At 37.2% G+C, this 576,716-nt stretch overlaps 4 protein-coding genes, 2 long non-coding RNA genes and 1 other non-coding gene across 19 annotated transcripts; 1 reads left to right on the top strand and 6 right to left on the bottom strand.

The window, feature by feature from the left end:
* Positions 1 to 19,468: 19,468 nt before the first annotated feature.
* Positions 19,469 to 39,851, bottom strand: LOC137848321 (long-chain fatty acid transport protein 6-like). Of its 7 annotated transcripts, none has more exons than XM_068667344.1 (12): positions 39,517 to 39,851; positions 39,335 to 39,428; positions 37,181 to 37,659; positions 35,656 to 35,868; positions 34,684 to 34,842; positions 32,999 to 33,141; positions 28,689 to 28,883; positions 27,151 to 27,241; positions 25,500 to 25,698; positions 25,027 to 25,124; positions 23,079 to 23,209; positions 19,469 to 20,060 (listed from the first exon to the last, which is right to left on the bottom strand). In XM_068667344.1, the coding sequence occupies exons 2-12, from the start codon at positions 39,391 to 39,393 to the stop codon at positions 19,884 to 19,886; spliced, it is 1,944 nt and encodes a 647-aa protein (XP_068523445.1). In that variant the 5' UTR covers positions 39,394 to 39,428; positions 39,517 to 39,851; the 3' UTR covers positions 19,469 to 19,883. The 7 variants fall into 7 exon arrangements, with proteins under 7 accessions (XP_068523445.1, XP_068523448.1, XP_068523447.1 ...); XM_068667345.1 differs by having other exon boundaries at positions 19,613 to 20,060; positions 33,017 to 33,141; positions 39,517 to 39,850; XM_068667347.1 differs by lacking the exon at positions 39,335 to 39,428 and having other exon boundaries at positions 39,520 to 39,851.
* A 97,005-nt stretch (positions 39,852 to 136,856) lies between these two features.
* FBN2 (fibrillin 2) lies at positions 136,857 to 323,957 on the top strand. 2 transcript variants are annotated; one of them, XM_068666397.1, is made up of 65 exons: positions 136,857 to 137,566; positions 138,275 to 138,357; positions 142,319 to 142,417; positions 142,981 to 143,076; positions 145,023 to 145,118; positions 178,792 to 178,989; positions 187,521 to 187,646; positions 204,859 to 204,984; positions 210,533 to 210,685; positions 211,430 to 211,663; positions 213,147 to 213,284; positions 222,052 to 222,171; positions 222,731 to 222,856; positions 223,842 to 223,964; positions 225,016 to 225,138; positions 233,059 to 233,211; positions 234,023 to 234,076; positions 236,755 to 236,880; positions 239,652 to 239,777; positions 249,873 to 249,992; positions 256,496 to 256,633; positions 257,934 to 257,984; positions 258,357 to 258,482; positions 261,375 to 261,602; positions 264,886 to 265,011; positions 266,798 to 266,926; positions 270,675 to 270,800; positions 271,543 to 271,668; positions 272,453 to 272,575; positions 272,716 to 272,841; positions 274,433 to 274,558; positions 275,688 to 275,810; positions 277,207 to 277,329; positions 279,330 to 279,455; positions 281,335 to 281,457; positions 281,842 to 281,964; positions 285,707 to 285,868; positions 286,599 to 286,667; positions 287,299 to 287,424; positions 287,887 to 288,012; positions 288,608 to 288,760; positions 292,896 to 292,964; positions 293,982 to 294,107; positions 294,998 to 295,123; positions 295,591 to 295,716; positions 297,303 to 297,419; positions 299,353 to 299,481; positions 299,794 to 299,913; positions 303,241 to 303,366; positions 303,599 to 303,751; positions 304,368 to 304,433; positions 304,710 to 304,835; positions 304,981 to 305,100; positions 306,368 to 306,490; positions 306,893 to 307,024; positions 308,337 to 308,462; positions 311,157 to 311,363; positions 312,622 to 312,747; positions 313,313 to 313,435; positions 313,590 to 313,706; positions 314,373 to 314,501; positions 316,035 to 316,154; positions 318,482 to 318,713; positions 319,433 to 319,592; positions 322,021 to 323,957. In XM_068666397.1, exons 1-65 carry the CDS (start codon positions 137,349 to 137,351, stop codon positions 322,393 to 322,395), a joined length of 8,691 nt encoding a protein of 2,896 aa, XP_068522498.1. In that variant the 5' UTR covers positions 136,857 to 137,348; the 3' UTR covers positions 322,396 to 323,957. The 2 variants fall into 2 exon arrangements, with proteins under 2 accessions (XP_068522498.1, XP_068522499.1); XM_068666398.1 differs by lacking the exon at positions 204,859 to 204,984.
* Positions 206,594 to 206,765, bottom strand: LOC137848715 (U1 spliceosomal RNA). Its single transcript, XR_011091491.1, has one exon. It is a non-coding gene; the product is annotated as a U1 spliceosomal RNA (small nuclear RNA).
* Positions 323,958 to 340,834: 16,877 nt separating the features above from the next.
* On the bottom strand, positions 340,835 to 403,599 carry SLC12A2 (solute carrier family 12 member 2). 4 transcript variants are annotated; one of them, XM_068665983.1, is made up of 27 exons: positions 402,759 to 403,599; positions 384,289 to 384,408; positions 382,577 to 382,652; positions 381,912 to 382,007; positions 380,143 to 380,282; positions 379,266 to 379,376; positions 374,933 to 375,041; positions 374,298 to 374,425; positions 374,122 to 374,206; positions 369,597 to 369,751; positions 364,842 to 364,949; positions 363,842 to 363,965; positions 362,352 to 362,453; positions 360,957 to 361,112; positions 359,773 to 359,872; positions 357,815 to 357,926; positions 355,837 to 355,977; positions 355,484 to 355,590; positions 352,711 to 352,790; positions 351,214 to 351,351; positions 350,485 to 350,532; positions 348,919 to 349,041; positions 348,635 to 348,746; positions 348,099 to 348,185; positions 346,099 to 346,234; positions 344,612 to 344,679; positions 340,835 to 343,773 (listed from the first exon to the last, which is right to left on the bottom strand). In XM_068665983.1, the coding sequence occupies exons 1-27, from the start codon at positions 403,371 to 403,373 to the stop codon at positions 343,638 to 343,640; spliced, it is 3,513 nt and encodes a 1,170-aa protein (XP_068522084.1). In that variant the 5' UTR covers positions 403,374 to 403,599; the 3' UTR covers positions 340,835 to 343,637. The 4 variants fall into 4 exon arrangements, with proteins under 4 accessions (XP_068522084.1, XP_068522083.1, XP_068522086.1 ...); XM_068665982.1 differs by having other exon boundaries at positions 351,214 to 351,354; positions 402,759 to 403,598; XM_068665985.1 differs by lacking the exon at positions 402,759 to 403,599 and adding an exon at positions 400,489 to 400,554 and having other exon boundaries at positions 351,214 to 351,354.
* A 1,040-nt stretch (positions 403,600 to 404,639) lies between these two features.
* On the bottom strand, positions 404,640 to 442,787 carry LOC137847671 (uncharacterized). Its single transcript, XR_011091025.1, has 4 exons — positions 441,853 to 442,787; positions 441,596 to 441,742; positions 423,695 to 424,977; positions 404,640 to 405,217 (listed from the first exon to the last, which is right to left on the bottom strand). It is a non-coding gene; the product is annotated as an uncharacterized lncRNA (long non-coding RNA).
* A 50,856-nt stretch (positions 442,788 to 493,643) lies between these two features.
* On the bottom strand, positions 493,644 to 512,439 carry LOC137848316 (uncharacterized). 3 transcript variants are annotated; one of them, XR_011091278.1, is made up of 4 exons: positions 512,082 to 512,439; positions 500,773 to 511,572; positions 498,565 to 498,647; positions 493,644 to 497,766 (listed from the first exon to the last, which is right to left on the bottom strand). It is a non-coding gene; the product is annotated as an uncharacterized lncRNA (long non-coding RNA). The 3 variants fall into 3 exon arrangements; XR_011091277.1 differs by having other exon boundaries at positions 493,654 to 497,766; positions 500,773 to 500,973; positions 503,002 to 512,439; XR_011091276.1 differs by having other exon boundaries at positions 493,655 to 497,766; positions 500,773 to 512,439.
* Positions 512,440 to 570,298: 57,859 nt separating this feature from the next.
* On the bottom strand, positions 570,299 to 571,165 carry CTXN3 (cortexin 3). Its single transcript, XM_068667580.1, has one exon. The coding sequence runs from the start codon at positions 571,075 to 571,077 to the stop codon at positions 570,712 to 570,714; it is 366 nt and encodes a 121-aa protein (XP_068523681.1). The 5' UTR covers positions 571,078 to 571,165; the 3' UTR covers positions 570,299 to 570,711.
* Positions 571,166 to 576,716: the final 5,551 nt, after the last annotated feature.

Raw genomic sequence — 576,716 nt, forward strand, 5'->3', positions numbered from 1 at the left:
TTTGGTTTGGAAGGGACCTTAAAGATCACCTAATCCCAACTCGCCAGCCATAGGCATAGACACCTTCCACTAGACCAGGTTGTTCAAAACCCCATCCATCTTGGCCTTAAACACTTTGAGGGGCAGGGCATTCACAACTTCTCTGGAAAACCTGTTCCAGTGCCTCACCACCCTCAAAGTGAAGAATGTCTTCCTTAAAATTAATATAAATCTCTCAATTTTTAGCTTAAATCCATTAATCCATGTCCTATCAGAATACTCCCTGACAAATGGTCCTTCCCCACCCTACCCAGCTTTCTCTCCTCTAGGCAGAACAGCCCCAACTCCCTTAGCCCGTCTTCACGGGAGAGGTGCTCAAGCCCTCTGATCATCTTCATGGTCTTTATCTGGACTCATTCTAATCCTTCATTGTCATTGTGCTGGGTGCCTCAGAACTGTAAGCAGTGTCCCAGGTGGGGTTTCACAAGAGAAGAGAAGAGGAGAGAATCACCTCATTTGCCCTTCTGGCCACACTGCTTTTGATGCAGACCAGGATATGGGTCACTTTCTGGGCTTCAGGTGTACATTGCTGGCTCATGTTGAGCTTTTCATCAATCAACACCCCCAGGTCTTTCTCCTCAGGGCTGCTCTCAATCCATTCTCTGACCATGCTGCATTTGTGCTTGGGATTGCTCCGGCCCAGGTGCAGGATTTTGCACTTGGCCTTGTTGAATCTCAATGAGATTCTCAAAGGCCCACTTCTCAAGCCTGTTCAGGTCCATCTGGATGATATCCCTTCCCTTCAGAGTGTTGGTGTCACCAGCAAACTTGCTGAGGGTGCACTCAATCCCACCGCCCATGTCACCAACAGAGACGTTAAACAGCACTGGCCCCAGTACTGACACCTGAAGAACACCACTTGTTACTGATCACCACCTGGACATTGAGCCATTGACTGCAACTCTTTTAGTATGACCATCCAGGCAATTACTTACCCACTGACCATCCATCTGTCAAATCCATGTGTCTCCAATTTAGAGACAAGGATATCCTGGGGGTAATGTCAAATGCTTTGCACAGTTCCAGGTAGATGATGTCAGTTGCTCTTCACCTATCCACCAATGCTGTAACCCCATTCTAGGTAGCCACCAAATTTGTCAGGCACAATTTGCCCTCAATGAAGCCATGCTGGCTGTCACCAATCACCTCTTTATTTTCCATGTCTTAGCATAGTTTCCAGGAGGATCTGCTCCATGGTCTTGCCAGGTGAGAGGTGAGATGGACTAGCCTGTAATTCTCCAGGTCTCTTCCTTTTTTTCCTTTTTAAAAATAGGGGTTATGTTTCCCCTCTTCCAGTCATCAAGAACCTCATCAGACTGTCACAACTTCTTAAATATGATGGGCAATGGCTTAGCAAGTTCATCCACTGGGTCCCTCAGGTCTTGAGGATGTATATCATCAGGTGCCATAAGGTACTGGAAGAGGTTGCCCAGAGAAGTTGTCAATGCCCCATCCCTGGAGGCGTTCAAGGCCAGGTTGGATGGGGCCTTGGCCAACCTGACTTAGTGGGTGGTATCCCTGCCTATGGCAGAGAGATTGGAACTAGATGATCTTTAAGGTCCCTTCTAAACCAAGTCATTTTATGAATCTATGACTTGTGCACCCTCAGGTTCCTTAGCTGGTCTCAAACCTGATCTTCTACACTGGGCAGTTCATCCTTCTCCTAGTCCTTGCCTTTGCCTTCTGGGGCCTGGGCAATGTGGCTAGAGTTCTCGCTGGTGAAGACTTAGGCAAAAATGTCATTTAATACCTCAGCCTTCTCTGTATCCTGGTCTCCCATTTCCTTCTGGAGAGGGTACACAATTTCCCTAGTCTTTCTTTTATCATCAGTTCACCTATAGAAGCATTTCTTGTGTCCCTTTATGTACCAGGCCAAATTTAATTCTAAAAGAGCTTTGGCTTTTCTAACCTGATCCCTGGCTACTCAGACAATGTCTCTGCACTGTATAATGCTCTTAGAAAAAAAAAAAAAAAGTATATTAATATGAAATCAAAATTGATAACTGCTAACTTAGCACATACTTGGAAGTGGTTTATTAATATTTTGAAGAATCCTTAATTAAGACTATTCAAAAGATTATGTTTTAAAAAAAGAGAACTCTTATATGATCCTATATTTTACATGTAATGATACATGTTTTTGATGAATACCCAATATCCAGCAAGAAAATTACCTGTTATTCAGGTTTTTTTTATATTTCATGAGCTGCAGTCTTCTTTGCTATTGATGTTATATAGAACTCAGACTACAGACAAACCATTGGGCCCTAAACAACTTAGCACACTATAATTATTGTACTCAGTTTCCGTTCAACAGAAAACATACCTAACCAAGAGTTAGGTATGACCCAATAATGAAAGATTTTAATTTACTTCTGCTGCAACACAGGAAAAAAAACGTTTTTGAAAAATGTGATTAGATAAAACTAAAACATTCCTGGTAACATCTCTAGGCAGTACGAAAATATACACAAATTGCCACATGTAAAAAACATAATGTTTCAATGTCATCATTTTGACACGTTATAACGTCCAGGTAATACAATATAGTGCTGCTTCTAGATTCACATTAACTCTGAACCTGGCTAATATTACTAAGGGCTATGTCTTAGTATAAGTATACTTAGTAGAAGTATAAATGTCAAGAAAATTAAATACTTCACTTAAAAAAATTGATTAATTAATTTATTAAATTGTTTTAAATAAGTTCTTTTATGCATATGATTCTCCCCCCCAGTAGTATAACAACAGCATACATTTGAATAGTCAGCTATGTATTTAAATTTTTATTCAAGTAATTTTAAAATTCTGACAGTTCTTGTGGAATAAAAGTTTCAAATTTTACAGCAGAGAAAGCAGTAGAAGTTTCTAGAAGAAAAGAGTGTCTATGACTTAAAAACAGCTAGCTTTTCAACGTTTTAGAGAATGCTGAAAATTCAGAAAATATTGAGATAGAAGGAAACAGCTTTACAGTCTGAAGATTGTCTTTTACATTGTCCGCCACTTAGTAACCATTGAAGCTCTTCCTGTTTTAAATTACAGAAACGTAATATAGAAAATATTATTTCCACAACCTGTCTGTGAACATTATTTCTAGCAAAGTCTAAAATCTAAAACAAAACCAGCAATAAGCAAATCTGGAATGGATGGCTGAGTCAGCAAGTCATAGGACTGAAGCAGCCACACAGAACTAACTCTTGACAAATAATGTGATGTGAGCAACTTGGGAACGAGTGGTATAATCACTCTAGAGGTAGTGCAGGAGGTCAAGACAAGGGCTGTTGTGATGACAGGGACAGGACATTATGGAAGGTTTTAATCATTGCAAAGCATTTAGGACTCAAATCAAGTCCATTAGGACTCAAATCCAGGAAGTGATAAGTCATTTTTATAATATTTTAGAAGCTTCCTTATATTGTATTTCTGTGAGAACATTAAAGTACTTACATTGCATGAAGTTTTTTGTCTCGAGTCATGCATTATAGGATCTCAACACTACAGACCTGCGTCAGCCTTTCAAGAATAACAGTGAAATATCATCTCTGATAGGTGTAGTATATTAACAGAGAGCCTTACTGTCAATATACTATAGCATAAAAAATAGTGCACTTTATTGCTTTCTGCACATTTGTGCAAATCTATAGCTTTTCCAGAATTTATTAAATTGTGTTTGTACTAGGACCCATTTTCCTGTATATTATGCCAATTTTTTAGTGTTCCAGTAAAATTTAGCTATAGTCTTCTATAGAAACAAATGGAAATATTCAGATTTTCTCACTCCTGAAATAATTTTATTGTGTGCTGGTTGAATAAGCTCACAAAAGTGATTTTTTTTTTAATTTATTTATTTATTTATTTATTTTTGTATCTACAAAGATAGAGCTGTGATTCAGTCTCACTGTCATCCAGAAGTGATCTGCATTAAGAATGGGTAGCAATCTGCAAGACACACTTTTTTAAAAAAATTATTTTTAAATTTATTTAGTTGCCCGTGTATGCATTTGAGATGAAATATATTACTGATATGGAAGAGTTTCATATTTTACTGTGATAGCCTCAGGCAAATACATTTTTGATTTTACTCCTTACAAAACTACTGCTTTGCTAGTCAAGTACAGGAAATGACAGCTGACCTGTCAAAGAGTCACTTACTTAACCTGAGGATATAATATGTAGAAAAAAGATCAAAAGCATATCTTAAATGAAAAGCAGATGAAGATTTGAATATGAATGTAAATCCTTTAGGAAGAATATGGTGGTGAATATGGACAGTCAGGTGCAAGATATACAAGAAAACTAAAAAAAAAAAAAAAAAAAAAAAAAAGGAGAAAGCTAGAAAAGAACTGAGAAGTGAAAGAGCTCATCTCAGTATAAAGTGTCATCTGTTTTAAATCCTTTATTGACTGTTAGTTTAACTTGGTTGAAGTTATGAATGATTTGAAAGTACCTTACTAACCTATGGGCATTCCATTCCTTCATTTGTGGCTACCCTCTAATTGCTGTTCTAGACTACTAATGCAGAATGTAGCATCCCAATACATTTTTTTAAACAGTTGGTGAATAATAAAAACATACTTCTATGTACTCTTATCTGTGTTGGAATAGTATAAGAGAGAAGTCCAGCAGAAAGTCTTCTAGTGATCACCAGGGAAATTTTCCAGCATATTGACCTGTCTCAAAACACCAAGGAGCACATCTGAGATATGAAGGCCTTGAGCAAAACTGCAGCAATGTGGATTGACAAACTATCTCTAAGAAGTTCTCTCTGAACCAGATGCCTAGTATTTGCATTCTGTTTGCTTCTGTTTTGTGAGTATTTTCTAGGAAGATCAAAGTTTATTTTATATATATATAAATATAAATATATATATATATATACTTCTAATCAGGGTGCTTTGAATAACTACCAGTTGGAAGTATTAAGTCTTTTCCTTATCCTGTGAAATTTCTAGGTGAAAGTGTTGTCAGAATCATCCTTCAAAGGATTAGAACAGGGTGTTTGCTTTCTGTGCCTTTGGGCATGTCTAAGATAGTTTTCAACTTGCCTCTGTTTTCTGAGCTTTAATGTTTCCATCAAAATATTAAATAGTATGCCAGAGAACATCTGTCACTTATTTGTGCTTTCATTATTTTTCACTTTACTGATTGCACTAGAAATGTTCCTTGGTGTTTGTCAGTACTGCTTCTTGCTAATAGTGTTTTCCTGTAATTGTACTGCCATTTCTGAATGTGTCCATACATTTTTAAAAAAGTGTCTTCTATACGTGACACCATTTTCAGAAGTACTTTGTCATCTGGTATAACTGGAGTATGTGATAAAATATTGACTTCTGTAAATTCAATAGAAATAAATACACTTAATACTTTTTTTTTTTTTCTCTCCCAGTTTTCTTTTCACAGCCTCTTTTCCTGTCATATGGAAATAAAGAGGGGAAACATCTCCCTTGAAAGCTGAAGAACCGACTTACAGTGGGCGAGGGGAGAAAAGAATTTTAGGTACTTAAAGTTACAGATACTTGCACTTCTCCACACATGTTTGGGCCATTTCTTCTGAATACTTAAACCACAATCATTTTGTGGTGTGGAAGACTCACTCCTCAAGCATCTTCTACCTAGATCCTGGTAAACATAATTGTGAAGCAAATTGTTCTTGTATTAAGTCGTCTGTATTGAGCTTGTGTTTTTTCTTTACAGCTAATAAGAGTTTCTGGCACAGAAAATTTCAATCAAATCAAATCAAATCAAAAATTTCAAACACAATTTCAAGCTTGCTTGAAGCAATGTTTGACATGCTCTTTGTGCTCCCCATTTTTCCCTAGTATTCACCTTTCCCCCTTCACAAGGCAGCCTACTTTGAGAGATGACTGAAGATCTGACTGAGATGAATATTACTGTAATTGCCTTTCACACATTCAAGCAGTAACAGCAAGGCTATTCAACAGGAGGTGACAAGACAGGTCCAGAGGACATCCACAATACAGTCAGTGGTACCCTTCCTTACCAGAGGGCAGTCTTGCAGCACCTGAACACACCATGGTCTAAAGTACTTCAACATAGGGCCTGTTAGAAGTCCCATATAAGGAATGGGGATGAATGAGTTCCAGGATCCATACAGTGTGTCCAGACAGGAAAAAGATCAGAAGCAGAACTAGAAACAAAGATAAAGCAAGATTCATCCACAGGACCAGACAGCATAGCTCAGATGGGAGTGGCTGCCCAGGCTAGAGCTTAAATGGAGCTCTTGTGCTCTTTGAGTGGGTAGGGGAGATCCCAGGTGACATTGGCCAGGGTTGTTAAAGCTAGTTTGTGACACGATTGCCCATCATGACATTCTGATTCCATTCTGATTCCATCCTGGAGCTACATGTGTTTAACAGTTTTCTGAAAAGTGTTTATAGAAAAACAAATCCTTTATGTTAATTCAGGTAGGATTCCTGACCATGCCTGGTTGGGTGGAACTAGATGATTAAGGTCCCTTCCAACCCAAACTATTCTATGATCTTTTGATTCTATGATTCCAGGTAATTTCTCATAAGTATAGATTAGATCTGTCATATAAAACCACCTTGATTGATACACCTTGTGAAGTTAATGAGAAACAAAAAAAAGTGACTTAATCAGATATATTAATGTCTTTGTATTTATTTGATATAATCACTACTACATAGACATAAAATATTTTTGTATGTGCATGTGTTTCTTTGTGGTGTTTCTAAGTTGTAAGATGTGAACATTTCAGACCAATTGGTGATTTTCTCAGTTTTTAACTGATTGGGGTGTGTCTGTGTTATTAAATGGTTATCTCAGGAATAGGGAGGTAAATATGTAGGTATGTCCAAATGCTAACTTGGCAGTAAAAGCAAAAAAGAAAGTGGTAACAATGAGGCAAGTATAGACACTTACCAAAAAAAAAAAAAAAAAAAAGCATTATGTAAGCAAATAACTATGCTTTTGTTTCTGGAAGTGTTTTGCTTGCCAAAAAAAAAAAAAAAAAAAAAAAAAAAAAAAAAAAAACCTTCAGCTGGATGTAATTTAAGTTTTTATATCTATATTAATGATATTGTTGCAAAATGTAACTTTCATGCCAGGGTGTTGAAAAAGAAATTTTCAAGGATATGTCTGTGCAGTGGACAATTTTTTTAAAAGACCTACTGTAATGAATATTAGTAACCTGTGTTGTACACTACTACCATCACCACTTAATAAATGGCCTGATTTTGCAACATTACTAATCACAATTTCATACTCCTGTCTCAGTAGTGTTAAGAATCCCCTTACAGCATGTTAACAGCCAAACAATTTCTCTAATACAAGCTGAGATAATCCCTCTTAGCGTTTTCTCAGCTAGCATACTCTCCACTAAGGTGCCACTGTGTTGACAACAGTGAAAATGTCTTATGAGTTATTCCACACCACTGAAAGAAAAAGGAATTCAGGAAGATCTCTGCAGCTCAGCTGACTCTGCAAAGATTGACAAAGATGGGCATCAAACAGATGGTCTGACTGGAGTCTTCGTGGTTAGTATGTCTTCCTGCATTTCAGTCTGTATGTAAACCATGATACCAGACTGGGGAAATGAGCTTTAGAGTTGCTTTTGCAATTGCTACAGAATGCCAAGGCAGGAAATTTCATGCCTTATTAGCTTGTGGAATAAACTAATCCTAGCTGGAGGAATAAAATCACAGCTTGTAGAAGAGTTTCATGCTTGTAGTAGTAGTGTCATAGAGACTATAGCAGCCTGCCTAGACAGAACTCTGTATCAGGCATGGCAAATGACAATAAGTCTATAAGTCTCTCTTTTTTTTTTTTTTTTTTTTTGCCTGCAGGCAAGGAGGGCAGCAGTCATCTGCCTCAACAACTCAACAACAGGAAGGATACACAGGATAACTACATGCCATGTCATTATTTTTTGTTGTTATTTTATTGTCTGCGTCCTATCCTTTGCTCCTCAGCACTACATTGCATCCCAAAGGCTGGGCATGTGCTCTTTGCATCTTTGCATTGTCAGAGTGTAGTGATGGTAAGCAGACAAGGAACATGACATAATCAGGTTCTATGAAGCCTGATAGCTATTCAAACTTTCGGTACTGATTATTTATTTTTGTGACTTCCCTACAAAGTTTGAAAACATGTTGGTATGTTTTATTGTTATAGTTCAGAAATACAGCCTTTATAAGTATCAGGTTTTCTGATGGATCCTAGAGCCACAAAAGACATTTTTCTGAAGGAGCCTTGTTATTAATTTAGGGCAGTACCTTGGAAAGTGATAATAAAACATCCAGATTTTTAACATATGGAAGCTGCTAAAAATCCTTTTATGAATTAGTGTAGAGTGTATTCAGGATATGGTTACTCCATATTTATTTGTGTTTTTAAGTAACAAAATTACTTAATTTGCATGGTGTGCAAATGCTGTATTCAGAAATTTGTACTGATTAGTGAAGTAATTTGAGAAAAGATGTATGAAGGGTTACTCAGCCTAGGTTTGTAGGATCCTGTAATATACAAGGACATGGAGGCTTTAGTTTTCTGAAAATTTCTATCCATTACAGATTGCCACCCACCACCACTCCCAAATATACTATGGTTAATAAGGCAAACCTATAGATAGATAGATAATAACCTATTACAGATATTAGCAGGAAGCAAATAAATGCACTAGATTTTTAAAGTATGGTACTAATTAGTAGCAACAGCAATTAAAGGTAGTAGAAAGAAAACTAAAGGCAGTAAGAATCAGTCACATACTAATCAGTAGCAAATATAGATCAATATTGTAGTTTCAACATCAGTAATACTCTGGAAGTAAGTATAGTTGTTATAGATTACAGATAACGATGCTATAATTGCAAATACTCTTATGACAGGTTATACTTATCAAGACTGTATTTATGACAGATTTATGTAGTCTTATATTCATAAAATCATTGGAATTAAATGCATCAAACTGATGCCAGATCATGGTAGTACTGGCTTCAGAGAGTGTAATTAATAAAACTGATCTCAGACTCCCAAGAAGTGGGCCCAGAGAGGAAACAAAAATAGTGAACAGAGTTTAAATTCTAAGCTGATCTGTATCACAAGGTTTGGAGTGTTGCAGCATTTTGGAGTTGCCAACCTGATGTGCCAGCAAAGCTTCAGCTGTTTGAAAATAGTAGAAAGAGAAGCATATACAGCACAGAAAGTTCCTCAGAGGGAAAGGCTCCATTTCATCTGGCCTTGTTTGTTTTATAGAGATAAAAGAGACCATAGAACACCATCACTTCAAGTTACCAATAGATACTATTGATTTCTGTCTTCTTCATGAGACAGCCAATAGGTGGTAATCACCACCTATTTTCTTATTTCTCAGAAAAAAAAATAATTTTACATGTATATATATTCAAAATATATTCTATTCTTTTCACTTGAACTGCCAGTTGCAGTCATCAATTCATACTTTCCCAGTGTCTGTTCCCCCTTTCTTAAGACAGTAAGTTGTTTGTCAGTTTCTTGTTTTGCCCTGATCAGTGGCATATTCAGGATGTCTGCAGTTCTCAAGTGTCCAGAGATACTCGGGGATGCCACAGGTTCCCATGCTGACTTCCCAGGACAAGTTCTCAGGTTGGCAGACATTTTCACCTGCCCACATTTAGCAGCCATTTTATGGCAGTATTTTCTCATTACCATAAGGTTACCTCTGTAACTGCTCCCATTAGTCTGCCATAGTTCTAATGTTGATTTTTAGTACTAATTAATTTCAAGTATCATCTCCTTGATGTTTTAAGAACAGTTCAGAAAAATTATATGAGAGGCCTTGCTCAATAGAATATAGGTAAAGGAATAACCATTTAATAGATTTCTCTATTAAGATAGTCTATAGACTATCTTCATTAAGGATTCTACAATCAAGAGTTCTGTTACTTTTAAAGGTACTGTCACATTATTATTTATTGTTATTGTTATTGTTATATTGAGAAGTGTGTTATCTAAGCCTGGATTCCAATAAACCTTGAACAGTTTAAAACTCACATTTAGTCTTTTTTCTCAGTGTCTTCCCTTCTTGACACCAAATTGAGGTCTCTCAGAACTTTTCTTTCGCTATAGGACCTCTGAAAATAGTATAAATATGATTCTTGAATAAAACTATACCAAATAATTTATTTTGAAATATTTATCTTTGTGCCCATTTGGGATTAGCCTATCTGTCTTGTAGGTAAGGATCCCTCATCTTAGAACTTTTATTTCACTCTTTTGTCCAATTTCAGTATGTTTAGGTTCCAAACTCTGGTCTTCATGTTGGTTTATTGTATGAGGTCTCATCAACAGCTCAGGATTTCTCGGACTGAAATTTGCTCACCCCTGTTCCTCTCTGCTCTGTGTGAGGTTTTGAAGGATTTTTGCATATTTACAGCAGTCCTAACTTCCTTTCTGCACCGAATTTCAAAGTTAAAGCATAATGTTCAAATGTGCTTTGTGTATTTCAAAACCACAGTTATAAATTGTAATGAACAAAGCTCTGAAAAAAAAAAACAACTTAGTTTTCCCTTTTCAGTATAAATACTTTTAATGTTATCTTCCTTCCTTCCTTCCTTCCTTCCTTCCTTCCTTCCTTCCTTCCTTCCTTCCTTCCTTCCTTCCTTCCTTCCTTCCTTCCTTCCTTCCTTCCTCCCTCCCTCCCTCCCTCCCTCCCTCTCTCCCTCCCTCCTTTCCTCCTTTTTTTTTTTTTTTCCTTTTTTTTTTTTTTTTTTTTCCAGCTAATGAGATTTATGTTTTAATTTGAGATTGTAAAATGGTCAGCATTTGTGTTGTTGTTCACTTAAGTTAGGGCCTTCTGTTCTTTTTCCCAACAGTTATGGAATTCTCTTGTTTGCTCATTTGCTTATTTCTATAAGTGTTCTTTTAATTACAACTTTTAATTAAAAATGTTGGAATATGTCAAACTTTTTTGTCATGTAAAAAAATTATACTTAATCTAGCTCTGTGAACAAAGGCTTTTAAGCCTAACAGAATATTAGCAATGCCACATAAAATTAGCAATGCCACATAAAAAACATTGAGATATTTTAAAATAAGCATGTGAAACATCAGTTTGAAAGCCGTACAACACTTAGATGCCCTTAGTGTTTAATGAGGTTAAACACTGCTTTCTGGCAGCATGTTTACCAGCCCACATGTGGCTTGGAGCTCCTGCAATGCCTAGTATCTGCACACAGTGAAAGCTTCCCAGGATCTACTGTGTTTCCAGGTTCCTGTGCAGGAGACAGGCTGTGGTCTCTTACATGACTGTTGGCAGCATGGCTCCATAGAAATCCAAAGAGACTGTAAGGATTTGTGGCTAAAGAACTGTCTAGTTTTATCTCTTCCAAAAGAGGGAAAGGGTGTGGTGGGGGGAGATGTGTAGTGGTTTTTTTGTTTGTGTGTTTGTTTTTTGTTGTTGTTGTTGTTTTGTTTTGTTTTGTTTTGTTTTGTTTTTGTTTTGTTTTTAATGCTTTTCCTTCTTTAATAAACATTGTCTCCTCAAGTCAGTCCTCCAGAGAATGTTTTGTGTCTTTGACCTCCTTTTCAGTTTGCAGTTTATTTGGAGGTGTTTTTGTTTGTTTGTTTGTTTGTCTGTTTGTCTTATTTTTATTATTTTTTTTAATACAGGTTTATTAATAGGTAAGGATTATTCTTGCACAAATTAAATCATGTGTAGGAACAGCAGAATGCTGAGTTTGTACTTTGCACAGTAGTCTAGATGCAAGAATTCTCTGGAGGCTGCAGAACTGTTACATGTGTGACACCAGCATGGGCAGAAGCCTTGACAATACAAGTGTATTCATTTTTTCTGTGAAACAGACTTCAAGATATGGTTATCACAGAAGATTTATACTGGAAAAAAAAAATAAAATCCATGACAATAGCAAGCCCTAAATCTCAGAAGTCTAAAGGTCATAAGTTCCTAGATAAAAATAACAAGGGGCAAGTCTTTGCTAAATATTTCACTTACATACAAATGATAGATACATCTTTCTATCATTTTTATTGATACAGAAGCTTAACACAAGGTTCTTTCAAGTGTATACAGGCTTACTTTCTTCAGATCTTAAAATAAAAGCAGCTTTATTAGCAAATAGAAGTTCTGATATCCTTGCAGCTAAAAGGATTACATGATTTGAGTAAAGACAGTAGTACGCTTTATTTTTTTTGGTCAGCATATGAAATGTTCAGTACTTCAAATTCTTTAAGTGTCTAATTCTGTAGGTTATTGTTTCACACAAAGCTGTGATATTGATTAATTAGCTATGTATTTAGAAGCTTTTCTATATGAAAAATTCTCACCATATTATTTTAAATTAGTCTCTATAATGGTGGTTTGTCTATTTAAGCACTGAGTTTCAACTGTTTGTCATTAAGCAATTTGTTTAATGTTGTATAGATCTTGGAATTCTTTTATGAAAATAAGTTTTTAAAGTAATAAAATTTGTAAAATTGAATGCATATCTTCATCTAAAGCAAAAACAATGTCATCCATATAGGAGTTTGAAATAACAAATCTAGATGTTATTGATATTGTTTTGAACTTTTGAACTGTTTTTTTTGCAGGTGTGAGAAAGAATTAAAAACAAAACAAAAAAAGAAACAGAGATGTTAAAATCATGGAAAGTGGATGATCATGGAAAGTACCTAAAGAAAAAACAAAACAAAGTTAAAAAAAAAAAATCATGAAAGAAAGCTTAACAGTGGAGTTTAACAGAGGTGACTAAAGGCTTTGAACTGTGAAGCAGATGAAAGTGTATGGAAAAGCACGTGACTTTGCCATCTGTTTCTGTTCTTACCAGAATAACCTCACAGAACCTGAATTTTGGCAGGTCACCTAGACCTTAGTGATGCATACAAAGCCAAATTACTTCTAGTCTTGTGGCAAAACTCCTACCATTTTTGAATAAAAATTTCAAAGCATAAGACAGGAAGGGGCCCTCAGAAATAATCTAGCACATCTTCACGGAAAGTCATCTCTAGATAGAGTATTCCTGATATATATCTCACCAACAGATATTACTTACCAGAGCAATACATGTGACGCATCCTTGTTTCATGAAGACATACAGTCTTCTGAGAATGTCCATAATGACTAGGTAGCTCACAATTGAAGTCATATTATAATGTTTTCAAGTAAGTCCATCATGAATGACTGGAAATGTCCTGGCCAGAAGTTTAAGCCTAATGTGATTTTATTTATTTATTTATTTTATTTATTTATTTATTTTTAAGCTTCCAATAACAAGCATTTCAGTCTACTAATTTCTATTGTGTGAAAGTGCTAGCGGTCTCATTCTATTCTCTCACCTTGAAGGCAGTATTTGGTTTACTGTTCAGACATTGAGCTCTTCACACAGATCTCCTCTATGCTTCTGCTCTGTTGCCTCTAAAAGTCTGTTCTTATAATTTGATAGGACAAAAGGAGAACAAAGAGAAACCCATGTGAAAAGTCCTTTCAAAGAGGCCTTTTTCTTCACTGGTCTGTGGACATCTAATTTATGTACAACTAAAGCACCCAGATTTGAAAGTTTTATGATTAGTAGGAAGAGATAGTCATTTTCAGACAGCTTGTATGATTAACTGAGTGATATGTCTACAGTCAGGGGTTGTAAAAATTGCCATTTTGTATTCTCAGTGAGGAATGAATGGATGTGGACGTAAAAGTAACTCAGATCCTCTCTCTGTGCTCTGAGCTATTCTGGAAGCAATGTAATCATGTTACTCTTGTGGGAAGAATAAGCTTTCATGCAGGTCAAATTAGCTTTACCATTGTGCTCTGTATGCAAAGTGACCTCAATGGTTTTGTAGTTGCAGCCTCCTTTTCATGGTCTGCTTGGAGAATCAACTTCAGTCAGCATATAACTACTCTGGAAGAAATGGTCTTAGATTTGATCACTCTAAACAATACACACTACTCTACAGAGAATATCTGTTAAACGATTTTCTTTTTTTCATAGTTACAATTTATTCCTCCTTGCATTTAGCTCTTTACACATTTTTCATCTTACTGCTTCTCTAGTTTATAAAGACTATTTTATATTTCATGTGCATATACAAAGTAGTGGTAGCTCCACCACCGATGTGGACTGATTAGTGAGTAATATTGAGCTGTACTTGAAACAAAAGAGATGTAATTTCTTTTCTGGGGCTTTTAGAAAACACTCAGGATACACACTTTTAGATGGAGTGTGCTGCCTGTAAATAAGGGCATCATATGTTGTTGTGGTTTAACCCGGCCGGCAGTTAAACACCACGCAGCCATTCGCTCACCCTCCCCCCTCCCTCTCTGGGACGGGGGAGAGAAATGGAAAGTGAAGCCCATGAGTTGAGATAAAGACAGTTTAATAAGACAGGAAAATAATAATAATAAAAATAATAATAACAATAATAATAATAATAATGATACAATGGTGATAATAGGAAAGTAATAATAATATGTACAAACAAGTGATGCACAATGCAATTGCTCACCACTCGCTGACCGATGCCCAGCCTAACCCCGAGCAGTCCGGCCCCCTCCCCCCGGCTAGCCACCCCTATATACTGTTTAGCATGATGTCAGATGGTATGGAATACACCTTTGGCTAGTTTGGGTCACCTGTCCTGGGTCTGTCCCCTCCCAGCTCTTCCTGCACCCCCAGCCTGCCTGTTTGCAGGACAGAGCAAAAGGCTGAGATGTCCTTGGCTTAGTATAAGCACTGCTCTGCAACAATTAAAGCATCGGGGTGTTATCAGCACTCTTCTCATCCTAAGCCAAAACACAGCATTCCACCAGCTACTAGGAAGAAAATTAATTCTGTGCTAACTGAAACCAGGACATATGTGAAAGTGAGTAAGCTACTGACTTTGGCTGTGTAGCAAGGATACAATTGTTGCCTTGTCTAGTCCACAAGTACTTTTAACACATTCTGCAGAATGAATGTGGGGAAGAAGTTGAATGTAGAGGATACAAGGCTGAGGAACAAAGGCATTATTTCTCATAATGGGCAGATAATGTTCTGTAATGCATCTTTATAATGAAAATAAAGTTGGATATGCAACCGGAGTTTTGTGTGAATTTTTGGGAGCTCTCTAATAACATTAGCTCATTATTAGAAGACACTTATGTTTAGGTAATATTAAAAAGAAGAGTGTTTGGAGCTACACTAGGAAGAGTGCTGCCAGCAGGTTGAGGGAAGTGATCCTTCCCCTCTCATTAGCTCTGGTGGCCTATGTTGTCAAGTTTTGGTCTCCCAAATAGAAGAGACATAGACATGCTGGAGAAAGTCCAACAAAAGGGCACTAAGGTGGTGGAACATCTCTTCTGCAAAGAAAGGCTAACAGAGCTGGGTACTGATTAGCCTAGACTGGAGGACTTTATCAAGCTGTACAAGTAGCTGAGAGACGTGCAAACAGGACAAAGCCAGGCTCTTTTCAGTGGTACTCTGTAATAAGAGAGCAAGCAATGGGCACAAACTGAAATACAAGTGGTTCCCCCTTAACATCAGAAAACATGTTTGTATTGGGAGGTTGACAGCCCTGGCACAGGTTGCCCAGAGCATTGTGGAGACTCCCTCCTTGGAGATATTCAAAAGCCATCTGGATATGTTCCTGGGCAAATTGGTCTAGCTGGCCCTGATTGAGGGGGGCAGTTGGAGAAGATGGCCACTGAAGATACCTTTTGACCTCAACCATTCTGTGATTCTGTCATTAAAAATCAGACTACTCTTCATAAAATTCTGTGTTGAAACTTACTGGAGAGGAATGCAAGTATCAGTAACATTCAGAAATGCTACCATCTTGTGGTGTTTTAAATGACCAAATACAGTGATAGCGTTTTTAAAAATAAATCCTTACACACATAATCATATGTAGTGTCTACATGCCTGCTAAGACAACCTTTCAAAACAGTATTGTGATTCCTTGGTACTATTCTAATAATTCCTTTCAGCAGATTAGGTTGCTTTGGTTTTGAAATGAAATATTTTTCAATTGCTTTCCAACAAATTATTATAAAAGATTATAAATGATCTATGCCTTACTGGCATATCAAATAGATATGTATGTTTCTAAAACAAAATGCCATGCTGACAGGTTCTGTGACTTTCAGGAAGATCCTCAAAGCGGAAGAAAAATATTCTTTGCTTACAACTGATGTGCTTTTAAAAATATGACCTGATTATATTAATATAGATTCTTTGTCATAACATCTGTCTTTTATAATGCTTGGTAAAGACTTTGTTCCCATCAATTTTATAATTACATTAAAATGCCCTGAAGTCACATAATGTCTATTCTTCCTTATTTTCACTGCCTCAGGCATTAAGCATTATGCCTCTATCTGTTTATATTACCGTTTTCAGTTACTGGAAAGATTTTCTTTATTTCTTTGGAGAAGATAGGTTAAAAAAAATACGTTATACAAAAATGTACATGTATATACTTTGAAGTTCTTGGTTATAATGTATAGAAATTAAGTCAATATCTAAACATTACAGCTAAATATATTTTATAGTTGATACAAAATTATTGCTTTGGTAATTTGTTTCACATTACTTAGTAAGAAGCATAGTTTATTGAAAGCAGGATGCTATATTAGAATCATACAATCATTTTGATTGGATAACACCTCTAGGAACAAGTCTAACTGTTAACCTACCACTGCCAACTCTACCACTAAACCAGGTCCCTAAGCACCACATCTACATTGTGAATACCTCCAGGGATGGCGAATCAACTGCTTCCTCAGGCACCTTGTTGCAATGCTTCACAACTCTTTCAGTGAAGAAATTTTTCCTAATATACAACCTAACCTCTCCTGGTGCAACTTGAACCCATTTCTTCTTGTCCTATTTCTTGTTGCTTGGGAGAAGAGACCAATCCCCACCTCTCTATAGCCTCCTTTAAGGTAACTGTAGAGCACAATAAAGTTTTCCCTGAGCTTCCTTTTCTTTAGGCTAAATAAACCCAGTTCCCACATGTGCTCCTCATTCAACTCATTTTCTAGACCCTTCACCAACTTTGTTGCCCTTCTTTGGACATGCTCCAGCACCTCAATGTCCTTCTTGTAGTGAGGGACCCAAACTGAATGCAGTATTCAAGATGTGGCCTCACCAGAACCACGGGTGGCAATCCCTTCCCTAGTCCTGCTGGCCACACTATTTCTGATACAAACCAGGATGTTGTTGGCATCTTGGTTACCTAAGCACACTGCTGGGTCATGTTCAGCCAGCTGTTGGTAACACCCCCAGGTCCCTTTCCGCTGGGCAGCTTTCAATCCACTCTTCCTCCAGACTGCAGTGTTGCATGGGGTTGTTGTGCCCTGAGTGCAGGACCTGGCACCTGGCCTTGTTGAACCTCAAGATGCAGTATTTATTGTTTTGATGCAGTATTTACCATTTGTTGTACCTACAAAACTGTATCATATTAGAAGCTTTTTCTTCTAGTTTCCTAAACACAAAATAATGCCTACTTTCTAATAATGACTGTCACTTGTAAATCCTGAAGTATTTTTCTTGAGATGAGTAAATCACAATAGCAAGATAATATGAATACTATAACAAATTTTATTGTTCTTTTAACATCAGACTCCAATTAAGCTATAGGTCTTCAAGCGTCTTTCTCTGAAGCAATTTTTTATTACATTGTACTAGTACTTCCAGTTTTATGTTTACAGTTTGTTCTATTGTTTAAAAGTTTTGTGGTCAGCATAGGTGCAAGTGTATAAGCTACTGAATTTTAACTGTGCAGCCAGGGATAGAATTGATGTCTGTGTTTTTCATTATCTTAATTATTTCATTGTCTTAAAAGAGTGGTTTGTAATACATCTCTGTTAGAAAAATCAAGCTAAATGTCTGACCAAATTTTGTCTGGATTTTCTGAAGTTCTTTAAATACTGCTAACCTAAAATTGAATCCATTGCTATGAACAGTTAATAATGTAGTGATGATAGTGCCCATAAAGCTTGAAAGTATATATGTTGAAGGGGTGCAAATATGTGTGTTGAAAAAAAAAAAATAGATCATAAGAAAGATCATAAGAAAATTAGAAATGTTTTGATGTTTTGTTTTCACTAACCTATTCAGTGCCATGTGAATACCATGGCATAATCTGAAGACTTTTTACATTTTGGGAAAAAAGTGTCAAGTTTTGAGCTCTAGATGAGCCCTATTTTGTGTGTTAGAAGACCAATGGGGGAAGTAGGTGGAGGAATCAGTGTATTCGAGAGGCTTTAGTAACTGACCACTTCTTTTCTGACACTAGGATGTCCATAAATGGAGAACCATATGAAGGTTGTTTCCTCCCATCTCAGACATTACCTCAGTCCCACATTGTCCTCTGTATTCTTCCTAGTCCACAAACAGCCAGTTCTTAAGAATAAGAACTTGGAAAACTTTTTTTTCATGGAACTTGGCTTACCTCACTCCAAGCCCAGAAACTTTGCCTCAAGGGAAATGTAAGTGTGCCATTGGTATATGTTGTATGCTGGTTAGAGTATGTTCCCATTCTATATACTTGTTTTATTTACCAGTTTTTAGATGTTGAATATCCCATTTCCACTGGATGTATTAGGTCTTGTCGCACATGGACTTTTTCTCATAATTTGGAATTGCTGAAGCACATTAGGTCTTAAAAGATACACCACCTCATACTTTGTCCACCAAAGAAAACAGGGAGGATCACAGGCATTTATGATCACATTAAAAGTTTTTTGTTTGTTAGTCAAACTGCTTCTTAAATTAGATAATGAACATTTGTGGGATACAACTGGCTTCTGTTTGTTCAATAGACAAGTAGTGTTTTGGTTAGTTACCACATTTCAATTCATTATGGCAGTAGTAGTGGTAGCAATAGCACATACTGAAAACCAAGAAAAAACATCTTATTTTGTGTCTGAGAAATCTGTGCAAGTCAGTGAAATGGGCTACAAATGTGAGAAGAAGTAGCTTAATATTATAGCTGTTTCATTTATCTGTTCAGGTGAATTTAGGAAAATTTACAGGGAGGTTTTCCCTCACCTAAGTATGAACTTGCTTGATTTTTAAAAACAGTAAACAATATATAGTCCAGGAAAGTACTTCCATAGATACACTAATGTATTCTCTTATCTGTTTCTTCCTGGGAACCTATATAGCACCTTTTAACTTATGCTAGATGTTCATTTCCAGCAAAAGCTGGAATACAAAATGTAAGAGTCATTTCTGTCCTGCTTGCATGAGAACTCTATTTCAGGAGTAATAACAAAAAGCATGGCTGAATTTTTACAAATAGTTTAATCTATATCAGTGCTGGTCTAAACTGGGAAAATGATAAGATAATTAAATACTAGAGCTGTATTTTAATATAGAATATTTATTTTCTAAGAAAATCTGAAAGTGAATACCACATAAAATATTTCAATTACACGCATATCAGATAATTAACAAATATTGAACTGACGCCTATATGTAGTACCTGTGAAGTATTTTGTTGGTGCACATTCTGTATTTTATTAATTCCTTTGACATCTAATACTTTCTGCTTTCTAAAAGCAGAATCAATATCATGATCTAAAGCAGTAAAACATTCAAATAAATTAAGATACTGATGGCTTAGACAAAAATAATTTTAATCAACAAGATGTGTAAAATAAAAATTTCTATGTGCAGCCATTGGAAGCAACATGAACAGATTCAATGCAGCTTAAATGACGCAAATAACTTGTGGGTCGGTATTATGAAGGAGCAAACTATCACAGAAAGACTAACTTGATCATTTTATGGTTTTAGAACAAACATTGTGTATAGATTTTTCTTGAAATTATTGCAGTAGTATGTTTAAAATTTGCTTTCTATATTGTAGAACATTTTTATTTGTATACTTTACAAACATATTTCACCAGAAGCCACATTTTTGTATATCTCTCTTGTCAAAGGAACATAGGAACATGAAGGTTCATGCAAGAAATACAAAGGTTCAGATATAATTTCTGGATTAAATCCTTCATCCACCAAATGCATTTTCTGATGCTTGAAAGTTGGTGTAATTTGCATAGCATCCTAAAAAAAAAAAGAAAGAATTCAAGTAAAGTGCAATATTTCATTTCAGCCTGTATCAATGAAAAAAGTGATGCAATTACCGATTAAAATGGATCAAAGAATTTTTCTATAGAATGTCTTCATTTAGAAAGAGTGATGTGGTTAACAGATGCAGTATAATCTGAATCTAAATACTCCTTTTATTTTGTATTCAACTTTCTATGAAAGCAACATTCAAGCTCTGCTTCAAAATAAGCATTTTTTAACTTTCATTAGGGCAGCTGATCACAAAATCTGTAGTTTATGAAACACGTGTTGGTGGTCTGCAGAGAGCTAACTGATTTTATGGTACTGGTTCTCCTCTGATGTCCAGACACTAAACTTCATTTAAGAAATTAAATACAAATATGTTAAATGCCTTCCTGTGTTATTGTTATGTGTAAACAGTTGCTGTAAAAAAGTTACACAATTGCCAATTCATGAACAAGTTGGTTGCACACAATAGTTAGCGTATGAGAGCAGAAGTGGTGTATAAAATAATCTCTCTTCAAAAGTATGAGACACCTGATCTCAAGCATTGTTATTGTACATTATTTTCAATGTAGCCTAAATTTTCTTTTACTCCTCATGTTGAAATAATAGGCAACTTTTCAGTTTATATTTATTTTTATTCTCTTGATTTAGAATATAACTGATTTCCATGTCCCCCTGCTATTCCATATCCATAATTCTCAGATCATTTTGTCATTGGCTTCTGAGCTAAGACTGCTAATATGTTTGCAAGTTCATTCACTTTTTTTGGCAGCACTTATGACAGGAACCACACTTAGACCACCAAGTCATTTCACACAAGAACTGAATAGCTGCCACATGGCAGTAATATTCAATCATTATCAATTGAGCTTGCTTCAAATTGAATAGACAACAGGATTTTTTTTCCAGTAATTATTAAAAAGTTTCAATGATTAATATTAAAAGTTTGATAAAGACAGGTTAAATATTAACTTAAATATTTTAAATATACATTATGAACACAGATTGTTGAGATTTTCTTTTGAAGTTATCCTCTGATGTTATTTTAATAAAGTCAGATTTTTTTTCACACAGGAAGACAGTTTGGGGAAAAACAACAACAAAACCTGACCAAAAATGTAGTACTGAAATTAATCCCTGGATGCTGTCAGAAACCTCTTCCTAATTTTTTTTTTTTTTTTTTTTAATACAAAATTAAAATAAACAACAGTTGGCTGAAAAAAGGACTACCTCAGAGCCTTAGAACATCCTGCTTCATTGTCCCTGTACTGCATTTCTTTTATAGTCCTCTCCTTTTCTTTTACGGTCAAGTCAAAGAAGTTGAGAAGAACAACTTCCATTTTCACAAAATCAAATTTTGTGAAAAATTCATGAAAATTTTGTGAAAAACTCTTTTTCACAAAATCAATTGACCGTGTTTGCAAGCTGCATTATATAGAGCCTACTAATGAACAGGTGAAAAGATTTCAAGATTATATGAAGTCCATTTTTGAGTAAGAATTTCATGTTTGTGTTTGCAATTCTCGATTAGGATGAACTCTTAAAAAAAAAAATTTTTTTTCCAGAAGACTTCATTTTCTGACCATCTGCAATCAGAAAATGTTCACTTTTTTAGCTTTTATCATATCCCCCACTAGAATGTTTTTTTTTTTTCTTTTTTACAGTAACATGTTTTTGATTATTTAGATTTTATTATGAAATTGGCTTTATTTCCTTTAATAAAGTTTTGCAGATATTGAAATATTCATAGTACCAGTAGTGTATATCTTTTCACTAGTGGTGTCAGAGATGATTTTGGTAGTAAGATCCCTTCAGTTAGCTAAACAAAGCTTTAGTCAAAGAATGCATAAAATGCAAACAGGTTTAAATGGTTCCACACATGTAGACACTAGAGTTCCTCATAAGTATTCTGTGTTTAACAGAACTATAAAGACATGTCTGTTCCAAAAATTTTTCCCAGAGGAGAGCATTGGTGCTCTGAGGCACCACAGATACTACACTTACTGCCTTACAGTCTACACTTACTGCCTTTGAAGTTGTGTTTACTATTACAGTAACTTCCATTGGTGAAAAAATAGCTTTCCTCAAACTTTTAAACTCTTTTCATTATAATTCTTTCTAAATGTATACATTCTTCACCTCCTCTTCCTATCCAGACTCACTCCATTACAATTCCATCCTGTTCTCAATCCAATATATGCCTTTCAGAAAATCTATCTATATTGATGGAGAGACAAAACTGTTAATGTGCTTCTCAACATACCATAACAGCAGAAAACTTTCTGTTATAAACTGTGATGTGATGCAGGACCCCTACCTGCTTTTTGTAGTTCATGCTCTCTCCTGTTGCAGAAGTATGTATTGTGGGGAGAACATAAGGGCTGCACTTTTAAATTGCACTTGTAAGTGAATTTTATTCCAGCTCTGCTTTTATACCACAGAACATATGGGTGCGTTCTAGTTCTCTGATTTTGAGATCTTCACTGTAAAGTATTTATCTTGCTGTCAGTTGTGAAGTCGTAGATGTTTCTTTGCTGCTGCTGTGTCAGTAACAGTGGGTAATAATCACTTCAAGAACAAATACTAGGAAAAAAGTTTTGAATGGATCATGCCATCCGAAAATGTATTATGAAAATATGTAGACACATATTTTCTGTATATGAAAATATGTAGACACATATCGTCTACAGACAACAGCCATGTGTGTCTTCCTTGTCTTCCATTAGCTAGAAGAACACACTAGCTGAAGAGTTTTGAAGCAAAATCCAACTTTGCCAAGCTATGAACTACATCTAAGATTTGTAAGTACAAATGGATCTTTAAAGCAACATATACTTTTAATTCATCAAATATTTGCTTCATTTGGCTTAATGTTTTCTGAATGTCAGACCTTTTGTGTTTCATTTCTTGAAACTGTTTGTAAATCACTTTCTACTTTCCATGACTGTAGAGAACAATTTTTATGTAAGACCAAAGATAAATACAAGTAGGAAATGGCTGTCTTACCATGATTCTCACAAAGCGTGGGCGGGCATAACTTGGAAGAAAGTCCACAAGATGCTTATAAAGTCTTTCTCCATCAAAGGCTTGGTTGGGTTTAAGCACAACAGCTGCCATCCCTATTCTTCCTTCACAGTCTAAAGTAAAAATAAATAAATATTATGACAAATATGACTATGTGTGAGTCTTGTATGACTTTTGTGGGGATTTAGTACTGATCTGAAAAAGATCTTGATACTTTGAAATATCTGCCCTAATCTCTCAGACATCATTCTGTATAAGTTACAAGATATTTTATTGTGTAAGACTAACTGTTACTTTCAAAGTTTCACTCAAATAAAAAATGTCACCGATCTATTATTTATTGGTAAGTCTGTATGGCTGGGAGCTGGGTGCTAGGTTTTCTTCCTATCTCGCTCATTTTTAATTTTGGTAACATAGATGCCTGACAAATTGAGTACCACTAGTTCAATAAAAAGATGAAAGAAGTTCCAAAAAGACTAGTGAAAAAAGTAGAAATGTATGAGACTATGTTTGTTTTTTATATCAAATATAGTGGTTACAGAACTATATGGTGATGACTATATGGACAGATTAGAGACAAATAACAGAAATAGCTCTTAATGAACTGCAAAGAGCAAATCATGTCCCATGTGAAAACAGAAACACAAGCCTGTTAACAAGTACGTGACAAATATAGTTACTGCTTTCTCTTAATTCAAACAAAATAATAATTCAAAATGGAGAAAACATTTAAATTAGAAGAAATGAGCTGTCAAGGTCAAATCTGACCAGAATGAAATACTGTCTTTGTGATTTGGCCAAGGCATTGGATGTATAAGTATGGATGTTCCCTCTTCTTGAAAATTAATTGGCAGTTGCTCAATTAACAAGTTTTTTAAAGTCTCTTTTGGTCATTTGTGAAACTCATGTTGATTCAGAAATATGAAAGACTTTGTTAATACCGAAACTCAGAATAAATGCTTAAGCTCTTGAGGTTTTGATTTGACAGTGTATGCTAGTCACTGTCCTGAAACAGCAGTAGTCTTTCAGGAATCCTTGTCACCTTGTGTCATCTATAGTTTGTCCACTGTAGATTAAAAAGAAATATACTTTCTAAGTTACATTACAATTTTATTTGTGTCCAGCTGAATAATGCCATCTCTCATAAATCAGAATGCTGGCATTTGGTAGCAACCTGCTGAACAACCATTCAGATTATGGCCTGTTTTCTGTTTACTTTTCATACATCCTCTTTTTATTTGAATCCATTGAGTTTCCTGTCTCTTAATGTTAAATAGTAGCTGGTATCCTGATTGCTTCTTCTTTACGTGCATAGTGCAGTTTCTTTTACCATTATACTTTGTTTGTCTTCTTCCAAAGGAAGCACAGAACAGCTATTCAACACCACAAGAAAGTTTGCCTTCTTTAAACTGTTCATTCTTATGATGCATATTCTAAGCTTTTCTATGTCATCTTGTCACTTAGTTACCCACAGATTTTCCACATGGTATTGCACATCTTATGAAGAACCATAAGCCATTGGGAATATTCCATTTATGAAAAAAATACAAACCTTCTACTTACAGGCTAGTGACAAGTGTTTTCAGATATTATCTTTTAATATGCTCCCTGTTTTAGCATTTTTCAGATGAAAGGATGTAGTCTAAGAGAAGTCGTAGTTTGTGGTTTATAATTTTGTAATTGTTGCATCTATATTAAATAATCTCAAAGTTTCTGCTATTCACTACAAACTTTCAGCCTGTCATTTTACTAAATACAGCATTTTACTTTTACTCAAAAATTCAAAGCACTATAGGGATGCTTGAATTGTTGAGTTGATATGACTGATTTCCTTACATATAAGTTTGCATTCTGTTGTATGCAAAGAAAGGACTGAGTATAAAATTATTATTTTCATTTTGTTATTCTCAAATTAGAAGTAGTGTCTTACTTTTAACGTTTACACCGTAAACATTAGCTTCTTGAATGAAGTCCATCATAGTGATAATTTCAGCAACTTCTACAGTGGCAACATTTTCTCCTTTCCACCTGTTGAAAATATTTTTAAAATAAGATAGATTTTAGCTAACAAGATTTTTCTATACATGGCTATATGTGATGGAGCCCTACTTTTGTTGTTGACTTTTGTTATTCTTGGCTGAAGAATGCAGACAGATAAAACCTTTTCTGATTTAGAGCCTTCTCTTCTGAAACCTCAACCTTAGAAGAAAAGGAAGTGCCATTTGGCTCAAATTTTAAAAATTCTACAGATTGGGTGTGATCTTTGGTGAATTTTGGATGAGATACTTAAGGTTTTCGTTAAAACAAAATTCATTAGGTTAAAGTGTGATCTGTGTCATCTGGTTCTGCATATATGAGATTTCTTTCAAGCTCACTGGATTTACTGTTAACTCTATACCACACCTGAATGTGTCTCCCACTCGGTCAGTGAAATAGAGGAAGCCATTGTCATCCATCACTAGGAGATCTCCTGTATTAAAATATACATCTCCTTTCACAAACACGTTACGTAGGAGTTTCTTCTCAGAGGCCTCATTGTTTCCAACATATCCAGAAAATGGGGCTTCCTGAGTAACTTGAGTAACCAGAAGACCAGGTTCACCTGCAGGCCATGAAAGGGTGACAGAAAAAAACATATTAACTGTGGGCTATTTAGAGCATAAAGTGTTGTATTAAAAATCTTTTTGAAAGCCACACCTGCTCTACTCATTTTTACATTTCCATAACTATTTCCCGAACAGCAGAAATAGGTGAGTGGAAAAGGGTACATAATATGGGTTCCTTCTGTGCAAATCTAGCTCTTAGGAAGAGCTTTGTGGTGTACAGTGCCCAAGGAAAGGAAAACTATTCTGTCACTTGAAAATAATGCTGGTAGTCAAACAGTTCTGATGTGGGCAAAAGACAGTGCTTGACTTTCTTGTGCTTTATATTTTTCCAGTGGATATGGTTGCTAGAGCTCTCTGCAGTGTGCTGTTGTGGAAAGCACACATCATAAACCATGGTGGGACATTTGATGGTGTGCCTAGGCATGACAGAATTCTTAAAGTCTCCAACATTTCCCTACTGGGCAACAATCCTTGCTGCTGTGTAAGTCCCATTTATACCAAGGGCAAAGATCACATTGCTTTACTGGGATTAGCTTGGAATATCCTTTTTAATGCATTTTTATTGTTCTATATCTATGATGGGTACTGGCTTACTTCCCAGTCTGCTTCTCTGTTTAAAACACATTTCCAGCTTCTATAGATTTTTATTGTTTTTCCTTCAACAGATTTATGGAGATGCTTTCAAACAAATAGTTTTCCTCAGAGCTGTATAGCTGCTTCATAGCCTCATATTTAGTTCTCAATATTGGCTTGAATGCTAGATGTCAAAAGTGAAATGAAAGCAAAAGCTCATGACAATTCAAAAGAAGAACTTAAATCATTGCAAATAGAGTGCATAATGTGTAACAACAGAAAAAGAAAACACACACACACAAAAACTAAAAATGTTGAATTGGAAAAAAAGTTGCCCCAGGCACTTTTGCAAGATTATTCCATACTCCAGTTTGGGAATTTACTGACGTTACTGTCTCACTTGACATCAAGTAGGCTTCAGAGTTACCTATAACATTCATGGAACAGTTTTTCTAGTTGTGTAGTGAAACTGGTACAATTTATTAATTCCTCTAGGAAACCAAGACTTTTTGGCCAGTTTTTAATGTAACTATCCTAAGGGCATAAGCAGTTTTAAAGGGGAAAAAATTAAAAAAAAAAAAAAAAAAAAAAAAAAAAAAAAGAAGAGAAGAGAAGAGAAGAGAAGATTAAAGAAAGATCTGAAAAGAAGTGAAAAAAAAAGTAAAAAAAATAAAATAAAATAAAATAAAAAACAAACATTATCTATGGGTCCCTATTTGGATCTGCTTATAATACATTTTTCCCTGTTTTGTTTTCAAGTTCAAAGTATAGATCAAGAATCTTTTGCACAAAGAGCAGAGAATTAATCCCTGGCCCCAAAAACCACCATCTAAATTGAGTTATCTGATAATTAATATATAATTAATTCTCTTTACCTATTTGTGCTTTCTTACACCTTCCATGCTTGTCCTTCATAAGTTCTTCTTTTGAGATATCATATTTCAACAACTCAAAAGAGTGTAGGAACTAAATATAACAATAACAATAACAATCAATAACAATAATAAATTTTAAACATGTACATGCTTAAAAGCCTCACTGTCTTACTTTATTATTGGTCAGATAAAAATGTAATTAAACAGATAAAAATTAACGGATAGTACTCAATTACATTTGAGAGATTCGGAGCAGCCTGAAATACACTGAAATATACTGACAGTATTCTGACAAGCTGTTATCAGAAAGTGTTAATATCATGGCAAGAAATATTAAGAATACAGATGAGATGTTTGTCTACTTTGATGATAAAAATCCATTATTTTAGAGTATAGTCTGATTCAAAAAATTTGTATAAATTAAAATAACATAGTGCTTTTGATCAGATTGTTGATTTTGCTTCAAACCTAAGATCAACTGTAAGCAAGAACTTAACATTACTGAAATGAAAATAAAGAAGATTCTTTGACAAAAAATCCAAATTAAATTTACAGGCATCTCAAAAATTATTTCAGCCAGATCAAAGTGGAAACTTACAGGTCTACGGTTTGATTTAGACTTTCCTGCTTTTGTCCCCTGTCCACACAGTTAAGATTGCTAAAAGATCAAAAGCATTGCAGAGTTAGTATTATGGTCATGGGAAGACATTGTCAGCATCTCAGATTAAAAGCAGAAATCATTTGGAAATCATTAATTTCTTTTTGATGTTAAGTGATCTGAATCTTTAGTATCATTTGAACAGTATTTTATTGTAGTATAATATTCATGATTCACAAAAAGTCTGAACAAGTAAGAAAAGCATTTGAGACTGCCATGGTATTTTTATGAGGGAAAGATGTGTATCTCCAGTCAGAGTTTCAACAGTAGTCATGTATATAAATTTATATTTCAGGTAGTTTGATATTTTTATTTTCTAGTTGCTAAGCTTTTATTTGTTTGTTTATTTTTTGTTTGTTTGTTTGCTTACTTGCTTAACTTCAGAGAAGAAAGTGTGATGCTGCTTTTAATGACTGAAAAAGCAGTCATTAAATTTGTGTGGGTTTGCTCTAGAACATACATCTCCTGATTTATACCAAATCAAAACTAATTTCTGACTCATTACTAAATATGTGTGGTCTTTGGGGATGACAAACTCCAGTGAACGTTGGTTTTAATCATTCCTATGGACATGTACTTCTATATAGTCTGTTTTGTTTTGCTTTCTTTAATTCTGGGGGAAAAAATGGCAGCTTTGATGGACTTTTTTTTTTGTGTGTGTATTTATTACAGGGTTACAATACATGCACAGAGAACAGAATCAAGTAAGGGAGTAAAAATAAGATTTCCATTTTCATAAATCAAACTTTGATCTGTAGTAAGCAGTTTCTTCCTTCTTCCTTGTACATTCTTCTGCCTTTGACCTGCTCTTTTTTTTTTTTTTTTTTTTTTCTTGGCTTACTAATTGGTTGATTGGTTGACTTGTGTACATTTACCTTACCTTTGAGAAGATGCCAGCACGTCCCACAGCTCCTATCTTATTTGTGTAGTTAAAGAAACCAACATTTCCTTCTGTGGATCCATAGAATTCAAATATTTTAATTGGGCCAAACCTCATCAGGAATTCTTTCCAGACAGCAGGTCTTATACCATTTCCTAGAGCAATACGTACTTTGTGAACTCTGTCCCCTTCTTTCTGTGAACAGCAAAAAAGAACATTCTGCAGCTGAGAAAAGGGACTTTAAATATCTCTAGAGATCTAAAATTTTCTATAGAAGATGAAAAATACCACTTTGACTAAAAGACTTCGAAGAAAGATATTAGTTTTGTAAAAATAGAACAGAAAAACATCAGAATTAGTTTGCCTAAGGTTGAAGGACTCTCATAAGGCAAGAACTTTAATTTCATAGTTTGCCTTTGTTTTTTTCACTTAGAAATACAGTGCTTGTGTGACTGAGCACTGGAACATGGTGCCCAAACAGCTTGTGGAGATTCCCTCCCTGGAAATCTGAAAAAGTCATCTGGACATCATACTGGACAACCTTACAAGGTTTCCCTACTTGAACAGGGGGTTTTGACCAGGTGACCTCCAGAAGTCCCTTCCAACCTCATCTATTCTGTGCTTCTGTGAAAGTCAGTAACTGAAGTGCATACTACAAAGTTTAAAAGATTCATTTTATCTTGAAAAAAAGTATTATTATTTTTTAAATATGCTCAATATCACATTGGATCACATGGAAATTCTTTTTTGAAACAACTGCATAGGTAACATACTGTCTTAGAAAAAAACTATTACACTTTATGGTTGATTCTACACATGAAAGGCTCAACATAAGACAGTAGTGTGCACTTGCAGCCCAGAAGACTAATTCTATCCTGGGCTGCATCAAAAGTGGCGTGACCAACAGGTCAAGGTAGGTGACTACCCCACTGTTCTCTGTTAGTGAGGCCCCACTTGGAGTACTGCATCTAGGTTTGGGGCACCCAGCATAAGAAAGATGTAGACCTGTTAGAGTGAGTCCAGAGGAGGGCCACAAAGATGATCAGAGGACTAAATCATCTTTCCTGTGAAGACAGACTGAGAGAGCCGGGAATGTTCAGCCTGGAGAAGAGAAGGCTCCAAGGAAACTTCATTGTGGCCTTTCAGTACTTAAAGGGGGCTAATAAAAATGATGGAGAAGGACTCTTTACTTGGCTACATAATGATAGGACGAGGGGGAATGGTCTTAAACTAAAAGAGGATAGATTTAGATTAGACATCAAGAGGAAACTCTTTGTGAAGGTAGTGAGGAACTGGAACAGGTCGCCCACAGCAGTTGTGGATGTCCAATCCCTGGAGGTATTCAAGGCCAGGCTGAGTGAGGTCTTGGCCAGCCTGATCTAATGGGTGCTATCACTACCTATGGCAGGGGGGTTGGAGTTAGATGTCCTTTAAGGTCCCTTCCAACCCAAGCCATTCTATGAATCTATTGTATTACTTGGTATTAAATTTAACAAGTCTGTCATGTTACCTAAGGAACATGGAAAAGTAGCGTCATGACTTAAATCTCCTTAACTGACCTCATATAATGTGCAGTTTTAATCTTAAGATCAAATTCAGAAAAGCTGGTAATCAAACTTGGAGTCAAAAGTAATTCTTAACGTGTCATGGTTACATGTCAGTTATGTCATTATTGTGCAATATTCAGATGTTTCCTGCATTGGGCCAGACTGCTCAGCTATCTATGTATGAACCTGTAGTCAAGTATCTGCCTATGAAAAAGTCCTCACTTTTTGTGGATGTATAGGTAGGATTGAATGATTAATCTACTGCCATGACTGGACAGCAACAAAAAGTAAAAAGACCAAATTATTTCAGGTTGAAAACAATGGTTTCCTCAAGCCAAATAATTATTTATTTTATTTTATTTTTCAATTTTTGGTGTGATTTGAAACTTATAAAATTGTAATAATAAAATTGATTTCTAAATAACAGAGTTGATTTCAAAATTGAAAGTTTTGAAAAAGTTTAGTCTAACTAACTAGAATTATGCTGAAATATTTTAAATGACTCTAAGTGTTTTAATGTTTTCACCTAATATTGAGATAAAATTGTTTTGTGAACTCTGGGTTAACTGATGATTTAATTTGATCCAGCACTGCACGTCTGATAGACAAATAATATGTATTTTGTCATGATATGATCAGCAGTAGTGCAGACTAGACTCCACTTGTTAAGACAGGAGTGGAAACTTCCCTACTTCTGTTTAAGTAGCTCTGCTTTCTTTTGTCATTGTGAAGGTAAACCTGAAAGGACAGCATGGTACGTGATGTGATCAAACTCTGTTATGAACAAGTTGGTGGGCTGGTTGGTAGAATTACTTTATATCTAACATTGTATCTTCTTTAATGCTTCATCTTCAGAGGAAAATAATGCTGTTTTGTTATTATTGTTTGGTTATCAGTTTTTTTGTTTGTTTGTATGTATGTGCTTTTTTTTTTTTTTTTTTGGTTTGGTTTGGTTTGGCTTTCACACATCTGGTTTGTCTGATTCTAAGACTTGAAGTAAATTTTAGCATGTTCAGAGATTATAAGGCTAAGAGGAACTATTATGGTGGTTTCATCTTCACTTTATTTCAAATTTTAAAATATATTTGAAATTTTATAGTTCTTTTTAAAAACAGTCCTTGGCACATAGTCCATTTTGTTTGTTGACTGGTATGGGGTACCATGTTTAAAATGTGTTTTTTATCATAGGTACATGGATGCTGGATCAGCTGGTTGCTGATATTCCAGTCAGAGCTGGGTTCTAGTTGCAGGGTCCATTAGGTAGCCCTAATCCTGGGCAACACCAAGACTGCTTTGGTCTGGCATGCCACAGCACAGAGTTTAGGTGAAACATATCTGCTTTACTTATTGGCTTAAGCAGATTTCTTTCACTGTGGAAGAATCTGTGTGATACACAATAGTTTATAGGTAGTACACATTGGTAAGATAACCAATCTTAACAGGTCTCTGTATCTACTCTGATGCATTTCTGTTGATATCCTGAACTTCCTTAACAGCTGGACCACCGTTCAGTTTTTCCCTCTTTTTACCAGTTGTGAGTTAAACATAAATATCCTCTCTGTTACATTCTTGTTATTGAGCCAAGTGAAGGAAGTTCTTCCTGCCTTTTCATGCAGGAGAGACCTTTACACAACTAGTTTTGTCTAGTTAATTATTCCTTTGTTGTTTGATCCATGGACTACTGACATAATGTTTGTACAGGCTTGAGGTCTGGCCAGCAGCTTTTCTAGCTTGTTCCCTCCGATGCTTTTTTGTCTTTGACCTCTCTCCTACATCCAGACCACACAATAATAATTTTCTGTTCAAATCAGCACATGAATTCTCTCAGATGTTGCTTCATTGCTAGCTCTTGTGCCAATCTCTGGGCAATGAAGTTGGAGAGCATTTTTTAACTTTGTGCTTGTACGTGATGTTTTCTGTAGTAGGTAGGAATCTTAGTCACCACCCTTCAGTAACTTCGTAACTCCCAAGTATAAAATTAAGAAAATCTTAGTCACTTTTCACCATCACCTACAAACAAGCATTGCAACGTAATAAATATTTTCAGGCTTACATGCTTGCTTTTCTGCTGCTGCTCTGCTCAGTGACATGGTACTTTTGTCCTAAGTCTAATCATGATTTAGCTCCATGCCATTCAGACTATTGTTGCAGGGGCAAGCAAGATTTTGCACCACACTAATAACCATATGCCTTTTACAAGGATGATTCTATAATCATATTCAGAGCTATGGAGCAAAAGGTGCATTTGGAGCAACTCACCAGGAAAAAAATAAATAAATAAATAAATAAAGTCATCACATCCAAAGCCATGCAAAAAAAGAGTTATCAGCTGAATTATTATACTGGGTAGAGTAGCCTTCTCTTAATAAGTAATTAGTTTGGAACAAAGCAGTGCAACTGGTTAATGATTTGATCTGGTTCACACTCTTTTGATCACCAAGTCTGATAAAGCATCTCCTGCTTATACCTCTACTTACTGACCTGCCACTTGCCTATCACTCAGATGAAAAATCAACAAACTTGGGTTTACAGAAGAATTAATGCTAGTTTGTAGGAATAACTGTCCCATCCTGCCAGACATAACTCCATAACTCCACATGCATAACCTGCATAACTCCAGTAAATGTGCTTATACATACTTCAGTGCTATTGTAGAGCTACAAGCAACACAAGATCCAAAATTTGAATCCAATTTCAAACATTAAGAATATTATACCATTGAGAAATGAACAAATCTATAACACTTAGAAAATACAGATTTACTTGTAAAGGAGAATTTACCCTGGGCTGGTTACAAAGGTAGCGACAGAGCTCCCCAATGTACAAAAACATTGTCACATTGTATTTTCTACAGTCATTCCAAAACTGGCTTGCAGAAAATTTCTTCTTCAAAACACAAGTTGCACCTAGATGATGAAAAAAGATAATAAATTTCAAAATAACTATTAAAATCATTATCATTACTATGGTTACAGATAAGTTTCATTTTCTTAATGACAAATTAATCTATTTAAATAAATTGTAAGCTATTTCCAGTAAGTTCTTTCTTTAAATGTGACTAGTACTATGGAGCCTTGCTTCTTGTATTTCTCAGTAATATCTAAAAACCTACAGTATAAGAAGCAGTAGAAGAGAACGTTTCAGTCATCTCCAGTTATTAGGAATAGGCCCAAGCCTAACCATTTTGTTTATATCAAGATGGTTACTGGTGTAAGCCTGAAAAGAGAGAGCTTGCGATGGGAGAGAAGGTAGCTTGCAGTTTTCTGTATTTGTGTGGGCAGGGAAATTATCTTAGAGACTTCATTATTTTTGTCTTGCTCCCCTTTTGTGTTTCATGTCAACTCATCACCGTCAATTTATTTCTGCAGCTCTAAAGTTGCTTAATGCTTTCCATTTCAAAAAATATCCCTTCCTAGAGTTCTCATGTCTCCCAGCCTGTTCCTTTTCCATAGTTTTTTTTTCTAAGTGTTGTCAGCTAGGAATTTCCAATTTCCCTGTCTGCGTCCTTTCCAAAATGTGTTTCTGCCTGAGTCCTATTTGTCCAACATAAAGTTTCCCAGTGCCTTTCAAGTAACAAATCCCTTCTAGTCCACTTGTTCTTAGCTCCCCAATTCCTCCTTGACTGAGGTACCCCATCTCTTGCAAGACATGAAGCTCTCAGAGCTCTTCAGCCTCACTCATCTCAAAGCCTGCCTTGTTATTCAAAACACAGACCTATCAGAGTCCCAGTCTGAATGGCCCATCTAAGAAAGCTGTTATTCTACTTTTTCTCCCCAAGACAAATCAAAGCCTCAAACCTTTTCATACACTACTTCTCCCACCCCCTTCATGTTTCTGTTAGGCAGCAGATGTCTGTTATCTGTTGCTGCAACCCAGCACACTTGCCCATGCTGTTCCTGAAGAAGTAAAGCACTGAAATGGCTTTAAAACAGCTCAGATGTATAATTACCATAGCAATAAATAAATAAATAAATTCATAAATAAAATAAAAAATAATAAATAAATAAAATTAAAAAAAATGGGCAAGACTCTGAGGACAAGAAAGGAGGCCACATCCGAAAAAAAATTGGTTGTTAGCCCTGTACATAAAACTCCAAGAAGTCCATTATCATAACCAAAAATGGAGATTCAGACTTTTAGGGCTTTTGGTGTTAGGATACAATGTAATTTCAGGTTAAACTTAAAAAACACATGGAGTCATTTCAGCAACATACACAATTCAAGTCATGCTATGTTGTATCTATGTAACAGATGGTGTCTGCTTCAGGCTTCAAAACTACAAATAGATATTTTTTTCCCACTGAGGAAGGTGATAAAAATGAGAAGGTAACAAAAGTCTATTGGCACACATAATGTTGGAGTTACTCACCAAATGGAGTTATTCACCAAATGATAAGATGTTACAGCATTCTTAAGTTAATGAAACTTCACTTGAAAGTCAATATTACCTAATTCAATGCATCCGCCAATGCCAAGAAGAGAAGCACTGATGTGGTACAAAGGAAGAGTGAGATACATAATATCCTGAGAAGTTGCTCCACACTGAATAAATGCTAAGCAGGCAGATAGGGCTCTTAGATGAGTGATGATAGCAGCTTTTGGGAAACCTGCCAAAGTAAGAAGAGCAAATAATTATATAGTGCTTGCATTAATAATTTTGCTGCAAACATAAGATTATGTTTGTAATATACTGGGAGAGTTGTTTTTTCTTCTTAGTCTTTGTCTGTCCTGTCTTTCAGTTTTCACCTCATATCTCCTTAGCCTCTCAGCTTCTCTAAGACTATTTGATCCTGTTCTCTTCTTGACCTGGGGAGGAAAGTCCATACCTGTCACAGACCAGTGGAGACTGTGTACACAGTGTTCCCTCAACACCAAGAAAGAAATAAAAAGGTTCTGAAGAGGCCTTGTGCCTTGTGTCCTCAGCTTCTATTTGCAGTAAGAGTAACTTTTATTATGAACTTCTTTGTCTTGACTAGAGGAAGCATTCTTCTTTCCTTTCTAGTGATGGAAAGTGAAACTTCACTACTCAGATTAGTCACAGAGGAAAAGTTTTCTCCCAAAGCCTAAGCACTTGTGCTGGCTGTTCTTTCTAGTCTGGACTTGTGAATTTCTGTTACTATGAACTGACAGCGGCTGTTAGAGACTGAATTTACTGCCCTTACTTTTAAGAAATAAAGTTCAGGCATGGAACATCTATGTGAAAATTCACTAACTGGAATTATGGCATTGTTATGGCAAAGTAAAAATGGACTAAACAAATTTATTTTTAACTAAACAGATTCACTTTTAACTAAACAGATTCCTCCATAGCTTGACTGCAAAAATTCAAGTTCTGTCTTTTTGTGTGCCTGTCTTTCTGCTAAGTTTATACCAAATGAAGTTTTGAAGCTGCAATTTTACATTGTTGTACACATTCTCACCTGTACTTCCCGATGTGAAGATATACATGGCTGTGCATTTTCCATTATTGGCAGCTCTAAGGTGAGACGAAACAGGGTGATCAGGGACTTTGTCTAGCTTGTCCAGTATAGTGCCAACACGAGGGAAAGGAGAACTGGTGCTCATTAGCCAGACAGTAATATTGTTTTCCAAGAGATGAAAAATAAACTCAGTCTCTATTGATCCCAAACAATCTGTCAAGTTAAAAACAAACAAACAAACAAACAAAAACCACTGTTATTAAAATAATTGCAAGTACATCCCTGGTTGTCTTCACTGTAATTATCTACTCAGCCACCACATCAGTCACAGGACAACTCAACCTATCAGGCAGGGGAAAAAATGATCATGGTGTTTAATTAAAACTAATAATATAAAAACAATGAAGATACTTATACTTAATTTCTCTATACTTCTGATGTGGCTTTAGTTGTAATGGAAAAAAAATAACTGATCTTTATAGCATTAAAATAACAGGATTTGATTTAGTCAGTATGCCACAACATTTGCACATCTTAAAGCTTTTAAAGCATAATATATGCTTTATATATAACATATAAGGCCCTCACAGGTTCACATATGTGAATTACAGAAGTATTGCCAACTTGTATTCAAGCTGGGAAAAGAGGAGCGGAAATGTTAAATAAACTGCCCAGGATTACATAATATACCAGTTAGAGGGCCAAAATTAAATTTATGCTAAATTGTTTGCTTTAAGCAATGGAACCTCTGGACCACTACTGGGCCACTTCTTTGAAGCAGTTCTAAAATGACAATACATTTGTATATATGGATTTTGATTATAAAGAAAAGGTGAGCCTTCCTGTAGTCAGTATAGTTGTATCTATGTAAGCTAATAAAGAGAAATAGAAAGGAAATGCTGCTGAAGTATATCTCCCGGCTGTTCACTTGTTCATGAGTAACTGTTCATGCTGTTACATTGTCCAGTACTTGGAGTTTCAGTTTTAAGCCTTTTATTATACTAATTAATTCCAAATATGTTGGTGTTTATACATTTGAAATTCAAACAGGCCTTTCTCTTTCCCCTCCTTTTTAGCCAAAACATATGTATATATATACACGAGTTCTTATGGAGGTGAGCAGAGGGGCAGGCGCTGAACTCTGCTCTCTGAGGACAGGAACAGGACCCGAGGGAACAGCATGGAGCTGGGGCAGGGGAGGGTCAGGCTGGGTATTAGGGAAAGGTTCTTCACCAAGAAGGTGGTTGGACACTGGGACAGGCTCCCCAGGGAAGTGGCCACACCAAGTCTGATGGAGTTCAGGAAGCATTTGGACAGTGCTCTCAGACCTATTGCATGTCTTTGGATGGTCCTCTCTATAGCCAGGAGAAGGGACTGCAGTTCCTTCCAAATTATTGTATTCTATGATTCTGCTTCTATATCGTTCTGTATATGAAGTGCTTTCAGCTTTGAACTGTTCTGATTATCTATTTCTGATAGCCAAACACAGTAGAAAGTAGTAAACCAAATACAATGCAAGACTTACCTTCTCCTATCACCACTGCTTTTGCTGCACATGTATTACAACAGTGCAGGAGAGATCTGGAGCGGACATTGAAGTTGAGGAAAGCCACCACACAGCCCAGTTTTGCCAGTCCAAACCACACATGAATGAAGTCAGGTCCATTACACATCAGCAGGGCCACAGTATCGCCTTTTTTCAAAGCCCCATATTGTAGGAAGACCTGGGCTACCCTGTTACTCCTCCTGTCCACATCCTCATAGGTATGCACATTCCCTTCATAGATGAGGAATGGCTTGTGGGGTATCTTTCCCACTCTGTGTGTGAAAAGATCAATTATGGTGAGAATTCCATTTTTGGCCCGTTTCTTTATCATTGATTTTAACCTCTTCCGCTTCAAGAAGAAGACCAGATCCTCCCAGAAATATGGAAAAAAAATCTTCAGAGAAACAAACAGTGCCAGTATTCCTCCAGTAACTGTTGAAAGCCACATGCATGCCATGCTGGGGTGAAAATAATAGGTTAGGTATGCTAGAGATATAAAATACAATGCATTAATATAACTGATAAGGAGTTTTAGGAAGACAGACACTGCAAGATAATAAACTAATTACAGTCCAATCAAATAATTTGACAAGTCTTTAAAATACTGAATTGGAGTTTGATAAAAAAAAGGGGGGGGGGGAGGGAGAAGAAAAGGAAAGGAAATTCATTGGAAATACATTCATTGACTACAAGTGTATAAAAGAAGTTAAAGTATGAAATGTATTTGGTATTTTTGTTTGTTTGTTCTTTGTTTTATTATTTGTCAAGGTCCTTTGTCAAACTAAGAGATATATGCTTGACTTTTTCATCTCTGCTTTGCATTCTTTTTTTCCAAGTTTCAAACAACAGAATTTTGCATGCTCTCAGATGTTTTCTGTGAAATCTTGGAAAAAGCACCTAAACATTAGCTTGAAATACCCAAATAAGTCCTTCAGCCTTGTACTAATTAATGGGCGATTTGTTATTTCTAGTCCTCATTTATATGACTAAACTCATTTTATATAAAAAAAAAATACTGTAACAAAAACTGCTTTTTGGCTGTTCTTAGTTTCCAATCAGTCTTCAATCCTCTCTTATAAAAAGGGATAACAAAACAACAGACCTGCCACTACAAGACACAACCACAACTAGACACAGCTACTACATGTGCACAGAGCAATGACCACATACACAGTAGCTCTTACAGGCAGCGGACACACTGCAGAGGGGAAAACAAACAAACAAACAAAGCACCAGCACAGGGAACAGTCAAAGAGCTGGAAAAAAAAAAATAAACAAACAATCCAGAAATGTTCTAATGGCAGCTTTGTTCCAAACCCAGGGGAACAAGAACAGTTTTGTGTGTAAACTTTGTGTCCTTGTTCTCTAAGATATCTTAGGTATCTGAGATATCTGGTAGAAATACTGTTTTGAACAGTTACTACAAAGTCTCTATTATTATTATTATTATTATTATTATTATTATTATTATTATTATTATTATTATTATTATTATTATTATTATTATTATTATTAGACTATTTAAATCAATGCTTTGCAGCAAATTAAATTGGAACTAAATTCAAGAAAATTGGTCACCAAACTCATATTACTTCTTTTTGTGTGTGTGTGTGTTTTAGACTAATAAATTGTAGCAATACAGAGTTTTGTTTACTTACTCTCTCTGCTTTATTCCTGTTTGTTTATTTTAAACTTTTCCACTGCAGTCACAAGGGTTTAAAACACAAGGGTGTTTTTTTTTTTTTAACACACCTTTTTTAATGAAAATTGAGATCTTAATTATGTCATAACATATTGAGCTTGAAGGAAAACAGAAAATACTGAGAAAGTAGTCAATGATGTTGAAGAATACAATTAACTGTTTTTCAATATCTAGACAACCACACTGACAATGACAAACAACAAATGGAAAGGTTTCCAAATACAGGGAATCCAATCAATCACTTAGAATACAAATACTCTCTTTTTTCCAAGTAATTGGTCTGCTTTCTCAGTAAAACAACATGTTACCTTGCTAAAAGCAATGCAATCATTAGGCAACAAAAGTTCAGTTTAGAAGCTCATTGGACTGTTTGATTAGTAAGAATAAATTAAGATGTTTATCTGAACGAGGCAAAGGGACAAAAAGACAACCTCAGAAAAGTGTAATGCAAGCAAATAAAGGAATGAGTCTGATCTGACTTCAGATGCATGCTGTGAGCATTGTTTCATGTAAATAGTAAATAACCTATAAAAGAAATGCAAACACCAGAATTTAGCTAAATTTACAACCACCCAGCATGTGAAGGATCAGTAATGAACAAATATTTTCTTACCACCTCTTTGATTTTATAGTTCTCCTCCCGGACACCTCAGGTCTCTCGTTCTTTATTTCTTTAGCCTCTCAGCTCGCTGTCCTGTAGGGAAGTGACCGGCAGGCAAGCAGGGCAGGCAGGGTGGGCAGTACAGCTATGTGTACTGTGGGCAGCCCTCGCTAGCAGTGACCAAGGCTGGCCAGGTGCCCAGTGCCACTGGACTGGGCTCTGCTTCCTGCCCAGCCCCAACCATTGGAAGGCTGCCATCCTGGCCCCCTGGGGGCTTCCAGGGGGGACACTGAGGCAGCCCCATGGTGGCCCAGACAGGCTGCAGGACCTGACTGCTGCAAGTGTCTGAGATGGAGATTGACAGAGAGCAGGGCTGCGGCAGGTGTGCCTGCAGGGGGAAGTACTGCTCTGCCCTGTGGCCAAGTTTCAGGAGGAGCATCCCAGAGTCTGAGAAGATGATAGATCAAAGGACCTGTGCTCTGCACTCTCTGGTGCACAGGTGCCAGCCTACCACAGCCAACACCAAGACTGATCTCACACCTGTTCAGCACTGGGATGGAAATGGAGAGGGATGGACAGGGAGAAATGGAAGTCAGTCGGCTTGGAGCCACAAGAAGATCCTTTCCTTGCACCCTCAGCTATCTTTATGTAATAGGTAAGAGGATCTGAAGAAGGTAGACAAGGGACATAATGAAATGGAAAGAGAGGAATCAGTGCATGAGATGCTAAAACTACCTCCCTTGCCAAGGTTAGATCAACAATCTCCTCACATCAAGAATAGCATTAAGACCAGCACTGGGAAGAAAAAAGATATGGTTACAGGGTACTCCCTATTGAGGGGAATGGAGGCTCCCATCTGTAGACCAGAGTCTATTTTCAGAGAAGTGTGCTGCCTCCCCAGGGATCAGGTCATGGATTTCACCAAAGAGCTCAGCACAGCCTTCAGAGCCTTACCCATTTCTTCTGTTTCACATAGGTTAGGTACCAGTGATGTCGCATCAAGAAGTTTTAAGAGATATTAGGGTACTGGGAAAATTGCTGAAGAATTCAGCACCTTAACTATTCTGTGTTTCAGCTGCTCTGGTAGTGTTTTCCTCTATCCTCCCAGAAACAGGGAAGAAACAGGCAATGCCAGGACATCCATGTCTGGCTCCAACGTTGATACCTCTTCCAGAATTCTGGTTGATGTAGCTACATTAGATTCTTTGAGACACAAGATCTGCTGGGGCCTGACAGGAACTACCTGTTTAGATGGGGAAGATGTTTCTTCACCTGTAAAATAGCAGGACTGACTGAGAGGACTTTAAACTAAGATTGCTGGGGAAGGGAATACCACTAGCAGTGCTATAGGTGAGTCAGTGGATGGCACAGTTAATGGGAGTATTTACACAGGTTCAGGGAGCACCAAAGGTTTGGTAGCCCATGTGAAATGACTATACACCAATGCATGTAGTATGAAAAGAAAACAGGAGGACCTGGAAACTTTGATCCACTCCCAGAGCTAGGACATCATTGGTATTAGTGAGTCTTGGTGGAATGAGTCCCATGGTTGTTGTACTGGGATAGAGGACTACAGGCTGTTTAGGAGGAACAGTTTGAGCAGGCAAGGTAGAGGTGCTGCACTGCGTGTAGGGAAGAGACTTGATTGTACAGCCCTTTCAGTTACGGACAATGTGGTTGAGAGCCTCAGGGTAATCATTAGGGGGATGCATAGACAATAAAGTAGACGTAGTTGTGGCTTTCTGCTATCATTCACCCAGCCATGATGAGTTATTCTGTAGGCAATTAGAAGAAATCTCTGGATCATCTGTCCTCATTTTGTGTGACATTTTGACTTCCCATACATTTATTGGGAATATCATACTTCAGTGACAAACAAGTCTGAGCAACTCCTAAAGTGTGTTAAAGATAACCAGACAGGAAAATGCCCTCCTAGATTTGTTGAATGTAAATAGAGAAGACCTCATGAGAGATGTAACAGTAGGTGGCTCAGGTCACTGTAATCATGAAATGGTTGAGATTAAAATTTTTGGTGAAAAGAGAAAAATAATCAGCAGAGTTGTTACCCTTGATTTTAAAAGTGCAAAATTCAAAATTTAAAGGAGTTAGTTAGCAGGGTCTTCTGGAAATCTGCTCTTGAGAGCTGGTCCATGAAAGCTGATTAGTTTTCAAAAACCATCTTTTAAAAACACAGGAGTAAGCAATGCCATTGTGTCATAAGTCATGTAATTGGGGCAGAAGACTGTCTTGGCTGAACAGTTCCATTTCCTTCCGGAACCCAAGCAGAAAAAAAAAAAACAAGTGTGATCTCACAGAAAGATTACAGAGCTGCAGTTTGCAGCTGAAGGAAGAAAGCACAAAAAAGCCAAAGCTGATCTAGAGTTAAAATTGGCCACTGATGCTTCAGATAACAAAAAAGGCTTTTTAAGTATGTTAGTAGAAACAAAAGGTCTCAGGAAAACATTAGACCATTACTGGATGACGCCGGTCACTTGGAAGTAGGGATGATGAAAAGACAGAGGCATTTAATGCTTTTTTTGCTTCTGTCTTTAACATTAATGGTACACCTTGGGTTGCCTGGTTCTGCAGGTTGGAGGGCCATAAGTGAGGCAACATGAGCAGCAATACTCCATTTGTTGACACCAAAATTGTAAAGAATCAGATGTACCAGCTGAATATTTACAAGCCTGTGGAGCTTGACGGAATTCATCACAGAGTGCTGAGAGTGTTAGTGGAGGTTGTAGAAGGACACATCTCAATTATCTTTTGGAGGTCTTGGGAATCTGGAGAGGTCCCCACTCACTGGAAACTAGCCAATGTTATCCCAATTTGCAAGAAGGTCCCAGGGGAAGACCCTGGAAGTTACTTATCTGTTAGTTTAACTTCAATACCTTGAAGAATTATAGAGATGATTACTCCAAGCACCACTGAAAGGCTCTTAAACCATGGTGAAATCATCAGGCCCAGCCAACATGGGTTCATGAAAGGAAAGTCTCTCACCAATTTCATAAGATCACCTGCACAGTGGACAAAGGTGGTGGAATTCGTTTCCCTGGATTTTAACAAGGCTTTTGATACAGTCCCTCACAATGTTCTTCTGGAAAAAATATCCAATTTTGAAATGAACAGGTACACAGCATACTGGATGAAGAACAGGCTGAAAGGCTGGGCTTAAGGGGTTGTGAAAAGGGGCTGCATCTGGTAGTGGCCAGTCACAAGTGGTGTTCCCTCAAGGCTCAATCTTGGGGGAAATTCTGTTTGATATTTTTATTAATGATGTGGATGCAGGAGTTGAATGCATTCTTAGTAAACTTGCTGATACTAAACTGGGAGGTACTGTTGACTCTGTGGAGGGACAAATGGCTTTACAGGGGGATCTAGATTGATCAGCACACTGGGCCATCAGCAACAGCATAAAGGTTGAAGAAGGAAAACACTGGATTCTGCACCTCAAGTGGGGTAATGCCAGACACAGGTACAGATTGGGAGATGAGTGACTGGAGAGACTTTCAAGGCCAGGTTAGGTGAGGCCCTGAGCAACCTGATAGGCCCTGAGCAACCAGGGGTGGCACCCCTGCCTATGGCAAGGGGATTGGAACTGGATGATCTTTGAGGTCCCTTCCAACCTGAGCCATTCTATGATTCTATGACAAAGAGAGAGCTGCTCAGCAGAAAGAGACCTGGGGGTACTGGTGACAGCAGGCTCAGCATGAGCCAGCAGCATGCCCTGCCAGCAAAGAGGGCAAACTACATTGAGGGGAACATTAAGCACAGCAGAGCCAGAAAACCAAAAAGGTGATTCTCCCCCTGTATTTAACATTAGTGTGATCTCACTTGGAGTATTGTGTGCGGTTCTGGACTCCAGAGTTTTAAAAAGGATGTTGAGATACTTGAATCCATACAGAGGAGGGCAACAAAGCTGGTAAAATAGACATGTCCTGTAAGGAGAGTTTGAGCATTCCGGGTTTCTTAAACTTGGAGAAAATAAGGTTGAGATGCAGCCCTCAACTGCTTCCTGAGGATGTGAAGTGGAGAGGGAGGTGCTCATCTTTTCTCTTTCTTATCTGGTGACAGATCTTGTGAGAATGGCTCAAAACTGTGCCAGGGAAGGTTCAGACTGGACACTGGGAAAAATGTCTTTGCTGGGAGTTTAGATAACATTGCAACAGGCTTCCTGGGAAGGTTGTTGATGTTTTAATTTTGGATCAGCCCTGAAGTAGTCTGACAGTTGGATTCTATCATCTTTGTAAGTCCTTTCCAACTGAACTACTCTGTTCTATTCTAATCTTGGAACACCATGCATTTGCTGACTGTATTGAGAGGTAAGTGTTAAAAGAGAAAGCTGATTGTGTTCTGCTAGATTATATATCTCTAAGGATCATGAAAAACAAAGCAGAATTATGACAAAGCAAAAACTAATCTATAGAAATCACTGCTTCAGTGGAATAGAACAAGATTAGTCATGTTTCTATACTCTCCTAAATATAATAATTCAGCATATGGCAAACATTTCTACAGCATTTATGTCACATTATCAAATATTTGCTGCAATGGGTGTAAAAACCTTATTAGGTTTCATAATATTTTCTGATTAATGCCTTTTTAAGCTTAGTCATACACATAACAGAGGACTTTTTTGTTATGTACATACTGAAATGTACATACTGAAAAAGGGCGCTATAATGTATGTCACTGGCTGCCTAACTGCTTGAAGAATTGTATAAGATTACGTAAATATAGAAAGGCATATGCAGTGTTAGCCACTGATTTAAATCATTAGGATCAAACCTCTAAGTTCTAAAATTCAAAATTACAAGGTGAGTAACTTTTGAATAATGTTGCTAATATACACAGATTGGATGCATTCTTGCCTTGTACACATTTTCATTTTTGACAAGTATTGTATCAGTGTTTTCTTGTGTCAGTGTTTTCTGAGGCATAATTGTGGTATTCAGTTTTAGAAAAAAGGCCATTATCTTTATTGCAATTTATTTTACTGAATAATTGACAGATTTTGGTTTACATACTTCGTTCCATTCACAAACTTTTTTTTTTTTTTTTTTTTTTTTTTTTTTTTTAATATATATTCCCTCTATCTGGAAGACATAATTGTTCTGGTCTGGTCATATGGTACATGGGCACTTTATGGAAGGGTTGGACTATTATCCAGACTGGAGGAAGATGATATTGTAAAAGTAGATTGTGGGAAAACATTGATGATCCATTAAAGAGCAAGAACAAGAAGCAAGCAGGTACAAGTGAGGTTCAGAGGCAGAGGAATCTTTCAGCATCAGGTGTCAGGATTAATCAGTGCAAGAGAGTATAAGCAAAAACTGCTTAGTAGAGTTAGGAGGAAGTTTTGCATTGTTTACAATTTACTGAATAAATCAGTATCCTGAAGGAGACAAAGTCACTGAGGAAATGGTTATAGGGGTCAAAGTCTGCTTGCCTTTGAAAAAAAAAAAAGGGGTGGGCGGTGGAGAATTTTGTGCAAAATCATCAAGTTGCTGTCTGGCCTCATTAGAGTCAGCTCACAACTGACCTGGTCCCCATCTGTGCCAGCAACTTACCTGAGCCCCATGAAAATCTAGTGATGAGGAATTTTGACTTCTCAATTTCTCAGAATATCCAGTAGTGCTCAGAACTTCATAAAGGCTACATATTCTTAAAGTCAAAGATGAGGAATCTGGAAACTGACATGCCCTTAAGGAATATGACATTGAGTTAAATTGCATGACATATATTTCAGGAACGGCCATGGGAAACACTCCCACTCTTTCCCATCTCCCTAGCAGCTAGTGTTGGAATATTTTGTGGAATATTTTAGACAGCCACCTGGATTCTGCATATATGTTCCATAATTTCATGTCTTGATATTCCGGTGTAGGATAGCACACTAGCTCATGCCAAGATACAAACGCAGAAGTGAACTGATTTTTTTTTTATTATTATTTTTATTTTTTTACCCTGAAAACATTTGGCCACAAAACATCTCTTTCATGGTTTTGCAACGAAGCATTCTAACATGGCATACAAAGCTTTCTTAAGTGCCACTTCATGAAGAAATGTAGCCAAGTGCAAGGTAATATTTCTTCCTTGTAAGTCATATTAATAAATGAGAGAAGCAGTTACTGTAAGTGATCCAAACCATTCCACTTAAGTTGGCTCCTTTGCAACTAAGCTTTTATACCAAGTCTACTCCAAAAATTCTGTGATGTGGATTCTGCTCTCACTCACAACAGGGTACCTAAGGACAGAATGTAGCTTACAGTTTTACTTGCCAGAACTCTTCCTTTTTTTTTTTTTTTTTTTTTTTTTTTTAATGCAAAGACTTTTGCATACACTAATATTTATAACATCCCTTAAAAATATTTATATTAATAGTCTTATTAAGTCTCTATTAATTAGTCTATATTAATAATCTTGTTGTATGCATTCTGTATTAAAATGCACTGAATTAGGCAAGTATAAAAATGAGATGCAGTTTTTCTTATTTTAAATTGTATTTTATAAATATTCTTACAATTCAATATTGATTAATGAAATACAAATAAAATATTTCACTACAAAGAAATTTATGGTATTGATTGTTTGGTTGTATTTAATAATGTTCTTTAGCAGAAGTATTTTATGATGCCTTTCAAGAAATTATAATGTTTTAAATCACTCTTCCTTTACTAAAATTGTTCCAAATTGGAAGTGGTATCTGTGTCAGTCCACAGTGGTGGAGAGGAAGCAGCAGTTTCCCTTTATGGTGATTTCTGTTTTGTTTGACACATGTAAAAGCTGAGTAGAGTTGTGGGTCTTACCAGGATGGGAGTGTAAGTATTACTTCCTCAGTTCTCTCCAGGGGATTTCTAATGAGTCAAAAAAAGGAAAGAATGAACAGGAGCACCTTTCATCTGTGCAGCAGCAGTTGTAGGACATGTGAGAAGGATTAGGCCTCATGTTGTGAAAGTTTAAAGCTATTTTCTAGACTGATAGCTCTGCAGACACTTAATGAAGTCTGAGACCTTCATGTTCCAATCTTTCTTATGACAGATCTAAAAGCAATTGAATTTTCTGAGCATGTGGTGATTCACAGCTGGAACAATGTTGCATGTCAGTCTGGTGTAAGATACAGGGAGATGATGTTTCTGTAAAGAACTTATAAAATAGACAAAATCAAACCAATGGTTCAGTGTGTATGACTGCGTCATATTTTTGAGGTTTATTCTACTTGTAGAGCTTATAGGTCTGCAAAATGCCTTACTCTTTTATTTTTTTTATTTTTTTATTTTTTTTATTTTTTTTTCAATTATAGAAGCAGCAGCACTTCACTAAGGTAAGCATGGAAGGATGGAAGGATGAGTGATAGTTGCCAGTAGAGAATACCTAGAGACTCACATAACGCAAGTAAATGGTAATTCTTCTACAAAACCGTCACCAACAATTTGCATCTCAGAGTTTTCCTTAATATGTCTTTACATTTAAAGCTCCCTATTGTGTATTTTGTTTTGTTTCGTTATTCCCGCCCTTTCTCCCCCCTCCCCCCCCCCCCCCCCACGTCTCCCCTCCCCCCCCTCCAGGGGCTCAGATTCCTTGTTTTTGTACATTTGAGAGCTTACTATCCACAAAAACTGGCAGCAAGATATTCCATTACGTCACTTAATTATATGAGAACTGTGTGTCATTCTGCTTTAAATTATCCATCTTCCATCTGCTAGTTGCATTTCATGTCACTTATGCCACTTTTTTTTTTTTTTTTTTTTTTTTTACTATTCTCCCAAAATACACACATTGAATATTGCCTTTTTTTTAAGGCTCATAGTCCCTCTTGCTTTGATGTGGGTCACTGTATCTGCCACTCAGAAATTATGGATGTTCTCCACCAAACAACCACTGCAGAAGGTTCACTCAGTTGCGAAGCCACATTTTCATCTTTTCTCTGATTACTTTTTTCAGATCTCTTTTTTTCTTTCATTGTAAGAACACCTACCTCTAGATCAAATCTACTCAGAAGAGGGCAGTATTTCACTGTTTTTGACAAATAGTTTCAGGACGTTTAGTATTTTGAGTGCTTCAGCTTGTGGGACCCCCACAACATTCTCTGATTCTGATTTGCTCTTCCAATCTGCATACTGTTTAGCTTCCAGGGTTTGATATAGGCAGATTTAAAAATACTGAACGTATTTTTCCTTAAGCCAACTAAAAATAATAGCTTAACTACAACACCCCAAAACAAATATATATATATATATATAATAACTATACTATATAAAATATATTATATATATTGTATGTATATTGTATGTATATTATATATATATATTAATTATATATATATATATTATATATCCAAGAGGATTTTTACTAAATCCTGGGGGAGTTTTACAAGAGCACTTGTTACACGTAGTCAACAGTTAAAATTGGCTAAAGTGTCATGATTTTATGTATCTGGGTATACATATTTATGTAGCTATACATCCCATTTATAAACCTTCAATTTATAGGGCTCTAAAATGTCTCACATAACAGTTGAAATACTGTTTTTGCAAGTAAAGGAGCTTTACTTCAGCAAAGGTATGTCTGGTAGAGAAAAATACTTTAGCAAAATACTTTAATACACTGGAACTGTCTCTTCCAATATTCTTGAAGCTATAATTACCGTTAGTGGAAAAATGTTGTGACTCTGGACCTCAAAATAAAGCATGTGTATGTTGTATACACACATCTCTGAAAATATATATATGCATGTAATATATACAGCATTCTGTCCATTTGGAGCTACGTTGTTTCAAAGGGTCCATTAGTCATATATGTATGCCTTCTTTCAGGGAAAAAGACATTATTTCTAAAACCGTCATGTTGGGTATTAGGGCAAAATAATGTGCTTTTTGTTTGTTTGTTTTGTTTTGTTTGTTTTATTTTATTTTGTTGTTATGTTATTATTCTTGTAATTGTTATTTTTTTATCAAGCTACATTGCTTGGGTTGGGATGGGATTTACCCATCACTACAACGAGTATAGCTGCTTAGATGTATATTTTTGCAAACCTTTGAAGTTTTGTTAATGTAGTCTTCAGCTATAAATTGGTAACATACATACCCACGATGGATCTATATCCATTGGATCACAACATTTTTGAACATCTATGTAGTGATGTAAGATGACTGCAGAAAGAAGCTGAACACGATTTTGATCAAAGTACAGAAAAAGCAGGTTATCTATGTCTGAGAGACAACCTGTAATTTAAGTGTCTCAGTACGAATAGAGAAGGAGCTAGAGTTACATGATATGGATATAGGTATGATTGCACAATTTATTTTGAATCCCGGCCTTTGCCTCTCTAACTGTGAACCTATGAACATACTGTATTTTTGGATGTGAAGAAGTATATAGCTGGGTGAAAAAATGGATGACAAACAAAAGAACCCATTAGGTGTCTTCCTCAGTGAAGAAGGAATGTTATCCATTTATGTCTATCCACTTAGTTATCATTTACCTGTCTCTCTGTTAAAAAAATGTAATTTCACATTGCCTTGATGTTTTTAAAGTCCCAGCTCTGTACTTTGTAGAAGTGTATTTCTTGTCTTTATAGCTCAATAAAACATTCTGAAAACACTAAATGAAATGTAGTCTGAAAGCGTACAAGTCAGAGACAGAGTAAACTTCAATTACATTTAATATACAGTTATTGTGAAGGAGAGACTTTTTTTTTTTTTTCTGGCAATATTTTTTTTTGTCAGTAATGTATACTGGAAAATTAAACACCAGTTTTACCAAAAGCATTTTTCCCAGCTCATACAACCTGGCTACGATATATTACTCTTAGTAAGACAAGCAAGTAATTTAGTGTGGAGTATCTCAAAATTTTAATTGCCCATAAATTGAAGCTTTCAGAATAACAGAAATAGAGCTGAGTGATTTGTTGTTCTTGTTGCTGTTCCTCTCTAAATGATTTATTCTGAAGGGATTTTTTATCCTTGAAGACAAGCAGGACGCTGGGAAATACTCACAAAATCACTTCAAGAAGACTGAAAAGTTTCAGCCATAATAAAAATCATAAGACATGTCAATGTTTTTGGCTCAGCAGAAGAGATTATTTATCCCATAGCATAATAGTTATAGGTCTTTCCTAAAAGTCCTAGGCTTCAGTCTATTTAGTGGCAGCAACTGCACCTGTGTTATATATCCTAGTAAGTGCCCTGAATATAGTTAACAGGTGTAAGGAGAGTAGATCCATGCTACTTCACTTTCTTTATTTACCTCTTACACCCAAAATGTACTTGTTGGAATGGACTCTTTACACAGCATTATTTAACCCAAAACTTAGATTGCTTTCCTTTTTATAAAATTGAGTGTCTGTGTCATTAACAAACTTGAAAAAACACCTTTGTGCACACACAAGTTTAAAATACAGTGTTTCAAATTTTCCAGAGAGCTTCAACACTTGCTATGAATTGTGAACACTCCTGAGAAAAAGCCACTAAAGTATGATATTGCTGCTGTATCATTAGGCAAAACTGTAGAGAGTACCACTTTGATCAATATAGGCTCAACTCTGATTTAAAATGGGAGTTGTATTATATGACTTAGACATTTTTATAAATAGTCCATTTTTTCACATTCCAATATCTTTTTGTTGTTGTTAGTTGTTGTTTGTTTGTTTGCTTGTTTTAACCTGGTTTCTTTAGGATGACACATATTCATAGTCCATTATTCATTTTAGACTAAAACAATGTTTTCATCATAGATGTTTCTTATTATTATTTCAGAAATAAAATCTGTTAATGGTGTAAGAAGTTACAGAAATTAGAAAAAAAATATATCTGTAGATACATCTTAGCTACATAATTCCTACAGACTTAGGATACATGCATTTTTGCTTTCTTATCCCATGTCTTGCCCAGTACTGTGGTCTACATGTAAAATTGGCTGTCAGCTTTTATTCCCCATGCTACAGCAGAGCTCAAAAGGATTTCTCTTCACTCTTTCTGGACCTCAGGGAACTTTATCCAGCCCATCACTTAATATTCTCCCTCCTGGCATTCAGTAGCACTTCTGTTATTTCCTCAAAGAAAGATTGACCTTTATATGAACCAACTGGATTCCTCCATAAAAAAAAAAAAAAAAAAAAAAAAAGAAAAAAAAAAGTGTTGGTTTGTTGGTTTGCCATTTCAATGTCAGAGTGGTTGATTATAGGAAAGTGGACAGCAGGGTAAATTCCAAAACTACGTTTATCAAGAATACCGAACATCCTTCAAAAGTGAAAAGTGAAGTGCCTGGTGATGAAAATATGTAGTTCATAAGACAGTAACATACTTCAGTCAGAAACGTGCAAAGGAAAAGTTTTTTTTTTTTTTTTTTTTTTTTTTTTCCATATAGTCATAAATAGCAGTATGTATTTAGAATAAAGAGCAAAGTGAGTAGCAGGTATGACCATTCATGCACAAAGACAATGTATATGAGACATGATCAGCTATCTCTCCATGACAGTGTTTATTTTTCAAATACATTTTAATTTTATAAGTGATTTCAAAAGTTTAAAACATTTAAATTAAAAATGGAGGGAGGAGTATTGTCACTTTATTGTAGTTTGTACCAAAATATAGTACTGTATTAACTACTTATAGCGTATTAAACAAACCCAATAAACTGAAGAACTACCATGTGCACACACAAACATATATATAAGTAAAGACCATGGCTCTGAGATTCATCTTAAATGAATCTAGTATTTATTTATAATTCTAGTATCTACTTTAAATCTATTATGTTCCAATAAATTGATGTGATCGATTGATCTGTAAAAGGCACTTATTTAGAGATGTTGCAATTCAACTCTCCCAACTGTTTTATGAATCTGTCTTGTTCTTACCAGTGTTTAGTCATTTTTGCTAGTCTGGGTAGTGTTGTCTGATTTGGATCTCTCTCTAGGGAGTTTGTGCAAAATCTTAATCCAACTTCATGTAATCTCAGATTTCCTTTACCCTAAAGCTATGTCTGCTCAGCCTTCTGCAGACAGAACTAAACTTGCTCTGTCTGCCAGTTGTGATCCAGCCCTGAGCTTGAAGTCAGTCTCTCAGCAAGGCTTACTAACTTGGGCATAGGACTGTACAACAGCAGTTTCCAGTTCAGAGCTGGCCGGCATCCAGTTGAGTTGAAGCATAGGCAGAAGAACATGGTTTGTCTGCAGAAGACTGTGTGGACATGCTCTAAATGCACTGAAGCACTTTCTTCTTTCACATATTTTTGGCATACAGATCGCCTGTTCCCTTATTACAAAAGTGGGACCAGCCTTCACTGGGTAAGATCACTGCTTACCCCTATGCTCTTTCTTAGTGTAAACACAGACCTTTTCAGAATGGCAGCTTTGCAGTGAATATTTTGGTCATTCAGAAGCACATCTGAAGCAGATTTCATAACAACCGTAAAGCAGGATACTCACTGTTACCATAATGTGAGATGTACATAATAGAAAATAAATTCTATGTGCATGCCTGTGTCTCTGTTCCCTCATTTTTCTGCAGCATTTTTTGTGCTTAACTTTTTTTTTTTTTTTTAAATAGTGAATAGTTCATTAGTTCTCTCTCTCTGAAGTAAGAAGAATAGTTCTCTCTCTCTGAAGTAAGTCAGTAAGACATTAATGTGCATTTCTTCAGAAAACTGGTTCTTCCTACTGGCCTTTTTTGTGGTTCTATTGTCTCTTTAGTTCACAAAGACCCTAACATAAACAGTTCCTAATTTTGCCATTTTTTTTTGTTTTGTTTTGTTTTGTTTTTCAGTATATTTTGTATCCCTGCTCTACTGAGGTGGATATTTGGGCAAATCTGAGCAAATTATTCTACTCTGAACACCAAGATGAGAGTCAGTCAGCCAGTGAGGTACAGCTACAAAAAGCACAGCAAGGCTGTTAATTCACTTCAGCCCATTCTGTGGTCTCCAGGAAAGACATTCACCTGGCCCCATCACTGAAGCTAACCATCTTTCAGTAACTGAGTCCAAAAAAGCTGGGATGATTGGCAACTGTTAAAATGTCTTCAGCTGTAGTGTCAGGCACAGTATTTTAAGGTGCCACAAGCAGAAGAGCAGTACATATAATTTTTTGTATTTCTGGCTCTATATCCTTACATTAAAAATGTCAGTTGTGGTTTTTGGTCATTTTCAAACCTTTGCAGCTCCTGTGATATGAAAGAAGACTAGTATGCGTTCAAACAAGGCTGTATTTGAAGTTTTTGCTTACTAGGTTGTCCGGTTATGTAATAGTAACTACTAACAGAAACAAACCAATGTGTAAAAAAGCAAACAAACAAACAAACAAAAAAAATCCTCAAGCAATAAAAGGATATTAGTGAGATGATAACCTGTGGCATTCTGTGGAGCCCAAAGTGAGAAAGTGAGTACTAACAAAGATAATACAAAACCCATACATCACAAAAATGTAACCCTTACCTGCAAGAGATGCTCCTTTATAAGCAACTAACTCAGGTAGGTGCCCAGACCACTTATCTGTTATGGCAGAAAAATACATTTATGCCTGAAAAGATAATTGTCTTCAGATTCTGCTCCCTGGAAACTTTATACCTGAGTAAGAGTCAAGCCAGCAGTCACTTGTGAGTGGCAGTGAAATTTTCTTCCTTTGGCACTCCACTGCAAAGCAGAGTCCAATTGGTTCTCATTTTTCCCTTTGTTTGAGGCAGAGGGTTATCTGATTTATTTCAAATTATTTTTATTTGCCTCAAATCAAGATCTGGAAATGGGAAAAGACTTCCACTTGTGTTGTCGACTATCCCATAGGAAAACAAAAACAAACAAACAAAAAAAACCTCCTACCCTCTTTCCTTTACAATTCCAGGGCCTATTCTACTGCTACACAATTAATAAATGCTGCAAATCTCAGAATCTTTTAATCAAGACAACCAAAGTCTGTAGTGTATTTTGTGAAATCTGAAGTGCGACACGAGAGTCCTGCTAATAAACTGAAATATGGATTTATGCTAAGCTGGAATTATTTCAAGCTAAAACATTTTAAAAAGCTGGAAAATAGACGATAGTGTCCCTGGAGGAAAGTCTGCAAAATATATTCCGTAGCTACAGAGCCATTACTATAGCTTCCCACTAACTTGAAGACACACAGGAACTGGTATGCTCATAAACAGAACCATTTTTACAGTCACTTTTCTGACTCTAACAATAATATAAGATCTACTGTATAAAAATGTACAGGGAAGTTAATTTTTCATTGACATGAAGTTTAATAACTAAAATATTTCTCATATAAATATACACATGTAAAATAAACAGACTAAACTAACAGAACCCAGCAGCATATTACTAATTTTTATACAAAAATGTATACACATGTACATTAAGTGCATTAAAATGCCATAAGAAGTATCTTGGGAATGGAAAAGAAAAAGACATTGTAGTTAGATGACTATTTGTAGTCAGTAAACGAAAAAGGCAATAGTGTTACTAAAAGAAAGGCCTTTCACATAGTATATTTTTCTTTTGAGTAAATTTTATTTCAAAGAGGAATTGCAGATTCATGGTTTTGTAGTTGTTTTGTTTGTTTAAATATTGAAATGCTTGTTATGGGCACCCAGGTTTTGACAAAAAATCAATACCAACTTTCTTCTCCCATCAAAAGAAGGCTGTTTGTCCTTATTTGCCAAGAAAGCCTAGCCATAATGGAGAAATACTTGGTTTGGTTAAACTACATTGAATGTAAAGAGACTAAGGAAGAGTAATCTGAAATAAATTGATAGCTTTACTCAAAGCTAATTTTGAAGCCATATATATGTTAGAGTGAGGTTGAAAATCACCAAGAAAATTTTGTCTTTTCTAAATTATTTTGGACTAATTCTTTTTGTTGTTGTTACTTTTAATGCTATAATTCTTGGAAGATCCTTTCCAGTAGTAATTTTCTATCATGCTACATGCTATGCAATTACATGTGTATGTGATTTTGACCCAAAACCCTTACAGTCACTGAAATAAAATTTCTGGTATACAGATTTAATTATGACAATTAAAAAAGCAATCCTTGCTGTTTTGTGTTCTTGAAAATATATTTTAGAAGATTAAAGGAAAAACAAACAAACAAACAAACAAACAAAAAAACACAGATGCTAGGATTTGTCATTTGTAATTAAAAAGAAAAAAATAATTAATGCTTTTTAACATTAAAATTAATCAATTTCTCATGAAGTAAGTCTCATATAATAAAATGCTATGAATTCTGTAATACCTTGATGGTCTGAAGTTAAAGCATCAGAACAGCTGACAGTCATAGCCTTGTTTTATCTAAGGAGTTTTCTGTATGTTTATTTTCAATCCAAAGGGCACATCTGGAACAAACAGAAGGACAGTGAACAGCAACATCCTGAGACAAAGCTTAGTTTTGCCAGAAGAGGGAGAGATTTATTTCACTCCATAATGAAAAAATAAACTGGCATAGGAAACTGTGATTATGGCTAAATTGTGTTTTCTTAAATGAAGGTATATAAATATATGTAAAACCATAGATTATAGTTTACAAATGATTCGCTGGATAGTGCAAATGTGTCTACTCTTCTGCATTTGTCTGTATTTGCTAATAAAAGTTGTTTGCTAAAAATTAGTTTTGCTTCTCTGCAACCAGGTTTCTTTTTTAGAGTTCCTATTTTGGGTGATCTATGTTTTTGTATAATATACTTTCAGAATAAGTTCTTTTATGCACTGCTTACTGGATGACAAGAAGCATTAAATGGTAATACAAATAAAGTTTGTTTAAGAGAGCTATTGTATCTTAAAACCTTGAATATTTTAGTGAAATGTAATTCAACATGAATTTGCAGTTCTGAAATGTGACTATTTGCTTAATTACTTTATTTACAGTAGCTCAGAGTGGTGGCTTTGTATTTTGTTTCATGTGACAGTTTATTGAATGAGCATGTATATATCAGTGTACTGCAAAATGTGGTTTAGGCTTATTCTTTCTATCATGTGTCACATTAAACCATTCTGGATCAACATACATGTAGTGGCTGCAAAACAAAAACACAGCAAGTTTGGAATGCCGTTGTGCATGATACTGTGATCTCATATTGAACTTTTTTTTTTTTTTTTTTTAACTTAACTGATTTAATGGTGAGGTTGCTTTTGATCTGTTGGTGGTAGGTAGCCTGCTATTTTGCACTGTCCTGATTATGTTATAAAGTGGTTGCTTCACGCAGACTCTCATTGCTCTTTCACTGCATAAATAATTGGGTGGAAAAAGAAGAGCTGCTGTTTGTAAACTTGCAAGGTCCTGTGAGATCTGGAGACAAGGTGTCATTAGTGTGTTATGTGATACATTTTTCTGCATTTTCCCCACCAGCCAGTCTAGTTTAGAGAACTAATATTGATGACAGAAATAAAGGAAAGATGCCTACACTTATTTACTGAGTCCAGCAACTGGAGATGAAAGGTTCTTTGTCCATGCAAAGAAATGCAAATGTTTCTTGTACATGCCATATTATATCATATTTCACCTGCTTTTATATGAGCATCCTGCAAATTCAGCTAGGCTTTTTCTAGCATTTTTTTCACTTTATATTTAGGATTATTCCCATAGCCAAACAATATTTTCATACTTAGAAAAATATTGTGTGTTTGAGAGGATCCATTAAAAAATAGAAAATAAAAGCAGGTTGCTTTGAAGGATAAGCTAGTGGTGCAGACCAGTATAAACACAAATCCAGATGTTTTTGCAAGTTAATGTGAAGAAAAACTCTCAAGTCTTTATTTACACTTTATAACAAATATTTTACTAGGAGGGAGTAAAGAATGTTGACATTTCACCACTTAGACCCCAAGTCAGAACAATGTCCTGAATGCCAATATGTCAACATTTGTTGCAAAGTTTCCTTCACATCAGCATACACGCATCTGGCATCTTTCTTTCTCTTTTATTTCTTTTCTTTCTCTTTCTCCCTTTTTCTTTTTTTCTTTTTCTTTTTTTCTTTTTCTTTTTCTTTTTCTTTTTCTTTTTCTTTTTCTTTTTCTTTTTCTTTTTCTTTTTCTTTTTCTTTTTCTTTTTCTTTTTCTTTTTCTTTTTCTTTTTCTTTTTCTTTTTCTTTTTTTTTTCTTTTTCTTTTTCTTTTCCTTTTTCTTTTCCTTTTTCTTTCCCTTTTCCTTTTCCTGTTTCTTTTTCTTGAGAAACACTTTGATTTTGGCACAGTGTTGCATCAAACTCACACTAAACAGCCCTTCAGCCTTTCCAGGTAGCACATTCAGGTTGTTTCGTCTACCCAGATCTTTATTGATTTGAAGAGTATGTTTCCTGCTTTACTCTATTTCTACAATGACAAACTCAAAAGATTCCAGTACTGATTCTGGAACAGATTTTGCTTCCTCGTTTGATGGAGAAGAGAGACTACTTGACTTTGTGTGAACTGTAGAAATGGAGACATGAGACTTGATCTCTGTGTCCATCTTTCTGTTATGAATTTGTTACTTTCTTCTGTATTTTCCCTGATAAGGTGGCTGCTTGAAGAAACTTGTTAATCTGTGTTTCCAAAAAGTCATTATTCCATTTGAAAACAAAAGTTGAAACAGCCCCCAAGAGTCCATTATTGTGCTGGTATAAATTCTTCTGAATTGTTCTGGAGGACTCATTCCTTTATTAACTGTGAGAAAACTCCAAGCAGAATAAGAGGTCCAACCACAATAGTTTAAGCCTATTTCTAGCATACTAGAAATAGAAAATGTTATAAGACGTATCCACCTATTCTTCCCTCATATTTTAGTTAACATTTGTTTTGCTTAGTGGGCCTGTAATGTGGAAAAAAAAAAAAAAAAGTACTCTCAAATATAGAATTTTCTGTGTCAACTAGGGAAAAAAATCACACACACACAAAAAATAAAACCTCATAACTTCCTACTGAAGATAGTATTTTGATTTAAGATTTCTGACGTGGCCTAGAACATATCCCATGAGTGCTGAGTACTAAAATCAGACATCAGTCTTTCCCACTCTATTGGACTCCATAGTGCAGTGCAGTACAGCAATTCTATGCAGTCCATTTCATCAAATTTTTGACCAAAACTCAGTCTATTTGGAGTCAAGAATCATAGCCCTAGTCTATGTCTCTGAATAGTTCAAACAGGACTATCTTTGATTGCATTGTTGGGAAACATTAGCAACTTTATTTCAGGCTCCTGGTTGGTGACACCATATTTGGTGTTTCTGACCATGTGAAGGTCTACACATATTCATTTTCTTTACTATTTGCTCAGGGCAGATCAACCCTCTTTTCTGCTGAGTAAAATAGACAGTGTAAAAGCTCAAGCTCATGACCTTCTTTCCATCTCAATCCACTCATCCTGGCTGCCCTCAGAGATGGTTTTCAACCTTTGGTAGTTAGCAGTAGAAAAGAAGAATGGAGGCTAAATACTGTCTGTAAAGTGTTGTCATTTGTCACGCTGGTAATGTAGGGTGCAACTCCAGGGTGACTGGCACACAGAGAATAAAGACTGCCCCCTTTTTCTTTAGATTTCCTTTCTTTCTGAGCTTAGGGAAAATAGACTTTGCCTGCACTTTTGGAGTGAATAATTGTTACTTGCTAGTATCCCCACTGCTTTCTTAAGGACTCTTGGTATTCTTAGCCATGTTTGCAATGTTCTGGTGTGTCACAGTTATTACTCATTGTTAATTTGCCAATGGCCTCATCCCTTAAGACTCCCTGTTGATTTAAGGTAAGATTTGAAACAGGTCAATTGCACATTTATTTTTTCATAAAAATAAACAGGATATAGCTCATTCCCTTCTTTGCCACAGAAGCCTTCCTTACTTTGAAGTTCTGACATCGCCATTGGTCATTTTTAAAATTTATCCCATCAGCATCACACTGAAATAAATTAAGCAACCTGAGGAAATAATGTAAACTGGCTCAGTGGCTAGTTCCTTCCTCCTCCTTATCAAAGAGAACTGTTGTAACATCACAGCAGTAAAACAAGTGGCTGTCTGCAAGTCATCCAAAGATTCTTGTCAGTATGGTTGCCAATGCATCTGAAGTACATTAATTCATCTTAATACCAGCAAGAACTGTCATACTCAGCAATTTTACTGGGAAATTCTACAGAATTTGAAAATGTCACAGGATCATTTTAATAGGTTGAATTATGTGTTATCATAGAAGAAGTCTTGAGAGCTACTGAATTTAACCACAAGTCGTAGAGTTCCATGAAGCCCAGAGTGCATGAAGCTCAGCAACAAATGAGTACGTTGCAACATGACTGTCAAGTGATTATTTTCAAAACCTCATTGGAGTCATTAAGATTGCACAAGCAAACTGAAGTGGATTCTCCTGCTTGCTACAGTAATATAAAAAGAAAAAGAAAAAAAAAAAAAGAAGAAGAAGAAGAAAATCAAATAAATAACCTTAAACTGTCAGGTTTTTCACCAGTATCAGGAAGCCTTAAATTGTGCATGACAAAGCCATGTATCAGTTGGATACTCACTAGACAGTGAGTTCTAGTGAAAGACATTGTGTATTTCCAAGCTAATTCAAAATAGAGAGCTAAGAATATGCTACAAGAGAATGATGTCTTGTAAGCTTCTACGTTGAAAGTCTCAGACTTATTCCTTCCATCTTGCATACTTCTTAGTGTATATTGAAGTTCCTTTACCTTAAATTTCTTTATTTTTTATATATATATATATAAAAAAAAAAAAGAGGAAGATGCTAAAGCTGTGCCTACCTGAATTCTTTCCTCATACAGAAGCTACCTAAATATGATCAGGATGTCAGTGAGACTGACCTCCCTCTGTTTGATTCTATTTCTTGGTATCTTTTTTTTTTTTTCCTTCCTCCCTTCCCATCCCATATTGTCTTTTCTTGTCATAACTGCATGAGGGTCACAAATTTTCAGAGCTTTTAGCATGTCTGAGATATTTTCCTATCTCGTTACCAATGCTTACAAAGTATATGATATTTGCAGGGTTCTAGTATTGTCTTAGCAAATTTGACATCTCAGCTTAAGGACCTGTTTCTAACCTCTGGCTTTGCTTAGTTTATAGTTTAGAAGAAGAAAAAGTCAGATTTCATGCACTTCAGTATGAGAACACTTTTTCTATAATTAAAACAAAATTGTTTATCAAGCACAGATCTTACTGTAAAAAGGCTTTAATCTCCATCAGTGTATCTTTTGGACACATAAAGCAAAACAAAATCACAACAAAAGTTCTAGACATGTAGAATAAAACCTCACTCCCTTCTGTAACTGTATATAGATGCATTTAATTTTTTTGTAATTCATGTGACTGAATACTTGTTTATTAATTTCTGGCTAAATACAGTACTATCTGTCACATACCATAAAAGAACAGGACTAATTTTGTAGTTATGTTTTTCTTCTGAATTAAAGAATCCATTATCTGTAGATAAAATGCTTTTAATCTCCAGAATTACTTGTTAAATCCAGGGGTACAAGGGTACCCTTAAAAAAATCTACTAAATTTCTGTCTCTGTACTTGATTGTGGAGCCTACATCAGATCACAGAAAAAAAAAAAAAAATATATATATATATATATATATAAATATATATATTTTTTTTTTCTATATATAAAATATATAGATATATATATATAATATATAATATATATAAAATATATAGAAAAATATATATTTATATATTTTATATATAAAAATATATATAAATATATAATATATATATATAAATATATATATATTTATAATATATATATTTATATATATAATATATGTATATATATAATATATGTAATATATATTTATATATATAAATATATATATATATTTGATCACTGTGGAAAGATTTTTGACAGTTTTGTGAAGAATTCACAGCTTGCATCTGGATGGCATTTTATTGACATTTCCCCTAAATAAGTTTCTTCAATACTTACTGAGATTACTAAAAAGATAGATCAAACAGATCCAGTTAGAAGAATGGTTGCAATGATCCTTTACTTGCCATTGCCTGAATTACAAACTTTCCAGACCAAAAATAGGTACTGCAGTACTTAAGCCAGGCAGACACACCATCAATGGCCATCATACCCAGTATGTGTAAGTCTTGTGTGAACAGACTTGGAGAAAGAACACATGCAAACCTTCACCTTAAAATACAAAGCAAAACCAAAATTGTTAAAATGTTAAAACGTTTGTTAATCTTTCCTTCTTGTTGTTTTTCTTGTTTTTCTTTTTTTTTTTTTTTTTCTCCTTTTTCTTCTTCATTTTTGTCTCTGTGCTTCCTGTTTTTGGCCAGATGACGAAACAGAAATGAACTGCAAGAAAATCTATCTCCTCCAAACCAGACTGGTTTGGATAAGCAACTTTTGGAATCATCCAATAGAATTTCCCAGACTTTTGATGTTTACCCAAAAGTACACACCCACTTTTCATGCCCCCAGCCACAGACATGACAATGAATGCCCCATAAAACATAATATCACCTCTGTCCTTACAATTCTTTAAAGTTTCTTACATTCTTTTAGTCCATTATTGTATTCCTCTCCTATCCCAAAGAAACACATACTTTTTTTTTTTTTTTTAATTCAATTTCTTATTTTAAATCCCTTGGATCAATAAAAGGTTCAGCTATTTTCCATATCCCCTCCAGACAAATGAAAAAAAAAAAAAAAAAAAGAAGAAGAAAAAGATTTTTTTTGAAATGTTTATCCCACTTGATCCTTTCTTTCTCCTAGGAACAATCTTTTATCTTAGTAATTAAAGGATGAAGACATAAATCTTAAATGAACTGTAGGGTTTTTATTTTTCTTTTTGTATTTTTCACTCTCCTTTCCTTGTCATTGTCTCTGGATAACAAACAAAGAAAAACAAACAAACAAAGAAACAAACAAACAAATAAAACAACTAGCTGTTCATCTATTCACTCTGACACTTGTCAAGTACTACATCATTCCATAGGTATCGAGGTATCTTAAGGTCTATCTTTGGGTCTTCAGGCCCAAATTATGGGCCCTAGTTTTGAAAAGTTATTTCTGTGTGATTTGCATATAACCTCACAACATTTAAACCTTGTTGTCTCTAAATATGTATGTCTCTGATCCAGTTTCTTCTACTTTCTTTTCTCTCTTTCCTCCATCTTTTCCCCTGTTCTTTGTTTTTGAATGTCTGGGCTTCTTAATCTTTTTCTCCTACTTTTTCCAAGCATTTTAGTGATGGAAACATTTCCCAACTTTTATTCTTCTAAAAAAGATTGAGGAACAGTCTGTGCAAATTGCAGTCTGTTTCACACTGGGAGTGGAGCAACACCACCCCAGGGCAGTGCTCCAGGAAGGACTGAAGCCACCAAATGCGTGAGAACTTTTCAGAGCACAAAAAGAGAGCCAAGGGTATTCACCTCTGCAGGCCATGCTCAGCAATGGATGTTCTTATGGAAAGTAGTATAAAAGATACTTCTACACTGGAAATTAGAGATACTGGAGAAAGTACTTGATGGATTCTCCTGTGGCTTGTAAGCGCAGACCTGAATCCTGTCAGTGCAGAACTGCATCGAACCTGAAAGAGCATTATAATGCCTTGTGCCTCACTAAGCTACAGTGCCTTTCAGACCTCCCAAATGTAGTGGACAAATGTTGTGGAGAAGAGCTGTCTTCCAACACTTTCTTAGGGTGTACATAATATACACATCTTTGTTATACAACCTATATACAAAGAAATAGGTGTCACTTTCTTATCTTGTCAATACCTTCAGCTTGCTTTTGGGTTGTGATATTTACCTGGCAGCTCAGGTAGATCTTGATATTCTGGCTCTATCACCATTTTCTGATGCATATAAAACATTCAGGGAAATGTTTGTATGAGGATTCTTTTTCAAGATGCAGTTGTCCCTCTCAGTATTCTTTTCTACTCTTCTTAGTATTCTTGGCTTAGCCATGAGCTGAACAATGTAACTTTCAATTTTTCTTACACTCTGTTTTTAGAAACATAAATAAGTTATTTTGCCTTTTGCCGACTTAAAAATATTCAATATGCCCACTCCTGAAAAAAAATAATGCATAAATGCAGCAATATAGTGGTTCTCCTATTTAGCTATTCAGCAAGTAAGTGCAAGAACCTGAAAAATCTGTGACCTATACAAAAAGTATGGGTAGAATTTGTACAGGGTTTCGTTTGCTCTGTGTGTTGTAAGAGTTCAGATAGATATGGAACTTCCTCTTTCTCCAACACAAAAGTTCTTTGAAAAAAGATCTCTGAAAAAAAAAAATGCTTCTAGAAACTTGTTCTTAAATGTTTTTTACATATATATATATATATATATTTTATTTATTTTTTTTTTTTTTTTTTTTTTTTTTTTTTTTTTTCTTAGTGAAAGGGAAATTGAAAGATCATGGCATCCTGAAGGTTAGGACAGCTAAACCAGACTAATCCCCACACCAGTCCTGCTGGCAACTCCTTCAGTAGTATCAGCAGCCAAATGTGGAGCCAGCCAGCAGCACAAAGAAATCCAGCCAGGAAGACAGCTACAGTCCCACATATCGATGCTGGAAAAAACGCATTCCGGAGCTTGGCGTCGGTGCTCCAGTGCTTGCCAAGCACACCCTAGGAGTGGCCACACATGTGCTGGCTTTCAAAGCAGAGGAGCAGAATGAAAACAGGGGAGCTGTGTGAGCTACAGTGTGAGCAGTACAGAACACTGTGCCATGGTCCATTTCTTTTGTCTAGAAAAGAGATTTTCCTGAGAATTCAAAGTGAGGGTAAACATATTTTCCCTAATGCTTAGGAACCATGTTATTTTCCTTTTAAATCCAGGACTCTAGATTTATTTATTTTTATTTTATTTATTTATTTTTTTTCAGTTCTGGTGAAACTGTCCTATTATTATAGGACATTATGTACATGTATATATATATATATATATATATATAAATTATATAAATATAATGACATTTATTATATTATTATTATATTTTTATATATATACAAAGGCCTTTAGTAATATCTTTGATACTGTTCATCACAGAAAGATTCTATAAAAATTGTACAGCATCTGACTGGTGGACAGTCATCAGAAGAGTTACCCAGGGCTCAATTCTAGGGCCAGTTCTGTTCAACATTGTTATCAGTGATCTGTATTTAGGGTTTGAAGGCTGCTGATTATACAAAACTGGGAGGTACTGTTGAGTCTCTAGAGGCAATGAGAGGCCTTGCAGAGGGATTTAGATTAATCAGAGCACTGTGCCATCAGTAACAACATGAAGTTCAGCAAAGAAAAATGCCAGATTCTGCACCTGGGATGGAGTAATGTAAGACACAGACACAGACTGGGAGATGAGTGGCTAGAAAGCAGCTCAGCAGAAAGGGACCTGGGGGTGCTGGTGACAGCAGGCTCAACATGAACCATCAGTGTGCCCTGGCCACCAAGGGCACAAACTGCAAATTTTGGGATGCATTAAACACAAAAGAGCCAGACAGCCAAAAGATATGCTTCTCCTACTGTTTAATATTGGTACAGTATCACCTTGAATATTGTGAATATTCTAGGCTCCACAATATAAAAAGGATGTTAAGTTACATGAAAGAATGCAGAGGAGGGCAACAAAGCTGGTAAAACGGCTGGAAGAAGCAGTTGAGGATACTTGGGTTGTCCAGTCTGGAGAAGAGGATGCCAAGAAGAGACCTCATGGCTCTCTGCAACTCCCTGAGGAGGGGAAGGGCTTAGGGAGGTGCTGGCCTCTGCTCCCTGGGAAATGAAGAGAGGATGTGTGGGAACAGCACAAAGCTATGTCAGGGGAGGTTCAGACTGGACACTGGGAAATTTTTCTTCATTGTGAGCATGATCAAACACTGGAACAAGCTTCCATGTGAGGTGGTTGATGCCCCATGCCATTCAAGAGGCATTTGGGTAGTGTCCTCAGTAATATAGTTTAGCTTTTGTTTAGTTCTGAAATGTTCAAACAGTTGTTCTCAACGATCTGTGTAGGTCCCTTCCAACTGAACTATTCTATTCTGTTCTGTTCCGTTCTGTTCTATTTTATTCTACTCTATTCTTCTCAGATATCCCAAGTTACTTGCTTGGGAATTAGTCGGGGTGGCAGTGCCGCATTCAGAGAGCTGTGCAAATCCTTGTTTGGTTCTATTAAAATAAAACACGTCTATCACAAAAAAAAAGGATTTGACTTGCATTACAGCTTTCACCTACAAATGTGTTCTACTAAATGATGATCTCTTGGAAAGGTAAGAACGACTGCACCGTTTCAGGCTAGGAAGAATCTGGTATTCAGTCTCAGCCTGTTACCCTGCCTCCAACACTGACCATAAGATGGCGGCGTCCATCTGGTATTGCCTGAGGAAAATTCTGTCTCAGTGTCCCAGATCTACTTTTCCTAGGATTGATCAACAGATCTATGGCCCTCCCTCTTTGTATACATACAGTTGGCTCGTAAACTTCATGCTGCCACTGCATGAAGTGGGGATGGGGGGTGGGGTGGGGGGAGGGAACTGCCTGAGCAGGTAAAAAAAAAAAAAAAAAAAAAGAAATGAAACATTTAAAATAAAAATACAACAAGCAAATTAAGGACATTGTGGTGTATTTCATATGTTGTAGCCTGGCTGTGATGTAGAAGCTCTGGATAAATTAAAGACCTTTAAAGACCTCACTTACATGTGCTGTGTACAACCGAATAACCCCACAGCTCATACTAGAGGGGAAGAAAAAAGTAGACCTATTTGTTAACACTCTTCCTCTATTAAGTTACAGGTAAAACAAATAAGGATTTGGTATTCACAAAGAAAGAAATGTTGAGATAATGGAGCTGCCTTTGTGAGAGAGGCTGAATTAATCCAAAGGATTTGTGGTGATAAAATCTAAGCCTATCCTTCCCCTTCCCTCCCCTTCCCTCCCCTCCACTCCCTTTTTTTCCTTTCTTTTTTTTGCCTTTCTTTTTTTTTTTTTTTCTTTTCTGTAGGTTTTTCTGAAACAATGTCCAAAATCTTATCTCTAAAGAAAAGCTTTGAAAGTGGAAAAAATGTTCTGCAGGCCTTGGCATTCTCAGAACGCTTGGACTCTTTAAAGATGGTTGTAATTGCTGGAGAGAAGGAGAATGTCTAATCAAGTCAAGAACAGCAATGCTGACTTTGCTCAGTAACACATAGCTGCCAACGTAGAAGCAGTTGTCCAAGATGTCCACATGTGCAAGCTCCTGAGCAATGGCTGTTTTGTGTGATGTTTGGTTATTTAATTTTCAGCCAGTGAAGGTTTGCTCCTAGAACTTGATAGTTTTCTCCCTGAAATAGAGAACTGAAGATTAAAAATATTTGATTAAAAAGTTTTTTAATGTCTTTTCACATTTGGAATAAAACTGAAGAGTCCAGTTAGGAGGGGCATTGAAAGATCATGTAGTGCAACTGCATTTTTATATTCAAGAATAATTGGGCATCTGTTAAGCATCTGATATTCTTCTGCGTTAATTTATTAAACGATCTTCAGAAGCCAAATCTTCTATAAGCCAAAAACCATCACATGAAAGAGCAAACAAATACAATTTGTGAGCTTTATATAAAACGAAACAAAACCGTTGCCATAAATGCTCTACAAAAGAGTAGCAAGACAACAGGTGTGTATGTTAACTGTCCTCCTGCATGTGATAACCATTCTCAGCCAGGGAGATTTTCTGAAATTGGTGAGTTTCTGTGATAGCCTTCTCCCTCAAATGCTGGAAGACAGGCATATTTATTGTAGCTACTCCATATTTTGACAAGTAGTCCCACAGACCTACTGACCTATTACATCTCTATTGACTTCCTTCATAAGTATGTTTTCAGCTCTCCTGATAACAAATTTGAGTAATCCTGATTCCTGACTTTGAAGTGAGTATGTAAACAGTTCATTATGTGCACATAATCTGCAAACAAGACACAACATACTATTGACACATTGCCATAATTCTCATTTACCACAATTAATTTTCTCTGAACATAACATGGCTTCTTATGGTATTGATTACTCTTACCCTGCTTTTTTCCCATTCTTGTCTTTTCTCTCCTGCTGTGTTGTGTAGCTTTTTTTTGGTTAGCTTATTATCAGGCTCTTTTCTTTCCTTTCTATTCTTGTGCTGCTGAGTGGCTCCCAAGTGTCAGTAAGTGGTCCCTGTTGATATCTTCCTCATCAGGTTTGCTGTGAAATTCTGCTTAAATTGTCAGTCAAGCAGAATACAGACTGATGTATTCTTAACAGATATTCTTATACTAATTCTGATTTCTTCTAGAAATTCTCCATTAGAAGCACACTAGGAAACATAACAACTTTTCTAGATTCTATCTTCTAGAACAACACACAAGAAATTAAATTAGTGCCAGTCATTAAAAATATAAGAATATAGGAAAAGATATAGGAAGTCAGACAATAGAAAAAAAATCTATTGCAGGTGGATGGTTGCATGAAGAAAAGTCAAACACAAGGAAAACAAACTTCAGATGCTGAGGTCTTCTTCAATTTCTTTTCACCTCCTGACAATGTATTTATACTTTCTCTTTACTTAGCCTGCTCAGCACTTATGAACTGACATATGACCTTCAGGTATGCAGCCTTACCAAGCTAGAAGTCCAAAATTCCAAAATTAATTAATTAATTAACCAATTATCAGGAGGCAAGAATGAATCCAAAAGATCAAGTAACACAGTAACTGACTATATTCAACAGAAGCTGCTAAGGTTCCCCTACAGAAAGAAATATCCCTACCAGACAGTTGAATGGGAAAAACATCCTGAACTAGCCCAAATTAGTCTTTTTGTTAGATTGGCCAGGATTAGAAGAAGCACAGTTACATAACAGTGTAGAATATAGATTTCTATATATAGAAATATATGTAGAAATTTCAATTAACTCTAATATCCATAGGGCAATGTAAGGAAGTTATTGTAATGTTGATGTAATCACATATTACTAAGCTGTGTTGAAAAACAGTTCAGCTACTGGAACATCTGTGCATCGCAGATATAATTATTGCTTAGAAGCACAATTTTCATCTTTAATGAGCTGCAACTCCTGTGTTGCACCTATAAGAAACATCTCCACTTTATTTTATCAAGAACATTAACTTGATGAACACTTGTAAGCAAGAAGCAATAAGGACAGCTATACTTTAATGAAAAAATAATAATAATAATAATAATAAAAAAAGTGAATTTTTAGTTCTTTGGAAATAAAGTATTAGAAACTTTCAGCATTGTATGAAGATTGCATTACACCACATTCACCTCATGACTGACTTTCTTTTGTGTATAAGGGCTGTACAGGACTAATCATTGTAGTTAGTGATTGGTAGAAGTTCTGATGTCAGTTTAAATTTATATATAGATATAAATAAATTAACAGGGTAAATTCAATCTCAGAGAATTAGTTATGCCAGTCACTCAGAAAGCCAGCCCATGGAATGTGACCATTACGTGGGATGAATCCGGTGTTTGCATGAAGCATATTTGGTAGCTTCAATAAACTTGAGTTTTTGTGAGCAAAAACTTCTCTTTACTTCTGAAACATTACAGAGTGATTAAGTCATAACTACAGACATATCTTGGTGTGAACTTTAGGTACTATCCTGCAGCTCCACCAAAATAAGTTGAAAACTATATTTGTGCCAACACTTCTATAGCACGAAGTAAATATTTTTTATTATCAGAAACAAAACTCTGTGTTCGTCAGAAAGTTCCAAGGATTTGAGCCATTTCAATATGTTCTTCATAAATATTATTTCTAGTAACCAAAAAGATACAAGCAAGCAATATTTCCCTTGAATACTGATTTATGCATTGTTACATAAAATTTTTGAGCATCCTAAGAGACAGGAACAGACAATGAGGAATATTTCAGTTGCTTTTTAAAATTATAACATCTGACTGGGAGGTGATGCTGAAATGAGAACTAACATAACACGACAGTGTGAATGTATACCACGTTCTTGAACACATCATTACATGAAATGTGAATCTGATTTGTCAAGAAACTATTTAGAAAATGACAAACTTATTTATCCATACAGTTAGTGACTTTCATTGACATCAGAATGTATAACTAAGATGGCACCCACTGTTTTACAGTTCCCATAAAGCTACAAGCCATTACTGATTTGTCATACTCGTAAATGATCTGCATGTAAGTAATCAATCAAATCTCCATTCATATGGAGTGTCATACAGTGTCAGTTTTATAACATATATCAGAACACTGTAGTGTTTACTTCTCAAATTACTTCCTGTAGAAGTTCAGGAGATTGCTGTACAAGTCTCAGTGAGAGTATTTCAGTAGAATTTACTACCATAGCAAAAAGTCTAAATTAATTTTTATTTCTCAGGATCCTTCTACAAGACTAATCAAATTATTCCAAATACTTTTCAGTCATTAAGAAAGTCTGATAGAATTAGTCCATGATAACATATGTTTATTCACATTCATGGAATCTGGAGAATTTCTGAATGGAAAAAATATTAAGTACAGACATACTTCTATTTGCTTTCCTCAGGCCATCAGGGAAACAAAACACTTTAATCAAGTTGTGAAAGATGGTTTCAAATTGGTGACCTACAAGAAAAATCCAGAAGCTAGTTACTTGCTGTAGGTTAGTGTCAGGGATATGAAAAAAATCCAACCAGGTTTCCTTAAGAAACTATTGCATGAGACCTAGAAAGGTAAATAATATTCTGAAGTGCAGTACTTACAAAAAATATAGGACAACTGGACAACAGTGATATGAAATACTTTTCTTGTATGATAATGATTATAACAATAAGCTGCTATTTACATACTTAAAAAAAAAAAAGAATATTTAAATGATGGGAACAGAATGTCAGATGGCTGTTTTAAAATGACTTGCATATTGCAAAGCAACTTTCACATTGCTTAGCGCTCTATATTTGTTGAATATTGGGACCAAAGAACACAGCAATAAAGAAATAAAGCTACTTTAAGATAGAGAGCAGAAGCATGATGTTTTCACCATTCTTGTAGGCATAGGAACATAGGAAAGCAAGTAATAGCTAAAAGTCAACTTCAGTGACCCTACAAAGCTGAAGCAATTGTGAGGATGCTTGTCTGCTGGCAGAAAGCAGGGGTGTTAGATGTGCTTATTCATCAGCTTCTGAGACACCTTTCCAGGAATAAAAAAAAATGTCTGTTTTTAAGTGACAGTAATAGCCTGTCTTAAGTGTTTTATTTTTTTGTGTTCTTCCAGATACTCCTGGCAAACATTCATTCTCTACACATATCCCCAGAAATTGCCTAGCAATGAAAATATGTTCTTGCTTTGTGGTTTCATTGTAAAACTATTTAAATCTCCCTGTCCTGGATACACTAATCATTAAACATGTAGTCCAGAACTTAAAACTGCTGGAATACAGCAAATATGTTTGAATTGACTTTTTACAATGATAGAATTGATGTATCTTTATTCTAGTTTGCTAGGCAAAATGTGTTTTCATTTATTAGAAAGCTTGAAGCTTTGTGTTATACTATAAAAAGCACAGAAATATTTTGCTCTTAGCAACCAGTCATTTTCAAAATCCACCTGCTACTTTAGATTTGTAATGAGTAATGCATACAAATTTTATTTAAGATGAAGAGCAAGAGGCAATTATTTATAGGGTAAAGGAACTGATCAGAAGCCACTGCAGCAACAAGAGGTTTACAAGCAAGAACTGGCTCAAATTTTAATGCTTTTGGTTTCTGCTTTGGCAGATGACCAGACTGTTTGGATCCAAGCATGGTATTACTATGAATGAGAGACATTTCTTCTGTACTGTTTATTCTTAACAGGATCTATATGTGATTTTTAATGCCAATTACCCTATAAAAATAGTGTAGTATACATAGTCTAGACATACTTCTAGAGTCTCAATACTTTTGAAGGTTGCTGAACATGTTTAGGTGCTATAAAAATGAGGTCTATCATGGCATTTTTCATGAAAGAGCTGTGTCAAGCTATTATGAATGAAGGTGCTATTTAAATATTTATAATATTAAATATTTAACATTTGATACATATTAATATATATATTATTTTATATTATATTATTAATATATTATATATTTATTATATATTTATATGTATTTAATATTTATATTAAATATTTAAAATATTTAAATAGTTGCCTTTAATTTTAAAATTCTCTTTAAGAAATAAATGATCTTCCCATGTGTTTTAATGACAACTAAGGCAATTAAATAAAATATCTGCATGCTGCAATTTCTGCAAGTAACAGACTGCTTGTTCTCTGTCTTCAGGAGCATGTCAGTATATCTGGAGCTGACAGGGAATAAGACCATGTAAATCTGAAGCTAAGTCAATGTAAATGATATCAGGATGTTAACACCTCTGTGCAGCTGAAGTCATGAGCAGTTAATATTTTAAACTTTCCTGTATAGTTACAGGGTGATGTTATGGAACTTCATTGTTAGCAGAGTATGATTCAGAGACTAAAAGAAGATAATGTAGGAATTAATTTAAAGGTCTATAGTTTTCTCTTCTTTGTCAGTCTCAAAAATCCATTTGGAGTGTGTTCTGTAGTAGTGGAGGTATAAAATAATTGGTCTTCATAGTGCAATACTATTGATCTGCTTTACAGATTTAAAAATAATTGTTCTCATAGTTCAAACTGTTTTCTTAAGGTGAACTTAAGCTTACAGCTTAAAATGATGTGTGCAGTCCACATTATGTGTCTCAGTGTATGTTTGGCTGGCTACTGCATCATAGAACTACGAAAAAATTTTGGTTTTGATTTGACGACTGCTGGTGACTAAAGAAATTAAGCTATTGGGGTTCCAAATACCAAGACATAGCTGTGGTGGCTTGCATAGCCCGTATCTGCATAGCAGGCATGAGTCAATGTTATCTATACTTCATGGTAAAAACAAAACAAAACAAAAAACTACAAACCTTTTTTTTTTTTTTCCCCATACTATTCTGTTCTCTGTGTATTTTAAAAGTTAGTTATGTCCGCTGAGATGGATTATTTTCATTTTTTTCTTAGCATGAAATAATTGTTGAAATATAAAATTAAATACCAGTGGCAAACATGGCCTCAATTCTCAAATGAGCCCTCCTTAAAACATTTCTTGCAGCTCTGTCTAATAAATAATGGGAGACTGCACAAGCTGTGAATGATCACAGTAGTCTTTTCTTTGTCTGTAACCAGAAAAACTGATGTACATTGACTATTCTAATACACTGACACTAATTTAAATTGTGCTGAATACTATGAGGCAAAAAAACTCCTGTAAGATTATTTTGTTTTTCTAATATATTGTGAGAAGTTACTAAAGAGTGAAGCAACCTACCATTTAAAATAATTCTGATAAGAACAAAATAGTTTTATGCAAAATATGTCTGATGCATTAAATCTTATGCCACAATGATGCTAGCAGAAGTAGCAGTTAAGCATGAAATCTGACATAAGAAACCCTAAGAAATTCACCAGCAGCTAGTAACTTTCATTTCTATTTGCATATTTACCAATTAACTATTGCTCCTAGTAACATTACTAGTTAAAAAGAAAAAAAGAAAAAAAGAAAAAAAAAAAAGCAAACAAACAAACAGAAAAGAGTTATGGACTGAAAAATTTTGGAAACAAGTCTTCTCTTAACCTCTTATGGCCCATCCTTCAGATTTACATTCAGCATTTGCTTTCAGCCTGTCTCAGATTCCAGATTCCAGCTGCATTTTTTCCAGGTGAATGTAAGTCTACTAACCATAATTGTGTCTTTACCTTTGGTAGAATTCACAGACTGCTGTTAGTGGTGTGCCAGCTACCAGTAGAAAACAACTCCATGTACATATCGAATGAAGAAATGGATATCTTTGTGAGAAAAACACATAGTGTATGCTTTCTACATACTTTGGTGGAGGTTATCTAAATGTGGTGTTCAATGCAATGGAATAGTGTAACTTTAGGTAGATCTGAGTAATACCAGGAAAGTCTTTATTTTATTTTATTTTTATTTATTTTTATTTTTTTATTTTTGGCACTAGACTGATGGTGTTAAAAATATTTTAATTAGGTGACTTTCATGGCACACACAGATCTGCCTACCTCAGAAGTTCTTTTCCAGAGTCTTAGCTTTACAGTACTATAAAATTTATAAAAATATTATATTCTCTTGCTCCTACTTCCTGATAATAAACCTCTGAGGAGAGACACAGTGTCTGTATGTTTGATAATGTAATGTTTAAATGACATGAATATGTCAGTGAACAGAGCTTTTACACTTAGTTTGAATGTCTTGTTCTGAGCATAGAACAGATGATCTCTGCTTCTATCCCACTGCCCGTATGAAACATTGAAAGACTTCCAGAAATGTAAATCACAAATATGAAGCACATACATCCATAAAAAGAGCAATAACGTATAGTAGTTGTCTAGATGGAATGATGTCTTTAAATTAAAAGGTTACTTATATCACAGATAATACAAAACTACAAACAGTAAGTTGTGAAGTATGTCATTTTCTTTCTAGAGCAAAACTCTTTTTTACACATGTAGTTGAGTCACAACCACCTTATCCAGCTTAAAACGGAACAGGCAAGTACCTTAGGAAAATCTTCCTGTTTAAATCCTACAAGTTAGTAAGCAGAAGTACATACTTAATTTTTCTGTCCATCTCTCTAGTGGGAGCCCCCGTAAAGGGGCTGGTGGGTCTGTTCCTGAAGATCACTCTACATCTTCCCCTTTTAGTTTCATACTGTTCATTGTAGTTAAGCTCATACCTGTGACACTAGTGATTTCATGATATACTTGATAATCTTGATAATCTGTAAGCTACTTACAGACTTTTCCCATACTTTGTTCATAGTCATCAGTCAATGTTTCATATCTTTCCCCACAAGTGAAGACTGTGGTTCTCTTTACCTTCTTCTCTCACTTTGATTTCATAGTTTCTTTCCTATCTAAGTAAAAGAATTGATTTCATGTTTTCAAGAGCAGTTACAGTAACTATGTTGAGTACATAACCCTACTTTTTTGTGTGTTACCTTCATATATGAAGACAAACATTTCACAGTTGTTTTTTTTTTATTCTTTCTGTTTAAATACCCATCCAACATGCTGACGAGATTCAGGCTTGGGGATGCTGCGAGAGAATGAAGACCTTAAGAAAAGCTTAGGGCATGGAGAGTAGACCTGATGGAAAAATAAGCTGTTGATGTAACAGAGTGTCTAGTATTTACTCTTTGCTAGCTATCCAAAATAAAGGTCTGTCCTGAAAACAAGAATATCAGTACAGTAGAAACTAAAAACACATACTAGTAAGTAGTGCATTCAATAATGCTTTTCAGCCTTTGGCATGACAAACTATAGTGCATCCAGAATTCAGCAGAAACACATGCTTGGGATTAAGATGACAAACAATTGCATGTTTTCCCACTACATAGCAACAATACAGCTGGTTTTGTATATTGTTCTACATTTGCAAAACTTGCTGGCTGGGACTTTTAAAATCATCCAGCACTAGCTTAGCTCTGTTATTCTTGAAGTTACGGTAATTTTTATTGGGTACTTCTGAAAATCCATCCACTATCTTCATTTAAGTTTGACTATTAGTATAATAGTAATACAGAGGTCTTTTTGTAATTCAATGTACAAGGTCTTTAAGACCTCACCAGTAAGGAAAGGTGCTCTAACAAAACAAAACAAAAAGTTTCTAGTTAAAATAATCACAAAGTCATGGGAGTTAGATCATCTTTTCCACTACCCTGTCAGTCATTCCTCCAGTTTAGTTCTAAATGGCTCAAGCAGAAGAATTTCCCTTAATAAACTATTCCACGAGTAGATTTCTCAGGAAATATTATTTGAATTTTAGTTCTTTTTTTTTTTTTTTTTTAGTGAATTTTGTTACTAATTTCTCACAGTTTCTTTCCTTCATTGTTTGCACCCTTCAAGATCTTTCATAGGACTGTCATATTATTACTGTGCCCTTATAGTTTATGGTTTTCTAAGTTTACCTATACTTTCTATTCTAATCCTCATGTATATGACTCACTTAACAATTGACTACTTTATGCATCACCTATCCAGCTAGTTGCTCTGTTATTAAGGAAGTTATACGTATAAATAATTTTAAAGAATAATGTGTTTTACACCATAATGTAGTGAACTATTGTTTCTGCCTGTTAAGTTATTAAAACAATTCTGAGTGTGCAACACTTTTCAAAATAAATTAAGCCTGTATTTATTATAGTGTTTATTCACATATGTAAAATTAACTTAGTAGGTTTTTCAGCAAATTTTCTTAATAGTACTGGAAATGCAGACTGCACAGGTTGGCTGCCTGCTCTTTGCATGTTGTAGATATTACTTGCACACCTTTGTGGTGGCAGGGTTTAGAAAAGAGGTTCTGGTAGATGAAGCTACAGAACGATGATATGTATCTAAGAAAAAAAAATGAAACTATTTTTTAACATGTTTACTTTGTTCAAATTCAGTACTCCAACTGTTTCAATGTTGATATACCAACATCTTGCAGACAACTTCTTATATACCTAATAGAAACAATCAAATGATGAATTGAATACCTTCTCAGTGAAATGACTTTTGAAGATAGTATCTGTCTGGTACACACTAGGTAAGCAAGGATGAAAATTATCACTCTCTTATACCTGTTCATTTATAGTGGAATACATCAAAATTTTAGCACCTTATACATGAATAAATCTAGATCTTTTAGTCCACAGCACAACATTAAACTTACATTGAATTGAAATTTCAGAACTACATTTCTAAATTTTGAGTTTATCAGTGTTTATCTACCCATGAGGGCAACAATTTTGCTAGTCCAGAGAATCCACTCTACATTTAACGCCTTCACAGTGTATCCTTTGCACAGTTTCCATGTAGAAAAATTGACTGCCAGCTAAAAAGCTAACTTGTTGGAATGTCTCCCATTCTTAAAACCTCTGCACACTTGTACAAAAAAAAAAAGAAATAAAAAAAAAAAAAATAAATTTCTTTTCCCTCTGTAAAATTTAATTGTAACATATGTACTGAAGGGTTGTATGAGTAAAATGTCTGGTAACCCAAGCAAGGAAAATAAGGGTGGTTTCTAAGCAGCAATTACACCTACAGACTATTTTGAATATGTCATGAAAATAGAGAAAGCTTCATCATATATGATCACGCGGCACTTGCAGGGCAAGCAGGTGATCAGGCCCAGTCAGCAGGGTTTATGAAAGGCAGGTCCTGCTTGATGAACCTGATCTCCTTCTATGACAAAGTGATGCACTTGGTGGATGAGTGAAAGGCTGTGGATGTGGTCTACCTTGACTTCAGTAAGGCTTTTGACACCGTTTCCCACAGCATTCTCCTCAAGAAATTGGCTGCTCTTGGCTTGGACTGGCACACGCTTCGTTGGGTTAGAAACTGGCTGGATAGCCGGGCCCAAAGAGTTGTGGTAAATGGAGTCAAGTCCAGTTGGAGGCCAGTCACTAGTGGCGTTCCCCAGGGCTCGCTACTGGGGCTGGTCCTCTTTAATATCTTCATTGATGATCTGGACGAGGGAATTGAGTTTATTTTCAATTTCTCATTTTAGAGCTACATTAGGGAGAATTGAATGCAAAGTAGATGGGATTACATTTCTAAATAAACCAAACATGTCTTTTAGGAACCAAAGATGACTCTTCTCAAGGAATTTTTACTACTTATGACTCCTGACAATTGATCTTTTCCAAAGATATGCTTCTGTGTTTTCATGAACTAATTAATACAATATATATGCCTACTATTTTGTCCACTTCCAATAACCTTGTAACAATGTACAACTGCAACATTAATGTGAATGAGGGAACAGACTCTTTTTCAGCTAGGTCATAAATAGACATTTTATTAGAATATAAAGAACAGATGAGAAACATTTTACTACTAATGTTTTTGTTAAAGATTTTCTGCTTATCTGTTGAGGTCCAGTGACATTGAGAAGCCTGAAAACTATCAAATGGGACTTTAGGGGACTGGGACAATTAGTGGATGGAGCGGGAGTACAGGTGATGATTTCGTCTATCCCTACGGTAGAAGGGAGGGGTACAGAGAGGACACGGAAAGCCCACCTGATAAACATATGGCTCAGAGGCTGGTGACAACACAGAAATTTTGATTTTTTTTGACCATGGGGTTCTTTACTTGGCACCCGGCCTGATGGCCACAGATGGGCCCCTATCTCTAAGGGGAAAATGGATCCTAGCCCAGGAGCTGGCAGGGCTCATTGAGAGGGCTTTAAACTAGGTAAGAAGGGGGATGGGGCTGAAATAAGGCTTGTTAGATCTGTGCCAGGGGGAACAATGGCAAGACTGGGAGAGAAGACAATAGCCCAACTGAAGTGTATCTACACTAGTGCACACAGCATGAGTAACAAACAGGAAGAGCTGGAAACCATCATGCTGCAGGCAGGCTACGACTTGGTTGCCATCATGGAAACATGGTGGGACCACTCTCGTGACTGCAATGTCTGGCTATAGGCTCTTCAGAAGGGACAGGTAGCATGGAAGGGGTGGTGGTGTGGCTCCCTATATCAGAGAGAGTTTTGATGTCGTGGAACTTGAGGCTGGGAATGATAATGTTGAGTCCCTTTGGGTTAGGATCAGAGGGAATGCCAACAAGGCTAGCATCCTGGTGGGGGTCTGTTATAGACTGCCGAACCAGGATGAGGAGACGGATGAGGAGTTCTACAGGCAGCTGACAGAAGTTGCGAAATCTTCAGCGCTTGTTCTCGTGGGGGACTTCAACTTCCCTGACATATCCTGGAAGCACAACACAGCCCAGAGAAAGCAGCCTAAGAGGTTTCTGGCGAGCCTGGAAGATAGTTTCCTGAAGCAGCTTCTAAAGTGAGCCTACTAGGGGAGGTGCCCCGTTAGACCTTCTCTTCACAAACAGCGAAGGACTGGTGGGAGATGTGGTGGTCGGAAGCTGTCTTGGGCAGAGTGACCACGAAATGGTCGAGTTCTCTATTCTTGGTGAGGCCAGGAAGGGGACCAGTAAAACCACTGTTATGGACTTCCGGAGGGCTGACTTCGTGCTGCTGAGGACACTGGTTGGTAAAGTCCCTTGGGAAATGGTTCTGAAGGGCAGAGGAGTCCAGGATGGCTGGGCACTCTTCAAGAAGGAAATCTTAATGGCGCAGGAGCGGTCTGTCCCCACGTGCCCAAAGACAAGCCGGTGGGGAAGAAGACCAGCCTGGCTGAACAGAGAATTGTGGCTAGAGCTTAGCAGGAAAAAGAGGGTTTACAATCTTTGGAAAAGAGGGCGGGCCACTTGGGAGGACTATAAGGAAATTGAGAGGCTGTTCAGGGACAAAATTAGAAAGGCCAAAGCTCATCTGGACTTCAATCTGGCTACTGCCATCAAAGACAACAAAAAATATTTTTACAAATACATCAACACAAAATGGAGAACTAAGGAGAATCTCCATCCTTTACTGGGTGTGGGGGGGAACATAGTGATGAAAGATGAGGAAAAGGCTGAGGTGCTTAATGCCTTCTTTGCCTCAGTGTTTAGAGGCAAAACCAGTTGCTCCCTGGATACCCAGTACTCTGAACTGGTGGAATGGGATGAGGAGCAGAATGTGGCCCTCACTATCTATGAGGAAATGGTTGGTGACCTGCTACAGCACTTGGATGTATGCAAGTCAATGGGGCCAGATGGGAGCCACCCGAGGATACTGAGAGAACTGGCAGAGGAGCTGGCCAAGTCACTTTCCATCATTTATCGGCAGTCCTGGCTATCAGGGGAGGTCCCAGTTGAATGGTGATTTGCAAATGTGATGCCCATCTACAAGAAGGGTTGGAGAGCAGACCCAAGAAACTATAGGCCTGTCAGTTTGACCTCAGTGCCAGGGAAACTCATGGAGGAGATTATCTTGAGTGTCATCACATGGCACTTACAGGGCAAGCAGGCGATCAGGCCCAGTCAGCATGGGTTTATGAAAGGCAGGTCCTGCTTGACAAACCTGATCTTCTATGAAAAACTGACGCGCTTGGTGTACTGGAGCCACTCCTCTTTAATATCGATGATCTGGATGAGGGGATTGAGTGCACCCTCAGTAAGTTCACAGATGACACCAAGTTAGGTGCGTGTGACAATCTGCTCAAGGGTAGGAAGGCTCTGCAGGAGGATCTGGATAGGCTGGACCAATGGGCTGAGGTCAACCGTATGAGGTTCAACAAGGACAAGTGTTGGGTCCTGCATCTGGGGCACAACAACCCCAAGCAGCACTACAGGCTGGGAGATGAGTGGTTAGAAAGCTGCCAGGCAGAGAAGGACCTGGGAGTATTGGTGGATAGCCAGCTGAATATGAGCCAGCGGTGTGCTCAGGTGGCCAAGAAGGCTAGCAGCATCCTGGCTTGCATAAGAAACAGTGTGGCCAGCAGGGCTAGGGAAGTGATCGTCCTCCTGTACTTGGCTCTGGTGAGGCCACACCTCGAGTACTATGTTCAGTTTTGGACCCCTCACTACAAGAAGGACATAGAGGGGCTTGAGCAATTCCAGAGAAGGGCGATGAAGCTGGTGAGGGGCCTGGAGAACAAGTCCTGTGAGGAGCGGCTGAGGGAGTTGGGCTTGTTCAGCCTGGAGAAAAGGAGTCTCAGGGGCAACCTTATCGCCCTTTATAAGTACCTTAAAGGAGGCTGTAGCGAGGTGGGGGTTGGTCTATTCTCCCATGTGCCTGGTGACAGAGTGAGGGGGAAAGGGCTAAAGTTGTGCCAGGGTTGTTTTAGGTTGGATATTAGGAAGAACTTCTTTACTGAAAAGGTTGTGAGGCATTGGAATGGGCTGCCCAGCGAAGTGATGGAGTCACCATCCCTGGAGGTCTTTAAAAGATATTTAGATGTTGAACTTAGAGATATGGTTTAGTGGAGGACTTGTTAGTGTTAGGAGTAGATGGACTCGATGATCTTCAAGTCTCTTCCAAACTAGACAATTCTGCGATTTTGTGAAACCTTGGTTAAACTGCAGTTAAACTGCAGGAACATTAAGAATAGTTACCAATCTGAAAAGAATGAATACTTTGTCTCTTCAGAGGAGATGTAAACATTACCTGATTTAGTAAATGATGTCATGAAGTCAAAGAAAGTCAAAGAACTTTATCTAGTCCTTCAATTTAAATAAGAAAAAGCAGTTATCTCTGTTTCTTCTAATTGCTTGTAATAAATAAGTATAGAAAGTACTTTTATTGATTTCTTAAAGAAATCCAAAGACTTTAGACTAACTATACAAAACTTTTAATTCTGCAAACCTTCCTGAGCTACAGCACAAGATTATTTTATTATTTTATTTTATTTTATTGGATGTTTCTAACCAGCAGTGTTAGCATTTAAATTGTACCAAAGAAACTCATAATACAATTTTTTCTCTCTCTAATGTAAAAAATATAGAATTAATCATAATTTTAATTTTTGTTTGTAGATAGACCAAAGTAATTATATTAAATTGCTCAAAATCAAACGCTACTGGCATAAAAACAGCTCCCGAGAGGATGAATTAAGAGATGACCCATATGTACTCCAGCCAATTTACACAGCCTTCATTAGCAGTGTTAGAGCTGTCAGTAGTTCACAACAGTTAGTGAAACAGTTTGCCAAAGAACCAGATGCTGCTGTTGGAAGGATATCAACAGTACCTCATTTGTATGGCCCTGGGCAATGAAAACAGGGACAAGAAAAAAAAAAAAAAAGTTCCTAATAGCTTTGGTCCTGTTGAGAACTGTAATTCAAATGACAACAACAGTTAGATAAAAAAAGGGTCATTGTTTTCTCATTCTATGTACTTAAAGGATATTCCACATGGATAAAGAGATAAAGATCGTATTCCCAGAAGTTTTTGGATTTTGGAAAGGTAGGGGGAAATGAGAAATTAAACAGCTGCAACTTAATTTCTCTGAATATGGTAACATATTCCCAGCTCTTGCAAAATAAACCCTTTCAAAGATCTGACTCAATGCATAGTTCAGCAATGGTATTAAGCCAGAGACACCACATTCAGCACCAAGAAATTGTACCCTGGAGTTCTTTTTATGCAAAAAGGTTAAATCAAATACAGTTTCCTGTGAGGCTGGTTTCATTTGCCTCTCTGAGTTGTCCTGATAGATCTCCTTAAATATATCCAAAAGATGTGGATGATATGTTCAGAAATTATTTCACAAAAGAGTTCAGGGGAAAAACAAAACAAAACAAACACTGTTAAGAAAACAGCAACAACTAACTGAATGTTTCATTATATGTTATAGTCTGTGTTATAAAGCAGAAACTTGTGACAATACTATAATTTCAAAAACTGTTCTACTCATTTAGAAATGGTGTCTGCTCAAAAGAGCTTTTGGAAGTAGAATTACTGTATGTGGGTAAATACTGGTGCATATATATCAAAGGTCATATATCAAAGGTTTGTGCCAGATTTTCATGGAAAAAATAGCGTATTGCTGAGTGTAATGTTCTGAACCCCAGCAGACTGAGTTTTGGTAAGGCAGATAGCATAGAGCTCTGTCTCCACTAGTACACTGCACAGTGCCTGCTTGTCTGAGCTGTCAGTGTCCTCTCCTTCTAATCCATAAAGGCAAGAATTCAGACAGAAAAGAAAAGCAATGACAATTTTATGTGGAAATATTTGAAAGAGTCTCATTGCTACAGCAAAATGTATGGCCAGGGCATCCCTGTTTGCTTCATAGGCCAGCAACAGCTCAAATAAATGGTCATTAGTGCATGTTGTCCTTATCTTCTTACTTTTTAACTCTGTGTGTACCCTCTATGCCTTGCTAAGCACTCATCCTTCAAAACTGGCAAGGGAATCTCTGTCACTTTTATCATCTTTTTTTATCATCTTCATTTATCAGCTGCTGTTCTGAGGTACTCTGCGAAGCTCAATCAGAAATCCTGGTATACCAGAAAGTTGGCATATTGCAGATTGTTTATTTTTCTCATGTATCATTTGAAAAATAAATATTGGAAAACTTAGTAGTGAGTATAACCCAGTTTGGTAGTGAATATAACCCTATTTGGTAGTGAATATAACCCAGTGTATTGGCAGTTGCTTTCTGACTCCTTTGAAAGAGTACGTGTGAGTCTCAGGAGGCCTTGTCACTCTTTACCCACATCAAAATGCGTTTTGCTGGGTGCCTCATATTTCCTGCCTTGACACAGACTTTAGCCAGGAATGGTACCATAACTAACTTACATGACTTTCACAAGTAGGAAGGCAGTGTAAAACCACCTCAATGTGTGCAATGTTGCGGGACAATGTGTGAAACACAGAAGGTGCATAGCAATGTGTTCCTACATTTACAGTGCCATGGTCACTGTGCATACCCTGCCATATCATTGGTTGCAGCAAGAATACTCCCTTTATCAGTTATTTCAGATGGGGACAATAAAGGTGAGAGGAGGAAGGCAGAGGGCTAGAGAAGCTGAAGACAACTCATGTTTTGGATATCATGTTTGTGTCGCATTAAGGGGTGTAGCTGATTAACCGTTATGGGCCCAGTTGGATTCAGGGTACTGAGCCAGTCGGACATTCACCATCAACGCATTAACCATCTGGGGGTCTGTTCAGACATTCACCAAAAACGCATTAACCGTCTCGGGGTCTGGTTGGATTCAGAACACTGAACTATCACAGATAACCACCCTCACCCTAGTTGCACTTAATGAAGTATGGTTTATTACAGCAACAGATAATCAGGTTCTTTTGGATTGCCAGCAATAGTGACTGTCTGCAAAAGCAAGCTAGCATGCATGAAATACACAGGTGTTACAGGTGTTATAGGAGTTACAGGTGTTACAGGTGCACGGCCTAGAAATAAACGTGTTAATAAGATCAAAGACTCTAGAGAGATTTATAAGCAAGTATTCAGATCTCACCCAAAGGCATCCCAAAGAGGGGGGGAAGAGAGGCTCAGCCCGTCGACTGATCCCAGGAGTCAGGAGGTCCTGAGGATGTTGTATTTCTTTAGGATGGTATCTCCCCTGACGGTGGTATCTTCCCTGACATCCCCTCTCTCTTGGGCCAATTTATATTATTTTCTGTCTTTTAGGTGGAGCTTGAGTGACTCTAGTCAAGCATATCTTAGTTATGATTGGTGTAAAGTTTTCCTGTCTCTGTTTAAAGTAATAGGCTCTGAGAAATTCAGGGTGCATGCTCAGTGAGGGGTGGTCGCACCTTGGAGGCGGGTAGCTTTTGGGATGGAGGTGTGTTTTGGTATTATAATGATATTATAATGAGCAAAAAGTACACTAGGGTACAGCATTTGTCAAAACATGACAGGCCTTTGGCTCAGGGTGGCAAAAAGTGCAGCTCTGTGCACAAGAACAATCGAGTCCCCATCTGATTACAAAGCCTAGCCGTGGTGTCTCCACTCCACTCTATGCTCCGTGCTGTTCCTTAGGGCTAGCACACCAAGTTTCCCCAGCGTGATAGCATCTAAGGTTGGGAGCCTAGGGAATGCTCAGGTAATGCAGTTATGCCCTACCCTGAAAGCCTCTTCAATGCTGTACCTTTTCATTAAAAATGTGAATGTTAGTTTTATTTTCCTAGTTACTTCAGGCAATTACACCACAGTTTGGCACGCATGATGAGAGAAGAGGGGACTAATCTTTTGGAGAAGTGTAGCATGTTGTAGATTTAACGATTTAAACAAGCCTTGAGTTGGCCTGCAGGAAAATGAAAATTGTCAAAACTGCTTTTTCTAGTATAATTTAGGATCCTCTGTCTGGATTATATTTGGAAGCCAATATTCTTATTTCTGGGTTTGGTATCTAAACCAGCCCTGCTAATTTAGAATTATATAGAAAAAGAAACAAGGCAATAATCTCACTTCTTTGTGGTAATTTTGTGTCTTTCCTGAATCTTCTTTAATGCATGATCTTTATCAGAGTTTCAAAATGCATTTCCTGTTCTGCCAGAGAAATGTCTGACTTCGCAGTAAGTAATGAACCGCTCCAATTTCATTAAAATGAGAAATCACGATGTTTGTTAATTTATAAGATTATTTAAGATTAAAAATATTGTTGATTCTCTCTGATTTCAGAATCTGTTCAGCTGCCCCTATCTGGGCTCCAAATCTAAGGTGATACTGGTCTTCCTGCTGCATCATGCAGTAATTAACATGCTATACAAGAGCTTTCAGGAAAGTTCATACACACCCCAAACAGTGCCTGTATTATATTTTCTTGTTGCAGGGGTTCTTCCTATAGTAGGAAGATATTATAGGCTTCTGCAGTGAATGTGTGGTATATCATTTTCTCAGGAAAGTAATTAAAGGATGGCTTTCTATTTTAAAACGTGGTAGGAAAAGCACTATATCGTTAAATCTCAGAACTTCTTGAAATATTAAATCCTCATTCTCCTTTTCTAATTAGGAAGAATCTAAACTTGAAAAACAAGGTGAGTTTGTTTCCAAACACTTGATCTCATATCTCTTTTTTCCTCAAATGGAGGTATCTCTATGGATGAAGCTGACATTTATTTTCTTCTGACAGTTTTTTATGCAAAACCATTTTATTAAACCAATTCTTTAACTGAAGAATAAATCAGGTCAAGCTTGGGTATGTATAACAACAGATTTATATAAGATTATTGAAATTAATATACAGGTACTTCTACAGGACATCGGTAGAGACTCTTTTGCAGTGTCATTTTTGTCCTATTTGAATTACAAAATTTCAACTGGAAAGCATCTAGAAAGCCTTTTAGGTTCTCTTCAGATGCTTCAATGCCCAATAGTGGTAGAATGAAACATTATATGTTCTCTGAAACTCATTTGGCCACTGAGAGAATATCCTAAGAAATGTTGTGTAACACTTTTGCATCAAACAGTGATTTTTCCCATGGAATATTTTATGGCATTATCTAATAGGTAATTTCAGATATTAGCTGGAAGCTAATTTTTTCTTTCCTCTATCATTTTTTTTTATTTATTTATTTTTTTTGACAGCCTGCTGTATCTGAAAGCTAGCATTTGCAACTGATCGTGATAAATTCTCTAGAGTTGGTGGTTGTGTTTGCTTTTCAGTAATGGTTTTACACACACTCACATGCAAGTATACATTATTATAATATAGTACATGGACAGAGTTTACAGAAACAAGTCAAATGGATAAAGAGATACTCCTTCAGCTATGTAGAGCTTCTTTCTTGTGCATCAAAAGAATGAAACAAGAGGTGATCACTTTAATTGTGAACTGTATAAGCAAGCATTCATATATTTCTATAATGAACTCCTAACTAAGAAGTTACCACATATCCATTACTGGTGAAGCATCTGTAGAATGTTCAGGGCTTTCATTGCTTCCATATTTCTTCAGGCAAATAATTCTCCCTAGGCTTCTAGTGAAATATATGAAGTGAACATATTAAAGGACATTAGGTTTACATGAAAACAGAAAAGAAAAAGGTATTATATGTGCAAGTAATATGAACTAATATTGCTAGCATTTCCAAACTGTCTGTCTTTAAGGTGCAGTTCTAAACCTTGCACATACCTCTGCATATCTATGCTTTACACTATTGTAAAACAAAAAATGGATCATCACAACTAGATGGAAGAATGCCTTAAAGAGAGAAAGAAATGCTACACCCAAATGCTCATGAAGAGAGAAAGAAATGTTACACCCAAACAGTATAACATTTATATAAAATAATCCTTCATATCATTTTATTTATAAATAAATAAATAAAGTAGGCAGTGCTACAAAGAAACACAACAAATTGGGTTTAAAATAGAAAGTTGAAGGTGTGTCATTGACTTAAGTGAGAGAAGTATTCAAAGAAATTGATTCTTCTGTTGTTAATGTCAGTATAAATCACACTTCTCCTGTTGAAGTCAATATCAATATAATTTCCAAAATAAATCAGAATTCAGTCTGTTCCCTACATCCAGAAGGAAGAGAGATTTTTTGTTGTTGTTTTATATTTTGTTTTCCCTTTTTGGCAATAGGTTCCCAAACAAAGATAGTTGTTCTTCTGTCCCCTTTTAACAAAGTAAGAACTACAGCTAAGTGGTGAACTGAATTGTCTGTTTCTTTTTGTTTGTTTGTTTGATTTGTGTTTTTTTTTTTTTTCTTTAAGAACATGATTAAAAGAGAAAAAAAGTTTGTTTAGTCACATATACTGAATCTTTGTTTCTGTAAGTTTGACATAATTGTATAAATAAAATCTACAACTGTTGTGTTGCCAAGGAAAATATTTTTATTCATGAGCAAGGCCATATATGGCAACAGCAGTATAATAGGATGCCGTATTCTTAAAAAGCAAGCTTTTATCAGTGAAGAGATATATTGTCTTCCTTATCTTCGTAACATACGTGCAGTATTGGATACTGTATGATACTGGATATCACATTGTGTTTTTAAGAACAGAATGCTTCTTGCCTGCTTCTTGTAACAAGTCTTAGCATTGGTAGAGCTTCTCTTATTTAGAAGGCTGTAGCTGGCATCATGTGTGAATTAAATTAGCTGACCCAACTGTTGAGGGGAAGAACAGTCAAAGCACACAATGCTAACTGCAAATAAGGCCTCGGTTTATCTACTTTACTTAGTCTATTCATTCAAACTATTTTTGCAACATTACACTATTGTAGCATAAAAAAGGTAAGTTATCCTTAGGATGAGCAAACTAGAGGATCTGCTGACTTTCAGGATTTATCTATATACGGTTCAATTACGGAATTAAGAAGTAAAATCAAAGAATTAATGAAAAGGGGGTTGTAAGAAATCAGAATATCTCATCTAGAAAATATTCAGATGCTGAATAGAGTGGTGCTGTGCTTATCATAATTGGCGAAGTGTTTGAGTAAACAGTATCTAATGTAGTCTTCTTAATTGCAGCACGGTATTTGCATGAGTTCAGCACTATTTGAAACTAACTTAGTCATATTTCAAACTACTACAAATGTCAGGAATTAAATTGTACTTTTTCACAGCTGTGTATATTTAAAGTATCTTCAGTGAAGCATTTTAAAATTACTCCATTTTAAATTTGAAGCAGAGCTTGGCTCTACCTTATAAGAAATACTGAAAAGGCAGTACAAAATCTGACTGTATGCACCAACACTCTGTTACCTTTGGAATGTCAAGTGCCCTACAGCAGAATAGGTAGTGAGATTTTACCTAATTGTAAGGATTATCTATGGAGCAACAACAGTTTTTCTTTGTTTAAAAAATGATATGCATCTGTTGATATTGGCAAGCTCTTTAATTAGTGCTGCGAAATAGTGAAGGCTGTTTTGTGAATCTCATACCTATGCAACTTCATAGAAAGTCAATAAAGAGAGAAAGGTCACTTTTGCTAAAACTTATACAATTATTTTATTTGTGGGGAATGAAATGAGTGTTAGCTACTATTATTTTTACAGGATGGCTATAATTTAGTAGAGGGTATCTAACAAAAATACAAGGAAATGATAATGTGTTTTTTCCTTTATCTGTATCTAAGCTGTCTCTACAGTTCATGTAAAACACAACTAATATAAAGTACAGAATTGCTGTAATATACTCCTTGAATCTCTGTGAACAAATGAAAGAGGAGCATTCTGGGAATGCATTTCCAAAATACAAATTCCAAAAGTAGGATTCTTCAAAACAATTATTGGTTATTAATTAAGAATTATAAAAAAGAATATTAAACAAAAGTTGGTGAAGAAGTTTACTCCTTTCAGCCTTTAAATTCTATTAGTTTTTTCTTATCCTCACCACAGTAATAAACTTTATGGTACTAGCATTCTTTACATATATTTGTATGACAGAGTTTGGTCTAAAGTAATTCCTTCTCATTGAATGTCCTAATCACTCCACACTAATGTAAGTTCAGTTGCCTCAAGCATAACAAAGCAGGTCTTCTGTGCCATTCTGTATTTCAGAGTACAGTACTTCTACAGGAAGTAATTTGGCAACAGCAGCCAAGTGAAATTGAACATCAGAAGATTGCCGCATAGAGTGTTTGTATAGTGCAGTGACATTCATCTCTTTTGTGAACTCTGCCTTCATGAATTTGTTTTGCTACAATATGTAAAACTTGATGGAAATGCTAATACTGAATCTGGTATGCTGTGCCATCACTGATTTTCCTACATATACATAGTTTCATATCAAATATAAAGCACACGTTAATTATGTCAATGTAGAAGAAAATGAAAGAAAATACCTATTTGATATAAATGCTACTGTCAATGAAGTCATTTTTCACACTGAACTTAGTAATAAAACTGATTTACTATGTCTTACCTGTTCTGTGTAGTCTTCCTAAAATTCTTTCTATAAGCAGAAAAGAACAGAAATATGTCTGTGAGAACATACATGATTAAGCAATTTTAGAGTCAGAATGCACACCCTAAGGGTATAATGTTCACAGTTTGGATGCTCTGAAAACTATTGTTGAAATTCCAAGCTATTTCGAAGTATTCAAGCCAGAAAACGATGATTAGTACACAAGCCTTAGAACTAGAATAGAATCCTAAGTTTCCCACATTATTTTGCTTTTATGATAGTCTCTAGAGAACCACTGGAACAATGCAGTGGTTGCAAACCTAACTGCTGATTGTAGACTCAACTCCTTGCTTTTGTAGTGACTATATGACTACAGTATACCACTGCTACATCTTTACACTTTCTTGGTCAGTTATTCCACTGTGAGCTACCTACCAAATTCTCAAGACTGCTTATATACTATTTTAACTGGTGATAAACCAAGTTACTTTGTTGAATTTATGAAATTTGAAATCATATTCTGTGTGTTTTTTTGAGCACCTCAGACCATATTACCTGAGGACCCCAGCCACTGAAAGAGTGGTATGAAAATATTACCACAAAACTACCATACTGTTACAAGTTCTACAGGTTACACTAAACACTTATGCCACAATAGTGATCTAATCTTGAAAAGGAACTTTCAGAAATGGAAAAAATTGCCAGAAGTTATATCATCACATGCAAGCTTCCCAAAAGGTCTGCAAGATGTTCTTTGATTTCCAGAGGCTTTTAGTCTTTACTTTTTTCTGACTCTGACACTTTAAGTGGTTCTGAATTTCATTACTCCAAATGTTGTAATAATATATTTTTTTTAAATGTCCTTCCTTAGTCTGAATTTATACTCTTTTAACATTGAATTTGTCTCGAGATATAAAGTGGGGCTTATGCTTAAAAAAATAATGTATTTTTCATTACACAGAAGTAGACTAATATTTTGAAACCTTTGCTCTAGTCTGCAAAAGAATGAACAGTTTCATTTTTAGAATTTATTATTGAAGAGTGTTAAGTAGAAGGTCTTAGCAGCTGTTACATTAATGATAGTTCATGTTTTCTTCTGGGAAATAAGTATGAGTAATGTTGGCATATTTAATTAAAACCAATGCTGATAAAAATCCCATCAGGGCATCCAGAAAAAAAATAATAGGATGGCATTTATAATTTATTTTTTTATCTAAACCAGAGTAGCCTTATTAGAGACAGAACTTTGAGAAATATAGTTTTAATTTTGCATTTAGAATTTGCAATGCTCTTTTCCTCTCACAGGCTAGTATATAGTCCTACTCTCAAGGCAAATTAATTTTAAATAAATGTTAAAAACTGGTGACTCCATCCAGTATTAAATATTCATCTCTTTCTCAAGCTGCTCAAGCTGCTCATTTTTCAGGTGGTCTAGCTTCTAGAGGTAGTGGAAGGTAAATTAGGTGTTGTATCTAAAAAAAAAAAAAAAAAAGGAGAAACTATTATATTTAGTTTAAGTGGGAATACTACTTTGTCTGAGACCAACAAAAAGTAGATAAATAGAAAATTGTGAGTGCAATGGCCACTAGTTTTCAGCTCCTCCCAAATACAGTCACAGTGACAGTTAAGTAAATGAGTGGTATAGCTTCAGTGGATGAAGGAAGACCACTTCAGTTAGAGGATGAGTTACTGGTGTGTCTCCCACTTCACCAAATATAATCTCAAGACTGACTAGTTAGAATTGTTAACATTAATCTATTGACTGTATTTATGCTAAGCAGAAAGCAAGTTTTTGCATATTTAACACTGAAATAGAAATGATTGTATATGTAGATTGATGCTAAAATACTCATTTGGAATACTGATGAGAGTTGTGTGCTTCTGTCACTGACAAGTATTTGTTGTGGAGGACATTTCCCACTTCCCCTCCCCAGATCTCCACCCCACTATTTTACCTTAGGGAAAGGTAACAATCAGTTTAAATCTTTATAAGCCGTGAGACTGTGGCATTCAGATATGCTTTTATCTTCTGGTGTATTCAAGATTAAATGCAAATAGATTGGGTTTATCTACTTCCCTTGTAAGTAATTTACTTCCTGCATGCTCTGTGTAGGTAAGATTGTGCACCACTAATACAGACAACTTATTTATATGATTGAGTAAGATGAGGATGAATGTTCCAGGAACACTCTAGCAAAATAGCACTCTCATTTCACTTAACCCCTTCCCTTCCCCATATTTTCATCTCTGGCAATTTTATTTTTTATTTTAATTGAAAAACTTTTAATATTTTTACTGCTGTAACCATAGTAGTGTGAAATTTTGCACATTCTCTTAAGAAATCACCAGTTTGTGATATGCTGGAAATAGTGCTGTCAAATGAACTGTGAATTAATTATTCTGGCAGACTTGTGGCACCCCTTGCCTGCTTTTCCAAAAGAAGCATAGGTAAGGTTTCAGAGGATTTTATCATGATCTTAATGGTATCTTCAAAGTTCCTTGCAATGAGATTTCTCACACTTTAACACACTTCTGAGATGCTTAGTCACTGCAGTTGGTTTATATTGCTAACAGGCCCAGTGTTTGTATGTCATTATGAAGAACATAATGTGATTCTCATATATTCTCACAATACCTGGCAGAAATATTGATGTGAAACCCTTCCCATGTTAAATCTTTCTGTTCTTAAAAGTAGTTGGAATCTTCAATAGGTGTGGTCTAGGTCAGTGAGATAAACTAGTTTTATGAGATAAACTTAAATAGGGAAATCATGGATAAATCTTTGCACATATTTGAAGTTATAAATTATGTTTATATGTGTCTATAAGAGCACAACACCTGCCTGCACACAGCAAGCCGAAAATGTCAGCATATCTAACATTAGAAAGCTGTAAATTAAGAGTGAATATCAACTGAAGTAACAAATACTAATTCTGATAGCTTTCACAAAGGTTGGTTATACTTAGAGAATGATTTGGCAGGTAGTTTAAAATATCATCATGTAAAGTAGGTGAAGGTTGTAAACAAACCAGTGAAGGTGATGCACATATTACCATAACTTGTCTTTCTTACATTGCAGACACTAACAATATACATGAAAGTCCTTCACTATTATATTGATGTGTTAGATCATGTACAGACACTTAAATATATTTTGATATGTGTAGTATGAGTTCTTGGTTTCACTCAGTGTTGTAGGTAGGATATGGACAGTAAGCACAGGTCCATATCCTACTCCTTTCCCTCCTCCCTCCTCATATTTATACTCTATAATTGCATTTCAGGAAAGAATAAATAAGACACATTCTAAGCCTGAACAAAGTAAAGTGATATAAAAAGCCTTAATCCAGCTTTACAAAATTTTGTGAAGTTTAGTTCAGTGTGATTCATGCTTCTCTACTTAAATTTGTTATAGTGTGAAAATCCTCAGTGAACATACCTTATATATTCAACAATAAATTATGTGAAAAAGTCATAAGCAGAGATATATCCAAACTCATTCACTGTTAGTGACTGCTACTGACTGTTAGTGTTATTGCAGCCCATTTTTTCTTGCCCATTCATTCATTGTTTTTTCTTTATGATAATAATAAAAAAGATGATCAAATACTGTATATTGTCAGTTTTGAGTTTATATGTTTATAATACATTTTAATTACAGGTTCATTTAGAAATCCTGAAATATTTTATCCAAAAGAATATTGATTTCCAGAACTATTAGTGGTAACATTTGTTGCTTGTGAAATATTACAGTAATTCAGTTATTAAAGTAACAGTAATTCAGCAGTGTGCTGCAATCTGATATACTTGCAATAGTATGTTTCAACTACATAATTTAATTTTACGTTACATTTCTCTGAGGTGTTTTGTATCACAACACTAAATTTTTTCAATTACATGGCATGCTATTGAGCTTTTACAGTTTTACATTGACTTCAGGGGTACATGGGAAAGAAAAGCAACATATGTAGAAGTTTATGCAGGAATGGCTCTTGAGGTAAGGTTGAGTTGAGCTTTTTTATCTTTTTGACCATGTCTGTTTAAAATATATACACACACACATCTCATTCATAAATTTTGATATAATCATTAGATACATGTTTGATGAAAAATTGCAATTATTTCTGTAACTAGACTGAGTTCAATCAAACGATTGTCTTAATAAAATTAGTAAAATCTTGGAGACCCTTTTTGTTCCTCAAAATAGCATAATGGAGATTTTAAATGTTCTTGTTAAGTTAAAACACAGTAATGTCTTGAGCACATGCTGTTCTTTAATCCTAAACAAAGGAAATCTTTAAGGCTGCTTTATTCCCTTCTTCTTCTTTTAAAATAATTCTTTTCCCTGGTGGAAACTAAAAAATAACCTTTAAGAGACATAACAAAGATATGATATCTGTCAAAACAGCTGTTTGCTTTTGTAATTAAACTCTGCCTTTCATAATTCCTGTCACTGTGTTACCTAAAGACACATGTGTATATACACACATTTTTGCAAAGTATGTGCAAATGAAAGTTACCTTTGAAAAAGAGTACAAAGTTTTAACAATGACGTCCCTGACTTGTGTGGTATGCTACAGTGCTGTTTTATATTAATCCAATCTGTGGTAAAACAAATTAAAACAACCAGGTTTTGGATGACGCTATTGGCATTTATTGGTATCTTCTGAGTACAAAATGTACACAGAAGTTTTATTATGTAAGCTCAAAATATGAATGCTGCTGGCCTGTTTCAAATGGATTAGAATCTAGAATCCACATTTCTGTCAAATGTTTCTGCTGAGTAGCATTTGAAAAATGAGTCTCATTTTCTGGATTCTTTTTGTGCAAGACTGATTGCTGTATCTCTGTCTTTGTGACAGAGAAAGGACTGGACCGCCTGGGGTTCTCATTGTTTTGACTATCCATAACTGGCTGCTGTTCCACCAGTGAATTAACTGAAGTCTTAACCACTGTCATTATTTGCAGTGTTATCGGAATGGATTGGTAAGAGACACATCCTTCCTGTTCCAGAGCTGGTTACAACACTTCAGGAGTGCTTTTCAATGCATTATTAACATTATTCTTAGTGGATTTTGCTCGCAGGATATAAATTAGTTTAAGTAAAAATATATTTGAATTGGCAAGGGTCTATTTTTGTTTGAAGATACACTACCATATTTTGTAGACATTTTAATTAAAAAAAAAATATATCTTTTTTACCTGTTAAGAAATAGAATACATACTGGTGTTCACATTTCTAACATTTTACAGCAATATGACCAGTTGGAAAAGTTCTATAGGCTGACAATTCTGACTTGTGAGTGGGAAGCAAGCACCATTTTTTTTTTTTTTTGGTAAACATTGATTAAAAATATTCACAAATTTCCTTGTAAAACTTTTTTTTTTTTGTTAATAATCATAGAATTTTTGGCTCTTCTGTTAGTACACAGCACACATGTCTTACCAATTTTGCTACAAATTTTGATATTTTTAACTTAGAATAATGTTTGCTATGCTTACATTTTCTTGTATTTTTTATGATATAAAGGGTTCATTACTAAATTATATGTGTAACGGAAAAAAAAACAAACATATAAATAGGAAATTATTTCAGGCTAGATCAGTTTCTTTTTTATTTTTACTGTTGCAAAATAAGAACAAATACAACAAACTATCTAAAGAGAACCATATATGTTAAACTGTCAAAAGATAATCTGGGCATATATGTACTTCAGACTGTTCAGTGTTTTATGTTTGTGCAGCTTCAATGTAATTACAACATTGTTTTTGTTTCCATTTTCAATAGACTGAAAAAGTTTTGGAAAGCACTTTAGCACAAGCTAGGTAATTAATTACTAATCCTTTAGTTGCCTTTTGTTAAATTAGCCATTTGGATGAAATCTCTATGAAGTCAAAAAAAAAAAAAAAAAAGTAGCGTCCTCAGTGGCAAGTGACTTGTGTGCTTACTCTGCTGAAAAACTGTAATTGTGACAGCAATCCTGTTACATGCTGTGAGGTAAAACGGGACATAGGTGTAGATGCCAGGTATACAACAGGAAGATGCTTTTGAGGGGTGTGGATGAGATCCCTTGAAAAAATAAATAGCAGTTCTAATAATCTCAAATGCAAATTGGTAGCTCTACCAACCCTTATTACTGAGCTGTTTGAGTAATTTGAATACCAGAATCAAGTTGTTCATAAAGATAATCTAAAGGCAGTGAGGTAGTTATTTAGTTACTTCTGCTAAATTTCTGTTTGTTTTCAGCAAAAAGAAGACATTCTTCTGACATTTCAATACAACCTTTGGAGATTTGTTTTCTGTTGGTGTACCATATACATGTATGTGCAGTTTTTGTATAAGGCCAAGTCTTGAATTCTTTGGCTGATTTTGCTCTCTCTGGACCTTCATATGACTTCAATACAGCAAAGACCTTCACTGACCTTGACCAGCTGTGCAGGTTTTGCAGCTGTATGCTACTGCAAATTGTATTCCTCATTCTAAATACCTCTGTACTGGAAGACGGTGGATTCTACTGGAAGACACTGTAGCTGGTAACCTCTCAAGCTTGAGAGACTACAGAATCCTCTTACTGGCAATTACATTGCTTTTTCCAATGCACAGATGACCCTTCTCAGAATCTTTTTTCCTCCTCTTCTGGAATAACAGGTTAAAACTGATTTTGTGACCACCTGATAATCCCTACCCTTAAATGGCTTAATCCAAACTCATCCTGTGTTCTCCTGTTAGAGTGTGTCTGTTTAAATTCACCCTATCCAGACTCTCCGCAGTATTAGGACATCCTGTTCATCAGAGAACAATGATCCTCTGCTGTCCAAGCCAGGCTTTGGAATGGAAACTACAGCACAGAGTGAGGAAAGAGTAGTTCTGCTTTAGTAGTTAAGATTCAAAAATAATTACACTACACAGCTGAATGAAAAATGACTAGACAATGGTAGTCTGTTGGCTTAATAGCAGAAAGATAGCTTGAATTATTTTTTTGAAGAGATACAAAAAAAGTGACATAACAGTAAAAAAGTTAGCAGCAGTGACCTCATGATTTTTATCACAGTTTTAAAAATAGTTGATGGAATCAGAGACAGTGTTAGTGTGGCAGACTTGGCTGGAGGAAAAGATAGAAAAGGGAAAATTGTTTAAAAATGGGAAGTGAGTACCACCAAAGTTAGAAGTCCAAATTGCTAATGTCTGTAAAGAACACTTCTAAAATTTAAGGAGGGAAGAAGGGTTTAAGCTGCTTTTTGGCCTGTCATTTGTTTTTTTCTTTTAAGCCATAATAGTTTTTTAGTCAGTTGAGCCCTGAACTGGAGCTAAATAAGTCTGTTCAAGAGTGGCATTCAGTTTAATTGCATCACTACATATTTTCATGACATGGGTTTGTGTTTGCATGTCTAGTGCATTATGGATTTTTACTATGCCTCTTGTGAATGAACGAACAGTTGTTTTAGGTTTTATAAGATTAAATTAAGTTTTATTACTAATTTCTTGTGAGATCATGTTACATATTTTACTGCAATAAAAAAATATTTAATGATATAATATTATCACTGTTTTATTGCAGCAAAATGTGTATCTGGACATCCTGGGGAACACAAAATCTTAATGAAGTTTTAGCATGGTTTATAAAGACCCCTGGAGAAAGCATCAGACTCAGTGTTTTGTTACTCAGATGTAGACCCAAGGCAAACTGGGTGATGTAGTTTCCAGAGAGGATAATGAACCTGGAAGCCAGAAGTGCAACCTGTTGGAAGGGGAAAATACTAAAAAGGAAACAACTTCATAGTTAGAGTTGAGGAAATTTATTGTTTTGACAAATGTTGCTCATGAAACAACATTTATTTTATTGAAGTTCGTTTTTCTTCCATCTTTTCTTTTTCACAGTTTTTCACAGGTGATAAGAAATTGTGTAATAATTTTTAGTTAGTGTTTTAATATTGTGAGCAAAAACAGTTTTCTTCTACATGCAACCTACCTTTAACATTCACAACAACCACTTCCAGCATTTACAATGGCAAGAGTCTGCTAAGGTTTAGGATGCATTCTTGGAAAATAGTCTCTGTTGTTGCTTAGTCAGATGTGACTTTATGTTATACCAAAGCATTTTCATCCAATGAACTTAAGTTGTATGAGGTGAAAATGTGTTTTTTTCTATATTAAACATACATTTTAGGAGGTTGATAGGCAGGAAAAAAAATGGTTCTATGACCATATTTGCAGTTGACCATGCTCAAATTTCACCAGCTGAAACTTGGAAATATAAGTGTTTCCTGTACTGCTGTCCTAACTCATTTCCATTTTAAAATGTGCTCATTGAAAGATGAGCTGCAAGGGTGAGAAGAAGAGGAGAGGATACCACATTATGGTATCAGACAGGGATTTCCCATCCTGCGAAACCTGTCAGGCAGACTCTGGCTATGCAGCAGGTGCAGAGGTGGGCAGAGCTGTCAAGGCTTTGGAGTTTCCTTCTCTGCTTTACTCACAGAAAGTCTGCAAGGGAGGTGCATAGGGTCTTTATCTCAGGCTTTGCCACCTTGTGAGGGACTTTGGATAAGACAGCTGAACAAAGTCTGTTTCCTTGTCTTTATTCTCTGTTGTGCCAGCAGGTACTATGAAAATATTTCTTTTAAGTAATAAATGTAATAGTAATCATTTTATTGTATAGGAAAAATATATATATATTTTGAAGTATTATAATAATTACAGTTTACTATAAAAAAATGTAAGGCTACTGTAAATCATGCTATCATCAACATCAGCCTGAAGTCTTTGACAGCTCTAATGTAGTACCAAAAGTTTAATAATCTGGCATGTTGCTTGGCAGTGAAAGCACTTCCCAGGATGGAAGGTCTTGTTGGCAACCATTTCTGAATGAGTACCTTTACTGGGCTCTTAGTGCAGTTGGCTGGCACAAGAAAGAGCAATCTTTGCACTGTCCATAACTGAAGCTTTTAATGCTTTAATCCGGGAAGCAGTATCATTTTTTTCTTCATGGAGATCACACGATATAAATCAAGAAATATGTCTTGTGTATTCTCTCCCATGTCTGTGAAAATTAATACAATTCATTTGTATGTGTGTTTTTTAAGGGAAACTGCATTAATAAGATCTTCATGTATAATAGAAAATTACAGTCTGGAAGCATATTACTGAAGCAGTAACATCTAGCTTACTCAGGAAGATTTACCCCAAAATATTAATTTCTCTGTTATTGAAGGTGAGAAATGCATCTCCTTCAGCTGAAATAATTAAAAAATAGTCTTCAACAATAAACTTCTCATACACTCTGTCACTATTGTATGAGTAAAAGCAAGGTTTCTGAACCAATTTACTGGAACTATCCTGCTAGAAGCAATAGCAAATATCTTTCGAGGTGTGGGGTTGTGGATTAAATCATTGGTATTGCTATGCTTATGTATTCTTCTGGAAATACTTTCTCTTATGTTATGGCTGAAATTGTTGTATGAAGGAGTTTGTGCAGAATATTTTTTCATTAAAAGGAAAATCATATTTGAGACCAGTTCTGCTGCTTTTCTTGATGCTATGTGTTTTCTTGGGACTGGCTTTTGGACAAGCAAAGTGACATCAGTGTGAAAATGAGGCGAAGTGTATATACCAAGGCCACTACACCACCCATATCTCTGCTGTGTTGACTGAGTTTCTGAGATCTGTAGTTCTGATTTACATCTATGTGGATAACATTGATGAAGGGTGCGGCATCTCAGAAGTACCCTGTAGTTCAGACCAGTGTCAGCATCTAACACACTTGCAGCACAATATAATAAATCAGACTCTGTATAGTGACCTTGGAAATTTGATAAGGTGACATTCATGATATTAAGGAATTTGGCTTTCTGCAAGAGAAATATGAAAAATAACCATACTTGTTTTGCAACTCTTTAGAACAAATTTCCGTGAAATGTGGCCTCAAGAGATTAATGTAGCCTAAAAGTTTTAGGGGTGCTCATTTGATGTGACCACATTAGGTTAGGCAACTATCATAGCTGGTGTATTGAAAAGCTTCTATATTCCCATCATTTGCGTCTCTGAGGGAAATGGAGAAACACATGACACGTTTACTGGATTGTGGTTAAAGTGGTTGCCTAATTTACAAGTGAAGAAGTTATACTTTGTTTTGAAGGGCTTTCTGGATGAGTTTGACCTTACCCTCCTGTATATTTTATATGAAATAAACTAGTTGAGGAATATTCTGTATGGTTCATTAAATATATTGGTACTTTTCCTTCCTTTGTTCCACCTATTAAAGGAAGGTGTACAATTTACCTTAAATTAAAATTTTAGAAAAGTATATTCTTTTAAGAAATGACATATGATTTGTTTGTTTGATGAAGGAGATGTTTAGTATCTATCAGTAGTCATCTATGTTTAGAAGTAGCTGCATATGTGTCTGAAAGCAATCTGGCAATCTTCTTGTTTGAACAATGCAAAGTTTCCTCTTCTGGCTCTGCAAAGCTGTGAGTTGAGAAACGTTTCTGTCATGTTGCGTGTTTAAAATGACAACTGTTAAAGCTATTTATAAATTTAGAAGCTTGTTATCTGTCACCCTGGAGATGGTTAAGTGGGCACAAAATAGGGAAAACAGCTGCAAAATTATCAAATGATTTTGTACAAGGTTGCAGGTGACAGCTGTGTAGTAATTTATGTGTACCTCATAGCATGCCTACAAATATATCCAAGGAATATATCTTTTAATTTATTTTAGGAGATGGAAAAAAAGGCAGTACACTTTCAAACTCTGGCCATACTAGGTTCTAAACTTGTGCTGATGATGGCTTTAAAATTATAGCTCTCCAAGAGCACAGTTCAAATGTTTGGGCTTGGGCTACAGAGTTGAAATGCTGTCTTTACTACAAAAAGGATTAAGTTACATCACTTCTAAGTGATTCTAAGTACCAGAAGTTGCTACTATGGCACTATGGGTATTGATTGCCTGTTTCTTTTGACTTGTGGTGAACCGCAAAAAAACAGTAATGAGAAGTTGTTTTCTGCCTTTGAATTCAAACATTTTCAGGTGCAGCATAGATATGTTGTATGCCTGGATATTAGTTTATCCCACCCTACACCAGACTGAACTTTTTGTGTAAGTAACATGTAGCACAGTATTACTTTGCAAATGGATGTTCAAAGTTCACATGTGAACACGTCTTCAAAGTCCCAGCTGTCATTTTCTCAGATTTGTAAGAGATGGAAACATGTCTGCTAAAAGTTACCTATATTACCATGCATCAGCCATGTCGCTTTATATATGTAAAATTATTTGGATGGGTTTGCAAAACGACTTCCCTGGAAAAGATGAATGATTATTTTATATAAATACACATTCTCTTTGCTGAGTAATAAATAAATAAATAAATAAATAAAGCAGCTTTAGCTTAACATCAATATCAAGAAAATTTGATAGTACACTTATAATAATGATGGGAGTAGCCACAAAATATGTAAGGTATTTCAAAAACATTCAAGTTTTGCAAACATTTCTTGTGGGTAAACAGCTATAGTGTCTCAGAAAGTAGTAATAAATACAAGTTCTCCATGCCCAATAACATTGTTGGAACTTGTTTTAGCTTCCCAAGAGTTTCAAAAGCTAGTAAGATTTTTCTTAGAAACCGTAATTCATACACAATATAAATTATTTCTTAACATTATATTTGCAAAAGGAAGCAGTCTCTTAGGGCTTCAAATACTACTAGGAATGAAAGTAATTTCTCAGAAGTAGTGTTTGGTGTGACCAAACCTGGGGAGTTTCCTAAATTTCTGAACTACAGTATTCAAGAATTCCACAAGTATACTTTCAGTTCTTGAGCTATTTCACTTATTGAGACTGAAGGCATTAGATAGCTAGTTTTTGCAGCAAAGTTATCTACCAGTGAATTTAATTTGTCCGATTGTTCACCAGCTTTTGAAAGAGCAATTTAACATTATAAGTATTTTCTTAAGGTTAGAAACCTACCTTGTTACCAAGGTGAGGTTAGTGTGAACTTTTCAATTTCTTAAAAGCCTGCTGTGCGTCTTTCCTTGCGCTGATTATATCAAATCTCAATGATGATGGTTTCTTCATGTGGGTGAAATGTAATAAGCTGCATATAAACACTACTACAGTGGGAGAAAGGATACCATAGGAAGCTTTCATTTAGTTTATTGTACTCCCCAAATCCATGACTTCTGTCATTTACATGCTTCCTCTCTTTTCTTGTCTCCCCAAGTGTGGTTTTTTTTTTGTTTGTTTGTTTTCTCATTTGGTCCTGATTATCCCACCTTTGTGTGAGGAGGTGTGGTGCACACTTCACAGCTTCAGGCCCTCTTCTTGAAACTCTGAAAGTCTGAATCAGAATCTACAGCCTATTTTGACTCTACTGGGTTTCTGAGAATAGTGCTGAGTGCTTCCATATTATCTTGGGCACAGTCTACGCTGATGATAGCATCTGCTTGAAAGGAATTAAATATAAATATAAATATAAATATAAATATAAATATAAATATAAATATAAATATAAATATAAATATAAATATAAATATAAATATAAATATAAATATAAATATAAATATAAATATAAATATAAATACTCCTCACAGACAATGACATAGGCAAGGCAGAGACATTTAATGCCTTCTTTGCCTCTGTCTTCAATGCTGATGATGGGTTTCGGGACCCAGGGTGCCCTGAGCTGGAGAACCATGATGGTGGGAATGACAAACTCCCAACCAGCCCTGAATGTGTGTGGATTTGCTGCTTTGCCTGGATCCATACAAGTCCATGGGTCTGGATGGAATTCATCCCAGGGTGCTTAAAGAGCTGGCTGACATCATTGCGGGACCTCTCTCAAATTATTTTTTGATAATCTTGGGAATCTGGGGAACAGTAGACTGGAAGCTGACAAATGTTGTGCCAATTTTCAAGAAGGGCAAGAAAGAAGACCCTAGCAATTACAGGCCTGTCAGTCTCACTTCAGTGCCTGATAAAATTATGGAGAAGATGATTCTTGAAGTTATTGAAGTGCACCTGGGGGACACTGCTGTCATTGGTCCCAGCCAACACGGGTTCATGAGGGGTAGGTCCTGCCTAACAAATTTGATTTCCTTTTATGACAAAATCACCCGTCTAGTTGATCAAGGGAAACCAGCTGATGTGATCTTTTTGGACTTCAGCAAGGCTTTATCATGGCTTACCATAGGGTCCTACTGGACAAAATGTTCAGCGTACAACTTAACAACAACATCATATGATGGGTGAGCAATTGGCTGATGGGCAGGGCTCAAAGGGTTGTGGTAAATGGGGCCACATCTGGCTGGTGGATGGTCACTACTGGGGTCCCTCAAGGCTCCGTTTTAAGGCCACTCTTCTTAATGCTTTATAAATGATCTGGATGTGGGACTAGAAGGTGTTTTGAGCAAATGCCAACAACACCAAACTTGGAGGAGTTGTGGACTCAGATGCGGGTGGAAAGGTCTTGCAGAGAGGCCTGGGCAGATTGATGAGCTGGAGAGCTCACCAACTGCATGAAGTTTAACAAGAGCAAGTTCCGGATCCTGCACCTGGGATGGGACAACCCTGCCTATACGTACAGACTGGATGACAAGACGCTGGAGAGCAGCCCCACAGAGAGGGATCTGGGGGCTGTGGTTGACGTCAAGTTGAATGTGAGCTAGCAGTGTGCCCAGGCAGCCAGGAGGGCCAACCGTATCCTAGGGTGTATCAAGCACAGCATTGCTAGTCGCTTGAGGGAGGCAATTGTCCATCTCTACTTTGCACTGGTGTGCCCTCACCTCGAGTACTGTGTGCAGTTCTGGGCACCACAGTACAAGAAGGTCATTAAACTGTTGGGGAGTGTCCAGAGAAGGGTGACGAAAATGGTGAAGGGCCTAGAGGGGAAGATGTGTGAGGAACGGCTGAGGTCACTGGGCCTGTTCAGCCTAGAGAAGAGGAGGCTGAGGGGGGACCTCATCGTGGTCTACAGCATCCTTGCAAGGGGGAATGGAGGGGCAGGTGACCTCTGTAAACACCAGTGATAGGACCCATGGGAATGGAGTGAAGCTGAGGCAGGGGAAGTTTAGGCTGGACATCAGGAAGAGGTTCTTCACCGGGAGGGTGGTTGCACACTAGAACAGGCTCCCCAGTGAAGTAGTAACTTTACCAAACCTGTCTGAATTTAAAAAGTGATTGGACTGTGCACTTAGTCACATGGTCTAAACTTTTGGGTAGACCTGTGTGGTGCCAGGAGTTGGACTTGATGATCCTTATGGGTCCCTTCCAACTCAGGATATTCTATGATTCTATGATTCATTATCTTCAAGTGAGATTGTAAGGATCTATTTCCTATGTCTTGGGACTATTAAAACAAAATTGAAATAAAAAATGAGGAAAAGGTGAGCCAGTACTATCTAGTAGTGTTCAGCACGATGATCCCAGGCCTGTTTAAGAGTCACAGAATGGCTGAGGTGGGAAGGAACGTCTGGAGGCCCTCTGGTCCAACCACCTTGCTCAAGCAGGAACACCCACAGCAGGCTGCCCAGGACCATGTCTGGAAAACTAGAGCTTTTATCCTCCAGGAAAATAGCAGCATGGGGCAAAACAGTCTTTCCATCACACACCCTAACCCTGCATTAGATCAGTTACAGGCTAGTGCCGAGTTGATCTGCAAAAAACTCAGATTATGGTAATAGGAGATACCTGCCCTCTGAAGCCTGTGGTATAACTGACAGGTGGCTTCTTTTCTCTCTGTTATGGTGACAAATAAGGACCAGTACAGAGACATGTCAGTATCTCTGTCTTCATATGGAGCACATTGTGCAGCTTTAGCAAGGTCTGCCTGAGGGTCATCAGCAAACCCTTTAAGCCTGTCCCCAGGGTGTGGAATCCCAGACCCCACTCACACTGTGTGGGTTGTGGCCCTCTTCTGTGTTCTGCTGTGCAGGATTGTGCCTAGCAAAACACCAGGGTTACAAACTACATTTGGAAGAGTCAGGAAGAACATTTAAGATGCTGTGCTTCATTCCACAATTAATTCCTGTGAGCAGTTTATTAGGAGCACTTTTTCATCTGTTTCAGTCCTTTGTGAATGTACAGAAGCTTTTTTTCTGGACCATTTTGCAGGCTGTAACTGTTGATACTATAAACAAAGTTTCCTTAAGACAGATGTCTGTGGGACTCCACAGAAAAAGGAAAAAAAATACTAGATTCCTCAAGTACGTCTTAGCAGCTGCAGTAGTTGGCACAGACTATGAGAGCTGTGCAACATTAAATTTTATGGTTTTCTAAGCATTTCAGGTACCATTTTATACCATTCCATTGTATCAAGCTTTCCATTATTTTTGGCAGTACAACCTAAGGAATGTCTGCCTCATTCAAAAGTAGAGCTTGTGCCAGTCTCAAACTGGGGTGAAAAAAGGAAGATGGGGGTGGGGGAAGCTGTGCATGAAAGGGATATCACGTTCACAAGTCACCTAATGCTTAAGGAGATGTTCACCACATTCACAAATCACCTCATTTTTAAGGAGATCCTGACTCTTACGGCATTCTGAAATCACTTGGGAAATTCAGTGACTTTATTTGCCAGAATTAAAGGCTTTTCAGAAAACTTCATTCACATAATTGCTTTGCTTTTCTTTGCTGGCTGAAATACTTGTAGGAATCTAAGCATCACTTCTAGATGGAAAGCTGGCTTCACTCAATTTACAGAAAGAAAAAAAAATAATCTTTGAATATCTCTATTACTGAAGCACCTGTTTTAGGCAAAGTTGCATAATGTTAGATTTTGGCTTAAAATGTTTTGTAGCCATCTAAACTGTGTTGGTTTGGATGATGTTTAAAGAACTTCTTTAAAGATGTTTCTTAGTTTTATGTCTAGACTTCAGCTCTGAGGTCACTAAGCAGCTGTGTTTAGTAGCTGTTGGCACACTGGTACGTCGGCAGGAGTCTGTATAAGGAAAACGGAAAGTAATGTGCTGCTCTCAGACACTGCTCCATTGGTTAATAAGGGGTTAATTGTGAAAGGTTTGTAGCTTGTGGCTGTAATCCTGCAACAAGCTATGCAAACCTTCTTTGGCTTAGTAACACAATTGCCTGGGTAGGAGATGGGGAAACTGAAGCCAAGCTCCTGGTTTCTGGTCCAGCAGTTCTCCTGGGAGGAACCAGGAGCTGTGAATGCTTGCCCATACTCCAGGCTTAAGGACGACATCAGAAGGTACATTTGGGTGGGGAACAGGCAAGAGGGGGACACATAGCTCAGGCCACAGCATGGTGGCTGTTGGTACCCAGAAGGGTTCCTATCTTGCCACTCTTCCTCGTGCTAGTTGTTTGTGTACTCCAGGAACAGTCCTGTTGAAATCGTTATGACTGTTCAAATGATTAAGGGTCAGCTTGTGTCAGTATGCCAGCACCTGGCTAAAAGGAAAGAGAAAAACATCAATGAGACATTTTTCATTCCAGTTATGAGTAAGGAAAAGGGTGTGCCTTGCAGTTAGACTACAGTAAGGGCCAGTAAAGTAAATAAGGATAATGCTGATTATTGCCTAGTGAGGGCTGGCTCCTCATCACCTGCAATGGGCTGGGAAGACCCTAAATAAAAGACAGGTGGAACAAACTCTGTTGTTTCTTATAAAAGCTCCCCGTACTTTACAGGTGTTATGATGATAGGGGGGTGGAAACGCATTATAAACTGTTGTCTTTTAAAGATCTTGAGCATCCACTTGATATGCACAAAGAAAAATTAGCAGCAATTTGAAAGAAACAACAGGGATTTCTCACAAAAGATTTACCTGTATTTTTTCTATGCATAATGGTTATTCACTTCATTAATTGGATTTTAGGATCTGAAATAAAGACCTTCATCAGCTCTTCTGTTTTAATTTAATCTTTGAAATACTGATTTAATTTTAAAATTTTAAATATTCAGAATAATTTATTTTTCATTCTGAATAGTAAGGAACTGTGGATTTTGATGCATTCACATGTTTTGAGTGATCAGTCCTTTCAGAGTATACATTATCCCAGAAGAAGTAAAGTATTTTCATACAAAACTTTTGCCCTCAAAACATAATATTTATGAAAAATATTTCTTATTGTTTATTCTATAATTGATTACAAAAATATTTGAAGATATTTCATTATTATTGCAAAATTTGAGAGTATCTTTTAAAATGGCAATAATCTGAATGCAAATACATTGATTTAGAAATTCTCCTCTACTATCCTATAAATGAAGAATGTATTTCCCTTATTTAATGTCTCTATTTTCCTTTTTATTTATATATAGATGTGACATTATATCTCCCACTTGTGATGGCCAATGACTTTGGTGATTTCAGCTTTCCTGTTTATGAGTATAGAGGAATGAAAATAGTGTAGAGATATCATTCCATCATATCTAGTTAAATTGGTACTTTAACCTCTATCAAATAATTTGAAGATATATTAAATAAAAATAGGGGTATAATTTGTAAATATTAGCAACACTTTCTGAAGGACAAAAAATGAGAATATGCTTTTTAACAACTTTGCCACTGTTAGCTCAGAACTGGAATTTCTAGAAGTCTTACTACTGTACTGACACATTTCTTGTGCTTCAATATAGTACTATTGGTAAAATACATCACACTAATATTGAGTGTATAGAAGAGAATTTTCTTGATGCAAGAGTTTGTATCTTGTCACCATTCAATAGCCACCTGTTTGAATGATGGTTAAAGACATAAAACTACTTTTGCTATAATGAGTGATGTCCACATGCATGATTGTATCTGCTTTATGAAGAGTAGTTACATCAAAACTTTTGGCAAAAGTACCAGCAGATAGCATGACACAAACCTGAGGCTACACAATTTATAATGTTACATAATTTGTTATGGTACATACCAATAGTAGATGTTGAAGGGAAGTGCCTCCCTACAAGTTCAGACTAGCTGGCTGAAGAGCTGTGCATATACAGGTTTCTGTGTTGGAAACCGGTAAGTGAATTACTGTGGTTTTTTTTCTACCTATGTGTAAAAGCAAAGTTTTAAGGAATAAACTCCTTGAAAAATGGTATTTTGAATCCAATTATTTTATATCTGTGAGTTAAAATTTTGTTCATTAATAACTTGTCCCTAATTTACTTTAGTTTGCGATTTATTATTATTATTATTATTATTATTATTATTATTATTATTATTATTATTATTATGTCAATAGGTATAGAATCAAATATTGGTACTATTAACTAAGCACAGTCACTTTTCAGATTTATTAGCCAAAGGTACTTGAGCTTCACTTGTGGCTCTCTATATTAGAGAATCTTTCAATGTTGTGGAACTCGAGGCTGGGAATGACAAGGTTGAGTCCCTTAAGGTTAGGATCAGAGGGAAGACCAACAAGGCTAGCATCCTGGTGGGGGTCTGTTATAGACCACCGAACCAGGATGAGGAGACGGATGAGGAGTTCTACAGGCAGCTGACAGAAGTTGCGAAATCATCAGCGCTTGTTCTCGTGGGGGACTTCAACTTCCCTGACATATCCTGGAAGCACAACACAGCCCAGAGAAAGCAGTCTAAGAGGTTTCTGGCGAGCCTGGAAGATAGTATCCTGAAGCAGCTTCTAAAGTGAGCCTACTAGGGGAGGTGCCCCGTTAGACCTTCTCTTCACAAACAGCGAAGGACTGGTGGGAGATGTGGTGGTCGGAAGCTGTCTTGGGCAGAGTGACCACAAAATGGTGGAGTTCTCTATTCTTGGTGAGGCCAGGAAGGGGACCAGTAAAACCGCTGTTATGGACTTCCGGAGGGCTGACTTCATGCTGCTGAGGACACTGGTTGGTAAAGTCCCTTGGGAAGTGGTTCTGAAGGGCAGAGGAGTCCAGGAAGGCTGGGCACTCTTCAAGAAGGAAATCTTAATGGCGCAGGAGCGGTCTGTCCCCACGTGCCCAAAGACGAGCTGGCGTGGAAGAAGACCAGCCTGGCTGAACAGAGAATTGCGGCTTGAGTTTAGGAGAAAAAAGAGAGATTATAATCTTTGGAAAAGAGGGCAGGCCACTTGGGAGGACTATAAGGATGTTGCGAGGCTGTGCAGGGACAAAATTAGAAAGGCCAAAGCTCATCTGGACTTCAATCTGGCTACTGACGTTAAAGATAAAAAAAAAAATATTTTTACAAATACATCAACACAAAAAGGAGGACTAAGGAGAATCTCCATCCTTTACTGGATGCAGGGGGAAACTTAGTTACAAGAGATGAGGAAAAGGTGGAGGTGCTCAATGCCTTCTCCACCTCAGTCTTTAGCAGTAATACCGGTTGTTCTCTGAATACCCAGTACCCTGAGCTGGTGGAAGGGGATGGGGAGCAGGATGTGGCCCTCACTATCCATGAGGAAATGGTTGGTGACCTGGTACGGCACTTGGATGTGCACAAGTCATTGGGGCTGGATGGGATCCAGCCAAGGGTACTGAAAGAACTGGCAGAGGAGCTGGCCAAGCCACTATCCATCATTTATCAGCAGTCCTGGCTATCAGGGGAGGTCCCAATTGACTGGCGGCTAGCAAACGTGATGGCCATCTACAAGAAGAGCCAGAGGGCAGACCCGGGGAACTGCAGGCCTGTCAGTTTGACCTCAGTGCCAGGGAAGCTCATGGAGCAGATTCTCTTGAGAGTCATCACGCAGCACTTGCAGGGCAAGCAGGCAATCAGGCCCAGTCAGCATGGGTTTATGAAAGGCAGGTCCTGCTTGATGAACCTGATCTCCTTCTATGACAAAGTGACGCGCTTGGTGGATGAGTGAAAGGCTGTGGATGTGGTCTACCTTGACTTCAGTAAGGCTTTTGACACCGTTTCCCACAGCATTCTCCTCAAGAAACTGGCTGCTCTTGGCTTGGACTGGCACACGCTTCGTTAGGTTAGAAACTGGCTGGATAGCCGGGCCCAAAGAGTCGTTGTGAATGGAGTCAAATCCAGTTGGAGGCCAGTCACTAGTGGCATTCCCCAGGGCTCGCTGCTGGGGCTGGTCCTCTTTAATATCTTCATTGATGATCTGGATGAGGGGATTGAGTGCACTCTCAGTAAGTTCACAGATGACACCAAGTTAGGTGCGTGTGTCGATCTGCTCGAGGGTAGGAAGGCTCTGCAGAAGGATCTGGATAGGCTGCACTGATGGGCTGAGGTCAACTGCATGAAGTTCAACAAAGCCAAGTGGCGGGTCCTCCACCTGGGGTGCAATAACCCCAAGCAGAGCTACAGGCTGGGAGATGAGTGGTTGGAAAGCTGCCTGGCGGAGAAGGACCTGGGAGTGATGGTTGATAGTCAGCTGAATATGAGCCAGCAGTGTGCTCGGGTGGCCAAGAAGGCCAACAGTATCCTGGCTTGCATAAGAAACAGTGTGACCAGCAGGGCTAGGGAAGTGATCGTCACCCTGTACTCGGCTCTGATGAGGCTGCACCTCGAGTACTGTGTTCAGTTTTGGGCCCCTCGCTACAAGAAGGACATGGAGGGGTGCTTGAGCGAGTCCAGAGAAGGGTGACAAAGCTGGTGAGGGGACTGGAGAACAAGTCCTATGAGGAGTGGCTGAGGGAGCTGGGCTTGTTCAGCCTGGAGAAAAGGAGGCTCAGGGGTGACCTTATCACTCTCTACAGGTACCTTAAAGGAGGCTGTAGTGAGGTGGAGTTTGGTCTATTCTCCCATGTGCCTGGTGACAGGACAAGGGGCAATGGGCTAAAGTTGCACCAGGGGAGTTTTAGGTTGGATCTTAGGAAGAACTTCTTTACCAAAAGGGTTGTTAGACATTGGAACAGGCTGCCCAGGGAAGTAGTGGAGTCATCATCCCTGGAAGTCTTTAAAAGACATTTAGATGTAGAGCTTAGGGATATGGTTTAATGGGGACTCTTAGTGTTGGGTCAGAGGTTGGACTCGATGATCTTGAGGTCTCTTCCAGCATAGAAATTCTGTGATTCCGTGATTCTGTGATTCTTAAGGTGGACAGTTAACAGTTTCTGGGCCATTGGCTCCCACATATTTTGCACTGAAATCAGTCTTTAATTTCAGTATTTTTCATGCAGTAATGTCCAACTTTACACTTCAGCTAAAAGTCAATTTATTTAAAATGTAAATACTTCAATTTTTAAAATAGTTCTGTAGGGCAGCCACAAACTAGGTACCATAGGATTACAGATCATGTATGGGAATCTCAGTTCTAGACCAATCTACAGATTAGTTGATTTATTTATTTATTTATTTATGTTGTATTAGGCTTGTCATATGAGACCTGGAACAGACCTTTTAACAGTATTCTGTCATTACTGCAGAAATAATTGCTGATAAAACCTACATTTTTATTCTACTTACTTGCTTAGGTAATGCTATATATGCAGGACTCATATTGGAAGCAATGTTAAGGCACATTTTAGATACAGAGCATGAATTATATTTTTCTTAGTGCCCCAGTAATCAATTTCTGTACAACACTATCATATATAAATTTTTGCTTAAAATGAAGTGTATAATTCTGCCTGCCCCACAGAAAGCTAGGAATAACAGCTTGTGTTCTCCTCTCTCACAATCTGTAGCTATGGAAGGGATGGAATATACTCCACAAGATGGAAATGTGGACAAACATGCAGTACTTACAACAACAACAACAACAACAAAAATGCTTTGTCTGAATTATTTCCTTTTAGATTAAAGAAAACAAAAACTCAAAAGTTTCCATGACAATGAAATGTATCTCTCCCCAGTAAAATATTAAGCCAGCTCAGCAAATTCACTTCAACAATTAAATGAGATAGAAATTTGTGGAAAAATGGCAACCTGTAGCAATATAATTGGTGGTTTTCACATGCACACAAGTTCTTTTCATCGGTAGGTTCAAACCCATCAGCATGTAACCAGGGGTAAAGAAGTAGTAGGGACTAAACATGAGCTGGAACGGGGAATGCATTCTTAAGGAGCTTTGTTTAGTGGCATTAAATGAAGCATGATTTCCAAATGCTTCTTTCAGTCCATGTTCCTGGTGAGCCAGACTCTGATTTGTCTAGCAGAAGAGAGTCATTCTGCCTGCCTGGTTTTCATAATTCTGTTGGTTCAGGAACTGATATGACTTGTTCTCTGGAATTCATCCTTTCCTGCTCCAGACTTATCATATAATGCTCAGGAGAAGTGCTAATAATTCTTGTCAAAAACCGTTTCAAGATAGTACTGTGTCTGTCTTTGTCAGAATGATATCTCCTGTTGGTCAGCCTGCTGTGCTCAGGAAGTTTTCTGCCAAACAGCTGCAGAAACAGTGCAATTTGTTTACATGGCTGCAAAGGTAAGACAAAGTGCAAACAAGATGAAATTCAGGGGAGAGCTTTATTTTTGTTTTTGAATTAAAATTTAATTACAATGCAGAAGTGGTCAGACATGCCACCCTAAAGTCAGAGAACATTCTTAGCCATATTCCTTTTCATTCCACAGAGACAACTATTTTGATACATAACAGAAATACTCGTATTATGGAACGGAGGCTTAGCTGACACTTGTATATACCAGGCTTGAAAGAAGGCATGAGAAAAGGATGGAAGGTGGCAAGGTCAAATGATTGGTAGATTCTGGTTGCCTTCTGCTGGTGATTTGTTTCATTCTGTTCTACTGTTTATGCCAATCTAATGTGACTTCAAAGTTGCCAGCTAGGCAATGTATGAAAGGCCTGTAATCAGTTACACAACAGAGCTGAATATCTGCTCCTCTGTGTGCATTTCACCCATTCCAGAGGTTCCAGTTGTCTTTGTTCAGTGTATTGCTCAATGTCCAGCAGTGCACTCACATGCATTTAGCATATGTGAGCATGTTGAAAAGCACTGAATGTTGCTGACTGTAGAATATTTAACATGCTGATTTCAATGCCGTCAGCAAGAGCAACAGTTACATTACACAATACTTCCATTAATTTCTTTTAATCATGTCAGATTTTCTGAATTTTTACCCGTGGGGTAAAAATGTGGGTTTGTATGTCCCTCTATTGTTTGCTTGGTTTTCTTCTTTGTTGAAACTGAAGAAAAAAATAGAGGACATTTTTATATTGATTTACAATAAAATTACAGAGAACCTGGAATAAATATTGCACATTTTATTTTCTACCACTGGAGAACTAAATTAATTTATTTGGAGGTGGGAAGAAAAAATTGCTTCTTAAAGGCTTAGAAAACACTTTTGCCATCTGTATTTTTGTTTCCTAACAGAAGGCAGAAACTGAGTTTTCAGTTTGCAACAAAAGAACAAATTAGTCCTCCCCAGAATCTGTCACAGTCTTTTAAGCTCTCCTTCTTCAAATTAAACAGGAATCTCATACCAAATTCCTGGCCACATGTTGAAGTCAGTAGCTGACACTTAAATAAATTTGAAAATTTTAAATATGTGATATATCTTAATTCACCCATTGACAATGTGATCTACATCACTAATTGCATGTGTTTCTGTGGCTCCTGTGTATGACAATCTTCTAAATGAGTAAGTATCACAGAATCACAGAATTGTCTAGGTTGGAAGAGACCTCAAGATCATCGAGTCCAACCTCTGACCTATCACTAAAAAGTCCTCCAATAAACCATATCGCTAAGTTCAACATCTAAATGTCTTTTAAAGATCTCCAGGAATGGTGACTCAACCACTTCGCTGGGCAGCCCATTCCAATGACTCACAACTCTTTCAGTAAAGAAGTTCTTCCTAAGATCCAACCTAAAACTCCCCTGGCGCAACTTTAGCCCATTGCCCCTTGTCCTGTCACCAGGCACATGGGAGAATAGACCAACCTCCACCTCACTACAGCCTCCTTTAATGTACTTATAAAGAGCAATAAGGTCGCCCCTGAGCCTCCTTTTCTCCAGGCTGAACAAGCCCAGCTCCCTCAGCTGCTCCTTGTAAGACTTGTTCTCCAGACCCTTCACAAGCTTCATTGCCCTTCTCTGGAATTGCTCAAGCACTTCCATGTCCTTCTTGTAGCGAGGGGCCCAAAACTGAACACAGTACTCCAGGTGCAGCCTCACCAGAGCCAAGTACAGGAGGACAATCACTTCCCTAGCCCTGCTGGCCAAGTTGTGTATGACAGTCTTCTAAACCAGTAAGTAGATGTTTGTGTGCTTTTTAGTAAAGACAGACAAGGAAGGCAAGGTGGTGGAGCAACTGTGAGAGAGCAACTGGAATGTATTAAGCTCTACTAAGGGTGGAAGAAGAGTGAGTCAAGAGCTTGTGCATAAGGATTAAAGGGCAGGCTACCCTGGGTGACACTGTTGTGGGTGTTTACTACAGGCCACCTGATTAGGGGGGAAGTCAAGGAGGCCTTCCACAGACAGCTCACAAACACAGGCCCTGATTCTTATGAGGGACTTCAACCACCCTGTTATCTGCTGGAAAGACAGCACAGCTGGGCACAAAGAGTCCAAGAGGTTCCTACAGAGCACTGACGATAATTTTTTGATGCAGGTAGCAGAGCTAGTGAGGAGAGGTGTGCTGCTGGACCTTATATTAAAAAACAAAGGACTGGCTGGGGAGTTGAAGGCTGGCGGCAGCCTTGGCTGCGCAGACCATACAATGGTGGGTTTAGGTTACTGCATGTGTAGTGGGCTTTTATGGCAAGGTTTTGGTAGCGGAGTGGGCTGCAGGGGTGTTAGTGCCCCATAAGTGCCAGTTTCAGCCAGCTCCAAAGGGACCCAACACTGGCCAGAGCCAAGTCAGTAAGCCAATATTGTTTGCGCCTCTCTGAGGGCAGGTTTAAGGAAGTGGATATATCTACATCTCTATATATAAAATAATAATAATAATAATAATAATAATAATAATAATAATAATAATAATAATAATAATAATAATAATAATAATAATAATAAATGCTGCACAACAGCAGCTGAGAGAGAGAGGAGTGAGAAGCAGCCTTTCAGCCCCCAAGGTCAGTGCAGCAGGAGGGCAGGAGGTGCTGCAGGCAGGCAGCAGCAGTTCCCCTGCAGGCTGTGCAGGGAGAGGCCCCTGGTGGAGCAGGCTGTCCCCCTGCAGCCCATGGGTCCCCCATGGAGCAGATCTCCATGCTGCAGCCCGTGGAGGAGCCCCCGGTGGAGCAGGTAGATGTGGCCTGGAGGAGCAGGCGCCAGGCCAGAGCTGCAGCCCAGGGAGAGGAGCCCATGCAGGAGCAGGGGGGCTGTGGGGAGCTGCCACCCGTGAGGGACCTGTGCTGTAGCCATTTGCTCCTGACGGATGGCCCCTGTGGTACAGAGCTATGTGGGAGCGGTTAATTTGTCCCCTACTTCTTCCTGGATCTTAAATTTATGAATAGAGAGGATAAGATGATGGGAGAGGATGAACAACGTAATTTCTCAAAAGCAGGTACAGTATGTCTTTCAGAAAAAAGCTGGCTAATCTTCTGCTATCCCCATACAGCATTTCCAGTTCTTTTCACACTGTCTTATGTGCTGCAGAGAAATATTTTAACTTAATATTTTAGCTAGACCACAAAACTTACCCATCTCTCCCATGTTCTTCCATGTCCAGTTAACCAACTTTCCTCTACCTCTCAAAGAGAAGACATAGAATTAGCAAACTTCCAACAGATAAATTAATACATAATTAAAGTGCATGTAGAATAGGAAAGAGTGAAGAAATGGTACAGGAAGTGGAGAAATATATCATAAATACAAATAAGGTTAAAAATATTTATATACAGGACAGTAGTTTTTCCATCACTACTGCTTGAAAAAAAAAAAAAAAGACTATACATTTCTTGCCTATACATTTTTTCTTCAATTCAAATATATTTACTATGTTGAGTTTTCATTGTAATTTTTCTGCATCTTTTCCTTTATTACTCTGCATTATTAATCATGTCTTTGATTTATTTTTTTTTTGTTAGTTTTCTTTCATTCTTTATTTCTTAATTTCCTTTCTCTGGGTTCTTTCATTCTTTATTTCTTAATTTCTTAATTTCCTTTCTCTGGGTTCTAGATAATCTGGATTATCTGTGCTTCTAGTCTTCCTTTGCATCCATCTGGTGACTAGTAAATAGCCTAGCTGAAGCAAAAGGGAACAAGTTACCCCAGTCGTGATATGGTACTGTCAGGAAGGATACCAGAGACAAAGTCAAGGTATTTAACTTTATAATTCTATGTCTTTAGTATTGTACTCTTAAAAGGTTGAACGCAAAATAGCGATAACCTTTCACTAGCATTTCAAAAGGCACAATGGTAAACGCATTACTGTAAGTAGTTCATTACAGTGAAAGAAGTGTCAGTTTGCCCAGCTATGAGGTTAAGATGCTGTTCATGTTTGAGGATACATCATAAGAACATGACAGATAGATGAATGATGTAAATTAATCTGATAGATTTTATGGTTATATTAGGAAGGTGCTGTTTTCTAATATTTTTTTTCCATAAATGGTTTTGAAATTGCCTTTTCCCCAGATTTTTGTGTTTGTTTTCCTCTGGAAAGACTGTAATTTTTTGTAAATATTTATATCTTCAATGGCTTTTTTTCTGCTCAACAGCAACAAAACAAAACAACCAACCAAACAAAAAACAACAAACACTTCTCTCTAGTTCATTGAAGCAGAACGGTACCTTACTTTATATGTTTGTATTAGACTGTAACCCTCTAAACATCAATATTGTGATCTCTCACCTTACTTCATTAAGAAAAATGAAAAGAAATCAGAGTAGTACTATTAGCGTATGTTTTTCAGTCACAGTTTTTTGTTGTTGTTGTTTTTTTTTTTTTTTTAAATAAATAAATAAAGGTAATTGTTTCACTTTCTATCCCTGCCTGTCTTGTAAGTAGGGATTAATTGTGCTGGACAGAATTCTCTTCTCAGTGGCTGGCACAAGCAAAGAGTGTTTGGGGGAAGGTTGGGTGTTTCCAGATACTGATGCTTCTTACTGGATGAGCAAGCTTTCAATAACTCTTAAGAATACAGTAGTAATGCTCTTTTAAATAAAGATTGAAATTGTCTGCTTGCAATAATTTTGTGCCAGCTGAATGCTGAATGGTCTACGACATGCTATGCTGAAGTTGGTATAAGAGGTCCTTTCTTAGCAGGATTTAAATGTGACTATGGAGTGGGTAGTATGAGCTTTGATTATGGCTAGCAGAACTTGCAAGAAAAATAAATAAATTGCACGTACACAACGTGTAGCTGTTGCATTCCTTCATTCATTCTGTATAATGCCTAATATACCGTGCCCCACTGGGGCTGTTAGACCATGCTTCTTCTCCAGTGTCATCTGTTCTACTCCACTAGTCATAGCACACAGAAACTACCACCAGATTTGGCATGAATGCACACAGATGTCTGCAAGTCTCAGTGGAAATACCAAGAACTCAAGTAATGAAAAATAAACATCACATAGTAGTAGAAAATACTTAATAAGGAGCAATTGTACAATTACATAAAAATGGAATAGATGACCGAGTCACTTATTATTATTTATTTTTATTTTATTTATATTAGTATTTATTTTTAAACTATTCATTACAATTGCTGCTCCACTACTTTTTGAATGGCACTGAGTCACTCTCTTATGACCAGAAGTGGGCCCTCTGGAGCAAGGCTGGGTCGTGTGAGCCAACTGGTGTGCAGGAGCTTGGACTGAGTTTTAGCATTTCTAGAGTTTAACAAAAGACCAAGGTCTCCAGAGCTGTCATCTTGACCCTTTACAAACACAGTGAAAATTGTTGTGATACCACAAGTTAACAGCATCTATTGCTCTATGTAGTACCAACCATGTGGTTCGACATAGAATGAATACTTCTGTAGCCTCCACTGAGTTTAAAGTCCCCTCCTATAGAAACAACGTTTATGTTTTGAAACTGATGAAAGTGCAGAGCTGTAGCCCAGCTATAGGGCTATATGTGATTGCCCCTACCTGTGGTCCCAACTCAACAGTGAAGCGCAGCTCTGGTACAGGATTTGAAGGTGTTTGTGGTGATGCAGCAGTGTTCCTGTTGCCCTCACTCTCTCAGCTGCTTGCAAAAGTGCAGTCCCTTGTATTTTGATTCTTTGTATTCCTTGAAAATTGTAGTTGATTGTGCCTAAAGAAAAACATATTTTAGGATTATGGAACTCAGAAATGCCAAGGCAATATGAAGCTCTCTCTCTCTCTCTAAAACAGATGGTGAGTCAAGCTATCAGCATTTTTTACACCCACATAGACATAAGAGATAAAAAAACTTATGTGTGTTTAGTTCAATGTTACAAGTAACTTACTGCTACTGGAAATTACTGCCCAGAAAGACCCCACACCCACACACTTAGCTGTCTTCAATAAAACTGAGGATTTGGGATTCTCCTCTGTGTATGCATTTTTCTCTGCTTAAGTTTATGTATTCAAGACAGTTATTCATAGTTCCTGAATTCAGTTACTGGAGACAGAATGCACTAATGAAATCTCATCTGAACTGGCTGTGCACTCACTATCTTGGATGATTTCAAGGTCAGTAAGACAGAAGTGATAAATGAGTTACAATGACTCAAAACCAATAAATCCTGAAGTCCAGATGGGTTTTATCCAAGGTTGTTAAAAGATACTATGAACGAAGAATGTAGACTGGTGGCAGTAATCCTGGAAAATTAAATTATTGTGAGGAGGTTTTGAAAGCTGCAAGAGAAAGAAGTCTGACATACAAAAAACATACAAAGCAAAATAATACAAATTTACATAAAAATGCATGGAAAATAAATGCAAGCAATTTTTACCTGGTATGAACACACCTGTGAAACACACAACTGGATAATAAATAAACCCTTCCAGGAGATTAGGCTTAGGTAAGGGCAGTCAATGGCAGGCAATCCACTCTGAAAAGTAGAGTCTCTCTTCAACTCTTACCCCCTCCCACCTCCATCCTCAGCCAACATCATTAACAACAGCTTCAAGAATAGTCAATTCACTCCTGTCACTGAGTCTGAAAGCAGGCTGACTAGGGCCTTTCAGGATATCTCCAAGAAAATACATTAAGTGCAGGAGGAGGACCATTGCACTGCTGTTTGAAATTGTCTCTTAAATGATACTGGATTTCTAGGAAAGAACGTTTTAAGGGTTTTGTATGTATTCTAATAATAAATAAGGCTTAAGAAAATTACAGGCATATATACATATATATATATATATTTAGTGTCACCTACCATATTTTGTTCTGTAGATTTTAGTTGATCTAACAGCAATATGATTCTGCATTTTTGAATGTTTCTGATAGTGTCTCATAACTGTTTTCTATAATCTTAGGAAAAAAGAAAAAAAGAGACCTAGCAAATTACAGAGCAATTCCCTGATTAGTCAGTCACCTACAGTATGGAATGGCACTCCGTGAAAAAATAATGTGAAGGAAACTAATGAGAAACCTCTAATCACCTGGCAGGAAACTAAGTAGGTCCTGGAAATAATGTGACTGCTGTCTCTGGGCTGAGAGATGCTGAGGAAACACCTTTCTTTGGAGTCAATAGAATGCCCAGCTAGTAGATAGAAATGTGAGCGGTCAGGTTTTTTTGTTTGTTTATTTGTTTTGCTTTTTTCGTTAGTCAGTTGTGTTTTGTCTTGTTTTGATGGTGGTGGTGGTGGGTTTTGTTTTGACTGACTGATTGATTGTTTTGCTTTGCTTTTGCTGCTTGCTAAGTTTTATTCTGGCTTTATTTAAAATTCTGTCATTACCCAGTTATATCTCTCTTATCTCCTGAATGAAGTATCCTTCAAAAGACCACTATTGCTTGGCAAAGCATTTCATTCAGCATCTGGCTGCTGGTTTTGTTTCTTAGTGTGATAAGAGACAGATTACACTGATAAAAAGAAACACAGTGAAAATGGGCAGTATGGAATAAAAATTAGATATTTAGGTAATTGGCAATATATGAGAGAAGTTACTTGTATTAATGAAAATATTTATGGCAAAAGCTAAAGGTAATAGGAGGAAACGTAGACTTCATTAGTAAACAGAAAAATCCTGGTAATATTATAGAAAGAGTGTCCTTTAAGGAGGGAAAATAGAATATGCAGGTATTATTCATTCCAACTGAGGAAATATGAATTATCATCTACTAAAATTGTTTTTCAAATCAGATGTTTCAGAAAAGAAGTGCCTAAAAGTTGCCAAATGGTTAAATTTGATAAGTTCTGGTGCACTGATGTAATGGTGAAAGTCCAACTGGGGGAAGTGAGAGGTGGAGAAAAACATGTCAGTACTGCTAAAAGGTCATCAAGCATATGATCCAGAGGACTATAGGATTAACCTAACTGAAAGTATGCAATTTAATAAATACAGATTTAAGATAATGAATCAGATAGTTAGAGATAGATGCAATGTATAATTAATGTACTTAGGTGGAAAACTTTCCACTAGCACTACAATTTTCAGAACTAATGGATAAAAGTAACTGTGTGTGTAAAGTTTCAGTGTCTGTAAGGCATCTGTTGCAATACTGTATAATACAGATTAAAAGTTTTAACATCACTCAAAATATATCATCCATAAAACATACTATGTGGATTAAAGTTGGCCAGCTGAAGGATCTCAAAATTCAGTGTTACTGGGAGTTTTTTTTTACCTAATAATACTCTGATGTTTATATTTTTCTAATGAACCCCCACAAGGATGGGTACCTACTAAAGACAGGTATGGATATTTTCATGATCAGAAAACAATACAAATTCCATGTGATCAGTTGCTGCCTATCATCTTGGTACAAAGAATCTGGACCATAGAGCAGGATGAGAATTTCATTTAGGAGAGCAGAAATCAGAAGGACCATGTGAGGCAATTACATTAACACAAAGTTTCTGTGTGAGCCTACAAGCAAAACTGTGGTGAAATTATAGCACTGCTTGAATGGCCCAGCTCAAGTTCCAAAGATATTTTACAATTTAAGCAGCTTAGCAAATGGCAAGCTGAGACAGAGAGGAAGGAGTCTTGTTAGTGTAGCACTGCCTAATTTCACTTTTAAAAAGATAAGAGCATAATGTGTTCAATAGTACTAGAAGTTTGATTATACATGTAACTGATACAACTCAAAGAATGTTACAGCTTTGGGGAGGAAAATATCCCATGATAGAGGACAGCTTTCCTTTTGTGAGGTAATAATACAGGTTATATTGTGATTGTTCAAACTGTCCATGAGTTTATGTTTCCGTCCCATGGGCTAGTTACTTTATCTTTTGGATATTGGGTAGTCAATGTATTTACTTCACCATAGTTGTTTTTCTTTGGTATTGCTGCAATATTTTAATGTGTTTAATTCTGAAAGAACAAGATTTAAAAATAAAAATAAAAATATAAAATCACCCCCAAAATAGCAGAGATTTAGCAGTATTTGTAATGTCTGAAATTCCATCCAGAACACATTTTGAATATATATTAAATCTTATTGTGTTGAAAGAACATAACTACCAAAATAGTTCAGTACAGATAAAGTGTATGAAGAATAGGTGGAGAGTGAAGGATAAAGCATATTAAAAAACAAAAACAAAATAAAACAACAACAAAAAAAAAAACATAGAACATGAATAGATTTGTAATTTCTCAAAAGAAGTCTGGTGAAGTTATTTTTCTGTCATGGTTAGAACAAGACTAACTTTTATTTATTTATTTATTTTTAGTTTAAGAATATGACATCCAACATTTGAACAGCAGCACCCATCTGTTTCTTAGGAAAGTCTTGCCAAGCTAAAGGAACCTTGTCTTCCCCACTAAATGAAGTTTCCTTCCTGTGAAGGACCTGATATTCCAGGTCATTGTTACTAAGTGATTGACAGGCACATAGGAAAAGTGATTGGCCTGTCTTACTCTACTACAGAAGTAATAAAGGTAAAATCATGACATTAACCCTACATTCGTGAATAACAAATGCAGAGCTATGTTAGCCCATGAAATACTACCAAGAGGATGAATAGGTTACTCTGGATACACTTATATAGGGATGGTCTATTGTCCCTGAACTATATAGAATCATTATAATGTAAAGCTATGCTGTCAAAAAAGTCCTATTAAAATCATTGACTTAATACGTAAAGACAAAGGAACAAAATAAAAGTAAAAACAAACTAATATTTTAAGGTTTTTACTAAAGCAACAATAACATTAATAGCAATAAAAACAATAAAACTTTAATAAGAACTAGCTGTCATATCTTTATGTAATACTCACAGAGCATTATAAAGTTTATAGAGCTCAGATTGGACAGGAGCTCAGGAGGACTCTGGTCCAAAGTCCCAGTCACAGCAGGGTCAGCTCTTAGGACAGTCCATCTTGCTCAAGGCCACCTCCATTCAGGTTTGGATCTCAGAGGGATGTAGCCTGCACAACCCTCTGGACAGCATGCTCCATCATTTGGCTGTCTTCACTGCGAAATGTTTTTCCTTGTATCCAAATTGGGGATCAAAGCCCCATTGTGCTAATAAACTGAAGACAGATAAACTCTGATCTGGAAAGCTTTTACAGCCTGCTATGTTAATTCTTACAGTGATTTTAGTATGTCTTGTCTCAGAATGCAAAAGCAGGTTATGCTGTTTTGGACAGAAAATGAGCATGGTAGCAGACACGGTGAGTCTGAACCTGCAGTTCACAGATGTGGTGGAAGCGCAGTCATGTAGGCATGAGCTAAAATCCATGTCAGGGATCAGAGCCCCGGCGTGCTAATAAACTGACCAAAGATGATCTCTGGTCTCAGGTGTTCTTGTGGTCTGCTACTACAAAAGAAAAGATGAGGAAAAGATGGTAAATTTGAATATAGGCCTTTACGGGAAGCTAATAGTGGGGTGGGAGTCTACCTTTTGAAATGATATGGCAGGGAGAGGGAATCATTTCCTTCACTCGTTTTGTAGAGCTCTCAGGTCTTTAAGGAAGCAGACAGCTGTGGGCATCCTTAGTTCTGTATAATGATTTTTGTTGCTACATTCTGAATGAACACAAAGATATTCTCTACCTAGATATAACTGTTCAGCTTCTTACTCATAGGCCTAGAAGAGTCTGAGTTAGCTTGGCTCAGTCTGCCTTAGAGATATATCAGTTTATGTGATGGTAATTTGTTGAGAATTTTATCAAAAGATTTCCTCTTCCATATTATTTTGATTAGGATGACAGTTGCCAAAAGAGCTGTCCAAGCTTTTGCAAATAGTGATTCATAATTCCATCAGGATTTCTCTTACTGCCCTTCAGCTCTTTTTCTGTGCATGAAGTGTTCAAGACATCACACTGGTTTTCAGGAACCAGTGTTTTCTTACAAGTAATTTTAGGAGGCTGAATTCAAGCTCAATATAAAGGATGAAATTGTGAATTCAAGACACTAAATATATAGTTCTAATCAGAAATACTAACTGAATATTAACAGAAAAAAAAATGATGTTACACTAGGGGAAAATCTGAGGAAATGATTGGATACATGTGTATTCTTATATTCCTAAATAAGTAAGATTGAATTGTTTTATAATAGGTAGTTATTAAATTTGCAATGGTTAGGAAAGGATTTTAAATTTTTACCTTGTTTATATTGCCATGCTGCCAAAATCATAAGGAATGATAACATTAGGGTAAAGGGGTGAGGAATTTGGATTTGAGTTGCATTACATCAGCAAATGAAAAAGGTTTTCAACTACTTTTCCTTAACTTACCACAGATTTAATATTTCCATTAACTTTTATAAGAGGTAGGCCTGTGCAATCACACTTGCCAGTTTCTCCAAAGTTTAATCAGGAGTAATTCTAGTATTGAAGTTTTTGTTTTCTCAGATGAACAGTTTATCCATAGCTCAATACTTTTCCAGTGAATATGAATTAAGTGTCTACTGACTTCTCTCAACATGTTTAACACTTTTGCTCCCCATGCTCCACCACACCACGCCCTTCTCTGTATTTTTCTCATATGGATTCCACTGGCAAATGTAAAAGAAAGCAATGAGAGTAAGTTGAGTTATCTGGATTTGTGCTAGTTTAATTAAATGAAGTTCTGGGAGAGCTAAGATTTGTAGACATTTTAATTTTGATGAGAATATGTAGAAAGAAAGTTGATGTTCTTTCTGTGAACTGATTTAACTTTTTGATTTAACTTTTGATGGGAAATACATCAACTTTATAATACTAAGAAGACCAAATTCTGACGGTTTTACTCTTCTTTATATAAAACAAGTCATTGAAAGTAAGAGATGGTATTCTGTATGAAAAACTGAAAACTCTCTGTATCATTCTGTAGTGCCTTGTATGGTAGATCATTGTAACATTTGTTTCTGGAGATTGGTGTAAGTTTGGCTCAACCTAATGTTCATTAATGTGGACTGTTAGGTTTTGAGTTGTTTTTGTTATTTGTTTATTTCTATTGTTGTGTTTTTGGTCTTTGTTTTTTATATTAGTATTTAGTTACTTCTTGGTGAAGTAAACCAAAAGCTGCATGAAGTTTTAAATTACAGACTTTAAATAGAACACATTTAAAAGAATTCATTAGGTGCTGGTATCATATTTTTAAAATGCCAGGAAAATATGGAAATAAAATTAATGATGTTTTCCAGAGAAACATGCTACATTGCTATTACAAAATGAAATAAATTAAATTTTCCCCTTGTACTAATTTAATTAAATGTTTGAAGAGTAAACATTGAATTAGTTTTGTTTGTTTGTTTGTTTCTTTCTTTCTTTCTTTCTTTCTTTCTTTCTTTCTTTCTTTCTTTCTTTCTTTCTTTCTTTCCTAAATGAAGTGTGTGGAGTGACGTTTTACATCTTTCTTTATAATTGCATAAATCTGTTTATGCCAGAGTTGTTGTATGTATTTATTGATGCAGTGCTAAAGGTATAAAACTTATTTTCATCACTACTATCTTGAAAGCAAATTAACAGAAAGAAAAAATAAAAAAGAGCTGTATTCTTTCTTTATTTCTACTGAGATACTTTGCTAGGTGACTGATAATTGTTCATGAAATAAGGAGAGGATTCATCTGCTCTTGCTCAAGCCACAGGAAAGTTTATGTATGTTGTAAGTTAGCCTGTATGCTGAGAGGCAAAGAGTGCAGGGGACAGGGAGCAGGGGGCATAGTTTTCTATGAGAAGTCTCTAAGATCAGAGACCTGAATTGGTCTTTTATTACCAAAAAGAGCATAAAGTTTAAACTGGGCATCTGACTTTGAAGCTACATAGCTAAATTTATAATATAAATTTGTATTGCATTCTATACGTAAAGTATCTTATATTCTTGAAACTCATGCATAGACTAAATTAACTTCCTAATAACCACTGCAAGCTCTTCCCTAATGCAGCTATTAAAATGTGACAAGAGAATTTGGACTTCATAAAATCATAGAATGGTTTGGGTTGGAAGAGACCTTAATGACCATCTAATTTCTACCCCACTGCCAGCAGGGACACCTCCCACTAAACCAGGTCACTCAAAGCCCCATCCAGGTTGGCCTTGAATACTTCTGGGGATGAGGCATCCATAGCTTCTCTGGGCAACCTGTTCCAGTGCCACACCACCCTCAGAGCGTAGAAAATCTCCTTAATCTAAATCTACCTTCTTTTAGTTTAAAACCATTACTCCTTGCTGCTATCACTACACTCCTTGATAAAGAGTCCTTCTCCAGCCTTCCTATAAGATCACTTTAAGTATAGGAGAGTACTTCAGGTCACTCAGGACCCACAGATATTATCTCATCAGGTTCCATTTAGTTGTGCATATTCAGGTTCCTTAGCTGGTCTCGAACCCGATCTTCTCCTACACTGGGCACTTTTTTATTCTACCAGTCCCTCCCTTTGTCTTCTGGGGCCTAGGCTATGTGGCTGGAGCTCTTGTTGGTGAAGACTGAGGCAAAAAATTGAGTAACTTCAGCCTTCTCCATATCCTGGGTAACCAGGTCTCCCATTTCCTTCCAGAGAAGGCCCACCGTTTCCCTAGTCTTCTTTTTATTACCAATGTACTTATAGAAGCCTTTCTTGTTGCCCATGATGTCCCTGGCCAAATTTAATTCTAACAGGGCTTTGGCTTTCCTAACCTGACCCCTGGATGCTTGGACAATTTCTCTCTATTTCTCCCAGGCTACATGTCCTTGCTTCCAGTCTCTGTAGGATTCATTTTTGTGTTTAAGTTTGGCCTTGTTTATTCATGCAGGCCTCCTGTTGTTTTTGCCTGATTTCCTCTTTGTTGGGATATATCGCTCCTGAGTTTGGAGGAGGTGATCCTTGAATATTAACCAGCCTTCATGTGCCCTTCTTCCCTCCAGAGCTTTGTCTCTCGGTTCTCAGATCAATGCAGATCTCTGAAGAGGCCAAAGTCTGCTCTCCCAAAGTCTGGGTTAGTGAGCTTGCTGTGCTCTCTCCTCACTGCCCTCAGGATCCTAAACTGCACCATTTCATGATCACTGCAGCCCTTGAGCTTCACATTCCCCACCAGCCCCTCCTTGTTGGTAAGAGTGAGGTCCAGCATAGCACCTCTCTTCAATGGTTCCTCTATCACTTGGAGAAGGAAGTTGTCATCAGTGCATCCCAGGAACCTTGTGGATTGCCTATGCCTTGCTGTGCTGTCCCTCCAACAGATGTCAGGGTGGTTGAAGTTCCTCATGAGGACCAGGGCTTGCAAATGTGAGGCTGCTTCTATCTGTCTATAGAAGACCTTATCTGCTTGGTCTTCCTGATCAGGTGGCCTGTAGCAGACCCCCACTATAATGCCCCCTGTCCCTAGCCTCCCTGTAATCCTGACCCATTGGCTCTCAGTCAGCTCTTCACACATCCCCAGGCAGAGCTCCATGCACTGCAGCTACTCACTGACATAGAGAGAAACACTCCCTCCTCATCTCCCCTCCCCATCATTCCTAAAGAGCCTCCATTGCAACACTCCAGACGTGGGAGCCTTACCACCACACCTCTGTAATTCCAATGAGGTCAGTAGCCCCGCAGACTTGTGTACATCTCTACCTCCTCTTGTTCACTCCCCATGCTGTGTACATTAGCACATGGACATTTGAGTTGGGCCCCTGATGAGTCTGGCTTGCTTAGTAGCTGCAGTGGCTGGAATTCTTTTGTGAGGCTCTTCAGGTGCTCTCTGCTGACCTGTGACCCTTCTCCAGGCTCTAGACATCTATCACTGACACTGGCATCAAGCTGTGAGGAGTGGGATGGATTGAAGTTCCCCTCCCTTGGTAACTCTAGTTTCAAGCCCTCTTCACCAGCTGGGAAAGCCTATGACCAAAGAGGTTCTTCCCCTTCTCTGACAGGTAGGCCCCATCAGCCCCCAGCATACCAGGTTTCACAAAGCGAGTCCCATGGTCTAAGCAACCAAACCCCTGCCTGTGGCACCAGTCCTGCAACAATCTGCTGAATTGCCACAATCAAATGGCAATCAATACCCTTGCCTTTGACCAGGAGGATGGATGAAGAAATTATCTGCACTCCTGAGTCCCTAACTGCTGCTCCCAGGGTTCTGTAATCCTTCTTCACACTCCTCAAACTGCTCTTGGCTGCATCATTGGTGCCCAATGTGAAACAGCAGTAGCAGTCCTTAGGCTGTGCAAAGCTTGGCAGTATCTTGGTAATATCCCTGACATAAGCGCCTGGTAAGCAGCAGACTGCTTCAAGAGCTGATCAGGTCAGCAGATGGGTGCCTCTGTACCTCTCAGAAGAGAGTGTCCTGCTACGATCACCCATCACCTTCTCTTAGTGTCTTAGTAGGACTGGTTGTTACACAGGGAGCAGACCAGGCTGCCTTACTCAGCTCCATACCCCAGGAATGCATCTTTCTTTTTCAGTCTGCAGAAGAGTGAAGTGGTTCTGCAAGGGTACCTCAGGCTTTGGTATCCCTGCTGGTTATTGTTGCCAGCTTCCTCCAGTGTTACTGGCCTCCCTCCCTTCTGTGAGTACTGGGGAGGGAGTTTGGGGCAGTTTGGCCAAATATGGATCCAGTTGAGAATAGGTTGAAATAGCAAATACAGCAAGTGACAAATGTTCCAGTCTTGGGAATAATTTGCTGCCTGTCAAGAGACCTGGCTATAGAAAATGGTCAGAGGTCATCTTCTCAATCTTAAGACAGTTCAAAAACTTTAGTTTGTTCAAAGACAAAAAGACAGAGCAAGATCAATAAACATGAACCTTCAGAATTCCGAGATTAAGATACTGAGATGACATGAAATAAAATGCACTCTCTAGCACTCCAACATTATTCTAAAAACTCAAGCTCCATTTCAGTGTTTCTTATTTTTCCACACTCTGTCTTTTGTCTATAGATTGTCTCTTTCCAAAGAACTGAATCTTTATTCTCCTTTTTGATTCTACTCCCCTCATTTCATGTAATTCTCGGCTTCTAAATTAAATCTGTGTCTGTTTTTCTGATTTGCGGTCTTGGAATACTTGCTGTTAGTGCAAGGACAAAAGAAACCTTAGCTGTGTGTTTCTCCCACCTCTTTTCTGTAGCTACTTTGCTGCCTGTCATTCAGGCATGTACTCTCATCATCATTGGCAATTTGCATCATTTGCACTGCATATGATGTTGCATCTGTAGGACTAAAACTCCTGTGCTAGTTGTCATCTCACATTTCAGTGATGACAACATTGTTTGCCTAGTGCTTTGAAATGCAATGTACATCCATATTGCTAACACAAAGATAAATTTCTTGCATTGCTTCACTGATTTGGCTTTCTCTATTATATCAAATACAGTTTATGTAACCTTTTAAAGACTCTTGCTGTCACTCACTTTTATTATCTCTCATTTGGGATCAAGAGGCTGACATGCATGCTGGAAAAGTTGATATATTGCTGCTTCTCTCCTAATCTTCTCTTTTGAAAAAAAAAAAAATCCTGAGGTTATCTGCAAACCTTTTTTCCTCATTCATATCTCTCAATAATATTTAATCAATAGCTATGCCATGTGCATAATGAATCCACCTATCAAATTTACCAATATTTCTTCTGTGCAGTCTCTCCTAGACAACCCCTGATGCTTTTGTATGGATTACAGTATTTTAGGATTAGGAAACTCTTCAATTCATTACAAGCATGTTTATGCCGTGGTTGTAGAACACAGTCCTTATCCATTAATAAAGAACCCAGATGTCACTGTAAAAATATCAAAAGGACTAGCAGTTGTAAATAGTGGCAGATTTGTTTTACAATTAGAGTGATCCTGAGTGACAGTACAGTAATTTAATAAAGAGATATCAACCAAGGTCAGGGACTAAAAAAAAGGTATTTTTTAAGTTGTCATTCTGTGAGAATATTACATAGAGGTTGTGTTCCTTCTGCCTTTGGCATTATCTGGATAAACATCTTGCTCTCTGAGACCAAAAATAAATAAATAAATAAATAAATAAATAAGATTCTAGAAAACACTTCCAGAACTTCGCTGTTTGAGTAAAGAAAAATGAACTGCAAGATAGTCCAAAGGTACTTTATAACAGTGAAATGTAGACTATAAGGGCAAAGAGAATCCACTGTGAATAAGTGGCTGTTCTGTCCACAACCAGTCTCTAAGTGATGTATGATAAGTATCCTCATGGTTTCTAGTTCAAATTTTATTTGACCTTTAGTTAAAGACCACTTCTGTTTGGCAACAGACTTTTGTGAGTCCCCTGAGGAGTGACTTAAGAGAGGTTTGACTACGCTGTGTTTATGAAAAGGAATCTTATTCCCCGTTGTTGAAGCATAGGCATCACTAGCCAGATCCAGGACTCAGCATGGAGGATGAATGTTTTGAACAAAGAAACTGTGTTGAAATCTGCCTTCTTTCAAAACTGGAATGTGATGTGCAAAGATGACTTTTCAGTTTGAAAAGTTTATACCATGTTCACCCAACCCAGCATATTCTGACGTTTTTCTATTATTTTAGTCATTCTCCTGTCTGGCCAGGTCTATCAATTTTCTCAGGCTGGGAAGATGAATATTAGATGTTTTCTACTGCCACATTCACATATATTTTCCACCACTGAAAATCTCTTTAAGGTCTGTGCCAATGGAAATCAGTGGAGAATGTGGCTTGGTTTTAGCAACTGGTCTGAAAAGCTCTTACGTGGTAGTCTTACAAGTCTTTGCTCTTACTCTGTGCAAAGCACTTTCTAGACTAAGGTAAGTATTATTAATGTTTTCTTTTCTCAGTCTTCTTAGTTCTATCTGTGAACTTGATACCAAGTCCTTCTGAAATGTATGTGAATATATGCATATGCATATGCATATGCATGTGTATGTGTATGTGTATGTGTATATGTATATGTATATGTATATGTATATGTATATGTATATGTATATGTATATGTATACGTATACGTATACGTATATGTATATAAACTTTCTTTCCAAGCAAAGGAGAACATCTAAGGGAATAAAGCTGTTCATATTTTGTGTGTATATTGAAAAAAATAAAATAAAATAAAAATGAAAATAAAAATAAAAACTGAGGCCCAAGGGCTAGGTTTCCTAGATTGTTTAAAAATATATATATCATAGATATGATATGTGAACTGGCAAACACAAGCTTTGTTTTTTAAAATGTCAGTGACAAGTTAAAAACAGGAGAATCTGGTCAAAGAGATCTATGACTATTTTTCTTTGAATGCAAAACACATATGCAATCTGTGAAATGTTCTACCGTAGGCTGTAGGGGAAAGGGGTGTAACTAGCATTTCCTTTTCAGTCTGAAAATTTACAGGAATGCAACAGCACATCTGTATGGAATTAGCATGACTTCTCTCCCTGATACATTGAGATTCATTTGACTGCAAAGCTAGAGTCTATAATCTTGAGTCCAGATTTGTTTTACCTAATAAAAACATCAGGACTGATTGTACCTTAGGGCCCAATAATTAAAAAGGATATATATATATAAAATATATCAAATATATGTATATATATAAGTAAAAAATAAAAATAGGGAGGTTCATAGTATTTTTCAGCCCTTACATCTTTAGACATCTTTTAACAAGGCTGTGTTTAGCTAGCTATATACCAAACCATGTACCCGTATTTACAGGCACTAAGATGAATTTGAGACCATCTCAAAAAAATCATATTTTTTGTAAGCCATGAACAAACATTTCTGGTGACTGTCAGGTTTCTAATGGCATTTGCATTGGGATATGACCTATCCTTTCTTCCATTGTTCTACATGAAAGGTTCACTTCTGAAATAAGCTAATGCAAAATTTGAATTCATCCGATTCATCCTAGTATGTGTAGTACTATCACAAATTACTGAAGTGTTCTGTAATGACTGAAAAAGTATGATACTTACTTCCTCTATGCATTTCAAGCACAGTTTTTTTCTAAATCTCATGAACAATGTTCAGAGTTTTATCAAGATCGTACTGATTTGAATCCTACATAATCTGACATTTGTCTGCTTAAATTTGCATGTAAGTGAAAATTTCAGACTTTGTTTTTCATAGTGCCTGTTTTTCATGTGCCTATATAAAGGAACTGCCTTGATAGCAATTTAATTTTTTTGTTGTTGTTGTATTAAAGCATGAAAAGAATCAGAGTTTATCCATATATTTCATAAAGCTATTTAATTCTGGTAAAAATAAAGTAAAACTTGGTTCTTGTATGCAAAAGCAATTATCTCATGTCAATCCGAAAGGAGAAAGGCACAAAAGAAATACAGCAGAAAACTGACTTTATTAAATTCTTGTTAAGAATGGTTTTTCCTTAGATAACGCTACTGCTTAGTTTGGGGCTTACTGGAGACTTGTGACTGTTGCCAAGAATGCTTTAATTTTGTGATTCCACAGATACAATATTATTTATTAAAAAGCGAGAACATAAGCTTTAAGCAATGATACAGTGTCAGTACAAACTGCACCATTGACAAGAATGGTGGAATTCAGGTGAACTGATAGTTGGCTGCTACTCTTTGATACTCTCACAGTTCATCCTTCTTGCTTTTAGTTAAAACTTTATCTCCTATGAGCATGCAGAAGCATCAAACCATAGAATGGATCATGATAGACACAATCCCATTTTTTTTTTCAGATTCTTGATTTGTGGTGCAATGCTCATGTACTTATATCTACCATTCCTAGAACTTCAGCACTGGTTTGAACAAAGAAAAATGCCTCAGAACACAAAGTAACTGTGGAGATGTTGTTAGCACACTGTGTAATATATAGAATATATGATTTTAGGTAGATAAATGGGTAGGAGAATGGAGATTTAAACATGTGGTGCAATCTCAACAAGATTTAGTATACTGGAATCTTTTTTAAATATGTTGTTAATGAGAATCTGAGTCAGAAAATAATGCTTAAAGGGACCTATAAAAGAACAATCATTTAAAATCAAACAGCCATAAAAATATTAATGCATTTAAGTAATTAAAACCACATACTCCAAAGTTTAATGCCAGATGAAATTTCTCTTGAATAACTGAGCCCTTTTATGTGCTCCACCTACAGACTCCCTGGGGTAGATTTTCTAGAATGAAGACAAATCAAAATAATTATAACTATAGACTTCCTGGAAACTGGGAAGTACCGCATCAGCTACATGCTTTCTTCATAGACAAAACACAATATCCAAGAATCTCAGTTGTGTTTTATATTTTATATAAAACTTGACTCATTTTATAACAGACACTGAGGTGTCTGAGCTCTAGGAAGGGATGACTTCGATCTTCTGTTTCATTTAAGACATATGTAAAAATCTTACTTCATTCACTCCTGATTCTTGTATGTAAAATCTGGCTAACCTTTTCTGCACCTAGGAAAAAAAAAAAAAAAAAAAAAAAAAGCCTAATTTTTTCCTCTTTTCTTCCATGCTTTTTCCATTTGATGATAGATTTGGGAGTTTCAAGTAAAGAAAAATCAGGGCAGAGTGATCCACCCTTCTATTCCCCCTCCTACACAAACAAACAAGCAATACAACAAGGGATTTTATAGGTAAAATAGGTGATTTTATAGGTAAAATAATTAAATAATCATATGAGTCCTGGAAGGATATGCTATGATAGTCTGCCTTGTTTACAGTTTCATTTCTACCAAAAAGGTAAAATAGCTGCCATCTTAAAGTTATGACTAATTTTCTCAAGAATTAGTCATTCAGAAATAGGTTACCTTTTTATAGCCGAAGTTGTAGCATTGAGATTTTTATTTTTTTGTTTGTTTGTTTAAATGCATGGAACACTTCTCTTATGTTTCATTCCTCAGTACTCTGATGGCTTTTTTTTTTTTTTTTTTTTTTTCAAATTGCTGCTTTCTCTGCCTAAATATCTTTCTGTTTTTATTTTAGCCTCATTTAATGGTTTGACTTCATCTTTTCAATATGCCTCATTTAATGCATACTACCTTTTTTTTTTTTTTTTCATCTGCAGTGAAAACATTGCTTTGAAACCACTGCTAAAACAATTTTGAATTTTCTAGATGGCAAACCTGCAGAACTGCAGGATGCTTGATGTGTATGTTTTATAAGTGAGGGGCTTTTTGTTGAGGGACAGTATTTTAGGTCCTAATAGTAGAGCAACTACAAGTGCATTAATAAAAAACATAAATCAGGAATAGATCTTAAATTGTCATAATACCCTCTAAAGGCAGAAAAAAAAATAATTAAAAAAAAAAAATACAGCCATAGAAGAGATTGTACCTATTTAGTGATTTCTTTTGATTGAGAATAAATTTAGGGTTAGAATAAATCAATTTTCTCTCATTTTGCTAACTAGAGTTTATTCATTGTCACCAAATTATGGGCAAATTTAGAGAAGAAAGGAAGCTAGGCTAACTAATCCAATTCCCTGGCTTCCTACTTCCTGAAAAAAATAGTGAAAAAAATTATTCAGGTAAGAACAAGTATCTATGTGAAAACAATAACACCAGGAAAATAAAAATTAAAAAACAAACAAACAAACAACTTGTTGAAACCAAGCAAGATTCAAACAGATTTTATGTAATATATAACAGCAAAAATGGATGAAAGAAAGCAAAAAAAGATATCCTCTTCCTGATTTTAGTAATGCTTCTGAAACAGTCTCAACTAACATTCTTCTAAGCAAGACATCACAGTCTTAACTACCAGAGAGTTAATATGTAATACATTAAAGAGTAATTAGAGTGGTTATTGGTTATTGCCAAGGACCAAGTTATTGCAAGTACTATGTGTTTGTTTCACACAGATGCCTCGGACCAATTACTTTTCAATATGTTGGTTTTTTAAAGAGCAGATGATTTATTCCATTTGCAGACTAATGCCAACCTGAAGGGAGTATAGGAGAACAGTGTTAGAATCCCGAAGTGACACAGTAAGGTAGATAAGTGGCCAAAAAAAAAAAAAAATGCAGCTCAATTAACTAAAATTTAAGTGTTTGCTTTTAATGCACATTTAGAAAAAGATACTAATATTACAGTACACCATAAGTTAAAATGAGTCAATAACATCATTCCTGGTGTTATACACACTAAAAACTATGGACTGTAAGACTGTAAGATAAATTAGTCTCTGCTCCACCATTTTCATATTTCACATTCTCCAAAAACAAAAATAAAAAAAATGTAAGATTATGGAAATAAAAAATTAATTGGGAGAGAGGTCTTTAAAATGCAGGATATAGGATCCATATTGGACATTATGAAATGCCACTTTTTAGCAGTTGGTCCATAAAAAGCAGCAATTATAAATCACCTGTAGTGCTGAGGAGTTCCCATACCTGAAGCATAAGTCAGATAGCCAATGTTTATGACATGGGTAGCTTTTTTTTTTTCTTTTTTTTTCTTTTTTTCTTGGCTTACAGCAGAGAGGATTAACCAGATGACTTTTCAAGGTCTCATCCAGCGATACTTTAAAAAAATGTAATTGTATCTATGGTGAAGATATCAGAGAAAGATACTAGCTGAAAATTTGGCACTGTCTGAAAACGATGGAGAAAGGGAATATGTATTAGGTACAGTGGGGAAGAGGGTACAGATTAAAACAGACAGAGAGAAAGCTTTTGTAATTAGAGATATTTTTGTCGGTAGTACCTGTAGTATTTCAAACAGGTTTACATAATGTAAGGTCAGAAAGAAGCAACAATTAAGGAAAGAAATTCCACACAATATTTTTTCTTTTTTTTTTTTTTTTGTCTGGATAGACATCACAGCTTGAACATGTGATTTAGACAAGACAGAACACACTTAGTAAAAGATGAGAAGAAAGTTGCAGTACCAAGCAATAGAAATTTTCAAGATTGTTGGGTTTGTGTGTTGTTTTGTTTCATTGGGATGAGGGCGGTTGCTCTTCCTCTAAGTTCTTCTCCCTAGAGAAAGAGGAAGGGGAAGACTGTCTGAGTGAAAAAGTTCAGAACCTTATTTTTTATGTACATATTTTAACATGACTGCAAAACATTCACAAGAAGACGTCAGAAAGACAGGATGACATGCTCTATCAGCATGCAGATAAGAATCCAAAGGCCTTGCTCTGTATATTTGGATACCCTAGCTCTTACAGCACCTGAGTTCCACTCTGGACAATTTTCCATATGACTTAGAGCCTAGAGGTTATTGGGAATCAACAAATTCACTTAATAAAAGAGAAAACAGCACAAGTGGAGAGAACAGTCTGCATTTCACAGGCATTCTATCCAATACATTTATAACTTCACAATTTACCATTTTCCAGTATTTTCCTATTTCCCAGTGTGCTTCTGCCACATTTAGAAAATGTTTATGTTTTGAAAGCTTCAAAAGATTTACAGTTAGAAGAAAGGTGAGAATATCTGCAGTCCTGTCACAGTAAGGTATACTGAAACAATGTTGAAAAGATGCTTTATATTAACAAGTAAGGAACTTGCATTCTACATAACAAGTCAGTCATGTACATGGAATTTGAGAATTAGAAAAGGAGAAAGAAAAAGCAAAATCCCTGAATGACTAAAGTTTCCTACTTGGTGCTGGTTCCAACTGATTTTTGTCATTTGAGCCACTTTTATCTAGAATAAAATGTCTCTCTTGAAAGGGTAATTTCAAGCACTTTCTCCATGGAAGAAGTGAGAGGTATTGTTAATGATGTCCAGAAACTGAAAGCCTCTTGTAATCTTCAATACAAGAGGCATTCAGATCCATCCCTTGCTACCAGCATATATGGTGTAAGGACCAGCTGAATTGCATTCCTTACCTGTATATCACAGAATCATAGGTTCAGAGAATGGTTTGAGTTGGAAGGGACCTTAAAGACCACCTAGTTCCAACCCCCCTGCCATGGGCAGAGTCCCACTAGACCAAGTCACTGAAAGCCCCATCCAATCTGGCCTTGAACACTTCCAGTGATGGGTCATCCATAGCTTCTCTGGGCAACCTGCTCCAGTACCTTGACAACCTCAGAATTAAGAATATCCTCTTTGTGTCTAATCTAAATCTGCCATCCTTTAATTTAAAGCCATACACTTAGGTCTATAAGATGGTGACTCTTGTACTTTCAATACTTGTAATGATCTAGGTGTTCACTGTTGGCTGCTTTTGATGATTTCAGGGTAATGAATAGGTAAGAATGTTTTTAATTGTCAATGTGGCCATTGACAGACATCCATTTTTATGACTAGAAGAAATCATTTACAGATGAGAAGTCTAGTTTACTTAGATTCTGCTTTAGCAAAGCAATACTGCAACAACCCACATTTTATCTTTGCTCACAGATGTCAAAATAACAGGAGCGCCTTTACCTAAAAATAACTCCCAACCTTGTTTGGAAAGAAAAACGTCAACTACATGGGAAAAATGTGGACTCCAAAATAATCAGCATTAAAATAAGATCTTTTCTCTGGGAATATTTTCTGTATATAAATGTACTGTTTTATGTTTCCTGAATATACACTATATATAACACTAGGGCCTATTTTTATTAGAATTGGTCAGACTTGAAGTAGAACATCAGCTATCTAGCAATTTAGACATCATTCATCCTTCTGCATCACTCACTTGATGTCAATACATCCTGGTATTATCCATGAAATAAAATTCTATTTTACAATAGCTAAGAAATAGGATGGGAGGGAATCTCATCAAATTCACATGCTTATTAACAGTTGGCAGACTATGACATCTTTCCTAATGTAATTTAGTTTTATCCTAAAAAGTACTTAAAGTTTTAGGTTCTGCATTTTCTAATGCAGAGCTGTATTGATGTCTTGTGTAAGAAAGTATTCTTATTGTAGCACTAATTTGAGTTATGGTCAGTTTATACTATTTTTTTCTTCGACTATTTTCTTCCACTCCTCCCCCCCTCCCCCCCTTCCTTCTTTCCTTCTCTTTCTTTCTTTCTAAGAGAACTGCTGCTAGCTAAAGAACCCAATCTCTTTTAGCAGTGGGTCTCTTCCCTTGACCATGCTAATGACTTCTTTATGCAATTCTTCTATTTTCAGCACATATTTTTCTAATGTTACTGATGAGAATGTAATTGCTATTTTAGATGATGTCTGATGATTGTCTCACACAATTAAAAAATACTAATGCTTCCCCTTCTAATAAAAACAGCTTTGTTGGTGAGTACATCGTTTGTATCCATTATTGACATGGATCTCTTATATCACAGTCTTTTCAGAGTCAGCACTCCTTGCTGCCTAATGTTGGTAGTTTTGTGTTCTAGAACTAGTGTTCCTTGCAAATTTCTAGGAAGATATTACCCAGTCCTCTTCTGGTTTGAGTACATCAGGGTCTCTGAGCCTTATGTGCACATCAGTTGTGGCAGCTGACCAGTTGTTTTTCTTCTTGTGCTCAGTATCTACAGTTTCTTATTAAAAACTAATACAAAGTATATACCTCTTGGTTTTGAATTGTAGCTATTTCTTTCCTTAATCACTACTGTGTAACTGGTTCATTTTGTTGTTGTTGTCTTTCATTGTTATTACTAATATTAAGATTTTGTTGTGTCATTCTTTTCAAGAGGTAGCTCAGTTTAACTTTGGGTAATTACTTCTTTATCTCTATGCTTCCTGACACCCAAGACCCTGAGCTTATCTCAGATCAGTCCTTTCCTTTTTATTCTTTGTAGGCTATCTGCCTATTCTTTGCATTTTTCTTGAGATAGTTATTCACCCGAGCAGGCATGGAATCCTTCTCTCTCCCTGCCTTTGTTAGGAGCACCTCATTCACGACAAGTTTAACAGCTTCTGATCTGAGGAAATTCCAAACGTCACCTATATCCTTGAGGTTCCTGAACTCTTCTTTCCAGTTGTCTTCATTCATTTGTTCCTTCATTAAATTGTCCCCTAATTAAAGCTTTACCTTTAAAGACTTAGACCCTTGCAAGCAATCTTACTTTTGATAGCCTTCCAAATCTGAACAAAAACAACAACAAAAAGTATTCTGGTCAATGAGAATACAGATCTGTACATGCACCCACTATGAGAGCAGCCGGACTATCAAAGCAGGACAGTGACTTGAATAAGCGGATGGCTTTGTGACCTCTTAGCTGGCGGGTTTAATTTCAGAGATAACAAATCATGGCTCCTGCTCCTCGTTCCAGAATTAGAAGTGCCAGATAACACGCATCCAAAAGCAGCTGCTATTTTGTTTTGTTTGTCTTGCTTTAAAATGTTTTGTTGGTGCTGCAGTAGCCATGGCACGGTGAGGTGCTCAAGCCCAAGATGTAATTCAAAGCGATAAATCAGCTCAGATAACAAAACCAGTAGCGTCCTGTGGTTATCAGAACGGCCCACAGGGAGCACTCGGGGACTTCGAGCAGGGAGGCGCCTGCACTGCTTGTGCTGGTGCCTAACCACCCAAAGCATCTAGGTGCGTGCACGGTTTTGGCCTAAAAAGAAGTCACGAGGAAATTAGCCATTTTTCTTTTCATTCATTTTAAGATGCTCGTGTAGGTGAAGGGAAAACAAGTAAAACTTTAAGGGAGTGCGCCGGAGAAAACTACCAAGTATGGTGCGAACTCGGTTCAAACCCTGGCAGCTCCTGGCGTTCACCAGGGAGCCGTGAAGTTCCCACCGGGCTCCAGCTCCACGGGGGCCCCGCGGAGCGCCAGCATCCACCCGCGGCCTCCACCGGGCCGGGCCGGGCCGGGCCCCTCCGCCTTGGCCCCGGGCCTCCCCTCTGCGAGGCTCCCCTCGGGGGGCGTTGCGGCGGGGCCGGCCCTACCTGCACCGCTCCCCCTGACCGGGCTCCGCGGGCCTCCCTGCGGCCTCCCCCCTCCCCCTCCCCCGCCGCCCCCTCCTCCCGGCCCCCGCCGCAGCCCCACGTGTGGGGCGGCCCCGTTCCCCTCCGCCCGGCCCGGCCCGGCCCCCCCGCACCCCGGCGGCCCGGAGGCGTCGTCCCGCCCCTGTCCCCGTCCCCGTCCCCGCCGCGGGGACCCCCGGCCCGCCGCCCCGCTCCTCTCCCCGGGCTGCGCTCGACGTTAATTAGTAGTGGTGACGGTATCGGTGTGTGGGGGGGTTCAGCCCGGTCCCGTTGGATTTCCCCTCTTGGAGGGGGGCGGTGGAAGGAAATCCTAGCCGGCTCGGCTTTTTCTTTCTTTTTCTTTTCCTTTTTTTTTAAAAAAAAAAACTTTTTCTTTTCCCGCCCCCCCCTCTTCATTCCCGCCTCCCCCCCTCCCTCCCCCGGAGAGAGGAGGGGGGATGCAACGTGGACCCCGCTGCCGGTATCACTGCGTCCCGCTGAAGGCGGCAGGGCAGCCTGGGGAGGAGGAGGAGGAGGAGGAGGAGGAGGAGGAGGAGGAGGAGGAGAGAAGGAGCCGCAGCGGCTGAAGCCTCCCCGCGACGAGAAGCGGTGCCCGCTGCGGGACCGGCGCGCCTCTCCCCCGTTTCTCGCCGCTCTTCCTCCGGGGCAGCATCCGCAGCATGGGCCGGCGGCGGTGGCTGTGCGTGCAGCCCTGCTTCCTATGGCTCGGCTGCCTGGCCCTCTGCGCGCACGGAGCCGCCGGGCAACAAAAGCCGCCGCCGCGGGTCCGCCCTGCGGGAGGAGCGGGCGGCAGCTTCCCCGCCGCCGCGCACCGGGAGGAAGGGGCCGGCAGCGCCGGACGGGTCCGCCGGCGAGGACAGCAGGACGTGCTCCGCGGGTAGGCACGGCTCGGCTCGGCACGGCTCGGCTCGGCTCGGGAGGGAGGGAGCCGCTGCCCCGCGCAGCCCCGCGCCCGTCCCCGGCAGCGGGAGCCCCGCGCTCCGGTCGTGCTGCGGGTTGCAGCACCGAGGCGGCTCGCCCGTGGCTTTGTTTCGTGCTGAGCGGGTTTCTGCTCCTGTACAAGAAGACTTTTTTTTTTTTTTTTTTCTCTTTTCCTTTCTTCGCTTGGTGTTTTGGGGGAGTTCTTGCTAGCTTGGTTTAGTTCATAAATCTTTATGAGGAGTCATCCCCCTTGTCCTGTGTCAAACGCAGCACAAAGCCAACTTTTATAGCCGGACTTGTGACACCGCGCGTGAGCGCGGAGCCAAGCTCATCCCCGGCGTCTCCTCTGTGATTCCCCCAGGGATGGATGTGGCCTGTTCTTGCCTATCCCGCCTCTCCTGTTCACACTAACCCGTCACACTGACCATTTCACTAATGTCAAATAAAATGGCTTGGAACTCCTTGTTGCAGAGAAAAATTGTATGTCCTTTCGGGGAGGACTTTTTTTCGTAGACATCTTTGCTACACTTTTCTTTTTGTTTTGTTTCGCGGTTATATTTGTGCTGGTAGATGTACATTTCTTCCCCTCTGAGAACGTAAAACTTCAGGTTCTGCTTGCATAGATTTATATTTTTATATATGCCTGTATTTGTATGTGTTGCAGGCCAAATGTGTGTGGCTCTAGATTCCATTCGTACTGTTGCCCTGGATGGAAAACGCTCCCTGGAGGAAATCAGTGTATTGTTCGTAAGTGTCTGACTTTAAGCTTCTACTGCCCTAAGGGTAATAAGAAGAATAAGTGTTCTTCTGTGAGTTACTGATCCATTCATTTAGTATGAGAAAAGAGAATTCTTACTGTAATGAATTTGGCCAGTTCTGTCTTTTGCCTTATGTGCAATTTTTTCCTTAAAAAAAATAAAATAAAATAAAAGAGAGAAAGAAAGAAAGAAGAAGAAAAAAAAAAGAAGAAGAAGAAAAAAGTTATGGATTTATAGGTCCATATTTACTGTAAATGAAAGACTGGCAAATTGTTGTGTTTTCAGTGTTGTAAGAGGCACTTTTCTACCTATTTATTTTATTTGTAAAAGAACAAGACAGTGAAGGAAAAACAATAACAAAAAAAAAGCCTTCCAGATATCAAATAATCCACTGTAATAACAAAAAAAAAAAAAAAAAAAAAAAGCCGAAGAGGTCTTGATATAAAGCAAATGAGATCTGAAGTTTTCTGGAACTTTTTTGGTAGGTTTGGAATTACAGTCCAATGGAAAACTTTTTTACCTCTGGAGTGCTTATTCTCTTGCCTGTCATTTTTAGTTGTATTTTTGTAGCTATAAAGCATGTAGACGGTGATTATTGCTGGGTCATAATAGACGTTGTGCTGACAGATGTGGCTGTTGACATGGCTTGGCAAAAAAAAAAAAAAAAAAAAAAAGGAAATCTGCAGAATATTCTGTGTAGGAAATGTCTACCTGGAAAGGAAATACAGAATTACGTTTCTGTCTGTTAGATAAAACTGATATTAGACTTTTTTTTTTTTTTTTTTTTTAATGAGGGCTGTTCCCATTGAGTCTAGGCTGTTGTTATGTTGTCATCCCTTTTCCCAATAAGTGTGCTCAGCTTCAGAACTCAGGTTAAAGAACGTGCTGCCCTTTGCATAAGCAATGCAAGTCTTTGTAATACTCAGTCTAATGAACTCCAGACATCCAGGACTAAACCGGAGAAGGAGAGGGAGGAGAGGATGGTAAACCAACACCTGTGAAACTTAAAGGTGGCTTTTGGGCCGCTGCCTGATGATGCAGGACTTGTTCACATTTGTTCATTTTGCATGAGTAAGTTGGCCTTGGTAATGTTTCTTGTAACTCTGCCACAGATCGCTAATCTTCATCACAGGTTGACCATAGCATTTCCAAGCAAAGTTTAGATGCATCATTCAGAGCAAGGAAGATGATGGTGGCAATGCCACTGTGGAGTAAAAGGAGCTCCTTGGAACATTCAGTCCATATTTATCGTCTCTTATCAAGTCTCAGTATTTACTTAGTTAAATGTGAAACTGAGTTTTTAAAGTTTTTAGGCTGCCCAATACACTATTGAGCTGTAATAGTTTTTTCAAAGTCAGCTGGATATCCAGCTCAGTTGCAGTCAGGGAGAGACAGTGATTTAGGTGCTTTCAGGAATCTTAATAACTTACTCTTAAATTGCAGTTCTCAGTGACTCTTAAAGACCTCAGTCTCAGTTTTTTTTCACATAATAACCATTGACTTGCAACAATTTCTATGCACAAAAGACACCTTTTGGCTCATGTTTAACTTACTGGAGTTTAACTGCAGCTCTCTAACATGTTTGAAGGGTGAATGATTTTGCCAGACCAGCTGTCAGACTGGTAGTTACGCTTTCCAAGTTGTATTTTTGGTGAATGTTTAAGAGCACTGATTTCTACACTTACACGTTTTGCTGAGACAATGGATCTTCTAACTAGATATATTTAGCTAGAGAAAACCTTCTGCACTGGATGATGGAGAGGACAGTAAACTTCGTACTGGAGTTGACCTGATTAAAATCATCAGCTACAACATACACTAATTACAAAGTATTGGTTCACAGAATGAGATCTGTGGACTAGTGGTGGGTCAACAGGAAGCTATTCTGACTTTATTGTGTTTTCAGTTGATAATGTGATAGCAATTATTTGTGGTTGGTGAAATATTATGGTTAAATGTGATCTTTTATCTAAAGAAAAAAATAAAAGGTCTGGTTGGTTTAGCTTTCTCTTTAAATAAACTGTATGGATGAAAGCATGTTTGGAATATGCTTTCAGCTAGAGGGCTTTCAGCTGATAAAAATTTTTCCTCTAACAGATAATAAAGCAAGAAAGTGGTTTAATGTAGACATGAGGAGATTGGGCTATCTTGCATAAAGATGGACTGAACAACACTATTCTCTGTGTCCATCAAGTGCTTTAATTCATATTTCTCTTTCTCACTTTCAAGTCTCCTAATAGAAAAAGTATTTCAAAGTATTTCATATCAGTCAGTGGTATGCCTCTAATTCCAACTATCTATCAAAGCCTCAGAAACTCTCACATCTGCTGCCTTCATAGTGGTAGAGAAGGTGTTGATGACCCACATAATGATCCACATTGCATCTTTTTGATGCCCAGAAGAACAATGTCAAATGACAACTAATGTGACTTTGTCACTCTGGGAAAGAAAATGTGGCCTTTAACCAATTATGTCAAGGACTCAGGTGTACAAAGTCTTGTCTGGTTTGAATATGTTCAGCATCAGTACTAAGCTTTGTATTCGGTGGAGAAAGGGTAAAAGCACGTACATTTTGCAGGGAGCCTATCTGAACATCTTTAATGGGGCAAGAAAAGAGACTGCTTCATTAAAAGACATGTTTTTCATCTATGTATGTTTTCCTAAATTGGAAGTGGAGCACAAGTGTTCTGGGAAAAGTCTTATTTCTCCTTTTATATCCTTTTATATGTATCTATATCTATATATATGTGCAGGTATAGGTTTTTTTGTTTGTTTGTTTTGTTTTGTTTTATGTGTATGAATGGGTTTTATCACATTATCTGCCAGATATCCTTGCCAGATTATCTGCATGAGGAATGTGTTGCTTTTGTAGTCCTTCAGTGGAGATGTACTTCCTCATTATCTGATTCTCTCAAAAAGCCTAGAAATAGTTACAAAGGATCTGTGATGTGTTTTTATTTTTTTTTATATATTATATACATATATATATATATATATATATATATGTTTGTTTATAAGTTGTGTCCTGCAAGATGCATGCTTCTGAGGTCCTTTTGTGCTCTACTAGCTCTTAATGTCTTAGGTTCTCTTATGGTGTGTTTGCTAATCCAGCACATTATTTAGATGAATTCATTTGGATCTCATTTATAGTCTGGATTTAGACTTTAACTATTCTCTGGTTCTGTGGTTTCTTTGCACAATAGAGTTCCCTTGGCTGGTGAAAGAGGAGTATGGCACAACATGGGGCATTGTGAGGACAGTACAATGGCACGCACAATGTCCACATATAATGCGGTGTGAAGGGGCTTCCCTGAGATTTGTTTAAAGTTAGTTTCACAGTGAGAATGTGGGAATATTTGAGTACAGAAAAAGTATTTAGGGTAACTCCACACAATCTGGAAAGCTCAGTGTTCAAACATTGGCTTTCCATAAAACAGGTTTGATGAAAGGATGGATAATCTTCCAGAAGACAGCTCCTAAAATGGTTCTAGAATAGTAACAGTAAGAGAGAAGCCATACCAACAGTTAGAATTCATGAGTCATATTGTTTATAATCATTCAAATATTGGATTCTTGCTAATTTTTTTTACAGGCCTCATGGTGTAAAATATATAATTCCAATAATTTTTCATTGCTTGTATAATGGGGTGATGTTTCTAATTAGGGAAAGAGTTTATTATCTGTATTAAGTGGTCTGACCAGTGTTTGAATGTGCCATCTTCAACTCTGTCTTCAAGTTTGTCAGGGATATCAATTATTCCCAAATTGTTTGGTTTATTTAACTTACATTTACTTTTGCGTATATATTAGCTGTCCTAATGAATTGAGGATTCTGTGGTGTTTTCTTTTTTTGTTTTGTTTGATATTTTGATATTTGATATTATTTTTCCTGTGACTTAAGACTAAGGTTACTGTTAATCACACTGTCTTTTAAATGTGCTCTTCCTCAGCAATCTGTAGAAATAGCTGTGGTGATGGATTTTGTTCCCGTCCTAACATGTGTACTTGTGCAAGTGGACAAATATCACCTACTTGTGGACCAAAATCCAGTAAGGACTTGCTCTATTTATTTTCCTTAGAGATTTCATGTTAAGTAATTCTTCTTAATGTGTCAACTTAAAAATACCATGTAAAATCTTTAAGAATAACTTTTTATTACTGCATACATATACATGTCTTCCACTTGAGTATATCTCTAGTTTTATTGATAAAAATTGATACATGTGTGCATATTTACTCTGTGTGACAAACTGAAAAAAATGACATGTTTAAACAGATAAGCGTGTTTAAAAATAAATATGTGTGGCATTAACGTTTTCCTTGAGTCTGTTTTTGTAAGAAATGAAGATTATGTGGCCATCAAGATAATTAGAAGTGCTACATTGCTATCATGGAGAACCTCTTTCACTGATGCTTTTAAAATAATGGTTTACCAATAGCTGCAAGTAACAGTTTTGGTTACAGAATACCTGAGCATACCTGTAAATACACAGTACATGCTGTTCACGTCTGCTGTCATGCAAAGTTCTTGTCTGCTTTCAGATGTCTTTGTTTTTATCCATCCACATATTTTCCCATAATGCTTGTGTCTATGTGTCTGGGCTCTCTGCAGCGCAGCAGTGCAGCATCAGGTGCATGAATGGCGGTACATGCGCTGACGACCGGTGCCAGTGCCAGAAGGGCTACGTCGGGACCTACTGCGGGCAGCGTAAGTAGTCATCCCTGTGCGTCCGGTTTAAGCCCACATTAGTCCCACAACTCAGCCCTCCCACTTTAGGCAGTCTAGGAAGATAGGAGAAAGCCCATATGAAGAAATACAGTCTAAGAGAAAAGTGTTGCTATTCTGCCGGACTATGTGTAGCTGGAAGTCAGTTTATGCATGAAGTGCATTTGTAGTCTCTGAAATTCAGATTAGGGATTGAATTCACTGAATCGTTTTGGCTGGAAGAACCGTTTGGGAATGATGACAGTATACATCCCACTCACCTTTTTTTTTTTTTTTTTTTAAACCAGATGATCACTAATATTTCATTCTCTTTGAAGAAGTTTCTTGGAAGAGGAGCTTAGCTGCTATGTTATAGCATGTTTTTCTGTTTGACTAAAGAAAAAGATTAAATATGGTTCAAGCTCTTGGATGCTTTTTCAATTTGGCAGACAAACTAGAAAGTCAATTATTTGCATAACTCTACCTATCACAGAAGAGCGCTGACAAGCTATACAGATGCAGTAAACAATAAAAATGACTAAAGGCTGTAGAGGTGAAGAAGGACTGAAAGACCTAGTGTATTCTGGGGGAATCTGGCTAGCTGAGAAATTAATTGCTGAAGGTAGTCTGAAGAAACTAGAAACATACAAAAATCACTGTGCAAAGAATGCTTAGACTGAGTAATGTGGAGGAACATCCTTTTGTTTTAGTCTTCTCTGCAAATGCAGAAGCAGACTTGTTTTAGTTTTAATTTTGCCTGGGTAAAACACTCTAAAATTCTAGGTAATAATCATTGTTATTGTAAAAGAAAAGATGATTGCCTATTTAAGCAGTGTCTTTAAAGCAACCCACAAAATCTGAATGAACTTTGGAAACTGCTCTCAGTGAATATTTTTATGTTCACCATGGAGATATAGTGCATTTTTTCCAATATGAAAAATTTACTGACTCTAGATTCCTGAGGTTCTTTTGCACTGGATACTCAAATATGTAACAACCCCCATTATTAATGTGGGGAAACCTCTGTAGGAAGGCAGTGTAGAAATAGAAACTAGACTGGAATCCCTTTGCTGTTCATGTGACTTGAAGATATTGGGACTTTCAGACTAAATGAGTAGATTTGGACTGTATGCTAACTCTGAACATGGTTTATATGTTCTGAAAACAATGAGCTTGATCATAGATTAAAACACTTTAATGGTATTTTTCAAACAAGCTGACAAACAGTCTTCTTTTCAAACTGAGAAGATTTCAGTGCTTTGCGAGGCTTTGTTTCTTTATTCACACCATTGATAAATAGCATGAGTGGGTGCATAGAAGTTCCACAAGTGTAAGAGTACTTTCTCCGTCTATGTATTCTGTGGATTCATACCAAGAAAAAAAATTTTATTCCTTTGATGGTTCTTTCAAGAAGCATAGTTTCTGAAGGTACTTAAAGATAACTTAAACTACTAATTCTTTTGCCTTGCTCCAAGTGACATGCTAGCCCTGCTAGCAGTATGAATTCTGAACACTGAGTTATCTGTCTCTTTGACTCTCCAAGAAACCCCCCTTCCTGAGAGGTTTGTTGCTGTTGGGAGTGGATAGTACAACTTAATCTGTGCCCAAATTAGTTGAGTTTGTATCTGATAACTTTGGTGATGGATGTGAGTTCTTATGATTAGTGACTAGTGCTACACAACTGTTTAAAAATACACTGAAGTTAAGTGTCTGCTAAAAAGCTGTGCTGAATATGATTAATTAAACAGCTGTTTGCAATTAAGGTGAAGCAGTTGTAAGTACTAATGGAATTTGACCTGAACAGTCATTATTGCTGATGTTTGATCTTCAGGTCCAAAAAAACTTAGAGTAGTTGAAGGGAAAAATAATTTTTGAATAGCACATATGGGAATCTGAAATGTCATTAGCATAGCTTTAAAAACTTTTTTTTTTGTTGTTGTTAATTAAAGCTGTCTGTGAAAAAGGCTGCCAGAATGGAGGACGGTGTATTGGACCTAATCGCTGTGCATGTGTCTACGGATTTACTGGCCCTCAGTGTGAAAGAGGTAAAAGAAATAAATAAGGAAGAAAATTATAGGTGGTTATATGCAGCAATGTGCATATATGTGTTTTATACAGTGTATTTACCAGCTGAACCAGTAAGCTTCCAGCAAGAGATTTATTATTTATACTTTTATAAAGTTTTCCTTTACGGTCCAGTAGCTACACTTCGGGTTGGAAAAGCTGTCTCAGTTGTTAGAAATTAGAATAATTTAGGGTGCTTATTTTGTTTGTATGATAGTTACAAGATGAGTTATGTTTGCTTTCTCATACATGAAATAACATTAGAGCAAATTGCTGCTTGTGTACATCTCATACATGTAACTAAATAAAGGATTGCTTTTCTGTATAGCAAATCTTTTATGGGGGGAATTTGAGAAGTTACTTGTTCTGGTTAATTCTGTCATACAGGAAAAAGTTAGAGAAGGAGGAAAAAAAGAACCATAATAGGTGAATTCAGTTCCATGAAGCTATTCTTATTCATCAAAACAACTTAAACACGTCTTACAGTGCTTTCATGAATTGGGGGTCAAATCAGGATTTTCTTTTAAAGTCTTTTAAAGAAATTCCTTAGCCGTTTCTAGAAGATTATAGAGTCAGTTTTAATGATTCCAAACAAAACATTTTTAGTGCTACACTACGTGATTAGCACAAAAATAATTTAGGCACTATATCCATATGTAGTCATTTAGAATAAACTTATCACTCTCAGAAATCTATACTTTTTGCTTTTTAGTAAATGGGACCATTGTTTGTATTTTGAAACCAAGACGACTCTGAAGAAATATTAATGTAGAACTGCTCAACGTTAGATGTAACTGTAGAAGGTGTTCTGTGTATCAAACTGATAATTACTGTCCAGCTAGGATGGGTTTTTAAAGAATGGATATAGTGAGAATTGCTTTTCAGAATGGTAATAATAATTGTACATCCTTTAAAATGAGGTTGTCAACAATAATCAAAACTGATGCTTAGCAGAAATATAACTCTTTGTCTTTCTTAAAGTTAGTGTTATTGCAAATAGTTCTCATCAAAAAAGATACTGAAGAAACTGAGCAACAGAATGTGAAATCCTGAATGCATTGTTATCTCACCCCTTTAAAATATTCAGTGGGTTATTAACATTAAAAAGAAGGATGAAGTCATATACATGGACAGAAAATATAAAGTTTAGAATTACTCTTGTAATATCACATTCTTAATTCACATCAGCAGAGGGTAAGACACCCCCTAAGAGCAGAAATAGACTTCTTTGAGTCACAGAAAAATATAGATGAGAAGGGACCTCTACAAGGCCATTTAGTCCAACCTTCCAACCAGAAGGTCTGATCAGGTCAGCTTGTTCAGGTGTGTGTCCTGTCTGTAGAGTTTTAAACACCTCCAGTGACTGAGATTTCACAACATCTCTGGACATCCTGTTCCATTATTTCTTCACCCTCATGGTGAAAACTTCTACATTAACATCTAATGAGAGTTTTGCATGTTCCAACCTGTGTTTGTTGTCAGCCTCTTGTCTGAGAGCTGAGAGCATCCAGGAAAAGTCTGGCTCCAGTTTCTCTGCACCCTTTGGTAGATAGTGATAAACCCTCAAAACCTTTTCTTCTTAATGCTGGATAAACATTGTTCCATCAATCTTTCTACACAAGGCAAGAGCTCCAGCTCCTTGACCAGTGCTGTGTCCTTCCCTTGTACTTCTTTCTCTATGTCCATTTCTCTCTTTTGTTGGAGAGTCAAAAACATAAACAGTACTTCAATGCAGTTTTACAAGTGCCAAATGCAGGCAAAATGACACTGCTGAATTGGATGCTATGGTCATACTGATACAGCCCATGGAGATGGCCTTCTTTGTTTCAGGGCTGGACCACTGATGCATGTTAAGGTTTTTGTCTACTAGGACTCCCATAATCATTTTCTCAGAGCAGCTGGCAGCTGGACTCCACCTTTATTGTTCCATCACTTTTGTCAGTCCTAGATGTGAGACTTCTGCCTTTGTTGGACTTCTTGAGATAACTTCTAGCCTATTTTTTTCAAGCTGTCCTTGTCACTCTGGATAGCCACTCTGCTCTCCAGCATATTGACTGGTGTCCCCAGTCTGGCATCATCTGCAAACTTGCTGGAAGTGCACTCTTGTACCATCATCCAGGTTGTTAATGAGCACATTAAACTGTTACTTGTCCCAGCACTGATCCTTGAGGGTCTGCACCTCTTTCCTAGACTCCAGCTGGACTTTGCACCATTTCTTACAATTCTTTAAACCAACAGTCCAGACAGTTTTCCACTCCCTTTAATTCATGTATTCAGCCTGTATCTCACTAATGGCAATTTCTCTATGGGCAGCTCACTCAAAACCCTTGCTATGTCAAGCAACATCCACAGCTCTCCTTCATATCTTTGTACCATTGACCTCAGGGTTGAAAGCAGTGACATCATTTGCCCATGGTAAAACCATGCTGTCTGATCACAAACAACTTCTTGCCTTTGTGTGCTCAGAAATAGCTTCTGCCATGGAATTCTGTGTGGCAAATTCAGCTCTGAGGTGCTCAAAGCTGCATGTAAATCATGAAAATATCTGGTACCTTTTTTGACATTTGGTGATGGTGGAAATGGAAATGATTTCCTTATGGAAGAAGGAAATAATTGAACCAAACCCTGACAAAACCAAAACCAAAACCAACCAACCAACCAACCAAAAAAAAAAAAAAACACACACAAAAAAACAGGAATTTCTATTTGCTATTCCAAGTTTGCTTTGTATACCCACTAGATGTCACAAGCAACAGAGAAATGTAAAGGATGAATTTGTTTCTTTGTCTCTAATTGCTTATTACTTTCATTCTTAAAACCAGATTTACCAACTTCTGTACATAGCTGTTGGTTTAGTTTTAGCTGTTACATGTTATATTCAGCCCATTCTTTCTTAGATGATTCTTGTGAACTAAGCTCAAGGACTTGATTCTATTATATTTTGGTTAGCATGGAAAGCAAGAAACATAAGTCTGTTAAGAACTTCATTAATATTTAGAGCTGTTTTCAGGAATCTATCTTGGTAGAATGCACACCTGTCTTTTAGCAAAAAGGAAATGTTACTGTCCATTTAGGATGGATTTTCAAAGCAGCCTGAAGGGGTTGGACAATGTGAGGTCGCTTAATATTTTAAGCTTTAGTTCAGATGCAGCATACATTTGTATACATTCAACAGATAGATACTAGCTCTGGCTGGACTGCCGTGTGATAGAATTGTAGTATTGCAAATTAATTTTGATTCTTTTTAGTATTGACTGAATTCATATATATTTGATTTTTTTGCCAGACAACTTGGTAAACTTTCCTTTTGTGTCAGATAGAAGCAATTGCCTATGATTAAGATTTGCTTTTAGTTTAGAATCTGGCTAGTTTCAGGGCTGTGGAATCCTGTCAATAGACATGGCACAATCTAACTGTGGTGGTGGATCATTTTTTATTAAGGATGGCTATACTCTGAATAGAAATATTCTGTTACTTCTTTAGAAGATTCTAGTACTTACAAGTATTGCAACTATTTTTTTGCTGTGATGAAAGCATTGCAGTCTTCTTTCTTAAAATTAATTGTGAAACTTTAAACTGCATAATCTAAGCCACATAAAGGAAAAAAAATATATAATTTGGTGTTCCTATTTCTCATCTGTCTTTTAAAGTCTTAGATTCAATCTAGAGAAATGTGATGTGTATAGTGTCTTAAGTCATTTAAGCTATAAAATATGTTTTGTATGTTTGTTTGTTTTTTGGCGGGGTGGTTGTTTTCTGAAAGTAAGTAGTAGGCTAAAATTGCTTCTGCTATTGTCACAAAAATATAGCATATGTATAAAATAAATATAATTTCATTTATAATATAAATTTATAATATACATTTTGCAGTGGTGGACAGGATTAAATAAATTTTCTCCTAGTCCTTAGTGTTGCAAGCTCTCAGCTTAGTCCTGATACTGGGGTAATAGTTAGTATCAAATGAATAAAGAAGTGTGTATGAGTTCAATCAATTTCTGGCTTTGTGATGCTTATGTAGCATCAGTTGCATAGTCCTAATTTGTGCTTGCTCTGCAGTAAAACATTGTGATATGAATTAGTAACCTACAGTGCAAGATATGGTAGCAAACTTTTCATGTATGGTTTAAACATAATAGATATACATACATACCAAAAAACATACCAAAATATTGAGCAAACTAGTTGTAGGCAAGGCAACGTATGTATGTACTATTGTGCTTGCCAGGTTCAGCAGAGTATGGTATGCCTGTAGGGAGGGATTAATTTCTCTAAAGTAAATAAGCAGATTCTCCATTTTTCACAGCTACCTAAGATTTTGTTAATGTTGTGGAAGTGTCTCAGTTCACTGAATCTAACCTGTCAAATTACATGTAAAGAACCTACTGGCCATAATGAAAATATTATTCACCCTTGTCTTACATTCTTTGCACTGTAGTCAGTTTTGTTATTGGCTCCTTTATGGAGGCCACCTCCAGCTTGAATGTTTGTAAACACATTGGCTGCTATTGAACTTTTAGCAGACAGAAATGTATAGTCTTTCCTTCTCATCTGTTCCATTATCTACCAGATTTTAGATCTAAATGGTGTAGAACATCTATGAAGACACTATATTTTAGACTTTATGGACACAATGAGTGCATGCTGACTTTTGGAATTTTTTCACATACACTCCGTATATTTCCAAATATAAATGGCAAGACACGAATATTCAAAACCAGCTACTAATTTATTGTACTATTGTTCATTGAAAGATGAAAAGTCTCTTACATAGTAACTGTAAAAAGTTATATAGGCTATAGTTATAAATAACTATAACTATAAATAACTGTTAATTTTTTGTTTCACATGAGCTGAAGTACATGACAAAAAAGTAAAAGATATCTTAAAATTTTATTCTGTTCAACAGTAATTTGTAATTTACACTTTAAACCTAATAAGTTCATGCTTTCAAACAGAATGCAGAAGGCAATGATTTCTTCATCTGTTTGTAGCAATAGGTGCCCCATAGTACTTTACAGTAAAAAAAGGCCTCAGTAGTTTAATTTTAAACTGAGTTTAGCAACAGTTCATAACTCTTTAACTAAAATTTTATAGTTTAAGGTTATGTGTACTTCCCTTGCAAATCACATCAGAGTTATAAGGGATTTTGTTTTGTTGATGTTGTTGTTTGTTTTTTTTTTTTTTTACATTGCTGTGTTTTAAATGCATACTTTTTATTGTTCCGTAAATTAAGTTCTTTTAAAATAGGTATTTTCTCCCTAATGTAGAACATATGTAGCTTTCCTTCAGATTGGCCTCCCAGACTCAGTTATATGATAAAACGTGACTGCTTGTTCAGCTATCTGGGCTCCTAGCAGACTAATTTCCGGGCTGGAGACAGGAGGCTGAACAGTAACTAATGACTGGCATGATTACAGTATTTAACTTGAGACTTGCTGCTGGGTTAACAAGAAAGCAGAACCTGTCTGGGAGCTCGTGCTTCACTTTTTCAGATATATACAATGACCTTTTATGTTTTCTATCAAAGTCTGCTCTTATGGTCAGCTTCTTCCCTTTTTATTTGTAAACATATAAGATTCAAGCATTTGATTTTGTCAGTTTTTTTACAAAAGAAATAATAATAGTAAAAAAAAAAAAAAAGATATTAAAATTTAGCTATCCTCCCTCTTGAAAAATAATAAAGGAACAAATGATGCAGATTAAAAGGCCTCATCCTCAACTGTGTGCCTAAGAACAGATTTTGTTCTAGCATGACCAGGTCTCCAGATCTTTTGATTTCTCAAGATTGTATTTATGTATGAGCAAATAATCCTTTAATCCTTTTTTTTTTTTTTTCTTTTTCTTTTACAAAGCCTGTATGTTTTTAAACTGTTGATCTGTAGAGGTATATAGAAGGATGGAAAAGCAACAATATTTTCTTCCTTCTTTATCATGAGTTAAAGTGAGGAGAGAAGCATCCTGTGACTATTGTATATTTGCCTTCATCCCCTGTAGAAAGAGAAGAAAACAACACTTGTGATTCTGTGCCAAAGTGGTGGGGTAGGTGCCTTTGCAAGGGGGTTGGATTGAGTAAGAATGCCTGCATGGTTTGGGAAGAACATAAATTTGAAGATGGGAGAGGACTTCATGTAAAGCTAACAGGTCTGAGCAGGTGAGAAAAGAAAAACAAAAATGTAAGTCGAATACAGTATAAGAGCTTCAGAAAGGGGGGATTTTCTGAGTTGTTCTCAGGAAAATTGCTGGTATTGTACCTTATCCCAGTGTATTCACTGCACTTAGTGTTCCCAGAGGTATGTGTAGTAACCTCTGTGCAGGCAGCAGTGTTGGTATCAGCTCTGCAGTGCCTGCAGGCACTCAGCCTGAGCCATGGGAAAGCCAGAGGAGGGATAGCAACGGAGCAAGAGAAGGGGCCGAAGAGTGGGACATTGCAGGAGATGGTGAACCAGGCTCAAGGCAGGGGATGTCACTGCAACAAAAGTTTGTTTTCTGGGTTAGGAAAACATACATCTCATACGGTATTTGAGAGCAGTTGTCTTCATCTGACCTCCCCTGATAGGAGAATAGTTAGTGTTGGTTGTGTATCTAAGGAGAAAGAAGAAAAATGTGAAAAAGAAAAGGGCTTATTCAAGCCAGCACGAGGATGGAGAAGTCAATTAATAGTGCAGAGAGAGCTAGGGTGAAGGAAGAAACATGTTCAGAGAAAGCATTAACAACATGTAGTAACTGGGACAAAATAGGGGAGGACAAAGGATAAAAAGATCTTGAGTGGAGCTATTTTAAATAAATTCATTAGCACATAACTGTTACAAAGATTTTTTGGTGTAATACAACTGAAAAACATTGAGCATATATAATAAACTGGCACAATTTTATAACAGACTCGATGCTTCTAGAATATTATTTTATTATACAGAAAGCATACAGTTCACATTTAGGCTGTAATACTGTGGAAGATCCTTGTGTGTGCGTGGGCTGGGATGAAGAGTTACTTAGTGACTGCAATTTAGATGAAAGCAAGGAGGGAAAGGAAATGAAATTTGTAACAAACTGCACTCTCCTGTGACAGGTATGCAAAAGTTCTTGTAACTTTACGCAACTCCTTGATATGTATTATTGGTAACAGGGCCACAAGAAGTGGAAGCATTGCAAGTTCAGTGAGGTACAGCAAGAACTTTTGGGGGCATACTGAGATAGTGTTTATTTGGTTGTGTGCCTCTAAGCTTATAAACCCTTTTGTCACACAGGCTATGGCAAGTTGTGCCCATGTTTTCCTGCCTGCCTGTCACAGAGCATAATAGTGCAAGTGGTTCTGAACAGGCCTGTGCTTTTTCTCAAGTTGCTTGGTGTATTTCAGCTGTCCCCCAGTGATCATAAACTTTGTTCTGGTGCATAACACCAAAAATGATTTTGTGATCAGTGAGCTCTTCCTTTTTAGTAGGAGCTATGAGAACATGTTTTTTTAATTTTGCTGGTTTTTGTTTTATAGTGGTTACTGTTAGCCTAAACTGAAATAGATATTCATTATGTGGGGTAGGATGTGTGCAGGTAGTGGGTGCCTGCTCTGAAGAGGTAACCAGACAAAGCGAGTGTTATTATCCTGCCCCTGAGAAGGGCTGTGGCACCATGAGATTACTGCTTGTTGAAGGTTGAGCAAGGCAGCTTCAGTAGGCTAGCAGTGAACCAAATATCCTGATTATTATTATTTTTTATTTTTTATTTTTTAAACTAGGGATTTATCCTTCTCATTTTGTCGAGGTTAGCATAAGACTGCTGAATTTTTTATACTCAAGGAGTGAGTGCAACTGAAAATGTCGGACATTTTTGGAGAAGGCACGAAGAAAGGAAGGCAATAAAATTAAAAAAAAATATGTATATATTTTACTAAATGCTGTCCTCAAATATCAACAATCACTCTTCTTTTCTTCTTGCCACAGGGCCACATGTCCTATTACTTACTTTTTTTTTTCAGTGCACAGTAAGTGCAATACTTACCTGCCGACCACTAATATTTCATTCATTTCCAGTCCATTTTAGCTGTTGGGAAGTGGAACATGTGGTGTTATTTTCTGCATGTTTGTAAAGGACTTGTGAACTTGCTACTTATTTTCGTTATTTGTTTGAGACTAGGTATCTCAAACTCAATAAATCTATTATATACCTAAAATCTGAGGTTTATAGTGCTTAGTTAAGTGCTGTCCTTGTTCTCTCAGGAAATCCTGTTCCTACAGTGAGTACTGTCCTGAAAATATTTGCATACGTGAACAGTTTGATAAACTAGAGTAATTCTGAACGGGAAATTTAGAAAGCTGCTTTCATGTTCCATCTTAATACAAACAGCTACTAGAATTACAGGAATGTCTAATCTCAGTTTCTAGCACTAGATTACCTGGTTTTAACATCCATTGCGACCTCCAGTAACAAGGTTTTCAGTTTTTTCTTCTCTCCTCTTTCACAAGCTGACAAATAACCAAATCACTAAGAACCCCGCACATTGTGTACAGAGAATGTGTGTGTATGTTGTTAGCAGGTATCTTAAAATTTCTCTCTTCTGGCTGTGCAAATGATTAAACAAATTTTAAAAAGATACAGATAATTCTGAACATATTGTTGGCAATAATGATTAAGAAAGTAGTGTAATTCCAGACAGTATCTTTCTCTTGCTTCCCTCTTTTACTTCGTCTGGGGACTTCAGCATATAATGGTTAGTATTCCTTTTCTCTTGCTCACTTTTCCTCTGGCAGTACTGCAACATTCAATCAGTTAGATAAGTATGGGTGCAGCAAACAATGTCACTTTAAACTGAAAAGCTACTGATGTGTAGCATACATATGTAAATTACTTTAATAATTTTTACAGTGAGCATAGTACATGTTGTCTCTGAATGCAAAAGATCAAAGCAGGTTATGCTGTGTTGGACAGAAAATGATCATGGTAGCAGACACGGTGAGTCTGAACCTGCAGTTCACAGATGTGGTGGGAAGCGCAGTCATCTAGGTATGAGCTAGAATCCATGTCAGGGATCAGAGCCCCGGCGTGCTAATAAACTGACCAAAGATGATCTCTGGTCTCAGGTGTTCTTGTGGTCTGCTACTACAAAAGAAAAAAAAAGATGAGGAAAAGATGGTAAATTTGAATATAGGCCTTTACGGGAAGCTAATAGTGGGGTGGGAGTCTACCTTTTGAAATGATACGGCATGAGAGGGAATCATTTCCTTCACTCATTTTGTAGAGCTCTCAGGTCTTTAAGGAAGCAGACAGCTGTGGGCATCCTTAGTTCTGTATAATGATTTTTGTTGCTACATTCTGAATGAACACAAAGATATTCTCTACCTAGATATAACTGTTCAGCTTCTTACTCATAGGCCTAGAAGAGTCTGAGTTAGCTTGGCTCAATCTGCCTTAGAGATATATCAGTTTATGTGATGGAAATTTGTTGAGAATTTTATCAAAAGATTTCCTCTTCCATATTATTTTGATTAGTCCTTAGTTCTGGATGACTTCTGACCACAGCAGTTTGTCAGAAGCAGCTCCTGACCACCGTTTTAATTCATTAATCCATTTTAATTCATTAATCATTTGATTTCATTAACCTGATTATTTAAAGTACCTCCAGAAGAGTATGGGTATATTTCCAGATAATCTCCAGAAAAATCTGGGGGAGATTAGAGGCTGCAGTTTACAGCTTTAAAGTTTAGGTGAGAATGGGTTGAGAGAGATGGAAAATACATGTAATACATGTGGATGTGAAAGGCATGACTTGCAAGCAGTGTGGGAAAGGCAATCTGAAATGTTAGGGAGCTGCTGTTATGAGGAATATGAAGGGCTCCCAACAGATGAGATGTGAGCTCTTAAGCAGCTTTGTAAGGAAATCATTTCAAAAAAAAAAAAAAAAAAAAAAAAATTGCTTCACTGAAATAGTGTACTGAAGAGAAGGAAAATAAAATGAAAACCTAGAACATAGTAAAGCTGATACTCATGCCAACAGGAACTGTCTCTCAAAGAAAGTGCAAAGTCCCCCGAAATACTCAAGTGAATAGGAAAACTTCTGTGAAATTCAGGAAGTACCAATGTCTATTATTGCTTATATAGGCATTGTAGGCAGATTTTAAAATTGCAAGAAAGTGCAAATAATTTAACTTAAAGAAGCCAGCTTGGAAGTACTGTGAAAATGAATAAAAGTTTTTTTGTTTTGTTTTTTGCTTGTTTTCCTTTTTTTTTTTTTTTTTTTTTTTTTGAGATTGGACAAATAGATTTACTGATAAATCTATCAGAGAAGGGAGGGGGGAGGACACACTTGGAAAACTCTACCTGTGAAAAGATCCTGCTGAGAGATATGGTCTGAAATGCTTTTTATGTTTTGTAGAGGTTTATATTACTCAGGAACGTAAGGTGAATGGAGAGAAGCGCTTGAAAGTGCCTGTTCAGGAAGCCGCAGCACACAGGAGAGCTGCCACACAGGATCAGGGCAGGGGGTGGCCTAGCTGGCATCCCCTCCCTGTCTGTAGCCATTTGAACAGGAAAAGTGTGTGGTGACTTTTCCCAGGGTCAGGCAGTGCTGTGGTTTAGAATTTTTCTGAGCAAGTGGCATTGTAATCATTTTTAACACCTTGCCCTGAATTTTTATGCTGTGCTTGTGTCCAGCATTGTTTGTCCCCTCCCTCACTCTCTAAAATCACTCACGGACTACCCATTTCCTGCTTCTTGCTACTCGCCTCTTGTTTCACTCTACAGTCTCTTGAAGAGCCTTTGGTTGGGGTCCTCTGGGAGTCCTGGTGGGTGGTATCTGCTCCCATCTGATAGGCATGCTGACTCTTTAAATAACTGCACTAGGTATACAGGCCTCAAGTTTTCTTGTACAAAAGCCGCATTGATTCTTCCACAATGCTGCATTTATCAGTATTCCTGCATCAGTTAAGGTCTAGGTGTTGAAAAAAGGAGGCATATGGCATGCTTCTTTACTCTTGTTTTTTAAATTCAGATTGGTGTGGGCATGGAAGCTACAGAAATCCTGCAATTTCTTCCTTTTTTATGTGAAGATACATGAATTTCTGTAAACTTGGTAATAAAGTCATGCTTTTGGCTCTGTGGGGCCTATGTCTTCTTTTGATTGTCTGACTTAATCTGCTTCATTGGTTTATGTTAGTCCTCTGGTTTGTAAATTGCAGACATGAAGTCTTTGCATAGAAATAAATAACCTTCTTGGAAATGTTCCACCTCCTCTTCCGTATGATATATAATTTTTATTACTAATATCAAGTTTTGTAAAGAAGTCTTTAAATGGAAAGCTTTAACTGTCCTTTGAGTACAGTATGGAAACTGTTTTTTTTAGTGTTTGTCAGTGTTTTCATGTGAAGACTCTCAGTTCTTTGTCGGGTGAATTAAAAAGCAGATTTGCTTCCTATCCTTAGTCATTGATCTTGCCAAGAGCATCCACAAAAAGCAGTGCAAATACTGGATCAGGACAGAGCCCACCACTCCAAAGATCCAGTGCCATGGGTGGTGCCCTTAGGATTGAGAAATGACTGAAGCAAGCCTGATGGCACCTGTGCTGTGTGGACCAGCTGGGAGCTCAGTCCCCTCCCATTCTCCTGCTTGCCCCCATCGTGGAAGAGGGGAGAGAACAGGAAGGGCAAAAACAGAAAATTCCGTGGCTGAAATAAGGACAGCTCTAGGGCTGAAACAATGAAGCACGTGCAAGCAAAGCAATACGAAGAATTGGTTCACTGCTTCCCATTGGCAGGCAGGTGTTCTCCATCTCCTGGAAAGCAGAGTTCGTCATGTGTAACAGTTACATGGGAACACCAATGCCATGAGTCCAAATGTACTCTCCTTCTTTCCCCAAACTTCATTTTGAGCATATCATACAGTGCAGGACATCCCTCTGGTCCTTGGGGTCAGCTGTCCTGTCTGTGTCCACTCCCAGCTTCTCATGCACCATAAGCCAGATGATGGAAAAAAAAAAGAATGAAAGTTGCAATGCTGTGCAAGTACTGCTTGACCATAGCTTAAAACACTAGTATGTTACCAACACTGTTTTAGAAAAAAATCCAAAATGCAGCACTGTATTGGCTGCAGTGAGGAGAATGAACTCCATGCAGCTACCAAAAAGTTCCTCAGACAACACAGGTTTATAGTGGACATTTTAAGAAAAGAAAGGAATAGACAGGTATTTCTCCAAATTAATATTTAATTGAAATTCACATTTATTTTGGAAATTAAAATTTAATTAAATAAGAATAATTGCTGCAGCAAATTGAAAATAAATTGTAATGCCATCAGTATAGGATGGGTCTCACTGAAGATTTACATGACAGTTCCATAAAACAGGTGATGTTTTCGTCTGTCCCTGTGGTGGCAGGGAGGGGTACTGACAGGACATGAAAAGCCCACCTGATAAACACATGGCTCAGAGGCTGGTGCCAGCACCGAAATCTTGTTTTTTTTTTTTGACCATGGGGTGCTTTACTCGGCACCCGGCCTGATGGCCACAGATGGGTCACTATCTCTTAGGGGAAAATGGATCCTGGGCCAGGAGCTGGCAGGGCTCATTGAGAGGGCTTTAAACTAGGTAAGATGGGGGATGGGGCTGAAACAAGGCTTGTTGGAGCTGTGCCAGGGGGAACAATGGCAAGGCCAGGGGATAAGGCAATGGCCCAGCTGAAGTGCATCTACACCAATGCACACAGCATGGGTAACAAACAGGAGGAGCTGGAAGCCATCGTGCGGCAGGCAGGCTACGACTTGGTTGCCATCACAGAGACGTGGTGGGACCACTCTCATGACTGGAGTGCTGCAATGTCTGGCTACAGGCTCTTCAGAAGGGACAGGCAGCATAGAAAGGGTGGTGGTGTGATATTAGAGAATCTTTCGATGTTGTGGAACTCGAGGCTGGGAATGACAAGGTTGAGTCCCTTAAGGTTAGGATCAGCGGGAAGGCCAACAAGGCTAGCGTCCTGGTCGGGGTCTGTTATAGACCGCCGAACCAGGATGAGGAGATGGATGAGGAGTTCTACAGGCAGCTGACAGAAGTTGTGAAATCATCAGCGCTTGTTCTTGTGGGGGACTTCAACTTCCCTGACATATCCTGGAAGCATGACACAGCCCAGAGAAAGAAGTCTAGGAGGCTTCTGGAGAGCCTGGAAGATAGTTTCCTGACCCAGCTGGTTAGTGAACCTACCAGGGGTGGTGCCCCGTTAGACCTTCTCTTCACAAACAGAGAAGGACTGGTGGGAGATGTGGTGGTCGGAAGCTGTCTTGGGCAGAATGACCACGAAATGGTGGAGTTCTCTATTCTTGGTGAGGCCAGGAAGGGGACCAGTAAAACCGCTGTATTGGACTTCCGGAGGACTGACTTTGTGCTGCTGAGGACACTGGTTGGTAAAGTCCCTTGGGAGGTAGTTCTGAAGGGCAGAGGAGTCCAGGAAGGCTGGGCACTCTTCAAGAAGGAAATCTTAATGGCTCAGGAGCGGTCTGTCCCATGTGCCCAAAGACGAGCTGGCGTGGAAGAAGACCGGCCTGGCTCAACAGAGAACTGTGGCTTGAGCTTAGGAGAAAAAAGAGGGTTTGTAATCTTTGGAAAAAAGGGCAGGCCACTAAGGAGGACTATAAGGATGTTGCGAGGCTGTGCAGGGACAAAATCAGAAAGGCCAAAGCTCATCTGGACTTCAATCTGGCTACTGATGTTAAAGATAACAAAAAATGTTTTTATAAATACATCAACGCAAAATGGAGGACTAAGGAGAATCTCCATCCTTTACTGGATGTGGGGGGAAAAGTTGTTACAAAAGATGAGGAAAAGGCTGAGGTGCTTAATGCCTTCTTTGCCTCAGTCTTTAGCAGCAATACCGGTTGTTCTCTGAATACCCAGTACCCTGAGCTGGCGGAAGTGGATGGGGCACAGGATGTGGCCCTCACTATCCATGAAGAACTGGTTGGTGACCTGGTACGGCACTTGGATGTGCGCACGTTGATGGGGCCGGATGGGATCCACCCAAGGGTACTGAGAGAACTGGCAGAGGAGGTGGCCAAGCCACTATCCATCATTTATCAGCAGTCCTGGCTATCGGGGGAGGTCCCAGTTGACTGGTGGCTAGCAAAAGTGATGCCCATCTACAAGAAGGGCCGGAGGGCAGACCTGGGGAACTATAAGCCTGTCAGTTTGACCTCAGTGCCAGGGAAGCTCATGGAGCAGATTCTCTTGAGAGTCATCACGCAGCACTTGCAGGGCAAGCAGGCGATCAGGCCCAGTCAGCATGGGTTTATGAAAGGCAGGTCCTGCTTGACAAAGCTGATCTCCTTCTATGACAAAGTGACGCGCTTGGTGGATGAGGGAAAGGCTGTGGATGTGGTCTACCTTGACTTCAGCAAGGCTTTCGACACCATTTCCCACAGCATTCTCCTCAAGGAACTGTCTGCTCTTGGTTGGTCTGGCGCATTCTTCGTTGGGTTAGAAACTGGCTGGATAGCCGGGCCCAAAGAGTCGTGGTGAATGGAGTCAAATCCAGTTGGAGGCCGGTCACTAGTGGTGTTCTCCAGGGCTCGGTGCTGGGGCCGGTTCTCTTTAATATCTTTATCGATGATCTGGATGAGGGGATCGAGGGCACCCTCAGTAAGTTCACAGATGACACCAAGCTAGGTGCGTGAGTCAATCTTCTCGAGGGTAGGAAGGCTCTGCAGAAGGATCTGAATAGGCTGGACCAATGGGCTGAGGTCAACTGCATGAAGCTCAACAAGGCCAAGTGCAGGGTCCTGCACCTGGGGCGCAATAACCCCAAGCAGAGCTACAGGCTGAGAGAGGAATGGTTGGAAAGCTGCCTTGCGGAGAAGGACCTGGGAGTGATGGTTGATAGTCAGCTTAATATGAGCCAGCAGTGTGCTCAGGTGGCCAAGAAGGCCAACAGCATCCTGTCTTGCATAAGAAACAGTGTGACCAGCAGGGCTAGGGACGTGATCGTCCCCCTGTACTCGGCTCTGATGAGGCTGCACCTCGAGTACTGTGTTCAGTTTTGGGCCCCTCGCTACAAGAAGAACATCGAGGTGCTTGAGCGGGTCCAGAGAAGGGTGACGAAGCTGGTGAGGGGCCTGGAGAACAAGTCCTACGAGGAGCAGCTGAGGGAGCTGGGCTTGTTCAGCTTGGAGAAAAGGAGGCTCAGGGGCGACCTTATCACTCTCTACAGATACCTTAAAGGAGGCTGTAGTGAGGTGAGGGTTGGTCTATTCTCCCATGTGCCTGGTGACAGGACAAGGGGGAATGGGCTTAAGTTGCGCCAGGGGTGTTTTAGGTTGGGTATTAGGCAAAACAACTTCACCGAAAGGGTTGTTAGACATTGGAACGGGCTGCCCAGGGAAGTGGTGGAGTCACCCTCCCTGGAGGTCTTTAAAAGACATTTAGATATAGAGCTTAGGGATATGGTTTAGTGGAGGACTGTTAGTGTTGGGTCAGAGGTTGGACTCGATGATCTTGAGGTCTCTTCCAACCTAGAAATTCTGTGATTCTGTGATTCTATATCATTCCAACCATGTTAAGCATTGGTATTTTGAGTTGTTTGTCATGCATTTAATTTCAGATTGTGTTATAACTACTAATGCAATGGTGTTGTGTGCATGATTTGACATACATTTGTATGTAAAATCAGTCTTTGAAGAGGCGGGAGGTAAGCTTTGTTATTTCAGTTATAATCACATGATAGCTCCTAGGTAATCAGTTATCTGAGTTCTTCTATAAAAACAGGTTTCAACTGTGAGAAAACTTATTGTTCTTACTCTAGTGAAATAAAGGCATTTTTCTCAGCCTTACAAATTTTAAATGCTATATGATGTGGAGATGTGCCTGTTTTCTTTAAATAACTTGCAGAGTCCCCAGAACCCCAGCTGGGTTTTGCTGTAACCAGGACATTCTCACACTCTAAATGACCTGGTGAACATTTATTTTGGCATTGCTCAATTTATGTAATTAAATAGTTGACTGCTCTGTGACTGCTCTGCTACACTATAAAAGTGTTTTTTCTATGGCTGAAATATCATAGGCTGCCTTCTCATTCTTTCACCACACCAATATGAGGTGATTCTCTTTGCCCTAAGTGAATATTTGTCATCATTTTTATGTGTGGCCATAAAGCAAGTGTGGCCTTGTGCCAATATAGAAAATACATGGATAGTTCAATAGATTTGTTTTAGTAGAAACATGTTATTGTCTTTAGAGTAAAACCCAATTTTTTGATGTGTTTTTTGTATACATTTGTTTGTAAACAGGGTTTGTAAATAAGCCTGTAAATGTTTGTAAATAAGCCTTTGACAAGGCTTATGTATGCTTGCATGTGATTCCTGATTTCAGGAATGTAATTTTTTTAAGCTGGTAAGTTTTTTGTTTTTTGTTTTTGTTTTTTTTTGTTTGTTTGTTTGTTTGTTTTTGGTGTTCAAAAATATTTGGGTCATCTAACCTTTGAAACAGGAATAATAGCATATAACCAATTAATAACATAGAAATAACAAATCAGTTTGTATATATATACTGATGTCAAAGTTCCTTAAAAGGATTTTATCAGTAAATCATATAGTCATAGAAATCATCATTATTTGAAAATGTTAAAGAAAAATATTGTGTGTCATGTTCACTATTTGAGAAAGAGAAAGAATATGTCCCAAACAAACAAGCAAAGGTTTTACAAAGCATGTTGACAACCATTTTATCAAAATGATGAAAATGAATGTTTGACAAGAAAGAAAGTTGACATGAGTCCTTTGGGAGGATGTTCTTTTTTTTGTTTCTTAGGTAGCTTAATGTTCAGGCTGGTTTACTCTGCAGTTCCTCAAGAAAGACCAGTGCAGGTAGAGTGGTCTGGATTTTCTGGGTGTTTTGAATGCAAGGAGTGTAGTGTATTATTTGCTCTAGCTTCTTTTTTAAGGACTTAAAATTTTGGAAATGATAGATAGCTGTATATTTCATATCTATCCTTAGATACAGTGGAAAGCAAAGTGCTTGCAGAGACCTAAGGTAGCTTAATTTATTACTATTAGTGAATTTGTTACATTTGATTTAATTGCATTTGATATTTAGGTTATCAAATGCAATATTAATTTATCAATATTAATTATCAATATTAATTATCAATAGTAAATATGTTTCTAATGAAGTTACAACTTGAATTCATGGTCTAGTGAAGCTAGAAGAAATTTGTGATATTTTCATCTTCTTAAGAAGGTTAGTTTGTAGAAACTTGTTGCTAGGATTTTCTTAGATGACACTTCATTATTAAATATTAATATTTTTCACTATTTAATTGCTACCTTAGATTAACCAAGTAGTAGCCAGTGATGTGCAAAGTATTCAAAAGCTTAAAAGCCTGAAGGAACAACACAGGAAAAGTCAATGGAAATAATTAAATTGGGAGTTGAAATATTTGTTATGAAGCAATGAGCTGTTGAAAACAGTAGAAGGAAAACACAGGCAGGAATTGAGCTGAATAAAAACAGAATAGGTAAAAGGTAAAATCTGCATCAGACAGGCATTGAAAAAAGCATCTTGAAAATGAAGACTAGTGCTTAAGGCTAGTTCATAGCCAAGTTTCAACACATTGTCCTTTCACAGCAGTGGAGTGCTGTGCACTCTAAAGGCTATCAGCACATTTGAAAAAGTTGTAGTAAGGTATTGGCTGGAATCTTAACATGCTGCTCAACTCAATGAAGTGTTAAAAGCTGTGCAACAAGGATTTTGGATGAACTTCAGAAGAAGCAGAAGGGAGGACAGTAAGGTTAGATGTTACTGATCTTAAATATAAAGTAAATAAAAGTAGGGTAATAATAGTCCTTATAAAGGAAATATAACTTGAAAAGTAGTATCAGAATGGGTGTATCATTCCTTATTTCCTGAATCTGTGTTACCGTGCATCTGCAGTCATCTTGTTTGTACTGACAGTAGGTGATCTTCATATTAGCTAAATTTTTTAATTTAATCTTTATGGCTTCAGAACCTTGAGCTATGTCTTTTTGTCTTTGTCTTTTATTTTTATTTTTTTTTTTTTTTAATGTCTAAAATTTAAAACCTACTTTATATGTTAGATGTGAGTAGTATTTTAACATTTTTTTCAGCCTTTGTGCCTTGCAGTAAAAAATAATGGAATAATACAAAAGGAGAATCCGTTTTTTTTTTTTTTTTTTTTTTTTTTACCTCATTTCAACTGTTTTAAGTGATAGATCATACTGTAATGTGACTTTGTAGACATTGAACTACCTGAGACATCATGTAGCTGCTACCTCAAACCAAGCAGCCTGATGCCCAAAAAGTTTCATCGCTTCTGAATATTTGTATAATGCAAACTTAATCTGCACTATCTGCAATAATTGGAAGTTTAAGAAAGGCCTCTCAGCTAAAGCAAAACCATCAGAAAATAATAAAATGTAACAATAGAGGAGACATTTTCCAGTATAGAAATAATATCATTTGAAACTGAATGATGTTCTCTTTCCAGATAAACAATTCTTCTTGAAACCCTGACTGAATGAAAGTTGGAGATCAGTGTCACAAAACTGAATCTCAGATAGTATAATTTAGGATCTTATCTTCCTTTCATTTGATAAAGAATTTCTGTAGATATTTGACAGCTGAATGCAAATGTGACAATTCAGGCACATATAAGAAAAGATGTTTCCTCTCCATTTTAGTGTTAAGATGTTTATCGCTAAGTTCATTTCTGATAAAAAGCTTAGCTTCAGGTGATTACACACAATTTTTACTTTTCTTACAGTTTTGTAGAACACAAATTAAAGTTTCTGTTCTCGTTCCCTTTCTCCAGACCCTTCCATTTATCTGTTGTAGTGCAGATTGTGCTGTGACATGCTGTGTTGCTGTAGAGCCCTAAAACTCCCTAAGCCCATCAGAACCCTGACAAAGGAAGAACTTTCAGCAAGCATCAATCAAGCATTAAGGTTTATTATTGTAAAGAGACTTAAGTTGCTTTGATATAACCTTACATTTTGCCTACAGAAAATATTTTGATCAAGGTGGAAGATGATGTTTTAGTGATACCTGTGATTTCTGACAGTTGCCGGAGCAACTGTCATCAGTCATAGACCAGTATTGGGAATTTGAACCATGCTGTTTTAACTTTGTGAGAGATCAGCTTATTCACAGATGGGTCAGCATCATAAAAAAAGTAAAGCTGTTGTTTCATTTCCTCTTGATGAAGTATCCAAAACACAGTTTGAGTGTGGCCCTATGAATAATAAGTTCTTTGGTCTTTTCTGCCTAGAGGATGGTTTCACTTCATTTCTTTTACCATATCTCAGACAACAAAAACTGTAATTTGATGAATATCTTACACTGTATAACAGTATAAAAGCTATTCAAGTTACAGATCTTCACATTAGTAATACAAAAACTTTACTAACTTCAGAACTTTTGCTGTATTTCCTAAGCAGCAGTTTTTAAAGAAAAAAAGGTAGTTTTCTTCTGGTGTCATTGTATTTCAATAAAATTCCTTTCTGTTAGTACCAGAATATTTTGCCTCACAGGTGTAATTCTATTGGTTTATAGCATATGTTTTTAGAATTCCCTCCTGTCTCTGTTGCCAGTCCTATGCCTGAAGTTACTCTGCTTACTTATTCGTATAAGGAAACATCTAAGGTTCTGAATTAGAAAGGCATAATTTCTGAAGTGATGCATACCTCTTTCTGAAATACAGCAGCAGAAGAAACGGTATTATATAAAAAAAAAAAAAAAAAAGCTTTCATGTATTAGAATCACAGGACCATCTGGGTTAGAAAAAAGACCTTCAGGATCATCAAGTCCAACCAGTAAACTGACCTACCGAGTCCTATCACTCAGTCATGTCTCTTAGTGCATGCAATATATTATAATATATATTGTCATATAGTTGTAAGATTTCATGTATGCTTTAAAAACATAGCTGTGTGTTGATTTTCACACACCCTTCCCTCACACTGCACTATAAGAAGGTGCGTTAAGGTTTAAGAATCAGAGTAGAATCATAGACAGATTTGTGTTGGAAGGGACCCTAAAGCCCATGCAGTTCCAACCCCCCATGCCATGGGCAGGAACACTCCCACCAGACCAGGTTGTTCAAAGCCTCATTCAACCTGTCCTTGAACACCTCCAGGGATTGGGCATCCACATCTTCTCTGGGCAAACTGCTGTAGTGCTTCACCACCCTCAGAGTAAAGAATTTATTCATAAAATCTACTTTAAACCTACCCTCTTTTAGTTTAAAACTGCTGCCCCTTGCCCTATCACCACGCTCGCTGACAAAGAATCCCTCTCCAGCTTTCCCATGGGCTCCCTTTAGGTACTGGAAGGCCACTATAAGGTCTGCTCAGAACCTTCTCTTCCCCATGCCCCAACTCTCTCAGCCCAGCCTGTCTTCATAATAGAGATGCTTCAGCCCTTTGATCATCTTCATGGTCCTTCTCCAGGCTCATTTTAACATTTCCATGTCCTTCTTGTGCTGGGGGCCTCAGAGCTGAACACAGTGCTCCAGGTGGAGTCACAAGAGCAGAGCAGCGGGAAAGAATCACCACCCTCACCCTGCTGGCCCTGCTGCTTTTGGTCCAGCCCAAGTGCAGCACTTGGTCTGGACCAAAAGTGTGGCTTTCTGGGATGGCTTTCTGGGCTGCAAACATGCATTGCTGGCTCACGTTGAGCTTGTCAACCGACACCCCCGGGTCCTTTCCCTCAGGGCTGCTCTCAATCCATTTTCCACCCAGCCTCTATTTGTGCTGGGGATTGCCCTGATGCAGATGCAGGACCTTGCATCTGGCCTTATTGAACCTCATGAGGTTTGCACAGGCCCACCTCTCAAGCCTGTCCAGGTCCCTCTGGATGACATCCCTTCCCTCCAGCATGTCATCCCTTCCCACACATCTCAGTGTCATCAGAAAACTTGCAAAGGGTTCACTTGATCCCACTGCCCACCAATAAAGCTGTTAAACAGCACCAGTCCCAATACTGAGCCCTAAAGAACACCACTCATCTCTGATCTCCACCTGGACATTGAGATTTTGACTGTAGTTCTTTGAGTGTGACCATCCAGCCAATTCCTTAACAACTCAGCAGTCCATCCATCAAATCGATGTCTCTCCAATTTAGAGATAAGGACATCATGGGGGACAGTGTCAAATGCTTGTACAAGTCCAGGTAGATGACATCAGTTACTTTTCCCCTATCCACCAATGATGTAACCCTGTCATAGAAGGCCACTAGATTTGTCAGGCACAACAAATTATATACTTAGCAATAACAGTGATTATGTACTATTACTCCCAAATTCTTAGACAGGAGAGTGTAAGAAAGCATAGTAAAGATTTAGTGACCTGCTGTACAGTTAGCAATGTTAAGTATTTGTAACCATATAAGTGAAAAGTGTATTTTATATGTATTTTAATATAAATACATATTTGTTTATATTTCTACATGCTTTTCTATAAGTGGTTACATACTTTATATTACTGCTGTCACATGGCATGCTCCTGTAAACCCATGAAGAAGGTCATAATACAACACAATTGATGAACTGTGTTTTTTAACTTTGGGTATGCATATGCATGTTCAGTGTACACACAAGTTCTGTAAGTTCAGAAGGAGTGAGAAGAGGACTTTATTATTCTTTTCTGTCTTTTGAAATATTGTACCTGGGGCTCCACGGCTGAACAACAGTAAAAGATGTGAAGTATTAATGCATTGTTCAGTAATACCTGAATAGTATGTGCATGAAAACTTCACAGAATCACAGAATGGTTCAGGTTCAGGGACCTTTGCAGGCCATCTACTCCAACCCCAGTGTTTCAGCAGGAACATTCAGAATAGGTTGCCCTGGACCAAATTCAGGTGGCTTTTGAAGATCTCCAAGGAGCTCCCTCACTCAACAATCTCTCCGATCAACCTGTGACAGTGCTCCATCCTCTACGTGGCATAGAAATGCTTCCTGATGTTTCAAGAGGAGCCTCCTGTGTTCAGGTTTGTGCCCATTGCCTCTTGCCCTGGCATTTGGCACCTCTGAAAAGAAACTGTCTCCGTCGTCTTTGCAGCCTCCCTCCGGGTACTTACAAACTTTGATGAGATCCTCCCTGAGGCTTCTCTTGAGTTTGAAAAGTAAGAAATGAGGAGCTTGCTTCTTTTGTTTTGTTTACTTTTGCCTTAAAAGGCATAGTCATTCAGTATAAACGTCATATTTGTTTTCATTAATAAAAAGGGAGTTTAGTAAAAAAGTATAAATGTTGAGCCAGGAGGATCAGTATGGAGGACATAAAACTCTGTGCCTGTAATGGATTTCTGTGGCTGGGGTTAGACAGATGCCAGATATTCAGAAACAATTTTCTTGTTTTATTTTCTCCTTCTGTTTTTGTTTTTTTGTTTGTTTGTTTGTTTGTTTTTTACTACACCTGTTCTGCTAACAACTGCTTGACAACATTTGTGTTAGAGACGTAGGAGCTGTTAGAATCTGGCAGATCTAATGTAAGGATGAATCAACTTTGCACAATCTTTCCACTTCTGGTGCAGATAAAACACATAGAGTGCATGTCCTCCCATCTGTGCTATGACATCACTGTCCTTGCATGCAGACTTCCCCTGCCACCTTCAACCTGTTCCCTTGGTGAGGCTGGTTTGCATGTCCCAGCCACCACTTCTGCTGTCTTCTGTCTCCGTACATTCCCAGGAAGTTACTGATGCCAATGAAAATGCACTTTTTGGGTTCGGTCCTGCACTGTGTCTGGCAGAAATCCCAGAGAAGCTACTGGGAGTTTTGATTAAGAACAGAGTTCATATCCAGGGCCACTGTTTGGATATGAGCGTAGATGTTTCCGGTTTTGCTACCTAAATGCTGTAGCACTGCACTGGTCCGTAAGAACTGAAACGTGAAACTGGAAAGGTTAGAAAAAATTGGAAAGTGGAGGTTAGAAGGTGTTTCTGTTACTCAGCTTGAAACAGTCAAAAAGTAAGCCTCATGTAACTGGTGAAAAGCATATTGGATTGTAGAATTAAAGGTCTAATGATTTTGACGGTGCAGTGCAACACAGCAATTATGTATTAGAAAATGTTTAATTTCAAGCTATTATTCAATATAAAATTAATTAAATATGAAAGTTTAATGTTCTTTAAATTTGATGCACTTTAAGTTTTCAACCATGTGTGTGTTCATTAGCATTGGTTATGCAATGTCTAAAAAGCTATAAATGCTGTAAAAAAAAAAAAATATATATATATTATATATATATATATATATATATATATATATGGAGAAGAGTATACCAGCTGTTATTAGGCACAGCATTTGCTGTAACGGATCAACAGCAGGTTGGGTCCAGGTTTTCAAAATACTAGAGTGCCGAAAGAAATCTGGTTTATCCTGCTTCAGAGTTGAAAGTCAGTGTATGAGAAACAGCAGCAAGTTGTTTCTTTATAAAGAGATGGTTCTGAATTAAATTCTGTCCTGTTTTTGATTGTTAAAAAATACCCTAATTTATAGTGTTTCCCTGAAAATATTGTATAAGCTGAAGAAATGTGTGGTAGTAGTTTGTTGTTTGTTTTTTTGTTTGTTTGTTTGTTTGTTTGTTTGCTGAACCAACCCCAGAAATCCAAAGGAAAAGAAACCACACTTATGCCATTTCACAGAGAAACCTCCAGTAAATAGTAACTGGCTGGGTTTTTAGTTTATTGTCAACTCAAGCAAAGTATCAGGATAGTGTAGACATTCATCTGGGGACGTGTTTCTTGCATGCTAAATGTGAGGTTTTTTTAAAGAGCCATGTATGAAAGAGTTATTTTTCCTTTTTTTTTTTTTTTTTCATTACATCAACAAAAAAATTCAGCCACATGTCTGTGGTTTCTATAGTATTTTTGATCTGCTAACCCTTTTTTCATGTTTTTCTTAATTTACCCAGAAGTTGCTTATTAAATATATTTCTCATTTTGTTTTGGATATGAACACTTTCTTAAAATGGCTACTGAAAAGAATTACAGTTAATGGGAAAGAAAACAGGGCTGCAGGTCATCCACTTTTTCCTGATTTCAGCAGCCTCAACTGTGCATAATGGTGCCCAGCTTCCTTCTGCTTCTGGTTTGTGGCCAGCTGGGGTCTAACATGTAAACACCATCTCCTTTTATGTCTTCCTTCTTATTTTTGACCTGCTAGAGTAGTACGCAGATTGCCAGAGGATTGGGGAAAAACAAAAATAAAATAAAAAATCACATCTCCAGCTACCACAAAAGGTTAAGTTGTGTTTAGCTGCTTTTCAGTTTTGCAGCTACTGAAAAATACACATTTGCACCTTTAAATTGTCCTGACTGCTCTTTTACACTTGACTAACTGAAAAATGTCCCAATATACCAGGATGAGATCAGAGTTTCTGAGAATAATTAAGCATTTGCTGTGAGACCTTTTCTCCAATTCTTCCCCGTGTGGGTAGTCTTAACCAGTATAAACTGGCTCAATTTCATTAGTGGGAATGATTACTGGCATGAATAATGATGCTGAACTCCAGAGAGGGTTGGGATGGTGGGGTGGGAGAGTTTACTCTGTGCTTTTTGCACTATTCTTTACTGCTATTAAAAGTTTATCACACCTGTAGACCTGAATCTTAAAATTTCGTCTTTGCTGACAAGGATTTCTGTTTCTCAGAGTTTTAACTGTACTGAACAGCACTAATTATGGGGGGAAAGCAGAGTATGACAAAAAAAAAAAAAAAAAAAAACAAAAAACTGTGGAAGATGTAATTGAAGTTCTAACATTATGGTCCAGAAACATAGCTTATTTTCTTTGAAGCCACATGGCAAGGCATTGCCTTCTTATTTGTTGGGTTACTTCTTTATTTGTTGGGTTATGAAGGAATTCAGGGATATAATGTGCATTTGTCCAGATTTCCAGAGCCCAGGTTTAATGATTAATATATATTTCCATCATATGAGCAAAGCTTGGCTTGTCCATGAAATCTGAATGATCTGAATGAACTCTGAATAGTCTGAATAAAATCTGTTTTGTACAGGGTACAGAGCTTCAAAGGGAGTAAACAGATTCCTTGGTGTCATTGAAAATCAGACATCCAGCTGTCAGGCTATAAGAGAAAATCTTTCTGCACTCCCATGTTATCCCTACAAGACCTTGTCAGTAGTACTGCATGCTCTCCCAGTGAGGGTTTTTTCTTACTGAACTACCAAAACTGACACAGGATTTTGCCTGTATATGGTGAAAGACATTTTATTTTCCTTGTAGAAAAGAAATGATCTTAAAGGTGGAAATCAGTTTGGCCTAGGGTTGTATTGTCTTTGCTGTGGAGATTTCTTTAGAAAGGCTGTAATGTCGAGACAAACAGAGGAGATGCAGGCTTTGTTGCAGTTCTTTTGCAGAGGCGCGACACTCTGGTCTTTGAGTATTTGTTGGTCATACCTAGGTTGTATGGTAGAGAGGAAAGCCTCTGTTTTCCCTTCTATTAAAAATTAGAAGGAAGGGGGTTGTGGCTTTGGGGCAAGTGTATAATTTGCCATGTGGTAGTTCTGGAGGAGCCTGGGTTGTGGACCAAAATGTTATTTGCTGGCATTTCTGTAAAAATGAAAGAGGAGAGAGTGGTAGGTGTCAAGATACACAAAGTTGCTTCACTTTGAATTTCACGGGCATCTCAGCATAGTTAAGAAATAACAAGATAATAATACTGGGGTAGTAAGTACAAACTGCAGAAACTTGTAAAAAAAAATCTATTATTGTGATGTCTCAATTAAATGCACACTTTGCACAGAGGTAATTCGGCCTTTAAGTTCATGTTGTAACTGATGATACTTCCTTGTGTGTCAGCATGTGTATTTGCTTGTGGAGCTATTTCACAAGACTCCGATATCCAAACTAGAATGCAAACTTTGTGTAGTAGCAGGGCTTGTGGAACTATAATGAAATGCATATATCTGCAAGAAGCTCCAAACAAACTAAAATTGGAGTTTGTGCTGGAACCAAGATCTAGGGATACTTATTTCCCAGCTTTTATTCTACACTTCAAATTTTGTAGCAGTCAGTGCACAATAATGCAGTTGAAAGTGGCAAGAGTTTCGTCCAATAAGTTTTCCCAGTATTATTTTACTATTTATGGAGTTTTGTTGCTTACAGAAGCAAAATATTTTTGTGATTCTTTCTTTCTTTCTTTCTTTGTGTTTCTGTTCTTCTCTGCTTCTTGTCTGTGTGTACTTAAAATATATATATATATTTAATATCTTAAAATGTTAGAATAATTTTCCTCGATGTTCATATTAATTACAGAAAATTGTCCTTTATTTCAGAAGTATTGTTGACTATCTAGTACTTTAATGTCCTTTCCAATGTGTTTAGGTGTGTAAAATGAATTATTTTTAACTTAAAAAAAAAAAGTTTTAAGATCTGCAGATAATACTACAAAACTTCTACTATCTTTTGTCTACTTAAAGCTGACATAATATCAATTATATTAAAATGGGTGTGCAAACCCTGGAATGTTGTTTTTGGAAAAGAGTTGCTTTCTCTGTTCCAGCATGAGGAAAATGAGAATGTGCTTAGAATGGACATGACAGCAGCACTGGTGGAAACTGGAATTTTGCTAAAAACTACAAAGCCAACATAGACTGCTGCTTTAAACATGCTTCTTTCTTTCTTTCTTTTCTTTCTTTCTTTCTTTCTTTCTTTCTTTCTTTCTTTCTTTCTTTCTTTCTTTCTTTCTTTCTTTCTTTCTTTCTTTCTTTCTTTCTTTCTTTCTTTCTATCAGCCCTTCACTCCCTTTTTAATTGCCATGTGTATATTAAGTTGCCTAATCAGTCACAGGAGTTTAGGTGATGGAAAGGACTGCATCATAGGACTTGGTCAGAAATGGTCATGAGGAGGGACCATTAGAATAGTAGCAAGAATTCAACCTGAAAATGAAAGCTGTCAACTCTAGGAAAATGTTAAATCCTTTATAATACACTTAATGTAAATATTAAAAGACTTTTTGAACTAAACAATTTTTCTTAATTTCTATATATCAAAATAAATGTTATAGAAATCCCAGTCTCATACACTAATGAGCCATCTGTGGATTTGTCTCAACTTCTTTGAGCTATCCATAATTTAAATTTTTAAAAGACTTTGGTGTTCATTATTTATGCGAATCATAAACTTAATTATGGATTTGACATACAGATTTTCTTTAAAAAAATGGGAAGGAGGTGGCTCAGATTTTACTATTCAGGCTTAAGTTTATGTGAACCTCTTAGCCTCAATAGCTGTACTGCCCATAGACTATTTTTTCCAAGAGAAATTAATAGCTTTGCCAAGCCTCTTTCATTTTCCAAGAGACTAGCTCTCATTTTCAGCCAACATTTTTTTTTTCTGCAACTTGTTGGATGTCACCTTTGAAAAAAATGCTTTTTATTTATATCAAGTCTGAATCAGAACAATTCATCTAACTTCTTGTTACCTTTGAAATCTCCCTTATGGTGAACCCTTGGTGTTGGCAGCTAAGCATTACTGAAGAAAAGATCAATTTTCTGTATTAGGATGATTAAAATATTGAAGGAAAAACAGTTTTAGATAATCTTTAATAAAACAAACATATGTACCTTTGTAATGTTTAAATGTCTTTTTTCATACTGTGAGTTATGAACTGCAGATGGTGGAGCTGAACAAGAAGGATATTTGCATATGCATACATTTCAGATTTGTGGTCTGAACACAAGTACAACTGTGAGTATTATCAACCATTTCATACTCAGATGAAAATTTAATCAAGAAAAAAGTCCTGATCTCCCATTTTTAAGAAGCACAAAGATCTGGACAACACTGTCATTTATGCAGGTTGAGTGAGACAATGGGATATACATTGCTTTGCCAGTCTTTCTGACATCACAGTAGGGTTGCACATTGTCTTATTTGATACTGGAAGAAGATAAACCTCAAGTATACTTTTAATTATCAAAACCTTTATCATCACTTCACAAAAAAGATTTATTTGAAAAATCACATGGAATTTATGGGGAAATCGGCCACAGCATCCTAACACAGGTGCAATAGAGACAGTTGCAGCTGCAGGATGTTTTGTGTTGGAGCATCCTCTGGCAGGGTGAAAACTGACTTCAGATCTTTGCCAGCATAGACTTAATCTGTCCTCCTCAAAATTCTTTGGACTTATATCCACTGTGCTTTTTTTTCCTGTTTGAACAGAATAAAGTTCCAGGTAGTGGAACTACTAGTGGCAGATACTACTTTCCAGCATTTGGGTTCTAGATTTCTGTGCGTTAGGTTGTTTGTCTAACAATGCTGGTGTATGAGATGGAGTTTTGAGGCATCAGTAATAATAATAAGCTGCTTACTATATTTGAGCCTTCAAGTGAGGTGGTGGAAGCTGAGATGATTTATTTTCAGATTTCTTCATTAATATTTGCTAAATCATACCTGTGAAAGAGTGTAAAGTCCTTATGATGGGCAAAATTGCTTTAAGAGGAAGTGAAACAGGTTTTCCAGATACTAGGATTTGTTCTTTAATTAATGGGGGTGGGACATATCATAACAAATCTTTTACTTGCTTCTTTTGTGATTCAGACTGATCAACAGCTTAATGTTTCCAGTATTGTACTTTTAGTCATAGAAGTATCAATATTCCGAGTAGATTATAGTTAAAAATTCTTCCGTATCTAGTTATGATTATATGAAGTTCTGATTAAATAAAAATAAAGAGACTTCACAATTCCTTTCTGCTAATTTTTCTAGCACTCAGACATGAAGTACAGGATTTATCATAATATATTGCTCCAATACTGCAGACTATGTCCTTTCAGCCTTCTGGAGGGCTTTATGTAGGTGCAAGAAACTGACTGCACCTGCAGTAGTACTGTTGGGCTTTACACGTAAACAATCTTTTGGTCTTTGGAGCTTCAAGTTAACATCTCAGTCTGTGAAAAGAAACTTAATGTTTTCATATTCTTCCAGATAACTTGCAATACACATTCCAGCATGTCTGGATACCTTTTTCCTTTCCTTTTTCCCTCTGTCACTTTTTTTACTTTTAGTTATCTGAGAAGACATAAGGAATTCACGGGCAGCAGTTTTTAGTAAACACAATGTGAAACTGTGGAGGCTAAAAGCATGACAAAATTCATATAGAAATATAATTCCTATATGTTTGTCAAAATATTCTAACTTTTTGTTGTAAATGACAACAAATAGTAGGTGTTAAATGCTGTATTTCAAGTCTTCAGTTAGTGGGTGTTAGGCACCAGGAGGAAACTTAATGTGGTAGGCAGATCATCCCATGTCAATTTACGGTAGGTTTTTTACACCTTCACCTGAATCATCTGGGTCTGGCCAGAGGTACAGGAAGAAAAACAAAGTAGATTACTGTTGGAACATATCCAACACTTGGATTCCTATGTTTCTAATTCCTGTAGCAGTTTCTCTGTCAAATAGGTTTTTAAAAATTACAACTAGAGTTAGAATTACATTTTTTTATTTTTTTCCCAGAAGGAGTTAATGAAAAAGATCTCAAGAACCCTGATAGTTGAACTGCTCCATGTAGTCTGTGTGAATACAGAATACACATTTCTACGAGAGACTAGATGTGCTGTAGTACAGTGAAATTTACAAGTCCAGTATGTAGTTTCCAGTTGCTTTGATTTTTTTTTCTTTTTTTTTTTTTTTTTTTTTTTTAATATATTGATGCCAAGAAAAAGTGCTTCTTATTGAATTTAATGATATTAACAGTTTTGGTTGTTGATAAGGGTTGTCATTCTTCAAGTCATGGTGCATAACAAATACAGTTTTCTGAGGTTAAAAAAATGCATAACACATATGTGCTGAAAATCGCTTTCTTTCACCAAGGCAGTTACCCTTTCTAAGCAACAAATGATTTGTAACATATGTTCTAACATATGTTCTTTCTGGCAAAATTATTCCAGCAGCAATGCTGGGGAAGGAGCAAATGAAGAAATGCCAAACAATAAGACAAGAAAAACAATATGGAAAAGATGATTGATTCATAAACTTAGGGATTTTAAGGTCAGATGAACCATTAAAAAAATCTAGTCTGATTGTTTAAAAATGACCACAGAATATCACACAGTAAATAGTGAATCAAATCCATGTCTTCATTTGAAACTAAAAATTATCATCGGACTCGCACCTAATCTTAATATATTTATTTCACTTAAATAAAAATATACTGTGTGACATTATTCTGACTCTTTGCATAGTATTTCTAGTTTTCCAGCACCCCTTTTGAAATGCAGCTGCCATATCTGTACAAAGAACTACTATTGCCCAATGATTACTTATTGTGTTCCTTCCCAGTTTCTGTCTCGTAATGGTGTGCTTCTGGATTACTGCTTTTGTACCTGATGTCACATAAGCCATATATTCACTTAGGAGCTCAGGATCTGTTGTCTGTATGTCATTATCTTGAAATATCATTTGGGATCTCACTATTTTGGGTTGAATTTATTTTCACGTGTAAAACTATTTGGAAGTTCAATGACAGTTTCATTTGTTCTTCTAAAGTTAGTAGTCAGATTTTTAGATGCTGTCCTGCAGATTTACACTGATAGAACTTGCTTGGTTATACAACTTGAACATCAGGATTTATGCATTCTCTGTTTATTAAGGCACAGTTTGGCACATATATGTAGGTTTACAGAGTATATGTTTCCTACACACTTGGGCAGTCCCTTGCACTACTGGGCACCTTACTTTTGATAATTATGTTTTATTATAAACCCTTAATTTTATGCTAGTGGCTTGTAAATGGTTTTTCCAGGTTTACACACATCTCTTTAGTCTTTTTCAGCTTCACATTTTTGAAAATCCGACTCTTGAGGAGTCTTAAAATCAAACTGAATTTTCAGGAAAGATTCAGTCTTTCTGATTGATCTGACTGTAGTCATCTATTGGGCAAAAATTCTGCAATGTGCAAGTTACAGACCAACAGTCAGCTCTCAATACTTAGAGTAGACCATGAACTTTCCCAGAATCTGCCTGTTACTTGTATTTCAGTCATTAATGAGAAAATGAAATGAGTGAAATATGTTAATCATTTGTATTACTACCATATTAGTAGCGTATATAACTTATTTGACATTAGAACGGGAGTCTGCTCATTGAACACTTAGTGGTAAAAGCTTTTTCTGTGCATATAAAGCTCATTACTTTCTCTGTGTGACACAGGGAATGCTTTTACATTTTTTTAATGCTATTAGGCAATAAATTATCATACAGCCAATTGCTAAAGAGCACAGTAATGTTTGTTTTCCAAGAATGAAATAGTGTTGTCATTGAATTCAATAGCCAAATTCCCATTTGCTTTCACCAGGGCTAGGATTTAATTCAATTTATTTCAGTTCTTAAATTCTGAACAGTTCTGTTTTTCTTCTGATTGCAGGCTGACCTTGCTGATGATTTGCAGGTTAAATGTAGTCTATCACATATTTCCCTCAATTTTTGTGATACCTGAGTAAACTTTATATGAAACAGCTATACAGTCATAATCTGTGATGGAGTCTTTTTCTTACACTTACTCCTAAATTGAATTCCAGCCAAGATTACAATGAGTTTGTAGAATTAAATCTTTGATAGATGGAATTTGTATTTCAAATATTTGCCATTCACATATATTGCTTGATGAAATTCAAGCTGAAGATGGCAGATGTCTGTCTTCTGCTATCAGACATCAGTGTCTGTATTTAATGTCAGAAGTTCAGATATCTCTGATTTAGCAGTATGCTGTAGTTAATTAAACTGAGGCTATTGAGAAGCTGCTTGTCTTCCAGTATGTTGGATGAAAGATCACTGAAAACCTTTTTAATGGATAGGATTTTCTTTCTGTAATATTTTATGATATTTACTTATACAGTATTTTATTTAAATTACTATTTTGGTGGCTTGATGGACACAGGGGTAGCTCAAATGCATAACTCTGAAGACAATATTTCAATGAAAGTCAAGAAACATTAAAATTCACGTTCTTTACAGAGTATTTAAGATCTTTTAATCTCCTTGTTTTGTTAGGCATTTTTCTTATTTATACTTACATGCATGCATAACTTTGTTTATGTGAAGAGTCCTGTTGAAATTAGCTTCAAATGCATTCAAAAAGCTGTATGCAGAAATATTTCCCAAATGCATATCTGAATGAGCTTTTTCAAAGACAGGGAAAAGATCATTTATTTTTCTTTGAGCTAGAATCACAGAATCATAGAATCTCCTGAGTTACAAGCGACCCACAGCGATCACTGAGTTCAACACCTGGGTTTGCACAGGACCACCCAAAAAATCAGACCATATGTCTAAGAGTGTTGTCCAAACGCTTCTTGAACTCCAGCAGGCTCAGTGCTGTGACCACTGGGGAGCCTGTCCCAGTGCCCGACCACCCTCTGGGTGCAGAACCTTTCTCTAACCTCCATCCTGACCCTCCCCTGTCCCAGCTACACGCTGTTCCCTCCTGTCCTGTCGCTGTCCCCAGAGAATGGGACATTTGGGAAGACCATTTCATTTGGGAATTAAGCCATTTGGGAAGACCATTTTTTCCTGTTGTAAAGATGTCAAAGCCTTGATTTTTATTCTTCAGGGTAAAAGTATCAAATTCTAGAAGGCGTCAATTGTCCTATTCGTAGCTTGCTTGTAAGCCCAGTTACAAACTAGTGAAAGGCAGAAGGTCTAAGTGATTTACACATTAACACACTGCAATCTATTTTCAGTAGGAAAAAAATAGGCGAATAGGACAGGATAACAATAAGAACAGCCGCAACCCCACTGTTATGCCTTTATTCACGTGACTGAGTCTGAGTGGAAGCTTTGCACTTTCTTCTTTCCCCCTGCCCCACCTCTTAAAGTTTCCATAAGGATATGAAATCTGGCGCAGAGCAACCATCTGTTTCTCATTTGTTCCTAGGGAATTTGAACTAATTGTTGTTCCCCGTTTGCCTTGCCTCATAAGGTCAAAAAATCTTTCTTTTTACAGGTTGAACCCTAATAAGTTAACCATTTATGGGAATTCAACTAGGAATATATTTTCATATAGTTTGTATGCTGTATTAAGTGCACCGAATATAGCACATACACAGCACATGTAACATGAGCATATGGCTCATGTTACTCCTCTGAAAATAAATAATGGTGTACCAATTAGTCCTCCATAGGTAGCACTACTTTGCACTAAGTATTCCAGCAGGAATGTGGATTCTGTGGAAAGTATCAGGCATGGCCCTGATCAAAGTGGAGTGAACAAATGTGTGGCTTTTGTGTTCTGGATCTCCTTCCCATGAATCATCATGAATTTTCTTAGGAACAAGATATACAGTTCCCAGTCATTAATTGCTTTATCTGCTCTCTTTTTCATTAGTTCATTTGTGTGTTTGTTTTTAAGACTCTTTCTTATTGATTTTACTGGATACATTGTCAATGCACTGGTCATTTTTGGGGTCTAGCTACCTTTCATTACTTGCATCTGTGAGAAGGAAAGGAATTGAAAGATAAGATAATCTTGCAAAAATAATTACATTCAGTGGAAAGTGTTGTGCTACTTTTGTAAGCATTAAAATAACTTAAATTGCTGAGTCCTCCTACCATTTTCTTAGTACAGGTGTCTAATGGATTAAAAACAGATTCCTGTTTTATTGAGTAGTACACTGTTTAATATAATAATACAGTGATCTTTCCTCTCTTCCAGATTACAGAACAGGCCCATGTTTCACACAAGTTAACAACCAGATGTGTCAGGGCCAGCTAACTGGAATCGTTTGCACGAAAACCCTCTGTTGTGCAACCATTGGGCGTGCATGGGGTCACCCCTGTGAAATGTGCCCTGCCCAACCTCAGCCGTGTCGTCGTGGTTTCATCCCTAATATTCGCACTGGAGCATGTCAAGGTAAGTCTTCTGGTTTAAATTGTGCATGACTGTATGACTATATTCATATGGAATGCATTGCATCCATTTAAAACAATATCACAGTTTTCCCTGTGTGTTCTGTACCTCAATTTAGATAAAATTCTGATAGCTTCACAGTTTCCAGAGTTTAGCTAGTGTACTTATAGAACAAATCTCAAATGCCTGGAAAAAATGAGTGCCAATCAAGAATCTGTAAATATAGAGCATGAAAAGGTCAGAATGTCTGTTGAGCACAACCATCAGCTACCGCAGTAGTGCACCAATTAGGTAACAGGAATGTGTTGTTCTGGCCCTTAACTAATATGTATGTCATTCATTCTTCTGAAAAATTGACTTTCTTGCTATTGAGTAGTTTCCTTTTTGAAAGGGATTGGCAGTTATTATATAGACATTTTTTAATCTCAGTATTTATATAAAACACATGGTGAACCTCCTATTGGATAACTCTGTGTGGAATTATATGTGGTGCCTAAAGGAAAGATAGGGAGGGTCTCTAGTACTAGTAAGGAAAGGCTGCAGTACTCTATTTCTAGGTTCATAAAATGTAGTCTAAGAAATGGGCAAACTTGAAATATAGGTACCTGAAAGAGGTACCTGTTTTGCTGTTTAGTTACGTTTTCAAACAAACTGTGTAAAGAATGCAGTAACAAAGGATAGTAGATCTTCTGAAGTGAATATTTTTCTGTTATATTTTGGTGCACATGGTCTGTTGATAGATTTAATTGTCTTAGAACCTTTCCAAGGAACAATGGAAGCAAGGCAGAAACCAGAATCAATTTCCATTTTGTATAATTTGGACCTAAGACACCAGCAATAAGTTTCTTGATTCAGTTGTCAGGCCTCAGGATACTTTTATGAATGTTTTGTCTATTAACAGCTCAGAGTAAGTTTAGCATTAAGGCTGAAATATCATGTTGTAAATCAACATGGTTTCTCTGAGTTCTGATTATAACTCATATAATGAAATAAAGTAATGAAGAGAACAAAATCCTGTTTAATCAATCAGCCCCTACTCAGTCTGGGAATAAATCAGCAGTGATTCAAATAATTTTGGATGACACTTTTTTTTTTTTGTTTTCTCATTTCAATAAGTGTCTGTGTACTGGTCTGCCTCTGTATATCCATATGTTATGTCTTAAAAAACCTGTGTGAGAAAGCACATCTGTGATACTGCAGGCATTACATGCATATGTAGATTTCTGTGGTATAGCTGAGATAATTTTTAGCAAAGCGATGAAGTTGAATAGAATGATCTGCTCTAAATATTTATGTAGATGAGTCCTTGTAATGCTAGAATACATTCTACTTTAATTTGCTATTTAAAAAACAGCAAAAAGAACATAATACCAGGATTTGTTTGTGTGTACGTGTTAGCAAGAATTTCTGTTAGAAAATTCAGAAAAACATCCTGATTCAGGCACATTCTAATGCTCAAGGTAGTATAAAAGATTTCAGGAAAATTGGAATTTTGCTGCTACAAGAAAGGGTAGATAATGTCCTTTTATCACTCTTATTTCATTATTTCTTATCTTTCAGTGTCTGTCTCCCCTTCCCCTCAGCTCTCTCCCCACCGTACCCCCCTCCTGCCATTGTGTATTGAAACATTAATTTTAGTGTTCCTTTCCCCTGTTTTGCCTCATGGTTCATTGGCTAAAAGCTACACAAATTTAATAAGATCAGCTGTTTGGCTGGATTTCTACTTCAGGGCTCCTGCATAAGAGTTCTTGGTAAGGGTTCTCTACTAACTTAGATTGAAAAAAATTAGAGAAAATGAAGATACTTTTTTTTTTTTTTTCTTTTAACATAAAATATATATATAACATAATTTGGGGATTTTTCTGCTTTAGTTTTCATTCTCACAGAGTTATGGTTGACCTGAAACTACACTGGAGGCTACTAGCTCAAACTCAGTTATGTGGAAATTCTCCAGCATTGTCTTAGCCAAGGCATCTATTTTATCTAAAATACTTAGATTAGTTTCAAGCAACAATAGATTTTTTCATTTTTCTTCACTGCAATTGTTTGCTTTTCTGTTTTCTGTGCATACACTGCTTAAAGCATCCAAACTGATGAAAGAGGACAAACATTTGATTGCATTTCTCTTATATGTCATAAATAGGCCTCTGTCTGCATTTAACAGCTTATGCTATACTCTTCATCTTGAAATGATTAGTATGTTTTAGACATTCTTTTCATAACAATGTCATAAACAGAAACAGTGTACTGAAGGCGTGCATGTTGGTTGCAATCTCAAAGTCAAACTCCATTGTGTGATGAAAATATTGGCCAGATATAATGAACTCTTAAAACTTCTTGGCCAAACGGAGCCTGGCATAGCTTCTGGGGCTTCATTTAAATTATGTGAGAGACGTCTTTAGCACCCCTGCCCTCAATACTGTGTTTTATTTTTCTGCCAGTTTATTGTGTGTGGCAAATATTTTTAAGTTACGCAGTTAACATCATTGCTGAATTCCACTGGGAAGCATAAAAGCAATGTAGTAGTCTACTTTATGTGATAGATGAACGAAGTTTTAAAAGCCATAATTTTTGCTACATTTTTGTCATATTACTTCTATATATGAAGATCTGATTGTATTTATGTCAGCAGGAGTCAGTGCATGATGTTACAAGATGGCGGTAAGGCACAGATGATTAAAAGTTAAAATTTCTGGGTGGGAGAGGAGAGACAAAAAAAAAAAATCTTTGTTCTACAAAATCATTATGTTGTCTTCCAAGCTTTTCTTTCAAACTCTGACTCCTGGTAATCCCTGCTGACCTAAGTTCTATGTTTGCAGGCTGGTAGTATGTTGTATACTCCATCCTGAATTATCATTCCACACTGCTGCAGGAAGGGACTGGACATAAAACTTGCTATTGTAGAGACTGTTTTCTTTCCAAACTCCTTATTAGGGTGTGTAGTCTGTAGAAATAAGCTACAGGGATTTGCTACAGTTATTTAAGAAAATTTAAAAGGGAGCCTGGACAGGAAGACAAAGAATTTAATCAAAGTAGGAGAAAGAGTGGTAGATCTGTGAGTTATGCATAAATGTAAGTCTCAATAATGATAACACGCATGGTTATGCAGAGGTAAACTGCAACAAAGAAAATAAAAGGATCAAAATGGAGCAAATGTGAAATATTAGCAATTCAGGAAACAATTGTTCTCTGCTATCTGATGAGGCATCATTTAGTTAAATATAGCCTAATATGAGCTAAATGTGAGCCAGCAATGCGTATTTGCAGCCCAGAAAGCTAACTGTGTCTTGGGCTGCATCAAAAGCGTGGCCAGCAAGGCGAGGGAGCTGATTCTCTCCCTCTACTCTGCTCTTTTGAGACCCCACCTGGAGCACTGCATTCTGCTCTGGGGCTCCCAGCACAAGAAGGACAAGGGCCTATTAGAGCAGGACCAGAGGAGGGCCACAAACATGATCAGAGTGCTGGAACACCTCTCCTACAAAGACAGGCTCAGGGAGTTGGTCTTGTTCAGCCTGGAGAAGAGAAGGCTGTGAGCAGACCTTATAGCAGCTTTCCAATACCTAAACAGGGCCTATGGGAAAGCTGGGGAGGGACTCTTTGTCAGGGGATGTGGACAAGGGACAAGGAGCTTTAAACTAAAAGACAGTAGAAACAAGGAGGAAATTCTTTACATTGAGAGTGGTTAGGCACTGCAACATGTTGCTCAGAGAAGTTGTTGATACCCCATTCCTGAAAATGTTTAAGGCCAGGTTGGATGGGACTTTGAGCTACCTGATCTACTGGGTGGGAGGTGTCCCTGCCCATGGCATGGGGAGTTAGAACTGGATGGAACCAGAGGTCCCTTCCAACTCAAACCATTCTGTGATTCTATTCAATGATTCTCTGATTCTAAATAGAAAGATTAAATGAGAGTGGTAATAAATGTTTTCTTCATAGGTTTTAGAAACAAATATACTGATCTGAATAATGTTATGTCACTTTTTTAATGTTCTGGTAACATCAGATTTGCAGAGCCTTGCATTAAAGGAACACAAACCCCCTCATTATTTAGTAAAACTGTATCTTCAACATACACCAATTGGACCAGATCAACTCAGTCAATAGTTCAAATGTTTGGCTTTTTTTTGAAGTGGATGTTCACATCAGCAGGTAGCTCAGCCTGAGAGCTAATGAGTGATTTGAAATCAGTATTACTTGCAAGCCTTAGTATTGGAAAATATATCATAATTGTGGTATGCATTAATTATCATTCTGACAAGATTTGACTAGTAAATATGAAGTTGTTCCTATTCTTCACAGGATGTGCATGTTGCTATCTTACTGTATCTTAAGCTCTTTAGCTGGAAAAAACAGGTGAAAAGTTGGGTGATAAAGCAGCCTTCCTTTGCAGTCAGTTCATTTCATCTCTGTCTTACCCATACATAAGTTAGTATGTGAGTCTTCCTGACTGAATAAGGCTTTTCCAGATTGATTATGTTTGCTTAGTAATGTGCTTGTATAGAACATTATGGTAATATTATTACCATAAACAACTAATGAGAAATTAAAGAAGCAAAACAAGACAAAACAATTTTTTTTTCAGCTGTTTCCGCTTGGCCATTGCTTAAAAATTGGGAATTCAGGCAAGAGGAACTCTACCTCATTGCCACTTCTACATGGCCTTAGGAACAGCATAATGGCAGAATACCTGTCTTAGACATTTTCACTGTTCCTCCCTGCATTCCTCAACTGTCCATTTCTGAGCTACACCCTTTGCCTTCTGACAGTTAATTTATTATTATTATTATTATTATTATTATTATTATTATTATTATTATTATTATTATTATTTATAATTATTATTATTATTAGCATTGGAGAGAGAAAAACAGTCCATGGCTGAATAGCTTTTGAAAATACAAAGGTTCTTCTTTCTGTTAGCGTTGCTGGTGTTGTTAAGAATAATTATTCAAGATAATAAAAAAAAAAATCTGTTCTGTAGCAGTAATATAGTGTACTGAATGTTACAGGCACTGACATAGTACAAAAGTGAGAAGGTAGTTAAATTTCAAATTCGCAGTCAAGAATGATAGATGGTAATTTTTAGATAACATAGTGTTTGGAATTAATGTCAGATTTATTAATGGTATTAACAGTGTCAACCTAGATCCCATCCTCCTGTCATGAAAATTAGTATTAGAAAAAAATAAATAAGCTTGGTATTACTTCTGTTGTGTTTTCAAATTTGTAGTATTTCTGGTAATTAGAATGTTGTAGAAGAAGAACTAACAGTTTTCCAATGTATTAACAATTATTTTGCTTTTTGGTTCCCACATGCAAAATTAATTGCACAAAAACTCCCCATACATATTTATAGGTAAAAATCAAGAGAAAATTCATAGTTGGGTAATTACTAGTTACTAGTAATTAGTACTAGTAATTACTAGTTACTAGTAATTAGTACTAGTAATTACTAATTACTAGTTATTAGTAGTTACTGCTATCTTAAATAAGATGCACTCTCTCCTGAAGTATGGTATAAAAACTGAGAACATTTATATTTCCTGAGCATTATATTTCCTGAGCATTCCATATATTTTCTGAGTAGCAGTCCACTCATAAGGAAGGGAAGCTGAATTTGTCTGGGTATATGTTTACAAGTATTAGTTCAAATCCTGCAGGCAGTTACTATTTACTGAGGAAAGTTTCTGCAAAAGTAAAGAACCTTTTTTCACTTGCCAGGCGTTGTCAAGTCTATGAACACATGGAAATTTTCTGCCTAATCTTGAACTTCTGTCTACAGAACTGCATCTAAAGAGTTATTCATCTAATTTTGTGTTTATGGCAAAAAGCTTATTGTTTCAATGTGGCTGGGGTTTAAAAGTGAGATTGAATATGTAGTTTATAATGATAAAACTTGTGTGGCTTAGTCTTAATTGTCAGAGATATACGAAGTAAATAAAAACATGCTTAATCTTGAATTTGTTGTATTTTGAGAAAAAAGTATTCTTATATCTTCAGATGACATTTAGGAAGCAGTTCATAAAAAGTGCCCTTTAAGGAAGTTGTTTCTCCTTTCTGCCTTTTCTCAGTTTTAAAACAGTAATGGACTAACATGAGATGGTGGTAGACCAAAAAAAAAAAAAGGCTTCAGACTTGTGTATATATATATATATTTTTGTATATGTATATATATATATTAGACTAACAGTGAAGTTGAGTGTACTCATTCTCTTTGCACTTAAATAAAACTTAAAATAGTTAACAACTAAGCCGTTCACAATTAAGCTTGATATTAGCACAGAAAGGTGAGATAGCTGATGTGATTCAAGATTTGCAGGATCTCACCAAACACAATGAGACCATTTGTATTTTCATCACTGAACAAGCATTACACTGTGTTGCATAATTGGGACTGGCTTTTCAGACTTCAGCAGATCTTGATATTTATTTGTTCTTTTAACACCATACGAGTAATACTGAAAGAAATAAATGGGATCACTAAATCTTAAAATGTTGTTCTCTTTAAGGTTTCAGTGATACCTTTTCTGGAAATTATTCATTTCCTGCTGTTACTGCCATTAATTTATTATTACTTGATGTCTTCGACTTACAAAACTGTGAAAGATAAACAGTGGTTATTTTTAACCACTGATCTGCTGACACGGTTGGATTAATTTAAATAAACATTAATAAATGACAGAAGGCACAGGCATACCCAATGTTTTGAATATATTCTGAGGCTCAAAGGTCGAAAGGCAAACACCATATTAGTTTTACTCAGAACAGAGCTACTGGGTGGGCTGGGTGTGATTAAATAATGAAACTGATATTCTGTCTAGATGTTGCTAAATCACGTCCAGATTCATTACTGTAATTCAGAGTAGAAAAGTTTGCTTTCTGGGTAAACGAGATTGCACCAAGCACTAGTTACTTGAAAGAAAAATGTTTCAAAAAAGTTCATGCCTCCAGTGTAGTTCTTAATCCATTTACAGTCTGTTGCGTTGGGGCTCTGTACTGTGCTAACTATATCAACACCAACTGAGGAACAAAATACAAACTTTTACAGCAAATGTACCTAAAAACAAGTCCAGTTGTTAAAATAAATAAATAAATAAAATGTTGCCTTCTTTCTTTCTTCTTTCTGATTATATCTGCTTGAATGAAAAAGCAAGGGAATGGACTGGGAATGGACTTCACTATAGTGAAGGCTATATCTACAGCACAAACTCCAGGAGTAATAAAAACTGGGGAATCACTATACTCCACTAATCTACTACTAATACTACTCTAAGGTGTAATTTCAGCATCTCCTGAGGGCTTTCAGATAATGAACATCCTCTGAAACAGAATACTGCATTCTGCTATCAATACATGTCTGTGGAGAAAAAAGAAATATCAGTTGATTTTTACCTCTTCTGTAAATGGCAAATAGTTTAACAAGGAAGATTACCTAAAATCTTTTTCACAGAAGAGGTTCTGCAAGTTTTGGAACAAAATTTGCAAGCCTTCTCTCCTCTATGAACATTCGGATGCATGTGAAATTTTGCTGTGAGGGAATTAGTTCAAATGATTAATTCTAAAGTCTCATAGCATAGCTTAATGAAATTTTGAAATAGCTAGAGCTAGTTAGAAGCTAAATTTTCACGTATCTGTCAAGCTTTAGTCTGGAGCCAGTTCTGCCTTTCTTTAAGTACAAAGAGCTTCGCTGTCTTTTAGCGCTGGTTACTTCATAGAGGCCTCAGGCTGCTGTGATCTTCCATATTATTTTCACAGCCCATTAGCACTTATACATAGATTCTTAGGATAGTTTTGTATAAAACAACCTTGCAGAAATGTAGAATGTTTTATATATAAACAAATGAAGAGTGGAGAAAAAAATACAATTTGAATGGGAAACAGCACATACTGAAATACAACAGGAAAATACTGAAAGTAAGCTGTAAAGCCAAAATGGCAAATACATTTTCTAAGAGCATTTATTTACAGTTGAAAGTTCAGCCTAAAGAAATCTATGAAATTCTAGCCTAAGTTTTTACTTCAGTAAATGAAGTCTGTGCAGATCATTTGCAGTACAACTTGTCCTGGTTGAACAGCACCTATTTTGTATTGACATTAATAGTTTGATTTCTGTCCATAAAATGGATGTCCTCCAAGAATAGTCATATCTAGTAAAAGTGGGGAGTGGGGTAGTCCAGGTGTAAAGGCAGGGGTCCTTTAAAACTAAGAATCTCTTTTTTGTGATGACCAATGCAAGGAACAATCTGAGAGCATGAGATACCAACAGTATGTTGTATATATTTAAAAGATGTGTGAGTTAAAAATCAATACATGGACAATTTTGAGTTTATATGGAATCAAAAAGAACATGCATGAAGGTCAGGGTCATGTTATTGCTGTTACTGCCTCATTCTATGGTGGTGCTGAAGTGGAGAAATATGCTGGGGTTTGTTGTGGTTATTTTTACAAATAATTTCAGAGATGACTGCCTATATGCAACAGCCATGATGTGTTTTTGTATCTTATTTCAAATAATCTTTTTTTTCTGTTTGTAGATGTTGATGAATGTCAGGCTATCCCTGGAGTTTGCCAAGGAGGAAATTGCATTAATACAGTAGGTTCCTATGAGTGCAAGTGTCCTGCTGGTCACAGGCAGAATGAGGCAACTCAAAAATGTGATGGTAAGTGATGTTGTCAGACAACAAACCTAACAAGCGATTAAATAAAGCATTATAGCTGTTTGGTAATGAAAGAAAAGGTAATTGATAGTTGCAGTATCTGATCTGAACAGACATAACAGTAATGCCTTACGTTTTTCTCTTGTGTCACAATATTTTCTATTTTCCTGTGCATATTTTGCATTAGACTTTTTTTCTGTCTGATTTGTGGGTAAAGATGCCATTCATTCTGTTTCAAAGTTAAAGTACTGATAAAGAATGAATCTATGAGCTTTGTATTACAGTAACTGGGTTATTAGGATTCTGTTTGTTTTCTCAAGAATGTCCATATATTCTAGTACAGGTAGGTATTGTCAGCCTACTGACTATGGCATGAAAAGCAAATGTGGTAATGGCTGTAAGAAATTTCTTCTGTGTATACTTTGTGTTGAAGAGCCTAGTTAAGAAAAAAAATACATAGGAAATGTCTTTCTTTGGAGACAAAAAAAAATCAAATTGACCGTGTTTACTCAATAAATATACTGGTATAATTAAGAGCTGAAATTCTGTGTAGTTTAAAATAGTGTAATAGAAAATTTCTGAATATTTGTGGGTTTGATGAAGACTTCTCTGAAAAACTACAACACTGTCCCAAACAATGGGTAAAGATACTGTCATATTTAAGTTACACAGATAAGACAACTGCTTGTTCAATGCTGTGGTTTGTGGTTAGGCAGCAATTCAGATATGTTACTAAATTACATTATACATCTATCCAGTTACAAACACACACATGGCTTTTGCCCTATTCTTGAAGTCACATGAGTTTTCTGTAGTTTTGCCTGCACTACAGAATTTAAAGAAATACTAAGTAATACCATAGGTTTGAAAACTGCATTTTCTATGTGAAATGAACCAGATTGCATCCAGTGTTGTTGCAATTAATACCGAAGAGTAGATAAGACAAACATCCAGTTATTTTCTTTGATTCTGTCCTTATTTCACCTTTCAGTCATTTTCTGTCCTTTGATATTGGCCAGTTTCAACTGCTGCTCTGTGCACAATAATATTGCTGTCATGAGTTGTTTTCAGGAAGCCTGGGTATATCTTCTGAAACCCTGCAAGAAACAGTTGGCAGTAGAGCTTCAACCAGTAAAACAGAACTCTGAAGGCTTTTCTTGCCATAAATGAGAAGAAATAGAAGTCACCTTTGTACATGCCATGCATGTACACATCTATATATACCTAGCTGTATGCAAGAGTGTGCCAGTAGTGCACAGAGGCTTAGGGCTCTACAGGAAGCATAAAGATACACAGTAAAAGCAGGTAAATTTGAACTGTGTTGGAAGCAAAGGAGTTTTGCTAGAACATTGGGAAAAAGACTGTCTCCATGCCTTTGCTACTGCTAACGCCCCAGTTGCTGTTGCATTTGCCTGAAGCTGGATCTCTGATTCTTATAACTTCTTTTTTATTTCCTTATTGGGTAGTAGTGGCAGCAGTAGAGTCTACCATTTCTATGTCTTCTTGTCACTTGCCTTTCTACCCATAACATTTCTAACTCCAGAAGAAATTCTGGTAAATTATAAAAGAAAACAGAAAACTGTGATTAGCACTGATATATGTTAATTGGGAACCGGGTTAGGAAAAAGAAAGAACCACTCCCTTTGAGGAACTGTTGCCTGTTGTTCAGCTGGAGAGGCTCCTCTCTAGTGCGATTAATTGAGAGGTGCTTTGCGTTGTCTTGCTCCAGCTTCACTAATCAGGACAAGGCTGCTTTAAAACCTGTTGCATATCTATATGTGAAAGAAGTCTGTCACAGATGGAGCTGAAGTAGATCAATTTCTCTTAGCAAATTCTTTGTTGTAGGGTAGGTTGTCAAAGGCTATAAGTTTTTCTTTTAAGTCAATGCATCCATTACTCAGAATGTTGTCAAATGATGGTATTTAAAAGTAAGTATTATTATTAGATGAATCAGAACACAAAGTATGATGATGAAGATGTATTTATCCAACATTTGTTTCTATTGTTTTGTGGTTTGTTTGTCTGTTTGTTTGTTTTTTCTGATCATGTATATTAATAAGTTGGAAAGACAAATTGGCAGCTATCATTAGCAGTTACATGCAACTTAGTTTTTGACTTGAAAAAATAAGCCCGGCATTTTATATCAAGTCAGACATGGTACTGTACTGATGTCGATACATGACTTGCACACCAGAGCTAATTGTTTGCTGAATGAAACAGAAGAGGTGGTTACACAGGACAGTAGAAGGCTTTATTTGCCTCAGTTATTAACAGCAAGACTGGCCTTCAAGTTTGAGAAACCAGGGGGAACATCTAAAGCAAGGAACATGTACACTTGCTAGAAAAGGGTCAGGAAGGGGAAAACTGGACCATTCGAAAGGCCATGGGCTCTGGTGGGATGCATCTACAAGAGCTGAGGGAGTTGGCAGATGTCATTGTGAGGACCCTCACTATATTCTTTGGTCAATCATGGCATCTGGGGCGGGGTGGTGGTGGCTGCACGGGTGCGGAGCAAAGGCCGGCGGCAGCCCGTGGGGCAGGCATGCAGGCACTGGGCCATGCCAGGCCGAGCGGGGCCAAGCCGGGACAGCGTTGAGGCACGGGGAGTGCCGGGGGAGGCCGGCCAGCTGGCTGGCTGGTTGGCTCTTCGGCCATGTGGGCCGCGTGGATGCTGCTGCCGGTGCTGGCCGCCCTGTCAACCTACTACATCTACCTGCTGCTGCCCAGCACTGTGTCAGATGCATGGAAGCTGATGCTACTAGATGCCACCTTCCGCGCTGTGCAGCAGATGTGTCACCTGATTCACTATTTGAGACTCAGCCATCACCTGATGGTTCTGAACTATTTGATTTGTATGTTCGACAAGCTGAAGTCTGTCTCTTCTGAACACATTAACATAATGGATACAGTTTTCGATGGTGTGGAAGTCAGTGTTTGAACCTCCTGGAAAACAAGATGAAATGCTCAAGTGCAGTGTTGTTTACATCCACAGGGGTGGGTGGGCCTTGGCAAGTGCAAGAACAAGCCTCTATAACAACCTCTGCAGAATCTTTGCTGAATCTCTCAATACTGTGGTTATTTCTGTTGAATACAGGCTGGTACTAGAGGTGTGCTTCCCTTTAATTTTTATATAATTTGCTCGACTTCGTAGGTGATGCCCTCCCCCACCAGCCCCACCTTCCCAGATGCTCTTAGGCAACAGGTTTGAGGCCATGGATCTTGACAGACTAGTAGCTGAGGAAGAGGTAGTAAGTATACCCAGGAGGATGCCTAGGGCGAGGAAGTTGACTCCACACCTCAGGACTGCCTCCACAAGGGCAGAAAGAAGGGTGATTGCTGTGGGTGACTGCCTTCTCAGGGGAACAGATGGACCTATTTGTTGGCCTGACCCCACCTGTAGGGAAATCTGCTGCCTCCCTGGGGCCAGGGTCAGGGACATTGCCAGAAAGCTTCCCAACCTGGTTCTCCTCTCTGACTATTATCCTCTTTTAATAGTCCAGGCTGGCAGTGATGACATTGAAGAGAGAAGCCTGAAGACCATCAAATGGGACCTTAGGGGACGGGGACGATTAGTGGATGGAGCGGGAGTACAGGTGGTGTTTTCATCCATTCCTACAGTGGCAAGGAGGGGTACAGAGAGGACACGGAAAGCCCACCTGATAAACACGTGGCTCAGAGGCTGGTGACAACACAGAAATTTTGTTTTTTTGCCAAGGGGCGCTTTACTCGACGCTCGGCCTGATGGCTGTGGACGGGTCCCTATCTCTAAGAGGAAAACGAATCCTAGCCCAGGAGCTGGCGGGGCTCATTGAGAGGGCTTTAAACTAGGTAAGAAGGGGGAAAGGGCTGAAACAAGGCTTGTTAGAGCTGTGCCAGGGGGAACAATGGCAAGGCTGGGAGAGAAGACAATGACCCAACTGAAGTGCATCTACACTAGTGCACACAGCATGGGTAACAAACAGGAGGAGCTGGAAGCCATCGTGTGGCAGGCAGGCTACGACTTGGTTGCCATCAACGGAAACGTGGTAGGACCACTCTTGTGACTGGAGTGCTGCAATGTCTGGCTATAGGCTCTTCAGAAGGGACAGGTAGCATGGAAGGGATGGTGGTGTGGCTCTGTATATCAGAGAGAGTTTTGATGTCATGGAACTTGAGGCTGGGGATGATAAGGTTGAGTCCCTTTGGGTTAGGATCAGCGGGAATGCCAACAAGGCAAGCATCCTGGTGGGGGTCTGTTATAGACTGCTGAACCAGGATGAGGAGACTGACGAAGAGTTTTACAGCGAGCTGACAAAAGTTGTGAAATCATCAAGTTGCGAAATCATCAGCGCTTGTTGTCGTGGGGGACTTCAACTTCCCAGATATATCCTGGAAGCACAACGCAACCCAAAGAAAACAGTCTAGGAGGTTTCTGGAGAGCCTGGAAGATAGCTTACTGACACAGCTGGTTAGTGAGCATACCAGGGGAGGTGCCCTTCTAGATCTTCTCTTCACAAACAGAGAAGGACTGGTGGGAGATGTGGTGGTCAGAAGCTGTCTTGGGCAGAGAGACCACGAAATAGTAGAGTTCTCTATTCTTGGAGAAGCCAGGAAGGGGACCAGTACGACCGCTGTACTGGACTTCCGGAGGACTGACTTTGAACTGTTCAGGACACTGGTTGGTAGAGTCCCCTGGGAGGTGGTTCTGAAGGGCAGAGGAGTCCAGGAAGGCTGGGCACTCTTCAAGAAGGAAATCTTAATGGCTCAGGAGCGGTCTGTCCCCACGTGCCCAAAGATGAGCTGGTATGGAAGAAGATCAGCCTGGCTCAACAGAGAATTGTGGCTCGAGCTTAGCAGAAAAAAGAGGGTTTACAATCTTTGGAAAAAAGGGTGGGCCACTAAGGAGGACTATAAGGAAGTTGAGAGGCTGTGCAGGGACAAAATTAGAAAGGCCAAAGCTCATCTGGACTTCAATCTGGCTACTGCCATCAAAGACAACAAAAAATGTTTTTACAAATACATCAACGCAAAACGGAGGACTAAGGAGAATCTCCATCCTTTACTGGATGTGGGGGGAAAGGTTGTTACAAAAGATGAGGAAAAGGCGGTGGTGCTTAATGCTTTCTTTGCCTCAGTCTTTAGAGGCAAAAACAGTTGCTCTCTGGATACCCAGTACCCTGAGCTGGTGGAAGGGGATGGGGAGCATAATGTGGCCCTCACTATCCACGAAGAAATGGTTGGCGACCTGCTACAGCACTTGGATGTATGCAAGTCAATGGGGCCAGATGGGATCCACCCGAGGATACTGAGAGAACTGGTGGAGGAGCTGGCCAAGCTGCTTACCATCATTTATTGGCAGTCCTGGCTATTGGGGGAGGTCCCAGTCAACTGGCAACTAGCAGACATGATGCCCATCTACAAGAAGGGCTGGAGAGCAGACCCAGGAAATTATAGGCCTGTCAGTTTGACCTCAGTGCCAGGGAAGCTCATGGAGCAGATTCTCTTGAGAGTCATCACGCGGCACTTGCAGGGCAAGCAGGCAATCAGGCCCAGTCAGCATGGGTTTATGAAAGGCAGGTCCTGCTTGATGAACCTGATCTCCTTCTATGACAAAGTGACGTGCTTGGTGGATGAGGGAAAGGCCATGGATGTGGTCTACCTTGACTTCAGTAAGGCTTTTGACACCGCTTCCCACAGCATTCTCCTCAAGGAACTGTCTGCTCTTGGCTTGGACTGGCGCATTCTTCGTTGGGTTAGAAACTGGCTGGATAGCCAGGCCCAAAGAGTCGTGGTGAATGGAGTCAAATCCAGTTGGAGGCCGGTCACTAGTGGTGTTCTCCAGGGCTCGGTGCTGGGGCCGGTTCTCTTTAATATCTTCATTGATGATCTGGATGAGGGGATCGAGGGCACCCTCAGTAAGTTCACAGATGACACCAAGTTAGGTGCGTGTGTCAATCTTCTCGAGGGTAGGAAGGCTCTGCAGAAGGATCTGAATAGGCTGGACCAATGGGCTGAGTTCAACTGCATGAAGTTCAACAAGGCCAAGTGCAGGGTCCTGCACCTGGTGCACAATAACTCCAAGTAGAACTACAGGCTGGGAGAGGAATGGTTGGAAAGCTGCCTGGCGGAGAAGGACCTGGGAGCATTGGTTGATAGTCGGCTTAATATGAGCCAGCAGTGTGCTCAGGTGGCCAAGAAGGCCAACGGCATCCTGGCTTGTATAAGAAACAGTGTGGCCAGCAGGGCTAGGGAAGTGATTGTCCTCCTGTAGGAGGCTCAGGGGCAACCTTATTTCTCTCTACAGGTACTTTAAAGAAGGCCATAGCGAGGTGGGTGTTGGTCTGTTCTCCCATGTGCGTGGTGACAGGATGAGGGGGAATGGGCTAAAGTTGCGCCAGGGGAGTTTTAGGTTGGATATTAGGAAGAACTTCTTTACTGAAAGGGTTGTGAGGCACTGGAATGGGCTGCCCAGGGAAGTGGTTGAGTCACCATCTCTGGAGGTCTTTAAAAGACATTTAGATGTTGAACTTAGGGATATGGTTTATTGGAGGACTGTTAGTGTTAGGTCAGAGATTGGACTCGAAGATTTTGAGGTCTCTTCCAACCTTGACAATTCTGTGATTCTATGATTCTGTGAACTGGGGGAAAGGCCTGAAGACTGAAGGAAAGCAAATGTCACTCCTACGTTCAAGAAGGCCAAGAAGAAGGACCTGGGGAACTACAGGCCAGTCAGCCCCACCTTGATACCATTAAAGGTGACAAAGCAGCTACTCCTGGAAGACATTCCAAGGCATATGAAGAAGAAGAAAATCATCTTGACTCACAGATTCACCAAGGGGAAGTCGTGTTTGACCAACCTGATAAGCTTCTCTAAAGAAAAGATGAGCCTGATGGATGAAGAGGGAGCAGTGGATATTGTCTGGAACTTCAGTAAGGCCTTTGGGCCTAAGATGATGTGGTAGAGTGCAACCTCAGTAAATTCACAGAGGACATGAATCTGGGGGGAGTACCTGACTAAGCAGAGGGTCATGCTGCTGACCAGAGGGACCTTGACAGGCTGGAGAAGTGGGCTGACAAGAATCTCATGAAGTTCAAGAACTTTATGAAAGTTCACAACTCTGTGCCTGGCTGGGGGAACAACTCCAGACACCAGTGCATGCTGGGGACCACCCAGCTGGGCAGCAGCTCTGCAGAAAAGGCCCCCGGGTTCCTGGTAGACACCAAATTAAACATGACCTAGCAATGCACCTTTGCCACTAACAAGGCTAGTGGTATTCTTGGCTACTATACACAAAGTATTGCCAGCAGGTTGAGAGGGATGATACTTCCTTTCTGCTTAGCATTAGTAAGGCCACACCTGGAGTACTGCATCCAGTTCTGGGTTTCCCGGTACAGGGAAGACACTGACATACCAGAAAGAGTCCAATGGAGGGCCACCAACATGATCAAGAGACTGGAGCACCTATTCTATGGGAGCAGGCTGGGAAAGCCTGGACTGTACAGCCTAGAGAAGAAAGGACTGCAGGGATCTTATTAATGTGTATAAAACCTACCTAGAGAATGGTGCAAAGAGGATAGAGACAGGCTCTTTTCAGTGGTGTCCAGTGCCAGCACAAGAGGTAGTGGACACTAGTTATAACACAGGAGGTTCTGTCTAAACATCAAGAAGCCTTCTTTACTGATGGAGCACTGAGAGTTGCCCAGAGAGACTGTGGAGTCTGCTTCCTTGGAGATCTTCAAAAGCTGCCTGGACATGGACCTGGGCAACCTTCATTAGGTGTCCTTGCTTGAGCAGTGGTGTTGGACCAGATGGCCTCCAGAGGTCCATTCCAAACTCAATCATTCTGTGTATTTTGTCTGACCAGCCCAGAGGACAGGCACAGTAAATGGCTATTTAGACCCACCTTAAATCTAATTGACATGGTGTATTTTGTTAGTATCTTAATGATATCATTAGCTCCTAAACAACATGCTTTTGCAAAAATGGTTACACAGCAGTTAGCAAGTAAATGAACATCTACTCTTTGCAATTTTCTTTGCATAATGGGCTGTTTTTACCATCACTTTTATGTTATATGGGGCATTAAATAAGTCTAGGTAATCATGATTTATCATGATTAGCAGTACAATTTTCTTTCAGTAGAATTCAAGCTTAAATTTACTGAGTTTCAAAACATAAACTACCTAAAATTCAGAAACATTTGCTTGTAATCATACCACTAAATATATACAAATATCAGAAAAAGAAATGCAAGTGTTGAATGTTTTCCAAAGTGCAACTGTGATGTCTCACTCAGAAGAGTGGATATGAAAATTTTAGAATTATAATCAACTTATCATTTCAACGTTGAAGGAAAGACAGCTGTAATCACTAAACAAATGTATAGTATGTTTGATTGTGTAGGCAATTTATAGTTTAGAAATGTATGTTTTGTTGTTGTTACTGGTCTTAGATGCATGCTTTCAGTTGCAAAGCTTTTCACTGGAAAGCTTTTATTCAAAATGGTATTCTCTGACTTACAGCTGTTTATTTTGGCAGCATTCTTTCAGTTTGAGAATGTTTAGAACTTTTTGTAGTATTGAATGTAATGATTACATTGATGTTAGAGAGTACCTTTGGCTTCTTTTTTGAGGAATACTTATTCTTGTTAGAAGTGCACTTTTTTTTTTTTTTTTTTTTTTTTGTTCTCTCAGTCACAGTATATTTTATTGGTATTCCATGAGACTTCTAGATCAGGAGTAGGAAAATTGAGATTATTACCGTGCCAGCTGCTGCAGTGTTAGTACAGACTTTTCTAATATAATAAATATATCATTAGAGCAAAGACAGCAAAGACATCGTTTGGACACTGTGATATAATCCCTAGAAGAGCTACATGTGAAGGACGAGCCATTACCTCCTCTGAGATGAAGTCAATACATCAAATAAATACATTCGCAGAGATACATAAAAGGCAAGTCATTCATGCCACTTATCAGATCCAGGAAATATTCTAAAATGGTAACTGTAGTGTGATGTGTCAGATGAGTCCTAGATTTATTGTGCTAAAAATTGACATCGTCAAAATAGATTAGTATTAAATCATATATGCGAGTATGAAAGTATTGAGTATTTTCTGAAGTGTATAATTTTCTCTTAAGACCTGTTGATCTGAAAAATTCACAATCCTTTGTCTGCTTTCAAAGAGAGTCTCAGAATTCAAAAATAGACTGGGAAAAAACTTCCACTACATTGGGTTCCACTAACCAAACTCCCATTTTCTTCATCTGAACCCCAAAGCCAGAAAACATATCCATCTACCTTCTTTTGCAACTACAAAATTATGGTGAAGCTATGACACCATTGGAATAACTGTGATGCCATGCTGACCAGTGTGTGTGGCTGGAGTTCTGCAATGAAGTGATGTAGTCTCTTTAGGGAAGAGATGAAGAGTAGAGGAGGACTACCTTTCATAAAAGAAGGCTTTTCCTTCACATGGAGCCCTTCCAGGGATTGTATCACATGTCCAAATGATGTCTAAATGCTGTCTTTGCTCTGATTATATATTTATCACATTAGAAAAGTCTGTAGTAACACTGTGGCAGCTGGCATGGTAATAATCTCAATTGCCCTACTCCTGATAAGTAAAAGTTATTTTACAGGCCACTATGTAAGGATGAGAAATCAGACAAAGTCTTCTTTAAGCAGTTCAGGGAAGCATGTAGATAACAGTTACTGATTCTTCTGGGACAATTCCTGAAATCTGGGGGAATGGCAACACAGTGGGACACAAGCTGTCCAGGAGGTTTCTGGATGGTATCAGGGACAATTTCTACATAATTTCTACATGCAGATACCTGTTAGGCCTAGCAAGTGGGAAGGTGTGACAGTGTCTTAGATCTACTACTCTCAAACATAAAGGAATGTGTTGGGAACATGAAAGTCTTATGTCAGCCTTGGAAATGAAGTAGTAGAGTTCAAGATCCTGGAGGGAGTGAGGAAGGGGGAAGCATCAGACTACAGACCCTAGTCTTAAGGAGAACAGATTGTGACTTATTCATTGGACTGGTAGTTGTGATCCTATGTGATCCTGTAGGGAAGCAGCTCTGAAAGGCAAAGGAGCTCAAGAGTTCTGGCTGTTTGAGAATAACCTCTGCCCAGGACAAGCATGGTCTGTCCTAGTACCCAGGAAAACAAGTAGACTTGTCAAGAAAGCAGGCTGGCTAAACAAGGTACTCATTACTATTTTTTAAGAAAATATATAAATCTAGGGGTTTTGATTATTTTTTCCAGCTGTTTTGGAGAAGCAGGCTTTTTAGCCTTGTTTGGTCTGTATCACCAGATGCTGGTATGTACCAGTATTCTGGATGACAGTGTACACAAATAATTGCATGTATTTTTGTTGGCTGATTGTAGATCTGAATTCTGTGTATGTTGTTTCTGTCTGGCATCTGGTGCTTTGCTGACAAAAGTAGAACTTGCTCATTGATATGTGTCCTTCCTTATGGAAGCAGTAATTAATGCATTCTTTGCATTCTACTTCTTTAACCCATCTAAAGCTCTGTGTAATAGTTAAAAAATACTTTTTAGCAGTTCTCCCTGACAGTATGCACAGGAAAAGATAAATGCATTTTTAACATATATCTGCATAAAGGTTTGTGGTGCCTATGGAACTATGCAAGGTAGAAGTGAAACATCATCTGCAGTCATAAACATTTGCTGTTATTTCATAGTTCAGTAATCAATTGGTTTTCATTTCCTGCCTGGTTGGCAGCCTGCTGCAGCACAGGTCATAGCCTCCGGCTTTGTTTCTTCTAAGACCCTGCCACTTCCTTCTGTGGCAGAAGTTAGGTACTAATTAGTCCTCTGTCACAGCTTCCCCACAGGGAATTATCCATAAGACAAATCACCGTGTCCAGGTTGTACCATTTCTTTCTGTGGTTACAAAACTAGTGAAACTGTTGCTTGTTCATTACACTTGCTTCACAGCCAAGATGGTACTGCCAAAATAATACCAGGGTAATACCATAAAAACCAAGCCATAATTTCATTCAGCCTTTTTATTTTTTAAAGACCTTGAGAGTTTATGATCTCTCAGTGTGAGATTTATAGAACAAAACTATAGCTAGTGCTTCAAATGATTATGCTTTAAGGTAGGGGAACTGTTTGCATGAGTGAAGTTGCATTGTTTGTAGATACAGATCGGGAAGGGTTTAAGGAATCAGTCCCCAGTGAATTAGAACCTGTTTGCAGAGATATTATTTATTAGAAACTTTATTTATTAGAAAATGTTTGTTTAAAGTATATAGAATTGATATACCACAGAGTATTCTGCTCACTCCTTTCACTTTCTTTAAGAATGGAAAAACAGATCAAATATTGTTTCCTGTTACAATGGACAAGATTCAAGTTGTTATTCACCAGACAAGGCTCCAGTGTTCAGAGGGAGATGCTGGAATCATAGAATCATAGAATCATAGAATATCCTGAGTTGGAAGGGACCCTTAAGGATCATCAAGTCCAACTCTTGACACCGCACAGGTCTACCCAAAAGTTCAGACCATGTGACTAAGTGCACAGTCCAATCTCTTCTTAAATTCAGACAGGCTCGGTGCAGTGACCACTTCCCTGGGGAGCCTGTTCCAGTGTGCAACCACCCTCTCTGTGAAGAACCCCCTCCTTATGTCAAGCCTAAATTTCCCCTGCCTCAGCTTAACCCCGTTCCCGCGGGTCCTGTCACTGGTGTTAATGGAGAAAAGGTCTCCTGCCTCTCGACACCCCCTTACGAGGAAGTTGTAGAATGTTCTATTGCATGTTCAAACCTTTTTTTATCTAATCGTGAGTCTTCCACTTGAAAGTTTGTGTGTCACTGTGTGTACAGCTATCATTGGACTAAGTAGGAATGATCATGACATACTCTTTGTACTGGAATTCACATTGATACAACTATGCTAAACAATAATTATAACATTGTTTTCCTAAGTAGCCTAATTGTTTGTATTATACTCATTTTTTGTGTGTGCGTATGTGTGTGGTTTTTTTTACTTTTTTTAAGAGAAAAGATCAGTAAAGGGGCATATTTTCAGTTTATCACATTATTTTGAGCCTCAGATTAATATTTACTGACACTGACATTTCAGAAATTAATGGTAATTTTACATAAGTAAATAGACCTTTAAAGATTTCTAACAGCAACTTCTATGAGTAACTGTATGTGTATTCCCTTGTAGAAATATAACTAGATAGCTTAGGCTATTTGGTAAAATACGACCTTTAAAAGTAATCCACCTCAGGGTGCAATGTTACTGCTTTTATTTATAAACTTCTTTATATTACTAAGTTATAGGCTTTCCACAGTAGTCAGGACAAATCTTTGCACTTCAGGGCAGGTCATATAAGAAGCAGGTACACAGCTGAGAAATTTGAGGAGAGACTATTATAGGGGTTGTAGCAGATTCAAGATTTCCATAGTACTACTGTGATGTAGTACTATGATAAAAGAGAGGATGCACCCTCTCTTTTATGGCCTAAAAGTTTGGATCTACAATATACCAAGCGTTTATTGTCACAGTGAGAATTAAAATTGTTATTTTTTAGTATCTTATCTCTGAGTATTAATGGAATTTACATTTGTAGGCTGTTCAGAGATGGATCTTGTATAGATAAATTGGGGGGAGAAATAAGTTTTCAATTGTGCTAGCTGGTTTACATAAGAGGTGGAATATGACTTGTTTGTATTTCAAGAATCTAATAAATGTGTCCTACTTATGCTTTTCAAATTGGCTTCATACTCTTTGACTTAATGTAGTTGGTTATGATACCATTTACAGTCAGAGTACTCCAGGAAGTAGGATGCCTCTGATGCTCTTCCATTCTTGCTGTACAGTTGACATCAGAGGGGTAGAACTATATAACACAGGCTAAGTCCTTTTACTTTAAAACATGACAACAAAAATACAAATAACCTTTTAAAAGATATGATCTTTTTCTTCTTTAACATGCAATTTCATTATACTGCAAAAGTTATTTTCAGATTAGTTACAAGAAGATATAGGGTAAAATGATTTTCAAGGGACCGTTTTCAAAACTCAGAAGTTGAGAGCCCCTTTTCTAGCACTTCTGATCCAGCTAGTTCATAAAATCCTGCTTACTGTAGCAGTAAAAGTCTTGAATTCTGGCTGACAAATAGGCAGACTGTTTTTTTTTGTTTGTTTGTTTGTTTGTTTTTTGTTTTTGTTTTTTTGTTTGTTTGTTTGTTTTGGTTTGGTTTTGGTTTTGTTTTTTTTTGTGTGTGTGTTTTTTGTTTTGTTTTGTTTTGTTTTCTTTGGTTAGAAGCTCTTTTCTTAATACTCATACCTGCACAGTTTTTGCCACATTATAAATTTGTTCTCATATGGAATGTGACTAGCTTTCTCATCTATTGTGCAACATTGGAACTGCAGCCATAGACACCACCAGTCTTTTTCCCTCCTTAAGATAGCATCTCCTTTTACTATCTTTGGAGTGTTTTCTCCAAGACCACAAGACTTATGTGTTTGGAGGGGGGGGGGGGGGGGGGGGGGAAGGAAAGGGGGCTGCAATTGTACAACTTCTTAAGTTCAGCCATCCTGAAATAGCTCTTCCTGAGGTGAAGTCTAAGAATTTCCAGTAAGATCTTGCTTAAAAAAAAAAAAAAAAAGTACATGCCAAAACCAGTGGAAGACGAAACTGAGATTTAGTTCAAAAGCTGTTGAAACAATCCTCTGACTGAATCCAATTGCTCCCATGTTCCCATAAGGAAGATAATTATTCTTCCACAAGGGTTTGCTATGTTAATTGGTTAAAAACATGTTTTTTCTCACCATGTGGAGAAGACTGTGGAATCTTCCTTCTGCTCCAGTAACTGTCCAGGTTTCAGGAAGGTGCTTGCTGCCTTCCCATCTCCCTGTCCTTCTTGGACAATGTTTGCAGGTAAAAAGCCCTGGATAGTGTTAAATCCCTGTGCATGTAAGTAGGTAAGCAGTGTGGCTTACCTTCTGCAGCTTTGCAGAAATGGCTAACTACTTCCTTCCAGTCTCTCTCTCAGTTGCCAAGACTACAAACTGCAGCTACTCTCAGTACCTGAGTGGGCTTTGTACTGTGTGACCAACTAGTTTGGAATTTCATTTCCTGTGGTAGAAGACCAGATGTCAGGTGCCTGTAATGATGTTTACTGCCTTTAAAGTAACAGGTACCTGTGCCATGGTGAAAGTGAATTGGAGGATGACATTTTTGAAGTGCCTGGTGGTTTTAGTATTCAAATCTTTATTGATTTTTTTTTCTTTTCACTTTAGTTGTATAGGAGCTGCTGTTGCATCTCAATTATAAAATGTGAAATAAATGCTGTGAAAACTACAAAATTAAGACCCACATTCTGTGAGAGTGACTGAACAAAACTGATATTTTTAAAGAATACGTAGCTAGCTCCTAGATCAGGAATTCTTAAATGTAATTTTTTCATGTATCACTGGTGGCAGTTCCTACCTACTTTGCACCATTCCATTCATGTGTGTAACATCTGCATCTTCAGACAGTATCTCCATTGTTTTATACCACTGGTGATATCGTTATCAAAGCTTGGGTGCCTCTAAACTTCAGGATAGGTTTTGGAATTTATTATTGGAGCTATTTCAGTAGTGAAGGAAAAGGGTAGAGCTGTATTTGCTTGAGCTGGAAGTTGTACTTTAGGTGATGGTAGGATAAGGGAGTCTTCTCCCATGAATACCCAGTGACTCTGCTGTTGGCAAAGTGTCACTTTCTAGATGGAGGCTGTTCCTGTAGAGTCCTTTTGTCCTATTTGTTGCCTTTCTGATGTAATGTTTCAGTTTGTGCTTGTGTTTATACAGAAGGTAGTGTTATTCTTTAAAGGGCTTACAGGTTGTGCTGCATTTGCTGCATGAAAGATCCCAACAAGGCATCCAACTAGTTTTGGTTCTGTTTTGATTTACACACATGATTTCATTTGATTTTTATTAAATCATATGGTAAGCAGCTCACCACATTATATATATCGTCTTCAACAATATTAAATTAATGCAAGATTTCAGAGATTTTCTGGGAAATTGTTTGGTTTTGACTTACACCAACATTTCAAATTCTGGAATCTCTATGTTGACTATGAAGTCCTGAGTGAAAACGTTATTTCTTAAAATTCTTTTTATTTAGGAGAAATTACACTGTCTTTTGTACATACTTGAACAGATGTCTCAGATATGGGGAATAGTTGTTATCATTTCATAACTATTTCAAAGTAAAATTTAAACTTTTTGTGTCCTCTGAAATGCTTAAATAGCATTGTTAAAAAGACAAAATTTATGCTTCTTTTGATTATGCTTCACAGTGTGAAACAAACAATAAGGGGTCACAAGATGCTTCTATGTGTGGATTAAAGTAGTTTGAAGCAATATTACCTGTGAGATAAATTGTCTTTTCTACAGTGACACTCAAAAAGACATGTCACTAGGGACAGGCAGGGTGCTTTGTTCACCTTTACAAAGAACAGTTCTCACATTCTTAGTATTCATTTGCAAAACTTAATTTTCCTTTGCAGTACTTGAATGTCTACTGTAGATTCATATCTAAATAAAGTTCTTTATGTGTGGAACTTCCCACAGTGGGGAGTTACCTTTTTAATATAGAACCTGTGCATACCAGATCTTTTTGGCACACTTTGTTTTCTTTGAGTTTTCAGTGTGGAGAATGTAGTGGGGGAGGAGGCACAGTGTTCATTACATAAAAGCATCCTAAGAAATAACAGTGCATAAAGTTTCTTCCTCAAGTTGTCATTAATCTCAAGGCAATTTCCAGAGTGGCAGTGTCAGGGAAAATGATGATCTTTATAAAAGTGCCAAGACTTCTTGCTGAGAATGTGAAGAATCAGTGCCATCAAACTGCCATTTGCTCTTTCTGATGATTCTCTAGAATTATTTGACATGAGACAGTCTGGGTTCAGGTGTCTGATCTTTTTATATATTGATTTAACTCTGTTTCACAGTATGAAAGTCTTAAATCAATACTGCACCAGAAGTTTACAAACAAGTTAAGCCTTGTATCAATTATTACTCTTGGTATTAAGCCAATCAAAATCTGTGGTACCTTATCATTCAACTGGAAACCATAACTCATCTGAAGCTAGTTAGAAAGTTGGCCATTCTTTCCTGCATTTTCACAGAAGCCTCCTGTGTTAAACCTGGGCCACACTTCACATTTTCTGAAAGCCGATTGGAATACTAATGGACGGATGTCACTTAAAGCCAAAATCAGGTTGCTAAACAGGCCCTAAAAATATTCCAATACCTAAAGATTGTCACAGTTGCGGAATGAATTGGTTACTTACAACAGCTCATGACCATTTGTCAATGGTCATGACAGTCCTTACCATCATGCTGTTTTCCTCACTTGTATTTCTTCCATCCCAGTTTGCTTTGCTGTGCTTCACTTTCTCTAAGAGTACAGAGAGTACAGTCAGATTGCTTCCTCTGTTGTTTCTCATTGCCTTAGCACCTTCTTTTGCTTTGCGCTGGGACACCCCTCTATCCTCTTAGTCCTGGTGCTGAGTGCCCTAGAGCCCTTAGTTATTTGCAGTAGCTCATTCATCAGCTTGATGACATCTCAATTTCCATGTATTTACATGTGCAATTTGTCAGTGTTTAGATGAGACTGCTGTTTTTAGTTAACAGAAATGTTTGGATAGATTAAAAATATCTGAAAAAAAATGAAAATGCAACGTTTGGTCTATACTTCTGAAGAACTAGCCAAAATTCTTCTTTATAGCTGAAGTACTAGAAGAAGGCCAGAAAACTGTTAGATCTGATGAGCAACTGTTAGATCTGATGAGCAATATCTTCGTGGTCACAGAAGCCCAGAGCTGTCATGCTTGGCTGCTGTATCATCTTCGTTCATTCAGCTCAGAAGCTGGGTGTGTGTTTTTGTGTTGCCTTGTAGCTGCTGGATTTTTCCTAGAGATGGCACTCAGTCTGTGTTGTTTAGTGGAAGTCCCAGTCTACCTCTCTGGGACTTGAAGTGGTGCATACTTTGAATCTGTAAGGAAAGCCTGCATTAGATGGCAAACAAAACAATTTGCAAAGGCACCCTTCACAGCAGCTTGCAACTAGTAGCATATTATTAAATCTGAGCTAAATAACAATTTCACTTCAGAGAAGTTATTTTTCCTTCTCTTTTACAACAATATGTGCAAATGTTTTGCTCATCATCTTCTGTATTTTCCTTTTTGAATAGATATTGATGAATGCAACATCATCCCAGGAATCTGTGAAGGTGGCGAATGTTCTAACACAGTGGGAAGTTATTTCTGCATCTGTCCCCGGGGATATGTCACATCTATGGATGGCTCCCGCTGTATAGGTAGGTGTTCCATCCTATAGGCTTGAAGAGCTCTTAAGGTTATGAAGGCAATTTATACACAGCAGCAGGACTCCTAGGGGAGAATGCTAGATGGCTGGGACAGGACCTTACTCACTAGATAACTCACTAGTATCACTCTGATCCAACAACTTAAAATTCCTAACATCTTCTTCCTCTCATGGTTGCCACTACAGCAATCTTTATGTAGATTGTAGATCTCTCAATGTCAGCTGTGCAGTAGGCTGAGAACTCCTGCCAGAGATCTGGATTTTTTTTAGGGGAAAAAAAAGGAATTAATATCTCTCTGTTGGAAAACATAAGAAATGTTAATCGTATTTCTTCGTAAATCTGTATCTAATGAAACCAAAGGCTAAGCTTACTTCAATTCTAAAGGAGCAAACATTTATTTTAATACCAAACAAACTTGGTATTTCAAGTTCCATCTCACATAGGTTAATTTAACCTTTAGAAATCACTATGAGGCATTAAACTATGCTGAGTTGCCACTAATTTGGCCATAACAGGTAATATAACAAACCAAATATTAAGTTTCAGTAGGTTAAATGTTTTAAATGGTAATTTATTTAAAAACTGTTGCTATATTATTATTATTATTATTATTATTATTATTATTATTATTATTATTATTATTATTATTATTATTATTATTATTATTATAAAAGTTATATATCACAGAATCACAGAATTTCTAGTTTGGAAGAGACCTCAAGATTGAGTCCAACCTCTGACCTAACACTAACAATCCTCCAATAAACCATATCGCTAAGTTCAACATGGGCAGCCCATTCCAGTGCCTCACAACCCGTTCAGTGAAGAAGTTCTTCCTAATATCCAACCTAAACCTCCCCTGGCGCAACTTTAGCCCATTCCCCCTCATCCTGTCACCAGGCACGTGGGAGAACAGACGAACCTCCACCTCGCTATGGCCTCCTTTAAAGTACCTGTAGAGAGAAATAAGGTTGCCCCTGAGCCTCCTCTTCTCCAGGCTGAACAAGCCCAGCTCCCTCAGCCTCTCCTCATAGGACTTGTTCTCCAGATCCCTCACCAACTTCATCGCCCTTCTCTGGACTCTTTTGTGCACCTTAATGTCTTTCGTGTAGTGAGGGGCCCAAAACTGAACACAGTACTCGAGGTGCAGCCTCACCAGAGCCAAGTACAGGAGGACGATCACTTCCCTAGCCCTGCTGGCCACACTGCTTCTTATGCAAGCCAAGATGCTGTTGGCCTTCTTGGCCACCTGAGCACACTGCTGGCTCATATTCAGTCAACTATCCACCAATACTCCCAGGTTCTTCTCTGCCAGGCAGCTTTCCAACCACTCATCTCCCAGCCTGTAGCTCTGCTTGGGGTTTTTGCGCCCCAGGTGCAGGACCCGGCACTTGGCCTTGTTGAACTTCATACAGTTGGCTTTAACCCATCAGTCCAGCCTATCCAGATCCTCCTGCAGAGCCTTCCTACCCTCGAGAAGATTGACAACAAGCACCTAACTTGGTGTCATCTGCAAACTTACTGAGGGTGCACTTGATTCCCTCATCCAGACCATAAAGATATTAAAGAGAACTGGCCCTAGCACTGAGCCCTGAAAAAATAAGAGAAATTGCGAACAGAGTCCCCCACTACCACAAATTATGCAGTCGAGTTTCCCGCATTTGGGGAAATAGCAGGGGTCAGGACACCCGGAGTGCAGGGGACGAGCCTCGCCCTGGGAAAACCTAATCATGGATCTTCTCACTAGCTTTCTTTTGTACAGCTGCAGATATGCCAAATATATGGTATAAACTGTACGGATGAATTAACTGAAAATGCTGATTATGACAATAGTGTCGTTTCTAGCTCTCAAGTGGTTTTTCTTATTTCAGAAATCTCATAGCACTTTGATCTCATGTTGGGAAAGGGATGGAAATTCTGAAGGGAGTTCCAGAGTACAGATACATGGCGTATGCCAGCAGAAACACAAGGCCTGCAGGAGATTTTACATTAATAATTTTTTGCACAGTGTAGTCTGTTGTTATTACCAGGTTCATCTGGGGAGTTCCAAGCTTTAAATAAATTGTGTCTGGTCCCAGGAATCGTGACAGCCTATGATTTCCAGGATGATCAAAATTCTGATGGATTTTAGCATGTTTTTACAATTCATTTTTGAAAGTCAGCTCCCAAAACCAATTGCACATAAAACTGTTTGCCCTAATGTGCTAAAACAGGCCTTTCTGTTACAGTCTTTCCCTTAAATTAACTTTTGTCTGGATGTTCTTGTGTTCTCAAGGATTTTAGTATTAGAAAAAATAGTGCTTAGGAGAAAAGTAAAGAATGTAATCATTACAAATACATACTTTTTTGTTTTTCTCAGTTTAAGATAAATATTTACTTATCACCAAAATATCAGGATGTACACAGTTATTTTAATTCATACCATGTCTTTCCAAATTAATAGAGCTTTTATCCCAGTTAGTGTTCAGAGGTGTGACAATGAAAGACCTAGGATGTATAATTGAAAGAACTAGGATATATAATAAGTACATATCTATTTAAATATATTTTTGTTTAATTTTCTCATGGTAATACGTAAAATACAGTAATACATTCAGTCTACCTTTAGCACAGACATGGTTCTTCCATTGAAACTAATTATAGTTGAAGAAATATTCAAAGGGAAATAAAAGTGCTCAAAATTATTTCTGGCTTAATATAATCTGAACTTTAATTCAAGAAAAGAGGTGTAGCAACAAATTCTATCTTAGCTGTCTTATCCTATATAACAATGTCTCTAACAATGTCTATCTTATCCTATATACCAAATCCTATTTTAGCTGTGAAAAGGATCGGGTAATCATGTTAATTGTTTTACTGTCTCTGTGGATAATGTTAGACACTTAAAGCACTTACTAAATCTCATACTAACACTGAAAATGCTATGCTAGAGTTAGATTTTTAGGAGACTGGATGGCCTTTTTTTTTTTTTTTTTAATCAGATATATCTACACCAAGGGAAAAAGAAATGGCAAAATCAATTTATGGAGGTTGCAGTTACATTGTCTCAGTTTTTTCACAGTGGGCTTTTCATTTTTTCCTATGTAGCTTCTATTTGTATTGCTTTGTATCCTTTGTATCAGCCATCTTTCCTGTTAGCTCAGCAGAATTTAGATCTCAAGTGCTTTGTTAATATGCTGAGGATATGATTTGAGCTAAGCCCTGGGACCAGTCTGCCACATAGTCACTTATATATGCAGAAGAAGGGTAATGTTTTTGCTCCAGCTATGTCTTTGGAGAAGGCATCTGGAGTGAAAGAAGCTTGTAGATACTGGAGAGGGACTGTGGACCTGCCTTATGTGAGGTTGGGATGGGTACTGTACTGACAAAGCTGAGTGCTGTTCCAGCAGCCACATTGAGCACTGTGGCATCTCTATGACCTTCTAATACTGGAGCGTCATAATGTGTTATGGTTAGAAGTATGTGAATGAATAGTTATTAAACTTGCTGAAAGAAGAAGCTAGAAATGGAATTTTTGGTGTCTTCACATGCCCCAGACCTTCTGCCACACATATTTTACAATTCCAGGCTCTTTACTTCATACTCAAGAGTGTATTTCTGTGAAATATTTTGGCTTTTTATTTTTTAAAGCCGAACATCTTAAACTTAGTTTATGGAGAGGGGCCTGTGATTTCAAAAATACTAGTCCGTAAGATTTGTGTTTTTGACCTTAGTAATTGTTTGTCTATATTTTATGTAGATTTAGGTCATATGTCAGGGTCATATTTCTTCTGCCTCATGCATCCTGTGTTTTATTGCTTGTGTTAATCTTAGAAAAGACTTGGTTAAAAACGAACAGCTTACGTTTGTTCCTCTTGCATGTTTTTTATCTTCAAATGTTAATTTCACTGAAATGACTCATGGGAAAAGGTGCTGTTCAGTCTTTTTTATTTTTTTAAAGAGCATAATGACTAGCATGAGGCTACACTGATAGACATTTTGCAGAAAATAGTTTCTTGGGCTTGGTTGTTTTGTTGTCTTCTTTTTAAAACTTGTGTACAGTTAAATATACATATAATTTATATAACTGTATATATCTGGCTTTTATACCTAGTTGATTCTGTTAAGCTGTTCAAAGTCTGTAGTTTTTTGAAGTTAAGAAAGAAAAACGGACTCAATTTGTCTTTTCCAGTGTCTAATTCTGGAATCTACCATAGCCATCCTGGGTTATATTGAAGCTATATTGTGAGCAAAAGATAACAACATTGATCTATCCAGTGTTCCTTCAAATAAATTAGCAGCAATTTGTCATAGTCCAGTGACTAATATGATTTTCTTCAAGTCTTGTTTAGCACATGCAAATGAATGTACTATTTTTTTTAATCTGACCACATTGCAATGTTCATTTTTCTCCCATTTTTGATTGTTTGTTAGCATAGGATGCTGTGACATACAGTATTTAGCTGCTGATTATTTATTTTTGATATATATTTTTAAATTGTTAATAGAATCATAGAATGGTTTTGGGTTGGAAGGGACCTTAAAGATCACCTAATTCCAACCCCCCAGGTTGCTGCATCCAACCTGGTCTTGAACACTTCCCAGGATGAGGCATCCACAGCTTCCCTGGGCAACCTGTTCCAGTGCCACACCACTCTCTGATTAAAGAATTTCTTCCTTATATATGGTTGGCTTAGCCTTGTTCTTATACAAGCTGAATGTTAGTGATGCTGTTAGGAGGCACTACCCATAGTGATTAAGCACAGATGTGATTGAGACTACAGTAAGAATCACAGAATGGTTGAGGTGGGAAGGGACCTCTGGAGGCCATCTGGTCCAACCCTCCTGCTTAAGCACCTAGAGCAGTGTGTCCAGGACCATGTGCAGGCAGCTTTTGAAGATCTCCACAGCCTCTCTGGGCATCCTGTGCCAGTGTATTGTCACCTGCACAGTAAAAACATATTTTCTGATGTTCAGGAGGAACCTCCTGTGTTCCAATTTGTTGCTATAGCTTCTTGTCCTGTCCAGAAGAAGAAAAGGAGAAAGGCAAGTAAAGGAGAATGGACAGTTGGTCAAGGCCATTTTCTCCCATGTTCAGGAGATTCAATAGTTGGGCAGATTTTGAAGTGGCTCTATTCTTTCTTCTACATACTCATTGAACACAGTCTGAAAAAAATTGAGTAGTATTTATGGGATTTTTATTCTTTCCAATATTTCTGTAGTGGTTATTGACAAAGCCACTAGAGAAAATATGCCTAGTCTATTCCACATAGTAGTCTGTGAAAGAAGTTGAGAGCTTGTCAAGACTGGAAGAAAAGAGTTTGATAACTAGATGTTGGATTAATGCAAGACTCATGTCAATGAATGTATGTAACCTTGCAGTAAACCAAATGTGGAATGGATTGGTGCTAATCACCTCAGGTAATTGTTTAGTGTGTTTTGTTTTGATTTTTAAATACAGCTCTTTAAATGTTTTAGTACTTACATGAACTGAATAAGGGGAAGTAATTTTGAAAGTTAATGTTACTATTTTTGGTTTTCTTTTTAAATTAAATTTCAGATCAGAGGGCAAGTACGTGTTTCTCCAGCTTAGTGAATGGGCGCTGTGCACAAGAACTTCCTGGTAGGTTCACCAAAATGCAGTGCTGCTGTGAATCTGGCCGGTGCTGGGCTATTGGATCTGTTCCAGAGATGTGTCCTGTTAGAGGATCTGGTGAGTGGCGCTTTGTGTTTATTTTGTTTTTATTTATTTTTTTTAGAAAAAAAAAAAAAAACTACTTTAAAATGTAGGTTAAAAGGAGAAAGAAAGTCAAGATTTAAATTGTTATTCATTCTAGTGTTTTTAATACTGATGTTTCCATCTGTGAACTATTTTTTTTCTGGTCCATTATTGTTTGGGACTAGTTTCTTTAACGTCCTTTTGTTGACATTGGAAGCATTTCTCGGGAAATGGGGAAGATTTTGTGGTAAATCTTGAAGAGGAAATGACTCTGAAGGTCCATAGTTCATTTCGATTTAAAGGAACAGCTGCTCTCCCTTTCCATTAAATTTCATGTTACTTTGAACTAGAAATGATCAGCATTTCATTTATTTTTTCAACTCTGTGCTCACAGAGTGCTATTCCACATCCCATGTGAAATGTGTTTTCAGTTTATTTGTATCAAGATTTCTGAGAAATCAGGGAGTTAATGCTGTTGGAAACACAAATGGTTTTGACATATAGTTGTAAATTAAAATACTTCCTTTTATTATTCTTAGTGTCCTTCCTTAAATAACACCCATCACAATTGTGGAATGCCCTTGAGATTAGGAGTGGGAAAGGGAATGCATAACATGAAAGAAATGAAGAACCAGTGTTCTGTTTTTTGCAGCATGCAAAAAGATCTTTATCTTCCTTAGAAGCTGGCTTTGAAGGGTTGATTTACTTCATGCTTCTTTTTCTGTTCCTGTTCAATAGATGAACACCGCAGACTTTGTGTGGATGGCACTTCTGCTGGAGGTGGTTCCAGGGGTGGTGGCACAGGAGGAAACGGATTCCTTCCCGGTGGTAATGGCAATGGCTATGGCCCGGGAGGAGCAGGATTCATTCCCATTCCTGGAAGCAACGGTTTCTCCCCAAGTGTAGGTGGAGCAGGGGTAGGGACAGGTGGTCAGAGTCCCACTGGAAATGGCCCAATAATTACAGGGTTAAGTAAGTATTTGCATTGTTATGACTTGTTAATCTCTTTTGATTCCTTCTATTTTTTTTTCTGCTTTGTTTTTATTCTGAAAATGATACTGCATTCTTAACACATGTTCTAACATGCCTTTGCGTATAAATGCATATAGGAGACTTCGGCTGATACATCAGACTTTGGGAGTACCTTTTTTAGCAGGAGTTCAGATGAATGGATTTTTTTCTTCATTTCTGTTATAGAGTCCTCAAGCATGTAGCTTTAGTATCAACAATTAAGTATAATGAAAATATTTTTTTTTTAATTTAATATCTCTCCCTACTGCTGTGTGTGTTTTTGTTGCTTTCCCTTATCAGTCAAAGGCCAGTCTACCTATTCATTTTCCGACTTGGACTCTTAATAGCGTACCCTTCCTAACTTACTGTATGTCTTCATTTCATTCACATGATTAATCTTACTACCTGTTGGTTCTATAGAAAAGAATTTCTTACCAGGAGAAGTTTCCCAGTATATACTTTACACTTACTTGCAAGACTTGGACAGACTAGCACAGAAGACTAAAAATTCTATCTGTATTCTGTCACCATGTTTGTGCAATTTTTGTAAATGGGGAAGGTGTATATGTGTATATGCATCACATTTGTGTGCTTTGGTCCATTTTTATTATTTATTTTTTATTATCTCTTACTTCCTTTAATTCACTTTTCCTCTCCAACTTGCACAACTGTGGTGACTGATGTTTTTCAGAGAACTAGTCTCAGCAAATTATTTTGGAATTCTTTTAAGTGCTCACATAGTAGCTACAGCTAACTATAGAGAAAAAAGCTAATAAAGAATCATTGAATATCCTAAATTGGAACAGACCCCTTAGGATCATCAAGTCCAAATCCTGGCTCCACACAAGAACACCCTAAAATCAGACTCTGTGTCTGAGATCTTTGTCCAAGCGCTTATTGAACTTTGTCTAGCTCAGTGCTATGACCTCTTCCCTGGGGAGCCTGTTCTGGTGCCTGACCACCCTCTCAGAACGGTGAAGAAGTCAAGACTTTAAAGATTTTTATTGATCTTCCTGCCTTTGGCACTTTTAAGTTTGGTATTTATGACAGTAGCCCAATAAGAAAGAGCTTTATGTTCAGCTACGATGTATTACCTGTATGTCAGTTTATGTACTGCTAATATATATCTAACACACTGGCTTCCCACTTTAACACAGATGTTTCAATTTTTCACTTGTGCTGTGCCAGCTGATCTGTCTCAGTCAGTGCTAATAAGACTCCAAATTTCTAACTATTCTCAAAAAAAATCACCAACATTTAAAATAAACTGTTCTCTTTCCTTACTTTGTCAAATCTAAAACTTACCCACTCTGCAGAAACACTGCCTTGCTGTAAGCACAAGGTGAAGTCACATACCTAAAGTTTACTTGTATTTGAAAGTATGAATATCTGTCTTGTGTTCTCTCTCTTTTTTTTTTTTTTTTTTTTTTTTTTTTTGTACTAGCAATACTCAATCAGACAATAGACATCTGTAAACACCATCCCAACCTTTGTTTAAATGGACGTTGTATACCAACCATTTCTAGTTACCGATGTGAGTGCAACATGGGCTATAAACAGGATGCAAATGGGGATTGTATTGGTAAGTGAACATCCATTATTAATTTTTAAAATACTAACATTTTTCAGGTTTACTTTTTTTTTTTTCCAAAAATACCAAACATTTTATCTTTCTTTCACGTACGTATTTATTTTTTATTATAATAATACTGCTCTTGTGAAAGAGAATGCAAGGACTACGTTATTATTTACACTTGAAGAACTTATAGTCTTTATGAGAGTTATCTGCTTCCTAAAAAAATCTTGAATCAAAATTATGAGTACGGAGTATTAATCCACAAGATAGGTATTGTACATTTTTCTGTTCACATTGAGTAAGTTAAGTTCTGTTTGTTCTTATTTATTCTTTTGTTATGCTCATGTAGCTTTATTTTATTTTATTTTATTTTATTTTTCCTAGAAGAGTTAATGTTGAATTATAGCCAAGATAACTAAGGGCAGAATTTATGTTTTTAAAGATATTAAAACATAAGTAGAATGGATGATTAAATTTTGATTATAGTTCTATTTCATAAAATACAAAATGCTAACTTCCTATAAAAAGCACAAAATTTGGGGTTCTACTCTTCTATTCAGTACTGTAAACATTAGTCTTCCAGTGCCAAAGAATTATCAGGTGTTCTTGGGAAGTTTTGTGGACAAGAGCCCTGTAAATGTAGGATAAAAGGATAGTAAGGGCCTAAGTGTAAAGCTCCGGTTCTCTTGCTGGTTAAATTGGCTTATTGATTCTTTTTATAAAGAGATTTGAGATTTGTGAATTAAAAATATTATGTAAGAGCTTGTTACCTATAGTTTTTTTCTCTCTGAAACAGTGCTTTTAGAACTAATTTCTAATGTGCCTGTGGATTGGGGGAAAATAGAGAAAAAAGAATCACAGAAATTGAGTCCTTAAAAAGATCTTGTAACCAAGGCTGTCAAGCAAAAGCTGGGAACCACTGCAACTTCATGCTGTTGCACATTCTTCCATTTCCCCTGAATTCCAAACTGAGTACGAGGACCAACCTGGGTTGGCACCCTGCCTTCTGGAGAAGTGAAATGGGACAACTGTTGAATAGTACTTTTCCTCTGGTGTCTGTTTGTTACTTTGTCTAATGTCTCTGTTTTTCCTTCTCACATCAGCTTGGTACAGTGCCCTTGAGAGTTTGCAGGTCCCCTTAGCTGGTCAGTCCCCTTGCACCCAAGAGACCAGTTATAACTACAATGTTTCTGGGAACTGTCTGTACAACTTGTAAAAAACCATCAGGTGTGGAGGTGCCACCACTTCCCCACTTGTCATATGTCCAGAAAGATTTCAGAGCTTCTAATCTAGTTTAAACACAATTTGACAAAAAATACTAGCTCGTTATTTCTTGTGTTATCCTCAGGGTTGTAAGAAAAGCAGGTTAGTACCTTTCTCTCTGCACTTCTGTGTACTTGAGGAGTGTTAAAGTTCCTCTTCCAAGTTGTCCTCTGTAATATGTATAGAAAACCCAACTTTACTAGCTTTTTATCCTTAGGAAAAAAAAAAAAATAAAAATCTAGTCCTCTGATCTCTGGCTGGGAAATTTAAGAGATTTATTCTCTTGCCACATCCTTCTTGCCTTAGGAAGTATGAGTGCACTGTAAGTGAGGAATGGAGTCTTACTATATATCTATATTGCATTGATGTGCTATTACAATGTATGCAGAGTCCTTGCACTTTTGATAACAGCATTACATTTTGCATCACTAAAATCAGTATCTCCTAACTGTGGTGAATCTTGACTCGTAGAAAACAGTCTTAAAATGTTCTAATCATCTTCTGAAAGCTGGCATACTGAACTAATGTGTGTGAAAGAAAATCTTGGGAATGTAGCTAGTTTAGTCTCTTTCCTAACAAAGTTTCATCAAGTTATTTTTCATGAAATCTAGTTTACAACTTGTGTTCATATTCTGTGTTATCTGGGGGACAAATTGAAAATTTTAGTGAAGCAACAGATTTTTCTTATGTAGCTGGTAACACAATATATGTTTATTACATTTTTATTATTTTTGCTTTCTAACTTTAAATGAAGAAGTAAAGATAAATAATGATAAATAATGGTAAAAATCTGAGTCTGTGTTTGTTGTAAAGCTTGCAATGGAACAAAGTGAAAGGCATTTCTAAATTACTTTTCTGAGGCAACCATCTTGTGTTCAAATCATTAAAAAACAGTGACAATTAACATTATGGTAGAACACAATTATGATAAATGCTTATTCATGCTTGTAACAAACTACTCTGCATAAAGAAATACACAAAAGGAGCAAGAGAAACATAGCTCTAAAAACCGAGCCTACATACCATGGAAAGGCACAATATCATGTGTCTTTTAAAATCCTCTCCTCTCCGCAAGACAAATTTGACTGAGCTACTTTGTGCTTCATATCAGCAGAGAACGTAAAGGTGACATGTGGCATATAGTGATTAAGTAATAATTCACTCTGGCATATATTTTAATGCTGTTAAACTCAAAGCCCTTTATTACATAGAAAAGCACGGAAAATAACTTGTACTTCAGTGTTGCTCATTTAATATGTTTTGATAGCATTAAATCCGTATGACTATTAATCAAATGCATGTATTGATAATGTGGTATATGTAAGTTAACAGCCTAGGAAACAAAGAACCAAAGCAAATCTTGAGATCGTAAGATTAACACTCAAAACACCAGAGGCAATTTGTAGGAAAATGTAGCTAGGTAGGTAACCAAAGGCATAATCTGAGCTTTCATGTCCCTTTAGACCTGTATTTTTAGTGAATACCAGTTTCTGAAACCACTGGCACAAAAGAAGTGAGTGATACATTGTCTTTAGCGCCTTTTTGGCTTCCCAGCCCAAACAACTAGCTATTCATTTATGCATGCCATCTGGGAGTGGTTTTTGGTTTTAGTCCAAAATAGGATTTAAACCCTGTGCTTGGGTTTATTGTGAAATACTTTATTTGCTTTATCTTTGTGCCACTTGATAGGTGGGTTGCAGCAAGTAAAGTTATGTTTAATTTAAACATTTTTTTTCAATTCTTATAGAAAAAAAATCATACAGGAAATCATACAGGAAAAAAAGTCTGTGGTTTAAAAGACCTATCAGATATAACTGTCTAAGTGATGACAATGATTGACAGAAACATATAGTGTGTTCTTAGTAGCTGGCTGGCATTCTGTCCCTTTCTCTTCTATAGGGTCACTCTGTAGCCCACTAGCATGCCATTCACCTTCCACTGCAGCTTGCGACAAGCTGTGTCAGATTTTGAATTTAAGTTTAGAATTCTTGAAAAATGTGGGACTAGAGTGATAGGTACTGTTATAAATGAAGTCTCAACTCAATCTGAATTGAGTAATATTTATAAAAGAATATTTATAAAAGGCAAGTAAACAGCGCTGGGTGCACAGGGAGTCTATGCTCTACCAACACACACACACGAACATCAAACTTTCTAAATATACAGAACATAGCTTTTACATATTAAACCCGAGTACACCTATATATATATACAATCAGAAAAGGTAACAAACAATCCTTTAAGTTCCATGACTTAACAGTCTCCATTTTCCATTCCTTTTGAACAGTATGTCTTGCTTTAAGATGTCAAGCAACTTGGCCTTCGAACCTTATGTATCCCGTTCTTCCCGCATCGAAGAAAAGCATATCCATCTCCTTTTCAAGGACAATAGGGTTGGGTCAAAAGGCACGTCCAGGTCACCAGGGGGCGTAACAGCAAAAGCCTTCGATGGCTGTAGCAGCAGAGGGGCCCATGGCGTAGCCGTCGGATCAGTAAACGAGCCCACATCTCCCTCACTGTCTGGCAAACCACACGTTTCTGACTGTGGTCCCACAGGGCTCTTTAAGGCCTCAGAAGCTGCTCGCCAGGTGCCGAGCAATCCACTGCAACCTTGTCATTTTTAGTTGCAGAGTCCCACACCTTGACCTCAATTTGGTTTCATGTTTCAGGATCATAAATTGTCTGATTGTTAATAAGGAGAATAAGCTGTAAGGTTACCAGGACAGTCTTTGTTCCTAAGGACGTATGATTCCCCATAATGTGCAGCTGCTTACCAGCAAGGTGCAGTTGTGTGCACAACTCCGCTTCTCTCAGCTTGAGCTTCTTTCCAGCTCCAGTGCACCCATTTCCAGCGACTTTCTGTACGACCTTCTTTGAGCGGTTTGCTGAGTTTGGCCGAACCTATCTTCATGAGGCGATCAGTGTTCCTGTCCAGGTCTCCCTTCTGCTAGCCCGTTCCTTTTCATTCCTTCTTTCTACTTCTTTATTGATTTATAACATCATATCTTATACCCTTCTCCCCACAGCAGTCCTTTTCAAGAACAACTTTTCATTGGTCAAACAACTTTGAATATAACAGAAACAGCAAACACCCAGAAACTTCCATGCCTTAAGGGCTGGAGAACAAGCAACCCTGAGACTGCATGGAGTCTCCTGAATCACCCTTCTTTGTTCCCTCTAAACTCTTTTACATTCCTGATGGCCTCATCGTTAGGAGTCTGATGTTATCATCAACAATGGGGCTTGCCGACCCCCATGGCCACACACCCACATCTTCCCCTTCTTTATTAATATCAACCATCTTCTTGACACGAATTACCACTCCGTATATAACAGCTATGTGCCCAGAAAAAGAAAGGAAAGGAAAGGAAAGGAAAGGAAAGGAAAGGAAAGGAAAGGAAAGGAAAGGAAAGGAAAGGAAAGGAAAGGAGAAAGGAAAGGAAAGGAAAGGAAAGGAAAGGAAAGGAAAGGAAAGGAAAGGAAAGGAAAGGAAAGGAAAGGAAAGGAAAGGAAAGGAAAGGAAAGGAAAGGAAAGGGAAGGAAAGGGAAGGAAGGAAGGAAGGAAGGAAGGAAGGAAGGAAGGAAGGAAGGAAGGAAGGAAGGAAGGAAGGAAGGAAGGAAGGAAGGAAGGAAGGAAGGAAGGAAGGAAGGAAGGAAGGAAGGAAGGAAGGAAGGAAGGAAGGAAGGAAGGAAGGAAGGAAGAAAGGAAGGAAGAAAGAAAGAGTATTCATACAGAGAACTTAGTCTTCAGACTAAGGGAACTTAGACTTCATAACTGAAACTCAGTAAGAAACAGTAGTTTGAAACCTCCATCAATTCTGGATGCATTAGGATCAAAACAAAGATTTCAGGTGCTTTAACAGGAGCTGATACTCTGCCACGTGCAGTAATGTCCTAGATTGAAAGGGGTGGGTGGAGAAATGGCTTCCAGGAAGTTTAAGTGTCATCTTGCCTTTTTTTTTTTTTTTTTTCTATGTGAAACAAATCTGTCATCACAAATTATTTTAACTCTCCAGTGGCTTACCTTTTAAGGATCTGCTTGTATTCAGGTGACCTTGTCTGACTGTTACTTTCTGGTTGTATTACAAATAAGTAGTAAGAGTGTCTTAAGTGCCTCATTGAACTTCTGATTTGTGAATGTTAGCGGCCATAAATCAAAGAGAAAGTTGTCTTGGAACTTTAAACAGGAACTTAAATGCATATGTGTATTGTGTGTATTGACACATACTAAATTAAAGGGCTACTTCAGTCTAATTTGGATACTCTTATTACTGAAAGAACATACTTGGGGAATGTTACATTTCATTGTATGTGATTGGGTTAATAGTACATAAATGAACACTGCTTCCATACTGGTCTAAGACACTGCCTTAGATGTAAGACAATGCCTTACTAAGGCTGCCTACTCCCCAGGCAATAAATTAAGAAGCCAGAATTTATTAAATATTTCTGTATAGAGTTAAAGGAAAGTCTTCTTTAAAAATTACCCTGTCAAACCAAAACATAATGCAATTAAATACTGCCTTCTAACCTAAATGCATATCATATTTTTGTCATGATGGAACATCGCCTGACGTGGCATAAGGACTATAAATAATCCTAAGTGATCTTACACTGAAAGATGGTCGTAATATTCCAAACTGATGGACGGCTATGATATTACTACCTTTATTTCATTCTGTTTATAAAATCTCTGTGTAAAACTGTAGATACTTTAAAAGTGTCAGCAAGTCCATTTCTGTGAGATTTGTATTTGCAAAATGACTATAATTCCTTATTGTAAATTTTGCAATGGATCTTCACACTCATCACTGCAAGTATTAAGGGTGTTTTGGGAGTTCCATGCTGTCTCTTCTGACAAGTATTACGGATGAAATACTAAAAAGAGGAGTTGTGTGATGCAAGTGGTGAAAGAGAAATATTCATCATTGAAGAGAGGCATGTTGGGAGATGGAACAAAATGGGTTAAATATCTCTGTCTTAGATGTTTCCCGTTTACACTGCTTGGATATGCATGCTTGCAATGCAAACTCAAAGCCAACAACTTCTTTATATTAACATATACATGCTATTTCCCTCTTCTATGAACAGCTTATAAAAATAAGAGCATCTTAAAATGCATATTTTATAGGGAAATCATCTGATGCACATGGCTTTTTAAGGATTTTCTCAGCTCAAGTCAGCTATTTTATAGAGAAATGTTGCATTCCTGATGTAGAATTTATAAATTAATTTACAGTGAGATACATTGCTAGCATGAACATTTCTTTAACAGATAAAGCAATTTGAAGCCTGTAATAAAGTAAGTCGTAAATGTCATTCTCTGTAGGAAAACTAAGCAAAATAGAGGACTGCCGTGTCTATTATTTTTAAGTTCCCCTGTTCTCCCTTCTACGAAAGAAAGATAAATATACTGTAAAGTATTTTGGATTAAGATATTTGACAAAGCAGTAGTGTGAAAATGTGATTTAGATTTTGGCATTTTGTTGGTAGCTGGCAATTTAATTCTGATGAAATTATGTGCAGTCCTCCTGCATACTGGCTGAGCACTGACAAAAAATACCCTTTCAGGAGGAAGAGCATCTCAACATCTAGACAGTGTAGAGAAACATGAGGGCAGGAAGCTACTACAATTACATAGAAGTCTTTTGCCATGTAAAAAGCTGATGCACTTTGTTATCTTCATTGTATTTAACACTCTGAATTTCTCTGTTCTTTATCTTGCTTCATTCTTGTGGTTTTACTGGAGTGGTGCTATGAGCTGCTGATGCACATGTGAATGAGCTAAATATGCATGAGAGGAGGTATTTGATTCTTCTAGTTGCTTTGCCTTCATTCATTTAACTGTTTACCCCAAACAATCTGATTGTATTTAGGCATCAGGAGTTCTGTAAACAAACTCAGTAAATTGTTGATTTGGGTGGCCCCAAATCTCGTTGATATGTATGTTGATAGTATTTGTTTTACTGAGTATACGTTAACACATTAAGTCCTGTGAAGTTTAAGGTGTTGTTTGTGGCTTAATCAGAACAAAACTAACCTTTTGCCATTTTTAGAGTCAAGTCATTCTTAGTACAACACTTTCAAGAAGTATGTGTTGAGCATATAAATGAAAATGTCAGCTTTTAAATTTGATCTCTCATTTGATCCCATGGTTTCTAAGACGTAATGAACTGAGTTTTAAAACTAAATCTGATAAAGGGTGATACAAATGATCAGCATAGTTACCCATGTTTTCCCTGGTTTTCTGATAGGTTATACTGCAAAATTCATGGGAAAATGACCATTGCTAAGAAGTGCAGCTGTGGCTTTGCTATGTGCCAGTTTCCTAAAGCAGCTTACAGCCAGATAGAATGGTTACCCAGAACCCCCCAATCAGCATTAACTTTAAAGCCTACCTGGATGAAGAGGTGTGTAATTTCAGGCGTACAGGGGAAATGGAGGGCATAGCTGGGGGAAACAAGGCACATAGCAAAGGTTATTGATGGAGAAAGGAGGATTTAATCAAATGATCATTCAGTTAGTAACCTGTGAATTTAGTTGTAGCAGAGAAAAGCTGCTCAGATCATCCTTTGGTAGCTGTAGGAGATACTGCAAGCCAGTGGTCCTGTCTGCAAGACCAGAGAACCACACTTGTTCTGCTCCCAGGATCAGGGAGGGCAGGGAGCAAACACCTCTGAGAACTTGCAGAGGGCTTTAGGGAATGTAAAGGGGAGGGATAATCAGTGCCTTTTTAGAGTTGGGAATACCTGTCTCAGGCCAAGTCACAGCTGACTCATAGAAAGCCACTGGAGATCAAACTTGAGAAAGGTTCTTGAAGGGGATTAAAATTTTCAGAGCCTTGTGTCAAACAAGAGTTATTTCTGAGTAGTTACTTAAAGATGTTAAAGTGTATTTGCACCCAAATAACAAAAACCTTTGGAAAGGCAGTAAGGTACATTATAGAAAAGAGCTAGATTAAATGCAGCACTACTCAAATGCAGAGACTGTGGTTGAGAATGCAATGGTGCATAAGCAACTGAGGTATGGTGCACAGACTGTAGTCTCATTAAGAATCCCTCCTGCTGATGTGCAGACCCTCCTCATGTTTCTGTAATAAACCTGTGACATAATGGGGGATTTTAGATGCCAACATCCACTCTGCTTTTACAATGCCAGTTTTGATCTGTGTTGGTTTTATTCTGAAGAATTAGTGGTCATTCAGTTAAATGAAATTCTGTTCACTAAAGTGTTGTTTTAATAGGTGATCCTGTGTCTCAAAATCCTAATATGTTATTTTTCTTTTGTCTACTAAGATGCATACAGATGATGCAGTAACATTTTGTTTCTTGAAAATGTCCGCCTAGTTGTACTAAAATCAGCTCTATGATCTTAGGAAAGTCATTATTTTGTATCACATTTTAAGTTTCAGCATTTGTCAGTTACTGTCTTTTTAACTTAGAAACTTCTAGACTTGGAAAAATGTTGTATATATGGTGAATTCACCAATGTTCCCCTGTACTGCCAACAGATGTTGATGAATGCACATCAAACCCATGCTCTAATGGAGACTGTGTCAACACACCTGGTTCCTATTACTGCAAGTGCCACGCAGGTTTCCAGAGGACTCCTACCAAGCAAGCTTGTATTGGTAAGAAAATTTGCTTTGTGTCTACTGATGTTGCAGATGTCCTGACCCCTCTATCAGATCCTACTGGAGTTCAAAGAATAATTACCAGTGCAATTTCAGTAAATCCCAACAGATGTTATATTAATTGGAATCCTAATTCTGGGCCACTATCCCATTTATTGCACTGTTCTATTATTCTGGAATACCTGTTACTTGGCCATCCCATTCTAACTGGGAATTTGACAAAAGATCATGAAATAGACTATTAGTACAACAGATGTGTATTTGTGTATGGATGTAGATGAATGTGTAGGCAGTTTTATAGAGTTATTTATAATGTAATTGTTGAGCATAGCTGACATAGCATTTATTGTAAAAGTGTGAAAAATGATATTTTTTATATCTCTGATGGAACGTGAATGAATTCTTAACCATTTTTGGATTTATTTCTTAAGTAAATAAAATTTAAATAAAATGCCAGCATTTTTCAAAGCAATAATTGTAACTATATAAATTTTATTTTATTGTAACTGATTTTATGATGTTTTTTGTTTTGTTTTGTTTTGTTTTTTGGCCTTAGATATAGATGAGTGCATCCAGAATGGTGTTCTTTGTAAAAATGGCCGGTGTGTAAACACTGATGGAAGTTTCCAGTGTATTTGCAATGCTGGGTTCGAACTGACTACAGATGGAAAAAACTGTGTGGGTAAGATCTCTTCTTCATATGTGTCAGGCATTGGCTTGCCAATTCTAGAAATTGTACTTCATAGTGCTGTAGCACAGTGATGATTAAGAATTGCCTTTTGTATAATAAGGCATGACCTGAGGTGAACTTAACACCTCTGCAGTGAAATAGACATTGTATGGAACTGTATGTTTTCAAAGAAAACTGGAAGTAAGTTTTGTTTTTGAAGCTACATTTCTCCACAGGATACCCAGGTAGCCAAGTGCCAGAAATAACATTTTCCTACAAGCTTCATAGCAGGTGCTTCGTATATCATAGAGTCACAGAATGGTTTGGGCTGGAAGGGGCCTTAAAGACCATGTAATTCCGCCCCCCCCCCCCCCCCCCCCTCCCCGCCATGGGCAGGGACACCTTCCACTTGACTATGTTTCCCAAAGCCCCATCTAGCCAGGCCCCTAACGCTTCCATCCACATCTTCTCTGGGCAACTTGTTGCAGTGCTTCACCACCCTTAAACAATTTCTTCCTTATAATCTAACATAAACCTACCCTCTTTTAGTTTAAAGCCGTTACCTCTTGTCTTATCACTACACTGCCTGACAGAGTCCCTCCATAGCTTTCCCATAGGCAAGGAAAATTGTAGCACTGCTGAAAAAATAACTCTTTAATTTTGGCTATACTGTGTCAAAAAAATCTTAGATAAACAGCCAGTTGCAACAAGCTCTTAATTCAATCAGGTGATTGAAGCTTTTTAGTCGTTCACGTAAGAAAGTGTGATGCAGCTTGTTCTTCTGTACAATCTGCTGAAACACACAAAGTAACTTGTCACAATGGGGAAAAAGTTTACTACTTTGTCTGTAGAGAGAAAGCTATTCAGGTGCTTCATTAGAGTTACTGAGAGTATTTAATCTGCAAGTGAAGGAATCTTTCTTATCATCTCTCCTGTTCTTTATGTCATTTTCTGGAGATGAAAGAATATAGGCAGTTTTCTTTGCAATGTTTTGCAGACCATGATGAGTGTACCACTACAAACATGTGTTTAAATGGGATGTGCATAAATGAGGATGGGAGTTTTAAATGCATCTGCAAACCGGGATTTGTTCTGGCTCCAAATGGGCGCTACTGTACTGGTATGTAGAACTGTGGGTAACTCATCAAGACAAACTTGATTGAAAACAGTTTTTCCTGTATGTTGATTCATTAAGAATGGTAATCTTATCACATGGATTTAATATCATACCTTCCTAATTCATTATAGTAGATGTCTTAAGATGCCTAAATATAAGTTTTAAAATTACAGAAAGAAATAAATGTATTACTTAGTATTGTTCAAAATAGGACAGCAGGTGTTAAATCAGCTTTTGAAACATCTTGGAGTCATCTTAAATGCAACAAAATATGCAGAGCCTTATTGAAATGGGAAATTGAGTAGCAATATGGGAAGTTTAAAAAGGTTAAAATATTTTACTTTGATAAACGCAATGTATGCTTACCATACCACTATTCTGGCAATTCAGAATGCATAACATTTAAGACACCACATTTGAGATAGAGAATTATAAGCTTTTTAAAATGAGGTCATGGAAATATTGCATTAAACATTTTAAGAATGGAGTCTGACTTAATTTCAAGTAATGGAAGATACCTGTTACAGCCAGTAGAAATAGGTTTGGACTTCAAGTATTTTCAGGAGGTGCAAAATCATGCATATACATTAGCTGTCTGCTTTGAAGCTGAACCAATTATATTAGCTGTGTTTTTCTTAATACACATGCAGCTGGACTGTTCACTTGGAAACTGATGACCTTTAAAATGTTCTTTGAAATTAAACTTTACTATCATAGAGATATTCTGTGAATAATGTTTCCTTAACCATGCTTTAAAGCAAAGTTGCAATATCATGAGATAGACAAAGAAGAAAATTTATTCCCATTTTTGTTTAATGTAGAATCTGAAATACCTTACCACTCCTTACAGTTTTTCTGACTTTTTAAGGCACGGGTGGAATTTTGATTATTTAGTGTGATTCCAAGGTGAGACTTTACTAGAAACAAAACAAAGATATATTAATGATTCATTCATTAATAAAGCCATCAGGTAACATTCTAAAAATGTTAATTTAATGTTAACTTGCTTGAAAACAGCTAATATATTGTTGAATTGTGTTGCCTCCTGGTGTAGATATTGATGAATGTCAGACATCAGGAATATGCATGAATGGTCACTGCATAAATACTGAAGGATCCTTTCGGTGTGAATGTCCACCTGGCTTGGCTGTTGGGGTTGATGGTCGCGTGTGTGTAGGTAAGTGAGTTTTTCCTTTATTGAAAAGTATCAGGTGAAATTAAAGATATGCATTATGTAACATTCTGCTAGGTAATTTTGACATGACCTATAGAATGGAAACAAACCAGAAAGGATTTATTCTTAAATAAAACTGATGTCTTTGTCTCTTGTTCTGCTATAAGTTTGTGTTAATATGTGTGCATATACGTATTCAGATTTATATTTAGTTGTACATAATCCACTCCAAATCGCTAAAGGAGGTATATCTCTTGATTGCAACACTGTTATTTTTGCACTCCTGTTTCCATGTCTTTCTTTAATTGGAAAACATTTTTATTCTCTCCGTACTATGTTGTTAAAAAAGAAGCTATAGCAAGAGAAATGGCAAAAACTAGATAGATAGTTTGTGTGAACTCAAGTATCATTATTACTGATTCTTAGGAAATCTTGCATTAATTTATCCAATATTCCTAACATTAAAAAAAACAAGAAGCTTGAAGCTGTGAAATCATACTGGTACCACCTCTTGTTTACCTGTTATTCCTATAAATTAAAATTAAAGCTCAACTCTAGCCTTCTTGTAATCTCTTTTTTCTTGAGGAATACCCTTTTCTAGTCTGCTGACGAGTAAGATTTTGTCACATAATCTGAACTGCAGTCTCTTTATCTGCTCAAAAATTTTTAGTTGACATTAAAGAGATTCTCCACCTTGCTGCATCAGGAACTCTACCACAGCGTCAGGGCTAGAGCTCTCCAGAGGAAAAAAGAGCATTTTCAACCCAAAGAAAAAAGGGTAGAGGACCAGACATATTCAATCCATTATTTTCTAGTGATTGCTTATAAAAAGGGTGGAGAACATTACATATTTTACAGAAATCTCTGAGACTGATGAGTCTGCCTGCACTAGGGACTGTGATACTGCAAAGTTTCTTAAACCAGCTTTGGCCAATCCACAGGAGATTCTATCTTCCCCTTTGTTCGCGTATCAGAACATCACCTTCATTATATCTCCTAAACGTCTTCTCTCTAACTCATGAACATATCTATAATCAGGCATATTAATGACCCAAGGCTCAATAAGTAGATAGGTATGGTGTTAAGCTTCAGCAAGGGAATGTGCCTATAGGCATATAAGGTCTTCCTTGAGTGAAAAGTGCACCACTAGCTGATGCACAATGCATCAGCTTCTCAGTTGGTACACACCTGTCTTTGCTAGATGCTGCTGCTGCCATTGGAGCTGGTATTAGATCAGATTAAGAAATTTTGTCAATGTGTTTGACAGGTTCATGGAGCAGTAAAGGCAGAGAGCACCGTTGGCTTAGCTCTGCAATTGTTGCATATATTAATAATTAATTTCTGCTGCTGGATACTTAAACGTCTTATCAGCATGAGTCCAAATAAAATGACTTCATCACAGAATTTGGACTTTATCTCAACACAAAGGGATGTGAGATACTACAAGCTTGTGTTAAAAATATCCATTTCAAATAAAGTTTTAAATTGGGCAGAAGTTCTTGAAAGTAAAATCTGGTACAAGGATTCATATCAAGTACCTGTGCTAACTGTCCCTTTCTGGCGTCAATTCAGTTTGTTAAATATGCATGTTTAAAGCTCGGAATGGCTTAAAAAGTAGTCTAATAAAAAACACTTTTTCAGTCTCTCAGTTCAATCCCAAACATTTGTTATTTTAAACAAATGAGAATTTTGTGCATTTTAGCATACTAAAAAGGTTGAGCCAACAAACACAAGGATTCTTCTCTAGCCAGGTTGTTTGTTTTCTTCCAGTTTATTAAATGTTTGAAGAAAAGCAGTGAAAATATAAAACAATGAGAAAAGGCTTGGTGTACTGTTTTTAATACACGAATTTCACTGCTTAGTGGCACGGCAGCAAAACCAGATTTGAGTACAAGCTGTTCAGTACCTTTTTTGTGGTCCTAGTTGGCCTCATCTTCACCCTTGTCAGTGATACAGCTGCAAAGAATCAAGTCAGTGCTCAATTTGCTGTGTTCCCATTTACCTAAAGCTGCCACAGTACTAGCAGCTAAAGGCTTCGCAAGTTGGCTATCACCTGTGAACAAAACTTTTTATTTTAAAATGTTCAGTTCCACATGTGACATATCCTTAAGGTTTACCATGAATGCTTAAATTTTCAACAGGAAATATTCTTAATATGACAAAAATCCCAAGGCAAAATTGTGATTTATTTGGAAAATTCATTTTAAAAGGATGATGATGTTATTATTCCCAGCATAACGTGAAATATGAAATCTCAAACAGTGCCTAACAAAAACGTCCTTATACATGACCTTCAGAACAGAATTTCACAGCTAATCTGTAGTTCAGAATTTTGTATGTGTCTGTGTGTGTATATATATATGTATATTTACACATGCTGTGTTGGCTACAGGAATTCTCTGGTTATTCTGTCATATACTACATAATAATAATAGTTTTCAGACACTCGGATGGCTAAAAAAATATTAATGCAAAAAGTATTAATAGTCTGAAAATTAGTAAGTTACATGCAGTTTCCTTTTAACAAAAATCCCACAAATGTTCCAGCCAATTATCAAAAATTAATAAATAAATAAGGGTATACAGTTCAGTTCTCTCACTTTTAGTTTAAGCAGTATTTTACTTATGAATAGTAACATTGATTCTAGTGGAACTATTCATAGAACAAAGTGCTTTTTTATTTAATATTAATAAGTATGGCAGACTCAACTACAAAATATTATACAAGTTTGGGAAAAAAATTACAGCAGAGGAGAACAAATGTTTGGAAAAGGAACAGTTAGATAACTTCTCAGAGCCAAGGTAATATTCGCAGGCATTTCAGGTTTGGCTATTCTTCTAACTTCAACTTCATGCTCAGATACCTCAGCTGGCTCTGGGTGTATGTGTGTCATCTCAGAACTTGCAGTGACCTGTGGCTATAGCTTTGTGCAGTGTTGTTTGTTCTTTACTGAGGTACTTTTTGTTATGATTCAGTCTGCATTTCACATCTCTGCCCACAGCTGTAGCCATCTAGGGCAAAGTAGCTAAGTTTTATTTCAGTCTGTTTAGGTATTTTGCAGAACTATGCCCCAAAGTGTCAGTTATGAGCACTGCATGATTTGGCCTTCTCTGACATTTGGATGGTTGCTATGACTTTCACTAAGAATAGGTCAACCACTGGTCCACCAGACCTTGACCGCAAATGTAGTGGTGATAACACTTGCAGGTGTTGAAATGCTTCAACACAAAATTTGAGTCTAGAAATGCTATCCTCCAGAAAACTGTGTAGTGAAAACTCAGAAACAGGCATATAGTTAAACCAATGCTAGGCTCTAATCCAGGGCATGAAAAAAAAAATTGTGCCCCTCTTTCCAGTCGCTTTGCAATGTCCCCTTCCATAGAGAGGGATTCCAGCTGCTTGTCTTCCTTGCCCACTAATTTCTGGCTACCGGCCCCATTATCCCAGCATCAGAGCATCCAGGTAACACTGTGCTCTCTTGGACAATGGCTGAAATCTTTTTGCATATCTCATAGCTCACCTAAGGATAGGGATTGGGTGTTTACGGCCTCATTTATAGTATCTGACTCTTCCTCCCCCTGTTTTCATGGTGGCCCTGCTTTGGAATAGCCTGCATCATCCATTTCCCCCTTTCCCTTCTTAGTAGAAGTTTTTTTGCTTAACAAATGAGATGACTTTCATATCCATTGCTTTGTCTTGTGTATGTGGAAGACCGTTACTGGGGCATGTTGAGTACAAATGAGTACAAATACCAGATTAATATCACCACTGGTAATTTTATCATATTGTAAACCAGTGTTATGCAGTACAACAAAAGGAGATCCTTAAACAAGGCCCCAGAGATGATAAACAGCATGCCAGTGAACACATCTAGTGAGTAAGGTGTTGCACAACACAACTCTGAGAACAAACAGAACTCCAAGAGCAAAAAATTCAAAATTGTGACCAGCAGCTATTAAATTGATATCATGCTTATAACTACTTTTTTTTTTTTTTTTTTTTTTTTTTTTTTTAGCATACTGTGGCCAAATTTGTCATTATGGTAACCCTTCATGTCCCACATGGGGCATCAAAAGGATTATTGTGGCTTAGCTTAGCAGGCAGCTAAGCACTACATCTTACCATTCACTTACCATTCAGTGGGGTAAGAAATCAGAATCAGAAAAAAAAAGAAAAAAGAAGCAAAGGTAAAAGTTCATGTGCTGAGATAAAGACAGTTTAATAGAACAGAAAAGGAAAGGAAAACAATAATAATGATAAAGGAATAAACAAAATAAGCAATGCGCAATCCAATTACTCACCACCCACCGACTGATGTTCAGCCACTCCCTAAGCAGCATCTCCCACCAGTCACCAGACAATTCCCTCAGTTTTACTATTCAGCATGACACCAAATAGTATGGAATATCCCTTTGTCCAATCTAAGCCAGCTGTCCTGGTTGTGTCCCTTCCTAGCTTCTTGTGCACTCCCAGCCTTCCCACTGGCAGAACAGTGTGAGAAGCTGAAAAATCCTTGACTATGTGAACACTGTTCAGCAACAACTAAAATATCGGTGTGTTATTAGCATTATTGCTACCCTAAATCCAAAACACAGCTGCTAGGAAGAAAAGTAAGTCTGTCCCAGACAGAATCAGGACACCAGCATTCTGAAATTAGTAGCCCAAGGTTGATCAAACTATACTTGGGGAGCAGCACAGGTCCATCAATAAGGTTCATGGTCAGAACTCTTGGGACACGGGGAGCTTGAGCTTGGTGAGTTGCCTCAGGCAACTAATGAACAGACACAGCAGTGGCTGTCCTCATCCTTGCCATCAGCATGAGACAAACAGACATAGTATTGCCGTTCAGGTTCATGAGGTATAAGCCTGGTTCTTTCTCCTGCACAGATTTTGTGAATCACTGGCTGTGTAGATAAGACTGTTTACCTATAATTAGCAAGGCAATCCTACACAGGTTCCCTGACCTTCTTTAAAAACATCGTGTTATGTGAAAGAACACTTGCTCCCTGCAAGTGGGGAGTTGTTCAGGGCAGGGCAGTCATTCAGTACATCTGTAGCTTCCTCTATCTGCTTCCCACTTTCACAGTTTTAAAGACCTTCCTATTGAGTATTTCTTCCACACTTGCCAATCTTTTCTCCCCCTGCAATTTTCCACTGGTGCCATTTCCTCCCCTTGAAACTGCTTCTTCAGTCTCTACCAGACATATAACTAGGAGAAAATTCTGTGAGAGGACAAAAACTGAAACTGCTTTATTCAAGACAGAGCAAGGCAGTATGGCATCTAGACTTTTTAGGGGTGTTATTGATGAAACTAATTATTCTGCAGGGTACATAAGCAGCTTTTCTTGTGCAATACCACTTATCATTGTCAAGCATAAAAATCTTTTCCTGCTGTCAAGTGCAAGCAAATTGTACTGGCTTCACCTAGACTCTTGGCAAGCAATAAGTCCTGGAATCTGGGCCACATTTAGCTGTGCTCCAGAACTGTATGTTCCATGGGAGACCAAAAGCAAGAGAAAACATTTATGTACAGGCTATGCCTTTTTGTATGAGCCAGTTTACAGCAGTCAAAGAGCAGGCAGAACACATAAAGAATTGCCAGTTCTTATTGGAATTGGCAGAGGATATTCAACATATAGTTTCATGTAACTTTTTTCTGTTGTTCTGGGGACGCGTTTAAGTAGACATCTATCTGGATTCCTCCAGATCCTCCTTGGTCTAAGCACATCCAGACTCATGTCCAGACCATGGTGTATTGTAGTTTTACTGGGAGATCAACAGAGAATATAATGAAGTCTGGACTAGTCTGTAGAAACCTGAAAAAAAAAGGTATTTGTGTAGTTCTAGCAAAGGTTTATAGAGGTATAGGAATCAAAACTAAAGGCTATTTATTCTGTCTGTATCCTGCAGTTTTCAACTACACATTCAGATGGACTGTCCACTCATGCTCTTGCTGGAAGATAGACAATATTATCCTATAAGCAAATGTACATATATATACAAAAGACGTATAACCCTAAAATGACAAACAAAAACAAAACCAAAAACAACTTTCCAACCAACAACAGAAAAAAAATGCACAAAAAACGGTCCAAGAGATATTCTTACAGTTCTTGGTTAAGTATAGCACAGCAAAAGTTGGTTTTACCTGTAAAGTCGGGCTGAAGGACTGCCAAGGCATCTTATTGCTCTTCAAGGTTCAGTCATGATTTACATGAATAAATCATCTGGAAGACTGACAATGTGCACACGGTGAAGAGAATCATATATATATATATATATATAACTGTATGATATATTATATATATATATAACTGTATATATATATATATATGTATATATATATACACATATATATATATATGTATATATAACTGTATGATTCTCCTGTATATTTTTTCTTCTGTCTTTTACAGCATTATTTTCAAGGTTGGAGACCTTCCAGGTATTTTCTGTTTTCTTTCTATAGTGAGTGGTGGTATGTCACAGCTGTCATTTCCAGTCCTCTCCTCAGAGCTGGAACTAATTTCCATAGTGGCTTTTTAATCACAAACCTCCTGTAAATTCTCTTACTCAAGGAAATAGTGCTGCTTCCTCACATCCTTTAACCATATGTGGAAATTGCCCAATCACTTGTGCTGGCCAGGTAGTATGACCTCTGATATCCTAATGTTTATCCAGCACTGGTGCCAGGTTATGTATAATCCTATTCAGACTACCAATCTCATATATATATGATGGTTTGAACAATCTGCTGAAACAGCATTTCTGTTCACAGTTGGTATGTACAGTAAGAGGCTATGCTCTATTGGAAATATGTAGCCTCCCAGGTTACCCAGGCTGCTGGTGAGATTATTACATGAGACACCATTCCAAAAGTAAATGCAAGATCTGTGTCACCGGGGTATGGTTGCAGTCCTTCTCAATGGGAATGTTGAGGCATGACATGATGATTAAAGACTATTCTGTGTTTCTTATTGAGATAGCTGTTGATAGATACATAAAGCAACTCTCATGTGGAGGTCATCTTTGTTGGGTCCTATGGAATTCTAAGTTACCCCACAACAAACTAGTTTGTTTAGGTGGTTTTAAAGTGCTCTGGAGAATACTCGAAGAACTGTTTTGAGAATTGGTCTTGATGCCATCAGGATTGTTTTATTAGAGCAATGCAGCTGTAGGCAATGTAACCATTTCGTAGAACAAATTTTTTTAGCTCTGATTGAGATAGAATTGACTAGTTCAGTTGGATGGGACCTACAAAGATCATCAAGTTCAATTGCCTGAGCACTTCAGGGCTACCCAGAAGTTTAAGCATGTTATTAATGGCATTATTCTAATGCCTCTTGAGCACAGACAGGCATGGGGGCATCAACAATCTCACTATGAAGCCTGTTCCAGTGTTTGACCACCTTCATACTAAAGAAATCTGTCTTAATGTCCCCCTGGCACCGTTCCCCACCCATCCTGTCATCAGTTCCCAGGGAGCAGAGGCCAGCTCTTCACTTCTTCCCTTCCCCTCCTGAGGAATTTGCAGAGAGACATGAGGTCACCTGTTGACTTCCTTTTTCCCAGACTGTACAACCCAAGTGTCCTCATCCTTTCCCCCTAGGACATGCCCCCCAGACCTTTTTACAGATTTGTTGCCCCTTTTCTGGTTGCTTACAAGTACTTTAACATCCTTTTTCTATGTGAAGCCCAGAACTTCACATGATGTTGAAGGTAAGACCGCACCAACAGTAAATACAGTGGAAGAATCACCTCTTTTGACTGGCTGGCTATGCTGTGTTTAATGCATCCTCAAATGCCTGGCACATGCTGAGCCTACTGTCACCAGCACCCCCAGATGCCTTCCACAGATAATATACTTCCATTTCACTTAGAGCCTAAGGAAATAAATTATTTCTTTGCATGTCCTTTCTTAGATACGCATATGCGTAGCACATGCTATGGAGGAATCAAAAAGGGAGCATGTGTTCGTCCTTTCCCTGGTGCTGTAACGAAGTCTGAATGTTGCTGTGCCAATCCTGACTACGGTTTTGGAGAGCCATGTCATCCCTGCCCTGCTAAAAATTCAGGTAAATTTTCACTTTCAAAAAACAAAACAAAACTTGTCCATATTAGTTTGTTCATTTATTTCATGCATTTGAGAGAAATGAATAGTGTACTTAATAGAAAAGTACACTGAAAATGGTTTCTTTATAGAAAAAACAAACTGTCTGGTATTCTAGTTTTATGTACTGTAACATTTGAGGCAAACCTCCTTTCAGAAATGGCCAGACTGTGAAAAATTCAATATGGAGGAACATGAATATGCTATGAATGAATCTGGGTCCCTGAATTTACTGATGCTTTAGAGAGAATAAGCAGACATCTCTGATAAATCTGTACATCTCATAGTTAAATCTAGTTTAAAAGTGCATCTCATATTCATTTGGGAAATATGTATTTTATAGGAATGAGTTCTCTAAACACACTTGGAGACTGATTTAAATAATAAAAAAAAAAGTTCTTGAAAACAGAATTGAGATGATGGGGCTTGGATAGTGGACCCATTCAGTGTTGTTTTCTGAGACAGCAGAAATTTTAGAAGAAATGAAGAAATACTGGTATTATGGTTGAAAGCAATAGCTGAGGGAGAAAGTGTTGTTGAGACTATAATGAAGTAGCTTAAATATTTCATTCTTATTATCAAATTTCATTTTTGTAGATATGGGAAAGTTCAGGGTGGAATGTAACAAGACATGTTTAGCTAACATATATAGATAGTTATTTCATGTGAACATTGGCATTTTATTACTTACATTGTAGAAAACTTATTTTGAGGATTATAACACTGCAAATAACATTTTATTTTTATTTCTTACATCTCTTGCTTCAACTGAGTAGCTGAATTCCATGGCCTTTGTAGCAGTGGCATAGGTATTACTGTGGATGGACGAGGTATGTTGCGCATTTTATTTAATCTATATGTTTGAAAGTAAAATAAAGATATGTTCAGAAGTAGATTTTTCTGTAACATGCTAGGTATTTAGGTATGCTAGGTAGTTTGGGTATTTTTGCCTCAAGACTAATATTTTGCTTTTAATGTTTTCATTATTAAAATAGAATAATTAAATTAACCTTGTATCCTTATACCTAGTAACAGCATACATAACTTTTAAAAACAGTACTACATTAGAGGAAATACTGTTTCTGTTCAGTACAGTAAGTGCATATGCATAGTTTTGTCTTTTCTATGAGCTCATTTCTTTAACGTCTTGCCAGACTTAAAAATAATGTGAAATCCACAGACTTTGTACATTCTCTCAGTTTTCTTTTCAGTGAATTCTGCAAAGTCCATTTGGATAGTTTCTAAATCTCCTGGAGAAATAATGGCAGTGTACCATAATGCTGTTATACAAATAGCATCTTACTGTGAGAATTTGCATGTAGGGAGGTTATACATTCTTTTGGAGACATGGAAAAAATCTAATTTCTCACTGAAAATGTAAAACTAATTATGGACTCCACCAACTGCAGGATAGACTATAATTTTTGGGATTCCATGTCTAATTAAATCCCTTTTTGTTTATGTTTCTAAAGAAAACTGTAGCATTTTCTGTATGTTTTGCACAGCAACCTTACAGGCGATTTTATTGCTGCTGCTCCTACCACCATTTATGTCAATGTTTGCCAGCTCTGTTTCATAAAGGAGAGAAATACTGGTCCTGCAACCAATCGCTGATAGGATTGTGTTCTTTTCCTTGTTCTTTCTCATTATCAAGAGTGAGTGAGAATACATTTTATCAGGAAAAGTCTTGGCATATAAATTTTACCTTCAGTTGATTCATAGATTGTTAATTATACTGCAATCTATCACCACATACCTACTCCCCATATTTAGCTTGTGATTAAGAAGCCCAAAACCTTCATTTCTTTGTATGAAAGGAATATGGATGAAGATGAGGACAGAAATTTTGCTGTTGTGTTCAATATAAAAAGAAAAAGGGGGATTTGGATCATGTAAAAGAATTTACTTTAAGGACTTGGAGATGATCATCCCCATGGGTCGCTTCCAACTCAGGATATTATATGGTACTGTTATTAACTTGATAAGGAGAGACAGAGTCATGAGATTTTGTGTTGTTTTTCTTTTTTCTTTTTTTTTTTCCCCCACAAGATACAAACAAGCCCAGTAAACTGCACAAAACTTTATGCTTAAAAGAAAACATGAAGCTGAAATATGACTGTAATGCATATTTTCTTATGAAAATTTCAGATGTCTCATAGTTTTCAGTTTAATCCAGGAATAGCAATTTTTTTCAAAAAATATTTCTGAGTATATGTAAATCATGGAGAATATCCTGATCTAAACTACACTATGGTTGAAGAGCGAATGACCTTTATAAAAAGTTGAACAGTGCAAGTATAAAACAAGCTTTTTATGAAGTCACAGCTAGGCCAGCACCCCTACTGTTCTTTCCAGTGTTTGGAAAGGGAACTATTTAAAGTAATGGGCTTACCGTATGGGAAGAAATAACTTAAAATTGAAAAAACTCTTTTCCGCAGAGGCAAAAAATATTAAAAATAGTCTGTTCCTGTTCTTATAGTTCATATGAATATTCTGGAATTTTCCAACTACAGCAGAAATTCTATATGGGACTGTAAATTTAGGGAATATATCTCATTCATCATCTTATTCTGTCCATCCAAGAGAAATTTTAAATTTCCAATGAATACTGTAATTTCTGTAAAACTGAATATGCCGTGGTATTGACGTATGCACTAGTCCTGTATTAGGAAAGGTATTTGTATCACCTAATAAATTATAACTTCTTACCTAGATCCTTAAACCACAGGCACTAAGTGCGCAGGCTAGATATTTTGCATCAAGGTATTCTTACAAACACATAGTCATTCTATTGATTTAGGTTGGAAAGGAAGTTTGGAGGTCATCCAATCTAACCTTCTGCTCAGAGCAGGGCTAACTTCAAAGTTGAATCAGGTTTCTCAAGGACTTGCCCAGTTGTGTTTGGCAGATTTCCAAGGATGGAGTTCCCACAGCCTCTCTGGGCAGCTTGCTCTAATGCTTAACCACTCTCATGGCGAAGAAATTTTTCCCTAGCATTCAATTAACATTTTCCCAATTGTAAATCCTAAGAATGTTGTCTCTTGCCTTTTTATTCTGTAACTTTGAGAATAATCTTGCTCCATCTCCTCTAGAACCTCCTATTAATTGTCAGAGAACTGCTATCGTATCTCCCTGTCATCTTCCCTCTTGATGGTTAAACAAACCCATTTCCCTGAGCCTCTTTCACGCATCATGTGCTCCACCCTTCTGGTGCAAATGGTCTTTGCAACCATTTCCTGGATACTCTTCAGTCACTTGGTGTATCTTTATTGGATTGGGTGGCCTCAAACTGAACACAGTTTCCCATGTTTGGCCTCACTAGGGTCAAATAGAGAAGACTAATCCCTTTGTTCAGCCTTCTGGCTGCATCCTTGCTATATCCTTGCTTTGAATGACAGCCTCAACCTCTACCAAGTCAGATGCTCCCTCCAATTTGATGTTCATGTCTATAGCTCATTTTTTTCATATGTTTCAGTGTCTGGTTGTTTTCTGTCTTATGTTAATACAGATATTAATGAGTGTGCATTGGATCCTGATATTTGCTCCAATGGAATTTGTGAAAACTTACGTGGCAGCTATCGTTGTAATTGTAACAGTGGCTATGAGCCTGATCCTTCTGGAAGGAACTGTGTGGGTAAGTTGCTCTATTTATTTATCATTGTCAAATAATGAATGACTACATTGATGATAATTTGAATTGGTAGAGCTTAGATTAGAAGGAAGACATCTACTTTTTACAGCTATAATGAAAACAGTAAAAATCTGTATTGAGTCCATTTTTCTCAGCAACTGCATAGCCAATATTTTTATTGGTATCTTTTTATGTTACTTGCCAATGGTTTTTGTTGTTGTTGTTGTTGTTGTCGTCATTGTTTTTTTTTTAATGGTATTTGTCTGGGATGTGTAGGCAGGAAATATTGTTGTAGATTAGGAATTATTTTTCTCAAAAGTATGGGTCAGTTTCTGTTACATTTTATTGTACAAGAGAATCTAAAATATGTCATTTTAGATTCTGTCATTTAGATTCAAGGCTGGATGATAAATTGCCAATTGTTGAAGATCATAGTTTTACCTAATAAAATGTAATTTTATTGTAATAATGTAATGTAATGTAATGTATTGTAATAATGTAATAATGATTGCTGTCATTACCATAATGAATGATACCTGGTGGCATATGTGCACAATTTTTGCAGTACGGAGGAATTTTTGATGTTCCTGAGTTACACAGGTACAGTAGAATGCATTGCTGAAATGCCTTGGCTTTTAGAAGAAAGCTGTGATCCCCACTTATGATTTCCCAAGTCCTGCCTGGACAGTGGACTGAAGTGTAACAGATAGTCTTATGTTTTTCAAAATATTTCTTTTCGGTCACCACCAGAATCACAGAAGTGATTCAATTAAGAAACTTTTAGTTTTAAAGTCACTTTTAGTTTGGTTTAGATATATACCAGACTGCCATTGCAATTTCTATGTAGTTTTTCTGGAAGTGTTTGGCAATGCCCAACAGAAGATACCTAAATTATACATTTCACATTCTATCTAGTTAATTTTATTATTCATGGTAATGTATGATCAACTAAACACAACATTTTTGGTAGGGAAAACCAGGGCTATTAAGTGTGATATAATTTTCAAACTGAACATTCCTACCTTTTGTTTCAAAGCAAACATGAAGTAGTAAAAGTGTTTTTTTCATCTGCTTGAATTAAGGAATTTTGCAGCTCGTTACTTTCTAAAGCCCCTAAATAAGACCTTTTGGCAGGAAATGCAATGCTGCAAAAAAATCTGTCAGGTTTTTGTTCGTTTGGTTGGTTCGTTGATTTTCAGATACTTCACATAATATTATTTTCCAAATTGATTTCATGGCAAGTGGTATCACTTGTTTAGTTATACATGCAATTATGTAACTGTTGGCATAGATATCTGTCTGTTTAATTATACAAATTAAAATGCAGCATATTCACTGTGAGGATGCTTTTATTCTTAGTTAATGAGGTTTTGCACAATGCAATTTAATCGTGAACACTCAAATAAAGAGTGGAAAAGTTTTAATAGATACATATTAAGAGCTGCCAAGAAATAAAAATCCTCATCAGACAGAATGCAGTTAGCATTTCTGTCAGCATCAGGTGTTTTTGGTGCATGAGCTATATTGTTCTTTCACAGTGTGTGTCACAATAGGTGACAGCCCAAACCTGTAGTTTAACAGCGACACTCTAAGGAAATAACATATTTATCACACTGCTAATTTGTGTTAGAGGATTTTATGACAAAAAGCTCAAAACTGAAGTCTATTGCTCTTGAAAACATCAAATTCCAAATCCATCCTTCTTTATGTAGTTAAAATTGGATGAGTTTAGATTAAGCTGAGGAGCTTCTTTGTGGCTACAAAACTTAAAATTCATATTTATTGTCTGGGGAAATAAAGGTTTTATTGTCTGAATCTTAACAGACTTAATAAGCATCGGTTCAAAAATGTGATGTACTTGTGAAAGCAGTAACCTTTAGATTGTAAGGATACTGCTTTCTTATTATTTCTGTTTATTTATAACTTAAACACTCTAAAAAGGTAGTTGACTGATGGGAACAATTTCAGCTACAGCTTTAAGTTTGGGAAACGAAGCAGTGAAAATTCAGGAGACACCCTGGAGCAGGATAAAGCATCAGGCTTATCTTTCTATAAACTTAAGAATTTGTGGCATGTGATAGGGATTATAGGAAAGTAATTTAAATTATGATTTTTTTTTTACTTTTTCTTTTAAAAAATAATATGAAAATGAAGAAGTTTGATTGCTTTGTGTTAGCAATATTTAGAAGAAGGTAGGGAATTATGTTAATTGATGAGTTTTTCTTGTTCTGTATGCTTGATGTCTTGTTCCTTTTTTTTTCCCAAAAAGTAGTGTGCATATACATTCTTAAGATGTCTTCCATGCATCTGTACAGTTTAACATATATATTAATTTCATGGATAACAAATTCAGTTTTCATTGCCTATAAAAGAGGATTTAGAACAGTAATCTATCACATCCTTGTGTACATACATATATTAAAAAAAAAAAAAAGTTTTAAAACCAAATGGACCTCAGTAAAGTTGTACTGGTGATAGTCATACAGTTGACAAAGCTCCCAAGGTCATTCCACGAAAATATAATTATCAATGTAAGACTAACTATGAACTGTTTATAAAGCCTGATAATGAAAAACTAAAAGGAAAATAGAATTTTTAGAAACAAGAATTAGATTTTTGAAAACAGGAATTGGCATTTTTCTTTTCTTAGTCATTGTAAATAACTGCACATCTGGCAACCTAATTGCTGCTGCGGAAAGCAAGAGGGACTAGCTGGGGAGACAAGGGTGTCTCGTGACATTTGCTCTTATTGGTATTAACTCATCTTGTTACAGACATTGATGAATGTTCAGTGAATGGTCTGCTGTGTGATAACGGGCTCTGTCGAAACACCCCTGGAAGTTACAGCTGCACTTGTCCAAAGGGTTATGTGTTCAGCACCGAGACTGACACATGTGAAGGTGAGAAATCTGCAAGTGTGATAATTTTATTTCTTATTATATAACCTTGAAGCTAAATGATCAAAAAAGATTCAGTGATGACAAAAGCAAGATGAAAAGAACTAAGATAGAGCATAAATCATTGCATTCCTCTTGTAATTACTCTGCAGTGTTTTTTAAAGTGTTGGGTCTAGCTAGTTAATTTCTCTTCAAAGTAGTCAGTTCATTGTTCTATGAAAATATTTTCCTTTATTTAGACAAGATATTTTGAAGTGGAAGTAAAGTCAAATGTATGCTTGCCTTAGATCATAGAGTGGGAAAATACAGTTTATCATTTAGGGAAATACATCAATTTTGATACACAGTCTTCTTCATTTTCTCTCTTCAGTCTATGTTGATAGTTAATTCTATACCAAATTCTGGTATTTGTGATGTTTTATGTGATGTTAGAGTTCCTGGATGTGTATATTAGTGGTTGATACTAAAATCGTCTTTTTTTCTTTTTTTTTTCCAGTACATAATTTATAATCAACGTTGTTTTTCTATATTACTAATGAACACAGATGCTAAAGCAATGAAAATGTTACACTGCAGAAACTAACCACAAAATTACAGAATGGTTGGGATTGGAAGGGATCTTGTCTGTCTCCCCTGTTCAGACAGGGCCACCCAAAGCAGGTTGCCCATGACCATGTCCTGAGAGCTTTTGAAGACCTCTGAGGACAATGCCTTCACAAGTTCTCTTGGCAACCTGTGCCAGTGCTTGGTCACCTGCACAGTAAAAAAGTGTTTCCTGATGTGCAGGAGGAACCTTGTGTGTTCCATTCGGTGCCCATTGCCTCTTGTCCTGCCACAAGGCACCACCTTGAAGAGCCTGGCTCCCTTGTCTTTGCACCCTCATATTAGGTAGGTTTTATGCATGTTGATAAGATCTCCACTGAAGCCTCTCTTCTCTATGCTGTATAGTCATAGCTCTCTCAGCCTCTCCTCATAAAAAAGGTGCTTCAGTCCCTTCATCAACTTTGTGGTGTTTTGTCGTTTGTGAATTTACTGAGGGTGCAGTCTACCCCATCATCCAGATCATTAATGAAGATGTTGAACAGGATTAGACCCAGCATTCGCCCCTTGAGTACACCACAAGTTTCTGGCCTCCAACTAGACTTTATTGATCATCAACCTCTGGACTTGACCACTCAGATAGTTTTTGATCTACCTCACCATCTGCCCACCCAGCCCATACATCAACTGCTCCTCTGTGAGGATCTTATGGTGGCAGTGTCAAAGGCCTTTCTGAAGTCTAGGTAGACAATATCCACTGCTCCCTCCTCATCCATTGGGCTGGTCTTTTCCTTAGAGAGGCTTATCAGGTTGGTCAAGAACGACTTCCCCAAGGTGAATCTGTGAGTCCTGATGGTTTTCTTCTCCGTCATGTGCCTGGAAGTGGTTTCCAGGAGTAGCTGCTTCACCACCTTTCCAGGGATCAAGGTGAGGCTGACTGGCCCGTAGTTCCCCAGGTCATCCTTCTTGGCCTTCTTGAACGCAGGAGTGACATTTGCTTTCCTTCAGTCTTCAGGCTCTTCCCCCAGTTTCCATGATTGACCAAACATTATAGAGAGGGTCCTCACAATGACATCTGCCAGTTCCCTCAGCTCTTGTAGGTGCATCCCATCAGAGCCCATGGCCTTATGAATGGTCCAGTTTGCTTATTTTTACCCCCATCCTGATCCTTTTCTAGCAAGGGTACAAGTTCCTTGCTCCAGCCTTTCCCCATGGTTTCTGGGACCTGGGATTCCTGAAGGCTGTCCTTTCCGGTAACAACTAGCAAGTATTAATGAGAATTTTTGGTTATCACACAGAATCACAGAATTTCTAGGTTGGAAGAGACCTCAAGATCATCGAGTCCAACCTCTGACCTAACACTAATAAGTCCTCCACTAAACCATATCCCTCAGCTCTACATCTAAACATCTTTTAAAGACCTCCAGGGATGGTGACTCCATCACTTCACTGGGCAGCCCGTTCCAATGTCCAACAACCCTTTCGGTAAAGAAGTTCTTCCTAACATCCAACCTAAAACTCCCCTGGAGCAACTTTAGCCCATTCCCCCTCGTCCTGTCACCAGGCACGTGGGAGAACAGACCAACCTCCACCTCACTACAGCCTCCTTTAAGGAACCTGTAGAGAGCGATAAGGTCTCCCCTGAGCCTCCTCTTCTCCAGGCTGAACAAGCCCAGCTCCCTCAGCCGCTCCTCGTAAGACTTGTTCTCCAGGCCCCTCACCAACTTCATCGCCCTTCTCTGGACTCACTCGAGCACCTCGATGTCCTTCTTGTAGCGAGGGGCCCAAAACTGAACACAGTACTTGAGGTGTGGCCTCACCAGAGCTGAGTACAGGGGGACGATCACTTCCCTAGACCTGCTGGCCACACTGTTATAAAACAGTTCCAAGCAAGGCTCTGCAAAAGAGGAGTTGAAATAGAAACCTTTGTCTCTTTTTTTAATTAGCATTCAGAGCAACAGTATTTTACTAGTTTCTTGTATTGTTTTTTTATTTGGTTCCATAATCTATAAATCTCAGTATTGTTATGATTACCAAGTTTTTCGTAGTAAAATAGTCTTATGTTTGAATGATTGTCGCGGAAGCTATAATCCTTTTGGAATATCTATTGTATGAACCAATATCATCTTCCAGATTTATCTGAAGCAGTGGAAGGCATTATTGTCCTCAGCTGCCTGTTATTACTGATCAGCCACAAGTTACTGCTACACAGCTAAGCAAACATACAGAATGGAAAGTGGAAGCACTCTTTAATCTATTCTTGCTGTGTAAGATCAGTCAGGTTAACTTAAACCATTTCATTCACAGTATATGTTGGATGAGCTAACTTTACGCTGAAGCGGGTGAGGAAGGCCCATGTGCTCTTCGCCGGTTTTCAGCAGAAGAGTGGAAGCAAACAGCATGGGGGCAATAGCATTTTGAATGTCTCCAACCGTTTGGAAAGTGAACATGTGTTTACACTCAAAACATCTAATGAAATGGTTTAAATTCTGGCAGTATCAAATCATTCACCTCTTCACCTCTTCTGTTCAAAAGGAATCATGTTTCTTTATATTTCAGTACACGTGTGTTTCACAGGCCACTTTTAAAAGTTAAAATTTCTTCCCTCCTTAAATGTTACAAATTAGTAGCACTTGCTCAGGTTAGGCCTCTAATACCCCCACTGATTTATAGCACACTGTGCTAAATTGTCTTAATGCTTAGTATCTATTCACAGTGTTCAGGTGAGATTTTGTCTTCAGTCTGTCTAATTTGTTGCGTTTCTATGTGTGAAAACATCTCAGTCACTCATCACGTGTTTTTCATGTGCATGTTTCTTAAAAAATCTCCTACGCAGAAAAAAACAGAATAGTATAGCAAAAGAAGATGTTAATTAACAAGATGGAAAGACCATCAACTTCAAAGCATAACACTGACCAAAATATAGATGAATGAGATGGCAGAATGTAAATAACCTAGCACAATTATTCAAATAATAATGTATCCAGATTTTCAAATGTAAAATTAAATTTGTATTTTAACATCAATAGCAATAGCAATGGTCATAGAAAGAGTAATAGAGAGGCTTAATTGACCAAATAAAAAAAAAAAGTCAAATTGAGTCAAATTGACTAAAAAAAAGTAAAAAAGTGGATTTATGATTGCATTGAGACACAACATCTATAGGAAAAAAGGGATCCAAATGGATTTCCTATCTTCTGGATATCCTTGTGACCATTCCAATGTGCTTTCTCTTTCACAGGTTTTGGGGATCACAATGTAGTGAATGACATCTGGGAGTTCACTATGTCCCTATTATTTTGGGGGAAATAAGTGGGGAAGAGCGTGAGGGAGAGTTATTCTGGTGTGGAGATTAATTCACTGGTTCATTTGAATTAATAGTTCACTGAGTGTGGGTGATTTGATTAGATAGCATTGCTAGCTGGTACTGACTGCTAAACCATAATATCAAAAAATAGTACAGTTAAGATAAAATCAAGTTTACAGGAAAGTTCTAGTATAAATCTAAATGGCAGGCTTCTCTCATCTTAAGAGCATCTTAGCTCATTTTTATAAGAAATGTGAAAAAAATAAAATTGCTTTTGGATTTTATCTTAAGGAGCTAGGTACATTCCCTAAATTAATCGTTTATGAGTCGTATCTGAAAATAGGAACAGGGAACTAGCATGGTATAGTGCTTGTGACAATTGTCTAGCAATACACATAGTGAGACATTTCACAACATGAGCCAGCCTGAACCATAGGCAGAAAATGCAAAAGTGACTTATTTGAGCAGGTAGTTATGTAAATTAAAATCAATGCTATCGTAAAAGAATTCCTGAGTTGATCATTCAAGGTACATAAGTACAGCAGATTATGTTTCTGTCTGGTGGCTTTTTGATTTGCTGAGTTTGGAAAGAGGTTAATTAATTAATGCATTTAATCTGTTGTTTCTTTCTTTTTTTTTTTTTTAATGTGGAAATGTTCACAATACATTTTTTAGCTATTCATCTAAGGATCTGTTTCCTCCATAAAATATTAGTTCCTGTGCATCCTTGGGCTCTATTTCATAATGCTGCATGTATACTGAACTCAGAGGAATGAGTGCATAAATGGGCATGAATGTGGGAATAAAATAATAGAACTTTTTATTAATATAAAAAAAAAATCCTACTTTCTCACTTTCTCATTTAAAAAACAAAACAAAACAAATACTAAAACTCCAGTTTTGTTTGTTTTTTTGGCCATAGTTATTTTAGTGTAATCCAGCCTAAAGTAATTTTAATTTTATATTGTCTGTGCTACACATTCTGAAGGATTTTCAGTTTCCTTCAACGGTGTTATATACATGAAATCACACACATAGGTTATGAAGGATCTGTCATCTCCATCTTGAATATTTTAGCTAGATCAAAGTTTAGATTTAGCTGATCAGGCACAAAAAGATTCAGGAGTGGTTTGGCATAGAAGTGTCTATAAAACCTATTAAATGTATTACATTTTTTCTAATGTTGAGCGGGTTGGCAGTTTGAGGAATAAATTCATCTCTTTTTGTCCAAATTCTGTTTTCAAAGAAACACTAAGAAATTCAGTTTGGAGTTACAGGTTCACTAGTTGTAGAAGATTGCTATAGCCAGAAGATTTATATTATGCTCTGAAAATGCTCTGATGCTTATTACTCACTAGTATATTTTTAATTAGTATAAATGTCATCAGTAACTGTGAAAAAACAAAACAAAACAAAACAAACAAACAAACAAAAAAAACATACACTGTTTTCATTTGTAGTTCAACTGAAAATTTTCATCAATTTGTTGCGGGGAGTGGGAGAGTTGTTTAAGCTTTCAGAGTCTGTGAAAGTTGAGATTTTTACAACAAGCTCTGTGGTTTAGATTGTGTTTCCAGTGACATAACTAGTTAAATGTAAACCAGATGTGCTTTGAAGTTTATTTCCAGGAATGTACAGTGAACTGTTTCAATTTTTGTTTCTGTGACATTTACAATGTACATTCACCCCACTTAAGAAAAAAATGTTAAAAAAAATCCCTGGTAAATATTTTCATCCATTTGCTTTTTATTTTAAAATATAAAAATGTATTTTAAATCAAATAATTTTCTCACTTACTCTTTTTAAAGTTACCATTTAATATTGTTAATAGAAGGTGTATGGGAACAATTTTTGAATTTGTTTACATTCTATGTATGATACTTTTTACCCTGATTCAGCAAAGCGCTATTGGTGAAGTACATTCATCCTCTTTTTTTTTTTTTTTTCTGAATGGTGGTTTTGGGGAGTAGTCAGTGCAATATTATAAACATGCTAATACATAAAACACTGAGCTTAGAGAAGTTCTTGGTTTGTTTTTAGTTTCTTTCTGTTCCATTTGTTAGTTTGTTTGTTTTTTGACATGGTGCTGAAGCACGTCAAATGCAGAACTTAGCAAACTATATTTTCAGGTTTGGGGACCCAGAGTACGGTAACAAGATCATTTTAGAAACAACCACAGATTAATGCCTTCATATGTGCATATCCTAAAACTGCAATGAAACAGTGAAAGCTGCTTCCCCTGTTCCTAACCCATAGAAAGAAATGAGATGGGATGAGCATTGCTTCATTTATATAAGGACAACATGAAATGAGGAAGAGTGTGGTTCTGTGATACAACATTTCTCACCCCTGATCTTAGTTACATGCTTTTGTCATTTTCATCCCAGAAACTGGAAAGTGAATATTTGTCTGTGCGATCAGTAAGGAACTTGTGCTTGCACTAGAGAGAGTTGGAAACAAAAGAAAAGGTGAAATGGAAATGTCCCCTGTAGATGGCAGCAACCTGATAGACAGACTCAGGTGTATTGACAAGGAATGTGTTCAATACAGGCTTCAGCAAGGGCTTAGATTAAATGCCCTGACTTTGCCTTGGAATGCACAGGCAGTTCTCCCAGTCTAGAAGGTGATCAGCTCAGACAACAGATTCTCCTCTTCTTCCCTGTTTTGCTCACCTAGCCATTCAGTTTGGCTTCTTTCATCTCCTTTGTCTTTTGCCAAAGATTGAAGAACATAACCCATGAAATCAGGAGAGCTGCTTCATTTCTCATAAAGTGCTGAACTTTAGATGTTTTGGCCCCTCCATTTCCATTTATTCACTTATCTTTAGTTTTAGTTTTCGGGATTCTGAATTTCAGGTATGGCCCTCAACAAATTTTTTCTTAGGTTTGGGTTTCTTTTTAACTCTGAAAACCCAAAGCAGAAAAGGTGTCTTCTAGAATAAAAATGTGTTTGTAAAAATAACTTGCTAAGTATCAGGGAGAATTAAATATAAGCATAGTAACCTTCTACATTTTACAATTATAAATGAGAATTATTTTAAGTTTCATGAATTTTTGATATTCTAAATATGAGTGAAGAAGTGTTTTGGATAGTAGTACTTTCTCCTCAATATAGTGCTTTGTCTTGCACATTGATGGGGTACGTGCAGACGTGTGGTTCAGCTGCCAATTTTTAAAAGCATATGACACTTTCCATGAAAATCTCCTACTTTCAGCTGTAAATGTTTTTGGCAAACTTCAACCATTTTACCTATATGTTTCTTCACTGTGCGTCTGACTCGGACAAAATTATAATTTTACCTTTAAAAATTTCAGACAAAACACTGTTTATTTCCAAGAATGACTAGCTACCGAGAAAATATTAGTCTGTGCATTTAGATATGTGCTAAAGTTGTGACCTTTTCTTTAAAAAGCTGTTGCTTCTCAGTATTACTGCAGCTTGAAATTTCTTAAATAGGTTTTCTATTAGGATAGTGTTTCTTTCCTCTGAAAATATGCTCAAGTTGTAAGACTCCTTTTGCATATGCTGAGTAGAGACATGTTATATTTTTAGTGTGTGAAAGCTCCAAAGAATCTGTGTCACTTTTCATGCCTGGTCCAGCATGGGAACTTTTCTGAGTTGCACCTGAGCAGGGAAGAGCGCTGGACTGGTTAGAGAACCATACCTGTATAAAAACAGAGACATAAATGTGAAGAATGATCAAAGATTCCCCTCTCCCAATGCTGATTATAGAAGAGCAAGTACACAACATTACTTTCCAGAAATAGTCTCCAATTTCCCAGCAATTGTGGTTCAGGAATAGGACCTTTACATTTAATAAACCATGGTGGATTTCTTTTTCATAACTTTTCCAGATTGCCATTGATTCATGAATGCTTTGAGCAGCCTAGGGCAAGCATCTCCAACTCCTCTACTTGATGTGTAAAGGACTGTTTCTTCATTTCGCTACAAGCTAGCTTTGTGGGATGTCTTTTTATTCTTGTACAATAAGAGAAAGTGAAAGTTTGATGATACCTTTGACAGGGAGCAACTACAAGTCTTTGATGTAGTTCACTTGTCCTTTCTTTCACTTCTGTTTTCTCATTGTTTTAAAGCTAGCCAAACTGCTGAAAGCAAGATGGCATATGAAAAGGAAGGAAAAGCATACCTTTCTCCAAAATCATTTGTATACTGAGAGCTGTTCAGCATGTAGTACATATTTAAGATGATGCCTCAGTGTGATCTGTTTCTAATCGTGGGAACAGGATATGTGGTTTCTCTGTAAAAGCAGCAGACTCTACTCTCTGCTATCAGGTATTGCTGGTTAGGGAAAGACAAGAAGACTGGGGAGGCAGGGAGCATACTTTTGATAATAAAACCTCAGGTAGTAAAGTGTGAAATGTATTTATGGGGAGGAGGAGGGATACAGAGCAGATAAATGTTGGCAACCTTTCCATACTGCCAGCTGGGATACAGAGGTGCTCAGCAAGTGCTCTGTCTAAACTAACTGGCTGCTGTAGATCTATGTGATTACCTCCATGCTGCACTTCCCAGCACATCGGGTTGGTATGTGACCTGTCCTTGCGTTGTGTGCTCACCCATGGTGCTGCACTCTGCCTGGTGAGCTGGCTTGGGCCTTGGTGGGTTAGGAATTAGCCTGAGATAACATGACCAATTGTATCTAAATGGGCTGTTTGTGGAGAAACTTGAAAGATGTGCCTGGTGCCGTATGGGACTACCACCTTCAGAGGAGTAATTCAGGGCCATTACTGTTAGGGGTTTACCAGCTCATGTGTTGCTGCTGCAGTTAACCCAGTACAGGCAGCCCTTGAAACTGCAACACACTGCCTTGATATTGTGAGGCCTCCTAGATCTCATGTCTGCATCTGTGTATGATGTACGAGTAAACTGTGTAATCCACAAGATTAGGAGTAGATTTCACTAACACAAGGACTTTCGTTGTTCAAAAAAACCTTCTGGTTCAACCCCCTCCCTTCTCCCTCCCTCCCCCCTTTTCTCTCTCCCCTCACCCCCTTCCCCCCCCCGCCCTTGATATATATATAAATATATATATACATATATACACACATATACATGTATATATATCATACATATGTCCTTTGGTGAGTTTTCTAAGCACATATCCATGAAGATACCTTCATGGAATCTTCCTTCAAGTCTAGTCATAAATCATAGCATATCAAGCATAGCATATCAAATGATACATTTTTCATGATTTCTAAACAATGTGCAGGACATTCCAGTTTGCTTTGAAAATGATCTATGGTGCAATTAATGTTACTGGTCCATAACTACATCCTGCATTAATTTATTCTTAATTTACATCATGCTATTTTTTTGTATCAATATGCCATTATTCCTCAAGCAATACTAGCAAACATTAAGTATGGACTAAGAGCTTTATTTCTGGCCTGCCAAAGGAACTGTCTGGTTGGATTAGAACGTATGGCTTGATTCAGGACCCAGATCAAAAAAAATGAATTGGTTGAGCTCAGGAGGAAATAGTGGATATGCATCTGCAATTGTTTTTTGAAAGAATTTGCTAGTATTGTTTTAATCTTAAAACTGGTTTCACTTCAAATAAAAAATCAGTAAATAATACTGTCTGCAGGACTCCTATTCTTACATATGAACAGGCTCAAAAAACTCACAGGGGCAATAAATAAAAGTAGCTAGGGGCTAGAGGGAAGTACCATTTACACTATTCCCGTTTCAATTCCTATTTCTTGAATGCTTTCCAGAACTAGAGAATCGCAGCCAGCAATGGAATATTTTGATTCTGACAGGGTTTTCTTAATTCTTCCAAAACCTCATGGAGCCATAAATGACAGAAACAATAAAGCTGTTGTTTGTGCACAGCATGTTGTGGCTGGAAATGCATTGCTTACCATGATAAAGTAGTTGTGATTTCTCGCAGGATAGTTATAATTGATGCTGGAAAACTTTATGGTCCAAGTTCTTCTAAGTTACTGTTTTTGTAGAGAAGGGCCATTTAATTAACACTTTCAAAATATACACTCCTATACACATGTACATACATGCTAACTGCCTGACCATATATCATTTGCATGTCATGTTTTAAAAAGACAGACAGACAGGAAGGCAGACAGACAAAGAAAGAAAGAAAAGAGAAGAAAAGCCAAATATACCAGGCAGTTTTGGCAAATCATGGTCCACAGCAGTATTTGTACTCTAGTATTTTCCAAAAGCACATCACAGTCTTAACAGTGTCTTTCCTTTCTGGATTATAGATATAAATGAATGTGAAAGCAGCCCATGTGTCAATGCTGCCTGCAGGAACAATCTTGGTTCTTTCAATTGTGAATGTTCACCTGGCAGCAAACTCGACTCTACAGGACTGATATGCATTGGTGAGTCTTTCCTTCTTTTTTCCTTTTTCTCCTCTTTTTCTTACTAATTTGAAAAATACTGTTTTAATTGTTTAATTAAGCAAAAAAAAAAAAAAAAAAAAAAAAGTATTCTTCTCATTTTCCCTTTATAGCAGACTACATGTCTTGTTGTGTAGGTAATACTAAACAAACCAATACTAATTTGATTGTTTCCATGGAAGCAGAAGCAAGTTAAAAAGAGACATAGGTATAATGCATAGGTATGTCCAAACTAGCGTGAAAGTGGTGAAAAGCTGATGTTCATTGGTGGGAGACAGTGGGGATGTCTTATTGTTAATAGGAATTACTGTCATTCTCCTAAAGGACATGATAAGAGTGAAAACAATAGGTAATAAGCCTGATAGCTGGCCACTTTTAAATTTGAGCCAAGAAACTAAGTAAAACTAGAGGAACATGTACTCAAATAGTGATGTGAAAGCACATGGCCTTTAGGATTCACACCATTTTTCTTAAAATGCAAAGATTGGCTTTCTGATCTGTAAGGAAACAATAATGGCTTTTGCTTTATAGCACAACCTTAAACCTTCGGTCTTTTGTAGTAAGCTGATAAAGGAGAGTAAATTATATCTGAATTTATCAATATGCCTACTGCCCCTGGAGCAGAAACATGATAACGTCTCTCTCTATATATATCTGTGATTCTGTTATATTATATACATCTAATTTACCATATTGTGACATACAATAATGTAACATAAATAATGTTAACATCCTTCTAGGATTCTGTTGCATTGAAAAAAAAAACAGAGCATTGCACAGATTTTATTAGAGCTAGCAGCAACAGTTGTCTGCAAGATGTCATTGGCATTATCTCTGGAAGTCATTCATTAATGTTATGGTTTTTTTTTTGTTTTTGTTTTTGTTTTTGTTTTTGTTTTCCTTGCCTTTCCAAGAATACTCAAAGGTTTGGACACATCTGCACTTCTCAGGTGCTCAAAAGTCGCCATTTTTTCCTCTTATTAATGTAACATAATTGGAGCCATTGTAGAATATATGGTATAAATTAGATCGGAGTGCAGATAAAGAGATGATGCTGATTTTAAATATTCTTTTTATTGTAAGATGCATTTGTTTGGTGTTCTTGTTTCAGCTTTCTTGCCTTGCCAAGATTTTCATAAGATAGGAAATATTATGCAAAGACAAGTTCCTATTTAATGTTGCCATCTGTCTATGCTTTAACACATTTTTTAAGTGAGTTACTTTTGCACCTAAGCCTTCTTTTAGATGCCTTCCTTCTAGCCTTTCTCATATATTTTTAGGTATACTGTCACCACCATTGGCCTGTACAGTTTAGTATTCTTTTTATTCTTTTTCTCATTTATTCTTTTTCACATTTTCATTAGCCACGCTAATTTGTGTTTTTTTTGTACTGCTTGTTTTAATTTTCATGTTCTGACATCCAAAGGTATTATAAGTTCATTAAGGACTTAATTATAACAGTTTTCTGGATTTAGTTTGCAAATGGTTTCCACTTAATTGGTTGCAGTGTGAGGTCCTATTTGGCTTGAGTAGCAGTGGCAAATAATGTAAAACAAACAAAATACATAGTTGAACAGTCAGATTAGAAGTGAAGGATAGGAGCCACCTATACACTATAAGCCTAATTGTTGCTTGTTCATGTTGATCAACATTCCCTCAGGAAGAGTTTCCAGCGCCACAAGTGAGAATATGTTAGGACAGAAGCGTTGGGATAGCTCATGTGAGAAATACAGATTTATACGTGTAGAGTCCATTTACGTTTTTCTATGTTGACAAAATTTCCATTAGAATCAGTAGTGACCGAGAGAAGGGCAGACTAGGTTATTGTGAGGTTACCATTCACTAGGGAGTGAGGTTATGGGCAGTTTCTCATGTAAAAAACTTGCAATCAGTCATTGAATGTAAGTTGTTTTAAATCTCCACAGTAAAGAAAATTGTGTTTTTCCACTTGTATATTGACTATAATTGCCATAATTTTAGCTGATTGTTCCTTTAAAGCATTATTGTAGCATCAGATATGAAAAGCTTATGCCAGTACAGAAGCGTATGTCTAGAATGCTGTTTTGGTTTGGATATGTATTGTATTCAAAAGAATGATCAAACTAAGGAAGTGTCAGTTTGATTCTGACCTCTCTACAGTTTTGGTTTAGTTCCAAATTTGGTCTCATGTCAGAACCAAAATCACCTCCATTTATAAGGATTTTTTTTCTTTCTTTCATGATGGCAATGAGAGCTTGAACTTAAAATTCCCGTAAAGTTGCACATGACAACATAATTAGAAGAAAAAACTATTAACATTACAATACTCTTAATTTTATTTTACAACATGTTGTTCTCATGTGTTTGTTCCAATTGGACTTATTGCTGATTTTCACCATTCTCTTGTGGACTCAGATCATACTCAAGTTATGTGGTTGACGCATGTTCTTTACGCAGTTTGTGGACAGATAACTTCAGTCTGTCATTTCCTCTGGTTCCTTTGCATGGTCTGCTCAGCCTTAATGCTGAAGAACCAGGTGGCGTAAGCCATTTGCATCCATATTGCCTGTAGAAATCCAGCATAGATGTGAGTCATTTGTCTCTCTCTGTGAAGTTCGCTGCATAAAAGAAAAATGACTTGCTCAAGTAATAGCAAGATTTCAAGTCACATTTGGCCTCATAGTAGAGCTCCAACTTCCAGCAAATGAAAGTTGTTAGTTCAGCATTTACAGTAAAAGCATTCAACAAAAAAACATGATGTATTATGCATTTCTTTTGCTTTCACACTGAGAGTGTCTGCAGTATTAAGGCTGCCCTCCTGTAAGGAAGGGCAGAGTTGGAACTGTTTTTGAAATACATCTGTTAGTGGTACCAGTGCTGCATTTCTATTTTGGAAACTGCTCATGTATTAGAGGTACCGCTATTTGTGATCTTTGAAATGTGCACTTAATATATGCTTTTAATGCACATTTTAGTCAATATTTTTGGAATTCACACAGTGCACAACCCGTAGGCTGCCATCTGCCTGTAGTATGCATATATTTTTCTTCAAGTCAGAATCAAAGAGCTGCAAGCAGCAGAAAGAATGCTTTGATGCTGGATAATAAATAATTTTTTCACCAAAGTAAAAGTCACAGTGACTGCCCTTTGTAAGTTTTGTCTGGACAAGAGAGGTTGTGTAAAATAAAGGAAATTAACTCATAGCCTGAAAAAGATAAGACAAGCAGACTTTGGCAGGGTAGTATAGATGCAGCTGGTGTGAAGAAAGTCACCTGCTAATTTGTATAGTTTAAATCATTTTTGAGATTCTGTTTTGACTTTTTCATCCTGTAACGTTGGCTACTAAAAATGAATAATATCGTGTTCAGAAATTTCTAGTGAATGAAGCAATGGAAGCATGTACATTTTGATAACATAAAACAGAAACATCAATGTATGGCCAATAAGCTAGATGTAGCATGAAATAGCAGCTAAAAGGGCCTATTTTGTTCTCCCTGTGTTAGTCCCCTGTATTTGGGACATATGGTGTGAAGACATTATGACCAACCCATGACTGGCCAAGGGCAGATCCAGGTAGTCACTTTGTAGCTTATGTCTTCCTTTGGTCTTTTGATGTTAACCCTATTCCTGACTGTTAGACAAAGGTGGAACAAGGCTTAGAAAAGATGCCTCATCCACGATCCTCAGCCCGTCATTGGTTCATACATTTTTTTAAGGAAAAGTTGTGTTCTCAGTAGTCTACATAATTTTTTAATGACAGTTTTGTAGAAAAGTTCAAGTTGACTGAAAAAAAATAAGCTGGAGTGTGTTGATCCTAAATATGAGGTATCAGTAATAATAATCCACAGCACCTAATAGGCAGTCTGGCTTTTTATATGTATATTAGGTATAAATCTTAAAAGCAAATTCCTATTCATCTTGCATAAGTCATCTTGTTAAATTCATTTGTGCCACTTTCTTAGCTTTGAACTTTGAGTATGCACTTGCATTTAAACTCTGTCAAGGCTGATCTCCAAATCTAGATATTTAGGGTTAGATATTTAAAGACTGCTTTTGCTATCCGGTGACAAAGGTTGTGGTCTGCTTCATGGAATCATAGAATGGTTTGGGTTGGAAGGAACCTTAAAGATCTTGTAATTCCAACCCCCTTGCCATGGGCAGGGTCACCTCCCACCCACTAGACCAGGTTGCTCAAAACCCCATCTAACCTGGCCTTGAACACTTCCAGTGATGGGGCATCCACAGCTTCTCTGGGCAACCTGGTGCAGTGTCTCACCACTCTCAGAGTAAAGAATTTCTTCCTTGTATCTAATCTAATCCTACCGTCTTTTAGTTTAAAGCCATTACTCCTTGTCCTGTCACCACGCTCACTAACAGAAAGTTCCTCCCCAGCTTTCCCATAGGCCCCCTTTAGGTAATGAAAGGCTGCTATAAGGTCTACCTGGAGCCTTCTCTTCTCCACACTGAACAACCCCAACTCCCTCAGGCTGTCTTCATAGGAGACGTGCTCCATTACTCTGATCATCCTCATGGGCCTTCTCTGGACTCATTCTAATATGTCCATGTCCTTCTTGTGCTGGGCATTTCAGAGCTGAACACAGTGTTTCAGGCGCTTCAGGTGGGGTCTCACAAGTGCAGAGCAGAATGGGAAAATCAGCCCTGCTGGCCGTGCTGCTTTTGGTGCAGCCAGGATATGGTTGGCTTTCTGGGCTGTAATCACACAGTGTTGGCTCATGTTCAGTTTCTTATCAATAAGCGTCCCTGGGTCATTTTCCTCAGAGCTGCTCTCAATCAGTTTTCCACCCAGCCTCTATTTGTGCTGGGGATTGCCCTGGTCCAGATGCAGGACCTTGCACTTGGCCTTGTTGAACCTCATGAGGTTTGCACAGGCCCACCTCTCAAGCCTGTCCAGGTCCCATTGGATGGGCTCCCTTCCCTCCAGCATGTTGACTGCACCACACATCTCAGTGTCATCAGCAAACTTGCTGAGGGTGAACTCGATCTCACTGCCCATGTCACCAACAAAGACGTTAAACTGCGCCAGTCCCAGTACTGACCCCTGAGGAACACCACTCATCACTGATCTCCACCTGGACATTGAGATATTGACTGCAATTCTCTGAGTGTGACTATCCAGCCAATTCCTTACCCACTGAGTGGTCCATCCATCAAATCCATGTCTCTCCAATTTAGAGACAAGGGTAGTTTCAGTGTCAAATGCAGTGCAGTGCCAAATGGTTTTGGCAGTGGCAGTGTCAAATGCTTTGCGCAAGTCCAGGTAGAAGACGTCAGTTGTTTTTCCCCTATCTATCAGTGCTGTAACCCCATCATAGAAAGCCACCAGATTTTTTAGGCACAATGTGCCCTTAGTGAATCCATGTTGGCTGCCCCTAGTCACGTCCTCATTTTCCATGTGCCTTAATACGACCCTCTTTCCAAGAGGATCTACTCCATGATCTTGTCAGGCACAGAGGTGAGACTGACTGACCTGTAGCTCCTCAGGTCCTCCTTTTTCCCTTTTAAAATGGGGGTTATATTTTCCCTCTTCCAGTCAGTGGGAACTTCACCACACTGTCACAACTCTTCAAATATGGTAAATTCAAGAAATTAGATCTCATTTGAATACAATGGCATAAAAGTACTGAGTCAAGGTGCTGTACTTTCAGATGCAGATACCTGATTTAGGATCTAACTGACATTTTGAAAAGTAGCTTGGGCATTGAAAGCATAGTTTTTTATATTTGAATATTTGTGTACCTAAAAGAGCATTTCAGAGAATTTCAGGCAGCATAGTTGACACTGGTGACTGAAAATCTCTCTTCTTTATGGCTGGTTAGCTTAAGAGCAGTCAGGAGGTGCTGCTTGTGCTGGGCACTTACTGGAATGGGTTTGCCCTGAGCAGGTCTGGATTCACAGCCTGACAATCTAATTTGTGATTCAGAAGCTGGCTGTACTGTGACTGCATCCTCAGGAGCTGAGAGTGGAGTGTAAGCTAACAGATATAATCAAAGCCCTCCTAATGCACCAGGAGGACTGGACCTCTAAAAGAATATACCATACTCCTGCCCCCCGCATTCTGTTTTTCTTTTCTTTCCGACAATCTTAAAGTGTCACCGAGTGGGACAGAGGTAAGAGCACCCAGTGATCATAGCCCAGTGGCTCAATCAATCAGCTGGAAGGGGGAATCCCAGGTTACAATATCTATTTGCTGCTTGTGTATTTTAGAAATGAACGGTCTCTAGATTAAACAAATAAATACAATTACTGTAGTTGCTGGAGGACCTCAACTAGCTATAGGACCTGGACTATAAAATGCCTCAAGCAATGCACTCTACCACTCATTTTTAGTGGTAATGGTATTCATTTCCTCTACTTCTAAAATAAAATGCATACAAAATGACTCTGATGCAAAGACAGACTGTGCTCTCTTTGTACTCCATCTGCCAGTGGCATGAGAAGATGCCAGCTCTTTTTACTGTAACAGTTCCATTTTGTTTCTATTGTAGATAGCCTGAAGGGGACTTGCTGGCTTAACATCCAGGATAGTCGCTGTGAAGTCAACATCAATGGTGCTACATTGAAATCTGAATGCTGTGCTACCTTAGGAGCAGCCTGGGGCAGCCCATGTGAGCGCTGTGAATTAGGTATGCTGCTGTGCTTGCATATACTATGACTTTTGTAAGAAGAGCAAATGTAACACTAATAAATTCTCATCATCTTCTGTTAAAAAATGTTAACAAGAAAACACTATGAAATGAGATTGTTTTCTTTAGCATCACTTCTAATCTCCAATCAGGTATTATTCTAGTAATTTAGAAGCTACAAGGAAATAACATTTGAATTGATCTTTGAATAGCTATATATGTTTCTTCTCAACAAGAACTGTGCACTGGGGTAGGTTAAATTAAAGACTATAATAGTAAAGTGAAATATCTGCTAAAAGTCTTGAGGACTTTTTATTTTGTGGGCTGTTAACACTTGTTCCAGCTGTTTTCAACCACAAAACTTATGTACAATTATTGATTGCAGAATAGTACTAGTATTAGATCACAGGGGTAGGGCTAGAGGTTGGAAGCAGGAATGCTAAATGCATGCTCACTTTCATGGAATAAATACTGTGCCACACTCTCACCATAAGATTTGAATATTGCCACTTGCAGCTGAACCAGCCTTTATTTTTAAATTGAAACAATAACGGTGGTCACATGTATCTCATCTAGTAAGCATGCTGCAAACAAGCAAGCTTTTGAGATGCAGTAAAGCATCAAGACAAGATAGTACTTTGAACTCCAGGAAGTACCATGGTAAGGTTAGGCAGGTAGAACTGATCAAAAAGTGATTCTAGATCTGGAGTGATTAGTCACTCTAGAGAGCTCAGTAGTTCAGACTAAGTAAATTTGGCCATTTAATTTCCTAATCTCTAACTCACTTGATTTCAGGAAGCTTCCATATCTCTATAACATGCTACATTTTACATACATATCCTAAAATAATATCTTTGCTGAGATTCTTTATTAAGCTGTAGTAATAATAATAAAAAACAACAACAACAAAAACACTTAAGTGATAACTAGCATCAATAAAGCTTGAAATCTTTAGGGAACTTTACAAGAAATTTACCTTTCAGCTACATCTGAGTGCAGAGATTAATCTGATTCCTCAAGTTTCCATTGAGGAAAACATATATAAGATTTATATATTAAGATATTTTTATAAGATTTATGTAAGATAAGAAAAAAACATATAAGATATAATTTCCCCAGCTATTATTTGTTGGAAGTGACATGTATGAGTCTGTAGTTTTCTTCATTGAGGCTAGATCACTCATCATGTTATACAGTCAGAAAATATAAAAAAATTGCAAAAATACTTTTATTTTTAATAACTTGTTCTTATATTTCTGTCATTCTAAAGCAGTGATATATCTTTTTGGCTTGATTCCAGATACAGCTTGCTCAAGAGGATTTGCCAGAGTTAAGGGTGTTACCTGTGAAGGTAATGCTTTTTCTTCTTACTCAATATGTCATTTTTTTCCCCTGGAAAATGGTATAAGAGAGGATTGATTATGCTGTTCATTTTGCCAGGCATAATCATACTGATCTTAGGCGAATGCCATCACAGTTACTGACTGTTGGGGACATAAATGTTAACACTATTGGGGAATGTCAAAATGGTACAAAAAGGATGGAACTGCTCCTTCAATTTATTTATTACAAAATATTACTTATCCTAATATATTATGAATGAAAGTGTCATGCTTTCTTTCCTATAGCTGAAGTTCTCAAAAAAAGTTGTAGCTTTCTACTTGCTGGAGTCTGAAGTAATCATACAGTCTGAAATTTCTTTCACCCCTTCATTTACCAACAGATGTAAATGAGTGTGATGTTTTCCCGGGGGTTTGTCCCAATGGGCGATGTGTTAACAGCAAAGGTTCATTTCACTGCGAGTGCCCTGAAGGACTGACACTGGATGGAACAGGGCGAGTGTGTTTAGGTAAGAGCACAGTCAACTCTGCTAACTTTTAGGCTCTGTATAACAAATGTCTGAAATAGTTCTCAAAAGAGTATGAAAGGATGTTTGATTTGTTTATATATTGCTGAATTTGTTAAATGTGTGTCTTAGTTTTTGCCTGCTAAGACTTCAGATACGTGTGCCAGTTCAGGGAAGAGTTGTTAATCCCTAGAGGGAATGTGAATGTTTGTGTTATGACTTGCCTTCAGTGCAGTCAATAGTTTTTGCTAGAGTTGCTGCCCTTACTATGACTTCTGCTCCAAAACAGAAACATGTAACTCACTGGGAGCTAGACAATAAGCAGTTTGCTGACCAACCAGAAGCTTAAAATGCAGTGTGACTTGCTCTTTTCTCTCTTGCTATCTAGTCGTTGTGAAAATGAGGTACTATCTTGTATCACAAACACTGGTGCAAATGGTTCTGTTTGTAGGAAAGCAAAATGGATGTAGATAAAGATAAAAGCTCATCTTCATTGTACAGAACATGAATGTCTTCTACTGACAAAATATGAAATCTGTGAAGACAATGTTCTCTACAGGAAAGTTTTGAGGTATAAAAAGTACTGAAGCCCTTATGCAAATTAAAGAAAACAAAAATACCCTGTAGCAAGTGCAGTTAGTTTTACTAGTCTGCTAAACTTTTTTGTTGTTGGCAGAGAAAAAAGGAAAGAGCTAGAACTCAATTCATGAGGTTACAAGATAAGGAAAAAGAGCAGGAGAGACTTACCACAGTTCCTACACTACCACCAGGAAAGTGTGTTCCCCTGAAAAACCCTTAACTTTTTTGTAACTTTTTTTCTAGAGCTGGGGAAGTGCATGAATATGCATGAATATAATAGTGCTTTTTACAATCACAGGTATTATAAAAAGTCACATTGCTACAAATTTCTGGAGCATCTGAATTATCATAATAAAACAGCAATATCTGTCAGTGAATGTACTTTTTCTTGCCTTTTTAATTGGAAATTATATCCCATTGCTTGCTCTCTTAGGGAGCTTGTATTTTTTACATATGAGAAGCTGTAAAATCCATATTCATATACCATAAAATGTTTATATGGTTTTAAATACGCCATACTTAGTAATTTAGAGTTATTTATCTATAAGATTGTGGGGAGGAAAAAAAAAAAAAGACAATTTATTATGAGTTGTAATGTATTCTATAAAAGTGCACGTCTGTTTTAAATGACATTAATTTGTACCACACACACATTCTCCATCCAGGAATACAGTGTTTTGCAGTACATCTGTTCAGATTGCTTTTTTGAAATCCTTAAAAATCAGTAGTCAGAAATGAAAAAAATACAGTCAGGGAACAGAACACTTAAAAGATTCTGGAATTCATGTTAACTTTTTTTTTTTTTTTTAACAGTTCTAAGGACTATAAAAATATTATTACTGACAGCATTTGCTTTCTTTTAAGGAAACAGAACAATAGAATAAGTACAAATTTTCAGCCCTTGCTTTATGTCAGTCCAGAATTTGCCTGCTCTAATGCATGTTTTTTATTTGACCAGTGTTCTTTTTCTTCAAAGGAGATTCAAGTTTAAGCAAACAATTTTCCTTTAATTGCACTATGCTTTACCAATAGCTGATACAAACTGCTATCAGGTTGTGTTTGTTTGTGTTTTTTGTTTTTTTTTTTTTTGTTGTTGTTGTTTGTTTGTTTTATGTGAATGTAATGCTAGAGGTATTTTTAAAAATAGAATTTTGAAAGGGAACAGATGTGTATAATCAGCATAAATGTCTCATAGAAGAAAAGAATTAATTCAAAACCAAGTTTGCTAAGTTGCATGTGTGTATTTTTTAGTGCATAGCATATGTAGTTTTGCATGTTAGGTTTTCCTTTCTTTCTATTTTTTTCCACAATACTTAGCAATTCTGTTGCCAGTCACTGTCATCTGTGACCATCAACCCTGTACTACGTCTCAGTGAGAAATTTCATAATGACACATGTGGATTTAGATGTAGGTGACCGAGATAATGAAAGGTTGGAACAAGGGAGTCATTTTCATGCAACACACAGGATTCATTTACCTTCTAAAGCCACGTTCCCTCTTCCTAATTTATTGAGAAGATGTCCCTTTATATTACAAGATTTGTGCCTTCTCCTCTGCTACATAAGCACTGTGCTATATATTTCTCAAATATGTTCATTTCCTGCAGCGATTTTAATGAAAATAAGTATTTATTAGAAATATGTTTGCTGAATCTTTTGAAATGAAAATAAATATGATCCTGAAATAGAGTAGTTTACAGGAAAACATAAGAATTCTTTAAACAATTTCTATTTCTTATACTTGATTCTAAATTGTTTACCTTAAGATATGCATAGGATAAATTTATACTGTAAAACTGTATAACTCTGAAGGACTTGTATGGAAAATAATTCAGAAGCTCATCCATGTTATTTTTTATATAATGCATTTTTGCCAAAGCATTTTGTGCTAAGCATTTAAAATATCTGTTAAGTTTCCTGAAGTCTAACTTCCAGTCCAGTGTGTCATATAAAAAATTAATGCTTACATTTATTCTGACAACACAGTTTGAATTCCATTCCATACTAGGAAGATGTAGAATCACAGACATCTTCTCTAGCCCAGCTGTAATTGATACATTTCCCATTATTTGTATGTTGTAGAAACCAGCATTTAGATAAATACTTCTACTTTTATGTATTGCAACAGAGATTCAGAAATTTACCAATAGCAATTTCAAATAGTTCAACACAGTGCAGAAGTGTAGCATCTTCAGCAGAAATCTGTCTCCCAGAAACTTACTGTTACACATATATGTACTCAAACAGCTGCTTCTGAAGAACTGAAATCCTAGCAAAGGGTAAAATTTCCTTTTTTTTTTTTTTTTTAATGTGCAGATATCCGCATGGAGCAATGCTACTTGAAATGGGATGAAGATGAGTGCATTCAGTCTGTGCCTGGCAAGTTTCGTATGGATGCCTGCTGCTGTGCTGTGGGTGCTGCCTGGGGCTCTGACTGTGAGGAGTGTCCAAAGCCTGGCACAAAGGAATATGAGTCTCTGTGTCCCAGAGGTCCTGGCTTTTCCAACAGGGGAGATATTCTAACTGGCAGGCCATTTTATAAAGGTAAGGGTTCATTATTGTCTAATTGATCTAGAAGTGAATTGTATGTACATCTTGGTGAATATTCTAAGGAAACGCCAGGATTTATATTTCTTATGTACTTGAGAGGAGAAATATTATAAAGATGTGTACCTTACAAAGATGATAGTAAAGGTAAGGAACCTTCTGTTTGCATGGTGTTCAAGAGTGTTATAGGAGCCTGCCAAGAAAAGATGCAAAGTCTGAATTTGATAAGGACAAAAAGGAAATGACTATAATAGGACTATGATAGGGAAGGGAGATCTAAATGATGAGAATAACAGAAAATACACACCTTTTTAACATAGTGCTTTGCAAAGAGTGAACTGGGGATGAGGTGGAATTCCGTGAAGTCAAGGAGTTAAAATGTGAACGTAAAATATTACTGCAATTTGCTGAGGGTTCTCTGAACCACAGAATCACAGAATGGTTGAGTTTGGAATGGACCTCTGAAGATCATCTTGTTCAACCCCCTTGCAGAGCAGGATCACCTCAAGGACATTGCACAGGATGGCATCTAGGGAGTTTTGAATATCTCCAGAGAAGGAGACTCCAAAACCTCTCTGGGCAACCTCTTCCAGTGCTCTGTCACCCTCACAGTGAAGAAGTGACCCCTCGTATTCAACTGGAACTTCCTGTGCTTCAGTTTGTGCCCATTGCCTCTTGTCCTGTTGCTAGGCACAACTGAAAAGGGTGTAGTTCCATCCTCTTGACACCCTTCCTTCAGGTATTTATATATATTGATGAGATCTCCCCTGTCATCTCTTTTCCAAGCTAAACAGGCCCAGCTCTCTCAGCCTGTACTCATACGACAGGTGCTTCAGTCACCTTATCATCTTAGTAGCCTTTCTCTGGACTCACTCTGGTAGTTCCATGTCCCTCTTGCACTGTGGAGCCCGGAACTGGACACAAGACTCCAGGTGTAGCCTCACGAGTGCTGTATAGAGGGGGAGGATCACCTCACTTGGCCTCCTGGCATCACTCTTCCAAGTGCACTCCAGAATACCATTGGCCTTCTTGGCCACAAGGGCCCATTGCTCACTCATGGTCAGCCTGCTGTCCACCAGGACTCCAAGGTCTCTCTCTGCAGAGCTACTCTCCAACAGGTCAGCCCCCAGCCTGTACTGGTGCCTGGGGTTATTCCTCCCTAGTTGCAGGGAGGACCCAATCCTGACCCCTGGGGGACACCGCTGGCTACAGGCCTGCAGCTACACTGCACCACTGCACAACCCTCTGAGCTCTGCTATCCAGCCAATTGCCAAACCAACTCACTGTCCAAACATCTAGGCTACTGAGCTTGTCAATGAAGTTGCTACGGGCATCAGTGTCAAATGCCTTGCTGAAGTCAAGGTAGACCACATCCACCGCTTTTCCCTCATCTACCTAGATAGTCATCTCATTGTAAAAGGCTATCAGATTGGTTAAGCCTGATTTCCCCTTGGTGAATCCATGCTGACTACTGCTGATCACCTTCTTATCCTCCACATGCTTACAGATGGCCTTCAGGGTCCATCACCTTTCCGGGGATGGAGGTGAGGCTGACTGACCTGTAGAAATACAGACTGAAAAAGGATGGGTTCCATCTGTGCTTTGCAGAGTCTTTTCACCAATTGATTTTAATCACCAATTAAGTGATTAAAAGGGAAGGGTATCTGATATTACACTCAAATTATGAGGGCAAATGGAGCTGCAGTGATAAAGAAGTAAAGTAAAAACATCTTGTCCATTTTTTCCCATCTTTCCCTTCCACAGAGCACAGACAAAGCTTAAGACACTGAACAACCTTAAGAAACAAGATATGAGATTATTTTAGATGACTGAAGACTGAGAAGAAGAATAGTAAATTTCTGTGTGTTCAGAAGCTGAGGTTATCCTGAATTGATTTAATACTTGAACACAGTATTCTAAAACATTTGTCTTGAAAATATGTTGAGCTGTTTGAGAAAACTTCAACAAATTGGCCCTCTGTTTCACCATAAATAACCTCCAGTTTTCAAGTGTTACTATTCTAATGCAAAGCTCTCAGCATTCAGTGGTGATTTGCTAAACAACTACAGAATTCTACGCGCTCAAGATTTTTGTAAGATTTTGCTGCATGTTTCTGCTTTTGCACCATACTTTTTTTAGTCCTCAAGTAAGGACATTCATCCAGCAAATTATAGATTATAAGAAAAGCTCGTTCAAATCTGTAAATCCCCTTGTGCATGTGCTTATGAGAGAGTTTGCAAGAACTTTGAACAGCCTATGTTATCCCAGCTGTCCAGAAAATACATTTAGAAGAGGTGAAACATTTTGCTTGATATTCAACAAAAAAAAAGTTACCCTTTCCTAAACTGATTTTGAAATTTTGAAATATCACTCAATTAATAATAATAATAATAATAATAATAATAATAATAATAATAATAATTACATCTCTTACAAGAAGGTTCAGCAAAACCATGAATATTCATTGTGTTAGCCAAGTAAAGAACATGATACGTATTTGTGTCACAAGCAAAACAGTGGCAACATGGGAAATTTCATTGAATTTAGTGGATTGCTGATAAACATAAACTTTTAATTACTGTTTGTGTATTGCAAAGCAAAGAAGACATAAACAATTGAATGGGCAGGCAAACACCTTTTCTGCCTTTTTTCCAGGCTCAATTTCAGCCCAGCAGCTCTCCTCCACTCTTCTTGGTGTTTGTCCCTCTGTTTTTATTGCAGGTTGCACTCAGTTCCAGACCCATGGGTGAGGCTTTGGGCAGCAGATGTTTGGAGATGGTTTCTCTCTTCCACCCCTTGTTATTTGTTTAATGTTTTCTCTCACTCTTCTTTCCTTCTTAAGCATTTTCTGTACCCCAGCCCTCAGGGCTGTCACTACTCCAGAGTAGTACACCAGAGCCAAAACTGCCCATTGTCACTTGCCCTGGTATGGATCACCTACAGGAACAGTTCCTTAGAGGTGTGACTGCTCTGACATAGGTCTTCCATGGGCAGCAGTCCTTCAAGGGTGCCTCCTAGGGCTTGGAGTACTGCCTTCCAGGAGTGCATCACAGCTGTGTGTCCAGCTATGTCCCCTATTAGTTGTCTCCTTGATTTCATTTTTCCAAACTCCAAACCTGTGAGGGATGAGGCCATCCCTGCAGTACCCTGCTGCCCTGCATGCCTTTTATGCTCAGTACAATTGATAAGAAGGAAAAGGAATTCCCATTCAATATATATTTATATATTAAGTGTTTAAGAATGTTATTTTCTTTTTCTTTTTCCTTTTTTTTTTCCATAGATATCAATGAATGCAAGGTATTCCCTGGAATGTGTATGAATGGTAAATGCAGGAATACAATTGGAAGTTTCAAATGTAGATGTAACAGTGGGTTTGCTTTAGATATGGAGGAAAGAAACTGTACAGGTAAGTCTTTAATTTTCCCCAATTCTTAAAGGAACTTGTGATGGCTGCATAGCTTGGTGATCTGGAAGCTCAAAGTAATTCATTTTCTTCAATTTCTAAGAGCATAATCTATGTACAGAGTAGTCAACAGTGTTGTTTCCCTTTCAGGAAGTGAATTCTCTATTAAATTGAACATTCTTCTGGTAAATGGACGTTAGGAATCTGTTAAATTGGTGTTAAAGGTGTTCAAGCCGTGCTCTGTCAGTACAATCTGAAAAATCTGAAAGAATTACCAGTGAAGTTAATTTCTACTTCTTAGCATACAGATTAACTCAATTTATGGTCTTTACTCTGTAATAAAACATCCACTGTGTGGATGAACTGAGGGACTCCACTACAAATTAATTTTCATTTAGATTTGATAGCCAAGTGCTCACGGAGGCACCCTTGCAATTCTGACATCAGTGCTTTAACACAAGAAGAGGCGTGCATTTAATTTAAAAGTTTATTTACTGCCTGAAAAGACTAAAATAGAAGATAAGTGTGATAGTTTCCTCATTATGAGAACCTGGATGCCTGCATTGTGGGTGGCTCTGAGCTGAAAATGAAGGAGGTTTTGTTTTACCACACAGGAGTCCATGAGTGAGTCTGACTAATACAAAGTGTGGGTGGTAAGGCATGTTAACTGAGGTTGGTCTGGATGTTAATGTTGCCCTAACTGGTGATTTCCTTGTTTTTATAGTGATTGCATTGATGAGAAATGCATTTAACGAACTTTATTTCTAAACTAACAAGAATAGGTCAGAAAACTTCTCCCTATGAAAGCGTGTTTTTCATTGAAACTTTGTCCTGGTGAAAATGTTCCACAGAAAAGCCACAGAGACCCAGGTTTTATTAAATAGAAGACATTTTCTTATTTTAAATTAGCAACAAAATGTTTTATAAAGCCCGTAGAAAGCCAAGCACTCAGTGACATCCCAGGTCCACCATATGAATTACCATCCCACACCTGAACACATATGTGCATGAGAACAGAACTATCCTCTCCCATTAGAAACCTGGCCATTGGGAGCAACAAGAGGCAGAAGAGATTCTTTCATGTAGTAAAAAAAAAAGAACTGTTTAAAATCTTATTATTTTTTTTTGTTCGTTCTTGCAGTTTCTTCAGTTAAGCTTGTACTAGCTTTGTTTTCCTGAGCCACTTTAAGAAATAGTTCACTGTCCAGCTCACCACCTTACTGCAGACATGTCGATGCCTTTCTCTGTTCTTTTATTCCTTGCTCCCCAGACTTCTCAGATGACTGCCCGAATTCTACGCCTTATCCTCTTGGTCTATTGTCTTATTGTCTTTATTGTTTCAAATAATCTGTTATTTTTTATTTCCTGTGAATCCTTCATGTTTTATTAACGTGTTAAAAAAAAAAAAAAGAAAAAAAAAAAAAGAATTATGAATTACTAGAGAATTGTCTTCAAAAAAAGCAATTTAATATCAATGGCACTGTATTCATGGAGTCAAATGGTACCTCTATAATAATAACTCAATTTATTACAGTAGTGTCCTTAGAAATACACTTTAACATAGTTTAATCTATGGCTGAGAGCTCTAAAGGTATTTTATTATGAATCTTCCACAAACTTTTTCACACAATCTTTTAAATATTAAAATCAATTGCATTTCTGTATCAATGTATGTACTATGTATAATTTCTGTAGAATTCATTTATAATGTCCAAGTCACCTTCTGTGAAAGCAAGAATCACCTTAAACTCTTTTTGACTTTTCTACATTTCCATTTACTGTAAAACAGACATTGATGAGTGCCGGATCTCCCCAGACTTATGTGGAAGTGGTACTTGTGTCAACACTCCTGGAAGCTTTGAGTGCGAGTGCTTTGATGGTTATGAAAGTGGGTTTATGATGATGAAGAACTGTATGGGTAAGTGTTGCCAGGATGAGCTGGAGACATTCTGTTTGCTGTACTCTGTACTATACTAGCACTACTCCACTGAACACTTCATACACATAATATGACTTCTTGAAAAAATGACCAATGTCCAATATATAGGACAGATAACTGACTTGTGTATGTAGCTTTGCTTGTTCTTTTTGCTGATTACATTCACACATTTCTGTATAGCTAATTCAGATTGTCAGCAACTATTTGTATAGTTAACAGCGGCTCATGAGGTATTGAAACATTTAATGCATCTAAGAACAGGAGGCTGAAGTTTCAAGGGCAATGTGATTCATGTTTCTTTGATTCTTTTAGGACTTAAGAAATTCTGAGACAATTTAGTCTAAAAAAGTCTCACATATTTCTAAATCGTTTAACTCATAAGAATAGATACTGACACCAAAAGTTACTAGCCACCTAAAAAATATCTGGAGTTGACATTATAGAGTACTTCTGCATACACCATGGAAATGGAAAGTCTGAAATTTGTATCTTGGTAGGATACACTTAACCCTATTTCAGATGTTCTATTTTATTATTATTTTTTTTTTACTAAATCCTAACTTTTTTAGTTCTGTTATGCAAATATGTCTTTGAAAGGGACAAATTGTTCAAGCTCTATTCAAAGGCTGATGAAACAGAATCACAGTCCCTCTCATTGAGGTTGGAGGACCTGTGGAGGTCATCCAGTCCAACCTGTGCTCAGTGCAGGATAAACTAGAGCAAGGACCATGAACAGTTCAATACTGGAAATCTCCAAGGACAGGTATTGCACAGCCTCTCTCAGACTTGTTCAAGTGCCAGAGCATCCTCCCACTAAAAATGTTCCTTTCCATGTTTAAATACAATTTCCTGTGCTTCAGTTTTGTACCCATTTGTCTCTCATTTTGTCACTGGACACCACTCAGAAGGTGACTTTCTTCTTTACCTTCTCCAGAAGACATTTATACACATTGATAAAACCCCCTGAGCCTTCTTTTACCTATGCTGAACATTCACATGTTCACTCTCTAAGCTTTTCTTTGCATGTCAGAACCCCAAACATCTAAGTCTTCTCTATGATTTTAATGAGAATTTAACAAGTACATCCATGTACTGCAGAGCCCGGAACTGAATGTACCACTCCAGATGTAGCCTTATCGGTGTTGAGGGTGATGTTCACCCCCCTCCAGCCTGCTTGTGGTGCACTTTCTAATGTAGCCCAGGATGACGTTGACCTTCACTGCATGGGGCACATTTCTGCACCATGTTAAGTTTGTTCCCTGGGATCCCTGGGTCCTTTTCTGCAAACCTACTATCCAGTTGGTCGGTCCCCAGCCTGTGCTGTTGCATCTGTTTATTCCACCCCGGGGGCATCACTATTTGTTGATGAGAGGTTCCAGTTTGCTTATTTCTTCAGCCTTGCAAGGTAGAATTGAATTGCAGCACAACCATCTGGTACATTAACCACTCTTTCTTCTGTCATCTGCCAACTTGCCAAGGGTGCATTCTGACCCATCATCTAGATCATTAAAGATGATTAACAGTATTTGTCCCATTATTGGCTCCTGAGGTATACCACTAGCAACCAGTGTCTAGCTGGGCTTTGTGACGCTGATCACAACCCTTTGAACCTGGCAGTTCAGCCAGTTTTAAGGCCACTCCACTGTGTCCTCATCTAGATCATATATTATCAGTTTGTCTGCTAGTGTCTTAGGGAAGACAGTGTCAAATGCCTTTCTAAAGTCAAAACGAAAAGCATTCACTGCTCGCTCATTCATTGATCTAGACATTTCATTGATGAACACAGTCAGGTTGGTCAGCTCTGATTTTCCCTTTGAATCTCTGCTAACCATACCCTTTCACTTCCATGTAATTCCTGTGTTTGAAAATGGCTTCCAGGATTCTTTGCTCTATCACCTTCACAGAGACTGAAGTGAGGCTGAATGGTCTGGATCTTCCTTTTTGCCCTTTTTGAAGATAGGATTAATATTCACTTTCCTCCCATCCAGAAGATCGTCACCTAATTGCCATGCCCTTTCAAAGATGATCTGTAGTGGCCTCACAGTGACACCAGTCAGCTCCCTTTGCACTCATGCATACAACTCATGAGGTTCCGCGGATCAGCGCATGGCCCCATTGTTTAAATGTTCCTTGACTTCTCTGACTGAGGAGTGAGTCTTCCTGGTTCCAGACTTTTCCACCGATTTTAGGCCTCAAATTCCTGAAAGCAAATGTTACCAGTAAAGATATATGCAACGACAGTATTGAATATCTTGTCTTCTTCCAGGCATCCTAGGTTACCAGTTCCATTCAGCACTGGGCTCATATTTTCCCTCGTCTTCTGTCTTTCACATGCTTTGCATGTGAAAGATTTTCTTGTTGCCCTTTACATCCCTTGCCAAGGTCAAATCCTGGTGGCATCCCTGCATACTCAAACAGTGCTTCAGTATGCCTCCTGGGTCGCCTATCCCTGCTTTTGTGTATTTTATGCTTCATTTTTATGTTTGAGTTCTGTCAGGAGCATTCTGTACTCTTTGATTGAACTCAAGTGCATGGTTCTGTGGCCTCCATGCAGGCTTCCTGTCACCTTTCCTTGGTTTCCAGTATATTATGATGCTTGAAAACACAGAGTCATCAAAATATCATTGCCCAAATCACAGAAAAAGATAGTAAGGAAGCTAAACTGTGGAAACCTTCAGGAGAGACAGACAATCTCTACAAATGCAGAGAAAGAATACTGTTTGGTTTCTGTAAGTCAGAGGCAAGGAAGCAAGATGTCAGGTAAATACACAGAGAGTGAGAAAATAAGAAGAGAAAGAAATGACTTCTTGAAGGCCTTTTGCAGAAACTAAGAAAAGGAAGGCATGCTGAATTAAAACATTTTAGAGCTTTGAGAATTAGCCAAACAGGAGTCTATCAAAAGATAAATTGGATTCTATCATCAGCCAGTTTCTCTTGTTTTGTGAATAACCTGCAAAACCCTATGATGTCTTGGCTAATTTCTTAGGCAAAGGAAGTCTACCTATTTGAATAAAATACTAGTCTACCTATTTAAATAAAAGTCTTTATTTCAAGGGTAGCTAGTCATGCTTCCTGGGAGTACAAAAGTGTGAGTGCTTCCTGCACCTTGAAGGTCCATTGTTCATATTTCTTTCCATATCTATAGTGTTAGCTGTTTTTTTCAGGTTCATGAGTCAAATATTCAGTTTTCCATTGTAAGTTGTAACATGTCTATTTCTCAGCCGCATATCCACATACACAGTAGTTATCAAGCTATCTATCTTTTTACTATCCTTTTAGTTAAAAGTTTACACGCGTGTCCCCATTAACTGCAATCCATGGACAACAATTTCAATGCATGCCTGAAATGGGTGTCTGGTTAAATTTAGAAGGTAACTTTTTTTGAAAATTGCAACTGAATGTAAATACATTGCTCAAAATGATGACCATCCAAACAGATGCTATCTTTTCTTGTTTCATGTGTCTCTAAGAGCACTTAATTTTGAATGACACATTTATCTTATTTTCTTGGAAAAGAAAAGCCCAACTTATTTTAAAATTCAGTAACATAAAGGACTTTTGTTTTGCAGTGTTACATAGAATGAGGAAAGGAGGAACACTGCTTCAATTAAACCTTCTTTTTGTTTGTGACCTCCAGATTTTGTCACTTCCAGGCACTGAGAATTGCTTTTCCCTTTGTTGCTCCTTAGTAATGATTTTATACTTTCTTTCCCTGTTTTCTTTTCAGATATTGATGAATGTGAACGCAACCCTCTACTGTGTAGAGGTGGCACTTGTGTGAACACAGAAGGGAGTTTTCAGTGTGACTGTCCTGTGGGACATGAACTGTCACCATCACATGAGGAATGCATTGGTGAGTTTCAACTAAGGATAGCAGTCTTCACCTCTCTATGAAGAGCAGTCATTTGTGCTATGAAAACTTTTTGTCACTGGCAAGAATGTTGCCTTAGGAATATCTCAAACAAATTCATGTTCCTCCTTTGAATACCTTCAAATAAAATGAATACCTGCAAATTAAATCCTTATAGAAGATCCTGTAAAATTTCCAGTGCCCTCAGCACTTTTGGCTTCAAAGAGGAGTTTTTTAGCAGGCCTCTAAGGGTTATTAAGCAGCTCGAAGGACTGTACCACTCATGTTGGCCATTTTCAATTGAAAGGCATAAAAGCATAAAGTGAACCTTTTTCCTACAATCACAAAAAAATCACAAAAAAAAGTGTTTCTGTCCTACAGTGAAATGCAGTTCTCCTTTTTGCACATAATTCACTACTGAAGGGGTAAAAAAAAAAAAAAAAAAAAAGCCATAAATCATATTACATCTTTGTCTTCTGTGTTTGATGAATAGTCATTGCAAGAGTTGGCTTAAACCAGCAGATTGGAGTACCATGGACTTCCTGAGGGGTTCTGCTACAGTTAATGTTCACAGAACAAAATGAAGAAGGTCACTGTTTCAGACGTACTATTTAGGGTCCATACCTTGAACAAGAACGTGCTACGAGCCAGAAATTGAAAGTGTGTGAAATCCACTGGTTTAAAATGTATTCCTTACCCCCTTTCTCTGACTAAGAAGTAATTGATACAAATGATTCTTTTCCAGATATAAATGAATGCTCACTAAGTGACAATCTCTGCAGAAATGGCAAATGTGTGAACATGATTGGAACATACCAGTGTTCCTGTAACTCTGGATACCAGGCTACTTCTGACCGACAAGGCTGCATAGGCAAGTGCTGTATGCCTTAACCTATGTATTTGTACCTAAGTGTGTATTGTTTCATATGACTTTGCCTCTATTTCATGCAGAGCCATCTTCTCATTTTCTGCTATCAAGTATATCATGAACTATTGTGGACATTTTACCTTAAGAGTATTAAGAAAGTGTAACACCGTTGCTGTAAGCATGCTCTGAAGCATGCTTTGAGAAAATAAGACTCTTATGGTGCTATGCCATTAAAATCATAAGCTTGAGTGTGAAACAATGAGAAAATATTGCTCCATTTCTTAGTTGAGAAAGAACAGCCCAAGCACATATAGGTTTTATTCTACTTACTGTATATGTTTCTAAAAATCCTACACTTCAGTAAAACTGAACTATGTATTTGTCAGCACATAGGCAATGAGAGCAGAGGGTCTGAGATTTTTTTTTGTTGCTGCTTTTGCTTATTTTTTGCAATAACACAAATTTGTGCTGCATATCAAGTGTACATGAAACTTTAGTTTCTTAGGGCTTTTCTTTCTTTTTCTTTCCACCTGTTGTCTTTTCCCTCTTTGTTAAACCTATATCTTTAATAATATATGTGAATATAAATAACTTAAAAGTAGTCACTTGCTCCCATAGATGAAAATGCAGTTGAAAGAGGGAAGGAAGGCTGAACAAAATCTAAATAAAGGGAGTGTAGTGTGAGAATGAAAACTCAAGATCATCACCGGCAAACTGCTTCATCTCTTAAGTAAAATGACTTATCCTTATAAAAGTAGACTTACTGTAACTTATGTTGCTTCCCCAGATATTGATGAATGCATGATAATGAATGGAGGCTGCGACACCCACTGCACTAACTCAGAAGGCAGCTATGAATGTAGCTGCAGTGATGGTTATGCTCTAATGCCAGATGTCAGGACATGTGCAGGTAGTTTTTAATATCATTATGGGTTTTCATTAAAAATAGATTGAAAGTTCCAGCATGGCGCCTTTCAGCCAATCTAAATATGGTATTCTGTTAGCCAGTCTGTACCAGTGTGACAGAGTTATTTTCTGCTTTTATTTCAGATATTGATGAATGTGAAAACAATCCAGATATCTGTGATGGTGGGCAATGTACTAATATTCCAGGGGAGTATCGCTGTCTCTGTTATGATGGATTTATGGCGTCTATGGACATGAAAACTTGCATTGGTAAGTAGCTGTACAAACCAAAGGTAATGAAAGTCCAAAAATTGTACAACTCATGCTTTGGAGTCTTTGAAGGGATAATGAAGGCAGGTTATAGAACTATGTATGTAAATGTTAAAAAAATAAAATAAAAAATTACCGATCTTTCTTGCTACAGTGTAAATGTCAAGAAGTGTAACAGAAAACGTGAAAAGTCCATATGCATAAATAAACTCCTGTAATTCCAAAAATAGGATTGATATAATTGTAATTGTAGGATTTACCTAAAACTTCACTATAGAGAAGAGAATGTTTGAGTGCCCCAGCATTTTCTTCTGTCTTTTGTAAATGTTTTAGTTTATCCTCTCAACTACATTAATTTACTATGAGTGATTATGAAGGAAATCAAAATAAAAATACTTCTTCAGGTTAAATAAACCTGTTTAGACAGTTCTACTGTTTATACGAAACCCTAACATTTTACATTTAATGTTTTCTATATACTATACTTTAAGGTGGTTTGGGCTATATTAATAAAATTATACTTTGTGAACATCTGTCAAATACACCTTTCATTACTCATTTTACACATGTGCACACTGAGTAGAAACTAACCGTATGTAGTGCTGAATAAACTGTCATAGAATCATAGAATATCTCTAGATGGAATGAACAAAGAACATCAAGTCTAACTCATGACTCTGCACAGGACCACCCAAAAATCAAACCATATGTCTGAGAGCATTGTCCAAATGCTTCCTGAAATCTGGCAGGCTCAGTGCTGTGACCACTTCCTTGGGAAGCCTATTCCAGTGCCCAACCACCCTCTGGGTGCAGAACCTTTCCCTAACTCCCAGCCTGACCCTCCCCTGTCCCAGCTCCATGTTATTCCCTCGGGTCCTGTCTCTGTCTCCAGAAAGCAGAGCTCAGCGCCTGCCCTTCCACACCCCTTGTAAAGAAGCTGCAGGCTGCCATGAAGTCTCCACTCAGCATCGACCTCTCTAAGCTGAATAAGGGACCTCATATACTCCTCAGATGTCTTTCCCTCTAGACTCTTCACTATCTTTGTCTGTCTCCTTTGAATGCTCCCTAAAAGTTTTATATTTTTCTTATATTGTGGTGCACACAACTGGACACAGAGCTCAAGGTGAGGGCGCACCAGTGTGGGTGGAGCAATGCAGGACAATCTCTTCAGTCAACTGGCTAGCTATGCTGTGCTTGATGCATCTCAGAATACAGTTGGCCCATTTGGCTGTCATGGCCCACTGTTAACTCATATTCTACTTGCCATTGACCAGAACCCCCAGATACTCCTGGGCTGCTCTCCAGCTTCTCATCTCTCTGTATGTATAGCCAGGGCTGCCCCTTCCTGAGTGCAGAATCCAGCACTTGTTCTTGTTAAACTTCATGTGGGTAGGTGATGGACCAGCTCTCTTAATTTGTCAAGATCTCTCTGTAAGGCCTCTTCACCCCTGAGGAAGTCAAATGGCTCCTCCTTATGTGCTTCTGGTATTTTCACCTCAACAACAATATTCCAAAAAGACAAAGTATGCTGTTAGGTGACACTTAGGTGTTCGTAATTTTTAAGTAACAATGAATTTATGTGCACTTGCAGATGTAAATGAATGTGATTTGAATTCCAACATCTGTATGTTTGGGGAGTGTGAAAACACTAAAGGTTCATTCATTTGTCACTGCCAGCTAGGATATTCGGTCAAGAAAGGAACCACTGGATGCACAGGTAAAACAAATTTCTGTCATATGTGTTACAGTGTGTAGATATCTTGATTGGCTTTCAGGTAAAATAAATGCACAAGTGTTCACACACAAGTGAGAGTGTAATTTCTACCATTAGGTAGTAAATGTAGGAGTCTAACTATATTACATGTATCAGCATGTATCCAGGAGTTTGAAAAGGTTTGCTCTTTGACCAACATCAATGTGATATAAGAGACCTCATATGTAACTGCAGTTTTAAAGGCAAAACTTTTTTTGCTATAGACTGGAAGAATATCTAGTACCAAATAGAACATGGCTAGGTATGGCAGCATCTGTGGTAGAAGTATTTAATCTGTACCCGTTTGTCATGCATACTCAAAGTATAAACTCATATATCAACTACAGCTGTGAGAAATGACCCAGGAGTCTAAGGTCAAAAGGGAAAAAAATGGAATAAAAGAATGAAAATTAAAAAAAAAAAATAACGGTGTAAGAAGGAAAGTATATGCCTTCCTTCAACCCATGCTAAGAAGTTTTAAAGAATCATAGTAATGCAGTTTCAAACTGTACAACTTCCTGTGCTAAATGGCATCTTTCTGCAGGCTGGGTCTACTCTGTTAGGGGGAAGCTAAGGTCATACAAAATGACTCTTCTCAGAAGGTTGATGGAATTCCTCCTGTAATTCCATGTTTAAGAATTTGTTTTATAGTTTCAAAAATCATTTCTATAACTGAAATGTGCCCACACAATCAAGGATGTCAACCCATTTTAGGCATATGAGCATACTTGTCTGTAAGACAGCTTTAATTTCACACCAAAAAGCAACTGTAGGAAATCAAACTAATTTTACCATGTTTACTAACAAAGAACAAATGAAAAATATATGAAATGAATATATAATGAATAACAAATGAAAATATAATGAAAGTACAATTGAAAGTGCAAGTATCACTATTATTAATCTATAAAATAATGTCACTTGCTTGAATATGGTTTTGCTTGCTTGAATATAGCATATGGTTTTGAACTTTTTGTTTTTTTAAAGGATTGCAAAACTATGCAATGGAAATGAGTAAAATCCAAGGGAAACATCATTTGTAATATTCTGGTTCTCCTGATGTAAATACTAACAGTTTATTTTGTGCTTCTAGATGTGGATGAGTGTGAAATTGGTGCTCACAACTGTGACATGCATGCCTCATGTGTCAATGTACCAGGAAGTTTTAAATGTAGTTGCAGAGAGGGATGGGTCGGGAATGGCATTAAATGTATTGGTAAGTATATAGAAAAATGAAGTTTTTTCTCTCTCTCTTTTTTTTTTTCTTTTTCCTTTTTTCCTTTTTTCATTTTTTTTTCTTTTTTAACAAAACATGCAATATGACTGTGATTACTTCAAAATAATACAAAAGTATTAATAAAGTATTAATACAAAAGTATTATTCGTCTATTTTCATGTATTTGCTGCACTCTGTGGATAGATGAGTATACAAGATTCTTATGTTTGGGGAGTTTGCTTTTTTTTAAAAAAAAAAATAAAAGTTCTGTTTCAAGAGCCTCTCTGTAACATCCTGCTGTGTTAAATATGTATTTTGCAAAGTTTATATACAACAGCTAGAATGGGCAAAATACAAAATTCAGTCAAAAATAAGGTGGAGTTTGTTTTGAGATTTCCTGCCATTAAGATATTATTTCTGTTACTTAATACCATTTTTCTGGGAAAAAAAATCCTGTAGGATTTCTAGTTAATAGGCCTAATATAAAGCAGGTTGGACCTGAAGTATGGGAAACTTGATTCTACATTTGCTGGGCTGCCACAGTCACATTATGTCTCCTTGCCTTTGTTTTTAACTTTGGTGTGTAAAAGAGATTGTAATATTTACGTTTTTTGCATAACATTTTGGGACCTGTGGAAGACAAGATTCACTTAAAAATTAGGCTTTATTGGCATAATATATGAAAGAAAAAGTACCTGTATTATGAGATTTTACTACAACCCAGATTTTGTAAGATTTTAAAGCTATTTTAAAGCTATGCTAAATAAGACATCCTATTTGATGGTAAGATATGTTGTTACATGTTGTTAAGATAGCTCCTGGGTACAGAATGTTCTTCCAGGAGTCCCTTATACAGATGTCTGCTGACAGGCAAGGCAGAGTGTGGGAAGGACCATCAGGTACCACATATCACCTGTCACAGTGCGGCACCTGATACTGACTTACATCATGCACTCAAATGGCCATTTCCATCAAGTCAAGTTGCAATTGCCATTTAGTGGCAGGAGAGTCTTCTGTTTTTGTTGTTGGTTTGGTTTTGTTTGGTTTGTGTTATTTTTAAATCCAAATTGGCATCCAAGTTAGTAGTAAATCTTGCATTGATTTTCATAGCATTAGTTTGGTTTTGTGTTCTGTTCATTGAGAAGGCTCATCAGATGTGTGTTAGATTTTCACCTCACCATATCTCTTTGTTCTGTTATTTTCAGCACACTTTAATTCCAAGCTCTTTATCAGGATATTAACATTTGAGTAATGATGTCAACATTTACTCCAATGAATCAGCTGAATTCCATCCACTGTGTGGATGTTGTATGCTTGTTTAGTTTGACAGTTAATTGCAAGCAAAGTACACTAACTGCTGTATTACTGCTTATGCTCTTTTGTCCCTGATGTGTAGATCTTGATGAATGCTCCAATGGGACACACCAGTGCAGCGTGAATGCTCAGTGTGTAAACACCCCAGGGTCATACCGCTGCGCATGTGCAGAGGGATTCACAGGGGATGGATTTACTTGTTCTGGTAAGGAGTTTCTGTGAAAGCTGATTTGCCACTACTGGTTTCTGCTTCATGGGAACGTTGCAAAATTAGACCCAAGCCCAAAGTGCAAGAGAATAAATATAAAAGTGTCTGTTAAGACCCATCTCCTGAACAAATGTTAACAAAGGCAGTTGACCCTTCGATTTGCATGCCAAACTGGATGCAGTGAGACCAGTTGTTGTGTGAAGCTCCTGTGTGCTCTTTTCTCCTTTTCCTTTTGCTCGAACTTTTTTGAATGTGAATGTGCAGTTTCAAGAGAACAAGGATTCAGCTGTTGTCGACCCTGCTCTGTTGCCTGGGTCTGTCTCTGACAGGGAAGAGGTATTTCATTTTGCCCTCACTAGGGGAAAGAGGACCGAATGGGATGTAATCATTAATGATTAAATCATTATTTTTAATGATTTTCTTTTAAATAAAAACAAGTTGCAATTGAAAAATGTTGCCCATTATCTCTGCATTTATGTTTTTTTGAACATCATTTACCACACAGAAAGTGTTTCAAAATCACTCAAAGTATAAGAGATTGTATAAAGTGTAAGGATTTTATATAAGACAAATTTATGAGCATTGAGTTGCTGTGTTTTCTATCACTTACGGAGTGGAAATCCAACAGTGTCTCTGCTCTAAAGTTCTTATTTGTTCTGTATGTGGTCAGCAGTTTTTAAGGTTTGAAGGAAGAGTAAGAGTAGTAAAATAAAGAAAGTAATGTGAATGCATTCACTATTAGCTAACTAACCAAAATCAATTTACACCTTAAATATTATTAAAACTTAATATAACAATCAGTCAGAAGACTTACTAACATTAGTTTTTGATCTCAGAAGTAGGATCTTCATATTTTGTTGATTGATGTGTGTTTCAAGTTTGTGGCTAATGAACATGAATTTTAATCCCTATTGTTAATGCAGTATGCTTCACATTTGTAAATATAAAATTTAATTTAATTCTCAATTTTGCTCTTTTTTAGAGCTATCAAAAATTTTAGGAAAATGAAAATGAGCCATGTTTTTTGAAAGGACCAATGCTCAAAGTAACACTTGCAAAGAATGTTTCATGTCAGACTAACAGAGCAATATCATAGAATCACAGAATCATCTAGGTTGGAAGAAACTGCCAAGATCATCTAGTCCAACCTCTGACCTAACACTAACAAGTCCTCCACTAAACCACTAAACCATATCACTAAGCTCTACATCTAAAGGTCTTTTAAAGACATCGAGGGATGGTAACTCAACCACTTCCCTGGGCAGCCCATTCCAATGCCTCACAACCCTCTCGGTAAAGAAGTTCTTCCTAATATCCAACCTAAACCTCCCCTGGTGCAACTTTAGCCCATTCCCCCTCATCCTGTCACCAGGCACATGGGAGAATAGACCAATTCCCACCTCGCTACAGCCTCCTTTGAGGTACCTGTAGAGAGCGATAAGGTCGCCCCAGAGCCTCCTCTTCTTCAGGCTGAACAATCCCAGCTCCCTCAGCCCTTCCTCTTAAGACTTGTTCTCCAGATCCCTCACCAGCTTTGTTGCCCTTCTCTGGACTCACTTGAGCACCTCGATGTCCTTCTTGTAGTGAGGCTGAAAAAAAAAGCTGAACACAGTACTCGAGGTGTGGCCTCACCAGAGCCGAGTACAATATATAACATAAATATATAATATATATTATTAATTATTAATATATATATTATATATATAACAGAAAATAAAGCTTTGACTTTCTGAGCAAAGCATTAAAACAAATAATAATAATAATAATAATAATAATAATAATAATAATAATAATAATAATAATAATAGGTAAGAATCTTAGCAGGGTAGAAGGACTCATTTTGGAAATGACATTAGATTTGCCTTTCTCCATTCTTTCAATTTGGTTCATCTTCAGGTGTAAACAATTTGTTTTATATCAATAAAACTCTGCAAGTGGTAGGATAAAATTATTTGTATTTGGACATGCGGTTTCAAAGAAATTTCTGTCTCCCACAGATATCGATGAGTGTGCAGAAAATGTTAATCTGTGTGAAAACGGACAGTGTTTGAATGTCCCTGGTGCATACCGTTGTGAGTGTGAGATGGGATTCACTCCCTCCTTGGACAGCAAGTCATGCCAAGGTAAACTACTGGTACTTCAAGTTCATTTTCTGAGTTTGGATTGGCTGCCATAAAGCAAACAACGAGAACTTCTGGAAGTACCTCAACCTGGAAGCAGAATACGTAACACATGCTTCACATATAAAACTAATTTATTCAACCAAGGATTATTTTGCAGTCTTAATTATGTTGAAGGTAGCTTTCATCTCTTTATGAAGTTTTCCTGGCTGTGGCCCAGAAATCTCAGCAGTTTGGCTTGGCAATTTTGTGTTGGTGGTTTTTTTTGTTACTATTTCTCTTAGTCTTGTCACTAGTGAGTAGTGTGTGGAAAAAACGTGCATTCATCTCTATTTTATTTAATGTGCTTACATAGGAAATATAAACTGCATTGAGTGACCTCATTTTTAATAAACCATATTTGACAACTTTGTAATACTCCTTGATGTGTGTCCTGAAGATTTTTTTTATCATCATCCTTTCACTCTGTGTATTGTAGATCATCTGAAGTAGATTCTCTCTCTAATTCAATGGAGCTTCTGTTCCTTGTTGTATTCTTACACCCTTTTTCAGTTTAACATGAAAACCGTGTATTACATAAATTCTTTTTAATTAATGTTCCAAAGCATTTTACTTTATCGGCATGTTCACATATTCATGTGTATGAGTCAGACTTCAGGCTTGTGAAAAATTATTCAAGAGGTGTTCTGGTCAGAGCTATTGTAATTACTGAATATTATCAGTTGTTTAACTTAGCAAATTTCTCAGTGCAGCTCAGTTAGCCATTCTATAATCATGCCAATGTTCCAATGTTCCAAAATAAATAAATAAATAGATAAAAAATCAGCCAATTGGTATATTGATAAACAAAATATTATATAAAATTCTCTAATTCTAGAGACAGTAAGTCATGCAATTTTGGCTTTTCAGTTGGTCCACAATAATGTGCTGAAAAACAAATTGAAGAATTTTGGACAAAAAACTTGGTATATTATTGTAATTCCAAAAGAAATCTGAAAGTATTGCATAGATTAAATTACACTGTTCAAGAACTAGAATGTATGGATGCTGAATGCTGTAAAGGAATTCTTTTTTTTTTTTTTTTTTTTTTTTTAAGTTGATGTATTAATTTGTCCTGTGGTAGGGTGACTCTTTGGCTGATTTCTGCCGCCAAGGGATAAAATCTAAAGCCTGTATTTAGTGCGGTAATTGTAATATTTCACCTGATTTCTAAAGAAACCCCTTGACATATTAGTATATTAGCTTCTCAATGATACACTCTTTTCCACAACTTTATAAAGCTTATCTTAACACAGATTATCTTTCTGACCCAATTCAGAGGTCATTTCATGGCTATAGTCCAATTTAGAAATTTGAATTTAGAAAACTTGCTTTAATTGCCAGTTTAAATTAATTGAGAACCATTGGATACTAGGCATTTATCTTAAATTTTTCATCTAAAAATTTAACCCAATCCCCATCATTTCAAAGTTACCCTTTCTCATACATTACTATAAAGAGCCATTATATCACTTCTCAAGCTTCGACTAAAGCAAGCAAGCCAAGTTCACCACAGATCTTTCATTCACTCCTGAACTGTGTATCCAGAATTCCAAGTGAAAATTTAGCTGTGCTTAGTAAAACGGTATCAATGCTGTCTGCTTTCCTGTCTCTGCTAAAAATAGCTCACTAGAGCTGCATTCACCTTTTGCACAGATGCTTTATTTTATAAATTTAGGACTCTTGCTATTGGACAGTACCTGCCAATTTTTTTCATCTTTTATTAATTTTCTTCCACTCAGAAGTTGTATGTGTCTTCATTCACACTTTGCAATGCAACACACTATTATAACACTAATATGATAACAGTATCTAATTTTCTTTTCTTAATATATTCCTTCAGATATTGATGAATGCTCCTTCCAAAATATATGTGTGTTTGGTACCTGCAATAATCTACCAGGAATGTTTCATTGCATCTGTGATGATGGCTATGAACTAGACAGAACCGGAGGAAACTGTACAGGTATATTTCTTCTGTTCAGAAATATGTCAAGGCTAAATAAATACCCTTTTAATTGCAGCGGGTTGTTTGAAACAGGAGTTCACAACATGTATTTTATTCTCTAGCAGCTATACAAGCACATTCTTTTTCCACCAAATAAGGAGTTTTTAGCATTGTATGCTTTTGATTTAGTTTAAGAATTAGATTTAAAAAATGCTTCTTATATATGCACCTGCATGATGGTTATTCTTAAGTGTTTGATGAATTATTAGCAGCTCTTTGCTTCAGTTTCAGGTAGAAATAACTGGTATTTGAAAATTTCTTGCTTATTTTGCTTTAAAATGTAAAATGATTCCTCTTTTCCATCAAGTGAATGGATTTATAAATATAGCCTTCCTATTTCAGATATTGATGAATGTGCTGATCCCATTAACTGTGTTAATGGTCTCTGTGTAAATACTCCTGGGAGGTATGAATGTAATTGCCCTCCAGATTTCCAGCTGAATCCTACCGGGGTGGGTTGTGTGGGTAAGTAAAAGCTACTTAAAGTATCACTGTAGAAATCAAATGAATAATCATGTTAGATGGATACTAGATATATCAAACATGGGTAGTTTTGGTCTCTCTTCGAAGGCAGGGTGCCTGTTTTGATGCACTTGAGGGAAGCAAGATACAAAAATTATCATTCACTTGCTGATCCTGCTGTATAGTTTTCTAGAGCTTATTAGTTCGTGTAAATGACTGATGGTGTTTATAAAGTCTTGAAAATACACTTTTTTAAAATTTGTTCAAACATATATTATTTGCATTTCCATTTTCCTCAAAGTCGCCTGTTCTTTGTTTAAGTCTAAACTGGAATTAAAACTGCTTATGGTGCCCATTTAACTAAAAACAAACTCAAAAGCACATTTCACTGTAGTTTAATTCTCTCTGGCATGATCATCTCTGGCTTATACTGAAATATATTGAATTTTCATTGTATCTTCTACTTTCATTACATTTTTCCACTTGTTATAAACCTGTCATGTGATTAGAATATATAAGAGCAATTAGTCTAGGGAAGATTTCGGGAAAGTAGTGTTGAAAGAAGTTCAGCCGTAAAGATTTGTGTGGGATCCTGGGAAAGCCTTTTAGTTTTTTGTTTGGAGACCAGCCTTTTTATTTTAATACTTGGGGAAGACTCAGACTTGCACAAATTGAGAAGTAGAAATCTGCCCATTTTCTAAATACTGGCAACACTACTATAGTGTGGTAATAAATAAATATATTCTAAACAAATCATTTCTATAGAAATGCATATTTCCTTCAGAACAAATTTTATTGCTCATTTTTTCCATGTGTCTCTCTTTTCTGTGTACATTCTCTCTAGCAACTGTAGAGTCCCAAGTGAGAGACCAAGTCCTCCCTCTCAGAAGAAAAAAAAAATTAATAAGAAAGCGAAAGAAAAACTGTTTGACCCTACTTTATTTCTGTCTTGAGGAAGTACTACTAGGCCTCTCTGATACTTAAACACTTTTCCTTTCCCCTGTGTAAGAAATATTTTTAGTTCCTCAGTGACTGCCTGCACAGAAAAGAGAAGTTCCTGAGGTGTAGACTGCTGGACAAATGTGTTTTTTGTTTGGTTTGTTTTGTTTTAACCTCAGTTTCAGAGATTGGCAGAACTGTAATCCTGTTGTCTATATGGCAGGAACTGTAACTCTCAGATGCACAATTTACATCTCTCTATAGCCTGATTTCATGATGAAGTGCAAAAAACATTCACTGAACATTCAGCTTTTGTTTTTAATAGGAGTGTGCAAAGCCTCTGCTTCTCATGAAATATCATCAGATTAAGATAACAACTAAGTCCTGTTCCATGAACAAAATGGCACTTCAATGCCCTTTTTTTAGAAGCCCTTTAAGAGATGGGGGCATCAAGTTCAAATAAAGACATCTTAGTTATATGTTATACGATTTTAAACGTTGTTAGGTTTTGATCTGTTTCCTTTCAACAGCAGCAATTTATAATATTTCTAGAGGATTACATGAGTTAACATCGGCAAAGGAAACACCAAGACAATTGCCTTCCAATGCAGCTATACTAATTCTGTTTTAAGAGGTGTTATACTTTGGATATGTCTACCATACTGACTTATGCAGGCCAAAGAGGGAAGAATTAAAGTTCATTTTGCTTGTGATCTGTTATAGTCTCAGGACTGCAAGTCCAAACTGCAGCTTCAGTGACAATGAAGTTCGGGTCATTTGCAAATGTAAAGCCTTACCCAATTTTCACTCTAAGATTGTAGTCACTTGGGGAAAAACAAAACAGAACAACAACAAGACACAGGCTAGTAGACCTTACCAAGATAATGAAAGTTTCTTACTTCTGGAATTAAATTGTTGTGCCAAAAAATGTTCCAGAAACTTCTTGTCAAAGGACAGCACTTCTGGTTCTCTTCAATAGCAACTATCTCTTGCACGCTTGAGCAAAAAGTGGAATTTTAATTCCAATTCCTCTCAGAAGGAACAGAAATATTATCCTTTGCAAAGAAGAACATGGTGCCTTGTCAAGACAGTTCATGTGAGCAGTAAACCGAAACCTAAAACCCTTTACGGACTCAGTATTGATACTCTGCTAGAGAATTCCACACTCTGCCTTCTTTCCAAGGACTATTATCTCCTATTGCTTGTAATGGACCTGAGGTCTTTAGCCGAAGTCATCTTCCAAAAAGCTCTTTTTTTTCCACTTTTCTCAAGAACCATGAAGCCAAATCTCAGCTTCACTTAAAAAGGCAGATGTCTCCCACTGTCACAATTGGAGAGGGGCATGCAGTTCCTCTGAGAACACGAGGAAATAGGTATTCTGAGAATATCTGTGTTGGGGTTGTTTCAGCTCAAGTCCATAAAGAGAACAACAGGATATGCCCTTTTTTCTTTTTTGGGAAGGCTGTTTATATTACTTTGATCTAACTTAATATTATTTTGCAGCCATAACAAATTGTAAAGCTTGTATTTATTACTAGAATCTCTTAGTAAATAAAAAATATGTAATAAATTTAAAATAAATAATTTTTTTTAAAAAAGGACTTCCACTCAACATGGGCTGATCACTGACATGTACCACAACTCAGGATAATTTAAAAAGCTGTGTCATATCAAGACATTTGTTAAACCCTGGAGATTTTTAAAGGATGAACTACACATATTTATCATACTTGGTTCATCTCAGTCCATGTAAAATGCTAAGAATGTAGTGTGTGGCACTTGCTGCAAGTAGTAAATTAAAAATGTGGTATTTCTGGTCAAAATATTCATTTAGAAAACCATTCAAAAATTCATATACAAGTTTCTTAGTTATACTAACAGAAATAGTAGAAATGTAAAACACTGTGGCCTTTATACAATGAATCTTTCTTCCAAGTTGTTTCTATGCTTCTTTAGTGGCATACTTTGATAGTAAGTTAATTCATAGCTGTGATCTTTAAAATTATAACACTAAACTTGAGGAATTTAATTTATTCTTATTTGACTGTAATAGAAAATACTGTCATAATTGACTATCTTCTCATTCCTTGTATTTATGATTCACTGCTCTACTTGCCATTTATACAGAACAAGGAGGTAGTATTGGCAGTAGAAAGAAAACTCAAAGCTTTGCTTCTCTTAGCAGATTCATTGCTCATTCTACCAATGCCAACTGTTGTCTACATCATGAAGTATCAGTTTGAGTGAACTAACATTTTTTCCTCAAAGTTTCTGGAAGTTTAGATTATTTTCTGCAATGCTAATGATTTTTGGAGATTTTTTTTTTCAAGTACAGCTCTTCCAGTGCAATGACAGATGGCACTTTTTTTCTGCAGTTCCATAGAGAAATAGGTGACTTCTAATTTCCACAAGAGAGTGGAATTCAGCCTAGTCAAACTCAGAAAATAGAGAAGAAATATTATCAGCAAACTGCAGCAAGGCTTCTAGATGTTTTCTGGACTGAAAAGTGGGAATAGTGTATGTTCTACATATACTACATACAACTGAGTGTTGTATGTATCTGGAAGATACTCAAACATTTAAAACTGTTCTCTGGGCTCTTAGGAGGCTGAAGCTACCCTTTCTCCATACTGTCTCTCTCAACACCAGTAACAGTGTACATGAATGTTTTCAGCTTGCCAGTGACCTTAAAAGAACGATGTTATCTGAATTCCGGCTTCTAGATATGGAACATTAAAATGAAGGCCTACTGTTGCTTTGCCCAGATTGTTGTGTGCAGCTGTAGTCATATGTGCTTTATATGTAGATAATCGTGTTGGCAATTGCTACCTGAAGTATGGACCACGAGGGGATGGAAGCCTATCCTGCAATACTGAAATTGGAGTTGGAGTCAGTCGTTCCTCATGCTGCTGCTCTCTGGGAAAAGCTTGGGGAAACCCCTGTGAGACGTGTCCCCCTGTAAACAGCAGTAAGAAAATGTTCTCATATTTTCCCCTCCCCCCTTATTATAAAAGATACTACTAAGAAATAGAAAAAGTATTTGCAATCTTTTACTGCATTAAGTTATCATTTTAAAAAATGATTTACTTTGAGAATCTGAACATATTGCATACATCTGTTTGCAATTTTTAATCAGCAGCTCCACGTTGGTTAGGGTAATAAATGTGACTAAAGGTTAGAATTTAAAGTATGTCTTTAATTCAAAGAACTGTGGTGGTTCTCAAAGAGAATCTTGGTAACTGTTATATAACAATTTCTGTCACACTTAGGTACTTTCAAAATTGTTACCCAGTGATACTTACCAACTTTGTAGATATATGAAATAATGCAAAAGAAATACAAAGCAGCTAATTCTAAACAGTCTCATAATAGTGTGAATTACAATTTTAACATCTCTTTATCTATCGTATACTGGCATTTTGTATTGAAGAACTAGAAAAAGCTAAAAGTGGAGGATGCATGTATACCTTATGCAGTCACAAAATGATGGAAACAGTTTTGTCCCTGCCTATAAGAATATCCAAGGTTACGGTAATGGTCAAAGCAGACTTGCTTTGTTTCCAGTAAATAGTCCAAGGAAGGTAGAAGAATAATGACAGTAGGGAAAAAGAAGCATTAGAAACACATATGAAATGCTTTGTTTCTATTCTTAGCACTCATATAACTGACATGCTCTCTCTTGTTATACTTTACTTTAGCGGAATACAATACTCTCTGTCCAGGAGGAGAAGGATTCAGACCAAATCCCATCACTATTATTTTAGAAGGTGAGTTAATTGTAAATGACAAATAAAAAAAAAACTGCCATCTTTGGTGAGATAAATGCATGAACTGTATTATGAAGAAGCCATTACATTTATTGCAAACCAAAAGTTAATATGAGTTGAAAAACAGTGTGATGAAAAGGAGCATTGTAAAAGAACATTGAAGAAGTCCAACAACATTTCAGTAGGAAAATAAACCGATGTCATACCTTTTGTGTGCCTCCTTACTTGAGTTGAACTTTGAAATTGGCCCTGAAGAATAAATCTTCTATGAAAATTATAGTTTATCAGTGGAAGGTATAAGTTTCAGGAAACATTAATTGGACAAAGAAACCAGTGAGCATGCAGGAATGGGGGAATTGGATGCCAAATTCCTATAAACAGTAACAGAAGCTGAACTCCAGGTGCTCATCAAGCTGAAACGTGCTCCAGAAAAACTAGTTATATAGGAGAGAATGAGCATCACATCCATGCTTTCATAAAGTACATCCATGATTTCATAAAGTTTCTAAATAAGCAACAAAAATCCATGTGACAGTTAAAAGCTACTAGTTGGTAAAATTTCAGGGGAGTACTTACAGTCTCATGTTTCTTTTCATTCTGGATTGAAAGTAAGTTTTTGTCTCTTTTTTAGACATTGATGAATGTCAGGAGCTGCCAGGTCTCTGCCAAGGTGGAAATTGCATCAATACTTTTGGCAGCTTCCAGTGTGAATGTCCGAAAGGCTACTACCTCAGTGAAGAGACGAGAATCTGTGAAGGTTGAATCCCTTGAAATTGTCTTATCACAGTGCAGTTATGATGAAAAACAATGTTTTAGCCTTAAATCCAAAAGTGGCTATGGTATCCACACTCTTACCAAAAATCTTTTCTAAAATCATTGTCTTGGGTATTATTGATATGATTAATATTAAACTTGAAATGTAACATTTGCATATACTAACATTCATATACTAGATCTCAGCTATGTGTATTTTCTACATAGTATATAGATAAGGTGATTCAACTCATCATTTGTAGATTCCAGCTTCAGTGCCTTGTGTTGCCTACTAGTTTTGCTACATTCTCTGTATTGATCCAAATCTGATCTGTACTTCCCAAACTAGACTTTGTATGCAATGTTTTTCTTGTTTTAGCATATTTTGGCTGTGTTTCTCAGAAATATTTGCTGGGGCTGGTCTTCCTTCTCATTGTTAATTATATTTTTTTCACTTGGTCTCTAGATATTGATGAATGTGTTGCACATCCGGGTGTTTGTGGTCCTGGAACCTGCTACAATACCCTGGGAAACTACACCTGCATTTGCCCTCCTGAATATATGCAGGTCAATGGAGGACATAACTGCATGGGTATGCAAAATGTCATCTTTACTATAACTGTCTAGATATCAACCTGTTTTGGAACCAGACTCCCTGCTCTAAAATTTCCTTTCTCATGTGGTCGATTCTGAAGTCTTTAAAGTCTCATACCAGAAAACTGGACTTGCAGTTGTTATGTTTTTTCATAAACTTAAGTACTATTATAGCTTTTTCCTACCTTTAACTCCCAGGAGGTTGTGTCATGTAGCCAGGAAAGAGAGCCAAATGCAGTGTTTTCATGGTCTTGTTCTTTAACAGAACTCAGAAATATTTTTTATTTTTACCAGCCGTTTCCAATAGTAGGGTTTGATATACAGATGGATCTGATGGGCATCTACAGTGTGTTTCTGATTTCTTGTGAATGTTGCTTTTACCCCTTTGTCTTGAAAGTACGTCATTTCAGGTAAGTCTAATACAAAAAGTAGATGACTGCAATCTTTAAATGATTTCTGAGTGTATCTGTGCACATTTTGGGGTTGCATTCGGAAGCCAGAGTTAATGAATTACTGTCTTGGTTCATGGGGGTAAATATTTACATAAATCAATTCATTGGTTACTTCATAAGTGATTCTTTTCTCACATCTAGACATGAGGAAAAGCTTTTGCTACAGAAGTTATAATGGAACCTCCTGTGAGAATGAATTGCCCTTCAATGTGACCAAAAGGATGTGTTGCTGCACATACAATGTTGGGAAAGCCTGGAATAAACCTTGTGAACCATGTCCAACTCCAGGAACTGGTAAAGCCAACCATAATCATTCAATTTTCTTACATTCTTTGTGCATTTGCTCCTTCAACATATTAGCTGAAGTTGAAATTTCAGCCCCCAAAAAACCTTTGCTAAAATCATATATCATATAAACATTAAGGTTGAAAACACCTCCATGATCATGTAGTCCAACTATCCACCTATCAGCAATATTATCCACTAAACCATGTCCCTAAGCACCACTTCCAACCTTTCCTTAAACACCCCCAGGGACGGTGACTCCACCACCTCCCTGGGCAACCCGTCCCAATGCCTAACTGCTTTTTCTGAGAATTTCTTCTAATTTCTCCTAATTTCCATCCTGAACCTTCCCTGGCACAACTTGAAGCCATTCCCTCTTGTCGTGTCACTAGTTATCCGCAAGAGAAGGACAGCCCCCAGCTCCCCACACCTTTCTCTCAGATAGCTGCAGAGAGCAATGAGGGCTCCCCTGAGCCTCCTCTTCTCCAGATTAAACAGCCCAGGTCCCTCAGTCACTCCATCCAGGACTTGTGTTCCAGGCTCTTCACCAGCTTCGTAGCCCTTCTCTGGACACGCTCCAGGTCCTTGATGTCCTCCTTGTAGTAAAGGGCCCAAAACTAAAGGTGCAGCCTCACCAGAGCAGAGTACAGGGGGACAATCACCTCCCCATCCTGCTGGCTACACTATTCGTGATAGAAGCCAAGATGCCGTTGGCCTTCTTGGACATCTGAACACACTGCTGGCTCATGTTGAGCCAAGTGTCAACCAGCACCTCCAGATCCTTTTCCTCTGCACAGCTTTCCAACCACTCTGCCCCAAGCCTGTAGCATTGTATGGGGTTGTTATGCTAAAACAGTGTGACGAATACCCCGCTGTTTTCTCACTGGTTGGAATAAGTCTTGCTGTGCTAAACCGGGATAGATATTTCTTCAATTTCTGCAGAGGGAAGATACAGCCTCAATAGTAAAGGAAACCAATCATTCACACAGGTTGAATAAAATATACAGGAAGAATATAGAGGTTTTCCCTCTCTGCTGCCAGTGAGATCAAGGACAAGGGAAGAAAATACCATCAGGTCCCCCTGAGTGGAGGTGAACATAAAGGCCTGGAAAGAAAGAGATGTCTGCTGCCTGATCAGCTTCACAGGATCATTGATAGCATAATTTAGTAACTGCATAGCAAGGGATACATTTATACTTGTAGTCCTAATCTCTGTTTGAACACAAAGATTGTGTTTCATAGTTTCATAGAGTGTATTGCCTTTCTAGATTTTTCACTTGTGTCTCACATCTGAGCACGATCCTCTTGGTTGCTTTTACATTACCTCTACTGAAGGTGATTAACTTGCAAAAGCTCTGTAAGTAGGGCATAGTAATGGGAAATAAAAATTTCCTTCCACAAAATGAAGCGAAAATAGAAAGGTACTCAGTTCTTTTTCAGTTAGTCTTTATGTAGTTTCTTGCCTGGAACAAATCACCCTTGAAAGCTCAACTCAGAAAAATTGTTGGTGAGAGAATCACCAACTTGGAAACCTGACAGTAGCACCTGGGCCTCATTAAAATACTCTTACATTTGTAAAAAGAGCAAAGGTGCCTAGATAAAATAACTGTTTAATATATATACATTTTACTGTTTAATTAACTTTGCAACAATCTAGTACCACTAAAGCCATACCTTTGGGGGCGCATCCTCTGTGGTGTTAGTGTAAATAATGTATTCCTTTCATTCCACATGGTTTATTCTGGTGATGTAAGGGAAATAGCAGATAATTAGGGAGGATTTTCTCCCACAAGCAGTAAAGAGGAGGAAAATGGGACTGAAAAGAAAAACACCCTCTTCCGTTTCTTTCTTAAGTAGGAGGAGGGAAAATGAAGGAATGTTTCTAGCAGTCAGGAATGGGAGCTGAAAATAAGCTTGAGAGAGGAAATACATGTTTGCTATCAGAGAGAGCTCATAAAATTCTTTCCCATAGTCATTTGTCTCTGCACCATAAAATTGTCATCAGGATGACATATGAAAAAAATATACCAAAGTATTAGCAGGGATTCATGCAATTAATATTCTTGCATGAAGGAGAGAGTTCTCCTTTTAGATTGTTAAGACAAGTTTTCAAGTACTGCTGCAGTTTTTAAAGCTTTGTTAAAACAACTTCACTGAGACAGTCTGCAAGGAGTTATGGGGTTAAAATATTTCCTGAAATACTTCAGTATTGTCTTGTTAGCTCTTTTAAATGCCTTTACTATATTTGGAAACATGGCTGACACTCTTTCACCATGAAAAGAGATTGTTTGAGGGATTAAATACTTATGTAAATGCTTGAATAGTCGAAGTTACAGGATATAATCAGTTGTACTGAAATCTGGGTGGGGGCTACACATCACAGACAGGGGTTATGATATTCTGACCTTAACCAATTTGCTAGACTGAGCCCAGTACCTCATTAAAAGTATTATTCTGCTCTGATGAGAATTATATTGTTCCTCTAAATTAACTTCACGTGCCAATTCATTTGCAATTTTTTTCTTTGTGAACTGAGTTCTCTCTTCCTTTTCATATACTTATGCTTAACTATTAATTTCTGTTTGATGACTTCAGGTAGGAAAGATTATCTTGCTCGGTTTTACACATAGTACAGATCATAACCATTACCATACAAGCCTTAAACAGAATAATCTTTTTTGTTTCTTTCTTTCTTTTTTTTTTTTTTTTTTTCTTCCCCACCCAAATAAGTGTAAAAAGCTGTTTCGCTGCTAAAAAGTAACCAAGTATTTGCAGAACTCTCTATATGGTTGGATCATCTGGGGAGTGCTTGACTTCAAAGAGTTTTTTCCCTGTTATGTGATAGATCTTTTTTCCTGTGAAAAATAATATAGTGATAAGTATGTGGTTTTTGTAAATACTTTTTAAAGTCATTGTTGCAAATAGTAAAAAGTCAAACTTTCAGAAAGTAAATCTCTGGAATGTTTGTGCATTGCTAATTTGGCAGTCTTTATAAAAGCATTATACTACACTCCTTATTTAATTACATGCAATTTTTTCTACACATTACAAGCTAAAAAAAAAAATGAAAGAACTCTATTAAATAGAACATAGAAAATACCTAGGTAGCATAGCACAGAAGGGAAGAAAGCTTGAGACTCTCTGAGGTTCTTCTTCATTCTCCCAGAACTGATGTTAGGCGTTATTACGGAAATAGATTGTCATCATCCATGGGGACAAGGTAGTGAACACAGGAGCCTCAGTGTTTCACTGGTTTAACAACAATGTAAATGGCATAAATCTCCATGCAGAAAATAATTGTTATAAAGAAAACCTTAAATCTTATACATGTTAATAGAACAGAAAATTTCTGGATGGTAAAACATTGTGGCAGTGAGCTCTGAGATTATTCTGTACTGCAAGAATAACCTCAGTAGACATTAAACAGTCACTAAAGAGCAGGACAGAAGAAAATGCCAAGGTTTATATACTGGGTCCTAGTCAGCTTGTACAAGAAATAAGAATATTTGAATGTGAAAAAAATATTTTGCCAAATCACATTCTGCACAATTATCAACTATATTTGCTGAAATTCTAATAAAGAAAAACATTTGGTGTAAAGGAAACAAGAATTACTTAAGTTATAATGCTAGTGATTAAACTTAACCAAATTTTAGACTAATGAAAAGCTGACGTTGAAATATAGAGGATCAAGAAACTAAGACAATAACAAGAAGAGAAATAAATTATTATTATTAAATAAATTTATTATATAATAAATTATCACCACTTTGGGTACCAGTGAGTTAAATTTACTGATTTCTGAAAGTGTTGCTGATTGTCTCTACAGATTTCTAGAAAGCAATAATGAACCTTAAAAGGTAAGTTACCGAGTTCTATTTAAAACAAAAACTAAAGCTCTGCTTGCTCAAACCAGACGTTTGTTCCTGTGCCAAAGTCTGCAAAGATTTACAAAAAAAACAAGTATGAATTAGTGTTCCAGTTTGCATTCATTTATTGGCAACCTGAATTTTCAGTATAATTTGTACAGGAGGCAATGGCTCTCTCTTTTGAGTAGATTTGGCTTGTATCTGCTCTGAGAAAACTACAATTGAGAAATTTATAAATATTCAATAAAAATGCATTTTTCTCTGTTTTGCTCTAGCTGAATTCAAGAACATATGCGGGAATATTCCTGGCTTTACTTTTGATATTCATACTGGAAAAGCTGTTGGTAAGTTTCAATAAACTTATTTTAACCAAAAGATGCTATGCATAAGATTGGTGCAGCTCCATAATAGTGGACTAAAATGAATATTTCATAAAATAAAATTCAATAAAATTTTATCTCATTGTGAAGTTTTGATGGTGAGACGCAGTGTGAGGGCAAAGTTATAGTGACTTGTTATTTATATTTTTTGATTCCTCCATTTTCACAGAATCATAGAAACTATAGAACAGCTTGGGCTGGAAGCAGTTCCAATTAAAGCAGTTCCAACCCCCTGCCATGAGCAAAGATGTCACCCACTAGATCAGGTTGCCCAGGGCCTCGTCCAGCCAGGCCTTGAGCATCACCATGGATAGAGCATCCACAGCTTCTCTGGGCAGCCTGTTCCAGTGCCTCACCACAATTTGAATGAAGAATTTCCTCCTAAAATCTAATCTAAGTCTCCCCTCTTTTAATTTAAAACCATTCCCCCTTGTCCTAACAATACCCGCACAAGCAAAAAGGTGCTCTCCATTTATTTTATAAGCCCCCTTTAAGTATTGAAAAGCTGCAGTGAGGTTTCCCTGGAGCCTTCTCTTCTTCAGGGTGAACATCGCCAGCTGTTTGCCTTTCTTCAGAAGAGAGAGATAATTTTTGATCATTTTGATAATGAGAGAGATAATTTTTGATCATTATGATAATGATCTTTTCATCCCCCTTCCTGAAGGTTTGTTTTTCTGAAGGTTTTGCCTTTTTTTTTTGAAAGTTTTACCTTCAAAAAATTTTTTTGGACTCATGAGCACATTAGTAACACTTCTGCATCTTGATAATATTTAGTATTTCTCTGTTTTGATCAGTTGCTAAACTTCACATAGTTTATTTTTTCTTGTAATCTTGTTTTGATTTATACCCTGTATGTAATTAGTAGTTTAAGTAAATTAAAAGGAACTTCTCATCTCAGTATAAAAAGCAGTGAAATTGAGAAACCGTATTGTGTATAAAGTCAAGAAGTACTGTATTTTGACAAGCTCATCTGACTTTCAGACATCGATGAATGTAAGGAGATCCCAGGAATCTGTGCAAATGGTGTTTGCATCAATCAGATTGGCAGCTTCCGCTGTGAGTGCCCCACTGGATTCAGCTACAATGACCTGCTCTTGGTCTGTGAAGGTGATTTGAAGTGACATTATTTTCTACTTAGTTCACATAAGCATAATTATCTTAAAGGAAAGGGGAACATTTAAATTACATATTTTTCAAACTAGAGGACAAGTTGTGAGCTTTCTTTCTTGTAGGGGTCAAATCCATAAACGATTTTGTGATGTGTTTGTCTTTAATACATATGCATATGCACTGAATACAGTTTGTCATTTTTTTGTGTCAAGTAACCCACTGGCTCCTAAATGCTTTCATTTTATTATGGTTTTAATTGTATTACTTATTAATTTGTGTTAAAACTTGCTCATAGAAAAAGTTCCCTTGATTTTTCCCCCTTCTATCTGTTATTCTGTGGTTTTATAGGTAAAGTGTCATATATTCATAGAAGATAGTAGTGAAATTTTGTGTGCCCTGAACTCAATGGTAGTTTTGTCGTTGGTATTTGAGTGTCTTGTGCCGATGACACTTGAGCCCTAAATTGCAAACAAATTGTGCCACTTACTTTTTCACTTCAAAACCTTATTTTGTTTAAAATATATAGATGTACAACGGAACTTAATACAATAAATAAATATAATACAATAATATAATATACAATAATACAATACAATAAATTTCTTCGGGTACATGTTTAAATCTTCATGACTGCTTCAGTATATAGGGAATTGGATTCAGTATATAGGGAGTTGGTATCCTTCATCCAAAAAGTGTGCCATTGATAAAATTCAATTGATGTTGCTTTTCATTTGCACTTACGGCACAGGAGGCTGAAGGTCAGTATCTTCATACTTTGCTCAGGAAAGCCTATGAAGACCAGTCTTGCACAAGACTGACTATACAGTCTAAATACTAGGCAGAAATATGCATCTTGTGGTTTCTTACTATGACTCTTGGTATTTCAGATATTGATGAGTGCAGCAATGGAGACAATCTCTGTCAAAGAAATGCAGACTGTATCAACAGTCCTGGTAGTTACCGCTGTGAATGTGCTGCTGGTTTTAAACTCTCACCCAATGGTGCTTGTGTTGGTAAGAAATCAGTTGATTTTTCTAGTCTGAATCTGTTTGTATGTAATCAAGCATCTGTATTTGATTCTCTTGAAGGGTGAAATTTTCTGTTTACTTTGCATATTGTTTTGGTGTTTTTTGTTTTTTTTTCTGTTTATTTTCTGTTACCTTGCATATTCTGCTGTGTGTTTTATGTAGCAGTTTTTATTTTATAGCCCTGTTTCCCTGTGCAAGGGAAGAAAAGACAGGGTGAAACTTTTAAAGAACATTCTTGAGGTATCAACCAAATACTAACAGTAGTTTTGACCTTGAGGTGTACAGGCAAGAAGTTCTTATAAAACGAAATTTTGTTATGATTCAGGTTTAGTTATGGATAATTTTGAGTCTGGTTTTAATAATAATAACAGATTGTAAAAACATGTTTGTGTAAAATGAATGAATAATAAAAGTCAATAATGTGTACCATCTGTTTTATATTTTTGTTATAGATCGCAATGAATGTCTGGAAATTCCTAATGTTTGCAGTCATGGTTTATGTGTGGACATGCAAGGAAGTTACCAGTGCATATGTCACAATGGTTTTAAAGCATCTCAAGACCAGACTATGTGCATGGGTATGCAAAGAAAACACTTCTGTGGTTTTAAAAGAGGGGATAATAGAGGGGACTGAGTTTAGATTATTATTATTTTTTTAATTGTATAAGAAGAATATAATGGCATTGAAAGACTGATTCATGTGTTTTTGACTTTTTGTGATTAAAGTATGTGAAGTCCTTGGAGAAAGGAGAAAAAAAAATCACAATATTTTCAGAGGTAGCTCCATATTACTGAAGAAAATGTTAACCCCATTTTCACAAAAATACATGATAAAGACTCATTTGAAAGAAAAATTTACAGGTGATATTACATAGCAACAGATTTTGGAGACAGAAATACAGATTTTTTTCAATTATTTCAAACGCCATTGAGTTCCTACTTCATTAAGAAAATAGAATTACACACTTAATGTAATCTATACTAATTTTATATTCTGATAATAACATGAAAGAGATGATATTAAGAAATAAGCAGATTACAAAATAAGAATGTTTTTCTTTCTTTTTCTTTTAATGTTAAATATTACATTCTAAAGGATATTTAAAGAAAGAGGTGATGCATGTATGAATTTTGTTCTCTGAAAAAAATAACTAAATGTCAGCTTTAAGCACTAGCGACATTTAGTGACCTCTATAACACAGGTCTGTTCATGCTTCTATTTAATGGAGGCATTAAAAACCTGTTCCCATAATATTATATATTCATATATGCTTTGAGTCTTCTCATTTTTGATCTAAATAATATTTGTCAAATCAGCTGAAAAAGATATTTTGGAAAGTGACTTCTGTTAACATTGCAAAATTTCCAGAACATGGTTACTTGAAATGATAATAATTCTAAAACTGAAATTTGTCTTTCACAGTCTGAAATACAAATTTTGACTGAAATGCAGTCTGAAATACTGATCTTGACAATGACAGGTTATGGAAACAATTCTGTAACAAGTTGTTTAGCATCTGTAAATAAATGTTATAAATATATGAATAAACAAATATTTCAGAAAGTCCACAAGAACCAGGAGACAAAGATCAAAGTAACCTTCATATTCCCATGAAAATCCAAACAACACTCAAATACACAGTAGAAAAGATTGAATTCTAGTGTTTTAAAAAATAGATGTATCCAAGAGTTTGAAGGCAGTCTTTATATTTCTGAATGTACGTTGAGTACAATAACACATAACTCCTTTAGAGAGTGTTTTGAACAGGTTTTCATGTGCGTTAGAGTAAGAGGTGTATACGAATTTTGAGACAGTTCTGAGACTGTGATTCTCAATCCTTTGTACTGATTTCAGATTACTAGTGTACATTAAGAAATGAAGGTATTATTAAGGAAAATAAAAAGAATGTTTCATGGTACTGCATATGTACTTATTTTGATCTTTACAGTACTTTTTAAAATACAAATGAAAAATAAGTGTCATATGTAATGTTTTCTTACAAGTGCCCAGAAGGTTTCACACAATGCTGAAAAAATCACTAGTATAAATAAAAAATGTGACAGATGTGACAGGTTTAGAGTATTGTCACTGTGTGCAAAGACATCACTTTAACAAATACCTGTAAAAATAAATTCTAGCATATAATTTTGTTTCACTTTGCAGATGTCGATGAATGTGAACGCCATCCGTGTGGAAACGGAACATGTAAAAACACAGTTGGATCATATAACTGTCTGTGTTATCCAGGATTTGAATTAACTCATAATAATGATTGTATGGGTAGGTGATGTAATCCAAACCATGCTTTCATTGTGGCTGGCTCAGCATGCCAAGGAGGATGTATATAGTTAAAACTCAAACAGATGTTTCAGGGTGCTAGGGAAATTAATTGAGTGCAGTAATTGATACAGCTACCAACCCTAGAGGTTAACCATTATTATCATTTTTGAAAATAAATTCAGAATATGTTTTACCATCCATCTTGAGATAATGTAATCCCTAAAGGTCTTGACCACTGGCACAGCCTTACAGCCCTCATTCCCATTAGATTTCTTGGGCAATTACAGCAAATGTCCTTGACTGCTGGCAAAGTCCATAGGAGCCACTCACAATAAGTATGGCATAACACCAGAGTTACCGCAGGAATTTTAAATCATTTCTTTATTTCACCATATTGTTTGAAACTTGTGTATGGTGTGAAAAAGAAATGAGACCAGCAATAAGAAAGCAAGCACAGCTAATCACCTAAATTTCCTGCTCTCCTAAGATGAGCTCTGCTTACACAGAGGCATTGCTATTTCCTTTTCCTTAAAAGTGGAGAACACCAGAATATCTGATGGTTTTGGACAATTTAAATATTTGTGATAAAGAAAATAAAATCTTCCTAGGCTGAAGAACAGACTCATAAGTCCCTGGAGATCCTCTGCCTTGTGCAAAGCCTAAGCCAAAACGGAAGCCTTCACATTCCTTTCTGCTACAGAAGAAAGACAAAGTGAAGTCTACCATTTCCTTTGTGGTTCAGGAGAGAACTAAAACATTTTAAATAAGTATTTTAAATCCTGTCCTTCTCCAGGAAAGAGAAAATTCAAAACTTGTTCAAGAAAGAAGAGACTGCAGCCAAAGAATGGCAGTCTTTGCCAAGGAGTTTCTTTCCCATAGCAGTACAGCTGCCAGGCTACTGCCAAGAGCATCCAGTGCCTCTCCTCCAGGCTGTGCCTTCAAGGAGGCTAAAGAGCTCAAGCTGACTCAGAGACTTGGCTTTTGTGAGCTTGCCTCTTGACAGCCTGGAGAGCCCCACGGCTTTCTTCCAAGCCATCCCGGTCATTCAATTTAAGCCCATCCCAATATAATAGTCTGAAGGTATTTGTACTTGTGGAACTGTCACACAGAAGAAATACACTGTGGAATAAACTAGTAACCAGGCATGTCTGTACTGGCCAAAGCAGAAGGTACATCTTGTACAGGAGCTGGTTCTTAACACTTCTGAAGAAGACCTAAAGCCTTTTCAGTAAAATTGATGTTAGTCTTCATCATTCAAATTAAAGTGTTTCACAACAGTGAAGTGTAAGTTGTTCTTACACCGTGGTACTTATCAATCTCCTTGATTTTCATTTCTTAAACTTTCTCATCTGTAATACATTACTGCATTATGCAGTGTTTCTTTCATTTTGCCTCATTAAAGTAACTCTTAACTAATAAGCATTTTCAAACCTCATTTTCAGAACTGTTATGAAAGAAAAAATCTTCCCATGGAAAGCAAATGGCATATTCCAAATTTTGAAAAATGACAAAGCATGTTTTAGGGGGGAACTTGAGCACATATAAAATCCAGATAAAGTCCAGAACACCGCATGTTACATTTTCTTTTCTGTGTCTGGAGTTAGTATCATACAGTCACTTGGCAGTAATTGACTGTCTCCAGATGCAGTAGCTGAGGTAATGCTGCAAGTTTTAAAATTATAATACCCCATAAAAAAGAGTGTTGTTTAAATAAAACATATACCCTAAAGCTCTTGAGTGAGAGTTACTTTCCACTAACTGTCAACTGTTCCCTTGTTGCTGCAAGATTTGCCTTTTCCATGGAAATACATGCATTGCAACTTGAGTGTGTTTATAACATTCTGTATATACTGTGCATGCTTACACATTCTAATGATTAAATTCTTGGAAGGACTCAACTCTCACTTGTGTGGTTTGTTTTTTTTCTATATAGATATCGATGAGTGCAGTTCCTTCTTTGGTCAGGTGTGCAGAAATGGACGGTGTTTCAATGAAATTGGTTCCTTCAAATGTTTATGTAATGAAGGATATGAACTTACTCTAGATGGCAAGAATTGCATTGGTATGTATGATACCACATGGAGATGTTACAGTACTGCTGAGCTGAAATAATACAGCTATTAGCTACTATGTAGAAGGAAGGATCACAGTCTGAGTATCTAAAAATAAAAAATAAAAATGACAATGATTTTACATAACACAACAGAAGTAACTGGGGCTTGGAATAGTTGATCTTTATGCATTTAAATGTCTTAGAAAATTGGAAGGTACTCTACCATATATGTAATGAATAACACTGATTTGTAATGTAAGAACAACGATGTTAAGAATTACATGATTCTAAAGCTTTCCTGATTCTATTTACTCTCCTAAGATACTAATGAGTGTGTGGCACTACCTGGTTCATGCTCCCCTGGTACCTGTCAAAATTTGGAAGGATCATTCAGATGCATCTGTCCACCAGGATATGAAGTAAAGAGTGAAAGTTGTATTGGTAAGGCAAGTTGTAATTGTTGCTTCTATACAATTTAAAAATTTAAAATATCTGGCTTCAAAGTAGTTGTACACATCGATGATTGTGAATTCTGAATTCTGTTCTACTTCAGATCACGGGGAAAGCCCATAAGTAGTTAAAGTATTCAGGAAGAGGTTTTAAAAGTGGAAGACAAGACATCATCTTGAACTGTGTTGTGCACTTTCATTTCTTCATTGATGCAAATTGAAAAATACTTGGATTTACTTTTCAAAAAAAATGGTGTCCTGTATTTCATGACACACACACACACACACACACACACACCTTTCTTTTTCCCAAATATTATTGATAAAACAAACCAAACTGTGTAGTGGATTTCTGTAACGTTTGCAAAAATGGTAATTATTGTAATGTAAAATAATGGCAATCAATGCATGAAGAAACCTTTGGTTTCACAGGGCTATGACATTTTAAAATCTGGATTTGGAAAAGGTTTTGGAATTTATGGGAAAAAATGCTTAAATTGGTTTATTCTAACAATTGTTTTCTGATTTGGTGTTTTGTATAATGTCTCTCAAGTGCTGAGATCCACAGGGATGAGAGTACAATAGACCTTCCATCAGTTTGCATATTCTTGTTTATTCATAGAACTGTCTCATTTGAACATAGTTCAGGAGCAATGTCGCATAGTGAATTAAGAATGGGTGTAGCAGAGAATGAGAAATAGATTCAAGTTACAAGGAGAGCAAAGCACGGGACTGCTGTGAATGTTATTAACATCTAAATATATCATGTGGGGACACCTGGCAAGAAAGGTGCACACAATTAGTTTTTGGCAGCTAACCTAGGAGTCCTTAGATCCCTGTAAGGTCAGAGAATGGAGTAAGCACCTGCCTGGCCACTGTGAAACGTGGTTCTCAGCTTAAATTACTGCGGGTAGCTGGCACCCCTCAGACACACTCATCAAAATAACTCCCTGTCGTAAATGAGTAGCTTGTCCTTGTATGGAATGAAGAAAAGACTGGTGAGCAATTAATGACTTGCCCTACATTATCCTAACTTTCTGAATGCAGGAACAAAGACCATAGGCCATAGGAACCTTCTTGATTTTCTGTCTTCAAAAGTAGGATACATTTTCTGAGCCCCAGACCTTTCTAATTCTGTTGTATCATACCATAATATAAAATTTGCCTGCCAACTTTATGGTTTCTTCTGGCAGCTGCTGTTCCCATACATTAGCAATTGTGTTTGAGATCCATTCAAATCACCTATGGTTGTAAAATCATGAATATAAAATGAAAGCTTTTGGTTTTCCTGGAATATCCCTGTTCATGACAGTGTAGTATCCTGAGAGATGTCTTGATGGTTTTGTCAATATCAGTGATGGCCATATAGATCTTTACCCTTCGTAGAAGGTACTTAATTGCATTCTTCTTTATTCTGTCACGTGTCCAGAAGATTTTGAGATAAAATTACTAGACAATGCCTAGATAGTCATATGATTGTAGTAACAATTTGATTAATAATCTGTCAGCTCTTTAAACCTATGATGGTCCCCATTACTTTCTGTTGATCTGAAAAGCAGTCGTCTTTATAAAAATTCATTACTTCTCTCAGGAAGGTTGGGTACAGCTAGATTATTTCTTAAGCTCACAGTGATTATGTGCAAGAGAAATCAAAACAGGTGGGAGCCATATAAAAAGTCTTAGTTTTCACCTACACATTTAATATATTTTCTTTTATTTTATGGGGAATAAAGTGAAGAGGACTTGCTTCCATTGTTTGGTTAGCCTGTCCGTCATGGTCACAAAAAGTGTTTCTTTTATTAGTCCCAAGCCACACCTAACATTAACATCCAGAACTTCAAAAGAGAAGCATTTCAATCCCATTAATGCAGCTTAGGTGCTGAGCGTTGTAAGTTAGCAACTGTCACACTAACTAGGAAATTGATTTCTTTTCTTTCATGGAAATAAAGTGGCTCAAAACACATAGTAGGAACCTTTCCATGGGAAGTTTCTGTGGAGCTTGGTCACATACCAGTTTGTGCTACAGTAGTTTGGTCATGTGCTGTACCTATAATAGTTTCTGAAAAGTGGGCTCAAGGTTTTTTCAGACTTAATATCAAAAGGACCTGTTCCTACCTGACTCCGTCCCTCTTACTACTTAACTTTTTCCTGTACAAAAGACTGTTTATCCCTGGTTGCCTTATCTGCTAAATACGGGTCAGTTTTCAGTATATTCAGTATAGTACAGATTCAGTATAGTACAGAGTCCAACAAGTATCAGGAAAAATGATGCTACAAATCTGTGACTCGGCATCCATGAAGCTTAATTCCAAAAGAACATCCATTCCTGCATGCACTTTGATTTAAAATCAGTGTTGATATAACTGAGAATTAAGAGTAGTGTTAATATAACTGCAGAATGTTTATGCAGCCACATTATAGATCCCTATAATGTTTCTTCTAAAATCCATTACTAAAAGACTGTCCTGCAGTTGTAGCTTTGGAAAATTTTAAAATACACTTCAGAATTTATTAAATTATAATTACCTTTAGAAATTACTTTACCAGAGAGGGTTATTTCTTCTGATAGCATTTGCAGAACAGAATAAAGTAAAATATTGTTAATAATAATAATAATGGTCTATTAATACATTACTTTTCTTACTCTTTGTCTATATAGGTGCAGGGATATGCAGCTTGATACTATTTCAGCTGCACAATTTTACAGACCTTTATAAAGGTCTGTAAATTAGGTCTGTAAAAAAAAAGGTCTGTATATTAAGCACTCCTTTGCTTTTAGTTTTTAATAATTATAAAAAGATCTTTAGTTAAAAAAACTGAGCATGCATAGCTATAGTTTCTAATTAAATAGAAGAGGTTTTTAAATAATGTACCAAGGGTGGCCATGGTAAACTAGTGTCTCATAAATGTGTCTCATAGTCCTCCCTCTGTCTATAGTGTCAGTTCAAGGGTCAGTCAAGCAATGTGAAAAAAAACAATAAAAACTTTTATTCCAAAGAATCCCCAGCATACATATTGTTTTAAAATTCATCTTTGGATGTTTTATGTTGATGGGAAAATATTTTTCTTGTAAAAATATTTCGTTCTCTGTTTCAGTCTGAAAGCATTTATTTAAAGTTTATGCTATAAATATGACAAAGAACAGATAACATGATTTGAAACACTCTAATTTGAAAGAGTTAGTGGAGCTTGTTTTATCTTTTTGTTGTTTTATTGGAGGTGTACCTCTGGTTGAATTTAAATAAATAAATTATGTTTTTTAACCAGTGAATTGATAATTGATGGGATTCTGATGAAATTTTTCTTATGAATTTTATAGATATTAATGAGTGCAATGAGGATCCCAACATCTGTCTCTTTGGCTCTTGTACAAACACTCCAGGAGGTTTTCAGTGCATTTGTCCTACAGGTTTTGTGCTGTCTGATAATGGACGAAGATGTTTTGGTAAGTTTAACAATTACAGAAGGTAATAGCTAATTTTAACAGATAACAGATACCCTGTGAAAAGGGTAAAAAGGGACTTTGGGAGGTCCATTCCAAAATTTATGAGAGTTGGAAAGTGCATTCAAAATAGCTAGAAAAATACAGGCCTAACATCATTCCTTTCAGGACTGGACACACGTTGTTTAACCTGGTAGGAGCTGTGAGCTCCACATAACTGAGTTTTCTTTTTCAGATACTCGCCAGAGCTTCTGTTTCACTAATTTTGAGAATGGGAAGTGCTCAGTGCCAAAGGCTTTCAACACCACAAAGGCAAAGTGTTGCTGCAGTAAAATGCCAGGAGAAGGATGGGGTGATCCTTGTGAGCTCTGCCCAAAGGAAGAAGAAGGTACACATGAAGATTAAAATAAAGACTTTTAGCTGGGAGAAAAGGAGAAACACATTCATGTAGTACCTTTTCAATCAGTAGAAGAAGGGATCTCTCTTGGTGTTAGCTCTAACAGCCTTTTCTAGAATCATTCTGAGGTGAACAAATGGAACAAAATTACATAGAAGAAACTAAAGAAAAACAGCCTGAGTTACTGTTTTGGCTCTGTAGAGCTAGTATACTCCTATATGAATCATGGATCAGATATATATATCCTGATGGATCTCACCTGTTTTAGGAAAAGCAAAAGAGTAAAATGGGACGGTGCTGAGGATCCGTGAAGTAATCAGCCGTTTTCAGTTCTTGGTTTTCTCCAAGTTCCAATCGCAGAAAGAGAAAGGCACCAAGCATGTGCACACAGAAGTTGGGTACATTCTAGTACTGCTACCCTGCCCTAGAGACAGCTTTGCTTTGCTTTTACATCTGGCAAGACAATGTAATGGCCATGATTTAAATGGCTGAGTTTTGAAAAGTGTGGTATAGAAGATACATATGTTATTTTTTTTATAGCTTTAACCATTTATCCTGATTCTCTTTCTCTCACTTGCTCTTTTTTTTTTTTTTTTTTTTTCCACAGTTGCTTTTCAGGACCTGTGTCCTTATGGTCATGGGACTATTCCTGGAATTGATGATACACGTGAGGGTAGGTATGCTTTTTCCTCATAATTCAAAAAGGTTTTATTTGTGTTTAAAACTAGACTTGGATATTGTAGTGTATGGTGGATATTCCCCACAGCCCACAGGTGACAAGAGGCTGACTTTTAATATATGTGAGCCATAATGAGATAGATAAAAGATTACCTTTAAAAATGCATGGGTAGAGAACAACAGAATGGAGCACTTTGGTTTTTAAAAATGCTGTATTGAGACAAAAACACATCAACTGATAAATGGTTGCTAATATCTTCCTACCTTTTAGATGTTAACGAATGCCTCGAAAGCCCAGGGATTTGTTCAAATGGACACTGCATCAACACCGACGGATCCTTCCGCTGCGAGTGTCCAATGGGTTACAACTTAGATTTCACTGGAGTACATTGTATCGGTGCGTCACTGTTTCGTAAATGCTAAAAATTAAAGCACTCGAATTTGAAACGTAATTTGAAATGTGTCCCAGTTCTCTTCAGCTTACATTTACTCATTTTTTTCATTTACTCATTTACTCATTTTTTTTTTACATTTACTCACAGATACTGATGAATGTTCAATTGGCAACCCATGTGGAAACGGTACATGCACTAATGTGATCGGCAGTTTTGAATGCAACTGTCATGATGGATTTGAGCCAGGCCCAATGATGAATTGTGAAGGTACGTTGTCTTCTACTTTCTTTTCCTTTAGTTTCTGTGTAAGTTTCACAATGGTTAGTTTCAAATTATTTTATTCACTAGACGTTTGGTGCTAGAATAACCAGGAGTAGAAAAGTTTCTTTGATTGAAATATCTCATAGCGAAAGCAAGTCATGAATTGATTTAAGCATTTTTTTTTAATTTATCACAGGGCTTCTGAAATTGCATGTTGTGGTAGTCAATGCAGTGGTTAGCTGTATTTATTGTGAGGTTATTTTGGGGACCTAGCAGTTATCATCATTTCTTTTTCCTCTCCAGCAAACAGCTGAATCAGTTACCACTGCAAAAAAAAGCCTGAATTTGCAGAGTGTTTTTCATAAGTGAGGCAGCTCAGTTATGAACTGACCCATTCATCATAGTTATAGTAACAAATGAGTTACATTGGACACAATAAGCTGAAGTCAGACCTCTGATCCATCTAGTCCTTTATTTCATCCTTCACAGTTGAAATGCTAATTCAGGACAGCATATAAGCATGACTAACAACTTTCAGCAGGTCACTCCTCTCAAGAATATATGGGAAAATATGATGCAGATTGGAGGATGTGTTCCTGCAAAGTGGGTTTAGGATCCATTTATGGATCTGTTGTCCAAGAGTCTGTCTAGTACATTCTTCAAACTACTGATACCATCTGCATCTAAAGCTTCTTGTGGCAGCAAGATGCAGAAGTTCACTACCCTCTCAACTTAGAGAAGTATTTTATTTCATTTATTTTAAACTAATCCTCTATTAGTTTCACTAAATAAGTTTCATTCTATAAGTTTTAGTAAGTTTCATAGTGTGGGGTGTATGTACAATCATTATGTTCTCATCAGATCCTTATCAGGATCCTCCTTTAAAAATTTGTCTTTTACAAATCATAAGTTTCCTTTCCAAAGCAAGAACTAATTTTCTTATAGTTGAAAAAAATGCTGACATCTGTCATCACACAGAAATACATTTTCAAAATTTCATTTAATAAAAATCTAAAATAGAGCAGTCCCAGATTGCCATTTTAAGTTCTAGTTTCATATTATATTTGTAACTATTTTTACACTGAGCTTTGTTCATTTTTGTCTGACTACTCATAACCAAGCATCCATAAGTTTCTGGTTTGCATTGTATTACATTTATGATATTTTTTGCTGATTATATACATATACATATGTAGAAGTGCAGGTATAAAAACTTCTGGGTGATTGTTTTAAAACTTACTGGAGAATGATGTTTTTGTTCCTTTCTGTTCAGATATAAATGAGTGTGCTCAGAATCCCTTGCTGTGTGCTTTTCGTTGCATCAATACTTATGGTTTCTATGAATGCACCTGTCCAGTTGGCTATGAACTGAGAGAAGACCAAAAGATGTGCAAAGGTAATGACTTAAATGTGAATTCCCCACCTTCTATCACCCTGTGCTGGCCAATACTCCAGATATTTCTGTGCATCTTGTGTTCATCCTCTAAGTGAAATGTAGCAAACAGCATAGCAGAAAATTTACTCCTTCAAAATTCACATAATGCCAGTGTTTAGTGTTTTGTGTGTTCTTGCTGGGGAATGTAATACAAGAATGTCAAGATGGTGAAATTGTCTTTCAGCTCACAAAGATTACTTTGACAACTACAGTTATGCACAGCACTCGGTGGTTTTTGGTTTGTTTTTTTTTTAGTTCTTGTTTCATAGGACAGTCTGGATGCATTTTTTTCATGAAAAAGTGCTGGTTGCCTTCAGTAAATGAAGCTACTGAAAGGATGCTCAAATACATGTATTTTTACAGATCTAGATGAATGTGCCGAAGGTCTCCATGACTGCGAATCAAGAGGCATGATGTGCAAAAATTTGATTGGTACTTTCATGTGCATTTGTCCTTCTGGAATGACCCGAAGACCTGATGGAGAAGGCTGCACAGGTAAAGCTTAGAAAAGGAAGAAGATATCTACTGCAATTACAATGAGAAAGAATGCTCTTTATGTGTATATAGTGAGCTGGAAAATTACAGTTCATAAAGTACACTTAAGATAGCTGATAGTACCTAATGTCTTAAATTTACTTTTTGTTTCAATGTTCACTTACCTGAAAATAGGTATAAAGGTCTAGGAAGTACTGCAGAAGAAAAACTCTGGTTTTATTTACTTCATTTTACAACAAAATCAGGAAGTTTTTCAGACACTTGATAGATTTAAAGCCATAAGTATCCTTTTTTGAGGACAAAAGAGACCTCATCCGATGAATACAAAGCAAAATTATTGTAAATAAAAAGTTAAACTGCCTTCAGCTTAAATACTGTTTATAAATAATGTGGCAGTTCCTTAAAGAATTACAGCTGTGAGATTCTGAAACAATATATAAGCCACAAAGAGGAGGAGGTGTGAAGACTGCCATACTTTACAATAATTCTCTATATCTTCTCCATTATTTTTGGAATTGGTTAAGAGGGAAATGTTGGCAAATTACACTTTTCTAATGGGTAAAAAACTCAAGACCATTCTGAAGTTCTCTTTGGAAAGAAGTATCTGAAGCTATCATTAGCTCAGAGGAAAAAAACAAAACATACATCTCAGAGAATGCTTTAAATGAAAATATTTCAAAACAGCATTCCTTCAGCAGCAGAATGACCTCTCTTCTTTACATAACTTGATGAATTTACTCAGAGGAAAGAACATACTAACAATAATTTTGTCTTTTTCCCTATTTAATACTGCCTTTAAATGACCTGAGGTTATTTTTCAGTTAAACTTTAAACATCTATAGAGGTATTTAATTGCTTACAGTGTCTATGCCATTAGCTGTGGAAGAAAATAAACTGGGATTGTAAAGTGTTTCAGGGAAATTATGTGCCGACTGAATTGTGACTGCAGAAAGAAGTTAAATGTACTCAGACTCCTTCTTAATGATTACGAAGTGAAAATTTGTTACACAAATCATGCACGCGTTCCAATTTTATTTAAATACTATTTGCCAGGTAAAAGTTGTGGATAGGACTCTGCTGCAAGTGTTTTCTGCTTCTTGTTACATGCAAAGCGTAAAAAGGTCTAAAGCCTTCATCCTAAATGCAGCATATAAGGCATGGAAAAGGATATCATTACTAGAAAAGTCTTTCTCACACTTAATCAGTTGTTGTTGTTCCACTTCTTACAAATATTACACGAAGTGTTGAATACATTCTGCAAGTCTGATACATCTTCTTGTAACAATAACCTGCATTTGGTATTTTGGTAAAGACGAAAATGAATGCCGTACCAAGCCAGGTATCTGTGAAAATGGTCGCTGCATGAATGTCATTGGGAGCTACCGATGTGAATGTAATGAAGGATTCCTGTCAAGCCCATCAGGCATCGAGTGTCTTGGTAAGTCCCTCTCTCCTTCATATGCATTCCGTCTTATATTAAAGAGTGTTTTGGTGCTGGGATTTAGAGTGTAAACTGGGGTTCTAATTATCTGCAACAGCTCTCTTAGGTGAAACAATTAAATAATGTTCCTGATTAATTAAAATAATGAAATGACATTAAATGATATAATATTAAATAATGACAGGAATGAGGAACCTCTTGAGAATGTCAGCTTAATCAGGCTACCAAAGGGCCTCACATGGAAATATCTACATTCCACAGAGCATAAACGCTATCCAGACAAATTATAGGTATTTATAAAGAAGCAGAATTTAGTTATCTTAGATAGATGAAAAACTGGGATGCATAGCAAACTGAAGTGTTGACACATTCAGAACATGATTTTAAGTGCCACAGTATTGCAACTAGGTATATGATTTTTCTGTACTTTTAATGTAGATGGTGAATATTAATAAAAATACCAGGCTTTCGCAAAAAAAAAAAAAAAAAAGGGCAAAATTATGTTGAAAAGTTATTGAGGTGTGTCTGCACTTTAAACACTGATGAAGGGTTTAATATTCATCGACCTGTATTTCCTTTTCAATATGTTCAGACTTGTCATTTGCACTATAAAATTGTTACTCTCTTAAAAATCAAACAAAACTGCAGAACCTTCACTTTTTCATGACCACTGCTCAAGTGTAAATACTTAAAAGTGTTTTTACAATACTAACGTGAAATTGCAGGACTGTTTAGAACTATATAAAGAACACTTGCTTTAAAACTACTTAGATATTATCTTACGTATGTAGTAAATAACCAGCTCCATGTAAGTTGCCATCGGTAGTGTGCTGACTTCATGGCAAAGCAGTAATGTATTTCCTAAGTATTTCCTAAGGATTAGGACCAGATGGGAGTGGGATGTTGTAGTCTTTTAACCCCAGCCAGTCATTAATGCCAAGGAAATACCCTGTTTTCATTATTACTTTCTTATATCATACATATATATATATATATATAAATAATGCATATCTATTATATATATGCACACACGCATATATTTATATACATCATTTTTTAAAAACTATACTTTGGATTACTTTGCTCATTGCTGCTTTTCCTTTAGGGCTGTCCAGGTCAGACAAGACTGAAAAATTAGACTGGCAGAAACAAACTGCATCTTCAGAATTAAAGAACAAACATTAAGTCTTAGATTACACTATTTTAAATATATTGTGCAAACCTTTATATTCTGTTCACATTAAAGTATATTCCACATCTCAAATTGGAGATCAAGCATTGCATGGTCTTCAAGTTATAAGGGGCATAAAGACCTGCCCAGGATACCTACTTACAAGAACATAACTCTGCTGAGTTTTGCAAGTTATCACAGTGAACATGCTGTCTCTCACAAGTGCCACTGTCTCTGAGGACAGCTTTCTCTACTGTAGCCAGTTAAGTTACCAGCCACCCAAAGCAATTTTCACCTAAAGTCAAAGATTACATTTTACCAGTTCATGTGAGAAATCCACAGATTATACTTATATACCACATGGTCAGCTTGGTGTTCAAAAATGTACACATTCATAGGAATCGGAAAGATTTTAACTTTAAGCTTTAAGACAAAAGATCTTTCACTTAAAAACATAAGCATCTGTCAGACTAGTTGACAATATCTTCATTTTTATTAACAAATATGATAACTGACCTATAGCCTAATTAGAAGTACCATCTCTGCAAAATATAGTTTCCATGGTCACTGGTATCTCTCTTCTCTTCATCTGCCTGTTTGAAGGAAACACGCAGGAAATTAATGATTGTGTAGTTTCACTCCTCTTTCATGATTGACATGTATAAATAAAAAGGTTCAAAAATAAGGAAAATTGATTAAGAAAGAGACAGGTTAACAGTATGGCTATATAAAACCATTTTTCCAACCTGCAAAGTAGGAGTGTTGCTTAAAAAGACTAGTGAATAGCAGACTAGCAGCACTTAGAGACTACTAAGTGCTAAGAATTTTGTCATTTAAATCACATCAGGGTATAGATGATCAGACACGATATTTTTACCAGGAAAAACAAAAAAATGGAAAAAAAAAAAAAAACAACACACCTACACACAAAAAACAAACCAAACAGTAAGAAAGAAAGAGAGAGAGAGAGAGAAAGAGAGAGAGAGAGAGAAAGAGAGAGAGAGAAAAAGACAGAAAGAAAGACAGAAAGACAGAAAGACAGAAAGACAGAAAGAAAGAAAGAAAGAAAGAAAGAAAGAAAGAAAGAAAGAAAGAAAGAAAGAAAGAAAGAAAGAAAGAAAGAAAGAAAACCAGTGCTGTAACCCTACTCCAAGTAAATCTGTTAAATGCAAGCCAAACATAGGTAGCTTAAGAGGGAGCTCTGTTTGGCTTGCAGCCTGTTCTACTATCAACTAAGCTTGCCAGGGATGCCTAAGGGCACATCCTTCCTAGAAGTAAGATTCACATCAACTCCTACAGTACTGAACTTCGGAGATGTCTGGAATAAACCTGGAATGGCAACAAATGTTCAGAAGATATGGGAAATTTTTGAAAGGCTAAAGCAAAACAGACTTTGCAGACTGGTTGCGAATAATCTAGTGCTTGAAAGTTGACAGAGAGCCAGAATAACATATCAGATGCTCAGTGATTCAGATATTTATCTCCTGCTCTTTCTTAGTCTCTCCAATTCTTCCTTACAGATAATCGTCAAGGCTTTTGCTTTGCTGAAGTACTGCAGACTATGTGTCAGATGGCTTCAAGCAGCCGCAATCTTGTCACTAAATCTGAGTGCTGCTGTGATGGAGGCCGGGGCTGGGGTAATCAGTGTGAGCTCTGCCCACTTCCAGGAACCACCCAGTATAAGAAGCTCTGTCCACACGGTCCAGGATATACTACAGATGGAAGAGGTATTTGCAGAGATGAAAGGACGTAGAAAACAGTGAAGGAATACACTTACATGCTTAAGAAAATGCAGTATTCTCTTTGAAGCTCCTTTGAAGAATTTCCTGTGAAACAACAGAGTTTGATTTTTCAAATACTACTGTGTGATCAGAAATTAAAAACACCTTTAAACAGTAGCTGCACCAGGAATACTCACAGCTGTGCACGATTTTCAGGGTTGGGATCTAAAACAGGATCAACCAGTAGTAAAAGCTAGAAATTATCCCAAAGCTTTTGTATGCTGAGATGTTACACACAAGGCAAAAGGTAACAGCAGTAGTTCTAACTGGCACATATTTTTAAATTTTGGTGGAAAATTTTTCATGATCTTAGTAGTTATAACAAACTTCACTTCTATGATTTTTTGTTTTTAATTTTTTGCCCTTAGTAATCAAAACTAGAGCTGGATTACCCAATGAAATAGCATGAAACTTTCAATGCAGAAAACAATACTAAAAATTGGAAAAATATTTGCTCGTGTGTTCAGGCCCATTTTAAAGAGAAAGAAAGGTTAAAGTTACTATCCAAAGCATGATGATCAGGAACTGTGGAAAAAATTGAAGATTTTTTTTTTCCATCCCCAGTAACATTCCCATGGCATTATACACAATTACAGAATGGCTGAGGTGGGAAGGGACCTCTGGAGGTCATCTAGTCCAACCCCCCTGATCAAGTAGGGACACCCAGAGCAGGTTGCCCAGGACCATGTCCAGGCAGCTTTTGAAGATCTCCAAGGAGGGAGAATCCAAAACCTCTCTGGGCACCACATTCCAGTGCTCAGTCACGCACACAGTAAAGTGCTTCCTGATGTTTAGATGGAACCTCCAGTGTTACGGTTTGTGCCCCAGTGCCTCTTGTCCCGGTACTGGGCACAAAGGAAGCAGCTTGGCCTCTTCCCTTAAACTAGACATTGATGAGATTCCCCTGAGCCTTCTTTTCTCCAGGCTGAACAATCCCAGCTCTCTCAGCCCTTCCTCATGAGAGCTGCACAATTCTCCTGATCATTGTGGTGGCCCTCTGTTGGACACTTTCCAGTATGTCCAGCTTTCTGTTGTACTGGAGGGCCCAAAACTGAACACAGTACTCCAGGTGCAGTCTCAGCAGTAGAAGGTGGTCTTTTTTCTTTGAATTTCTTATTCAGAAGGAAAACTTAACAAATGTCAAATTCAAAACTAGTTTTTGGTTTTTTTTTGAAAGATCATATATTTAATATTTTCCCTACAGATATTGATGAATGTAAGGTCATGCCAAACCTATGTAGAAATGGACAATGTATCAACACTATGGGCTCCTTTCGCTGCTTTTGCAAAGTTGGCTATACGACTGACATAAGCAGCATATCCTGTGTTGGTAAGATTCAGTCTCTTAATCGTCAATATGTTTTTATTGGTACATAATTACACAGTGCAACTATCAATCTCCCTCTGTAAACCTTTGAGTATCTCTTTATCTCTTAACTCTTTTCTTTCTTTGTCTTCCTAGTATGCCCTTCTGATTTTGTATTTCATTTTGCAGAGTAGGGAAACAAGCCGTACTGACAATATTCCTGCACTGAAATATGTTTTCATCTATATAAGCATGTTGACTGACAAAGCAGCTAGCTCACTGCTTTGTTTTTGCCACTTTCCTGTTGTTTAACTCATCTAAGTATATCATAGTTACCTGAAAAGAAATGTTTTATCCATAGGTGAAAATATTAAAGTCACTGTTACTCTAGTGTGTCACTCTTTCAAGAGATTCAGTTTGCCACAGTAGAGGTTACTCCAAAGTGACAGACGCATAGGGAAAGAAATGGAAATGCTGCAAAAATGTAAAACATACTTCTACAAATGTTTTTCTCTTAAATATAGTACTGTTCAGGAAACATCTTTCAAAGAAATCAGTACAGCAAATCTTTAACAGTTTCTCTTTTTAGATCTTGATGAGTGCTCCCAGTCTCCCAAACCATGCAATTTTATCTGCAAGAACTCAGAAGGGAGCTATCAGTGCTCATGTCCTCGGGGCTACATCCTTCAAGAAGATGGAAAGACATGTAAAGGTAAAGGAAGCTATACATAGTAACTTTAATTTTGTTGCACTTTGACTTAAAAGGAAATATTTTTGAAGTGTGATTTTTTTTTTCAAGTTAGACTATATTTGTTGACTTCATATTTGTTGACTTTTGTTAAGACAACATCATCTCTTACTTTCAGATCTTGATGAATGTCAGACCAAACAACACAATTGTCAGTTTCTCTGTGTCAACACCCTTGGAGGCTTCACATGCAAATGTCCACCTGGTTTTACTCAACATCACACAGCTTGTATTGGTAAGAAAAACATGAGTTTTCTTGCATTCATTTTTTCTAAAAGAGGAACATTCTCAATTCTTACCCTTTTGCATCATATAAACAATAGTAATACAGAGCAATAATGTCAGCAGTTCAGAAAACAGATTTTGAAAAGCAGCAATTACAGCTGAAGAAATATCAAAGTATATCCACCATTTGTATTTTCTTGCTTAGTAAAAAGTTATATATATTTAATACATGTTATTATATGCTAAGTATAACCACATGGACACAAAGGAGTAGAGTATTAAAATCTGATTTAAAATGTAGTTAAAATAAAAACAGACTGCCTTTTCTTCTTTAATAGATACAGATGTCTTTAGATCTTAAGCACATGTATGAATCTAGCCAACTGAAACTATTTTAGTTAAGCTAATATGTAGGTGCAGCCTTTTTCCACTGTCAACAATTACGTACCTGGGTCTTTCACTCTCATAACTGAATTACAACCTGTGCTTCCAATTTACTAAGTACTTTTAGCCCTGCATGAGTCATCAGGTCATCTGAAATTTGAATATGGAAAATAAAATTTTCAAAATAAATTTTTGCATCTCTTTGGTTTTCAACCTCTAAGGAAGTGTTATATGAACATGCCTAACATCTTACCCCCAAGATGCTAACCTTCTTCTCTCTGCCCTGTTAAAGATAACAATGAATGTGGTTCTCAGCCATTGCTTTGTGGATCAAAAGGAATTTGCCAAAACACTCCTGGAAGTTTTACCTGTGAATGTCAAAGGGGATTTTCTCTGGATTCTACTGGATTAAACTGTGAAGGTAACTAGTAAAAGTCAAATTCTTTTGTGGTGCATATTCTTACCTCTGAGTCTAGGGAATCCTATGATGTCAAAGACAAATCATGATCATAAAACAGAGAAGCAGACATAGTGAAAGCACATACCAAAAATAAATAGGAGTGTATCTGAGGAATTTAAAACATAAATGTATGTAAGAGCATACTGTCTAACTCTTTTTTTACACAAGTTAGAATAAAAACTTACTCTTTATCTGAACTCTCAAACAACTCCAGAGTGCTTTCACCTTCACATAGGTTTATGAATCAAAAAGTCTGGTTACTTTTTATTTCCATGTACTCTAAAAAGAATCTTGCTACATTTTTTTTTTTCTCCAGCTAATTGTCATCATCTGCCTGAAGGTATCTAAGATCAGATTCTAAGTTACATACTTTTATCTCTTCTTCCATAGCTTCATCTCTCTGTTGGCCCAAAGGAAGCCCCGGTTGGGAAATCTGTATTTGAGAGTTGTAGTGTCTTTAGTTGGTCTCAGATACTGTGAAACAAAAAATTAAAAGGCAGAGGTATATGTGCACAAATTTATGACATCTCAAAATATCAGTTACCCTGACAAAAGGATTTAAAACATTAATTGATATTTGGAATGCATTTCTAAAGTAACAATGCAGAATTTGCCCATCCATAAGTTTCAGAAAGCATTATAATCTGTCAGATTACTTTATCCTCTTCAAGTACATACATTCATCATGTGTGCTTTATCCAGCACTAAAATTACACGTACCAAAGCATACACAAGATAGGTACATAACTAGAACATCAGAACTGCTCTTTATGTTTTTACTGATGAAAGCACAAGTTTCATTTCCTGGCAGTAGTTTTCTAGACCTCAATGCTTTGGGACAGCCCAGTTCCCCAAAGTCTGTGGACAACTGTGTACAGCTAGAATGTAACTTACAATCTGTGGTGTCGTGTACAATTTCTTATTTTCTACTAGCATTGCATACTGTACCTTACACATTGGGGTGCTTACAGTGGCTTACTTCTTATAGCAGACACTGTTTCTAATGACCAGATTTTTACATTTTGGTTTTAATTTGTGGGTTTATTCTTTATTTACACCTTCATCAGAGTTTTTTAATTGCAAAGGTGAACAAGTACAATACAGACAAAAATTTGATATGTGTTCCACACATTCAAACACTTCAGTATGTGCCAGGAAACTGAAGTCCTACATAGTTGGTTTGGCAACTGAAATCCAAAAACATTCATGTTCTGAATATTACATCAAAGCAACATTGTGTATGATTAGGAGTAGTGTTTCTTCTCCAAATCTGAGTTAAAGTTTTGAAAGCTTTAGTTGGATTATTGATAGATACAAAGAACACTGCATAAATTTGAGCTCCAAACCTTCCCAGGGAAAAACCCTGAATAGGGCTGCCATCTTAGAACAGTATTCCTCTGTCATAAATATGGGTGTTGAGGTGATTTAAGTAACATATTTGCAACATGTATATTGACGTGTTCCCTCTGTTCTACTTCCCTTCCCAATGCAAAGATGTGGATGAATGTGATGGAAATCATAGGTGCCAACATGGCTGTCAAAACATCCTAGGTGGATACAGATGTGGATGCCCACAAGGGTACATACAGCATTACCAGTGGAATCAATGTGTTGGTAAGGAAACAAAATGCATACAATACATTTGAACAGCAAAGTTGTCATAGAGATTACAGTGACAACTGCCAAGTAAGGGCAAGAATGCACTGGACAAAGGATATGCAGACAGATCTTCTCTCTCTCTCTCCCCTTCTCTCCATCCACTTACTACTTCTAATGTAAAACAATGACAGATGGTGATGAGAAAACTCACTCAGCCTGTTAAAATTCTGTGTGACAAGGTGTTTTTCCTAGACTTTCTATGTTCTGACTCCCTTCTCCTCAAGAAAATCCCCATCAAAAAAGTTGTAAAGGCTTTTATTGAATTCCTTCAGGCTCAGTATAGATACCTCTCTTGAAAAAAGAAAAAAAACAATCCTACATTTCATCAGTAGGAATCAGTCAACACCATTAGCATTTTGAGAATACTACAGAGCAGTATCTATAGTGAATAGGAAGAAAAAGATACCGACATAATGATTCCAAAATACAGTGTTAAGGCTACCATTAGTTCATTGGGCAGAAAACAGGGACAAATGAATCAGCTCAGCAGTTTTCTTCTATATCTGGCTGATTCAGTCCATCTTTTTTTTTTTTCTTCTGTATTTCATGAACTAAGCCAAATCCTATACCAAACAGAATGTAGGAAATTAAAATAAATAAATAAATAAATAAATAAATAAATAAAAAACAACACAGACAAACAACCCTATCCTGTACTGTTCACAAAGCACCATAACAACTTATTTACCTTTTCATGTTTGCTTTCATGGTTCTACCTCAATGGTATCACAATCAGAGGATAGCTGTGAGTCCTGCCTTAGATAGGCTGAGCTTATTGCCCTGTTATTAATTCATCAAAATTAGTTCATTACACCCATTTTACACTGAATAGCACACCACACAGTTTTTCTGAAGGTCCAGCCAGTAGCAGCACTACTTAGTACTGCTCATTAACAAAGAAAGATAATGAAGGCGGTGGGAGTGACAGGAAAATACAAGTAGCAACTCTGACAAATTTCTAAAACAGCTACGGTCTCTGAATGTAGAATAAAGATAGATAGTCCTCAGAAGAACGTCTTCTAGTAACTGCAGGCAAAAATGGTAAAGTATGCACCAATGATTCTGATTATGAAAACTGTACCATGGTACGGTAAATAAAATAAGCACCGTATTTGCTAATTGTCAAATACATAGTCTTTCAATACAACCAGCTACCTTACTCACTCATTTTTCACAAGATAACCTGTAACTAAATCCATCAGACTGATTGGAGGATCTTCCCTTTATGTGCCCATAAAATGAAGACAATTCTTGCTTCTCTCTTCCATCTGGAATGGCTGTTCAGGTTGTCTTTCCCCTCACAGAGCCTGCAGGTTTCTACTACAAGTAGGTAGTAACCTCACCCCATCTCTGGGTGTCCATGAACACTGTGTTGTGGTTTAACCCGGCCAGCAGCTAAACACCACACAGCCATCCGCTCACCCCCCTTCTCGCCCCCCCCCCCCCCCCCCGGGATGGGGGAGAGAAACAGGAAAGTGGAGCCTGTGAGTTGAGATAAAGACAGTTTATTAAGACAGGAAAATAATAATAACAATAATGATGATAATAGTACTACTAATAATAATGTGTACAAAACAAGTGATGCACAATGCAATTGCTCACCACCTGCTGACCAATGCCCAGCTCAGCATGTTGCCAGATGGGATAGAATACCCCTTTGGGAAGTTTGGGTCACCTGTCCTGGGTCTGTCCCCTCCCAGCTCCTGCTGCACCCCCAGCCTGCCCGCTGGCAGGACAGAGTGAGAAGCTGAAACGTCCTTGGCTTGTGCAAGCATTGGTCCGCAACAATTAAAACATCAGCATGCTATCAGCACTCTTCTCATCCTAAGCCAAAACATAGCACCCTACCAGCTTCTACAGGGAAAATTAACTCTGTCCTAACTGAAATCAGGACAACACTGTCATGGTTGAAGTATGACTGGAGTTCCAGTCCATTTCTCTTCTGTGGACCTTGCATGGTAGGAATGTACCCTGCCAGGAGAAAGAGTATTGACAAGTACCCCTAAGCACAACAGGAGACATGCCTTGAAGGAAAGGGAAGAGTTGAGGGAATATAAACTTGACAGTAACAGTATGCTAAAACATCGTTATGGTCCAGATATATATGTTTGGGATTTTTGCCAGTGTGCTTTTACTCTGGGGACCACATCTTTGTAGCATAGTAAGGTCAAGGACGTAGCAGAGCCCTAGGACTTGCAGATATTCTGATTTGTTAGCTACATCTTGCCTGTCTGATCTTTGTCCAGATTAAAGATACCGATGCACTTTTGTTTGCTTACTAGATGAAAATGAATGTTCCAATCCTAACACATGTGGCTCTGCTTCTTGCTACAACACACTTGGGAGTTACAAGTGTGCCTGCCCTTCTGGATTTTCTTATGACCAGTTCTCCAGTGCATGCCACGATGTGAATGAGTGTTCTTCTACCAAGAACCCCTGCAATTATGGCTGTTCCAACACTGAAGGTGGTTATCTTTGTGGCTGTCCACCAGGATATTACAGAGTTGGACAAGGGTGAGTATCTCACACAGTCATTCATCAGAGACACATTCAGAGGGTGACAAAAAGTCTAGGCAGTAATTACACTGAAGAGCAGAGGTGCAAATGAAGCAGAGGTTAATAAGTCATGTTTTTCTACATTTCCTGTGCACAGTGTACACACGCTGTGCTTAAATACCTGTCGTACTAAGAAAAAATAAATAAAAAAAATATGTCTGTACCTGCAACATGACACTCATTTGAATTCTAGTATATAAGCAGCACTACACAGTTAGTTCTGCTTTCTCCACTGGTATCAGCACAAAAACTCCAAGTCTGCTCGGTGAGGACTGTTACTACATAAGGATAGGTGTAATCTTCACTGAGTTAATTAAAGGATTTAAGCTGTACTGGTCAACCCAAAATGTTAAACACAAATTAACATCATCCTGGTACATGATAAAAAATCTTTATTTCCAAAGTCAGGGCAGGTTGGATTTGTTCCGTTTCTTCACAATACTTATGAATGAAAATTAGAAAAACCTACAGACCTTCAGCTAGCAGTTGCATTTCATTCAGTATCTGAATGTATTTCATTCACTAGTGTGAAGGAAATTAATTCACAGTCATCCTGGTGAGGAAAGAGAAGGGGACGAGATACTGGCACTATGGTACAAATTACACACACTCACTTTCCATTTAACTGGACTGTTCATAAAACTGCAAGAACTAAAATGGCTGCTTTTATTCAACAGCCACTGTGTCTCAGGGATGGGATTTAACAAAGGCCAGTACCTGCCACTGGATGGAGATGCTGATGAAGAAAATGCTTTATCCCCTGAAGCATGTTACGAGTGCAAAATCAATGGCTATTCAAAAAAAGAGAACAGGAAAAAGAGAAGTATTAATGACACGGTACGTATCAAGATAAATAAACACTATAATGTACTTTGAAGTATTTTTAGGGATTAAATATTCAGTGCTATCAGTAAGCTGAGGAAGTTTTACTACAGGCCACATTCAATAGCCAAAAATCTTCTTTTTCCTGTCCCTACAATGATTTTTACACTTGTGTCTTGTTGGTGGAAGTGGTGTGACAGGAAGACATCAGCAGCTATGAACAGGGGAAGATTTTAAAGCTCGTAGAGTTTTCTGAGGCCTGAGATGTGGTCTAGTTCCTCAAAATATCTCAAAATCGTGTTTCCTGTAATGACAGAGAGCTATGACAATGGTCATTTCTGCAATCTGTTCTGCTGAAAGGAGGAGTTTGGATAGTGTTGTATGGTCTCAGCCAACTAAATAGATCTGCTTGCAGATTGTTTAAATTGAAGCTTCTGTTCCTGGTTGCTTGTAACTCTGGGACACTAGAGTCCATGACCTAACTGATACCTACATGACAAACCAGCTTACATCCTATACCTGCAAAATTGTTGAGGGCGTTAGAGAATTACACTTATGATTTTATTTTTTCACACTGCTTTTTTAGGCTTAAATGGGATGTTCATGAAAGGCAAGCCCTAGTATTTATGCCCAGTATTTATTTTAGATACTTTTTTTTTTTGAGAGTTAAACGAGAATATACCTGTATACCTATTATCTGCATTGTCTATATGATAGGACATTGTTTTGTAGCATTAGCTCTGGTCTTGAAATCTGCAGTAATGGGAAACTGACTAGGTGGGGGGAGAGAATTTCCTTCAGTAATGCAAGAGGTGTGTAATGCAAACAGACAAAATGTAAACTCTCAAATAAAATGGTGAGGTGTGCTGAACACACAAGTTACATTGAAGAAATGAGGAAACAAGTGTCCTTTCTAAAAGGGTAAGAACTTAAGATGATTATGAGTACTCACTACTTCTCATGACTGTTGCCATCAAAGCCATCAAAGTCTGATATTGGTAGAGTTTCTAAAGAAGACAGCAATTGTGTAACTTCTCCTTTGGAGCTTAAAAACTAAATGTTTGATTTCCCCCAGACACACATTTCACATAAATACCGCTTTGTCCTTCCCACTCCACTCCTACTGGGTCTGTTCCAATCTGAATTCTCTGGTCAACCCACCACAGAAATACCTGGATGTTTTTTGAAAAACACTTCTTCCATTGCACAGTTAATTTCATATCTTGTTCAGCATTATTATATATTGTTATTACATTTTTATAGCAGTAAGCTTTCTTGCTGCCCGAGCAGCAAGAAGAGAAGATTTCACATCCATAAAACTACAGGGGGAAAAGTAATAATCTCATCACTAACAATGTGTATAGGTTGTGGTATTTAATACTCTTCTGTACTTGCCCCCATCATAATTTTTCCTTATTTTCACCATGTGTTTTTAATTACATTACGTAGTGGTACATATACATGTATATAATCACATGTGATTGGGATTCCCTCAGAGAGAAAAAAAATCCTTTCCAATATTTAAAAGTCCAAAAGGAATCTTGACAAATAGGCTAGATAACCAATTCTGGTTTCCTGAAGAAGACTAAGGCCTATGAACCATTCTGTGTATTTTAGGTCAAAGGGCTTTTAAAGCTGTTCTTTGTTAGATGGCTTTTGTAGGAATGCACTCATTCTCAACCTCCCACTCCCAAGTGTGTTCACAGCTCACACCTCTGGAACAGATTTACATGTGCAGCAGAACTATACTGAAGCTCACATAAAAAAAATATGACTGATTTATCAGAAAAATAATGCCACGACATTCTTCTGCACTCTTCTCAGTGGTGAAAGTACAATGTAATTGGACTTGACATACCAGCCCTTTTTGTGGAATACAAACAATACGGGAGTACTCTCCATGCTTCAGTTTCAATTTTAATCATCATACTTTATCACCAAATGCCAAGCCCATCTTTTTTAGAAGCCAGGATTGATTAAAACAGTTTTATCAGAAGTTTAGGGCGTTCCTATACAGTACTGTGTCAAGATTCCTGTTTTGGTTCTGTAATACTCCACACTCACGTTGATCATAAGAACAAAACTGTGCCTCACTTACAGTCTTCACTGCAATACTAAACATATGTCTCTTCTTTACATGGGCTTTTTGCAAGCGTGAAGTTAAACAGATTCTGAAAAGAGACTGAAATCTGAGCCCCCTCTATAGACTTGATGCTGTAACTTTAATTATCCTGTTAAGCCTGTGAGAGAAGCCCTTAAGATTTACAGGGTGTGTTATATGGAATCAAGCAGTTCTCCCAGCTGGAAAGGATTTACAACGGCTTTTTTTAACAGCTAGATTTTGAGAAATGCAGAAACTGTTACTAATCACTTACTCTTCTGTCAATGCAAGTGAATATCTGTTTCTCTCCTGCTCTAAACATCCTTTTCTCCTTTACTTCAGATTGAGCAGATTAGCTCGGAAAGTCTAGACATGGATAGTCCTTTGAAGATGAGAGTCAACATTTCCAGGCTTGACAACAAGGAGCACATCCTAGAACTCATGCCAGCCATTGAGCCTCTGACCAACCACGTGCGCTACATCATCTCACATGGCAACGATGATGGCATCTTTCAAATCCATCAGAGGGATGGACTCAGTTATTTGCACACAGCTAAGAAAAAGTCAGTGCCTGGAACGTACACACTGGAAATCACTAGCATTCCTCTATATAAGAAAAAGGAGTTAAAGAAACTGGAAGACAGCAATGAGGACAACTACCTCCTAGGAGAGCTCGGAGAAGCTCTCAGAATGAGGCTGTGGCTAGAACTCTACTAGCCATCTTCCAGACTGAATCCAGTTCTTCAGTCACTTCTGTTCACCTATTTACCCACCTGAACATATCTGCTTTTCAAAGGCTTTGAAACAGTCACTGACTTTTGGGGGAGGAAGGGAGAAGGGAAAACTTCTTTCTCTCCATCCTGCTGAGACTGCAGAACCACCCTTGCAGGAGGGGTAACTTGTGGGAATCATGGTTACTGTATCTTTTATATAACCTCAATTTAAAAATATATTAAAAAGCTAAAGTTGAAGAGATCATCATATGGCACTAAATGGCACAAAAAATGTGAGCTATTTTTTTTTTCCTGTTAGCAGTCTGTAACACTTTGGGTATTTTGCTATAGTTCCTAATTAAAAAAATATAGATGTTTATTTATTTTTAATGCAGTAATATATGGAGAGAATAACAAATTATGTAAACAAAAAGGGAAACATGCTTGTTTTTCTTTAGATTTATAAATTTGAACTATAACATTTTAGAGATACTTTCTTTTTTTTTTTTTCTTAAAAGAAAAAAAAAAAGATTTGAAAGATGTTTCCTTTTGTACTTGTGCCAGTCATTCAGATAGTATATAAGCAATTTTTAAATTTATGAGAGCTGAAAGAGCACTGTGATACATCTTCTGGCTACTCTGAAGTGCTCTAGTGAAACTTGAGTATTCAAAAAAAAAAAAAAGTCTTGAAGGACAAGAATTACAATACTAGTCTCAGCAAAGATCATATTTCACAGCAGGTCAATAGGATTGTATTCTGAATCAACCACATCAAATAAAGTAAGAGGCACAACCACTGTAGCAAAATACCTTGACTGCTTTTAATACCATTAGAATTGCAGAACCAAACTGTACTGTACTTCCTTTCAATAACCTCAAGGAACCACACATGCTACCACACCTCATTCTCAGAAAGGGTGCTCTACATACTTGCATTACTGTAGGCAGCTGAAGAAAATGTCACTCTGAAGGGGACACATGATGTTTCATACTGTTTGGTGCTGGCTTGAATTAATGGTGCATTTAGTAAAAATTGAGAGCTGTATCAGGACTGCCATATGTGCAAACTAATTATGCAGTGCAGACAAGGAAAATGTGTATTTGAAATCCATTTTTAGAAGTTTCATTAATACTGTAGTTATACACCGTATGCCTCATTTTATCATAGCTTATTTTGTAAGAACGATGTGTGTACAATGAGTTGACATTTAGTTTACTTTAGTAATTTTTTTTTTTAATGTTGTACCATTATGTGTTAAGTGTATGTCTCAATGGTGCTTTTTTTGACAGCTGGTGCCTGTAACTAGTCATGTAACAGAATCTCAGATGTGAAAATAGCCAAAGCACACGCTGACTCCAGGATTGTTTCAGTCGCCTATCAGCGCTGACCAAAGATTAGTATCAAGTTATACTCAGTGGTTTTTCTTTACTTTTGTTCTTATGGGGATTTTTGAAAAAAGAAACATTGTACATTTTTATTAAAATGTTTTTAAGAAAAAAAGTTTTGTTTGTAGGTCTGTATAAGTATGACGACACTTTTCTTGCAATAAAGCTTATTTTCGGGTAGCTTTTTTTTGAAATGTCTGTATTCTTTACAGTAAATAAGCATGCAGTTGTAAACTTGAAGGATTTCAGAGACAAGAAAAGGAGGTGGTATGGAGCAAGGACTTCTTCACTTACAAATAAGAATTTATTTGTATACTATATTATTGTATACTGTATTACTATACAGAATTTACTGAATAAGTTTATCAGCGCAGAACCTAAACACAGCAATTAAACTATCCTTAGGCAATTAGGACTCTGTATCAATTACCTCAAAACCAGTCATCATGCGTTATGTTCACAGAGGCCAGCCTTGAAAAAGATTACACTTACCCATGTAATGAGGGTTGTAGGACCATCAAAATTTGACAATTGAGCTCTAAAAAACTCACAGTATATTTAAGAGTGTAAAAGCCTCCCTCCTACCTGAATACTGAAGAATATGTTAAGATCATCAATGGAGGTACTTTTGCTTGTTGGCAGTCCTTTCTTTGAATGCCCTTAATTAGGTATACAGTCAAGCTAAAAAAATGCAAAAATGTTTTTTTATTCAAGTATTCAAGGTTTCCACAAAGACCTCTCTAAGAAAGCTACACTGTCTTTTTATTCCATTCTGGATTAAACTGGTGATCATGTTTAAGTAATAGCCAATACTGAATGTATGATTTTGTCATAGCAGTAATAGCCAGAGAAAGGGAAATCAGAAACATTGGATTAAACATTGAATCAGGATGTGCAATGTCCTGTTTTAGATGTTTGGGCTCCTTAGTTTCTGAAGTTACAGAAAAATAGTGTAATAATACTTAAACATTTACACCAGCAAAATCAGCCCTACATATGTCATTGCTGCTCTTCTGGAGAAGGAGCATTTCACAAGGTAATGGCATTAAAAGACAAGTTACTAGCTTAAGGTTCTAATTTTAGGATGCAGTAGCAACAAGTCTCCCTAGTATATGGGACTTTTTAACATAGAATTGCTCTTCTGAGGGTTTCAAAGATCCAGGCTAACAAACTTTTCCTGCCACCTTATTGTCCTTTTCTGACATTCCAAATAGTCATAAAGTAATATAATAAATATTTTTTTTCAGGAATCATGAATGAATTCAGGAATTCATTCACACTTGAATTTCACTCCAGAAAGAAAATTAGCAGCAATTATGGCATTTTAATTATTCTCACAATTACTGAGTTATTTGGTATTCCTTGGAGGCTGCGTATTTATTCAGATTCATTTGACATCATCTGTTGTCATGCAGGTTTTATTGATTCATAGCTGCTTTTGGGTAAAATAACTGAAGTCTACAGAAATAAAATGCCCTTCAGAAGTCCGATAAATATCCAGTACAGCACTGACCTGACTTAACAACTCTAACAGCTGGTTTCCAAGAAGGCTACTATTTGTCCAAATGGGAGCTTTCCAGGAAACACTTACTGCAAGAAAAGCCATCAGACAGAACCCAGTAGAGCATTACCCTCTGCTGCCAACTCTGAAACAAGGAGAGAAAATAGTAGCAACACGCTTACCAATGACTCCTCTGAGGCTACAAGTTTTGGAGGATTTCGCTGTTAAACAGACATTACTTGCATGTGCTATGAGCACAGCACATTTAAAGAGCCAAGCACAGACATTACATCCTTTTTTTCTAAACAAGAACTTTCCATCAGATACATCCATGTTAACTAATCAGTTAACAATGTATGAAAAAGCCTTACATGTTTACTAGAAAGGCAGTATTACCCACCACCACTTTAAAATGCACAAGACAGCCATGCACAGTAGCCAGAGAAAAGTCGTCCCTTTCCTCCCCTCAACAGAAAATCCATGTTTAAAAAAAAAAAAAAAATCTGAAGCAAAAAAAAAATCCCAAACTGAACAATTTCCTCCCCAAACAGCCTGTCATAGTAGATACTTCTATACCTATTTCTCCAAAGTACTCTACACACTAGCCCTTTAATTTCTAAATATTAAATGAGAAAGTTGATTACACATGCAAAGAAAGACTAGTGCTTGAAAAGGTACAAAAAGAAAAAAATAACACCAACCTTTTGTTAACAGCAACATAGAAATCATCTTGCTGTTTAAGAGAAGGAGCAGGATAAATCTCTTGGCAATTTGATGCTAAGATTGTAGAGACCTAGGTAACACCTAGACCAGGCCTGGGCAGCAGAGACTGAAGCGCTAGCTACTCGAGCAAGTTACTAGTGTCATGTTTCAACACAGACTTCTTCCACAGGCTCTCATTTTATTCTTTTCCCCTGTTAAAGAAGAAAACAGGCGAGCTAGTATGTTTCAAGGCTACTAGTACATTTCACCCCATGCTTACAGTAATTTGACAATTTTTCCATTTGCCACTATGAAATACACCTCTTATTATGATACTTCATCATTACAATTGGTTAAAAACATGTATGTATACATATAAATAATTTTAGCTAATACTAATTTTTGAGGCAAGTCTGCTGGTTCTTTCCAGCCTTACTGCAAGGAATCAGTTCCTCAGCTAGGACAGGCTAGGCACAGGCTTTCCTTGCCTGTCAACACTAAAGCTCAGCACTGCTAACTCTCTACACAATGCTACCAGACCCATTAAAGACCCACCATGCTGCTGCCTCTTCCATCTCCAAATGCTCCACAGCGTTTGACCTTTTTGTATGTGTCAAATTGTATAAGAATTGTACACAGCCTTTTTCAGGGCTTCTCCTCTCTCCTCAAGTGTGGCTCTAGTTCAGTGACCAGGCTGGCACTGCTGGGGGTATTGCTGAGCATCCAGTGGTTATTTCAGAGTGCTCCATGCTCCATGCTCTTTCTTCATAGCCACATCTCTTAATGTAGCCAACAGCAATGCCTCAGCAATTGAAACACCCAGTATTTCGTGCTCCTTCTCTGAAAGGACAAACCTGTAGCAAACCTGTAGTTTTTCATTGCCCAGGTTTTAAAATTAACATTTTTTATTTAAAATATATATATACATATATATTATTATTATTATTATTATTATTATTATTTTCTACAGGGTCTTGTTAGACTGACTTAGAATCAACAGTTTAACTTTGGTGCAATGAATGTGGCCTGCAGCCTGATGGCTGAAGAACCTGCCTTTGTGCTAAGCCCACAGAAGAACTTGGGACTTGCAATGTAATGCAAAACCAAACAGCAAAAAATCTCACTGCTCCAGGTGTGTTTCTTAATTATTTCTGTAAATTATATATGAAGGCTAAGCACCTAAACTAACTAATGCTGCAAACCAGACATTTTAAATCCAAGAAAAAGGTTAGATTTATGAAATCTGCTCTGAGAGGCCAAAGCTTTGTAATGCTGTATTCATACTTTTTAAAGCAGGAGAGAAGGAAAACATGAACAAGCAAAAGCAAAAGATTTCACATCTAGAATAAAATTCTAGTCCCTATCATGACGGCTTAGGTGCTTGACACCAAATTGCTACAGCAGAGAGAAAATATAGATTCTTTGTTTCCATAAACTTTGTTTCCAGAACAGTCTCTCCACTCTGATAAAGAAGGTGGTTTCTCAACCACCCCATTAAGCTTGTTCTAAGAATGCCAACCAGTTTGTCAGTGGGGGTGACTGCAGAAATGTTTAAACTGTGCACTTGGACATTGCTTCAATGTGAGCAGGCTCTCCTCGCTGCCTGGGCTTGTCAAGAATGAGGTGTTTTTACCCGTGGCCAAAACCAGATCTTGAGACACAACCAACTCCAGCAGAAACTGCTGGTGTTGTGCCATCATGTAGAAGCCTCCAAAGTAATGGTCACCCAAACAGGGATTTTGAGGTTTATAATTCTGAACTCCAAGGCCAAAGCAGAAGCTCAGCAGTACTGTCATGCATGAAAATTTTCTACGTCATATTACAGTATATCCTAAACAGAAATACCCTGAGCTAGCTCAAATCTAGCGAACCCTAGTAGCCACTCCTACAAAATGACACCACGAAGAACTTGCAAAAAAGTGATAGTGTGAACATTACACATACTGAATGAGAACCAGAGGCCTCTTCCTCAAGGGTCTGAACCCCAGCCAGTCATATGCTGAAGCATTAAAACAGGGAAAAATATATAAGTCTCTAACAATTTAAGGAACAATATCCACTTATTCAAAACTTTAACCATTCTCACTGTTTTACCAGCAGAAGTATTGAAACACAGGAGAAGAGAAAACTGTCAAAGCCTAGAAAAGAAAACAGTTACATAAGAGCAATAAGTTCCTGCTGTATCCGAACCAGAAAAATAAATAAACAAACAAATAAATAATAAAAAAATAAGAAAATAACAATAAAAATAAAAATAAATAAAAAGGAACAGCACTGTAATTGTTTATAGTGCAACATATATTTTAAAGTCCTACACCTAAACAAGATTTCTGATTTTTATTGTCCTGGTTTGGGCTGCATAGAGTTAATTTTCCTCATAGCAGCTGGTTCGGTGCTGTGTTTTGGATTTAGGATGAGCATAATATTGATAATACACTGATGTTTTACTTGCTGCTAAGCAGTGCTTGCACAGAGCCAAGGACTTTTCAGCTCTTCACACTGCCCTGCCAGCAAGGAGCTGGGAGGGGACACAGCTAGGGCAGCTGGCCCAGACTGTCCAGAGGAATATCCTGTACCATGTGGTGTCACCCTGGACAACGCTATGGGGTGGCTGGCTGGAGCTGGGGGGAACACTGCTCAGGGACAGGTTGGGCATCAGTCAGCATGGGCTGAGCAATTGCACTGTGCATCACTTGTTTCATACGTACTATTACTAGTATCATTATTACTATTTATCATCCTTTTCTGTCTTATTAAACTGTTTTTATCTCAACCCACAAACTTACTACTTTTTTTTTTTCCTGATTCTCTCCCTGATCCCACTAGAGGGTAGGAGGTGTGAGCTATGTGGTGCTGAGCTGCCTGCTGGGTTAAACCACAACACTTATTTAAATTAAATCTGAAAGACTTCTATTAAGTTTCCATTAACTGTAACACATCATCTCTCTTTATGCTGGTTGTATGGCATTACTGCAGTTTTATCTGTTATTGGTGTTTTATTTGGTAATTTTACATTTTATCCCACAGCATTTTGTGTCCACTGCAAACTCAACAAAATAGTGTGAGTTTCCAATAGCTATTCAACAGCATTGACCACGGGCAAGACTACCAAGAAGCTGCCAAAAAAAAAAAAAATCCAAAACAAAACAAAGAATATGCATATATAGATAGCCACACACGTGCTGTCAACCACATCAACTGCAGCGAAGAGAACTAATGAACTACTCTCTCTGTTAGGCAAGAATTCCAGAAAGGTTTCAAATTTTAGGCCAGATCACTTAACTGACATCTGAATACCTGACATGTGCTCTCAAGGCCAGGGCTCTGTTTTGAAACAAAGGAGTATATATGCTTTCAAGAAGAACCCCAGTATATTTCTTTAGCAAAAACAATGCACTATGTATCCAGGTGATACAAATACATGGACCTAATCCTCAGTCTCTGAATTCCCTAAAATGATAGCAATAGATCTAGCTCTTACTGTTCCTTGTTTGGACACAGCTTAGGGAAGTTCATTGATATTCTCTCTGTCCTGTGCTTTTAAAACTCTATTCATCTTTGAGAAAGTAAAAAAGGAAGAAGAAGAAAAAAATAATAATAGTAACTACCAACCTATGCTATAATTTTCAACTGTTTATTCAATTTTTTGAGAAACATTAATTTTAAGACAAAAATCACCACACTTATCAACCACATTACCAAAACTCACAAGTTTCACTGCTGTCCTGGCTGTTCAAGGAAAATCACCTAGCAGAAAGCTGAAAGTATGCAAGAAACAAGTGATTAAGAAGTTGCAAGTTCAAAAGAAACCCTACAAAGTAGTTTGCCCCAGAGCTTAAAAGATAATTGCACTTTTCCATTTCTATAACATTTCTGGAAGTCATCAATTCTTTAAAAATCTGAATAAAAGCAATTATGAGCATCTGAAATAGGAAAGAATAATGAAAATATTTGAACAGTATGTCTTACACAAGACATGCACAAATGAGCTATGGATGAAGATACCTGTAACCATTTAAGGTTAACATCAATGTGGAAAAGTTGTTTAGTACAAATACAACACATCTGGTATGCTGCAATGAGGTAGAAAGTTTACATCACCGTTTTTGCATATATTTTCACTTGGGTGCGTGCACAATTAACCTATGATTGCTTTGTGCAAGTTTCAGGGTCTAGAAACCCATAAACAATAACACATAGGAAACAATCATTCAAATACCTCTGACAGAGATGATTCCAGAGATTGCAATTAGCTGAACTGGCTTATTTATTGGAACATAAAATACAACATGAAGAAAAGCCTGCACAGACAGCTTGGTGGTCTTCACAACTTTGTTTATAAATCTGTGCTTAAAGCAAAGCAGATATATCTTTGCAAGAAGAATCATATTGTGGAAGATTCTTTGGTAGAATCTCTCTTTGGTAGAGTGGAAGAGAGATTCTTCTCTCTTCCACTGCAACCAAATCCAAGAAGATTACATGATCTGAATTTTTTCTTAACCATTACTGCTCCACTCAGCCTCCCCAGTATATTCTCTAAAAAAAATAATTTGCATAGCTGCACTGCATGAATATACAATTCCACAGCCTCAGAATTATATCCTCCATTAAGTTATACAATGGCTGCATAATGTATTAATTCCATATCACATCCCTTTCCCTTTGTTTTATCAGGACATAATATACAACCTCAAAAAAAAAAAAAAATCTGTTTTCTCCCATGTCCTGTGCCCTTCCGCAGCAAAACACATACTGTGTAGCACGGTGAATGAGGATTTATCAATTATTTATTGCCTTTTCCATGAGCAGAGGTGCAAAGAAATATGTCAGCTTTGAAGCCTCAAAAGACAGCTATTTCGCTTTCCAGGTAGTTATCTACTGAATAAAGGACAAAATTGTAGAACTACTCACAACATGACAGTATGGTTTCTGAAAAGTCCAAGGTGGCGTCCAAAGAAGATGCTTATATTAATGGAATATAAATCAGATGGAATACATGAGAACTGCAAAAAATGCATCTATCTCAGGAAGCTGCCAAGATGAGAAATTTTCAAGATTACTAAAAGCATTATGGAGAAGTTTTATTGTATGAATGCCCTCCAAAACTTTTTCAAAGATATAATATTTGCTTGATAGTGCAGTCATTGATACTCTTTTGTGGTGGTTTTACCCTGCTGGGCAGCTAAACTCCACCATATCGCTCTTGTCCTTCCCCTCCTCCAAGGAAGAAGGGGAAAAAATATGATGATATGTTCCAATATGGGTCCCCCATGGGTGACAGCTCCTCCATGGAATCTGTGGCATCTTTTAAATGCATCACAGTCAGAACATTAACACCTGAACAAAGCTGAAACCGTAACAAAAAACAAAGTGTTTATCCTCCCGAGAAACCATTACATGTGATGAGCCCTGCTTTGCTAGAAATGGCTGATGCCTGTCTGTTAATGGGAAGTAGTGAACAAATTCTTTGTTTTGCTTTGCTTGTGCAGGTGGTTTTTGTTTTGCCTAGTAAACTGTCTGTATCTCAAGTCATGAGTTCTCACACTTTTACCCTCCTGATTCCCCTGCTGTGGGAAGTGAGCTTTGCGCTGAGTGCTGCATCGTTGTGCTGAGTGGCCTGCCAGGGTTAAACCACAGCAAGTAGATAGCAACAACTCCCACCCTGCCAGCTATTTCAGATAGTTTCTAATCTTAGGCGCATTAACAGCATCAGCCTCATGTTCAACTCTTTTTTTTTTTATTATTATTATTATTTTTTTTTATGTAAAAATAATGCTTTTCGATGTCTGTTTTGAATTGGTTCCCTCTAAAATTTCCAGGCATGTCCCTATCTCTCAGTATTTTCTTTACAATTAAAGTAATAATTGGGGTTTATAACACCGATGCCTACTTAAACTTATGGATTCATCCTGACATTGGAGGGTTAATAAAGGTATTATTTTAGCATTTACCAGCTTGTATGCATCACTCCTGGCATGAGCTTTTATTGCTTTCATATTTTTATACAAGCAGTGATGAGAACAGAGCATAATTACAACGGCGCCATTCCTACCACAACAATGAAGCCCCTGTCAGCATTTCCCAAATAAAAGCCTATACTGAGTCTTGTTACTCAGCTGTATTAATGCTCCAAACTCAGTTTATAAGGCTGATGTAGGAGAGTATATGTTTCCTTCCCTTTTCACTTCCAAAGGTATATTAGTTCATCAAATGTCTATTGATTAAGAACAAAAGTATATTAGTTGACTTACTAACGATGCACTCAGATACAGATCAATTTAAAAAGAAAACAAACTGGATAACACAATGAATCCAACTCCCTTTTTAAAACAAGTTTTAGGAAAAGTATCTTTTTAAATGGCCACAAAGACTCTAATTTTGGATTAATTAACACTTTCTCCATTTATATTCCAAAGTAATCTTGAATACTGGACCTAATATAAATACACAACCATCTACACATTTAATAATGCATATTACTTAAAGATTTAAAGGAATTGAATTATTTTAGATCTAAAATGAGTTTTATTGAATATTTACAGTTTTTTACTTCCAATAGTTTTAAGTCATCAAATGAAAATGAAAGGTAAAAAAACTGAGAAGACCTGGTGTTTGCTGGCTGAAAGGCTGAAAATTCATAGTTAAGAATCAAGTTTCAGCCTGAAACGCCCATCCATCAGTAGATTTATCGATCAGTGCATACCCCACACATCTTAGAAAAGACAAATTAAAAACAAACAAACAAAAAACTGCACTATTTTTAAGGCTAAGTGTACTACTGAGACACCTCAGCTTTATGTCTCTCACTCTTGATCAGTAAGACCAACACTAGGCAGCGCAGTCAACAGCCCCATCACTGGGGAGTGTATTGTTCTACATGCCTCTGAAGTGTGTAGGAAAGTACTTTTCTGTATCATTCAGTGAATTGTTAAGACACATAACACACAATATTTTAAGCCTCTGATTTCAGTATGCCTAAAATTCAAGGAAATCCTTACACTGTATTCTATTGTTACACTGATAAAAGTACATAGAGATGGTAAAAAATAGCTGCTCTTGAATCAGAGCTGAGCTCCACTAGGATAGCTCTTAATGTGGTCCATCTACTAAATATTAATCCGAGGAAAATACCAAGTATACCACACAAGCTATTAATTACACGGATTGAAATTCCTTTTCCTGTTTACTATGGGATGCAAAGAAACATTGTTCTTAAGCATCCCGCATAATAATAATATCCATTCAATCTCAATACAGCTGTTTTTTTCGCTAAACAGTAGCTGTATGGGAGTCATTTTAAAGCTAGGATGAAAGCAGAAGAAGAGTGTTTGAAAGGAAAATTCATAGTTATAAATAATTTCTCAACTGGTGAGAACACAGATGAAAATTTTAAAAATGTGCCCACTTCAAAATACAAGAGTTTGTGGAATATGGAGCTAACCACAGATGAGTCTTGTTTCCTTCTCGATGAAAGGAATCCACCACTTTTTTGGTCTAGCCTTCTCTCCTGAGAAGAGCAGCAACACTTGCTTCATGCAACATGGAACAGAATGTGAGAACACTACTCACAGTCAGATTATTTATGTGAATCCAACATGCTGTAAGGCATTTCAGTGTCTTCCCTTCCTCTCCTCTCCTTTTCAAATGGACTAAACAGGCTCTTGCGTGTTTGTGTTTGTATCTAACACCCTATCTCCCCATATCTGTTCTCCAACTTCTTTCTGTGAAATGAAAACTAAACTACCCTTCATCAGGACACATGCTCTTAGGAAAGCAAGGTCCAGAGGAAACATCCAAGAAAAACAAACCACAGTAACCAATGCTTGAATTGAGCACAACCAAAGCAAATAATTCTAAAGCTCTTGTTCCCATAAAGTTACATTAAAAACCCACCAAAATATTGCTGCTTGCAAGACAAAAACTAGTAAAAGTGAACATGAAATGGACCTCAAATATGTATATAACTTGGTATGGTTAATACCAAAAAGACCAGCCACCCCCAAACCAGTCTTTTCTAGAAAGCAGCATTTTTAAAACAATGTTCCTGAGGTTTCAAGACTGACACTCACAGAAAATGAGGTCATACCTATTTGCCCAGAGAACATGAAAAAAGGGGCAGTCACTGTGTCAGGTTGACCTTTTCTATTGTTCAGAGAACACTTTACTAAATTAATAAAATAGAAATATCTTCTAGGCATGAGAAAGAAACATTCTTAATACTTGCAGTCTCCTCTTCAGACTAAAAACAGCATTGGTTAATATAATATATATTTTTGTGTAATATCCATCAGCTGGTAATAACCATAAACTGGTTAGTTTTGATACCTAGTTAGCCACTCGGGTTTCTTTTTTATTTTATTTATTTATTTTTAAAATAAAATTTATTTTATTTATTTTTAAAATATTTCACTTTTACCTATCAATTAAAAAAAATAAAATATTACCTCCCAATTTCCTAGTGTCAGGACATTTCCCAGATTTTTCTCCATAATAGCCACAGGTCTCATCTCCAAAAATAGTACAGCCATCACCAAATCTCATAAATACAGAGACTCCACCACCATAAGCTGCTGTGGAAACATACCAAAGAACTACACATTCATTCATAGAATGCAGTCTACCTCAAACAAGCATGCAAGGTGGAAAGCTGATTATGAAAGCAACCAAGAACAAATATTTTCAAGTGACCAAGAATCATAAAAATCAAGATGTGTTAAAAAGCAAGAGGAAGCACACTCCAGAATATGGGCCACATACGTTGTCAAACCCACAATTGCATTTTCAATGATGCAAAACAGCAAAGAAAAAAACAGCAAAATACATTAAGCACTTCCCTAGTATACTGCACCTCTTCAAAAACAATTAGCATGCACAAAGGGTATTTATTCCCTCCACACATTAGCTCTGATAGAAAACGGAAATAACAAGAAAAGTCCTTCAAAACATCAAGCTGATTACCTCTATTACAAAGTTTCTTCCCTCACATGCATCCCCATTTGGATAAGACACATCTACACATAGAGGTAGTCTGGAACACTTCTCAAATGCCTTTTTATGCCCACTTACCTTTCCACACAATGCTTCAATTTCTTCAAAAGAGTAAAAAAAGAAAAAAAAAAAAAAGACAAAATAAGGGGACAAAGTTGTGGTCCTCATCCTCTTCACAACTGCAGGAATTGATCATTTTGATCTGCACTCATTTATTTATCCCAACTGAATTTTACGTTGTATTTATTTTCCATATTTACCTCACTTTTTTTTTTCATTAACCTCTGACTTCACAATTCTCTTCTCACACACTAAACACATTCATCTTTCTGATCCCTGTTCTACCTTTCATCCTGAGGTGATTCCAATGTACCTGTTAATGGTTTCCATTTAGATTCCCATGCTCTTAAAATTCCTTGTCATCTTTACAGTTACCTAAAACTCTTCTAGCCAAAGCCTACAATGTCTACAAAGTCTACGAAGTAGAACTCAGAACCATAGGATCTCATTCATGTGCATTCATCCTCTGCCAGTCAACTTTAACATACTATTACCAACCCCAACTCCCTCAGCCTGTCAACCTGTAGGAGAGGTGCTCTGGCCCTTTGATCATCCTCATGGCCTGTCTATGGACTTGTTCTCCTTTCCTAAAAGTATTTTCCATAATGTCTCAGAACATATTTGACAATGAAATTGACAGCAGGAAGAGGCCATCTGATCACAAGCTCTGGTAGATACAGTGTATTTTAGATAGCAATACCTGCTGGAAGGGAAATACACCTAGGAAAAAGCCGTGCCATGTTTCTCGAGTGTCTTGATAATTTCTTGATGTAGTTGCTCAAAAAGCCACTTAGAAGAAATTCTCTACTGAATATATTTTCTCACAAGAAAGAATTGGCTGGGGATGTGAAGGCCAAAAGCAGTCTTGGCTGCAGTGACTATGACAGAGAGCGGAGTTTTAAATCCTGAGAGGTGTAAGCAAGACAATAAGCAGAATTACAACCCTGGGCTTCAGGAGAGCAGATGTTGGCTTTGAAGATCTGTGTAGCAGTTTCCTACAGAAGACTGCCCTGTTTCAAAGTTAGAAGTAATTACAAAAAACAATAAAAAAAAAAAATTATAAGTATTTCCCATTAAGACGAAGGGAGAATATTCCTAGTACTTGCAGCAAAACCTAGAAATTAGGATTTAATCTGAATTCTGAATCTGCCACTAAGTCACTTCCAGGTACAAAAAAACGACATATAATATGGTTAATTACTGCCAGAACAAGGAGAGGTCTACAAACTCAGAACCTATCACTCTATTTAGAAGCTGACTACCCATAGTCAAAGTTACAACAGGAAAAGATGCCTTTTATTACTAACCTGGCTTTATCCTGCAAAAGTGAAAATTCCTCGATTATGTGTGGAATGATGGCCCAGAGATTCAGAAAGACAAGCAGACAGGCTCCAAATCATAAATGAGTACTGGAGTGTTTTCTGTCTGGGACAGAATGAGCTTTCTATAATGACCTAATAGTCCCAGGGCTGGCCAGCACAAAAAAAAATAATAAATAATCCGTTTTCTTAGTAGAAAAAAAGCTCAGTTCCCAGGGTCAACAAGTAAGCACAACTTTTTTTTTTTTTTTTTAATCTGTTGGAATTATTTGCATCATGGTGATTCTGAGGCCCCAGCTGAGAATCAAGCCTCATTTTGATAGGTGCATACAAACATGGCAAGAATGCAGCCAAAATCCTGCAATCCAATTAAAATAAAGATGTCACAGATCAAAAATACTTAGCAGGGTTTGGCATGTATTTGCCAAAGCTTGAGTTTTCCCAATAAATCTTACCTTGTCTGAAATACTACCACCACTAGCAGAAGGATACACAAAGATTTTAATTAGAATAAACCCTTAAAATTAACAACACTCAACTGTGCAATCAAAAGTAAAATGAAATTCTATATGAGGTTAGCCAAAATCCCATGGGAAAGCCCACACTTTATTCTGTGGTTAGCCTTGACTTCATATGTTAATAATATGAATGGCTGTTGTTGGTTGACTCCATAAAATGTCATTTCCTTTGAGGTGCAGGCTCCTCTTGGCAGGAACAGTGTTTTGACCCACTGTGATTTCTAGGTTACTGGTGCTTAAATTACTATGTTTTGCTACAAGCAACAACACTTACTCTTGTGCTTTTATTTTTGCATTTTACATCTGTTTTGATTTTTCTTTACCCATTGCTTATCAAAGATGAGCTGCATTAAATAGACCAACACATTTATTGAACACATAGGTTAACACTGGATTATCAGGAAAATTCTTTTGTATGTACATCTCATCCCCTGCTTCACATACAGTTTTTAATACAGTTCTTAATCTATGCAATCGGTAACAGTAATAAAATGGAGTCCCTATAATTTGCAAATGATCAAACAGGGCTGGGAGTGAGCATGTTTCAAGGCTAACCTTAGCTCTTCAGCTTTTCACCAAGAGCCTGTGGAAATCCTTTATTTGTGACTCTGTTTCACCATATGTTTTGCAGAGACAAATTTAATTACTGAGAGATGTTCCAAGATTTAGTTATTAGTTGTAAAACACTTCAACAGAGTGGTAAAGTTAGTCTCAAGCTTAATAAGCTTGAAAATGCCAAATGCTACACTATTCAGTCTTCTCCAATACTTTAATTAGCTAGTACTAGAATAGTTAGGGATGACACGTGACAAAGTTTTTATCTTCTTCCTTCTACCTCTCTACTGCTAAAAGGTGGTAGACATTTGTCTTGCTTGTTACTTATGAAACAAAAATATCTTGCTGAAAGGTTACACAGATCACTCTGAAACTAGGTGGGACGTTAGTCAAACCTCTATATTTAAAAGGTCTCCTTCTCTGCCTGGAGCTTTTATCCTTCTGGCTCACTAAAGTTAAGACAACTGGAAATAACCACTAAGAAAAATGGACATCACTCAGTGTTTTACAAACTGGTGGTTACCTCCAAGAGGCTGTCTGAACTCAACAGGAAACATTTACATGGAAATTTATATGTCTTTTAGAACACAACCAGAGTAATTTGCCCTCAACAGAAGGGAAAAAGCAGCATTTGTCTATTTCTTTTCTCCAATTCACAGTCAAAATTATGAAATACATATATATATATATATATATAACGCATAAGAGTCCTATTATGCTGACATGTGTGAAGTTTATTCAAAGCACTGAGTCATTTAGCCCATGAAACCATAGGAACAGTGAAAGAAATAAGTATTTGATACTTCAGATTCTCGTTAACCAAAATACTAAAAGACAACAGTGCCACCTTGTGTTATTATTATAGTTTGAACTACTCACAAATTGCAGAGAAAATATTTTCTACCTCTTTCACTAAACCCCAGGTTTTACTAGTCAGATTTTGTAATTATTATTTTGTCATTACTAATGTGGATGGAAACTGAAGGACTAGGGAGATGAGTTTTCTAAACCCAACACTTCCTGCCAGGCTTTGATTTGGCTGCAGATTTTCAGGTTCTGTTTGCACCAGCTCTCCAGGGGTTGGGAACATGGGGCCCTTCTTCCCTTACACATGGATGCCAGTAATGTTAGACACTGGTTAGTTGCGCATTTTGCAAGATTTCACCAAGACACACAGAAAAAAATAATAAATAATATATATATATATATACATTTGCATTACACACCACCATACCTTAGCAAACACCAGAGCACGTCACGAAATGACAACCTTAAGCTGATGACCTTGATACTTTGCCTGCACGTTATTGGTGTTGGATTGGCCACTTGTTTAACATCTGCAAAGCAAATGAGCAGAGCTGTCCCCAGCCGCTGATGACTGAGGAAGTTCATCCAACCCACACAGGGTATAGCGCATTAGGGAACGTTTAGGCACCTTCTTCCTAGCAAGTGTTTGCGTAAATCTCGGTTTCCCCCTTTCTGTGGCCGATTACAGCCCGCATTCCTGCCGTGAATGACCCCTCCGACCGCCCCAGTGCCCAGGAGCTGATAAGCAGGAAATGTCGGCTAAACACGGAGGGAAACGCGCAGAACGTGCTCCTAAGGTCCCAAGCCACCAGGGGAATTCGCTTGGCGAGCCAACAGTGGCAGCTGCTCGCGGTGGCGCCGCGCACACGGCGCCCCACACGGGGAGGGCTCCCCCACGCCCCGCTGACAGGGCTGCCACCGCCACCTTCACCACACCACCACCCCCCCCGCCATCGACGGTTTAACGGCCGCCGCGAGCTTCCCGCTTCCCGCAGCAGCCAATAAGAGGAGGAGGGGAGGCGGCCACAGCCAATAGGGGCGCGGGGCTGGCGGGAGGGGCGGGGCCAGGCTGAGGGCGGCTCTGGGGGGGGAAGGGGTGTTTCGGTGTTTCCAAGTTGAATCCCCCCCCTCAGACCGCGGGGCTGGGGGGCGTTCATGAGAGATCTTTTGGTTACGCACCCTGCCAGGGCCTGAGGTGACTGAGGTCCATGCTGCACCTACGATAGAGCACAGTGCATCATGGCTGAACTGAGCTCAGGGCGTATAAGGCTCGTGTTTTAACAGAAATGTGTTTTCAGGAGGCACACGCTGCTGCTTCAGCATTACGTGATCTCCAGAAGTTAACAAAGTGATTTCTACGAGCTTATGTCTCCCAACGCAGGCATCAGCTCATATCAAGCTAACCCCGTCTTAACTCTGAAAATCTCTTCGCTGCCCCTCTGTCAAGAGCAGCAAGAGATTTGATAATGCACTGCTAAGTTTTCTGAAATCCAAACCTGCTATTTTCACCCTGCACCGAAAGAAGTAAGGCAGTGCTAGGGAAGCACCATTCAACACCTACACAGCCACACGGACTTTTAAGCCTGCAGCTGAAAGTAAAGCAGGTTTTAAGTACACAAAGGCAAGATTTACAGGATCCCAGAGAGGTTATATGAGAACTGTAACCAGACTGATACTCACTAAGGTGAAAAGAACCCTGCTTTCCTGTTCCACAACACAACAGCTAAGTGTGTAGTATGATCATTTATTTAATTTTTGTAGGTAAGTGGTGAGAACAAGCTTTGCAGCATACTCTAAAGAGTTCCCTTTCCACTGGCCTCCAAAACCTCCCTCCCAGGGCCCACCTTTACATATATGGGAAAGATACGTAGGGGTTAATCTGTCTTTAATTTACTAATAATTTCAAATCACTAATTTTTAAGTAACAGTTAACAGTCATCAAGCTGTACTAGGAAACACCAAAATTAATGAGCTTAAGAAATTATTTAGTGATTTTAAGTATTATATGAGAACACAACTTTACAATTTGTAATTTTGCTTTCAAGCTTAACATTTCACAACTAGTTCCTAGCTGAATATATATAATGCAGTTAAATCCAAGCTTGTCTTGCTTACAAGTAGCTCTGGCACTGAATGTCAAAATTATTTTCCCAACCTACTTCCTCACATCCCAATGGATTAAACTCCCAATGTGAGTTAGACAGTCTTTCATAAGTTCTAACATGTAATAGGAACAGATTTTCTGATTACTACTATTCCAGCTTAAACATATTGCATATTGCTGATTGGTCCCCATTGGCTGTTCTGCTCTCTAAAATTTCACATATCAAAGTGTTGGTTGCATATGAAGAATAATCCTTCCAGCTAGTGGCAACCATACCACCTGTGAATGAATATATATGCATATTTGTTATACCTGTATTATACCTTAAACCTATACTCCTTTTAGTAATAGTCCCATACCAATTCCACAAGAACAGGTAAAATATCAGATGTATACAATAAGCAGATCCGTGTATCAGATAACATTTCCATAACTATTACTTGGTTAAATTATGAGCACAATTCACTATCCTGCACCAATAAGTTTTTTTTTAGACAAGACAGTTGTATTGAATTCACTTCCTTTTATTGCAGTGACATCCCCATGGTACAAAGTATTAACTGCAATAGTTACGTTAAAACATTAGAAAAGCATTTGTGTGTGACAGTTACAGTACAGTATCAAATATTACATCTTCAAACCAAGTGGGTCATTACCCACTAACGCTCAAATCTTTAAATTATTTTCAGTTATTTTTAAATATGTAATGTCAGGAAAGCATATAAAAAGAATGTATGTAAAAGGAAACCTAAATACAAATAGAGTGAGCAAATAAATAATTGATTTTCACCAGCTATTGCTGACTTTCTAAACCCATACAAAGAAACCTAATCTATAGAAAGTATGAATTTTCATGTGTCAGTGATACTTCATTTTTCAAGTAATTAACGATTGGAACATAACTAAATTTGGCGTCAAAAATCAAAGCAGACGTCGGAATGACTACCACTAACTGACATTTGTTGCTAACAATTACTATTAACTGTTGAAGTTTTAGTGTAGCAAATAATCTGGGAACTTGACCTTGTGCCTAGTGTTAGTGGACTTTTGAGAGTGCATATGTGAAAAGCATCCTACATATTTCACAGACATTACCCTAACTATCCCCATATGCATATTTAGATATATTTTATATAATTTTATACACATATATGCATGTATACACACACTTCATTTGGTTTTTGTGTTACAGATCACAAGCAATGGTTTCCTGAATGGGCAAAAAAACCACATTTAAATAAGTGTACCTGTGCACTTTTTTTTTTTTTTTTAAAGATAGCAGCACTAAGTCCATGCCTTACTGTCCATCTGTTCAAAGTAATGTAACCCACAAAACAAGAAGAAACATGGCAATGATTTCATATTCACAATGTGACATCCATATTCCCCAACAACCATGGTAAAATCTGTAATAGACACAATGATTATTTTGATTTCCACCCCCTCACTTGGGAGGAAATAGCACTTTTACTGCAAACTGTCTTATGTTTATTTTAACAAGCTGGGTTCATGCTGGCATCAGTTATCTCACACTTAGCAGCAAAACATGCATGTTCTTGTTTTTTAAAGTGAAATGAATCAATAGACTCAAATCCAATTGATAGAAACAAATGGAAAAAAAATTGCAGTTCAACAAGAAATTGACAACAGCATATACTGCACTGTATAGAGTATTTTTTTTTTTAAATCTTGAATCATAACTTGAAGTTCTACCTTGCCACATAATGACTAATTGCTTTGTCCTTCAGAAAGAAACTGGTACATTTCAATTTGATCTCCTATTTAGCATAATGCAACTTTTCTGTGCATCCTTAAATGAAAGTCACTGAAGCACTGGTAAACTGATCCAGTAGTATGTCCAATCCTAATATCAAAAGCTTGTGAAATGTTTTTAGGCAATCCTTTCTATCCAAAATATATAGGAATTTAAAAACAGTTCACATTTTACCTTTGTATAAAGGCTCAAGTGTAATTTCTTGTGTAGGTGTTTATAGTAGTAGACTGAATTATGAAGTTGTCAAAATATACAATGAAAGGGCATACAAGATTGGCAGTTTCTTGATTGAACATAGAAAATGTATAAAGTAGAATGTATGGAAAAAATCTAAACTGGCAGATGATCAAACCTGAGTATCTTTTAATAAGACTAAGTGTATTTTCTTACAACTTGAATGAATTGACTAAAAACATCTCCCCTGGTAACTAGTGGTCCTTTTAACCATTTGTTGAAAAATGCGAGAACCTTAGCTTTTGCTTTTTATATCGAATAGCAAGATTCCACATAGTGTTTACTGTTTTCTGTTAGATAGTATCACATTGCTCACATTATCCCCATTTAAGCCTTAAGTTGAGTTTTGTTTCAAACTAAGTTGTAAGTGACACCAAAATAGTAATAGGCCAAGAACTAGGACAGGTTTTTTTCTTTCTTCCAATTCTTCAGGAGATAAATGGCCTTAGTCTGTTAAGATGAATTGCTTCTAACTAGAGCTATAGATTTACACAGCATCCTTCACAAAGTCAGCTAACCTTAGCTGTGTATTTCAGACTAGTGCCAAGGAAGTACACAATGTCAAATTTGAGAAGAGGATCCTCTGACAATATAGTTTTATTTTAACTGTTTAGCTTTATTTTAGTTGTTACAAAATTTGGTAGTACAGAGTCCTAACATCAGGAATTTGTCTTAGTTCAATTGACCTGCCTCAATTCTCACCTTTAAATCTAACAGATATAATAATAGTAACAAAAAAACAAAACTTTCTGACAATAGAAAACACACAGTACTAAAAACTAATAGCTCAATGGAAGACTGAAAAGCAGCATTCATTTTTATTGTAATATGGAAGAGATTAAAAACCAAAGGAAGTCTGATCTAAAGTCTTAGTTGAAGGCAGATTTTGACATTCTATATAAATTTACAAAATAGGATGTATGTGGATGAGATTTGGTTAATTTCAGAAGGCACCTCAAGGCTAAAAGGCTTTTATAAATCTATAATCCTTTCATTGATTAAAAATAAAACACTTTTATTGCTGCTATTCAAATAGCAAACAAAAAACTTGTCTTGTTCTTCAGTCTAACAAGGAATCCTCCCCCATTAAGCAAGATAAAATTACAGAAAATATAGAATAAACTGAAGATGTCACAACTTTAGAAATACATTAACTTTCCTTGTGTGCTTTCAAGTCAGTGAAATAGTGAAAGAAGAGTCACTTTTTGCCTTTGTGATGTTAATAATCTATAGACGTCAGTCACTCTCCCGGGGCACTGAAGTACCATGTCATCATAGCTGTCCCCTGTGCAGTACTCTTAGGAATAGAAGGTAAGAACACTCTGATGATTCCCACGAACAAGGAGAATTGGTGGCAGATCTTTAGAAAGAGCTTCTAACCAGGCCATGTATAATGCACTAGAAACTGCACCTTTTCGTGCAACTGGCAAACTCCTAAAATACACAAAAAAAGAACAGTTAAACCTGTAACAAATACAAGTCATATCAAATGAAAGCAAAAGTATGATTCTGCAAAGAGACAGATATTAAGTCAAGTTTCCTAAGCTTTTTAGTTTTTGCTTTTTCCTCAGAACTTAATGAGTTAAGGAGCTTGTTATCTTAAGCACTACAGGATCTCACACCTCACTTTTGGCTTCTCACCACCATCTAATTCAGGCAGCTTCAGGGGAAATTCTCCTCAATGAGACATACATGTATATTTAAAGACTCCTGAGGATTTTAAAATACTGCTTTTTCTTATGATACTAGGTTGGATGCAGTCTAATATTCTTAGTTTCTCTTCTTCTGAAGCATGTCATACTATTTTCTTTCAAAACAACAACTACTGGAAGTCTATTTTCCCTATTCAAACTTTGCTTGTGGTATCACTTCATAGAGCTCTGAAGTAGCATCCTCAAGGAAATCAGTGAAAAAAACACATTGTGTTTTGCTTGTTTATTCCAGAAGTAGTTCCATGGAAATCCATCATCAGACAGCACTGCTACCACTATCTACACAGATCATCTAGAAAAAAATTGAGATGAAGGGCTTGAGAAAGGTGAGGATAGTTGGCATGCAGGAGTAGAACCAACGTGAGAATCCCAAGCTGCACCAGGAACGTGGAGGTAATTATCTGAAGTAGCATATCATAATTATCAGCTCTGAAAACCTCCTTGAGTATTTTTCCATACTTCAATGCCAAGCCATTTTTTTTCCTGACCTGTACTTACACATATTTACAGTACACACAATTCTGCATCAATTAAGATAATAATAAAAGTAATTTACTTACATGACAATTATGTTAGCTGTACTTGAATGTTCCTTCAGCAACTCATTTAGCCTAATCTGGCGATAAGTCTGTAATTAAAATGAAACTTGTTAGGAAGATCCTCTACAGAAACTGCAAAAAAAATCATTTAATCAATGTAAGAACAGTTATAGTTAATTGGTGTTAGTCATGTCTAGAAAGCATGTGCTTGCCCCTCAGGCTGGCATCTTGCTTGCTTTCCTGAAGTATCTATGTTTCCAAAGCTGGGAGAAAAGAAAGCGATAAGCCTAACATGTGCGAATAAACCAAGTACTTTCTAAGATAAGTTTAAGATTGTTCTTCTAATGATACCATCCCTCTGCAGCTGCTGGAGGCAACCTCTCTTCAAGGTTCCCTTAGCTATCTATATCCTGTAAGCTCAGAGCAAGGTGGTGTTACTAAGTGAAGCCCTTCTCCATAATGTATTTCCTTATTTAGTACTCTGTCCTTTCTTAACATCTTAAGCAACTCCTCCCCTTCCTCCTACTGATGGTTTTTCTTAGTTTGTATTCATATAGCCATTTTTAGTTTTTATGTCAGCTATTTTTTTTTTTTTTTTTTTTTTTTTTTTTTTTTTTTACAATTCTGCTGTTCTCATGTCAGCAGAAGTCCTGCTAGCCTGCTGGATAGTGTTGGCAGAAACAAATCAGCTACCAGGAGACAAAAGAATACATCACTGCTATTATCTCATTGAAAAAGTGTTTTGAGGGTAAGGCATAAGGAACAGCAAGGCATCATGCAGTTCATTAATTATAAAGTCTTTCTTCTAGTCCCTGCATAATATGGGGTTACAAGATCCTGCCCTCAGCTGCCAATCTGAACCTACATGTTAGTTATATCCCTGTTTTTACACTTACAATGCAGTGACTCCTGCTACTTCTCTACTGCTAATCCCCACAGAGGTTGTAAAAATCCAGATAGGAATACAAGAAAAACGTGAAAGTGAAAAAAGTGAAGAACTTCAGATCACTGAAGCTTTAACCAGTCTTTTCTTTAGATACATGGGTGTATCTGTATCCTGTTACAGGATGCTGCTTGAGTGCCCTCCACAGAAACACTGATGGAAGAATGAGGAATGCCTCTGATGTCTACAGCGCACAAACATTTAAGAAAAAAATCAAACCTTTAACTGCTCCTTAACAACACAGTTAGGTGTGTGTTGGTTTTAAATAATGAAGCACCAAAGGGTAGTCTGGGCTCAACTAAACAAAATGTCAGGACGAGCTTAGTGTTCTAAGTGAACTGCTAAAACCCTGTGGGATATCAGTTTAGAACCTGCAATGACAAAGAACAGAAACAGTTTGTTGTTTTTTCACTGTGCCCCCTCCACAGCTGGTTTTAGATGCTGTTTTCATAAAAGCTGTTATGAAAGAGGTAAAGCAAGAATCAGTTCGACAATATCACACGCATAAATACAGTAGACAAAAAACTTTACAATGTTTAACATAACAAGCTAAGGAATACAGAACCTTTGTTTTATAAAGCTCAAGTTCATTATCTGTTATCCTCCACGGTTCATCCTCCTTCATTTTATCTGCAACTTCTTGTTCTTTATCATCTTCATGAAGTCTGAAGGGCTCTATCATTTCCTCAAAAGCTGCAATACTGGAATGATTACATGAACAGACATTAAAACACATATAACACTGGTCTGTAGGTCAGCAATGCCTTTCATTCTATTAGAAAGTAAATTTTAATACCACATAAAAATGAACAAACTATTTGCATACAGAATCAGCTGTGCATAAGCTGTACGAAAGATAAAGGCAAACACTACAATGCGAATTTCAATTAGTGACATCTGTAGAGTTTTTACTATTCACTGCAGAAGTTTTGCTAAATAATTTTACTGCAATTGTTCTAAAGCTGAAGATACCAGCTTAGAAAATCTATATTAACAATCACTAACAATAGTTTCTTCCTGATTAATTTTGAAATGGGAGTTTATATGTCACACAGAGTAAAAAGCACCGGACTGCGATCAGGTCTCATGCTAGGGCCATTAGGGTTTTTAGCTACATGTTTGATCTTTCCAATACAGTCTAAGAGCTACATTCAAATCCCAATAAGCAGAGCCATCTTGTCTATAGTCTTTGCTGTTACATTTCTTTTTAGAATGTGAACTGTTATTTTGATTTCACCTGGATGTTTTAGCAGGAACTTTAAAAGAAAACCTGAAGACTAAAAAGGCATTCATTTCTATAAAAAGCAGCTTTTCCTACCCATATTTTGATCCTTCTCATTTACTTTCTCTAGCCACATTACAACACTTAAGCATGAAACTAAGGCTGCTTCAAGAGAGATAACTTGTCTTTGAATAGCCCAAAGACGTGAGAAGCCAGAAAAGTAAATGAAGGATTTCGCAGAGCACAGTGAAATGTATGCTTTATGCCCAACGGAATAAGCACTTTTGACACTTCTTTTTCCTTTCATAAAGAATACAAGGTATTCACCATCTTCTGTAGTTGCTAATTATAGTTTATAAAGTTAAAAAAACTACTACTACTAAGTATATACTGTAATATCATTAAGTGTAACACCTAAGCTTCCATGCAGTTATAGTAGTCAATCCCCCACGACCATTTTCAACCTGAGGTGTTCCTGTCCTCAGGTAAACTACCATGTTATAAGAGTCTTTACTGTGTTAGTTGACACAATGACTTCACCTTCATTACAAAACGAAAGCAAACTGCTACTTTTTGATAGAAAAAAACAAAGCATTAACAATATTCTATTGTACAGCACAGAAAATATTACAGATAAATCTTTTTTCTAGTTAATTTACAGCTATTCTTAACTCCAACTGGATTTCTTAAGCAGCTTTTGGATTTATTGTGGAAAATGTTTCCACTGAGACAACTAAAAATGCTCTCAGAAGAAATAATTTTCATTCACAGAGGTTATTCATGAGTTCTCTAAAATTCTACAGCCTCAACTTCTAATGCATAATTGAGAATTAAAATTAAGCTTATGCATTTCACAGTAGCAGACTCCCAAGAACAAAGACATCCAAAAGTATCAGAGTGCCAGAAGTACTCTACCAATTTTAGTTACTTGATACGTTGTATACAACTAACATTTTTAAAAAATGGAAAATCAGTATCACATGTACAATCATAGACATGCAACTTAAACATCAATGTGAATTTAAAACAAAAGGAAGAAAAATAGACCAGGCTATTTGAAGACAAGATGTTGTTATATATAAGCATCCATGTAAGATTAAGTCCATTTTCCTACCTGCCTGCATTTTTAAGTTTAAGGTTACAATCTAAGGGCAAGAGATTTAAAAATACATAAAAAGCAAAACTGTATATTTTTGAGTGTAAGAGTTTTTGCTTAGTTTATTTCCTTGATTGTCGTGAACATTTAACACCAAATGTTATTTCAACATAACTATTCTAATTCATTAAACAGATCAAGAACTCAACTAACAAATGAGCTTTTTTGATTCTGTTTTGAGACTTACTTTTCTTTCTTTGGCTTAGTATTAATATCTCCAAGAACCATGATATCTGAGAAGTCTATCCGAAATTTGCTGAGTAGGGTAGCCATCCTGTAACAGAAAAGCAAGCCTTTATGCATGTTCAGATTTGTAATTATTTAACAGGGTAAGCAGGTAAGAAAAATAGCTTAAAAAGGCAACTGAAGTGTTAAATTTTCTGAATAATATTATGCAAACCTGGCTTACAGCTATAAATTAACAACACACTATTTATTTTTTTCCAAAATAAAGTAAGAACTCTCCCTTAAAGCTCTCCCAAACAATATTTAACAAGTAGAGAAAACATTAGTTTCAGACAATGCTGCAGAAACAGTAGTCTAACTTGAGGTATCACATCCAACACAATCTGGTGGCAATGGAACTTTCTTGAAGAGCAAGAATAGAATTGGTTATATCTCCACCAAATAACAATTGAAAGAAGGCTACTCATAAGAGCAAGCCACCTACTGTTTAACATGTTCTTCTAGCATTTTAAATGAGAATTATAAAGGTAAACTTACGCTCTTCTATCATGATCAATCCTGTTTATTTTTCCACCAATGAACACTCTGATCTTACAGTCTTTCCATTTTTTCTTGGTTGTAATAAGATATGGAATCAACAGCGTCAAACCTGCATTTTAACCAGAATTTGAGAATGTATCAGAAAACACAGCGTCATATAAAGCGTTTGACAGTATGAATTTGTAACCTATATATGAACTGACTGAAAAATAATTATGAGCAATTAATTCAAAATCACTTATTCTTCTGAACACATGCTTTAGAAGTATTAAGTATGTTACCTCCGTCATCAAATAGCCACCAGACATCAATATTGCTTTTACCCTGTTTCTTCTGAAACTGGGTACTAGCATCGAGAAGTCTTTGGTCAGCCACATTTAAAGGAGAAGAAGGACTCTTTGAATCTGAAAAGAAAGTGTGATGGCATTTCATTTTTAAAATGTTTTTCTTAATAACCCCTAAATTCAAATGCATTGTAACTTATTTGATTATAACTTCTCCAAATTATGAAGTAATTAAAAAACAACATTTAAACTATTTTCCCCATACTCCACTATTGATTAAGTGGATATCAATTGAGCTGTATTTATGGAGTCTACAAACTCCCTGAATTAATATTAGTGGTTAAAGATTTAAGCCTCCAATTCATTTAGCACACGTTTGACAAACGAAGAGATTTGTAAGATTTTTATACACATTTGCCTGGACATTAACATTTCATACATACTTCATAGCATTCAGTAATGTGCTGTTGCTACCTCTTGTAGATAAGTTTCAGGGAAATTCTTATCTTGATGCTAATGTAAAAGGAGATAGCACCTCCTAAGCACTGTTCTTTCTTCAAATCCATTTTACCTTTAAGTGCATGGATGAAAGAAGAGCTAATTCATCCTTTTACAAAAGATAGGATTCCTTAAGTTAGTTTTGCATGTCTAAGGCTCTGAAGCACAGACTATCTTGTGCAATGAAGTTATTGGATTTGCTGAGTACAATACAATATAAGCATTTTCAACGAGATTATACGTTTTATTTTATTTTTTAATAATTACATAATTTATTTGTAACTCCTTTCCCTTAGTTAAAACCTGAATTTTAACAAGAACCAGGAGTTTGTTATTCATCTCAGTTTTTATTTTATTAGGAATTTTTAAACATAGAGTACATCTGTGACTGATTTGTATTAATATTCTACTTCACTGTACACTGGGACTTCTTCCAAACTGCCATCTTGTGGTTCAAGATGTAATATCACTTTTCATTACTGAAACATAACAGCTTATGGCTTTTGAAATTATGCAGAAAACATGACAAAAGTTAGAAGCATCTCTTGGTAAAGCAAAAAAACTGTGCTTAACTCTCAAAAAAGTTTGAAATAAACCAATGAGTGAAAGCTGTTTAATTCATCTCTGAAAATGCTGTTTATTTAAATTACTACTGCACGTTATTTCAGATGTTAATCTCACTGACTGGCTATATTATTCTTTGCTTTGCAAGCTATTCAGCAATTCTGAACAGAGCAACAGCTATGGCTTTAGAATATTTCTGAACATACTGGTGGAGCTCTTCCACTACACCTAAATCAAGTAAGGACCCAAACAGATACATCCATATCTTAGACAGATGCATGATCCCTTCTCAGTAGCAACTTCTGGTAATTTCCAAAAGCTTTATTCTTCCACAACCTAATCCATACGGATGAAGCACATTCCCAATCAATTATGAAAAAAATCAAGCTTGCATGGCTGATATTTTTCTTTCTCAAATGTATGTGTTGAAAGGAGTACAAAAGGAAAACTGAAATTAACAATGCAAAAGAATGATTTAACGAAAAGGTGGAAAATGCCTGCCTTTTTTCAACAGTGGTTGTGTTGAAGTCTTTCCATCCTCTTCCTCCTCTAGAAGATTTTTAAAGATACAAAATAAAAAGGTTAATTTCCTTTGTGATGTTAGTGAAAATACTACTAGTCTATAAAACAAACAAAAAGAAAATAAAGATGTAGAATGAAGTGAATTTTCATACAAAGAAAAGCACAGATTCCTAAGAGTTATGTCCCAAGAACTGATTTGTATTTAAAAAAAATAAATCATATTTCTCACTCAAATTCTTAATTTGAGGTTTTACTTTAAAGAGAAGAAAGTTGGTTATTGTCATATGTCAAAGAATCCTGAATGATTTGCATGTCTGTTAACATGCATATAATAAAATGTTCTACTCTGAGGTAAAAAACACCTTCATTAAGTTAGCAGCTTTAAAAAAATCATGCAATCCACAGCTGTGTGGCCTGATTCTCAAGCAGTTTTTAATGGCACTCAATCTCATTAACAAAAAGTGTATTGTAGATCATAATCCACCACCTGTTTTTATTTAGGTCATGAAGATTTATTTTACATCCAGTAGTCTCTAAAGCAATATATGAGTTATTAGGTATCAACAGCTAGAAAAGCATGACATGCTTCTCTGTTCCACAAACACAACAAAAACCTTTTTAATTCCTTGGGAGGATGAAAGGGACTGAAGAAGGAACAAGGCAGAAAAAGAGTAAGAACTCAAATTTCACTGCTAACTAGGAAGTTACCTTTACGTAGCGCAGGAGTTCTCTCACTAGACGATGGAACAAAAGCTATAGAAGTGTCTGTCTCAGCCTTCTTGCTATAATCCACTTTAATTATGACATCCTTGGAACATGGAGATTTTTCTTGGGATGATAGTAACTCTTCTTTGGAAAAGCAAAGAACCACATTATAAATTACTTATTTGTCCCAAATGGAGTAAGACAGAGGCATGTGACTACTGAGGTGGTTTGCAATTGGTTAAACTGCACTGCAACTAGTATGCTGTTATAAACAAAAAACAGCAAAATAATATATACAAACTGTTTCAAAGTACAAAGAGGCATCTCTTCTGAACAGAGCTTTATTTTCCTGTTACTTCCTTCACAGATTTTGAGTTTTAATTGCATTACCACAGGCTAAACTTAAAACAGAGCTAACTAATATCAATTCCCTGGTGGGAATGACAATCATCATGCTTGCACTAATTACCATTATAATAATTGATTTTTTACATTTTTTTTTCCCCAAAGTGTAGAACTGTGAAGACACAGTACATCTAGCATAGTAAGATTTGAAAATAGGAGCTAAATAGTTTCTATTAGCTAGAATTATTTCACATGGTAGCAAACATTTCCTTCCTTTGAAGAAAACCGAAAGCCTCTTACAAAAAAAGAAGATTTTAGAAGCAAAAACACTAAGTACATGAGACAACTCATGATGCCGGAGTATTATCACCAATGACAGAAGATCAGACAGTATGAACCTAATGTTGTCAGGATGCCTTAAATTTGAAATGTGTAGTAAAGGTATTGCATTTTCTACTGTTAGATTATGTTACACTACTTATAACACCTGACATCAAGATCTTCTTTTTATTTACAACCATAAAGGAAAAAAATGGTGAATTATTTTCCACACAAAAGGAGAAGATTGTAAACTAACTCCAAGTAAAGGATGAGCTTTACACAAAGACCAGAAAGTCTCACAGCTTTTTTCCAGGATTGGCTTCAACAGAACTACTTGATAGCTGCCAGAGCTGAAGCAACCTAGGAGCTGATGGGTATCAGTGAACACAGAGACGTTCCTGACACAACTCCAAACTAATGACTGACTACTGTTGAGGTCTCCAAACTACATTGGGGTAGGAGGGAAGAAGGGAACACCTTACACCTGACCCAGAGTATCTGATCATACAACTCAAAAGTTGCCTTGATGCCAATTTGGTAGCCTCTTTGTTTCAGTAAAATAGTAAATCTTTGGGAAGCAACAGCTTACAAATACAGACAGTTGAAATGCACAGAAAAACAAGTTCTGTTGTTAAACATGTGTTATTTTTATTACATATTTCAGGCTTACTCATTTCAATGATTTTTATTCTGTGAAGAATAGTCTGTTTTTTTTGCCTTTTTGCATTTTTCCATTTATTTTTTTTTTAAATAATTTATCTTCATTAGTATCTTCATGAAATGGTATTACAAGGGAAAAAAAATACTTATAAGCTAAAGAAAACAATATCTTACCTTGTCCCTGAAGGTGGGAAATGTCCAAGCCCTCCTTCAGGCGAATGACAACAACACCATACTGAATGTCAAAGGCATCACTAAACAAAACAAAGCAAACATTTTACAACCTCTTCATTCCCAAAAGATCTACTTTACACACCCTCTGTGAACAGATTTAGTTGTTTATATGTTACCATTTAAGCTCTCATATCACACATTTATGTAATAATTTAAGTTTCAGTTCCAAACCACCAACTGCAGGTCAATACCTTATCTTGAAAAGCAGCACATTAAGTATTTCTATTTCCTTTTCCTCTCTCCCTTATATAAAACAGTGATTACATAAAAGTAAATCAAGTACTTATTTAACCACTGTGCATTAAATAAAAAAATAGAGATCAACTGAGATTTGCACAGTTGGCAAGATACATTGGGAACTATAAATATTGATGTCAGGAGAGACATCAGATTTCTTTTGATATCTCCTTCATCTGATAGTTATGAATTTCCAGGACATCTGGGTATTAAAGGAAGCCATAAAGTTTTAAGTTATAATCAAAATAGTTATAAGTTTGTTATCACGTGCTTATATTGATTATATCTAGATGGGAAAGAATTTGCTCCTTTAAAAAAGAAACTAAAGAAAAAACTTCATGATTGTAGAAACAAGCAAAAGGACTGAATTAAAGTCTGGATTAAAGTCTGAGTAAAACGAAGGACAAAGAAATCCCCAAAATATGAAAAAAATATAAACTTAATCTACCCTTTTATGATACTGTTTACATTAGATATTCAGACGAAATTCTTTACTCTGCGGGTGATGAGGCACTGGAGCAGCTTGCCCAGAGAAGCTGTGGATGCCCCATTCCTGAAGTATCCTGAAGAATCACCATTCTGTGATTCTATGATACAGTTTGCATTAGTCATATAAATAAAGTCTTATAAAGAAAAATCAGTCTTAAAAATACTTCTGAATTAGTTGCTGTAATGAAAACTCCACATTATTCACATGGACAGAAATTCCACAAGATTTCACTGATTGAATGTTTTTCATCAAGTCTTACTGATTTTAAAGAGAACTGTTCAAAGTATCAACATTTTATTGTTATGGTTGTGGCTTGGATAGATCTAGTTTTCTTTGTAGAGGCTCAGATGATCCCATGTTTTGGAATTTTAATGAAGATAGTGCTGATTACACACAAATGTTTTTAGTTGTTGCTGAAAAGTGCTTACACAGAGCGAAGGACTTCTCAGCTCCTCATGCAACCCTGACAGCAAGGAGGCAGGGGGTTCACAAGATGAAGCTGGGACACAGACAGAACAGCTGACACAAATTGGTAAAAGGGATGTCCTGTACCACATGTTGCCATGCTCAGCAATAAAAGCTGAGGTAAAGGAGGAATGGAGTGATGATGCTTGTCTTCCCAAGAAACTGTTATGCATGATGAGCCCTACTTTGGCGGAAGTAGCCGAACACCTGCCTGCTGATGGGAAGCAGTGAATGAATTCCTTGTTTTGCTTTGCTTGCAACTGCAGCTTTTGCCTTACCTAGTAAACTGTCTTCATCTCAAGCCATGAGTTCTTGCACTTTCACCTGATTGCTCCCCATCCTGACAGGACTAAACCACAAGTGGTCATATTGCTTTTAAAGAAAAGTGTTCAAAATATCAACATATTTTATAATAAATATAAAAAAACAGACTGGTGGAAGTTTTGTCCATTAGGGGACATTTTAAATTCGTTACTTAAATTTGTTAGGTCATTACATATTATATTTCTATTGTGAACTTTAGCAACATATAGTTTCCCAGGAAACTTCTGAAAATATGCTTGAAATACAGTGTTTACTTCCTAAGGTTTCTCTTTGGGATGTGGAAAACCACACTTTGTAGGTCCTGAGAGTTCTTCTAGTACAAGCCATTCCAAATGAAATTAGGAAAAAAAATAAAGAACTAACCAACACGATGCCTTATTTTTTCATTGCATTTGGTTCTCCTGCTTTTCTCTCAAGTAACTGGGAGAACATGTGTTTGTGCGTGTGTGTATTTCCTTTTCTTATCTTTGCCTGTAACCCCCTTCCCAACTTTCTTTTTTAGGCATAGTAAATTAGAAATGTAAAGCACTGATAGAACAAGTTAAACAGCATATAAAGAAAACAAAAAAAAAAGTCTCTACATAAGTGAGAAAAGCTAGTTTTGTTTTTCTTAAATTTTAGCAGCACAAGTCATTGTATTATGTTTTTCAGCCAGAACTGGACTGACTTTCAGTACTGGCAAAGTAAACTGGAGACTTCCTTTCCTGTGTACTTTTTTTGCTTCTTTATTACTTTGAGTGTCATGCATCTCTAAAAAAATACTTCACTTACATTAGGGCAAGACTTAATGAAGACAAGAGCTTCAGCATAGAAGTTCATTTTGTCTGAAAAGCGTAGAGTGAAAGTAAAGGAAAAACCTCTGCTTTCAATATAAAATACAGTTTAATGAATTCAGCAGACATGTAAGGTACTAATTCCCTTTTTAAAGGGAATTTCCCTTTCTTAAATTTCAGACCATTGCCACAACTTCTACATGCAGAAAGTGACTATATAGAAATTTAATCTGCTTAAGCTATCAAGAGTTGCTTATTAGATATACTTTTTCCTGATACAGAAATTACAATATGGAAAATCTGAATCAACCTGACAGAGAGAAGAGCTTATGCAACAAAGACCTAATTGAGGTAAAAGTTTTCACTTATTACTAAGTGTACTGAAGTGGCACACAAATGGTACACATCCACATCTTCTACTTACTGGAATAAATTGATGTAGGTTTCAACATCTCTCATATCACCTTGCCTCCAGTTTTTCTTAAACCCAACAACAAGGGTGTTAGGTCTCATTCTCCCCAGACCAGCAGCCTAAAAAGAACATAAAATGTTAGTCTTTTTTTAAAAAAAAGAAAAACTAAAACACCCAACATATTACTGAAATAAACTGTTTGTTTTTTTTTTTTTCCAATCAGAAAACAAAGTCTTACAGTAACAGTAAACAAAGTCTTACAGTAACATAATGAAATATGCCAGCATGCAAAATACCAAAACATTGCCACTTCTGACATTCAACATCACTGCTTTCATTAAGAAAAACAAAAAGGAGAGATGTACCTGCATTAAGTACTGTCCTCCATCTCTCAAGTCCTCTGCATGTACTGGTGCATAGAAGGCCTTCATCTTGTTTTTAATTAGCCATCGTTGATATTTGGCCAAATCGGTGGACAGCTCTTTCATGGCTTGCCTCCGAGGACCCTTTCAACATAAGGAAATATGGAGGAAAGTGAGTAAGAATTATGAGCATTGAGTAGTTAACACCCTGTTTATTTTTCTGCCAGCTACCTCAGCAATTATGGGTGCATCCCTCCAGGGTCTATATACTTAATGTCCAGTTTGCTCAAGTTTTCCCTACACTTTTAGATTATCACAAGGGAAGTGTAATAATCCACTAGTTTCTGCTGGGATTGTTGACAGTAACTTATTTCTCATTCTTGAAAGGCTAATTATGTCTCCATGCATTTGCTTATGATAAATTCCAGCCTTCTTAGTAAGTTATCTAAAATAGGACCACAATTCTGTCTGTGATGGTAAGAAATGTGTTGCTGTCAAAGTCACCTTCTCTTTAAATATGTTTTTTTACCTCCTGCACCAGGATGAATCATTGTGTTCCTCCAAGATATCCAAATGTTGAAATTAAAAGGTTCTCAAGACCAAGGTGACCAATATTTGCTTATTTAAAAGCATATTCTGTTGACTGCACTAACTCAGTTTCCTCTCTTCCATTCATCAGATCAGAATGAAGTCTTATTCAGCAAATATGGTAAGTCTAAGCATATAAAAATATGAAGCTTGATTAAGCTTGAAGTTACACTTGCTTAAACGATGTTAGTGATGCATCAGAAGAAGTCTGGTGTTAAAATGTCTATCAACAGCTACTTAATCCAAATATACTAAAGTATGTTTAGTAATGTTTACCAATGATGCAACAGCTACTCAGTAGTTAACTGCAGTTTTGCTACAGGTCATAGTATAACAGCCACCTTGTATTAGTTAAGACAACTCCTGACAATGCAATTTTGAAAAATGAAGCTTGCTTCCTTCCCCCCCCTCCCACCCCAAAATCCTTTCTGGTCTTCTGTAGAAGATATCATACATATTCTGTTCTTCTGCTTACAAGGGATCTTTTTTTTTTTTTTCTCCTGTTGTTTGTTTTCAAGTAGTAAGAACATCTGAATTTAACATCCTTACAGAACAACCCCTCCTCACTCCCTATCCAGAATCATCATACCCTGATGGAAATCAAGAAAAGCTAGTGAAATACTCAGGGCTGGTCAGAAACAGCAAAAAGAGAGGAAATAACTGTTCACACTGCTGTTTCATCTCAACAATGAAACCATTTAGATAACTGAAGAGATAAAAAAAACTAGCTGAAAAAGGTAAAAGCGATTTTAAACTACTGGCTAAATTGATACTGAATTTACTGCTCAATAAGATTTTTAGAACACTCTCTGTAAGGAGTATCTACACAGGAATCAATTTCCCTGTTTCACAGGAGCACCAAAAAGAAACCTAGCCATACACTGTCATTTTGACAAACCACTCTGACCAAAGCATGACAGAGTACATAAAACTGAATGAGACAAGGACAGAAAGAGACCCAGATTGTAATTCAGTATTCCCTTTGCTTCTACAGAGCTTCCTAAGTATTTAGGAGTCAACTGATTAAAGATACAATTAAAGACACTGCAAACTTTTTGCAAACTCTCCCCCTCTCCCACCACATATCCTACAGCAAAACTGTCAGCGCAAGACTTCCCTTTAACTACAAGTTGCTGATGCAAAGCATGCCACATTGAAAGTTATGGCAGATAACATAACTTTCAAAGTTTCCCTAATGTGGCAGCACAGCTAACTGTGAATGGGGATGACCCCTACATGAGTATATCCTCCTAGTAAGTCTTTCTTTTTTGTACATCTCAGGATACTAATAGCTTTCATTTAAAATGAAAGACAGATCTGTTGAAATAAAAAAAAAAAAGAAAAATGAAAGGCCACAGTAAGGTAACTTTAAAGTTAGATAGAATACACTTACCATATGTACATGACCACAGATCATCAAGCCCACATTTTTGGTGAAAGCATGGACAAGGTGAAGCAAAGCTGGACGTGCATTTGGAGCACCTGTCATAATTAAGCACTGAGGCCTACAATTGTGAATACAGTTGGGGGGAAGTTAAAATTCATTTTATCTAAAGGCTTAGTTAATTGAAAAGTTTCTTCTAAATATTGGTCCTAAGAACACAATCCTTACTGGTAATGTTGTAACTTTTGTAACTTTTGTAACTTTTCTTCATTTAAATCTTTTAAAAACAGATGTTTGACAACTGTCATCAGACCTATGATTAACTGGTTCCAGAAGTAATAATCCCACTCAATGTGAAAATGTAAATATTTAAGGTGATCAGAAATTGATTTTAGATAAGACTAAGTCAGGGGGATGAATTTCTCCCCCCATTTGTCAGCTACATCCTTAGATCTTCTAGCTTAGATTATTTTATGTCACCAAGAAAACTGGAATCATGCAATTTTTTTAATCATTCAAAAGGCAAAGCCAAACAAATGCAGGTAAAGCTATTCTAGGCATTCTTTCTAATAAGTCTTAAAGTATTAAGTATCCAAGTATTAAGTATCTTGTTCATTTCAGAAGAATTTTTTAGATCATAAGAATCACTGAAAGTTATCTGTCTCAATCTCTCCAGACATTTTTTTTTATACACTAAACTACTTAGTTTTACAATGTCTTTCTAAAATCCATAACACTTTTTGTCATAGGCTAGAAGCCAATATCAGGCCGAAAATACAACTGCTAAAGCTACTCTGCTTAAAACTGACGAGAAGATCCATACCCCCTTTGCAAAACAATTATTGAAGTTTACAACTCAAAAAGCTACATATTAGCTTCTCAAACAAAAGAGCTGAAGTACTTCTAATGCAATCTGAAATGCATACTGATCAGCAGAGCATTCAGTTAACTCCACTTACTCTGTCAACACAAAGTTGCATTTAGTAAGAATTTTCTTATGTCTGTTTCTTCATCTAAATTTGCTATCCAGAATGGACTTGCAGCTGACAGAAGTTTCAGCAGAGAGAGTTCAAAATTGACTACAATAAAATATTGTAAAATACTTGTGCCAGCCTTCAGATTTGCATTAGGATTAAGAATTGCTGCTCTTGATAGCTAGCCACACAATGAGTTTCTGAAGTCACTGTTTTTTTCCTGGTAAAAATGCAACTCAGTGTAATACAGTGTAGATAATCATAAATTGTAATTGTCATGTAGGTCTTAGGATTTCAGGTAAGCTGTTTCATAATTAGACTGAGTTCTGTAATTGGATTTTGAGGAAATAGTTTCAGCCACAGCATTTTATAAATTTATCTCTTGAAGCATATTTCATCTAGAATAGCCTACTCCAGAAAAGCAGCATGGATACTGTAGGATTGAAATATTGCTTACTTCAGTAGGACCATCCTAGGCAGCCATGCTAGGTAACAAAAAATCAGTTCTCTCCTTTCAGCTATGTGAAACACTCATGTAGTCCATTTACCATTACAATGATAATGACCAAATGTTTAATGTGAAACAGCCTGTGCTGATGACATCCACAGTATACACATTTCAGGGATATTAGCTTAAACCAGTTTTAGCCTTATGTGGACCAAATGCTGGTTAGCAGTTTGGAGGTCATCTTTCAGTCCGGTTTCATCAGAAATGAATACAATTAGCAGTTCATTCGGCCAGCCACAAAAACCATGATGCATGAATGACAATAAATAGGCATCATCCATCAACTTACTTCTGAATTGTTCTCTTAATCTGAAATAAAAAGCTAGTCTAGTTACATCCACAGGATGTCCATAATAGTGAAATTCAAAGCTGTTAAAAGCCACAAGAGGTAAACAGCCAATTTAATGAAAACTATGACAATAAACACTGAGTCTATCCTACTGACTACACAGTAGAATTTTTTGTCTTTGATATTAAGACATTACCTGAAGTTTTTCACATGATCTTCCACTCCTGATAGACGAATAGAATGCTGTAGTGCATTCAAGTAAGTTAAAGCTTGTGTTGATGATCCCCAGTTCACATCTGTGAAATGTGAAGTTTCAATATCTTAGTTGTTCAACACAGAACTACATGATCACAAAACAGTTGTTCATGCCAACTCAAAACACACAAGATTTAAACTCCATCTCAGTGCATTCTACACTATTCTAGTCAACAAACCCTACAATTAAATAGACAATTCCACTTGAAGATAAGACTTCTGTAGAAGTTATAGCAAATGAGAGTTCATTTTACAATTAGGAAGAAAAAAATTATTTTTTCCCCAGCATTATCAAGGTTGAATTCAAAGTTCAAAAGTAACACTTAAGGAGAAAATATGATTAGTTAATTTACATCACAGAAAAGGAAAAATTCACCTCAAACCAAAGTCCTAACCAAAATCAAATACTTTTAGTGAATAACTAGTGCAATAAAGACAAGGAAATGACCTAGATTAAGTAGTTCCTTATGAAAAATAAATCTAAAAGGAAACAAGAGTTTCAGTATTCTCTCTATTTGTTTCCATTTAGTGCTGATAGCTACAATGAACTTGTCTTCCAAGTACTTAATCTTCATGGCCTAAGATTTAGGATTTTCTTTATTGTCAACTACAGGAACACTTTGTGGCTCAGTTCTGCTCCATCTTTTACTTAAGATCATACAGTATTCTTAGAGGAAGGAAGAGTGTATAAGTTGTTGTTCAAAGATACAAGAATGGTTTACTGAAAAAACAAATACTACTCAAATGCTTTTTCAAAACAGAAAGATAAAGTATTCCCTTTCACTTCCTGACAAAACATGCTTTCATGGTGCCTTCATCACTAATCCATTTGTATCTCTTCCTTTCATCTTTTTTTTTTTCAAATGTTTATGTTTAACAGCAACCATATTTGATTGAGAGGCATGTTGTGGAAGGGTGGGGAAAAGAGCAACAGCAGTGAATGAATATATAGGTGTAATTATATTTCACTACAAATGAAAAGCTTGAAACAGAAGTTTGAACTAATCACCATCAAGGTTTTGTCCTGTCCATCGATCCGTTCTGCCACCCTCCCTGTCCCCAAAGGTCACACATCTTCCTTCTGCCTCTTCCTCCTACCAGAACCAAAAGCAGCCCCATACATACCTGGCTTCTTGTACGTGACATAAATGTAGAGTCCAAGGACTATGACATATGTCAGAAGTGCTGCCCACCAATTAATGACAAACATCACAATGCAGCAGAGAATAGCTCCAACGAGAGAAATCCACATATTGTAGTATTTGAAAGCAGGGCGCCAACCTAGTCAAAATGTAGTTTGGAGGACAGGGAAGGTAAGAGTGGAAAACAATTTAATCTTCAAGAAAAGAAAGGTGCTGTTCATCTTTTCCTTTCCATTCTTTCAATCACATTTCATAAGGCGTGGCAATTCCAATAACATATCAAATAGAGACTTTGACACATTTAAGCATTTAATTTTCTGACACCTTTCAGACTCGCATCTTATATGCAACAGCTCTACGTTTCATATGTTGACCTCTAAAAGCTATCTCAAAAGGAAAGTTTGAAGATGCTTGTTCCAGCATGTTTACTGAATCAGGCTAAAAGAACCTTTGACAAGAACTTGACTGACAATTGATTTTTGCTTTCAAAGATAGTATAACGAAACATCAGCAAGTGTCTCTGTCCTGTAGTATTGTTTCTAGGTGTGTATTTTTATTATTTGCACATGGCCAGAAATTTTCTCTACAAAAAAAATTCTGCTTGGATTTGTCTGTTCTAAGTATGTCAAAGCGCTGGACTGTCACCATTTACTTTACATCTTTGTCAAGCCACACACCCACTTTACAAGTGTATTTTGCATAGAGTTCTTGGGTAGACAGAGTTATGCACATGCTCTCAAAAAATAACAGTACCTACTAGGGCAGTAATTAAGAAACTTTTAGGGGCATTTCAGCAGAAACACATGGCAGACCAGGTCTGAGAAATGCAGGTTCTGAAAGTGTCATTTGGCTTAGTCCTAAATCCTAACTAGCCTCGCACACCAAGCAAAAGCTGTGAAAATATGCTGAATTTGTGAAAAAGTATTTGTGAAAAATACTACCTGCAATACCAAAAAAATGCAAAATACCATAAAAGTGCAAAGCCAAATAGAAACCCAAAGATAACAAAATGGTGGGCCCTGAAGACCAGAAAATGAATTAGCAAGAAAGCTTTCTTAAGTATTGGTAATAACAAAAGTGATATACAACAGAGACAAATCATAGGAGACCTATTTGAGAATCTCTGAATAAACACTGAGTAATCATCTCTTCCCTCAAAGACGACAAATATCTGTAGCTCTCAGGATTTTCTGGATCATTCAATCCTCCAACTTTTGGAAGACTCAAGCACACATCATGTTAAGACTATACCTCAGATGTGCCATGACAGTCAGACATTTAATTGAACCAGACTTTCAATTATACGAGTAGCTTTTAAATTTGTTTCTGCATTTAGAAATTGGAAGCTTAATTCTCAACCCCAAAATGTGTTTTGTACCTGGAGATTTTGCGAGAGAAGCATGGAACACAGAGAAGTTAATCAAGGCATATGAAGCCAAGAAGAAATTAGAGATAATAGGTGCAATGACGTTCAGTTCAGCTGTAAAACAAGAACAAAGAAGGCTGTTATAAAACGTATCATCCAATGACTTTGTACATTTTGAAGTCAATTCTGTTACAACCAATTTTATGTTATCTATGCAGAAGCAGTTTGTGCTTTCTGTTCAACAAAGAGAGCTATTAACTTGCAGTCTCTTATTTACAGAGTTATCTGTAAATAAGTTAGAGTTATCAGGAAGTGCAGCTCTCAGTTTAAAAAAAGTTAAACGTTTTTCCATGCCATCTAGTATTCCAGGACTGCCTCTAAGCATTACGTACTTTCTCAAAATAATTCATTGAGACAATTCCTTTCCCACCACGATTTGGCCAAACACTGCAGCAATATATTGGGTTCTTCAGAACCCCAGAAGTTAAGATCATTAACATAAATGCAGTATGTCTCTAGCTGAAGTCTCAGCTGTCACATAGCAAAGAATAAGGGTATAATGAAACTAAGAGACACTCAGCCCAGGTGAATGGTAAGCGCAAAGTTAGTGAGCCAATGAAATAAACATGTTCATCTGTCTGCCCTTAGAAGTTGAATTAGTGGTACTATTAATGCATTATAGTGTCTCAGTACTATTGCAACAGTGATGAATACTCTCATTAGTGAAAGAGATGGAAGAACTTGACACTTCTTTTTCCATTAGAAGGTATAGTGTAAAACATTCATATGCACTCTCACCATCAAACAACTGCAATCACAATGCAGAACTTGCCATGTTAATCTGCAAGTTTTCATTTGTTATAATCAGGTTTCCAGTCAGCACACTGTAGTTGAGACAGCATGACTGTACCTACTCTAAGCATAGACAGGGAAGGATAAAACAAAATCAGGAAGAGTTTAACAGCACTAGCACAGGTCACATGGATGGTGAACTAATTGTGCTGTGTTCACCCACATAGAACACATGTAATCCTAGCTAGACTATCTTTACCTTTGCCAACAGCAGCCTGAGCAATCTATACTGTTTGTAGCATAACAGAAGAACATACTCTAACAAGTTTTGTTCACTAAGTGTGCCATTTACTGAAGCTGTTTGTAATTATGAAAGTTCATTTCAGATTTTTAATCTTTATAGCTTATTGCATCTCTACCTCAAGCAAAATATATTTTTTCATCCGTTTACAGTATCTAAGAACAGGCACCTGAAGTGATTAGGAGAACTGTAGTATTCCTACTGTTCAGTTCAGATTTATTCTAGCTCTATACAAAGATGTATCTAGGAGACAAAGGAGAAAATCCACAAACTAAACAAATTTAGAATGCTCACATAGAAACAAGAAGTGCATTAGACCTCAAGGACATTGTCATCAAGTCATGAGATGGAATAGAATGCTTCATGAAGGACAAAAGGATATTCAGATTTATTATAATTTCAAACTAACCAATTAGTATGAATCCAAGAGCTATTAAAAATGTTAGAAGATATCCTCTCAGTGGTTCATTGTTCTTCCCATAGCCTTTAGCAAACATCTGAAATCCTGGATAGATATTGTCCTTGCACAAAGCCTAAGAAAAATAAAATGCAAGAGTCAGCATCTATATTTTCTTCAAAATGTATCCTCATTTATGTTTGCTAATGCTGTCTTTTCACTGCACATACTCTCTTCCTAAAAGAAGGAATGTTTGTAGCTAACATACTAATTCCATTTGCAATTGCCTTCACATTTTGCACTTCCAGTATTCTGTCCTTCAGTGATTACTATCTGTAAGAACAAGCTCTGCTCTTCTGTAAGTGGTTGACTACTGTACTTTACTGGAGTCTTACAATCAGAGTTGCTTTTTAGAGACAAAAATTGTTTCCTCAGAAAGTGGAAAGTTTGCCCACTGTTTACATCAGTTTTCTGCACTGACACTTGTATTTATATTCTGCAAACCCCCTTCTGTGTTGAACTCCATACTGAACTTTTGAGGAAGAATGACCATTTGCTAACAGTGAAGTTTTACTGAATTAAAAAGAACTTACAGGACAAATAATGGGATTAAAGAGTTAAAAAGGTAAAGCAAAATTCATTCAGAAATGCCAACAAAAACTAATGTAAAATGATTCACACATGAACTGGTTCACGGTCATACTGTTTTGATTAAGTATTCTGTGCAGATGAACATTCAGCAGCTATAGGTGTTAATTCATGCTGTCTCCTTCTGATTACTTTAAGAAATGAACTAATCTATTATTGTTGCATGTGCTCCATTGGTATTTCATTTAAATGCTTCCTGGTTCCAAGGCAAAGCAATTTCCTGAAAATCTAGATGCTATGTTTTTCTCACTTTTCATAGCAGAAAGCAGGACAGCAGCAGATTTGGATGCCACTTATACAGTTCTGTTTCTAAGTTTATTTTGAATAATTCTTTAAGACTTTATGGTTTTGCTTCCATACGTACCTGGAAGATCTTAGGTGCACTCACAAGAGATGCTAATGCAGATGACAAAGTGGCTGAAAAAATACCTGCAGAAATCAGCGGTGCAAATCCTGACACCATGCTCATTACCTGCAAACAGAACATTATTTTTTTTTTTTTTTTTAACAAAATGGAAAACTAATGGAATACAGATGGGTGACAATATTCACTACACAAAAGAAAAATAAAATACTTCTTACTCCACTCAAAAGCCATAAAGTATCATGCATTCATAGCAACAAATGAGCTAGGGGAAAGTCAGGACACAAACACATCCTAGTTTCAGAACAAGAGAAAGTGGCTTATCACACAACATGTAGTACAACCACATAAAATAATTGATGGTGGAAGTCTCCATGAGCTCATAAAAGGACTGGAAAGCAAGTCATGGAAGAAAAAACACATTGGAAATAGTTACATTATTTGACTAATATACCACTGAATAACATGGCCACAGAAAGCCAAGGTGACAAAGTGACAAAGCAGCTGAAGTTGAACAACTTGGGAAAATTTATCTCATCTTTCTCAACATTTCTATTGCTCTAAGTTAGGCATGTTTCCCATTCAAAACCACAATGACAGGACAAGTTTGGTTCCTATCTCCCCAAGATCACATCCTTGGACAATTCTGTAACCTCAGTGAGTGAAATACAATATGTAGTTCTTGGCAGAGTGGATGACTAACAAAGCAAGGGATGCTCAGTAAGCTAAATGAGGGAAGAATGTTAATGTTGGTATGATAAAAAAATTCCAAATTAAAACCAAGGCAGCTTCTAATTGTCATACACCCTGAATACCCTCATCTGCAATTCTAAAGCAATCTTAGTAAGTAAGATGTGCTCCCAAAAAACAATATACATGGGGCTGATGAAGTTTTATTCATATGGCTAGTACTAAATTAACGATAAAAATTTAGCATTTTTCTCTACAACAGATCAAAGACTTCTGGGTCCCTCAAACAGAATTAAATCTCTAGATTGCATCAGGTTTCATTTCTATGTTCACGGCAAGCCTTGTCTACAAAAACAAATGAAAATTACAGACATACAAAACGAGAAGGAAGCAGCTGTCATAGTTGGTAGCATGAAAAATGAGGTGTAGAATTTCCTGAAGTATACCTTAAGTTTACAACAAAATAGGTTATGGTAGGACAGGCTTTTATTCATACGTGAACAAAACTAATGATACACGTTAGTTAAGCATATCAGGAATGTGTTCGTACTCCTAATACTTCCTTAATGTTTTCCTTTAACTCAGTACTTTCACTCTCGCTTACACAAGATTAAGCTATCCCTCCCTCCTATGCCCAGAACTAGGTTAGTTTTACAATAAAAACAGAAATCACAGCTGTAAATGCCAGACTGTAATAACACTATACTGTACGTTCTTAAATTCTCTTCTAGAAATAAATTTACTGATGAATTAATTTTTTAAAAAGATCTATGCTTCAGCAACATAACAAACATAGAATAATCTTTGTAGAAACAGCATGACAGTTTTCTTTGTTGCAGTGGTTGCTTGATCAATCTTCCATCTTCCCTGGAAGGACTTCTGATAGACAGAACAAGTTTACAAGTCACCCTTACTTTTCTTCCCAGGCAATTTAAAACATTTCTCTTCCTTCGCTCTACTACACTTGCTTTGAGAGTTTACAAATTAGTCCTTACCTACTGCAATTTTATATTATTTCTAGGTGCTGTTCGTTGCCTCTGTTTAATTACACTGTTTTTGAATCTTACATCTGTTTTCTAAATTTGAAAGAAATCCAAGATGTATGCAGACTATGTTTGTTCATTTTAAAAGCCAACAAGTTACAGCTTAGGTTACTAGAGTAAGAGACATTAAGAACCTTCTAAACTGGGGAGGGAGTAAAGAGGAACCAGTTCCAGCTGAACCAGTACGCTAGTGTTAAGAAAACCCACACAATATACAGACTATAATCTAAAAGTCAGGACCGCAAAACACAAGAGCCCACATACGCAACTGCTGTAGCAGTAAAATCTTCATCCTTGAAAGAAGAACACACAGAATTGGAAGTACAGGCATCCAGTAAGAACTGCCCTATTTCAGTTGGTGCTGTGAGAAATACATTGTTACTGCTGCTAAGGGACTTGTTATGTTTGCTTGGCATTTCCTCTTTAGACAGTTTCTTACTGAAAGATTTGGCATATTGAAATATTCTATTTTGACTACAATTTCAGTTATTCGCTCCAACCATTGTAGAGCAGAAAAAATGCCAAATGAATACAAACTCCAGCAAAGCTAACTTTAAAGTTAACTCTTCAAAATGAATTTGCATAAAATGCTATTCAACCCATTTCTTTCAACTATTTAGTGTTCTACAGCCTCCCTCCTTTACAGGAAGAATGTTTTAGCAGAACTTTCACATTGTTTCTGAAATGGTGTACTTCCATTCATGCTACTTCTAATTTTCATCCAAAGTTAAATATTTTAATAAAGACAATTTCTATATATGTCAAAGTAGATATGTGACCAAATTCTGCATTTAAACTACCCATTGTAATTTATTCTAAGTGAGTTCCAGGCAGAGGCTACAGTGACAGAACAAGTTCTTGAAGTTACTTGCCTACCAGATGACAGCCCTTTTGATGCTGAGCAGAAAGCTGTTGGAAGCCTGTGAGGGCCTACATATACCTGCATGGTCTGTAACAGAAGTTTAAGGTGGTCCAAGAATCTGATTCTAAGCCTCTCACCATCAGTTTTCATTTAAGTTTGTGTCTAAGATTTCTGTTGGTTAACCATCCTGTAAGTTATCCATTTTCTGTCCAACAAACATATCCAAAACTCAAGTTAGGCAAACTTCATATTAATTCCTTTCTGAAAGAACAGAATGCTGGATAAAGTCTAAGACAAGTGATATAAAATATCACTCATTTTTCATTCACAAGAGTAAATTGACACTTTCAGCCTTATGACTTGCACACTCAGAAGTCATAAGAAATATGACTTACTTGCATTTCAAAATATGTTTGCTCACTTTAGAGATAAGTTTATTTGTGAAGCATATGTTCTCAGTTATTTATCGTGCAGGAAGAAGTTTTTTGTATGAAGAGCTTGAGAGGTATTCAAGGTTGGCCACCCAGCCCTGAACTGTCACCTACACAGAAAAACAGTCTCTATTTACACCTAATACTCAGAAATACTAAATTGAGGGAAGTTCAGTTAGAGTATGTACAAATTTCTTTTTAACTAGACACAAGTCCTAATTTCTCTGAAGGTACTCACTCATATTCAACTTATTTCACAGAGAGAAAGAGCAGAAGCATGAGAAGAAGACAGCCAGAGGAAGTCCAGCTAGCTACCAGAAGAACAAAGTTCTACCAAACACTTCAGCAGGTTGCTCAGAGCTGCTGTGCAGCCTCCAGTAAGTTTCCAAAACCCAACACAAGGGGAGGCATGAAGGGCACTGCGTTCTCTCTGTAGGCCCAGGCCTTGAAACTCTTATTCTATTCATAACCTACTGTATTTTCCAGAGACAAGTAAGACTAATGTGGAACATGAAAGTACTCTTTGGACAAAAATGATGACAAACTATAACACTAGTGACTTATTAGAAGTGCTAGCCACTTATGAGAAGTATCTTTATTGAAGTTATGACTTGAAGAAAGTTACAATCCAAGGAAGCCAGGTCTTTGAATCACACCTACTTGGAACAATCCACAAGGATTATCAAATCCTGTTCTACACTATTCTCAGCTGTACACTGATAATATAGCCGGATACTGTCTTCTTTCAAGCTTGAAAGAATGAGGAAACTCGGATTTTGCAAAATAATTATTCTCATAACAATAGTTCCACACTGTTTCCAATATATGCTTTTTCTAAACCAGAACAAATCAACACCATACCAATACATAAATACTTCACTAAAAAGATGTATTTTAACGAAATGGTCTGCATTAAACATTACTTTGGCACATGTAAATTGTAATTAGTTTTTCAACAGAGCCTTGCAGGAAGGCTGACAATCTTCATTGCATGTGAGTATATGTACTTTTGACCGAAACACACATGCCATTGAAAGAGACATACTTTCCATCAGCGAATTTCCAATTAACCTCAACCCAACCTTTTGTAGGCCTACTACAAAAAAACTAGGGCAGAGAGACTACTGTAAGGAAAGTTTAAGTGGGAATTAGTATGTTTTCCTTGGTTTCTTTCAAACCCTTAATAATAGTGAACTTGTGAACCCTTAGTAGTTCATGAGTACCTATAAGACTATGAAAAACCCTGTGATTTTTTTTAATTTAATGATAACATTAGATTTTATGAAGCCTCTCAACATTCTTACATTATATATGATATGGCAAGTATGCATCAACATTTTCCATAAACATGGTTGCTACAAAACTTAAGAAATTACTGAAAGAGACCACCTATGACTTCTATGAATCACTATTCAACACTAAGTACATCATCCAGTACATCTATCCGCATCCATGAAGAATAGCATTCAGATATCTGAACAGAGCAAGCTGCAGCCCCAAAACATAAGCAACACAGCTTATAAATACTCACTCTGTTCCCAGATAAACACCTGTATATAAACACCCCCAAATTTAAGTTACCTTGCCCTTGATACTAGATAGAGTATGCCACTTAAAGTTACGTGGAACAGTTGTGTAATAAAGAATTTTTAGTGTATGATTTTCTCCTCAATAAGCAATTAAAAGAGATCAAAAATCCAATTAGCAGATTTAAGAGAAAGTTTCATACCTGGAAATTGTTCATCAGCCCATAATGACAATCAGCCCCTGCCTGACAGGATGAGAAATCATAGTTCAACTTGCAAGCTGCAGTAGTGCAATTCGTGAGCTCAGTGATAATGGTGTTATTAACATTCCCTGTGGCATCTCGAACAACACAAGAACCTAGAGTGGACCCAACAACAAAAATAATCATCAGACTAAACCTGAATTTAGAGATGTGTCAAGCTCAACTTCCTTTTTAACTATATTCTTTCAGATGAAAATTAAATATAGCATTTACAGTTTTAATACATCTCAGATTTAAGCACATGTTCACCATGAAGAATAAAAACAAGCTAACTAGCTGTTTACTTACCTGAGAAGTTCTTAAAAAAAAGAGTCTAACAAGGAAAACTTTAGCACAGAGGAAAGCTACATCAATAGAACTGATGAAGCTTAACAGCACAATTTTAACTCAGGACATTGCTTTGAATCATGAGTTTCCCCATAACTTAGTAAATAATGCTAATTATAAATACAAACTTGTATCACTTGAGTCTGTTTTGTTTTGTTTTTTAATTTTTAATTAATTTTAATTAATTTTAATTAATTTCTTAGAGGAATGAAGTTTTGTATTTGTTTGTACAAATATATGTGGACAGGAATACACAGCATTGCAGCTTTTATCTTTCTTAGAAACTCAACTGTGACGATCTCCACAGTAGAAGTTGTTCAGATGTAATGGCCAAAAAGGTTGGTCCCTTTGCTAACAGGTGAATCACGCAACAAAGTTAATGTTCTTAGATTATTTCATAAGTAGTAGTCTTGGAATTCTCCCCTTACTCTCCACTCTCAGTGAGATACTGAGATCTACATGTATAACATAACTTATGTTATACATTATTTACATACATGCTTCCGCTTTTAGAGCATACCATTACATATTCACCATGGAAGCACACTCTTGCAGAACACTTTCACAAGTTTTAATCTCCTTGTAACACACAGATTTCTGTTTTTCCTAAGTATGCAAACAGGATGCACAGCTCAGTCAACATGTCTCAGCCATTCAAAAAAATTAAGTGCTTATCATGAAAGCCTTGCAAGCCCATTTCTGATATACCACAGTCACATAGGATGTGGGTATTTTAAAAGTTGGTGTCTTGGTGAAATATTGAACCACAGCCCCACAGCTACCACATTTTTTGTAATTAAGTCCTATCACAATCTGCAAATCTTCAATTTGTCTATGATTATATGCTATTTCACTGCTCTGTAAAATTGTAGACACAGTGTTTCAACCTTTAAGCACTAAAAATGCTCATCTGATTAACAAGACTTTGTTTTGTTCTTTTTAGAAGTGTAGAACAGACTTACCATTATTTAAATACCTCAACTGTTAAAACAGCATTAAGTTGTTTGGACATTACTTCAAGGAATTAAATACAGAATGGGGAAGAGAAGAAGGAACCCTACAGAGCAAAAAGGCTGAGAAATCCCTTAATCTTGTCTTCTAGGAATTTAAACAAGGAGGTCCTGGGAAAAGAAGCATGTGACTACTGATGATTTCAGTAACTTCCTTGCAAAATAGTAATGAAAAGCAGGGCACAGATATGCAACAAGATTAAGTTTCTCAAGTGAGTGCCTGTTATCTAAAGTAATTTATCTCTGCCTATTGAGAAACTTAACTTTTAAATATCTGTACCATATTGCTACCGAACCTTTAAAACTTCAGTAATAGTTTAGAATACCTAGTCCTGGTAGGTTGATTTTTACTCATTGCTTCCAATTGTTATTTTTCCAATGCTTAGTAAGTCCACTTGATTAAATTTCAACAGGTGTCTACTACACCAATTACTTCTCCTATGCATTTTTTTTATGGGTATGTGGAAGGGCTGGGTTTTTGTTTTGTTTTAATTGAGTTTAAATGATCTGTACGAGACAAAACAGGCTGGCAGCTCTTTCACACAGGGATTCAAGGTTCAACAGCACTATGAGCAAACGTGATATGAGCCTTACTACAAGAGAAAGCAGGACAGATGCCAGCTGGGAAAGCTGCGTTCTCAGCAGAAGATACTTAAGTATAAGTAACAGTTCAGACATTTTAATTCAGACATTAGCCCTCATTCGGAAATGTTTTATTTATGATAGATTCTGGCAGTCTTTTCACTAAGAACCTGCAACTTTTCTTTCCTGTAAGAATAGGATGACAAGCTTTCACCTTTTTATAAGCTTTTAGAGGCACGTTCCTGCAAAAGTAAAATGAAGTTGTCATTCCATAAGCCCAAGAAGGTAAACAGGCCATCTGTATCAAGTTCTCTCCTAACTTCATGTAGCTGCTTGGCACTTCAGACTGCAAATAAGTGGGCTTCTTAGCTTCTCTGGTACTATGAATGGCTACTCATTAAGTTAGTTTTATTTCCTTGTGTATGGAAACCCTACTCAGAAGGTTGAGAGTTTTCTTGTTTGTTTTTAAACTGGAGCTTCTGTTTTTAATGTAAATACATTACAGTCTAAATGTTTAATTTTTCCTCTTTCAGGAATTCCCATCAAGAAGGTGCTGGTGACAGGACAAGGGGGAATGGGCTAAAGTTGCACCAGGGGAGTTTTAGGTTGGATGTTGGGAAGAACTTCTTTACTGAAAGGGTTGTTAGACATTGGAACGGGCTGCCCAGGGAAGTGGTGGAGTCACCATCCCTGGAGGTCTTTAAAAAGACATTTAGATGTAGAGCTTAGGGATATGGTTTAGTGGAGGACTTGTTAGTGTTAGGTCAGAGGTTGGACTCCATGATCTTGAGGTCTTTTCCAACCTAGAAATTCTGTGATAAATGTCTGTGATAAATGATAAATGTGATTATGCAACCTTAATCCTGCTACCTGCACACCTGCATTATTCCGTAGTCAAAGCACGAAACCACACACTTCTCCCTTGCTACTGCTATCTTGTTTTTAAATAGGCTGCCTAACTCTCTAGTATAAGTTTTCCTTTACTAAGCCCTCTATAGTCAGTGTCTCTATTGCTTACTAAAGAACATACAAATACTACACTAGATTCAAAATATCTACTTCCTCTTCAGACATCACTACTCTGATACGTTTACTAGCCTCTTCAAAGTTTTAATGACTTTCTCATCACTACATTTGGAAGTATACAGTGGGGAATAGTCTGCAGGGGAAGGAACAAGAGTATTTCTATTTGCCTGATTCCTGATCCAAAGCCTCAAAAAGACTAGACTTCACTCATATCATAATCTTTATCTTCTGCAATCACACTGGCCTTTAATTACCATTATTATTATTACCGTAATTCTAATAATAATTATTACCATTACCATAATTCTAATCGTAAGTTATAAGAAACAACTAGGGCACAGCATTTCTGATGCAAACAATTTCATGTTAGTTCTGTAAAGTGTTTTTTGTAATATGAAAATTGAAGTTTTTCATGTCTGAAAGATGATCAAAGTATTCTATTAACAAATTAATATTAATAAGTATTTTACTCTCATGTGGTTTCAAGTTCTAAAGTATTCAGATTTGGTAGCAGGAGCCTGTGGTCAATCTAATTAGAAAATAATGTAGATCATTATGTTGCATAGGGCACAATTGCTACAGAGCAAGTATTTGGCAGAGCTACAGGACTACATTAGCCAACAGAGGCAGACTGGCAAGATTAGTATCTTTGGAAAGGAAATATCATTAGTGGTAAGATCAATGGTACTTTTATAAACGTCAAATTCATTCAAACAGCAGTATAGCTAAGATAAAGCAAGGTCTTTCATATAAGAAAACTGATTAACACTGCAAAAAACTGATTTGTCTGACAGGTATAAAAATTTTTCCAATTATAGGCAAGAAATATTAGAGACATGCTTATATTCTTAAGATTACTATAATAGATTACAGATCAGGAAAAACCTGGATGACCATTGAAGCCCTGGAGCAGAACAGACAGAAAGCATTCAACACCAAGACAAGTTCTACTGAGAATATTCGAACTACTGTGGCAAAGGGAAGAAAGCCTCAGAAGGGAAGTTATAGTGTACTCAGACAAATTTAGGATTGTTTCTCCTCCCTACTTGCTCTTCTCAGTCTTCTGGGGATTTACTGCTCATTGCACCTCTCCAAGGAGCTGTGTAATCTTCCCAGAATTTGTTCTGATAAAGTAGCTGACTACCACCATCTTCAGATCAAAAGATGTTTGTTCAGTGAGTATTTTGTGAAAATACGCCTTTCTAATCCAATTGCTGAATTCTAAACATATTAATCTAAGTACCTGGAACAAATTAGGAAGGATCAATGTGAAGTCCATCAGCTTTAGTCTGCTGTTCTCCTAAGACTAGTGACTGTTTAACTCATTTTAGAAAATAAGAACAGCTGCAAGTTCAATCTCCAACAGTAAAAATTAGACAGTACTTTCAATCTCCAACAGTAAAAATTAGACAGTACTAACTGTTCCTTTCCCATGCATTAAAGAAAAACTGTATTGCAAACTGTATCAAAACACACTCAAAAAACGTGAAAGGATAAAGTTAAAAATATTCACTACTTACCCACAGATACTGCAATTCCCATGTAAACCAATGTGGTAATTAAGATGGCCAACAGTGTTCCTTTAGGTATGGCTGACTGAGGATCCTGAAACAAAATTTCAGCAGTCATGACGGAGATAGACATACATTCATTGTTTGTTGGAAAAAAGTGTTTAGTTTGCTTATTTACTACTCACCGCAAGATCACCTGAGATATTTGCTCCAGCAAGTATGCCAGTTGCAGCAGGGAAGAAAATAGCAAATACAGAGAAAAACGTTTCTTCCTTTCGGAAATCTGGTCCAAAATTCTCCATAAATATTTCAGCTGTAGAAAAAGATTTATTTATATACGTCTGCCAGTGCTGATATAGAAACTACAGTATTAGCCAATTCTAGACATTAATAGCTCTGAAAAATCTAAAAATCACAGCATTGTAACCTATTTAACAAAAATCAACTGTAGAAGATTTTAAGGTAGAAAAGCCCTGACTTATCAAAATAAAGGTCACAGTAAACTGAAACAGCCTTTAAAACCAGAAGTACTTATATTCTCCTCCAGCTTTAAAAAAAATAGTGTAACTACAATATTTAGTAATTTTATAATATGGCATTATTATAATTATTTAGTATTATCAATATTAAGCAGGCAGAACCAATTCTGTGCCTTAAAACTTCAATGGAATAAAACAGCAGGATGTTGAAAGAATCACAAGAAATAATCTCTATAGTTAAATAGGACTAAACTATTTTAGATGTTCACTCAATTATGACAGCAAGCCTCCACATTGCAAAGGTGTTAACTGTCCGTAAGATACTAACTGTTCCAGCATACCTTTATAACCAAAAAAGCCTTTAGCCTTCTTGCTGTCCAAAGGAATAAATGTTCCTATAACGAAGTCTCCAATAGCAAGTACAAGTATCACCAATAAGACTATCTGTGCCTGAAATACAAATATTACCATTACAGTCAGAAAGAACCTGCATTTCAGTTTTTAAGTCTCCATGTTATGAATGTGTTCTAAAATGTAAATACTGACTTTATTCCAAATTCAGCTTGATATTCTAGTTTCCCCACCCTTCACCCCAAATTAAAGCATGAGAGAACATGTATCAGGATTTGCAAAAAATAAATATGAATAATTTGAAACTGGAAGTATTTTTTGTATTATTACCATACGATCAAAAAATTACTCCTCTAAAGACAAAGTACTTAAGAGACCTATTTTTTCCCCATAAGCCTTCCAGAAGGAAAGGATTTGAGTAGATTGAATAAACTGACAGGAAAAGAATGCACAAAAATGACAGGACTATTAACTATAATTACAATGCATATTATATTTATATTTTTATAATAAAAATATAAAATTTATAATAAGTTACAATTAAAGTAATTATAATAATTTAAATTTATAAAAAATAAAAATATTTTATGTTTTGTAAGAATTCTATCACATCAGGAAATCAACAGCATTTGTTTGCTATTTGACATAATGGACTAATGACAGACAATAAAACCTTTACAAAATCCTACATTCTGAACAAAAATGTATTTTATACCATCCAAGAGCTCAAATGTGTGCATAGTGACAAGCCTAGAGATCAGGACTTTGTATTTAACTAGTAAACACACTGATCCATTATTTTTGGGTTGATTCATTACAAGGTCATATACAGAATCATAGAATGGCTTGGTGTGCTTGTGTCTTGGGGGTAAAATTCTTTGTATCTTGTCTTTTTATTCCAAACCTGAGAAAATAAAGTTTGTATACAACGGCACTGTGGCATTGCTGATTGCTAAAAAAACAAAAACAAACAAAAAAAACAAACAAACAAAAAAACCCACAAGTTTTCAGTTTATGCAACCTTACAGGTAAATCCAGGTAGCACAGAAACATACAGAGCAAGACAGCCTGTAGTAGTAAAAGTAGTAAAGTAGTATTTTTAGAGTTAGAAGGCCACCTGAAGAAACCAGTTTGTGCATCATATTTGTATCTCGCCTTTGCCAAGCCTACAGAAGAACAAGTGAGGTGGAAGGATGCAGCTGGGTGCTTACAAAAGTCTTCGATAAGCCCAGAGAATTCAATATGAAGCTACCGAGAACAATTTCTGTAGATGGATTTATTCAGCAATGAACCACAGCTTCTCTACAAAGATAAGAGCATTTTCCAAATCTCTTCTTTGCACTTCGAAGTCTCAGACTTAAGAATGAATTCATTTAGCTCTTGCCCATTCTTTCTAAAGTCATTTCTGAAGCATACCTTCCTGTTTTCCCAGTCTCTTTATAAGCTTTTTGGTCTACTTAAAACTTACTATTGATTTGCTTGTCTCATTTTCCAAGGAATTCTCTAAGCCATTGAGAAGGCATGGAAGAACATCATAGACAGTATTATCAAGAGGAAAGGATCAGTGTCTTGCTATGGTAGGCTGGATATTAACCCACATGAAGTGCTTGCTTGACAGGTTCAGTTGCTTACCATAGCTCCTATATATCTTCTTCCATGTTGCAGAAACCAAGCCAACAAGCCTTGATTTTTGCTATGAGCAGCATTTTAAAAAGCTATTGAACTCCTAATAAGGCTGCCAAATACATGTATGATGGTTGAGGTGTCATACAGAGACATTAAAAAAATTAGGCCATTTCTTTGCAAGCTATTGTTATTGAATTTCTCATGCTGCAGAGAAAAAGCAAGATGTTTCTCAAGACTTTAAAATGACAGTGACCAGTCACTAACAACTAATTCCTTCAAAGCAAAAAATAAGTGGTTAGAAATGGGGTTGTTCAAAGCTGGGGGCATAGAAAATACCATTAAGAACCAAAATTCACTGTCTGAGAAGGCAAACAATCTTTACAGAAGCATGTTGTTCAAGTTAAAAGCACATGCCAAAACTGTTTTCTGTAGATTCTTTCCTTCAAATGGTAGATCTAAGTAATGCACTTACTATTTTCATTGCCTGTTTCTACAGTCCCTATTTTTATGACTGGAAGCAACAAGAACCATCATTCTGATTATGAGCATCATCAACTTGACACACAAGCATAGGAAACTTCTAACATCTACATTATGAAGATCCTTCAGTTGCCTCTCAGTGCAGAAAATAAGGATGATTCTCACTGCAAAAATATTTGGTTCACAATCACCTATAAATGGGAACAGAGATAAGTAAACCTCTTCTCAATTATTTAAAAAGCATCAAGTGAGTACACTATGGAGCATACAACAAAAGCCTACCAGTCACACACAAAGAAATGAGCAAGTTCGACTGTCTATCAGAACACTAATATGGTTTATCTTAAGGTATCTTAGAATCTGTACACGTTTGTTTCCACAATCAGAGCTGACCTAAGACCATACAGCCACAAAAAGATAAGAAAAGTAGGTTACCCCTCCTACACATTCATCACTACCAGTGTTCACAAATCCCATTGATGCTGGGCCAACTGACTGTAAAAGCACTGTCTGGCTGCTCCAAATAAATACAAACACAGACGAGAATACAAGAGAAGCAAGAACACTGGTTTTCAGTTAGCAGTAACTACGTAACTTGGTTTCCATTCTGGCCATATATTCTCCAAGCAGAGAGCTCATGTGAAGTTCCCAGTGAAAGAAAACTTCCACTTCATTGCTTTTACTTTTCCTTGTGTTGAAATTACTCAGAAAGTAATATTGTTAACCTTCTTGATAAAGTCAAGAAGGATAGATTTTGCTGTTTCTCAGTTGGAGACGCTTAAGCTTGCAGTTCAGAAAAGCAGTCTGGATAGCTGTACAAATCTATGCAAACTAGTGAGCTAGTGCTAGACAGAGAGCCATCATACCTGAAGGATAATGTGGTCATTGGTCATAGCCAACACAGGTGCACGACAGGACTGTCCTGCTAAACAAACTTACATGACAAGGTTACCCATCTAGTTGACTAAGGGAAGATGGTTGCTGTGATCTTTTGGGAATTCAGTAAAGCTTTTGACAATGTTTCTCACAAGCACATACTACAATGGGTGAACAACTGGCTGACAGGTCAAGCTCAAAGGGTTCTAGTAAATTGGGTTACATTAGGCTAGCAGGTAGTCATTCCTGGGATCTGCGAGAGCTCCATTTTAGTGCCAGTTCTCTTTAAAGTTCTCATAAATGACTTGGATGTAGACTAGGTGTTTTGAGTAAGTTTGCAGATGGCACGAAACTGGGAGCAGCTGTGGACTCCCTCAAAGGTGGAGAGTCCTTGCAGAGAGATCTTGACAAATTAGAGAGCTAGGCCATCAACAACAATATGAAGTTTCACAAGAGCAAGAGTCAGATTCTACACCTGGGACAGGGCAACCCCGTGTATACGGGGGGAAGAGAGGCTGGAGAGCAACCCCACAGAAATTTATCTAGGTGTTTTGTTCAACAGTAAATTGAGTATAAGTCAGTCTGCCCTTGCAGCCAAAAGGCCCAGTTGTATCCTGGGATGCATCAAACATAACACTGCTAGCTTGTCAAGGGAAGCAATTATCCTACTCTACTCTGCACTGGTGTGGTCTTACCTTGAGCATTGTGTGCATTTTTGGGCACCACAGCATAAGAAGGACATAAAACTATCAGAGAGCATCCAAAGGAGGTGGTGAAGGGTCTAGACGGGAAGATTTATCAGAAGCAGCTTGGTCTGTTCTGCCTAAAGAAGAGGAGACAGGGGGGGGCCTCATGGTGGCCTGCAGCTTCCGCACAAGGGGATCAGAAGTGAAGACGCTGACCCTGCTCTCTGGCAACCTGCAACAGGACCCAAGTCCTATTGGAATGGCAAAAAGCTGTGATGGGGAGGTTCTGGCTGGCTGTCAGGAAAAGGTTCTTCACTGAGAGGATGGTCAGGCACTTCAGACTCCTCAGGGAAATGGTCACAGCACTGAGCCTGTCATAGTTGAAGAAGCATTTGGACAACACTCTCAGATATATGGTCTGATTTTTGGGTAGTCTTGTGTGGAGGCAGGAGTTGGATTCAGTGATCCATGTGGGTCCGTTTCCACTCAGGATATTCTATGATTCTATTGATTAAAAACTGCTCACTGCTTGACTCCTAACATACTGTGTATGCAATATTGAATGTGCTAAATATATTAAAAATTATTCAGGCAGCTGAGTAAAGAAAGACAAATAAAAAGCAAAACAAAAAAAGAGAAAGTAATAGTTCCTTACTTTTGCTTCCCATTCCATTCCTGCTACAGAAATTCCAAGTAATATAACTACTGTGATGGCTCCTATGATTCTGATGTCATTCATTTCATCAATCATCAATGTCCCATTTTCCTAAAAATGGAAACAAAAAGTAATATACCTTTATCAAGTACCTATCTTCCCTATTACAGGATAGAAGTGTGTTGTTGAATACTATTTTAGACATAACCTCTTTTTCCTTTGTTTTATATCACTGAATAATTCTAAATGAAAATAAACAGTCATTATAACCCATCCCCAGAGCAAATGGCCTCTTCAACTGCCAGTGAAGAAACCAGCACAGTAACAGCTACCATCCTGCATCTATATATTTGTTGTTCACCATTACTCTTAATTCTTTCAATGCATTTCAAACATCTTCCCTTCTATGATAACTATAGTACAGTATTCATATCAAAAATGCAACAGATAAATTGGTTGTGTTTATTTTAAGGAATTGCTTTTAACAAACAAAACCCTTTTGAAAAAGAACTTAATATAAATTACTTTCAGTTAACAAGAAACAGCTAGCTAGGAATCTTAGCATTAATAATTTATGATTCTGAATCAGGTATCTATACTTCCACTCTTCTCAACAGCCAGCAGCTTGAACTTCAGAACAAGTTCTGCATTTTATTTTTTCAGGGAAAAATAGTGAGTAAAGTTCCAGTTTGAGATCAATGATAATTTCTTACATATCAACAAGCTACTGGAATACTGAATTAATTTATTCATAAATCAGTAGCAACCTTGTGCCTCATTCCACATCTTGTTAACTATGAAATCTTCTGCCATTAAATAACAGCACAAACCTGCATAGAGTACAGCATAATCAGTACAATCAGTGTTATCCATATACCTTAAGCAGCTCCACAACTGTCTCTGCAAAGCCAACAACATACATGGCTACTGCAACAGCATTGGCAAATGCAAAAATCAGTCCTATGGCACCACCAAATTCTGGACCTAAACTTCTGGAAATTAAGTAATATGCTCCTCCTGAAACGAAAAAAAATTGAACACACAAAAAAAACACCACAATAATCTAAGAAAAATGTACAGGCATCAGCAACATAGTGTTTACATGAACATGATAAAATTTATTCTTGTATCTTTCCTGATTTATTAGAAAAGAACCCTAAACACAGTATTTTAGGAACAGGCATGCTGAAGTAACACAAGTATATTTCAAGTTTCTAAGAAAAGGCACCAGTTTTAAGTAATCACCCAACTCATGTACCACATGATATTATTCAACTATGCAACCAGTTCCACTATTAAAAAAGACCAGTAGTACAGCTGCCCATACTTTACAACTTATTTGAAATTTAAAAGCAACTGTGCATAGTTTTACTATTACAGTTATACTGTACTAATTTACTATTACAGCTAGAGCTCAAGAAACTAGCCAAAATATACTGTTACAAACCCACTCAAGTCCCAAACCTACATGACTTCTTTCTTAAAGCATTGCTATCATGAGAATTCTCTGCTGTGCAGTGACATTGTCAGAACAATAACATGCCAACTCCATTTTTCACAATCTATTCTTAATTTCAGTTCTCATTCAAGAAGTGTATAGGTACCAAGCTGCAACATACTTTGCATATAAGAATTTCAGCCAGTAAAAAAAAATAAACTACCATAACTTTTTCAAAGGAAAAAATAAATTATTCTCTAAGAACTTCAAAATTTTGAATAAGGCATTATTTTGTAGAAGTGGTTCAAAACAAATGTCTCCCATTAGAATAGGATAATCTGATACATATAATGCAGTATACAAAAGTTTAGAAACTAAGCTTGACATAATATTAAGATTTATAGTTGATCTTTCCCATCGGGTCTGTTAACTTTGTTGCGGTGGTTTCTTTTTTCCTTTCTCTTCATTAAACAACATTAAATTAAAACAACAGAATTTCATAGGCACAGAAAAATGAACTACTTCTATTTTAATTCTACTACAACTTCTAGCAGTAGCCATCTTGTACCATCATGAAGTAGTTTGAGCGTGCCACAGGTACTGACCATTTACAAAACCATTTTATGGGAACTGATGACAACAGTGCATAAACTATGAAAGCAAATGAACATCACCACCCTCGGGAAGAGTTGGAGATGATCAGGAGAGTTTGGAGAATTTCTTTCGTGCATAAGAAAAGAAATCATGCTAGACCTAGAACATGTCCTGCTGTATGTTTACATATAGATATAGCATATCTCTTTATAGGACTTACTTCATTAGAAAGATGTATTTCGGGACTAGAACACAAAAGCAACACATCCTTGACCAGCCCATGCAGGCATAGGTGAATATCAAGACCCTGTTTGTTCCTGAAAATGTTTGTATTCCAAAAACTAAAAGAGATGTTTCTTCCACGTTACAAAAGAAAGCCACCAGTCAAATCAAGTTACTAGGCTAATTGTTGGTTTTTCATTACGTGACTGAAGTCAAATACAGAAAATTAGAAAGACTGTGCTCCTCAAAAAACTTAATTCCTCCCTATTTTTATCCGTTCTGTTCTTACTCCCCCGCTAAAAGAAAATGGAAAATAAATTAGAGACTCCATCTTTGAAGTGTATGCTTGAGAATGATAAGATACTTTAAAAGTTTTAAGAAAGTAGCTTTACCTCCTCTTACGAATCCATTTGTGGCTATAGCAGAAGTAGACAGTCCTGTAATAGTTGTCACAACAGTAGCCATTGCAATAACAACAACAGACAGACCTTTTGGAAAAAAAAAGAGTTTAAGGTTTAAGTCCAGCAGAATTCAAGCATACAGATCTTAGACTCAACTTTATCTAAAAAATTAGTCATCTAAACCTGACACAAGTTTATTGTATGTGGTCCTGTACATTCAGGGCTTCATTTCCCTTTTCTACTGAAGTGTACAAAACAAAACTGGATAAATGATATTTTCAATCAGAGTAAAAGCTGTACCCTAGAGCTTCAAAAAAACACATCCCTTTGGAAGGTGACAGATCTTTTGCAGTTCAAAGCTAACTTAAATAATTTTCTAAGGCACATATCCTATATAGGATATATGCAGATTTTAATAACTAGAGACCAGAAGTTTCTCTCTATGATTTATTGAAGACCTGAAAAGATCATTTTTAAAATTATGTATCTTCTAGGTAAATGGAAAGTAAGTAATTTCATATTGCTTAAACTTTTGATAAGGGTAAAATACTGACAATATTAAAGCAACTTTCTGTACCAGTGTAACAGCAAATTCAGGATGATAATCTCTTAGGTCACATTTCCACTGAAATAAAACTATTTAATTTTACACATACCTATCCCAGCTTGTCCTACAATCCATGATAGTCTGATGAAGAGCATCACACCCCAGATATTCAGCATACATCGTACCTAGGGTAATAGACATTTAATATGAGTCTTACATCTGCAATCATTTCCACTAATTTTTCATTTTACTTTTAATATTGTCTGACTTCTCATAGTCCTTTACCACTTTTCAAATTGTTTTACAAGAACAGATTCTTTAATTAGGGAAGTTAGATTAAAAATTAAAAGGAAACAATTAAAAAATTACTGCTTTGAACAAGTTACAGTTGTAGTAGTTCTTGATCAAGCAATACAAATAAGTAATTTAGACCCCAACCTTTAGAATCTAAAATTCATACTACAGAATACATCATTAACACTGTTATGTCTCCAATACTCTTAATTCAGATCTCCCACAACTCCTTTTTCCACTAAAACAACCTGCCAAATATTTTCTCCATTAAAAAAAAAACACCAAAAAACAAAAAACAGAAAACCCCCACAATTTGACAGCCCTTGAACTTTCGTATCTTACAATGGAGCTGTACACTAACAGGATGGGGAAGTGAGGAATGTAGGAAGAGTGGGGACAAAGTCTGTTTCTTCTTTTCCTCCATAAAATAGTTTGCAACATGCACAGTTTAGACAGAAGACAAGCAGCAGGTCTTGTGTGAATCTCTCATGTGGACAGTACAGCATCAACCCAAAAAAGTTTAGGTGGTCACTGAAGGTAGACAAGTGCCTCTCCAAACCATGGAAGTAAGAGTGTTTTCAGAGATTTTTATGCAGTCTTGCAAAATGCAAAAACACCTGAGCTAGAAACATTCACCTCAACAGCTAATGCCTATAAGAAACCACTAATTGTAATTTTTTTTAAATTAAAAATGTTGTAAATTTAAAAATAGAATTTTAAAACCTGCTTAAAACTTCTTAACAGACTTTGGAAGAAACTGGCCAGCAACATTTATCCCATGATAACATCTAATACCAGCTTCAAATCAGCATACAGAATATATACTACCAATATATCTTCCAAACTTTAATACTTAGTATTGTTGCTTACAAAAATAATGCAATACAGAATTTGGGTATAGAGAAATTCAAAGTAATTTTAAAGCAGGTAAGAAGCTGAACAACTCAGTCCGTGGTTGGGGTATATCAACAGGAGGTCCTATGATCTGTTAGACAGCTGCTGCCAGTACTCTTTCTCCCAAGAGAAAGGGTATGGCTGCTTCAGGTCTTGTAAGGAAGTTGCTAATGCACAGTGGAAGCTTCCTGAACTAAAATTAGGTATTCTGAATGCTTGAGTTCAATGTGTATTGTGTATTAACCAGTTGTTGCATTTGCAGCCTCCACTACAAGATCGTATAGCTTCGGAGAATACGTGTATTAATCCCATTTCCTCTCTGCCAAAGTATTAAAAAAATAAATATGTACTTGAAATAAAATCTGTTGTGTTACCCTTAGTTTTTCATTATTCTGAATGGGGACAGACTTGGATCTCCCCCCTCCAAAAAAAGAATAAAATTAGTGTTGAGACTTCAACAGCTTCGGAGATGACCACTTTGTAACAGGTTCAACAATATTTAAATACTTAATTCAAGCTTTACCATACACATGTAGGTCCTTTCCTCACGTTTTTTTTTTTTCTTTTTGCTTCTGTATAAGTAAATAAGAAAGATCATTTTAAAGTCACTAAGGCACAATTTATCAAACTTACCAATACACCTTTTATCCAGCCAAACTTGACTACACCTTTGCTATCAGGTGTATAAGTGGCAGCTGCTTCCCCAGCAGGAGTTCCTTCCTCTCCATTTGCATAGCCATCTTCAAAGGGTTCCTTAGGAAAAAAAAAAAATATTTCTTCGAGGTTTAACAGAGTACAGAGGCAATCTGATACTCAAGTTTTAAAAATAGTGTGCTTGTGCAAACAGAATAATTAAAAAATGACAAGGTAGAAGTTACCATTTACATTCCTTTTACGTGAGGCACATCTTAACGGTTTTCAATGAATATACACCAAACTGAAGAGGATAACTTCAGTATTCCTTTTCAGTTACCAAAGTTACCTGCAAACAGTTATCACTCTGAGTAATAAATATTTTGAATTGTGTCCTACAGTTATGGATTTTTTTTTCCCACAAAAAAATATGCAATTTCATATGCAGTAACTGCTACCACATGGAGAGTTTTATTTCTTAATATTTATTTCTTAATCTGAAAGCGTACTACCAAAAGTTACTGACCCTCATCTACACTATTTCATGTAGTCTTAGCTGTCAGTTGATCAATTTTTCAGTACACTGACTTCCCTGTAAATTATTCTGCTATTCATTGTAAGATGATGCTGCTAAAAAGGAAGGTAGAAGAATGACATTTTAGGAAGATGGAAGGAAGAGTAGTCTGCTCTCAGACATCTCAGCATTGTTTAAAACAGAAGGATAACAGACAAAGTATCAGTCCCATGCAAAAAAATGGTTTGTGGCTTTTTTTTTTTTAGTTTAACTCAGACTTACAATGCAGAAGCCTTAACTGTTTGATGTACATAACTACATACACGTAAGTGTGCTCAAGCACACACTGTAGGCTTGCTCTTCAAAAAACAGTTTGTTTTGCCAAGCCAAACCAACACCTAAGCATTTAAGCCTAAGTATTTCCTACACTTGCTGTAAGAAACCTTCAGAAAGGACTCTAGGCGAAGTATGTTAGCTATCCAGGGCAACAAGTATATGGAATGAATACACTAGAAAGAAAACTGAGTGTCATTCAGAGGGTGCTATGCAACAAAACAGCTTCAGCAGTTTTTGCTAGGCAGCCTGCATCTTAGCATGCTTAGAAAACATCTATGCAATTAGAGACTCAATCCCAGTGAGGTAAAAGGCAGAACTTACATCTGCTAAATAAGACAAAATAAGACTGGGCACAGTTTACACTTTCAAGATATATATTAAGTGCTAAAGGCACGCAGTCAGGAAGTTTACTGTGAAAAGCTCCAAGTTCCTTTCTGATGCATTAATATCAAATATGTCATCAGCACAGATGTTTCCCAAGGAAACATTTACAGAGCTGTCACTTACAACAGGTGTCACCTATATTCCTTAATAATTAGAGGCAAACACATGAACAGATTAAAAAATATAATTATGTTAACCTCACTCGAAGATTGTTAGCTCAGATTCATGTCTGCTGTTTAGTTCAAGTACATTGTGTCATAAAATTCTCAAGAAAACAGATATACCTGCAACACATCTGGATATCCTGCGTGGCATAAGGTCTCTACCATCAGGCAAAATTCTCATCAGTTTACAGATCATTATCTCTACCAGAAAGCTTTCTTAAACAGTTGGCTTTCTTGTCTCAGGGAAGGAGGTAATAAAAACACAAACCCCAAACAGAGGGCAAAAAGAATCATTAAAGGAAATTAACCAGCTTGCTGAACTGCACTTCTTCTAGACAGAGGAGATCTAATGGATGTAACTTCATGGGAGTTTTGTATAGCCTTTGAACAGATCAATCTATCTGCTGATTACTTGCATTCAAGCACTCTAGACTTGAAAAAAAATCAAGCAAGAAATGGTGGGTGATCTATTTGGAGTGGAAAAAAAAGGTGAGGATCAAACAAGAAGGTCACCAGTACATCACCATACCACAACACTGAATATTCTTCATAGACTTCATTCTAGCATCTGTTTGTCGGGAAGCAGAATATCTACTTTTTCTCTAATACCTACAGCTACAAGCCACCATCTGGTTTACTGAACCTGTGCTGACCTGCCCAGGCCAGAGCTGAAGAAACAGAAAGGCACCTCACCAGGCTTGTCACTCAGCTCAGACACACATGAAATTTATGATGGAAAAGAGTAAGTCTACATACTGATATGTTCTAGTACACTTGAAAACTCTTCCTTCGGATAACTTCCCTAGAAACACTGGAATACATAATTATTAACAAAACGCTCAAAACTCTTTCTAGGTATTAATGTCTTCCCTCATCGAAGACTGCTGTTTTCTCACAACACTTCCCAGAATTGTCTCCCCCCTTCTCCACCATCCTCTCTAAAACTGAGGAAAGGAAAAAAGAAGAAATATTAAAAGCAACAGACAGACTACAGCCATAAACAGAAGCCTAATTTCCAGGATTTTCTACAGTGATTAATTTTTTTTTTTTTTTGCGCTATTTGAGTTTTCACAGCCACAAAAAACTTTTGACAAGTCAAGGGAACAATACAGCCTCCCACGGCTGTGGGATGCTCACTAACTCAACGGCACCCTTTGGGCTCTCCCTAACACTGGGTTCAGGGTAAGGGCACTACTAGACTTTACAAACTACTATAAGGAACCTTTTCTTTCCTTAGACTCTATTTTGCATTCTTTTTTTTTTCCCTATTCTTTCTTCAAAAATAAACCTATGAGAAGCAAACATTTAACTTCAGCTCCAAAAGCCTGCCTGGTGTATTTAAAAGCTGCACACAAAATGCTTTCATACTCTTAAGTTGGGGTATGAAGAAGTATGACAAGTATATGAAAGAGTATTTTATACTCTTATCTGTCAACCAGAAAGAACCAACTGCTACAAGAACAGATTTGGATTGTGTCAAACCTTCTTATTATGTTATGCTGCTTTATCATGTGAACATTTAATACGATGCATGGAAATTTGTCAGTGTCTGCAATTTAAGCTCTTCATGGGCGTTCCATGCTGAACTGCACACTCCCATTGTTGCTAAACTGAGCGACCACAGTAACTGGAGAACACTGAGGAATCTCGAGGTCACCTTAAAACACTTTCAAACAGAGCTCAGGAAACAAGTCCTGAAGTCCCACGGGTAGTTTAATAAACATGTTCACAACCTTGAACCAAGACCTCCAACCAAGCACATAATTGTGTGACTGTACATTATTATTCTTTCACAGAAAATACACATTGCCATAAGAAATCACTACACCACATTTGCAATGAACTCAATTTTCAAGTCTAGCATTCAGGGAGCACTGTTATCAAATATACAGTTTTTAACGCTTTGGCCAAGAAAACAGCCAACACTGATAACACCTTTTGGTATTACAAAAAGGCATGTCATGTTTCCAGTAAGAAACAATAAAACTTTTTTTTTTTTTTTTGAAAAGGTTAGTCAGGGGAGGACTAAGCTAGAAGAAATCAGTATCCATCTGTACCAAAACATTGATACCTTATATTCAACTAAGGCAGTCTATACTGTAATAGTGCATCATAACATTTATTTATTTTGTCTGAAAGTGGTTTAGTTTGCTTCACATTTAGGTCTTAAGAGAAGGCTGAGTGTCCTACTGTAAGAGACAGTTACATATTTCAGCAAGCTGACCATGGCTGACCATGTACTGGTAGAACCTGCACCCATTATAGAGCTGCACATTTTACTGTAGTGCATCAGCCTGTCTTATTCTGAAGGAGATAACAGCTCGTAACTGATATTTATCAGTTAACAAGATTATTTTCAAGCTATTTACACTATGAATACAAGAGAGTTTTGTTCTGTATGCCTTGTCGCTCTACACTATGCAATATTTTTTTTTTATAGAAAACTATTTCCAAGTGTACAAAAACAAACTTAATAACTGAAAGGTTATTGCTGGTTATCAGTGCTAGTGGGTGCCCAAAAAACACCAGTGAGAATACAGATATTACAAAGCGTGGGCACAAAAGCATTCAACTACACAAGGCTCCAAGTTTAGCCCTTTAATGCCAGATTAATAGAGCACCACTGTGGTCTCAGCTGTAAATAAAACAGACAGTATTTTTCATGCTTGTGGTCATTTTTAGTCAAGTCACTGAGTGAAGAAAAAAAACTCACAAGCACTACTTTAAAAACAGCAATATGTGTATAATATCTTCACAAACAGTAAAAAAAAAAAACAATTTGGTAATGTGGATTTTGAGGCAGTAGAAGAGAAGGAAATGAGAGGAAAGAAGATTGTCATTTCAGATCACAAATGATCTTTTAAACACAATTATTTATCAAAATACTGTCTTTTATCTAAGAAATCTACAGATAGAGCCAGTGTTCACTTGCACTAAGGAAAAATAATCTACATTTACAGGCTGACAATTACCATACATTGATAGGATCTAGCCAAGAAACAGTTAAATTCTATTCCTACACACAAATCTCCATTGCTAAATTGTTCAGTGGACTGTAGTACAAGATAATCTACTATTTCATCTCCAGTACTGCTTCATAAGTATAACAATAAGTTATTTGTACCAATTATGAATAGCCCACATATTTATTAGAAGTGCATCAGAAATGAGAAACAAGTTGTTATCCAGAAGAGACTTCAGATTTTTCCACATCCAGCCTGTAACATACTGGTGTCCAGAAAACTCTCTCATCAGCAAAATTATTATTCAGATTTACAGTGAATCCTGAAACAACCAATAATTGTTTAAATTATGCCGCTTTTTTATTTGTGGTGAACTTATCTAGATTCCATTTTAGGAACAACATACTGAGGCTTTGTTGCCCTGAATGGGGTGGTACCAGAATGAATGTACATGAAGTCATTTGCTCTTCTGTCTTCTCAAGTATTGTTGTATGGAAGACTTGAAAAAAGGACAAGATGGCTATTAAGTCTGTATTTAAGACTACCTGTTTTTGGACAAGATCTTACTGAAAATTACTTTAGTCAATTATTTCTCTCAATTGCTATTGATTTTTCTTACAATGCATTTGATTTCTCTGTACTTTGAAAACACTGTTTACATGCATACTGAAGTCAGTGAATGAAAGATCAGGAATTGTCAGGTAGCAAACAGTTGCTGAGCAGTAGTTCTGTAAGCCTGAACATTACTAGATTGATTTTTCAAGTTTACAACTGGGTTGTTCTAGGGGAGGGAGGAGAAGGGGTACTATTATATTAAGAGTACACCACTTATCTTTGATAGCTAGAAAAAAAGAGTTAGTTTATTATATCATAAATGTAAAGAAATTCCAGATTCTGAACAAAGGCTTTATAGATTCTTAACTTCTTACGGAATGTGAGTTCTCTTCCTCCTGGTGTAAACACCATTTAGGTTAGGAAACAGAAAAACATTGACTCAAATTTATGCCACTACAAAATAAAACACGATACAATGTTGAGTTTAGATCTGATACCACATGTTAGTTCCAACTTGAATAATGTTCTGTCAAAAATACTAGGGTAGAAGTAGGTGGTTGCCACTCCCCACTGCTCTTTTTCTCCCCTCCACAAAATTCTTGGCAGAATAGTTAAATCTTACAGGTTTTTATCCACATAAAATCTGTACCTACAGCCTTTAAGTAGAAGCCCACAGATTAATAATCTGTACTTTCTTTGTGGTCTGCCTGATTTAGTGTGCTCCAAGTCGTGAATAACTTATTTAACTAATTCTTCCTATTCCAGTTACTCTTGTGCAAGCAGAGGCCAGAGAAGCACTTAACTTTCTTTTTTCTAAATCTGACGAATTACTGGTTTAGCACATGCCATAAAGTATGGGTTTTTCCTCACACTAGTTCCTTAGGCTCCAAAATGGCAGCTTTTCCTTGTCTTAGCAGGATATGGCAGTAACATGGACTTAATTAGCTAGTACTATCAAAGTGTCACAGAAAACCAACAGAGCCTCACTTTTTCAAACTCCATTTTCTGCAGCAATATTTTAAAGTGGCACTCAGTGATATTTAATCAAGAGAACAGTTGCTTGTACTCAAGATTGCCTTCTATTGACATATTCTGGCATTGAGCATGGTAGTTTGGTCATTTAACACACCTCCTAAAGACAGGACATTAGGGAAGCCACCTAAGATCAGTCCTTTCATCATCTGAAGTATAGGCAGGACAATTCAGTTTAACATCAGGTCTCCTGTTGTCACCAAATACAGCCAAAGCCTTGACAAGGTGACTAAGCTTTTATCTTCCAATGGTTTTGTGTTTAGAGATGTTTTCAACAATCAAAGTGGAATTCTTCAGGAGAAGGAGAGACGTTCACACATCTGCTACTGCCCTTCATTGAAGCTTCCAGAACAATTGCCAAGCTGTTCATGACCATAACAATTTATTGTTTTCTCTTACAAAAGCTCAATTCTACTTGCACTGCCACTTCTAATAAGCTCATTTTTGTGGCAGGAAGTGATTGGTAAAATGTATTGATCTAGATGTAGCATGCCAAGAGTCTCAACAGTCAAGGAATCCATCTCATGCAGTGATTATACTCCTCAACAGCCCAACTCTAGCACAAAATTTGCCACTATGGAAAAGAGAAAATTTTCTGAACTAACAGAGCTCAAAAAAAATGAGGGGAAAAAAGCTATTCAACGTTTGTCTTACTCTTCTCATTAAGACATTCTATTGCTAGAGTACAGATAAGTGAGAGATCAGGAAGAGTTATCAAATAACAGCAGAATTACTGTATGTTTTGCTCCAAAAAAACACCAAACAACACATTTCCCATGATTTTTAATGACCATAAGTCTTCTCTTGCAGGAACAGACCTTCCACTTCCCCTTCTGCAATGAACTTTTGGATTCTGCCTCCCACTTCACTTGTGATGCTTCCAATGATCTAACAATTTATAAGTGCTAGATGTACTCTACATACAGAATGACTACATAGAATAATCTTGCTGACATACATGCTTGCCTCTGATGCAACACTGACAACTTCTGTACCAGTACAAACCTTTCACAAATGTATTTTAAGTGTGATACCACACTGGCAAGGAGTAAACTTGCTATTAAATATACACTGATGTACATTACGCTATCAAGCACCTCTGTTCTTCAAACACTGCATTTACAGTATGCTGACAGTTGCTTAATGTTTTAATGGTTTTATCTTCATAGTTAGCATGGAGAAAGAAGTAGTATTGAGATTCCTTTCCAAAACTTGTGAATCTCTGAAGTCATTTTGTGTATATTGTTGTCCAGGGACACAAAACAGTCCTGCAATTAATATGCATGAGTATTTTATCTAGAACAGTATTAAATTTGACTGTCTGCCTGTGAATGGAGAGTATTTAGGTAATTAAATATACAGGAATGAAAACGGTTCTCAAGTCTTTCACATGATCTGGTAACGCTGACCCCTATATTTAACTGTTCCTTCAGCCTACTAATGTTCAAAATGGTTCAAGTACTGTTGTTAACTTTGGTCGGGAGACAAACAACAAATCACAGCAAGTTTTTCATACTCAACTTGAAAAACACATCTGCCAAGCCCGACAGTTTTAAAATGTTCTCTGTAACATAAACAAAAAGTTTTAAATGGAAAGAAGAATTGAAGACAATTAGTTAAAAAATATTTTACTATAACCTGGTTAGGGAACAATCAGTACTGGCATGGGCAGTCCATTTTGTCATCTATTAACACTAACAATACTGTTGTAGACAAACAGCTATTTTCTTCTCTCTACTGATCCGTTTCAGTAAGCCTTTCACTTATGCCAAAAGGAGTTTACCTAAACCTCCCTCCCATTAAGACCCCAGAACTGTGGACTATGTATCAATATTCAGACCTGGTGGAAGCAGTTAGTTCTAAATAATAAATTGTGTTGAAGCATCAAATGAGGCAGAAGAATCTTGTTTGAGTTTCTGTTGTATTAATTTCCAGTTTCTAGCTCAATCTCTGTGAAAGCAAGCTAACATGTTGGGAAAAAAAAACAAACAAACAAACAAGTGCTGTCTACATCCCTCATTACCTGTGAAAAACACTTTTCTGGCCTACCCTAATAATTTCAGAGAACTACCACCTTGTTACTCAGTAACAGTTGAACAGAATAAAAAAATAAAACTAAAGAAAGTGTCATGTAATGGGTAAATCAAGGAAAAAAATTGTGGTACACCTGCACTTCAAACACTGCATACAATTCTAGTTGTTCCTCACCACGCCTGTTGAGAAGAGGATGATGATAGATTTACCATAAGTTAGCATATAAATTGAGAACTAGTATGCCCTACTTCAGATTAATGTTTCCTAATAGCCCTCAATCTGAGTATGAAAGTAGGCTGTCATATTTTTACACCTTCACACATCACTAATCTACATCTTACCTACAGGTGATGATGACAGGTATATTTGGTACTTCAAACAGGGTGATAATCCAAGCAAACACCATTATCTTTTCAGTTTACTATTGCTACTCAAAGACAGTTTCCACAGGCATTTAGAAGTTTTACAAGTCCCTGATATCTCTTTAGTTAAAAATGAACTTGCCAAGTTTACAAAAACAGATTTAGATATTCTGTATGAGGACGTGCAGGAGTTGAATTGGAAGCTTGAATGGTTATTATGGGTACCAGTGTGTGAGGGAGGGAAAAACCGAGCCAGGTAGCACACGCAAAAGAACACAACTGAAGACATGCCCAAGATGTCTGTCCAACTAAATGCCTCTTGAGAATTTTCTTTAAAAAACAAACTAAAGAACATACACCTTCAAGGAATGCTGCAAGTTACTGTACACTGAATAGCAGTTGACTGCAGTTCAGAAAATTCAGCAGTCAATGCCTGGCACATTAGGTACTTTATTGCTTGGTTTTAAGCCAGGAATGAGTTAACAGATTTCCTACTAGAATTTATAGCTCCCACTTCCAGCACATGAAATCCTGCTACTATACACCATGATTTCACTATCTTTACAGTCATGACCTAGAAGAGACTACTAAACCATTAAAAGGCACCCAGAGGTTACCTACAGCAACAGGAGATAAATCACCTAGATGAAACACTTAAAATGCAGATTTTCTTCCTTGGATCAAGCATGAACACATTTGACCGCTGGATACTAGCCTCAATCAAAGGAAGTCATTTCCAAGTTTGCAGCCAAAAGACAAAAAAACTTAAGTGCTCTGGCTACATTACCTTCTCTACAATTACATATTTAAAATATAGCAGCAAATACTTTTGGCATCCGCTTCTAGAGATTTTAAAAGCGATTGCAACAAGCACAGAACATTAATGTTATCTTAAGCTGAAATTAGTCTGTAGTACTTTGATTACAGTGGAACAATTTTGAACACAGAAGAAATTTATAGTTACAATTAACATGTCAACTGAAGAATTAGCTAGCTCCACATCTCTGCCATCAGCTTGTATTTCACTGTCTTGCAACTCAATACTGCTTCTAACACAAACATTAAGCAATATGTGTGTACTTATTCACAGATGTATTTTCTGATTTTCAAATAGATTTTTACTTTAACAAATAGAGAATCATCTATTTTTCCTCCCAACTCTCACCAGTTGTTGGAATTATTAACCAGGCTAGCAAGATCAAGAAACTTACAATCAAGAAACTTACTTAGACAGATGATTTCAACTTAGGAGTTAATCACTGTACTTACAAGGTAGTGTACTTACAAAAGGATAGGTGACTTGTTTATTAAGCTTACCATTACTTAGCATTACCATTATATCATAACTTACCATTACTTAGATGCATAAATTGTTATTGAACGATCTTTGATACAGCTTAGAAACCAACCAATGGCTACAGACTTTTCTCATTAGGGAAGTGATTATGATCCTCCCCTCCAAATACAGGATGGATGCAAGCTGAACTCTGAGGTACTTTTATTTGAAGAAAAAGGTCTGCAACCAATTCAGAAATAAGTAACAGCAAACTGCCCATACTTAAAGAGTACTTGAATCAGCGAAAATAAAGAGAATGTGATCTTTGACTGATCTTACCACCTCAAAAGAAAGAAGTGCAGCAACAAAAAGGGGGCTGCAGGATATGACATAACTTGCCCAAACTACAGAATTCAACTGGAGCCTGTAACAAGCCTTACCTGTCCCTTGTCATTATTTCTGTGGATACTTTGCAAAAAACTCCTGAGAGGAGAAAAAAAATCATGACAGAGACAGAAGTAAGAAATATTCCACAGCCACTGACTTGTCAGGTCATTAACAGACATTAAAGCACTGCATAGTCTTCCAAGGTTGATTCCCAACCTTTCTTCTGGCCTCTTTTGTATTACTAGGAATTTTGAGGCTTTCCACACTTTATAAGAAAAAAAAAATCAGACATTGCATTGCTTTCCTAAATGTCTCTTCAAAATAAAGTCTCTCTCAAAGTAACATGTTTATCAGTGCATCTGTAAATGGTGACAACACCAATACTATTCGATCTAGCTGTCTTAACGTTAGCATAGGAAGTTCAGATTCAAATCTTTTCACTCCATTTAAACTTCAGTAAATTGAGGACTAGCTATATTGACAGAGGGAAAGCACTGAAATCTAGATATCCATGGAGATGTTGAGATTCGAAAGGCTGCAGTGAGCATACAATGACTGACAGAATCCTTTCAAGCAGTTCTTACACATGACATGGCACCAGTTTTGTTGACATCTGCAGGAGACTAGACTCTTTGCTACCTATCTGAGAGACAAATAGTATTTGTTTCTATAACAAAATCACTGGAGGTTAAGAGCATTTTTCAAAAGCATCAAGATAAAGAAAACTCTCCACATCTTCATTCAAACATCTCTCCATAAGGACAGGATAACACGAATACTCCAAGCCAGCTGATAATACTGAAATGTAAGAAGTGAGAAGAGACCTCCATGCAGCAGCTGTACAATGGGAAACCATGGTAAACCTACAATGTTCATGCTTTGCACTTCCAGAAATATTATATGCAAAGTCATCCCTTCCTGACAAGGAATGGTCTGCCATCATTTAAAAATATATAGATATAAATACATATTTTAAATCTTCCTTTGCCAGGAAGTGTCTAGACATTCAGTTAACAGGAAATTGCACCATTAAGTTAGAAAAAAACAGAGGTATGGCTTCCTGCACACACGCAGGGGTAACCAATCCATCAAGCTTTATGAGGAAGAAGTGCATGTAGCTTCACCTACATGCACTACATGTACAAGAGTCATGACTGTGATAGATCATCATAGAAGTTCCTGTTCTTGTATAAACCTAAGTCCTTTTCAATTTAGATCAAACCTTACCCTCTGTTTAAGTCTTGATTGGGGAGCACTAGGCTCTTTTGGTGAAGAACATCCAAGCTGGAAGCTAGAATACCTTTCCAGTGCCCTCCAAAATCATACTAGTTCCCCTGCTACACCAATGAATTTGATCCTTTCCAGAAGAACCATTACAACTAGTGAATGATTATCTAAATAATTATTCATTACTGTCCACTGTCATACTCCTCTGACACAAAAAGAAATGATTCCTTGGGAAAATCAGGTTCTGAACACACTCAATTTTCACTTGATCTCTGAAAAGACATGTCTACTACACAGAACAGTTAAGAGACCCTTCACGTTTCATACTATTTTCTTGTTCTCCAGAATGAAGCAGATGCAGCATTTAACTGCATAAAGCTGAATCAAATCCTATTAGCAAGCTACTTGCATAGCAGTTTTGCATACTTGAGTAGTTTGAGAATCTCAGTGTTCTGTCAATAAATACAAAGGAGAATTCTTGTTTCAATCTTTCTGAAGAACTTGTTTCCAATTCAGCAAATTCCCAAGGCATCTTCTGCATTCTGTACCCTTCTTCCCCCAAAAGGAAGATTTTTATAATTCTTGCTGTTCACTTTCCAATTGCCATGTATTTCTGACAAAGAGAACATGATGCACTTCCCAGTCAAGAGGTGGGGAATGAGGAGCAAGTATGTTACAGTACAGACACAACCTTATAATTACATTTAGAAAGTGACTTCTTAAAAAAAATTGTAATAATTTGTTAAACAAATATTAAAATTTTATTATTACAAATAATTGATTTGTAAAAAAAATTGTAATAATTTCTCAAAGTTACATTTAACCTATTTTCTTATGACAGCCTAGATAGCCCACTGAAGTAATTAAAATCAGTTGGACACTGACTGAATTTTTAACATCATACCACAATGTGGTAGATACAGCTAATGGCACAGTACCGCAAGCCAGCACAGAGCTGAGCTGGTACATTCACACAGCACTGCACTTGTACTGGCACAACATTGCATTCAAGTCAAGTTGCCAAACTGCTTACAGCTCCAAAGAAGATTACTTGGAATGGTTTTAGGGGTCTCTCTACCATGTAAACCCCTTGGAGTAAGTTGAAACACTAACCTGGCACTGACATATTCTTCACAGCTGCAACATATGTTGCTATTTCCTTTGAATTCAAAAGCCTGAATAATCCAAAATAGAAGCAGTTCATCTGAAGAAGAAAAATTAGCTGGCAAGAATGAAGACGTGAGATGAGCTTCCTTGTTAAAAAGGCTTCAGACAGACTGGATTTTTTTTTTTTTAAACTCACTACATCTTTAACTCAGTTAAATTTATCAGACAAAAAATGTGTTTTATGGAGAAAAAAAACAACCAACCACAATTCATTAAGTTTATCAGGTCTAATCAGCATGCTGAAGTAGAGAAATAAATCAAAGATGTTCCACGTGCTCAAGCTGTAAGAACTGGATAAATTCCAAAATACTGAAAGGCAAACAATTCTAAGTCCACTAATAAGATTTTTGTTTAAAAATAGTTAACAAATGAACACATTGTAAATGCCATTACCTATGCCAAACAGGGGCATGAGGGGTGGGGAGGAAAGGAGGGAGGGAGGCAGCACAGGGGAAGCAGACGGGTTTGTGGTTGCCCACATTGTTTGAGTATTATGTGGAACTTCAGGAAAAAATCTGAAGGATGCAGCTGAAGATGTAGTATACTGGTTTGAATTATTCTGAGATAGCGATCTTGCCAACCTCCTTCTCTGCAAGAATATTCTTCAGGAATGAAAGTCAGATGATGTCTAATCAAGTACAGTACCAAATGGGGAAAAAGTTATACTGCAGATTAATATTCACTTCATATCACCTCATTTTTTAACCAGTTATGATGTAGCTTATGCTGAAAGAAAAGCTACCTAGCCAAATAAAAAATTAGTGCTGCTCTTTCACGTTCTGGTCTTGAATGTCTTACTGATACTGATGATATGGGAGCTAAGATTGGCTTATTAAAAGTCAAGCTGCTCTGAACAAGCACTGCCTCTTTCCTTCCTTCTCTAGTTGCACTCCACTGGAAAATTACAGTGTCGTCTCTTCTTTTGACATTAGTGCTCAGGGGTTTCAGTGTATTGCAGTAATCTCCAAGGAGGGATGCACACAAACCAATGTGTGTGCAGGACGATCCACCGGAGTGTGAGAATAAAGTATTTTTTCGTAATGTTGACAAACAAAATTTAAAACTATTGTTGAAGCAGTTTTTCTCATCTCCATCTCATCCTTTAACTTCTATTTATGTGCATGTTTTATAGTACACATAATATTAGTAGAGGAGTACATGTGTGTAATCTACAAATTAACATATATTGGGGGTGCATGCTCAACACTTTTTTTTTTTTTACTGACACAGTTGTGCCATCAAAATGAAGACAACTCCTGTTTTGTACCAGGGCACAAACCCACCTCATGCAGTACAAGATTTCTGCAGTTGGAGGGTGGGGGGAAGGCGGGGGGGGGAGGGAAATAACAAGGTAGGGGTCGCTTTCCATAAACCAGACTGGTTTCCAGATCCAACTTTAAGCTGTATAAATACAAACACAACCATGAGAATAGAGCAGTTTACACCTTTCAGCAGCAGCCCACACTTGCATTTTCAAACTATATCCTGTTAACAGCTCAGTTATTTCTAGTGTCTCCGGAACAAAGCAAAAACAACAGTATGAACAGTATTAGCTGTTTGCTGAAGGCTGAAGACTGTACAAGGGTTTTGTTAATCTACAGGTGTTTTAGACTAAAGACATCACACAGATGTGATAAAGAGATTCATACAACAGATCTGAAAATACAGATGGCCCTTATAAAAAACCCTAGAGGACTAATATGAACAACTACTGCAAACAGGAGTGATTAATAATATCATTTATCACCATGACCCTTGAGGTGCAAAAATTGTGTGGTACCAGAATAAGTAAAGTGATGATTCTCTACATAGATTAAAAAACAAAACAAAACAACAACACTGAAAGACCGTTTTGAACACAGCTAGTAAAAGCCACATCTGAGTGCAGGTGCACAGAGCTCACTGTTCTTCAAAAAGTGAGAACGAGAATAATTACAAATGAAAAGTTTCTAGGATGTCTGAAAGCATAATGACCAAGCCTGAATAAGAGAGCTTCTCATGTTTCATCTTAGTAAGATGGAAATTCAGAAAGAAATGCAATTCCTTACAAATATATAGAGCAAGAAAGAAAAGAAGCTATTTGAATTAAACCACACCAGCACAAGAGTTAAGAGGCCCACTGATTGACTGGGGGCTTTGGCAATGTGCTGCAAAAAGAGTTCTACCTGCAAACGAGTTCCTGCCTTCTAAAAGGGGCAGCAGGGAGAAAGCAGATTTCAGACAGACCTCACATAACATGGTCAGCCTACTTAACAGGCTAAAATCATCTTTTAGTCTTCTATGCATCTTTAACCAGGCTGTCTTCTTTACAGACTACCAGAGAAAAGCACTAGAAAAAAGTTGGAGACACAGTAGCCATTCACTATCGCGGGAAAGGAATTCACAGGTGGCTTTGTGCTGTTTCACACGTCCCTGAATTAGAAATAACAAGGAAATAAATACTAGAAACAAAAACTTGAGCAAGGTCGAGATTAACTTGGCTGCAGTGTTAAAGATGAGTTTTGCGCAGTGGCCAATTGCTGGCTGGCTTGAGGTCAGTGTCTGAGGGTCTCTAACCATTGTATGACCAATTCAGGCACATGTACAGCACATGGGGTTACAGAGAAAGTATATGTAGTGGAGAAAAAACAGCAATAAAGGCCTTCTGTTCAAGAGCCATCAGGAGTCTGTGTCTTGCATCCCTTCACACCATTTTCAAGAGATTACACATTCTTTGTTAAGAAGTAGTGCCATATGCATCTGAATGTTTTAAGTTAAGAGCTTTCAACAAAATACAAATCAAAGACTGAAGAACAGTTACAAGGATCAGTAAACCAACTTGAGTAAAAAAGCGAGAAAGAGTGAATCTTGCATCAAGACAATCAGTAACACTATTCCTACTCTTGTCTCCAAATTCAAAGGATAGATGCATAGATTTATTTGTGGCTGAGGAAGCAAAGTTGTGCATCTAAGTGTCTTTTGGTGTGCTTTTCCCCCTTTTCCCCGTTTACTTTAGGCAGGAGAAAGATCTTCCTCTGAGATCACCATCTTATAGCCTGTGAAAGGAACCAACTAGTACTTTCAGTAAGTATTTAGTGAACAACAGAACAAAGCTACCAGTAGAGGGCTTGGTTTACATACCATCTACTTACCACAGCTGTAAGTGACAGAACAAAAGGCGTTATTAAATCAGAATCATTCACAGACTTAAGTTTCTTGTTCCAAAAAAACAAACTCCCTAATTAAGGCAATGCAACATAAAAAAAAAATACAAATTAATGCACAGTAACGAATAATTTAAACAATCAAATTCTGAAAGCTTTAAAAGCATTTGCCTTCCAGAACTGTAAGGTCTATATTAGAGCACAGTGATTTTTGTATTGAGGAAGACAAAGGCCTACAGAATGCATTCTACAGGCTGTAGGCTTACTTACAGTCGTTGGCAAAACTACTGAAACATAAGAAGAAAAGAAAAGCTAAGACACTTTAGTCTTTGTTGTGACTGAAGGAGATCCTCTCAGTGGATCCTCCTCAGGGCAGTGCACAGTGTTGCAACTGCAACAAAAACCTGCGCGGCACAGTATGCTGTCTCCCTCCCACTTCTTTGTTAATGATAACCATCCTCACAGCTCTACATCTCTGGAGACCGATGCTCCTGCAAAGCATCACCTTATCTACGACATTAGCAGCTGTAACAGTATGACAAAATTCCCTCTGCCATCTCTCTAGAGGATGGAGAGATTAATGTACACCAAGTGGGTAAGCAACGAACTGATCACCGTGCCTATTTGCAGCCACTGATAAGCAACAAGCTCCTCACCTTAAATTTAATGTGAGGGACCAAGATCAGTAGCATGCAATTCATCCACATGAGTACTGGAGCATCTCCCACCTGTGTTGCCACAACCAGTTTTGAGAACAACCCCTTTCTACTCTAAGAGTTTCAGTTGCAACACTTGAGGTGGTTAGAAACCTATTCTATAGTGACAAGGCAAACTCTTGTGTACATGTGTATCTTCCTCAAACTGCATCATCCCCGTGTTGGGCTTTTCTGTGAGAACAGAATGAGAAGAACTGTTAGACATATGAAGTTTGTAAACAAGGCTATGAAAAAAAAAAAAAAGTTATTTAATTGTTACTAGCACCAGCAATACTGTAACTCTGCCTCTCAACATGTGTTTACCTTTGAAGCCAGTGTACACTGCAAGCATCCTGCAAGGTGAAATAGCTAAATTCAAAGCAACAAACCACATGGCTGGTGAACACATTTCAATCAGTTGTGATGCAAAATAATTGCCCATCTTGATGCACTGGATCCAAGAAGCTGATCAGGACAGAAACCCAACAACAATTCCCACAGAAAAGCAAGTATTTTGTGGGTGTAAGTATAGGTCTTTACTTAGTCTAAATTTCATTCAGTTGGACCAGAATGTTTATACTAGCTGCCCCACTAAGCCTTTGACATACATGCTGTACAGGTAAGCTAGTACAAAAACCCACAGCTAAGGAAAGGGGTTAACTTTTCAAGTTTCTAAGAAGGCGGGGGGAATTACTTATTTTTTAAAAAGTCTCTTCTTCACGTGAATACCTATCCATACTGCATATCAAATTAAGGACATTTTAGAAATTAATACTTAAAGTTAAATAATGCTTACAATGTAATTGTTTTGAGAATGATTCAGTAATTAAGTTGTCCACAGCTCTTCTTAGCTACAACCCACCAAGAAAATTGCATGCCATCCTTTAAATTAAATACAAAGAAATTACAGACTTATAGACACTTATAGAAAGTGCAGTTCCAGACTAAGTCTGGTTATGCACCAAAATGTCTTAATGGTATCATAAAGAGCTTCCTTAACTGCTATTGTGTAAACACACTGAATAAGTACCTGCCAGGCTCAGAATTTCAGGTTATGTTTTGCTTACTGAACAGAGTATCTAATGAACTTCTCCCTTCTACTCCTTCTCATCCGGTTAGGAACCAGGTATGACAAATTTGAAAAAGATTCACTGTGTTTCTGCGCAGATAGCATGGCTTTTTCTTTACAGCATCTCTAGCCCCAGGCACAAGACAGTGATCGTCCATTTCCATTCCACACCAACTCAGAGAATGTCATATAACTCAGTCATGAGAAGACCTAAGAAGCAACAGTAATTCACTGTTACTGTTTGTAATTACTCCGATATCTAATCTTAATTGTGCCACAGAGATACTTTCCTGCAACTAACAATCGCCTTTATCAGAGCCACAGTTTCAAAAAACCACAGCTAAATAATCAACAAAAAATAAAAACACTAAGTCAGTACAGACGCGCTAAGCCGCCTAACAACGGTGCGAGGGGTCTCAGAAGACATTTTCTCACGGGCTTCCACCTAGAAGGAGCGAGAGGCAGGATGGAAAGAGTTCTGGGAGCAGAGCATTCCTCGCCTCATTAGGATGTGGCCCACATCGCTCCCCTGTGCCAGCAGAAAGACCCGCTGAAATGTGTGCTTATTACTAGCGCGCGGCCAAGCGCCCCGATGCTGCAAGAAAGCAGCGCTGCGATGGTTCCACGCGGCTCATCACCCCAAAAACACAGCGGGTGCAGCTTCGCCCGCAGCCTGCCCTTCAGCACTGCCAGCCTGCGCAAACGGGCTTTGCAGGGCAGCTGGAGCCGGGCACGCTGGGCTCCCAAACCTCCCCAGCACCCCCCCATATGGTGCAGGGTGCCCCCAGTCCCCTCCCCACGAGGAGGGGCATCCCCAAAAAGCAGGGGCCGCGGAAAGCCGGGCGATGCGCGCGTTGCCGCCGCCTCCTCCTCCTTTTTTAGCACCGCTTCCATCGCTCGCAGCTCCCTCCTCCCCATCCTGGCGCCCGCCGGGGGGAATACCCACTGCGGCACGGAGGGGGGGAGGGAAAAAAAGACATATATATATATATATATAAAATGCAATGAAATAAATAGAAGGAGGGGGGAGCTGGAGGAAGGGAGCCCTTCGGCCGGCACCCGCAGCCGGCTGCCCTGGGAGCAGCGCCGCCAGGAGGCCGAGGGGTGCCCGCGGAGGTGCGGTGCGAGGCGCAGGGCGCTGGGCAGCCCCCCCGGCGCTCACCTTGTCCAGCTCGTCGTGCAGCTCGGCCAGGCTGGGCCGGATGAGCTTCTCGCCCAGGTCGGCGGCCGTGTGCCGGTAGTGGTCGATGCGGGGCACGGCGTCCATGGTGTTGTGGCCGAAGGTGCGCAGGTAGTAGGTGTTGGTGTGGGTGTCGTAGTAGTAGTGGTGGTGGCCGCCCGAGTGCAGGCTGCCCTCGCTCAGCACCGTGTCGCCGCCGTTCTGGAAGCTGACGTTGGCGCCCTCCGAGCTGCCGCCGCCGGGCTCGCCGGGGCTCTCGTCGCCGGCCGACGGGTCCACGAAGTTCACCCGAAAGCGCCCCTTGGCTTCCTCGCCGCCTTTCCCCGCCGCGCCGCCTTCCCCGCTCGCCCTGCGGGGCTCCGGCTCGGCCGGGCGCCCGGCGGCCTCGGCCACCAGGTCCACCTGGAAGCGGCTCTGGCTCGGCGTGGGTCCCAGCGGTCTGCCCAGCGCATCGCCGCCGGCCGTGCCCGCATCCTTCCCCTCCTCGCAGCGCGGATCCTCACCCACCGCGCCCGGCACCTTCAGCTCGCCGGGGCCGGGGCCGGGGCCGGGTCCGGGCTGCTGCTGCTGCTGCTTTTGCTGCTGCTTCCCCTCCATGGCTGCCCGCGGGCGAGCGCTACGCTCAGCAGCAGCGGCCCCGGCTGCTCTGACCGCCCCTCGCGGCGGCGGCGGCTCCGCTGCTTTAAGCCGCCAACCAGCGCCCGGGGCTGCAGCGCGCCGCAGACAACGCCAGGCGCCGCCCCGCCGCAGCGCCAGGTGATGATGCCGCCGGGCCGGCCGCCGCCCCCCGCCCGACCCCCGCCGCCGCCCCCTTCCTCTCCCTCGCCCTCCCTCCCTCCCTCCCTCCCTGCCCGCCGCTCCCCGCCTTCCTGCCGCCGCTCGCCTCCCTCCTCCTCCTCCCTCTCCTCGCCCCGATCGCGCCCGTTACGCGGCGGCGCCGCCCTGACAGCGCCGCGCGGGCCCCGCAGGGGCGCCGGGAAGGAAGCGGCGCCCGCAGCCCCCGGCCGGGGAGGAGAAGGAGGAGGGGGAGAGGGAGGGGGAGGGGGAGGAGGGGCGGGCGGTGCGGGGCGGGCGGCGGCGGGGCTGGGGAACTGCGAGGCGAGGCGGCCGGGCCGCGCCCGCTGGCTTCCCGGCTCGGCGGGGAGGCCGCCGGCACCGCCAGCCTCCGCCCGCCCTCGCTAGGCGCGGCCCGGCGGAGCGCCGGCAGGCAGGGCGGCGGCCGCCGGCTCCTCGCGGCCGGCAGCGGCGGCGGAGGGCACCGCATCCGCCCCCCCCCCCCCCCGGCACCGGCACCGGCAGCGGGGCCGCGTCCCCCCGGCCCCTGCCCGCCGCACGGAGCCCGCCCGGCCGGGGCCGCGTCTCGCGAGAGGAGCCCCGCGGCCCCGCCGCCGCCTCAGGAGCCGCCCGCCGCAGGTGGCGGGTGCCCAACGGCCCGGCCCTGCCGCTGCCCCGGGCGCCGCTTTTTTTTTTTTCGCTTTTTTTTTCTCGCTCCTCTCGGTCTCCCGCGGCTCGGTGAAGGCGGGAGGGTGTGGGAGGGTGTGGGGCTGGCACGGGGATGGGAGATGGGCGCTGTGAAGCCGCTCACCCAGCGCGCTGCCCCCGGCGCAGCTCGGTGCCGGTAGCGTCCCGGCTGCGTCCTGTGCTGCCGGCCCTGCCCCCCGCTCTCTCCAGAGGTGTTCTTTCCCTAAAAGCGTACCCGTGCTTCAGTTTTTTTAAAAAATGCAACCTTTCTGACCTTTCCTTTAACCTCAGTCGGGTGTAGGTGTCTGGATAATCCATTAAGTTACTGCTGAGGCTGAACCTCAGTTACACAAAATCCTCCTGCTTCCCCCGTAAGACAGAAATTAACAGACCGGCCAACTCATCGTTCAGTTTTATTTTCCTTATTCTTGAAGGTAATAGCTTACAGAGTAGCGGGAGAGCTAGGCGACAGTGTCATCGTTGTCCATCCGTCCATCCCCACACACACCAAAAAGCACCTTCCTTAGTAATTAACAATCATTCAGCTAACATTCACAGCATTCACTTAAGTTAGTCCTGTCAAGCAGTGGCACCAGTTCACTTCAAGAACATTTTGGTTCGTATTTCTTGGTTCTAGTCGAATCTTTTTTTTTTCCTAATTGTGTTGTTTTGTTTTGTATGCTTTTTTTAAAAAAATGTTTTTCCTTTCTGCCTAGCAAAGTCTGATGGCCAACATCCGTTTTCTAGCTCACTGCATCTCTGATGTCTTACTTGAATTCACAACAAATTTGGTGACATAATCCATCAAAAAAGGGGATGGAGTTTGAAAACAAAGCTTGTTTTTCTTTCTTAACAATTACGTAGAGGAAGAAGTTTTTCAATTTTATAGATGAGTGCATAAAAGAGTTGAGGACACTTCAGTAGGCTGCAAAGGTGGGAACACTGATGCTTTTGTGAGTGTTTCCTGTTCAGACACTATTCTACAAAAGAACAGAAATCATACACCTCAGGTTTTTTTTTTTTGATACGTTTCTTAACAAACTCCAAAGCTCTAGAGAGTAACAGATAACAAGAAACAGTTTGGGAAATTTTCAGAGTGTAAAGCACAAACAAGAAAATCAGTGAGAGAACTGGAAAGTAAAAGGTTAAACCATGGGGCAATTTTGACTTTTGCCAATAGGCAAGAACTTCAAAAACAGTGGGTGATAAAAAGTCAGAATAAAGGACATCAGAACAGGAAGCAGACAGCACTTGAATAGCTGATGAAAAGAAAATTCTCCACCATACGTTTTGCATAAGCAGACATAAACACAGTGATCCACACCTGCAGAAAATTTGTCCTCTGGTAAGTGGTTTGGAAGCAATACAGATTTGGAAATGGTCATTAGTGATTTCCATCAATTCTCTGTTATTAATAACAACAACAACAACAAAAAAGTGAGGCAGCTTCTACAAGCTCCCATACTCCTAGGTACAATGGGGTTATATAAGGATACTTAACTATTTTAAATCAGTTTTCTGTGGGTATGGCTAGATATGTATGGGCTGCACATGCAAGGCCTACAGCCTGCTTAATGCCAACTTCTCTTCTGTCTTGTGAAGGATCGCTTGAACATTTAGCTAGTCCTGCAATTCTACATTCCCAGAATTGAGGGATGGTAGGTCTCAGTCACACTGAGGGCAGCCAAACCACTGGTCTGAGCAGAACAGGTGGCAGATAGAACCCTGCCTTTCAAGCTTCAAGAGGGGGTGCCTTCTGAGAAGCAGAACGAGGGAATTAGGTGGAAAGTAAGAAGAAAATGGGGCATAGAAAAGCCCTAGGATAGAGCACATCATCCTAATGAGAAAGGAGTAGGGGCACATGAATCCACACGAGGGAGAGCCTTATGGGAATTAAAGGAAATGACAGCTATAGTGTTCGCAGCAAATGAAGTTTGTTGTGTGCACCTAGTGCACGTTATGTGAGATGATGATGAATACTGGCTTTGTAGGAAGCAAAGACTTGGGGATACTACCACAGTCCCGACAAAAGACAAGGAAACAGAGGACTGAAGAACAGAAAGAAGATCAGTAAGGAAAACAGACCACTCAGAACTGAAAACATGGAAGGGATTAAATACCGCTATACAGGAAACACACGAATAAAAGTACCACGTCTTGATAAAGTCCTGGGACTTCACATCGCCTTGAGAAAGGTGAGCGAATCTGTAACAGTAAGTGGGAATAGAAGGCACACACTCCCTATCAGACTGCTAAGTGTCATTGATTCCAAAAAATACACTTTGAAGAAAAAAATGAAGGATATTCACATTAAGCTCTCAAGTAAACATTTCATGGCATAGCACTATTTGAAGCACTAACATAGTAGAGTCTGGGTGTCATTGGAGAACAAAACAAAACCAATACATCAAATAACAGTAAGGAATAAATTACTGTTATGCTAGCTAAGATTATTTACCACCAAATATTACTACTATTTACAAAGTGTGGAGGAACTGTGGAGGGTTTCAGTGTCCTGTCAAAGATGCAAAAGCACTAGTGAAAGTTCCAAATTAGGTTTTGGTAGTTTAGAAAGTAAAGAACATTAGATTATTATTTATGTAGACATATATAATACACATACACACACACCTACAGAAGGAATACCAGATGGAATTGGTTTACTATTAGAGATGCAACTTGTCACCAGATAAACCCTTCTGACTGGAGGGCTGGAGGACTGAAGGGCCTGTTGGCATGGCTGTCAGCATTACTAAGGAGTCTAACATCCTATGAACCTAAAACATAAGAACACCGAAACAGAAGAGCTGTAGTGGGTCAGATGAAGAGTTCATTTAGTCCAGTCACCAGCCTGAAGCAGTGGCCACCAAGGAAAGACTAAGAGCAGTGCAAGCATTGGTCTTGCGGGTACCTTCCCAGCCTCCAAGACATTGTGGCTAAGGGCATACCTGAGCCAGAGGTGCGTTCTCTTCCATGAACTTGTCTGTTTTTCCTCCTGATGTTACGAAAATGTTAAGTTTCTGCAATGTCCTTTTGCAGGGATTTCCACATCTAAGCATCCCTTTTTGCTTGCAATCTGCCATTTGCCATCTTCAGTGGATACTCCATAGAGTTCACTAGGTACCCAATATGAAATACAGGAAAGCACAAACTCTTTATGACATTATGACTATTGTGGTTGGTATCTAGACTCTCACTAGATCTCTTGCCTCTTTCCCAACCATAAGCATTGTAGTGCACTCCTTTCACCTATGGATGCTGTTCCACACATCCCTGTGCTGCTGTGGTTCTACTGGATCCCTTTTGACATGCACAGTGATCCAACTTGAGAGTCCACTGAGGATCTCTTTTCACTGTGCAAACAGAACACTTAGTTCTATTTTCTTTCCTATCTTGAAACCAGGTATTTATCAAAACACAGACCATCCATCTTACTTCAAGGCTCCTTAGTTTCCATAAGTCTTTGACAAGATACCTTATTCAATGTGTTTCAGAAAAACATGTAAATCCTTTCAACAAATCTTTACCTACAGGCTTGTGAATGCTACCAATTTTGACAAATTCATTAGGAGACTCCAAAACTCCCAGGAGTAACATTAAAAACGAGAAGATTCAGGACACCTCAAAGGTGATATTTACCAATATGGTCACTGATTCTGTTCTTTATTACAGTTTCTCAGATTGTCTGATAACAACCTCTAAGTCTGATCCACAGATCTCCCCTCAAATTATTAAAAATAGGTATCTTATTTCCAAAGTTCATGTCCTCAGGCCCAGTGTCGGTTTTAAGAGAGTTCAGCAGTTTCATCCTTGAGCTTCTCTAGAGCTTAGGGTTGAGTGCCATTTGAACTTGGTGTTTTGTTGCTGTTCATGCAGAACCCTTCTATTCACGCCTTGCAATGAGTTCCAGCAGAGGAACCTCTCATGCCTCTTCCACGGTGCAGGGAGATGATAACTCATTTTGGCTGCCTGATACAGCTTTATCTTCTTGCAGTGCTCTTTTTATCATCAAGACTTGACAGGCTTGCTGTTCCAGGTAAGTGTGAGAGATAGGATCTTACTACTTTATTTTCCTGCAGATTCTGTTTGGGTAGGCTTGTTATGCTTACTATTTTTTGTTGGTGGTAGTTTTGGTTTTGTTTTATATATTTGGACACAACTTCAGCTTTTCAGAGGACGACTTCTAGTAACTTGCCTTATTCCTGCTGTCTAGCTGTGCCAGCTTCAGTTCTGCTTTTCTTGGGTCGTTCTTGATTGGTGGTATGCATTTCCTTGCTCTCTCTAACATTGTATTTTTCAGCAATCACCATCTGCAAGAACCTGGCTATTTTAGGTCTCCTATCCCTCTTGGTCTTTGATAGGCTTCCTTGTTATGTGTTTTATTCTGTTGAACACAGATCTGGTGAATTTGGGGCATGCCTTTGTGCATTTTTTTAATTTTTGGCAAGGATATAATTTCAGGGCAAGCTATAGTCACTGTTGCAATGCAGTTCTTCAACACTAGAATTCTGAAACAGGACCCCTGTGCTGCTTGAACCATAATGAAGGTTGTTTGCCCTCTTCTATACTACCTACCTAGTTGTTCCTTGATACAGTCACTGTTAACATCTAAGAATTCTGTTTCTGCACTGTGATTCCATGTTACATTTTCCCGGTCAACACATGGCCTAATCTGTCCTTTTTCTTCCTCCATTTCTTGTATTTTCTTTCCCACCTTTTTTGCTTCCTGTTCTGTAACAAGTAGAGGCACACTTTTAATAGTGTTCTGCTACCATGCTGTTTACTGTGTCCTTTGTAATTATGGCAGGTGTTCATCCAAGTGAGTGTTTTTTTAAGTAATGCTGCCTTTCTCAGAAATCTGGATGAAATCCTGACAAATACTGTATCGTCATGTGGCAATTTACCTGTATTTGTATTATACTAATCCTAGCTTACAAGAAAAGGTAATTGCAGCAACACTTCTGAAAGGCCGCCAGACAAATCCTGTGATTAAGATGCTAAGAAATGAAGCCCTTTTACTGCCAGCCATATGTGTCGGGGGAACAATCTGTTTCAGGGGCCTTTCTTGTTCTGTCTGTGCTTTTGATGTGTTCCTGTGTGTCTTCACTATTCCGTTGCCCTAACACACACTTCATTGCACTCCCATGTTTTAACTCACCAAAACTGACCAAAAACAAGGGTACCTCCAAAAGGATTCTAGGTATTTCTAACGTATTTGACATTCCAGAGATTTTGGGTGGCTCCTTCAACAGACTTCACTATTTAATACTATATTAACAGTGCATTTACTTAGGAGCAAGGTGGTGGTCATACCTCATGTCCACCCAGAAATGGAAATTTTTGCAAGATGCTGTGCTTTTTTGTTAATTGGAGAAGGAGATTCAGCACTTGCTCCCCGCCCCGAGTTTGTGAGCTTTCATATCTAGTTTTAGGGTGCACTTTTATCTTTAAAGTTCTAGTTGTCTCTGTATCTAAGGGAATGAATTTCTTCTCATGGCCATATCAGTTCAGTCAAGACCAGCAAACCCCCACAGCCTCTAGAAACCATTGCCAAGGTCTCCATGTGACGAAATGAGATTAAATGTCAAATTCTTATAATTATGGTCTTTAATTATCATATATCATCCAGAGTACTAAACGCCTGACTCATTCCTGTTTTTGACTGGCATTTGAAAACTGTAGTGTGTATATGGTGTGTATATGCATTAGGAAGAAGAAATTGCTCAAGCTGGGAATAGCATTTGCTATATTAAACTGCTGTGGTTATAGGAAGTTCCATCAAGACCCATAGAGAACATATTATGAGCATATTGAAAGAATTCTGGAAATGTAAATATAAATACAAACAGACTGTTTTGTCCAGCCTGATTTATCTTCAAAGTGATGTTCCTCGTTAAACCTTCTTCATTTTGTTTCTAGTTTTAGTCATTTCTGTCTCTGAGTCTCTAAGCGAGTTTATTGTAGGCAAAGCTGCAGGGAACTGTTGAGTCTGCTGAAATGTAAAGTGGACAGCCTGAATGCTCAATAACTGTTCAGTCCAGACCAGAGTACTAATTTTGATTCTAAAGTTTACATGCAGATTACAACCAGGTAGCTCAGGATGGACATCACACACTCTCTCTCACCAGAGATCCTGCAATTTCATTTATTCCTGAGCTATGAACCCACTTAGATGTTTCCTTCCTGACACTTCTGCATGAACAAAGTCCGTTTTACATGACCCAGTTCTTTCTTTAGTTCATCTCTTTGCTCTCTAGAATGAAGTGCCACAAGTTATCTCAAACGTTCAACTGGAGATGGTTCTCAATATATACAGGAAATAGCCAGAATGCAGGGATGAGGAACTGTTTTACCCTTCAGGAGTGTACCTAAGTGATTTCTGTTTCTCGTCTTCCATTTTCAAAGTGGCATTTTTTTCTTGTTTATTTAATCATGTTTCTTGAAGATAAAAATAACTTTCCCATCTTTGAATCCCATTCATTAGCTTCTGAAATGGATGTCCTTTGCAGTAGGCATCCACTTCATAAGGAAGCCTAGGGGAGTGGGTTGGCCAGCTGCCCACCAGGCAAGACATCTGTATTTCCAGGAACTCAAGCCAGCTAACCACATTCTATTTTGCACAATTAATTTGCAGCCCTTTTCTTTTAACTACTCTTCTATTATCACGGTTAGTCCATTAACTTATTTTCTTTGACATTCTATAAACCCTCAGTACAAACTGAGTGATGCTACCAACTACAGAGGCTACCAATGCTATGGTCATCCTTTTTGTCTCTTTCACCTTGCCTACTTTGTTCAGTATTTGGAAAACACAGTTTTAATCATGCCTTATTATAACACATTAGTTTAGAAGTTTCCTCAGTTAATCCCATGGAAAACCACTAAGCATTTCCAAGAAATACCATGACACCGTTTATTGGTACTGTTGAGCAACCGGTTGGTAAAACGATAGAGGTAAAAAACAAAAGGAAAAGGTAAGAAATAAAAGTGTGTGAAGAAGAACACGATGCCAGCTTGGAGTGGGCAGGCACCACTGGCACCTCTCCTTGTCCCCGGGCCCAACTGACGGCCAGGCCACAGCCAGGGGACACAGGGCTGAGGCTCCCTGGGGCTGCCTTGGGAGGGCCTGGGCACGGCACTCACCCCTTGGAGCCCAACACTCAGGCTGCCACTGGCCAGCATGCCCTCGGCTCCTCCTCAGGCAGGCCACTGGCCCCCAGTCCAGCCTGGGGGCAACTGGGGCAGGGCACAGGGTGGGCTTCCCTCTGGCCACAGGCTCGGCGTGGTGCTCCGTGGCTCCACAGGCTGACATTGTCACATAGCTTAGCATAAAGGACTTCTCGTTTGGGTAGTACCCGTTGTTACTTTCAGATACTGTAAATTTTATTTCAAAGGCCCACCATCTTTAGTCACTATGATACACTTGAATTTACTTTGCCATTTACATATCTTTTTGCTTCTCTGACAAGTATTTTTATCATTTCCTTCATATGTTTGTGCTAATGCTGTTTTCCACACCATGAAGTAGATAAGTGATCTATCCATGTCACATCTTCCTACTAATTTCTGTGTTACCTTTGTTAAGAAAATTGTCAGACAAATAATGAGACAAATAAATGATTTAAATACTGATCAACTGTTTAGATGAAAAATATCTAGATGATCATAAAACTGTTTTCTCAAAAACAGGAAAAGAAGAAAATTTTAAACAATCCACAACTAATAGAAGGTATAGAAATTAATAGGATGTCATTTTGCATTCACAGCCTTTCTAGTCCTAGCGAGGCTGACAGTTTTGTGTAGACTTATTTGTACCATTTTTTGACCATGGTTGTTCAAACAATTTTACCGCCTCTCATAACAGTTCCAAACTGTCATGACTTGACTGTAGAATGTAACTACTAGTATGAGTCTTAAGATTTTTGTTGTTGCTGCCTTCTTCTGTTACTTGATTCCAGTCATATCTCAATTATATTTTCTTTGCATCGTATTTTTCTGGAATCAGTGGACTCCTTCTATATAGCACTGCAACAGCTTAAACTTGCCAAGTCTTGTATGTCAACCTTATAAAAGTTAAGTCAAATTCAGTTAGATTTGTGATTTACTGCTCTCCAGCAGAAGTCCAAACATGCATATTAATAAGAGAGGCAAGCTGACTAGGCATTGCCAAAGAGATTCACATGTCCTATATATTCTTGCTCTGCAGGAATTTTTCATTCCTCTCTTATGCCAAACTTATGCCAAGGAGATGGATACTTATTAATTCTAGGATGCTGTTGAAGATGGTAAGAAAAGCAGAATTGTGCTCCAGGTTCTCACCCGTAGATGCCATAAACATATTTCACAAAGTACAGCACGGTAACCTCTGCCACTTAAAACGAAGTAGTACAGCCTGGAGTAAGAAATGCCATTATTTGAATGGAAATCTTTATACCTTCCTCTAAAAGGACAAACTAAAAGTCTCCCATATACCAGCAGCATAAAATATTATGTATTTGCTCATTATACATTTTTTCATGTTGGTTCATGAGTTATGTTTAAAGAGTTCAAAATTTAACCTTCAGGAAGTTAAGAATATGAGAAAGGTAGATTACTTCTATTGTACCTCATCAATAACCTTTCAAAATTAACATTCAAATACTTCAGGAGGTATGGCATGTAGTTGTCTTGATTATGAAGTATGACAGACATCAAGAGATGAGATTCTAGGTGACTGGTCAAGGGAGACAGACCTTCACTGCATCACCAAGGATGGGTGCATATGGGACTTGTGTCCAAGCATGCATATGGTCTTTGGAGTGATGGCCCTTAGGAGTATAACCAATGGTACAGAACCAAGTATATTTCCTAGTAACCAGTTTTAGTAATGATTTCTCCCTCTTCATCTTCAGAAAAGGATATGAATGTAGGAAGACAAGGAAACTAAGAAGTAGGAGAAGTTTAATAGTGGTGAAAGAGCATAGTCTTCTGACTTGTTTCACAAAGGAGAAAACTGAGGCACGGAAAGATGACAGCTTCAATCAAATTTATTGTGTGTAAGTGGAGGTGGATATTTTAAACATACAATGCCCTTTCAGTTTTCATTTCTATATTTTTGTTCCACCCACAGATTCATCTGGGAAATTACTAATAGCAATGGCAGTCAAATCCATTATAATCTTATAAGCAGTGGGAGCTGAAAAAAGGTTTGTAGTAACGTACTTGTTTTTCCCTTGCTTTAAGTTTTTATCTTAGAACTTCAGATTGCATTACAGATATTAGTTGTGGGTCCTTTGTGTAGCTTTTTAAGATATGTTGGCAGGACAAGTTGCTGTATAATTTATTGTATTCCTGAACAATGCCTAAATACTGTGGTTGGGTGTTCTTTTCTTTTCTTGGGGTGTTTTCATATGTGCTCTGAAAGTCTTTAAATGCTTAGATAGTGACTCACCTGAAACCATTCAAAGAGTTTATCACTGGACTATGAAGATTATCACACCAAAGTATTACAATAATATATATATACATGTATATATATATAGCCCTGTATCTTTATGTAAGTTAGAATCACTTGTTAGAAACATTTTTCTTCCTACAAATATTTTTGAACTCTTTTTTTTTTTTTTTTTTCCTATGATAATTTTAGGGTGACCTGAATGGATGGTTCCTGGGAAACATAAGAAAATTTAATGTTTATGAAGATTCAAGCAGCCACCCACCTACATTTTAAATAACGTAGACACAGTTCTGATTAGTCTGTTTAAGAAAAACACACACACACACACACACACACAAAAACAAAACAAAACAAAACAAACAACAAAAAAAAACAGTGGTAGATAGAGGTTTCAATTTTTAGGGGAATAAAAGTACTTAGAGGTAGGGAAATAAGACACTGAAAAGCCTGTGGTTCTTTAGAGAGATCAGATAGAAAGGGACTTGGTAGATGGGTGCAAAAGTGCTAAAAGGCCATGGAAGAGAGAACACAGAGAGGTACTGTCTACTTTTCTAATAGAATAGGATAATCAATGAAATTTAAAAGTAATGACACACAGCATAATTAACTTGTTGATGCAGATGTGATATGCTTAGTAAGGTGTGAAGAAAGGACTAGACATTTTAATGTCCAGTAAAAACATCAGCAGTTTTCAGGTAAAATAAAATTTTAAAGATCTGAATATGTTTCTGTCAGAATATAAGCAATTAGAAAAAAATTCTTCCCAGATCAGTTTATGAATTGCTACTCTGAACTTCCCCATGCTCAATCCTGGCACTGGCCACTCTTAGATGCTATGTTTTCAGGCAGTGTTTGCATTTTATTTCTTCATATAATGCTTTTGGTTCTAGGAAAACATCTCTGTTCAGAGGCAGGTGGTGGCTGCTTGGTTAAGAAAATAAGGGAATTAGCAAAGGAAGCATGATGTCTGATGATCTTGCTTCAGATGGGCCACTGGGACCATAAGCCAGTCATTTTGTAATAAAACAGTTCAAAGATCTTTTATCTTAACTGCCCAATACCATTGGCAATACAAACGTGCTCATCAGGTATCTTTATAAATTCTGGAAAACTAAATTGGCAGCTCAAAATCTGACTCAAATGATGATAGGGATGTTCAAAAGAGAATCTGTACTTTTGATTTTATTCTCCCTTGATAAAAGGTGCATAAAACTTGAGCTGTACAGATATGCTCCTGTTTTGATCATTTAACCAGTTCATATCTTGAAGACATCCTGTAAACAGTTCATCTAGACCAAGAGGGAGGACTACTGTAACTACAGCTCATTTCTATCCCATATGTCACATTGTAAAACTCCTGTTTTATCCAGTTTCAAAAATAGCTACTTCAACTGTGTCAAAAAACATATGGCAAGCATCACCCCCACACATTGCAGCCTATTGTCATCGCCCATTTATGTCAAAGGGAATTAGTATCATAGACACTCCTTAATCTTTCAGAATGGGCTGGAAGGAAATGCAGTAGAAATACTTCCCTGCAGCTGTCTCTGCGTATCCTCTAATTGTGAGATCTGGTTATCTTCTCAACTAGAACATCAAGATGCAAAAATCTCTAGATTTGCCTTTTGGTATTGCTGAATGTTTCCTGTTATCTCTTTATTCTGTCAGCACACAATAGTTTTACTGTGTATGGTATGATCTTTTAAAATAATTTTGGTTTTAGTGTTTTTGTTTGTTTGATGTTTGTTTTTGTTTTAGGTGGGAGTGATAACTGATTCTGCATTGCTTTTGTCCTCCTGGTTGACCCCATAATTACAAATGTCACATTATTCTTTGTATGACCAGCTACCTCATGTAACAAAGACACATCTTGGAACAGAACATACTTCCGTTCTATCATTGTCTTGATTGATTTACAAGTGAAATTTCAAATTCCTATCTAATAACTTCTCCTAAAGCTATTGAAAGTGTATTGTTTTACATTCCTCATCTTCTTTTACTTCTGTCTTTCATTTTGGCTTTCATCCAATAACATAGTTTGTGTTTTAGCAGGTTGAACGGTATCAGATTCCAGATGATAATATTCAGTAGTGCTCTAGGCCACTGCATTTTAAAAATTTCTTTAATGACTTGTAGTGTATTAAAATAAACACATATAATATATATATTTAATTTACATAGCTAGACCACCAACTTAGCAAATTATGTAAGCATGCATTTATCTCATTTGCTGTTCAGTGAAGCACTGAAAAGAGTACTCAGCATTAAAGTTGTCCAGATCCACTATGGTCAAGCAGCTTGTTTAATCACCACGTGAAAGAGAGGTAGATTGCTACAAGAGATCCCTATTGAAAAATGATTTTACAATTCGGCAATGGAAAAATAAGGTAAAAGAAGTTAGCTAAAGAGGAGTTTCAGAGTTCTGGATTGAAATATTTCATGTTTCACCAGACATGATAAATGTTTTTACTGGAGTTGTTTATTTAGATGTTCTTTTTTGGTAAGAAAATGTATTTAATAGAAACTGAAAATAGAACAGAGGAGTGGTCCTTACATTTAAATTCCCTGGATTTTTTTTTTTTTTTTCTAGTATTTGAGCCTAATTGTGAGCTATAGTAAGAGGACTCCATATAAGATTCTTTTAAGATTCACACAACGTTTTTTGTATTTAATCCTACAGCGTCTGGTCTTCAGATAAACATATACTGACACATGCAACAGAACTGTCCATCCATGGGCACTGTTAGTTCTTTATTTTGGGAGAACTCCTGGTATATTTTAAATTATAGTTACAACTATTAAAGTAAATTATAAAGTAAATTGTACACAACATGCTTTGTGTGAAGGGGAATATAAACTTCAGAAATATAATATACAAAACTTTTTTTTTTTTCAAAAGTCTTATATATGCTAGAACATGGATTCAACCAGGACTTTGCTAATTTGCAACTATTCTATTTGGGTAGGCTGTTAATGTACCAATTTTGCTGTTCCAGTAGGAGAACAGGTGTTTTCTTGTTCTATCAAATTAAATAAGTAAATGCCAAATATGGCAGTGCTTGTCACTCTGCTCATTCCTTGGCTTGCTGTCAAGAGGTTGATGAAGTGTAGACATCTCTGGCATTTGGCAACTATATACAAATAAATGGTCTTGTCAATTTATGAAAGATTACTGTGGTGTCTTACACTAAAGTGTTAGCATTTTTAAATATATAGAAGACCCTATTAAAGTGTTTTATTAATCATATGATTACCTGAAAACTTAGCAGCACTGTGTAAAAACTATGACTTTCATGTCATAATCTGAACATTTTGCATACATTCACATATTACGTTTAACCCAGCTATTGCATTGCTCAGATTTCTGATATTTTATTTTTTTTTTCCAATGGAAAAATAAAATCTATCCATTTGTTCCCAAAGAAAAGAAATGATATTTAGTAAATACACCAGTTTAACTTTGAAATATTATATACCATAATGATTTTCCCAGTAAGGATAATGAAATTAGAAAATAACTTCATATTAAAACTGTTCTGTAAACTATGAATACTTTGTATAACTTGCATTTCTGGATAAAATTACTCTTTCAGTAAATAATGTAGTTTTTGTGGATTAATGAAGATTCATTTAAGATAACTGACTAACAAATATGTTTCACTGAGAGTTCTACAGTACAATGTTTGTTTTTTGTTTATTCACTATTCACAGGAAGGAAAGGTCAGGGCCAAAGGCAGAAAGTTTAGAAATCCAGGACAAAAAGTTATGGTTCATAATACATTTTAAATTTTTGCAGCTGTTGCTGTTCCTCTTCTGTACTATCCAGATGTACCCAAAAACCATGTTTTTAATCTGGGAAACATCACACTGAGCATTAAGCACAACCGAAGACACTCTTGATTTCTTCACCTGCATTTTGACTTGGACATAGGTCAAATTTCAAAACTATTTTTTACCAGTGGAGTCAGACTGCAGATATTAGGAAGAACACAATGCTGAGATAAAACAGATTCTGCTGGCTATTTTTTCCATTATTCTGTTGTGAGATTGTTTCAGTTCTAATTTATATTTATTTTGTGCTGCTTTTTAAAACTGATTAATAAAAAAGGACTACAACTGAGTTCCATGACTTTTTTTTCCATTAAAAAAAAAGGTCAAAAATTATTATCAGTATGTTTACGTTAATCATACCATCTCTGTGATAATATAGTGACCTCTGTGCAAGTCCTTGTCAGGTTTGCATGCTAGGTTTGTTGTAGATACTTTTTTGCTTTGTTTTGAATCTGGTTCGTGGGTCTGTAAATTGATATCAACAGCTTTATTTTCCTAAGATTTATTTTCTGAGTTTGAACTAGTTTTTCTTCTAAACAGTAACTTTGCAAAAATAGCTGTAGAGTTTCATCACAATACACTAATCAAAAGATATGCTGGTAATTCATTGATACTATGGGTAAATAGAGAAAATAAAATATCAGCCCTTTTGCATTAAAACTTTGCCTAGGAAATGGGATCTGAAACAATCTGTTTTGCATTTATTATTCAGGAAAGTGGGGGGTTATTTACTTATCACAGAATCACAGAATTGTAGGGGCTGGAAGGGACCTCAAGAGATCATCAGGTCCAACCCCCCTGCCAAAGCAGGTTCCCTGGAACACGTTGCCCAGGTAGGTGTCCAGATGGGCCTTGAATATGTCCAGAGAAGGAGACTCCACAGCCTCCCCGTGCAGCCTGTTCCAGTGCTCCGTCACCCTCACTGTGAAGAAGTTTTTCTTGCATGTTGGTCTGGAACTTCCTGTGCTCCATCTTGTGGCCATTGACCCTTGTCCTGTCCCCACAAACCACTGAAACTTTTATCTGTTACATGTTGTATCTCTCTTAATTATGACTGTTAGTCTGATTAAGGTCATACAGTAGTAGAAAATTAAAATAGAATCACAGAATGGCTCAGGTTGGAAGGGACCTTAAAGATCATCTAACTCCAACTCCCCTGCAATAGGCAGGGATGCCACCCACTAGATCAGGTTGGCCAAAGCCCCATCCAGCCTGGCCTTGAACACTTACAGGGATGGGACATCCACAGATTCTCTGGGGAACCTGTTGCAGTGCCTTACTACCCTTACAGTGAAGAATTTCCTCCTGTCTAGTCTAAATCTGTCCTCTTTTAGTTTAAGACCCTTGTCCTGTCATTATTTACCTGAGTAAAGAGTCCTTCTTCACCATTTTAGAAGACCCCTTTTAAGTATTGAAAGGCTGCAGTGAGGTCTCCACAGAGCTTTCTCTTCTCCAGGCTGAACATCCCCAGCTCTTTCAGCCTTTCTTCATAGGTGAGATGCTCCAGCCCTTAGGTGAGATGATCCAGCCCTCTGATCATCTTTGTAGCACTCTTCTGGACTCGCTCTAACAGGTCCGTATCTTTCTTGTGGTGGGGGCCCCAAATCTGGATGCAGTTACTCCAAGCGGAGCCTCGCAAGAACAGAGCAGAGGGGGACAATCACCACCCTTCAACCTGCTGGTCACTTCTCTTTTGATGCAGCCCAGGATGCAGTTGGCCTTCTGGGCTGCAAGCACGCACTGCTGGCTCATGTTGAGCCTTTCATCTACCAGAACCCTCCAGTCCTTCTCCACAGGGTTGCTCACAGTGAGCAGCCTTCTCCCTGTCTGTACTTCTGTATGAGATTGCCCCGACCCCGATGCAACACTTTGCACTTGCACTTGTTGAACCTCATGCAGTTCACATGGGCCCACTTCTCCAGCCTGTCCCAGTCCCTTTGGATGGCATCCCTTCCTTTGGTATTGACTGCACCACTGAGCTTGGTGTCATCAGCAAACTTGCTGAGGGTGCACATATATATTTGTCAAAAATGTTATAAGCAATGTAGGTAATTGTATGTCAGTCATTTGTTATCTTCTTAATTTCACAAAAGAAATGCTGTACTTAGATTTTTCATGTCTGGTAAAGGTGGTTTCTGGTAAATTAACAAAGGAGTATTAACCACATAAGTCAAATTATTATCAAAAATTCCAGGGTCCAATTGGTCTTCAGAGAACCATTTGTCGAACTTCCTCACTTCCTCAGAGGTATTTTGGCTTGGGAAAAGAAACAGAGGAAACTCTTTCCCAGTAGAATCATAGAACCATTAAGGTTGGAAAAGACCTTCAAGATCATCTGGTCCAACCACCACTCTACTACCAATGTCACCCATTAAACCATGTCCCCAAGCACTGCATCCAACCTTTCCTTGAACACCCCAGAGACTCCACCACTTTCCTGGACAACCTGTTCCAATGCCTGACTGCTCTTTCTGAGAAGAAATGTCTCCTCATTTCTAACCTAAACCTCACCTGGTGCACCTTGAGACCATTCCTTCTAATCCCCTCACTAGTTATCTGCGAGAAGAGGCCAACCCCCAGCTCCCCACTGCTTCTTTTCAGGTAGCTGTAGAGAGCAGTAAAATCTCCCCTGAGCTTCCTCTTCTCCAGACTAAACAACCCCAATTCCCTCAGCCGCTCTTCACAGGACTTGTGTTCTAGATCCTTCACCAGCTTCATAGCCCTTCTCTGGACATACTCCAGGGACTCAATGTCCTTCTGGTAGTGAGGGGCCCAGAGCTGAACACAGTACTCGAGGTGCTGGCTAGTCCTGCTGGCTACACTATTCCTGATACAAGCCAGGATGCCGTTGGCCTTCTTGGCCACCTGGGCACACTGCTGGCTCATGTTCAGGTGAGCATCGATCAGCACCCCCAGATCCTTTTCGTCTGCACAGCTTTCAAGCCACTCTGCCCCTAGCACTGCATGGGGTTCTTGCGACCAAGGTGCAGTCTCTCTTTTCTGCTCTTTCCCTGTCAGGGTTAAGTTTGTTTCATTTCTTCCTCTCTCTCCAACTTGGTCAGTAATGCCAGGTCTCTCTTTTGCTCCCCACCACCATGCATACAAAGCCACCAGCATAAACATAACTTCTAACATAGCCATTCGATGCCTATACATTTACTGCTTGTATTCCTCATTTCTCCTTACAGGTATCTGTTGTACACTGCAGACCTAGTCTGAGTGAATTATCCAAAGACAACAACAAAACAGTCTCTCCCAGAACTTCCACTTGAACTTGCTCCAAGTGCCAACACCCTGCATCTTAACTTTGGCAAAGCACCTTCTCCTTCTGTCCTTATTGAAACTCTTGGAACTTCCCTATCCCAAGTATTCAAAACATTGGATTAACTACTCAAGTTAAAGGTTAACTCTGAGAGTCCTTTAGTTTTGCAATCCCATTATTTGCGGAAATTCCTTTATTTTACTGAACAGAAGCCTCAGTTCAAATAAAGTGAATGAATCCATTCAGATGAGGTGCCTTCACTTCCCAGAGCCAGTCTGAAATTGGTGGAGAGACCTAAGCACTTCTAGAAAGCATCTGATCTGAATCATTCCAAAGAGGGTTCTGCCTCCTTCTATTAGCTTGGAAGAGAAGATAGACTAGCTAAATTCTTAATTTAGGCATCAGTAAAGTATGTAAAATTAGGTGGGTGGTATTCAAACACAAGACGTATGAATGCTAGGAATGATACCTGTATGAAGACTCTGGATTCCAGAGACTATAAGGCAAAGATAGGAGAAGACATCTTCCTGTTGCACAGGTTAAGAGAAGAGCGCTGTTTTAAATGTACTACTAGAGAATAAAACCTTTGCCTGTGTATTCAGTGTGTCTAGATTTCTTGACTCTTTTCCTCTCTTGAAAGGAAGCAGTAGATTTATAGAACTGACTTCCAATTGCTGAAGAAGACATAGAGAAGTAAATATGACTAAGAAAAAAATTCAGTGGACAAAGATAGTAGGAACATTAACTGGAGCAGGAAGGGGTGAGAAAGGAAAACAGATTTTGAGAAGGCGTGTAATCGTTACCTTGGAGGATGAGAAATTGACTGCACTAGTGACATTCATGACATATGCTTGTCTAACCTGTTAATAAAACCTGCAGCAGTAGACTTCTCACCAGTTCTTCTTCAGGTGTTTAACTAGCTTTGACACTGTGCATTTGGAGAGCTCATCTGAGCAGATATTTCTATCTGCCCTACGCACACAGGGCAGATAGTTCTGTTCCTCCCATGAAAGCTTCATTGTTAGTGTTTGCTCTGCCTTTACATATCTAGACAATCTTTCACCTAGCCAGGGCAGGTGTAATGTCGGGCTTATTCAGTGCCAAAGGTAGCAGATACATGTTCCTGGATCAGTCTTTACATTCTTATCCAACTTGTCAATATGTACGTAATATGTTTTTATGGAATTTTTTTTATCTGTACCACGAGTTGCAACATGTAAATGTTTGTGTCTGCTGTGCGTGTATGCTGTTCAAGGACATTTTTGAAAAACAGGATAAGACTTATTAACAGGCTATCTCCTGGTCACAACAGAAGATAGCAATGAATTTAATAAATAAATTGTAATGGTTTATGAATAAGTACTGTAATTTTAAAGATACCTAGTTTTAGCACAGCAATGTTGCATTTTCTGAAGAGATCTTTCTACAGCTTTTTCAGAATTAAATTGTTGTCATTCTCACTTCTGTCTTCTTGATTTTCAAAATGTATATTTTCTATTGATAACACCCATGGGAAAATAGGTACTTAATTCTTTGTCTTCCTCCCCGTGTGTAGAAGGAGGTGGGGGCTTGCGTTTGAGCGGCTGTAATATGGAATAGCTGTAGTATTCTTAGTTGTCCTCAAACTGGGCAGAAAATTTACACACCTGTCTTCCTTCTTTTGCTTTAGCTAATTAAGGAAAGCTGAAGAGATAAAACAAAAGCAGACCTGAACTTCTGTCAGAACTTTCCGAAATTCAATAGTTGTTATCAAAACATTGCGTAAACATTATAAGTTCTCAGTTACAGGTTTTGTTTCAGATCCTGATTACACTTGAATTGTTTCCAAATTATCAAAACACAAATTAATACATACCTAATAAGAAAGCTCACTTCATGTTATCTACACTCTAGTCTAATCTCAAGACGTTTAAAAAACTGTGATAAATATCCCTTTGAACTGAACCTAGCCTATTTCTGAAGGATTACAGAACACTGAAGTCTATGAAAGCACTAAATACAACTGCTCTCAAATTAATTAGCCTTCCATATTTCTTGAGAAATCACAAGTGATTTCCCAAAACTTAGAGGACAACACCTTGTACATCCACATTGGCATTACTTATTTGTTATGGGAGAGTAGCAGTTGGTGGTACTTTATTGAGAGTAGACAATCTAAAAAAAAGAGGACTTACTGTCGTAATGAGGCTGGATAGAACAGAGGATTTTTCTTACACTGTCCAAAGCAGGCATCTATTAATAGAAATCAGAGCCTGGAAGATATCCTCTGGTGTAGTCATAAGCAATTCAAAAACATAATTAACAAATAGCCAATGGATGTCATTTGCGTTTTAGGCTATTAAAACCAAAAGGCTATAGTTACGGCTATGAAGTACTTTGATAATTTGCACTTTGGGGAATACAAGATTTTCCTCAGAGTTTGAAATGTGCTGGTTATTAAGTTTCAGTGGAAATTAGATTAAAACATCATCTGTATTGTCAAAAGTTAGAAATCTGTATCAGACAAAACAGATTTTAGTGTATCTTTCAGCATGGACTGAAATACTATTTTTATTCTTTTCTAATTTTAAGACTAAATCCAATCTTTGTGAGTTGTTGATAGCAAAATTGATTAATTTCAGTAGAGCAACATCAAACTAAGTGCTGAAAGAGTAAAGTTGTTAATTTAAAAATGTTCTATAAATAAAATCCCAAGAGTGAAAAAAAAAAACACAGTTCTGTTTAATTTATGGCATTTCTGTTCAGGAGACATAAAATTCTGTGTCAGAAGGTGAAGCGTAGCTTTGAGCAAAACATTTGAACTTAGATTTTTAATGCATATTTAAGTTTTGCTAAATAGAAATAGAATTACTTGGTGCCAAAATGTTGACACATTCTAAAGCATTTTCTTTTATAGGAGGGTAAATTACAATCTACAAAAACACTTACTTTAACAATAAGAGAGCCAGAGGCAATGTCATCTTTCCCACACATTCATGAACTGATAAGTACTTCCACATTTCTTTTCACCTTTGGAGTGTTGGGTTGTTTTCTGCTAAAAATGTTTAAAATGGAACAAGCTATCACACATACAAACAAACTATTTACAAATATCTGTCAGGCAGGAGTGTTAAGACTTTATATGCGTTCTGCTGGGTTTTGAACATTGGGTTAGATTTGCTATATTGGTACGATCCAAATATGAATGCTTTCTTTGGCGTATCACGATGAATTCTGATATACTTCAGCAGAGCTCAGAGTTACATATTTAAGAGAAATGTAATACAAATATTTTCATGAATTGGTATAATTTACAATGCAGGAGTATCTTTTCTGTACATCCAAGTACTCTAAAGCAGAAAAATGAATTTTGAGGTTTTATTTTTTATATTTTTCCTACATGTGTGAATATATTTATAGTATTAATAAGTTACATTTTAATTATCAGACACCAAAATATGATAATTTTGTGGCATTTTGCATACCAATATGAGGACACCATATAGCTTCACAGGAATTTTGCTTTAATACAAAATGTTTAAATCTCTTCTAATACAACATTCATAAAATACTGTGTGACCATAACGTAATGGAAATGTAGACACCAAGAACTATTCCAGGATGTGCGAATGCTTGTGTCAACTGAACATTATTCTGTGAGCCAGTAATTAAACATTTACAGAGGGAGACAAAAGAATGTACCTTAGGCTGGGATCCTTGAAGCTGTGTTTGTAGAAATACTAAGGGTACCAAACTATTCAGGAGACATTCAGTCGCGATCAAGTTAAAAACAACACTCATATTTTGATAGCAGTATTGACAATAAAATGGTGCTACTTCAAGTAACCACTGTATGGTTCCTGCCAAAGGCCTTAGAGCCGTGCACCCTTAAAAGGTTCCCTTGCTGCCAGTTGCCAGTATCAACATTTCTGAACCTATGCACCTATGTTTGCTTTACAAGCACCGTGACTCTAATCTCACTACATGCTCACGGGGCTGGACCACCCAAATTCTCACAACCCTACAGATGCATGAAGGAGAAGCAGAAACAAATATCTGAACATTTGCATGAGGAGGAGTAAACAATTTTTTCATTCCTGTTGCAGCAACCCTTCCCACAAGGATCAATCTGGTGCTAATATGAACAAGGTGGATCTGCAGAATCACTTCACAGAAGACATTGCTGAGCATTTTTGAACTCCCAACTTGCTTGGATTATGCTGACATTGCACCTGCGTTGGATGGAATGGTTCCAGTCATTTTGAGTTTGTCCCAGTCTTCATATCAATTTAGTTCCACATTCAGAAACTCTTTTTTAAGCATAAACAGGTTTGTGTATTAGTAAAGTGCTTGCAGGCACGTATAGGAGGCGCAAAATTACGAGAACGGTTTTGAATACTACACAATGCTTGTTCATCTTACTGGCTGCAAACAGTACAATGCACTCTTCAGAGCCTCCAAAAGAACTTATGATATAAAGCACTATAGAAATAACAATACAAAATTCTACATGTATAAGCAAGGCCCTGTTCATGTTTACTCTAGTCATTTCTGTAAAAAAATTAACAGAAAGATGAAGACAGGCTGACATAAGTTGTAATAGTAATTTCAAGTTTCTTTCTCATATTAATCCAGCACACTTTAGAATTACTCAGATGACTGTCTGCTATCATTTGTGTTTTTTACCTTTTCATATTTAGAAAACACTGATGGCTCCCCTGGACTAAAAAGCTTCTTAGAACCAAACTTCAGATAGTTCTAAGGCCCCTGAAGTGAATTATTCAATTAGCTGAAGATGTATCACTCCTCAAACCAGTTTTTCTGATGTTATGAACCATACATCAAAATGTTTTCGCAAAGGTTAGATCCTGGAGAAAATGTGCTACAAAACAGGAAGGGGGCAAAAGAAAAGAGTTCTGGGAATTTAAATGCAGATGACAGTAGTTTCAGATGGATTTAATTTGAATCTTGGCCAGATGGGATGTGGCTGATGTGCAGCTGAGACTCACGATAATCTAGTTCCTGGAAGAGATGAGGATTAGGATTACCCAGGAATTTTCTGTCTATTTTATACGGCCATGAAATAGTCTTTTATGGGAGCCACAGCTGCACTATGCACAAAGCAGTACATGAGCCACAGGCACGCTTCCCACTTCCCTTATCATCGGCACTCTTACAACATGGCTGCCTAACTATTACTTAACAGAAACATGAGAGGAGACAGTTCCCTAGTAGGTGAGAGACAGCAGAGGACTCATGCAAAAAAACCTTGGAACTTAAGGAATATGTGGGAGGAAGACAGTATGAACAAATGATAGGTAGGGTTTTTTAGCAGGTTCAAACTAAGCTACTTGAATGATTACTACCAACAGGAAGGGATCACAAGCTGATTATCTTGGGACACAGGCCTATCAGCTGGCTGAATCAGATTAGTCATAAACTCCTCTAAGTTTTTCTTTTGAGCGCATGCTTACTTTATCGTCTAAAAGTCCATTCCTCTAAGAACTAACTCTCCCAAGCAGTATGTTAGAACCACAGCTTCCAGTGGGATGCTGAAGATACCAGTGCCTGCAGGACCACCTGGAGTTAGTGGTGCAGGCTTGGGCTACCCTTATTCTAGGCTACTCCTAGAATATAAATAGATTAATTTAGAAAACAGTGTTTGGGCATTGTGGCCTAGTTTTTCAATAAAAGCCCAAAGCAAAATCCGCACCTGCACTCAGGTAGATAAACTGCCAGCCTGTATTTTGAGTTTTGAAAAACATAGAAATGCCTGCATATATAATTACTCACCTTTCTGTTTTGCAGGATGTACTGATGTACAAAATGTTTGTAAAAATCTATCTAGTGTCCAGTGCCCTCCCACTTAATACTCCTCTGTGAGATGTGGCCATATGTACCTGACACACATATTAATGTTATCCCTTTGGGCCTGCTTCGAAATTCTGAAAGTATGACATGGGAAACACACAAGAGACTATGTAACTTGAAACAAATCTGCAAATGTTTCATATTACACACATCCTCCAATTAGCTTTCCTTCCCATGATATTCTAGAAAAAAATAACACATGTAATACAATATGTAAATTAAATTGAAAATAATTGCACGTGATAACTCATTAACAGCGAAAAGCAAGAAGGGGGAAAGTTACAGGTCAAGAATAGATGCGTAGTGCACCAATTTTCAGTGCTCTCTCTGCCTTTTCTGTGGCATCTAAACCCTACGTATTTTGGAATAGATGTTCTATTTTAAAACACTAAGTAAATATTAAACTTCTACATTCTCTATCTTATTGTTTGCATTCTTTGACACTTGGCTGCAACTTGCTGCAACTTTCTCAGATGAAGTCACTTTTTAGCAAGATAGCAGATAAATCTGAAGTAACACAAACAGACAAAACTTGTAAAGACATTTAGGAAATGTCCTTCTCATGTGCTTCTCACTGAGAGCACTTTTAGAGATCAAGTGATTCTAGCATTCTTCCAACTACAAGCAAAAAAACCACATTGCACTCTGTGGATCTGCTAAGCTTAAGTAATCAGCTTCTCTCTCTCTCTCATGTTTTTGTTTTCTTTTGTTTTGTTTCCCTATAGAAAGCAGGGAAACCTGTGGCAAGCATATGCTTTATGACGGACTTAAAGGCTGTACTGCTGAACTCATTACTGACGCTCTGCCTGATTCATGCTCTTTGCCAGCCATTTTCTAAAGAGACATGGTAGCTCTGTGAAGCTTTCTTTTCTTCCTAAGTATATGGTTTACTTATTGGTTACTATGCTTTTATTTTATTGGCTTAGCAAGGTCGTGATTCAAAGTCATGATCAAATGGATGTTTGCTTTTTTCATTATTGGTAAGACATTAATTCTTTCAGTTAATGTTTTGTGGAAAAAGAAAAAAAGAAAATGTGTGAACTATGAAGGTAAGGAAAACCACGTAATGCATTGATTTGGGGATATCCCTGGGACTTCCATATATGCATCCAGGATTCCCTTAAATATGCACTGTATTTAGTGCACAAGATGTTGATAGTGTTTTGTAATTGTCATCACTACAATTTTGAGGTAGAAAGCTAAACCTGGAAACCAGGAAAAATATGTATAAAAAAAGAAAGGAACAGCAGATTGTGAACAGGTAGGTGTTGTTTCTAGATTTACTACTGTCTTTGAGGGTGACCTCAAATAATCATTTATGTCAAAGCTTTTAAAAGCATCCTCTGATTCTGCAAAGTCAATAAAAGGTATATAGGGATTGACTTCTTATGATGAGAATCTAGGATACTGTACACTTCAGAAAGAGTATCATAATTCAGTATGGGAAAATTTAAATGCTATTTAAATTTAAAATTAAAATCCCCAATAAGCTCCGGTATTAAACAGAGTTTTGAAAAAATAAAATAAAAAAATCTTCTAATCCCCATTTTAGCTCTCTTGCCAATACATGCAAAATCATCCTAAAACAGACCATAAATAAAAATTATGAAGTCAATTAGTGTGTTCTGAACATCTTTTGGATAACAATGGAATTAATGGCAAATATCTTTAAGGAACATTGTTTAGTCACAATATTTTTTGAGAGATCACAAAAGCTATTCACTTACAGACTGATTTATTTTAATTGCTGCATAACACCAATAATACAATAGTATGCTTATGAATGAGGTTTACTGTCCAATAATTAACTTCAGAAAAAATGAGGTGATAATTCAATTACTACACAAAAGTTCATTTTTTGATAGGTTTTATTGTATTAAGTACATCTTGTCTTTTGCATTAAGGCAAGAGCAATAATATCAAGAAACCATATAGGCATAGTTGAGTTCAGTTAACATTTTTCCTGTCTATATAGCAATACTGTGCATGTTTGTATGAATATTATAAAAAATATAAATATACCACTGATGCAAGTCATTTCTCTGAACTTCCAAAACATTTGCTACTACTGAGTTCTAACCACATACTTGAACATTAAGCTACTATAAATTTTACAACCTGCAGTTTGAAAACATTGCCTCTTCCATAATCCAGCAAACCAGTGTGCTAAATTTTGTAAGTGATTCAGTCTACCAAACAATACCAATGAAAAATAAAGTGTCTTCCTCTGTTAGTGTAAATTGCCAACAATCAGTAACAAATTTTCCTCCTCCATATGAATGCCATTAATATCTTCCAGGGAATAAAAAACATTGCTTCCTTTTTTTTCTCTATTCTTCACAAATATTTATAAATTATTCTCATATCTGATTGCTTTGTGTTTGTCTGCAAGAACTTTATGGCATCAACAATTAGAAAGACATCTAATCTTTTCTCACTTGGAAGTAAGAGAGAAGAATAACTTAAGCTTCTGTTAACAGTCTCTAGGGTGGGATTTATTACCCCTAACTTTAGCCATCTAAATTTAAACATCAATTTTAAATTGTTTAATCTCATACAATGAGAATGGAGAAAGAGATTTACCTCTACGGTATGATTCATGCCACCTTATGGTAGAAATCTAAGATAGGTGGTAAGTGCTTTTCTTTCCACTTAGAGAAGGAATATAGATGATGAATTTATACAAGACACCTAACTTTCAAACAGGTAATATTATTTGAAAGAAATCCAAAGGAATTTATTTCAAAGAAATGTACTCCAGAACAGGAAAGGCACAGAAAAAATTAGCAAGAAATCCAGGAAAATTATTATTACCTGATTATTAGACTACAAAACTAAAGCAATAAAATATACAAATAAATAAATAAATAAATAAAATTCTGAAACTGTCCTTGAGAAAAGAAGAAATAGTAAAATTCCTTTCCAGCTTTCTCTAATAAATGCCCTAGTTTCAATGTCTAACAGTGAAATGTTTTAAGGAACCATGATTCATCATCACTATGATTGCATTACTGTATTTCATATCCTTAAGCTTAGTTTGAGTTTTACACCTATTCAGTCAGTGGCTAGAGACACAATTTGGTCAATTGCTATCAACCATCTACCTTGGACTTCTGGCCTGCGTGGAAAAGGACCCATGCAGGAACAGTATTCAGATAAGGCTAAAAAATTCTGCATTGCCTGGAAAAGGAGCCAAGTCAGGTGTTGAAGGGCAACAGGACTGACACTGAAGCTCAGTGCTAGAACTAAAGGAGAAAAAAGGATGCAGTGATACTGCCTCAGTTCACTTTTTGAGATAAACATTCATAAAATCTACAAAGCTGGTACCTCTGGAACAGAAGTGGTGGAGATAACAGTAAAAGCAATTTTTGCTTTGAAAAAAATAAAATTAGCTTGTCTCACTTCTTCTATATATTCTCAGTTCCTAACTTCAGAGGCATTCCAAAGAGGCTTTTGGATGTAGACAGACTCCCCATGGTATCTTCTGCTTGTTTCCTGCCTGTGACTTTTTCTAAGATCCTGGCTTGTACTCTGCTATCCTCCTACAGTTCCTTATGGCACTGTCTTAGTGCTATCCAAAAATACATGTGCTCCATAAAGAAGCTGCCTATTTGCTTGGAACTGATATTGGCATCCTGAGTCTTATTAGATTGTACCTTCAATTCATTAAATTTCCTTCCAGAACAATACTTTTCTAATGTAACAATCCAGTTTCAATGAGTCATTTGGCTAGATGCTTCAACCCAAACCGTGCCAAATTACAGGGTTCCGCTAGAACTAAATCTCTGCGTAATCTGTGTGTTTTTTCCCTCCATCTATGAATTGTTACACATGGACACTCATTTGCCCAGTGAAACTACAATAAAATCACTTCACAGCTATGCAAAGGGTGTGAACATACTCAGGGCTACATAGCATATTCAAATTCATAGTCCTGGTGCTTGTGTGTAGCTTGTACTAGACCGCACTTCCTATTGCCAATGTTTTATAAAGTACAACACTGTTGACCAAGGATGCACAGATATTGAATTTGGACTTATAGAAGAGTTTTAAGCTTTTTGTGTTTTCTTAAGTTTCACACACTGTTCTCCTTTTTGCCTCAGTATTATGTATGCATACAAGCACACTAATACCTTTATTACATAACTGTTCAGAAATGCTCCTGCTTCACGGGAAAGATGCATCTCATTCACACACCTTATGCAAACAAGATGCGAATTGTTACACAAGTGAAGACACGCAACGTGAAGTTTGGAAAGGCTATTGAGGTGAAGCTGGCATGGCCCTTCCCCGGGCCAAAGAGTGAAACCCTCCCTTTGGCTTGTTTTTCTGTTTCTAACTGACAAGACATTGCTACTTCATCACTTGTGGGGAAGAGCTGCACCATGAGAAACAGCACCCAGAGCAGGTTCAAGGTTGTGTCGAACACTACCACACATACTTTTGGGTAAGGGGATTCAATGCTGACTGGATAGTTTGTAAAGAGCTGACCCAAATGATGTTACTCATAAGAATACACATATGGGTTAACTTACAGTCCTGTGAACCTTCATGCTTGCCCTCACCTTTGCCCCAGTCTGAATAGAGCTGTAGAAAAGCAAGCTGTTCTGCAAGCAATGGAATGAATGAACTGTGGCTGACGCTTGTTTTTCATTTTTAAAAAGATGTGTATTCTTTCAGCTGGAGACTTCACACAGCTGGGGCATATAAGCAGTTTGTCTCAGGTGCAGATTTGCAGAATAAATTACATTTATTTATTTATTTATTTATTTACCCCCCCCCCCCCCCAGCTGGAGTTTTTCTCCTTTAAACAGCCTATTCACAAAGCCTTTGAGAAATTAGTGATTCAAAGACCTCTGCTTAATGCTACATTTGTGCTGAAGGTATTGGGGTGGAGAGAGAGGCAGAGGCAGAGAATGTGATCATGTTTTGACAAGAGGCTGGACTGTGGTAATTCCAGAAACTCATTTTTATTTAATACCTAAATGACAGAAACCGAAAACAAATTGTATTCTCAGATTTTCAGGCACAGAAAGGCTTTAATCTTTAATTTGAGTCAAAAAGCATTATTCTCTAAAAGAGCACTAACTGAATAAACACTGTCACAGGCATCAGTAGACTTGTAAACTATGAAAATTATCTCAGGCTAGAATCTTAGCAATTAACATCTATGCAGCTTTCTTTACCAGAAAGCTGCTTACGTTCATTATTCTAAGGAAGTTTTTATTTAGAGCAGAAGACATGTTATAAAGCTGCAACTTGAATTAAATCACCTTTACATTAATTTCAGTGAATATAATTCTTGAAAGAAAAGAGGAAGTATACTGAAGTAAGAGTGGAGAATAAACAGAGCAGGTAAGATGCTGACAGATGCATTTCCCTATTCCTTCACTGTTCCCCCTCCCCCTATCTATCTCTGGTGCTTTTCCTGTAACGCTCCTTACTGCAGGGCAGTTTAGGAGTGTTTTGGCAGGGAACAGTCTGCTTATTCTCCCTGGAGACTGCGCAGAGATCATAAATCTTCCCTGGAGTTCTTAACCCTTATATGTAACTGACAGCTTTAATCTTCTAGGTTACTAAATTTGAGGAAGAAGTAGTGCCAGCATGTAGGAAAAAGGCACACGTATTCATATCAATGGGTAGCCAGCCACGCGCTTTTACATATTGTTACTTAATGCACTTTGGGAGCAGAAGTCTGTTACGCACTTTGCATGGGATGTGTCTGTTTAAGACACACTAGTATTGCAACTAAAACTGGTGATAGAAATAGGTCATCAAACTTGCTTTTGTTATGGAATTTCTTGTTCTGATCGCATTACTTACTTCCACCTGCTTTTCCCTATATTCTATTATAGTCCTTCCCCTCTATCCTCCTTTCCCTCTTACTCTTGGCGCAACTGGCACCACTGTTAGGCCTTCTACTGTTCGAGTTAAGAGGGAGCCAGGTCCTCATAATAATTATTACAGCAAAGTGATGTACGAATGTTTATTTTATTTTATATTTATTTTTTTCAGAAAAAGGGCGATGACAGACCTCTTAAGCCAATCAAGTCAATTATTTAGACAATAAGAACATTATGTCCGACCCTTTTTCCACCTGGCCAAATAAACTATATGAGAGAAAACCTACCGTTACTAACCTTACCTCTAACATATCTTCCAGTAATATTTCTGTTTTACACAGCACTGTTCCACACATAGTTCAAAGCATTTTAAAGCATGAGCAAACATCCTGCACATAAAACAGAGAAAATAAGTTACATATTTCAAGTGACATATAATCTTATTGCTACAGCTAGGGAAAGATTGATGTCTCGTGTCTTTTGTCGCACCAGTCCAAAGCTACAAGAATCATTTCTGAAAGATACCGGAATGCTGACGTACAATGCTTGGGGTTTTTCCACTGTTTTAGCATGCTTGGCATTAGTGTTAGACTGACTGCATGATTCTGAAGATGACAGAACATTGTCTTTTTTTGGTTTACAGGGTTTTTTCTTCTCTTTTACATAAGGATTGCTTTCACAGCACCGATTGCTTAAGGCAAGTGCTATCTAAATGTGTTTGACTGTATGCAGTCATCAGAGGCATGTTTGGCAACTTTCTGTCAGAATCCAATAAATATACAGCAATTAAAAGAGAGATTATGAGAATCTAGTAGGCGGGCAAACAAGTTTCCAAAAAGGGCAATTACCACATAAAGTATTTGCCAGCATAATTTTTAAAAGAATCCAGCAGTTATAAACTGCTGTGATGCTCTACTGTTTGTTAGACATGATAAAAGCCCCTTTTATTCTGAGTTCAGAACTGGAAACGTGAAAATTTATAGTGGTGATAAGGCAGACTATCAGGTGTATCCCAATATTCCCCTTCAACACATTCTGAATTATCAACAAAACAAATCCATACATCATGTCATTTAAACTTAGCTCAAAATCCTACAGTGACATGCTAGACTGGATATGGTAGTTCCCAGTTAGAGGGCAATAAGTGGTACTGTTATACAGCTTGCCCTCTTAGGTGCTATACAGATCAGGTAACAATCAGACAATTACACGTGGAGGGCTTATCCATGATGTGCACAGGGGAAACATGCAAATAAGGTCTCTCTTCATGATTTTACAAAAATAGACCAGAAGTTGGTCTACAGAAACTTTCCAAAGAACAGTAAAAAGGTAATGGATCATAGTGTTCTCCAGCTTTGGTCTAAAAAACCTAAATGACGCCTTTTTAGTGTCATGCAACATCTGGTACAGCTGTAGGTCATTTATACTGAATGTCTGTTGAGTTCCCAGAGTTCATTAAGCCTGATTCTGTGTAACTCTACCCACTTCTGTGGGAAGTCACTGATGGGAAATTGCCATGCAGGTCCAATTGTATCTCCATGACAGCTCTTAGATGTATGAAGTACTTTTGAGAATATTTCATTTGTACTCTTAAAACAACTTAAAACAGAAGTTGAATTCCAGTCTACAGAAACATGTAATGTACCATGCACCAGAATAGCAGTCATGACCTTTGAGTTTCTCAGTATTACAAGTAATATATATATTTTTAGGAAGGTGCATCCATCTGCTTTCAGGATTTAAAGCTAGTACTAGAAAAACAGTAGAAAATGGTGTATTATTTACTATGTGTAATTAAGTTCTTGTAAATGAAAACATCAGAACGTCAAACTAACTTTTCAGAAAATGGGTAGGATATTTATGATATATATGTAGTTTAGAAAGGACAGTCTTTTCCAGGTTACATGTGGGAGGTTTTGGATGTTATCCAGGATGACTCAGTTTGTCTGGCTTTTCTGAGTCTGTGACAACCAAAGTGACGTAAACATGAATTACAATCATAACATGCCAGTGCTGCTTTTTAAGGTCTCCACTGTGCCTTACAGCATTTATTCTCCTTTTAACAGTACAAGTGGCCTTAAGACACTATTTCTCACTTTACCAAACAGCTTACTGCTGTAAGTCTAAAGCCGGCAAGCTCTTCTATACATTGACAAAAGCAATACAAGCAAATACATCAATCCTATTTCTTGTCCTAGAATACAAGCACCCCAGTTCATTGAGCTTTTTGAAGGTTCATACATTGTTGTGAGCTCTTGAAGACCTTTTATTTCCAAAACTCTTTGGTAAATTCTTGTCCATACATGTAACCAAAATGAGAGAGCAAAAAGCATGAGAAGTATTCCAACCCACACACACTGCTTAAGTTGCTCCAGGAAAAAAGCTAGAGCAAAGTAAGACTATTGCTTCTGGCTCTCAAGACTGACCACAGGAAATTCTGTGAACAAAACTGTTAGTCCACGATATTAATATTTCCAGTTTCTATAACTCGGTGCTGTTAGATTCTTTTTCCATAAACTGTTCTTAGGCTTCTGCACCATGAGACATCTGACACTGGCACTGACATCACAGAGTAGCTGTCTCTTTAACATCATAATTATTCTGTCTGAACAATGACCATGATAAAGTGAATGCCTTCATCTCACTTCATTGAATAATTTGGAATTTAGTTCCTGAAAATTAAAATGTAAACACAGATTTTTTTTAAAAAAACAAACAAGCAAACAAACAAAAAAAAAACAAAAAATAGTTAACTATAGTTAACTACTCAGTTTCCACTCAGTCTTTTAAGGTATTACTAAAATCCCTGACAAAGAGGCTTAGGTTGAAAACTGGGTTCCTTTGTAATTATTTTAAGTCCCACAAATTATATGGCCAATGGAAATGGTCCATCTAAGGGAACTAAACTACAAATCTCAGGGAGTGAAAATGTAAAGCTATTACATTACTTTATGAAGCAGTACGTCCACATCCCAGTTGCAACAAACCAATCTTATCCTTGTTGATGTCAGCAATGTTTCAGGTCTGTGCTATAACAAACACTTACATGGAACTGAGGTGCCCTTTAAAACACAAAATTCAACCTCACCCTTCCTCCCTCACCGTTCAAGGATAGGCCTTTTGTTTCGGGCAGGGACTTTGCTGGGGTACTCCCTAGATTGGAAGGAAACTGCAGTTTGTTTTTGGAACTTTTGCCTTGAAATTTCTCTGTCCTTCCCCAGCTCCCTTTCCTCCTTCTCAGTTCTGTGCTTTTAATGAAGTAAGTTCAAAAGGCTGGTGGCTGACAGTTTCTGAAACAGGTGGCTTGTAAGATAAAGGCCTGACACTTTTTTTTTTCCTGTTCTGGTATGCCTTATATCAGCAGTTAGTAGCATGCCTCAAGTCAGATATGCAACTGCTTTTAATATTTGAGATTAAAAAATTCTGTGATGATCTTTTTTATATAAGGACTTCAAAGGAATGTACAAGAAACATGTAACTGTTCAGCACATGTGAAATGTGAGTGTAAGACATCAGATGGGATTATCATTAAGTTCATTGAGATGTTAACAGAGAAAGGTTTTATATCTTTTCAACACCCTGCATATACTGAACATCAGGAACCCAGTTCCCCATAAGTTAGAGAAAAATATTTTTAACTGTATGTCCAACTCAACCTCCAAATAATGTCAAGTAAAACACATGTTTCTACTGCTGTGAAGCTCTGTAGGATGCCATAGAAATGATAGTCTTCAGAGACGAATTTGAAACACACACACAGAGTAAAAATGGTACATTAACTTGCAGAGTATCTGATGGTTACTTTACTACACCCACAGCAGGGGGAAGGAGGAGCTGGCTGCGGTAGGCTGCTGCTCAGCTCTGCAGAAGCCTGTGATTCAGGAGCCTGTGCACCAAGAAAAGGGACACTGGAGGAGAGTGCAGAAATTTGTAGGGCAGTGCACTGTCATCCAAATCCACTGCCACAATAAATTATGTAGCATTCTTTTTTGTAGCCAAGTATACATCAAATAGGCCAGTGGGTGATTCGTGTCACAAGTCAGGAGTACTTCCCAACTGGTATCTAACTAGCAATTTCATCTTTACTTCAACAAGATTTTTTCATACTTACAGAGTAAAAATTTAGAAGAAAAGCATTGAAAACAGGAATAAAAACAGAAGAGTTAAGACTTAGAAGAGGGAGGAATTGAAAAACAAGACCAAGGAACTCAATAGAACAAAATAAAGTACGGTGTTATGCTAACATACTGTGGCTCTGGAGCATCCCAGACACAGTGGGACTCCAGATTAACAGCCCATTCAATAGGTGCCCCTGCCAGTGTTATCACCTTGTTCAGAGATGTCACTGAAGAGCCCTCCATTTTGGAAATGAGGGCAATGTTTTGTAAATGAAGCCAATACAGCTTGAGTGTCTCGAGATCCTGTGCATATATATATTATAGTACAATGTATATTATAGTACAGCTCATGGGAATTTTTTATTTTTTATTTTTTTGTAAAAGAATTTTCTGATTTTCATTCCAGAACACTGTGCTTATTTTCATACAAATTAAGTTTTCTCATTTTTCCTTTCTGCTTGCAACTGAGTGTAGCAGAATAGGTAACTCCCAAGCTATAAAAATATGAAAATTGGAGGAAAAAATCAAAGTAACCTATTTTTCTTTTCAAAATATTCTTCACTCTGGAAAAAATACAAATGGAAACAAGAAAAAAAAAAAAAAAGCCCTAAATACATCAATAAGACAAAGCCCTGCATTGTCTTCAGTGGGGGAGAAAGAACAATGGGATGGGACAGATGAAAACGGAAGGAAAATATACATAAAAACTCATTTTGAGTTTATTTTCAAAAATATCCCACTGTCAATAAAAACAAAAAAAGTTTTTGTCAAACTATCTGATTTCTGTAAAACTACCAAAATCATACTTCCTTATTTTCCTCCTTCCTATTTTTGATCATCTTTCCTGTCTATTTATCACAGTGGCACATACTCTACAAGTGCACAAAACCCCATCCTGTTACATCAATTTCATAATACTTCAAAGAGAGGTTAGATGTCAGCTGTGAATCAGGACCTTCAGGGATGTTCTTCTCTCCCTTCCTGAACACTAGCAGGACAGCTTGATTCATAAGGGACTGTATATTAATTGCAAGTGACTGGCTGCCTGGGTGTACCTCACTCAGATGCATGCCATCTATTATGTCCTTTGTAATGAAACTCACAGTGCTGATACTTAGAAAGTTAATATGGCCATGCAATGAAGCCATTGATTCCCATCCAAGAACCTCATCAACCAGACACATTCTCTTCAACTGTGTGGTCTCATGAATTAATTAATGCAATTCAAGACTCTTGTGTGTTGAAAGTGTTCTGAAGCCAAACACTTTCAACTATTACAGATGATTAGCGGTACTGATCTAGGGCATGTTTAACCCAGCGCTTCGTTGCTGAAAGTAAATGCCACTTTTAATCATTTCCTGTACTGGGGGTCAAGAAGAATAACACATTTCCTTTTCTGAGTCCAGGGTATCCTAATTTAAAAAGCACAATGCCTTGTAGTCCTGAGAGTTGAAAACATAATAAAACATGAAGCCACGTCTCTTGTGAATCATGGATTCTATTTACATTGCTGTCTTAATTTTGTGGGAAATTCAAGTTGCCAGAGTAACTTTCTCCTTAAACGGGCAGAAGGCCAAAGAGAACCTAAGGGATTTTCACTTCTTCTATTTTTTTATATTTTTACCAGCTGCACAGATTTGCCTAGTTTACCTTGTATGAGAAATGAAACTGTCATGCTCCAGTCAACCTACTGCAGTAATATGGGAGTTAACTGCTAATGCATATTGCAGAACTCATACGGCACTATTGTTACTAAAATAAGCTTCTAAACCTGCCATCTATGGTTTTGGGAATTCTTCCAAAAAGCATAGATAAGCATCTTTTAATTAGTTATCTGTCAAACAGCTTAATTTATTTGACAGACATTGCTGACAAGAGAAGGTCTGTAACAGCCCCATAACATAGTGATGATGCAGTCTGGTCTTATGTGTGTGTTATCACATTGGCAAAGTCTGAACAGATATCGTTATATATTGACAGAAAGGTGCAATAAAAAAATAATTAAACTAATTTGAACTATATGAGTACCTTAGGATAATGAGCTGCTGGCTATATAACAATTAGATATCACATTTTGCTATGACTTTTTATTTTCTCTTCATGATTCTGCTAGTTATTCTCTTGCTTTGTCTCGTCTCAGGTTAGACCACAACTTTTCCATGTACCAACAGTCCTGAAGAAGTCCTCATTTACTACTGCAACGTTAAAAATTACAATAAACAACAATGATTCAAGTAGCTGTATTTGTGCTTTATCTTCCCACCTCCCAATCCACTACTAACTACCTTTAAGCTGCACACAGTTGTGGGGATGATCAGCTGGTTTATACAGCTTTCTGGCTTTTAAATAAAAATGGAAAAACAGAATGTGCTCTAGATTTAAAGGTGGAAAGAGAAGCCTGGCACCTGTAGCACTTATGACTGAAATACTAATATAAATGGAAATTCTCCAATTTCAAAGGAGCTACCTACTCAGTAGGTATTATGAATGACCAGCTTAAAAGGTACACGTTTTGGACCAAATGGACCTGAAAATCAGAGATTTGGGCTTGATTTGGCTAACAGGTTTTAGCCTGGTAAGAATTCAGAGGGTGAAGAAACCTCTGTTGAAGAGAAATTTTAACATTAACTGACACTTAAAACGAAAGCTGTATCTACTTTGCTCAATCATGTAGCCTGAATGTTCACATGGTGGTAAGAACATCTTGGCATGGCTGAACTCTTGAACGCATTTGCTTATAAGCCAAATCTTTTTTTTTTTCCTTTCTCCTTCTCATTTATTAAATTATGAAGTAACAGACCTCTTGTTTCACCTACATAACTGAAAGAACAGTGTAATCCATGACATCAGTTTTAGGAGCAAAATTCTGAAATTGACTTAGGTATTTCAGAGACCAAGACTTTGGCTCCATACAAATATATTGCACACAGACGAACATAGAAATATAAATAAAACCACCATTTTCAGTGTTTGGGAATCATATATCACAGAAGTAGGTGTGCATTCTACAGTAAGTGTATTCAAAGTAAATTATTAAAATAATATGCATTGCTGTATTTTCACAGACTTTTCAACAATGAAAAACTTGCCAAACATCATGACTATAAATTCTATCCAAAGCTAAAAATTCCAAGACCTGACATGACACTAGCAAATTATTCAACAGCTAAATTGCTAGTATCATAGATTTATTTTAGCCTTTCAAGCTGTAAGAAATAAAGAAAACTTCTGTACAACATAATGCATGTAATCACACATGAATAACGAATAAAGCATGAAAAACTCCAGGTAAAAAATGTCTCTTCATATTCATGCCAACTGAATGTCATCTTGAATAATTAGATTTTATTCTTGCCTCTTTTATTAAAATGGCATGTGATACTGGCCAAGTCACATCTTTCCGAAACAGATAGTATGCATTTCTTTTATTCTGGGAGCTAAATTTAAACATGTAGAGTCTGATATGCAGCAGAGTTGAGCAATGACTTTTGTAATTGAAGTCAAGAGTTTGAGTTTTCAAAGATGCTAAACATACTAATCATTCAGTAAAACAAGTTTAGCTACATACTAAACATTCAGAAAAAAAAAAAAAACATTTTAAGTTTCATAAAGCTGTAAATTCTGAAATAATTTTAGTTTTAATGCTTCCTCCTGTTCCCTACCATCCCACATTCAATTAAGAAAATTGCCAAGTAATTTCACAGGATGTTATTAAGCCAACATTTCTAAACAATCAAGAGGTAGGTCATTAATAGCAATTAATGAAATTATCATATTAAAAACTCACAAGAGCAATTAGCACCTTGGAAGGTGATGAAATCACTTTAAAAGAAATTTTAAAATAATGAGGCTACTAGAGGAAACTCTAGGAGGAAATTAATCGTTCTCTATGCACCATATCATTTCAATTATAGACAGTAAATAATGCACAAGGGTATGAGGTCTCACACCAAATGACAGCATAACAATACTAGCTTGCTATTCATTTTTTGATCATCATCCATCTTGTGAACTATAAAAGAAGATACTGAGCTGATCTGATATGAAAATAATCCAAGTCCTTATTTTCAATGAGTAATATTTCTAAGGGGACACAGGCTGTCTCAAGTTATATAGGTTATATACCTCAAATACTTTTCTGAAGTTTTGGAAAGAGTGCAACTAAGTACAGAGAATTAATTAGGTCATTTTCTGCTTCTTTTGCTAAATCATGATCTTGGATGACAACACAATGGAAGACAGTTATTCTGTCACAACCAAAGAAAGAGATATTCATAGACAAGAGCAGCTCTGGATTTAAATGTGCATGTAAGCCAAGCAGCAAATAAACACTTAGTAATTTAATCTAAGGAGACCTGTGCTGTAAAAAATAAAAATGTCATTACTCATTTTTCTTAGTATATTAAGCATGTATTGTTCTTTAAAAACCTGGTCTGCCCTTTGTGCTGATGGCTTTTACTGCTGATGTGTGTACGTGAGAATTACAATAAAAATGTTACAGGTACCCTGGGAAAAAGACTTCTGTGAGATGTGATTGACATGCTGTTCTTTTTCCGAATATATCTCAATCTGTGTGAACAAACTGTGAGCAGTCTGTTCAGTCAGTCTGTCTTCCTCCATTCCTCACTGTAAAGGAATGGTCAGGGAATCACCAACTATTCAGAGAGCTTGTCTTGTAGAGAGTAATGGTCTAGAGCTGTAGATATACATGTAGGTACTCTCCTGGGGCTAAGAGAGAGATGTTTCTCCACGGACCTAGTTGAACAGATTTATAATCCATGGAGCTATAAACTTACCTGATACATTGGAAGTAAAGATGTCAGACTGGATCTAACTGCTGTTAAAGGACCAACTATTAAAGCACATTACAACAGTTTAAATGAAAATGATCCAGACCCCTTCTATTTTCCAAATCCCAAAAAAGGTATTAAAAGTAAGCATGCAAGCTTTGAAAGGTACTCAATGCAAGCTCCTCTACAAGAGGAAACCAACTGACTTTACCATACTGAAATACCTACTTTACTATTGCTGCACCAGTAAACCGTGGAAGTATGAAAAAATGTCTTTTTTTGTTTGTTTTAGTGAATTCTACTGTCTGGAAAATGTGGTCCCATATCTTGTATAAGCAAGTCCTTTGTCCCAGTGTTCTCATTCCTGTCATTTGTCTAGAAAAACAAAAATCTTACCCTAGCAATTATTCTTTCATTTTGCTCATTTATTAGCAAATTGTGCATCATCAAAGGTGTTCTCAGTATTTCCCTTATGTTCAGCTTACCTGGCAAGGTTTTGGCAGCAGAGGGGCTGTAGGGGTGGCCTCTGTGAGCAGCACCCAGCAGCCGCCTCATGTCAGAGCAGAGCCAGCTCCAGATGGCTCCAAAAGGGTCCTACTGCCGGCCAGAGCAGAGCCAGTAAGTGGTGGTGTTTGCACCTCGGTGAGAGCAGATTTAAGAAAGGGAGAAACTGCTGTGCAACAGCAGCTGGGAGAGAGGAGTGAGAAATGAGAGAGCTATATCCCTGCAGCCCCCCAGGTGAGTGCCGCAGGAGGGCAGGAGGTGCTGCAGGCAGGCAGGCAGCAGCAGTTCCCCTGCGGGCTGTGCAGGGAGAGGCCCCTGGTGGAGCAGGCTGTCCCCCTGCAGCCCATGGGTCCCCCATGGAGCAGATCTCCACGCTGCAGCCCCCCCATGGGTGGAGGAGCCCCCGCTGGAGCAGGTGGATGTGGCCTGGAGGAGGCTGCGGCCCATGGAGAGCCCCCGCAGGAGCAGGCCCCGGGCCGCAGCTGCAGCCCGTGGAGAGGAGCCCCCGCAGGAGCAGGGGGTCTGGGGGGAGCTGCCCCCACCCGTGGGGGACCTGTGCTGGAGCAGTTTGCTCCTGGGGGATGGATGGATGGACCCTGTGGGACGGAGCTGTGTGGGAGCAGTGCTTGAAGAGCTTCTGTCTGTGGGCAGCCCCCGCGGGCTCAGCTGGGGAAGGACGACATCCTGTGGGAGGGACCCCATGGGGAGCAGGAGCAGAGAGGGACTGTGAGGGAGCGGCAGAGACGAAGACTCAGAGACTGAGGCCTCTAGACCTCTTTATATCTTTTGGTGCCTCTAGGACACAAAAGAGACAGAGAGAGTTCCGACTGCAGGAAGACATCCATCTCATACACTGCCACATGTGAATGGCAAATCATCCAAAAAGAATGTACCGGATGATTCTATTGACAGCTTCTTTCCCTCAGATAGAAAACCATTTCTTTGAAATATCCAAGTTTAAACTATGTTACTTAGTGATTGCTGCCCTGATGCCTTCCTTAGAGCAAGTAGAATAGTTATTGTGTTTTGTCTAGTCCTCAAACGTTCTTCTACTTAGTCCACTCTTTTAACTCTCCATGTTTGCCGCATTTTTATTTTTATCTTGCTGCAGCAAGATAAAACCTAGAAAGAAGTAAATATTTTTTCCACGAATCTTTTGGATTCCTCCTTGTGTGTAACACTGTACTTACTCTGCTTAGCATATGAAAATGCACTCTGTATAGCATATAAAAAGCTCCTGAAGCAGCTTTCAGAAACCTTTTTCTGTGCAGTGGTATTGATATTTTCAAAGAATTTCAGAAGCAGAGCAATTACTTATTCAAGTTCTATTCAGAGTCAGCATCCAGGATTTGTTAATGTACGAAATAAAGCCAAATAATTTCTCTCCCTTGCCTGTTTTACCCGTTGGTGCCTAGCACTAAAAATTTAAGACAAAGCTGGTATGCAGCTAAGAAGGAAGTTGGGAATTTGTGGTCTGTAACTCCTATTGATATATTTCCCCTTCCTTTCTCCATCTGAAATGAAAAAATGAATCTGGACATTTTTTTCAGATGTCTGTGAGACAGCTATTTTTTCCTGAGATACCTGACTCATTTCCTATCTTCCCGTAAATAATTTTACCCAAGAATTTGTCATCCAATATTCTCCCTTACAACAAATCTTTGGCCTGTTTACCTTCAGAAATATTGCAATATGTTAGGAGTTAAGACTAAAGAGATAATTAATATTCAGAGATTCTTTCTGAAGTATCCTATTCCGTATGCATTTCTGAGACTGAACACTAATTCAACCTTGGAAAAGTGATGTGCTTAATAAACCTTTCAGCATATATCAAGATAAAAATGCTCTCTGCTTGCTTGGCATACTGTCAATACTGTCAGAAAGGAAACGATGGAAAATAAAACAAGAGCCTGAACTGTAAGTTTTTACTAAGGTCACAGATATATTTGAGAACATGTATTAGATGACTGTCCCCATGAAACGGAAGATAATCACAGTTTTGCGTATATTTGTGCATATATACGTATGTTTTATGGAAGTGGATATTGAATGACATTTGATGCAGAGATGCCAAATATGTTGTTATACACCATTTCCAAAGCAGAATGCAAAAATACTGAAAATTCTCTGCAGAGAAATAGACATTGGCAATATTTCTCTTTTGGGAGAAACACCTGTCACAACTATCATTATGTATTTCAGAAAGGTACCTATGAAAAACAGCTTTTAGAAACAGCAAGTAAATAAAATGCAGAACAATTGCACAACTGTGTTTTTTTATATGTTAGTTATCAATGTTATGTATAGGAAAAACTAACCCAAAGAAGTTAGCCAACATTACACCATTTGCAGCCTGGGTTACTTCCTTATATCAACCCCCTTGCTAGACTGCTGCACCAATATTAACTAATAAGTAACGAGTAAGCTTCTTGAGAGATACTTGAAAAAAAATAGTCCCAGTACACTTAATATAAAGCAAAACAGAATCTACTTTAATTTACACTAGAAATTGGGTTTACCTCTGCTAGGGGCTGAATAAATGGAGAACAGCACTGGACCATATCTTAGCATCTCAGCTTATGGTTTAACCAGATGTCTGTAACTGTATAGCAGTCTCTTTTAAAATACATAGCAGATTTTCTCATAGCACAGATACTTAAGAGTAACTTATTTAAATTAGAAATAACAAACAAACAAACAAACAAAAATAGCCAAACCAACCCTACAGTTGAAAAGAGAAGAATTATTTTTTACATTACATTTCTTTGTTGATCTTGTTTTAGAAATTGTGAATGCTTCATACAAAAGCCACTCAGAATAAATCTGATTAATTCAGAGGATAATACGACTTAAATAAAGTGCAAGTACTGATTGCCACCAATGTCATTAGTTTTAGGAAATGCATCTCTAAAACATGGCTAAGTTTGCAATTATACACACTTAAACCACTTCTCTAACTACAAGTTTGTTTCAAATTATCTATACAAACACCAGTAAGGAGGTGCAGCAGCATAAGCTGATCTTACTAATAGTGCAGAAAAATTTTAAGTAATTAAATCACTCTGTATTTAAAGTATCGTGATAATGAAGATCAGAGATTGGCCCACAGAGAAGATAGAAATAGCTCTATACAGGACTGAGATATGGCTTTACAGCATGACTCACCTGAATTAGAATAATCCTATATTTTATATCTGCCTGAAACAATTTAATTTCACTGATACGCAACAGCTGTTGGTTTAAAAAAAAAAAAAAAAAAAGGCTCAGCACAGCTACAATCATAACAAACAATGACCTTGGCTTATGTATCGTAGCCATGGTAGCAACTGAAAGGACTCTTCCCACAATGTGTTAGGAGGAGGGTTTTAATCGCAGTTTCCCATGACTGAGTGTCTGAACAGTGTAGCAAGACTGAAAAAAAAAAGAGTTCCACAGTAGAGGAGGTTACTCGGAGGCATAAGATAATTTGTGAGGACATCACAAGAATTTTGCTTCTGTCATTTAGGGAATATTAGAGGCTCTGCTTACAGCTATTTTTAGAATCACAAAACTGCACCTATAAATGGTGGTTCAGCTTTGCTGTATTTATATTTCTGTTTCAAAGGAAAAGAATAATCTGTATGGGAGAAGTTGGGTTTCTTTTTCTTTGTGTCTGTGTGTGTGTTTCTTCTTAGTCTGAGCAGGAGGGTCAATGTCAGAACTCTGGACCTTGTTCTCAGTCTGACTTTCGAAAATTTCTTTGTGCCCTTACCATTGCATGTATAAGAAGTGAGCTACTACTCCAGTTACCTCACAGGAGTAAGGAAAAATAGTTCATCTCTTTCAGAAACAAAAAGTGAGAAGAGGCTTTTCTGGATTTCCCTCCAGTAGGTGAACAGCTCACCATTTTAAATCAAAAAGTTAGTGCATTTTTTTCATCATATTTCTGGGACATGCAAAAAGCACAAATATGATGCGATCAGCTAGATTGCCATGTTCACAGATGCCAAAAGAAGTTTGAAAAATGGGAAGATAGCAACTGAGGAGTTGCACAGAGCTTACATAACATTATATGTAGGATTCACTGCTGTTATATAACACCAAAGCACTAATCTTCAGGTAAGTAAATTTCCTTGTCAGTATATAGTGAGGCTACAGTACTACATATGCCACAGCATACTGGCATGCACACATGTTGCTTGAAATACCTCCACCCTATCCAGTCACCTTGAACACAGCCTGAGAAACATCCCCTCAGCATTTTGCAGGGAAGCTCAGTGGGAATCGTTGCATCTCCACTGTGGGTTTGCACTCTTTGCTTCTCGATGAGTTTGTACGGGCAGTGCTCCAGGCTCCATTTGGTAAGCTACCTGATCTGCGTGCTCCTGGCAGCTACTGCCCTGTTTGATCCAACCCTCAGGCCCTTTCTCCTTCCATTGGACCGAGGGCTTCACTTATGAGCTCAGCTGAAATCAGTGCCAGCAACAGGCAGAACTTTCTGCTGACAATTGCTCAGATTCAAAGCCCTCCTTCTGGTTCGTTGTAAAGCTACTCAGTCAAGCTTATAGCAGAATAAATGACTATTGCCAATAAATGACTATAGCCAATAGGTGAATAAATGACAAGTTTAATAGGACTGCATGGGAAGCTGCCCACAGGAAGCAAGGAACAATGTTCTGGCTGCATCCTACCTGCAAACAGGAGCTAGCCTTTTGTGTAATACACTCAAAGATATGGTTATGTTCATAGAATCCTTCAAATATCCCTGAGACGTGTAAGAAAAAAATTGCTAAGAAATTCAACCTGATTTATTGTGAAGGAAAGCTCTTATGCAACTGGCAATTCTTGTCTGTGAGCCTCACCTCACTGATTTTGCCATATAAGAGTAAAGCAGTCAAATGTAGAACATCATTGCAGTGTAGCAAAATGTGGGAGAGAAATAAGGACTTCCCAATTATCCTGGAGGGCAATGCCAAAGAACCACAGTGAATCAAACCTGAGCAGTTGATAACCGCTCTGTTTGGAAAGTAGTGTATCCTTAGTGGGTAGAGTGCTGCAATCACCGTGACAAGATCTGATGACAAAATCTGATGAGAAATTAAAAACAAACAACAAAAAAAAAAGACAGCAAAAAGCAGTGTTGATGTCTTTTCAAAATCTACAGAGAAGCATAAAAACAACTAGAGAAGTGAGGAGTGTGCAGGAAGTAGATGTCAACATCAGATATGTAAGATAAGAAGAGGGAACACTAACATCTCTTAGTAATAATATTTTCCCAGAAAAGTCACAACGTCTAGTAACTGGCACTCCAAGGACTACCTGAGTCAGAAGCAGTATACTTAACAACCCTTGGTGGCTTTTTCTTCCATTGAATTTGCCTGGTTACTTTCTGAATGATTGAAAAATTTCATCATTCCCTGCTCATAGCATCAAGTTACATAATACTTTTGTTTTATCTGAACATGCCAGACAGTAGTTTTATTAGATGTCTCCTAATACTTGCATTTGAAGAGGCAATGAACAGTCATTCCCTGCATGCCTCTTCCCTGTCACTAATAACTTTTCTTAACTTCTCTCTTGTTCCTCCTCAGTCTTCTCCAAAGGGGAGAGATCCAGCCTATGTGCTCCTTCTTCCACACTGCTACTGCTCATTGACCTGCTTTGCTGTCCCATGAACCTCTTCCAATGTTTCTTCGTCCTGCTCAGGATGGAGAACTCATAACCATGTACAGAGGTCAGCACAAGGGAGCCACTGGCTTCACATCGTGCCCCCACAACGGTTTCTGTAGAAGCGGGTGGGGAAGGGGAGGGAGCAGAGAAATAATCCCAAATGTTTATTTTTAAAGTCATGGCTACCAGGCTGGATTCCTGGACTGTAACTGTTTGAAAAGTTTATGAGTGAGTAAGCGATGCCACTTCTAAATGTTCTCCTTTTAAACTGGTTTTACAGACAGTTGTGCAGAACCTCTCTAGGCAGGACTACGCATTGCCAATGGAACAAAACTACTGCAAAAGATAAAGAAAAGGTCAAATAATTTGGCATAATTCTCTACTAGGAAATGCTTAGTATATAGTAACTGTTGTCAGCACTTGCGGGTGGTTGGTCTCTTGAGGATGGAGGCTGCGTGGAAATTCCCATGTTTTGGGCAAAGAAACAGAAGAGACCTATTGCCTTGTAAGACATGTAGCCAAGAGGGGAGTGTCTCAGCTGACACTGCCGTGTGCAATTGAAATGCATGGTGCTAGTGATGGAAGTGAAAATAAACTCAAGTACAGTACCGAGTGAACTAGAAAATGATCATTCATTCCAAATATTGTCAATATTCCTTCAATATTTGTAAGTTTAAAATACAAAATATACCAAAAGCATGACTTTGTGAAGTTCATGGCAGAAGTTTATAGAGAGAAAAGATGTCCTGTGAATTGCAAGGCTATTGCAGACAAACGGGAATAATGCTTTCATTTGATAAGAGCTGTTTATTTAGTCAGTATTCTATCCTAGTTAAATAATGTTTAAATGTCATTCTGAGCTTTCCTTTTTGCAAGAATTAAAAAATAAAACTTCAGTATCATTATATATATTCTCCATATATTGCTATACTGTCTCAATCTGAAGAAAAGACAGTGTACATTTTAATCAGTTGTGTTTGTTATCTATGCTTAAGCACTTAGATGTTAAACCACCTTTGAAGAATATACTTTTTAATTATCTACACAATCTGCCAGAGTCTGTAGCACTCATACCAACTTGTTTGCTTTTCCTACATTATAGCTTGAAATGACCCATTTGCTGTTTAAATTGGTAAGCATGTGCAGTAAAAGAAACAGCAGAAATAATTTGTTTTGTTCTACAAAGAGGGTTTATTACTTACTGGAAGAATATCCTGGGAAGTCTATATTGATTATTATGAAAGCACCAGTGTTTACAGGTATTAGGATACCTGAAGATTTAAGTGCCTTAATGCAGAACTTTCAAAAATCTGCACATTGAATTCATTTCAGATTAAACGTAGCAGCTTTTGAAAGTCTCTCTGAGTCTTCTACCTAGTTATTATGTGACTTAGAATTTCAGTTATTTCAGTGACTTGGAAATAGAACTGTAACCTCTTTAGGTGATAATTGCCTGAAAGGAAAAGTAGCCATAAAACTGGCTGAAGTGCATGTGCCTTATTTAAGCTACTGCATCAGCTACGGCATTAACAGTGCTGCAAGATACACCTACTTTTGTATGTGGAACAATGAGGAGACTACACTTACAGAAAATTATTGCAAACACTTACATCTGGAAGAGCATTCAAGCCATTCAAAAAGCTGGAAATATGCAGGGTGAGAGCCTGTATTAAAGGCTTTTTATTTTGTCAGCTCTCAAGTCCCTGCAATTCATATGAATGCCTACCTTCCCATATTTCAAATACAACAGGGCAATTTATGTTAGAGGTGCCATTTTTTATTCCCACCATTTCCACCATGCTTTTGGAAATGAGATGCTAACTCTTGTTTCAGACTGCTCATTTACACTTAATGACAGGCAGGATTTGAAGAAAAAAATTGCTCTTTAAAAATGTTGTTTTGCAGTTCCTTGGCTGGTTAGCACCTCAGTTTCTATATTTTTTTCTTAGACTAAGCTGGCATTTCCCTCCTTTGGCATGAAGTCTTGCTTGTTTCTGTTACCTAAGATGGCTACTACCTCCTCCACCTGTAGTCTTCTCAAAACTTAAAGGAAGGCTAAAGATTTATGATCCTCCCCCCTTTGCCAAAGAAGGCTGAGGCACACACAAATGTGCCCAATTTCCTCAGCTATTTCCAAGCTAGATTGTCATCTCTTTTAAAACTTTGCTGCCTTGTTTTCTCTCAGCGAATACAGGGATGCCACAATGGTAAAGCCCACAAAGACTGTCTGCTGACCTCTCCTCCCATTTCTTTTGCAGTCTTCTGTTTGCAGCCCCCTTTTTCACTCCCACAGCATCTTCTCAAGGTGCTCGGATAAAGCATTCTGAATCACATTAGAATCACCTAACAAAGAGATCATGCTGATGTTATGTTCATAGCTACTTTGCCTCTGCAAGCTGTGCTTAAAGACTAACAGCTAACCAATCTGCACCTCAGATCCACAGACAGAATTTCTTGTCAGGAAACAGCAAGAGTGGGACTGCTCCAGAGCAGAAGACAGGATGGGAGCCAAGACAGCCCACCCAAAACAGGTGCAGTCTGACAGTACCTGAGCAATGTGAGCAGTGCAGAGCAAGTGACAACAGGGCCAGCAGGAACCTACCAATCATCAGACAACTTAAAGGTAATGAATCAAGTCCAACATCAACCCAGCAAGTCCAGTCTGCAAGCCCAGGAAAAGCCTGAGCATAGGTCTGATGAAGTTTTAGCTCAGGTAAGGAGCAGGGCACGTGGACCTGAGCCTAAATGGAGCACCTAGGCCCAAAGCTGCAGAGTGCGGAGGCTGAAACGCAGTGAGGCTGGTCAGGACAGTTAAGGCTGCAGGGCCTTGAGACTTATGGTCTAGGCAGGCATATGAGAACTTCAGGAGCCACGTATGCTCAGTTCAGGGAACTGAACCCCACCAACACCACCAATTAAACTATATAATCCTCTGTACCAGCAACTATGTTGTTATCATAACTCAAATATACAGGGATATATATGTATCTTTCCTATGCTCCACGAGCTGGATCCAGGGAATGGAAAGTAAAAAGGGAAGATTTTCCATCAGGTTTGAAAGTCTTAAGGTCAGGACCCGTTTCCTTTAGTAGAAATAAATATATATGAATAAATAAAGTAGCAAAATCCGTATCATCAGTGTTGAGCAAAAATCTACAAATATGAATCTGGTATTTTATACGTGTATACAGACAGTTCACTTTACACACACCATGGAGAAGAAAAAATAAATTTTTTGGTCTCTTCTTCCTTCCTGTGTTGCTTTTGTTCTGTTTACTCGTAGCTGAGATATACCCATGATACTTTTTTTTAGAAAACCAAAACATGGTAAAGTGTGAGACGATCTGCATCCAAATAAAAACATCTTCCAATGAGAGAATTATTTAAAAATTAACTTTTTTTTTTTTAATTATTATTATTATTACTATTTATTTAGGGCTTAGAAAAAGCTTAATCATTTATATTCTCCATAGTCCTCACATATATCTGACAAAATATTTTATTTTATTATTTTTAAACTCAGACATCTAAGTTTCAGGTAGTCATATACCATACTTATTTCTTTTACTTGTGTGTCTCAGCTGCCTTTCCCATAGCATATCATTTATCCACTTATATTTTTGTGAAGTATATGACTTTTTATTCAAGAGAAACAGTTGTCACGAGTACGCTAACTTATTTCCCAGGTCACTGATAAAACACTCTCACTTTCGATCCCTTGCAAACAACTTGGAATGAAATTAATGTGAAAAACGTTTCAATCATAAGCCAAGTATTGATGAAAAGCTATTCTTCCCTCTCCCCCCGCCCCGCCCTGCCAAATACATTCATAGCTACATGGCTGTAGTTAAGACCTACTGCCAAAGCCTTTTGTGTTTATGCAATGTTTTCATTTGAGATTTTCTTTCTTCAAGTGTTGAAACTAGTCATTAGCATGTCTGTACACATGGGATGATCTCATCTAACGATAAACATTTCTGAGGCAAAGAGATGTAAAAAAGGAACTAAATGATTAAGACCAGAGAGAAATCAGAATGAATGCTTATCCTAAATAGAGAAAAAAAATATAATGCATTCAGCTATTTATGCATATGAATAACATAATGGTAGACAAGCAGAAATACTTGGGTTAATTTTTAAGCTGCCCATGTTCCTTCAGAATACATTTTTTAGATATTTTCTAAACTTTTTTCTTAGTTAGTGTTTACTTTTTTTTTTTTTTTTTTTTTTCCCTGTTGAGACTGTATATATGGAGGGTTTTGTTGTTGCTTTAAGCTGCATATGTTAACTAAAAATTTAGTTGATTAAATTTTCTCAAATAAAACAAATATTACACTAGCTTCTAATGCAGAAGTGACCACGGTCACAAAATTGTACATTTTTCTTCTAAATCATAGCAAGAACTTTTAGAGAAATAATATTTTTTGCATTTCTTTAGGTAGGATGTTTATTTCATGCAACTGCACTAAAGAGATTTCAATATATTTAGCTCCAAAGAAGGAATGATATTTTAGAGTACCAAATTCCTTGCAGATTCAAATCCTTGCATATATTATATCGTATTCATGGGATGTTAGTTAGTAAGTAGTCCAATATGATCCATCTCTTTTAGATGCTTGGAACGAGGTCTCATGCCTCAAATTTAGTAACTGACCATAAAGAAAAAAAAATGTCTTTTACACACAGCTACAGAATTTAGTATGCAAGCAGGCAATGCAACCAGCTTAGACTCTGTTTTGCATCAGAAAACACTTACAATAAAGGGTATGCATACAAAAAAGCAACTGACTCAAAGCTCATTGAAGTCAAAGGGTTTAACAATGATGCTTAAGCTCTTTGTTTCATCAGGACCTAGGTGACAGCTAGCAATAATTCAGTATTTCTAAAATTTTTAAATATTGTAATTTGGATTTTTATATGTATGTTGTACAAAAAGCAGACTGAAGCTGCTCTGAATAGTTCTTCCAATCTCCTATGACTGGATAATTTCTGATGGGTAACATGGAAGACAGGGCTTTCAGAACATGTCAGAACTGGGCTCTCCTCAGCTTCATAACTGCCTGTCTGCCTGCGTAACATTAGACAAGTCATAATCTTTCATATCTGCCAAACAAGAACTTTAATTCTTGCTTGTCTTTGCAAAGTACATAGGAAAGTGAAGATCTGTTTGCTCTGGACACTTTGCTTACTTTGGGTCATCGTTATCCAAGACTCTCAATGAAATCAATACAAGATCAATCGAATGGAGTTGCAGGTTCCAGCTTTCCATTCATATGAGTGTGTGCATATAGTGATGACATTGGCTTTGCAAAAAATGCTTTATCACTCCAGAGAGTTGCTGACTCGGTAATAGCATTTACTTTCCTGAAAATTTATGAAATTCTAGCATGACTACAGGTTGTTTGTGCTGTGACTAACTGAAGTTACTCATTGTTTTTTTGCAAGATTATATATCTTGCTAGTTATTAGAGTTTACAAATCTTACTTTCTCTGGTAAGCTTAGTTATGACTTGTCAGAAAGTGCACTCTCTAGCTTATGAATAATTTCACGTATCTGGAAAGATCACACCAGATCAAGTTAAGTATTTTACTTTTATAAATGTGAAATATTTCATTTGGATTTCAATTGCCTTTGGAACAGTACAAGATTAAAAAAAAAGTAATTAGTTTGAAATTAGAAATAAAAATTTAATTTAAAATATCAAAATGGTAAAAGTGGGCTGGTGTATATTTTGGATATTTAAAAAGCATGCCCTTCCCTTCCCTTCCCTTCCCTTCCCTTCCCTTCCCTTCCCTTCCCTTCCCTTCCCTTCCCTTCCCTTCCCTTCCCTTCCCTTCCCTTCCCTTCCCTTCCCTTCCCTTCCCTTCCCTTCCCTTCCCTTCCCTTCCCTTCCCTTCCCTTCCCTTCCCTTCCCTTCCCTTCCCTTCCCTTCCCTTCCCTTCCCTTCCCTTCCCTTCCCTTCCCTTCCCTTCCCTTCCCTTCCCTTCCCTTCCCTTCCCTTCCCTTCCCTTCCCTTCCCTTCCCTTCCCTTCCCTTCCCTTCCCTTCCCCCCCTCTTTTTTTTCCCCTAACAGAATATATTAGATCATCATTTTTATGATTTGTTCAACAAATACATTTTTGTAACAGGTTTCTCCAGCAGAAAATTGATTAAATATTTTTTCGCCCAACAGTTAATTTGATTCTATACAGTACCAGCAGCCTCAAAGTCCAGCAGGCTAATGGCTTTCATGGATGTATCGTCTCATGGGTGTGTGACAAAAACGAAACTGTCATATGAATGGGAGCCATTCATTTGTCTCTTATGTGCTTCTTATGTGCTCTTTATATAGCTCACTTTCTATGCACTAAAATGATACGAAGTCTACCTAAACATTCTTCATCATACTGTGATGAAATGATTCATTAAATAAAAGAAGTTGTGGTTCTTAAAGGAGCTATAGGCCTGTAAAAAAAAGACTTAAATACAACCATGAGTTTATATGTTAGGCAGTTAGGAGTACATCAAATGGAATCCTTATAGCAAAGGGACTACATTTAAACTGCTGTTAAAAAGGACTACCATCTGTGAAGATACAAGCTATTTATACATATTGCCAGTATGAACGTGGTTTCATATTTTAATACGTTTTAAACTAAACAGTAATCATTCAATAATAAAAAGTCTTCCCTGAGCCCCATGGCACATGCACAAAGACCTTGCTTTGCAAGGAGTAACAGGCCTCCTTTTTCCTTCCCCTTGAGCTGCTGATAAATTCTAGTCAGAACCATACCTTTCCTCAGTCTGTGGGATTTTGTCATCTAAAGAAGAAGAAGGAAAATGCTTAGACTGCAATCTGACTGACCATAGCATCTGTAAGGCTGTTGGTCAGCCCATCGGCATGCTGTACAGGGGTCAGATGCAATGTGGTTCTAGATTCGCTGGAATTTCTCCTTCCCTTTTAAAAATCTCCACTACCCCAGGGTTACTGCCATTGTGCTGTCTGAGCAAGGTGGACTGGAGCCTCCATTTCCTTTTCAGTAAACTGCAGGCTGAGAGAAAGTAAGGACATAATGCTTTCCTACAGAGTTGCAATATTACCAAGCGGAAGTTTACCCACTTGGCTGGTATTATCCCACCCACAGCTTGTCTAGATCATAATTTTTAGTGTTACAGACATTTACCAAGTGTTAATGAAATAAAAATAAATAAATGAAAACCAAGAGCAATGAAAGAAAATCCCCAGGGTAATTTATTTTGCAGCTATAATTGTGCAGTCAGTTCAGTAAGTAGAACTCCCCAGAAGAAATGCATGGAGTTTGACTTTTCTTCCTTTTTATGCAGTTGCTTAGTAACTTTGAACTCTAGCATATTTGTTTATTTTTCAGCGCTCACTTTAATGACTGTGACTGACGCATTCTTTCTAGTTTAACTGATACTGTGTCTCCCTCATCCAAGGTTATTGATACCTTGCTAATTATGTGATTAAAGTTATCATTAAGGCTCCATTTCAGATTTGGCTTTGAAATTTGTTGATTTTCTTGTTCTAAATGATACAACAAAGGAGGAAAACGTTCTATTTATTGCTACAAAATATACTTGTTATAACCTTTCCTTCTGAGAACTGTATGGACTTCAATGGCTTTTACATTACATTGTAAACTTAGTATTTTAATTAAAAAAAATACAGTTCTCAGAAGTTTCCCTGGAATTTATTATGACATTATGGCCACTTGGTACTTTTGATAAATGCTTTTAAGGGACGTTAGCAACCAGAATATCCTGGGACTTAAATCTGCTACCAGCTGCTGCATCTTCTTTCCACTGTGTTCTAAAGTTTGTTCCAGTTGCTTTATCTTCTCATGCTGCAGTGAAACTTGAGTAGGTGACACCAGAGTCAAACACAGCTTAGAGCCCTCCACTCCTTCACTAATCAGAGTTTGCTACAGAGCTCCTCTGTCGTGCTTTCCTTTAAAATAATTATAAAAGGTCAATTCAATTTTAATCTGACTTGGCATAAGAAAGAATTTTCCTTTTTTTTTTTCCTAGTCACTTTGTAACTCATATTCTAGAAAGGTAAAAAAAACAGGTTAAAGACTTGCAACCAGTGCAGACAATTATAGGTTCCTGCTGGAAAAAATGCTGAAATTAAACTTAAACAAGCTGTATCTGTGGCATTCTAATTCCTTTTTATCTGAATTTTTTACCACTGAATATTTTGATACTGAATATGTGAAGACAGATTGCTATCACTACCACAAACAGCTAACAGCGATGGCAACACTGACAGGCATTTGGAATAGAGCTTGAAGAATCTCAGGGGCTTACAGTAGAATACTTTTGAATATGTGATAACTTAAAAGCTTTTCAAAGAGAAGCAACTGCTAAGATCTTCAAATCCGGTATCCAACCTTTTTCCCTACTGCTTACCGAGTTCTTGAAATTAATGTGGACAGAAGGGGTAAGGCAGTGGGAAGGAAAGGACATGAAATATGGTAAGTACAGAATCCACAGCAATCCACAGCAACTATATATTCTAAATAGCTTCAGGAAAAAAAAAAAAAATATATATATATATATATAGAGAGAGAGAGAGAGAGAGAGAGAGAGAGAGATTGAAAGTAATATTTCTATATGGGAATGAAAAGTACAAGTCCATTCAGATGCGTATTGTACAGATCATATAAATAAATCACATAACTTCAGTGTGAAGCTAAGGCTTTACATAATAAAAAAGAGTAACCTCAAAGAAATATGTTTTTATTGTAGGCAGTCATAATCCAGGAAGCATTCATTAAATGAAGGAACATACATCAGTAAAAGCACAGTAATGACAGACATTACACTACTTGCTTCACTGCCGTCTTCACAACGTTTAACAAAATAGATTTTGTCTCAGAAAAGATACCTGTATCACATATTTTTAAACATTTTCTATTTTACTCACTAGATAAGAGAGAAAAAGTCAAAAAATACAATAAGCAAGCAAGTAGTTAACAATATTTATTGGCTACTGCTGCTTTGTTGCAGCATTTTTGGTAAAACAGTTGTAATTGCTGTTTCTTGTAACACTATAGACTGATAAAATGCTATTTCTGGTAGAAATTGCATGTGAGTGTGTGTTGGGTCTGTCTGGGATAGAGTCACCTTTCCCTGCAGCAGCCCACACAGTGCTGTGCTCTGCACTCATATCAGCACTGATATCACTCCAGTGTTGTGTCTATTGCTGCAGCATCAGGACTCCTTCCAAGCCCCCAGGAGCCAGCAGGCTGGGGGTGGGCAAGTGATAGGGAGAGGACATCACCAGGGCAGCTGACCTAAACCAACCAAAGGGATATTCCATAACACCTGATGTCACACTCAGAAAGGGGGGCTCTCGTGGGGGAGGGGGCTGTTCCTCTTGAACAACCACTACACGTTTTCAGGCCCTGCTTCCCAGGACATGGCCGAACATCATTCGTTGATGGGAAGTTGAGAATATATTTTTTTCCTTCTCTCTGTGCTTCCATGCAGCCTTATTGTTTCTTTTGTTTCTTTTTCTCCCCATTCCCTTTCCCTTTAATTAAACTGTTCTCATCTCAAACCTTGAGCTCTCTGTGTTGTATTTTCTCCCCCTTCCTCTTTGAGGAGAGGGAGAGTGAGAGTGGTTGTGGTGGAGCTCGGCTGCCCACCCGAGTAAAACCACTACAGGGTGTAATATGGGGTCAGGTTATTAAATATTATTTAATATTATTTAAGTGGAATGTTAGCAAACTATCAATAACCTATTCTAGGCTCTTACCTAGAGAAGAAAGGGTAGAAGTGATTTGTTCAAGCCTGAAGAAACAGATTTATTTTTTTTGTCAGGAATGGAGCTTTATCCAAGCAGGTTTAGTCTTTAATATCAGACTAAAAAGTCCTACCCAATATGTTTGTCTGCTGTGGATATCTTAGAAATAACATACCCTGTCTCTTCTGTTCCTTGCTCTTAAGCATGGGAGGGCTGCAAGTATTATGACAGCTAAGTACAGCATGCATGACTGAATAACAGATTTTTAAAGGGATTTAAGTACCTAAATCAATGGGAGCAATGTGTTTTGCTTGTTTGATTGTTTGTTTGTTTGTTTATTTGTTTGTTTTCTGGTCTGTTTCCATGTCCAAGACATCTGCATCACCTCGAAAAACAGCCCCTTAAGTTATTATAGTATGTTTTGTGAGTTGTTGTTGTTTTTATTTCTAAAGAAATTTAGATTTCTAAAATTTTACTTCCTTGCTTATTTGGAAACATCTTTATTATATTCCTTACCTGCAGAAAAGTGAAGAAACACATTTTGATTCTGTGTCTATTTAGAACAGCCTCATGCTGGTAGCTGGGCACAAGACCATTGTGAAGCTGGTGGAACTAGTTACAGCTACATTTACATGGCCTATCAGCCCCCCAAATAAATGTGAAAGTACAACTTATTACAGAGCTGGATGATCTGTAGGACTGTCTAGTTACAGTTCTCACTCAGCAATATCAAAAGTGCAAATGCTAAGGGATGGTAAAACCAGGAAATGCCAGCAGCAAAAAAATCCTGATTACTTCTCCTTTTTGAATTCATTGGCTCCTAGAATAGTCACATGGAAATAAGAGACAAGGTTTTCAAGAATATTCTATGGAAATATTGTTTCCCCAAGTCTACCAGACATTCTCCTCATATTTCTGCATGTGTTCACATCTACAGTTTACTTTAGTAAGCTTCATGTTATCATTTAACACTGTAGGTCATTAATGCTTTGTTTTTTGTTAATGCCAACTGAATAAAACTCTTAAAGAAAAAAGTACAGTTATACTTAAAATCAACTTCTTTGTCAAATTCAAGCCTAATCGAGTCCACATTGCTTGTGCAATTTATCTGCTTACATAAAATATTATTTCTAACACAGCCTTTGAAGCCGGATTTATTGTAAGAAATATTGAACGTTTCACCATACAATGAGACACCAAACCTTTGCTAAATAAAGCCCAGTGGTACAAACTCTTCACCTAGAATGCTCTAGGTCCTGCCAGAAGAAGCTGGCTTTCTCTGTGTTGCAAAACTCTGTCCTTCCCACCATACACACTGAACTTTTATCATAAGCATAACAGTGCCCCTATGTAACAAACATTTCCTGTTTACATATGCAGTAATAAACTCTTCTAGAAATTACCTTCTTTGCCTGCCATTTCTTATCTAAGCGGCAAGTGCATAAACAGAAGGCTGGAGTAATACCTTGCTTCAGTGCAAACACAAAGCTAAATCTACTTTTTATTTCAGCTGTGCAATTCAACATTCTCTGAGGTCAAGAAAAAAAGGTCAACAAGCGTTTTCTTTTGTTTTGAGATTCGTGATTAGTTTTGCTGAAAGTGTAGGATTCTTCCAGTGATATTTTACACTGAAAACAGTGTGAACTCAATTGTCATATTGTTCAATGCTGCTCTGCAAATACCTGACTGTTTCATTATTTAGATAATCAGTTAATTAAATAAAGGAAACACCTTCCTGCAACATATTCTAGCAAGTCATCTTGTTACTCAGCAGCAATAACTCATCTAACACTTTCCAGGTCAAATCAATTTCCCAGGCCAGAGTTATGGGAGAACAAATAGGAAATCTAACTAGTTTGCTTACAAACTAGTAGTACTATTTAGCATAAATAAGAGAGAAAAAATCTTTCAGTTGCAAAAATGTAGAAAAATGTTTTATCTGCTAAAGCTTTTTTAATACTTAATACTTTCTGAGTCCTTTCCCCCTTTTTAAAGTCAAATTAGAGAATTATTCCTCATGGTATTGATGCTTGCATTGTTAGAGCTTCTGGGATTTCCACGATCTTCACTGAGGATGATACTGTGCAAATACAGAGCAAAAAGATGGTACTTTCTTAACAGAGTGTAGAGTCCAAATTAAAGGGAAGTATAAGCAATTCTCTTCCTTGTATTGTAGTGGATTTAGTACCTTGTTCTTTATGAATAATATTAAAACATTGTTTGTTCTCTAATACTGTCAGTCCGTATATTTCTTCAGAGGAAAATGGCAGTAATATGAGGAAGGAATCCTTCCTTGTGGCCTGTCAAGCAGAAAGTTTTTTTAGAAGAAATATTCCAGACCAATGTCTTAAATGAGTCCTCCTTCATACACCCTTCACCCATGTTATCACTACTACTGCTGTCAATATTTCTCAGTAGCTTGCCTTGTTACAGCTGTAAGAAACTTGAAAAAAAAAAAAAAAAAACATGCTCCTCAAACACGTATTTTATCCTTTATTTATTTATTTATTTATTTATTTTAACTGCATATGTACTGAATTTCAAAGGAGGTATCTTCCTGCAGTGCATTCTACTAGGGAAGTGTAGCAGTATATGAAAAACCTTTGCATGTCTGCTGTTGGTGATAAAGCAATATGTGATATTTTATTTGGGTTGCTGACAGTGTTAAGCAACAATCACTGCTTGCTCAATAAGGGAACCTGGGTTGCACATAGAGGTTATTTGTGTTTCTTCTAGATTAATTCAAGCTTAATCTCTCTGGTCTTTTCCACATCAAATTTATCATAAACACTTAAAAAAATCATTACTGTAGGCAACTCGGAGGTAAATTAATATTTGCACAATTCAGCTCTTAAAAATAAGACTAGCCTTAGAGGTCTAGTATTTCTCCTGGTTCCTTTTGATAAAATGACTCATCTCCTTACTATAAAATTTCTTGTTATTGAGGGCATTAAACATTTTTCTGCCAATTACACTCTGAACTCCTTAACTATATGCTATTTGGGTATATAAGTAACTCACCAAAGTGCACTAACATTCTAATCATTCTAATCATAACTGTAGTTCTTACAGTGTTTCATGTTGCTTACCTATAAAAGCAATACAATCAAATTTCTTAGAATGCTGTAGTATTAATAAATCCGTATAAAACTTTCTACGGTAAAAAGAAGTAGTGGAACAGGCATGAGGATTTGGGGCTTTTTAAAGTATATTTTTTTCATATATGTGTAGGAGTCAGTTGTGTGTTATGAATCAGTGCACATATTTGAATTAATTATTATGTCACACATTGTTACACGTAATTACATGATATTACAGTTACACAAATGCATAATAATGCAGAGACATAATTAAAGAATTACAGTACATTGAAATAGCAGGCCTATCAACCACAGACATAAATTTCAGATCAGCTCCAGTGCCTGAACATAGCAGAATGATTTTCAACAGCAACCTCTGTGCAGCTCTAAACTACCTTCTACTCTCTGTGAAGAACACGTTTCTCTTCCCTGTACAATAGGCTTTCTTACTACTAAACTATTACCCCTGAGGCCACCAGGTGAGATTTGGAACTATATGTGTCTTATTTTGTCTCAGCTGCTGAATTTGTATATTTATAATATACAAGGCTTGGACTGGCATATGCTTCATTGGGTTAAAAACTGGCTGGATAGCCGGGCCCAAAGAGTTGTGGTGAATGGAGTCAAATCCAGCTGGAGGCCAGTCACTAGTGGTGTCCCCCAGGGCTCAGTACTGGGGCCAGTTCTCTTTAATATCTTTATCGATGATCTGGATGAGGGGATCGAGTGCACCCTCAATAAGTTTGCAGATGACACCAAGTTAGGTGCGTGTGTTGATCTGCTCAAGGGTAGGAAGGCTCTGCAGGAGGATTTGGATAGGCTGCACCGATGGGCTGAGGTCAACTGCATGAAGTTTGACAAGGCCAAGTGCTGGGTCCTGCACCTGGGGCACAATAACCCCAAGCAGAGCTACAGGCTGGGAGATGAGTGGTTGGAGAGCTGCCTGGCGGAGAAGGACCTGGGAGTGATGGTGGATAGTCAGCTGAATATGAGCCAGCAGTGTGCTCAGGTGGCCAAGAAGGCCAACGGCATCCTGGCTTGTATCAGAAACAGCGTGACCAGCAGGGCTAGGGAGGTGATCGTCCCCCTGTACTCGGCTCTGGTGAGGCCGCACGTCGAGTACTGTGTTCAGTTTTGGGCCCCTCGCTACAAGAAGGACATGGAGGTGCTTGAGCGAGTCCAGAGAAGGGCACCGAAGCTGGTGAGGGCTCTGGAGAACAAGTCCTATGAGGAGCAGCTGAGGGAGCTGGGGTTGTTCAGCCTGGAGAAAAGGAGGCCCAGGGGCGACCTTATTGCTCTCTACAGATACCTTAAAGGAGGCTGTAGCGAGCTGGGGGTTGGTCTGTTCTCCCACGTGTCTGGTGACAGGACGAGGGGGAATGGGCTAAAGTTGCGCCAGGGGAGGTTTAGGTTGGATATTAGGAAAAACTTCTTTACTGAAAGGGCTGTTAGGCATTGGAATGGGCTGTCATGGGAAGTGGTTGAGACACCATTCCTAGAGGTCTTTAAAAGACGTTTAGATGATATGGTTTACTGAAGGACTGGTTAGTGTTAGGTCAGAGGTTGGACTCAGTGATCTTGGAGGTGACTACAAAGCATTTGACATTATTTAGATTGGTTTGTTAATTAAATAGTCATCAAAATAATCAAATTAATTGAAAGTGTAACTCAAGCTTCTGAAGTACTCAGTAAAAGATTTACCAATTTTAGCATTGATTTAATTTCTTAATTTTAGCAAGTATGCTCAGAGGACTGTCTACAGATAAATACATGTATGTTTTCCACAAGCTCTATGTATATATATTTTCATGCCTAAATTTTCAGGATCAAACAGATCAAACTCATGATAGCAGGCTAATCCAAACTTGGGCTATCCTAAACCATGTGGAAAACCATCTGACTTTTAAACATATGCCCTTGTGTTGCCCGTAGTTGAGAAAAATCTACTCTGTGGCTCCTACTGAAGGACCTCTCCACCTGCACCTGCAGGTGTGTTATTGCAGAAAGACGATCCTTGTTTTAAATCCTTAGAGATCCTCAGCACTATGAGAAATTTATTCTGCTGTTATTTTTTGTGTTGTCTAAATAAATACAGTGTTTCACCCTGCTCAGCATGGTGAATCCCATATCCTGTTTCCCAAGTCTCATTCTGAAAGGCTGGGGACTTGACACGAGTGTTCCACTTCTCTCTGATAATTTGGTTGATGTGAACAAAAATTTCTACATTCTTTACTGAATTTCCTTCAATTGAAGACCCTCAGGGAGTAGTAGGTTAAGGTTACTGCTGCATATTTTGTTTCTTAAATACCTCAACAGCTTTCCCCTTTCTGCTGAGCTTGTTCTCCCTATTTCATCCTGCTTTGGTCTTTTCCTGCTCCCTGAGCAGAAAATTTAAGTAGTAAAACTGCTGATTTATATACCATAGGAACAGGGAGGAGATGGTAAGGGAAATGGGAATTACGGTGGCACGCAAATCACCAACAATGGTTTCCCCCACCAGCCTAAGGCCACAGCAGCTGCATCCCACCACCACTTGTCACAATGAAATCGTTCTACAAGTAGCAGATTCTTCTCCTCTGACACAGCACAGAAAACAATTTTTTGTGACTTCAATATTCACTTCCACTATCATTTTTACCCTTCTCTCCTTCCCTATGACACCATATCTTTTATAATGAGAAATTAGTTTCTCACAAAAGAAAATTAAAATCAAAACAAAGAAACAAACAAAAGAAACTACAAGTCCCCACATGCCTCCAGTGGCATTTTTTTTTTCTTCCCTGGTTATCTTTACATATATCTACAAAACTGTGATTATCACAGAGTAGGGAAAAATGGCCTAACACTTTCAACCAGTACTGTTAACCATTTGTTAATTCACCCACAGCAACACAGAGTGCAATGTCAACCAGAAAACTGCCCCCAAAAGCTACAGAAATGCTTATTCAATTGGATCATGCAGCCATAGCAAAACAGTTAAGAGGGAATATCTCAGCTATGGAGGGCTTTGCACTCTAAACTGTTGGGAATAGAAAGCATAATGAAGAGAAGGTGTGAGTGTTTTGACATTACCATATCAGACAACTCAGTGTGTAGAGAAAGATGTGCAAATGACAGCAAACCTATCTTCTAGTGCAGATAAGAATAAAGTAATTTGTAGGTTATGATAGCTCTTACCCAGAAAGAAGACATGCAAATTGGGTGGATAAGTGAACCTGATAATAAATCATGTAAAATAAAGGCTAAATAGTCAAAATTTTGTACTTACAGTTATCCCACATGCACATGAATATATATGTAATTTGCATATATAATTGTAGCAATTGTATATGCAGATGAATCCACGGTATGGCCAAATTACACAATAACTTGCTACAGGCATGCATACATAAACACATCACAGTATTACTAATTTGTCCACATAATATTAACGCATACTTGAAATGCAAATACAGTCCTGAAAACCTGATTGAGCTAGATGGTAGCAGACTCTTTATCCAGTCCACTTTCTGTTTGTGTGGTTTGTTTTCAGAAAACTAGGACTCAGCAGCAGATAGGTTATCAGGTGAGTACTTCTTGTATTCTGAAACGGAATTAAGAAAGAAGCCACACAGATAGGCAGACAACTTGGCCCAGTGATACAGAGGGATACATGAGGGAGTTCTTGGAAGCTTTTTGCAATGAGCAACATAACTTCAACACCACATGCTTCTAGTTTGCTTCTAACACAAGGCTGTCTAGAGCTGTGGGGGTTAGTTATACCATCAGAGTGGATTGACCTTACACCTTGCTCTGGCTACTGAACTGGTATAGAGTTCAGTATAAATATGTATATATATACATAGAGACTGCACATTCATAGCAAGGTGCTGAGCACCAAGGGCCTGGTTTTCTCTCACAGCAGATCCTTGGTAGATTTCTTTTACTTTTATGTACATTAGAGAGGAATAAATCTCACAACAACTGAAATATATGTATGGAGTAAGCCATTCTATGCTTTGGTGAGATGCATTTCATGTAAGACATTATCACTCTTGGAAAATCAAGTATGGTATGTAAAATAACAGGCTTTTTTTTTTTTTTTTTTAACAGTGCACTGTTTCTTTTAACTAAAGCTAAAAAAAATAATCTGTTATTACAGTCTCCATAAGAGTGCAATGGAACATGTTATTGTTGATGTCCCATGGAAAGCAGCACATTATTCTTTGAAGGTATAAAAACTTAGCTTATAACAGTATGCTTGTGTCTCAGGCAAGCTGTACCTTCAATCAGGAACAAGAGCAGATTGTCCCAGGGCTATAACTGTACCAGAATATTATGGTCTTCCTATCTATGAAGTTGTGTGAAATGCCATATCTTGGATAGCTAGCACTGAAATACTGTTTTGGCAATAGGTAAAATACATCTCACTTAGAGCCTTATTTTAGCTGTAAAACAGACATGAGAAAACATGGAAGCATTCTCTATTTTTTTCAGAGGGTTCTTACCTGCCACACAGCCAGTTGCTAGTAGCTACGTAGAGCAGATTTTGCTGTTCTAAACACTCTCTGTTTCAAAGGGACTAGATGGAGAATAAACAAGTACCCCATGGGAATATTGATGGCACAATCTGTCCTTCAGAGATCATTTTAACCTGCATCAGAGCTATGTAAGCTATACCTAGAGGTTTGTATTCATGGTATCAAACTCTAATTGCTTCATGGTACTTTTAATTAAAATTGTACAAGCTCAATTATTTATGTGCTTGACTAACCCACCCAATTTGACTAAAACTCCTACTTTAGAGAAATATGTGATAGGTAATGCAAGTCAGAGTAACCTTGGATGATAGTGTAATCAATGACCTCCTTAGAACCACATTTTTTCACAGACCCAAGCCTGAAGCATTCTGAGCACCAACATTGCCTTGCTCTCCCTAGTCCACACCATATTCCCCTTGATCCATGTCCATCTGAGGGGAATTCTCTCTGCACTATTTCAGGAATCCCACCCTGTAATTAAGGTGGGATTTTGCCATTCAGCATTACAAAAAGGTCATTAAAATCTAATTCAGTGAAGTCTGAAATTTTGCCAAGGGCTTTCTTCTGCCCAGAAACACAGAACCAGTTTTTTAATGAAGGATAAAGACAAAAGACAATGGCATTCCTGAAGTTCATCTGGGAGTGTGTGGAAAAGTTTGAAAAAGCCATACTATTTTTCTTTCCTCATGGTGCATTACTAAGGATATTTACTTGAAGACAGAGTCTTTGTTTAAGTATTCATCTCTTTTTCTACTTATTAAAAATCTGAAATCCTAATCCTCTGTTTGTGACATTACAGCAGGACTGCTCTGGAAATTATTACTCTGCCAAGGAGGACTGTAACACCAGGTAGAGAATAAACAGGAGAGGCGGATGAACTGTTGGGAAACAAGGATCCCTTTTTATCTAAATATTTTCATTAATAGAGAACAAGGGAAGTAAAGTATATGACATGTTTCTGAGGGCCAGCTGCTCTTTTAACCAAGCATTCAGGATGATGAAGTGTGAAAGGGCCATGTCACTCATAACAGCACGACTTTTTGTTTTGTTTTGTTCTCTTTTTTCCTTTTTTTTTTTTTTTTTTTTAATCTAAACCTGTGGCTCCTATGATTTATTTACATACCTTGATATTTTTTTCTTTGAAGTCAACAGGCACCAGTGGCAGTTACAGCCACAGATAGTCCTTTGTCATGTAGGGTTCCTGACTGACCTCCAGAAACTTCGGTGAAGGGCACAGTACCTTACCTTAAAGTACCAAAGTACCTTACCTGTTACCTTAAAAAAATCCAGAGTTCTCAAAAAGTCAAGGTATTACAGGAAATTGTAATCTCTATATTTGATGTCTGACCTCTATGTTTCTACAATAACTTGTGTTTCAAAATTTTTCTTCATAACTGTGATGGCTAGATACATACATCAGAGGAAAGCTAACATTTTCATATGGCATTTAACCCCAGAGCACTGGGACTTGAGTGAAATGATAGTTTTTAACCCCTCAGTTTTAATCCTGCTGATTTTAACCCCTCAGTAGCAACTGTTTGCTGCTGTCTGATAACTACCTATAGGACAGGTTGTGAAGATCAGCAGCTGCAGTGGACTTTCATTGTATGTGCATTTTGTTGATAGAAGAGAAGCCACTGCAAAGGAAAACTGGCTGGGCTACGAGCCATCAAGAGTAGTATGAAAGAGGAAAATATAATGATAAAAAGTAATTGTCTTATTTAGGTGTATAAGGGAGTGACTGGAAATAGAAGCAAGTTCCAAAGGCAAATCAAGTGTATTCTCTTCTGACAGACAAGTAGTATCAAGCAGGTAAACTGTATTATGAAGCAGGTAAAACAGAAAAGAAGTACATAGATTTTTTTCCCCCTAAAATATTAATGAAAAGGAAGTAATATATTTTAAGTATTTTCTAAGACAAATCAAGACAAATTACAGCAGAAACTATTAAAAAACAAAACCAAAAACAAACACTAAGATTTTTAGCTAATACTGCCCAAGGTATATTAAAACAAAGAAAGATGTTACGAAGAGTATAGGTCCAACATGCAAGATTTATAGCCAGATATCAAAGATTATTAATTACACAGTGGATGTATCGAGTAGTTGGAGAATATATGGCAAATTTCACAGTAAAGGATAGCAGCTGCCTTGCAAGGGTTATCTTCTCAAGAAGAGATCATTATCAGTGTGGTCCAGACAGAGCTGTAGAGAAATCTGATACTTTACTCACATTGCTTATGAAGCATAATCATAAGATAAAATTGTTGCACACAGAGCAAGAGGTAGTACTTTACCAGAACCTTTTGTCTCCCATTTCATGAGACTTTCCAGTTGAAAATACACAGAAAAGAATACTGACAAATATACACAGGTAGACAATACTGTGAAAATCATAAACCTTATTATAATTAATTGTCTTATGATTTTTTTTTTTCCAGTGCAATCATTACTCTGCACTTTGGAAACTGACTATACCGGGTCCATCAGCAATGGTGATGAATCTCTCTAAAATGCTGAAGAAAGCCATCACATTCTAAATGTGAATGCCTAACTGAAATCTAATTCTGTGCTAGTAGCTGAGCTTCCTCTACATTTTCACTCCAAATTTTCAGGTTTGTGTGTGTGTGGAGGGGAGTACAACTGCAATGTTTGTTTGAGTCAGCTGATATAAATTACAAATCCAGACGATGGTGAAAGCAGAGCAGAGCTAAACTAATCAAGAATGAGCAATCTGAATCAATTAGATCTTGTAGGCAAGAACTGCTCTTTTATTCACACAGCTCACTGCATGATGTAGCCTGAATCATGCCTGAGACTATGAGGACAGCCTGTCTATAGCTGACTGAATGGCTTTACTAACATGTAGGAGGAAAGGAGACATGATATCACAGTTTCCTTTATTTGGCCATGGAATAGGGAACAATTCCCCACCAGCAGAGCTGAAAAGATCCTACACCTTGTGAAGATCCTAGAAGCAGAAAATGCAAAGACCACAGGCAGAGTTCTTGGCTCCTTCTACACATTTATTAGAATTAGAAGGGCAGAAACCATACATGAGTCTTCAAATCACACACATCTATGTACACAGTTTAAAGACATGAACAACTTTCATGTCATGATTAACTCTTAGTCATGGAAGCATAGGATATGACTTGGTATAGAGTTCACTACTGCGTTCTCCTTCAAAAAGTGGCTCTGAAAAAGTAGTTCTGGGATTTCTGTGCACATTATTTATTTCTCTTTAATCCATCTCACAAAGGTTCAACTTATGAATCTATTTTGTTAGTAGTATCTCCAGTCCCATTCATCTGTTCATTGTTCACTCTGTTTTAACCTTGAGAAGACAGGTAAATATTTCCCTTCCAGCAGGCTAAACAGTGGAACAGGGATTGGCATGTTCTCCCAAAAATGCAGAACTAACATTTGCACTGATGGCTGCAGAATGCAGCAAGCAGGATTTTATCAGACTGTTCTGGAGGTGATGAACCAAAAGTAAGAGACTTCTGCTTATCCTCTCAAAACTGCCTTGGGTCAGCAGTTCTGCTGAAAATCAAATGCGAGGGTTTCTGTCTCTCCTTTCCTGTTTCTCCCGAGTGAAAAGCCACAGTTTGAGGTAGAAAACTCCAAAGAAATATTTTTCAGTTTGGAACTCTTTTGGTATTGTACACAACATTTTTAGTTCAGAGGTTGAGCACTCCCAAATTTATCCTAATGGTATCTTGTGTTTTATATATGAATCTTCACAGCAGTGTTTGTTCTGGGGGAAATATTCCGGTGGTAACAAGGCCAGCAGGTATTATGAACAGTTAAGTCAGGCTGTAAAACCTGACTCACAGAGAAGTCAGCATGGGCCACTGAAACTCAGGCACTAGGCAAGCATTTTACTACGTTGACTTTTCCAACTTGATATTGGGATATTTTCACAGGCAGCAGAAACTTTCAAAAACAAATACTGAATATTCAACTGGAGACACAGTTTTCCACTGAAAAGCAATGACAAATTCACAGAATATTTTCAACCAGTCATGAAAAATGAAAATTACTGTTAAAAAATAACCATATGATTTATGTAATATTGGTCCAATTAAATGGGAATTGTCTCTTTTCAAAGCAGCAATATAGCTGAAGTTAAAATGCTTAAGACAAGGGTATTTTTTCACAGAAAATCTTATAACATCAGTTTAATGAAAACTCAGTATAAATAGTTCAGTCTTAGCAAGGAATTAGGAGGAGAGAGGGGAAGTGGAGATACGGGATTGGAATGCATTCTCTGCCTTCTTAACATTGTTAATGTTTAAAATGTTTTTCATGCATATCATAATTGTAATCAGACATTTATCAAATAATAAAATTTTCACTAGGATAGGAGATTAATTATTATTATTAAGTGATTTTAGCCTTTAAAGGATCTCTCTTACTTTGGATGAAAGCATTTGACTATAACACAATGTGCTGATTACTAGTAGCCTTCTGCATATATAATTATGCCTTCTTTTAGTAAAAGTGTAACAACATTCCTCCTGGAGCTCAGACATTTTATTTTTCCTTCATGTTATTAGTTTAAATTAGTGGGATGTTGGCTTAGCCTTCCCGCAATTGTTAAACAAACAAACACACACACACAACCTTGAATTCTGGTGTATGGTTAAACCAAGAACTTTCAGTCATGAATTACTGTCACATTGCACCAACATGACATAAAGAAGCACTACAGACCATCCATTCTAGAGAGCTCATAGTGGAAGACTGTAATTAGATCTTATATGTATTTAAATGAAGATAGACTGGCAAGGGAAGAAGACAATAATAAAGAAAGGCAAGTGTTTTTTTTTTTTTTGTTTTGTTTTTTTTGATGATTGTTTTGTATTTGTAGCACATGTAAGTACTCTATTCAGTTTACAGCACCTGGTACGAAGAAAGAACAAAACACCATACTGCAGGAGAAAGAATACCCTGTGTAATACACAGACTAGCTGTTTATAGAGATTATCTTAATAAAAATTTTCCTTAAACTGCATTAATAAACCCCCGTAAACTGTCACCTAAAGCTAGACTATTTTGAAGCCAAATGACTGTTCACAGCTGTATAGACTTAACCACATAAATGCAGAACAAAGCTGTTTTGAAAGCATCATTATGAATAATACATTGTTTTCAAATAACAAAGTGAAGTCAGTCACTTAGAAGTTAGTCAGCCTGTAAAAACATGAAATCGGAAAATTTTCAATCAGTCGCCAAATTCTCCGCAATAAAGAAGGGATAGCAGTTTCTTGGAATGGAGGAAGGTCATGCCCATTAGTGGGCTTGGTTCCCTCAAGGCTGCCAATGGGGATGGGAAAAACAGTTACAAATTTTGTGGAAGTTTTTCAAACAGCACTGTGATTGCATCATCATACAGACTGTGTCTTTACCCATGTCAGTCTTTGAGATCTGCAGAAGGGGGAACTGGAGGTAAAGCTGAAGCAGTAACAAACGAATATCAGGTTCCACAATGTTGCACAATCTCTTCGAGGCAGTCTTTCCATTCCATTCCTAGACCTCTGGACTACATGTATATAAGAATTTCTGAAATAAACACTCTCCAGAACTCCATGTCTCCAGTTAGTGTTAGTACTCTGTGTTTGCTGCATTTTGTGATTCAGTAGCACCATGAATAGTAGGAATATGGATACAAGCATTCTGTCTTGCACATAACATTCACATTTAGCAAATATGTATTAACTATGCAACTCAGAAATTCTGCACCCCTTTTTCAAGGGAAAAAAATAACTCCACATAGAATGAAACAAGTTTTATTTGAATAAAGGCAACCAGATTAAGTTCTTCCATTTGAAATATTACATGTGTATACGTGTGTGTTGGTGTAATTTTCAAATACACATATTATATATAACAATAGAATGTAAATATGAAATATAATATAAAATCAATGATCTCATATAAGCATATTCTTTACATTAATGTAATCATGTATGTTTAGGTGTATATACACCTATATGTTTTATAAACATATATATAAAGCATATATCTGAGGGTGTAGTGGTTACCAAGCTAGAAATAAGAATAATTCCTTAAGAGTGTCCTTTGTAATCACAGTTGCACAGCGTACATTGCAATTAAAAAGTCTGAGTGGTGTGAAAAGCCATTCCTAAAGTAAAATTGTAGGTATAATTTCCACTGCTTTTAAGAAAAACAAGAGGCCTGTAGTCCACAGAATGGACAGCCCATCCCTGTGGCAAGGGCAACTTTGTCACAGTAAGTTTTAGGCATTTGGAAAAACAACCGGAACAGTAAGAACACTTTTATTCTGAAACTATTTTCCTTTTAAAGTTAGTACTTTCTGGAACAATACATATAGAGAGAACTTCACTAAAAAACTGCACCAACATACCCCATGCCTTACTGAAATTTAATGAACAGGTGTTGTGTGCTTCAAATCATGTCAGTATCCTAAATACTGTTCAATTTTTGTTTAAAACCTTTGCTTTAGAAAATTAAACCCAAGGGAAAGGATTACTGTACGAATACTACAGGCTGTATTGGCCAAGACCTGGAATACAAGACCTCAGCAAAAGGTATTTTATCTTATCACCTTTTCTTTCTCAGATAAAGGGTTTTCAAATACACCAAAGTTACACTATGAATGAAGTGTGATAGCTTAACCATGTGTCATGCACCTGAGACAGAAAGTGCAGCACTTGTGGCCAAATACGAGTAAGTATAGATTTTCACAAGTTCAGGAGTTAAGTTGCTGGAGGTTGAAGTCTAACAGGATTCATCTATGAAAACAGATAAAAGATGACTTCATAAATTCTGTTTAAGGAAAGGTAGAAAGGGTTTTGATTGTTTTCTCACTTTTTGTTTTTAAATCTTCACATCATACCTACCAAGATCCAAATCTAAGGACATAGGTTTTTTCATCATTTCCCTCTATGATGTGTTCTGTAAACCACTGGAGATTAAAACTTCTCATCCCACTCTCTCTTTTTCTTGGATTAAAGTATTATTTGAAAATTACTAATTGTTCTTCCATATGAATAGGTTCTTGTGCCAATCTGGGACATCAAGGTTCTGATGCAAAGCAAAGTCTAATTATTTCTGCCTGTCATTTAAAAACACTTTAACAAGTAGTTTCACTAAATGGTACTTCATTTTCCTTGATAAATTTATGGGACACCCAAAGCGAATCAATTTTGTTATTCTTTAACAGGTCAGCCACAAACTTATTCAATTTCACCCCAAATTTTGATATCTTCTCACCTATCCCTATTTGCTACTGCCTTGGCATGGCAAAGGCATCAGTACATATTTTACTGTATTTCCAGGGAAAACTAGTAAATACTTCAAGTGCCCTCTCTTCAAAATAAGATATTTTTTTTCCATTTAAATATCAACATTTCAGAAATGGCTGATTCATGTGTTATTAGAGTAAAGAATATTTTTTACTTACATAAAAATATATGCATAACAAAAAATTAATTTTAACTCCTTGTATTTGGCTTTTTTTAAGTCTCCTCTTCCCTACTGAAAGAAAGCAAGCATTGTTTAATGACCTTAATGATAGATTGTTAGGCTCTACTTTTCCATTTGCAACAAATCTGAAGAAAAAATACTATTATCACCATCTATTTTTGTAACTCAGCTCCTTATGAGCAATTTGTCTATAACCAACATGAAATTCTAGCCTGGTTGCTTAGACTAGTGTAGTTTTTTGGTTTGTTTTTTTTTTTTTTTTTGTTCACCTGAATAGTAGCATAAAAATACTCCAGTTTTAAAATGTAATTTGTTAATATAAGGCTTGATTAAAAGCAAATAAACAAAAACCACACCTTATCAGCTGTATGAGGAGTTTCATTTTAGCATCATCAGCTGTGCTGTTTGCACACTTTTGGTCATAATATCTAAAAATACTGTTTCCAGGTACCTACTAAGAAAATGTGTATTTCTTACTCTCATCTGCTGCCGTCTGATTTCTTCATTCACATATAAAAAGCAGTTCCCAGGGGTGGTTGGACAAATAGTCATTAGTTAAATCTCTGCCTTTTTAGAGAACTGTTACCTTAAGAATAAATATTTTTACTGATAAGACTGTTATTTTTCCTATGTCCAGTCTTGAGCTGGACACCTCAGATAGTATGTATCTGCAGGACCTTCAAGAAAATTTATGAGACATACTAAGAGTTTATTAACTCTTCCACAGCAGCAAACAGCATTTCTTTATCACATTCTAAAGTAGTCAGGCTCATCTGAAGATTTTTGACCAATTAACTAAAAGAAATATTCCACAAAAAGATGCTTTTCTCAGTCAAGATGCTTTTCTGTTTCTGATGCTTTTTTCTGTTAAAGCATAAGCTTAATTAAATATTTGTTTCAATGGCATTTCTCCTGCATTATAAACATTTCTGTTGAGTGCCATTGTGACTATTTGGTAGAAACAAACTGGTCAGACTTTATATTTCATTGCAGTTTATGAGTTTACTGGAATTATGACTCTACCAAAAGGCACTGCTTCTCAAGGCCAAGGTAACCTTAATCAAACAAACATGCAAAAATACAACACAGAATTCCTGGAGCAAATATTAATAAATTAGCTATTAAGGGCAATCTGCCTTTTTGTTTTCTTGTAAAAAAATATTTTCCATCAAAATTATATTTATTAACTTCTTCCCCATTTGTTTCTAAAGTATAGGAAGCAAAGCCCCTGCTTCAGAAAATTACCACTATTAAAGAAAACATCTAAGCACCCATTTTAATGCCACTGAAGTCAATGGGAAATAGGCACTTATCTTCATGAGTCACATCCCTAGTGACTGTCTTACAGTCAACACTTTACTTCTTACTGGTGCTTGTCTTTGTTCAAAAAACAGTAAACGTTTGCCCCAACCTGAATGCCCTCAGGGCTCTTGTCTCAGGCTTGCTCAAACCACACCAGCATTTCTCTTTCTAACCTCTTTACTCACACCTCCCCTATATTTGGATTGGATAAGGCATCATCAGTCTTTGTCATACAGGAGAACACATTTTAACCCTTTCTCTCCATGGTCAATGTCTCAAAATTGTTAACTAGTCACTGATAGCTATTGCCAACTCAAAGTTCTGAACTTCAAGTATAAACTGAAAATTTACAACATGGGTAATTTAAAATAGAAAAGTTCAGTTGGAAAGGACCTTCAAAGATCAAGTCTAACCGCCTGATCACTTCACATCAGGCTAACTAAAAGTTAAAGCATGTTATTGAGGGGACTACCCAAATGCCTTCTGAACACCAACAGGCATCAACCACCTCTCTAGGAAGCCTGTTCCAGTATTTCACCAAACCCTACCTTTAGTATGTGCACTTCACAGCTTCCTCAAGTTGGTCCTATACGCTATGATGAGCCCAGGACTTGTGATATAAGGTTTCAGGGTTTATATTGCTTAATTACTACCCACAAAACAAACTATACTGCTTACACAACCAAAATAAAGGCCTACATTCAGGCTTCTTTAGTTAAATGCTTGTTTTATTGAAATGAAATAAAAAGAAACAATACAATCCACATACTGGTTTCAATGTCTACTTAAGTCTATTGCAGATGAATTAGCGACACTTTGATAGACAATTCTTTCTGTGTATTTAGATGACAAATTTTCTCTTAATCACTTTTTAAAAAAATTAAACTTGATTTTTTTCATGCAATAAAAGAAATCATTTGGGTTGAGTGTGTCTAGCAATCATGTAGGATTTGTTTGTGAATTGTTCTTGGCATTTATCAAATACCAAAGGTAAATATGCATGATTCTATCACGTTTTGCATTATAATCTAGTACTGTTATCACAGGCTAAGAACCACATTGTCATAAACAGGTGCAACTTCACCTACTTCCGTTACAACTTGTTCTGGCTTAAAAGCATTACACTACCTTTCTATTCTTTCTTCCCATCTATCTGTACAAATTTAACTTGTATCCCAACGTAAGTCTCCAGATATGACGTACTTAAATTGCAGTACTTCAAACTATGGTTGGCATAATCAATTAAAACATTATCAATCTCTGTGTCATACCTCAAATCATGGCTACTTTTTTTTTTTTTTTTTTGTGAATAGAAGAAAAAGTTAAAAATAACACCCCAAACTACCATCCATTCTTCACAATAGCGAGTGCAGTCATGTCTTCACCTGCAGCAATTAAACTCTTAGATATAATTAATTACATTTACAGCATTTTATGAAAGATTCTCTGAATTCTGAAGTTCTGATAAAGTTTTATTTCCTTCTATCTTCATTATCATATTCTTATTATACAATGAACAGCCATTTATTATCATTGGTTACTTCAGGAACATCAGAAAACATTTAGGTCTCCGACAGTACTAAAACACACCTCTGAGCTAAATGTAGTCCATTGTATTTGTCATAAGTCCTTTAGAGAAAACTGGGTCCTTCCATGTTTAAAAACATATAAAAACAGTAATCTCTGTAAAATAATTTCCATGAGGAATATAATTGCGTTCTGTCCTTTACAATAGGGACTCGTAGTTGCTGTTCACAACTTAAAACAGCATAGTGTACCATTGCAACATCTGCAGAGCCAGACTGGAGACCAAGTGAGTACATTTTCCATTGCTGGCTTTATGCTGTGTCTCAGTTCACTAAATAACTGCCACTATTTCACAATGGTGGCATACCTGTGGTACTTGTATTCAGTGATGGCTATGCAGAGAGGTGGTGGGAGGTGAAATGGATGCACCATAGCTCCTGCAGAAAACAGGACAATTCTGGTTAAAAGTGCTGCTGGGTGCTAAACCTGACACCAAAGTGGGCAAGGAGATACCTAAATAACTAAATAACAAAAAATCCTGCAGTTCTTCCAATAAAATCAGTGAAAATGTTCAGGCACTTTTGAATCTAAAATGTCTTAGCAGAAAAATTAATAATTCTCTGCTTAGCTGATAAAGAGAATCAAGGATTTCTATTAATTTCATCTTTGGCAATTTCATACTAGGATTATCTCCTTTTCTCTTCCTTTTCAGACAAACACTTCATTACCTCGTAACATTTTATGTTATAACAATTTAAATGAATGTCAATAAAAGCAATCATTATTATTTTTCTCTTTTCTAAGACAGCTCAGATTCAATTTCATGAAGATGAACCTTTTTCTAATTCTATATTTATACTTATCAGAATATTTTGTACTTTTGAACTTAATTTGCAAATTAGCAGATCATTTTGCCAACCTGAACAAGTTCAAAGGATATGACTAATTAAAAACTTACAGAAAAGAAAGATAAACAAACTTCATTTCCTATTCTCTTTTGAAATAGGGGACCAAGTGTGAATAACAAGCAAACAAATAAGCACCAATTTCTTTTCTGTTTCAACAGAACACATGAAATACTGAAAATCTTATAAACTTATGACTTTGTCAGGTTTCTAACTCAGCTCTCACACTTTTGGATAGGGGTTGACAAAGGCTCCAAATACCTTCAGTGCCTACCCGAAGTGCGGACTTCAGACTTTTATGAGACAGCTACATTCTAGTTCCATTTCATCATCAGAAAACAGATACGGCAAAGACTTTCATAATTTTGAAGTTCTTCAAACTTTTTATCTTAAGTCTCCACATTACTTCCCCAGAGCCTGGAGTAATAGGCACTTATATATATTCTGGGGCTCTGAAGCATGATTACCTTAGTAAATACAAAGAGGTGGATTTCTTTTTTATTTTTATTTTTTTTTCCACCCAAAGTAAATAAATTCTTGAAAGAAGTAGGCTTGGGTCTTCTGTCCTTAGCAGTCACAATTGTCTTTCCAATTCAAGTGAACTCTCTTCCATACTTCACACCTCTCCCTTTGTTGGGAACCAATACCCAAATACTGGGGTTCAGAGCTTTACCTTTCTTCAGGGTTTGACAATTACTCTTTTGGAGGACTGGATGAGATGACTCAAAAGCTGTCATTAGTCCCCTGTTCCTAAAAGCATCACCATCAAAAAGAATTGCTTCTCTGTTCAAAACAATCCATCTAATGTAGATTAATCTATTTCTTACCATGATAACACCTCTTTTCCAGCTCACATTTTACTGTGCTTCCAAACTATCCAACTCCTTGGCTGAAAGATTGCAGCTTAATTTAGGAGTAGGAGGCAACTGGTGAAACTGGCAGCATTTCAAATACATTCCCTGAGGTTTTAGTCCCTAACTCTTATTCTTTGCCATGAGTGGCTGCAAGACGGTTATCACAGCTGGGGCAGATGGAGTTTGATGTTCTCCTCCCAGTTGATACAACCCACGCCTTTCCTTTGGGAGACTTCCTTCAAAATGTGGAAAAACAAGAACAAGCCATTAAGTTTCCTTTAAAAAAAAGCAAAGCTCTAACATTTCTTCTACTCTACGAGAATTCAAGGAACAGCAAATTCAAGAATCTTCTTGTGTACCTCATGTACCCTGAGCCGTCCACTCTTCTAGTTCAGCTGCAGCTAAGTGGATAAAAATCATTCATACAACACAGCTACTAGTCTTGAGATTTTGAGCCATTGCAAAGAATTTCCGCCTCAAAACAGGTATAAGATAAAACATATTATCTCAACAAAGTAAAACTGACGGAAAAAAGTCACAGCACTGCCCAGCAACCTAGTTCTGGGGCTGACCGACCCATTACCCTTGTCCATATTATTAGTCTATCTAAACATCCCACAATTCTGAGCTGAACAGTCTGCCCTCTCCCAAAGCCTGCATTTTCTGACCAGATAAACATCTACATAAGATATTAAAAATAAGGAGATGGGAATTTTCTCCCTGAACTCATTTAAAAACACCATGCACAAACCATTTCTAACACTACTCTACTCTGTAAAATTCCTAGGAAGAAATTCAGCAAACAGAAATTGAACTCAGCATCTTCTACTGAATATAATGCCACTTATGGTGGTACTAATTTAAATGCATAATAAAATAAACTCTCTCTTTAAGGGAAAAAAAAAAAAAAAGTAAGTAAAATGTAAGAAAAAAAAAGTAAAAAAAAAAAAAAGGTTTAAAATGTCAACAAACAAACAAACCAAAACAAACAAAACCTATTTAGTCTTTCAGAAACAGCCATTGAATTGAAATTAAACATCAGAGGAAGGGTAAATAGTAAATGAATTCAATCTAAAATTCAGAGACTGTATTTGTCACAGAAAGTGCAGTTCTTCAGTACCACACAGAACAAAGAACTCAAGTACTTCAGTTTGAAATACAAAGAAAGGATCATATGCCTGAAAGTCTATTTTTTCTAACTTACTAACTGGCTGCTCTAACAGAAGATACTACCTTTACCCAGAATTATTTCTGTGCCTCATATTTTTACAGCATCACTGCTACAATAATGTTATAACTAAATAAGTATAATTCAAACTGATCATTTTATGTGTGTGCAAGGGAGAGTTCAATCTTCTGTTTCTGAAGAAGAAGATGTTAGTGCAACCTAACAACACATACACGTACCTCCATTAAACTCATCTATATTTCTGGCTAAATGGGCATTTTATTTTTCTGTCTTGATTACTTTCCATCTTGATATTTCATTTTTCTCCCTCCAGCTTACATGGCAACAATAAAATGACATAAAAAATCCTCATTTTTTTTCTCTGTAATTCTCCAATTTCTGATGAAAAAACTCCATCAGTGCCAAAAAGAGGGAGAGAAAAGTGCCTGTGGATCCTGTCAGATTTACCACACAGTGTAGATACAGACAGACAGAGAAAAGGGTGGCCAACACTCTACTGACACTAGTGCAGTACTATGAAAATTACAGGAAAAACTGGAACGAAGGCAGATGCTAAGTGATGAAGACTGCAGTTTTTACTTTTCCTAGCTAAGAACAAGCTGGGATGAAGGCAGAAAAAAGTGTAGGGTTAAGGATGGCAGGAGGCACCCAGCTGTCTCCTTGTCACAGCTGAGGTCACAGGTGCTGCGGGGAAGTGGCAGGAGCAGCAGGTGTTTCTGAAAGTCCTCCTGGCACAATGCCACCATCAGATGCTTGCCCGATCATGCGGTGTGAGTCAATAAAACCACTCTGCCAGTGCAGAAGAGACACAAGTGTTCTAGTGAAATAAAGCGTACTAGTCAGAAATGGTTTCCTTTTGAGACCTGGGGGACTTGACCTAAGACACAGAGGAGATAACTGCAATATTCCCAGTGATTCTGTGAGCTTTGAATCAGCTCCACAAACTGTGGGAAAGAAGTGCACAGAAGAAATGTCACCCAATGGCCTGCCTGGGAATCTACTCTCCCAGGCACGATGATTATCACTGACCTTCAACAAGGCAAGCACCAACCAGATTTTCATACATCTATTTTCAGTCTTGTTTTGGATCAATTCACTTCTCTTGAGAGCAAGCCTCTTGTGAAATGATAAAGAGAAAACATGGGAGAGATGCACACAGAAGTTTTACAGGAATTATGTGTCATATGAGAAACTGCGTTCATGTAACTGTAAAACACATTGATGGACTCTGAACCTGGTTGTGGTAGTACAGTTACAAATGGGTCTCAATGTAAGCCTAAAGTGAGCAAATGTGACAGAGAAGTTGTCCACCTGCTTTTTCTCCCTACCTGTGCAATTCAGATGATACCTAAACTGCCATAAGCAGAGCCCTGCTAAGATGATCTACATTATCTAAACAGCAAATCACCTGGGAAAAGTCAGAAGACTAAATAATGAGGACACAAACTGTGATGCCTGGGGCATGATTTCTTTTGCTGGCAATATGAAGAGCAGGTTGGTTTCCGCTTTTGCCAGGTAGATCCATGCACAACTTGCAGTGTGTAGACTTATTAAAATCACTTTTTGCTGGCATTGCAATTGCATAATTTACTCTAAATCCTCTCTTAATAGAACAGAGCAATAATAATTAAATATATATATAATTATGGAAATTATGTACTATAATAATTATAATTATCAGGAATAGCAAGGAAGCTAGAACCAACATAATACTAGCTATTTGAAATAATGGGGCTGGTTTCTGGTAGAGAGGGAGGCTTTTCTATGATTTATAAATATCATTGAAAAATTTGAGATTCTTTTAAAATGAGTATTGCATTGTCAAAATATGGTAGGTAGTTTACTTTGTATATGTAAATTCTCAAGTTTATCCTGTGGTATACTGGCCAATAACGTATAGCACCATTTTACCGGCAGATATTTACAAAGATTTTCTGAACTCTTCGATAACTCAAATACTGAATGAAGAATTAAAATGCTTAACCAATCCCTTTCATTCCATTTCACCAGGCAACCCAGCTAGAGGATGTAAAATAATAATCACTCTTTGTATATAGAATCAATGTCTGTATATAGAAAGTGGCCTCTGTTGGCAAAAAAGGTGAATTGCTCTGTTGAATTATTCTGTATTAGCATGCTGTTACAGTACTTATATATATGTATTTGCTATGTGAATGCACAGAACACATATCGACACCTCTCTCTCTTTGTGTAGATAAGGAAAATATATAACCTTTTTAAACAAATGTTTTACTGAAAACAAATACCAATCAAGTTTGTGTCATAAAAAGTAAATAGGTATTAAGAAATTAATCGAGTCATTAATGCCTTTTTAGTCTCATTGATAATATTTGTCCTCCAAAAATCTAACAATATGAAATAATGTTTCAGTCTGATCAGTTTTTTTTTTTCTCTTTTAACCATTTATTTCCTAGTTCATATGTTCATTGCCTCTTAGTGACATCTTCCTGAGGTGCTGTTGAAACAACTGTGATGTCATAAACAGAAATTAACATGTGAATGTGAAATGCAATAGGTGCCATTGAGTTTCTAAATACCAGAAGTTTCCTTTCAAATATATTTCTAACAATGGAAATGGGTATTAGGTTATTTTAAATGTTTATATTTTAAAATTGTCTGTGAAGTAAATTCAGTGGCTTTTTCTGTATCATTCACTGGACCGGATCTGATCTCAACTATATCTATGTAATCACACAGAATTCAATATTATTACACCGTTGTAAAGTTGGGTTGATATCTGGTGTGGACATTCCAAATCTTTTTAATTTTAAGCATTATAAGTAGTACAGACTTTTTTTTTTCTTTTTAACTCAGTTTTAACTTTTTTTTTTTCTTTTCTCTTTCTCTCTCTCTCTCTCTCTTTTTTTTCTTTTTTTTTTTTCTTTTTTAATAGCTCGTTTTGCCCCAGGCTTAAGTTCAGTTTGGACTGTCTGAGCTGAGAAAAAAAAAAAAAAAGCTAAACAAACACTGTTTGTCTCCTTTTGAAAGTTATTCAGGCACCAGGGGCTAGGTCTTGATTAATGCTCTCTTTTGAAGCCATTGTTATCTAAGCTCTTATACAATTTTGTTTTGGAATTTTCCTTGTTTTCAAACATAGCGCTGAAAACTCGATGAAGTTAACACAAAGAACTACTGTAATGAAGCAAGACTGTGTCCATACCAACAAAAGGGATAAAAATGAATTATTTCATATGCTGCCAGTGAACGTCAGTGTTATGGGAATATAGGAACATTAAAATCTTGATTCAGCTTCCTAAATGCAAACATCCAGTGACATTTGAGATGTCCTAGGATTTCCCACATGGCATTCACATGCAAATCCAAAAAGGCGTTAGAGTTCCTTACTTTCTTGGGGTGTCATATCTGACAGGCCTCTACAAGCTGTCCCGTGTCTTAAATGACATGAGAGAGTTTTGTTGAAGCAATTTCACCAAGACCTAGCTGTCTGTATATTCCCTAACTGTCTCTTAGTTCACTACTACACAAATTAGCTTTATACTTTGTCAGTAAAGGACATACCTAAAATTAACTGTTTTAAACATCTTTTGGAATTTTTGATCAATCTGGATTTTACATAGTCTGTGAAGCATGAACATAAGAATAGCAAAGCACCAGCATGTTCATGCCACATGCTTTGTTCTGCGTGCTGGCAAATTATAACACATTCCCATGGTGACAAAAACAACCATGTTGTGGAACCTCAGTGAACCACATAAAAGCCAGAAGTCCAAATCATCTACTGCATAATTAGATACAGCTCCTGTGACATTTGCAAAGTAGCTGCTGTTTCATGTCATGGTGAATTGGTTGGTATTGAATTCATCTGGGTTTTAATACAATTGCTGAATGTATGTATTGAAGGCTTTAGTTCCATCAACATTTTCAAGATTAGGTCACAGCTGTATCATAACCTACTTCCTAGACATAAGCAGCATAGAAAGAAAGTGAAATATTCTTAACAATTCAGTTTACACTATGAAATAATTTGTTTCCTTCTAGATGGATCCAGTGCTTACTTTACCCTTGCTATAGCATTTGTTATGAATATTAGGAATACATTTTGCCCTACTATTTCAGAATGAAAGAGTATCCAAGTGATCTGTTTCCATTTAGTGTATGAGGAAGCTTATTTTAAGACAGTGTTTGCAATACACAGACATAAGACAGTGTTTGTTCTGTAGCTGTCACTAATATAAAGGCTTCAACCATTTAATATGGATGGCAGGTCCATTATGTTTAGCAAACTTTGTCACCTTGTCCAAGTCACTGTGACAAGCACAGCTTCTTTTAAGCTTATTTTCTGGTTAGTTTCTCTGTCTACAGACAGCTTGCCTTCACATCTGCTGCTGACTCCCTCCATACTATCCTTCATACCTTACAAGGTAAGAAGGATGAACTGGCATGAACTTCTTTACTCACTGCATCAGCAAGCACCAGCAAGTAAAGTTGGTCAATTCATCCCATTCCTCTTGGCTGCAAAGAGGACCAGCTCTCAGAGCTTCACATCCACTTTGGTGACCTTTTGACATTGTGTCCTAATGTACAGGAATGGTTTGTACTACAAATAACTACTGACTTCAGAGAGGTCACTTAAGGACAGTTCATAATCTAAGTGTCTGCTCCTTTCTATTGCTGGTTTATTTTATTCTTAACGTTACTTAAATTTAGATTTCTGTGTGCTAATGTTACTATGATTATACTGACCTCTAGGGGTTTGGTTTTCACCATAAAGACTTTATGTTCTTAAGCTACAGAATGGTGAGGACAGCTTCCTGCTTGAATTGTGCCACATGGAACTATCTTTACACTTAGACATTGCAGTTTCCTTAAAAGTAAGCCATGGAGTGCATTACAAATGTCAAGACAGAAAAGCACACACACCATTATTTGTAGAACATCAGCTGAGACAACATGTAAAAGTACCTCCAGCAATGAAGAAAGCTTTGGGCTAACTCTGTAGACTTTGCAGGTCTTCCAGAAGCAATGTCTTATACTAAGAACTATGCTGTTAAATCTTTTCACTGTGGCTAACATTTATTCTGCTATATACATGAGATTAACACAACTATTTTTTATTTCACAGACCTTTGTTCTTTCTGAAAATCATTAACAATTTTAATAGGAAGACAATTTAAATAATAATTCACATTTTGTCAAATATCTGAGTTTTGTCTTCCTACAGGAAGACAACTTGGTTCCTTTAAGTGATGCAAAATTGGTTCTGGAATATTAAATTGATTCTTTATACCAAAATGCTGCATTTTGATACAAAGAATTCGATACAGCTGAATTTGATTCAGCATTTTGTCTAACAATACAAATGTTTCCAGACATTATTATTTTTTTTTTTTGGCATATTTTATAACATCGTTCAGAGTGCACCAGCAATACATGTATTCAGCAAAAAAAATACAGTGGCCTTAGTGCCTCTCAGCAGCAAAAGTCTTCCATGGAAAATACCCATATTAACCCTGCAACAATAAAATTTCATCTGAACACAATGGGTCAGCAAACGGAGAAGCGGATGTCATACCTACTGCTTGGAAACATACTGAGACTATGTTTAATTACAGGAGTGCATTCAAATGCATACAATTCTGTCTTTTTAACACAGACATGTGTATAATCTCCTTGCTAATGCTCTCTACTTTATATTTGGTGGCAGTGACCCACCAAAACTATTAATTATGAGTGAAAAACAATTTTTAAGCCATCATCGCTTCTGACAAATCAGAAAAAAAAAAATCTGCAAAACCTTCATGAATTCTAACCCTCACTGTGTTTAAATCTTACTGTTATGATGCACATACTTAGGCAGCATAGACAAATCTTACCACCAGTGCTCTAGCTATGATAACAGAACAGAGACTAACAAGGCCAAAAAGTTACTGTCTAAATTTGGAACACCACACTGGCTTCATGCCCAAAATAAAACACTCCCAGCTTCTGCTTTTACTTGTACATCTGGAATCACCAGGTAATCAGGAAATCCGTAGGTGGAAAATGGGAAATCCTATATTCTTCATCTCATCTGATGGGGAATTCCACTGTGGAAAACCATATTAGCTATCAAACAGGACTAGATATAGTATATACAAAAAAAAACAAAAAAAAAAAAAAAAAAAGTTTAAAGTAGGAAAGTATAAGTAAAAGGCAGAAACAAAACAAGCAGGTGACTTTTATCTGACAGGCAAATTTTAATTTACTACAGTAGTATGATGGAATTCATAGGTATTGTATAAATCCCATGTAAGGCAGCCTCAGGCAATAATATCAGAGAACATAACACCTGGAGAGGAAAGCCGAATTCCAGTCAAGGACTGGACATGTCTCATTTTGCTCATCAGATTCAAATTCCTGGTCTTCCATCTTCAGATTCCTTTTATGCTTCATCTGGGGGCTTCTATCCTAGGCCTGTGTTTACCCAGCCTTTTCTTACCTTTTGCCTCAGTCCTCTGGCTGGTCCTCTGTCTTCAAATGTATTGTATTATACTTGAAATGATTCTGGCTCCAGTCCTTCAGTTTTGGTAATTCCTATCTGTTTTTCCGCTGCAAACAAATTCAGCAAGCAAACCACAGTCAGCAATTTTATATATGCCAATACCTCTATGTGAATTATTATTTCTTTTATTTTATTTTATTGAACAGCACTGAAGACTCTATGTAGATAGCATCAACCAGTTTAAATTATAGCCTTTGGAATCCAGAATCATCCAGAATTATCCTTTTCCTATTACCAAATCCTATCAAAACAAGTTCAAATGTTGTGCATTTTTTTTTTTTTTTTTTTTTAAGACTATCTTACAGAAATAAGTGCATAAAGAAGCAAATTCCATTGCATTTTCCCCAATCATCTTATGAATGGGATGGGTGTTATTCTTTAGGGAAATTAGCTGCTATTCCATTCCCAGGAGCAGTGGGGATTCCCACAAAAATTTTTCTGATGCTGTCAAGTTTGGGAGCCTCTGTTAAGGGAGCTGCTCTGAAACAGCCTAGTTCCAAAGAGCATATTTTAGCACATTAACACAGTTTAGCACATTAAGTACAAATGAGATTTCTGGGTCTGAAAAGGACTGAAGAAGTCATTCTGTGTAGGTCATGTAAGGATCAATATAGAAAATTGACGCCCCAAATTGCAATATTTTTTATGGGCTCATGGGTATTCAATTACAGAATGTTCAATTTATGGATGATCTCGATGCAGAAACCTGACTACAACTTCTCTATGGTTAACAGGGTGTAACCTGGTCAAAATTAGGGACACAGCCATAGCAAAGCTCTATTTGATAAAAATCCTATCAGGCCTGTTTTTATATCAAATAAAATATATGCTGATCAAAAGGCTGAAGTAGAAAGCAGCACAAATACTGCACACTTAAAATTCACTTGCAAGTGTTTTTTTTCTTCTTTTTTTTTTTTTTTTTTTCACTTGTAAACAGAGGAGGAATTCAGTCCATAGTTCTAAACATTATGTTGCTAGGTGCTGCCTAAAGCTAATACTCTGTGTTGCTGTAACCCAAATAAGAATTAGCAAGGAACAGACGCAAAGTAATGAACAGCTTTAAAATTATTCTTCCTTACACTGCCTAGGGAGCTAAATGAAGAAACTGTGTAGTTTCACAACTACACCTTTAAGAAGTGGGCTATGATTTTACCTACAACTAAAAGATTGTTGTTGGTAGAGAAAGGAATAAAACACAGCAAAGAACAAAGCCATACAATCATAACACACAATAAAAACATTTGAGATATGATTTGTATATGAAGCATATTATAGTATGATAAATACCCGTTTTGTTTTACTATCTAAATTATATTTTTATATGGCCCTCTTTACTACGTAAGCAAAGTGCTTTAATGTAAATACTTATTAACTAACTCTTCCAGTTAATGACTGTTGACAAAGTCAGTCCTGAACAAAGCTGAGCATATTTAGCTGAATGAATTGCACATATACAATATGTAAGCTGGAAAAAAAATGTACAATATATAAATCTTGAGACTCTATTTTATTGCATCTTTAATTCTTTTTGAAAGACAAAATATCTGGTGTTCTGTTATACAAGCCTCCTTTCAGTATTTGGTCTCCAGACAGCCATGCTTTGATGCAATGAAGTACCTGTTTAAATTCTGTAGAATAATTCTCTCTCTCTGTCTCTCCTTTTTGGGGAGCTGTGAGGGTAGAGGGGGTTTGGGAGTAGAGGATGAAATGAATGCATGTAAATAATGCAATCAGGAGACAAATGGAGTATTCAATATTTTATTCCCCCTCTCTCTCCCCCCTTCCCCCCCCCCCCCCCCAACCCCCAGCATTTTTAAATGAAAGGACCTGGGACCTGATCCCACTGAATAAAACTAAAATTCTTGTCATTGTAGCTATGTTAATGTTACCACTGGCACTGATAAGAACCTCATTTTCATTCAGCACATATGAAATATATATATAAAGGAATGCACCAAAGGATATTTAGAATTATGATGCACTTGAAATAACATCTGTAAGACAAGTGTGTTGACAGCTTTTATTGTAGCTTCTTACAATTAGTTCTGTATAGATTAAAAAAAAAATTACTTGGATTACTTGTCATAAAATGTTTGTGCTATAATCACAAAGCAGATTATACTATATAATAAAACCACAAAGCTGACAACCCAATGGACCTAGAGTTTGAAAGAAAAATGGTGCAGGACATGTAGTGTTTGCATAGTTATATCTGATTAATCTCAATACAAACTCAGTGAGATCTCTCAAGCTAAGATGGTTGTCTCCTTGTTTTGCTGTAAAATCCCCCAAATCTGTATATTAAAAGGTGCTAAATACAACAGAGGAAAGTCAGCCATGATAGTCAAAATTAAACCAAGTGCTAAAAATTGCCAGAGAGTTAAAATGAATGTGAAATCCTTACCAATAGTGGTGACTAACGCTAAGTGATCTTATTTATTTATTTGCAGGTGACCAGTAAGTTAGCTGATTTTTTTTACCAGAATTCCTTCTAACAGTTTAAGTGGAAATTTTTCCTTTACATTTCTAAGCTCTTAAATAACTGTGATGCATCTCACAAAGTGCATTTGCATTTAATAGCATAGAAGGGCATTCCTCTTGATATCATGACCTCCAGATGTCATTTATTTTTAAAATTTCTTTTTCGTGCAAGTTTAATAAATCTCACACACTGAGTGCAAGACTCACAGATGTAGCTTTTCAGCTTGCTAGTGATCATCAGCTAGCTCAGTCATATCCAGAAACAAGCAAAGGCCTCCTTGACACAGAGCTATATGAAAAATATCCTAATACAGTAACTGACTTTGAGAGGAGTATCATAGAGCAAACAGGTCATGAAGCAGCACTATATTGCAGTTAAAGGTAAACTATACAGTGATGGTCTGTTCCTGAATTGGCCAATGCCATACTACAGCCTAGCACCTTAGCTCTTTTCAAGCCGTGTAATCTGATTAGCCCTGCTGCTTTCCTCTTCCCATTTGTTGGGTCACAATTCTGAATGTGACATGTAAAAAGAAGAAATTTAACAACATGCACTTAGTTTGAAAAATCTTAAGAATACATGTTCAATATCAAATACATTAACTTTATAGATACTCTGCATATGAGTTACTCATGCCTGAAGAAAAGGCATCTACGTATTGTCACATTATATAATAAAAACAAAGATTCAGAACATATTAATGGTATTTTTCATATTTCACTGGGCCAATCATAGAATCATAGAGGTTGGAAAAGCCCTCCAAGATCATCTGGTCCAACCATCCCCCTCCAAGATCATCCCCGGTCCAACCACCGATATCACCCACTAAACCATATCCCTAAGCACCACCAAACTTTGGACAGAACACCATAACGAAGCAAGGCTACTAGGCATTCAGTATTTAAATTACAGATATATAGTAGCATCACTAAGTGTGCCTAACTGTTTCACTGTTGGGTTGCAGCCAGGTGTACCAGGCACATAGCAGTTCTTTCGGCTGTTTCCCAAGCTGCTTTAGCACGAGAAACTCAGAAACAAACCATGAGTCTATAAACAGCAACATATTTAACCTATTGTTAAAACTGATGAAATGCCTTATTTTATACTTCTAAAAGAAATATGTGTATTCACTTTTAATCTGTCAAATTTAGCACAATAAACTTTAAAATTTGACTTTCATATGCTACTATTGTACAACCCATCAAAGCACCATGAACACAAGTAATAGATAGAGTTGTAAACTCCTTTTATTCAGAAACATCTTACGCAATTCACCTTTATAACTTCCTGACAGTTGCATTTAACCTTTGATTTCACCACTGGAATATTTTCTGTAATGGTAGCCAAAACAAACAGCACAAGTACAGCAGAATCCTTTCCCATTTCCCATATCAGCTTAATTTTTATTCATTGAAATACACACTTTTTTTTTTTTTTTTTATTATTTATAAGGTTTGTTTGCCAATTCCACTTGCCTATCAAGACCTGTCATACTATATTAAGTATGTCAGAGAAAAAAAATGATGCTTTAGCTAAGAACGGTATTAATTCTCTGACTGGCTTTGTGAACCAAACCCTCAAAAACAGTATTGTACACTTAAATATAAAAAGTTGATTTCTGACAAATTAAGCGTTTTTGCGTAAAGTTCTCAATGGGCTGGCATAGTTTCAAGCATGGAAATCAAGAAAATGAGGCCAAAAACCAATTCCTAAATTCTTAGCCCATTGACTAACAGCTTGTAAGGAGATTTTCCCCTCATTTGATAAAAAGGGAGTCTTGGAGTACTACCAACCTGAAGGTTAGATTAGTCAATTTTCCAAACCAATGGGAAGATAATATGCAAATCTCCCTTTTAAAGTTTTAAAGTCTAATTTACAATGTTGAGACTTTTCAGCTATATGAGCTTTCACACAAATAATGAGGCCAAATTAAATTTATTGGATTCATCAAATCATTATTGATGTTTCTGTGGTAAATTAACATCAAATCAGATTAAGATTTAATAAGAGCCTGTTTGTAGAGGGTGTGCATATGAAAGAGAACTGAGAGATCTTTCTTTCTCTAAATTGCAGAATTACTGTGTGGTCATATTTGTCCTTCTACCTGGGAAGAAATTTTCTTGGTTTCCTTTATTATTATTGTATTCAAAGTGGTTTCTATGATGAGCAAATCCTATATAATGTTTCATAATTACTTTAGTGCAAGTTTTCTCTGTAACATCTACAAAAGTTTCCAGCTCTGTCTTGCTTACCCGTTTCACCTCTTGCACTGTAACTTCTGATGCACTAGAAAACATGGTGGAATATAGAGATTACCAGAGTCATAGCAATTGTATATTGACTTTGGAGGACTTTTTGCTAAATAAATAAGAAAAATAATAAAAAAAAAGATTAATTAAATTAACATCTACTTAATATAGGGCAGTAGCTATGGATTTTTAAGGTAATAAGATTTATATGTCAGATTAAACAAACAAACAAAAAGAACAAATTGAAAAGCCACACACACCAAAAGCATCACATTAAAAACTATAAGCTGTCTTTATTAAATGATTTCCTCTTCACTGAGAATTATAATACATGCTAAAAATATCATTTCTATTTGACATTTATTATAAACATTTTAAGTGGAACATACTGGAACTGTATAGGAAAATCTTAGTCCATTCAAATTCTTGTTTTGACATTGTTTTAATTTTGTTGTTAACTTTTAGGTACTTTAGAGTCTCTAAATGATTATAAACCAGTTTAATGTACAGATAACTATAGTTCAGGTTCATGATTTTGGTCCTGGAGACAAATTCAATTTGTTCAGAAAAATACCATGGACACATTAATAGTTGCTGAATAAATATTTTTTTTAATGGAATTTAAACTCTTTTCTAGTAATGTGCTACTGCAAAAAGTTTTATAAACTTAAGGCCTACTTCTGGTTTTCTGTTTTAACTCTGCAAAATGAAAAGTTAGTAAAAACTAATCTAATACAAGAAATGTTGAAAATAAGCTTGAATTCAAAATGTCTGCTGTTAATTTGAAATTAAACTAGTAAGAAAAGTTTAGTATCCTATTAGCTCAACAGTAATGTTATTAAACATTTTAGTTAAAAACAACATGTAAAACCTAAACCGTGTACCTCTCTTTCCTAAAATTATGGATGCATTCTGGTTATTTTATCCATGTCAGCTACCCACCAAGTTTGGTTGGATACTAACATAAGTAAGGTAAGCAAAAGTAAATTATAATGAAGAGTAGCACTGTATATTTACATACACAATATAATTCAAGAGCATTTTTGAGTATACTCTATATTCATTATTATTTTATTAGCAAAGCATTTAGCACAACAAGAAACATAATCATAGCTCTACACTACAAAGGTATCTTCTGGATACTCCCATTTGTTTCCTTCAAAACTCAACGCTCAATTTAGGGAAAAAAAAAATTCTGAGGCTTTTTCAAGTATACCTAGCAAAATCAAAAGACTCTTTGTTAAGCAAGGGAAAGAAAGGTGTCATGTCTGTTTAATCTGTCCTGAGGAGTGTAGAGAGATAGCATCATGCCTGGCAACTCTTGAACCCTTTCTTTTCTTTTTCACCATTATTTTGTATTTGTGGCACTTGCTGACTCAGTCAGCCTCCAGAATCACTGCTGGCACAACATTGTACAAAACAATAAAGAAAACAAATACACTGGAACAGTGGCTTGGCTGCTGGCTGGCCAACACGCTAAATACACAAAGAGCAGCAATTTCATCTGCACCCTGCAAAAGCTCATCTCATTAAAGCAATTCCTCTCTCTCACAGGCACACACTATTTAGCTCAAACATCAACCATACAAAATGAAACATACTTATGTGTGTGCTGAATTTTTTATGGTATGTAAAGACTCTGCAAGGTTCTTTCCCACCCCCCTGTCTGAAAAGGAGAACCTGTTGATTTTCTTTTCCACAACAGTACTATTAAGCCACAACTTTACAAAAAGTATATAAAATCAGAAGTTTTTTGGTGTAATGACCATTTAGTACAGCAGAATTATAGCAAAAGACCTATCTGTTTAGAAATCTCTTTGTGTACAGATCTAGTAAAATTTGAAGCATGGTATTAGCTGCCAGGCCTCACTACAGTAGAAATAATAAAACAGAATGAAGACTGGAGGCTTCAGAAGTACCAAAAAAGTAACCTGTTACCTTACCTATTACTTTGAATAGCAGTATTACAGGGGCAAGCAGTTGTAAATCCTTTGAGTAACTTCAAAGCAGTGGTATTTTGTTAGCATTAAAATAAGGTAAATTCTATCTGTAGCCAAAGCAGTTGGAATACAGACTCCTTCAGTGAAACTCGTCCTAGTACTGAATGTAAACCTTAAGTGTTAGCTACTCTACTATGGCCTTTCACTTGCAGTTTGAATAGAGTCAGTGGACAAATTTACTTGGAGAGAACTCACAGCTATTAAGTAATAGGGGCAGGAATTAGCTGAATGCATGTTTTGGTGGAAAGACATAGTTCAGTTAGATTGTGTTCAGTACTTTGAAACCTATTTCAATCATCACACCCACATGGGAACTTAAATTCTTAGCCTTGGGGCAGGCCCTCTGTAAGATAATCCTCATTAAGTATTAGGTTAGAAATTAGGAGAAATTTCTTCTCAGAAGGAGTTGGTTAGGCATGGGAATGGATTGCCTTGAGATGCGGTGGAGTCACTGACCCTGGGAATATTTAAGAAGTTTGGATGCTGTACATAGAGTGATTATATAGTGGGTAATATTGGTGATAGGTACAGTTGACTAGATGATATTGGAGGTGTTTTCCAACTTATGATTCTATGATTCAGTTTCAGCCCATTATAATATGCACAGTTTTCCAGCTCTCCACTAAAAACAAGGAAGGTGTGGCATTTCTAAAATGCAAACATCCTACAGCATGAAATCCAACAGCACATTTTATTCCATAAGGTAAAAATGCAGCAGGTATGATACACTCTTTCGGAAATTTGTGACAGCCATCTTTTGCTTGGAAGACTAATAATCTGTCACCGTCTTCTACTCTGCATAAATCTGCCAATGGCGGACTGGTCATAGAATTATGTGTGTTCCCTTAAGTTCTTTAAACTCTTAAAGGTAAAGTCTTCTCTGGAGATATTCAAGGTCCATCTGGATGCCTACCTGGGCAGCCTGCTCTAAGGAACCTGCTTTGCCAGGGGGGTTGGACCCGATGATCTTTTGAGGTCCCTTCCAACCCCTTCAATTCTGTGATTCTGTGAAGTCTTGAAACCAGCATTTTATTAATCCAAATTGGTTTTGCTTGCTTAGCGCATGTGTGATTTTAAAGAGATTTGTAACTTTCTGAAATGAGCGAGATCATATTTAAAGAGGCATACCTGGTTGAATCTAGGTGTATAAAACAAAACAGGTTTAGCCCTGATCATCTGAAAGACATCTGCATGCCCTTCTCTCATTATGTAAAATGAGCTACTTGAACTTGAACTAATTGTTTCGTTACGTTTAAAAGGAAAAGGCTGGTCTGCAGAGTATTCTTGCCAAGAACTTATTGCCAGTTCAGCAGGGCCTGGGCTGGATGATCCTTGAATACCTTGTCAGAGTGCCTATTCAGACCTGTCCTCTTCCCTAAACAATACTGGCAGGTCCTCCAGAGTGTGTCTTGCTTATAGGCTGAACACAATATGGATCAAGAAGTTTGAGTTGCAAGGGTTAGAGGATTCTTTGGTCAGTGGCACTAAGAAGTATTTGTATTCTTAGAAGACTGATATCATATAAAATGCGGTTTCCACAGTAAGTTCTTGCAGGAAGACACCAGATTAATGCAGTCTCAGGTCAGCTGTTTTACCTTCAAGAGTGAAGCTAGCAGGTAAATGAGGAATAAAACAAAAGATTGACAGAATCCAAGATCTTCAAAGGCCGAATCATGTAGTATATTGAACTCATCAAGCTTTAGAAACTTCACAGTAAAAGAAACTATACATTTCTGGAAAAAGCACAACTTATTTGGGCAACTGCTAAACACCAGCAAAATAGTCATTAAGCAGCAATAAAGCTCACTATTGATTAAATTACAATGTAAACAAAAGTCATTGGAATAATGAAGTAACTGACAACCAAATTAGTATGAAACCACATAATATTAACACCGAAGTACCCGATGCATTTTTTTGCAAATACTAATGTAGTTAATATTTCCTCTGTTTTTTGGCAATTTGCCTACTATGTTGTAATAATAAAATGTTTGGGCCAATTCTACAACTCATTACAAATAGGAAAATTCCTACTGACTTCATAGTTGAATCATAAATGACCTAAAAGGTACTAAGTGAGAGTCAAGGTCTCTATAGTGCTAGCACTCAGTTTATCTCTTCTGTCCTTGAATATTTAAGATTTACCAAGAGCTGGATCCTATAGTTAGAAAATACTTGTTTCTCACCTTAGCAAAATATTTTTGGTGTTACTTTAAAGCATATAACCTGAAAGGGAGTCACTCCAGATCTTAGCTGTGGCATCATGATCAAGTTGTAAAGGCTCTCAGGCTGAGTGTTTTTTCCTGAGAAATACATACCCCTTCATCAGCAGCCTTGTAATTTCTTGAGTTCTTTATTCTACCTGGGGCATATGAATCCAGCACAAGCTAAATGAAACCCTGTTAGAGGGGATATCATTTCAAAAACTCCCACTGCTGAGACAGACATGTAAGTCTGCATTGGGTATCTACAAATTATTTGGGACTTAAGGACTGAGTCTCTTTTGCTAAGACAATAAAGAACTATGGAACTGCCTTGCGGAACAAAATATTACCAAATAATTCAGTGAATGATAGGAGTCAGAGTGAAAACAAAATAAAACGAAACAAAACAGAGCCAGCATACATATATTTTAATTTCCAGTGATTGCTACAGTTCACACTTTGTTTATATAATTTTTGTAGCAGTAAGAAGGAAAGGAAGTGATTGTAAATTCATTTATTCTGTTCAAGTAAACCGTGACTAGCCTTGGAGATATTGTTTTTCTTCTTCTTTTTTTTTTTTTTTTTTTTTTTTGAACTTAAACTGTCCCATTCTTACGTCTTTGGTAGGACACCACATTAGTTAACCAAAGGGTAAAGAACATACAGGCCCCCTAAAAGTGTAGAGCCACACAACTAAAATAATGTAGAAGTTAAAAATATCTAATGCCTTTTCAGCTGAAGAAAGAAACAAACCTGAAAAGGTCATGCCACTGACAAAGGTTGTTGTACTATTGTGTACATTCCAGCTCTAATGAAAGATTTCATCTACCAAGACAGGCAGTGTTGATGATACTTTGCAGCCAAACAAGTTCTTCTGGCCTCACCTAATTCTTTTACAGTGATTAAATTTTTAGAGCAGAAGGGTTATATATCTACTTTCTTGGTAACCCTTTCCAATCAACATGACATTTTAAAACTTGTTAGGGCTCAAAGAATTTAAGCCAAGTCCCTCATCAGGATGATAAACAGAAACCAAGCTGTGCTGAAGTCATGCCTAACATAGCCTGTCTGTGGCACCCTGATTTTACTGATTAATATGGATAGTTAAAAGCTGTCATGTCATTTGTCTTTGCTTTTTTTTTATATGTCTTTGCTTTCATGTGTTGGGTCTTATCATACAGTATGCTACAGAGTAGTGGGAGGATTGCAATGTTCTCCTTAGGCACAGAATCATCCCATAATGGTCTTGAGTTAGTATAAACACTTAAGGCATTATTAATCTTATTTAACAGATCCCTTAGGCATGTAAGTGTAGAGCAACTTCCTTGAACCTTCCATAAAGGCACAACTGTCTCTACACTTAAACTTGTCTTTAATCGTGCTGCGTTGCAGTGAGTTAAAGGGTACAGAAACTACCATTGTCTCCATCTCTTCAACAATTTTATTGTGGATTCTTCTAATATTGACTATCCTAAAAACGTGAATGCAATCTTTTGCATAGAGTGAGCACTGCTACAGATGAGGACATGTAATAATTTGTGACAGTGATAGAGTTTAAGTCTAATGTAACAGGACAACAAGGGCTTTGATCTGATTTATTCCTGCTTTCTTTGAGACTAAGAACTTGTTTCTAGCAGAGAAATAGCAGAAAACAGAAAGAGGTTCAAAAGCAAGGGTGCTGGTAGTTTATTGGGTACTTTGCTGGAATGGATGAGGGTTAGAGACTTTCCGTCTTCCTTTAAGATAGCAGAGATCAAAAGTAATTACTGCAGTCCAATCTTGTAAAGCACTTTCACATGTGTAGTTCCTTAAGAATGTAAATAGTTTAATTTGATGGAACTTGCATTCTTCAGATGACATAAATGCATAAGCACTTTGTTGGAATAAAGAAGATGTTGATTTGTCATGTTGACAAGAAGGGAAAGTTATGATCGTCTCAAACAGCAAAAATGCTAACCTCGCACTTTAGTCAACAATGGAAAAGTCATGGCAGTGTTTTACTTAAACTACACATCAAAGGATATTTATAACCTGAATATATTTTTAATTGCAGTAGGTTTCACTCCACATAGCTCTTAGTATCATAACACTATTAAAAATTCCCAGTCAAGTTCCCATATGCTTTTAACTGTGATACAATTACGTTCAAAACCCAGTTAATCTTTGTTGCGGACAGCAAACGAGAACTTATTATTAATGAAATAAATCTCCAAAGTTATGGTCTACTATGTTGAAAAAGGAAAAAAAATAAAAATCCAGTACATAGTAATTATTCAATAGTAGTTAAAAAACTGAGTTGTCCTAACCTGTTTTTTCAAGAAAAATTGGGGAGATAAAAGGGGAGAGGAGTCCTAGTGTCCATGATTCAGTAACTGGGGAACTTAAACTAACTTCTTAAAAGCTATTTGCTCGTGGTCTCTTCCTGGTGGCAAACTGATTTCAAATGGAACTGGACCAAGCTCTTGCCTTAAATCATACAGGTTTATTTCCATATGCTGTTACAACCCGTGTTTGGTTCAGGCTGGGCTCTGATTTTGTTGTGGTCAATTTCTTCCAGTGATTCTGCCAATGGCCACCAAATATCTGCCAAGAAATACAACAGAGAAAACAAGGCTGAAGTCAGGGTTAAGGAGAAAGAGTGACGGTCTGACATTGCAGTGATACTGCAAGAACCTGACTGAGATGCAGGATCATCCAGCAGACCATCGTTGCTGTCACCAGGAAGCAGTTGTTCACACACATACCATGCATATTAACACACTTAAATGAGATGTTAACTCTGACTTTTCTCCCTGTAGGTTGTAATAACTGCCTGCACCCACAAAGTTAGCTTTGAAATCTCAGGATCCCCTTATGTTTACTGATGTATATAAAATGTTTGTAAGGTATCCTTACAGTCACTATTTACCTGTGGTTGCTGTATGCACTTGATTTTTATTTTTTTTTCAATTTCAAAAAACAAATCATGTGGACTGTTTAAAATTAAGAACAAGTGTTTCATCATCCTGTTCTGTGGTCTTCTCCCAGCCACGTACAGCTTAGTTCTACTTTTTTTGCACTGCAAAGTGAGGCTTTCCCCTACTACCAGTGAAGTTTCCACATTTACATAAATTAACACGCATCCTAATTGCAGTCTCAGGTAAGTGAGCTTAATAACACAGGCATTACTATAACTGCACAGAGATTATTTTCATTTCACAAAGTGCGGCAAGTGTCTTTGGCCAACTATTCTCTTCCACCATCCTCCTTCCTTGCACTGGCAGAACCAAATGGTTAAAACTGTTACTTGATTAAGATTTACCAGCAAGCACGTTGCTCAGTGTTTGCTCAGCTGTGGTGCTTGTTAACCTAAGACAGTCATTTTAATCTGTGGTCCAATACGAGGACATGGAAAGCGTTTCTTCGTTCTACTGATACTGCCAGAGATACTGCCCTTTTGCCTTTCCATTCTCAAATAAAAATCTCACATCCAGGTGAAGCGGCACTGCAAACTGGGCTAACTGGTCTTGCTGAACATGTAACACAGTGCTATGACTCTGCTTCAAGTCAGCCAACTATGCAGTGAAGCTGCAGGATAGATCATTCAACTATTAACAGATTTTCAGTGCCTCCCCACAGTTTCCCACTCTCCAACAAAGTAAAATATTTCTCTGATCAGTGCTTTCAGAAGAATCATGTTATTAAAGCACAGACATCTAGACCGTATGTTGCAGACATCATAGAGACATGCATGCACTAAAGGAACCTATGTAATGCAATGCTTCAGGCCTGGCTTCTGTGTAACTTACAGTTATGCAAAATTTTGAAAGTAGCAGGTGCCTGGTGTAACTCTCAAGTACACCAAAAGAGTGGAGTAGGCCATGCTAATAGACAGGGACCGATTTATTGCAGTAATTAAGTTGCATTTGCAGCACCTTCCGTGTCAAATGATGAAGGGCTGCAGGCTGGAGAAAGCTGCGTGCTACACAGCCCCCCCAAAATCTAACAAAACCATTGTTATAAATCAACTGTCAGCAGAGCTACACATATGTGTAACGTAAGTGTTTTACAATAGCATGCCACTATCTTCAAGCAACACAGAAATGTCTTGGCAACTCCCTGATGGCCAAACCAGACGCTGCAGAATTTCATTGTTTCAGCACCGTAACTCTTCACACTTAACATGTCATGGGGTACAGCTCCACATCTGAAAACAAACAGAATTTGTTAAGCAAAGTATAGCATAATTGGGTGTGTGTGAGATACAGGGGAAGTACACACGCAAAACCTGAAACTCTAGTACAAATGTGTATCATGTATTTTTTTCTCAACTAAGCTTACTGCAAGCTGGAAGTTTGTTTTTCCCTCCCAAAGAGGTGCTTTTTATGGCAGGAAGAGATCTACATCTTAGCTATCTTCTGTAAAAACTTTGTAGAGATAAGGCTCTATAGTTTTTGGCACAGCATAGATAAGCTACTTCAACCATTGATGGGGATATTGTGGTAGACATACTGTTGAAATTGCCAAGTTACACTGAAGTAAAAGTGATGAGGCTTTACCTCCAGAAAAGTCCTAGTGGATTTTAGCAACCCATTTTAATTATGTCAGCATAAGAAAAGTAATCAAAAATATGCTGTTCAATTGCATAGGCCTTCCTTTCCACTAGGAGCATGTTTATTTTGGAGTCAGGAGAGGATTCATTTATTTTGAAAGTATTTGGAAATAGTGTCAGTCCAGACAGAATGTGGTCTAGTGCACTACCTATATATCTCTCTGCCTCATACACTTGCTTAATAGCCAGTGGCAGTAGAAAAGTATTAATTATATGTAGTGCTGCACATGTTTAATTAAATCATCTCCTGAGCACTTCTGCATGACTGACATTCTGGCAAAACAGTGGTATTCACACTCTACTAATTAAATCAAAAGACTCCAGTTAAAAAAAAAAAAAAAAAAAGCTTGTTTGTAGAAATGAGCAAAGAACCAGAAATAAATGCTGACTTACTAATTACACAATAGACCATACGAACTTCATCAAGTAGTGGCAAATGTAGGACTCAGGACTCACTTTACTTCTTCATGAGAACCCTTTGCAGAGATCAGTAAAAAATAAAAATAAATAATAATAATAATTCCTTTTTCTCCTACATCATCATGACCCAGCAACGAAAACAAATAGGTTAAATAGGTTGTAGGTTGTAAGGAAACTACACAGTCCAGGAACTGTGCTGTAGGCCAGAGAAACTTGAACAAATTATTTCTCAGTAAGGCAGATAATTGTCCAGATCTTTTGCCAACGAATATACCAATATTTGTCTTCATATTTTCTTGTTTCTCTTAGCAACATAGATGGTTAACATGCTACAGGAGATAGTGCAATGGGTGGATAATCCCACTCATACAAACCTGATTACAGGACACATTCATTCCATACTTCATCACATTTGTGTTTTAGAAGTAGTTCATTTGCTGTCCTTTTGTTCTAAATGTGCTTAAAGTGGAGTAACAAAAGTGTGAATTGAGTATGAAGTTTTCACTCCCTTAATCAAAGTTTTAAAGAGTCAACCAACAGCTCTAACTGTCCTCTGATAACTGTTTTTGACCAGAGCAGGCTGACAACCAAAGTAGTTTGACAGAAGAGTTCCTAATATCTACACTGCTCCTTGTTCTTGTTAATACAGTAGTCTTTAATCTTTATTGTGTCTGTGAGAAAAATCTCAATAACTTTCTTCAGATAGGATCTTCTGTGAAGCTATTTTATTTGCGATTGCAGTGACGGGTGTCCTGCCAATTAGGAGTGCATTACAGTAAATAAATCATAACCTTTTATTCCCTGTTACCCAACACCTGATCACCTTCCCTGTTTCCTCATTGAACCATACTACAGGTTCACAAGCTACTCGACACTCCTCTATACTGCATATGTACACTTTATTTTGATCAACCCTTTAATTTCACATTTTTTCTTTTTTTTTTTTTTTTTTCCTTTCTTATGTTTTGAGAACTTGTGATCTTTGTTTTACTGTTCTCCCACTGCTCATCCTGTTTTTCTCAAGGTTCTACCTTATTTTGGAACAGTGAGGCTGTTCACTTACCTGCTTAGCATTTTTACGTGTTATGACTACACAGCTACCTTTGAATACAGAAAATTAGTTCTTTACTGCAAAAACGCAACTTAGTTTCTCATAACTCCCTCCTCTTCTTTTCTTACTTCTATTATTGTTTTTGAAGTGTTTTGCACTTCCTCACTTTCTTAGCTTTTGAGTCTCTTTAGCATTAGGGTGCAATACTTCTCTTCAAATGCATTGGGGGATAATTGTTTCCATTCAAAGCTCCAATTTGCAAAAGATGCTATACAGGAATTAATACAAGGAATAAGCAAAAAACCACACAATACCACTATTATTATAATACCAACAAACAGTTGCTTAAACCAATTCCAGTTAGGTAACCATTACGTTAGTTTCTCTCAGATGTCTCTAACTTCCCAGGACATGTCACCTTGAGCTACTCTATGTAGGATCTTTTTTTTCTCTGTGTGTGTGTGTGTTTTTCCCAAATGTTTTTGAGATAAGTCAAATTTGTCCCATTTGATCTACATATATATAGCAAGCAGTATTAATTACAGTGCACGCTTCTCCTTATGAGGTTATTAATAAATCTAATACCATTCGATTCTTGAGTACTAGTTATGCAATCTCCTTTTTCTTGCATCTAGACTGTGTTCTAGTTCTTCAATTGTGGCTGCAATATGTAAAATAGCTTTTTCTAATTTATTCACCCCTAACCAAGGTATAAACCACCTTGCAAAACTGTGAAATGCTAGAGAATTTTAGTAGAGGATTATCTGGAGTCCACTAAATTCTGTGTGTGGTCTCAAGGGGGCTTTGGCTTTGCAGGTCTTCAATAGTTGTTAATTTGGAGTTATTGCCTCCAGGGTGCAAGTTCCCTTCCATCCTAGGGGGCAACACCTTCCTGGCTTTATTGCCAGTGGCACCCTTTGCCATTCAGGACAGGCTATCCATTTACAGGATTCTCATGTTGTATCTGGTGTGCATAATGTACACTAGCATATGGTACAGTATGGATACGGTACAGTATGAATACTGTACAAAATAATGCAAATCCCATCCCTCTAATTAGCACATTTAAAAAAAAAAAAAAAAAGTTTCCTTCCCATTTTCCAAATAGACCACTGCACAAATTTTATTACCTGCTGGGTAGGTTTCCATGAGCTGCCACTAAATTCAGTTTATAAGTTAATGCCCAAAATTTCAGCCCATTTCCAGACTTCCTGGGATCTTCCCCTTTGGATACCAATGAAATGGGCTGTTACATCCATCAGAGCTTCCAGCAGGAAAACCCTTGTCCACTTCCCTGTAAGTGCAACTAGGTTACTTGCACTATCCAGACCCTTTAAAAAGAGAAAAGATGTGGCATAAACACAGTTTTATTTAAGCATTACATTAAGAAATCAAATGTAAAGTCTGCTGTACATAAATGTGCTAAACAAAACAAAGCAATGCATTTCTAAGCACTTTTTCATTTTTCAAACTAAGATAAACAGCAAGCTCTCACACTGCTACTTGATGTAGTTGCTAGAAGTCCTTTTAACTTCACCATCCACAAGAAACATAAAGAAGCACAGTAGAAAAGCCTAACCTACATACAGGAGAGACTGAGAGAAGCAGACTGATAAGAAACTGAGAGCCGCATCTGATTAGCATATAAATTTTCACATGCAGTGCTCATAAATTTAATGCAAACAGATCAGATTGTTATTTATAGAACATTGAAACTGCATCAAGGTCTCTACAAATCACCTAAAAACAGCTTTCTAGATACAAGAAGGAGTTGTTCCTCTGAATATTGTCTCTGAAAGTTCAGGCTTTCTACCTGTCATGACAGAAATGATGGAGGAGCAACAACAGTGGAATTTGGGGCCTTTTGAGTCTGATAAAAGTAATTTTTCTTCATCTGGAAGTTTGCTGAGTTTGCTGAAATGACATTATTCCATGTCTGCATGAGCTCCGACAGCAAGTCTGGCAAACAATATTTTAAATTCTGTCTTACATATTCTTCACTTTTATGGGTAACACTCCTGACCTACGTCTTCTACTACATGCTGTGGCACACAGTGAAATTTAAACCAAAAAGGAATTGCAGTGTGGCACAAGAACAACAGCCACAAAGACAATCTGTCCTGAGGATATTTTAGCTGCCAGTTTTGCTTTTGATGTAAAACCAATCATTTGCATTTCTGATCTGCACAACTCTGGGAATCCTGTTACTGTTCTCCTTATTGAACATTCAGTGAAACATATGAAGCTCATTTACTTGTATAACAGAAAAGGAATATGACTTCAGGACCTCAAAGGATTTTTAGATGTGACACAAGACCATGAAGGTCTTTTGCTCTACAAGCATATCAAAATGCCATTCCTCTCAGTCAGAACACTCTCTCTTCTCTGAAGTGAGAAATTCTGTGAAGAATGTCCTACTTTTATATCTCAGAATGGCAAACTTTCATTTAAGTTCTGAACAAATACCCCATAGAAATGAAAGAAGATGGTTACCATCATTTTAGAAGGACAATAGAGTGGACTATTATAGTTTTCATTAAAGAGCCCTGACATCCAGACTTTGATCCTGTTCATACAGCAGCTTCTATATGACAGAATTTTATAAATGTATGCTACTGTCAAGTTATGCCAATATATTTTATTGCTGTGGCTTATCATCCAATAAATCCAGTTGAAGATTTCTATAGCGTTTGATCATTTCATTAGTGACGTCCACTGCAGAACAGTTGAGTGTATGCACAACTGTACAGAAGGAGAACCTTCAGATTATGTAGTAAAAAGGAAACAAAAATTAATTACTTAGAGCTGCTGTACAGACATATAGCTAGTTTGTTCTGTCTTGATATTAAATGTGAGCTAATAAAAAACATCATAACTGTAAATTACAATGACTATACAAAAATACAAAATAATTCAGTTTTCCAAGTCTAAGTATTTAATATTTTAACAAATAGAATTAACATGAAAATATGATAATTATATGTATACTTCTACACTCTGAAGCCAAAAAAAATAAAATAAAATTGTTATTGAAGTTCTGAGGCTAAGACATATGGGGTTCTCATGAAAGAGTAAACTCGAGATTTTCATATTTGAGAGCCCTGAATGAGGCAACTAAAATATACTGTTCAGCACCAAAACATATGCTGTAATTTTAAGTGCTGTACATTTGAAGCTGCCATTGATTTTAATGAGTTTGCATCATACTCTTAATGTTTCAGAACTCGGTTAACTTTGATTGTATGACATTATGTGAGACAATTCTCTCATCCTTTTGAATGAGGAAGGCCTAATTTTGAAGTATTTCTAGTTTTATACTTGCTGATAGTCATGTATAGGTGAGAGATGTAATTACATACCTTATAAGGGTTATAATGTCTTTGGGAAAATTAATATGTTGCTGCAACTGAAGTGACTTCGGCCCCTCTCTAGCCTCATCTGTTATTCTATTCACTCTCTGTTGGTCTGTAGGTAGCCAATTTTCCCATCCTGTGAATCTTTCCAGCCCTGAATGAGGTCTCCTCTTTATAAAGATAAGCAAGTATGAAGTGCTTGTGAATACGTGATTCATCCTCTCCTCTTGAGACTTACTGAAAGCTTACAAGGCATAGGGTTCTTCTGTTGTTGTTTGTATGTTTTAGAAATCTTCAAGTTATTTTCCACTGCAAAGCTGTGAATAAATGGTATATTTGAAGACATATTTCCACTGCACACCTGACCTTTAAAGACTCGTAATTTGTAAGAGGTTGTTTGTTTGAGAAAACAAACAAACAAACAAACAAAAGCTCTTTGCTCTTCTCATTTTGAGTTTAAATCATCTTTTTCAAAGTTAGTCCGCAGCAAATTTGAAAGAAGACTTAAGAACTAACTATTCAAACAACTGTATATCATTTACTATGTGACTACTATTTATTTGGACTACTTAAAAGGTTTTACATGTTTCAAAGTATTTAACTAATTATTGTAAAATGAGAACTTTTTCCCTGATTTCCCCATTCTCCCCTCCTACTCTAATCACCTTTTGTTCTTTCCATCCCTGGGATCATTGAGGTTCCTAGAAGCCAAAGTAGGTTTCCACTTTTAAAGGCTATGACAGAGAAAAATAAATGAGTGTAACTAGCAGGCAGTAAATCTTTGCAGGTGATAAATGAGATCCAAATGTGTGAGAAAAAAAAAAAGTCTCAGTCCTCTCATACAATGCTACTGCACCACATACACAATACATGATCTTTGAACACACATACAGTGAGAAAAGCAATAAGCATTTATTGTCATGATAAAACTTCAAAGCTTGTTTTGTACCAAACACTTTAACACTTGAGACTGTTTGAAGTATGCCAGTCTTTTATCGGCAAAGCTGATTCCCAGAGTCATTACATTGATAGTGATACAGACTATAGAGGCCAGAAAAGGCTTCAGCTTTTGTAAATCTTCCTTTACAATGCTGGGGCAATATGAGGATGTGTAAGCCTAGAAAGAAATGCCAGTTTGGAACCAGGTGCAACTTTGAATAGGTCTGGTAACTACTCGTTTTGCTATGAAGTAGCTATGTAAACTACTCAGCGATGAGAGGCTTCCAGTACATTCCCCTGCTGAGAGCTCATGATAGCAGAGATGAATCTCACAATAAAGTGGTGGAGAGTTACAGGTCGTTCATAATCCTATGAAGAGAGGGCATACATCTTCATGGCATGTTAATAAATGATCCAAGAAGAGTGATACTGAAGTGACAGTTTTCTCTTTAATCCGTGGTTATTCAGGAGAGTAAAAATAAGCTATAAGGAAGTGCAAAAGGAAAACAGTGACAGGGCAATAAACCAGCAGAGGAAATTCTGAGTAGATAAATGTAAAGTAAGGCACGGGAAAAAAATAATCCTAAAATTACATGTACAGCAAGTGACTGCAAAAGTAGTAACAGTCAGGACTAGGACTGTAAATTTATGACATCTAATTATGTGAAAATGTTCTACTAGTTCTCAATAACAGAAAAGCAAAGCAGGGAACAGAACAGAAAATCTCATTGTTTTACCATACACAATGCAGTGTTACTATACCAATGGTTAGAACATTGTGTGGATTTATTAAGATTTATGACATTACTCATCTTAAAAGTACATGGTAGAACCCCAAATCATGCAGAAATAGGCAAAAGGATGATCAAAAATATGGAACAATTTTCATGTGAAGATATATCAGATTGGAAAACAAATGTCTGAGAAGGATGTGACTCAAAACTAGAAAACCATGTCTTGAACAAAAAAGGCAAAGAGAAGACGAGTATTTACTGTCTTTCCTAATACAAGAATGAATGTGCATCGAACGTAACTATGAAATACTTCGTCAAGAAGAAGTAGGGCTTTTGTTTCATTGTTTTTGTTGTTGTTGTTTTACAGAGCATGTACTTAAGTTGTGGAACTCATCGCCACATGATGCTCTGCATCCTCCCATAAAATTAGTCAAAAAAGGGTAGCCAGACTGATGGAAGGCATTCTCTCAAGGACTATTAAATGAAAGAAAAAAATGTATTTTATGGTGCATCTGAACAAATGACACTCCAAGTAGCTATTACTGGTAGCTGGGAAATACTGCAGAAGTATGGCTACAAAATGCTGTTACACTTTTCTCATGTATCACCACCAGTTGTGACTACTGAACACTGGGCATGAGGCTAAAAGAACCTATGATATGATGGAGTGCAGCCATGTTTTGTCCTAACAGAGTGATGACAATGCCATTTAAGAGACAATGACTTTCGTACAGCTTTGCAATGTGGCAGACCAGAGATGACCATGCTCAGTGGCAGATCAGCTGTATTATTACAGCAATGAAGACATAACCCCTGAGAATTTGATGAAAGTTTCATCCGAGAGCTCTCTCTAGACCAGAAAAAAGTAACTACTTACACATACAAGGTCATATGAGAACTTCAATAACAAAACAGTGGTGTTATAAGATGCATGTTATATAACACTATTGTTTGATTTTAAATCAATTATAAATAACTGAAAGATAATGTCAACAGAATGGATGATGGTTCCAGAAGTTAACTGAATGCTATTATTGTTCTGTAATGCCATGAAACAATGGTATTCTGCTCTTAAGAAAATATCAAAATAGCCAATGCTAGCCTCCAGCAATGCAAAGGCAAAAACCTTGCACAAACTGTTCTGAAATGCCACAAAAGACTCTCACCACAATTTGAGTCAAACAAGGGACTTTTAATCCCAGCTTCCACAGCTCTGATGTATTTTTAAGAGCAATGGTATTATAACACTAGATATATTGGCCATAATCACTCATAAATCTGCTATTTCTAAGCAAGAAATTTGGAACAACAGGCATGAAGCAGTAGCTAGAAGGTGTTGCTGAGAGGTCCGAAACATCAACACCATATGGAGTTCAGGGTTTTAACTTCAGACTAAATGTTCCCTGGCTGTCTGGTTTTAATGATCACATTGCATACATGTCTCTAGCTGCACAAACTTAAACCATTGTTAATTGAATCTGTCCATCCCAATTAGAAGGGGTGTGGGTTGCATCCTGAACGCAGATTAGATTTTAGTTCCTTCTGAAAAGCATCTAAGATTTGTGCAAACCAGATCCACTTGTGAATCAAACCAATATGAGAGTGAGTACAGCTGGGGGATTCCCTTTACTACTGGCTCCATAGTTTACACTATGGCCCCAATCCAAAATATGAATTTGGATGTTAATTCTCCTAATAAGCAGCAATCAGAGTGCTGACTGTTTACACAGATTTTTTTAAAACTGCTCATTAGACTAGTTAAGGAATTGTACTGATTAAGTAAACAGTTAAAGAACTGCACTGCTTTGCAGTTTCAGTTTTTTAACATCATGGAATTTAATTTAGAACATACTTTTTCACTTTTACACAGATTAAAAAGCTGAAACTTGGAACTACATTACTTTTAACAACTGTATAGCTATAACTAGTAATAGATATTCGACTAGATATCAGAGCTGGAATACTCAACCAGGTCAAGTGTTGACGAGGTTAAGTATTGTCTAATGGAGACTGTGATCACAGAATCAGCAGTGTGGCAGGAAAGGGAATAAGGATATGACAGGAAGAAATAATGGCTAGCAAATTTTTAGTTCTCAAATAAACAGCTGTTACAATATATGGAAGAAAACAAAAACACACCAGTGCTTTGGAACGTCAGTACTGGGAAACAGCAGACCAGCTCCCGTCCAAGGGAATGATGAACAGTGGCTGTCATACAAAGCTGCCTAATGATTGTTTTAAGCAAATCAAAAACAATACAGAAAAAGTCAGAATGACAATACACCTACCAAGGTTTAGATGTTCTTTACGTCATATACATAACAAATGCTGTCAAAGAATGAAAATACTAGGTACACATTTGCCCCTCCTTATTAGAGCAGCTGAAGAGCTACAGAGCAATTTTTCCAGAATAAGAAAGACTTCAAGGAAAGTAAATCAGTACAAAGACTATTTTAAAAATTCAACCTCTTTCTGCAGTATATTCTATCAGTAGAGAAGCTGAAAAAGCATCACAATGAATTACACAGATCACATGGCTGTGAAAACTATAGAACAACTGCATTTGGAGAGAGTGGGACAACTATGCAAATCATGGCAGAGAGAGGAAAATGAACAAGAAGTCTTAACATTTCAAATATTGGAAAAATATCCCTGGACATAACTAGGGAGATCATACTCAAAAGGTGGCATTGGCACTCCTAGTTAAACCCTCCTGTAATTACCTTTGGGGTGTGATATTTTCTCTCAATAGAGCAAAGATATTAATACATACATAGAACATAGAACACTTAGAAGCCAAGTAATGAAAATTATTGCAAAATTGCTATGATGCAAGGAAACGCAATAGCTTCAGCCTATGTTTTCAGAAATATCTGCAATGCTTAGCGACTTGCACTTTCAGATGGTAGCTGTTCAGCTTGTCTTCAGATCAAAAAGGGGATGACAGCATATAGTCAGATTCTTCTCACCATTTAATTTTATGTCACATTGCTTGTTCTGAATTTTCTAGTACTTCTAGTGATTTATCCAGTGAGGAAGGAGTCCCCTTCATATCCTATATGACATGTCTACTTCTTGGCCTTTGTTCTCCTGCTTTTTTTTTTCTTTTTAACTCAACATAGTTATGAAAAACCACTTTGCTTCCTGAGGATATTGCTGTACTTACAGGCAAGGAAGAAAGGCTTGCTTGCTTATTATTACTATTATTTTCTTTCTAAACTGCCAACTCCCCATACATAAAACTGAGAATATTGAAAATTCTAGCAATTTTGACTGTGTATTTCTTCTTGTCTTTAGCTTTGGAGAGATTGCTGGCTTGCTTGGGGGAAAGATGTTTACTATGTGGCACTCACTACTAAAAAGATAGTCAGAACTGCTGGATGAAAATGGAACTATAAATAGCCGTCCTTGCAGAAAAGATAGGACTTCATGTACCAAATTCTGCTCTTTTCTACACCATATGACTCTTGAGTTATTAGACTGATTTCCTTGGCGTTCCTCCAAGCTTAAACTGATGCAGCCTGAGCACATTTCACCTCACAAAAATTAAAAGGATTTCTTTATATATATGAATCCAGGGGATGCATATTCTTTGAATGCACTATTATTTTCCCTACCCATTTATGTCAAATTTGGAGAAATACATAACCTGTGAAACCTATGGCATTATAACTTTTCAATAAGGCACATTTGAAAGACTTTGTACTATCAGCTGTAATACTGCAGGTCTTCATGACAAATTGGACTTGCATTTGTTGAATATCAAAGGGTGACAAACAATAGGCCAGATACTTAATGACAATAGCATAGTATCTCTTGAGATCTCTTCAAACCCCATATTACACTTCATTTTTATCTGTTAGAAAGTTTGGTTAAAAAAAAAAAAAAAAAAAAGATAATGAAGAAGGGAGGAAGTGGTGGAGGAAACTCTTCAACTCTTTTTTAATTCCTGAAGTGCTTTTAATGACATGGAAATTTTTTCCATCTGCCCCTTTAATGGCTAAAGGCTGCTGTAGTAAATGAACCTCTCTCAAATTCTCTCTTATATGCATGTGGTTTTTGTATGTATAGTTCTAGTTGTGGTGTGTGTTAATGTAAGTCATGTTCCTATGCTTCTTCTCAGACTCTCCAATTGTTGTGATTAAATCAGTTCTCTGAAGTTTCCTTTTTGTTGTAATCAAATGAACAGCACTTCTTTGTTCGTAGTAAGAGGTATGTTTACTTTTTAGTTTTATTATGTTGCTAAGCTAAAAAGAGAGTACCTTGCCCATTTTATTCTGCAGGTAGGAAGCTATATTTTATCTCAGTTTTTAAAGAAATTGTTGTTCATTTTTACTTCATTGTTTAACAAAAAATAACTGAAAAGGCTTAATGCTGCTGTGAATCTAAGGACAGAATTTTACAAAGCAATAAACCAGTTAAACTTAATTGCTTACCTTTTTGTTTCAAAGCAAGCTGCCTCCATCCTTAGACTTAGATTAAGCACACTGTTAAGTTTTCAGTGCAATGGGCCTGATTTAGTCCTCATTAATGTCAGCACTAATGGCAGGTCCATAGCAATGAAAAAAATGCTATAATTCTGCAGAAAACAGCTGCTTTAGCAAGACTATCCATATGGATAAATATATATTTATCCATAGATATGCCCCAAAAGGCCTACTCTATTACTGTAGCTTAAATGGTTTGAAAAATTTTCATGTTTACATACACTTTATTGGATAATTAAAAAAAAATCAAGCTAACTTGATCTTCAAACTGTTTCCATGAAACTGTCAGTTCTCTTAATCTCCTTATACACTGGAAAGACAAAACAGGCCCTGACTTCTTATTGAATGATCACTTTTTTTTGAGTACACATTTCAAATCAAAATTAAACTATATCCTTGTCATGGCACAATTCCTTTATTAAAATTTAATGAACATACAGGATATTTCTTGAAACTTGTAATTCTAAAATTCCTTTGCACTCTGTTTCATTCTGAGCTGCTTTCTACTTTAAAAGATTCCCAGAGACTTTTAAATACTATTGTAGTTTTACAGATGGGTAAACTGAAGACAGAGTTGCTAAAACATAAATAATAGTCAGAAGAGCAACAACTAGAACATACTAGGCTTGACTACCAGGCTTCTCCTCAAACTAGAGAGAACAATGCAAAGAACAGGATGAAGATGACAAGCCATAACAAAAAGGGAGAAAATTATCTGAATGGGATCAGTAGCAGCACTATTGACTGGCTAGATTTTATTGCACATACACAGCCAGAAAGCAACTTGTTTAGTGAATGAGTTTATCAAACAGACAGAACAATCCATTGTGATATGTCTTGACTGTTAGTGGTGGTGGCAGTTCAGCTGAACCTTACATAGTAATTAGCTAAGGATAAATTAATCTGTTCTCAAATGTGGCCTGCTGATCTTCCCCAGGTTGTAAGCTCTGCGTAAAAGCATGGCTTCTCTATTTTCTCCCTCTTTTTCCTCTTTCTAATGTTTAACTTAGTCTTCCCTGGACCTTGTGTAAATACTTGCATCTGCAGCTATGAAATATTACTTGAACATTTTAAAAGAGTTTTCCTAAGTAAAAAAAAAAAAAAAAAAAAAAAAAAAAAAAAAAAAAGCTGCATGTGTTGGATTAATGTCATACCATTTTCCAGTTAACACTGGATCTTTAGATTATTTGTGCAAATGTTCTGCAGGAAATATCACATAGCTGGTCTCAAGGAAGACAAATATTTAGTTTTTGCAATACTGTCCTTGAATGACTACATGTACCTTAGGCAAAAAGGATTTGGCACAAATCTCTCTATTTTTCTTTAGCCACCATAAATGAGGTTTGTTCACAGAGCTTGTGGTTTTTCAAACTTGGGATCTTGGTTCTTTTAAACTATTCCAGAATGTACCTAGCTTCTGGCATTTATTACTTTTCCAAATATTTCACAGATTCTGCTTTAATGGTAGTTATTTCCAAACACTGTGACACTTGGTCTCATAGTCCTGTCCTTATTAGAGATATCAGGCTAAAATGTAATCAATATTTTACATTTCTGCAAAGCGTCTTTTAAAAGAAAGGAATAAACTGAGAACTATCTTCAGAATACTTATTTTCATTTAAAATTCATTGAAATCACTTCCCATTAATTCAAACCAGAAATGAGGCAGTTCTCTACAAAGAACTAATATATACTAGGCACCCGCTATCCCACACAAACCTTCATTAAAATTTAAGGTTTATTTGAACTGCAAAACATTTGAGTTGATTTTTTTTTTCCATGAGTTATATTGTGCATCTGATAAAAAACTAATTTTCAAGCAAGCTCTTCTTCATACTCAGATTTACAGCCATTTGAGACAGAAAGAATTCACACCATGCTGGGAATTTTCTAATTGCTTGCAGCAATTAGATATTGTTTGTACCTACAGAGACTGTCACCGGGCATCTATATGAAGTTCAATATGACAGCAATTGTTTTTACCTTGAATTAGTTGATTGCAAAAGCAGCTCTCCATTACCTCAGGAAACATGCTGTCAGCTAAGGTATAAATGCAGATCCCTCTGCTCATCAACAAAGCTGAGGCTTTGTGCAGCTGCAGAAGGAGCCACTTCTGGAGCTCTCTGTGGATTCACTCCTGAACAAAAACAACTGCAAGCAGGTATGATGCAGAATAGCACAGCCATCACCATCCGAGCAACATCAAAACACTGTAATTTTCACCATGTTAAGTCTTCCTTTTAGGATTCTGAAGTGCTACTTTTTAAGTTTACTGTAGATTTTGATTGTACTTATTTATTTATTTGTTTGTTTGTTTTTATTCATATCATCACCGTATAGATTTTGTTCTGAAGATGCTGCTGCTGGAGACCAACAGTGTGTTTCCTCTCATGTGTAGTATGAACAGGCATAAGAAGCTGTGAACACAGAGGTGTGAAACTTAATAAATTTGTTCTTGGGTATTCAAGCAAATTTTCACCATTTGTCACATGGTGGAAGCTCCAATGCAATTTCTAAATATGGTCTTCTATAATTAAATGGAAATGTGGTATGCATAACCTGCTGGAGGTGCATGTCATGCTCTGTGCCTGATGGACAGAGGATGTAGTATTAGCTAGAGGACATCAGTTTTTACTGACACATTTCACACCTTGGGATGAAGTTTATACCTGGGGGTGAGGCCACAGCACCAGCATGTCCCCAGGCGCGAGCATGAGTGCCAGCACCAAGCCAGGAGTGGAGCCCTGGCCCTGCCTCCAACTGTGCCACTGCACCTCGCCCTCAGGCCAAGCACTCTCCCTCCTGCCCCACCCCAAACTCATTTCAATCTGTTAAGGCATACACTGGAGCAAGTTGCCCCTTAAGACCCGTGTGACTTGAACAGAAAGGAAACAGAAGTAAAAGAACTGTAAACAAATACTCTCACCCTGACTCCATGGTCATGTCCTTTCTCCCAGGCTGGTTCCAGTTCACCAGCTCAGGGGCTGGCTGGCTTGCAGCAGACTGGGTGCTGCCCCAGCCAGGCTTCCGTGTCCGTCTCCTTTCCCTTCTGAGGCACCTGGCTGTATACCTGTTTTCTCCTCTCTCCCATGGGCTGGCAAGCTTTGCTGCTCCAGAGGGCTCACTCCTCACTTGGTCATTTCCTTGCACCACTCCCCCCATCACACACACAATCCTCTGCATGATTGCCTGGGAAAGGCTCAGTGTTCCTTCTGGATCCTCATGTCCTTCCAGCAAGGACAAGGTGAGCCCGCAGCCTCCTATGCTGCCAAGCTGCACCCTTACAAAGGAACACATGCAATAAATGGCAAACAAACAACGTATAAACGGGTATGGCCTTTCACAGCTGGTAACTACTGAAACTGCAGCCCTGAGGGAGTGGTAGCCACACTGAGGGGAGAGAGGTGCCCAGTGGGGGGAAATAATCCCAAGGCTGTCACAAAACTGCTGCCACATGCCACCTCATCTGGGGCCTGGGCCCAGAGACTGCATGCCATCAGCCCCACTGCCAGCAGCAGCTTTTCCACAGCCTTTGCTTTCAGGTAGGGCAGAGCCCTCTGCACCACCTGGTGGAATGGGAAAGACTGAGAGAGGTCTTGCAGATGATTGTTCGGCTTTCTTTAAAATTTCTGCCATTTGAGAGGAGTTAGTCCTTTGGGAGCTTTCCTGGGTTGCTGGACACATCCTGAGACATGTAGTTGATTTTGCTCACTGCTTTTGGTATGAGATAGATGTTGCAATAGTTTCCTGTTCCCCTGAGCAGCGTACAGAAGTCTGACATAATGCTTTTATGAAAGCTGAAAATTAAATGAAAACTGGTTTGTACTAGTGAGTTTCAGGCTTGGCAGCTTAGCTTGGCGCTGGTGGTGTAGCTGCCTGCATGACCACTCAGTATCTTCTTAAAATTCTCCACCTTTTTATTAACAGTTTCCCATAGTCTATTAACAGCTTCCTATTAAGGCATCTGGTAAGGCTGTGGTCAGCTGCAAGACTGGTTTTCTCTGAAGTTTGTGAGTTTGGTCTGACAGCCGTGTTTGATTAATGGCAGCCCAATGTCACTGAACACAGCAGGGCCAGAAAAGGCAACATGCTCCTTTGGCTCACAGTTGACTGATGAACCAGAAAAAGCTGCAGTGAATGTGATTTTTTCTTTTACACAGCACTTGCAATCAAATCTCTTTCCATGCATATCAACTTAAAGCAGCAGGTTGGGCAGTTAATAAAACTTCACATAAGAGGAGGGATGGGGAAAGAAAAGAGCACACTGCCTTGGGTTGCTTGGCCTGCATAGCTACTGCCAAGCTGCTCTCATGTATCACTCAAGACAAGTTAACTGGGATATTAAATACAATCAACAAGCAAGAACTAGGTCATCTGTTACTTAGGATATTTTACTATAATGTTTTTGAGATAAAATGAGTATTAATGCTAAAATATATTTAGACATTTGGTTTATTTAGGAATATTTATGTGTTTAAAAATAAAAGCATCATGGGACCATGGGATAACAGGCTGATAGGGTAATTCAGGCTGGGAGGGAGCCCTGGAGGTCTCTGATCCAATGTCCAGCTCACAGCGTGTTCAGCTGTGGGGTCAGACCTGGTGACTCAGGGCTTTGTCTGTCTGGGAAGTGCTACCCTCCGAGGAGGGCAGCCTTCATGATTCCGAGGGGGCCTTCATGATTCCCTGGGGCAGCCTGTGCCGCTGTTTGCCTCTCTTTCTGGTGGAAAAGTTTCCTTACAGACAGTCTTAACCTTTCTTGGACCTGCTGGCATGCCTAGTTGAGCTCTCCTGCAGGGCCCCATAGGCAGTGCAGCTGCAGTTAGGTGCTGCCAGAGCCAGCTCTTCTCCAGACTGAACCAGCCCTGGTCCCTCTGCCTGCATTCACACAGGAGGTCCTGCAGCCCCAGCCATCTCTCTCAGTGGTCCTCTGCCAAACTTGTTCTAGTTTATGTCTTTCCTGCACTGGAGGGCACTGAACAGGATGCAGTATCTTGATGTGGTCTAATGAGGGCTGAAGGGAGCAGGATACTCTTCCATTGACTGACTGGTGGCATTCCTGTTCATACGGCTCAGGACGTGGCTGGCCTTTGCACTGTCCGGAGCACAGTGCTGGGTCATGCGTGGCTTGCTGCACACCCTGACCCTCAGGAACTTTTCATAAGAGCTGCTCCTCAGTCTGGCAGTCTACAGCCTGTGCCTCTGCAAGATGTTGTTCAATCCCAGGGTAGCACTTTCCATCCTGTTCTGGTTGAATTTCATGAGGTTCCTGTTGGCCCATTTCTCCAGCTTGTTTACGTCTTTTTAGGTGGCAGCCCAGCCCCAGAGCATATTGATTAATACCCCCAGTTTGATGTCATCTAATGATAAATTACAGCAATCAGTTTCATTTTTAAATTGTCCTTTTTATTCTTGTTTTTCAAAACAAGCCTGGGTAAAACAACCTGTGCAGGGGACTTGTATAGGATTTTTCATTTATCTGTTAGTGGGACAAATTGCTTTTATGGCTATTACTAGCTAACAAAATAAAGCTGCCCTTGCTGTAAGAGGATCCTAACAACATTTAATAAAGTTTATGACTTAAGAGATGTATTAGCCTCCTAGAATTGAGCTTTAATTCACAAAAGCACAGACACCATTTTGGATTCAATTTCCATGTTTCCTTAAGTTTAAAATAAATCTTTGTGCTACAGTAAGACAAACATATCAATGTCATCTCTGTTTAAAAGGTTTTAAATTGATAATACAATCCAGGGAAAATATTAGAACAAATAATTGACCTCTACATTAAATAAATAAATAAATAAATAAATAAATAAATAAATAAATAAATAAATAAATAAAAGGGAAGAAATGTTTGCATTTCTTGGCTTATGAACTTAAAGTTGCTCAGAAGTGGGAGAAGGACTATATTTTGCCACAGTTGCCTTCTTCCTTTAATTTTTCAGATGTCACTATAGCTTAATGTGATTAACTGTTTAATATAGCCCCTGTAGTCTGCATGAGTAGATGTCCTCAAACACTGAAGAAAGACCCCACCAGTAAAGAACAAAGAGGAACATTTGTGTATCGAGTTCCTTTTTATTTGTTGGCAGACAAAAAAAAAAAAAAAAGGACCTGTACTGTCTTCAAAATCAGATAAAGAGAAAGCAAGTCTGGGAGATGTTATACCACATGTAGGGAGTGGGTGACTTTTGAGACAAAGCGAAATCCCAGCTAAACCATACAGAGTTCACAAATCTCTTGCAGGGTTCAGTTATGCTAGTAACTACCGATGCTGCTGGGAGTGTAACTAATAAAAGAATTTTAACAATACAGGCTGAGCCCCTCTATAGAACAAGTATTTCCAGATACAGAAGTATGCAGAGTTGGTTAGACTAGGGTACGTGCTATGTCTAATTTAGGAAAAGAGCAAAAAAGTACTTCTTGCCCTTCCTCCCCCTTCTTGTCTTCTTCCCCAGCTTCTTACCTCAACAAATTGCTTTTCATTTCCTAGAAGTTTCAGAATAAAATGCTTTGACAGAAGGAAAGTTGAAGTACAATCTAATCAAAGTCTGTTGTGCTAGGCACTGTTTCCATAAATTGTATTGATGGCTCAATATTGGCTGCATTTTGGCTGGGGACTGAACAAGCCAGCGAGTGATTTCAAAAATAATTTTAGTAGTTGTAGAAAGGTCTTCTAGCATCTTATTTATGCCTTTTGAGAGTGATAATAAAACTTTTAGCCACTCCAACTGGATGTCCCCATCACAAATCCCAAATATCACATTCCATATGATATCAGGACCTAGAAACAAAAACAGTCAAGACAAGATCCTCTGTACATGAATAATCCTTCCACTGGGATTGTTTTCAAATAGATTGCTTGCTTGCTTTTTTCTTTTTTTTTTTTTTAATTGTAGCATATGTTATTTATATGATATTAAATGAAAAGGCTGTTACTGCCTGTTAACTTTCCATTTTAACACCTCCACAGCCCTCTCTGCTAAACATTTTTCTCCCATGGTGGTCTTGTTTTTATTTTAAATGTTATCTCTTATGAGTCAAAATCTCTATACTGTTCTCATTATGGAAAACATTTTTCCATAATGTAATATTTTCATAACTATTTTTCATAGTGACCATGGCAAAATTGCACAATATCCTTAAATATACTGTATCTCCTATGTTAGTTCTACTTAAATTGTACTAATTTGACCACATGGAAACAAGGCCATCTCTTGCCTTGGGCACTAAACTTATCCTTTCCTAATTTTGTATTGAAACAAAAGGTGCCAGTGCTTGAGAACATTAATATTTCTAGTAAAAGAAGATTTGATAGTACAAATCTCTATCACACATTACATTATGTTGCATCAGCCAACCTAGAGAAACTCTTCCAGTGTGCAGCTGCATACTATGTGAAATGGCATGCTCAGCACGAAATATTGTCTGCCATTTTTTTTCAGGTCAAAAAATACTTGATATCCTTTCTTCATCCTGTATCTTCTTGTTCTGTGTCTTAAAACCTAACAGTTCTTACATATCTTCTGCTGTCACTCCAGTTTTGTAAGCTGAGCATGGGATTCTTTCCTCTTAACTTGAGCCATATGAGCTGCCTGGTTTAAAATCAATCTTTAATTCTGCCTCTGCTTGAGATCAGTGACAACAGTTCCTGGACACCTAAAGTAGAAAAAACTGAGTAGGTGTTAGGCTTCATCTGTGTCTTTCCATTGGCTAGAGATGGAGCCTACTGAGGAAATGTGAACTCTAACATATATCTTTATGGCAGCAAAATTTGGGTGAGATTATATTAATTTCTCAGTGGGTTAATCAGTTTCTTGATATAGAAGAACTTTATTCAGATTTACTGTTTTCTTAGATTTTATGAACCTTGTTTTGTATACCTTTTATTTTTTTTTATTTTTGTTTTTTCATAGTCTACTAAATGAAGTTAAACTTACTGGCTAAAACTCATATAGACGGAAGAAGTAGGTATCTGGCAGATATTCTTTATCGTTCACTTCTATGACTCACATCTTCTGTGGCTTGCATTTTAGTCTATGTTTGGGCCATGCATTTACATGTTAATACAGCTATAATACTTCTAAAAAACTTTTCCATGATGGAGGGTGTTCACTGCAAGGAAAAAAAAGAAAGTGGTATTATTCTGAAATTAATGTCTATACATCATTTAGTAACTATTATTAGATGTTATGGTTTAGGTCGTCTTTCAGACCAACAAAACAACTAAGGTTCCTATTGATTGTGGGCATTTCAGATTTCTTTGTTGCTGTTTTTCACCAATGTAAGATATGTATATGTACACCCTGGCTCCTGGCTTCATTCTGTCTCATTCTGCTCGCTTAAATTCTCCCAGCAGCTCTACTAATTTTTTCAGTTGCCATTGTGGAACATTCATGGAACTTACTTTATAGTCAACTTAGGTTGACTGTATACAGTGAGCTGTTTAATTCTTGCAGGTGTTATGTGGATAGATCGGTATTTTTATGATCCTGTCTTTGCTGCAGCCTTTGTCCTCAGAAGGATGTATATCAACATATCAACTGTGCTCTGAGGTCTAGGGCAGACCTGCAATTACCCTTCCTGAAAAGTGATAACAAAGATAATTGCTGTGAAAATGTGTTGACGCTGCTATCACAGAAACTCATACCCGATTTTCCTCCAAACTCTTCCATGAGCTTCTTCAAATACACCCTCCCAAGCACATATTCCTTGTGCTCCCACTGTGTGGCCATCCCCCCAACCTCCACCCCAATTTGCTAGTAGAGATCTAGCTTCATAGGTAGGTTCAATATTTTCATTCTCATCTCTGGAAGTCGGTTTCTATGCCTGTGCTCCTCTCTGGTATTAGGTAAAACACAGAACATGCTTCAGCCTCAGTTAGAAGGTGATGAAACCTTTTTTTTTTCTTTTCACATATCAAAATGAGGATTGTGTCAGAATCTAGCTTCATCAGTAGCCTGATACAAGGGCTTTAATCTCCCACAGAGACACTATAAATCTGTGCAATGTTGTTATGTCAGAGTAGCAGGAACTGGTAACAGGATCAAGCAAACCAGCTGGCAGTGCACAGAGGTGATAAAAAGGCCGTGGATAACAATAAGAGATCTGGTGCCAACATACAGACCTGCCTTTTTCTGACAGTCTAGTTAGTGTGGACACCTTCAAAGGTTTGTCACACGTCTCCAGTCAAGAGGAATTCCCTGGCCTTTGCTTGTAACCCAGGGATCTCTTCCACAGTAAGTACCAGAAAGGCCAAGCAGACACAGCTCTGTAATAACAGCCATTTGGCAGAGGCACGATCAGATAATTGCTGTTTAAAAGTTTAGCAATTGTCAGTTGTTTAGGGAAGAACAGATCCCTATGGTAAGCATTTAACAGAACATGGTCACACCAGATTTTCAGGGTCTAGACTCAGACAGTCAAAATGTAGCCTGAGGGTCAGCTTTAGCCTTTTGTTTGATTTTCTGCAGCCAGATGCCTTTTATCAATTAGAGAAGGAAAACAGCTGTTTAGGAGCATGCCTTCCTGTATCTGTGGCTGATAAGAGTACCTTTTTTACCCTCTGTATTGAAAAGCAAGACTCTATTGCTCCTGTTATTCCCTGCTAACCTGGCCTGGCCATGGGGAATTGGCATTCCACAGCAGGAATTCAGACCCCTTGGGCTGTCGAGCAGAGTCATTCTGCTCTAGATCATTTCTTTCTTTGATCTTTTGATTTGGCAGGCAGGCTAGTCCATCATATCCTCCAGAAATGTGTGGAATAATACCATGACTTACAGTTTTAGAAGTCCTGAGATAAGCTGCTTGTTGTACTACTGATCATAGCCAAAGATAGGCCAAAGTGTACCTGGGGCATGACACCAACATACTGATATTTACGTGTCGTTCTATTGCTGCATGTTGAATTGCTACGTACTGACTAACTGGCAGTCATTTTACCTATCATTAATTTCCAGTGAAGTTTGTGCATCTCTTGGGAAAGTTTCAGATGGAGGATACTATCAGTTTTTTTGTCTAACCCCCAATATCCACCGGAAAAGAGAAAGAAACACAGATGATATTGTCCATTGAAAGCACAAGCGTTATCTACGTGTACCGTTCACATCACCTACAGCATGACATTTAAGACTAAGCAAAGCCATTGGTTATGTAATTAGTTAGCAGAGGCAAACATCCTGCCTGGAAAAAAAACAAGAACAAAAGCTGATTTGTTATATCTTTACCATTCTCTTTAAGCCAATATGCTGCTCTAAATACAGCACTGCTGTACCAGTGTTTGTGTTCCTTCCTCACTAACAAAGCTGAGGTCCTGCTGCAGAACAATTCTCTTGCAGTGACATCAAATACAAATGGCCTCTGAAGTAACACATTTGTTTGAAGAAAGTCCCAGTTACTAAAATTAGCTGCAAAATTGCATTTATCAAGAGAGATTACTGTGTCAATGATGCCATGCTGTGCCCCAGGAGACTTACATAATAGGTTTTTCTAACACTAATAATTCTGATTTTGTGATTCTCTGATCATCTGGGTATAGCACAAAACTTAAGCCTGCATTCAGGCAGAAGTAACTGGATAGAGAGATAGAAAATTCCAATTACTTACATTAGCTGTATAACTACGTTTATTATGAGAGATTACTGTGCCAGTGATGTTATGCTGGTCCCCACGGGATTTACCTAATAAGTTTCTCTGTCACTAATAATTATGATTTTGTGATTCTGTGATCAGCTGGGTCTGACACAAAACTTAAGCATGTGTTCAGGCAGAACTAGCTACAGAGAAGGAATTTTCACTTTTGGCTATACAGAAATCATAGTGCTTATGCACTTTCACGTATAAACACTGCTGCTAAGACTACCTTACTTCAAACAAACTTATCCTCATTAGATCCAGTGTTCCATTTAAATGTTAAAACACAATAGGCAGTGCATATTTGGGCAATCATTGCATGCATCAAATGATGTTTAACCACCCGTCAAGTACAATAATCCCCTAGAAATGCACCAGCTGAAATACCGTATTGCTTTTATAGACCTGAACTCACAAAGAATAGAGGGAAAGCACTCAAAATGGGAACTGACCTAAAAGGGTACCATCACAGCCAAGCACAAATCTTTATTTATATCAAGTGTTCCAGAGCCATTATATAATTTGATGAAGTGTCCAAAGTATTCTCAGTAATCTCCCTAGTCAGGGCTAGTTTAGCAGAATACAGATACGGCACAAAAATCTTGTTTTGTTTCTCCAGCTCATCTATATTTGTGTAGATTCCATAATCACGTGGAAAGATCTGCATTAAAAAGCTGCCTCTGGTTTCTGGTGTCTGGGGGAGAAAGAGTCTGCTTGAAACGCAGAGATAAATTTGTCATTAGTGGAATTATCTTACTTTTCTTACAAATTACAAATTAAAAATTATGCAGTGAGTTCAGGTTGGCAGAAGAGGAGAGAAGAGTGATTCTACTTAAATGTTGATGTGTACTTGACCTTGAACTTACTTCATTATTGTTTATACTAACACAGAGGAGTCAACATGATTCAGAGGAAAATCAACTGAACAAGTCTTATATCAGGCACTTCTCAAGTTGCAAGTGAATGCACAGTTTTCTGCTTTTCTTTGTGCTTGTATTCACCTATAGTAGGAATGACTTGCAACTTTACCAAGGATGTAGCCTTATGTTGACACAGTAGACAAGCAGAAGTAGATAAACACGAGTTATAGTTACCATACTGGTAATGTAAGTTTATGTGGGCATATTGGTAATATTTGATGAATTACATAAATTTGTATGAGTAGATATTACTGCATTGTGCCTATTAACATGTTCTTGGTCCTTGGTTAAGTCTCCAGAAGCCTCTGGCACAGACACATGCAGTCCCAAATCCATGATAAAATCAGAGGTAAGGGAGATTCCATTGTTACTTAGCGTTAGTCATGCCTGCTTGACAGTGCTTAAAGGCCAAGTGGAAACAAACCCTGTTGGATGTATATTCTGAGGCTCTCTGGGCAAGGCAACAGGATGTCTTGGAACTTGAACTGTCAACTCAGATCCATTTAGAGACAGAGCTGGAGACAAAGTAGACGATGCAAACCATGGTATTTACTCATTCTAAAAGAAGATGAGAATCTTGGTAAGAGCTCTTACCTCTTATTCTTTTTATTCTCTTAGCCCAAACAGTGGTGAACCATTAGTGACATATATTAAAAATACTTGATTGTCTGGGCAGTCTCACAACATTTAAAGTTAAGTATGAGTGACCAGACTGCAGATTAATCAATTAGCAGGTACTGGTCAAGGAGTACCAGCTGTCTACAATAGCACAATATATTTCAGTTACTCTGTCTACTACACATTTGGCAGAGCTTTATGAATGTAAAACACCTGAAGGATTTCAAGACTAGGACTTGGTTTATTCCAGGCTTCCTTCTTCCTGGTACACTGTACTCTTGGATGGATACTCCCTTTGTTTTTCTCCTCAAGCTGTCTATCACGGTTAGGAATCCCACTACTTTTCTCACCAGATTTATTTTTAGAGGGAACTATCTCATGAGCCAATGTTGCATTCTCTACTGGATTCATACCCAAACTATGCAGTAAATTGATATAGGAAAATTGCTATGGGGGGGTACTGCCATAAAAGGGAGCTGAGCTGTATGGATGAGTAGTGGAGAATAGGACAACAGATAGAGGTTGAAAAAGCTGATTTCAGTACAGTACGATACACAAAACCTTCATTCTCCAAATTTACATGAACAGAAACTGTTGACCCACATTACTGTGGGTTTTACCAGTCAATTGACATGCTATCAGGATGTTTCTTTTAACAACTGTTTAGAGGAGTAATCCTTACATGTGTATATATTAGTAGTCTAGAAAATAATTAGAAAAGTGTCAGAAACAATTAGAAAGGAACAAGTACTAATTAGGGGTATGAACCTGAGGTTGCCTGTTATTTCTAAGACAACAATCTTACTGCTTGTTGTCTGTCTTTTATATGACAGCCTTTTATGTTTTATAATTTAGCAATGCAAAAAGTAAGGGAGCCCTCCTGGCAAGAAGGGCACTCAAAAGCACACAAGAAAGAGATATAACTAAAAAGAAACAGTAAAAATACAGTGTGAGTTGAGAGAAAAAGCAGGGGGTTATATGCCTTGCAGACACAGTCAAATACAGCTTATTTTTCCACTCATTCCGTGCTCAGTGGAAAAATGGGACACTTGCTTAAAATCCTCGAGTTTTTCTTTCGCCACTTCTGATTCCAACAGATTTTACTAATTACAGCTCTGCAGAGATTCCCAGTGGTAGCCAGCAGGCCCATTTTTCCTGCTCACAGGAGCCTATTTAGAAAGCTTGGTGATAACACCGGATATAACCCTGATAACAGTAGGTCATTGCTGATCTGAGTCACACTAATAAAAATGATATCAGAATTTGGGACTATGTAATAGTAATGTCTCTACAGTGGTGTAAAACTCATTTGCAGAGAATTGAGCTCATTGATTTCAATAGAGCTTCTCATCAGAGTAAAGCCATCAGGATTGACCCTGGGAATCTTGTGACACAATGTTCCAGGAAGCAGCCTTTGTTTGCACACACTGCAGCTCTTATTTATTAATATGTGAAGCCAACAATGGCTATTGTCTCTTTTCATATTAGAATGTTGTCACATGAGCAGTTCAAGTGACACCAAGGATTGCAAGGCGAAGACAAGTGGCTCTCTCTGGCTCCAACTAGAAATGCTGTATATTTTAATATATTAATACTCAACAAACGTTCCTTCAGATTAAATCACCCACAGATTTTTTTTTTTTTTTAATTAAAAACCACACAAACATCTATGCTTAACAAAGAGTTTACCCACCTAAACAAAGGAATGATATATCATGAAAAATCCAGGCACAATATCTATTTTAAAAAGCAAAACAAAACAACAACAAATGATGAGTAGCTGAAATCAGGTTGCAGGTTATTTACAATGATAAATTTCAGAAAGTACTCAATTAGTTCTTGTCCCACTTGGAAATCCTAAGTGCAGAGCTGTAATTTTTATATGGGCTTTTGTTCTGCTGTTTGTAAAGACTCATCTTATTTGCCCCCTTGTTGTTAGTAGAATTTTGTCTTGCAAAATAAACAGCGTATAAAATATTTAACCTTATTTACATGAACCCTATTATGTATAGTTTCCTCTGAGCTTTTTCACTCTATAAATCTAGAACAATCCTTTCTTTATTGCCTTACAATTGCTGCTTTCTCCCCATATTTTAAATGAATCAGTTTTGCATAACTGCATCTATTATTCCATTCAAGAGAAAAGATGAGGACTCTTGTAAATGGTATCAGGCTAAATTGAAATTAATACAGCTAAGTCTTTAGCTGGTATTACAGTGCAAGGAGCAACTTTATTTTTATGCATTTCATGGTAGAATAAATGAAGAATAACAAAAAAGAGACAGTGAGCACTTATATCTGAATTGTATTTGAAGCTATATCTGAACCACTGGCATGTAGACAGTGACATTTACACTGTAGACAACGAGGAGATGTTCTGTCCTGGGAAAGGTGAGGAGCAAGTACATTGCTGGACAGCATTTCCTTTTTCAAAAATGTATTAAGCATATAGCCTTCAATCACCAAACACTCCCCAGACCCAGATTTTAATAGAAGTTATACAACAAAAAACAACAAAATCTAACAAAATCCTTTTTTTTTTTTTTTTTTTTTTTTTTTTTTTGGATCTAATCCTTGAAAGCCTAAACTATAGTTTGCTTTAGTAAAGGCTAGATTCAAAAAGTATACTGGATTTTAAAAGTGTAATGGGATAGCAATGACCAACAGTGTTATGCTACTGAAATTTTTGAACTCTCTTACTTGACACTTAACTGAAGTGTCCCTGTGTTTCTGGCAAGACTGTGTTGTGCTTCCTAAACAGCCGATGTCACCAGCCTGTTTGTCTCTAAAGCTCACTAAGCAAGGGAGACAGGACAGAAGAGAAAATGGAAGATCTCTTTTTCAGGTAGTACTTCTTTTATACAAACTAGAATAAAATCAGCAATATTCTGAAATGAAGTCCAGCAATAAGAATCTATGAGAAGTTCTATGAGACCTTGTTTCTATGACCTTGTTTCATACAAACAGATATTCTTGAATGGTGCTGAAGAACCCACCTGCTTTTGAGAGCTGAGAGCTCTTATCAGTATTTCCCAACGGTGAGTTTAAGCAACCTTCTCCTCAGTTTATTGACTTCTGTGAACCCCATTCTAAGGTGCAGACTCCTTTTTGTGTCTATCACAGACATAGCTCAGGACAGGTAATTCCTTCAGGCTCAGGAAATGTTGAACATGCCAATGCTGAGGAAGTTCTGGATGCATCTACTTCCCCTTGACTTTAAAGCATGTACAATTTCTAGTATTTGGATCCTTAGACATATAAAAATCTTTACAAGTCTGTCCTTATATTCCTTAGATACTCAAGGTACTTCTGAGTATTGTATTTCTAGCCTTTGCTGTATGATTTTAATAATATTGTATAACATATGAATCCAGAAAAGATCCCTCAAATGCCAAAGGCATTTAGCATTAACTTGACTTTAGAAGCTTAGGACAATGCTCTCCCTTTCTCCCTTATGACCTGAGGCTCTGTGGAAACAGAAAGGGAAGGCAAAGAGCCAGGAAATAGCTTATCTAAGTACTCTGAGTCTTTCATAAATCAACAGTATTACCACTGGAGAGTGAAGCCAACAGAAGAATAATGCCAGCATCACTAAATTGCATCCACCGTATATCCTCCTTGCAGGGGGAGGATGTTATTGCATGGCAAGTTGTGCAGCTTAGGAGAAATAGAAATAAGAATTACAGCTTCTTGTAGATGCTGTGAAATGTATGCCGCTCTAGACGAAAGGAGACTCTACAGCTTCACCCAACATATGCAGAACTGGTTTCTAAATCTGCCTGTGATTTTGCTGAAGTGGTCAGACTTGTCATTCCCCTTCTTGGGAATTCTCATCAGTCCATGAATATTTTCATATCCCAAATGCTTGCCAACTTACCCCTTAGAAGCTGCTGCTCTCACCAACCACGTACAGCAACAGAATAAAATTCCAGAGATTTTTGTTGCACTGGCAACTACCATGTTTTACAATAGTTATGCAACAGATGCATCTCTGTTCAAGGGCCATTTCCTTTTAGATTCTGTTCATGTACTGTTGAAGTCTATGTGAGTTTTGCCACTGACTGAATGGGCTCTGGATCAAGTCCTTACTGCTAAAATTGTTCTGCAGTGGTAGACAAGATAGTTGGCAAGGAAGAACAGTGGCACCCAGTGGTGATTTTCTTTTCAAATTATGTTCTCTTCACAGACTTCTTCCTTTTTGAGCAGATTTCCTCATAAAATATATAAATTAGTTTACACAAAGAATATACAGACATCTGTGCATTCATTATGCAAAATATATGTGTACACATACACATGCTAGTATTCATAAAGAGAAACATAGCTTTTATAAATACAATATAATTATAATGTTCATTTAAAGGAAAATAATCAAATGAATTGCCCTTTAGAAAAAAAAAATCACTTCACCTAAGGTGCTTAAGGTGAATTTACTTGATAAATAGATAATGTCATTTCTGCAGCAGTTAATGAAAACAACTGTCCTAATGAACCGTCAACAAATAATACAGGTTGAATATTTAGGTGCAGGTAGCTATCTCTTATCTTTTACTTTATTTCAATAAATAAGTGGTGAAAATTTTGTCTTTGTAAACTTCACAAATTTGCAAACTCTAGTTTAAAAAAAAAATGTAATTTCTTGCAACAATGCAATTCATGTTTCATAAAAATACTATTTGGGAAAGATTCATACCACAGGTTATTCATTATCCAACAGGAACTACATTTATTTGATAATCACTTAGAAAATGGTGCAGATTGTTCAAGCCAAACTTCTCTTGAATGTTTCCTAATTTCTTATGGCTTTTACATGGTATACTGTGGGAGATCATGTCCTGTCTACATCTACGGCTATGTGGCAATCGCATTAATGCAGTATCTATACTATAATCTTAAATGTAATCAGTCTTGTTATCTGATGCTAAAATAAATTGACAAATAAAGGTTTCTAAATGCTGTTAAACTCTTTGTCTCCAGAACATAGGTGCTGCAAGCAAAGCACTTGTTTGGAGTGATCCATAGTCCTTGTTTTTTTCTGAAGCACAAACAGAAATTATTAAAAAGGGTTAAGTGGCTTGGGCCAAAAATATACCAGAGGCAATCATGGCATTTTATCTGGATGGACAGTTCAGAGATAATGCCTCAGAATACTCTCAGGCTTTGTTCTATTTTCTAGTGTGCATATCCTGTAAAACTTCTATATAGACCTGAAGGCTTCTAAAGTCTCAGGCAGTCCTGTCATGCTTGAACATGCTTTTCAGGGCTGCTGAATAAGAGTGAAGCATAAGGTCTGAAAGGAAAGAGAATTCCTGGAGCAGAAAGCTGTAGATTGATGGAGGGATGGAAAGTGAGGGAAACTTGTTTGAGCTCCCTTGGTTGAGAGAGCAAGCAAGCTGAAACTAAAAGGATCAATGAGCACATGTAAAAATGTTAAATTTTAATATTATGTTTTGTTATCATTGCAGCCCTTTGTTTAAAAAAAAAAAAAAAAAAAAAAAAGTTGATAAAATGGAGAGGATTATATTTGTATGTACAAATTTGGGCAAACTAACTACTCTGAGGTATATCAGGGGAAGAGCATTCAATTTCACCAGAACATCACAGCCTTCAGATTCAGTCTATAGAAACATTCACTGAAGAAGAGAAGCAGATACCTGCACTGGAATCAAAACAAAGTATAGCACTGGTTCAGCTGCAGCCTGTTTGGTGCTTTGCCTCTCTCATGGCAGGTAATAGAGCCCTGTGATTTGATACCCACATTTTGTAAGTGGAGTGTTACTGAGGAGGAGGAGGGGAGCAGATACTTGTCCATGTAGCTGCATGATCAAGAATGGAGAGGGAAGATTTAGGTTAGGAAAAAGCATCGCAGGCTGCTGGATGTTATCCTTTCTCTTCTTTTATGAAGTTAGTGTTGTAAGACATGTGGTTAATTATTTTTGAGTGAGGACTTGCAGTTCATTGACCACTGTCAACAGTCTTTCAAGTTAGCAGCATTTTCAGAAGGGGAGGTTGAGATCCTCTTTGATAGAGGCCCTACACAGAGACTTGTCAGGCCCTGTTGAAGAAGTGTGCATAGACAGTAGACCAGTTCTTAGCAAATTAGTAGGTTTCAGTTATATCTGTTTTCTTTACCAAAACAATATGAAATTGGCATCAAATATGGCTTTTGTTATTCAAAATACATGGTAGTAAGTGAAGCAAACCTTTCAAAACTGTTAATTGTTTTCCACCTTATATGCCATGTGCTCCAGTTTCCTGCAGACCACTTACAGAGTGCATATTAACTCAGCAATACATTGTTTATTTGAAATGTTAGACTTGTTTTCTAAACAGAAGCACATTAGGAAAAATACCAGATTTTGAGTAAGAAGTGTTATCCCACACGTGCATTCGCTATCAGCCTTATAAGACTTTTTTCTTACTTACACTTCTACAAATACACACAATGTCTGTTACTTTGCTGTACAGAATACCAAATGCTAGTTAAATTGTGCTGACAGCTTGTAAGAAAGCAGTGCTGTTGACCCCAATTACTAAAATCTGATTAAGAAGCAAACAAAATGAAATTCACTCACAGTCTAAAAATTTGTAATCTCCTGTCAGTGTAAATTAATTGTTGCCAGCAGTTCTGACTAGGGCTGCTGTGAAGCATTCATGTCTAACACAGCAAATCTCTTCTTGGAAGTTAATATAAAAATTGTCATCCTGACTGTGGTTTGTCAGACCAGGCTTTCTTATGTCTCAAAAATAGCAAGAGGATGACAAACTACTATTACAACAAAAAGGCAAAACCTGGCAAGCCTGAGGAATGTATGATGTGCTCCTCTTTTCTCCATTTAAAAAGAAAACCTTCAAAGCAAGGTTCATGAGAACTTACTCTCTAACACTGAAGAGAATATAAAAATAAGAATATTCCCATAGTTCTCTTGAGCACTCTCACAACCAATTGTGATTTGTGAGTCTTGCTATGCTCAGACAGAACTCCATCTTCCAGGAAGGCTAGGAGCTGCTTTTCTTCATTCCCCATGGGAATACTTGACACACCTAGCTTTAGGCAACTCCCCTCCATCTGCTAAGTGCAAGCAAACCAGCACTACTAGCAAGGACTCACACTGAAGGGCACGAGTCGTAGACAGAATCAGTTTCCAAGCCAAGACCTACATCAGAGGTCTACCATGTACAGCAAGATTAATCTGGGCAAAAACATATCTAAAGAACCCTAGGTATTAGCTTGCCAAATGCTAGTGTTGGAATTTTTTTTCCGTTATGAGACTAAAGATTCAGCCACTGTTTATTATAAACCTTCAAAATCCCTATATATATATATGTATATGTATATCTATCTATATACATGTATATAGATAGATATAGGGATACAATATAGGGACATAATCCATATATTTATATATATATATATATATAAAAATACTATCTATGACTTCATGTCATTTTCCCAGAAAAAAAAAAAAAAAATACTCATATAATACATTCTGAAAAAGGTTAGTATATAAACAACACCAAGGTTTTTGAAATAGTAACAGCATTAAATATTACATTGTGATAAAGTATGATATGAAAAGACAGGCGGTTGTTTTTGAGTTTTGATATTAAATTAACTTTTTTTTGTGTAAAAGTTGATTTTCTTAAATCTCCAATAGGAATGAATGAAAGGGTTATACACACAAAATAACTCAGTAATATACAGTAGATGTATGGAATGCAATTTTCATAGCTTGCTCTGTGGTAGGAATAATACCAAATAATTGTGTTTCTCCTTAAAATTAAGAAAAAAGACTGATGTTTTCACAGCTAATTTTTGAGTATATATGATTAAATCGTCTCAGATTTTGAAGCATATGTACTGATAAAATCAGAGAATAAACTTTTCAGAGATTAAATTCATAAACTTAACAGCAATACATACACACTGATACTCAGTTCCAAACACCCAGAGTTCAAGCCAGGCTCTGAGTTATTCATATCTCTCATTCATAAAGTAAACTCAGCAAATACAGGACATAGATCTCTATAAGTGCTGGACAGAAGTAATACTCCAAAGCTGGCAAGTCAACAAAATTGTATTTGAAAAGATGTACGTAAGCCAAATCAAAATCATGCAAAGCTTTAAGACTGATGGAAAATATTCTTTAATAGACCATAAATCACCAACAGACATCAAGGCTGTGAGCATGCTGTGTGGAGTGTGCAGCTAAATGTTCATAAGGAGGAAATAGTATGTTTAGTCCTTTTAAGAAAGGACAACCACAACAAGAAAGGATCCTCTGTTATTCTCTCTAGGACCATCAGGCTAAAGCTAGTTCAGTAGTATAATAAGCACAATTTTCTGGCTATGGTTTGTACTGTTGGAACAAAACATGAATTAAGTGAAAGGCCTCCTGGATAGGCAAATATACAACAATTAAAAGTCAGCAATGTTTTAATCTGTAGTGGCAAAATATAGTAAAAGCTGAAAGCCCCAGTGCACAGTACTGATCGAAATGCTAGAAAAAGCTTAGAATGGACTAATCTGCATTAGCAGAAAGATAAAATAGATCTTTCACTGATTGTCGGCAGTAGGTGATTACTGAGAGAATTTGATTAAACTTTAAATCCATCCTTATTCAAGTTTTTACAAGTTCTGCATTATGTTGTTTGTATTTCTTAACAGTTTCATAGCATAGTCAGTGGAGCAGAGGCTGAAATACGGATAAGAAAAATCAACCTGTGAACAACACTCATCTTATTTAGGGTAATTGCCAAATCACTCCTAAGCACTATATTCTTATTTATTTCAGTCTTGGTCTTCAAAGCTACTAAGTGCAGTAGAAACAAGAATGCTACTGATGTCAGTAATTTGGGCAAAGAAGACAAGAAGATGGAATGTACTTTCACTGCAAAGATGTTTGATTTATCTGGGAATCAGCCAGGGTGGAAGGAATTTGGCTGCATTTGAAGGACACACAGAAGCTGTACATTTCCATGAAGAAACCAAATACAAAGTAGAAATGAACTTAGCTTCTTTGCTGAATTATGGACAAAATCAAAAAATTCACAAGAGTATTGAATTAGATTGTTGGGTATAATATTGTCCCAATGCTGTTATACTCCTACCCATATTTTAGGCAGAGCTGGGATAATTAAATTGGTTTGGAGACATACTTCAGTGTTATAAAAAGCAACAGTCATTGTCATATATGCAAGAAATAATAAAGACATTCTTAATTCTTGGTAGGGATCAAATGAGGCAAAATATGAGGAAAAAAAAAGTAGAATTATGCATTTGTAAGGCGTGAGAGATGATATCTGGAAAAATTATGACCTAGGAACAGAAGAATGGAAAGAACCAGACATGAAGAACCAGAGCTGTTGACTCTGTATATGGTGGCAAAGATTACTCTCATTAGGTATTAGAACCCTCATTCCAAGCAAAAAGGTGGGGTCCCCCAGATCCCCTCCACTGACCCCCATAACTCTCTCAGCAAATGAACTAGAAGACACTGATTATTTCTCTTTATTCTTCTTCTCTGGAGTTCTCCCTTATTGCCTACTCTGTTCTCCCTACCCCCTCAAAACAGGACTTGCACACACAGCTACCTTGTCTAGCATAGTGAATATTATTAATTGTGCAGTAAGAGATTGTTTTGCCTGATGCAAGTCTCAAGCAGAAGAAATCAAATTTGAGAAATCCAGAGTTTGATGATAAAAATGTTGACAAACTATGCTTAAAATTCTTGATGTTGTTACTTTAAATTATTAATGCTGTTCAAATGAGTACTATTACATAGCAGTCTAATAAAATAACAAGTGCTCTATAATATAGAGATAGAATATGATGCCTTTATATTACTTCATTGTTAATGGGGAATAATTTACCCTTTGTTCTCCTCATAAAGTCAAACAGAAAATTTCTAAATTTAGAGACAAGGGACATAAATTAGTGCTATACTATATTGGGCCATACCCTCAGCCAAAGAGCAAAAAATAAATGTGGGATAAAGATGCTTATCCTGGTGGTGGGTATTCTTCAGACAGGCACCTGGAAAATAACCAGATAAAGAGTTCTTTCTATCTTACCATGTTCACACTAGCATTATATTATTAGTGGCAATGGTATAGATTCAAGGCACCATCTGACAATCTGACGTAGGCCATGTGAATGACAAGGGTCATTTGAACTTTGTATCCCTGCATTATAAAATGATTGAGCTTTGGTGTATTTAGCTAAGAACCATCCCAAAGCCATTCTAATGAAGAATCATTCCAGTAAAACCTTACTAGCCGTGCCGTGTGAACACAACTAACTATGTCAAGAATCAACTCTGATGTTCAGTGATTTTTAAGTAACACCCAAGGTGAGCAGCCTAGGGGATTTGGGAATCCCTCTTCTGTGCTCTCTGCTGCTGTAGGATTACATATGGCTGATTAAGCACAACGTAGATGGCATTAGGATGATGCCTGGATTTTTACTGCCCTACATTTGAACCAGTTCATCTTGCCAGAGCTAGAATTCCGAGAGTTGCATTGAAGCAGCAAATAAGGGCTTGCAGAACTGAATGTTGGAGCTCTGTGCATATCGGACAGTATTCATATTATCCAGATATTTCTGGTATGTAGGCTATGTAAATCCCTAACTATCCTCGATAATGGAGAGTTAATGTAGTCTTTTCATTGCATTTCCATAGTCCCACAGTGATCGGGGTCATGGAGAAACTTATGTCTTGTATCTCCTTTTTTTTTTTTTTTTTGTCTGGGCTGGGAAAACTCAGTGCCTTCAAAAAGGCATCTTCCAAATCTTTTCTGATACTATCGCTCTCGCTTCTCTTCAATGTCAAACTCTTTATACAATGTCTTAAGCTCTCAAACTTAATTCAACCTACCCAAGGTATTGTCAGAACAAAGCAGTGTAATCCTTTACACCTTCCATGTAGCAATACCATTAATACTTAGGCAATGTCTTTTTTAAAAATAACACTTTACATATTTATTCGTATGTTTTGTACTCCACTACACAATACAAATTCTTTTTTACAGCACTTCCACCTAGCTATTTATTTTTAATTTTACAAGGGTGCTTCGAAGTTATAATATTTTGTGTTATGTGTTATGCAGCTTGTCTTTTCTGAACTTCACCCACCTGATTTTAGAGCGATTTGTATTTGAACACTGTGCTTGTGACTCCTCTTAGCTCATGGTTGCTTATAAATACTCTTATCTTCCATTATAGCAGTTAGCAAATATGTGAGCTAGACCTGGAAAAGACCAGATTGTTTTCCAGTTGACCAGTCCCCAGATATTCCATATACCTCCATACACTTGAGAAGTCTTTCAGTCTGATAGAAAAATATTAATACATGTATTTTGCTTACCTCCTGTTTTACAATCAGGTATATTTATGACTTATTGTAAATTCTTGAAGTCTTACCTCCTTAGTTTATTAGGAAAATGTCACACAGAACTGTAAAAAATCTTAGGGAAATCAAGGCAGAGTTTCTCAAGTGCTCTTTGCTAGATATGCTACCTAAGAAAAGCACAGGATATGATGTTTTCTTTGAGAAATATATGCTGACTTTCTTTTATGACTTTATTATTCCCTAAATATCCTGAAAAGATATAGAACAAGTTTAAAGTGTGATTCTGGGTAACTAAATTGATTGGATTGTAAATCCTAAAATAATTCCTCTGTTCTCAAAACATACTTCGTTCTTTTTCAGTCCACTGGAACCTCTCTCCAACTTTTCTTAATAGTCTGTGATAGTCTGGAATGTCTCATCTAGTCCTTTAAATTTTCTGAGATGTATCTTACCTGTGTAATCTTTTCCTGTTGTTTTCTTTTTGTTTTGTTTTGTTTTGTTTTGTTCTGTTTTGTTTTGTTTGTTTGTTTTTATCTTGACCATTTTTTTTTTCAGTCTCCATTTAAAATGATACAAATATCAAGCTTTTTTTTTTTTTTTTTTCCTGATCTACATTTTTAAACACATCATCATTTTTTATGATTTTATAAGATGAATTATATTCTGACAAATATGAAAGACATATTAGATTACATGTAAAAATTGAGCAAACACATTAGCATAAATACATGTATTATGGCAGTCTCCAGTGTTTAAAAGCTGAAGTATAAAAAAATGCTACAGATGGACAGTGGCCAACTGTGTCCCTGTGTCCCACATCTAGACTGGCAGAACCTGTTTTCTGGCTCCTTAGTGTCGCTTTCATTTTCTGAAGGTCACTCAGATGTTCACAGCCAGCCAGAACCAGGACACGCAAACGTTTCTGAGGTATTAATCCCTGCTGCCGTCTTTCACGGTCATGTCATTCTCACACCCCTGTTGTCATATAACCAAAATGCAGGCATCTGGTAACACAATTAGCACACACAAGTACATCAGGAACCTGGCCCACAGGATCATATGACAAATACACATTTTGTTGCGTGTTTGTGAATGCTTGTGTTTTTCTCTACCAATGGGCACAAGGACCTCATTTTTGAAGCAAAGTCATTTCTTTTAAGCATATTGCAGAAAAGTATCCAAAATAAGAGGAAAACAAAAATTTCAGTGCTTGTTCAGCTGATGAAATTCCAAATATCTTTTTCAATAAATCTCTTTCTCTCTGTCACATCCTTGGGTAAGAGTTTGGCTGGAAACAAAGAATCATGTCATTACTTTTTCAACACATGTTCCTGCAAACTAAACTGTAAATGGATTAATGAACATAAGATAATGAATGGTTATACTTCCTAACTACTGCATGTATGCATTTTTTCATATTTTCATGTTAATTCTTTACAACACGCTCTACAGTATTCAGTGGGATGAAAGTTAGCATTGCTTCAGAAACACCAATGACTGTTTGTAACTTCTAAAAATCATATGACAAAATTATTTTTTGATAAGTAATATGAACTATGAAGGTGAAATTTTGACCTGATATGGAAATAATGGAAGAATATTGTAAGTGGATTTCCAGCTTCATCTGTAGTACACAGCTCTGTCAACTGCAAAGCTGAATATCCTTCCACAACTGATGGATATTCCTTTAAAAGGGAAGTCACCCAAATCCTCCTGTGTATGTCAACAGGGGCAACAAGAGAAAGATCTTTTAAAGGACAAAATCTGTCTGCACACCCTTGCCTGCAGAACAAATACTAAAGCAGCTGAATGTCAGTGATTTAGGGATAGACTCATTTCCTGTATTTGCCTTTTTTGGCAGTCTCATAATCCCACCAGTTTAATTCGTTGACATTTAAACTGAGCAAGTGTCTGGATATAGGCTGCTGTGTGGCAGGTCTACACAAGAAACAGCATTACTTTACCTAGAAAAAAACAGAGGCTGCACCCCTCCCCTCCCTAACCCTGGTGACGCTGCAGCCTGGATGAGCTGTCATCACGTGATGTATTTGAGCATGATGGAACAGTGATCCCCTTCCGAAAACTGTGTCCAGAGCAGTGTGCATGTATTTAGCACGTTACCTTGCATAACATCAAGTGCACCAGTCATTTACAGCATGCATCGCATTTTGCCTGCAATAGCAAGTTTCTGAGTATTGTTGTCACAAAATTTTGTATCTCCATTGCTGTAGAAAAGTCAGTATTCAGACCAAATCAGAAAGAGAATTAGTTTATAATGAGCTTGATCCAGGGCCAATAAATTTCAGTGAAATGCTTTATTTACCTTCAACAGATTTTGAAAGAAGTCCATTAGTGCACTAGAAAAAAACTTTTTTTTTTTTTAATGTTGCTTTATTGTAATTAGCATCCACATTTAAGGAGGGTTGTTCTCTCTCTCTCTCTAAGATCTTTTTAAGTTGGAAACTATATTATTTTACTTAAATTACCTAGGTATATTTCCAGTATATTCTCTTGACTGTATTACTCTAGACTGTAGATTCTAAAACAGTACACTTCAGCATTGTTGCCTGAAGTAATGTAGTTAATGGTATTTTTATAAGCATTTCAGTCAAAGTTATTTGATCAGATCTCTTCTAATATTTTGTTTTTAGTGGGAGAAGAGTGTTTATTTGTGCTAACTTAGTGTCATTTATGGATGCATTTTTTATATTATGTTGAAATATCCAGAGTTTCACTATAAAAGCCTAACTTGCACTGTTGAATTATTCCTTGGATTCTTCCTTTTGTATGGTAGATAACAGGTAGCAATGACAGAGTATTGTGCTTCCTTTGAGCTCCATATCTATCAACATCTTCATTAGGTAACTGAATAGTATGAAATAAGGAATATCCAGCTTAAACTGTTAAGAATGTTAAACATTTTTTTTCTTCTGTGTTCATTTTCATTGTCTCTCAAACAGCCACACTGAACTATACAAATGTACCATTCACTGTATATGCACTAATCTCTGAACTTTCTGGGCCATTTTTTGAAGATAATTTTCTCCAGGAGTAGAATATTCTTAATTTTCTTGAATTTCATGCATCAAAGTAAACTTTACTGTCCTAACCACAAATTCAATTTTTGCAAAGAAACAGAGAGAGTGAAAAGAAATGGCAGACAAATATGAAGTTTGGCAGAAAATAGAATAAATCCCAGAAAACCTAAAAACTGTGCTTTTTTTTTTTTTTTTTTTCTCCCCACAGAACTATTTTTTTCCTGTTTGGAGTAACACATCATTCTGATGCCCTTGATCGAAGAGTGATTTGTGCTACATATTGTGTAAAGCCTAGATAAAACTAAATGCCAGTTTAATGGTGTACTACATTCCTTCATATGTAGGTAATGGGAACCAGAGATATTTTGCCCTTTATAGAGACACATACTACCTTTGTAATCTGATAAATGTACTCTGAATGGACATTATGGTACCTCAGTTCCTCTTCTAAGCAGTACAGAGTAGAGCAAAACTATGGAAAACGCAGTGATGATTACTGTTAAATAGTCATCACCTCACCTTTAGATGATGGTGAACCGCACGAGATAATTGTCAGGGTGTGTGGGGAAAAAAATCTGAAAGCCATCCTGAAATTCTGTGCCACAAATGATTACTAAAATCTCTCCTTGGTGAAACAAACAGAATCCTTGAACACCAGTAACTCTGCAAGAAAACAAAAAATAATTTAAGTGTCTTGACCAACCTAGTCCAGGGTGATGTGAAACATCTGTATGAGGCATGCTGGAAAATAAGAGACCTGACTGCAGTTGTTGTTTAAAGGTAGAAGGCAAAGAAATGTCTTGATGAAAGCCAAGTTTTCTTTCTTTGTTTGCTTGCTTGTTATTTTTTATGCTTCCTCATTTCTTTCCTCTCTCCACGAGGATCAAATATCACATAAATAGCTTCAACCACCATGCAGCTGTTTTTGACCTTATGTGAAGGAGAACATAGGGGTTATAATGAGCAGAAACAGGAAAATGATGGTCTTCAAAGCATAGAGAATATAGCAAAATACAAACTCTTCCATTGGTCTCAAAGATGCAGTGTAGACAAACAGCCGATTACAGCGGGACACTGCACCCTAAGGAAAATTAAGGGTAAGAATGATGTCAGTCAGTTCTGTTCTCTGGAGGTCAGCAGAGCTATGTTAGCTCTGCAGCATCAAGGGGCTAGCTCTAAAATTTTAGTAACATATTACAGGGTCGTTAAAAGCTTTATTTCCCATAACCTCCAGTGGTCTGGTTGTAACAAAGCTGTCCAAATTGACCTTTTCCCACGACAACAATTCATTTGTACAGATTGTTTACACGACAGGACGCTACTTTATTTCAAACAGGAACATGGCGAATGCAAACAGTGTATCTCCTCAGGAGAGAGTGTTCACTTTCATAATGCAAGGAAGCAGGGAAGACATGAGAGAAGGTGTTTCTTTAGTAACAGCTGCAGGCTGTGTTGTGAAGAGTGAAGTAAGACAACTGTCTTTTCAGGAATCTCAAATGTCACATGAAGAACATATATTCCTATTATTGTTGCCTCCTTCGTACTAACTACTGTAGCATGATCAGTGGCCTTGATTTATTATCCGTGTCGGAGAATGGCAGAGTGACATTTAAGGGCAAAGATCTTACACCAGTACTACATAGATTTAAGTGAGGGGACTTGTCTTCAGAAGTTGAATACCAGCTCCATAGCTTATCTTAAGTGTCTGCACTCACATTGCTAGTTAGTTAAAAGAGCATGAGGCCAAAAAAAGCAAAAAAACTCAGTTTCTCCTTCTCATTGGTTCCCCTTGTTTAGGGAGAAGTCATTGCAGTATGCCAGGCAAATGAATTCTGTTCGAACAAATTTTTGGCTGACATAAGCAAAATTGGACACAATTGTACTATCAAAATTTATTCCCATTGTTCCCTAAAATTTCAATAACTTTTAAAAATTTCAAATATTTCCAAATATGATCAAAGTTTAATTTATCATGTATCCTTCCAGCTTAAAACAAAACAACAAAAACAAACAAACAAACAAACAAAAACTACCCTTTATACTTGCCTGTAATAGCTAATAGACTGTTTAAGAAGAAAATTCAGGTTGGACTTTCTTGAAGTTTTTGGACAGACTTCACATTATACCATATACACTTTCAAAATTTGAAGCAGTCCTGTCCAGCCCCGAAAAATCTCATTTATTAGAGCAGCAGATTAGGATGAGTATTTCCACAGCATAACTCCACTGCTTCTTCAAGCTGTAGCTGGAGCTTTGTTCAAGCAAATACCAAACTGACCAAATTTAGTTCAAATGAATGACATAGCCACTTATTGTCATTATGTGACAAGCAGTATATGCAGTCCAAAGAGTTTCCAGCAGTTTTTATTTCTATTGTTCAGTAGAGTGATCACTTCAGGTATCTAGGATACTATTTGCTAATTATAAATTATTAGAAAGGTCATATGCCAAATTAAAAGGTGGTGAGTGATAGCACACTGAGGTAATATTTCATATTCACATATATATGAGCTAAACTTGTCTTGCCTGTGCATAAAGCAGCAACCAGTGTGAAAGGACGCAGTCAGTGAATACTTAGATCTAAGATTTCAAGCTTAGATAAAGATTTCAGATATCCCAAATGAATTAAAGGGTCAGAGAGCAGAGAGGCCTCTGCAATTTGTCTTCATGGCTTCATTATCCTGCAGAGTACAGCTGTTCACAGTCCAGTTCAGTGAATCAGAAAAGCAGAACTTTTAGAAAAGGCAGGCATTTGAAAAATTATTTTAGAATTATTCCCAACATTTTCCCTCCCTTAAGATTTAGAAGTGCTCCTGGATATTTTGTGGGCCAGTGAGGAAAAATAACCTGAAATGTTTAAGGATTTTTCCTCTGTTCATAGACTGTGGGAAGATCTGAAGACAATAGAATTGCACTGGCATAAGTGCATGAAAATGTTTTCCCATGGTCTTCTGGGTGTACAAGGACCATGCGGCTTGAGCAGAGTACCCTGTAAACATACACATTACTGTGTCACATGGATGTTTTTTAGCAGCTTACAGTTCCAGCAGTGACTCATATGTTTTAACTTGCATCCTCTTTCAGGCATAAAACTTATCAATCAATAGTCTAATCATACCATAAGTAGTGGGTACGTTAATTTATTCTATCCTTACAAAGCACTCCCAGGCTGAGCATTGTTAAATACTTTAATCTTACAGAAGCTTTGCAGCAGATTGCTTGTGGCTTGCTTGAGCTGTTTGTGTGCGTGTTTATGTTTTTGTTTTTTTCCTTGTTTTTCCTTTTTTTTTTTTTTTTTTTTTAATTTGGTGGTGTTTTGTTTGTTTGTTTGTTTGGTGGCAAAAAATTAAATGCAGCAACAGTTCAGAAGAAGAAAGGAAAAACACTCAAAACACTCACTACACTGTTCCACTGTTCAGAGAATGCCAGCAGGGTCCTAGGATATTGCTTTTTTTTTTTTTTTTTTTTTAGGGACTCTACAATGTTGTTAATTTAAACAAGATATTACCAAATTTGTTGAAGACCTCTCAGCCCTAGGACTGTTCAGAAGTTTTCCTCCACTATGTCCCCTCTTCTTTTCATCCAACAGAGTGAAAGAATGTTGCTTTTTCTGGAAAAACAGCTTTTTTGAATTTTTCTTACACTCCAACAGGAAAGCCAAAACATGTTTTCTTTCAGATTTTGTTAAAATAAATAAATGTATTTCTCTTTTTAACTCTGAATCCACATAATAGATACTTGAACTGCTTTAGTGCATTGTTTGAATAATACTGCACAGTTTCAGCAGCTGCAAATGGTTCTTTAAGTTTGGGACATTTGCATCTTAATACACAGATTGAATTCTCATGAATGTGAAGCTTTCACTGGAAAACTGAAAATGTTAACATAATCACAGGGAAAAATATAGATTTGGGAATTTTTTTTCTTTACCCTTGCACCAGAATATAATCATACAACTCTTGTTAGCTTGTATAGAAATTGAAATTAGTGGGAAAATCTTACTGGAGGCATGTTTTACAAAGTACTTTTCAGATTATCATGTATCAAAGAGCTTTCTGAATCAGGCCTTTACTGCAGAAGTATGTCTTGCACTGGTCTACATCAAGAAAACTGGGAATTTGTTCTAGGATAAGGGGTTTTGCTCTTTTGAAAGACATTGCATAATTTTATAGCCCTGTAGAAAGTAATGCTACAGGGAGATGATATTTTTTCAGGTAGACTTGGTACAATTAATTTGTGAGTAGGTAACTTGTAAAGATTCCACACTAGAAACAATAGCAACTGGCTTTCCCTTTATATTTCACTTACAAATTGAATTGCAGTTTCCTTTCAGGAACTCAATATCATAACTTTACCAAGTCACTTTAAGCTAGCATATTTTTACTTTTTGGATGTGATCTGTATAGACTACACTACCCCCCTTCCCAATGCAAGAAGTTTATTTGTAAAAAACATGTTCTTATGGTATTGTGTGCATACACTTGTCTGGTATGGGCAATTTACAAGTCGTTAATCCATTTGCTTTATGCATGTACTATCTGCAACTGTTCAATGAAATAATGTTTTCAGAAAAAAAGAAAGACTATAGCTGGAAAACAAAGCAGAAATTAAATGCATCCAATTAAAAGCCTGACTCATCCCTTAATCCTCAAACTGTCTTCTGCTGCAACCAAAAAGTTCTTAGCACTCATCTGAACATAAATTCCCAGATCAATCCATATCTTCCATCCTGCCGAAAGACAGCAGATCAGATTTAGCCACAGTTCTCTCTTTCAAAAACAGGATAGTAGTGAGGTCTGGGCAACACCCTGCAAACATTGAATTGCTTTGTCTGAGCAGTGTAAACATTTTTCTCTCTCAGGAGCATGCACCAGATATTATAGAGTCTTTTCTATAAGGGAAGAGACACTAAGAAAATTTACCAGCTACATCTATTGCCTAAAACAAGTTCAGCTACTGTAAAAGACCGGTGAGAAAATAGAAGGTATGCTATGTATGAGGGGCTTCCTTCTGGCTAGATATCATGCCATACAGACAGCTGGGTGGAAAGGAGCAGGAGCAGGAACAAGTTTACTTGTACACATCAAGGCCTATTTGGGGTTAAAATACGTCTCTCTTTTCCTCAAATAAATTTGGTAGATGTTGTAAAAGTCTGTGCAGTGAAAATAATCCTACTCTTTTAGTAAACCCTTAGATTAAACAGGTGAATTTTTACAATGCTTTGTCATGCTAAATAGGCTGTACTGAAAAGTTGTAAGAATTGGCAGATTAATGCTTACATTAGTTGTACTTAAAATAAATCTGGGACTGAAGTAAACAACTTAAACTGAGCTTGAGGAAAACCAGAGTATTTTTCCTGAAATCTAGATATCTGTAATGCCCATCATTTAAAGCTTGTCAAAGAACCAGTCCCCTATACCGAAATGAGATTTTCTAAAACTACCTTTCTGCATAGCTTCTGGGATAAACTGTAAAATTTTTGAAGAGGGAGAGGTATCTTGCTCTTTGGTCAATATGTGAATTCACAGCTGGAAGTTCAGGCAGGGATTTTAATTGCAATAAGTAACATGCTGCTTGGCATGAGGGGTGAAGGGTGGGTGGGCAGAGGTATGCTGGGGGGGGGGGGGGTGAAGTGGGACTGGGGAGTGGCAAATGTTTGCCTTTGTAGCTGCCAATGACAGCACAGTACTCTATGTGCTATTTAGCTTCCAGATCAAGTGAAAGGGACAAGGGATGATGATTGGTCATTACTCTTTCCACCTCCAGGCAGCCCCTGGAATTCCTGCTTAACTGACCTGGCATGCCACAGCCAAGACAAAAATATGCTTTTACGGAGTGTAAATAAGCACAGAAATAGAGAAATACAGTGTTCCTTTCGTCAGCAACTGAATCACAAATAAACTTAAACAATAGCCTCTTTGAAATTTGGCTAATGCCTGAAAAGAAAAAGAGGAATGCAAGACCAAAAAATCCACCCACAGTCTCAACAAACTGATAATTAAAATCATACTTGTTTACCGTTCTAAATTGGTTAACCTTTTTGTGTTTCGTACCCCTACGGACTCCTGTTTATTTTATTGCAACGACTGCTTGTTACAAAGCTGAGATCTTAATTTAGATGGATTATGTACTTCCTTTGAAATCAATAGGAAAACTTTCATTGCATTCAGTGAGAGCAGGATTTACCCCTAAATCTGAGCTAGTTTATTTATTTATTTATTTATTTATTTTAACAATGGACATTATATGAATGAACATGTATTTATGGACAAACATCCACCCACATTCTACTGTTTTTGTTGTTGTTTGTTTGTTTGTTTTCCAACTCTAACATGTTTTTTAAAAAGTCTCCTAAGCTAATAACACTTCAGGAACTCAGATTAATATTTCAGGAACATTGCATTTGGAGGTGCCCACTGTAAGCATCACTAAGGTGATGAGAAAGCATTTAATTTCTCACAAGAATCGGAAGCACTTAAAGATATTCTAAACTTCCTCACCGTATTTCTTCTTACTTAACAAGTTCACACAAATTGTACCTAAGTCTTAAAGTGACAAAAAATTTAGCTTCTCAAATATGCTTATAAACAAGATACAGCATGTAATTACTGTGTGATTTATAGCTACTTCCAAAACTAAGAAAAGAAACTTCCGCTGAATGTCCATTTTGTAGTCTTTGGGGTAGAAATGGAGGCAATCACCAGAAAAGTAATAGAGTTGTGTATGGAATAGATATATTCCCATATAATATATGGGGATTATAATCTTATATTAATAATAATAAAATATAAATTAAGACTTTTAATCCAAAAGTTATTTTCCTAGAGAGTAACCATTCCTCAACTTCACCCTGGTACAAACAGCTCCAGAAAATCATAAAAATAAAATGTCTCTATCTATTAAATAGCAGAGCAGCAATCCATTATAAATCTGCCTCTGCTGACCCAAGTTTCAGGGATTTAGACTTAGAATCCACATATACTTGAAAGCTGAAAGGCAATGAGTGCAGAGCAATTAGTGCCTCTGAGAAATGTCTCTACAAGGGCACAGCATTCCAGATGCACAAGAAAAGCATGACAAACTGCAAGTTAGACAGTTAAATTCATAGAATCATAAAATATCCTGAGCTGGTGGGGACCCACAAGGATCTTCAACTCCTGACTCTGCACAGGACTACCAAAAAATTAAACCATGTGCCTGACGGCGTTGGCCAAATGTGTCTTGGTATACCTGTCCTTGTGGATGCTTGTGGGGACACTGGGACCACTGGTGCCTCTACAGGTGCCCTCAGTGTCCCCACACCCTTGTCCCTGGGGACATTAGGACCCCCCCATAGCCTTCAGTCTTCAGAGACTTCAGTCTCTGGCAAACATGGGTGACCCCTGTCACCCCTATCTTGGGGCAGACATATTGTTCCCTATCTGGGGAGGCATACTGTCACCACCCTGGGGATTCCAGGACCCTCAGTGTCCCCACCACAGGGTTCCTACAGGATGAGAGACCCTAGTCACCACAATACCCATCCCTAGAGAAATGGGAATCCCATTCCTCTGAGCCTTTGGTCTAATTGAATTATTATAAAATAACAAAGAAAAAACATACTAGCAAACAGATAAAATTGTTCTTGCATTTATTTTTTTTTTTGCTTGAAACTGTTCTGTAACACAGAAAAAACAAAACAAAGCAAAAAACAAAAACAAAAACAAACAAACAAAAAAACCACAGGAGTTAAAAAGATAATTTCAGAAAAGATACATTTCTGTTTTTTTTGTTTGTTTGTTTGTTTGTTTGTTTGTTTGTTTTTAAGTTTGTTACCGTAAAATGTTTTTCTGTATTTTTGGAATAGATATTTTTATTCATATTTCTATATTTTACTATTACCATCAAAGATGTTTTCTTCCCTAGCTGATATTTGTTTACCAAATTCATGGATTGGGCTCTTCTCACAGAAATTTTTTTCATCAAATAGTTTTTTTCTTGTCTTCTCTAAGAGAAAAATAAAAGATGAGAAAAACGTAATTTCAAGTTTTGAAGGAGTTATTATAAAGAGTATTTTATTTTATTAATATATATTTTAATAATGAAGCTTTTAAGTCTATGAATAATATGGTTATAGCAACAGAAGTCTTCTCCCAGTGAAGTAAATGCGAAATATTATACCATGTTTAATGGGTTTTGGTTAAAGCCCTCAACTGAATGACCTCACAGCTTGTTTCTAGAAAAGCAAGGTATTTCAAGGAATAAAACCAATGCTCTTTTACACTGTCACAACTGCATGACAAAAAATATATTTAACATGTCTATTTTACTTGAATGATAATTTAGAATACAGAGAACAGACGGATTCTGTGAAAAATTATCTCATAAGTGCTCACATCCTGACAGCATGTCAATTCCCAGTGGAATCAAAGCATATCTTTCTGTTTATTTAACAGAAATTCATTTTGTACACTGTAATGATGTATACTTTACAGGTGTCTATGAGTATCCTTTCTATTTCAGGTCTTTCATAACAAGCTGAAAGGAACCCTTTTTATATCATAGCCACCTTTTTCCTATCTGACATCACAGACAGCAGCATATTACAATGCACAAAGCCATGTTATAATGCCTCTATAACAGAAAAGCTCTCCAAATAATAGGAGGCAATGCACCATCACTTCACTGAAACCATTTTATAATTGCCACCTCTTGCTGTCGTACCAGTGCATTGTTTTTGATGTATGTGCTGTCGGTGTCACAGTGACCTTGCAGCTACAGCCTGTGCCCCCTGGAACTGCAGCCCCTGTAGGCTGTTTCATATGCAACAACAAGCAAACAGATGTCTGGCTGACGTGACACCTTTGCTTTGGGGTTTGTTGCTATTTTAGAGTCCTATGGTAGTTTCTTATCTCCTAGCAGCCACTTAAGAAAAGGCAGTGGGCTATCAACTGCAGGGGCAGTTCTTCACTGTTATACAGCCAGGTCAGGGCTTAAGCTCTTAAAATTTAACATTTAGCAAGAGAACTGTCTTCCATTTCACTGATAACCTCATTATTTCCTAGAGAATAAAATGTTGTTTTCATGCCTTCTGCTTGTTCTCTTAATCAAACTGTCTTTTGGAGGTGATCAATCTGCTTTATTTCTTGTCAGGATGGTGCAATTTTTAGACTCACTGCAAATTGTCCACAAAAGTGCTAAGATTATCATTTTCAAGGAAGCATGCTGATACTAGGCAATTTGCATGAACCTTTGTCCCATGAGTCAAGGCAGAGACTACTTCCCATCTGTTCACAAGTAGGAAGGAATCAGTTCAGGCTTTGGCTTTCAACCTAGCAGATGTCTCAGCTGCTCTCCATCTCTCATGCATTGCAAAGGACAAGAGAACAACAGCTGGGCCAATTGAAAAGGTATTTTTATTCTAGCTGGGGAATAAAAATCTGCTGTTCTACTTGGTGGAACTGAAACAGACAGACAAGCAGAAACTACTGTGCATTATAAGAGGCATAATATCATTGGGGAGCAAGTCCTGCAGAAGAGGATTAGGAGAAAAGACATATTGAGTCAGATACATAGCTCCAAAGAGGCACTCCAAAAGCTCAGGCAGATGCTGGTTTCTAAATTGACTTCCAAATATAGCTTATTTAGGACTGAACCCATGGAAAAAGTACACCAGAAGTGATCTTTACCCCACAGAAGATGCTGGGGGAACATCAATTTTCATAGAGGAAAATATTTCTTTAGAAAGGTTTTGAGCTTTCATAACAATGAAAAGAACTGTCATGACTCAACCCACACTCAATCATCTATGACAAAGCTGGTGAGCACATTCAGCTTCAGTATTATATTATTTTGCTTTTGGGGACAGTATGCTTCAGATAGAATATTTAATGGGCACAGCCTTATTTTAGCTGATCAGAGCCATGTGTCTTTCCAGTAAGGTCTTTCCATTTGGTTCAGTCATTGGTCTGCAGCATACGATTTCTCCAAATACCTTAGGATTAGAAAGTGATATATCTATTTCCAAGAAATATATATAGTTTTTTTCATAACAAGCCTGATGTATCTCCTCCCTCAAACTAATAAAGTAGCTATGTGTGAATTTTTTATAACACTGGGGTGTATTTTTTTTATATATTTTGTGCTTTGCAAAACCTTTTCCTAACATTCATATACCAAACCTGTGTTTCTTACACATATTTTTAAAATCACATGGCTAAGAAAACTTCAGTCCAAAGTTTCACCTATCCTCTAGAATGCTTATCCTTTCTATTCCAAGGTGAATTATAAGAAAAAAAAAAAAAAAAAAAAAAAAGGAAACTTTTTCACTGCCTTTGAGGAAAAAAGTGTCTCCTGGGTACCACAGCTGCTTTAGGAAAGTGGTAAATTGCTGCGACAAAGCAGTTTTGGTAGCCTAGCTACCATGCCTATGGTAAAAGTGACACAAGCAGTTGGCAAAAAGAGTAAGTTTGCCTGTGTTGCAATGAAGGACTAGGGCACAGTGCCATGGCTTGCTCTAAGTGACTGGAGATTCACAGTTCACTTTCAACAAAGCAATGACTGTATGGAAATCAAATTTGGAAAGGAACGTATTTCTGTACAATTAGATTTGATCACAGTCTGTAAATTCAAAGCTTGAATTTACAAAGACACATAGCTAAGACACATATCTAACACTCCTGATCTGGTTGATTTAAAATTCTGTGTATAGTATCACAGTCTTCCAAAATTCCAAAAAAATTGAATCAAGATTTCTGTATTTCATAAGTCATAGGTAGAAGTACCATTTATTGAAAATTCAAGTAAGATTTCACACTCTAGGGAAGTGCTGAATACTTAACATTTTGAAATGAATTTTATTTTGCAAAAACATCAGGTTCCAAATTAAATATTCGATGGTAGATCAACACTAACTTTGCCAAAAAAAGTGAAGTACATACTAACTAACAAACTGCCTTCAAACACTTTCATATTTTCAGTCAAGAATATGAAGTGAAAGAATGTAAAAAGACTATTCTATGAAGTACTCTTCTACAGTTAATAACCAAATAGACTAACAAATTTTTAGCTTTGAAATTAAACAGTGTATAGCAATAAAAGTGCATAGAACTAGTGCTTTCTGAAGGGGAAAGGGGGGAGGATGAGTCCTCTCAAAATCCACTAAGAAGTCAAAATGACAAAAAGTCAAAAGTCTTTTTGACATTCCACAAAATGCAACTATAAAATTAGTTGTCTTGCCTGCAACAGAGAACCTTAGCATGTCCACATACTTTGCCATAGGGCAGTGACTTACAAAGTCATTTTACAGACAGTCAAGTCATAACTTCTCTACCTCAGACTGCAACCTCAGATTCCCCTCAAAACACTTCTTACCTTTACTTATAGCATCTGAATACCACTGAACATCCCTTGAAAGAAATAGAGAAGTTCAAACAGACTGCAAGCCTGCAGCAAAATTATTCTTTCCTCCTGTTGAATGTAGTGATGAAATCTTCCATCAATTCAACATGCTGTAATCCAGTTCCTGTGGCTTCATTGGTGAGAAAATTAGTCTTATTTTCACAGCACACCAGCAGCTACAGATGCCAGAGCTTTCAGTATTCATTATGCCTGCTTTCCTTTGGCACCTTTTATGCTGCACAGTCTTGTTCCAAGCTTGTTTATGGGTTTCAACCACAATGGCACAATGGTATATGTTTACTGGCATACCAAATGATCTTTGAATATAGTATAGATTTACTTTTACAATATGGAAGGGAAGGGAAGTTTTGCTTTGCTATTACAATGTTTTGCTATGTTTTCCAGTATAGGTACCAAATGCCCAAAGCAACATCTGCTTGTCACAAGCCTCCTATTGATCTCCATTAAGAGAATGCTATATCTGAACAGCACACTGGTATGTTCTTTCACCTATCAGAGAGATGGGGTGATAGCCAGCTGATGACAACTAATAATGATTCCACAAGATGATATCTGTTACATATGAGACCATCTGTGGGTCACACAAGACAAGGAGGTAAACTCTGTGCCAAAGATTGTAACTATAAATGGCATGTTTGGCCTAAAGAAACATCCTCCAAACATCTTTAGTATCTCTGAGGTCTGCATAAACTCTATTTTATAAGAGGTTATAAACATTTATTTCAAGCCTTGCAGTATTTGAATCACTATTTCAAAGCTACAGCAATATAGTAAGGTTTGGATTATTTTCTTGCTCTGACTAAGCAAATAACATTTCATAGTTAGCTGAGAAGGGGTGAAAACTTTCAAATCGTACTTAGATGCCTAAGTCACAGTACAAAAAAGTCAAACCACATCCAACATTTATCTCAGCAAGACAAATCTAAAATGGTACAGGAAAATCCAAAAAGAATTTCAATAGTGTTAATATGGTGGAAGTAAGTAAATGATCTAACTATCCTCTCTAGAAGTTGTTATTTTCAAGTATTCCAAAAGTAGGAAAAGAAGTCAAAAGGATTGGGACTAGATACTAGTGGCCAGCACCACAAGTAAATGTCTGCACAGTTCCTCTCACCTGAGTTGCCATACTGTGAGGCAAGAATGGCTCACCTGCCAGTGAATCTGTTCCTGAACCTTTGCAGTCCAGAACATTAAAAATGGTATTACATCTCAGACGTTTTAAGTGACTAAGAAGGAAAAAAAATATCCAAAATCAAATTAACCAGAGGAATGGAAGAGAGTTTTTTTCCTTGGAACTCAGACTGCTCATGAATATGAAATTCCTTTTTGGTGTTATTTGGTAGCATCCCAGCCTACACTGCTTTTAGAAAACTTAGGCAACCCAGATGGCCTTTTTTTTTTTTTTTTTTTTTTTTTTTAATTTAAAAATTCACACTGCTCACACCATTCTTTCTTCATTCTTCAAGTATCTGCCTTCCAACTCACTTCAGTTGTTCAATTGCTACTAATGACAATAGTGAAGTGAAACTGAGTGCAGAAGTCTGCTTTCAAAGGAAGAAAAAACAATTAGTAATTGCCTTGGATTAGAAAATTCTCCTTGACACATGTTCTGAAGCAGCTATAATTTTATTTATCATGAGCATTGATAATGAGAGTCATCATGGACTAATTGTGGGCTAATTGTGGACTACTCTTTCTTTCTTCCTTAGAGAGAACCAACTATAAAAACAGTCTAGGATTTAGTACAGTAGTCACAAGTCCGTAGCCCATCTATAAACATAGCACAATAAGTTTATGTAGTCAGAGATGTCTCCAGCTGAAATTCCCACCTTCAGCAGCTTTACTTCAGCAGCTTTATTGGCTTATATAAGTATCAATGGGTTATGTAGAAAACTGTGTTCAAGCTGCAATTTATAAACTTGGAAGTGTGATCACACTGATTCATTGAGGTAAGAATTCTAGGCCAGAGTAGAATGGGAGTTCTGAAGATTTTTCTCTCTCTCTCTCTCTCTTTTTTTTTTTTTTTTTTTCCCCACAAGAAGCAGAACTGTATAGTTATTTAAATGAGCCAGCCATGGGACATCTCCAAACTCTTTTTCCACCTGTAAATACCTGAAATGAGAGAGGGAGGGAAGACATCAGCTTGAGTTCTTTCTGGCTGCCAGAATGCAAACAGCATTTCAATACATTCTTAAGTGGAGGAAGATTTCAGAAACTGCTGAGCATTACCCACAACAGCTGCAAGATTGATCCAGAGCCTCAATTTTCTTGCTTCTCATCTCCTGTGATCCAGAGGGGGAGTCCAGCGCCATAACTAGCACACCAAACACTTCCACTTTAAATCTACTAATATAAAGCATATTTTCCAGAAGAACCTACAAAATAAATGACAATTGATAGGATTTCTATTGTGAGCAGAACCCACTCTATGATAGACTTTTCCAGCACTGTTTCCTACATTCTCACTGAGGAGTTCAGAGGCTCCAGCCGAGAACACAAGGGCTGTAGTTCATACTTTAGTGACATCAAAGAGGCAAAAGTGACTCCAAACTCTGGTTCAAAGTACTTCTAGTAGCCAGCAGCCAAGTTTGAGATGAAACCTGTAAAGATATCTGTCAGTTTGTCATTACGTGCAGAAGACTGACTGCCAAAGACATGTTTCCCCAGACAACAAAACTAAATGGGCCGTGTTTTTTTGTTTGTGCAGATTCTTCTTTTTACGTACACCACAGCAGTTCCACCTCATAACTCTCCTTTTGCCCATATCCTCTATTTCTTCTTTCTCTTCCTAGTTCCCTTCTGAAGAGGTAAAAGATCCAGGTGCACTAACTAGTGCCTTCTCTCCCTTGTACCTTTTGTTTCTGTGGAGATTTTTCTACAAGATTGTTGCTCCAATTTTGAATTTCACTGAAAAAAATAAAACTGGATAAAAAAAGTAAGGCAGATAGGCATCATAAGTGCACAAGCTTAGTTTCTTAACTAACCATAAAAACTAAAGTTTCTACAATAGCGAGATGTATTCAGCCAACTCAGTCACTCTCTAAACAGGAGGGAGTAATTCTGGTTGTGAAACCTTGATTAAGCAATATATCAGTTCAACAGGCAGCTTTTTTTTATGTGTCTTTGTCTAAAGAGAGATTTGTGGCAAGTATGTGTGCTGGGCATAGATTTTTTCCACGTCCTCATAGCAAATTCTAGGAATACAACACTGTCTTGTTTCCCACCCTTTCCCACCCCTTTTGGTTGACTTTTCAGGGGTTTTGTTTGCATTTTAAGGAATTCATATTTCATTGACTTACACATTGTTAAGCTCTATTACATTGTTCTTCCTAATTAGTGTTTTCTTCCTACAGCTTCAAGGCAACCAAACTGAAGTTCATTTTTTAAAACAGAGGTTTATACAGCAGAAGATTCACAAGACTTGGACAATTGATACCATATTTATCTGAATAGTTGCCGTTTCAATCAGCAATTTCTGAAAAACGGGGATCACAGGATTCCTTTAATGTAAGTTTCTTCATAATGTAGTTGAAGCAAATCTAAAATCTTAGATCAAATGGATCAGCATTTTTATCCAAGTTATAGGGAAAGAACGACAGCTATTTAACTGTCTGTTTTGATAGCCAGTCTGCTAAGTGACTAAAAAGAAACTATAGGAATAAAATTACTGAAGTGTGCTGATACAAAAGAAGAAACTTGTTATTTCACTAAAGACAAAAGCAACACTTATCTCCTTCATCTTTTCCTAGCTATGTCATTCTGTTACGTGCTTTTTAGACATCAGATTTTCAGATTGTGTTTTAGTAGCTAAAACACAACTGCTTACTGCAGTAAAACTGAGGCTGAGCCTACAATGGAAAATTCAGTTTTGCTTTGCAATCGGTTGGCATTTGTGGTAGGTTTTCACAGCATAAATATTAGTGCCTTTTCAAAGTGCCTTAAAAAAAAGTTCTGACTGTGTAATTTTACCAGGAAAGTGGGTGAGGTTTTAAAATATGAACAGAGAATCAATTTAAGTAAAAATAACAAAGGGGCCAATGGTCTGGTAGAAGCTACAAAACTTTAGTACAGCAGTCTCCACTGTTAAATAACACTAATATAATAATTGTTCAGGCATAGTTCTAGAAATTCATTACTTTTCTATTCACTAAGTGTATCTATATGAACCATAAACACACATTTGTGAAGCACCACTATATTATAGACCTACAGATGGGCATTCAGTAAAACCACTGTGAAAGTAAAAAAAAAAAAAAAAAAAAAAAAAAAATCACCTTAAATTTCTGCTAATTTTAATATGTAATGGACCTAAGAGAAACAGTTTCTACAGACAAGCTGACTTAAAAAGCAGAAAATTGAACTATTTAGAAAAGTGTTGTGTCCAGTTAGACTATCTCATACATACAGTATTTAAAATTTAAAAATGGCACTAATAGAGAAAGACCAGTATTTATTTAACACATGCATCCTTACTCACACACACCAGTTTGGGCCATCTGTATGGCAAAATAAGTAAACTGAGAGCCCTGAGATGGAGAATTAGTCACATTAAAATTGAAATTAATTTTATTTATTAGACCTGTGCTGCTTTCAAGCTTAAAAAAAAATAAAAATCTACTGTTAAGTATATGCAGTTATATATATGTGCCAAGAATTCTGCCTGTTTCTGATGGCTGTGGACATGAAGGATCATTTTCTCCTTCAGCTTTACCTAGTTAACATTGACTTAGCTTATCGATTAAGAAGTGCGGGAAAATGATGATCTCATAAGTTTTACATACAGAATACGTACAGATAGAAATGATAACCACCGTAAGGCCCATACAGAACAAACATTATTTTGACCAATATGCAGGATTTACCAAATAAGTTCACAGCTAAAAATGTTTAAACAACTACTACTATTAGTTCATTAAACAAAATAGATATATTGAGGAAATTTATCAATCCTGTTATATCATTTGCCATCTTTATCAATATTCCTTGTCTAAAGCTCTCTAAAGCTTTCAACATTGTTAACTAGAACGTATATGTGATTTTTTTTTTTTTTTTTTTACTGTCTTTATGTAAAAACATGCCCTGTTAAATTCTTTCTCCTTCAGCTTTTAAACTGAGGAAGATAGGAAAAGGAAAGGATTGTTTTAGTAGAAAACTACTCTATGTTTAAAGAGTAGGAAATTCCCAGAAATGTTTAAAGCACACATAAATTTTCATAGTAACTATAAAAAAAGCCAAGAAGAAGCTGAAGAAAGTTACCTGAAGGCAAGCAATAAGCGAGTGTTTGGAGGAAAGGAGTCAGAATGGAAGGATCATAGAATCACAGAATCATTAAGGTTGGAAAAGACCTCCAAGGTATCTGGTCCCACCATCACCCTACTACCAATGTCACCCACTAAACCATGTCCCTAAGCACTGCATCCAACCTTTCCTTGAACACCCCCAGGGATAGTGACTCTACCACCTCCCTGGGCAACCCGTTCCCGTGCCTGACTACTCTTTCTGAGAAGAAATGTGTCCTAATTTCCCACCTAAACCTTCCATGGCACAACTTGAGGCCATTCCCTCTAGTCCCATCACTAGTTATCTGCAAGAAGATGCTGACCCTCAGCTCCCCACAGCTTCCTTTTAGGTAGCTCCCCTGAGCCTCCTTCTTCCCCAGACTAAACAACCCCAGCTCCCTCAGCCGCTCCTCACAGGACTTGTGTTCCAGACCTTTCACCAGCTTTGTAGCCCTCCTCTGGACATGCTCCAGCACCTCGATGTCCTTGTAGTGAGGGGCCCAAAGCTGAACACAGTACTTGAGTTGCAGCCTCACCAGAGCAGAGTACAAGGGGACAATTGGAATACACTGGCTAACAGAAAATACTATGTTTAAACTGGTGCAGAGAGGAGTACAAAAATCAATGTTGAACAGGATCAGGTAAAAAAACCTCAGCAGACCTTTCTGAGAAACAGTCATAGCAGATGCACTGTAAATGATCTATAGCAAGAGTGCTTGCTAGTATGTATGGCCAGAATAGCCCTGTGCTGAACAATGGTTGAAAGCTGAAGATAAGGTAGGGAAAAGAATTAGTCAAAAACAACAACAAAAGCTAGAAACCTAGTCACTTATGAGGAAAGTAATGACGATAAAGAAAACGAGGAGACTGTAAACAGGCAAAAAACAAAGATGATGGGGCACTACCCATGCACATCACATTTCTCCTCCTAAAGGAACCAAGAATTGCAGAGCTGTCTACTGTAAGAATATTTTTTGGAGAATAATATGATTAACATATGTTCACAGCAATGGGGAATCAGTCACTCTTTTTCCCCAAGTAAGTTCTTTCCTGTGAGGATTACTGTTCTGCCCACTGCATTATAGTTATGTGCTCCAACAAAGATCACTTTAAATCATCACCTACAAAAACTGTTTAGCTTTTTGGTCATTTGAGACTAGCTGTTGCAGAAAAAAATTGAACATCATGTATGACAAAAAATGCTCCTCACATAGAGGAGATGAATTCATTGCAGACAAGGCAGAAGAACAATAGACTCACTGTTGAAGAAAGGCATAAATAATTGAGAATGTCTGCAAAGGGACTAAGTTCTCAGAGAAACTGGCTTTTAGCCACTTGTAAATTAAGTGCGAAGAGCACAGAAGTAAGAGCAAACAAACCTGAAATTATCAGGAAAAGGAACAGCCAAATACTAGTTCCATTCAGGCAGTCAGGATATTAGCCCTAGCTCTGGGTGAATCATAGCACAAACATTTTCTATGAGTTTGTAACAGCAGACTACAATCTTGTTTCTCTGCATGACCTCTGTGTGTGTGTATATATGTGCATACATGCACACAGGCCTGTGCACACATGTATATTTAAAATCAGGCATACTTCAGCATCCAGTACATGAGTATAGGACACTATTCATAATCTCCATCTTACTCCCAGAAAGTCCAGTCTGGAGGAACACGTTCCACAACAGCTATGTATTCAAGCCTATATGTATCTTCATAGATTGTGCTCACAGCTCCCTACCCTCATGCAAGCTCTCCTACACTTCAAAACCTCACAGCCGTTTTCTTCCAAGAGCTGAATCTTGGAAGTCTCCAACAGAAGGCTCCATCTACTGGGACCCTCACTGCCCTTAAGCTGCAGGAAACTTGAGACTCATTTCTCCTGGAGTCTAGACCCCTTTTGCTGATGCTATAGAGAAAAAAAAAAATCCAGACAAATTTAGAACAGTTCTGTCTTTCTCAGGAAGATCTGCCCACTCTGAGAGTGGGCAAGCCCATGTCTGTAAGCACCTTTCACTCTCCCCCCCCCCCCCTTTTTTTTTTCTTTTTTTTGCCTCCCACATGGGTTGTAGGAGGAAAGAGGAAAAAAAGCAAAAAAGAAAAAGGAAGAGCAACCAGTACTATCTCTGGAGGTGCCACATAGATCCTGTCTGTGGGCCTCTCAGCCCGGTTTCTGCTTTCTGAAAGAGCAGGATGTTCATCCTGCTTTATCAGTGTAACCGCTGGGGGCAGAGAGCTCACAGCCTGTCCTCTGTGTAGGACATGCAGGTCCTGACAATTTACCTAGTCCACAAGCAATAGTCCTTCTTACTCCACAGAGTTACAGCTCACCATCAGCCTTGATGCAAAGCTCATAGCCCTGAACAGACATACAGGAAAGAGGGATATTTTGTTCCCACCACAGTAGCTCATAACACTTTCAGGTTATGTTCAGATATCAGTCTGTGCCACCCATTCTTCCCTCTGTCCTACCAGAACTAAAACTGCCCTGCTAAGAATCAGAAACACATTCATTCGCTGCAGCTGAAAACCAACTCAGCCACAAGTCACAGACATCAGTCAACCAGGGTCTCTTGCCCCAGTAGAGGTGATCCCCATTACTCCCACGCCCCACCTCATTCCTACGTCTTTGTCTCATGTTTCCTTAGAAACATTTGCCCTTGCACAGTGAACAAGAGTTCTGGGGAACCTCACTCAGTGTAAACCAATCAGTCAGTCGCTCCCACCCATACATCTCCTCTCTCCTTCCCCTTCCTCCCAGCTAACATAACAGTATATCTCACCCCAAAGCTCAGCAGGGTTTCTGGCGAGAAATCCATCACGTAAGTGGAGCTTGTCCTTTAACACTTTTCTGACTAGCTGCTGCCAAGATGTGTTATTTAAGATAAAAGATTAAACAGGGATGAAAATGCCCTTACTAATGTGATTGCAGATTTTCTATGTGGCATTTATGGAGAACTTCAAGTTGGACTTTTTCCTTTAGAAGTGTGCTTAATAAAGAGGTAAATAACACATATCAGAATACAGACGGCACTTTTGTGCATCTCCCCCTGATGGCATCTTCTGCCAGAAGGTACTCCCAGAGACACAACCCTCACAACAACCATTTTAGATGTCTTTATATAGTTTGAGAAACATTCAGCAGCTACACTGATTTGCATTTTAAAAGTCAGTATATTCTCTAAAGAGTGCTTGGTTTACTTAAACTCTTCTGTTAAAACAAAATGAAACAAAACAAAACAAAAGCAAAAAACAAAACCAAAACAAACAAACAAAAAACAGGAGTCAATGGCTTCTCCTTTGGAAGGATACCTTGAACAAAATAGGAAACAACCTGTGTCCCATCTAAAATGTCCAGTTTATATAAAATTGTACTTCATCTCTGTCACTTCAGCCCCATGCAGTTTTTGGCAAATAAATCAAAAACTGCTGAGCTTCCATTTTACGAGAGTGGGTGGAGCTTACAGTAGTGGTCAGGCCTTGGCAGGTCCCTGTTGCTGAAAACTAGATGGTGTGCAATGATGGGAGTGATATCTTAGTATAACCACATGATTTCCTGTGGTTTCTACATGATGAGCTATTTTTTTCCTTTATTCCCATTTTTCTCTCTCTCTCTCTCTCTCTCTCTTCATCTCCGCCCCCCCACCCCCACCCCCCAAGTCTCTGTCTGTGTCTGTTAGTTTTGGTCTTGTTTCACACTTCTGTAAGTGTATGTGAGATTGATTGCTTCCCGTTCTCTCGGTCTGTCTGTGTTTCCCTGTCTTTTTGTTGCATTTTTTTTTTTCTGACCAAATAACGTGTTCTTTTTGGAGTCCATTTACCACTTTCCACGAAGTTATAGTCATTACTTGTTAGAGGCAGCCCACTCACCCCAGTCTGTCGCCCTGTTCACATTCATGCTCCTAGTATAATTGCAAAAAATGCTAGCGTGCTAGCTCGGTGGAGCATGAATTAGAAAATAAACTCTTTCCTTTGCTCATGTTCATCTTACCTTGCACTGAAAGATTTACTTGCCCTTCAAAGGGACCATACTTCAGCATTAACCCTTTTACTAAAAGCAGCCCCAAGTAAAGTACCATTCCTCTGCACGGAGATCCAGCACACTCCATCCAGTCAGGGAGTGACCTGTGGCAAAGTTGTGTTGCTCCTTAACTTAGACACCCAGAAAATGTGTGGTTTCAGATTTTGTGAGGTTAATCAGCCTGCCATCAACATGTGGGAATCTGTTTCACACAACCTCATGCACCTGTATCACTCCCTAACTTGTCAGCATCTCATTGTTTAACATAAATGCTTATTTTTGAACTGTTTCAAAACTGATTATTGTCATTGTTTTGAATATAATACTTTAATTCACTCATTAAGTTCAGACACCTTTACCATCAGTGCATGAATAGTACTGCCAGGAAGGGTGGCCAAGACAATCTGCAAGAGCCAAAGACTTTTTCCTATGTGCCTTCCACACCTAGCCTACTGCCAAGAGTGATTTAGGTCATAGTTACAGTAGCAAGTAATTGCACCAGTTTACACTGGTATGCTTAATAATTTTCTTTGTCTAATCCGTTACTGCAACCTTTAGCTGAATGACAAATTAAGCCAAACATGTTTTTATTTAAATCTCTGTTCTGCTGATGTAACCATTTTGGGTTTGAATATGGAATCTTCTGCTCAGGAAAGATTGAACTTTAGTTACTCTCATAAATGTCAATGGCTGGCAAACAATTTTGCCTAAATGTGAGCATTAAATGTCTCTGGGCTGTGTACAGCTCAGATGTACCACCGTAACTTTTAGATTGTGTAAGGAGAGGCTGGAAAACAAGTAGAAGACAGAAAAAGCTCCCAGTAACAGCTCATAGGAAGTATGTCCAGCATGGACCAAGTACCCAGCTGTGGCAGCAGATGCCTGAGGGGACTTAGGCCAAGGTTCCCCTACAAGGATTTTGTTTTATCTTATCCTCAATTAAGCTTAAAAAGACAATAAAAAGCCCAATGTGAACTGAGGTTACAGGAACTATATGTTCAGAGAACCATGTTTGCCTTGTGAGCTCAGAAGCTCGTTGTGATCTCTCTGCAGTCCATGCACAGAGCACCTCCTCTGTGGCACAGTGCCGCACTCCTTCCTTCAGAGGCCAGTGGCAGGAGCTGCGCCTGCTGGGCCCTGCTGGCTGCTCCTCTCCTCCTCCATCTCCGTAATTATAACCTGTTTCTTCAGGTCTTTCCTCCCACTCTTCAGGCCCTGTTTTCAAGCTTGTCCTTTCGCTAGCAATGTGTACACTGAGAAGCACCACCCAAGAGCAACTGTGAGCCTCTTGGGCCAGATCCAGGTTGGACATGTTTGATTCACCGCTCCATTGAGCATTCCCTTGGCAGGGGAGGATGAAGTGGGCTTATGGGCTCTAGCCACTTCCCTCATGGCCTCGAGAGGAAGGCGTGTGCTTGGCAGTGAGGCGCAGGTGACGCACCAGCAGGCACGCTGCCCCAGCCGCCTCTGATGGACAAAGTTGTTCCCTGGGGCTACAGAGAGCTGCAGACAAACTGAGGCAGCTCTCAGTGAAAGGAGACAGGGAGCTTGCTGTGAAACCACATGGTCGCTGGCCAGCCCTGGTGCTCACACAAGGGATGTAAGCAACTCCTCAACAGCCCACTGCTGGACCAGAGCACACAGCTGCAACCCCAGGTGCACTACAAGCATGTGCTTAGGTTTTCACACTGACAGATATACCAGCCCCAAACACAGTCCCACAATCAGAATAATCTGTAAGCGTCTCTCAGTTCTGAAATCCAGCACTGTGAAGATTGAAAATCGAGCAACTTACAAAAATTTATATTATTGAGTGCGTATATTTTCCAATTCTTACATAACATTCTAGAGATATACTTTTATTATGACTTCGTACATTTTAGCCTCAGTTTTACTTTATCTAATTATAATGGGCATATCCAACACACAGTGTGTATTTTGCAGATATGAAATTTTGTTACTATAATGTGGAGCAGAAATGGTTAAACTAATTGACAACATGATGTGAAGTAGCTAAATTCATCAGATACACTGGAGGTTTGTTATTTTTACATCTTGTTTTCCAAGTTATCATTGATGTCATGTTCATAGCTTTAAAAAAAAATAGGAAAAAGCAGGTAACTGGATACACAGAATAGTTCAAAATAGTTACCTGAATGCTGTTAAAAACAGGGTGAGAAAAAATTAGTACTCACAGGAAAATTGCAGTAAAGACATCAAGGGCTACAATATGTCTGCAAATTATTTGCAATATCCCAATATAATCACATTTTTACTGGAGAAAAATGCACTTCAGCAACTACTATTTTTACTTTAGCTTTTAAGACCTCAGATGTAGAAAACAAATCGATGTACATACAAGTACTCACAACATATGGTGGGTATTCCTTTGCTTAGGTTGTGCAGGTACCCACTTTTGGAATATTAGAGGTTATTGATGTAGTATGAAAAAGGTCCATTTTTTTCTATTATCCATCTGGTCATCCTCTTCTCTCCAAGCTTTCTGCAACCCATTTAACTTTAGCTTTATAACAAGCCTTCTAGACAGCATACAAACAATGTTATCAGACTCATCTAATGCAGTGCCCAGTTTATGGTAAAGGGGCAGGTATCCTCCTGCAGCCAGGTAGTCCATCAGCACAAACCCCATAGCAAGCTGAATATAAAGCCTTCATGTTCAAGTTATGACCGTAGCATATGAGAGACACCTGCAATGGTCCTCAGTATGGCTCATTCTACAGTGATGCCTTTGACTGTCTCATACACTTTTCCAATTGTTTAACTTGAAACAGATTGTTTACTGCACATCAGCACAGCTAACCAGATAGTGTAAGCAATGGCTACATTTCAGAATAGAGTATTCTGAGTAATGTTAAGGAAAGCAAGCTGTTATGTAGTCTGAATTGAATTGTTTATGATACACTAGACATGGTCAAGAGCAATTTCCACAAATAAGACGCTTTTTTTTTTTCTGGATGATTTTTACTGGCAAACTGATAGAAACAAATGAATAGCCTGAAATAGATTCCATTGCGTACAGAGCAATCCCATTAAGTTAAAATAAAGTAGAAATATCTGCCCTTTTAAATTATTTTTTTATCCTCACATTCGATTAACTTCAGCAGTGAAATGAAATGTCAAAGGCAACACAATGCTCCTGCTCTCTTGGGTCAGCTAAGAGCAAAGCGGTTCTCTTTTTCCAAGTTAGGTTGCTGCAGTCAACATCTATAGTTATCTGTGATCTGTCAGATTATATTTCTCCCTGCCCCTTCACACCTCTGTAATATCTGCTGTGTGTAGGGATCAAGAGTGGATACCTCTATCTGCTTTTCTCACTCACACATACACAAGTCAGAAAAGGTTTTCATTAGTATCTCAGAATATTCTTCTTTCCGATCCATGTTGCTTCTGGTATGTTCCGCTCTGAGTTGGGAGTTTGTACTACATTAATACTAACCCCTTACAGAGCTATGTATGAGTTCCTGTGGTTGACTTTATTTATACAGAGCTGGTAAAAGCAAGCAGTCAAGTTACTGGTTCCTTACAGTTATCAAGGTGCAAAAGAGATTTAATTGATCTTGTTTTACAAGTTGAAGAAGTTTTTTTGGTGGTGGTTCTTGTTTGTTTGTCTGTTTTCCTTAACAATTATGCTTAACTACTTCAAACTTACCCAAACCTGAGTTTAAATTGTTTAAATTTTCCAATTTTTCTAGGCCAGTGTTTTGCATTGCCCTACCTTCTGTCATCAGGCACAGAAGGTTGGTTATATATTCCAGTTTTTTTATTTTTACATATGCATTTCAAAGAAAAAAATCTGTGAACAAAGAAAACAGGATATCAAAGCTCCCACCACTACAATAACCCTGACAAAAACACACTTTCAGGCCTACCATACAAAAGCTCTTCAGCACTGCAAACATTTTGTCACTACAAAGAGCAACACTTGACCACTTTTTGAATACAAATAATCCTATCTGAAAGAAATGTAATACTTTTTTAGACTCCTGCTTAAACCTTGTACAATTGTCAGGTCTGTAATTCCCAGCATGTCCAGCTCTGCTCTTTAATCAACAGTAAACAGGGTTCAGGTGGCAGAAGGTAGGTTTTGTTCACTAACAGTCTTGTGTTAAGTCTTTCATGTTCTCTCACATCTACATGCGCTCTTCTAGATGTGAGTTCAACCCCTAAAAATATAATTTGCATGCAGTGTGTTACAGCCTGAAGCTGGGAACACTGTCTTATACATACAGAACTGATGTGAACTTTCTTTCCTCATAATATAACTCTATCAAGTGGGGATCAGATGTAGTCCTGGCAATAATCAAAGACAAAATACGGATCTTACACACATGACTTGATTTTGGAAACTGAAATCAATAGAAATTGTCCAGTGGTCTAAAAAAATAATCACAATTAATAATATAACCCTAATAAAATTACTTCATTTTATTTGCTTAGCTTATTGAACTTCCTGAGTCATGATTCTACAGAGATGAAATTTTCTTTTCAGCAGAGGGCTTGCAGATTTAGAAATACCTTTCCTAAAGAAATAATGGACAGGATTTTCATAACTAATAAGGAGAAAAGGGACCTAACTGAGCCATTTCCCAGGAACCCAGCTCTGGTACTCCGGAAGGATTTGCACCTCTTTCACTTCCAGTTTTTGAAAGGAAAATGGCAGCAAACGACACAATCATTTATCTTTTCCATAAAATATGTATATTTCCTCTTGTTATATCTGAAAAATGAATAGTGCTTGTGGACCTAGCCTCACTCAGCACAGGGAGGTCTTTTGTTCTAATAAATTTGCTATAGATGGTAGCTGTACATCTTCATGTGCAATGGAAAGGCACTTTCCTTGGGTGCGTGTTATCTAAACTGTGTTAGCTGAGTAGAACTGTGGAAAACCAAAGTCCCGTACACTGAAAATTAAAAGCTGTCCAAACAATCTCTGGCATATCCAGCAATTGATATACATGCTTGACAGGACAGGGAAAATAGCTTTATGATTACTTATAGGTAGATTGTATTTCAGCAGAGATAATCATTTGTCATTAATCCCTGCTCTTAAAATCTAGATGCTAAAATAAAAATGTATGTTGGCAACACTCATAAAACCATTACATGGGAGGCTCTCCTATTCTGCTGTGGGAAAATCAGTTCAACCATCAATCACTGTGTAATACCTTGGTTTTTAATATCTCTGTTGTCATTTATTACAGAGTGATCTAAGCACATTAGGAAGACTCTAGGAAGAGGTAATTAGCTTTACTAGAGTAACTGATATACTTAGGTACTCAACTTACTGAAAAGGATTTACCAAATAGCTTTATGAAGAGGAATTAAACTATGACCAACCCTCCTCCTTTTTCCAGCTACCAACTGGCATGCTAAGACAGGAACAATCCATGCATGCTCAAACAGCCATTGAAATTGATTACAGAAAGGGTGGTTTTTGTTGGTCTTGGTGGATTTCTATGTTTTGTTTGTTTGTTTGTTTGTTTGTTTTTTCATTTGTTTGTTTGTTTGGTTTTTTGGTTTCACTTTGTTTGGGGAGGAAGAGGAAGACTGAATGGACATGGTCTTCAAGGAAGATTTGAAAAAGACTGTGAATAAAAGGAAATTGATTTCTTTGCATGCTGCCATTACAGAATAATCAAATATGCCCCTTCTGTGCTTCTTCACAAAGAGGTGAAGAAAATGAGATTGTTAAATGGTGTTTGGCATAATCCACAATTGTTTCTCTAAATTTGAAAACTTATAGTTGAAATTGTCAAAGAACATATACCCTCTACTTAGTTTTCCCTACATGAAACAAAATGCCCTGTAAAATAACCTCCATCACAGTAGACTTTAGGCAGCTGAGCTTCCAGCATGGCTATTTCATTGCAAGAAAATGCACCCAGAGTTACTGAACATAGTTTCTGGGAAGAAAGCAGCATAAGCCAGCTGTCTACCCTTGTGGTGAAGGCAGCCAGCCAGATCCCAAGCAGCAGTAGCAACGATGTAGCCAGCAGATCAAGGACAGTGATATTTCGCTATTAGACACTAGGGTCAGCACCATGTATGGTGAACTACATCCAGTTTGTATCTCCCTAGCATAAGACCAAGATGGCTATACAAGAACAAGTCCAGCTGTCTCCAGGATGGTCAGGAGGACGGAGCCCTTCATATGTGAGCACAGGCTGAAGCAGGTGAGTTTGTTTGACCTGGAGGAGAGAAAATTCTCAGGAGACCTTAATGCTGCCTACAGCTGATCCCATTGGAGGGCAAAGAAAAGATGGAGACAGACTTTTCTCAGAGGTGCAAGGACAGGCAGCAGTAGTCAAAAGTTTCAACATAGGAGATTCCAACAAGATTTTTTTTTTTTTTTTCCCACTGGAGAACATTCGAATACTTGAAGAGCTGCCCAAGAAGCTGTGTGATCTCCAACCTTGCAGATATTCAAAACGCAAGTGGACACAGCCTTGAGCAACGTGCTACAATCCAGAGGGACGGGGAAGCCTGTAAGGTTTATTCCATTTCACTGTAAACCCTGTATCTTGGTTATCAGCACTAAGCAGCTACAAAGGGCTTAGCAAGAGCTGCTGATCCTATTCTGGATCTGTTCAGTGCTGAGCCACAATGTTTTTCAGTGTTGTGGCCATGCTATTAGAAATACTGAAGTTGTTACTCAAGAGCTGAAGTGTATTTTCCTACACAAACTACAAGGATAGTAGACATGCTGTATATGTCTATATCATGCATACATAGATTCAGACTCTACAATGAAGGTGTACAGTAGCAATTTCAAGTGGACATACTGAAATAGTCACTTTGTGCTTGCTTACATTAGGATTTTATGCTGTTACCTGTCCAGTTAGAGAAACATGCCTCTATACATACGTCACAGCAGGGACTGCTTCAGGTAATAGTATCATGATTTTAGTTGTATGTGGCTAAATGTATGTATGTCTTTCTTTATGTAAATGCATTGGTTTCTTTTTGAAAACAACAACAACAAAAACTGAGTCTTTTGATAAATATGAGGTTGAATAGTTCAAGAAACATTTTAAAGCATGTAAACTAATACCCAATAGCATACAGGTATGCATACCTGTAATGCTATATAAGATTAATAAAATGCATTAACTAGCAATTACCTGTAATGCTATATAAGATTAATAAAATGCATTAACTAGTAATTGTGAATAATTATTTTCTAAACACTGAAATCTTTCTAATCTTGATATACCATTCTATAAGTTATTTCTACGTTATCCATGTGTTTTAGGCAAGATCTTTTTCAGTACATGGCTTAGATTACAAGACAAATTTATTGAATTGTGAATTTATTATTTCTGTCTGCTGCTATGCAACTAAGAACACATCAGCCAACCAGTGCTTACTATCAAATTCCACAAAACCATTCCATTACCACCTCTGAACTTCAATTTTAATTGTTGTATAAATAAGCATTCTTCTAATTTAATAACTGCCATTTTCTTGGTGGCTGAGAGAAACTCAGGAAAAGTTGAAAACATTACACCCTATGGCAAGTTTACACTGTTATAACTGCTGGTGTAGTTCTGTCACCAACATCTTATGATGCTTCAAGGGAAGAATCTGCATTTTTGTACATAACCAAGTCTTTTGGTTGTCTTTTGAAGTTAACAATAATGAAAGTTGTTTGTCCACATCTATAGTAGGAGCTACAATGACTACAAATAATACTTTTGATAGGGTAACCCATAAGTTTAGGTCATAGGAATAAGGAGACACACAAAAAAAAAACACAGTTCTTCAACTGTTTTAAATATCTGATTGCTAAAATTCTTTCGCTGTATATTTTGCTACCTTGGCCACTGCAACATGTCTTTTTGCTTCATGACACCTGGAAATGGCCCTTTCTCAGGGAAGTAAAGCTTTGGAACAAGCAGACAGGAATATCTGAGCTTGGAGTCACAAACAGAAGAAAGGAATGCAGTAAAGAAACTAAGGCAGAAAGATCTGAAATGACAAAGAAGGAAGACAAAAAAAGTGGTCTTATGCCAAACATTTTTAGGAAAGGAAGGCAGAAATTTTATAATACAGTCTCCTGACACTGAGAAATCTGAACGGAAAACAGGAAACATCTCAATTTATACAACTGGCAAGTACACGATAATGTTTTATGGTCAGTCTATATAGGTTATGAGGCAACATTCAAGACTCTGACAAAAACTGTCTAAAGTTTAAACAAATATAAAAAGCAAACTAAAACAATTAAGATAAAAGACCCAAATCTCAACCAGAGGTAATGCCTAGCCAAAAACAGAGTGATATAGAAAAATAGAAATGGTGCTATTGGTGGTAATTCTAATTCCTCCTTTATGAGACTCACCTCTTGAATGTCAGGCAAATATCATGAAGAAAGCTACATTCTGCCATGTCATCAAGCCTGTAAAAAGCTTGTTATCACCCATAACAATATTATGACTCTTATAGAACCTATTAAATGATAACAACCAATGATGTTGCTTCTCAAAAGCTATTTGATTAAAAAAGGACTGCACATTTATTAAGCATCAGGGTGCTTAATAAGTTTGTTGTTGAAATGTTCAGAAATTTGGAGGCTGATTCTCAGTTATACTGATGTAAGTCTAAAGTAATGTTGCTAAAGTTGATCACAAGAAACCAAGGCTGCATGGAATCAGCTCATAAGAATGGGGACCTCCAACTACACAAACTTTATAAATTCACTTCTTTTTTTGTGACAAGGATACTGTAACTAATGTCACAAGATTAAAATACTATAGCTCTGTTTCGATTTACATTGGAGTCTGAAATGATCACCACAATCAGACAAAGAATTACAAAGATTAGGAACTGACACAAGTCTTTCTGATGTCTCAAACTGCGGACAAATAAACATACTCTAAGACACAATATTCCCACTCCAGCCTTTGTCATTTTTTGTCTACGTGGAATAGATACTAAAAAATCTGGATTTATTTTATTTTATTTTATTTTATTTTATTTTATTTTATTTTATTTTATTTTATTTTATTTTATTTTATTTTATTTTATTTTATTTTATGCAAAGCATTTCTTTGCTTGGATGTTAACATTTAATTCTCAATATCACTTCTCCAAATTTAAACATATAATACCGATTTAAAGAGACTAGGCAAGATTTTTAAACCAATCTACCAAAAGTGGAGAATCTCAATGAAAATAAAATCCATAACATGAAAGTATAGGCTAGTTCAGATACTGGTTATCAAGGTGCCAGGACTATGCTGCACCAAATCCCACAACTCTCTTGGAGTTCTTGCACTAGGCTAAGTAGCGTGCTGAGAGAAGTTACAGCACCAGTAGCTTTCCCACTATATAAAACAGATGCATTTTCTACTACCTTGTTGTCTAAGGCATAGTGACTTCAGGATGGGCAAGAAGCCTATGCTTCACAGATCCTGTCTTAGCACTGATGATAAGTGTTCTTTGTATCTGCCTTGAAAAGCCCTTAACCTTTCACTCCCTTCTGTTCCTGCTAGACCATGGAGATAACAATGCAGACCTCTGAAGGCGTGATGGGGATTGATTAGTCTGTGTGCCAAAAGAGGAAAAAGAAAAATTGCAATGAATTGTCAGCTGCTTGCATCATGACACTGACACAAAAGCAGGAGCCATGGCAGCCACAGTTATCAATGCTGCAGGAATGACATCAAATTTATATTTTAAAAATAAAAAAATAAAATCCAAAACTTTGCTGAAGAAAGTAGTTCTGAAATTCTGTAGAAATCCAGAAGCACTTAAAATAGGATGTGAAGTGTAGGAAAGAAATAGGTTTGTTTTCATGAAAGATGTAACAGTAACAGTAGACATTTGCTGGTATTTACAGACTAAGCATATTTCAATAAGCCAGGATGAAAAAAAAAAAAAAAAAAAGAGAGAGAGATTTTTGTATTGAAGAAATTTTTGGTCATGGCCACACAGCCAGTCATGTTGTAGATCAAAGGTTTTTGGATTCTTTCCTGCAGTCCTTGGGCTGCTTCTTGGTGGTCACTGACATGGGCTGACAAATTTGTTGATCTTTGCACCAAACTAACTGAGTATACATTCCTAGCAAATGGTCTACAGATCATAACAGAGCTTACATCTCCCAAGCTAGACCTCTTGAAAATGTCCAGTGAGATCACTGCTCACATGTGTAGTTCTAGTACTTCTGTATAGATCTCCAACCTGCAAAATCCCTATGTAACAATTCCATCAAGCTCACAGGTCCAGACCCATTTAGTACCCACAAGCCTTTCTTCTGGATACATGGGTGGTAAAAGATGATTAAGCTAAAATTCTCAGAATTTTTAGTTTATTTCATTTTATTTTTCAAAATCAAACTGTATGTATCTCTTCAGAATACAAAGCAAGCAGAGCAAAGAGAAAATAAGACAAGTCGTTTTTATACATTTTTTCTTATTAACATCAAATTATTTTCTATAAAGTCCATCTCTGGTGAGAGAGAAGTCTGCCTTGCTACCAACTACATCAATTTTTTGATGGTTCTTTTTCTCTCTCTGCTAGCACAGCTGTACTTCTGGATCCCAAACCAGAATCATAAAGCTGTAGAATGATTTGGTTTGAAAGGGACCTTAAAGATCATCTTGTTTTAATTCCATTTTCAAGCCAGAGACACCTTCCACTGAGTTAGGATGTTCAAAGCCCCATACAGCCAAGTATGGGGTATTCACAGGTTCTCTGGGCAACCTGTGCCAGTACCTCACCACACTCACAGTAAAGAATTTTGTCTTAATCTAAATCTACCCTCTTTTAGTTTAAAACAATTATTCCTTGTTCAATCACTACATTCCCTTGTAAAGAGCTTTCCTGTAGGCCCCCTTTAGGCACTGGAAGGCCACTATAAAGTCTACCCGGATCCTTCTCCACCTGAAAAAGCCCAGCTCTCTCAGCCTGTCTTCATAGGAGAGGTGCTCCAGCCCTCTGATCATCCTCATAGCCCTCCTCTGGACTCACTCCAACTGGTCTATGTCCAGGCCCCAGAGCTAAACACAGTGCTCCAGGTGTGGTCTCACAAGAATGGAGGAGAGGGAGAGAATCACCCCTCTCAACCTGCTGGTCACACAACTTCACCTACCTTTGAAGGAGAGCTCAGATCCTGCTAGTTGCATGGCATTAGCAGACACATTTCTGTGCAGGTCTAGCATGTGAGAACATACACAGCTGCATGGCTCCTGCAGAGCACACTGTGAGTACTTTAAAACTAGCTCATGTCATAGCTAGCTAAACACCAGTTGCATCCAAACTTCTGAGTGCAGTGGAGAAATATCATCAAAGCAGTTCTCACACACATACACCCCACACATTGCAGAGAACAGACTCCCATTTCACTTCACTGTTTGGGCCAGTACTTTGCTTTCAGGGTCATAACTGAGATATAAAAGTCTTAAAATCTTGACTTGAGTACAACAGCTTTATTCCCTCATGCCTACCATGCGTCTTCTCTCTGTCCTTATTTGGCTTTCTTTCTCTGCAGTAGCCTTTAACTTAAACTTCTCGCAGTTAGATTGTTTGCCAAACAAACTAACATGAATGTGATATTTACAAAAATTTACACATACTACTTCTTTGTCCACAGTGCATGAGTATTTTTGTTTCACTGACATCAAGAAATAGTAATTTCAAGAACAGTTTTTAAAGATTGCATAGGATTTTCTACAGAAACCAATGTAATAAGTGAAAGTCTAAACCAGAGTGATGCAGAACTGCAGAGCAGCCTGAGCACAGCTGCATTAGCACACAGATCCTCTCTTTCCAGTCTCATTAATATTTCAGGTCATTCCACAGTGAACACTTATTCTTATGAGGCACAGCAATGTGCCAGAGACTGCTTTGTGGACTGGAATAGTACTATTTCCATTCAAAGTCTGGTCCAGTTTCTCCAGGGAAAGTAAAAGTGAATATCACGAAATTGAGCTGCCAGCATGTCTTCAGAAAACTTCTGCTGGACTTTGAGAGAGCTAAGGAAAAATCCTCTACTGTGGTATGGGAACCGGTGTGAATTTCCTCTTTTTGCCGTAGTGAATTTAGCTACATCCACAGATAGATTGACTTAAAGTGACTGCCCAGCAGTATTAGATTCCCCTTAACAGACTGACTTATCCCAGTGGTTTACAAAAATATCTCCTTGGAATGCTTCCAAACATACCAGAGATGCTGGCAAGCTCAGTCCCCAGAATAGTCCTCAGTAAGCGACTTCCAAGCTCCACACAAGAATCAAATTGCCTCACTTGAACACTGGTCTACTTTCTTTTTTCAGTTGAAGACATTACCTCCCTCTCTCAGTGTAATTATAAAGAAAAGTTGTCTTCTTTTAAAAAAAAATCAAATTTGTAGTGTCTTCAAACAAACAGACCCTGATAAAGAAGAGAAATCCTAGACCAGAGGTAGAAATGCTGTTAATGCAGCTTCATAAATATTGACAACAAGTTGCTTTAGGCAGTATTGATGCAACAACAGCAACATTTTTTGTATGTCACCCTGTCATTACCTTTGGTTAATAGCCTGGAAATTCGTGTTAGCTTTGATCAAGGTGCCCTTGTACAGGTCAAGAAGTAGCAAAAGCCAGTAGTACCTCATGACTTTTGGAAAATACTGTCCCTTCTGCCTATTCTGTCTCAAAGGTTACTGCCCCCGTGACACAGAGAAGCAGAGCTGTGCTTGTATGCCAGCAGTAACAGGTTGTAGCCCTGTTCCTTTATTTCTCATCATGGAGCTGAGCTGGGAGCTCTCACTGCCTTCCTGTGAACTGTGATAGCCACAGTGATGAGCCACCCTCCGTCCCACTGCCTCTTCCACAAATAGCTACAACCTTTAACCGATGGACAGGACAAGCAGCAAAAGGAAATAAATAGCTCCAAGTGCCACAGTGAGAGTCAGGCCCTCAGCACGGGTGAGTCAGCACAGCCCCAGCTGTACCAGCTACGGGGCTGGCTTTGCTCCTCCATTTACAGGCTGCAAGCCAAAGCACAAAGGGAATACTTCCCAACTGCCTGTCATTGTTATACTGAGTGCAAAATAGCTGGATCTAAGGCTTTTTCTTAAAACAGGCAGCATGCTGTCTCCCTTTCCCATTCCATGAGACATTTCACAAACCAGGTAGCACCAGGACTGTTTTCACGGTTCTTGTGTGTTCAGGAGTGTGGCCTTTACTTCCTGGCAGTACATCAGATGTTATTTCCACTATGGTATTTCAGTACTGCTAAACTGTGCTTGCAAACATCTACTTAGACTGTAAGTCATTCTACTGAATTTAATGCCATCTTTTAAATGTTTCTTTCCCTCAATCGATCATGCAGATACGTTTTTATTTACATTAACTCCTAGGAATACTTTTTCATTGTACAAGCACTTTCAGAGATACTTCTCTATGAAGGGGGTGATGGTTTTTCATTGATTCTTACTGCTGATATTTAAGTCATCCAATTAGGAAACAGGAACAATGCAATGTGACCTGCACACCAAATAAACAGACTGACTGAATGCTTGAAATACACAGTCTGAAATTCATGCAAGGCTGAGATTTGTTTGCATAAGCTGTTGTAAGAACAATGTAAAAACTTATCTTAGTAAAAATCAGTTTTGGCAAAAAAGACAAAGTTAGGCCAAAGCCATTACATATTTTGTTCACAACAAAGATTACAGTCAGTGATTTGTTAGTATTAAGTAGCTTAATCACTGTTTAATGCTAAGAAAGAGCATTAAACCTCAGAAAAAAAATTGAGGCATTTTTTCTCCTGAAATTTTCTAGAGCCTTCATACTTATCTTACAGAACAGGAAATTTACTCACTTGTCCTTAGATCATGGGATTAAAAAATGAGACTTGTGGGGCTTGAGAAATTTATTTACTATGTACAGATCATAAAAAGACATTCTTACCACATTTATAAGGCGCTTTCCTCCACAGAATCTGGTTAATGATAAAAAGCATATCCCAGAAACAAACAAACAAACAAAACCAAACATTTGCTGTAGTGTTTCTTATCAAATTATAAGAGATCACATGTACTATATATTGTTCCAATGCATTTTGAAGCACCATTCTGCTAATACAACCTGTCTCTTTTTCCTATGGGAAAATTCACTAAACTCCTGTAAAAAAATTTACTTGATTTTATATTTTAAAAAAAGTGTCCATATGTGCATATTGTAACTCCTACAATATTTGATAAAATGTAAAGCATAACCAAAATAAGATACATTCATGATTTTTTTCTTTTTTATCAGTGCGCTAAATAAGCCTTAACAATTCTCAGTCTCTAAGCAAGAGCATAATCAAACTGGCCTTTCTCCACTCCATCAAGTCCATCAGCCCAGGTTGAGGTTGGCATACTCCGGTAGGGGTCAAGGAGAATTCGGAAGCAGCGAACAATGAGGATTCCCAAGAAAATAAATAATAAAATCACAAAGGCAAAGGTTGTTTTCTGTTCCAGGGTCATGCTAGAATCTGGTGTCATGTTCCCAGATGGCACCAAAGTGGCACTGAATATCTCTCCATCCATCATCCAGGGAAGCTGAAACGAATAATCCCACAGTCTCCTTCTTTTCATCGTTAGTTTGCTGAGGTCAGAGTAGAAGCCATTTAGATGCACTTTGTTATCTGTAGGGCAAGGGGGAAGCAACATTAATTGTGAATAGCCCTTTTGTTTAGTTCCATGCAACTTTGTCCTCGTGGAGAAAAATGAGATGGAAAGGGACTTGACAGCAGTTCTGCCTGCCTCTGTGCCACATATGAGAGACATGTCAGAAATTCCATACTACTCTGCTGGCATTGCAGAATCCAGTCAGTGATATTACATGTCACCAGACCCTGAGCTGGCAGGAACCTCTCCCTCCTACCATACCACTTGGACTGGGGTAGAACATTTCTTTCCCTAGAAGTGAATGAAGGTTTAATCACAGTGTTCCAGTGGGTAGCCTACAGAAAAAGCAATTCGGAAACAAATTGCATTCCTTGCTGCAGGATGGACAAACTGCGATTGATACTACTGTATGCGGAGGGGCTTGAAAGATAAGTGTATTTAAGGCTTTATACACAGACCAGAAATATTCTGAGGTGGGACAGACCAGGATCTGATGCAGGACAGTAAAATGAATGTGTCTCCAAAGTGGAAGGCCCAGTGTTTGTGACATCACAGCAATTATAAGGAAAGGGCATAAATAGTGTTTGAAATGAGAGGAAAACATTTAGGAAGGCAGTCTAAAACAAGTCAAATACTAATGCAGCTCAAGGGCAAATGTTTCTTCTTCTTAAAATCAGAATGAGGATTACAAGTACAGTTAACAAGAAAATGTTTTTTATATCACCTGCTCTGTGGTAGCAAGAGAATCACCAAGATTTGTGGCTGAGCTTGGCTGTTTCTGGACAGCAGAGCACACACTGTGCTACTGCTGGCCTGGCACTTCTGCTGCTGTGTCCGTCTGTCTGGGTGTCTGCCAGCTGCTACTGCCTCCTCCCTCACATGCTGGGTTTTCCTTCCAGTAGGAAGGAAGCACGGCTGGATGCTGTGCTTAGGCCTGGTCATTGACACCACCTGAGAAATGACCTCAGGAAAGGAAGTGTTGAAGGTCGAAGGGCAGCACTGTCTCAACTGAACGTGTTCAGAAGAAATAGGAAAAGAAGATTACAGCGCAGTGTGTGGCTTGCACAAGTGGAACTTGCAAGTGATTGTAGCTACTACTCTGTAACTGGACTCAGGTCAATAACTGGTTATAAGCATACCTCAGCAAAACCAGTTAACAGGTATAAGTGGATTCAGAAAGCACAGTCACAATATTATTTTGATAGTATTATTCTAAAAAAATGCCTCAAACAGAATAGAGAAAGTTTTAAAGCAACAAAAATATTGAAATTGCACAGCTATTGTTGCTTGATTCAATTTATGATTGAAAGGGTAGGAAGATTTGAAATGTTAACTTCTCATTATTTAAAAGCACGTTTCATCTACTACCTGATAAAAACTGCAGAGAACTGTCTAACATTGAGCTAAAACTTAAGGAACACCCAGTCTTAGAAAGATGTTTTTTTTTTTTTCCTTGCCTTGCCTTGCCTTGCCTTGCCTTGCCTTCTTTTGTTTTTGTTTTGTTTTTGTTTTTATGATACCTTGTGGAGCAAAGAACTCTGGTGATAAACAACCTTGTTATAAAAGAAGAAATATATAAATTGAGACGGGCATGTAACATGGTGGTAGAGATACTACAGTGAAGGTAAAAAGCAGTGGTGCCCCCTTCTTAAAGATCTCTGGTAGTTTGACTACAGAAAACTAACACTCACACATTATGTCATTGATTTCCATGTCATTTAACCGCACACTGTCAGCTATATGCATATTATACACACTTAACACTCTACCCTAAACCTGCAATCACGAGATGCAGTATTCCATACTTGCTCTCACAGATCTGAGTGTTTTAGGAAATGCTTTCCTGACATTTTTCTATGCATTGTGTCAATGCTGCAGTTGACTGTGGGAGAAAACAACTGTCAGGGAAGATCAGCTTTTGACATGCTGGTTTTAAATGTCAAACTTGGAATACACATAGAGCCAGCACACAGTATCTTTCCAGTTTTTGAAGAAACTTGACTTCAGAGAGATATGTGCAATCAGCAACTCAGTGATAATCAAATGCAGTTAATTATTTTACTTTAGTCTCTGAATAGGCACCTATTCTGGATAATACAGAGACAAACAAGATGCTCATTTTCATACCATTAAGAGCTACTCATTGATTCTAGGAATGAGGGGATGTCTGATAGTTTTACACTTAGCAGCTTTTCACACTCTGAATGCTAATCTTTATGCTATAGATTATATGAGGGAAAATAACAAGACTGCATTGCAAAGCTGAAAGAAATGTATTTCCTAAGCTTTGGGCTCCAGACAACCTTCTGAGTATGCTCATCACTGTATATGATTATAAGGTGGTGGGGACAGGCAGTCTGTCTCCAGAGAAAGGCAGAGTACCCAGCATAATCACACCCTTTGCCCTATTTGGAGCACTTCTGCAAGCCAGAACTTTAGTGATATCATCAACTGCTTCCTATGCATCAAAATGATGTTTAACTGTCTCTACACAGGTACTTGAAAGCAGTACACAGGTACTTGAAAGCAGAAGTTAACCAGCTATTGACATTAACTGGGTGAAAGTTGTAGGCACAACTAATTAGTTAGATTTGGAATGGGCAGCAGCTGGTGGATGGTGCAAGGGAGACCCCAAGCCTTCAGTCTTCTTCCCTGCCAGTCACTTTTGATTGTGTCAGGAGAGCTCCACTGAAGTTGGGCACCAGAAACTTCTTCCAACAGAAAACGTTGCCTATGTAGGAGACCACATAGAAATGGTAACATAACTTTAAAGTGTATTTTCTTGTATAAGGACCTCTGCAGTCCTTGTAAAAATTCCTCCAGCCTGCCTGAACTCCATCACACCTCTGTGTTACAAATTGAAGGCTGACAGGGGAGACAGGAGCTTTCTTTTCAGCTTGTTCCAGTCACTCAGAAATGATCCAGGTTATGTTATGGGTGGAAAAGCCTCAAGGTTGTTTAAAAGTAATTGATATAACCAACATTCCAAGAATTCTTTATATTATTTATTTTTTATTTCTTTACATCTCAGATAAACTTAAAATTGTTAGAAAAAAAAATAGATTATCCTTCACTTAAAAAAAAAAAAAAAAAAAAAAAAAAAAAGCCCTGCCTTTTTGGTTTTGTTTTAATGCAGGGTTGCTTTCTATAATGGGTTCCTTGCAGATGTGTCTAATCCTCTGTTTAATAAGTACACAATTGCACATCACTCTATCCACATCAGGTTGTTATTATAATTTCTCCTTGCTCTCCTTGCCAGTGTGCACACATCCATCAGGTACTTCAATTATAGATCTCCCCGAGGTGATGCTTACATTCTAAGGTACTAAATTTATAAAGTAATAAAGAAACAGAACTGAACTTGCATATTATTAGCAGCAATGAATCAACATGTTAGTCCTTGAGACATCCCAAGACTTAATATCCCTCATATAGTTTCAACCCAGAAGCTGACCTATTAGCACAAGATCTGGTCAAATGTCACCAAAAGACAACTTATCTTGTCAAGCCACTAAGATTTTTGAAATTAAAATGACATTGAATTAGTTAATAGAGCTAGCTACACATTGGTATGAAAGACACAAATTCACAGGACTCTTTAGAGTTAAAACTTGTTCACAGTACCTTTGACTGGTCTTTCAGGGCTTTCTGCATTTCACTTGTTTCAAAGTTGACTTTAGTTGAAAATTGCTCTATAGTTAAAGGATTTCCTCAGGGCTCATATTTTAAAGCTTCTTACTTTGAAAACAGTAGGACTAATGGAAAGATAGGCTACAAGATCTGCAGCTGTAGAAACTTACAATTTGGTGTTGTTCTGTTTAAACTACCCTTTCTTTACCACCATATACAACATAAATGATGTTTTGTGTCAACATTCATATATGTATATTTCTTTTCATGTATGTTTTTGAAAAGTCACAACCAAAGAGACAGTAGTAAATCACATTCTCATTTTGCGGAGTAGAATCTCACTTCTACCCTTTTTCCTAATTTCTGTATCCTACCTGTAAACTCCTGTATCCTACCTGTAAACTCTCCAGTAATCCTATTTGTGTGGCTGGAGTATGGCACAAATACTCTGAGAGACAAGAGAGGCTGTGGAGCTGACCATCAGTTGCCAAAAGTTGTCCCAGCGTAGCCTGAGGTGCATTCAGATTAGCATTACTGGCCCTTCATCTTTCAAAAGAAATGCAGAAATGGTAACTCAAAAATCTACATGTATTGAAGACATCCAGTCTAAAATGTGACATGCACAATCTATGTGTACATGGATTTAAAGCAGGTATTTTAATTTTTAGAAAAACAACAACAACAAACATTAAAGATGAAACATCATTTAGTGTGGTGGCATCTGTTTATTTCTATTTCTTGGCAGATCATTCATTGCTCTGTTCTGTCTATATCACATAAAACAAAAAGAGAGGCCTTTGAAACAAGCTAATTGAAAAGAAGAATCTGACCAGCAAAAACAACTCATGGGGACACATGGTTTAATATGTTTGACCTGTTAACAAGACCCAAGGCCAAGCATACTGCTACAGTTCTGCTGACTTCAGTACCATCTTGTCTAGTTACACTTTTGGCCCTGTAAGTGATAAAGGCCCTTTAAGTGATAAAAATTGCAATTAAGCAATGAACACATCAAGACTAAGACAAAACAGCATATTCTTTGCTTTAAACATCTGGAGTATTCCCTTTGTCCTTTTCTTGTTAATTCGAGATTTACTGGACTAATGTGTAAGGGCTGATTGTGGTCCTGTGACTGGGTGCTTCACAATGTATGCCTGATATGTAGGTATCCTATGTTAGTGGAGCAATTGGGTTTCCATTATGAAATATCCCATGGAATGTAGCAAGCACACAACTGTGCCAAGCCCATGTGCATGATTTTCCTATACCACCCATACTAGTTTCACTGATTACTCACTTCCTTAGCTACAAAAACACATGGCAAGTTTCTTCAGGCTCAAACATCTGTACACAAACTGTTTGAGTGGAGATATTTCCATGTGCCCACAGCTCAGTTGCTGTGACAGACATTTTAAACCTGTTGTAAATAAACTAAACTTGATTACAGAAAAGAATAAAGCTAAAAAATTAAATGACATATGTCCTACCCTTGTATGCAAATGTACCTTATATCCACTTGTACTGCATCCTGTACAGTAATTTGCAACAACAACTACACAGTTTATGAGGATGTATTAATAATACCCTTTTATGGCTATACTTGATCCCTTGATCCTCTTTTTTACAAATTTGTTATCGAACTGACATTGCCCTTCCCTGCAGACACATATCTTCATTATCTTCTCAACAGCTTTTAAAGACTTTGTATGGGAAAAGACACTCTCGGTGTGCCTTGCAGCTATTGACATTGTTCAAGCAAGTTGGTGGGGTTAACTTTAGCAATAAAACAAAGAAATTGAACTTTTTTTTTTTTTTTTTCCTGTACATTCTCTCCAATACCATGCAGCTCACTTTTATTTAATGCACCATGGAATGTTTAAAATGAATCCTCACCTTTAAAATATTAATGCATGCACATAATATAAGATGTGTGAGGACAATTTATACATGCAAAAAGTCAAAGCTACTCTAAAAACTTGAATTACTTACTGCATTTGCTAAAGTAATTGCTAGCTTTATGAAATACTACCTGTGAAGATCTGAAGGCATGA

Source organism: Anas acuta, chromosome Z (genome assembly GCF_963932015.1).
Source record: "Anas acuta chromosome Z, bAnaAcu1.1, whole genome shotgun sequence".
Lineage (NCBI taxonomy): Eukaryota > Metazoa > Chordata > Aves > Anseriformes > Anatidae > Anas > Anas acuta.

Bases quoted from the DNA above. Each gene is read 5' to 3' on its own strand.
- FBN2 (XM_068666397.1), top strand. From the start codon at position 137,349: ATGGGCCGGCGGCGGTGGCTGTGCGTGCAGCCCTGCTTCCTATGGCTC. The intron at 281,458-281,841 runs GTATATTTCTTC...TTCCTATTTCAG, and splicing joins AACCGGAGGAAACTGTACAG to ATATTGATGAATGTGCTGAT. The intron at 285,869-286,598 runs GTAAGAAAATGT...ACTTTACTTTAG, and splicing joins GTGTCCCCCTGTAAACAGCA to CGGAATACAATACTCTCTGT.
- SLC12A2 (XM_068665982.1), bottom strand. From the start codon at position 403,373: ATGGAGGGGAAGCAGCAGCAAAAGCAGCAGCAGCAGCAGCCCGGACCC. The intron at 384,409-402,758 runs GTGAGCGCCGGG...TTTTTTCCTAAG, and splicing joins TGCACGACGAGCTGGACAAG to GAACCCTTTGAAGATGGCTA. The intron at 348,186-348,634 runs GTAAGTTTACCT...TTTCTGTTACAG, and splicing joins ATTGATCATGATAGAAGAGC to GATGGCTACCCTACTCAGCA.
- LOC137848321 (XM_068667344.1), bottom strand. From the start codon at position 39,393: ATGCATCTGAAGTCAGATCAGACTCATTCCTTTATTTGCTTGCATTAC. The intron at 37,660-39,334 runs GTTGTCTTTTTG...TTTTCACCCCAG, and splicing joins TTGCATTACACTTTTCTGAG to CATGGCATGCATGTGGCTTT. The intron at 25,699-27,150 runs GTAAAGAGAATT...CATGGCCTGCAG, and splicing joins GTGTAAGAAAGCACAAATAG to GTGAACCTGGTCTTCTGGTT.
- CTXN3 (XM_068667580.1), bottom strand. From the start codon at position 571,077: ATGTTGCTTCCCCCTTGCCCTACAGATAACAAAGTGCATCTAAATGGC.